General features: G+C 43.0%; 1 protein-coding gene across 3 annotated transcripts; it reads right to left on the reverse strand.

Annotated features, from left to right (window-relative positions):
• Nucleotides 1-52,989: 52,989 nt before the first annotated feature.
• Nucleotides 52,990-433,688, reverse strand: LOC126271496 (CD63 antigen-like). 3 transcript variants are annotated; one of them, XM_049974158.1, is made up of 6 exons: nt 433,390-433,688; nt 68,232-68,308; nt 66,154-66,342; nt 65,856-66,026; nt 59,652-59,855; nt 52,990-53,503 (listed from the first exon to the last, which is right to left on the reverse strand). In XM_049974158.1, exons 1-6 carry the CDS (start codon nt 433,448-433,450, stop codon nt 53,438-53,440), a joined length of 768 nt encoding a protein of 255 aa, XP_049830115.1. In that variant the 5' UTR covers nt 433,451-433,688; the 3' UTR covers nt 52,990-53,437. The 3 variants fall into 3 exon arrangements, with proteins under 3 accessions (XP_049830115.1, XP_049830117.1, XP_049830116.1); XM_049974160.1 differs by lacking the exon at nt 433,390-433,688 and adding an exon at nt 68,400-68,505; XM_049974159.1 differs by lacking the exon at nt 433,390-433,688 and adding an exon at nt 68,387-68,493.
• Between the last annotated feature and the right edge of the window lie 143,028 nt (nt 433,689-576,716).

Raw genomic sequence — 576,716 nt, forward strand, 5'->3', positions numbered from 1 at the left:
AAACAGTTTGTTCGATGGAGTGTGGCGGTGTGGTAAACGTTCGTGATACAGCCGACTAGAAGCTCTTCCTTTACCTCCAGCTTCGCCATATACAAGGAGCATGTCTGTGTGTTCCACAAACGTGTACTGCACCATGTTACCTCTATCGGTGATGCACAGGTATTGACTTGGTCTCACAGCAAGGAGGACAATAAGTGACATCTGGGGATCGTTTGACGTAGTACACATCACCGTGTCTACCCTGTTGCATACTAGGACAGGGAACTGTGAGACGTTTCTCTTGGCCTAAGCAGACGTTGACGAGGTGTTCATCTGAGTTGAAACTGTCGTAAAAATGAAACGATACGATTCCGGACGTGGGTTCCTATGCAAAATGTTCTGTACTCACTACCCTCTACAAGTCCTAGACGTTTGTAACGGGTATTTCCGACCACCCTGTATACGTATGGCGATAATGCGCGTACACAAGGCGTAAAAGAGCAGTCCGTTGGCGAAGCTCTCATTTGTACTCAAGTGATTCATGTGGAAAAGTTTCCGACGTGATTATGGCCACAAGACGGAAATTAACAGACTTTGAACGTGGAATGGTAGTTGGAGCTAGAAACATGGAAATTCCACTTCGAAAATCGTTAGGGCATTCATTATTCTGAGATCCACAGTGTCAAGAGTGTGCCGAGAATACCACATTTCAGGCATTGTCTCTTACCACAGACAACCCAGTGGCCGATGGCCTTCACTTAACGACCGAAAGCAGTGGCATTTGCGCAGAGTTGTCATTGCTAACAGACAAGCAACACTACGTGAAATAACGGCAGAAATCAATGTGGGACATACGACGAATGTATCCGTTAGCGGCGAAATTTGGCGTTAATGGGCTGTGGCAGCAGACGACCGGTGCGAGAGTCTCTGCTAAAAGCACGACATCGCCTGCAGTGCCTGTTCTGGGCTCGTGACCATGTCGGTTGGACCCCAGACGATTGGAAAAGCGTGGCGTGGTCAGTAGAGTCCTAGTTTCAGTTGGTAAGAGCATATGGTAGGGTTCGAGTGTTTCGCATATCTCATGAGGCCATGGACACAAGTTGTCAACGAGCCATGGTGCAAGGTAGTGGTGGCTCCATAATGCTGTAGGCAGTGTTTACGTGGAATGGAATGGATCATCGAACCTCCTGAACCGATCATTGATTGGAAATAGTTATGTTCGATTACTGGCATACCATCTGCAGCCTTCATGCACTTCATCCTCCCAAACAACGATGCGTCGTGTCACTGGTCAACTGTTGTTCGGGTTTGGTTTGAAGAACATTCTGAACAGTTTAAGCGAATGATTTGGCCAACCAGATTGCCCGACTTGAATCCCACTGAACACTTACAGGACATAGTGGAGAGGCCAGTTGCCGGCCGTGGTTGCCGAGCGGTTCTAGGCGCTGCAGTCTGGAACCCCGCAACCGGTACCGTCGCAGGTTCGAATCCTGCCTCGGGCATGGATGAGTATGATGTCCTTAGGCTGGTTAGGTTTAAGTAGTTCTGAGTTCTAGGGGACTGATGACCACAGAGGTTCAGTCCCATAGTGATCAGAGCCATTTGAAACTTTTTTTTTTTTTTTTTTTTTTTGACAGGTCAGTTCGTGCACAACATCCTGCACGAGCAACAATTTCGCAATTACAGACAGCTATAATAATTCCAATCCCAAAGAAAGCAGGCGTTGACAGATGTGAAAATTACCGAACTGGTAGAGGCCGACCACGGGGAGAATCAGTTTGGATTCCGTAGAAATGTTGGAACACGTGAGGCAATACTGCCCTAACGACTTATCTTAGAAGAAAGATTAAGGAAAGGCAAACCCACGTTTCTAGCATTTGTAGACTTAGAGAAAACTTGCGCAGGATAGAGTAGCATGGAGAGCTGCATCAAACCAGTCTCAGGACTGAAGACCACAACAACAACAACAGAGAAAGCTTTTGACAATGTTGACTGGAATACTCTCTTTCAAATTCTAAAGGTGGTAGGGGTAAAATACAGGGAGCGAAAGGCTATTTACAATTTGTACAGAAACCAGATGGCAGTTATAAGAGTCGAGGGGCACGAAATGGAAGTAGTGGTTGGGAAGGGGGTGAGACAGGGTTGTAGCCTCTCCTCGATGTTATTCAATCTTTATGTTGAGCAGGCAGTAAAGGAATCTCGGTCGCGCATACAGTTTTAATCTGCCAGGAAGTTTCATGTCAGCGCACACTCCGCTGCAGAGTGAAAATCTCATTCTGGAAACAAAAGAAAAGTTCGGAGTAGGCATTAAAATCCATGTAGAAGAAATAAAAACCTTGAGGTTCGCCGATGACATTGTAATTCTGTCAGAGACAGCAAAGGACTTGGAAGAGCAGTTGAACGGAATGTACAGTGTCTTGAAAGGAGGATATAAGGTGAACATCAACAAAAGCAAAACAAGGATAATGGAATGTAGTCGAATTAAGTCGAGTGATGCTGAGGGAATTAGATTAGGAAATGAGACACTTAAAGTAGTAAATGTGTTTTGGTGTTTGGGGAGCAACTGATGATGGTCGAAGTAGAGAGGATATAAAATGTAGACTTGCAATGGCAAGGAAAGTGTCTCTGAAGAAGAGAAATTTGTTAACATCGAGTATAAATTTAAGTGTCAGGAAGTCATTTCTGAAAGTATTTGTATGGAGTGTAGCCATGTATGGAAGTGAAACATGGACGATAAATAGTTCAGACAAGAAGAGAATAGAAGCTTCCGAAATGTGGTGCTACAGAAGAATGCTGAAGATTAGATGGGTAGATCCCATAACTAATGATGAAGTATTGAATAGAATTGGGGAGAAGAGGAGTTTGTGGCACAACTTGACTAGAAGAAGGGATCGATTGGTAGGACATGTTCTGAGGTATCAGGGGATCACAAAGTTAGCATTGGACGGCAGTGTGGAGGGTCAAAATCGTAGAGGGAGACCAACAGATGAATACACTAAGCAGATTCAGAAGTATGTAGGTTGCAGTAGGTACTGGGAGATGAAGAAGCTTGCACAGGATAGAGTAGCATGGACAGCTGCATCGAACCAGTCTCAGGACTGAAGACCACAACAACAACAACATAGTCAGCATTCCTCAATATGTCTGCAGTCCATCACATGACGAACTGCTGCACTACGCCAGCAAAGGGAGATCCGACACGATATTGAGACGTATCCCATGACCTTTGTGACGTCAGTGTACGTACCGCTGAAGCGAATATGTCTGAGCAGCCCTCTTAGTTTACCGTTAGCTCGGCTATCCAAGCACGCCCCCAGTATCCGTCCAGACTCTCATATATTAGATTAGAGATTAGATTAGATTAATACTTGTTCCATAGATCACGAATACGACACTCCGTAATGATGTGGAACGTGTCAGGTTAATAAAAGATGTCTGTACAAGATATTGCATGTCACTAATGTTTAAGCTAGTTTTTTTCCCTTAATTTATATCTAAATATTCTGCCAGTTAGTAGAAGGAGTTGTCATCTAGAAATTCTTTTAATTTATTTTTAAATGTTGATTGACTATCTGTCAGGCTTTTGATTCTGTTTGGTAGGTGACCAAAGACTTTTGTGGCAGCGTAATTTACCCCTTTCTGTGCCAAAGTCAGATTTAACCCTGCATAGTGAAGATCATCCTTTCTCCTAGTGTTATAGCTATGCACACTGCTATTACTTTTGAACTGGGTTGGATTATTAACAACAAATTTCATAAGCGAATAAATATACTGTGAGGTTACTGTGAGGATCCCTAGATCCTTAAATAGATGTCTGCAGGACGACCGTGGGTGGGCTCCAGCAAATTATTCTGATTACACGTTTTTGAATAATGAATACTTTTCTACTTAACGATGAATTACCCCAGAATATGATGCCATACGAAAGCAGTGAATGAAAATAGGCGTAGTAAGCTAATTTACTGAGATTCTTGTCACCAAAATTTGCAATAACCCTAATAGCATACGTAGCTGAACTCAGATGTGTCAGCAGACCATCAATGTGTTGCTTCCAGTTTAACCTCTCATCAATGGCCACACCTAAAAATTTTGAAAATTCTACCTTAGCTACAGACTTCTGTTCAAAGTCCATATTTATTACTGGAGTTGTGTCATTTACTGTACGGAACTGTATATACTGTGTTTTATCAAAATTTAAAGAGAGTCCGTTTGCTGAGAACCACTTAATAATTTTGTGAAAGACATCATTTACAATTACATCACTTAGTTCGTGGTTTTTGGATGTTATTACTATATTTGTATCATCAGCAAAAAGAACTAACTTTGCATCTTCATCAGTGTGGAATGGTAAGTCATTAATATATATCAAGAACAGTAAAGGACCTAAGACCGAACCCTGTGGGACCCCGTATTTGATAGCCCCCCAGTTTGAGGAATCAGCTGTTGTTTTAACATTACATGAATCACTTATTTCAACTTTGTGCATTCTTCCAGTTAAGTATGAATTAAACCATTTGTGCACTGCCCCCCCCCCCCCAAACCATAATGATTTAGCTTATCTAAAAGAATTCCATGATTTACACAATCAAAAGATCACAAAAGATCACAAAAAATACCAATGGGTGATGTCCGGTTATTCAGAGCATTTAATATTTGATCAGTGAAAGCGTATGTAGCATTTTCTGTTGAAAAGCCTTTCTGAAAACCAAACTGACATTTTGTTAGTACTTTATTTTTACAAATATGGGAGGCTACTCTTGAATACATTACTTTCTCAAAAATTTTTGATAGAGCTGTCAGAAGAGAGATTGGACGATAGTTGTTGACATCCGTCGCATCCCCCTTTTTATGCAATGGTTTTACAATGGCATATTTCAGTCTTTAAGCAGTCAGAATCCAAACGCTCTCACTTTCGCGAAACTAAACGTAGGAAGACCAATGTCATATTTACATCGCCATTTTAGCCTCGCCAAGCGTAATTCTATCATTAGTGGTGACAGTGTCTGTGTTTATGCAAAAACCACATTTATTACAAAACAATGTCTTCAGACGTGCATGCAGTTTCTACATAAACACAGATACTGTCGCCATTAACGATACCCCCAAACCAGTTAAGCGATCTACCCACCTAATCTTCAGAGTTGTCTTCTTCTCTGAATTTCTAATCATCCACATTTCATTTCTGTTCAAGGCCACAATCCAAACAAATACCTTCAGAAAAGACTTCGTGACATTTCAACTTATATTCTATGTTCACAATTTTTTTTCAGAAATGCTTTCCTTTTTTTCAGAAATGATTTTCGCGCTATTGCGTCTTTTTTATATCACGCCCATTTCGGCCACGCCAATTATTTTGCTACCAAAACAGCAAAAACTCATTTCCTCCATCATTTCTGGAACTTATTCCTTAACCATCGCCTGATCTAATCGTATTACACTGAATTTTCTTACTTTACTTTGACTGAAAATCATTTATAACCTTTTTTCAGGACAGTATCCAGTCTGCTATATTGCCCTCAGAATTAGAATGTCATCGACAAACCTTGAACTTTTTATTTCTTCACCCTGAACTTTAATTTCCTCATAGAATTCCTCTTTCTCTTCCTGCACTTGTTGCTCAGTGTCCGTTGGATAACATGGGGTATAGGCTACAACTCTGCCTCATTGTCTTCATTTTATTCAACTAAGAGTCTTGTTCCTTGTTTCTGGACAAGTCATAGACAACTTTTCGCTCCCTGTGTCTCATCCCTGCTGCCTTCAGAATTTCAAGGAGCTTGTCCCAGTCATTATTGTCAAAAGCATACTCTAAATGTACCAATGCTGAAAACTATGAAACCAAATATGTATCTCTGCTGTGTTTCGAGCTGCAGTGACGGGATGTTATCTTCGCTGTACTAAAATGTCGGTGAAGCAATAGTGTGAAGGCTTCAACATAGTCAGATGAAATATGCCTTAGGACAAAAACTCGTCGTACAACGAAGGAATTATTCTCATGGGACGAAAATTGAGAGATGTGATGTACATGTACAGACAAACAAATCATTACAACGTCAGAAACATTGCATCATTTATTCCAGAGAAAGAACATCACAAATGAAACAAGTCAATAATGCGTTGGTGCAACTCTTGCCATCATGCAAGCAGTTATTCGGCTTGTCATTGACTGATAGAGTTGTTGGACGTCCCCCTGTGACATGTCATGCCACATTGTGTGCAATTGGCGCGTCAGATCGTCAAAATCCCGAGATAGCTGGAGGGCCCCGCCAATAATGCTCCAAACGTTCTCAACAGGGCAGAGATTCGGAGACATTACTGGCCAAGGTAGGGCTTGGCAAGCACGAAGACCGACAGTAGAAACTCTCCCCGTGTGCGGGCGGGAATTATCTTGCTGAAATGTAAGTACAATACGTGCTGCGTTGAAAGGGCAACAAAACGGGGTGGATGCCAAGAGATTCTACTACTTGTGTCTATGTTTGCCAAACCTTCCCTTGGCCAGTAATGTCGGCGGATCTCGTCCCAATTACGAACATTTGGAGCATTATGAGCAGGGTCCTCCAACCATCTCGGGATTTAGAGATTCTAACGTGCAAGTTGAACAGAATCTGGCACGATATCCTCCACGAAGACATTCAACAACTCTGTCAACCAACACCAAGTCGAATAAGTATAAGGATCGTAGATGGACCAGCACGTTATTGACCTGCTCAGTTTGTGAAGTTTTATTTATTGAATTAATCATCCAGTTTCTTTTCTGAAATGGTAATCATGTGTTTGCATGTAGACGTACATCGACTCCGCCGATTTCCGTACTGCAGGTATAATTCTTCGTGTTGGGTAGTTCTTTTTTCTTGTCTTACAGTGTACACAACTATCGTTTAATCGCGATGACCACTGATTAAGAATCAGTGCCAGGTGAACACAGTTCGGTCAGTGAATGTTCCCTAAATTAAGGGAGACTGAGTTAGCAGCGACACCATCGCCTGAGGTGCTCCCTGGAATTGAACTCCTCATACAGCGCCCCATGAAAGTCCACACAGCCCACACACTGAAAATAGCGCATTCCGCGACGACCGTCCCAACCCCTAGATCTTAAGCAAACCGTATAAAAAATAGTCGCCTCTAGAAGACATCGCACTAAATCCCTGTAACACCGCGTCTAACCTAAATAATGGCCTCAAATCGGTTAGAAGAAAATCCACAAGTTTCTTCAAGTGTACCACATCGAGCTTATGCCACCCGTTCATGATTAGACCCTGCAGAGCTACAGAACTGTTGGGATGTTGATTACTACGTTTCATCGGCTTTCCCCAAAAACCACAGACATATAGTACTGGATTACAGTATAGTGGTTTGGTGGACCATTCAAGGTGCAATAGCCGGCCGCGGTGGCCGAGCGGTTCGAGGCGCTCCAGTCCGGAACCACGTTGCTGCTACGGTGGCACGTTCTAATCCTGCCTCGGGCATGGAAGTGTGTGCTGTACTTAGGTTTAAGTAGTTCTAAGTCCAGGGAACTGATTACCTGAGATGTTGAAGCCATTTGAACCATTTGAGATGCATTAGGGTGCCTGAATGTTCAGCAAACCAGGAAGGTACGTGTGCAGCCCTGTGAACAGGGCGGTTGTCATCTTGGAAGGCGTGACAGTCCACAGCATACACACCATGACCACCTACATCTGCTTCTACGTGGATACTCTGCAAATCACATTTAAGTGCCTGGCAGAGTGCTCATCGAACCACCTTCACAATTCTCTATTATCTCGCATAGCGCGCGGAAAGAACGACCACCTATATCTTTCCTTACCAGCTCTGATTTCCCTTATTTTATCTTCGTGATCGATTCTCCATGATCATGTAATATAAAGGGTATTACCTGGTCGCCAAGAATGTTGAAATAAGCATCCGTGGTCATATTCACGGTAGCCTGAATGAATGGGTCCAAATCATAGCAAGAAAAATGTCATCAAAACAGAGAGCCATCTGTATCCTGAACTACACCCTTGTCACTTTGCAGCTAAACACTTACTAGGTCATTGGTGCATCATTTGAAAAGAGACGAAACTGCGACCCGTCCGACAGCACTGCACAGCTCCAGTCAGCTAGTGCAGAGTTTCAACGCTTTAAGGATGTTCAGCGCTATGTGATGCTGTGACCAATGGCCTTTAGTGAGGTACCCGACTCCACGTCTTCATTGTAGATTGTTCCCTACAGAATATTCGCTCGGTAAGCGGTTGACGTGGGCTTGGATTCACTAACAGCAGCATTTGGCCTCGTCATATCTAACTGAAAAATGCAGAACCAGGAAATGCTTTCATCGCGCTGCAGCAAAGAAAAGGGGGAGCTTGAATGAAGATTTCAATCAACTCGAGATGACGACTGCACGTCGTAACTTGTTGACACGGTCCATAACTGTCAGTGTGACCTTCGTTAAGGCAGATCAGGTGCAAAGGGGGTGTGCAGCCTCACTCTAGAATCTTAACGCCTGTTCACGAAAAGGACATGAAACGTAACAGTCATTTCGAACATATTCTCGGACGCCACAGAGTCTTGAAGTCTCACCAACACTGACTTGCCTTACTGGAAACGGGTGTTTTGGCCTCATGAATGACGCAATACCCTGTACAATTTGATGGAGGGATTTTGCTTTGGCGAATGCCTGAAGAAAGCTACCTGCCTTCAAGAGCATTGCCAACAGCAAAGTACGAATGAGGTGGTGTTATGGTATGGGGTTTGTGTAGTGGTTAGAGTGTAGTCCACTTACTGTGCTTAAGAAAACAGCAAATGCGGAAGTATTCTGTTCTGTGCACAGTAGAGAAACAGTCTGGAGACGATGACCGATAGTATCATACATTGCAACAAAAAAATGGCTCTGAGCACTATGGGACTTAACATCTGTGGTCATCAGTCCGCTAGAGCTTAGAACTACTTAAACCTAACTAACCTAAGGACATCACACACATCCATGCCCGAGTCAGGATTCGAACCTGCGACCGTAGCAGTCGCGCGGTTCCGGACTGTGCGCCTAGAACCGCTAGACCACCGCGGCCGGCCCATACATTGCACCCTGTTATAAAGTAGCATCTGTGAGCCAATATTTTGCAGACAATAACATTTTTGAAATGCGAAGATTCCCGATGTAAACTCAATGGAACACCTTTGGGATGAGTCAGAACGTCGACTTCTCTGTAGATCCTAGCGTACATCGCCACTATCTTCTCTAGTTTCTCTTGAGGAAGAATGGGCTGCTATTCCTCCACAGATATTCAGACGCCTCGCTCATAGTGCCACCAGCAGAGATAAGTCGTCATAAAGGGTGGGCACACCCCATATTAATGTCCACTGTGATCTGATACATTTGATCGAATAGTATTTAAGAGGTGATTAGTATCTATCATGTGACCCCTGTAGTTACAAAATGGCCTACAATGAAGTTTCGTTTCTAAAGTGTGATATCACAAAATATCTTGCTGTAGATGATGGACAACTGCTGAAATTTCTTTATGACTTCAACATGCATATAAAGATGTATCCATTGACCTCAGCAGTGTCATAAAATTGGTGATATACCTGAAAGCTGTGAAACCGACATCTGAGGTGAGCCCATGGTCATTGCCCTCAGACTGCCTCCACGGTGCACAACAAGGAAAGAATAGACGAGTTCGTTATGTTAGATGACAGATTACGCCAAAACTTTCAAGCAACCTGTTTTTTATTTTTTATAATTTGGTATGTAGATCCCAATGGGCAGTATAGTCAAATCTTTAACGTTGCATGAAAACTGCAGACAGTATTCACCACAGCCACTGATTGCACTGTTAATTACTTCTTCTTCTCCTCTCTTGGTACTGCAGTGAGAGACACCTGTTATTTCCTGCAGCCTTTGGGGCTTTCTTTGGCTTTCTTGCAAAAGGCAAGTTACAAGGATCGGAGTGTCATAAACTCGCTTGTCATTGAAAGCTGTCTCTCTGCAGGTGTAGGACAGTGAAGTCACTGTGTCCTGTGCTTGCACAGAAGGAGAAAGCCAACTTCATTCCATAAAAACTGCGTTGTGCGAGACACTGAACGGAATTATTTTTGGCTAGATAAGATCAGAAAACCAGCTGAAAGACTCGAAACTTAAGACCGTGAGACCAGCCATTTGATGCAGCCACACCATACAGGTATGTTCGTTTAAATCATAACAAGGGGTTTATGACTGACTCACAGTAATTATTTCGGTAAAAGGCGCGATTCCGCACACATTCCTGTGTGCAATGCTTGTGACTGACGGGATGGAAATGTGTCACGTAGTGGGAGAGATTTTTGCCTTTCTTCCCATGCCACACCATTATTCGTTAACCATTACAAAATCCGCGAGAGTAGGAAATTGTTAAACTTGTTCCTAAAATCTTTATTGGTCAGAACACCCAAGGCCTTCTCCAACTGTCTGGTGAGGTTTCAGTGCTGGCAGAACCAGTTAAGTTTCATAAAGTCAGAATACAACTTCCGTGTAGAGATCACAGAGTACACTTGCTTCTGGGATGGCATCGAGAAGACACTGTACTTTTATAAGCAGTAGAAGATATTCACAGAGAGTCCGACTTAGAGAAGATTTCAGAGGTTGAGCTGGACTCAGAATTTCCAGCCGCTAATGCTGCCGTCTTCCACGCTCACACTGTTTAAGTGTGATAGGCATGTGCCAGCGATGCAATCACTGAGACGAAGGGGATGGGTAGATAGTTAAACTGCATCACGTTTAATTGCAGAGTTATAACATTCTTAGCCAGCTAGTTGTACCCAGTATGTGCTTGGCGAAACTGTTGGTATTCCTTCTGCCGTTCCTGGGGATCTTTCTTTAAATCACTAACCACTTTCACAGTCATTAGCCATATCCAGGATAATGTTACATATTATGCTTTCATGTGTCCATCCATCTGCGCCAAGGCCAAAGTTCATAATTGCAACGTTTTGTCCACTTTTTAAAGGCTTATACGCCTGTTTCATGGGTGTATCATTTTGTTTGACGTCTTATGGCAGTGAACCAAGTTGTTGCAGCGACCGTTAGTCTTCTAGTTTAGTGAGTCCCTTAATTAATACATCCGTGTAGTTAGTAAATGTTATCCATTGCACGACACTGTTTCTCCTAATTTTGCATGACCATACAGGGAGCTTCCCTCTCCTCTAGGTCATTGGGGATCAAATTCTTAAAATCTTGGGGATATCATAAACACTTCAACTAATACCACACAGTTACAGAAGACAATTGTGGTACTATGAACGTAATCGCAACTAATCTTGTAATAGGGCAGAATGCTGTACAAGAATTGGTTGAAAGCTCAGGTTATCGAAAAGTGTACGTCAATTGGGTCCCATGTCTGCTAAGGCTACAAAGTGCAGAGAACTACCATTACAGATTCTGACGATTTTTTTATGAATGTTGTGGAGGAAGATGAAAACTGGTTCCATATTTGTGAGTTTCGCACAAAACTCTAACTTACCTCTAACTCACTGAATGACAACTTCTGGTTTGCACATCAAAAGAACGGGAGCAGGGAGGAGGAGATTAATGTTCCATCGACAACGAGGTCAGAGACGAAGCACAGGCTCGGATTAAGAGAGGATGGAGAAGGGAAGCGGTCGTGCCCTTTCGAAGGAACCATCCCTGCATTTGCCTTAAGCGATTTAGGGAAATCACAGAACACCTAAATCAGGAGGGCCGGACGTGGTTTGAACGTTCGTCCTCTCGAATGCGAGCCCAGTGTGCTAACCACTGATAAATAACGAAAGCAAGGATGACGTGTTCTGTCGCCAAAGACAGAAGCAATGGGTTTAGGAAAGGGATGCGTTACATTCTATTTGAGAGACCATGAATACTGTCCACTGCATCCATGCACCATCGCGCAGTATGCGACAATCGCACTGGGAAGACGATCGTCCTGCAGCGCAACCGCCGGCCGCTGTGGCCGTGCGGTTCTAGGCACATCAGTCTGGAACCGCGTGACCGCTACTGTCGCTGGTTCGAATCGTTCCTTGGGAATGGACGTGTGTGATGTCCTTAGGTTAGTTAGGTTTAATTAGTTCTAAGTTCTAGGCGACTGATGACCTCAGAAGTTAAATCGCACAGTGTTCAGAGCCATTTGAACCATTTTTGCAGCGCAACTGCGTGCGATCTCAGACTGCCTGTGTCACTGCGTAGGGAATCGGGGCATTTATATTAGACAGTTTTCTTTGTCCTGCCTACAGTACTGACATGTCACTCTGATATCTCTGCGTTTCTGTGAAAGAGCAGCTGTGGAGAGGAAGCTATGGCACTTTTCCCTGTGTCCAGGAAACAGTGCGTCAGTGTTCTCGGAAACGTGCAATTTCCTTCTTCTGCAAGCGAATTTCTGGCTTACAGAACATACCGTCTAGTAAGGTCATCCGAAGACCAGTATCAGCTGCAAAGCAATTTAGAAAAGATTGCTGTATGGTGTGTCAGTTGGCAGTTGACGCTAAATAACGAAAAGTGTGAGATGATCCACATGAGTTCCAAAAGAAATCCGTTGGAATTCGATTACTCGATAAATAGTACAATTCTCAAGGCTGTCAATTCAACTAAGTACCTGGGTGTTAAAATTACGAACAACTTCAGTTGGAAGGACCACATAGATAATATTGACGGGAAGGCGAGCCAAAGGTTGCGTTTCATTGGCAGGACACTTAGAAGATGCAACAAGTCCACTAAAGAGACAGCTTACACTACACTCGTTCGTCCTCTGTTAGAATATTGCAGCGCGGTGTGGGATCCTTACCAGGTGGGATTGACGGAGGATATCGAAAGGGTGCAAAAAAGGGCAGCTCGTTTTGTATTATCGCGTTATAGGGGAGAGAGTGTGGCAGATATGATACACGAGTTGGGATGGAAGTCATTACAGCATAGACGTTTTTCGTCGCGGCGAGACCTTTTTACGAAATTTCAGTCACCAACTTTCTCTTCCGAATGCGAAAATATTTTGTTGAGCCCAACCTACATAGGTAGGAATGATCATCAAAATAAAATAAGAGAAATCAGAGCTCGAACAGAAAGGTTTAGGTGTTCGTTTTTCCCGCTCGCTGTTCGGGAGTGGAATAGTAGAGAGATAGTATGATTGTGGTTCGATGAACCCTCTGCCAAGCACTTAAATGTGAATTGCAGAGTAGTCATGTAGATGTAGATGTAGATGTAGATGTGTGCAAAACAATAGACATTATATTGCAGATTGACAGAAAATATGTAGGCTAAGATTATGTATATGATTTGTTTACAAAACAAAAAATCATATTCATAACAATGGACTGTTTATGAGTTATCGTGTCTCTCGTAATCTTAAAGGGCAACATTTTTGTTATTGTTATGCAAGAATTTATTTGCAGATATATTAGATTTCAGGTTTCTTAGCATGCCATCAGGTGATACTGTCTGTCGAAACAGCAGCTGCAGTGAGGGCAAAAAGGAAATTATATAGCTTGAAAACAAATTACACACATCAAAAAAAGTTTTCAATCTCCCCAGTTCCCAGAACTCCTGAAGATAGACGTTGAGTGTGGATACTGTATCGCAGACACAGTCCCTTCGACTGCTCAGAGATGTCACTAAACCCGCCAAAGATGTACACATCCATGCATGAGCAGCGCCTCTTAGACAGAGGGGGTCCGACAGCCGATCGGTCCCAGTCATTCCACCAGGAAGGAGGTACACGACTCGTGTTGTCTGTAGTTCCACCATGCCTAGACGGTCAGTACCTCGGTTCGATCGCGCCCGAATTGTTAGTTTGTGGCAGGAAGGTCTCTTAACAAGGGGCGTGTCTCGATGTGAACCAAAGCGATGTTGTTTGGTCATGGAGGAGATATAGAGGCAGGAACTGTCGATGACACGCATCGCTCAGGCCGCCCAGGGGCTACCCCTGCAGTGGATGACCGCTGCCTGCGAATTATGGCTCGGAGGAACCCTGGCAGTAACGCCACCATAATGAATAAAACTTTTCGTGCAGCCACAGGACGTCGTGTTACGACTCAAACTGTGTCCAGTAGGCAGCATGATCAACTTCACTTCCGACGTCCATGGCGAGGTCCATCTTTGCAACCACGACACCATGCAGTGCGGTACAGATGGGCCCAACAACATGCCGAATGGACCGCTCAGGATTGGCATCTCGTGCTCTTCACCGAGGAGTGTCGCATATGCCTTCAACCGAACAATCGTCGAAGACGTGTTTGGTGGCAACCCGGTCACACTGAACACCTTAGACACACTGTCCAGCGAATGCAGCAATGCCGAGGTTCCCTGGTGTTTTGGGGTGGAATTATGTGGGCCCGACGTACGCCGCTGGTGGTCACGGAAGGCGCCGTAACGGCTGTACGATACGTGAAGTCTATCCTCCGACCGATAGTGCAACCATATCGGCAGCATATTGGCGAGGCATTCCTCTTCGTGGATGACAATTCGCGCCCCCATCGTGCACGTCTTGAGAATGACTTCCTTCAGGATAACGACATCGCTCGACCAGAGTGTCTAGCATGTTCTCTAGACATGAACCCTATTGAACATGCCTGGGATTAAATGAAAAGGGCTGTTTATGGACGAAATGACCCATCAACCACTATGAGGGATCTACGCCGAATCGCCGTTGAGGAGTGGGACAATCCGTACCAACAGTGCCTTGATGGACTTGTGGTATGCCACGACGAAGAGGACGTGCTACTGGGTATTAGAGGTACCGGTGTGTACAGCAATCTGGATTACCACCTCTGAAGGTCTCGCTGTGTGGCGGTACAACATGCAATGTGTGATTTTCATGAGCAATAAAAAGAGCGGAAATGATGTTTATGTTGATCTCTATTCCAATTTTGCGTACAGGTTCCCGAACTCTCGGAGCTCAGGTGATGTAAAACTTTTTTGATGTGTGTGTATAATTTACTTTTTGCCCTAATTACAGCTGGTGTTTCGACAGATGTATCATCTGTTAGCATGCTAAGAAACCTGAAAACTAATATGTGTACAAAGACTCAAGTCAAATGATGAGAAGTTAAATTATAGTAGAAATCGTAAATTTAGTGATGCACTGTAACAATATCCAGAAACACCAGCAGAACACATCTGAAAGCAGTTACAACTACTACCTAATGCGATAATTAGAGCACTAACATAACAACAGAAACAACTAATGTGTCAGATTGTGATGTTTCGAAAATTTTTGCCTTTTCAATAGCGAACGTCAATACAGATAAGTGAGTAAATAAATTGCTGGAAGTACAAAAGGAGAAACTATTTTTAGCAAAGGTAGGATTCTCAAAATCATACTTAATTTTCTTAGGTCTTACACACACAGGAATGAGGAGAAAGAAAGAGTATGGAATTTTGACGTCCTTACAATCATACACACTCTTCAAATGTCACTATAACGTCAAATACATTATATTACCCACCGGAAAAAGCTTATGGACCACATAATCATTTTCTCTGCCTCGTGATGACTGGGTGTTGTGTGGTGTCCTTAGGTTGGTTAGGTTTAAGTAGTTCTAAGTTCTAGGGGACTGATGACCATAGATGTTAAGTCCCATAGAACTCAGAGCCATTTAAACCATTTTGAACCACATAATCAATATCAAGTAATTTTCAGGTGCACATCCATTTCGTACCCTAACTAGTCACAGAGTTCTAAAATTCAAAACACTAAAAGGACGGCGAGTCTAGAAAATGTTGGTATTTAACCCAAACACACTCACGTACCAACATCTCAGCTAAGGAAATGCACGGAGGGCAGCGCAGAAGAAAAGTGCAGTGTACTGAATTGTGTGAGAGAGAAACTACTGTCACTCTCGCAACCATTATTCTTTATATTTTTTGCTCAAAATGGCCTATGCAACGGAAGTCTTTGAAACTTGCCTACGTGGTGGCATTTGAATTCGATGTAAGCTGATGCTGTATCAATTTTATTTTATTTTTATTTGTGTACTGCTTATTGTGTCTCACCAGGTTAGGGAATGAAGGTACTCTTTTACACAAGGCCAAGAACAACACGTAAAAAATGTTACAAAACAATACAGTGATAATCATTTCCTTATTAATAAAGTTAGTAATTGACAAAAATAACAATAAAATAGTAACATTAATAACTATTATAGAATAATGGTTGACTTTAATCAGTTATTACATAACAAACTCAATTATAATAACTAGTATTATTGATACCAAGTAGTAATTCGCAATAATAATAGTAATAGTAACAATAGCAATAAAATAATGGAGATATTAGGAATGATATTGACTAGTTTAGCACTTTTGCAGTCCAGTTTGGTTTTAGAAGAAGTGAAAGGGATAATGAAATATGAGTGGATTAATATTAAAGTGACTATGGCGGCTAGGAAAAAAAGAGAATTTCTATGGACACCCTCCTGTAGTCTAAAACAGGGAAAAGTGGAGGGAAAAGAAAGGCTTGATTAGAGTGAGCTGCAAGAAGACATACCTATTGTGATAGAAGGTGGGCCATTAGCTGTCTTTTGAAGTTTGAAACGGTTTTAATTTCTTTAATCTTTTGAGGTATCTTTACGTACTACACGAATGTTTAATAAATAATGGAGGTTCCTATTTAAAAAAACGCAGTTGATATCCGTTTGACCTATGGCAGCGCCATCTAGCGGGCCAACCATAGTGCCATCTGGTTTCCCCCTTCAAGCTAGACGAGTTTCGTTCTTTGTAGTTTTTTCGTTTGATGCTTATTTCGTGATATGTTTGGTCCGGTCACTATCAATGGACCACAATGTAACAATGATTTATTGGCTTTGTTATCCTAATTCCATTCCACATAGTGTGTGTTTTGTGCAATAAGTGTATGTGTTGATAGTAGGTGACTGTAATGGATATGTGTACACTGTTGTCTCGTTTAGGTTTTACGATGGTGAGAGAAGGAAAGACCTGAAATCCAGTGCTGGCACCCAGTCATCACGAGGCAGCGAAAATGATTATGTGGTCCATAAGCTTTTTCCGGGGGGTAATATAATGTATTTGACGTTATAGTGACATTTGAAGAGTGTGTATGATTGTAAGGACGTCAAAATTCCATACTCTTTCTTTCTCCTCATTCCTGTGTGTGTAAGACCTAAGAAAATTAAGTATGATTTTGAGAATCCTACCTTTGCTAAAAATAGTTTCTCCTTTTGTACTTCCAGCAATTTATTTACTCACTTATCTGTATTGACGTTCGCTATTGAAAAGGCAAAAATTTTCGAAACATCACAATCTGACACATTAGTTGTTTCTGTTGTTATGTTAGTGCTCTAATTATCGCATTAGGTAGTAGTTGTAACTGCTTTCAGATGTGTTCTGCTGGTGTTTCTGGATATTGTTACAGTGCATCACTAAATTTACGATTTCTACTATAATTTAACTTCTCATCATTTGACTTGAGTCTTTGCACACATATTAGTTTTCAGGTTTCTTAGCATGCTAACAGATGATACATCTGTCGAAACACCAGCTGTAATTAGGGCAAAAAGTAAATTATACACACACATCAAAAAAGTTTTACATCACCTGAGCTCCGAGAGTTCGGGAACCTGTACGCAAAATTGGAATAGAGATCAACATAAACATCATTTCCGCTCTTTTTATTGCTCATGAAAATCACACATTGCATGTTGTACCGCCACACAGCGAGACCTTCAGAGGTGGTAATCCAGATTGCTGTACACACCGGTACCTCTAATACCCAGTAGCACGTCCTCTTCGTCGTGGCATACCACAAGTCCATCAAGGCACTGTTGGTACGGATTGTCCCACTCCTCAACGGCGATTCGGCGTAGATCCCTCATAGTGGTTGATGGGTCATTTCGTCCATAAACAGCCCTTTTCATTTAATCCCAGGCATGTTCAATAGGGTTCATGTCTAGAGAACATGCTAGACACTCTGGTCGAGCGATGTCGTTATCCTGAAGGAAGTCATTCTCAAGACGTGCACGATGGGGGCGCGAATTGTCATCCACGAAGAGGAATGCCTCGCCAATATGCTGCCGATATGGTTGCACTATCGGTCGGAGGATAGACTTCACGTATCGTACAGCCGTTACGGCGCCTTCCGTGACCACCAGCGGCGTACGTCGGGCCCACATAATTCCACCCCAAAACACCAGGGAACCTCGGCATTGTTGCATTCGCTGGACAGTGTGTCTAAGGTGTTCAGTGTGACCGGGTTGCCACCAAACACGTCTCCGACGATTGTTTGGTTGAAGGCATATGCGACACTCCTCGGTGAAGAGCAGGAGATGCCAATCCTGAGCGGTCCATTCGGCATATTGTTGGGCCCATCTGTACCGCACTGCATGGTGTCGTGGTTGCAAAGATGGACCTCGCCATGGACGTCGGAAGTGAAGTTGATCATGCTGCCTACTGGACACAGTTTGAGTCGTAACACGACGTCCTGTGGCTGCACGAAAAGTTTTATTCATTATGGTGGCGTTACTGCCAGGGTTCCTCCGAGCCATAATTCGCAGGCAGCGGTCATCCACTGCAGGGGTAGCCCCTGGGCGGCCTGAGCGATGCGTGTCATCGACAGTTCCTGCCTCTTTATCTCCTCCATGACCACACAACATCGCTTTGGTTCACATCGAGACACAACCCTTGTTAAGAGACCTTCCTGCCACAAACTAACAATTCGGGCGCGATCGAACCGAGGTACTGACCGTCTAGGCATGGTGGAACTACAGACAACACGAGTCGTGTACCTCCTTCCTGGTGGAATGACTGGGACCGATCGGCTGTCAGACCCCCTCTGTCTAAAAGGCGGTGCTCATGCATGGATGTGTACATCTTTGGCCGGGTTTAGTGACATCTCTGAGCAGTCGAAGGGACTGTGTCTGCGATACAGTATCCACACTCAACGTCTATCTTCAGGAGTTCTGGGAACTGGGGAGATTGAAAACTTTTTTTGATGTGTGTAATTTGTTTTCAAGCTATATAATTTCCTTTTTGCCCTCACTGCAGCTACTGTTTCGACAGACAGTATCACCTGATGGCATGCTAAGAAACCTGAAAGCCAATATATCTGCAAATAAATTCTTGCATAACAATAGCAAAAATGTTGCCCTTTAAGATTACGAGAGACACGATAACTCATAAACAGTCCATTGTTATGAATATGAATTTTTGTTTTGTAAACAAATCATATACATAATCTTAGCCTACATATTTTCTGTCAATCTGCAATATAATGTCTATTGTTTTGCACACATTTTCCACTATGTTCTGTAAGCCAGAAATTCGCTTGCAGAAGAAGGAAATTGCAGGTTACCGAGAACACTGACGCACTGTTTCCTGGACACAGGGAAAAGTGCCATAGCTTCCTCTCCACAGTTGCTCTTTCACAGAAACGCAGAGATATCAGAGTGACATGTCAGTACTGTAGGCAGGACAAAGAAAACTGTCTAATATAAATGCCCCGATTCCCTACGCAGTGACACAGGCAGTCTGAGATCGCACGCAGTTGCGCTGCAAAAATGGTTCAAATGGCTCTGAGCACTATGCGATTTAACTTCTGAGGTCATCAGTCGCCTAGAACTTAGAACTAATTAAACCTAACTAACCTAAGGACATCACACACGTCCATGCCCAAGGCACGATTCGAACCAGCGACAGTAGCGGTCACGCGCTTCCAGACTGAAGTGCCTAGAACCGCACGGTCACAGCTGCCGGTCGTTGCGCTGCAGGACGATCGTCTTCCCAGTGCGTTTATCGCGTACTGCGCGATGGTGCATGGATGCACTGGACAGTATTCATGGTCTCTCAAATAGAATGTAACCCATCCCTTTCCTAAACCCATTGCTTCTGTCTTTGGCGACAGAACACGTCATCCTTGCTTTCGTTATTTATCAGTGGTTAGCACACTGGGCTCACATTCGAGAGGACGAACGTTCAAACCAAGTCCGGACCTCCTGATTTAGGTGTTCTGTGGTTTCCCTAAATCGCTTAAGGCAAATGCAGGGATGGTTCCTTCGAAAGGGCACGACCGCATCCCTTCTCCATCCTCTCGGCCACACCGGCTGGCTGAGTCCAAATATTTTGATATATTCTCAGCAGAAGTGGTTTATGAGGTATTCTTTTAGTTGCGTTTGAGTATCGTGCGATTTACGATTACCTGTCCGAAATCTATCGGTAACCTGTTGCAGATTTTTACTCGGGAATATAAAACCCCTTTCTCACTCCATTGCATGGGCTTGCGGAGTCTATCTCGTCGTTGTTTTCCCTATCAGTATTGTGCTCACGAACAGAGCGCAGTTCATACTCATTTCTGCCTTGTTAGTAATTTCGGACCAGTTTCATTAAGTTGCGCACTTCGTGCTTTAAATTCAACTTCGCTATAGGATCCACTGTCATCAGCAAAACAACGGTGTTCCAGATATGATCCGGTGATGTGTATTGATCATGGTATTCCCTGTTTACAGATCAGACAATGGATTTCAGATATGTACCGTTTACGTTTCGTGTTCCTATTTTAATGGTCAGAAAAATCTGTAACGAACTGCCAAGAACAGATTTGGTAGCATGCTGTCGTTTTGTGTGGCTCCTCTTTCAGTTCTCAAGCATTCACTGCCCTATAAATGGCCCATCCTGTTCCTTGTACTCTTAGCTGCCGCACTTAATTTTAAATTTTTAATTTTACTGCTTTATAATTCTACATTTTCAATGTTTTACACTTTTGATACCTTAGGACATTTAATTTTATTTCAGTTACCGTATTTCATACAATTCTACTTTTTTTATTTTACAATTTTGTACTTTTCACCCCACTCCTCCCTTGGACCTTGCCGTTGACGAGGTAGCTTGCGTGTCTCAGCGATACCATAGGTGTAACCGCATTGGAGTGGTATCTGTTGGAGGTCAGACAAACGTTGGGGTCCTGCGTCCTGAAGAGGGCAACAGCCTTTTCAGTAGCTGCAGGGGCAACAGCCTGGATGATTGTCTGATCTGGCCTACTAACATTAACCAAAACGGCCTTGCTGCGCTGGTACTGCGAACGGCTGAAAGCAAGGGGAAACTACAGCCGTAATTTTTCCCGAGGGCATGAAGCTCTACTGTATAGTTAAAAGATGATAGCATGCCCTTGGGTAAAATATTCTGGAGGTAAAATAGTACCCCATTTGGATCTATGACCGGGGACTACTCAGGAGGATGTCGTCAGGAGAAACAAACCTGGCATTCTATGGATCGTAGTGTGCAATGTTATATCCCTCCACAGAGCATGTAGGTTAGAAAATTTAAAAAGAGAAATGAGTAGTTTGATGTTAGACGTAATGGTAATTAGTGAAGTTCGGTGGCGGCTGGAATAGGACTTCTGATCCGGTGAATTCAGAGTTACAAACACAAAACCAGATAGCAGTAATGCAGGACTAGGATTAATAACGAATAAAAAATAGGAATGCGGGTAAGCTACTGTGAACAGCATAGTGAACGCACTATCGTAGTCAAGATAGACACAAAACCCACACCCATTACAATAGGTCAAGTTTATATGCCAATTACCTCCGAAGATGACGAAGAAATTGAAGAAATGTATGATGAGACAAAAGAAATTATTCAGATCGTTAAGGGAGACAAAAATTTAATTTTGATGGGGGACTGGAATTCGATAGTAGGAAAAGGAAGAGAAAGAAAATAGTAGCTGAATGTGGACTGATGGTAACGAATGGAAGAGGAAGCTGCCTCATAGAATTTTTCCCAGCGTAATGTAATCATCGTTAACACTTGGTTCAGGGTTCATGAAAGAAGGTTGTATACATGGAAGAGACCTGGAGACACCGGAAAGTTTCAAATTGACTGTATAATGGTAAGACAGAGATTTCGGAATCAGATTTTAAATTGTAAGACATTTCCATGGGCAGATATGAACTCTGACCACAATTTATTGGTTGTTAACTAAAGAAATTGCAAAAAGGTAGGAAATTAAGTTATAGGACATGGGTAAGTTGAAGGAACAACTGGTTGCAGAGAGTTTCGGAGGGAGCGTTAGGGGATGATTGACTAGTGCACGGGAAAGGGATACAGTAGAACACGGATGGATAGCTTTGAGAGATTAACATCTAAGAGAGCTGAGGGTCAAACAGGCACGAGTAATAAGGCAAGGCCTAGTAGAAATCCTTGGGTGACACTGGAAATATCGAAATTAAGTGATGAATGGAGAAAATATAAAAATACAGCAAATGAAGCAAGCGAAAGGGAATACAAAGGTCTAAAAAATGAGACTGATAGGAAGTGCGAAATGGCTATGCAGAAATTGCTAGAGGAAAAATGTAAGTATTTAGAACGATACATCGCTAGGGGAAAGATAAATACTGCCTACAGAAAAATTAAAGAGACCTTTGGCGAAAAGAAAATCAGCAGTATGAATGTCAAGAGCTCAGATGGAAAATCAGTCCTAAGCAAAGAAGGGAAAGCTGAAAGATTGAAGTAGTGTGTAGACAGTCTGTTCAAGGAAGATGAACTTGTAGGCAATGCTATAGAAATGGAAGAGGACGTAGATGAAGGTGAGATGGGAGACATGATACTGCGTGAAGAATTTGACAGAACACTGAAAGCCCTAACTTGAAACAGGGCCACAACAAAGACGACATTCCGTCAGACCTACTGATGGCCTTGGGAGAGCCAGGCATGACAAAACTGCGCCACCCGGTGTGCAAAACATGAGACAGCTGAAATACCTGCAAACTTCAAGAAAAATATAATCTTTCCAATTCTAAAGAAAGTAGTTGCTGACAGGTGTGAAAATTATCGACTCACCAGTTTAGTAAATCATGGTTGCAAAATACTAACACGAATTATTTACAGAAGAATGGAAAAACTGGTAGAAGCCGACCTCAGGGAAGATCAGTTTGGATTCTGTGGAAATGTAGAAACAGGCTAGGCAGTACTGACCATACGACTTCTCTTAGGTGCTGGGTTAAGGAAAGGCAAACCACTTTTATAGCATTTGTAGACTTAGAGAAAGCTTTTGACAGTGTGGACTGGAATACACTCTTTGAAATTATGAAGTAGCAGCGGTAAAATACAGGGAGCGGAAGGCTATTTACAGCTTGTACAGAAACGAGAAGGCAGCTGTAAAACTTGAGGGACATGCAAAAGGAAGCAATGGTTCAGAGGGATTGAGACAGGATTGTAGCTTATCCACAATGTTATTCAATCGCTACATCGGGCAAGCAGTAAAGGAAACCGAAAAATTATCTGGAGTACGAATTAATGTTCAGGGAGAGGAAATAAAAACTTTGAGATTTGCCGGTGACATTGAAATTCTGTCAAAGACAGCAAAGTACTTGTAAGAGCAGTTGAATGGAATGGACAGTGTTTTCAAAGGTGGATACAAGATAAACATCAACAAAAGCAAAATAAGGATAATGGGCTGTAGTCGAATTAAGTCACGTGATTCTGAGGGAATTAGATTAGGAAACAAGACACTTAAAAGTAGTTGATGAGTTTTGTTATTTGGGCAGTAAAATAACGTATGGCAGCCGAAGTAGAGGAGATATAAAATGTAGGAAGGAAGCAGCAAGAAAACCGTTTTCAAAGAAGAGAAATTTATATAGATTTGAGTGTTAGGAAGTCTTTTCTAAAGGGATCCCCATTGGCAACCGACACATGGGCCCCTATGTCCAGCAACATCCTGCAATTCCACTACTACTTCCACGGCTGGAGCATCTCCCTCTCTCTACAATGCATTATCAATCTATCGTTAAATCCTATCTCATTACAACACCTCTCAACAAATTACTTCATCTACTTTTTATCATCCTTTAACATAAAGCCATGTCAATTTAGAGGCAGATGGTTCTCTTTTCTAAGAAAGCATCCAAGACAGCAGTCAATTTGCATGTCAATTTGCATGCATACAGCAGAATGTTATTAAAAACCATGCAGCAACTATTCTGCAAGGTATTTATTAGCTTATAATGGTACAGCCTCCCCCAGGACTCATATGAAATGTCCGATAACACCTTTTCTTTATATACATCCGGATAGTTCGCTTTGGCGTTTAACATCTGCTTCTTCTTTGGTCCTCTGCTTCTGAAACTGCCATTACCACCGTGCTGATCTCTGCGTATATTCCTACGGTTTCAAGGCAGACAACAATGCTTCCGTACATGCCCCATCTTTTCACACCCGTAACATCTTATTTATATTGGCGGAAAACACTGTCCGGCTGACTTGTAACCCGATCAACACTTCAATTTCCTCACATTGGCTCTGAGCCAATGAATCACACCCTTCCTAAATGAAACAAATTGTCCTATTAATCCGCAGAATCAGTGTAACTGTGCAGGACTATATGTTTCTTACTTTTGGGTACATTATTTTTGAATTTTGCTTATGTGCAACTCGATGCCATCCTCTGAAGGAAGTTAACCGCCTTGCTGTACTTGAAACGTACTGTCTGGATGTAAACTATGCTCAGGACATGAGAGATGAGAGTGTTCTAATGATTAGTCACCGCAGTAGTGATGAAAAACACGAGACCCACAACCAGCGAGCTGATGAGCTAGTAGGTCACGATACAAGTATTAGCAATGATGGTGACGAGGCAGGAATGGAAAAACTTAATGATATGACTTCGGAATCAGAATTCGTAGGGGAAGACGAGAGTATTGGTTATACACTAGGTGTGAATGCTCAGGTGAGCCAGTCAGTCACAATAGCTGCATTAATAGTAAGGTAAGAAAAGGAGCTTGACAGAATTGAGGATACAATGTTGCTAGTTATTAGGCAGACTAAGGAAAGGGATGAGACGCTAGAGGAACAATTTATGAAATAGGATAAGAAATATGAGGAAAGGAAGCAGAGGCTGGAGGACAGATTCACGAAACAGGCCAAGCAATTGTTGGGGAGACAAAATCGAAGCTAGAGAAGTACGACGCAAGGATAAATGGCAACACTAAACAAATAAAGCGACTCCCGACTACGGAAAACAAGGTAGAAGAGGTAGAACAGCGTCAGGAGGAGCAAGGATAACTGGTAGATTCAGTAATGAAAAGAATGGATAAGGTAGAGGGTATCGTGCGCCAATTTCTCGATAATGTGGAACGGCGACTAGCGGAATTTGCGGAGCAATTCAGAATTGACAATCGAGGAGAAATGCTAGAAATAGCAACATGTAGAGTACTGGGGTCAGAAACGCCAGAAATACAGGAACTGGGACGATTTAAGGAGAACCAGGAAGGCGTCAGTTGGCAGCAAAAGCAAAGGGAAGACGAAATTGATGCTGCTTTAAGCGGTTTTAAAGCGAGTCTTAGCAGGGCCTTAGAAGCTGAAAGTACAGTAACAGACGTTGCATACGGGATGCTCGCAGTACTGGAAGTGACTGCAGAATCGCTCTGCGAGCAGCCCAGTGTAGTGCCCTGCGAGCGGACCGGGTTGGGAGCTGACGCAGTCTCCAGTTGTGAAGCGGCTCGTCCAGCTCGTAGACCTGGTGCCAGAGAAAACAAGCTGAAATATTTTCAGACAAGGAAACTCGGTGGGAAAAGGACGAAGAACTCTGAATAATAACCGAGACTAAACAACAAAGTAGGATTGGAAACTGCTATCGAATTCTAGGAGGCACTAATACATAGACTGTGTTGTGCAAACCAGCATGTGCCCTGTGCAGCTAAGTGCCACGAGCAACTAAGTCCCGCCCCGGGGGCAGAGTAGCGCGTGTCCAGCGTCTGAGGCAGACTGAGATCGGAATCGGAATCTGGATCCCCAGCAGCGTCAGCGGCGCCGCTTATACAGGGTGTTACAGAAAGGTACGGCCAAACTTTCAGGAAACATTCCTCATACACAAAGAAAGAAAATATGTTATGTGGACATGTGTCCGGAAACGCTTACTTTCCATGTTAGAGCTCATTTTATTACTTCTCTTCAAATCACATTAATCATGGAATGGAAACACACAGCAACAGAACGTACTAGCGTGACTTCAAACACTTTGTTACAGGAAATGTTCAAAATGTTCTCCGTTAGCGAGGGTACATGCATCCACCCTCCGTCGCATGGAATCCCTTATGCGCTGATGCAGCCCTGGAGAATGGCGTATTGTATCACAGCCGTCCACAATACGAAGACGAAGAGTCTCTACATCTGGTACCGGTGTTGCATAGACAAGAGCTTTCAAATGCCCCCATAAATGAAAGTCAAGATGGTTGAGGTCAGGAGAGCGTGGAGGCCATGAAATTGGTCCGCCTCTACCAATCCATCGGTCACTGAATCTGTTGTTGAGAAGCGTACGAACACTTCGACTGAAATGTGCACGAGCTCCATCGTGCATGAACCACATGTCGTGTCGTACTTGTAAAGGCACATGTTCTAGCAGCACTGGTAGAGCATCCCGTATGAAATCATGATAACGTGTTCCATTGGGCGTAGGTGGAAGAACATGGGGCCCAATCAAGACATCACCAACAATGCCTGCCCAACGTTCACAGAAAATCTGTCGCATGTCAACACAAGCGCCGAAGTCAACATTACCTTCCTTCAGTAGGGCCAACTGTCGCTGAATCGAGAAAGTACAGTACAGACTGACGAAACTAAAATGAGCTCTGACATGGAAATTATGAGTTTCCGGAGACATGTTCACATAACATCTTTTCTTTATTTGTGTGTGAGGAATGTTTCCTGAAAGTTTGGCCGTACCTTTTTGTAACACCCTGTATAGGCTCGCATGACGCGCGCCCCGAAGCGATCACGCGCTGTCCTCCTGACCTCGGTTTCTTCCAGAAGCCCCTATGCTGGAGGAGGAGATCAGTGTTTAAGGTCCCGTTGACAACGAGGTCATTAGAGACGGAACAGAAGCTCAGATTAGAGAAGTATGGGGAAGGAAATCGGCCGTGCCCTTTGAAAGGAACCATCCCGGCATTTGCCTGGAGTTATTTAGGGAAATCACGGAAAACCTAAATCAGGATGGACGGACACGGGTTTGAACCGTCATCCTCCCGAATGTGAGTCCAGTGTGTCCTCATGTTGCTGATCACGTAGCCCCCTCTAGACTTACCACAAAAACGCAATTTCTCCTGCTTCCTAGCGTCCCTGCTGACGTTAGGTTACTCCTTCACTGGCATACCTTGTGCAACATTATACCCTTAACTATACACTCTCAGTACTTCACGCTACTCATTCGAGACACATACACAACACCTCCATGCCCAAGGGAAATTTTGTAGGCGCGGCCCTCAGAGACCGCAGCTTTGTTAGTTATTACCTCTTTGATTCGAATCTTTATTTACATTCATCTATACAATTTCCTTTGCAACATTACCCCTTTTTCTTCTTTTATCCATCCTTACTTCAAAATACTCTCAGATACCTCTGCTCATACTTAGTTCACCTTCTGATTAACCATTACTCTTATACTACATATTCTGTCTACACACAGGTAATCACGTACTTCTTTCATCATGTACTTCACAATTAATTTTCTTACTTCTAATTACGTTCTTTTATAGCACTCATATCAGAACACAGCAGCAATGACTTTTCACCGTAATTTACAAAGTTTCTTTGGATTTCTGCACAGTTGAACAAAGCATTTCATTTTCATTCGATACGTAAAGTAATTCTTTCATCTTGAGTCCCTTTACAAGGCGTACATCAACACAAAACAAATCTCTTTACTAATAGCAAATCATAAACAACTATTTATCCTGAGCTACATACCAGCGTTCTATAAGCACTTTCTGTATATACAATTCACAATACACCTTTGCATAAAGCAATTCCTCATGAGCGCACCATGAGCTAAAATACATACATCATAGTTTATTTCTTGTAAACGGGTAAACACGAAATCCTACTGTTATGAACACATCATCAATGGCGCACAAATATCATTTCATCTACACTCTCATACCAATTATCACACAACTATACATTTCTCTTATTTACCACTTTCGCTTTTCTGTCTACCTCTAATCTGTTCTTGACGTTTACATAAGGGTTGTCCTCTTTCAACATTTTCCAAATGTCTTATGTGTACAGCACTTCTTTCATACATTACATTACCACTATCTCTACCCTCATACCTGATTGGCATTCTTTCAAATACAATTTCCTCAGTTTTTCCTAAATCCCTTCGAGCAGGCTGTTATCTTACAAATTCTCTACTTGGGTTTGATTTACAATCTTATTCCTTACACATATTTTCTTTCAACAATCGTCACCCATTGTTCTACACATGAAGCAAAAACACTCACTACAACATTTGCAATGTTACAGATGCACAATACTATAACCATCATTACAATGCTTGACCCTACATAACTCCAAACAGTTATTCTGCTAATTGAAAATCCACTAAAATCTGCCTTTTGTTGATACAAAATTTTGTTTTCTGATTCGTCTAATTTATTCCCTGCTGCATTTAAATCATCTAACTGTCTCACCACAGCTTCAAAAGGAAGATTCAAAGTAAGTTCTCTTGTTTTCCTCTTTCCCTGATTAAAAATGCAACACTCTATGTCCATATTCAAATTTGGAACTATATCATTATTTGTTATATTTGTTCTAATAATATGTTCAGACTATATTAACATTTGAGCACCATATTCTCTATACTTTCCCATAAATTTCAGTTTTCCTGTACCACGAGTAACTACATCAGTAGGTTTATCATACCTATAGAACACTTTAAAGCCTTCATCTTTTGGTGCTTCAAATAATCATTCGTTACCTCTTATTTGTGTCCAAACGCTTTCATTGAACACTATATACTTTTGGATACGATCTTTAGGTATTTTAGTTACAGACTTAACATCGTAACTTCACACTTTCCATGGGTATAGGTAGACAATGAATGTTTGTTACAAATCCTGTCTCTGATCTGCTTTTTTTCTAACGGCTGATCATTATTTAACTTCATATACTGTCTTATTGCATCCTCTATTAACAGCACTTCCTTCTCTGACGGTATATATGTAAACAACTGTTTCTTTACATCTACTTCAACGGGAAGTGGCCAGATTTTATACATATCAAAGACACTACTGACTACAAGGGGAATATTCAAGACATAACTTAAAATACTGCCAGCTATGGACAGATCAATGTCTACCACTTTGGCCTACTGAAAACCTTTGTTCTGTATAAGTGCTGTTGTCTTTAGTGTCACCTTTTATCAATTCTAAATATTTTACTTCTTCCACAGGAATAATTAGATGCATTTCTAAAATACCTTTCTGTGCACTTCTAATTGCAGTAATTAGCAAACTGCATTCCTGTTCTAACTCATTGAAGGTAGACTTCAGCTGAATTAGCTGCTCATTAATGGTAATCAATATAACAGCTCTCTGCCACCTTCTATCAGTGCTATTTTCGAACTGTATTATGTGCTAAGTCTTTTCATACCCTGTGTGATAACTCGTTCATTTCCTGCTATGGAGCTTACTGTTTGATTAAAACACGATAGTGTTGCTTTTACTGTAGTAACCTGCTGTCTGGTTAACCTTAACACCTGTTTATGCTCTCCTCCCAATACATCAATTTTGCCTAAAACACGAAGCTTCATCTTCATCCAGAGTTCCAAATAGCCTTTTGCTTATTTCCTCAACAGAATCTTATAGTATTCTTTATTCTTTAACATAGAACAGGCATTTAAGTCACGTCCACACTGGTGCACAACTCTTATTCGCTCTTTTAACTCAAACACATAGTCATCACAATTATAAATTACCTCTTCTGGGCTATTTTGCAAAATTCCTGGTATATTACACACTCTCCCAAAGAACAACTCATGGGGTGCTGTGTTAAATACGAATACCGCATAAGGAATCCAGGAATATGTTCGTATGTGCTCTGTCTATAAAGTGTCTGAGCCTATCAGTTAAGGTTCTATGTGTTCTTTCTAACGCACCATTTCTCTGTGGATGGTAGTAAGTCGTCTGAATCATCTCTACACTCAACAGTTTGCATACTCTTCGCATTGTTTCAGTAATGAAGTTACTGCCCATGTTACTCAGTAGTATGGACGATATGCCAAACTTTAAAATAACTTTTTCAACTAGAGTTCTTGCTACCATTTCGGTATCATGCTTTTCTGTAGGTTTCGCAACTAGGAACTTTGTTAGTGTATCCTGAAAACTAAGGATGTATTACCTTTATCTGCTTGTGTAAGGAGGCCTACGAGGTCGACATCTTTCAAAAACACGCTCAGGAGTTACTGTTATTTCTATAGGTATTTTATTTTTATTTTGGGGAATCTTATTCTTTTGGTGGCTTTCACATTGGCGAATCTCCTTTCATATCTTCCCAAGTATAATATTTCATTATCCTGTCATAAGTTCTAACTATTCCCTTACGGCCACCGATTTGTGAATCATAGGACTCTTTTAGAATCACTTTCTTTTCCTCTGAACTCAGTCCAGCAGCTAGTTCCTCCACAGCTGTGACCCCTGCCATGACCTGTGTACCTTTATTTTGCACATGGGCTGGGTTGCTGGCCCCACTTGTCTTCCCTTCCCCAGATGGCCCGTTAATGTCGCCGTTTACAGCCTCAGGGATGGCCTTTAAACTCTCATCCCCTGTGGCTGCCTTAGCTGTTTCGGTTGACTTTCCCGTGTTGCTTCTATTGCTTTCCTTCTTATCAGTAGCCGTTCTCAGATTTCTGTTTCCAGAGAGGGCATCTGCAAATTTATTTTGCTTGTCACTTTTGCAAAAAATTTGGTAATCATACTCTTCCAGCTTTAATCTAAATTTTAACAATTGAGATAACGGATCCAAAACACTACTTATCCACCCACGTTAATGGCTTGTGATCCGTACATATTGTGAATTTTCAACCGAATAAACTGGATCGAAAATGTTTAACTGCCCAACATAAGGCTAACATTTCCCTTTCTGTAGCGCTGTATGATTCTTGCGCCTTATTTAATGATCTACATCTACATCTACATTTATACTCCGCAAGCCACCCAACGATGTGTGGCGGAGGGCACCTTACGTGCCACTGTCATTACCTCTCTTTCCTGTTCCAGTTTCGTATGGTTCGCGGGAAGAACGACTGTCTGAAAGCCTCTCTCTAATTTTACATTCGTGAACTCCTCGGGAGGTATAAGTAGGGGGAAGCAATATATTCGATACCTCATCCAGAAACGCATCCTCTCGAAACCTGGCCAGCAAGCTACACCGCGATGCAGAGCGCCTTTCTTGCAGAGTTTGCCACTTGAGTTTGTTAAACATCTCCGTAACGCTATCACGGTTACCAAATAACCCTGTGATGTTGTGGATGCGTAAGCAACAGGTTAGTCACTATTCAGTTTTCCTTGGCTTGGTACTGATCCAATAAAGCTCTGGTCATACAAATGAAGTCTAAACTAAAATCAGGATACTGTAACATTGGACTTAACAGTGTTTTTCCTGCAACAGTTGAAATGCTTCCTCCTGTTCCATTTCCCAATTCTATGCTACTCCTTTCTTCAGCAGATCATATGGGAGTTTTGCAATTTTACTATAATTACTTATAAAACTATGGCAGTACCCTCTTAAACCCAGAAAGGCTTTTAACTGTGTAGTAGTCTTTGGTTATGGGTAGTACTTTACTGCTTCGACCTTCTTTGGAACAGGTTCTAACCCCTCTGCCGTAAGAACATGCCCCAAGAAAGTAACCTTTTTGCGCAAAAATTCAGATTTATCTACTTGTAACTTTAAACTGTAAGTTCTTAATCTTTCAAAGACCTCCTCAAGTCGACTATTATGTTCTTCTAGTGGGGAGAAAATATTACCACGTCATCTTGATAAATGAATACCTTTCTTGGGGCTATTTTCAAACCCACTGACATTGTCTTGTACTCTTAATGCCCGTATGGCGTACTTTGTTTTCTCATGATCTTTCTCATCTAATAGTGCTAGATAATACCCCTTGGCTAAATCAGGTATTGAGAAATACTTGGCTTTTCCTAACCGATCCAAAATCTCATCTATCCTAGGAAGAGGACACACATTATTAAGAGATATTGAACCGTGATGTTTCAAAGAATATTCTTAAGAATTTATTTTATTTACTAGCGATTCATCAAGAACATTAACACATTGAATCACTCTATGTAAGCATGGGAGTAGTTGCCAGGGAGTAAATGATGAAATCATAACCAAATTCCTTTTAACAAATGAGAATTTTATTCACTTTAATAGTGCCTAAAAGCATTTTTAAAAGAAACAGATTTAAAATTATAACCAGAAAGCACTCTCTAAATATCAAAGTTACAATTTATTCAGAGGCAGAAAGAAACAAGTTTTGACTGTATGAGCTTTCGTGCAGAGAACCTTGCCGCTCCCTTTTGACACGGCCGTAGTTACGACCGCTCACAACACCCTCTGAAAGACTACACTGGTGCAAATGTGCAACAGACCATATAACTTTAAATTAAGAGTTTTAACAATTTACACAAGCACACAAACTATGCGCCCCTTGTAGGAAGGATGGAAATGGTGCAAAACACTAACAATTAAAATATTAACCTTGCCACCGAAGGTGCAACTTGATTTTAACTCCTAAGAAAAATCTTACGGTGAAAGGGTGGCAAATTTATGATCATTTAAATAAAAGCCCATGAAATGCAATCTTATATAAAATTCTACAAGATTGGCCAAACAATAGTTAAGATGCTCTCCAGTACACAGATACCGCCTCTCAAGATCATAGGCAATAATATCAAAGTTTCCAAAGATCAAAACATATTTCAGGTATTAGCCTGTTACACTTCAAGCAATAAATTCGTTAACACACCAAATCCGACAAACATGACAGAGGCAGCTACTGACGTACGGTAGATTGATAGGGAGATTACTGAACAACCCGAACCGCAGGTTGCTCTAACCCGCCCTTACTCCACAAGGGAAAAACGGACCATCCAATTTGTAAACAACCACCTTCCCGCGGGTGGGCAAACGGAGAAGAATGGTGGGACGACCCCAAAGCAAAAAGGCTGGTGACCTCACCCACGACGAACCTGGGTGCACGAATGGCAAAACGTCATTGTATCGGATGAATCCAGGTTCTGTTTACAGCACCACGATAGTCGCATCTGTGTTTGGCGACATCGCGGTTAACGCACATTGGAGGCGTGTATTCGTCATCGCCATACTGCGTCATGGTATGGGGTGCCATTGCTTACACGTCTCGGTCACCACTTGTTCGCATTGACGGCACTTTCAACAGTGAACGTTATATTACAGATGTGTTACGACCCGTGGCTCTACCCTTCATTCGATCCCTGCATTTCAGCAGAATAATGCACAGGAGATGTCTGCTTGTGTCTGTATACGTATGGATGGATGTGTGTGTGTGTGTGTGTGTGTACCTATCATTTTTTCCCCCTAAGGTAAGTCTTTCCGCTCCCGGGATTGGAATGACTCCTTACCCTCTCCCTTAAAACCGACATCCTTTCATCTTTCCTTTTTCTTCCCTCTTTCCTGACGAGGCAACCGCCGGTTGCGAAAGCTCGCAATTTTGTGTGTGTGTTTGTGTGTATTTTATTGTGCCTGTCTACCGGCGCTTTCCCGCTTGGTAAGTCTTGGATTCTTTGTTTTTAATATTTTTTTTCCCATGTGGCATGTGGGTGTGTGTTTTATATGTTAGGGCCCACCTTGCAGATTTTCAGACAAATACTGAATTGCATAACCACAATACTACTCGAAATAGCACAGCACTCCATACTCAGCGAACAAACAGAACACACACACAAAGGCAAGTGAGCCATTCAGGTACAAAGTTCCACAACATACTGCCAGCCAGCCGACATCAGAAAGTTAGAAGATAAAAACAGATTTAAAGTAGAACTTAAAGAATTTCTACTTGAACAGTGTTTTTACTTGGTAAATGACTATTTAGGCCAATAAATGATTCTGAAGTGTTTATATTAACGCTAAACTGAAAACACTCTCTTTCGTTCCCTAAAGTTTCTGTTAATTTTTTAAATCTGATGGACATCTGTTGGGTGTGGAAAAATCTTGACTGAATTATTGTAGTGAATATAAGAGCTTCCTGTTTAGGAAAGACAGAAGTAAAAAAGCCTTTGGGCAAACAGAAAATGCAGTTACAATAATGTTAGTATACATGTATAAAAAGTTGTATTACTGTGACTTGTATGACCAAGTATTATTCCTTGTACTTGAAGAAAGCAAGCCAATCCATAAAGACCACTGATGTTAATTTATTTCAATAAAACAAAACACATTTAGTGAAAAAAATGCATTTCCTTGGAGTCACAAGACAGATTTAAAATGCCTTCACTTATTTTGTAAACAACTTCAGAATAAAGTAGGCCTCTTGAAAGAAATGTGTAAGGCAGGGAAGAATTGTGTAAACCAACACTGAAGGTGACCACCAATAACATGTTGGTTCTGCTTTGTTCTACCATACCTCCTGCGGTATATTTATTATTTTATTTGTATTTTGTGATGTTTCTTACAAGAAATATATGAGTACATAGCGTACAAACCACCGACGACTGAGACAATTTTCATCTTCTTACCGTCCATCCTTTTTAACATATGAACTTCTTCTGAACTTCCAAAATGTACTAGAACAAATAAAGTTTCTATAAAATGCCACACTGTACAACGAACTTGCAGTGAGTCAGTCACAATACTTGAAATCCATCATCCATGGCCTCTAGCCTGCTGAGGAGCACCACAGTCCGGGATCCAAGGATAAACCATTAAAATCCGCTGCACTATGTCACACACACAGACCTGGCATGTGGTCAGGTTGGTGAGACTAGATCCAATGGGCAAGGCCTGCACATTAGTGGAAACTGAATGGCTTCAGATCGGCAGGTGCAATCCATTACAGATACCCGCAGAAACGTCCTGCACTTTTAGCCCATCCCAGAAATCCACTCGTGGAAATACTCTGAGAATCAATAATAATGAGGATAGGTAACAACTCACTATAAAGATAATTGCTGAGCCGCAGACAGGCATGTAGAAAAACAGTCACACTCTCACAACCAAATTTTCAGCCATAGCTTTTGTCAGAAAATGAGAGCACACATGCATTCACACAATCACTCAGACACAACTCATGCACGCTGCCATCTCCAGCCTCTGTGTCTACAGTCTCTAAGAATAAGATCCAAACAAACCACTCCTAATGCCTCCTCGCCTCTCGTCAGCAGCTGCTAGGATAGCTGCAAGAAGTGGTGGCAACACTGACTGCAAGTGCATGACACCTCAGTAATCATACCGTTTCACCCATTGAGACAAAAAAAATTGAGTTTTCCAGTGACTTTTTTTCAAATTTCCCTGACATGTTTGAAATTCCCTGATTCCTGTGGCAACTCTGTAATAAAAAATACAAGCAATAACTGTACAGGATCAAGCTATCCTCAGATGCTTCTTACAAGAAAGGTGTACTCTTTGTATTGATTATGCAGAATTCGAAGATGACAAGAAATAGAGTAAGCCTGTAATATCCAACATGTTTGCACTTCCATTATGAGAGTAATGTATCATCTTAGCACAGATTGTGGTGCAATGTCACAGGAACCATTTTGACCACGTTAGTTACCCCAGCTCATTGCAGCAGATTAGACAGGCCAGTCTTGCGAATATTGAAGAGTCATTTCTATCCACAACAATAGTTCCAAAGACACAAATAGTGTTCACGTAAGTGATCAAGGATAACCATTCCACAACAAGATGATGAAACTCTAATGTCTAGACTTTGCCTGCAAAGTCTGTTACCTCAGAACTCACAATTTCCTTATCAACTGTGTCAGGGGCATAAAGTAGTTGACCCTTTATGTCAAGTCATCTTGCAGCCATACAGAAAGATCTCTTCGTTGTGGTGCCAAAATGCATACTGTATCATGGATAAATGTGCTTTTTATAAATGAGTCCTCTCCCTCTTGAGATTACAGAATTATTTTTCTCTCTCATTTGTGGAGGGCAAGCAGTAACTTCTACAAACACAAGAACATTGTGGGAGAGCATTTCGGTAGTGGTATGGCATGAGTAGGCATCATGTAAGATGGTGCTTCACATTGAACAGTGGCAACAGAAGTTGTCAACCCATGGTCACACAAATACTGTTCACTAATTAAATCAGTTATGACACCACTGATTTTGAATAGCCTTCTTAGCAAATGGCTGTCTCAGAATGTGGTAGCAGTGAGCAATTCACCAAGGCTCCTATTAGAGTACTAAAGAGACTACGAACTATCACCAAAACCTCTTCACACCTTGAGAACATTTCATTCTATGGGATTGTCAGTAGAAATGTTATGAACCACATAACAGAGAGCATGCCACCTTGCTGTCAAGTATAAGTGATGGTTGAGAGTTACCACGTCTATTAATTATTTTGTTGTTGGGAAAGATTTTCCAGGTTTGTTACATTTAAAGAAAAGTGAATAATTTGTTTCATAATTTTTCTAATTACGTGTTCTTGACACTTGTGCAATAAATGTTTTGTGATTAAACATTACCTTGTTCTGTAACCATTCTGACTTCCAGTTGAGTTATGCCCTCTTTTCCAGGACAACACACTGTGCCCATGCATTCCTCACATGGACTTTTGAGGCTTTGTAATACTTCATAAAATGTAACATCTGCTGCAATGAAATACTTGTAATATGGGTATGTTTGTTTTTTAACACAAGCCACTGAATTTTTCATCCATTCAAAATGGGCATAAGATTAAGATATTTAGCTGTTTGTATTTTCTCTTAATGTGTTGAAATGTGACAGATATAAACAGGAAATAAACTTTCTCCATGCAGTTCTCTTTCCAAGAACAGAGTGTGTAAACGTTAAAGTGGAAATTCTTACCATATAGATGTGTGAAGTCTTTGTAACATGCTAGTTAAGAATTTCCCTGACTAGAAATTTATTATGGATTTCTCTGGTATGGAGCTGGATGGGTAATTGATGTATTGACACAATCGTGTTAGTTTTCAGTTCTGACCTGCTCTGGGAATGATCTTTTTATTTGTCATTTTTAATATAACAAAAGGTTTGTTGGCAGTACAGAAGAGTAACTGTCATTTCTATGTTTCCCTCACAAATCCTGCAGCTTTCCTCTCTCTGCATTATTTGCTGTTTGTTGATGTGACTTGTGTTCACATCGAACCCATTTGTCCTGGATGTCACCTGCATCAATTTGTACCTTATGGAAGTCACACTGTTAGCAGTTTAGGTTGATGAAATGTGAGATTAAACCTATTAAAAAATTTAGAAAATGCATTGTGGGAGATTCTCCCTGTTTGTACTAATGCAAATGATAACTCTCGTGGATTGAGAATCTGTGGTGAATGTACAAGGGTAATCCCAACAGTAAGGTCTCCTATTTTTTGTAAGTACATAGACCTGTTTATTTCTACAATGGTTCACATCAGTTTACAGCTTGAACATTTAGCTATTTTTTGACATAATCACCATTTCTGTTGATGCATTTTTGTAGATTCTGTGGCAGTTTTTGTATGCCCATGTAATACCAGCTTGCTTCCATGCTGTTCAGGAAGCTATGAACCTCTTCTTTCACCTCCTCGTTGAAGCTGAATCGCTTTCGAGCCAAATGTTCTTTTAACCTAGGGAAAAGTGATAGTCACTGGGCACCAAGTCAGGACTGTGGGTGCGTGATTACGTGCCACTGAAACTGATGCGGGAGAGCAGTGGTTTGCCGAGCGATGGGTGGGCGAGCATTGTCATGCAGAATGTGTACACCCCTGCTCAACAACCCCTTCTCCGGTTTTGAATTGACCGTTTTCAGAGTCTCCCAGTACCTGTCAGTGTTAATTGTGGTCCCAGTGATTCAGCTCCGGTGACGAAGTGAAAGAAGAGGTTCATAACTTTCTGAACAGCATGGCAGCGAGCTGGTATGACATGGGCATACAAAAACTGCCATAGCGTCTACAAAAATGCATCAACAAAAATGGTGATTATGTCGAAAAATAGTTAAATGTTCCAGCTGTAAACCATTGTAGAAATAAACAGGTCTATGTACTAATAAAAAAATAGGAGACCTTACTTTTGGGATTACCCTCGTACATACATAGACCGAAGCAATGAATGAAAATTGATGGCAACCAGGATCTCCAGCTTACTAGGCAGATGTGCTAGCAATGGTTGAGTTATAAAGGAGAATTAGAACCTAATATTGGATTTTATCCCAAAATATGTAACATCACTATTGTGCCGACAGTCTCATTTGTAGAATTCATGTTAATTTTGATAGCTGACTGTTCATGGGTTTGAAATGGAATACTTTTATAGCAATAATTACCATGATCTTAAAGTGAGACATTTGAGTGATATTACGGTTGCATGGTCATGTTTATGAAAGAAATCATAAGTAGGAAAAATGTTCCAGCATCCTGCAAATAACACTGCTGAAGAAAATACTCAATGCCTCTACCAGCACGTCATGAGATCTTGGAACTGTCTCAATGAAAGTTTTCTGCACTGCTTAACAGGCATATATCACTCAAAATTTAGAATTTTGACACTTGATAGGTTTAGCTCCAGCATCCCAATTTGACCAAAAGATGAAGAGTCATTCAACTAAATCTTTCTCAGTGAACAGGAATGTGACAGGTGCTTTTATTTCTAATAATTAGATGAATGAGTCAAGGAGACACTGAAGAAAAACAGTAGTGGCATTAATACAGAAATTTGGGTTGAATACTGGCTGTAAGTAGGAAGCTATGATGGGGCGTCTACGACTAGATAAGTGTGTAATACATTTCAGGAGATTGGCAGTCACTGAAAGAAATAAAAATACATATGAACTCTAGATCTTCTTGTATAATAGAGGGCAACAAACCAGTTTTAACATCCAAATGGCTAGTCGACTATTTTTTCATTCAGTTGGTTTTTCCAGTTGAATGGAACTAACCTCCATGGTCACATCAGCTATAAAATGTTTTGCATTTACTCTCCAGGTCTGAGTGGTTTCACTCAATGTGAGGCAACCGAGTGAGTAAGATTATTTATGCAGATGTTTCCACTCAGTCTCTGGGTTTCAACTGTTTCACTTATACATTTGTTGTGTCTTCTATGAGGTGCTACCCAAATGTACCCAGAACGTATGTGTCTCTGGCGAAGTCTAGCTAGTATCGCGAAATGTTGCAAGATGGTAACTCTCACATCTGAGAGTTAATTCTCATGTGTTACATAACTGATGATGGCAGTGACTGAGAATGAGTGTGTATCAACTGAAACTTGGAAAAACCGCTACATACGTAAACACATGACATGTTGAAGGGAGCTTATCAGGAAGATGCCAACATACCAGGAAGATGTCATAGTCAAACTTACAAACTTTTGAAGCATTTTCAAGGTGACAGACACTGTTTGATGATGATCCCCACACAAGACAGCCGTCAACTGGCATTACTTCTGATACTGTCACTGCTGTTTGGAATACAGTGCTGGAAGACTGTAGGTGGACCATCCAGGCTGTACACACAGTCACCGGGCTGCCTTATGGGGCATGTCAGAGGATGTTGTCCAACAAAAGCGGTGTATGGCCAATTGGTTCCTCCATCATGACAATGTTAGGTCACACACTGTTTTGATCACCCAGGACATTCTGGCAAAAAAACAATAATAGATCTTCCTCATTCACAATGTTCACCAACCTGGCACCGAAAATTCTTTTTTATTCCCCAGAATGAAACTAAAGTTAAAAAGCCGATGATTTCACACAGCTGAGAAGATTCAAACACAATCACAAGCGAAGCAAAACAAGACATCAAAAATGTGTTTGAAAGGGCTTTCAGTTCATGGATATACTGCTGGGAGTGGTATATGCTACTTAGAAGGTGATGTGTGGTAAATGAGATCCAAGTAACACATAATTTTAATTATTGGTGTATTCAGGGAATTTTTGGGTAGCACCTTGTAGTTATACATGAATCATGACTAGGTTGAAAATTATTTTAGACAGAAGCGCCGTATTTCATTTCCAGGAGGTTAAAAAAGAAATCTTTCTAAAAATGAATATTTTCAAGATTCATTTACTTACAAATGAAGTTTCCATGTTCTTGCCATCAAACAACAATTTTTAGTTGGTTTAAAGGTTTCGTAGCTGGTGCTACATTGTATATTTATGTCTAAATTAATGACCAATTACTTTTTCCCTTAAATTTAAGCTCTGTCTCTCTTCACTTTGGTTTGCACCCATCACCAATGATTCTCTTCTGGTAAATGCTGAGGTGATGTGAACAGAAATCATACAGGATACAATATTTTTTAATTCTTGACAATCACTTATTTTTTAAGCATATACTGCCACTTGTCAGCAGTATTTTTTTGTGGAAGTAATTGCCATCATTTGTTAATTTTCTTCAAATTTCTTTAATTAATAGTTTCAGGAAATGAATCATTCTTGCAAGGATTACGTACCAGGTGTCTCTCCTAAGAGCTGCAGATGCATTTTCTCTGGCTTTTTGGCAAATATTTGCAATTTCATTTTTGCACTGTGTAGCTGGAGTCAACCAAACAGTTATGATCAACATGTCTTTCAAGCCACACTAAGTGTCAACAGAAAGTACTGGTTTATTTCCCACTGCAAACAAAATTATTTTTAAACCATAATTTATCTGCACTTTTGATAAGAGTGCTCCAAAATTTATCTAATCCATTATTTGTTACACTGATACGTATTAACAGGGACAGTAAACCATGAAAAATACACAGCAATTCAGCAGGGATTCAGTAGTACTGCATGCTTGGCGTTTGCAGTCAGTGCGGGCCACAGCACTGCTGGAGTACTGGTTATTCTTAGAGTTTTAATGGCCGTCTCAACACACATCGAAAAAACGAATATCGTGCTTCAGTAATATGGGACAACTCTCTCTAATGACCATATAATTCCACTTTACCCCTTTCTCTTACAATGTCCTGTGAGAGATGTAGCATGCCGACGTGGCCAAACATCACCTACACGTATCCGAGACGCGGTATGTTTACTACACCAAACAAGTGCAAGTCGTGTGAGAGACACAGCGTGCTGACCTGGCCAAACATCAACTAGATGTATCAGAGACATGGTACGTTTACTGTGCTGAACAAGCGCATGTTGTGTGAGAGACATCGTCGGTCAGCAACGCCAAATGTAAACAGAACGTATCTGACAAGTTGCAGAGCTGATCGAGTACACGCAGAATACATGAAGTGTTCTTCACCACATTCGGACCTGCCGACATTACAAAAATACTTTCACAATTTTCCCCATGTGTAGCAAACGTATTCACGAGGAAAGACGGACATGTGGTGGCATAGCCAACAATGATTTTGACGGTGGCACTGACAGTGGTAGCGATGTTTTACCTCCTGTACCAGCAACAATCAAGAGTTGTGGATGTGGCAAAAGGAAGACAATGAACCGACAATCTAGACATATACAGAAATTCCCAGAATAAAGGAAGCAGCTTTACAGCACATGAGTACAAGCATAAGAGAACTAGATGTTTTCTATGTAATATTTAATAGTACATTTTGAAAAAACATCGTAACTGAGACGAATAGATATGCACGTGACATACTCAACAATGAACAGGAAACAAAAACCTAACGGTTGTTGTTGTTGTGGTCTTCAGTCCTGAGACTGGTTTGATGCAGCTCTCCATGCTACTCTATCTTGTGCAAGCTTCTTCATCTCCCAGTACCTACTGCAACCTACATCCTTCTGAATCTGCTTAGTGTATTCATCTCTTGGTCTCCCTCTACGATTTTTACCCTCCATGCTGCCCTCCAATACTAAATTGGTGATCCCTTGTTGCCTCAGAACATGTCCTACCAACCGATCCCTTCTTCTGGTCAAGTTGTGCCACAAACTTCTCTTCTCCCCAATCCTATTCAGTACTTCATCATTGGTTATGTGATCTACCCATCTAATCTTCAGCATTCTTCTGTAGCACCACATTTCGAAAGCTTCTATTCTCTTCTTGTCCAAACTATTTATCGTCCACGTTTCACTTCCATACATGGCTACACTCCATACAAATACTTTCAGAAATGACTTCCTGACACTTAAATCTATATTCGACGTTAACAAATTTCTCTTCTTCAGAAACGCTTTCCTTGCCATTGCCAGTCTACATTTTATATCCTCTCTACTTCGACCGTCATCAGTTATTTTGCTCCCCAAATAGCAAAACTCCTTTACTACTTTAAGTGTCTCATTTCCTAATCTAATTCCCTCAGCATCACCCGACTTAATTCGACTACATTCCGTTATGCTCATTTTGCTTTTGTTGATGTTCATCTTAAATCCTCCTTTCAAGACACTGTCCATTCCATTCAACTGCTCTTCCAAGTCCTTTGCTGTCTCTGACAGAATTACAATGTCATCGGCGAACCTCAAAGGTTTTATTTCTTCTCCTAACGGCTGTAATGAAATATACATATAAATTGCACTAAGTATAATCATGGCTGAAGTAAAGAAACCTTCGACTCAGATGTATTGGTCTAGGAGGGCCATTATAGAAACACCAATATTTAGGAAGACGACGCCATTCAGGAGATTTCTGCACATAATTAGATTTCTGCATCTAGCGAATAACAGTTTAGTCAACAACACAGATAAGCTGTACAAACTAAGGCCAGTCATAGATATGTTCAATCAAAAATTTAAGGAAGTGTACACAAAGCAGTGAATATTGCCGTTGATGAATCATTAATGATATTTAAGGGACGCTTCTCCTACAAACTATTTAACCCATCTAAAAGAGCGAGGCTTGGTATTAAAATTTATAAATTGTGTGAGTCAAGTTCAGGACACTGCTATGGTTTTAAGACATACACGGGTAGTGACAAACGAGATGCTAGTGTTAGTGCCTCTGAAAGTGTAGTTCTAGAACTATCACAGTTGGTATTACACAAAGGGCATACTCTATATTTAGATAACTTGTTTTCTTCGCCGGAACTTTTCAAAACTCTCCTCAATAAAACTAATTTGATTGGAACAGTGCGCTCAAACAGAAAACATATGCACACAGACTTCCTGAAGGCAAAATTAAAGATGGGAGAATATACAGCGAGGAGTTGTAAAGGAATATTGGCACTAAAACAGAAAGATAAATGAGACATTTACATGTTTTCCACAAAACATTCAACAGCAGATATGACTGCCATAGACACACATCTCCACAATGCGTCGAGGAAACCGAAATTTGTTGTCGAATACAATAGAGGCATGATTGGAATTGATCGCCAAGATCAGATGCTCGCATGCTTCCCTGGGATGGGAAAACTTATGAAAGTATACCACAAGATATTCTTTTACTTATTTGATGTTGCTTTATTTAACACATACATTTTGTATTACAAAATACATTGCAGCAAACTACAGAGCTACGCAGAATATAGGATTCACATTGCAGAATCATTGTTGAAAACTACACCGTTAACGGAATATAATTGGAAGGGACGATTAGCATCCGTCGATATACAACAAAGACTGCACGTGCAACATTGGGCACATTTTCCCAAACATATTGATCCAACACCATCAAAAGTAAATCCTGCGAGAGCTTGTGTAGTGTGCAGAAAGCATAAATGACACAGCGAAACAACGTAGTAAGTGCAGGGTTGCATTACATGTGACAGATTGTTTTGAACAATATCATACAATCGAAGACTATTAAATTCGTTTACTTGTCATTGTGAAGACATTGCGTTTGAAAATATGTTCGCCAACGTACTAACGTAACAGGTCCCAGAATGTTTTGAACAAAACATTACACAGTCTCAAGATTGCTTTCATTGTTGTGAATATTATTATTATTAAGATGTTTTTCATCATTGTATGTTTGCTTATAAAGGGAAATAAAATGTTTGTCAATATATCGTTGCATTTGAGACAATGAATTATTCTTTTCCAATGGGTAACTAATCGTCATTATTTATAATACCTGTAGAAATGTCACATTACTGGTACCTCACATACGTACTTACAAATCCCGAGGGTGTCGGCACGACTGCGGACGCCACCGGGAGTAGTACACCGCAGCCTTAGCATGTGTAAGTGCCGGGAATCGTAAGATGCATCCGTACCTTTGAGCCACGGAACTTTTAGCCAAGCTCAGTGGTAAACGGTCTTGCATAATGGTAACTGTTAGGAAGTGGAGTGCTGTCACTACACTGGGTAAGTCTCTTGTTACAGCAACATGACTAAGGCACCAGGTTTTAGTGAAACAAATGGGTACTGGAGGCATACAAGTCTGGATTTTAAAGCAGGGATCATTTGTCATTGCTGGAAGCCAGCTGTAATACCACAATGTCAGACAGCAATCAGACGACTGTGCTCCGCCAGATACAGCCATGGGTTCAAGAATGGGCTGCACCCCCCACCAGCACTAAATTCTTCATGAGACTTGGTGTCGCAGACCTGCTGTCCACGTCTGCTACCACAGATGCCAAATTCCTTGGCACCACAGCACTAGCTGACTTCTCTCTGAGGGCAGTGGGTTGAATCCCACACACAGTAGAAACCTCGATGCTGCTGTGTGAGGAGCTGAGGGGCTACCTGCCGAGTGAGACACCATTGCAGCATAATACACTGCTCCACTGACATCAACGGCCGTGCCCCATAGAGGCTGCTACCCTCACCAATGCAAGTTACCGGTTCAGCAGCAGCACCAGGCAGAAGCTACCACCCATTTATCAGCCCTGGCCAGGGTAACAAAGGAGAGGCGTGCCTGCCTCCCTGTGCCGTGTGTCGAAATCAATAAAGTTTTTTGTAAATTTTAAAATAATTGAAAAGCCACGATCGCTTCAATCGTTTATTAGATGACCGGTTTCAGCACTCTAAAGGGGCCATCATCAGATATGTGAAGGTATAACATAACAGGATTTGAGGGAGGGCTTGCATGAGTTAACTATATACATTGCAATTATTACAGAACCACATACCTGAAACGTGGATTAACATTTATAAAACCATATGGACATCATGGCATATGGTTTAATAAATGTTAATCCAGGTTTCAGGTATGTGGTTCTGTAATAATTGTAATGTATATAGTTAACTCATGCAAGGCTCCCTTAAACCTGTTATGTTATACCTTCACAGATCTGATGATGGCACCTTCAGAGTGCTGAAACCGGTCATCTAATAAACAATTGAAGCGATTGTGGCTTCTCATCTCTGCCACTACACACTAAGCAGTGGTGTCAGCAGAGGATCTTTGAGCCCGTCACCATGCTGTTTGGTGAAAGCAGGTGGAGCAACAATGTCTACAGTACCTTCTTTCTGGGATGAGTGCAATCTCTTTCTTTTGTTTGACTGTGAGTGTCGTGGCAAGTCAGTGGGTTTTGTCAGGGGTTCAGTTGTACTCGTACGTTCAGACAGATATGGGAGGAGCCATAAACACATATGCCAGTTTTCACCTGGTTGAAGACAATATGTCATGTGCAAGATGTGTGGCTCATTGTTGACAAGTAACCACGAGTAATGATTTGGGAGGTGAAGCTAAGTTTGTCATTGTTCTGTTGTGTAATAGTAAGTATCAGTAGCCACTCGAGTAAGAGTAATTAAGTTATGGTAGGAAAAACACGACGGTGTTAAGTGTTCTAGAAATCTGATTTTGCTTCCTGTACAGCAAGGAGTATGAGTCAGTAATTAAATATGTAGGGTGGTGAGAAGTGTTAGGACAGTGGTATGTTGAAGTGATTTTCTTTTTCAGTTATGTTTGCATAATTGATAGGAGGTAATTACGTCATGGTCAGTATCACAGGGTGTAAGGTTTTTGATACCGCAAGGGGCTGGAACAGAGGAGGTACTGAGAATTTCAAGAGGCAAAGTACGTAAGTTGCAATCGGAAAAAAATGAAGCAGGGTAAGAGATTCAAAGCATTTGATGTTGAAGTGAAGAAAATAACTTAGTACAAACCCTAGAGTATAGGGAGGAGTTGCATAGAGTGAACAAGGAATGATCATTGGGATGTGATGAATATGTTGACTACAGAGAGAATGGAAAGAAAGCAAAAAGAGGAGAGAGGGGAGAGAAGGACGCTGAATGGAAGAGGAACAGGCTCATGGATAGCTTGCCTGTTCCAGCAGGACAGCCATTTTCCATTAAGACAGTTGAGCCTGTCTCTCCTGGGAAAATTAAATAATTTGAGCATGGTGTTTTAATATCAGTTCCTGGGAATTTGAGCAAGGCACAGAACAGTGACGTCATTGAAGTTAAACAGAGTAATTTATAAGTACCATCTCCCGTATCCAGCCCAATTGTGGAGTCTGGCGTAACAGCAGTGCCAGACAGAATAAATGTGAGCTGTACTGATGTAGTGATTTTGATGGCAAAATTATCTTCTCCACTGGATGATAATGAGTGTTTTGTTGAGGTCCGAGAGATAGGGCCATACGTGTGAGTAACTGCATGTGGCAGTGATTTTTGCATCGTGCAGAGCGAAACTGCAGACAATGTTGTTGTTTTAGATACTACACAACGTGAAATTTAACCGACAGGAAGAAGATGCTATGATATGCCAATGGTTAGCTTTTCCGAGCATTCACACAAGGTTGGCCCCGGTGGCCACACCTACAACGTGCGAACATGAGGAAAGTTTCCAACCGATTTCTCATACACAAACAGCAGTCGACCTGTGTTGCCTAGTGAAACATTATTGTGACGCCTTGTGAAAGGGGGAGAAATGTGTACCATCACGTTTCCTACTTTGATAAAGGTCGGATTGTAGCCTATCGCGATTGCAGTTTATCGAATCACGACATTGCTGCTCAACGTTTTTTTTGGTCGAGATCCAATGACTGTTAGCAGAATATGGAATCGTTGGGTCCAGGATGGTAATATGGAACGCCTTTCTGGATCGCGACGGGCTCGTATCACTAGCAGTTGAGATGACAGGCATCTTATCTGCATGGCTGTAACAGGTCGTGGAGCCACGTCTCGATCCCTAGGTCAACAAATGGGGACGTTTGCAAGACAACAACCATCTGCACGAACAGTTCGACAATGTTTGCAGCAGCATGGACTATCAGCTCAGAGACCATGGCTGCAGTTACCCTTGACGCTGCATCACAGACAGGAGCGCCTGCGATGGTGTACTATACGACGAACCGAGGGGTACAGATGGCAAAACGTCATTTTTTCGGATGAATCCAGGTTCTGTTTACAGCATCATGACGGTCACATCCATGTTTGGTAACATCGCGGTGAATGCACATTGGAAGCGTGTATTCGTCATCGCCATACTGGCGTATCACCTGGCGTGATGGTATGGGGTGCCATTGTTTACACGTCTCTGTCATCTCTTGTTGGCATTGACGGCTCTTTGAACGGTGGACGTTACATTTCACATGTGTTACGACCTGTGGCTCTACCCTTCATTCGATCCCTGCGAAACCCTACATTTCAGCAGGATAATGCACGACCGCCTGTACGGGCCTTTCTGGATACAGAAAATGGTCGACTGTTACCATGCTCACCACATTCTCCAGATCTCTCACCAATTGAAAACGAATGGTCAATGGTGGCCGAGCAACGGGCTTGTCACAATACACCAGTCACTACCCTTGATGAACTATGGTATCGTGTTAAAGTTGCATGGGCATCTGTACCTGTACATGCCATCCAAGCTCTGTTTGACTCAATGCCCAGGCGTATCAAGGAAATTATTACGGGCAAAGGTGGTTGTTCTGGGTACTGATTTCTGAGGATCTATGCACCCAAATTGCATGAAAATGTAGTCACATGTCAGTTCTAGTATAATGTATTTGTCCAATGAATACCCGTTTATCATCTGTATTTCTTCTTGGTGTAGACATTTAATGGCCAGTAGTGTAGTTGTTGGCAATGATGTAGCATAAATGCTACAAGCACACCTATTCCCTCAGGAAGAGGGTGAATGGAGGAAAAGGAAGAGGAGACAAGTTCGTTGAAACGATAATGAAGTAGACAGGGCTGATTCTGTTGAAGAGTGTATGCCAGCAGTTCAGAATTGGACACAAGCACTAGTACTGGGTCACACCCTTGCAGGACAAGCAGCTGACATGGGCTGCAAGCTGGTTACAGAACAGCTGAAATCTGATGGTATACAAAGAGAATAAAGTGGGTGAAGGGTCTTACACAGGTCTGAAAGTAAACATTCTGACTGAAAATCATGCCAAAGTTAACCTTTGGTGTTAGGAAGCTCTTGCCAATGCAGAGCTGTCACGATGTGCATTTGTGAACAAGACAAACCAAACCAGGTAACCCCTGTACAATTACATTAAGGAATAATCCGTACACTGCTTTAGAGTATGTTTTCTTACGAAGCGTGAGGAGAATTGTCGTGATAAGGACAAAATTCCAAAAGTGGTTCCAAGCAAAGGATTACAAAACCACCCGACATGGGACACCAAGCATAAGAGTTTAACAAACCCAGACCATGTTTTGTGTAGATTGATATGTTAGGGATTATTTATTAAGAAAGAGTGTCATTTTTAGTTTGTAAGTGTGGAAAGGAGAGTTAGAAGCTGTGTGTGCAGGAACGTGGCAAGAAGCCTAGCAATGAAATGTTTTTTAATGTGCAGGGCAAATAAGCAGTATCAGCAAGAGATGAGAAATGAGTTTATGGAGTTTTTAAGGATTAGTGTGGTAACCGGCTAGTCAACAGGAATAACCAGTCTACTAGTTTACTAATAAGTCTAGTTGTCTGTAGATTACAGGGTAGAGGTATCTTAGTGAGATACCAGTTACAACACGTAAGGGACCAGTCTTCTTCGTAAGGAGGGCAGTGTAGTGACATGACCCAATCTTTGGTCAGAAAATTATTACTCTTTAACAATACTAAGGTGAAGTAGCACGGAAGCACCACACAGCACTGCATTAACAGCAGCAGGTCGGTGGTCACCAGTGTGGGTCAGATTAACAGACATGCCAGTAGGTTATGAAGCAAGGATAGCCAGCTTCGGTGCTGTGTAGCAAGTGGGGCAGTGTCACCACAACAGGGAAAGTCTTAATGGTGACTAGGTGCTGGGTTTTAGTAAAACAAATTGCACTGGAGGCAGGTAAATAAGCCTGGGTCACATCACTGCCAGGAAGCAGCAGCACAACTACGATGCTAGACAGCATGACAACTGAGCTCTGCCAGCTGCAGCCATTTGTTTCAGACCAGGCTGTGCCTGCCCTCTCTGCTACGTCCTTCACGGGTCTTGGTGTCCCATTACTGCCTACCATCACTGAAATTGAGTTCCTAGCAGGACTCTGCACTACAGCGTCATCTACCGGCCGAATTTCACTCGAGGGCAGCGAGTTTAATCCTGCACACAAGACTCTTCACACCACCAATGCGGAGCCCAAGAGCCATCTCCCGAGTGAGACACCATTGCAACTCAACATAATGCACTGCTGAAATCAGCAGCAGCACCAGGCTTCATCTGTCACCCATTCATCAACCCTAGCCACATCAACTGCCTCCATCATGTATTGAAATCAATAAAAGTTTTTTGTAATTGTCAACAATGTTTGCCTACGGCCCCCTTATCTGTCACCATCCCTCTACTGCTTCAGAACAATACACTTGGTGTTGCTATAAAATGAGACGACTGCTTTTAAATATTTTATTTCAAAAACACATATATAGTTATTGTTACATATTTGGTAATTGTCACCCCTAATGTACTCACAATTTTTACTGTGAAGCTGGTTTAATCTCCTCCACATCATCATGTTTCCTTTTTAGTGATTTTTTTTATGTACATGAGAATACAAAAAAGTCTCATACCATAACATCTGATGAATATGGAGGGTGGGAAACAAAGAGACCATCCTTGAGGCACCATATAGTGGGGTCACTCACAAAGCCATGTGCAGAAGTGTTGTCATGACAAATGAGCCAGTCACCTGATCACCAAAGTTTCAGGTGTTTCCTCCAAACATCCTCTCACACGTCTTAGAACCACCAAATTAAACTGATGGTTAACAGTCTGGCCAGGAGGTACTAATTCCCAATGCACAATTCCATGAGGATCATTTTGACATTCGAATTCACTTGGCTAGCCTTTTTTGGTCTGGGAATATTGGGAGTCCTCCACTGGTTTGACACACTGTTTCTGTGTCATATCCGTAACACCAACTCTTCGTCGCCTGCAATGAGTATGTTGCAGGGCATCCAGGACGAGCGTGGTCTTAAACATTCATCTCATTGTGTTGAAAGTGCTCTAATCAGTCAAAAATTTGGTTGTGGTTCATAGCATCCTCCTGAAAAGCTAGCATTTGGTGAACCTTCGCTGCCAATTGTTTAAGCAGGATACAAAATTTCACACACACTATTTGTTCTTTTTAAGGTTGCCATAATGGCTTCATAAATGGGACACACTGACAGTCAGATAAACAACACCGCATTCACACTTTCGCCTACACGCTGATGCTGTCAGCACAGTGGGTATTACCGAGCACTTCTGTACTAACCCCACTAATTCGCTCATTCAAACTTTTTCACTGTGACTTCAGGCCCTTTTGATGCATGGACTGACACTTATTTTCTTAATTATGAGTGAAAAACCAAGATTTGTCATGTTTTCACTCTTTCAAAGAAATTATCATTTTAAAATAGTATCAAAGTGCCCATACATAACATTTTCACCTTTTTTGTCAGATCATGAGAGCTGTCTACCTGTTTTGCAAACATTTTACTCATATGTAACTGGTTATGTAAAATTTGCCTATTTCATTTTTTGTGAATGCCTACAGTTTTGGCAATCTAAATACTTAACCGGCCGTCAGAGCGAATCAGGTTACCTACTTTTCTGATATTTCCAGCTGTTTCTGATGTTGAAGTGTGGAAGTCATCTTCAACGTCTCTTCAGTCCTGGAAATACTTTAACCACTTGAGTCTTTCACTTCTCTTAGTGAAGGGTTAAGTTTCTGTAGAAGTTTTTCCAAGTTTCATGTGTACCTTCATGACAATTATTCTATGATTACACTTCTTACACCAGAGACACTATTCAACTGAAGCTTTCACAGTTACAGATTGTTCATCCTTGATACGCATACTTGTGTGACAGATGTCCTATTTTATAGCCACACCTTAAATTTACCATCCACACACATAAATGACCAGATAATTAAGGACTAGATTAATACAATTTATGAAGTTCATCACAATGGAACAAAATTTGCACTAAAATTCAGCGATGTTTCTTTTTCTTCACATACCCCTACAGGAACTTTTACACTCAACTATGTACTTGCAATGATACATCACCTGAATTAGTTACATGTTGATTCCATCTGGAAGAAGTTAATCCACGAGTTGTAAATTATGAACAGAAGAATTAACCTATTCATGGCACCTCGTCTGAGCTGAATCGCTTGCTGGCCAAATGTTCTTTTAACCTAGGGAACTGGGTGCCAAGTTAAGACTGTAGGGTGGGTGGATGATTATGTTCCACCGAAACTGTTGCAGGAGAGCAACAGTTTGCTGAACGACGTGTGGGCGAGCGTTGTCATGCAGAATGTGTACACCTTTGTTCAAAATTCCTCTTCTCTGGTTCTGAATTGCCTGAGGGTTTTTTTCAGAGTCTCACAGTACCTGTCAGCATTTATTGTGGTCCCAGTGATTCAGTTCCGACAACGAGGTGAAAGAAGAGGGTCATAACTTTCTGATCATGGCGGCAAGCTGGTATGACACGGGCACACAAAAACTGCCACTGCGTTTACAAAAATGCATTGACAGAATGGCGGTTATGTCGAAAAATAGCTAAATGATCAAGCTGTAAACTGATGTAAACCACTGTAGAAATAAACAAGTCTATGTACTTATAAAAAATAGGAAACCTTACTTTTGGGATTACCATCGTATAATCAGTAGTTAATATTTACTGGACATTACTGTCAATTCGTGGCAATTCAGGGTTTGTTACTTTAAACCAAAAAATATGCACACGTTAACATACTTTGCTGACACAGGAATGCCAACAAAACACTTCCTACAGCCCAGAGCTTCCTCCCAATATATTCAATACTCAAGCCAGTGTTTTCAGTGACAGCCACCAGCATATGCAGTTCCAATCACAGGTTGCAGATTCCTGTGATCTGTGCTGGAATGTTGATCTTGTCGAAAAAATTTGATTATCTACAATCTTCTAACTGGTGTTTAAGTAGTTCAGTTACTATCTATTCCAATAAATGCATGTTGAGGTTATGGCCCTAAAAAAACACTTTCTGCTGTTTGTCTCGAATGAATTATAGTGCTCTACAAGACGAACGACATGCACACACAGCTCTTAACTGTGTAAGTGTACTTGAAACTGAAATGTTCGAACATTGTCATCTCATCTGCTGACTGGAGATAAATTCAACAATAATCACTATTAAAAACAGACAGAATTTAATAATGCGCTATATGGTTTTAGTTTTATCAAACCCACAAATTTTGTTTTATACAAACTTCATGGTACACCTCCCGTTAATATTCTCTTGATATAAAGTAAGTCTTTATTAGATATTTTGGGTTAAAGCAAGAGTATACAGAAAAATCGTATTCCTGAAATGGGGAAATTACATTCTACATCACAATTTCTGTGAAGAAAACTGTCTCCATTATTAACTGATAGTGCACACTTTAGCATCAACAAAAAGGTTCATGCTATGTGAATGTTGGCCTTGTCAAGGTCATCTACATGAACATGATACACTTATGGACTTATTTACTGATTAATTTTAACTTGTTTGTAGGCCTATAATAATGGATGCAAACCAGACCATTCAAAAACCTGGATTTATCTGAAATTTTACCACTAATAAACTTTTTGGAAATTACTTTCACTTATGCTTTTGTTTTGAATGTGTAACTTTGCATGGAACATTCTGTTGATCTAGCTAGTTTGAATGCTTTCAGCTTTTCCTGGTGGCTTAGTGCTTTTAACTACAATATGACAACAAAAATGCACATGTTTCCTGGAATCTTAACCATTCACCACACTTCTCTCTTGATGGGAAGTCTTGCAACAAAACCCTCCGCTTGTGATTTGGTGGTTCAATGTTTAGGGTGTACCAAGTAGGAAAGAAACTAAGATTCACACCAGAGGTGCGTCATTAAATTTTTTGTATCATCAAATATAGAAATCTGAGATTTATTTTAAATTTTGTGAAAACAGCACATTAACACTGAACACACAATAAACTGTGAATCCTGTTTCTACAGGTATTACAACTTTCGATTAAAATTAATAAAGGAGTCAATTGGAAATACTGTCAAAAATATAACACTGCATATAAAATAAGACATGGCTAATGAGAAGATACACACGTAAGATGTCTGTAAATGCTTAAACATCCTAAACATTACTAAAGAAATGTAAATTACAGTCTTATGAAGTAGCAGTGCTTACACAAATTACAACCCTTCAGGCTGCACATATTTCAGTTACAGATCCACAAAATGAGATTCATTTAAATTCCAAAGCACTACCTTAAAGATGCCACAAAACTTAGAAAATCCTTATATGCACACAAATTGACAATCACAAAAACAAAAAATGAACTGCAAAAGGTACACCACCACTTTACACTGTCTCGTATTCTTTTCGAATTGACTTGGCCAAGCAGCATGCTAGGATTACACCAACCAGCTGAAAAAAAGAGAAATATGTTATTTTACCTTTCATACGTACCCATACATTTCACACAGTCACTGCAACCTCTTAAGATACATCACAGTAAGAGGAATAGCTGTGATTCTATTAGACCACAAACATGTCACAAAATTGCTACCTTTCAGCTTCATAAGGATTTATTGACAAAACAAAAGGGCTTGATGAAATGGGAGTTATCAGTTACTAAAGCGAGACATCAGAGTGGCAGTAGGCCATGAATGTCAAAAAATGAGGTCTTACATTGACCGACAGGAAGGAGTGGTGCAAGGGAACAATCCCCCTATCGTACTCTCAGTGCTGGCACCAAGACCAATGTTTTGTGCTTCTACAAAAATAGAACTGACGTACTGCCTTAGGGTTGGAGTAGTGCTCAAATTCTGGAAGGGACATGTACTAATCTCTTCACTTTTTTAAAAAAAGACTATGAACAATGCTTAATCCAAAGAAAGGCACAGAGCACACAAAAAATGAGTATGGTTGCAGCACTAGTGCTTGCTCAGGTTGTCAGTGTCAAACGTGGTAGTTTATGCCCTAGCATCTCTAGCAGGATCTTATGCAACCATAGTTCAAAACACCATCACATGAAACCACTACAATGAAGTACTAACACCACATGAAAAACAAAGGCAACCAACATGCCATCATTTACAGACTCGGGTCATTTGAAGTAGCAGAGGCAACTTGTAAAATTTGAGAATCACAGACTGAATAGCACAGCAATTGAGTTAAAGGACACAAAAGCAACTTATAGAGAAGGCACGAAAGAGGAACGAACAGTGACAACAGGGCACAAAAGCTGTGGAATTTAGTGGAATTAAATGATAGGGGAAAAATTATTAACATTGAGACCAAGAGGGTGATAGGAACTAACAAAATTCTAAAAGCAAGCTGTTACCTGCCGAGATTTAGATCAATGATGATATGAGAAGAAATAGAAAGAAACATTCCACATGGGAAAACTATATTAAATCAAAGATTCCATGACTTACCAAACAGGAAAGCACAGAATTTCAGGCTTTCACAACCAACAGTTGCTTCGTCAGGAAAGTGGGAAGGAGAGGGAAATACGAAAGGATGTAGGTTTTAAGGGAGATGGTAAGGAGTCATTCCAATCCTGGGAGTGGAAAGACTTACCTTAGGGGGGAAAAGGTGTGTGTGCGCGTGCGCGTGTATCTACCAGCACTTTTCCGTGTGGTAAGTAATGGAATCTTTGTTTTTAATATATGATTGAGAAGATTGAGACGTGGTGTAATAACTGTCAAGGTTACAGTTATCAGGTCGTACAGCATTTTCTGCGACCAGTACAGAACATTTATTCTGTCTCTTTTTCGAAACTTAGCAATTATAACAGTAACAAAAAGCAGAACCATGGTTACACAAATGTTAATGTTATTTTTCCCATATGAAGCTTGGTGCTCAGTAAAGTGCAGTAGCAACAATGTTTATGAGACCCACTAAGTGATAGTGTAATTCCACTTGATATTTCTATTAAGGGTTGATGTATTAGCACATGTATGCTGACTGCAGCTCAAAAGGATGTAAGTTACAGTAGTTATTCGGAGATCAAGAGACTTGCACAAAATAGAATAGTACGGTGAGCAGCATGAAACCAGATTGGAGGCCACAACACCGAATGCTGTTTTGACAATGTCTTTTCTTCTCATTAGGAAGGAAACAAGTGTGATAGTGATCACAATAGTGTCCGTATGCGAAGAGAGAGAAAGAGCCTACAAAGAACATTGCCACTACTGCAGCATAGTTTTCTTTCCATCTCTGTCCAGAATGTATCTGCCTTCTGAAGTATGGAACACTAATACGAAGAGTGTGCTCTAAGATAGCCTTCCTTTACAGCACGTCCAATTGGTGAATGTATTGGCATGAAATGGCACAAGATGGCTTTACATTGGTGAAGATTATGAGGCCATATGAATCCTACAACAAGGTCAATTGGCTCAGGAGCACAGCATCTCAGTAAGATGTTTCTGAGGTTGGGAAAGTGAGGTTTAGTTTGCTTTAATTTAGATGAAGTTGCTTTGAATGGCTTTAGGCAAACAATGGGTAGGGTGGATCTCATTTTACAGTGAACATATTAACAGCGAACTTCATAAAAAATCATAGTTCTGATGGAGAAGTGATGATCAAAATTAATACAGTAGGTTACTTATCCATAACAAGGAGCACTTTGTGTACAATTCTATCATCAAGAGTTTATTGCCAGAAATTTACTTCAATTATCCTAACGTAAATGTAGTTCATAAAAAGTAACAACATGGTATTCCAAAATTTCTCCTAAGGTCAACATTATGCACAGAGCATCCTGAACTGGGAACTTTCAGATGATCTAATGGGTAGAAATTAGTAATATGTTTGTATTAACATTAAACCCCTAACATTTTAAATTTTACAAACTGTAACTATAGACAACATAACAGTCAGGAGAGATTCAGTGACTGCTTAGATAATTAAGGTAATTCTCATTTACTGTTATGTCTCAGTTGCAAATTTTTAATTAGATTATATGTTTCGATCACTGAATCACCTTCGGACCTGAGTAGTTGTGTCAGCAAACAATTTGTCTACTCAGAACCACACACCAGAGTACTGTCAGCCAAAGATAGCTGTCACTGTGTATGAGGTGCTTGCTTGTGTGAATGCATGTGTGTTTCTCCAATGACGGCTTTGGCCGAAAGCTTCACAAGCAACTGTCATTTCATTAGGACTGATGGCAACTAAACTAGTCACCTGTTCTTTCCCTAATTATTGATATTCCAACCTGGGCTCTCCATTGTTTGGAAATAATGAGTTCTAAATATTCAAAGGTCACCATTAATAAAATTAGCTGCAAACTGTTCTTTGACTAAAATAGCCTGAAATTTAGTAACCTTTTACTCTGTGTACGTATGATGTCATAACTATACAGAAATCTTTCAGAGTTGTATGGCACACAGTTTGGGTATATATCTCTTACCACTGAAGAGCACCTGTCAGTCATATGACAACTGTCATTTTCAGTCTTTAATGAACATCCTTTTCTTGTTCACCTTTTGAGCCACTAAATTCAATATCAAACAAACTCTGATCACTACTGCCATCAATTTTCAGAAGCACTACCTAAACATCAATACAGAACATGGGCCAGAAGTTCACAAAATGTGAAGTATCCTAAGCTGCACACTACAGTTGGTATCTAGTGGCTACCACCTTAACAAAAGGACAACAGCCAGGTTACAAATGTAGGACAGGATGCTCTTTAGCAGCCAAACAACTATAGCATTGGGATGGATATAAGTGAGATTTTATTTTCTTCGGTGTGTTCCTCAAATGACATAGTATACTGACTATTCAGCTTTTGTCAAAATAATAAAAACAAGATAACTCGAGACTTTACATTAAGAGGTTACCCACTTATTTATATCAAATATTTGAAGTGGCTATGTCTTGTTTCAATACATGCAATACCATCCACTAACAGAATTGAACTCTGGTTTCAAAGTCATTCAGTCCCACTGATTGAACATGTTTATGATTAGGTGTATAACTGGTGCTCCAGTAGTAGTCTGCTTACTATTGTTTCCTACACAATCTAACACTGTCTTCTCAAATTCCACCAATTAATTGTTAAGAGACTTTGCTGACTGTGTGGCTTGAACAACCTAAGTTTTTCATTAAGTTTCTATCTCCATCACTTAGCACTTCTGAACTTATTAAAACTTTTCTCTACATTTGTTCTGCTTGCCGGGCAGTAAATCCTGCTGCATCATACATTAAATGACACCCAAAATTTAGAAAGAGAAATGCTCAGCCTCCAAAACAGGCAATTTTTATGAAATATAATGCACCCCCCCCCCCCCCCCCCACACACACACCTTACTACCTAATGATTCAGCCATTGGTTCCCCATTTCAAAATACCAGTCTAGCATTTCCTATTGTCTAAGTCTGACCCTGAATGTTTGGGGTGCATAAGAATAAATTATAGGTCATTAAAGGAAACTAGTATTAAGATCCGTATGGCACTCAGGAAGTCTTCTGCATATTATACCACTGTTGTTGTCTTCAATCCTGAGACTGGTTTGATGCAGCTCTCCATGTTACTCTATTCTGTGCAAGCTTCTTAACCTCCAAGTGCCTACTGCAGCCTACATCCTTCTGAATCTGCTTAGTGTATTCATCTCTGTCTTCCTCTATGATTGGTACCTACCACACTGACCTTCAATACTAAATTGGTGATCCCTTGATGCCTCACCACATGTCCTACCAACCGATCCCTTCTAGTCAAGTTGTGCCATAAACTTCATTTCTCCCCAATCCTATTCAATACCTCATTAGTTATATGATCTACCAATCTTATCTTCAGCATTCTTCTGTAGCACCACATTTTGAAAGCTTCTATTCTCTTCTTGTCCAAACTATTTATCGTCCATGTTTCACTTCCATACATGGCTACACTCCATACAAATACTTTCAGAAATGACTTCCTGACAAATCTCTACTCGGTGTTAACAAATTTCTCTTCTTCAGAAACACTTTCGTTGCCATTGCCGGTCTACATTTTATATCCTCTCTACTTCGACCATCAGTTATTTTCCTCCCCAAATAGCAAAACTTATTTACTACTTTAAGTGTCTCATTTCCTAATTAATTCCCTCAGCATCACCCAACTTGATTGTACTACATTCAATTATCCTCGTTTTGCTTTTGTTGATGTTCATCTTATACCCTCCTTTCAAGACACTATCCATTCCGTTCAACTGCTCTTCCAAGTCCTTTGTCTCTGACAGAATTACAATTTCATCGGCAAACCTCCAAGCTTTAATTTCTTAATGGATTTTAATAGCGTATTCCAGTCAACTTTGTCAAAAGCTTCCTCTATGTCTACAAATGCTAGAAACTTAAGTTTGCCTTTCCTTGATCTATTTTCAAAGATAGGTCGTGGACTCAGTTTTGCTTCGTTTGTTCCAACATTTCTACGGAATCCAAACTGATCTTCCCCAAGGTCGGCTTCTACTAGTTATACCATTCGTCTGTAAAGAATCCGCGTCAGTATTTTGCAACCGTGACTTATTAAACTGACAGTTCAGTAATTTTCACATTTGTCAACACCTGCTTTCTTTGGGAATGGAATTATTGCACTCTTCTTGAAGTCTGAGGGTATTTCGCCTGTCTCGTACATCTTGCTCACCAGATGGTAGAGTTTTGTCAGGAGTGGCTCTCCCACGACCGTCAGTAGTTCCAATGGAATGTTGTCTACTCCGGGGGCCATGTTTCGACTCAGGTCTTTCAGTGCTCTGTCAAACTCTTCGCGTAGTATCGTATCTCCCATTTCATCTTCATCTACATCCTCTTCCATTTCCATAATATTGTCGTCAAGTACATCGCCCTTGTATAGACCCTCTATATACTCCTTCCACCTTCCAGCTTTCCCTTCTTTGCTTAGAGCTGGGTTTCCATCTGAGCTCTTGATATTCATACAAGTGGCTCTCTTTTCTCCGAAGGTCTCTAATTTTCCTGTAGGCAGTATCTATCGTACCCCTAGTGATATAAGCCTCTACATCCTTACATTTGTCCTCTAGCCATCCCTGCTTAGCCATTTTGCACATCCTGTCGATCTCAGTTTTTATACATTTGTATTTATTTTGCCTGCTTCATTTACTGCATTTTTGTATTTTCTCCTTTCATCAATTAAATTGAGTATTTCTTCTGTCACTCAAGTATTTCTACCAGCCCTCGTCTTTCTACCTTCTTGATTGTCTGCTGCCTTCACTACTTCATCCCTCAAAGCTACCCATTCTTCTTCTACTGTATTTCTTTCCCCCATTCCTGTCAATTGTTCCCTTATGCTCTCCCTGAAACACTGTACAACCTCTGGTTTAGTCAGTTTATCCAGGTCCCGTCTCCTTAAATTCCCACCTTTTTGCAGTTTCTTCGGTTTTAATCTACAGGTCATAACCAAAATATTGTGGTCAAAATCCACATCTGCCCCTGGAAATGTCTTACAATTTAAAACCTGGTTCCTAAACCTGTCTTACCATTATATAATGTACCTGAAACCTGTCAGTATTATACCATTATGCAATATAATTGCAAATCATCTGTGAAGCAGTTTACTATGATGTAAGGTTTACCTGAACGAAAGCAATTCCTATGCCGACGCCGCCAAGTACTACAGCATGGTGACCGATGAAGTTTTCTAGAGCGTCCATGCAACCATTGCTGTGTGGCTTGGGTGTGCATATCTCATTAAGATCATAGCTGGGGCAGCACGAGGCAGGAACCTTCAGCCCTGCCTTATTCCAGTCCTCTGGACCACTGATGCCACAGCACTTTAACTGAAATTATGAAAACTTAAGTTATAGTCATTTATACTCTTTGTAGAAGTAATATTAATACAAATCAGGTCAACTGTACCTGAAGAAGAGCACTATGATTATGTAAGAACTGAATTTTTGTAAGGTTGTATAATACAGTTCACAAAATGTAACAATAATCTAAATACACTTAGCAACAGCAACTCAAGGTAAAGCATGAAGTTAACAACATGAAAATGTTCACTGAAAAAGTTTCTTCTTGTTACAGAATGAGTCATTCCATGTTAACTCACCTAGGCATTTCTGCTCAACCATCACAGATTTCGTTTAAATATTATATAAACATTCGCAGATGTCCCCAATGAACACTGGTACAGTTTAATTTTTGTCCAAATACCGGGACATCTTCGAGTCCCTTCACTACTTTATGCAGAGAGAGAATTTCTGGTGAGTAAGCTATTGTATATCTGGAAATATTTTGTTTAAAAGAATTGAAATTTGACTATCTTTAACAACTTCATGCATTCTCTCAATGAATAATAGTGAAGAGAACTTTACAAGCCACAACTCACAAAACAATTTTAGGCACAATCCTGGGGGATTTCAATGTTTGGATTCTTATATCTCAAGGACTAAAGGTATGACGAACATTGAACTTAGCATGTAGTAATCGAACACCACCAGGTTCTCAAATATAAATACTACTTTCCAACACTGAATAAATTAAGTGCACAAAGTTGTAAATTTTGTAAGGAGTATAAAATACAGAATTTTCAACCAGACTTTGCAAAAAAAAAAATGATTTTTAAAACTCTTCAAATTGGGCTCACTAGGAATACTTCCAAAAAATCCATACGATTATCCAATGCAGACTACAAAGCTAGATAATTTAACTGATTCTTATTTCAAATACATGGTGACCACTGAACTTAATACATGAAAGTCTGTAGAACAAATGTATTGAGTACAAATTTTCCATTCATCTGCTAGTTTCCAATAGGGTAGGATTTTTGTGGAGAGGTGAAAACAGGGTATAAATGACACTTTACAAATACTGTTTTCCACTGAAGCTTCAAATCCAGTGTCTTCTAAACAAAATGTTTTAATCTCTCTCAGAACAATGGGTACTTTGAGTTTCTCACTGATTAAAGGCATGATAAACATGAAACTTTTGGCAACAACTTAGCAACATACGATTTTCAGGTATAAGATAATTCACATTCTGCTTTCCAAATTTCTGCAAAATCAGTTCAAACCAGATTTCTGTAAAAATTAAGAAAATTGATCACATTCAATATGCTTTTAAAAAATTTGTTTTCTCTAACAGATTTCAAACTAATCACATTTGGAAAGAGGATGTTAGGATACAAAAAAGAATCATGTTCTATTGTCTGATGTGTGCTAACAATAAATGAAAATGACTGACAAATCTGAGGAAATGTACCATGGCAACAGACTACATTGCAGCAACCCGTTGTCTATTTTGTTGATAGTAGTTTTTATTTTAAAACTGACAATATCTCACTCTATTGCAATGATCTACTGTGACATTGTCACTATTGGTTCAAGAACATTATCTGTTCTATATTCAGGTTCTCTAGCCTGTAATTTGGCTGCTTAATTTAGGTTCCAAAGCCTTGTGGTAGTACCTGCCTGCTTACAAAGCCATTGCCTAAGTACCCTACAGTCTCTGTTCATTGCTGGAAGACTAATATTACATTTCTCAGAAATTTCTGTGGTAGGTGTATGCAAGCTGATCATTAATGTCACTGTGGACCAATGCAATACTCAGATATTTGACGATACACAAATAAATACAACGAAACACTGTCAACAGGTAGTTTAAATATAGCCACTGCTTTGATACATTCCCTCAAATTTGATGACCATTGAAGCATGCTGTTTCCAGCTGTGACTAGCTTGAAATCAATTACAGAAAATGGAATTTTCTAAATACAAACTGAATGTGATCCATTTTTGTAATTGTTAGTAAAGTCAAGTTGAACTAATTCTCTAGGAATTAGAAAGCCATTATGTGAAATATTTTTTACTGGAAAACCTTATATTGCTAAGTTGTGTCCAAAGCTCATGTTTCACGCCTTTGATCAATGAGATGTTGGAAGCCAAACCTGAAACTTCATTCACAGTGTGATTTTCCCCAGAGACTACTTGACCTGAATTTATGCAGCACTGTTAAACCATGCTGGAAATTAAATCAACTGTTCTGGGCAGGCTTCAAACATGTTTTGAATGAGACTAGTTTTGAAGTTTTTAAAAGGTATGAGTATTCATAAAGGAAGTATTGAATATATGGTATTTTCCACCTTTCCACAAAAATAATCATCTTTTAAATGAATTTCTAAGTCACTGGAAAACAGCAGATGAATAAAATTTTCCATTCCAAATCCTTGTGCAACCAAACATTGCATATCAAGTTTCATGTTCACCATGCATTTATTCAAAGAGATAACAATCCATTTTGCGATCAGCTTAGATTCAAATTATCGATCATTGTTAGCCTGCGTTCAATAATTATGAAAACATTTCGGAGGGGTTAAAACCATGGACCTTCTATCTCTCTCATATATATATATATATAGTGAGTATGGCTTGCACAATTTTGTTCATTACTACTTTTAAGAGAACACACACAGCTAAAGGAGACAGCCAAATTTCATTTCCTTCAACAAAGTATTGCACAAGCTTTAACAGTTCCAAGTTGTCAGAAATTCATGCCCATTCTGTGCAAAGTTGTGAAGTGCCTATCTGTAAGTATTGCTTCAATGAACGTTAAACTCTACCGATGTCCACTGGGGACAAATACCAATGATCACACAAAGTTTCAGCAGTATTGGTGATGGAGGAGGAACATACTCCAAAATATGCAACTGACATGGGATGCTCCTACAAATAGCCATCAGAACAAGCCTCAAAATAAGTATAACTTATTGCATATGCCAACAAATAAGTAAAAAGACGATCGATTTAAGAAAACAATGTGCAGATTTAATTTTGTATTTAATTTACCTTATTTACTAAGTGTAATAAGGTTCTATTTAATAGCATAGATGTAAAACTTCCTGGCAGATTAAAACTGTGTGCCCGACCGAGACTCGAACTCGGGACCTTTGCCTTTCGCGGGCAAGTGCTCTACCAACTGAAGTTTCATATCAGCGCACACTCCGCTGCAGAGTGAAAATCTCATTCTGGAAACATCCCCCAGGCTGTGGCTAAGCCATGTCTCCGCAATATCCTTTCTTTCAGGAGTGCTAGTTCTGCAAGGTTCGCAGAAGAGCTTCTGTAAAGTTTGGAAGGTAGGAGACGGATACTGGCAGAAGTAAAGCTGTGAGTACCGGGCGTGAGTCGTGCTTCGGTAGCTCAGTTGGTAGAGCACTTGCCCGCGAAAGGCAAAGGTCCCGAGTTCGAGTCTCGGTCGGGCACACAGTTTTAATCTGCCAGGAAGTTTCATATCAGCGCACACTCCGCTGCAGAGTGAAAATCTCATTCTGGAAGCATAGATGTAGTTTGCTGTATGTGAGGTGCTTTAACACACACTCAGGGAAATCACTGTAATGCACATATGAAGATTTTACTTTAATGGCTCTCCCTGCCTCCCCCCAATTATGTATAATTGAGAATAGTAGTAATTTTCCTTAGTAAAATTTCAGTTTCCATGTAGAGGACATTATCATAAAAAATTCATTACCGCACTGCAACAGCACCTCCTCAACGATAAATATTGTACATATTTAAAAAAGGGGAGGCAACAATATTTAAGGGAATAATACGCCACTGCCCCAGTATTAGAAGAGTTGTTTTAGAGTGAATTTTCATGGCCATCATTTAGGAAATCATTTTTTGTTCCATAGGTTTCAACATCAAACAACCTTCTGGGATACTAAACGCATCTTTCAGAAAATAAGACTACTAATCTATCAATGAACTACTGCACTAGGGTACTATTTGTAGTAAGATTTTAACACAAAAACATCACTGCTACTATACTTCGTTCATCATAAGAATAAACTTCATGTAAACATTACACTACGTATTCTTCCACCTATGCTGCAACCTCATTGGATTTTGTTTCACGTTGAGCAGAAGCCAAGTTGCCTTAAGTACAGTCAAGTTAGATAATGAGGATATGTTTCCTCCTGTGCGTTACGCACACTGACTTGGCAATAATATGGCGCAACAGCTTTAGTGGCACATTTGAACTGATAGTACTGGCCAGGCAAGTGAGCCAACTAACCTGCAGTGAAGTTTACTGTTACAGTAAAGACAAAGAGCAGAGTACAATATAACTCTGTCATTTAATTTTGAAATAGTAGCGAATAATAAACACTGTGAATCAGGTGATGCACCTGCTAGGTGATCGGATGAAAAACAACACCCTCTCAATCTTAGCAAACATAGTACTGTAATTAAAGAGTGAATTTCTGACTAACAATGGTAATTTTTCTGTATGGGCTATGTGTGGCGTAAAGTGCACTGCTGGGATCTTACAAAGTTGTTAAATAGTGAAGCCACTGAAGCCATGACGGTCAGTCATCTGGTAATCTCTGAACTACTTCCATATCGGACTCCGAGGAATACATTTCAGTACAGCTACAATGATAACTAAGTGATCAGCAACAGAATCCCAAGCCACCAAGAAGTCCACGTATCCTCCTCTTATGACAGACTGTTCTGCATTTCGCCATTGTTCAGCAGAGATGTGTCAAGACTTTGGGCAATAGTTCCAGTGCATTTCACAACTTAAACATACTTATTTCTCGGAACAAATTCCTTAAGTTCTCCAGATCAATTCTGTTTGGTTCAGATTGCAGTGTTACGGCGACAACCATAAAAATGCAGCATGTCTACAATGTGCTCGACACTGTGAAAATTGTTTTCTACGTTTCTATGGTGCTTATCACTCGTTCATGAGAGACTACAACTGTTCTACAAAACAATGGGCATATCACAACAAACAGTTTATTTTTCATTTTTATGAAAACAATTTAATTGTGTTATGATTTCTTAACTTCAACAATAAAACATCAATAATTAAGAATGTGCATTTTAAATGAAAACCAGAATTTTGCATGCGGTATGTTATTAGAAACAAGAATATGTGCATTTTCCTTGATAAATTATGGTTAAGTATGAGGTAATTACCATATGTTTCATGAATTTTGTATTTAAATGATGCAGGTACGTAAAGTTTACGGGTCATCTGAGAGGTTTCGAGCAGCCGCCCTAAAGCACTCCCATATGATAGTCTATGACTATCAATTACGCAACACATTTAGTGTATGTCCCTTATATTTAGAACATAGTTTTTCTCAGAAGACATCAAAGCTGTAATCTTGTGAAAGCATTAACGACAACCTGTTTCTAGCCATTAATAAAGTTCCAGGCACATTTCACTACGAAGCAGGAAGTAGTGTCATCCATTTTCACAGTATGCAAGAACACCGAGACAACTGCAACACAAGTAGCATTTAAGCCTGTGATAAAGAGACCGACTGTACACGATTTCTGAAATAAAAATTAGGTGGCTGAAGTATGATTAAGAAAAACACTGATGGCTGCTAATACATCAGAATATATTAAAGCTTCATACACGATATAGTAATAAGATTTCTAGAATATAAGTTGGTCCTACTTCCAAGGGCGGAACATCACCAGTGAACAAGAGCTATGGCTGCTGACCAATCATCGTATGTGTGTTTACATGAAGTTTATGATGAACGGAGTATATTTTCGAAGAAGCACCTTCTGCTTCAGTTACATTACAGTGAGTGAGGGAGTGAGTGAAAGAAGGTGGGGGTGGGGGGGGGGGGGTAGTGTAGTTTGAACACATTCGACTGCTATCAACCACCACTAGCCTTGGAGCACACATGTTAAGCAATGTAAATGCTGAACATAGCTAACTAGTTTTGTATTAGTGCAAGAAATTATGTTCTAAACTATATTATTCAGTTCATCAGATGTTACCTATACATATGTTTGCTACTCAACACGAGATTCACTTACATCTGTTTGCATGATGTCCCACGCCTTTTTAATATCTTCATTACTTCCATATTTGTAAAGTGTGCTGTTCAACTGAGTATCTAGATCATCTTTCAAAACATCCTTCAAGACATAACCCGCTATGCCCCCTCCTAGTTCCATGGCAAAGATGATCAAAAGTAGCACTGAAAACTGAACAGACAATTACACATTTCAAGTACGCACCAATATACAATGTGTGTCAATATATGGCTCTGAAAATCAATTTTGTATAATAACTTTATGTGATAGTATCAATTTCACTCTTAAGTATACTTACTGTAACTACCATACAATGATTTTCCTTCAGCGCTCCACAACAACCGAAAAATGCAACTATAAAAACTATGATTCCAACAATAAGCAGCAGCACAGGTCCTGCAATGACACTCCCACCAAAGAAGGTATCGTAAGATGAAAAATTACTTAGAGCAAGTGCACCAACTGATACAATTACTATACCAGAGATCTGAAACATACAAAAACATCTTCTGTTTTAAAAACTTAGTGGTTTGATTAATAACTACAACATTAATATGACTACATCAATGCACTATAGACTTATCTGCTATGAAGCCCTGTCTATATTCCACATACCTACAAACCTGAAAAAGCAACAGCCTGTAAAGTGTAGAATATGATAACTCTTATTCTTTATGCTAAGGACATACAATATTACGTAACTCTGTACTGTCACCCTCCAGTCTTCAAAATGTGCAAAGTACCTACTATATTAATGTAACAGTAAATTCGAGTGCAATTTTAGAATTAACATTGCAAGAAGAAAGTACCAATATTTACACTACATGATATATTGTGATGTTGAAACTTCAGCATCCAAAGATATTAGGAGTTTTTTTTCCTCTAATATCTACAGACACAGGTTTACAGATCTGGTGGCCAAGAATGCACTACAGTTTCTTCCATGAACTGCACACTAAATTTTGAGCTATAGACCCTACTGTTTACATCGAAATCTACAGTCATAACGAACTTCAAACGTTTCATTTCCTGTTATGAACAGAAATAAGCTCCCAGTGAATATAAAACTTATGTACACTACAGATGCTATCTACATAATGACATTTTATTGAAGTAATGGTACTTATGTGGTGGCATTGTGTCCTACAACCATGCCAAATTCTGAAGAATAATTTCTTAAGTACATTAAATGTGAAAAAGCTACAGAAAATCACAGGGTACTCTCAGCCACAGCTTCATGGTACGACACTAACAGAGCATTCAGATACAGCCCCACCACCAGTGTCAACAGAAAGAACGAAATTTTAGGATTTAAAAGAACACAGTGTCTGGTTTGGTGAGCAATGTAACCTCAAGGTTTGTGAATACAATACGGAACGAAGTTGGCTGATGCACACTAGAACTAAACACTCTACCATGTCCCCCAAGTACCTGCGCGACAACACATCCGGAGTAGGGGAAGTTAGAACCAACCAGGATACTATTTAGGCCTGCACCACAGATTTTTTAACTAAGGGAATATTCTATTAACTTTTGTGGTACACAATATAATTTTGAGACAAGAGCAGAAATTTCTGAAACTTACTGTTACGCGCTGCACAGCATAAAACCCTTCCTCTACAGTACATCATACTTCTTTTAAACTAACCATAAATTCTACTCATTACCGATATACTGTCATTGACAGCTATCCTATATTTGTGGGCAAGGATTTGCTTTTAATTACTAAAAGAGTAATTTTTTCCTTTTTTTACGGAGAACCTCATACTAATATTTTAGCACAATTCGCGGCACAGTGAACACAAAGGGTTAATACAAACAATAGCACTGGGCATCAATAATGCATTAAAGACAAAATACTGCTTTAATTTTTTATGTTAAGCTATAAGCCAACAACGAAGCTCTACTAAGCGAGGTATCTACTACGCAAATTCGCAACGTACGACTGCTAAGCAAATATTTAGCTACGAATTTTGAATCACAAACCAGTTTATGTTTCTGGAAATACATGCAATACATATGGAAAATTTCTTCCGGGTTATTTACTTCCAATCGTGTATTTTTCTAAAAATGTTGACGACCTCCGCCTACATTAAAGTATTGGCAACAAAAGGGGTATATTTTTACAAATCAATGTTTGGAATACAACTAAAACGCCTATTCATACACAAGCCAGTGAGTCGCCTGAATTCTACCTCTTACATCTGTCCGAGCGAAGCTAACGAGGGCTAAAAATTCCACTAGGCGCAACAGTTACCGTTGTAAAACATCCTTATTATTCACACGTGTTAACAGAAACAACAATAGACAAAGTGAAAACTACTTTCCACTCTCACAGTTTATCAAGAAATACGAAGGGAAGCGTGACATACGAACCACAAACAACAGGTTGAATGTGAAGAGTAAATACTTCACGCAGGACATTCCACCAGACACCATGTTGGCTTTTCTTTCTGAAAACAAGAAAACCAGTAAACAGAAGAGTTGTAACAAGCCATATGCATACAGTACACCCTAGATAAATTTCTTACTTAATGTATTAACCTGATTACAATGCAACACTTTACAACCACACTGCCCAATTCGCAGTCAACTACGAACTGTCAGTGCCGCTCTCGCGATCCCGTGATGCCGTTCACGCAAGAAAACGGAGTGACGTATTCTTCCGCGAATCAACATCTCTGATACGCTGTTTACTCGAGTAATTCAAAGGGGGAGAGGTACTTCGTGGGTAGTTAACTTGGAAACCGACAGCAGGCAGCTATACCAGTAGAAAACTGCAGATAATTGATTTGAGGGCAATTTTGTAATGTTTGGGCACTATCTCTCATCGCGTAAATATTCATTTCACATGCTTACCTTAAATCACGTGAGTGCCCACACAAGTTGGAAAACAGTGGCTTGCACGATGTTATTGTTGATGACGTTCATAACTTTTAAGTTAATGCATCTATTCGTTTCTTTCTTTCTGTGCAACAGTAGTTATTATTTGAGGCAACGCGACACATCGTTGTTTCACTAGTGAACTAATTGTTCAAATTTCTGACATGTCTTGCGTTCGGAAACAGTTTTCTAAAATGTAAGAAAGTTTATAGATATGGCGGTGAACTACTCTTCAAGTCTTGAGTGTCCATTTATCATTACCATCACTAAAATGATACATCTATGATTTTTCTGACAATGATTTTTGTGGTAATGGAATGTATGTTCCGGCTATTGTCTACGGCACATGTGCCCATTGTGTGTGACAGGCCAAAGAAAACAGCAAATGTGCGTCACAAATCACGCACAAAAAAAAAGAATAAAAACGTAGATACAATTATTTCGCTAGGCGAGGACGTAACAGTTAAATTTTATTAAATCAAACATGTCATCGTTGTTTAGACAGGTCAACACTGATTTTCCTTTTTTGATATAACACTTGTTTCATGCTGACTTCACCCAGATCCAAATATATAGTTGAACGTAACAGTTAAATTTTCTTAAATCAAACATGTCATCGTTGTTTACACAGGTCAACACTAATTTTCCTTTTTTGATATGACATTTGTTTCATGCTGACTTTGTTCACCAAGATCCAAATACACAATTATTTTTGCCCTATCACATAGTTTTAGTATTTGTTATTAAAATACTAACAATGCAATATACCCAGTGAAGCTGTTGTACAAATATTTATTTAGAAGTATACAGTCACATCGAAGTAATTAATTTTCCGTTACTTTGTCTTTGCAGATTAAAAAGTATTACATATGACGCTGAACACGGCAGCACCTTCCACTTTATAATGGTGGGAATCATGCAAATTACTCAATTACGTGGAGCAAGAGATCTAGGAGAGTCTTTCAGTGGGCTGTTTTGTTTTAGTTTATTTCTTGAGCTATAACAATACAGAGAGAAAGTGTGGTGAACACTCGAGATATATGTTATATTTCTGGACGTTTTATGGTCGGCACACATAGACCAGGTACATATCTCATTTAAAGTGACCAGGCGTTCCAATTTGATTGGGATAGTTACGATTTTTGGAGTATGGTCCCCTTGTCCCCATCGGATTCTGCCGGGATGCTTAAATGGCCCGGTATTTAGAAATCAAATCAAATTCTCAGTCACGTGAGTTCTGGCATTGTGAAAGCATCTGCATTTTATTTCAATGTCACATCCCTAATCTAACATACCGTATGACGAAATGCGTTTACACGACCTTATATGTGGTGCAGTCAAGCTCGAAATCTTCAATAATATTAGCAACGAAGATGGTATTACACAGCTGCATTTGCCTAGAAGTAACTGTAATGCTTTCATGTGTATTTCATTCGCGTAAGTATCGTAGGACATCTAGTGCAGGTGATAGATTGTTTATTCACTTTGCTTAGACTGCGACCATCTTCGCAGTGCCCAAACGCCACTGCAGTTTAAGTGCGGAACTTCAGTAGAAGCAACTAACGTATTCATAATCCAATGTCATAAACAATACAACTCTGTTTTTTATTAAAACAAATTTAAGCAAACAAACTCTCGTACATTATCATTTATTTACTTTTAAAAAGGGTATCAATTCATAGTAAAGAGAGGTCGAACATACTACGATGTCCTTTGCACGAAATGTGGAAGCGCGTCTTCTATTGCGCATGTCGTAGAGTATCGTTTCAAAACGAGTAAATACAAGTTGTACCTTCGAGAAATTTAACGGACTTTTTGCAGCAAGTCGTTCCAAGTGAGCACGAAGTTAAATGGCCTGTAACGGAAGGCACACAGGCTTTCCATTTAGTACAAGAGCTTTCATTCAAATGCTAGTAAGTCTAAACTTGTTCAAAAATCTTTCGAATCTTAAGAACATTTGTGGCCATACAAAATTCGAAAAGTGGGTGCTAACGTGCTTGCTCCACATTGTCGTTATGAATTGTTCGGGAAATGTGTAAAGTACATTGTATTGCTATTGTTTCTGATGCATCTAAATGACGGAAACACAAAAACCTTTGTTTTTCTTGTATGATACATCTTGCCTCTTGAAGGCGTATGTGTGAAAATTCTCCAGTTTAAAGAACAGCCTGGTGAAACTGCAGAGATATACATAATACTTTTAGTGATAAAGCTGTAACATTCTGCGAGAAAAATAACATAAAACTTCGTGGGCGGTTTCGAAGAATGACAAACAGTATTTTCCACAAATTAAAGGTCGCGGTTGGCGAAGAAGGACAAACAATATTATCCACAAATTAAAGGTTTTAGCCTGGTCATGACATCAGTGGTGTAGGATGTGCAGTGCATATTATCACTGTGATGTTATCACTCGATGGAAAGTGTATCATTCACAAGATTTTATCCAACATATGTTATGTCCACGAAGAAAGCATAGAACAATTCTGTACCTTTTGACGCCGAGTACAGTTACTTGGATACAGCAGTACCATACGGTTGGCCTTGATGCTAGCCATCGAGAGAGTTTGCGGCAATGTAATACCACTAAAATCACATTTTTATTGAGTGAAGGAAAGTGCCTAAAAATATTAGACATTTTCTGAAAACCTGTTTTCTGAAGTTCTTCGCATGTTTTTACATAATCAGGCATCAAGTTTTCATGCAAAGTATTGAAGGTAGAAGGGCAGCATGTCACATTCGAGGAGGACGAGAAGCAATTAATGATTTAAGAATAAATATGATACAAAAACGAAAAACCATATTCTTGCCACGCACTATAAGAAGTACTTTAAGAAAACTTGAATGTGAGGGGGAGACCATCCGTGAACTTTATGATAGCAGTGCACAATATGCTGAGCAACAGACGAATCAGTTTAAGGTCTTTTCAGACTACAAAGTGCTTTAAGTAAACTTGAATCTCAGGTGGATGTAAATGTTACTGAGTTCACTGAAACCGTCTAAATTTTATGGTAGCAGTATACAATATGTTGAGCAGTGGAGAGATCATTTTAATGGCTGTTCAGACTACAAATTGCTTCTTTTTAACTATGTTCCTACGTGGAATGAGGTGCAAAAATGCTATAATTATCTTGCAAATGTGTTCCAAAGCTGCAAAATGATTATAATGACTTGTTCCAAGAGTGTGTTAATATGCAGCAGTTTGTCACACCTCAGGAAATGGAGTATAGAAAAAACTCTCACTGATAAGTGTCAGGTACAAATGTCCCAGCATTCATATCCTATATTCTAACTTGTGAAAATATTTATAAGATTAAGGGTTTTATGTGGTGTGTTTAGAGTACAAACGCAGCTGTTGAGCATGTCTTTTCTTTGACGAATAAGATACGAACATCTGAGAAAACTAAAGTGAAAGTAGAGACTTTGAAAGTAATGCTGATGCTGAAAGTCTATTTGAAATACAGTTACTTGGAATTCTATGCCTTCTTAAACTTAAAGGGAAACAAACATTTACTGAATGAAATTCAATCATCACAGAAGTATGGGGACGTGAACAACTGAGGGGTGTTAAATGCTGTATGTGGTTACCTGCAGTATAGTATCCTGTTTAATAACTTTTATGATTTAAGTGTGTTATAATTACACAGTAGGCCCTAGTGGTGAATGTAGCTATGTTTTATGTTATGTTTGTTGTATTATCAGTTGGTACTTGTAAAAACGTACAAAAATTACACAGCATTGTTGCTTTCTGAGCAGTGGGCAGCTATAAAACTGGTTCCAGCCTTGACTGCCACTAACATGTCACCTTGTGTCATTTCTTAAAAGTGTTTATTATGCTTGTTTGAAGTTAAAATGGGAAATCAGAATACGTCATGGGTACCTCGTAGAGTGTGTAGCGTTTGTGTTTCAGAGTAAGAAAATGGTCAAAGGGAAAGTTAAGGTCCCTTATTTTTCGAGTTAAAATGGTGTGGCGTTAACTCAAGAACAACATGGATTGCTGTTACTTCTGTATTTGCGAAGTAAACGGTTTCAAAACAAAGAACAAAACGCAATGATTTATCTTGATTTGGAGTATGCTAGAAAACCTGTACCGTATGTTGCTGGTGGCCTATATCTATCCTTTCTACGAACCTTCAGACATTACATTCTGAATCAAGTTCTACATCAGATGAGCCCTCTGAAGATTCTGATTGGGCGGGTGCCAAAGACATACCGGTACCCTAACATTTCACATAAATTCAGCTAAACGATTTGGTCAGAGACTTAGATCTGTCAAAGATTACTTCAAAACTCTTAGCTTCAAGGCTGAAAGAAAAGAACTTAACTAGCTCCAGAAACAAGGGTAATTTTGTACAGACACACAGAGAAAAATTTGGAACGCTATTTTAGGCAGGAAGACCCATTAGTATACTTAACTGACATTGAAAACCTAATGATCAAGATAGAAACAGATGACTGGATGCTCTTCATTGACTTGAGTAAGGTAAATTTAGAAGATCTACATGCAGTACTGAACCACTGGCTACAAATACTTTAGGACCTGAAAACTGCCAACCAGCTTATTTGACTCATCGATTTTTGGCTACTGAGTTTACCCAAAGTATTCATGTGCCATATACTTTCAGCATTGATGTTTATGACAAGGTGACAACTGTATCTCTGAACATACCACAGCCCACTGAAGAACTCAAGGTCAGTGACAAAAGAAATGAGACAATACAGTCACAAAACATTCAGCCTCATGTCAAAGACCCTCTTCCAAGAAGAAATGTAATGAAACTTAATTAGTGTTTCTGACATACACTCTCATCAAAAAACACTCTTGAAGAAGGTAGATTAGTAGACGAAAATGAAGAAATGTAATAGGCTTACAGGAAAATGGTCTAGAAATGAAAGGAAGATAAACTTGAAGAGAAAGGTATTTGACTTAGAAGAATCCAAAGAGCCTGAAGGATATGTTATCTATGATGACTCATCTTGTATTCATCAGAAAAATTGTGATTGTGAAGATCTGTGGTAAAAAGTCAACAAATTTTTGACATTATGTTGCTAAGGTTGTGGCAGTGTTATGTTGTTTTAGCTATTTATTAGCTTTTTGTGTTAGCTTGTGTCTTTAATTTATTGTTTGTATGTCATTACACTGTATTCCATAGGGTGCAGCGATGTGTACTTTGTTACTGTATGTATACCACTTAATGACATTGTTTCAGTTAATTGCAATGCATGGCTTAGTTAACGTGCTGCAGGTAGTTGAGTGGACCACTTGTTGGTCTCTGCTTTTGTTAATTTTTTACTTTAGGCTCGTACTATTTTTCCCAAACATTCCTTACATAGCAACCAAACCAGGAATTTGTTAAACTTCACTTATTATGAAAAATAAAAGTAGGAAAAAATGAATGTTAAAGCTCATCCAGCTAACATTACTCAAAATCTTGAAATCAAAATGACGTTATTTAATGTCCCCGCCCCCAAAAAAGTGTTTTTGTTCGTCATGGTTTTACAGAACGCAAGGGATTAATGACATTACAACAGAAAAGTATTTTTCACTTACTTCGAATATTTTGCAACTCACCGACTGCTGTATTGTCCGTGTGAAATACATAGTCTTCCAGCTACAGCATTGTCACATCTTCTAAACTAGTTTGTTATAGTATGTATAGAACGACTAGGCTCAGTAGAGTTCGTGAAAACACCACCGTTTTGCATTCTCCATTCTCTTTCTGTAGTGACTGAATGGGGCAATTGAAAGTACTTTGAATCACTTTTGTGTTCAGAACATGCAGTAAACATTCGCCTCCACGCTGGGGCACCGACAGATTTTCATGTCAGTAGGGCCATAAAATTTTCTCCATACACCGTGAATTAAGAGTTTTGAGGATATTGTTACCTGCTCACTATTTGCTTCCATTGGTTTCTACAGTGCACATTTCAGTAACTTGTTATACACTCATTCCATTGGCATCTACAGGACGTGACGATCCCAAGTAACACACCCTATATGCCTCCTGTTTCTCCTGCCTCTTTCTTCCATTCAGTGATAGCCATCACTCTGTAGTCTAAGGTCATCTCATCCTGCCATTTACGTCAGAGCTGACCAAAAGATCTCAAGTCTTCCATTTTTTCCCGTCATACATATTCTAGCAGGGCCGTTCTGACAATTTGGCCTGCCCACTGCAAGAATCGCTTTGGTGATGTTTACTGCTGAGAGTTGCTTAGCTAGCTCAGCTAGTTCTGCATCGGATCTCCAAATCCATCTTCATGTTGCTTAATCAACTATTGGCCCAATAACTTTCTGTACAGTTTATTAATAAAGACTGATAGTTGGTGCTCTTCTCTTTTCGCCATGCTCGATGTTTCCACACACTATAGTACTGGCCTGATGATTGTGTTGCAGCGTTTCCGTTCGGTTTTACTTGTCAGGAGTTTTAAGGATGGAAGTCTTTGGAGGGAAAAATGAACTCTGCTTTCTGTAGCACAATTTATCATCGACATGTCTTCTATTACACTAGTTTACTTTCACACCACGTCATTTGAAGTTGGGAGTGTTCTTGAAAGTGTAGTTTTCTATATGAAGGCCATCACGTTATTTCATAGTAATGTTCTCCTTTTGTATGATCATGTATTCTGTCTTTTCTTCATTAATTTTCAAGACGATTTTCACGGCAGTTTCATTTAGGTTTTTGAAACGTGTTTCAATTCCATAACTGCAATTTCCTACTAAAACTATGTCATTATATAGGCGAGTTTATTTGGTTGGTTATCTGTAATGTTTCCATTTGTTTCGCTCACTACTTTCCCATGAAAGATGAAGCTAAGTGGGAGGTACCGTATCACCTTGCTTTAGTCCAGTTTTTCTCAAAACAGTCTGATAACAAGCTGCACTATGTCACTTTCTCCATACACGATTTGACCAGGCTTATGCGCTTCTTAGCTATTTCGCATTCTGCCATAATTTCCTATACTATTTCACTCTACACTCAATCGTAGGTACCCTAAGAGTCAATGAACAGTTAATGTTCATGCTGTTGTACCTCCACAATCGTTTTCGAGTACCATTCTGTTAATCCCTTGGTAAGCCCTCAGTATAAGTAGTGAATTTTTGAAATGTTGTGCTTTGTAGGCTGACTAGTAAGGAAAGCCATCATGTTGTCCTCAGTAATTCCAGCAGTTTCGATTATCTCCTTCACTTTGTATAGGTACTATGGTTGATTTCTTCCACCCATTTGATATTTTTACATCTCGCCAAATTGGTTAAGAATAAGATGAAAGTATTTCCCATGAAGTTTACGATCATCAAATTTCAGCAGTTCCACTGGTATTTCGTCGGTTCCGACCGCTTTGTGTTTTTTTTTTAATTTTTTTTACAAACTGTTGTGAACCTCTTCGTATTTTGTGCCATTTACAAGAGATTCAACTGCTGGAGGGCAAGTTCTTGCCTGTTTGTTTCCTGCTTTAGGGTAGTTCAGTAGGTAGTCAAAATATTCTTTTCAAGATGTCATATATATATCTGATCCAACGATAACGTTAGCGCTGATTTCGCAAACAGCTGTTCGCTATAGCCCTTTCTGATGTTATTTATGCTGCCAAATGCGAATGTTGTTTTTTTCTTGTCGCTGTAGTGAGCTTCAGGCATACCCTTTTTTTTTTCTCTTCGTAGAATCTTTCTTGGTTCGATCTGTGACTCCATGTAGCCATGTCGTAATACTTAGTTAATGTATTTTCTGCTGACGTTTGAATCACTTTCTTGAAGTCTGTACAGAGTACATTAATGTCTGTAGTTTTACTGTCATACACTCTGCTGTTGTTTTGTCAAATGTTTCAGATACAGTATGTTGCTCATTTCCTATTGATACTGAAAAGTTTTAGGATTGTCCCTCAAAGGCTGCACTTCGTACTACGCTGTGCGTCCTTCGTGTTTTCTGTGATTTGTTTTCAAATTTGACTTCCATACATGCTACCACCAAGTTATGGTCAGAGCATACGTCAGCTCTTCGGTCAGTGGTACAAACAAGGTAGCAGTATAATTATGGCAAAAGCTGTTTTTACATTCCCAAAAGTTACTTTTTCCCGCCATTTTCCTTGTTTGCTGTTGGTCCCATCATAACCGTATTCCCTTAGTTAATTGGTTTCCTACCATTAAAAACTTCGTATGGATGACATTTCCTACATTTTACACTTTTGAACCACTACCACGAGTTTCAGCATCGAATGATGTGGAATCTACGTCGTGTTCTGGCTCACACACAACCAGTAGGGTAATGCATAACATAAATTGGTAGACTGCAGTTTGTTTCAGAATCTAAATCATCTTGTGTTCTATGAGAAATGTGGTATTATTAGGGACACTTTCAAAATGTTTCCGCAATGTTTCGTCATCTGACTGTTCTCTAAACTGCAATAGCTCAGTAACTACATTTCAAGTTCGTTTTCCTTTTAAAGGCAAGTCATGTAATGAACGAAACGATACGCAAGAGATAACTGATTTCGACTTAGCGCTATCAACCTGTACTAATTTTGCAAGATTCTTACTGGCGTGTTCTTCTGCACTCTTGGTAGGTATTTTTCATCATCATATTAACTAAATTACTGGACTTCTTAACTGCAACTTTATACCACTCAAGATTCGTACGAATTCTAACAGATTCGTGAAACTTTTTGAAATTTCTGTAGTCCTATTGTGAAAGCGGCATGACGACTCTAAATGTTCTCTTTTACACGATCTACCGTTGGTGGGGAGGCTTGCGTGCCTCAGCGATACAGATGGCCGTACCGTAGGTGCAACCACAACGGAGGGGTATCTGTTGAGAGGCCAGACAAACGTGTGGCTCCTGAAGAGGGGCAGCAGCCTTTTCAGTAGTTGCAGGGGCAACAGTCTGGATGATTGACTGATCTGGCTCTGGCAACATTAACCAAAACGGCCTTGCTGTGCTGGTACTGCGAACGGCTGAAAGCAAGGGAAACTACAGCCGTAATTTTTCCCGAGGACATGCAGCTTTACTGTATGATTAAATGATGATGGCATCCTCTTGGGTAAAATATTCCGGAGGTAAAATAGTCCCCCATTCGGATCTCCGGGCGGGGACTACTCAGGAGGATGTCGTTATCAGGAGAAAGAAAACTGGCGTTCTACGGATCGGAGCGTGGAATGTCAGATCCCTTAATCGGGCAGGTAGGTTAGAAAATTTAAAAAGGGAAATGGATAGGTTAAAGTTAGATATAGTGGGAATTAGTGAAGTTCGGTGGCAGGAGGAACAAGACTTCTGGTCAGGTGACTACAGGGTTATAAACACAAAATCAAATAGGGGTAATGCAGGAGTAGGTTTAATAATGAATAGGAAAATAGGAATGCGGGTAAGCTACTACAAACAGCATAGTGAACGCATTATTGTGGCCAAGATAGATACGAAGCCCACACCTACTACAGTAGTACAAGTTTATGTGCCAACTAGCTCTGCAGATGATGAAGAAATTGAAGAAATGTACGATAAAATAAAAGAAATTATTCAGATAGTGAAGGGAGACGAAAATTAATAGTAATGGGTGACTGGAATTCGAGTGTAGGAAAAGGGAGAGAAGGAAACATAGTAGGTGAATATGGATTGGGGCTAAGAAATGAAAGAGGAAGCCGCCTAGTAGAATTCTGCACAGAGCACAACTTAATCATAGCTAACACTTGGTTTAAGAATCATGAAAGAAGGTTGTATAGGTGGAAGAACCCTGGAGATACTAAAAGGTATCAAATAGATTATATAATGGCAAGACAGAGATTTAGGAACCAGGTTTTAAGTTGTAAGACATTTCCAGGGGCAGATGTGGACTCGGACCACAATCTATTGGTTATGACCTGTAGATTAAAACTGAAGAAACTGCAAAAATGTGGGAAATTAAGGAGATGGGACCTGGATAAACTGAAAGAACCAGAGGTTGTACAGAGTTTCAGGGAGAGCATAAGGGAACAATTGACAGGAATAGGGGAAAGAAATACAGTAGAAGAAGAATGGGTAGATCTGAGGGATGAAGTAGTGAAGGCAGCAGAGGATAAAGTAGGTAAAAAGACGAGGGCTGCTAGAAATCCTTGGGTAACAGAAGAAATATTGAATTTAATTGATGAAAGGAGAAAATATAAAAATGCAGTAAATGAAGCAGGCAAAAAGGAATACAAACGTCTCAAAAATAAGATCGACAGGAAGTGCAAAATGGCTAAACAGGGATGGCTAGAGGACAAATGTAAGGATGTAGAAGCTTATCTCACTCGGGGTAAGATAGATACTGCCTACAGGAAAATTAAAGAGACCTTTGGAGAGAAGAGAACCACGTGTATGAATATCAAGAGCTCAGATGGCAAGCCAGTTCTAAGCAAAGAAGGGAAGGCAGAAAGGTGGAAGGAGTATATAGAAGGTTTATACAAGGGCGATGTACTTGAGGACAATATTATGGAAATGGAAGAGGATGTAGATGAAGACGAAATGGGAGATACGATACTGCGTGAAGAGTTTGACAGAGCACTGAAAGACCTGAGTCGAAACAAGGCCGCCGGAGTAGACAATATTCCATTAGAACTACTGACGGCCTTGGGAGAGCCAGTCATGACAAAACTCTACCAGCTGGTGAGCAAGATGTATGAGACAGGCGAAATACCCTCAGACTTCAAGAAGAATATAATAATTCCAATCCCAAAGAAAGCAGGTGTTGACAGATGTGAAAATTACCGAACTATCAGTTTAATAAGTCACAGCTGCAAAATACTAACGCGAATTCTTTACAGACGAATGGAAAAACTGGTAGATGCGGACCTCGGGGAGGATCAGTTTGGATTCCGTCGAAATGTTGGAACACGTGAGGCAATACTGACCTTACGACTTATCTTAGACGAAAGATTAAGAAAAGGCAAACCAGATGGCAGTCATAAGAGTCGAGGGGCATGAAAGGGAAGCAGTGGTTGGGAAAGGAGTGAGACAGGGTTGTAGCCTCTCCCCAATGTTATTCAATCTGTATATTGAGCAAGCAGTAAAGGAAACAAAAGAAAAATTTGGAGTAGGTATTAAAATTCACGGAGAAGAAGTAAAAACTTTGAGGTTCGCCGATGACATTGTAATTCTGTCAGAGACGGCAAAGGACTTGGAAGAGCAGTTGAACGGAATGGACAGTGTCTTGAAAGGAGGATATAAGATGAACATCAACAAAAGCAAAACGAGGATAATGGAATGTAGTCAAATTAAATCGGGTAATGCTGAGGGAATTAGATTAGGAAATGAGACACTTCAAGTAGTAAAGGAGTTTTGCTATTTAGGAAGTAAAATAACTGATGATGGTCGAAGTAGAGACGATATAAAATGTAGATTGGCAATGGCAAGGAAAGCGTTTCTGAAGAAGAGAAATTTGTTAACATCGAATATAGATTTATGTATCAGGAAGTCGTTTCTGAAAGTATTTGTTTGGAGTGTAGCCATGTATGGAAGTGAAACATGGACGATAACTAGTTTGGACAAGAAGAGAATAGAAGCTTTCGAAATGTGGTGCTACAGAAGAATACTGAAGATAAGGTGGCTAGATCACGTAACTAATGAGGAGTTATTGAATAGGATTGGGGAGAAGAGAAGTTTGTGGCACAACTTGACTAGAAGAAGGGATCGGTTGGTAGGACATGTTTTGAGGCATCAAGGGATCACAAATTTAGCGTTGGAGGGCAGCGTGGAGGGTAAAAATCGTAGAGGGAGACCGAGAGATGAGTACACTAAGCAGATTCAGAAGGATGTAGGTTGCAGTAGGTACTGGGGGATGAAGCAGCTTGCACAGGATAGAGTAGCATGGAGAGCTGCATCAAACCAGTCTCAGGACTGAAGACGACAACAACAACGTCATTCTTGAAATTATACTTTTGGTCAGGTTGCTATGGATTGAGTAAAATCTATACTCTTGGACAGCGTCGGCCTTAGTTGGCAGGGGCTCTTTGCAAAACTTCTCCGTGGGGCTTTAGCGCTTCTGTCAGTCACTACGTTTACATGCGACACATCTTCCGGAAGACAAAAACCGAACTTCGGAAACCGTTTCTTGCTGTCGCGTTTATATGTGATGACCCGTAGCGGATTTCCTAGCCCAGTTAAATATGGCGCCTGGAAAACAGCTGTTACAATCTTTGATTTAGTCAGCACAATCGCAATTTATCATTAATTAGACCCTATGTAAACAGATTCAGTCTAATCTTTCTACTTATCCTTCATTGTACAAAAAGTCACTCCGTACATATTAGCCGAAAATTTGTAAGAACGAACGAAACCCGACAGCTGAAGCACGTTTCAAAACCGGTACGTTTACGTGGGGGCGAAAATCGATTGCGAAATTGGAAAACCGGCACCGTCACCGGAAAAGCGTATTTCCAGAATCAATTTTGCAGTGTTTAAATGAGCGCCCAGAAGCAGTATTGGGAAATGGGTTTAGGAACTCCAGTTTTGGGAGCCCCGTGCAAACAGGGTGGATTACTCCCCCCAGTCCCTCCCCATCACTCCTCCGACACAAATGATACACCTTTTCCAGATTTAAAAGGATCGGAAGTTTCGTCGTTGACTTATTACTAATATACCAAAAAGCTATTAGTACAGCAGAGCTACTGTTATGTAGGAAAATAATTCACAGGAAAAGCAATCTTAATACGTATGGTAATTAGTAAAATCTTTATAAAAAAACTAACTTACCTATGGGAATCCTTCGAATTTAATGAAATTCAAATTCAAACAAAGTTTACTTCACTGTTGTCTGTACTCACATGAAATTAAATGATTTGTGAGTTATGAACACTAAGAGTTTTCTGCTTTTTATATTTTTCACAAAACGTCATTTCCTCTCTTTCTGATGAGCAACAGAATCATAAAAATTCAATTTTGAAACCACGTTATGCTCCTCTAATAAAATAACAAGCGAAAACTAGTGTTCTCGGAAGATGCTGTTGCTGAAATGATTCTTGATTAACTATCAACTTCAAACATGAAAGCTCCTTTTAGAGGAGACGACAGTCACTGGTATGGTTAGCAAAATTCTGTATGCCATATAAATTTTGGGAATTATGTTTCCAATTTCCTTAAAGTATTCCAGTATTAGCACTGGAGTTTCATATGCATGGGCACCATTTTTCTGAACACTCTGTTTTTTGTGAAATGATTTTGTGAAATGATTTACAAACATTCACCATTTATGTGTACACTTATCTCTTTCTCGTGTTTTTTACATAGCAATTTCAGTTTTTCGCCCTGTATGCGTCTTAAACTTTGTGGATAAAACAACAAATTGAACATTTTGGAATACTTTCCCCATTGGCCAAAACTTTCTTCAAATTTTCTAAGACTGTGTCAACGGCAGGTTTGAAAAAATCAGTTTCGTATTCCTCCTCTGGAAGCTGTACTCTGCAAACCATGTCTCTACTTTCGTAACCAAATTGCTTCGCCTACTTGCCAATTCTCTTTTTTTAAAAAATTATGGCCCAATTTGTAACTTTTCAGCTCTCTGTTTTGCAGTTATCCGCGCACAAACAAAATCATCTTCATCGAAATTCTCAATAAAATTCACGAAACTTTCGAGGGATTTAGTTGCTACTTTCACATTCATATTTTCTGCTTGAAGTGCCTTACTTGCTGCGTTAATGGCAAAGGGAAGATGGTACCATATGACAATGCCTACCAAATACTCAAAGTTTTCTAATTTGTTCGTATCAAGCGAGTGTGCTTCGATCTTCGTTTTCGATTCGCCAGTTTATTGTTCACCTCAAGAAGAGCACCTCTTGCTTCTCTTTTCCGGAACTTTATAGATATGACACTCTCCACCCTACTTGCCCAATTTGGTATCCGAAAACTTATTCACTGTTATGTTGATACCCTGCCCAGTAAGATTTCCCATATCTGAGTGGATTCACCAGAAACAATATACGTTCTTTGAATTACACAAAAAAATGATTTCTTTACTGAAGAGTTTGCCGCGTCTGCTAACACAAGGTTAAGGCAGTGGCATATGAAATGCTCTTGGATGACACTTTAGAGTTGGCTTGAACACCACTGTGGTGACCTTTCATATTTGTGACATTATTGTAACTTTGGCCTCTGCAGTCATGAACATCGAGACCTTGTTGATGTAGTTTGCACAAAAAGGTTTCAGTCAAACTTTCTCCTGTTGCTGAAGCGACGTTTAGAAACCCGAGAAAGTATTCTGCAGTCAGTGCATCTTCTGAAAAGCTTACAAACCTAACAACCAATGTCTTGTTTTTTACTTTGTCAAGTAAATTTAGGAGTTCTGTTTGGATATTTCTTTCGAAGATGATGGTCACGAATTTCTTGAGCTTTGACCTCCCTTAAATGTTCCTGCAAAACAGGGTCAAATTCTGCTACCATTTCAATCAAATCAAGAAAATTATCATTATTATCTTGACGTGCTTGTCGCTGGTTCCTCTTAAGGCACTGTTATGCTGAGCCTGGTATCTAATGATTGTCTTAAGAACCTGATGCCTGTGTTTGTTCTCTCGTTCTAGCAGTTCTAGGTCAATTCGATGAATACTATTTTTTTGATTCATCTGTATCTAACACTCTATTCATTTTTGTACACTCTATGTGGTTAAATAATTATTCATGCTCTAAAGCTGATTTCCTAAATGAACCTAATCACAGAGTCCCATCACTTGACAGCTTATTTGAAGGAGATCCAAAAGGTTTCGAATACACAAGCCGTTTTCGATCCATTTTTTTCCTCCATTGGTTGAAATTCTTAGTTAAAATGAGTTAGCATTTTTTATTCTCGTTTAAAGTGTAATGAACGTTTACAATTGTTGTAGGGTATTCCTGAACAATTACGTCTATCACGGAAAATTTTAACAAAAAGTAAGCCAATCGTCTGGGTCCCAGTTTGTAATTATTTCACGGCCGCTACTACTAGTCTCCGCTACTTTTTAATTTAGTCCTAGAATATGTTGTACGAATGGCAGCAGATAATTCAGAGGGTGTGGAGTTAAATGGAAATATTAAGATATTAGGGTATGCAGATGATCTAAACATCATTAGCGATAGGAAAGAATCTGTAACAGCAAATACGAATGCGTTAATCAAGGCTAGTGAAGATGTAGATCTAAGGATAAGTGAAGACAAAACTAAATATCTGGTAACTACTAGGATGCCAACAGCAGTAGGTCAGGAAATGTTAAGAGTTGGAGACATGCAGTTTGAAAAAGTGAACACATTTAAGTATCTAGGCATGGACATCACTTCGAGAAATGAGATTGAATCCGAACTGAAGAAGAGATTACGGGCGGGAAATGCGTGCTACTTGTCACTGAATAGATTACTTTCATTACGGATATTATTTAGGAATTTAAAGATTAGAATACACAAAACTGTGGTTCTACCAGTTCTGCTCTATGGGCGAGAGACTTGGTCTCTCGTTGTGCAAAATGAAAAGTTGTTTCGAGTATTTGAAAACAAAATTTTGAGCAAAGTTTTCGGTGAAAAAAGGAATGACATTAGCGGAGAGTGGCTAAAACTGCATAACGAAGAGGTTCACGAACTCTATTCAAGCCCTGACATAATCAGTATTATTAAATCACGTAGGCTGCGATGGGCGGGTCACTTAGCTCGAATGGATGAGAACAGGGCAGCGCGCAGAGTACTGGTAGGGCACTTAGAAGGAAAAGATCCTGTGGGGAGACCGAGGCGTAGATGGGAGGACAATGTGAAGTCTGATTTGAGGAGCCTAGGTATTGAAGGTGAATTGAAGGAAATAGCCCAAAACAGCTACAGATGGCGAAAGTATGTTGCTTTAGTAATGGACCCTAGAGTCCGGTATGACCAGTGAGTAAGTAAGTACTAGTAGTCTTATGTGAATGTGGGCTAGCAGGAGGTTTACATTGCAATACATTTTCATTTGTACCTAAAATACCATACGATGAGAGGCTACTGTTAACGCCATCGCCATTTAAGCATACTTTGGTTTTATTCTAAATTTGTGAAGATGTTGGTCGAAGAAACTTTTCGAAAGCACCTTTTCGCAAATTCATGATGTAGTATTTTCTTGTTCTTTTGAGTAACTGAACCGTTTTTTTCTAAATCTGTCCCTTTTACGAGGCATTTCCCTGCCAGCTCTTTAAATTTCACAGCACAGGAAAAACGCTATACACTAGACTCTCGCTAATACAGCCATATGGGTGCCGGATTAGCGGAAGTGGCGGATTATTGAGTGTCTGAAATTTATTTCATTCGTTTACTTTGTTTTTTATTTATTTTGGAAACATAGGGATGTAGTGTACTATACTATTCTTGGCAGCAAATGTTTTTGAAGGAAGCATCTTGTAAAATAGTCCTGTTTCATCGGCGTTATACAAGGATCAGCAGTTAAATCGACCTCATTGTCTTCCGTATCTTGCTTATAAACTCATCAGCATCTTTATCGTTAGCTGAGCGACTTTCGCCAGTGACTGTGAGCTGCCGAATGCCATGTCGTTTTTTCTCGTTTGATAGCCAACTTCCGCTTGCTGCAAGCAAGTTAGTACCAAGTTGTTTGCTACATGCAGCAGCATTTTCCTTTATAATCGGGTCACTGACTGGAATTTCTTTACTGCGTTCTTGCATGAACCATCTATAAACAGCTACGTCCAGTTCTCCATTCTCACTCTTTCGAACAACCTTCCGTTTTCCCAGCTCGCTATCCATTTGTGTTACATCTTCTTTTTTTTATATCATAAATAGTTGCTCGTCCAACACTGAACTCAGCAGCAGTGGCTTTCTGCAAAAAAAACCTAGGTTTAACTTATCTGAAATTTCGAGTTTCTGCTAGGGTAACGTGATTCCTTTCAGAAGACATGATTCCGAATTGTAAAAAAAAGCTACAATTTCAATTACAGTATATAAAGCATTGTTTAACTAAGAATTGTTGCTCACAATAATTCATTGTGCACTTGTTTTTGGATGTGCACCGGGTTACTGAGAGGCCGGAATACAGAGGGCCAGATTAGGGAGTGTTCAGCGTATCTGGACACACAACGCACACATAACAAATGAAAGAGCGTGAACCAGAAACACATATTAATACTCACAACAATGAACAGATTATTCTGCGAGAGACGCCTACTAACCAATGCTTGATTGTTAACCACAACAATGAGCTGCAAGGGCATGGAGCAGTGCGGAGAGCCAATGAATTGCGTATCTCTTAATTACAGATGAGCAGTAGCGTATGCTAACGACAGATATTACATTATGAATGAAATACACACAAAAGTAATGTAATATTCTACCAGTATTAATTAATTGTTACACAAACTGGTTTTCGGCTGTTACACCATTATCAGGTACAAAGACAATTATGTGGTGCAGTGAAATTTTGTTGGATCAAAGATTTCAAACTAGTGAATCTACACAGTAACATCATTTCCAGAGACAATAAACGTTAATGTTAGGAAACATGAGGGATTATTTCAGTGTAAATGTGATGTAAGATTATTTAACTAAGATAAAATTTGTGACACATTAACTAATGAATCACATACAATTTGCAATAGTTTTATATAGAAGAAAATAACAGTAAGCTTTGGTGACATGTTCCAAAGATGTGGCTGAACAAAAGAATCTTGTCTTTGATAGGTACTAAATTACAAACAGATAAAATAAAGTAATGGTACTAAGCTGGTGAGTGAAGGAGCTGTGATATCAAAAAGCAAATTTTTTTAGCAAAGCGAAAAAAATTATAGTAACTGGAGTAAAGGAAAATGGGGCATGTGAGTAAGAGGAGTAATTTAAAACACGGTCTGGATGGCATTATGAGTAGTATCTGCAGTTAGAAGTGGGAAGTAAGAGAACTGTGTCTGGTTATTCAGTACTATGCTTCTTTTGATGGACATGTGTTTATTTATTTCCATTACTCCAAAAAGTTCATTTTCATTCCTTTATGGATGTGATGGAATACTTCTTGTTTTACCCTCTACATATGGCCTTCTTCAAACAGGTGGTCTGCAAAGTATAGACTCATTTTTTAAGTTTGCAGCGTCTGTAGTGTTCTTTCACGCAGGTACAATCGCCCTACCACACTGACCTACATGGAATTTTCTACAATTACAAGCAATTTTATACAATCTTTTCTTTTCCAAAGCTAGAGTGCTGTCCTTATAATTGGGCCAAAAGTGTCCAACAGTATTGTGCACAAATATTGTGTGTCTTTACATTTCTGGATTTAAGCTTTCTGGCTACATCCTGTGAGATTTTCCTAAGCAAGAAATTTGCGCCATTTGTTGTGTTCTTGAGATAGTAGGTAAAGTGTTATCAAACTGTGTAAAAGTATAGTATTAGACTCTGATGCCCACTTCCTCACCAACATAAATCCTATAGCTCCCAGACTTTATAGTCTCTCTAAGCTGTGTAAAGATAATATCCCAATTTGTCCTGTGGTGTCTTCATTCTCAGCTTCATGTTACAAATTAGCCAGAGACTTAAATGATCTGATCAAGATGAAAACCAAGTTCAAACCCAGTCATCATATCCTCAATTCAGGTGACTTATTGAACAAGTTAAAAGATGTGCAAATCCCTCCTAGTGACAAGCTGATTTATTTTAATGTTAGCAATGTATTCACTAATATTGTCGCAGCAGAAGCTGAGTAGCACAGTCACTGTGGTTGTGATACTAGTATGTTGCATGGAGGGCTGTGAGTTCAAAACTCACCTGAACTGTAAAATTTTAATATCTGTATTCAGTTCGAGTACATTCTAGAAGTATCCACAAATGTCAGGAATAAAATTAAATTTAATGCAGTATGACTAAGGCCTCCCGTCAGGTAGACCGCTCGCCAGGGGCAAGTCTTTCGATGTGACGCCACTTCGGGGACTTGCGCTTCGATGGGGATGAAATGAGGATGATTAGGACAACATAACACTCAGTCCCTGAGCGGAGAAAATCTCCAACCCAGCCGGGAATCGAACCAAGGCCCTTAGGATTGGCATTCTGTCACGCTGACCACTCAACTACCGGGGGCGGACGTGTCAGGAATCATTGTACCGGAATGTTCTGCAACTGTATATATACCGTATGTGTTCTGGCCGGAGGCAGTTCGCTCCACGCTCTTGTATGTGCAAGTGCTGAATAAACCTTCGTTAGGTGAAAGTAGTGTTCGTCATTTATCTGATTTCACCTTCTTCCACGTGAAATTATACTGGTGGAGGCGCTGGGTATTGGAACTTGTGATAGCGCACATTATCGACGACACAGTGGCTCCCATCAGGCCACGACAGAGCCGCTGTTTACGTGGCGAGAAAGCCGAGTTCGAGCCATATTAAACAGATCGCAATCTATCGGAGACCGAAGAAGAAGAGGACGTTACGATGACAGCAACTGTATGCCACCACATGAGACATCCTTCCGGGTACTCGGTGACGATGGCCAAGATCCAAACAAGTGGCTGAAGGTATATGAGCGTATAGCCAAATTTAACAAATGGGATGACACCCTGTGTTTGGCTAGCGTATTTTTCTACTTGGAGGGACTGCCAAGTAATGGCATGAGAACAACGAGGAGAAGTCCACAAGCTGGGAAGTATTCCAGGCGGGACTGCGTAAGTATTTTGGCGACACACAACGACAGAAGTGCAAGGCCGAAGATAAATTAAAGTGCAGGGTACAGCATCCAGAAGAAACTACAGCATCCTACATTCAAGACGTCTTGGAGCTGTATAAAATAGTGGATCTTAGAATGAAGGAGGAAGATTAGGTTTACCATCGCATGAAGGGTGAAAAAGTCGAGATCCTGGTGAAGTTACGTTCCTACAATGCCGCATGAGGAACCTGTTTGGGCACCAAGGAAGACTGACTTATGGAGAACCAAGGATAACCAACCAGTATGTTTCCACTGCGGCCGACCGGGATATGTGGTGCGCTATTGTCGAGAAAGGCGGACATTAGATGACGCCCGCGCCAGAAGACAGCAGACCGACCTTAGCCGACGCCAACTACGGGACGAAGAAGATGAACAAGAAGATACGGGTGCAGGACGACGTAGGTCACCATCGCCGCAAGCTAGCCGCTGGAGAGGACGCTCCCCAACACGTCGCTCAAGGTCTCCATCGCCGTTTAGAGGCTCCAGCCGATCACCTAGCCGCCGCAACCTGGAAAACTAATGGGTGCGACCTTCCTTGGAAGTGAGGCCGCTGAAGAGAAAAATCGTCCACCGTCGATTACTACAAAAATGATAGAAAACTACGTCGATATCCTCATGGATGGCCGACCACCCCAAGTTCTTGTGGACTCTGGAGCATCATATTCAGTCATTTCGGGAAAGTACCGTCGCCAGTTGCAGAAAACAGTTCGTTGACAGCAAGGTGGCTAGTGGGAAACCTACAGGAAGATGCGTCATTCGTGTGGGTATAAGTGGCCAAACACAGCCCTTAGAATTCATCGTTTTACAAGAGTGTGGTCATGACGTCATTCGCGGATGGGACTTCTTGAAAGCTTCTCAGGCAATTATAGATTGTGGGCGCTCGAAGACTACTCTGGACGAGCTGAGATACTGTGGACAGGAAGCTGCGCGTCCGAGTGTGTGGAGACTGTGTGTACTGGCTGGAGTGATCATTCCTGCAGTCAGCGCTAGAAAGCTAGCTGTCATGTGTCATGCCATGGATCTTGTAGTGGAATGTAAGAGGAGCACACCACTGAAGAATAACTTGGTCATCCCAGCGTCTGTCGTCTCGTTTAAGAACGGACTCGGTGAATTGTGGATAGTTAACTGTCGCCGAGAACCGCAAATCCTCCCAAGATGCATGTACGTAGCAAACGCTGAGCCGTTAATCGCCGAACAGCTGAGTGTCATAGAAGTCTTCCATGCCGAGTCTGTGGGCGAAACTGGCGCTACCACTACGAGACAAGATTTTCTACCTCGACTATCACTAGATCTCACTAAGGAACAACAGAAGAAGCTACTTGCCATTCTTCGAGAGTTCTCTGAATGCTTCAATCAACAGGTGAAGAGCAAATTAGACAAATCGACGGTGAAGCACCGGATTAGCACTGAAGACCATCAACCAATAAGCCAGAGAGCATACCATGTGTCAGCAACGGAACGTCGAACAATTCGAGACGAGGTAGAGAAAATGATGAAGAATGACATCATTCAGCCTTCGCAGAGCCCATGGTCGACACCAGTGGTTCTTGTCAGGAAGAAGAATGGCAGTTGGTGCTTTTGTGTTGATTACAGGAAGCTTAATAAGATAACTAAATAGGACGTTTACCCCCTTCCACGAATTGACGATACACTAGACTGTCTGAAGGGGGCTAAGTTTTTCTAAACCTTGGACATGTACTCGGGATACTGGTAAATCGAAGTAGATGAGGTTGATCGTGAGAAAACTGCATTTACCACCCCTGAGGGTCTGTATGAGTTTAAGGTAATGCCGTTTGGTTTGTGTAATGCACCAGCAATTTTTGAACGGATGATGGATAATCTTCTAAGTCACCTGAAGTGGATGATTTGTCGTTGTTATTTAGATGACATTATAGTGTTCTCAGAGACATTTGATGAACACGTAAAAAGACTGAGGGCCGCTCTCGTCTCCAATAAGGCGGACTGAAATTTAATCCAAGAAAGTGTCTCTTTGGAGCAAAAGAAATCAAAATACTTGGACACCTTGTGTCAAACGAAGGTGTGCGGCCAAACCCAGAAATGATTAGATCTATAACAGAATTTCCTATTCCTAAAATTATTAGAGAAGTGAGAAGCTTTCTCGGACTCTGTTCTTATTACTGTCGTTTCATCAAAGACTCTTGTATCAAAGCCAGGCCACTCCAAGAGTTGTTAAAAGCTGATGCTAAATTTATCTGAGGTGGTGCTCAACTAGATTCTTTCGATGTCCAACGAAAAGCTCTGACGGCTGACCCTGTACTTGGTTTGTTTGATGAGAGAGCGCCTACAGAACTACACACAGATGCCAGCGGGTATGGGATCGGTGCTGATTTGGCGCAAATTTCGGATGGAAAAGAGAAGGTTATAAGCCTATGCTTCTAGAACACTTACAAAAGCCGAAAGAAACTACTCAACTACAGGAGAAGAATGTCTTGCTGTGATCTGGTCCATGTGCAAACTTCTACAGTATCTCTATGGAAGGCCATTCACAGTTCTTACAAACCATCATTCACTTTGTTGGTCGACAGGTCTTAAGGATCCAACAGGACGACTCGCGGGTGGGCACTATGTCTTCAAGAATATGACATTACCATAGTGTACAAAAATGGAAGAAAACACCAAGATGCCAACTGTCTCTCAAAAAACCCTGTGCAAGACCATCAAGACTTTGATGAAGATAGTGACTGTCTCCCTGTACTCCAGGATCTCTCTGCTGAGCAGAAGAAAGACGCCAAGATATCTCAAATTATGCTTGCCTTAAATCGGTCAGAGGATGTGAAAGGACAATTTAAGGTGGTTAATGGATTACTTTGAAAGATAAACTTTGATCCGTTTGGAAAGAGGTGGCTACCAGTGATTCCTAAACACATGCTCATAGATGTTCTACAGAAATTCCATGACACACCTGAGGCCGGACATTTAGGATTTATTAAGACATAGGACAGGATCCGCAATAGATTTCTCTGGCCAGGTTTATTTAGGAGTGTCCGTCACTATGTGTCGCATTGCCGAGAGTGCCAGAGGAGAAAGGCAGTTCATCAGAAATCACCTGGCCGACTCGAACCAATTCCAAGAGCCGAAACGCCTTTCCAGCGTGTTGGGATTGACCTCCTCCGACGATTTCCAACGTCTGCTGGTGGCAATAGATGGATTATTGTTTGCATTGATTATCTTACATGCTATACCATTACAAAAGCCGTGAAAACAGCCGAAGCATTCGAGGTAGCCAAATTCATCGTGGAAGACATTGTATTAAAACACAGTGCCGCAAGGCTGTTAATTATGGACCGACGGAAAGTTTTTCAATCGAATCTTGTGACAGAGATAAACCGTCGATGCAACATTACTCATCACATGACGATTGCCTATCATCCGCAAATCCGCAAACTAACGGGCTTACTGAACGCCTTACTAAGTAAGACCTTGGCCGACGTGCTACCAATGTTCGTCAATGTTGAGCAGAGCAACTGGGATAAGGTGCTACCTTTTGTGACGTTTGCCTAAAACACCGGCAAACAAGACGCCACAGGATTTACGCAGTTTTTCCTGGTGCATGGGCGTGAGGCGGCTACGACGATGGACACTGTGTTCCCGTTACATCCTGATGACGTGGACGACGACTACATCGGCCAGGTGTTTACCAGAGCCGGCCGGAGTGACCGTGCGGCTCTAGGCGCTACAGTCTGGAGCCGAGCGACCGCTACGGTCGCAGGTTCGAATCCTGCTTCGGGCATGGATGTGTGTGGTGTCCTTAGTTTAGTTACGTTTAATTAGTTCTAAGTTCTAGGCGACTGATGACCTCAGAAGTTAAGTCGCAATGTGCTCAGGGCCATTTGAACCATTTTTTTGTTAACCTGAGCTGACGACTCCGCACGCTGCAGGATGAAGAAAACATCGCCGAAGGTATGACGCGAGTCACCAGCTCCAGCTTCCAGCCTGGTGAGCTCGTCTGGATCTTCACTACCGTTCGGAGGGTTGGTCTCCTTGAGAAGCTCCCCAAGCGTTACTTTGCACCCTAGAAGGTTGTAAAACAGTTGTCTAATGTTACTTATGAAGTTGAAGATTTCGACCCCGACAAAAGACGACGAAAAATCAGAGATACGGTCCACGTCCTTCGAATGAAGCCCTATAAGAATCCTGCAATCCAGGGTAGATTCGAAGCTCGAGCGACTGGCAACAAGCGGAAACTTTAAGAAGAGTGTAGCGACAAAGGAAGTTCTAAGAAGATCACCGCCAGGGCGAACATCAGTCGTTGGGAGTCAGAGTATGCAGGACCGATGACTCGTTCCTGAACTAGGAGGACGTAACACCGACGACGCTGTTACTTCAGGAGTGAGCAATGTCGCAGAAGAAGCTGAGTAGTACAGTTGTAAGGGCTGTTTAGGTTTTTATGTTGAGTAACGGCACGTAGCGCTCTTTATGAAAATCACTGACTGTCCTGTGTGATGTCTGTGGCTGGTTTGCACTGTTGGAATATTTGCTATTGTAGTGTTGGGCAGTTGGATGTGAACAGCGCATAGCGTTGCGCAGTTGGAGGTGAGCCGCCAACAGTGGTGGATGTGTGGAGAGAGAGGGCAGAATTTTGAGAGCGGACGATCTGGATGTGTTTCCATCAAAAAGAGTACATTTGTAATATTGGACTTCATGAACTATATATATATATATATATATATATATATATATATATATATATATTTCTTGATCAAATTGAATAATATTTGGTATGGATATCAATAGGCAAGGGTACATCGAATGAGTTATGCAGTTTTTGAAATTTGAATAGTTTGGATTTTGGCGTTATCGCGGACGGTCCAGCAGATTTATGCTGAGTCATTGTTACGTAATGCATTGCCACGTCAGCCTAGAACCGCACGGTCACTCCGGCCGGCTCTGGTAAACACCTGGCCGATGTAGTCGTCGTATATATATATATATATATATATATATATATATACTGATTTTTGAACATTATTAAGGTAAATACATTGTTTGTTCCTTTTCAAAATCTTTCCAGTAGTTAGTGCCTTCAGTAGTTAGAATCTTTTATTCAGCTGGCAGTATTGGCGCACGCTGTATTGCAGTAGTTTGAGTAACGAAGATTTTTGTGAGGTAATTGATTCATGAAAGGTATAGGTTATTGTTAGTCAGGGCCATTCTTTTGTAGGGATTATTGAAAGTCAGATTGCGTTGCGCTAAAAATATTGTATCAGTTTATTGTTGATCCGAATAAGAGAGAAATGTCTGAGTACGTTCAGTTTTGCTCAGCTGTTTGAAAATCAAATAATGTAATGGGTTAACCAGTACAGTAATTGATAAATTTTTCTAAGGGGACGTTTCGCATGTCGTGCACTGTAAGGAAACACATCTTGCGCCAGTTCTGTGAAATAAAAGAAAGGAAATGAGAACAATTAAAAGCCGCCTGGTGGTGGGAAAATATCCCTCCAACCAGCAGGCTACAACAAAGAAGATGTTTTGTATTCAGGCGGTCTCACAAATTCCGTACTGTTTTCTGTAGGCACGAGCCATTCAAAAGGCTAAAATACGCGTAAAAAGAAAATGAATGTATTTAAGCGAAAGGGAAAATAATGGAAATCGCAAAGGATCGACTCTGTGAAGGTGCTGTGGGAGTTGTACCGGCTGCCTCCGCAAGTCAATTTTAGCAGTGAGCAGCGATGGCAGCGAGCTGTGATTCAGATTCTCTCCCTGCTACGGTTACCTGCTCTCTTGCTTCGCGCTGAGTGGCTGATGACGTCGAACAAGTGTGACGCATACTCACGCAGCAAGTCTTGCGTCATTCATTTACCGTCTGTATCTTGGCAATCCCCGCAGCAATGTCGCTTGCCTATGGCCTACCACACGCGCCTCTGCGTCACCGTCCTTGACGGGCCTCAGTGGAGGAATAACGTCATTGGATTAAGTCTTGAAGACTCGGTTAACTTTAGGAGAATTCGCTGTTCTAGGACGTTCAGTCAGTGTAATCAGAAAATACGGCTATCTATATCACGTATTTTGATATTTACAAATTCACTCATCAAAGCCTATAGGGCACTTCCCGTTGATCTAGAACCATGAAATTTGGCAAAAGGCGAGGTTTCACGGTACAATTTCAGGAAAGAAAGTCCGGAAACTGTTCTTTTGTAATTACACCACACGAACAATTTTTTTTTGTCGTTTGTTGTCCGCGTGTCGGTCTCCTCGTCTTTTTCTCCGGAACTGGTATACATATCGAGCTGAAATATACGGCACATACTAAGGTCTATGGTGCCTTGACGGCAGTCAAACGGTACGGCCATTTATGTCACACATTATGGTACACTACACGCTAACTCACTCATCGAAACCTGTGAGGTACTTCCCGATTACCTAGAATCATGAAATTCGGCAAGAACAAGGTTTCACAGTTCAAGTAAAGGAAAAACCAGTTAGTTATATCACACGAGGGATATTTCTTTGTCATTTGTTATATGACTGTCTGTCCTTCCGTTAAGACCCCTTTTTCTCAGGTGGGCAGATGTATAACTTGCCAATATCGATATCGATAACAGACAAAAATTGTGAAGATTTTCGATTCCCGGGATTGACGAACTATCTATATAAACAATTAAGTTTGTATGGGACCCTCGGTGCGCGAGCCATAGTCGCACTTATGCACTTATCCGGATTTTATTTACGTGCGTAATTTTCTTAAAGAAAGTCCTTTCACTGCGTAGGCATTATATTATTTTGAAATAAAAATCTTAATTCGTGACTCAGCAAGTAGCATATTTTATCCCCTTGTGCGTTATCAAGCGGCCTGGTCGTACAGAATAATAACAAAAGATATGTCAGCTTCAAGCAAAATCAAGATAGCCAAAAATAGACGAATATATAAAAAAGCTCGTCTTAGTTACTTATGTTATAACAACTGAGACGTGTACTTCGAAACCTCTTGACGAGGTCGCTGGAGGCTGTCAAGGCGAAGTGTGGCGGTGAACTGTCCGAGAGGGTTTTTTGCTCCACGGAAATGCACAACTAAGTCTGCACAGGGTGCAGTCACAAATATTACTTCTTCGGCCTAACAAATCTTTCCTCGGCCACATATTTTCGTGACATGGAATCCAGTGACTTCTTCCTTGGATGAAGATACCACTGTGTGCCAAACATTTATAGAATAATGACGAAGTGATTTTACAGATCGAGCGTTTCCTAAATAATAATAAAAAAAAACTTTCTACAAACAAGTTAGCCATCGTTGGGAGAAATGCATCGCACTGAAGTATCAATACGTAAAGGCGGACTAATGTCAGCACCGGTTTCATAGTCGCAACTTGATTGTCGCGAGCTCATAATTAAAACTTCGCAACTACCGCATCATAAATGTGGAAATCAGCCACAAATTGAACTGACGAATGGGCAGTGAGGAGAAGCAAGTAGGAATGACAGGAAGGAACTGAGATTTGAAATAAAAATTTCGGTTGAAATAAAAACGTTCGGGTTTCGTCACTTCTGGAGACGACTTCTAGAAATCAACAGACCAGCAAAGAAGCAAATTCTGTGCATATGAGATATATACTTCTTTGCTCTGTTTTGAGGGCCTCGTGCACATAATTAGACCTCATATCTCTGACATCCGTCTGTCGAAGAATTATAGAACACTGTCGTTTAGTGATCAAAACGCGAGATTTCCGACTGTAGGATCAGATTTGTATTTGTGACTGGGTTCTGGACTTCCATTAGATAGAACTCCCTACGCCTCTAACAGGATCGAGAGAGGAAAAAAGAACGGCGGATGATCCTCAGGGAGTCTTATAGGCCGTTACTGTTTCATTGTGCGGTGTTGTCCGAAGAAAGAGGTTCCACGGCAAAGATGGTCCCTCACCACAGAGCCACAAGTGTGAACAGTCGCCGTCTGACACAGCAACGAACGAGAGGCGCCGGCACAGACGCCCCCTCGAGAGGTTCCATACGCCACCGCTGCTGGAAGAGTGTTTACGTCATTGTGCAGTGGCACTCACCCCAGTTTGCAACCACTGCTTACGTGGACAGCATCGTCTTTGCCAGATCCAGCAGCGCGAGTTGTATTAGAAGTCATAACTGTATCGAAGTTAATAGTCAGTTGTACACTGAAATGAGACTGTCATTCCGTATTGTGACAAGTGATAAGTAACGTGTCCAGAAACAAATGCATATACATTCTTGTGGACATGGATTGTTCCCATGTTAAGTCTTTCAGATTGTTCAAAGTTTAATAAAATGACACGAGTTTCATGGGTGTAGCATCTGCTCCATCTCCTCCAGAAGTAAATATAGTCTTGCAAGGACCCCCTACAGTGTCGAAGCGAATGTCGCAAGAGTTTTTTCTGTTCCGGCACCACACATCGTGTGTGCACTAAAAGTGGACATTGATACGCTGTATCTTCATTCTTCGCTTTTATGAACTATGCTGGCGACACTTTCAAAGCGATGTTTAAGTGTCTATCGAGGAATGGCCGACTATTCTTACTCAAGAGCCGAAACCAGAGAAGGTAGTGAAATATCACGCTGGGAACGAACTCGACGTCCCACCTCATCCCAAAGGTGTTCCACTGGATTCGCGTCGGGACTATGGGCACGCAAATCCATTGCAGGAATGTTACTTTCAACAAACGATTGCCTCCCAGATGCTGTTTTATGAATGGGTGCATTTTCATACTGACAGAAACGATCATCGTCTCCGAACTTTTCCTCTAGTGGATACAGTACACAATGTTGTAAAATATGTTCATATCCTTCCGCTTTTAGCGTTTCCTTAAGCGCAATGAAGGAGCCGTACCCTAACCAAGAAAAATAAACCCGTACTGCAGCATCACCTCATCCGTACTCCACTGTTGGCGCTACACATGACGGCAGGTAACGTTCTCCAGGCACTCACCAAACCCAAACACTTCCACTGGCTTTCCGCAGGAGAGGGCGTGATTCAGCACTCATAAACAATCGTTTCTAGTCATCCACTATGCAGTGGCGCCGCCCTTTATACCACCTCAGGCGTCGCTTAGCAGTGATTACAGAAATGTGCGTCTTGCGAGGAGCTGCTCGACCTCTGTACCTCGCAGTTTTTAACTCCATACGTACAGTCATTGAGCTAGCTGAGCTCCTGGTGGCTCTTTGCTACTTGGCGACCGAAGTTCCCCAGGTGGGGACTCCTGACCATCAATGGCATACAATTACTTTAATAGCTACATCATTTTGTTACTTTCCTCGCCTGTCACTATAACAGTTGTGTCATCTGCAAACAGAACGATTTTTGTGTCATCTGTCAGGTTCTGTGGTAGATCATTGATGCACATCAAAGAAAGCAACGGAGCCAGAGCAGAACTCTACGGCATCTCCCGCCCCCTCACTTTACATGACGTCAGCCGCCCTTAATGGAATGTAAATGTCGTGCCACTAGCTACGGCCTCCCGACGGGTAGACCGTTCGCCGGGTGCAAGTCTTTCGATTTGACGCCACTTCGGCGACTTGCGCGTCGATGAGGATGAAAAGAAATCCACTTCGTACAACTGCATAATTGATGACAAATTTCTGGAAGCAGTAACCTCCGTAAAACATATAGTAGTATCTATCCGGAGTGAACTTAAGTGAAATGATCACATTACACAAATAACAAGAAAAGTAGATGCGAAACTGTGATTCATAGGAAGGATGTTAGGGAACTGTAATTCACCCACTAAGGAAATGGATTACAAGACTCTCGTTCGACCAATTCTTGAGTAACGTTTACCAGCCTGAGACCCTTACCAGTTCGGACTGGTAGAAGAGATGAAGATCCCACGAAGAGAGACGCGTTTCCTTAGCGGATCGTTTAGTCGACGCAAGAACGTTACAGAAATACTCAACGAACTACAGTTGCAGTCCGCCCCTGGTAGCTGAGTGCCGCCGGCACCGTAGCTCAGCGTGTTTGGTCAGAGGGTTAGCTGCCCTTTGTAATAAAAAAAAATGAGTTAATCGATCAACAACGAACTTAAACGGATGTCTTACGACGTCCGCCCCGAGCAGATGACGAACAAAAGCGAACAAAATGAGATTAAAAAAAAAAAGTGGTCAGCGCGACGGAATGGAGATTTTCTCCGCTCAGGTAGTGGGTGTTGTGTTGTCCTTATCATCATAATTTTATCCCCCTTGACACGCAAGTTGCCGAAGTGGAGTCAACTCGAAAGACTTGCATCAGGCGAACGGTCTACCCGACGGGAAGTCCTCGCCACACGGCATTTCAGACTACAGTTGCAGACGCTACAATTTCTAAAGAGTACATTCTGGGAAGAGTCGGACGACATATTACTTCCTCCCACATACAGCCGCCGGCCGCGGTGGTCTCGCGGTTCTAGGCTCGCAGTCCGGAACCGTGCGAGTGCTACGGTCGCAGGTTCGAATCCTGCCTCTGGCATGGATGTGTGTGATGTCCTTAGGTTAGTTAGGTTTAAGTAGTTCTAAGTTCTAGGGGACTAATGACCATAGCAGTAGAGTCCCATAGTGCTCAGAGTCATTTGAACCATTTGAACCACATACAGCTTCGCGAAAAGGCCACGACGAGGAAATTCGAGAAATTACAACTAATACAGAGGCTTACCGACAATCATTCTTCCCAAGTGCCATTCACGTGTGGATAAGTTAGTGGTGCCAGAAGTGCCCTCCGTCACACATTGTTAGGTGACTTGTAGAGTATGATGCAGATGTATATCCAAATCTTTTTCCTGTTTGTTGATACTGGAGAACGACCTCCTGCTTCCCACCATCGATTTATGAAGTGAACCGATGTTGAACTTTTTCCCCAATACCATAATGTTCCAAATTATTCAAAAGTGTTGTACGATCTACACAATCAAATATTTTCGTAAAATCAAAGACATACCCACTCTTCAGCCTATCGTTCAGCCCTGCTAGTGCCTCGCAAACAAAAGAATAAATAGCGTTTTCTATGGACACTCCCTTACAGAAGTTAAACCGACGTTCTGGCAGCAAATTATGTGTACTAAGATGTGTCACTACTCTCACGCTGATTGCTTTCTCAGGAATGTTTGAAAACAGTGGTAGCAAAGAAATTGGCAGGTAACTGTCTACGTTATCTCCTTGGCGCCTTTGCACTAACGAGTATTTCAGTCTGTCAGGAAATTGATAAGACCTGAATGATTCACTGCAAAGGCCACTGGATACAGAACTAATGTGTGATAGTGTGATTTACATATCCCTACTTGAAATGACATCATTTCCATGGAAGTCTTTCTTCTTTAATGATGTAATTATTGACTCAGTTTCATCTGAGCTTGTTTTCTCAAGCGGTATATTACGTACCTGTCTCAGAATATTTACCTCAACTAATAAAATTTTGATTTAACTTCACAGTTACTGACAAGAAGTGATTATTAATTATTTTTCGCACCTCTGGTGGATCACCAACAGTTTCATTCTCATATAAGAGACGAGTAAGATGCTGAGCACTCGCAGTCTGCCCTGGTACATCTCTCGCAACTGGCCATCGATGGCACGCAACGAAAATCTACCAACTCCACTTTGTTAAAATTTATGGAAGAAGCAAAAATGGTTTCTTGAAACATTATTAAAGTGATACAGATGTGTTCGTACATGTTTAACTATCTGGCAGAAGCATAGTTGTAAGGTGTCAGGCAAATCCAACACCTTCCATGAAAACCCTGACATGATAAGCAAATCCAGTAGTATGTCACATAGCTCCGAATAAATCGTGACATTAAACTAACCAAAGTAATACGAGTAACGAGTGAGCAAATGAAATACCACAGACTAACACAAGAATGCCTAAATGCATGTCATACCTTCCCACTGTGAGACAGGCTCAGTTCCGAGGGGAGAAACGAGAACAGAAGCTGAGAGCAGAACCGTGTAAAGCTAGAAGGCCCTACGATAAGGGACGGACTGGAAACCCACGTCGCGAGCCTGCCTCTATGACTACCACGTTTTAGCGTGAGACTTTTTCGCGTCTCTGTTACGTCAAGGACCACACCCCAGCCCATGTTAAAAGCTAGAGCCCGCCAGAAAAACTGTATAGATCTTTCGATAACGCTAAAAGGACCACACCAGCTGCAGGTTTTAGCGTGAGACTTTTTCGCGTGTCTGTTACATTGGGACCACCCTCCAGCCCATGTTAAAAAAAAATGGTTCAAATGGCTCTGAGCACTATGGGACTCAACTGCTGAGGTCATAAGTCCCCTAGAACTCAGAACTACTTAAACCTAACTAACCTAAGGACAACACACACATCCATGCCCGTGGCAGGATTCGAACCTGCGACCATAGCGGTCGCGCGGTTCCAGACTGTAGCGCTAGAACCGCTCCGCCACCAGCGGCCGGCCCATGTTAAAAGATAGAGCCCTCCAGAAGAACAGTATAGATCTTCCGATAACGCTAAAAGGAACACACCAGCTCCAGGTTTTAGCGTGAGACTTTTTAGCGTCTCTGTTACGTTGCAAACTTTAAAAACATTGCCCCCCTCCCCCACGAAAAGTATAACGTTTTTCATTGCATAGACAGAATTTTTGTAGGTGGAGCTTAAGATTAACGTTGAGACCCTGATTGGTCAGATGAAAACACAGCCAGATAGTGTTTTTTTTTTAAACCAACTTCGGTAAATGTACTAAGGAGAAGTTATAAGGGAATTAGTTCCGAGATGGCGAGGTGAGCGGAGCTGTGCTGCCCGCCGCTGCCCTGACGCTACCTAAACACCAACAAGGTAATGAACGCACGCGATGCCGCATTTTTGAGCTCATAAGGCTTCACTTAGAATTGCAGAAGTCTCATCTGTTACACCTCCTTTTTGCGTAATACTAGTGTCGCTCGTAAATTAAAGCTCATGGTGTTCACATTTGCCACTTGAAGTAAAAATCTGAAACGCGATGATTTCTCTGTTATATAGTTATTGAGAAGCCACATCAGCCACTGTAATTTACGACAAGTTAGATAAGTAATTAAAGACGATTGAGGGTCACTGTAGACCATTTTGATAGTTTTCTCATTTGTGAAACTTAATTGAAACCTAAATTATATATGTGATATGGCATAGGTCATCCTTCGATCCATTGTAGAACTTGGAAACCCATTCAGGGAATATTCGTTCACATTTTTGTTGAACGCAGTTGGTTTTTACCATCCTGTAAATAAACACTTCCTTTTATCAATAGCGCAATTTATAAACAATGTTTTGTGAGCAGAATAAAATTTCCAGTGGTAAACTTAACTGCTTTTTCGACGTTATTTTACCAGCTAACTAAAAATAGGAAAGCCTTGAACCCCTTCCACTAAATTTAGTTAGCATTAAGATTATTTTACAGGGAGTGCAGTGGAGCTGACGCAGAGATCATTTAGTATTTGGTTATATCATCGCTAGTCTCACTGAACTCTTCTGAATTCTACATGTCATGTGTGGTCTGGCGTCTCCTTACCAGCAACAGGTTCCAGGTTCAAACTAGTCAATTCCCTAAAAGACACGCTCAGAGCGTCGTTGCGCGAAAGTGGTAGTGAGACACGATATAGAACAAACAGACACCACCATGAATGTTTAGATAGTTATTGACAAGTTAGGGAAATCCGTGCACTTCCAAATCTCTCTTTGATGATGGTGTTACTGCTTATTGGAATCAGGAGGTTTTGACAGATGAGTGGAGTTACAAGGATTTCATTACATGCCACTGCCATTTAGTTTTAATTTCGTTCCAAGTGCTTTCTATTCTCTCGGCGCAACGCATTGTTTTAGTCTGTCTAATAACATTTCTCTGTACTTTGCAGAATCATCTGTTGTATAATTCCTTTACTGGTCGCTGGCTGCCCTTCTCATTAAGATATTCCTCATACGTTATATCATAATGCCACTAGTTACGAAATAGTTTTCTTATTAGTAATTCAAATGTGTTTGCATTTTTTAAATGGAAAGGGAACCTTTTCTGACTCGCTCTCCCTCACCCTCTGCCATTCCATTTCCCTATCCCTCCCTTTCTCTTCCGCGCCCACGCTTTCTCTCACCTTCATTGCAGAAAGCTCCTAAGGTTTACACCTATGTTTCTGTTTATTTCTAAGCTCTTTACTAATAAAGAATATAAACAGTGGATTTTATCATCTATATCCATGACTGTTTACACTATTTTTGTGGTAAGTATTTACAATTGAGGGATTTCACATTAGATGTAAGCCCTCTTGTAACATTAATGTCGTAATAAATGTAATGAAAAAGTGAGGAATACCTAATTCGATGAGTGTGAAGATCTAATGGCGTCCGTATTGCCAGAATAAATGAATAAATAAAGAAAAGTAAGTTCCACAGTAAGATTCAGTGTTCGCCTGATACCATTTTCAGATCGATTCCTTTTGATAGCATTAGCATTGGACCCAAAACAAGCGCAGCTTATTGGATTGACGGAAGAAGTACCGATAATGTCGAAGCACCGATCGACGCTTCAGATGTCCCTCGAACAAGAGGAGAATTGCATGACGGGCAGCAACTGCAGCTGCTATCCTCGCCGCTGGGTCAGCTAGCGCTTCCTTCTCACGCGCTCAGCATGTGGCTATGACGGCTCGCCGCTGTTGCTGCCGGTTGAGCAATACAATGTGGACGGAGTTCCCGCAACGAGTAGTCAGTCTGCAGCGGAGTGTGAGCTGTTTTGAAACTTCCTCGCAGATTAAAACTGTGTGCCGGGCCGGGAGTCGAAGCCGGAAGCAAGGTTCTGCATTCAAGCCCTCCTCCGGCACACAGTTTTAATCTGCTGGGAAGTTTCACTGTTCAGTTAATTATAAGCCACTAGTGGTAGTATTCCAGAAATATACTCTCTACAAGGGAACGGAAACAAAACGATCGTTTATTTCACTGTCACCTGCTTCAGTGATAACAATAATTGGACGACAGGAATATGCTGCTGGCCAAGTTGCTACCAGTATGAGATAACAGAACTGTCATTTGCTACGAAATACAATCGCACCAAAAAGTATTGGCACACGTGCGTGTTTATCGTTGCTGGTTACAAACGCCGCACCTTCCCGTACACAGCACATTTACGTGCTACCTCACATCCCAGACATTACAATGCTGCCCACAGTGCCTACCATTAACAAATAAATGCAGTGTTAGGGACAAACATGTATCCTCTCTGCACACAAAAAGTATTGGCACAGAGCGTGGCTTCTCGGTGTACTGCTGGATTTTCAGGTACCGGAACGCCATCTGCTGACGCAATATGCATTGCTTGTTGTTGATGTCCCAGTCGCTGGTATGTTGCTATATTGCGCGCTAATGGTCAGCATGGGGCCGAAGAAGAAGGAACATTCAGTGGGGTTGCGTGAGAGAGTGGCTATGCTCCATTTACAAGAGAGAAGCTATCGACAAATCGGAGCAGAGGTGTCTGTTAGCTACACCACGCCGGCCGGAGTGGCCGAGCGGTTCTAGGCGCTATAGTCTGGAATCGTGCGACCGCTACGGTCGCAGGTTCGAATCCTGCCGTGGGCATGGATGTGTGTGATGTCCTTAGGTTAGTTAGGTTTAAGTAGTTCTAAGTTCTAGGCGACTGATGACAGTTGAGTCCTATAGTGCTCAGTGCCATTTGAACCATTTTTAGCTACACCACGGTACGAGCCATCATTCATAAATGTAAACAGACTCGAACAACAGTGATTAAGTGTCGTCCAAAAGTGCTTACAACCCGAAAGCGTCGCCGTATCATCGCACTGGCTCGGAAGGAACCTGCTACAAGTGCAGTAACTACTGCTGAGGTTGTTCAGAGAACGTCCGACAAGACGGTTAGTGTACAAACTATACGAAATGTGTCGAATGAGGCTGACATGTATGGTCATTCTCCCAGGAAAAAGCCACACATATTGGAAATTAGCCGGCAGAAGGCGCGGGATTAGCCGAGCGGTCTGGGGCGCTACAATCATGGACTGTGCGGCTGATCCCGGCGGAGGTTCGAGTCCTCCCCCGAGCATGGGTTTGTGTGATTGTCCTTAGGATAATTTAGGTTAAGTAGTGCGTAAGCTTAGGGACTGATGACCTTAGCAGTTAAGTCCCATACGATTTCACATCCATCTGAACATTTTTTGAACCGACAGAAACGCCTACAGTTTGCCAAGGACTGCATCAGCAAGCCGATGAAGTTTTGGAACACTGTGATATTTAGCGACGAATCGAAGTTCAATGTGTTCAGATTTGATGCAAGAAAGAAAGTTTGGCGCAAGCCGAATACACACCTCGACTTCAAACACAGGCATCCCACAGTCAAATACGGTAGTGGCGGTATCATGGTCTGGGGCAGTATGGCGACGTCCGACGTTGGAAATCTAGGTGTAATCCACGGTACAATGGATCATACGAGACACATCGACGTGTTGCGAGGTAATTTACACGCTATCGCACAGACATTGTGCCTTACTGGGGTGTTTCATTTCCAGCAAGACAACGACCCAAAACATACCGCCCTGAAAACCCGGGAGTGGTTACGGTAGAATGCCCCCAGAAGGGTTCTAACACAACCTCAGAGCCCTAATTTGAACCCCATTGAGAACTTGTGGGCTCATCTTGACACACAAATCAGAAAAAGGCGTCTGTCCGGTAAAAACAACTTGGAGAAAGTGCTCCTGGAGGAATGGTCGAAAATTACCCCTGATATAACGCGGAATTTAATACAAAGCTTCCTAGGCGTTTACATGTTGTAATATATGCTAAAGGGATGCATACTAGCTATCAGAAGGTGAACATCAATGAAGAAAATGAACACACTCTCCGATTCATACGTGTGAGCTAATCCTTTTTTGGATGCAGGAGAGCGATGTTTATTTTCATAACACTGTATGGTACTTTACGGACAGGTGATTTAGAGATATTTGTAGCCTATGTAATGTAAGGAGGCAAGTGTCTGGGTTCTGTTCTGAAAAATATGGCTCGTTTAACCTACAACCACTAAAATGTAAGTGTGTCAATACTTTTTGGTGCCATTGTACGTTAATGTAGGGATGCAGAAAATATATTTAATTTCTTTGATTGTGCAGCTTGTGACGAGTGACACACAGTAACAAAATCTTTATGATCTGAAGATGGTTGCCAGTACAATCGAAACAGGTCATATTATTGCATACAATTGGGATATAGACATCAAAAAGTTACAAAAATTTATTTAAAAGAATTATATTGAAATACACAAGGATTAAACTGTAGAGGCTTTTTCACTCGATCACAATCAGAAATTGTTTGCATGCGTTCGAATAACGTATAAGCAGATGGGGAGACTTGAACCCTTCTGAGACGTGTAAAGCCTTTCTCTAATAAGGAACAACAAATTATCGAGTACGTAGATCCACAATCATCATAAACTATTTTATCTTTTATGTTGAATGAATGACAATTACATCACATCTACATCACAAAGTTTTTAGATTTACCTTGCTTGTTTCCATTAGATTTTCACTAATGTGGTTTATAGGATTTCGTACCTCAGTCGGTAGAAACGGGTCAGTCTGTCCTTTCGCGTGGCCGACTGTTAAGAACTATTTTTCTCAGGAACGGGTTGGCATATCAAGTTGAAATACACTCCTGGAAATTGAAATAAGAACATCGTGAATTCATTGTCCCCAGGAAGGGAAAACTTTATTGACACATTCCTGGGGTCAGATACATCACATGATCACACTGACAGAACCACAGGCACATAGACACAGGCAACAGAGCATGCACAAAGTCGACACTAGTACAGTGTATATCCACCTTTCGCAGCAATGCAGGCTGCTATTCTCCCATGGAGACGATCGTAGAGATGCTGGATGTAGTCCTGTGGAACGACTTGCCATGCCATTTCCACCTGGCGCCTCAGTTGGACCAGCGTTCGTGCTGGACGTGCAGACCGCTTGAGACGACGCTTCATCCTGTCCCAAACATGCTCAATGGGGGACAGATCCGGAGATCTTGCTGGCCAGGGTAGTTGACTTACACCTTCTAGAGCACGTTGGGTGGCACGGGATACATGCGGACGTGCATTGTCCTGTTGGAACAGCAAGTTCCCTTGCCGGTCTAGGAATGGTAGAACGATGGGTTCGATGACGGTTTGGATGTACCGTGCACTATTCAGTGTCCCCTCGACGATCACCAGAGGTGTACGGCCAGTGTAGGAGATCGCTCCCCACACCATGATGCCGGGTGTTGGCCCTGTGTGCCTCGGTCGTATGCAGTCCTGATTGTGGCGCTCACCTGCACGGCGCCAAACACGCATACGACCATCATTGGCACCAAGGCAGAAGCGACTCTCATCGCTGAAGACGACACGTCTCCATTCGTCCCTCCATTCACGCCTGTCGCGACACCACTGGAGGCGGGCTGCACGATGTTGGGGCGTGAGCGGAAGACGGCCTAACGGTGTGCGGGACCGTAGCCCAGATTCATGGAGACGGTTGCGAATGGTCCTCGCCGATACCCCAGGAGCAACAGTGTTCCTAATTTGCTGGGAAGTGGCGGTGCGGTCCCCTACGGCACTGCGTAGGATCCTATGGCCTTGGCGTGCATCCGTGCGTCGCTGCGGTCCGGTCCCAGGTCGACGGGCACGTGCACCTTCCGCCGACCACTGGCGACAACATCGATGTGCTGTGGAGACCTCACGCCCCACGTGTTGAGCAATTCGGCGGTACGTCCACCCGGCCTCCCGCATGCCCACTATACGCCCTCGCTCAAAGTCCGTCAACTGCACATACGGTTCACGTGCACGCTATCGCGGCATGCTACCAGTGTTAAAGACTGCGATGGAGCTCCGTATGCCACGGAAAACTGGCTGACACTGACGGCGGCGGTGCACAAATGCTGCGCAGCTAGCGCCATTCGACAGCCAACACCGCGGTTCCTGGTGTGTCCGCTGTGCCGTGCGTGTGATCATTGCTTGTGCAGCCCTCTCGCAGTGTCCGGAGCAAGTATGGTGGGTCTGACACACCGGTGTCAATGTGTTCTTTTTTCCATTTCCAGGAGTGTAGATGTCGTACACTGACATATGTGGCCCATTGCCGGTGTCAAAGATTTAAGCTGCTAAGTCAATTAAATCGAAAAATACGACTATTTATGTCACATATTTTGATACTCGCAGACTCACTCATCAAAACTATAGTGTACTTCCCACTGGCTAAGAATCGTGAAATTTGAAAAGCAGCAAGTTTTCACGCTACAAGTAAAGGAAAAAAACCGAAAATTGTTAATTTGTAATTATACTACACTAAAAAAATATTTTTGTCATGTTTTATTCGATTGTCTGCCTGTCTATCTCTTAAGACCACTTTTTCTCAATAATTAAAATAGAAAATGCTAAACTACAGAAAATATTTGAACTTGAAAATTAGAATCACTTTTTCTAGAAAGGGTTGGAACTCCCAGGAAAGACATGTTGCTAGTATCGATATCGATAACAGGCAAAAATCGTCGAGATTCTCGATTCCTGGGATGTGTGAACTATCTCTGCACATAATTAGGTTTGTACGGAACACTCAGAGTTTGTTTCCTAAAGTGAATGCAAAACATTACTTCTTAGTCCCTCTTTCGTCAGTTCGTTAGCTATTAAGCATGTTTAGGGTGAAAACAGTCTTTAAAAGGTAACAGCATGGGCCATTCTGGGCGGAAGTTATCACCTAAACATTAGCTTTGTTTCCGAGACAGCGATTTGAATCCGTCAGCAAGAGGACGATGCGGGGGATCGTAAATTAAAAGACGTTCGGTTATAGTATTCCATTGCCAATTTCATTTCAAAACTCCGGCCTAACAAACTGCATCTCAGTATATTCTGAGGGTTGTTTAGACACATGCTTTTGTGCTAATCGGAGCCGAGCTACTCATTCTAATTTAAAGTGCGCACAAGCACTTCAAATGTGGGAAGAAAATGCATCTAAGTTGACAGTGCCAATTTGTGAAAAGAACTACACCGGAACGGCGAGAATAAAAGACAGCACGTAACGAGCTACTAATTTACTTATACCTTTGTCCGCTCCTACCAGCGTAATACAGTTACATCACAAACAACGGAGAGTAGAAACGTGATTACTCGAGTTTTCCTGTAGGACGCTCCAAACTATCAAATGACAACGTATATTCCATCAGTTGTCGACGATGCAGCGGGAACACCTTTATTTCCTGTTGCGATATTTCCGCACGCAGCTTCTCGGCCATTGCTAAGCGCGCCGATAACAGATTTTTGAGCGAGCGCACATGATCTCTTTTTTATTCTATAGGAAGCCGATAACACATGACACAACGATGTACTGGGCAATTCGAGGCGCATCCGTCAGGGCTGATCTATAGTAATAGACTAAATTTACAGGTTTTTAAATGAAATGGCTAAGCGAAGAAGCTGAATTAGCGGCCAGTAAGCTGCTCGACTGAAGGTGCATGCTTGTAATGTTTATGAGTAGACCTAGGATTTTCAGGTACTAGGCCTATACAGTTTAAGTGTTGTAAATTTCTGATCGTAAAAAGAAAACCTGAAATAAACTTTCCTACCTGAAATATTGTATTGCACCGTTTTTCAAATTCAGAATGTTTTTCAGGTTTTTTTTCAACATCACTTTTTTCCCGTTTTTAACAGTTTCTTGCCACATTTCAGTTACCATATTTTTGAGATCCGCTGCTAAATTCGTAAACGAGTTACGCATAAAATACATATATTCAAAAGTTTTCCAAGTACTCCACTTTTTAGGTACTAATAGAGGCAAATATGTCATAGTGGAATACAAGTGGGAAGTTATGCAAAAACATTATTCTGAAAATTTGCATTATCTCCTCAGAAATAAATATATTTAACCTTTCTGCCATAACGTAGAATATCAGAAAACATGCCACAAGGCTGAGCCGTATACGACACGTGGCCTAAAAACTGTTTTTCGCCTTATAAATGGGGTTCATCTGGTTTACATGCGTCAGTCACCGTAGTTCACTCAAGGTCTGTACCCAGTACAAACAAAAAGAAACGAGCCATGTTGGATCTGACACCGCCTTGTGGTAGGAAGGTTAATCATAACCGTTAGTGAACTGCAAATATAAACAATGTTTCATTGCCATACTTTGATACATCGTAAACTTCGAACGACCTTTTCTCCACTTTTTCGGTTTCGAACTCAAAATATCACTCTAGAGTCACAAAGTAACAAGTCGGAGAGTGCCTGTCATTGAGTTTACACTTGTAACCCACTGCTGGTGAAGCAAACTGACAATCTGCAGTTCACTTAAACAAGTCCCAAAAATATACGTTAACAAATGAGAGTACAGTTTAAAATTTGTTTATGTAGATCCGCCCTTCTCATTCACTTGATCCATCGCGTTAACAGAAACTACGTAACTGTGCACCGCTACTAGAAGATCTGAACATATACTTTTCTCATGAAAACAGTTCCAAGTGCGAACTTTGACTGCTCGCGTAGATTTCCAGCCCAAAACTACCGCAAATCACATCTACAAAACACACACTCTAAGACTGTTTATTTTAATGATTACAATAGCAAATTATCACTCAACCAACGATGAACAGAAAACTCGCTCAAGAACAACTCGTAGAGAAAAAACGTGCAAGCAAACACCACTCTGACGATGGGCCAAAGAATAATTAAGTCTCCAGAACGAAAATTTCACTCTGCATCGGACTGTGCACTGATAAGAAACTTCCTGGCAAACTGAAACTGTGCCGATCCGAGACACGAACTCGGGATGTTTGTCTTTCGCAGGCACGTGCTTTACCAAATGAGCTACCCAAGCACATTTCAAAGGCTGTGGCTAAGCCATGTCTCCGCAGTATCCTTTCTTCGAGGAATGCTAAGTCCCGCAAGTTTCGCAGGAGAACTTCTCTGGAGTTTGGAAGGTAGGAGACGCGGTACTGCCGGAAGTAAAGCTGTGAGGAACAATCGTGGCTGCCCGGGATTAGCCGAGCGGTCTTGGGCGCTGCAGTCAGGCTGGTCCCGGCGGAGGTTCGAGTCCTCCCTCGGGCATGGCTGTGTGCGTTTGTCCTTGGGATAATTTAGGTTAAGTAGTGCGTAAGCTTAAGGACTGATGACCTTAGCAGTTAAGTCCCACATTTGAACATTAAATCAGTCGTGTGTCGCATTTGGGTAGCTCAGGTGGTAGAGCACTTGCCCGCGAAAAGCAAAGGTCCCGAGTTTTAACCAACCAGGAAGTTTCACGAATTAAGTCCCTTCAGTCGGTGTTTTTAACTGGTGCCTGCCACACAGTCCCTGCCCGCCAGCCTCCAGCCTCTCGGTACAGCGGAGCCCCCGGAATGTTCGGGAACATCGGCCGTACTCGTCGAGCTGCCTCGTATAACTAATCGTAATCGGCCTGTCTTGCTTCTTTTGTGATACAGTTTGTCGTGTCAGAGGCGGCGCTTTTGGTGGTTGTACAGTCTCCATGTCGGGAGGGGTCGAATCGCCGGTGTAGCAGCCATATTTTCTAGCTGTTGGATTGGGGCGTGTCGGGAGTGCCAGCATACGCATGTCTTTCCCATGACACTGTCAGGGGCCGGTGGTTGTACGCAGTTTGGCCGGCCGTTGTGGCCGAGCGGTTCTAGGCGCTTCAGTCTGGAACTGCACGACCGCTACGGTCGCAGGTTCGAATCCTGCCGCCGGCCGGGATGGCCGAGCGGTTCTAGGCGCTACAGTCTGGAACCGCACGACCGCTACTGTCGCAGGTTCGAATCCATCCTCGGGCATGGATGTGTTGAAACGTCCCCTTAGAAAAAATTAATGAATTACTGTGCTGGTAAACCCCTGACGTTATTTGATTTTCAAACAGATGAGCAAAACTGAACGTACTCAGACATTTCTCTCTTCACTTATTCGGATCAACACTAAACTGACACACAATATTTTTAGCGCAACGCAATCTGACTTTCAATAATCCTTACAAAAGAATGGCCCTGACTAACAATAACCTGTATCCTTCATGAATCACTTACCTCACAAAAATCTTCATTACTCGAACTACTGCAATACAGCCAGCGCCAATACTGCCAGCTGAATAAAAGATTCTAACTACTGAAGTTACTAACTACTGATAGGCATAGTTAGCAAATGAAAGAATTTGATAAAGAACAAACAATGTATTTACCTTAATAGTGTTCAAAAGTCATACGATATATATATCAGTTCATGACATCTAGTCTTACAAATGCCTCTGATGGACACACGTCCAGATCATCCGCTATCAAAACACCGCCATCTCTCTCCCCACACCCACCACTGCTGGCGGCTCACCTCCAACTGCGCAACACTACGCGCTGTTCACATCCAACTGCCCACCACTACAATAGCAAATTCCAACAATGCAAACTAGCCACAGACTGCACGCAGCACAGTGATTCTCATATAGAGCGCTACATGGCGTTACCAACATAAAAACCTAAACAGCCTACTTACAGTGTGTGATGTCCTTAGGTTAGTTAGGTTTATGTACTCTAGGTTCTAGGGGACTGATGACCTCAAAGTCCCATAGTGCTCAGAGCCATTTGAACCATTTGAATCCTGCCTCGGGCATAGATCTGTGTGGTGTCCTTAGGTTAGTTGAATTTATGTAGTTTTAAGTTCTAAAGGACTGATGACCTCAGATGTTAAGTCCCACAGTGCTCAGAGCCATTTGTAAGCTGTTTGGACCATACGAACATTACATTTTAATACGCGGAAACGTCCACAGTAAGATGGTTGTAATGGCGTCCGTACAGCATATGTCCGCAACATTACATGGTGGCCTGTCGCAATGTCTTTATGTATGAAAACTTTCTGAACCTCGTGACGTAATGCTGGGGACGGGCGTAGCCAGGTTCTCAGGAGCTTCACCTGTTCCAGCATATACGACAGTTTCGTTTCCACAGGCGCCAGCAGTGTTGGGAAAAACTCTGACGGATGACACAATTTTCTCCCGCAAACCATGTCGGTGGTTGAAGCCCTAGTATCAGGCTTAACTGACAAGCCCTGACAATACTACTGGAAGAGCTGCTTTCTAGCAACTGTCGTTGCACATAAACGGGGCCTTTTAGCGTTCTACGCCATTGCTACACCATTCCAATGCTCGAGGGATTATAGGTCGTATAGTAGTACTGTAATTTAGATAGCTCAGAAAACAACGTTGACTCAAATTTTCTCCCTTGGTCAGAAGGTTGTGTGTTCAGATAACGTCGTGGTCACCATTTTATAGCTATAGGACAGACCCTCGGAAAATATCGAGCAGTAACTATTTGTATTACTGATTGCAACAGCAAATTTCGCTTGACAACCGATAAAAAGAGAACTCACCCAATAATAGCTCGAAAACAATAAACGAGCAAACACATGTCTGCCGGTCGGCCAAACAATAATTAAGTCTCTTCGTTACGTACGAGGCGAGTTTTTTTAAGTAAGTACCGTTTTGAAATTAAAAAAGACGTGCTAATAAATCTCAAAAATTTTATTTTTACATGAAAGCCTGTACCTTAATCTACTTTTCTACATAATTTCCGTCAATATTGAGGCACTTGTCATAACATCCACCAGTTTTTGAAGACCCTGCTCGCAGAAGTCTGCCGCTTGACTTGTTAACCACTGCATCACCTCTGTTTTGACTTCGTCATCGTCTTGAAGACGCTGACCGCCCAGGTGTTTCTTCAAGTGCTGGAACACATGGTAGTCACTGGGCGCAAGATCGGGTCTGTACGGAGGATTATCTAGATTTTCCCATCGAAAGACGTGATGAGATCTTTGGTCTGATTCGCCACATGCGGACGGGAATTGTCTTGCAGCAAAACGGTGCTCTTGCTCAACTTCCATGGACTGTTGCTTTGATTCTGGTGTGACGGAGTCCATCGACGTTTCATCGCCCGTAACAGTTTGGCTTAAGAAATCATCACCGCTCAAGGAAAGTCAATGCACTGTCGATACGTTTGGTTTTGTGCACATCCGTCAACATTTTCGGTACCCAACGTCCGCACAATTTTCGGTAATTCAAGTGCTTGGTCACAATGGCATACAAAACGCTACGACAAACATTAGGAAAGTCATCCCGCAAGGAGGAAATCGTAAAGCGTCTGTTTCCTCTCACCTTATTGTCCACTTCGTGCACCAAACTTTCATTAACGACCAAAGGACGCCCACTCCGTTGTTCATCATGCACATTTGTGCGGCCATCTTTAAATGCTTTCACCCACTTTCTTACCATTCCATCACTCATAATATTTTCTCCGTAAACTGCACAGACCTCACGATGAATATCGATCGCTTTTAGACCTTTAGCACTAAGAAATCTTGTAACCGCCGGTACTTCACCGTCGGCGGAACTCACGACTATCGGAGGCATCTTAAACGCTCAGTACGCAACGTAAACAAGTAAGAATCAGACTGTAATGGCGTCAGTGCGTAGATTAAGGGACAGGCTTTCATGTAAAAATAAAATTATTGAGATATCTTAGCACGTCTTTTTTTAAATTTCAAAACGGTACTTACTTAAAAAACACGTCTTGTATATTGAAGGTGGAGGGCAGAGAAAGGATTGGAGAGGGAAGGGGCTATGGATGTCAGTTGCATCGGGACTTTATGCGAAATCAGTGTAAACGTCTGCCGGACCGGGACTAAAACTCGGGCTCCCAGCTTACTAGGCACTTGTGTCAACCACTGCGCCACCGGCACGTAGTGTTTCTCGCGACTGCCCCACCTCGGCACGCCTCCCGGGCGACCCGCACTCCCACTCAGCGCCACCTATCCACAGTCTTTGTCCATGTCCTCCATGCTCACCACTTTCAGATTCCCGCAACAGTCTGTCCTTTCCGACATGTCCGAAAGAACAGACGGCAAGCATTCATATACGTCTCTTCACCCGCTGCCCGTAATTGTTGCTTCTTATAATGCAAATCCAGACAGCTCGTGTAGAGTTCGAGGCCAAAACCACAGCAAATCGCATCTGGAAATATACTGATCCGGACTTGACAAACACACAGGCTTCACTAAGTTTAATTTGCGGCTAACTACCCAAGTGACGAAGCAAGCTGGGACATTTTTACTTCTCCTCTTGTTTTGTCATCTGCCTCCTTAGAATTCATTTTTTCACTTTTAACTAATTACCATTAACGTATGTGAATATAATCTGCATTTCCATAAAAGAGAAATTTTGGCCCTCAGTTATAAAGAATATAAAACCAGATCTAATTTTGTGCTTAGTTTTTGTTATGTAATTACTGATTTTCTAATTTATTTCGACTACAGCTAGTTAGTATCGTATGTTATAGAGTGAAATCAGTAATTGTTTCGTAACTTGTAAGTATAAATAAATATAAATTCCATACTAATTATAAACATTTGGAGGAACAACTAAAAGCATTCTTACATGATCCATTTGGCTCCATTTTAAAACATGTTAGCAAAGCCAGCCCTTAATTAATTTTGTTAAAAGTATCGTTTGCGCAACGATATATGTTAATTTCATCATTTAAACAAATAATTCGGCCTAAACCTTAAAGTAGAAGAAACTCGTAAAAGGAACGAATTTTTCAATGTATTCAGTTAATTTAATGAGTTCTACATCTACGTGACATCTATATCTACGTGATTACTCTGCTATTCACAATAAAGTGCCTGGCAGAGGATTCAATGAACCACCTTCAAGCTGTCTCTCTACCGTTCCACTCACGAACGGCACGCGGGAAAACGAGCACTTAAATTTTCCTGTGCGAGCCCTGATTTCTCGTATTTTATCCTAATGATCATTTCTCCCTATGTAGGTGGGTGCCAACAGAATGTTTTCGCAATCGGAGGAGAAAATTGGTGATTGAAATTTCATGAGAAGATCCCGTTGCAACGAAAAACGCCTTTGCTTTATGATTGCCACTCCAATTCACATATCATGTTTGTGGCACTATCGCCCAAATTTCGCGATAATACAAAACGAGGTGCCCTTCTTTGTACTTTTTCGTTGTCATCCGTCAGTCCCACCTGATGCGGATCTCACACCGCGCAGCAATACTCCAGAATAGGGCGGACAAGCGTGGTGTAAGCAGTCTCTTTAGTTGACCTGTTGCACCTTCGAAGTGTTCTGCCAATGAATCGCAGTCTTTGGTTTGCTCTAACCACAATATTAACTATGTGATCGTTCCAATTTAGGTTATTTGTAATTGTAATCCATAAGTATTTAGTTGAATTTACAGCCTTTAGAGTTGTGTGACGTATCGCGTAATCGAAATTTAGCTGATTTCTTTCAGTACGCATGTGAATAACTTCACACTTTCCCTTATTCAGGGTCAATTGCCACTTTTCGCACCATACAGATATTTTATCTAAATCATTTTACAAGTCGTTTTGATCATCTGATGACTTTACAAGACGGTAAAAAAGTTTTAGTTGTAATTTCTGTAAATTGAACTTCGAATAATGTGTAGTTTCAGTAACTATCATTGTGGGGATGCATAAGGGCCTTATTTTTGGTCCCGAGACAGTCAGTCCACGGCCGAGTTTTAGACGAAGAACAAGTGTAACACAATTAAGACGTGTGTTAAAACAATGACAGTATCTGCTCCATACGCACCTTCCTATTCTTCAAGAAGTGTGAACATCGTGGTTAGGTTTTTAGTGCTCATAGATGTTCAATGATGATGATGATCATCATCGTTAGATGTTCAATAGTAAGCTGTTGCAGCAGTATATGGAGGTTTGCCTGCAAACTATTAATGAGGCTTATGGAAAGTTAAAACAATAGTGCACTGGCCATGTATAACTGTGTATTATTGGGGGGTTGTGAACAGTTAAAAGTAAAGTACTGTGACACGCAAGTTTGCACCTGTCATCTACATCATTTAAAGTAGTCGGCGTTGTAATTCCACACCCCATTTTTCAACCAGTGTAGCAACGCAGTACATCGACACCGCTGACAACAAACGAAGAAATAAAGAAGGCGAACTGTCACACTATCTCTGCTTCAGAGATACACAAGCAAAGAAAGCGGCACGAATGGGATAATCTCACTATTTTTTCCAAAAATATAAAAAAAACCTTTAAATTGTGTTTGCAATTTGATGCACATCTGACTCTGTTGTCCTTGCTTGTCCTGTTATTGCTTCTGAGTGTTTGTAAAATTATAACCAGTATGCAGGTATTGCTAGTAAAAGAGCAATGGTGGCAGTATTCATTACTTTTACTACGATAAATACTGAACACAAGATAGTGGACCACTATTCTCCTTTTATTTACCAAATTCAGTACCCTTGTTGGGGTGATGTTGCGTCAACACAACCCTTTACTATCATCCAGCGTATTCAGATGAACATGTACAATATAATACGTTCCCAAACTTCAATGGCTGGCTCTGACATCACACTCACGATAAAACTTACGTAGCCCGTTTACTATTGACAGAGAAGCATTTTTAATTAATTAACATTATAATATGAGCCTTTGCTGTTAGTGGCCGTATATTCTCTGTTTGAGGGTGTTGACCGCCGGCAGCTTATGTGGTCCAGGTTATCGCTGGCAAGTGGTTCTACTCTAGCCCAATATCTCCCGAGCAGCATACGATACATGCACAATAATATTTAACAACTACAATTAATTTACATTAGAATATATACTTTTATCCTTTTTCTAATTCTTCAAAACAATTAATTAGCAGCTCGAAATTCTGAGTGGTGTAAATGTGTAGAAAGGAAAGACTGACTTAAGTCAGGAAGAGAAAGTTGTATATTAAAGAGGCATCTTCGTTATTCTAAATATTCCCATCATACACAGATCTGTACCCTGAGAGAACTGTCAAAACTAGCCTCCTCCCCCCCCCCCCTCCCCCCGCCCCCACTCTTAAACTACGATTTGTAATGTTTCCTACGAAGATCTAGAAAATTTGTTACTTGGTTGAATAAAATGAAGCATCATTGAAAAATATGACTTAAATAAATTGGCGAAAAATATTGCACACAACAAATTAAGTGTATCACTTTAGTAAGTAAATCACAAATTTTATAATTCTTCTCGTAAGCGAAAGATACGTACGTACTTCTACCGGTTAATTCTTAAAAAGTCTTTCACTCTTGTTTTTTTACCGGTCAGCTTTTGCGCTTGCACCCTGGATGGGGGCGAATTTCGCCCCACCCTCGGTACTGTCCTGGTCATTCTTAACAAAGAATCACACAGTTTTATATTTAGTTTGTATTTTTGACCATCGGATCTCACGCTACATTATAATTATGTATTCTCACTTTAATTTGCTATTTTAATTCATTAAATTTCTGGATACATCCCCCCGACTGTGGCTAAGCCATGTCTCCGCAATATCCTTTCTTTCAGGAGTGCTAGTTCTGCAAGGTTCGCAGGAGAGCTTCTGTAAAGTTTGGAAGGTTGGAGACGAGATACTGGCAGAAGTAAAGCTGTGAGTACCGGGCGTGAGTCGTGCTTCGGTAGCTCAGTTGCCGGCACGGTAACTCAGCGTGTTCGGTCAGCGGGTTAGCTGCCCTCTGTAATAAAAAAGCTGAGTCAATGGATCAGCGACGAACTCAAACGGGTGTCTTGCGACGTCCGCCCCGAGCAGATACAAAGAACGAAGACGAACAAAATGAGATTAAAAAAAAAAAACAAGTTGGTAGAGCACTTGCCCGCGAAAGGCAAAGGTCCCGAGTTCGAGTCTCGGTCGGGCACACAGTTTTAATCTGCCAGGAAGTTTCATATGTGCTTTAGGTTAAAGTCAGTATTCGTTTCCGTCTATAAAGATATAATTAGCAGTAACTTTTAAAACATTGGCGATCCAAGAGCGAAGTCGCTATTTAGGATATTGCGGCAACAAGCTGCAACAGTGCATATTACCTGTTATTACACCTATCTAATTTTATGTAAGCCTTTTCTTACTGAAATGACGGTTTTCAATAAAAACTACTATTCTTGTTTTAGTTTCGTGCAAATCCGCGCCATTCTTAGGCTTGAGTAGTGGTCATGCATGTTCTATAACTTAAATGGATAATCAAAAATGTAGTTTTAGTTTTATTATTTTACATCCTGAGATGCCGAAAGGTCCTCTGTCAGCTCTGGAGGCATGGGCTTTGTATCTGTCATCTGCTGTCTCTTGCGTAAACAAGCTGCCAGCCCTTCGTCACATTACAGATGCAGCCCTGTAAGCATTCCGTTAATCGTTCACGGATAGTTAATTCGACTGAAGCTTACGCTCTAGTGCTGTGTAGTCGTGGATTTGCCTGACCTTTTCAGTCTTCCTCCGTCACTTTTACAACAAATTACATAAATTTATAATTTAATCACGATGAACGCTCTGTTTGTTTCACTTAGACGCGAGCCTTGCGTACCAGAAGTCTATTTCCTGGAATAATAAAAAAATGTATTAGCTTGAATTGTGTACCAAGGAATGATGTTTCCCATCAGAAACGTACAATTATTGGCTTGGTTTTTTCATTTTAGCTTTTCCACAAACACCCGTATTAAAGAGAGTTAGAACGGAATTTTTTTCATATTTTCGGATTTTTATCTCATTATAAAATATCACTCATAAAATAAAATGGGAAGTATTTTATTTTTATTTTTAGATACAATCTACACCAGTTGAAAATGTTAAAATTTTTACGTGCATTACTTCCAGATCTAATAAAATCGTTAATTTTTTGTATAAAAGGCTGTGGATTGCTGTGTTATAAAGGTCATGTCCAGAAGAGGATCGGCACCAGGCTGAGGAACTTGAAACAAGGTTTGAGAGACAAGAAACTTCCTAATAGTAAAACCTGAAGAGGTGGACTGACAGACAAAATGAGTGATGAACAACAGCAGTATTAAGGGACGGCTATTAGAAATTATACTGAGGATTTGTTGAAAATGAAGCAGGCAGTATGGACTACATTCTTCTACGGACTGTCAACTGATGAAAAACCAGTACAGCACCCTTTCCCTCCTGGACCTGATTCATGGTGCAATTACCGCAATGCCGAGCAGTCAAACAATTCATACAGATATAAACATTTCATCCCAGCAGCAGTCATGGATATCATAAAAACTATTTACCCTGAATTACTGGAGAAGTGTCTGCATGGTCAGACTCAAAATCTCAATGAGTTGTTCAATAATCTTATATGGACTCACTTACCAAAGAATGTTTTTGTTGCAATGAAGACACTAAAGTGGGGGGGGGGGGGGGGTCAGTGATGCAGTTATTGCGTTTAATGATGCCAACACTGGTAGGGTGGAAGTGCTACTGCATATGGGAATTAATCCTCGAGCAAACTGCATCAGACAACTTGAACGGATGGACAAGGTTCGCATTGATAAAGCAGAGTATGCAGCACAGTTGGTCACTAAGGAGTCCAGAAAGAAGAAAAGAAGAAAAAACTTGGAAAAAAATCAAGAGGATGAGTACCGTACGGTGCAGGGTGCTTCTGAGTGACTAAAAATAAAAAATGAAGCTTATATTAAGTGAGTTACAGTCTTATGAAACTTCAGAAGCCGTTCCTGAAAATTTACATTTTCTGTTGCATTTTTCCCTAAATTTCAGAAACCACTACGAGTAGAGTATTCAAATTTTCAGGTAGTAAGTGGCTGAAACGCAATTATTGTAGTTCAGAAGACTCAGAACATACAGTTTAATGTCCTGTAAAGCCCTGAGCACTATGGTACTTAACATCTGAGGTCATCAGTCCCCTAGAACTTAGAACTACTTAAACCTAACTAATCTAAGGGCATCACACACATCCATGCCCGAGGCAGCATTCGAACCTGCGACCGTGGCAGTCCCGCGGTTCCGGACTGAAGCGCCTAGAACCGCTCGGTCACAACGGCCGGCCATGTCAATGGCTACAGTGAAATACAGGGAACCCAAGTTACTAAATTTAGCATTGTCGGGATAGGGCGTTCCAACTCCCCTCAAGAAAACGATAAAGTAATCAATACAAATGAGAGGATTAAATGATTCAGTCAAATCTTCCAGCCTTTCCATACGAGTTGTCGCAGATTTGAAGAGAGGTCGGTTATCAATTAATAACGCAACAAAAAAGCTACATGAAAAATCTATATGCGTCCACGAAAGCTGTTTCTCTAGCAGAGGTTTCGTTATTTGCGCGCTGTGTTCAATCGCATAGACACCACGAGCTAACAGGAGAAGTGGCTGCGGGGGCAACGTCAGGGCTTCAGGAGTGTCAGGTTACGTGCAGGGGGCTGAGAAGTGCGACACGCGAGGGAGGCGTTTGTCAACGAAGCTATCGGGTATAGCCGCAAGCCATTGCTCAATAAAGCATCGAAGTTAGAGACACAACACGTTGGTAATGAAAGACAAGTTACTAGTCGTGGAATACAAGCTCGAACTGGAGACACAGCATCGGCCAGAAGGCGTTTCTAGGACTATAATGTTTTCTATAATGGTGTGATCAACAAGTAACGGATTTTTTTTTAATTTCGCGAGATTTATACATCCAGTTTTCAAAAATATTATCTTGCTGGTACACATGTCCCTGATGTATGTTTGCATTTTTAGCTGTTTTCAGTGTTTAGTTTATTGTCGATAGTGGAAAACGTTATACGTGTTTTCGAGTGTTCGGCAGGCTTTTACTTTCGAAAAAGATGGATCAAAGAATTACTTTTAATTTTGCATGCAAAATGGAATAAAGTGCTGCAGCGCATTCGAAATGCTGACTGTATCTTACGGCAAATGTACTATGAGTCAGTGACGATTTTACGAGTGGTAAGAGCGTTACGAAGAGAGGAGACTTGAAGACGACGATCGCCGTGGACGCCCTAGTATATAAATCAATGACGATAGTGAGGTAGAAACAAAGAAAATGGTTGTAGAAAATCGCCGGATCACTATCAGAAAGGCTACTGATGTTGTCAGCATATCGTTTGGCTCATGCTAAGCAACTTTTCGGATTTTTCGGGCATGAAACGTGCCACAGCAAACTTTGTTCCGAAATTTTAGAATTTAGACCAAAAACGTCCTCGCACAGACATCGCTCAAGAATTGCTGAATGAGGTCGACAGCGATTCAGAACTTCTAAAGAAGGTTCAAATGGTTCAAATGGCTCTGAGCACTATGGGACTCAACTGCTGTGGTTATCAGTCCCCTAGAACTTAGAACTACTTAAACCTAATTAACCTAAGGACATCACACACATCCATGCCGGAGGCAGGATTCGAACATGCAACCGTAGCAGTCGCACTGTTCCGGACTGCGCGCCTAGAACCGCGAGACCACCGCGGCCGGCTCTAAAGAAGGCTATAACAGGTCGTCGCACAGACATCGCTCAGGAATTGCTGAATGAGGTCGACAGCGATTCAGAACTTCTAAAGAAGGCTATAACAGGTGACGAAACATGGGTGTACGGGTATGACGTAGAAAGCAAGGCCCAAACGTCGTAATGGAAACTGCCTGAAGAGACAAGACCTAAAAAAATCGACACGTGGTTCTTCTCACTGTTTTCTTCGATTACAATGAGATAGTGCCTCATGAATTCCTGCTTTTGGTCGTACGGTCAGCAAGGAATACTACCTGGAATTTATGTGCCGTTTGCGTGAAGAAATCGGAAGAAAACGATCAGAATTGTAACAAAACCACTCGTGGAAATTGCATCAAGATAATGCTCTTGCTCACACCTCAAAGCTTCTTCCTGATTTTTTTGACAAAAAAGGAAACCTCCATGTTGGCTCAGCCTCCGTATTCGCCAGACATGACTTCTGCGACTTTTTCACTGAAGGAAAGCATAAAAGGACGTCGTTTTGCCACCACTGACGAGATAAAAACAGAATCGCTGAAGCAGCTAGCTGAACAACATGACGATAATTGAGTTCCAGAAGTGCTTCCAAGGCTGGAAAAAGCACTGGCTCAAGTATATTATATCTCAGGGGGATTACTTTGAAAAGGGCAAGGTTGATGTTAATGAATAAATAAAGACTCTTTAAGACTTCTTGATCACATCTCGTAAAGATTGCGCAGAGATTTGGAATCCGCTCCTTCAGGATACGAAGTCGGTCCCTTAACCAGTATGACTACTCCCCACCACTAGCTGTATTAAAAAAATATTATACTACTTCATATTGTGAGATCCGTTCAGTTACATTACACGTTTCTAGATACATGAATGACGCGTTAGCTTGTATTCAAAACATAGTGCCCTAATGTATGTCTTACGAGATAAGCTCAGTACTACAGCATGTGTGAAGCTGTAGGTAAAGACACCGAGTGGCGGGTAACCTAGAAACTAATATTTTCATTCAATAAGTTTTGTAAACAGAAAAAAACACCCTGATAACGCTATAATTTTTTATGTGATTAGTTTCACAAACATATATTTTCTGCTGAAAAATGAAACACCTCACTGAAAAAATATACAACTGAAAAGTAGCCATTATGGGATGAAATTGCACATGTTGGGATTTATTACCATACTACCAACTAGCATGAAGTCGATGATGATCCGGATGGGTGTGCTGTCAGTTTGCTCGTAGCGTTTAGGTGCAGCTGCTCAGTGTGGTTCTGACATTTGTTTCTGTGATCGCCGGCTCTTTCTTATGGCACATCATTTAGATCACTTCTTTGGTCGCCGACCGGAGTGGCCGTGCGGTTCTAGGGGCTATAGTCTGGAACCGAGCGACCGCTACGGTAACAGGTTCGGATTCTGCCTCGGGCATGGATGTGTGTCATGTCCTTAGGTTAGTTAGCTTTAATTAGTTCTAAGTTCTAGGCCATTGATGACCTCAGAAGTTAAGTCACATAGTGCTCCGAGCCATTTCAATCATTTGAGCTTCTTTGGTACGTTTTCGAATTGCAAATGTTTGAGTGTCGTGTTTCTGTGTTTTAGGTGAGAAAGCGACCCGGAATTCATCAAAACAGTATACCAAAGACGTTAAATGGATGCACAGGCTCCATATGACTACAGTTGTTTCACTTCTTTTACGAAATAACGCTGCTGCAAATGTAAAAAAAAAAAGAATTCGTTCTGTGGGTACAACGTGGTGAAATTCCTTTGTGGCCCTCTTGGACGACGATAATTTCGATTTTTCAACGGTTTCTTATAAGCATGTGGAGTGAGACTTATCCTGGAAAAGAAATCATTGAGCTATCTTTTCCAATAAGAACTTTCTTCCTGTTGATGTTGTCAAGAAACTCTCATTCAGCTAGAACAAAACATCTTACTATTTTAGATTTTTGGTTGCGAAAGACTTTTTGTCCAAGAATATTTTGCAATTCATTCTGGTGGACCGGTGGCTGGTTGTCATACTAACATAAAAAGCTGTGTAGTGACTATAGCAGTGTTGGTATACGACGAGGCTGGTTTTACAAGTCGCCCTGCCTCTGATGGGATAGGATAATCGTGTGATGGGAATGGAGTAGAAAGTCTCGGGTGGGTGGATTGGGCAGGTTTTGTACCTGGGCTTCTACAAGGAATTGATCCCAGTGTTAAGGGGATGGGAATGAGTGGCACACAGATGGACCAGGGTGTCGTGTGGGTTTGGTGGGTGACAGAATACCACTTTAAGAGAGTTGGGAAGGACTCTAGGTAGGATTTCTCTAATTTGCGGGCACGATGATAGGTAATTAAAGCCGTGGTGAAGGATATGGTTCAGTTGTTCCGGTCTAGTGTGATAGTGAGTGACTTTGACGCTGATTCTTGGGGGCTGTGGGAGGATTAGGGGTTTGTGATCACAAGACACAGGAAATTTGATGGTGGACTAGGTTTGGAGGGTAGTGCCACTCAGAGAATGCCATGGTGAGTCCTTCACTGTTCTGACAAGGGAGCTCTTATCTCTGTTGGTACACTCTCCATGGGAGGCCAGACTGTATTGGAGCGATTTTTTTTGTGTGAGAAGGGTGACAGCTATCGAAATGCTGGTACTGTTGGTGGGTAATGGATTTAACACAGACAGAAGAGTGGATGGCTCCGTCGCAGAGGTGGAGATCAACGTCCAGGAATGGGGCATGTTGGATTGAAGAGGACCAGGTGAAGGGTATGGAGGAGAAGGTGTTGAGGTTGTGGAGGAACGATGATAGGATGTCTTGGTCATGACTCCAGATCATGAAGATGTAATTAATGAACCTGAACCACACAAGGTGTCTGTGGACGTCCCCCTCAATGGAGAAGTAGTCATGCGTCAGGATATGGTTGATAAAATATATGAGGAAAGTGGTGGTTGGCGTTGAGACAGAAAGACGTTGGGAGAGGTGTTCGATAGCGTTGCCGTTATCAAACAGTACTTTATCCATTGTCCTTCAGACTCCAAACCGAATGTGTCAGTCTTCATACAATTTACCACCTATATCCCAAAACATGGCTTCTCCTGTGAGGACAAGACATTTAAACAAATCTCCAGCACAGGCATGGGCATCTGCATGGCACCCTCCTATGGCAACCTTTTTACTTATCATCTAGGGGAAACTTTTCTAGCTTCCTAAAACCCAGTGGCAGTCCTACAGGAGATACATCGCGCATCACTTACAGGCTTATTTTTAGAATGCAGAGAGCGCAGATCCATCGCCAAGTTAGGCAAGATATTACTTGTCCAATATTTTATCTCACTATATGACCATAACAGTAAAATTGGATACCTTCGAACTTCTATAAAGGTTTACAATAATTCATTTTGCTCACCAATTGCGAGCAAAAGAAGAGGGAAGGTGGATAATAACGATATTTAATGTAACCTCCGCTGCACATTGTAAAGTAGCGTGTGAATTATAAGAACGGCCCAGAGTGTAATTGAGTATATCCTCGATGAAGGGAAACATAGAGAAAGTACACTACTGGCCATTAAAATTCCTACACCACGAAAAAATGCAGATGATAAACGGGTATTCATTGGACAAATATATTATACTAGAACTGACATGTGATTACATTTACACACAATTTGGGTGCATAGCTCCTGAGAAATCAGTACCCAGAACAACCACCAAAATAGTTTAAATGGCTCGGAGCACTATGGGACTTAACAGCTATGGTCATCAGTCCCCTAGAACTTAGAACTACTTAAACCTAACTAACATAAGGACATAACCCAGTCATCACGAGGCAGAGAAAATCCCTGACCCCGCCGGGAATCGAACCCGGGAACCCGGGCGCGGGAACCGAGAATGTTACTGCACGATCACGAGCTGCGGACGAACAACCACCTCTGGCCATAATAACGGCCTTGATACGCCTGAGCATTGAGTCAAACAGAGCTTGGATGGCGTGTACTGGTACAGCTGCCCATGCAGCTTCAACACGATACTACACTTCATTAGGAGTAGTAACTGGCGTATTGTGACGAGCCAGTTGCTCGGCCAGTATTGACCAGACGTTTTCAGTTGGCGAGAGATCTGGAGAATGTGCTGGCCAGGGCAGATGTGGAACATTTTCTGTATCCAGAAAGGCCCGTACAGGACCCGCAACATGAGGTCGTGCATTATACTGGTGAAATATTGGGTTTCGCAGGGATCGAATGAAGGGTAGGGCCACGGGTCGTAACACATCTGAAATGTAACGTCCACTGTTCAAACTGCCGTCAATGTGAACAAGAGATGACAGAGACGTGTAAGCAATGGCACCCCATACCATCACGCCGGATAATACGCTAGTATGACGATGACGAATACAAGCTTCCAATGTTCGTTCGCCGCGATGTCGCCAAACACGGATGCGACCATCATGACGCTGTAAACAGAACCTGGATTCATCCGAAAAAGGACGTTTTGCCATTCGTGCACCCAGGTTCGTCGTTGAGTACACCATCGCAGGCGCTCCTGTCTGTGATGCAGCGTTAAGGGTAACCGCAGCCATGGTCTCCGTGCTACTGCAAACGTCGTCGAGCTGTTCGTGCAGATGGTTGTTGTCAAGCAAACGTCCCCATCTGTTGACTCAGGGATCGAGACGTGGCTGCACGATCGGTTACAGCAATGCGGATAAGATGCCTGTCATCTCGACTGGTATTGATGCGAGGCCGTTGGGACCCAGCACGGAGTTCCGTATTACCCTCCTGAACCCACCGATTACATATTGTGCTAACAGTCATTCGATCTAGACCAACACGAGCAGCAATGTCGCGATACGATAAAGCGCAATCGCGATAGGCTACAATCCGACCTTTATCAAAGGCGGAAACGTGATGGTACGTATTTCTCCTCCTTACACGAGGCATCATAACAACGTCTCACCAGGCAACGCCGGTCAGCTGTGTATGAGAAATCGGTTGGAAACTTTCCTGATGTGAGCACGTTGCAGGTGTCGCCACCGGCGCCAGCCTTGTAATCATTTGCATGTCACAGCATCTTCTTCCTGTCGGTTAAATTTCGCGTCTGTAGCACGTCATCTTCGTGGTGTAGCGATTTTAATGCCCAATAGTGTAGATAAATAGAACTTTATGACACAATTGTTGTATGAGACACTGCATGCATCGTATGGAAAGGAGCTGCCGCTGGCTCGGTTGTGAAAACGTGTGTTGGAGGAGGATCCCGCTGTCGACGACAGTGGCTCGGTGAGCGAGCAGCGCGCGACGGCCAGGTGGAGAGACGTGAGGGCAGCGGCGCGCAGGCTGCATCGTGCGTGGCCCGGAAGGGGGAGGTGAGCCGGCGCCCACTCAAGCGGTCGAGTACGGCAGGCGCGTGCCTGCGGCCGGCGCGACGTGGCGGCGCCGGCCGCTAATGGCGTACCCGGCTCGCAGATAACTCCACAGGCCGCGGCACCGCACTCCAGTTAACGGCGAGTGCAACGCTATTAAGATTCACAACGCGTGTGTACCAGTTTGGTACAGCACAACACCGTCTGCAGAGAGTGTAATTTTGTCGAGCAACGATACTTCGGCGACGTGCCGTCTGACATACGGTTAATGGCGACGTCGACGACCGTACCCAGGGCGAGGAGTGGGGGGAAGGGGAGGGCGGTAATGAAATTTTGAACTTTCCCGGCAAATAGCTCTAGGTACGAAACTTCCTGGCAGATTAAAACTGTGTGCCCGACCGAGACTCGAACTCGGGACCTTTGCCTTTCGCGGGCAAGTGCTCTACCAACTGAGCTACCGAAGCACGACTCACGTCCGGTACTCACAGCTTTACTTCTGCCAGTATCCGTCTCCTACCTTCCAAATTTTACAGAAGCTCTTCTGCGAAACTTGCAGAACTAGCACTCCTGAAAGAAAGGATAATGCGGAGACATGGCTTAGCCACAGCCTGGGGGATGTTTCCAGAATGAGATTTTCACTCTGCAGCGGAGTGTGCGCTGATATGAAACTTCAGTTGGTAGAGCACTTGCCCGAGAAAGGCAAAGGTCCCGAGTTCGAGTCTCGGTCGGGCACACAGTTTTAATCTGCCAGGAAGTTTCATATCAGCGCACACTCCGCTGCAGAGTGAAAATCTAATTCTGGAAACATCCCCCAGGCTGTGGCTAAGCCATGTCTCCGCATTATCCTTTCTTTCAGGAGTGCTAGTTCTGCAAGTTTCGCAGAAGAGCTTCTGTAAAATTTGGAAGGTAGGAGACGGATACTGGCAGAAGTAAAGTTGTGAGTACCGGACGTGAGTCGTGCTTCGGTAGCTCAGTTGGTAGAGCACTTGCCCGCGAAAGGCAAAGGTCCCGAGTTCGAGTCTCGGTCGGGCACACAGTTTTAATCTGCCAGGAAGTTTCATATCAGCGCACACTCCGCTGCAGAGTGAAAATCTCATTCTGGAAGCTCTAGGTACATTTATACACTATCGTTAGTAATTGTTTGGCAATTACACACCGTTTTAGAAATAGAGATACAATTCAGTACATGATTTATGACATATCGATATAAATAAAAATATAAATTTTCATGTCTTCAAAATCATACACAGTAAAGCGTCAATTATCCGAAGTAATTGGGGGACATGGGTGTTCGGAAAAGTGGTTTGTTCGGATAATCGAACAGTGCATGTTTATTTGCCAAAAAGAAGTGCTGTACAGTGTTCGCACCGTGACAAGCTCTTCTCGGGGGCGCCCAACCCTTCAAACTGCGCGGAGCGGCACGCCTCAACGCTAAGGCCCGTCGCACACTTACGCGGATGGTCCGCGCTCCGCGTTCCGCGCGGGCGATACGCGCTTGTGTGCAGTCGAGTGAACGCGGTCTTCCCTGCACTGTGCTGGATCTCATCTGTGGTGTAACACATCGTTCTGTTTGATCAGATGTATAGAGGTGAGCTCGCTGCAAGTAAAAGTCATTTCAGCCTATATGATATACAAAAAGAGAGATTCCACGCGCGAGAGACGGTTTTGGGAGCAACCTATGGTGCAACAAAGAGGTACGAAAGGAGCGTTCGGCACATTGTATTCCGAATTGCGCGAAGACGAAGACAAATTTAAAACATATTTTCGTATGTCTATTCGTTGCTTTGACGAGCTTGTCGGCAAAATACAAGACAACCTGACACTTGAAAGTCTCAGAAGGATACCTATTACTCCGACAGAACCAGTAGCAGTAACCTTAAGGTAAGAATATAAATATCTATACGGATCACTATTGATTTTAAGAATATATTTAATCATTCAAAGCTTTGCTACAACTATGTATTACATTCGTTTAGCAATAGACAATTTTACATTTGTATTCTATTACTACTGAATTACATTAATTTTTATAACATCTCCCAAGATGATGATGACGTTGATTGGGCTGGAGAGGGATGGGGAGTCGCAACTTGTGTCTGTACGGACGGATCCTCGCGGTACTGCATTGATTGGTCAGGATGCTGTTGGGATATTGAATGTGGGGCGTAGGTAAAAGAGGTCGGTGGATAGCAGAAAGAGCTGATGGGTGCTGGGGGGTGTATGTTTAAATTAGCCGTGTTTGTTTGCTTAATCGACATAAGCATTTGAAGTACCCGAGTACGAAATAACAGCTTCTGATCAACATTTAATGTCTTCACAGAGGGCGACAGAGAAACCAAGAGTGCTCGGTCGTCGTCTTCTTTCTTTTCCTGACCATCTTTTAAGAATGTAAGTAAATTATCTACAAATTTTGTGTTCTTGATAGGCCTCTTCCTCCTGAAGAATTGTTTTTCTGTGTTGACATTCAGTCGGACATCATCGGTTTGTTCTTCAGAGGGTTCGTCTCGACTGTTTTCTGCGAGTGCATTGTTATACAGATTATCTTGCACGACCGATAGTGAGTCAAAGTTACTCTCTGTTGTTGCATCTCGGAGACGGTCAAGAAAGTGTAACTGCTCATCGTAGATGTATTTTGGTCTCTTAGTCGCTGCTGATCCGGACCTCGTTTGATTCATTCTAGTAAGGCTTTTAAGAAAGGCATCCCGTGCAGTTTTCCATCTCGTCTGGATCTTGTCAACTGAAATGACAAGGCCGATAAGTCTTTTATTACTGACGACGCATACATATATTATTTTAAGAAGGAACATGTCTAAGGTTTTATGTCAGCGTAGCAGACTTAATACCTAAAATTAAATCTACTTTCCTCTGTGAATGTACATAAGTATCAAATATATGCTTTACACGTTATAGGTATCTTGGAAGCGGAAACACATTCACAGATCTGCATTACTCTTATTTAATGGGTGGATCAACAATTGGACAGATTACAAGGCAGGTGAGCGCCACTATTTGGACTACGTTAAGAGAAGAATGTATGTCTGAGCCTTCATCAGACAAATGGAACGAAATTAGCCATGGTTTCCAAAATGACGCCAATTTTCCTCATTGCATCGGAGCCCTGGATGGAAAACATACTCGTCTAGTAAAACGTATCAAAAGGGGATCACTTTTCTTCAATTACAAGAATTATTTCTCCATTATTCTTATGGCCATCTGTGACACTAACTACTGTTTCACGTGAATTGATGTCAGAGGATACGGAAGGAACTGTGATTGAAATATTTTTAAAAACAGCGTCTTTTGGAGGAAAATGGAAAAAGGAAAATTAGCGTTACCTCCACCAAAGCCACTGCAAGGTACACACGACTCTCCAGTGCCATATGTTCTTGTGGCAGACGAAGGCTTCGCATTAACACAACATGTGTTAAGGCCGTATGCACGAAAAAACATGACTCACAAAAAGAAGATTTTCAATTACCGACTTACCCGAGCCTGAAGATTTATTGAATGTACTTTCGGAATATTAAGCCACAAGTGGAGGGTTTTTCATCGGCCCCTGAATGTCAATCTTGATCTAGCAGTATCTATTGTCATTGCATTTTGCATAATTTTGTTCGAGTAAGAGACGGATACAACTTTGAAGATATCCTGTATGTTACCGGCTTCGAAAATGTGGCAGAAACTACACCTGCCAGTAAATCGGGTAATACCGTACTAGATAAATTTGCGGAATATTTTGTCGATAGAGGAGCTGTGCCCTGGCAGGAATAAAAAATTCACTGAAGACAGGCCACTTATCTCAGTGTCAGACATTTGCGGTTGTGTACAGTTTTTCTACATGATCAATGTTTGTACTGTGCATAAACTGAACTTGTGAATGTCTATAATTCTATAATTGTAAATCATTGTATTTTGTATAGAACTACAATAAAAACACAAGGAAAATGTGCGTCTACTTACCACACGTTATCTGATCTGCCTCGTTCAGACCTTCAAAGCCGAGTATTATATTTGCACAGACGCCTAGCCCCGTCTTCAATCGCATTTCTCGGTTCTTGTAGTCCCCATGCGATGGATCCCATATGTGAGGCCTTCCTTCAACTTCGGCAATTAACATGTCTGTATCGATTTCACGAGACATTCTGGAAACTTCTTAAGCCGCACCATGTTTACCAGAGAAGTCAAATGCTACGGCTGAAATGAGGTACTCTGCTTCTGCTGCGCTCGCGGTATCCGTAGGGCTGTGCACGCACCAAGTTGTTTCTGTGTATTCAACTGGCGCGGACGGTCCACGGCGCGCAAGGGCTGCGAGGACGGCTCCGCCCGTCCGCGTAACTTTGTGGTGCCCCATTGGAATACGCGACTACCGACCGCGCGCGGAACGCGGAGCGCAGACCATCAGCGTAAGTGTGCAACGGGCCTTTAAGCTGGTGCAGCTGTTGCTGTGAGCAGCATTTCATACTGCCGCTACTTCTACTGCCAGTACCAAGACGACAGAAGTGTGCTGATTGCTGACACACAGCGACTGGCGGCTCGGCCGGTCAGCAGCGCCTTGTGAAGGCCCCATTAGAAGCAATGTTCGGCCAGCGGTGGCCCAGTGCGCCGACTATTGTGGGAAACTTGGTTTTAAGCGGTCGCTCGGTTGACCGACGTTCGGATAACCGACGCTCTACTGTACCTCCGAAAGTTCTTCACCGATTGCTTTGAAGTTGTGATACAATGCAGCACTCGATTTTTTTATGGAGGTGGAGCCCCTCCACGCCCACACCGGCATGATGGCCAACACAAAAGGTCTACTGCCATCTCTACATAAAGGGTTAGTTTTCACTAAAGTGAGGTATCGCAGGATGTGGGTACTGCGATGTTTGCGTACGTCTGGTTAAGGTTAAACATTAATAAGGGCTCATCTGGAGATAGATTGGGTTGAAAATCGAACGAAGGGTAGCGGTTTTAAGGGCAGAGAGAAAAAAGTGCGAAGGCAAGCGCCAAGGGAAAAAGCGTCTGCGATAGTTAAATGGTTCAAATGGCTCTGAGCACTATGGGACTTAACATCCTAGGTCATCAGTCCCCTAGAACTTAGAACTACTTAAACCTAACTAACCTAAGGACATCACACTACACCCAGCCATCACGGCGATAGCTAGGTCGGCTAGTAAGAGCGATAGCGGTTGTCTTGCTGACTGCGATAGGCCATGCAAGGGTAGGTTATGTTAGAAGCGGGTATCATGCAATCGGATACCGTGTCATGCCAAGTTTCGTCATAAGAGATCAGTCCTAGACGGTGCTGCAGCACAGAGTGGTGCAATTCGAGTTGTGAGAGCCCCTACCGCGCTGTCAGTGATGACATCCCGCGGGCTAGGTCCATCGGCGTCTGGTGGGCGGGCGTCGAAGCCAAGTGCTAGGAGATGTACTCGAATACGAGCGTGTTTTTATATACCTATTGGAGCGCTGTAGGTTCGTTTGTTCAAAATCATAATCATTGAAAGTTCTTCATCAGTTGCTTTGAAATTTTGACACAAAGTTGCATTCGAATACGTACATGTTTTTATATACCTATTATAGTGCCACACGTAATATAAAATCATGTATGTAATAATTACAGGGGAAATCAATAAAAATGTAAATTTTAGTTTGCACAAAATCATAACTCTCAAAAAGGTGACTGTGTTAGCAAGCAGGAAAGTTTAAGTTATGGACTATCGCACTTTATGATTAGAATACTACTACAGAATCTTAATATGCAATAACATTAGACAAGGCTCAAGGACAAAGAGATGGGGATCATGGGAGATGGACAGAGGTGCAAGGAAATGGAGATAGAAAGCAAAAAGAAGGAGACAGAGAAGGGGCAGAAGAAGATGGACATCGAAAGGGAGGAGGAGGTAATGAGCTGAGAGAGGGGGCAGGAGGGGATGCGGCAGAGACAGTGGGGAGGAGCCAGTTGGTGTGGCCGAGCGGTTCTGGGCGCTTCAGTCTGGAACCGCGCGACCGCTACGGTCGCAGGTCCGAATCCTGCCTCGGGCATGGATGTGTGTGATGTCCTTAGGCTAGTTAGGTTTAGGTAGTTCTAAGTCTAGGGGACTGATGACCACAGATGTTAAGTCCCATAGTACTCAGAGCCATTTGAGACATTTGAAACATGTGGGAGAGGAGGTTATGGACGGAGAAAGAGGGGGGAGGGGGGTAGAAGAAGGTGCCGAGAGACTTTGGAGGAAAAGATGAACAGAGAGAGGGCGGAGGAGGTGATGGACAGAGAGAAGGGGAACGACGAGGAGATGGACAGAGAGAGAGAGAGAGGTGGTGATGCACAGGGACACGGGAGAGAAGGAGATTACGGCCTACATCAAATTCCCATACATATTAGAAACGTTGATTTGTTTGTGCTGTGGTGTTGCACCCAATCATGAGCATAACCAGACTTCCTGGACTGAGTGATCTGCTGTACACAACCTAAATAGAAGTGGCCCTAGGAATGAGCCTTGAGGTATGCCATTGTTGACAGTCTTCTGGTCACTACCTAACATTCATGGTTAGTGTCTGTCTGTTCTATATCGTGTCTCCCTACCACTTTCGCGCAACGACGCTCTGAGCGTGTCTTTTAGGGAATTGACTAGTTTGATCCTGGGACCTGTTGCTGGTAAGGAGACGCCAGACCACACATGACATGTAGAATTCACAAGAGTTCAGTGAGACTAGCGATGATATAACCAAATACTAAATGATCTCTGCGTCAGCTCCTCTGCACTTCCTGTAAAAGAATCTTAATACTAACTAAATTTAGTGGAAGGGGTTCAAGGCTTTCCTATTTTTAGTTAGCTGGTAAAATAACGTCGAAGAAGCACTTAAGTTTACCATTGGAAATTTTATTCTACTCACAAAACATTGTTTATAAATTGCACTATTGATAAAAGGAAGTGTTTATTTACAGGATGGTAAAAACCAACTGCGTTCAACAAAAATGTGAACGAATATTCCCTGAATGGGTTTCCAAGTTCTACAATGGATCGAAGGATGACCTATGCCATATCACATCTATAATCTAGGTTTAAATTAAGTTTCACAAAAGAGAAAACTATCAAAATAGTCTACAGTGACCCCCAATCATCTTTAATTACTTATCTAACTTGTCGTAAATTACAGTGGCAGATGGGGTTTTTCAATAACTATATAACAGAAAAATGATCGCGTTTCAGATTTTTGCTTCAAGTGGCAAATGTGAACACCATGAGCTTTAATTGACGATCGACACTAGTATTACGCAAAAAGGGGGTGTAACAGATGAGACTTCTGCAGTTCTGAGTGAAGCCTTATGCTCTCCAAAATGCGGCATCACATGCGTTCATTACCTTGTCGGTGTTTAGGCAGCGTCAGGGCAGCGGCGGGCAGCACAGCTGCGCTCACCTCGCCACCTCGGAAGCAACTCTTCTCCTTACTACAATTTACCGAAGTTGGTTTAATAAAAACTATCTGGCTGTGTTTTCATCTGACCAATCAGGGTCTCAATGTAAACCTTAAGCTCCGCCTACAAAAATTCTGTCTATCCAATGAGAAACGTTATACTTTTCGTGGTGGGGCAATGTTTTTAAAGTTTGCAACGTAACAGAGACGCGAAAAAGTCTCACGCTAAAACTTGCAGCTGGTGTGGTCCTTTTAGCGTTATCGGAAGATCTATACTGTCTTCTGGAGGGCTCTATCTTTTAACATGGGCTGGGAGTGGTCCTAACGTAACAGAGACGCGAAAAAGTCTCACACTAAAACTTGCGGGTGGTGTGATCTTAGCGGTTAGCTGGCGACGTCGGTGTCCGTCCATCCCTTATCGTAGGGCCTTCCAGCTTAACACGGTTCTGCTCTCGGCTTCTGTTCTCGTTTCTCCCCTAGGAACTGCGGTCTGTCTCACGGTGGTAAGGTATGACATGCATTTAGGCATTCTTGTGTTTGTCTGTGGTATTGCATTTGCTCATTCGTTATTCGTATTACTTTGGTTAATTTAATGTCACGATTTATTCGGAGCTATGTGACATACTACTGTATTTGCTTATTATGTCAGAGTTCCCATGGAAGGTGTTGCATTTGCCTGGCACCTTACAACTAGTGGTATTGCGTATAATTACCTGAAGTGGCCTATCAGTGCGCATATTGTTAGGAAGTTGTGCTATTCTTTTGCAGGGCATTACACGGAGCAGCTGATAGACAATACTTTGCCTCCATGTGGTTAAATAAGTGCAGACAGGTCAATAAATACAGCAGAGGTCTTTAGTTGTTTCTGGAAGCCAACTACTATGTATGTTGGCAGTGGAAGCACTTGTTCCACATAGCTACAGTTTGGTAAGAATCAGGCAGGCTGAACAGGAATCAACAGGAACGTTGGATATTAGTTAACGTCCATTGCATATTCTGGCTTCCTTCGAACTAATACTGAATTAATACATCTGTCTACATTCCCTTGACGACATCGACGAGGTCTACTGGAATGTCATTCTTCAGTGTTCGTCTGAGCACCATGAGGGATTGAGAAGAAGGCCAATGAAACCCCTATCGGAGAACTGCAAACATATTGCATGATATTCAGGTCGGAGAGAGAGCTGGCGATATCATACACGATAAAGTTATTAGTCCGTGGGTGAGTCCTGAGTTGTCGTGTTAGTGTACTGGCAGAATGAAATCACTAAAATAGTTCGAGGATCCACTCAAACAGCAGTGACTCTACACGAACAAAGGCAGTCATAATTCCACCAATAATGGTACGGGTGTTTGTACGTCCATTTTATGAGGAACTTGCGTGTAACTGAATCAGAGATAGCTGCTGTGTGGCCACGTTGCACGCGGTAGCTCAGCGTGTCACGCGGCTGCAACATCGACAAACCTCGTCTTGCCTCATGGCCGAGTGCGGGGTAGACAGGGCACACACTGTCAGCGCGTCTATCGTGGTCAAACTCTGGGAGCCCAGCACGTGTGACACCGTATTTCTGAAGTAGTGCTTGCTACGTGTAAGCTGCTTCTTAAATACGTCGATTCGGGGAAATCACAGCCGTTGGAATTAGCTGCCGTGGGCAACGGTCGTCGTCAACAATAGTGTATCGTAACAGCAGATAAACAGGCCATAGTGTTACAAATACACTCGCCAATTTAATGCCAAAAAGTAGCAATTGGTAGGAGGCAATATCATTCAAAACTACCCCCTTGGTATGGCACGCAATATAAAAGAAATTGTTCAAATGGCTCTGAGCACTATGAGACTTAACTACTGTGGTCATCAGTCCCCTAGAACTTAGAACTACTTAAACCTAACTAACCTAAGGACATCACACACATCCATGCCCGAGGCAGGATTCGAACCTGCGACCGTAGCAGTCGCGCGGTTCCGGACTGCGGGCCTAGAACCGCTAGACCACCGCGGCCGGCCGGCACGAAAAATAGACACTAGCAATTTATATACTATTATACACAGTACAATCGCCGATAACTTTTTCTTCCCAATACCCCTACCACGTATAAATATTGATACAGAATCATCTTTAGACAATTTACACATACGTCTAGGAAGAGCGCACATACACTACTGGCCATTAAAATTGCTACACCATGAAGATGACGTGCTAACGAAATTTAACCGACAGGAAGAATATGCTGTGATATGCAAATGATTAGCTTTTCAGAGAATTCACACAAGGTTGGCGCAGGTGGCGACACCTACAACATGCTGACATTAGGAAAGTTTCCAACCGATTTCTCATACACAAACAGCAGTTGACCGGCGTTGCCTGGTTAAACGTTGTTGTGATGCCTCGTGTAACGAGGAGAAATGCGTACCATCACGTTTCCGACTTTCATAAACGTCGGGTTGTAGCCTATCGCGATTGCGGTTTATCGTGTCGCGACATTGCTGTTCGCGCTGGTCGAGATCAAATGGCTCTAAGCACTATGGGACTTAAAATGAGGTCACCAGTCCCCTAGACTTAGAACTACTTAAACCTAACTAACCTGAGGACATCACATACATTCATGCCCGAGGCAGTATTCGAACCAGCGACCGTAGCAACAGCGCGGTTCCGGACTGAAGCGCCTAGAACCACTCGGCCACACCAACCGGCTGGTCGAGATTCAATGCCTGTTAGCAGAATATCGAATCAGTGGTTTGAGGAGGGTAATACGGAACACTGTGCTGGATCCCAACGGCCTTGTATCAGTAGCACTCGAGATGACAGGCATCTTATCCGCATTGCTGTAACCGATCGTGCAACCACGTCTCGATCCCTGAGTCAACAGATGGGGACGTTTGCAAGACAACCATCTGCACGAACAGTTCGACGACGTTTGCAGCAGCATGGACTATCAGCTCGGAGACCATGGCTGCGTTTACCCTTGACGCTGCATCACAGACAGCAGCGCCTGCGATGGTGTACTCAACGACGAACCTGGGTGCACGAATGGCAAAACGTCATTTTTTCGGATGGATCCAGGTTTTGTTTACAGCATCAGAATGGTCGCATCCGTGTTTGGCGACATCGCGGCGAACGCACATTGGAAGCGTGTATTCGTCATCGCCATACTGGCGTGATGGTATGGGGTGCCATTGGTTACACGTCTCGGTCACCTCTTGTTCGCATTGACGACACTTTGAACAGTGGACGTTACATTTCAGATGTGTTACGACCCGTGGCTCTACCCTTCATTCGATCCCTGCGAAACCCTACATTTCAGCAGGATAATGCACGACCGCATGTTGCAGGTCCTGTACGGGCCTTTCTTGATACATAAAATGTTCAACATCTGCCCTTGCCTCCACACTCTCCAGATCTCTCACCAACTGAAAACGTCTGATCAATGGTGGCCATGCAACTGGTTCTTCACAATACGCCAGTCACTACTCGTGATGAACTGTGGTATCGTGTTGAAACTGCATGGGCAGCTGTACCTGCACACGCCATCAAGCTCTGTTTGACTCAATGCCCAGGCGTATCAAGGCCGTTATTACGGCCAGAGGTGGTTGTTCTGAGTACTGATTTCTCAGAATCTACGCATCCAAATTGCGTGAAAATGTAATCACATGTCAGTTCTAGTATAATATATTTGTCCAATGAATACTCGTTTATCATTTGCATTTCTTCTTGGTGTAGCAATTTTAATGGCCAGTAGTGTAGATTTGTCCATGAAGAAATTAGTCGATTGATCTGTCCTCGTGGCAGCTTACGATTGATTTACCATGAAAGTGCGATAGGCGATTACGTCCCCGGGTGGGATATTTTCAAAACTCGCAACCAGTGAACATGGAGCATGGTAAGCCAGCGTCGACAGAAATATCAGTGAGTGCAAAATGGACACGACCGCCACTGTAAACGGGTGGTCCATGTAGAACATCGAGTGTGTTGTCAGGATCAACGTTCGTATTTTAATCGGTCTCGACGACCACCACTGTCCTGCGATGATTTTGGTGCGGCTGCGGTCAGTCGGCAGCATGCCTCGCCGCCGCACGCATCGTGTGTATCGATGGCGTCCTACCATCTACAGCACAGTTGTAGACGTAGAGATCCTCCCAAAACAATCGATGTCCTACATGGACCAACTGTTTTCCGTAGCGGGCCTGTCGATTTTGAACTTACTGATGTTTCTGTCGACTTCGGCCAAGCATAGCTTACTGTCGCCATTGTTCGCGTTGATTCACCTCTACGTTCAATGGCTACGAATTTGGAGAATTTTCCACCCAGAGACGTACTCGGCTATCGCACTTTCACGATAAACCAATGATGTGCTCCCACGAGGACCGACCAATCTACCAATTTCTTTATCGACAAACCTATGCGGGTTCGTACTAGACGTCTGTGTAAATTGTCTAAAGATGACTCTTTATCAACATTTATATGTGGTATGGGTATTGTAATAAATTTATCGATGGCTGTTCTGTGTATAAATAAATAAATTTCTGGCGTCCGCCGAATCCCGTTCTCGCACATCGCGAACCACGGGCTCAAGTATACAACAGTAGGCTTAATAAGCTACATTTATCTGTCTTTAAAGTCTTTTTATTTGTATTCCTATCTTCACCCACCAACCTACTCGTTGACCTTTCTGCGCGTAAACATCTATTATGTAATTAGTGGCAATGCGCTGTGCCCCAAACGCGTACCTCTCCTAAATGTACACTCCTGGAAATTGAAATAAGAACACCGTGAATTCATTGTCCCAGGAAGGGTAAACTTTATTGACACATTCCTGGGGTCAGATACATCACATGATCACACTGACAGAACCACAGGCACATAGACACAGGCAACAGAGCATGCACAATGTCGGCACTACTACAGTGTATATCCACCTTTCGCAGCAATGCAGGCTGCTATTCTCCCATTGAGACGATCGTAGAGATGCTGGATGTAGTCCTGTGGAACGCCTTGCCATGCCATTTCCACCTGGCGCCTCAGTTGGACCAGCGTTCGTGCTGGACGTGCAGACCGCGTGAGACGACGCTTCATCCAGTCCCAAACATGCTCAATGGGGGACAGATCCGGAGATCTTGCTGGCCAGGGTAGTTGACTTACACCTTATAGAGCACGTTGGGTGGCACGGGATACATGCGGACGTGCACTGTCCTGTTGGAACAGCAAGTTCCCTTGCCGGTCTAGGAATGGTAGAACGATGGGTTCGATGACGGTTTGGATGTACCGTGCACTATTCAGTGTCCCCTCGACGATCACCAGAGGTGTACGGCCAGTGTGGGAGATCGCTCCCCACAACATGATGCCGCGTGTTGGCCCTGTGTGCCTCGGTCGTATGCAGTCCTGATTGTGGCGCTCACCTGCACGGCGCCAAACACGCATACGACCATCATTGGCACCAAGGCAGAAGCGACTCTCATCGCTGAAGACGACACGTCTCCATTCGTCCCTCCATTCACGCCTGTCGCGACACCACTGGAGGCGGGCTGCACGATGTTGGGGCGTGAGCGGAAGACGGCCTAACGGTGTGCGGGACCGTAGCCCAGCTTCATGGAGACGGTTGCGAATGGTCCTCGCCGATACCCCAGGAACAACAGTGTCCCTAATTTGCTGGGAAGTGGCGGTGCGGTCCCCTACGGCACTGCGTAGGATCCTACGGTCTTGGCGTGCATCCGTGCGTCGCTGCGGTCCAGTCCCAGGTCGACGGGCACGTGCACCTTCCGCTGACCACTGGCGTCAACATCGATGTACTGTGGAGACCTCACGCCCCACGTGTTGAGCAATTCGGCGGTACGTCCACCCGGCCTCCCGCATGCCCACTATACGCCCTCCCTCAAAGTCCGTCAACTGCACATACGGTTCACGTCCACGCTGTCGCGGCATGCTACCAGTGTTAAAGACTGCGATGGAGCTCCGTATGCCACGGCAAACTGGCTGACACTGACGGCGGCGGTGCACATATGCTGCACAGCTAGCGCCATTCGACGGCCAACACCGCGGTTCCTGTTGTGTCCGCTGTGCCGTGCGTGTGATCATTGCTTGTACAGCCCTCTCGCAGTGTCCGGAGCAAGTATGGTAGGTCTGACACACCGGTGTCAATGTGTTCTTTTTTCCATTTCCAGGAGTGTATGTCGTCGCTGTAAATTTTGTAGTGCTGCAAATGGAAGAAGGCGGTAGATGGGGTGATGGAAAGGATAGAGAGCATTATTTAAGGGGCAGTCAAATGAAAACGCGACAGTGCGGACGTTATTAATGCAGGCATGTCTGTGTGTAGAAGTGCCCTCTATTAGGAATCACGAAGGAACAAAGAGGATGTTCACTGCTGTGCCATTTGTCTGTTCTATGTGATCGAAGTGAGGTGAGCGAGTGAGGTCAGCGAGTCGCGTGTGCATCCGACTGCACTAAGGAGACCAAAACCTTCCGCTCCAACAAAGTTAAGAAAGCAACACTAATTAAAACACAAGCTAGCACTCGGAAAATCGGACAGGTTTGCGCAACCTTGTTGCGATGATAGACGCCTCGCCCAAGGATTCATCGTGGTTTTGTTCACTACTAGGTCTTAGCAGACGTTCTGCAAGTCCCTATGAATATCAGCGATGTTCTGTTATTCCACCAAAAGGAACTCAATGATAGCTCTCTGCTTGGAACGCACCTCCGTTACAGATGCCATTTTGAAGGCTACGTGTAGCCCCTTGCAATCTGAGTCCCACTTAACGGAACTTCATAAAACTATAGGGGCTGAAGCTTTATTGAAGTCCCTAGTATACTACAACTAAAAAGAAATAAAAGATGTAAATAATCCTTCGGGTCACACTTTGACACAGCATCTAGGATGACCCGTTTATTCTCCATCTGAAGGTGGTGACGACCTGCCATGTCTGAATGTATAGATCCATGGGTGTATGATGAAATTTGGTATGAGTTGTTCAGGACTAACATAAGAAGTGCTGCCATGTCTCAGTGAGTCGTATATTTGTAACACGTATTAGACTATTAAGTTTGTACTGCGAAGCCTGGTTGTTAGCTCAGCCGATGCCTGTGAGTGTCCGACAAGAGGCTCAGAACTGGACGTGGCGGCAAACCGTGACCCAGATTCTATTGGAGCCTCCGTTGTTGCGTGACTCAACCTTGAGTCAGGTGCGGTATTTGGGCATTAAACCTCTCTGTGTTCTTTTTTGTTACCGGGATAAAAAAGATATGGCCGACACTCGGTTTTACCTTATCTCGTATCTCCCCAGTTTCTCCAAATCGCTGCAGACGAATTAAATACCGAGCGCAATGGTTAGCACACTGGACTCACATTCGGAAGAACGAAGTTCAAATCCGCATCCGGCCATCCTGGTTTAGGTTTTCCGTGATTTTCCCTAAATCGCTTCAGGCAGAAGCCGCGATGTTTCCTGGAAAGGACGCGTCCGACTTCGTTCCCCATCCTTCCCTAATCAGAGGGTTCCCGTCTCCAAATCATCCAACAAATTAAATGAGGAGGTTTTCTCGGAAAAGAGTCAAGTCCATTACAGGGCACGAACGAAATTCAGTACTACTTTTGTGTCAACAAGGGTGACTTCATTGACCGCTCGAAAACCTTAGTCAGTTACATGTTCCGTAGATATGTGAATGACTCTTTTATAGAAGTGATGTTAAACGAGTCAGTTCACAGAATACGTGTACATGATTCGTGCTAATTACTCCAGGAGACGTTGTTGAATGAAATTATTTAGAACATGCCAGGAGGCTGGTCCATCTGTTTCCAACTCTAGTAAATATACGAAGAGCAAAAGCAGCGAAACATAACTGTTTGAGCAGCTCAGTAACGTGCTTCTTCCAGTTCAATACGAGTATGAACACCCAAGAAACTGGAGCGTTCAACCCTCTTTACTGGCTCCTATTCATGTGCTATATCAACTGTTACAATGGCTGTAGTTGTTGCACAGAACAGAATATAGTGTGTTTCCTCAAAACCGAGAGTGAGTCCATTCAGAGAACAACTTGGTAATTCTTTCTAAAAAAATCGTTAACAACCTCTTCTGTTGCTTTCTCGCTAATGGGACCGAGCAAGGTGGCGCAGTGGATAAACACTGGACTCGCATTCGGGAGGACGACGGTTCAATCCCGCGTCCGGCCATCCTGACTTAGGTTTTCGGTGATTTCCCTAAATCGCTCCAGGCAAATGCCGCGATGGTTCCCTTCAAAGGGCACGGCCGACTTCCTTCCCTGTCCTTCCCTAATCCGATGAGACCGATGACCTCGCTGTGTGGTCTCCTTCCCCACAACAACCCAACCCCTCTCCCTAATGGAGTTTATTATAACATCAGTGTCATCAACAAAAAGTGCCAATTGTGGTTGACGAGTTTTAAGTGGAAGTTCATTGACGTATACAGGGTAATACAGCTAAAACAGGCCACTCAAAATATGTCCAGAATGAATAAATACATCGAGGCGCGGTTTTCGCCAAATTATAGCGGACAATATGGAGAGTTCCCTGACGGGTGCAAATAATTTTTATCGCTTATAGTCGCTGAATTACGACAGCATTTTGTTTTTCTAATGGAGCTATATACTTTTTTCGGCGGCGGCGTTTAAAAGAAGCATCTAAGAGGACTTCAGCGATATAAAATTTATGGGACATGATGAAATTGTTTCGAGATAACAGCGCCGGAAACTAATATCCCACCGTGAGGAGAAGAGGTTCCACAAACGTCGGCCATACTATGCCAGACACGTAACTCAGATATGGTCCTTGTGTTCACCTGTCAGCCTGTGTTCTGATGTTGAATCAATCATATAACTTTCTCGTAAAGTTTTTGAGATATTCACAATGTATACAAAGTCGAATAAGTGATATCGAATATGCATGCATGCCTGAAGGACCTTAGCATCGAATTATACGGACACTGCTAAATACAGACACTCCAGTAAGTATATTTCACACCAGAGCAGGGTAAAATGGCGAGAAAACCATTGTTTCTCCCTACGAAGAAATCATACGAACGGTACGCTAGCGCTATGGGACGTAGACATTGTGTCGTGTGGAAGTTTGGATCAGTGTTGGAGGCGTGCACGGATATCTGAAGTGGTTAAGACGACCACTCGCGAGAAGCGCGAAGTCCGGGTTCGAGTCCCATTTGACACAAATTTGCATGTGTCTACAGCTGATGTAACATTGTACACGCAATTAGAAATTACATCTCAATAATTACTTTTACTTTTCTGCAAACTGTTACATATATTATGGTCCTGCTCTGTTCCAATTTCTCTCAATACTGTTTGTCTATGACCTGCCTTTAGCATAAAAAATATACCTGTCTGACTCCACCGGCCGCTGTGACCGAGCGGTTCCAGGCGCTTCAGTCCGGAACCGCGCTGCTGCTACGGTCACAGGTTCGGATCCTGCCTCGGGCATGAATGTGTGTGATGCTCTTAGGTTATTTAGGTGTAATTAGTTCTAAGTCTAGGGGACTGATGACCTCAGATGTTAAGTCCCATAGTGCTTAGAGCCATTTGAACCATTTTGTCTGACTCCAGTAACTACCGGGATTTTGTCTTATATGCTTGTGGCGTTCCTTACACTTTCTGCAAGATGCTCAACTAAGCTGTCCTTAAAATCTTCAATTTTTGTGATCCCGTCTTCCTCAGCTGCGTGTAATATTACGGTATATCGATAATTTTTACTTTTGGACTGTCTAACTACAACTGATTGAAACACAATTTTCGTGCCACACACGTTCCGCCTTTATTTTCTGCAAAGCATCTTCAGTGGTAAGTTGTGTGGACGATTTTCTACTTGTGTTTTTGTTCCATTTTTGGTGCCGATCCTCTTCTTATAATTGTGACACAAACCAAAACGTTGTATCAAAACAGGTGTTCAGTTGCTAGTGCTGTGAAATGTAGGAAACAAAAATCCCTAGTGGCAATTATAAGAAGAGGAATGGCACCAAAAATGGAACAAAAAACACGAAGAAAATCGTCCACACAACCTGCCACTGAACATTCATTGCAGAGAATAAAAGCGAAACGCGTATGGTACGAAAATTGTGTTTCATTCAGCCGTAGTCAGACGGTCCAAAAGTAAAAATTATCAATATACCGTAATAAGCTGTCCTTCCCCTTCTGTTGACACGCAGGCCATGATTTGTGTATCAGCATCTCCCAATTGAAGCAACGGGTACAGCACAGATATGAGACATCATTTTAGTCAAAAGCAATATACTCAGCTTTTTGTTTACACGGCTGACAGCTGTGTTAACCCAGGTCTGGTCATGGCGTTGCGGAATCCTCACGCACCCCACACGAATATACGATATTGCTGCTTCTGTTCCCTCCAGGTCACCTTTAATACTAAGTTGCTAGCCAGGCTGTTTCCTGCTCTTCCTATTACAAATACCCGATCTTCTTCAAAAAAATATCGACACGAAGACTCTATGTTCTCTGTTCTCTGTCACCTGGCTGAGCTTGGTACTGGCTTTCACGGTGCTTGTGAGCTGGCATTCTACACCTAGCTCTTCCTCTAGCATTTGGCCAACACTCGTCCCGTGACTGCTACCTAGTGGCAGGACACTTTCCTTTCTACTTGACTTTTCTACAAATCTAGACTTAAAAGTTGTTCCTACGAGTGTGCTCTGTTCCACTTTGCTCAAAAGGCATGTTGAAGACCTTCTCCTATTTCAGGCAAGTCAAACTGATGTTAATCGGAATTTGAAATGTGATTTCTGAGGTTCCCGCTTTTTGGTTGTTATCTTTTGCCACTGCCCATTGTCTCTCTCATTCTTGAACCTGTCCAATTCAAAATATGCCGTTACTAATTCTGACGAAAGAGCAAGATCCTCATTTCTCCAGCAAAGAGCCTCAGGTAATACTTTATTGGCCTCCCCGCTGCAATCGTCCCAATGAATCACCAATCCATAAACTTGTTTCTCTCGTACTAAACTATCGCAACATCCACATTTATTACACATGCCACTAATTGCAAAGTTGTCTTTGTTGTGGTCTTCAAATGTTCAAATGTGTGTGAAATCTTATGAGACTGAACTGCTAAGGTCAACAGTTCCTAAGCTTACACACTACTTAACCTAAATTATCCTAAGGACAAACACACTCACCCATGCCCGAGGGAGGACTCGAACCTCCGCCGGGATCAACCGCACAGACCATGACTGCAGCGCCTAAGACCGCTCGGCTAATCCCGCGCGTCGTTGTGGTCTTCAGTCCGAAGACTGGTTTGATACAGCTCTCCATGCTGCTCTATCCTGTGCAAGCCTCTTCATCTCCGAATAGCTACTGCAGCCGACATCCATTTGAACCGGTATATTGTATTCAGTCTCTTGGTATCCCACTACGATTTGCACCTCCCACCCTTCCCTCCAAAATACAGTAATAAAGTAAGAAGTAGTGAAGACTTATCTTCCTATGAGTTGCGCACCGAAGTTCCAGACGGTGGGTGGACGTAAACACGAGAATCTGAACATCACACAGATACTCACTCAACATAAGTTATAGAACGCAAAAGACATGAAACGAATGAAAGATAGGAAGCATGATATTTTTAACAATAATAGTAAACAGATACTATCCACAAATAATAAAGAATCACCGTAATGTATCCAAAACAACGCTTAGACCTGCATTTGACCACGTAACATTTAAAAGAGGCAGTTTTTTTATCGTCACAATTATCTCTGTTTTAATGCAAATACCACGCAATCAACGCCACAGCCTGTAAAACACAGGAACAATAAAATTTCTCTTGTACTTTAAGAGGTGTTAACAACGCAGACGCATCATATAACTTTATCAAATGGTTCAAATGGCTCTGAGCACTATGGGACTTAGAACTTAGAACTACTTAAACCTAACTAACCTAAGAACATCACACACATCCATGCCCGAGGTAGGATTCGAACCTGCGACCGTAGCAGTCGCGCGTTTCCGGACTGACGCGCCTATAACCGCACGGCCACCGCGGCCGGCTAACTTTATCGGTGACACACTAATCCTACCCACTACCCATGCAAGCTTGTGGCGCCGTAGACCGGAGCTCACCACTATCCGTAAATATAATATGAACAATGTGTAAAAAGAAGAAAAATAAGGGGGCATGTGAATTGCGTTGATATAGAAACAAAATTTTTTAATTATGCCTTTGTTGAAGGAAGAGTATTAGCTAGAATAGTCGAAGAATGAAGTCAATGGCGGACTTTTTTCAGAGGGTAAAGGAGGAGGCTGGTTGACTTTAAAAACGCTTAGGACTAGTTGTGTGTAAAGGAGAGAGCAGAGCAGCTGAAAGCTGAAAGGAGGTAACGTGTTGTGTAGGAGGATGGAATCATCAACCGGACCGTATCATGTTCCTTTCTTGTCAGTCAAGCCTGTTACTGTCCCACGATTGTCTGCCTTGAGCCACACACTGATCTCAAACAACTGCACTCTAACCTCCTTCTTTGTGCTGAGGCGAAGTTGATTTTTCTTCCATTAGCTTCCCTAAACCACTTCATACAAAATAAATGATAATTATTTGAAACCCTCAGCTGCCGACAGGTGTTGTCGATATACCTCGATGGGGACAGCTGAAAGTGTGTGCCCCGACCGGGACTCGATCCCGGGATCTCCTGCTCACATGGCAGACGCTCTATCCATCTTTCTTTTTAGTTAATCTCATTTTGTTCTATATTGTTCGTTGAATTTGTTCGGGGCGGACGTCCGATGACACTCGTTCAGGTTCTTCGTTAATTCGTTCACTCAGCTTCTTTTTATTACAGAGGGTAGCTAACGCTCTGACCGAACACGCTGAGCTACCGTGCCGGCGTCCATCTGAGCCACCGAGGACTCAGATGAATAGCGCGAATGGAGGGACTTATCCCTTGCACGCTTCCCGTGAGACCAACATTCCCAATTTATTCTAGAGAAGCCGCACGGTCATCTATGGTATATGTTCTTTTGAGAACAGTTACTATCTTCATATGTATATAGCTAAAGACTACTCAGCCATTGACCTTCGTCTGTGGGAATGCGCATAGGTTACCCGGAATCTTACGGGTATCGTCACCTTAGTGTGTCCGAGTAATGAGTAGACGGGCAAATATCTTTTAGGTGCATTAAGTATGTATATTGTGGACAGTTGGGAATGTGGGTCTCACGGGAAGCCTGCAAGGAATAAGTCCCTGCAGTCGCACTATTCATCTGAGTCCTCGGTCTCTCAAATGGATAGAGTGTCTGCCATGTAAGCAGCAGATCCCGGGTTCGAGTCCTGGTCCGGGCATACATTTTCAGCTGTCCCCATCGAGGTATATCGACAACACCTGTCGGCAACCGAGGGTTTCAGTTAACTATCTATTCTAGAGATCCTGCACGGTCCTCAATGGCATCTGTTCTTTCGAGAACAGTTACTACTTTCATATCTACCGGGTGATCAAAAAGTCAGTGTAAACTTCAAAACTGAATAAATCACGGAATAATGTAGATAGAGAGGTACAAATTGACACACATGCTTGGAATGACAGTGGTTTATAATTTAACAAAAAAAAATTCAAAAAATGTCCGGCAGATGGCGCTTCATCTGAACAGAATAGCAATAATTAGCATAACTACACTCCTGGAAATTGAAATAAGAACACCGTGAATTCATTGTCCCAGGAAGTGGAAACAATATTGACACATTCCTGGGGTCAGATACATCACATGATCACACTGACAGAACCACAGGCACATAGACACAGGCAACAGAGCATGCACAATGTCGGCACTAGTACAGTGTATATTCACCTTTCGCAGCAATGCTGTTCTCCCATGGAGACGATCGTAGAGATACTGGATGTAGTCCTGTGGAACGGCTTGCCATGCCATTTCCACCTGACGCCTCAGTTGGACCAGCGTTCGTGCTGGACGTGCAGACCGCGTGAGACGACGCTTCATCCAGTCCCAAACATGCTCAATGGGGGACAGATCCGGAGATCTTGTTGGCCAGGGTAGTTGACTTACACCTTCTAGAGCACGTTGGGTGGCACGGGATACATGCGGACGTGCATTGTCCTGTTGGAACAGCAAGTTCCCTTGCCGGTCTAGGAATGGTAGAACGATGGGTTCGATGACGGTTTGGATGTACCGTGCACTATTCAGTGTCCCCTCGACGATCACCAGAGGTGTACGGCCAGTGTAGGAGATCGCTCCCCACACCATGATGCCGGGTGTTGGCCCTGTGTGCCTCGGTCGTATGCAGTCCTGATTGTGGCGCTCATCTGCACGGCGCCAAACACGCATACGACCATCATTGGCACCAAGGCAGAAGCGACTCTCATCGCTGAAGACGACACGTCTCCATTCGTCCCTCCATTCACGCCTGTCGCGACACCACTGGAGGCGGGCTGCAAGATGTTGGGGCGTGAGCGGAAGACGGCCTAGCGGTGTGCGGGACCGTAGCCCAGCTTCATGGAGACGGTTGCGAATGGTCCTCGCCGATACCCCAGGAGCAACAGTGTCCCTAATTTGCTGGGAAGTGGCAGTGCGGTCCCCTACGGCACTGCGTAGGATCCTACGGTCTTGGCGTGCATCAGTGCGTCGCGGCGGTCCGGTCCCAGGTCGACGGGCACGTGCACCTTCCGCCGACCACTGACGACAACATCGATGTACTGTGGAGACCTCACGCCCCACGTGTTGAGCAATTCGGCGGTACGTCCACCCGGCCTCCCGCATGCCCACTATACGCCCTCGCTCAAAGTCCGTCAACTGCACATACGGTTCACGTCCATGCTGTCGCGGCATGGTACCATTGTTAAAGACTGCGATGGAGCTCCGTATGCCACGGCAAACTGGCTGACACTGACGGCGGCGGTGCACAAATACTGCCGAGCTAGCGCCATTCGATGGCCAACACCGCGGTTCCTGGTGTGTCCGCTGTGCCGTGCGTGTGATCATTGCTTGTACAGCCCTCTCGCAGTGTCCGGAGCAAGTATGGTGGGTCTGACACACCAGTGTCAATGTGTTCTTTTTCCATTTCCAGGAGTGTATAACAAAGCAAAGATGACGTTCTTTACAGGAAATGCTCAATATGTCCACCATCATTCCTCAACAATAGCTGTAGTCGAAGAATAATGTTGTGAACAGCACTGTAAAGCATGTCCGGAGTTATGGTGAGGCATTGGCGCCAGATGTTGTCTTTCAGCATCCCTAGAGACGTCGGTCGATCACGATACACTTGCGACTTCAGGTAACCCCAAAGCCAATAATCGCACGGACTGAGGTCTGGGAACCTGAGAGGCCAAGCATGACGAATGTCACACGATCATCACCAAATGACGCGCGCAAGAGATCTTTCACGCCCTTAGCAATATCGGGTGGAGCGCTATCCTGCATAAACTTCGTACGTTCCAGCACGTGCTTATCACCCAGGCTGGGGATGATGCGATTCTGTAACATATCGGCGTTCCTCTCACCATTCACGGTAGCAGTTCCAAACCATAATCACGCATTACCTAGAAGAAAAAAGGCCCGATAACGGTAGATGTGGTAAATCCAACACATACCGTGACTTTCTCGTCGTGCAATGGAGTTTCCATGACAGTTCTAGCATTTTCGGTAGCCCAAATTCAGCAGTTGTGGGCGTTGACAGACCCTCGCAGTCTGAAAAGAGCTTCGTCGGTCCACAACACCAATCGTTGTCTTCCGCCGTCTTTTGAAACGCCCACACCGCAAATGCCTTCCGCTCCACTAAGTCGCCAGGTAACAGTTCGTGATGCCGATGGATTTTGTACGGCTAGCATCGGAGTGTACGCCTAAGTGCCAACCAAACAGTAGTGGATGGAATGCCGGTGCGACGTGCGACTACACGAGCGCTGACTTCCCCGTGCATAGACGAACCCGCTACAGTCTCCATTCCTTCCTGAACTGTCTCAGCGGCATTACGCCTTGTGCTCGGTCGGCCACTACGGAGTCTATCGTCTAAACAACCTGTGGCTTCGAACTTTGAAATCATTCTCGCTACAGCTGCATTTGTCAACGGACCTTTACCAGTTCGAACCCCCTTACAATGGCGATAGGATCGTAACGCTGAACTACCATATTCCCCATTCTGATAATACAGCTTCACTAAGAGCACCTTTTGAGGTAACGTCAACATGCTGCGCCTGCTGGCGCATCTGATTCTCTCTCTCATTACAGCTCCTTTTATACACGATTGACATGCGCAGTCACTGACGTTTTGCCGTCCAGCTGCATCTGTCGGACATTTTGTGAACTTTATTTTTTGTTCATTTTTTTTGTTCTAATAAAACCCCATGTCATTCCAAGCATGTTTGTCAATTTTTACCTATCTACATTATTCCGTGGTTTATTAAGTTTTCTAATTTATACTGACTTTTTTATCACCCGGTACTTCAGACAAAAGCTGGCATGGTTCCTTTTGCAGGCGTGAACGCTTCACTACTTCATACTGCTCCAGCCCAGGTGATATTCTGTGTCTAATGACTTCCGACGCACACGGTAAGATGGCTTTCGGAGTGCGCATGTAGTCCAGTATACAAGTTTAAACTGATTCCTTCCATCGGACTACATGAGTCTGATCATATATGATCTTTAAGATTGGGTAATAATTTTGCAAGAGAATGAGAAAAGCGAGATAGTTAAACTGACTCGGGCTCAGAGTGCAAAAATATTGCAAAACTCGAGTGTCGCTCAGCGGGGGAGGATCGCCTGCGGTGACCGTAAAATTAGCAGCGCGTCAGCAGCTCAACAGGCCGTTGTTATTGGGAATCCGATAGCAGTGGCGGCCCATGTGCACGCGAGTCGCCTCCGAGTTACTGCTCAGCCGCGCTTCTGTGCCTGCTTACTGCTGCAGTCCTCCGTATTCGAGCACCTCTCACACTGAACTCCAGTACTGGAAGGTGGGGAATCCAAATATACGAGGGGTGTTCAATAAGTAAACACTTTTTTTCCCGGCCAATTTAAGTTGTGGGACATTGTGGAACATTTCCGCTTCAAGCTCTATAGTTTCATGAAGTTTCGATGGGTGGCGGCCTTCTCGCTTGTAGAATGTCTACGGAGACGTGGCAGCGAACAAAAGCTCGGTCATTTGTTGGACGAGGCATCTGTCACCATCGTAAAGTAGTCTCGCAAACCTGTCCGTTCTCCACCGTGCATGCCGGATCTAGCACCCTCCGACTTCCACCTGTTTGGCTCAATGAAGGATGCACTCCACAGCATGCAGTACGTGCATGATGGCTGCAGCAAGATGGTGGCTCCGACGTCGATCAGTAGGGTGGTACCATGCGACCATACAGGTCCTCCCAGTAAGATGGAGTAAGGCCATCGCACTGAACGGAGATTTTGTTGAAAAGCAGAATTTTGTAGCCAAAAGAGTGTGAAATAATACTGTGTGTTAGAACCCTGAATAAAATCAAATTTATTTCAGAAAAAAATGTGTTCCACTACTTATTGGACGCCCCTCTTTTGCGGACAGTTTACTATGTGTCACATAACATTTTGTTATTCCTAGAATAACACAAGATAGGTGGTGCCACATTGTGCCAAATAATTGGACGAGCAAATGAACATCAAAACTACTGTCTTGGTTTGAGTTTAGGTCCTGCTGTGTCTTCACACCTGGTGATAATGTAAGAAGTTTCCGAATCGTTAACGAGTATACCTTAATAACATATAACATGTAGCTGAAAATAATTAAAAATCTGTTCTGGTGTTCAGTTCTCCACACTAGTCTATACTGTGGATACCCCTTCATCTCTGGATAACTATTGCAACCTACATCAGTTTGAGCTTGCTTATTGTAGTCATGGTCCCCCTTTATAATCTATAGTTTCTATTCCACCGCTTCCCATACTTCCTTCAGTTACCAAATTAACAATTCATTGACACTTAAGGACTTTCGGACTGCGTTTCTCGACATTTTCGTTTGTGGCAAATTGAAGTAAATTTCAATGTTTCACGACAGCCCTACACGTAATTTTCTTCCCCAGGATCCAAAAAAACAAATACGTGAAGTAAACACAGTACTTTTTGATAATGGAACGACCATGAGATACAAATTTTACAGATTTATTACTCTAAGAAACGATTTGGCGATAAATGTTTTACGTTCTAAATATCTTTTCTGCGGAGGATTAGAAAACATTAAAAATTTCTCGATACACCTGACATTTATGCGCGACACTCTAATGTGTCGCGACACAGCAGTTAAGAATCGCTGCCTTGGGGTGCGCGCAATGTAATGACCCCTTCTTTTAGTCAACTTGTGCCATACATTTATTTTCTCCCAAGTGCGTGCAATCCAGTATCTCCTCATTCTACCCATCTCACCTTCAGCATTCTTCGGTAGAACCATACTTCGAAAACTTCTATTCTCTTCTTTTCTGGACTTTTTAACGTATTAAAAAACTAGCTACTTGGACTTTAGTTCTTGTAAACGTATTGTAACATTCCAAAGCAAAAAGACTGAACAGATATAGTTGCTTGTAGAGGTATCTTGATTCTTCACTAATGGGACAGACAGATTGCGGGTACATGTCAACGCAGTACGTATGTTTTCACAAATCTTATTTCTTGTCCAATTAAAATCAGAAAATACATTGAATTAACGCTATTTAAAAAGAAATGTCTGTGCAGTAAGACATATAAAGAACTATCTCTATCATTTTGAGATAAATCTGGGTGCTGCACAAAATAGCCAAGAAAATAATTATAGTCATCACTTTACAGTACGAGAATATTACTACAGAGCATATATTTTAATAGAATAAAAGATACATTGCTTTCACTTTCGCTCTAGATACAAAACTAAACTCTATATGGTACGACATTCGATTACATTTTTCTGCAATGTTGCACAGATTATGTTGACCTTTAAAATGCATTTCTTGATTATGCAGTAGATAAATAAATTACATGACAGCAACATAATTTTCTTAAGTTTCAGTTATAACTAATTTGAAACATTTACAACACTGCAAACAATATTACAACCACTGTCCAATAGTGTTGATGATTTTGTTCTTCTGCACAATGCATTGGCTCATTCTCACTTGTACTCTTTCTGTTCTTCTTCAAGCAGTTCTAGATGCTTTCAGTCATGGCCAGCTGCCTGTTTCTCCCTCTGAAATGAGTTCTCCTTTGACCTGCTTCTTCGCCTGTTTTGGTTAATAACTCTTATATCGATACAGGTATTTTAAAAATATTTTTTTCTGTAGCAACATAATTCAAATGCCTTTTTCGCACTATTTCTTTTGCATTTACATGAAGCGGTGAACTCCAGCCTGTGATGTCACAAGACTGCACGGGAAGTGGACAAGAACTAGGTGTGGGTTTCTGACAAATTTATATCATGCGCCTGCTCTGTTCACGCCACTTAACCCTAGGACACTAAAAAGGGAGGAGGGTTATATTACATTGTTACTAAACCATCGCAAATTTTACTACTACATGTTTTATTCAAAGGAAGTCATCATTTATACTTGGTGTACTAGTTAATTACAATTATAAAGTCTCCAGTAGTACGTCATGTACAATTTAAGCACAAAAGTCCTATTTTACACCCTATATTGACAATGCCTGATTGACGAGAACCGCAAATTTTTACCAACTGTAACCGTAAGTTTTACGAGGGTCCACTAACCTAGGCTTAAAGTACAGGAGCGATTTGATAGCTCGTGATTTTTACAGGATGTGGCGTTGATTGTGTGGTATTTGCAGTAAAACAGAGACAACTGTGGCTATACAAAAATTGCCTCTTACTAAACGTTACGTGGTTAAGTTTAAGACCACTTGTTGCTTTGCATACTTATAGTGCTTTTACAGTACTTATAGTGTCTGTTTAATATTGTTATTAAAAGTATCATGCTGTTCTAATTTTCATTCGCTTCGTGTCTTCTCCGATCTAAAGCTTACTTTCAGTGAGTATCTGTGTAGTGTTTACAATATCTAGCTTATATCTACCCGCTGTCTCGAAGTTAACTAAGTAACTTATCGGAATGGATGTGTGTGATGTCCTTAGGCTAGCTAGGTTTAAGTAGTTCTAAGTTCTAGGGTACTGATGACCTCAGATGTTAAGTCCCTATAGTGCTCAGAGCCATTTGAACCATTTGACACATCCATTTTCGCTTTGTGTTGAGAGGAAAAAGTCTTGTGGTAGGGCACTTGGATCCTTAGTACGCATTTGCGCTTCCTGGTCAGAGCCCAGTCTTCAAACGGTACACTGATACCGCTTCTGCAAGACAACAGTCAAGGACAATAGCCACCGGCAGTGCCATCCTAGGAACACTGCGATCAGCCAGCACAGAAGAAGGAACGAGTTGGGGGTTGGGTTGATTTGGGGAGGAGACGACATCGGTCTCATCGGATTAGGGAAGGAAGTCGGCCGCGCCCTTTCAAACGAACCATCCCGCCACTTGCCTGAGGCGATTTACGGAAATCAAGAAAAACCTAAATCAGAATGGCCGGACGCGGAATTGAACCGTCGCCCTCTCGAACGCGAGTCAAGTGTGCTAACTAGTGCGCCACCTCGCTCGGTCAAGGAACGAGTTAAGCCGCCCTGGACGTGCCGCAAAGCCACGTAACACAGAAGATCAGATATGCCGGCTGTCAGCTCACCACCACACAAAGTGCGAGGTGTCGGACAGGTTGCGCTGACCTCACATCTGCTGGCCGCGTCTGCGTACGCAACTGACTATATTAGGTGGTGAGATGATATAATCAGTCTCCTCACCTACTTGCGCAGTTACAGACTCGTGCCTAAGCTCAGTTAAATTGGCCCTGAAATTTATATTTAGCACAATAAAGGTAAATATTTCCAAGTTTAGATCCTTTAATCAGTATGCATATTAATTTTCACTATATTCAATTCACTACATTTCGGGACCCAGCGTGAGGCGTCGCAAAGGCCAGTTTTTAATTTCTTCATTTGGTCTCCAGTGTAGGGCCATTTGCATTTTAATGTCCATTATTGGCATATCAATTTTTTTCATTTCACTACATTACTTTTACAAAAAGTAATATATGTTAATAATATTACACTAACTGTTAGAGATTATATTTACCAGTGCCAGTTTAAAACAAAAAGCGTTTTTCATACGTGATTTCTAATGTAAGATAAATATATAGCGTTACAGGGCAGTAAAAATTATCCTGATGTATCGATAAATAACATTCATGTTATTAATAATAACAAACTGTAAGTTCGCATCCCTGCTGGCCACTTCATGTTCTTATGCCGTGGCTTTACTTGTATCAGACATGCAAATAGTCTGTACTACACATCTGGGTATCATTTTCGTAACCACACTGGCAAGAGATCCTCTTTTGCTTCATGCAGTGTCAATTGAGATGTGCTTCTGGTGTAAATCGACGTGCTATCATCAGAAAACTCACAAGGCAAACAAAATAAATGTATCGGCCGCAACAATGTCTGATTGCTGTAATTCGGTGGTAACTAAATAAAGATTTGTGTTGCAAGTTTGTGTCCAATATTAAATTGCGGTCTCAGTGTCATTCAGTTATTTCAATTTTTATTATTACCATTAAGATTGCTGTTGAATTATCTACATTTCAATAAGGGGAAAACTACAGAAATAATTTATGCTCCTTTCTCAAGTCAGTTTGAAATTACACTTGATGAACTAGACAACCATCACGCATTTAGGTTTTATGGAAATAAGTCAGATGAACTACGAACCACGAGTGATGTTCAGTACTGATGTAGCATCAACAGTGACTTCACTGAGCTAAAAAATACCTCATACTTTACCACGCAGAATTTACTAGGAGGGAATTTTTATCTAGTCACAAACTCCTAGTAACCCTCTCCATCTCCGAATAGCTACTGCAGCCCACATCTATTTGAGCCTGCTTACTGTATTCGTATCTTGGTCTCCTAAATATTTACCTCGCACACTTGTCTCAAGTATTTGCCTACATTCCCGAACTGCCAAGTTCGTAACGGGAATACCTGTGCTTCGTTCAAGTGTCTCCAGATGTTTGTGACTTGGCAGCATTCCTCTCGCTCGCTGTCAGACTTTACGTGGTGAGCTCTTCCCAGACAAGCCCAACACTTCAGTTAAGCTGTCCCTGTCTGGATTTTGAGAGTGTCATGCACCGGTTGCGACTTGAACATTCCTGTTGTCCAAAGTGCCTTACGTTGAAGTACTACAAGAGCTTTAAAGTAGGTTGTGGTTAGTGTAAAACTTTAGCAGCTTTTACTAAACCACATTTTGCTCACACAGTTAGATGCAAGAATATTTTGTCAGTGTCTACATCAGTCTATTTCTCAACAAATAAATTAAGATTTAAATAGATGTATGAAGACAGTGCAGTCTACATCTCCATCTCTAATTCCCCCTCCCTCTTCCCCTAGAAGGAGCGACTGTTTGTAAGTCTCCGTGGGATATCGAATCTTTCTAATTTTACCTTTTGTGGTCTGTCCATCAAAAATGCATAGACGGAAGCAAAATGTCGATTGTCTCTTCTATGAATGTACGCTCTCGGAATTTCAAGAGCAGACTACACCGTGATGTGGACTCTTTTGTACCTTCTGACACAGGAGTAGAGTGAGCATATCCGTACTTACTAGATGAACCAGAGACGAAATGCGCTACTGTTCTTTGTTTCTTCTGTTTTCTGTATCAGTCCTACCTAGCTAGGGTTCTAGACTGAAGAGCAAGACCCAAGCCTTGTCGGAATGAGGGGTCTGGAAGCTATCTCATTCGTGGTGGACTACACTTTCTGCTCATTTTTTCAGAGAATCTCCGGTACACATTTGCTTTTCGTACTAGTGCTTTATTTCAAATCGTTCTATACGCATACTCCCAGATATTTAATGGGTGTGTCTGTTTTCGGTGTTTGTTCAGCAGTCGTGTAGTGAAACAAAAACTGCTCATTCTTCCTGTTTACGTGAGGGCCATCCGCCAATCCTTAAATCAAGCATCGATCCTTTGAAGACTTTCCTGCTTTTCGTTAAAATTTCCTAGCGTTGTGACCTCTCTGTATACAAGAGCATCATCCAAGAACAGCCTCAAAGAACTAATTATATTATATCCTGGATCACTGTGGGCAGTTATATTACACTCGAAGATGCTTTCACGTCAGAAGATCGCTATTCATTCAGGACGACATCCTGTGTTCTATTTGCTAGGACCTCCCCAATTTAATAAGGAAGATGGTCTGATACTTCGTATGCTTGTATTTTGTTCACTCAGCATTAGTGAACAATTGTGTCTAATCCCTTCCAAAAATTAAGGTATATGCCATCAACCTGGGCTCTAGTGTCTGTTATCTTTTGCGGGAGGACGACGGTTCAATCCCGTCTCCTGCCGTCCTGATTTAGGTTTTCCGTGATTTCCCTAAATCGCTTCAGCCAAATGCCGGGATGCTTCCTTTGAAAGGGCACGGTCGATTTCCTTCCCCATCCTTTCCTTACCCGAGCTTGCGCTCCGTCTCTAATGACCTCGTTGTCGACGGGACGTTAAACACTAATCTCCTCCTCCTCCTCCTGTTATCTTTTGGGTCTCGAGGACGAACTCGTTTGCAAAACCCCTGCTGATTTCTACAGAACATTATGTGTAGACGAAAAATGTTTTTAAATTGTACAACCGTTTGGATTTAGCGATGTAGACTTGTTAGTTGTGCCCCTGCATCAGTTCGACGACCCTTCTTACAAATGGGAATGACACGCTCTTTTTATCGATCACTTGGAACGCTTCTTTCCTCTAGTGAAAACGACAGACCGCTGTTACGAGAGTTCTTCCGCATGCTCCACGTAGAAACGTGTAGGTTTTCCGTCAGCCCCATTGTTTTTCCTCTGTATTTAGTTTTCTCCCGCGATATCTTATCGCGATAACTTCACTACTTTCGCATCTTGTATATCAATTAGTATCTATTATCGTGTGTAGAACCCGAAAGTACCTTTCTAGCGCATAAGATTTTTGAGTTTTTAAGGTATTTTTTACTGTTTATTTTCCGTATTTTCCTGTTTACTTCGCTTAAAATTGAGTGAAGCAAAGCTGAAAGTAGGTATATTTTTTGAACCACAAATAAGAAAACTGATGAAAGATCCAAACAAATATCGAATTACTTCCTTAGTCTTCTTTCAAAGCAATTGCGAAGGGCTTTTTGGGCAACAGAAGAGATGATAACTGTATTTTCATTGCTAGTGATCCGTTAGTCAACTACAAGAAAATGGAGTGTAGAATGTCGCTTAAAATTCGCTTTTCAAAATCCCACATCGATTTTTTTCGTGAAAATTTGGGAGTCGTAAGCAATGAGAACGGTGAACGTTCTCACCAAAACGTCCGTAAAATGCAATACCCTTACCAAGGACACTGGAACCCTTCGATTGTAGGCGACTATTGTATGTTTTCTGACAGAGACAGTGAACAAAACAAGAGTATCGTTGTCACATTTTTCGAAGACCAAAGAAGATTTAAAGTTGAGAACATGTTGCGAACTAATTTAAATCTTCTGTTGGCGTCGTGTCCACATATAAATATTAAATAGCATTGAATTCTTAAGTTCTGGATATCTATTTCTTATGTTTTTTAATTCCATCAGTGTTTGGCAGTACTGTTTTTGATTCTGCTGTGTATCTGGGAAATGTAACATCATGGAGAAAAACTGATATTATCAATGAACTCAGCCCCCAGGAATTAGGTAAATCCACCCATTTACAAAGCGAATACAGAAAAAAGTTTCAATTTTTGACTTGTAATTATCATTTTGGTATTCGTACAAACGTTGAAAGGAGGAGTCGCAGCACGATATTCCTCCGTGAAACAGTTTTGGAAAATGGAATTTAGTATTTCGATCTCGTCTCTGTCATTTTCCATTTTGATGGCTGAGTGTTTGGACAGATGGTTTTGATCGATTTACTGACTTAATGCAAAATCACAATATGTTTCTAAGGATTATTTGGCAGATTCCTGGATAAAACTTTACTTTCAAATACTTAGAATGATTCACAGCTCCTTACACTCACGTAGGCTTCTACATCTACATGACTACCCTGGCAGAGGGTTCATCGAACCACCAACAAGATATAGGGGGAATCAAAAAGGATTTTACAACTTTGGAGTGATAAAGAAATTTATTGTGTCATTTTGCAGCAAACAACCTCAGTTTTCTCATAAAAGTGGTCATGTGTCATTTTGGTTCGATGTGACTATCATTTGTGATGCGGCGAACAGCCCACAAGTAATCAATTTCTTCCCACAATCGTTGTATTAAATCGGGCGTAATTTGTGCAACGGAAGCGTAGATTCCATTTTTCAGGCCCGCTAAATTGTTCTGTTGGGTAGGAACATACACATGGTCTGAAACCCAAGAGAAAGAAATAGAGTGTTGTCAAGTCTGGAGAACGAGGTGGCCGTGCGACTGCCCCTTCACGGCCAGTCCAACGACCTGGGAAGCGATTGTCGAGGAAACCTCGAACTACCGTGAGGAAGTGAGGTGGTACATCGTCTTGTTGCCAGTAAACCACCCCATCTCGATCATCTTCATCGATCTGTGGAATTTTGAAGCATATCCAGATACACAATACCAGTGACAGTTTTCTCCATGAAGAAGGCCTGGTGATTTATCACGTCGCAGTGAAGAACCCGTCTCAACAAAGTTCTTGAGCCGAGAGTAAATTGTAGGCCTGCCTGGCGGTTGTTTTCAACAAAATGACACAGTTACCGATTCTGTAATTTATCTCAATAAGTTTCTATATCATTCCAAAGTCGTAAAGTTCTTTTTGACTCACCGCATATTTCTCTATCGTTCCATTCTCGAACAGCGCGGAGGAAAAACAAAGACTCTTAAATATTTCCGTGAGAGCTCTGATTTTTGTTTTGTTATTACGATGATCATTTCTCCCTATGTAGGTAGTCGCCAACAAAATATTTTCTCATTCGGAGGAGAAAGTTGGTGATTGAAATTTCGTGAATAATCTCGCCGCAACGAGAATCGCCTTTGTTTTAATGACTGTCACCTCAACTTGCTCATCATGTCCGCAAGACACTCTCCCTCATTTCGCGACAAAACAAAACGACCTGCCCTTCTTTGAAATTTTTCGATGTCTTCCGTCAATCCTATCTGTTGCGGATACCACACCGTGCAACAGTAATATAGAAGAGGACGGAGAAGCATAGTATATATACTTTTTACGCTTCGTTCAGTATTTGTTTGTCAATACGGCTTTGGTTACTACTACATGTTGTAAAGTCCTCTTTTATTTCGTGGGATTCTCCATTTCTTCTGGCTGTTGTTGACGTTTAGCGTGTGCCGGTTGAGGTGGTTATCAGGGTACCCGGTCTGGACAAACACAGAGCGAAGATAGCTAAGCTGGATCTGGCCCTATCAACGAGACTTCGTAATGCACCAATGCGTTGGGATGGTTGATGGCAGCTCGTAGCTCGTAGGTATTGGTCAGTGGGCTGTTTCCGAGATAATTAGCATTTTAGAAAACCAAAAGAACAAGACGTTTAGCGACACCCTTTCCACAGGGGCTCTTTAATTTGCGCCCAACGACCTGACTGGCTAACTTCAGTGCTAATTAATTCGGAAAAGACCCAACGTATTGTACTTTTTTCTTAACACTCATGTCTCACCACTATCTACTCTGCAAATCCCTTATAAAGTTTTCAGACTATTTCTGACCACCCTATATATGTCTCATCTTCTAAGAGGTTCGAGAATGAAAGTGGCGCAGTACTCCTGCATTTTCGAGAAGACCTTGCTCATTCGCGTGGTAACAATGCAGAAACATGACGCAAGGGCTATGTCAGTATGACTGCTCGTTGACTTAGTAGCTGAAACGCATGCACAATCAATGAATACGAACTGCGTAAATACGAACTGCACTGAAGATCATACAATGAAAACTTCCACGCAGATATTTGTGTATTTCATGAATTTTGTTTTATGGACATTAGGTAGTGATCCGAGGCTCATTCCCCTGCCTAACGTTTCGTCTGACAATGCTGGAGATATCATCATAGCCATTGGCAACTACCGCTGCGTGGGTACGTTTCAACAGTTCGGCTACCTGAGCTCCTCTGAGACTTAACTGAGTCTTTGTGGTCACTGTGGCGCTCTCTGCTGGGAACTTGAGAACTTGGGGTGTACGTAACAATAATCACAGACGAACAATTTCCCTTGTCATTATCTTGTTGAAAGTAGTAATGTGTACCTACACTCAAGCTATCGATATTTATTGTAGATTTTTCTTTATGACATTTAAATACTGAAATTTACCCATGTTACCTTCAACAAAAACAAGTTCCTCAACACCTGATGGCGCAAAGTCGACATCCTAATTTTATACCACTTCAAACCTTCTTCTTTTCTATTAAAATTATTACGGTGTTTATGAATTTCTATCGTATCCCTATATGTGCATGCATGATAATGCGATGCCCTCGCTAAAACGCTCGTCTCACTGAGTTTTATGACGTGGTTCCCATCTCAAAAAACATCTTCTGTTTTTCGGTATGTCCCAGAAAACGGTTCCTTTTGTGTTCAGCTATGTCGGCGTTGTCACTTCTTTTCGTAGTTCTGATATACACTTGCCCGCAACTGCAAAGAATTTCATATACCACAGGTATTGCTAGGGGCCGGCGTGTATCTTTTGCCCTTCCAAATATCCATCAATCTTCCTAATAGGTCTAAAGATCGCTTCGACCCCATACTTGGCGAAACTTTCTCTATGCGATCCGTAATTTTACTATGAACGGGAGAAAAACTTTTTCAGATGGCGGCTGTTGGTGCTCAGTATTTCCGGCTTCTTCTTTTCTCCTTACTAGCATATCCATTTCTCTTGATGGGCGACCGTAAGTAATTTAATTCATCCTGCAAATAAACTGCTTCGCAGTTGGCTCTGTGAACCAAGGTTTTAATGACACCTGTTTTTTTGTCTAGGATGATGGTTTGGTTGTGTTTCACTCTATAAATACGAGAGCCCCTCAAACCTCAAGCCAGGTTCAAAGATGCTACAAAAGTGTCGCCACAGCTAGTGGCATACGGCAGTTGCATGTATGAATGCCGAGTTTTTAATGGCGCAACTGAAAGAGATGCAACTTTTGTCAGACCACAAAATGTTCAACTTGATTGTACTGTGTCGTGCCACTTTCCTTCCACCACTGCTCCCTGGTGGCAGTATTTCGAAACATGAGCATTCTGTCTAATTCAGGGCTTCACAACATACGTGCTCGCGGAGCAAGCTGTGAGCAGCAAGGCACGAGCACGGAGCAGAGCGAGCACGCTACCCCCACTACCGGACCATAGCGGAGAGCGGGGAGAGTCACGTGGAGCACACAACAGCTGCCGCCAGTCAATGTAAATCCGCAGCCACCTGCAGGGATATCTCTCACGAATTATTACTGCGACAAATGAAACAAATAAAGGAGAATGTACAGGTGCCACATAATTTTATCAGCTTAGTGTATGGCCGACCTCGGTGGCCACGTGGTTCTAGGCGCTGCAGTCCGGAACCGCGCTGCTGCTACGGTCGCAGGTTCGAATCCTGCCTCGGGCATAAATGTGTGTGATGTCCTTAGGTGGACTGATGACCTCAGATGTTAAGTCCCATAGTGCTCAGAACCATTTGAACAATTTTTTTGCTTAGTGCATGCTTCTACATTCGTATTAATTTGTGAACTGTTACACAATAAAAGGTGTCACTGAAGTGTGGGATTCTTGGTTATCTTGTACTTTTTGCCCTTTACAATTGCGTCTATGTTCGGAGTAATTGTTCTTGTGCATTGTAGGCGCAGCGTGCAGTTTAAATTTCGATCAGACAATACGTTTCTCAGGTGCGTCTTGTTACATTTCATTGCAGAGAACAATTGTTCACAAACATACGTGGAACCGAACATTGATATTATTGTAGCCGCCAATTTGTGCAAACGAGGAAATCTATCCTGAGGGAAGTGTCTGTAGAATTCCAAAATGTTTTTCTTGTTCTGAAATTTGTCTCTGTACTCTCTGCCACACTGCAGGTCAATAATTTCTAGTTGCAGCTCAGACCGAATCTCTTCAATATTCGCTGAATATGGAGAGATGAACAGATCAAAACCACTGTCTAGTGCTGTCAGATCTTGAAAACGTTGATCAAATTCTTAATTAAGGGCAACTAAACTAAGTGAATAACGTTCACAGTCTCTGTGAACGTCTTGCATGGATGATAATTTAGGAAAATGAGCTAGATTTCCTGTTTCCAGCTGACTCACCCAAAGTGTCAATTTCATTTTAAAAGCTCGTATTCGATATATGAAATGAGTAATTAGTAGATCTTTACCTTGTAGTGAAATGTTCAAAGCATTCAGATGGCTAGTTAAATCTGCTAAGAACGCGAGATCACATTTCCATGAAGGCTCTTTCAATTCAGGAACACACATGTTATTTATTTCCATGAACATATTTATCTCATCTAATACGCAAAAAAAAAAATCGATTTAATAATTCGCCACGACTAAGCCAGCGGACCTGAAAATGAGCTAGATTTCCTGTTTCCAGCTGACTCACCCAAAGTGTTATTTATTTCCATGAACATACACTCCTGGAAATTGAAATTAGAACACCGTGATTTCATTGTCCCAGGAAGGGGAAACTTTATTGACACATTCCTGGGGTCAGATACATCACATGATCACACTGACAGAACCACAGGCACATAGACACAGGCAACAGAGCATGCACAATGTTGGCACTAGTACAGTGTATATCCACCTTTCGCAGCAATGCAGGCTGCTATTCCCCCATGGAGACGATCGTAGAGATGCTGGATGTAGTCCTGTGGAACGGCTTGCCATGCCATATCCACCTGGCGCCTCAGTTGGACCAGCTTTCGTGCTGGACGTGCAGACCGCGTGAGACGACGCTTCATCCAGTCCCAAACATGCTCAATGGGGGACAGATCCGGAGATCTTGCTGGCCAGGGTAGTTGACTTACACCTTCTAGAGCACGTTGGGTGGCACGGGATACATGCGGACGTGCATTGTCCTGTTGGAACAGCAAGTTCCCTTGCCGGTCTAGGAATGGTAGAACGATGGGTTCGAAGACGGTTTGGATGTACCGTGCACTATTCAGTGTCCCCTCGACGATCACCAGAGGTGTACGGCCAGTGTAGGAGATCGCTCCCCACACCATGATGCCGGGTGTTGGCCCTGTGTGCCTCGGTCGTATGCAGTCCTGATTGTGGCGCTCACCTGCACGGCGCCAAACACGCATACGACCATCATTGGCACCAAGGCAGAAGCGACTCTCATCGCTGAAGACGACACGTCTCCATTCGTCCCTCCATTCAAGCCTGTCGCGACACCACTGGAGGCGAGCTGCACGATGTTGGGGCGTGAGCGGAAGACGGCCTAACGGTGTGCGGGACCGTAGCCCAGCTTCATGGAGACGGTTGCGAATGGTCCTCGCCGATACTCCAGGAGCAACAGTGTCCCTAATTTTCTGGGAAGTGGCGGTGCGGTCCCCTACGGCACTGCGTAGGATCCTACGGTCTTGGCGTGCATCCGTGCGTCGCTGCGGTCCGGTCCCAGGTCGACGGGCACGTGCACCTTCCGCCGACCACTGGCGACAGCATCGATGTTCTGTGGAGACCTCACGCCCCACGTGTTGAGCAATTCGGCGGTACGTCCACCCGGCCTCCCGCATGCCCACTATACGCCCTCGCTCAAAGTCCGTCAACTGCACATACGGTTCACGTCAACGCTGTCGCGGCATGCTACCAGTGTTAAAGACTGCGATGGAGCTCCGTATGCCACGGCAAACTGGCTGACACTGACGGCGGCGGTGTACAAATGCTGCGCAGCTAGCGCCATTCGAAGGCCAACACCGCGGTTCCTGGTGTGTCCGCTGTGCCGTGTGTGTGATCATTGCTTGTACAGCCCTCTCGCAGTGTCCGGAGCAAGTATGGTGGGTCTGACACACCGGTGTCAATGTGTTCTTTTTTCCATTTCCGGGAGTGTATTTATCTCATCTAATAAGCAAAAAAAAAAAAAATCGATTTATTAATTCGCCACGACTAAGCCAGCGGACCTGAAAATGAGCTAGATTTCCCGTTTCCAGCTGACTGACCCAAAGTGTCAATTTCATTTTAAAAGCTCGTATTCGATATATGAAATGAGTAATTACCAGATCTTTACCTTGTAGTGAAATGTTCAAAGCATTCAGATGGCTAGTTAAATCTGCTAAGAACACGATATCACATTTCCATGAAGGCTCTTTCAATTCAGGAACACACATGTTATTTATTTCCATGAACATATTTATCTCATCTAATAAGCAAAAAAAATCGATTTAATAATTCGCCACGACTAAGCCAGCGGACCTGAAAATGAGCTAGATTTCCTGTTTCCAGCTGACTCACCCAAAGTGTCAATTTTATTTTAAAAGCTCGTATTCGATATATGAAATGAGTAATTAGCAGATCTTTACCTTGTAGTGAAATGTTCAAAGCATTCAGATGGCTAGTTAAATCTGCTAAGAACGCGATATCACATTTCCATGAAGGCTCTTTCAATTCAGGAACACACATGTTATTTATTTCCATGAACATATTTATCTCATCTAATAAGCAAAAAAAAAAGCGATTTAATAATTCGCCACGACTAAGCCAGCGGACCTGAAAATGAGCTAGATTTCCTGTTTCCAGCTGACTCACCCAAAGTGTCAATTTTATTTTAAAAGCTCGTATTCGATATATGAAATGAGTAATTAGCAGATCTTTACCTTGTAGTAAAATGTTCAAAGCATTCAGATGGCTAGTTAAATCTGCTAAGAACGCGAGATCACATTTCCATGAAGGCTCTTTCACTTCAGAAACACACATGTTATTTATTTCCATGAACATATTTATCTCATTTAATAAGCAAAAAAAAAAAAATCGATTTATTAATTCGCCACGACTAAGCCAGCGGACCTGAAAATGAGCTAGATTTCCCGTTTCCAGCTGACTGACCCAAAGTGTCAATTTCATTTTAAAAGCTCGTATTCGATATATGAAATGAGTAATTACCAGATCTTTACCTTGTAGTGAAATGTTCAAAGCATTCAGATGGCTAGTTAAATCCGCTAAGAACGCGAGATCACATTTCCATGAAGGCTCTTTCACTTCAGGAACACACATGTTATTTATTTCCATGAACATATTTATCTCGTCTAATAAGCAAAAAAAAAAAAATCGATTTAATAATTCGCCACGACTAAGCCAGCGGACCTGAAAATGAGCTAGATTTCCAGTTTCCAGCTGACTCACCCAAAGTGTCAATTTCATTTTAAAAGCTCGTATTCGATATATGAAATGAGTAATTAGCAGATCTTTACCTTGTAGTGAAATGTTCAAAGCATTCAGATGGCTAGTTAAATCTGCTAAGAACACGAGATCACATTTCCATGAAGGCTCTTTCAATTCAGGAACACACATGTTATTTATTTCCATGAACATATTTATCTCATCTAATAAGCAAAAAAAAAAAAAAAAAATCGATTTAATAATTCGCCACGACTAAGCCGGCGGACCTGAAAATGAGTTAGATTTCCTGTTTCCAGCTGACTGACCCAAAGTGTCAATTTCATTTTAAAAGCTCGTATTCGACATATGACATGAGTAATTAGCAGATCTTTACCTTGTAGTGAAATGTTCAAAGCATTCAGATGGCTAGTTAAATCTGCTAAGAACACGAGATCACATTTCCATGAAGGCTCTTTCAATTCAGGAACACACATGTTATTTATTTCCATGAACATATTTATCTCATCTAATAAGCAAAAAAAAAAAAAAAAATCGATTTAATAATTCGCCACGACTAAGCCAGCGGACCTCGCTGTAATAAGACAGGCTACCATAGTGGCTTTCTACATCCTCAAGAAAGCTTTTAAATTGCCTGTTTTGTAGCCCATGCTTCCTTATATAATTGGTTGTATGAACAACAACACTCATCACATTTTTTAGAATGATGCTCTTTGCACATAAGTTTTCCTGGTGGATCACACAGTGAACGCCCCTTATTTCATTCGGCACGGTCAGTTTTTGCATTTTTCCCTTCAACAGCGCAACGAAATCTGATTTTTTCCGTGTCATCGCCGGTGCACCGTCTGTAGACACTGAAACTAAAGATTTCTACTACAATCCTATATTTTCAACACTTTCTTCAACACTACTTAAAATATCACCTCCGGTTGTAGTGTTCTTCATGGCTACTTCATCGAGGAGCTCCTACCTCACCTGAAGATCTCAATTAACACCTCTAATAAATATGGGAAGCTGCGCTGTTCCAGTGATATCAACACTTTCGTCCAGAGCTAGAGAATACGCCATAAAATCTTTACAGATATTTGCAAGCTGGCTTTAGACGTCGTCTGCCATGTCCTGTATGCGACGCATAATGGTCATGTTAGATAATGGCACAATCCGAAACTGTTCAACTTGAGATGGACACAAATGTTCCACTGCAACTACCAAACATTCTTTTATTAAATCGCCGTCAGTGAAGGGGCGCAGGGATTTTGCTAAAAGCAAAGCAATTTTGTAACTCACGCCGAGAGCTGCCTGAGTCGATTTTTCTTCGTCGTCTAGATCTTCTTCGGATAGCTTCCTTTTAAGTTTAATAACTTCCTGTGCACGATCTGGTCCATCACATTTTCCACTTCCGTAGTCTTTCGCGTGATACGACATATAATGTCGCTGCAAATTAAATTTCCTAAAAGAATTCAGCGTTTTGTGACATACTAAACATTTTGCAACACCATCTTTTTCTTTAAACAGATGCAATTCTCCCCAATGGGGGTTGGGCTGCGAAAGCATGGTTGAGGTTACACAACGGCAACTTGACATGATTCTTAAATAGCGAAGTGACTGTTAGAGCTGACCGTAGTACTTTAAACGTTACACAGTCGTCGCGAATTCAATAGGCACGCTGCGCCCCTATTCAAACGTGCGCGCGCATTTCCCCTCCCTCCCCTCCCTTCTCCGCGACCTTGCACCTGCTCGCGAGCACGTGCCTGAGCAGACGCGAGTACTGGCGCTCAAAACCGGCCAGTTGTTAAGCCCTGGTCTACTTACTGTGGAGTAGTTGCTGCTAGACTCCATTCAGTGTCAATGTGTCTTAATTTTATTACTGAAAAAAGTGGAAACAGAGGTCAGTGGCATTGTGTCAGCTGCAGCAGTGTGTGTGGGGGGGGGGGGGGGGGAGGGGGAGGGAGGCGTGCAATATTTGGAATACAATGACATATCCCACAGTCTCAAACGATTTTTGGTTGAATAAATAAATAAAATTAATATATGTAACCAAATCACATAAATTGTGAATTATATGCGGGAAGTAGTCCACGAGTGTGATATGGTAGTTGTTCAATTAAAAATTAATTATCCGAAATGCCTACATCAGCGAATAGAATGAGATTCAAAAATATTGGAAGAGGGGCGTTATCTGCAAGTGATATTTACCAGCCACCTGTTGTTTAATTTGCCATTGCAAACTGTATTACAACCTCCGAGTTTTATTTCTTTTGTAAATGTGTTTTTTCGTCTCTGATTTATACCATTGCGAAATCTATTTTCTGGTCCAACATCTGGGTTCGCCTTCCTGGTATTCAACTCTTGTCGCAGCTCTAATGCAAAAAATTGCACTGTAACATTCATACCCACCCATATCATTTCAGTTGACACCGTATAGAAAGCTATGCAACTATGTAGAATTTGTGGCATCCTGTGTGATCGGTAGCTCACGATTCCTCTACAGAAAGCCAAAAGGTGAGGTGCCAGTTTTGTTGTGTGTGTGAACCCGGCTTTAATGGCAGTAGCCGTTTTCCCTCAGAAGAAGCGCCCGCAGTTAGGAGACAAAACGTTAGGAAGCAGTTTTCTACATCGACCACGGCCTCTCAGCGCGGAAGTTTTAACTGACGAAAACCGGCTGTTTCATCGACAACCGGAGTCCCTCCCGCGGGGCCCCTTTGGGCAGAGTGTACTGACTGGCTGCGAGTACAGTTGCTTGTAACTAGGTCACTGCATTGGAAAGCAGCCGCAGGCGCAGGTGGCTGGCTTAGTTAGCAACTGCGCGGGTATTCCCCGGCGCTGGCAGTTCACGCCGCCCGCCTGCCTTTTGTTCCGTCAGCCCAACCAGCACTTCCTGCTAGCCACTGCCAAGGTTGCGAGGTCTGCTAGCAAGCAAGCTAAAAATGGCTCTGAGCACTATGGGACTCAACTGCTGTGGTCATTAGTCCCCTAGAACTTAGAACTACTTAAACCTAACTAACCTAAGGACATCACACACATCCATGCCCGAGGCAGGATTCGAACCTGCGACCGTAGCAGTAGCACGGTCCCGGACTGCGCGCCTAGAACCGCGAGACCACCGCGGCCGGCTAGCACGCAAGCCACACCGTCTCTGTCCAGCAGTTCCAAACACTTTGCGGCAGAGCCTCATTTAGTAAATCGCTCGTGCACATTATGTGTTCAAGTTTTACTGGTAAGCACGAAACAGCAATATATTGCTGTTCCCTTAATAGTGAACAACACTGCCGTAGCGCCACGTATGACATGAATCACAAAAGACGGCAAGACTCACCGGAGGAGAAACACCCCTCTGAAGATGTCCAGCGCAGCTCTGGACGAAACGTTAGGAGCTGAAGAGTTTCATGGACCACGACCTTACATCCCGGAAGGTTTACCAGAAGATATGTTATCCGGTCGTGAAAGCCTTCATACTACAATCACAAAAGAGCCAGTCCCCCCTGTCAGTCATGCTTTTATTACACCATTCAACTGTTACTCCGCCACTAGTACATGATGATTCAGATCGCTTATACTTATAACCATGGAAAAAAGCATTCATACAGGGCTGTTCAAGTAGAATAAATTTATTTATTAGAACTAAAGATCTCTGTCTTTCCAGCCATCACATTCAGGTACATAAAGCTCTTCTTAGAGCAGTTGAGAAGGCAGCAGTGGCAAGATGTAATGTAGGGTGAGATACCGATGACAGATGGTTTGTTCGGTACAAGTATTGTGGGAAAGAGCGCCTAAATTGTGGTTCTTCTCTGCGATTGGCTGGTGCATTCCGAAGTTGCGAGCCAAAATTAAAATCTTCGGTTGTTAATACATATGAGGAAAACTGAACAGAGTATTTACGTGCATTTCAAATTAAAAGAGTCTCTCAATAGCGTGCTATCATTCCATAATTTCACAAGTATTAATAAGCAACGTAATATTAAACAACTGTTAGGTGGAAAAGCGCTTCTGAGATCTTCGGATCGCTCCTAACTTGGATGGTGTGTGAAGTGGATCGGCTGTAAGATAGAGCTGGTTCGGCGGCGTCGGAGGACACACATGTTGTCTGCCGTTGTCGGTGTCATTGAACACTTTATTAGCAATATATGGTTCAGAAATGTGAGAGCTGGTTGGGTAACCTCGGAGGACAGACATACTGTCGGCGGCAGTCAGTGTTAAGACTTCATTATCAAACTCTTCTTATTTTGACATGTTGTTGAGAACAGTATGACACTAACTATGAAAATACGCAGTTCTTTATTTTATTGAAGTATGGGAATTACTTGTGACTCTGAAGTGGAATGCACTTGTGCAGTTTCTCGTGTTCTCCCAACAAAAAGTGAGTGGCACCCCATATAAACAAACTAATTGGAAATTTAATTATTACATAATATCAGTTTCTCGCTAAGAGAGTCTTACAGCCTCACGATAACGAATTCGCGACATACATGCTGTTTTCTGAGAAGGGGACAACAACTGTATAAGGTTTTATGCATTCAACTCATGTCGGTGTAAGCAAATGGGCACCACATGTGTACTGCAATGAGATCAGTGACACGACATCTGTGGTTACACAGAGGAGGTATGAAGGAGAGAAGTTTTACAGGGATGGGGTTTATCATACGCACATATGTATCTCCCTCTCTCTCCCTCTTTTTCAACATGCTGTAACAACCACAGCTATTATTTGCCAAACTAACAGGATGGAATTTCCTTTCAAATCTGTACATATTAAAGGATTCACTAAATTAGCCTTTGCAAAAAGTACATAAAAATTCTGTACCAGCTGACTTCACACTGTGAGGAAAAAAAGTATTAGTACACTACCAGAAATGTAAATACAGAAACGACCAACGAACCGCTTGCAGCAAGGAATATGTTCAGTGGCAAGCTGCACATCGGGCATGTTGATTTTGACAGACGGTGAATGCCGTGCAACAGAAAATTGGGCTGCAAAGGGAATCGAACAACTGTAGAGAAAAGGCAGGTAGTTATCTCCCAGTACGAAAAGAGAAAATTATTTTGAGAAATAACTGATATTATTGGAAGACCAGTCCATAATATAACGATTGAGACACAGAAATTCATTAATAGTGAAATAAGCGATCGACCACAGAAGCTAAAACAAAGAGATCGAAATATGTTCATAGAGATGGTCAAAAAAGATGCTAGATTGACGGCTTCTACATTGTCTACACATGTTAATACTCAGTTCAGGATGGAAATCACGTCAATGGCTGCAGGTTATGGAGCTAGGGCATATAGAAGAAAACTATACATTAGCAATAAGGACAAGAAACTGAGACCTGAAATGGCCTGAAAAGATATAAGCAAGAACACAGGGTTCTGGTACAAGGTACTGGCCACATACGGAAGTAAATGTAGGCTAATATATTTATAAGCAATGGAAGAATTTTTGTGTGGAGACGACCAAATACTGAGCAGGTTCCCAAATACATTCAACGCAGAGTAAAGTGTGGTGGTGGAGGTATTATGGCATGGAGATGTATAGCTGTATGTGGTGCTGGGCATGTTGTTTTTGTTGAAGATAAAATGAATGTATTTCAGAATTTAAATATCTTAAATGAAAATGTGGAAAAAGGTATTGATAGCCGGCGTTTAGGCACACATTAATACTTCCAACAAGACACTGACTATACTTATACTGTGGAAATGGTTCGCCTGTGGTTGTTGTACAATTTTCCCTAAGTCTTCAAGTTTCCAGTACAGTGCGCACACCTTAATCCAATTGAATATCTTTGGAGTACGCTTGAAAGAATGGTCAGCAAACATGAAAGACGAAGTAAGACTGCTAGGAAACAATGCCTGGAACAAGCATGACAATATGTTACCCCACAGACTATAAAAAAAACTTGCTTATTCCATGCCAAAGAAGCTAACAGAAGTGATGCACAGAAGAGAAACGCCTAAGAAACATTAACGCTGCCATTATAATTATATACACTGTAATTTTTGTATGTATGAATACAAAACTTTTATTTCCTTGTTGTAGAAGGCTAATCTGGTTAATTCTTTTATATGTACAGATCACGCCGTATTGTGAACACAAATAACATCTGTGGCTGTGATCTTTAGTTCCATTGATTAAAGTTATTCCACGTGAACGACGGTGTACGAATACTTTTCTTCATAGTTGTATCCGTAACTCAGACTTACAATTTGTTTAGAAGGAGTTGTCATCTGACAGGTAGCGGGCTGACCTACTGCCACAAGCAGTACACCAGAGGGTGCTTGCCAGCGTCGGTTTCCGCTGCACAAAGCATTGCGCTTGCCAGTCCTCAAGTAGGAAACGATTCGGCCACGAAAATTTAGCCTATTTCGAGAAAAACGTAACTCTGTCCCTAATTTAAACTGAGAACAGGATCTTGACATGCTTGGATACATTATAGAGATGTGTACCATATATGAATTTCAGAGTTTGTACGTGATTTTTGTATGAAATAGAGAATTTAAAACGATATTCTGTCATGGATGGGATGCGGTGGATGGCTGCAGACAGTACTTATCATGACAGTGTTGGCTACTTCGGGGCTTTAATGTCGGTTTCCACCTAATACAAGCCGGCTTGGGTGGCCGAGCGGTTCTAGGCGCTACAGTCTGGAACCTCGCGACCGCTACGGTCGCAGGTTCGAATCCTGCCTCGGGCATGGGTGTGTGTGATGTAATTAGGTTGGTTAGGTTTAAGTAGTTCTAAGTTCTAGGGGACTGATGACCTCAGAAGGTTAAGTCCCATAGTCCTCAGAGCCTTTTGAACCTAATTCAAAACACTATAAGAGATTTGTCGCAGCAGCAAGGAAGTTGCATAGTTGTGAAATATATAGAAATGTACTCAGTCGCTATGTGCTTCTTTAATTGAAATCTGTTGGCAACGTAACTTATTTAATGCCACCCGTTAGCTTCACACTCCAACGCAATTCTCATCCAACCGTATGACAAATCAGTAACTGAATCACAGAAACTCTGTGTTAGCATAAAAACATTGGTAGTTTACATGAGTAGATGATGGTTTCCAACAAAATTTTTAATGCCATGTAACTGTTGTAGATGGAATGGTACTCGTGTCTTCACTGAAACTTGACAAAAAATCTCCTCAGAATTAATTCAGTTTGTAAGGATAAAGCTGGCATGAAATGAAATTTAATTAAATGAATATATATCGACGAGCATATGTTTCCTTATATACGGCAGAATTTTTCTCGGATTTGCAAGCAAACTATTCATTCATTAACTGGGGTTTTTAAACCCTACGGTCTACAAAACACTGTGCCTTTTTATTCTTTGCCCAAACGTGCTCCGACATCTATGTGTCGTCTGCATTGGGTCTCATTTTATTGCTAGAAAATACTATTGAAAAGTTTTAGTTAGTTTTTCATATTAAGTCTAAAAACCATAACATGTAACATGAAACTGCATTGATTTTAAAGATGGGATCGCACAGGTTGCTTTGCTTTTAAACATTTTGTGGCTTGACAGCTGAAAAGTAGACGCAAAAAAATTTTTTTTTTTTTTCGAAGAGTAAGTAGTTGTGAATACTTGAATTTATCAGAATGGGCAGGTAAGCTAGGTTACACTAAATCACAAGTTCAGCATGTTAGAAAATGTAGGTCACAATGACATAAACAAAAGGGACGGTTATTTAACAAAGGTACACACGAAGCAGCATAGACATTGCAGGTAAGGAGGGAACAAGGAACAAGGCAGTTATTAAAAAGAAGATACGAGTTTCGAGCTTTATTTGGAATACTATAAAATATGATGAATTAAACAAAAGAGTTCCGAAATGTGTATAAGAGGATATGAGAAGACACAATGAGTAAGTGACGTGAGAAACAATTGAAGTATTCGAAAAGATGACGTATGGCGCAGTAACTAATGTCTCAGAGTAAACTGTACAAGAATTCCTGAATTTCTTCAAACGATTTTATAGTTCAAGAGATGAATCAGGAACACAGATAGACAACAAAGGAAATGATGACAGTCTACATGTAACGTTAGGCATAGCATTTTAGAACGCTTTTAGAGTCAGTGTAAACAAAATCTGTGTTGACAGCCCTTGAGAAACAAGGTACTGCATCAATCTGTGTTAATATAGTAAGGAATATCTACGACAAGGTTTTTTAAATTACCGCTACCAGTCACAAACTTTGTCCATTATTGTATTACTTATTTATTTAGCGATGTTTCGAGGGAACACCTCATCTAGAGGCTAAATTGCATTACAAAAACAACTTTACAATACGATCATACTTATGTTACATAGCCTTTTTATAAATGCTGTTGTCATCCTGTGGAAGAAGAGAAAACTCAGTAAGAGACGATGTCACTTTGGAAGCTGGACTTATGTTTGCACGAAACTGTTTTGTAACGGTCACTCAGTTTGTTCTTCTGGCGTGGCAGTCTCGTTGTGATGCACTGAGGCGCTTCCATTTCCGTGGCTCTCTTCGTCACTGTTCACAAATTTTCACTAACATAACAGTAACTAGGAAACACGATCAAAAAACAAATCTGTAGTGCAGTGGACAAGATGGAGGTTGAAATACAGCTGGTTTCGATTTGACTATCGATATGTCGATCTATGTGGTGTCAAATGTTTTCATATCTTCTGCACGTCTTGTTATCATATTACAGATGTAGGTTGACGAAATACATTACAAATTCATCTGTTTATTATTGAACACATCGTAATATAAACTATTTATTTTACATATTTCTAAGCTATTCCAGGGGATAGAGTCAAACGACTGTCATGTTATGTATCTTTTATTCTAAGAGTAGGCCTACTATAGAGAATTGGAAAAGAAATGTGACTGATAGCGGTATTTAAAAAAAAAAAAAAAAACCTTTACATATTTCTTGAGACAGTCACGGCCGAAAATTAGTCAAAATGGCTTCAGGATATCTATGTCAGTTCTACAACTTCCATTAGACTGCACAAGGATAGTGGCAGTATTCATAATCGACCTGTATTCAGGCAACGAGATTCTATTTTACCAACATTGTCCTCATCAGTTAAGAGGAAGTTTGTAAATGGTGCGATTCGGGAAACGAGGAAGCGGCACATGTTACAAAATCACCTATCATTTGCTGACGATGTCACGGGGTTTCCCTCAAGTGCAGATAAACATCGGCAGCATATGGAATAACGTAAAAGAGAAAGTAAAAAAAAAGCCTTAAAATAGAGTACAATAAAACTAAAATAATGTATAACCAACATATCGACAGCAAAATGGTACCAATTACGAATGAAGTAATAATAGCAATGGATGAGTTCTTACAGTAAAAAAATGACAGAATGAATAGGAAAAGAATTAAAAAGAAGAGTAAACGTAGCCTGGTATGCTTTTGGGAAAAAGAAACATTGTCTCGAAATTTGGTCGAAAATCCGAAGAAATTCTGGTCGTATGTAAAGTACACAAGCGGCAAGACGCAGTCAATACCTTCGCTGCGCAGTGACGGTGGTACTGTTACCGACGAATGTGCCGCTAAAGCGGAGTTATTGAACGCATTTTTCCGAAATCCCTTCACCAGGGAAGACGAATGGAATATTCCAGAATTTGAAACACGAACAGCTGCTAGAATGAGTTTCTTAGAAGTAGATACCTTAGGGGTTGCGAAGCAACTCAAATCGCTTGATACGGGCAAGTCTTCAGGTCCAGATTGTATACCGATTAGGTTCCTTTCAGATTACGCTGATACAATAGCTGCCTGCTTAGCAACCATATACAACCGCTCGCTCACCGATAGATATGTAGCTACAGACTGGAAAATTGCTCAGGTCGCACCAGTGCTTAAGAAGGGTAGTGGGAGTAATCCATAGAACTACAGACCTATATCATTGACGTCGGTTTGCAATAGGGTTTTGGAGCATATATTGTATTCAAACATTATGAATCACCTCGAAGGGAACGATCTATTGATACGTATTCAGCATGGTTTCAGAAAACATCGTTCTTGTGCAACGCAGCTAGCTCTTTATTCGCACGAAGTAATGGCCGCTATCGACAGGGGATCTCAAGTTGATTCCGTATTTCTAGATTCCGGAAAGCTTTATACACCGTTCCTCACAAACGACTTCTAATCAAGCTGCAGGCCTATGGGGTATCGTCTCAGTTGTGCGACTGGATTTGTGATTTCCTGTCAGGAAGGTCGCACTTCGTAGTAATAGACGGCAAATCATCGAGTAAAATTGAAGTGATATCAGGTGTTCCCCAGGGAAGTGTCCTGGGACCTCTGCTGTTCCTGATCTATATAAATGACATGGGTGACAATCTGAGCAGTTCTCTTAGATTGTTCGCAGATGATGCTGTAATTTACCGTCTAGTAAGGTCATCCGAAGACCAGTACTAGTTGCAAAGCGATTTAGAAAAGATTGCTGTATGGTGTGGTAGGTGGCAGTTGACGCTAAATAACGAAACGTGTCAGATGATCCACGTGAGTTCCAAAAGAAATCCGTTGGAATTCGATTACTCGATAAATAGCACAATTCTCAAGGCTGTCAATTCAACTAAGTACCTGGGTGTTAAAATTACGAACAACTTCAGTTTGATAAAATTGTGGGGAAGGCGAGCTAAAGTTTGCGTTTCATTGGCAGGACACTTAGAAGATGCAACAAGTCCGCTAAAGAGACAGCTTACACTATACTCGTTCGTCCTCTGTTAGAATATTGCTGCGCGGTGTGGGATCCTTACCAGGTGGGATTGACGGAGGACATCGAAAGGGTGCAAAAAAGGGAAGCTCGTTTTGTATTACCACGTAATAGGGGGAAGAATGTGGTAGATATGATACGCGAGTTGGGATGGAAGTCATGAAGGCAAAGACGTTTTTCGTCGCGGCGAGATCTATTTACGAAATTTCAGTCACCAACTTTCTCTTCCGAATACGAAAATATTTTGTTGAGCGCAACCTACATAGGTAGGAATGATCATCAAAATAAAATAAGAGAAATCAGAGCTCGAACAGAAAGGTTTAGGTTTTCGTTTTTCCCGCGCGCTGTTCGGGAGTGGAATGGTAGAGACATAGTTTGTGATTGTGGTTCGATGAACCCTCTGCCAAGCACTTAAATGTGAATTGCAGAGTAATCATGTAGATGTAGATGTAGAAAATAAATAGGGCTTTGCAAATCAAGCTTCTAGTGTGGCTGGGAAAGAAGGTTTACAGTCAGCATCCCGGCTCAAAGCCGAGATCGCTGATACACAGTTCTTGTGTGGTGGCTCTCGAATCGGACACAACCCTTGCGAACACTGGTGGTGGAAGAAGTTTTCGTCGCTAGTATTTGGCTCGCAAGGTGAGGAGTGGTGGAGACGTAAAGTTCCTGATCACCAGACTTTGCGCCAATGTTCTGGATTAAACTGTAAGCCTCCGCGGAATGTCACTGTTGATGGTAATTCGTCTGTCGGATAGGAACGCCAGGCTTTGCGATGTCCTTGGCGCTTTTAGAGAGAAACAGGCTATGCGTCAGCAGCGTGTCTCCCCATATTCTTCCCCTTCGGTCAGAACAACACAATCACTAACTGTACAAGCACTCAACACAGTCATCTAGGCGAAACTGTTACCTCTTCGACGCTTGTCACCTTTTTCTATGCTCGAGATTGATAAAACACTATGAGTCCCTATTCAGTGATGCAGCAAATCCAGCTAGTGGACTTCATCAGTAACATACGATGAGTTATTAAACTGACTGCAGTCCATTCCAGCGTTCTGGTCCCAGAGTTCGCTTGCGCTAAGCGTCACTTAAATGCTAATAAGCCAAAACACGTCTCCAAGTCACAATATTTATTGCATAAACACAAGTCAGAAAGGAATTTCACAGTGCCAACAGACATCGTCCTTTTTCATAGGAGAAGCGGCAATGCAGCACTCGTCTTCAAGCACAAAGGCGTCATGGTATCCATTCCACGCTGGGAGGTTAAAATTTAACCTACTTCTTACACAGAACAGATTCTAACCTGGCCTAACATCCTTGGCGCTACGGACGCACAGTAACAACGCTGTCGGCCGATGTTGTCGGGCGACCTCTGGCAACGGCGTCTAGCGAACGTTGTAGGTGCCACTGCGAAAGCAGCCTAACAAAATGCTTAGCGGGTTTTCAGTAGTGATAAACAGCTGACAGCCGCACCTCCGCCCTATCAGGGTCCTGTGAAGTGCGTGGCAGAGGGCACATACTTAACATTGTTCCAGTTATTAAAGGTCGCGTACGGAGCGCGGGGAAAATGACAGCAGCGAGCAGACGGCGACGACGCGTTGCAGGCGGTGCCAAGGCTGGTGCGCTGCACAAGCTGCGGCCGCGCCACGTCACAGGAGGCTGACGTCATCGGACAGGGGCCACCTGTCCAGGAGAAAGCTGTGCTAGTGCAGAGACGAGGACAGCCCGCCCGCTGACTACTGCATGCAAATGCTCCTCTTCTGCAAAAATTATTTGCTTTAGTCTGTTGTCGCGATTTTATTTTGCCTACTGTACCGTTGCCAGGTCATCATCTGATCAAAAAAATCACAGTACATAGTTAAAATATAACGGGCAGTCACATGAAAACGAGACAGATGGAAAAAAGTAAGTAAACTGTTTATTATTTCAAAAGAAGTCGACTTAACTTTTAGTACATTTATCCAACTGTGAGACAAGACGGCCAATACCTTCATGCAAACATGTTTGCGGCTGGTTACGGAACCACGGATTTTCCCCAGACCTCTTTGTCCGAAGCAAATTGACAGCCACGAATACCTTTCTTCAGGGCTTAAAAAATATGGAAATCGTATGGGGAGAGATTGCTTTACTCCGAAAAGTCGCATTTAGCTTAGCTAACGGCCGGCCGGTGTGGTTCAAATGGCTCTGAGCTGAGCGGTTTTAGGCGCTTCAGTGAGGAACCGCGCAACCGCTACGGTCGCAGGTTCGGATCCTCCCTCGGGCATGGATGTGTGTGATGTCCTTAGGATAGTTAGATTAAAGTAGTTCTATGTTCTAGGGGACTGATGACCTCAGATGTTAAGCACCATAGTGCTCAAAGCCATTTTTTTAAGCTTAGTTAACAAACAGCCTCTGACGATTCCTCAATTACGATTTTATGTGGGAGGCCAATATTTTTACTGGCCTACCAAACTCTCTAAAAATACCACCTGCATAAGAAAAGGTATGGTATGTAGACGAAATCACTCTGTTTCCTATAAATCCTTATCAATCATTTGATATACACTTGTGGATAAAGTCTTCGTTGACACCTTTCGATTTTTGCTGTTCTTTTCGTATCTCATGCAATGCATCGAAGAACTTCGAAGATCCATCAACCTTTCCTTCGTCAGGTTACAACGCCTGCCCACAGCCACTCGCTTTTCGTCACGATCAGTTCACCTCACACACACCAGTCTATACTCTGGTCCATTTGTTTGTTTTCCTGTGTATCCTACTAACTTCTCACTTGTAAGTCCTCATCGTCGTTGAGGAGCCCTTAATTTATGCATGTCTAAAAAAGTATGTCCGTTCTACACTCGGTGAATGCTCTATGGGTGCAGATGTTGGAATCCTGCACGGTCGTCCTGGCAAAAGTCATAGTAGAAATGGTTTACCGTTGCCTCCTCCCCAGCCTGTTATTAAATATGGGGTATAATATTAATATCGAATATCGACTACTGAACCAATGTCGACTGTGTCACCTAGGATCAGCAGCTTTAATCTAAACTGGAATCCCTTAAATTCCATTTTTTTACCTAAGACATGTTAATAACAACAGCACAACATTGCTGATTGCTTGCTGGTTCTATAGATACCAATAATCCTTCAGTCTGGAACCGCGCGACCGCTACGGTCGCAGGTTCGAATCCTGCCTCGGGCATGGATGTGTGTGATGTCCTTAGGTTAGTTAGGTTTAAGTAGTTCTAAGTTGTAGGGGACTGATGACCTCAGAAGTTAAGTCCCATAGTGCCTACAGGCATTTGAACCAATAATCCTTCTGAAACGTTAATACTAAAGTGTGCATCAAATTATATTTAAGTTACGCTTTTACCAGACTGTTGTTAATGTGAGTAGTGGCTGAGTTGTGCTTTCACACTTCCCGGCACATGGCTTGTTGCATTGTCCTCTCTGCGGTCGTGATACGATCTCTTCTGGCATACTTTCCCCCGGAAACTGTGTGTACACGTGTCTCAGTTGAAGTTCGCTCCTTACATCTGAATTCGTCGCTTCTGCTGCCTTATTCGGTGCCTCCTTCGCATTGTTCCGTCATTCCTCGATGACGATATTGTATGCTTTCGTATTTGGTATATCGAAGCAATGTCTAATATCTTCAATGAAGAAAGATTCCTGCGCTATTTCGAATGCTGAACGCAGTATTTCGCCCCATGAATTGACGACCTATAACCACTGACAACAATAATAGTATAATATGTTTCAGCCTGCCGCTGTGGCCGAGCGGTTCTAGTCGCTTCAGTCTGGAACCGCGCGACCACTACGGTCTCAGGTTCCAATCCTTCGTCGGGCATCGATGTGTGTGATGTCCTTAGGTTAGTTAGATTTAAGTAGTTGTAAGTTCTAGAGGACTGATGACCTCAGATGTCAAGTCACATAGTGCTCAGAAACATTTGAAACATAATAGGTTTGATAGGGAACCTAATCATTTCTGTTAATTCCAAAATTGTTTCACGTATTAATAACTGGAGTCGTGGTGCAACATTCAAATTCAGTTATACGACTGTTATCTAAAGCGACATTTACTCAAATAATGATGGAGGACACAACATGTGTCTTGCATATACAGCTGTAACCAGACTCCATCAGCATGATTACTGTTTTTACAATTTGTAGCAAAATATTTAATGTTCCCTAACTTAGGAAATATTAGAAACTTCCAAAATCTAAGACCAGTTTTGGAAATAACATAAAAATTTCTGCCAGATGAAGCATTTTACACATTATTTCGCACTGTTTTAAATTTCATAAAAAATCCATGTATTTTATGTTCCCAAGAATGCCGAACGAGTTGCGGAAAGAATAGTAAGGTCAACTATGATTGCTACCACATCAACACATATTCCAATAAATTTAAAATACGAAGGAAAAACTCATTTGTGTTAAAATAGCGCTAGGCATCAAGGATCTTACTTCTACTACGAATTTCATATTTGTGACCTCATATCCGTTAACCTGGTGGGGAGAGGGGTGTTTAGAAATATATTTTGTAGAGACACCAAAAGACAGTTCAGAGTGAGTTGAAGTTGTGTCTGCCGAGAACGATTCCGACAAACTTCGGCTGTTGAGTCAGCCAAGACAGAAAGGGAAAGACTCTTCACCGAGGACACAAAAAATCATTTCCACGATGTAGCGAAAGCAAATTGATTAAACAGAATTTCTCTTCTCCGTGTATTCGCATAGCAATAGTGTCCACAATTGTACATTTAAGTGTACTCACAATGTTGAATGATATTCAGATTCTATATCCGGCAGTTCTGATGTCTCGAAATGCGAATTACATGCTGTGAAAGTTGGCTGCCATTATACATAGCCCATTCACATAAGTACGGCCACAGCCTACGTTCGACGTCAACGTGCAATAACGACTCACAGACGGCAGGTGGCAGGTGGAGGGAATTAAAGGTGCGTAGAGGAGCGCGGAAAGCAGTGCAGTCGTTTTCGCAATGTGGAAACGGAGAGATTAATCTGACGACCAAAAGGGAGTGATCACTGGCTTTCGGGCAAAGGGCGGAAGTATTTCCGAAACGTCTAAGTTTGTAAACTGTTTGTGTGTCGTCGTGATCGAAGTATACCGTGCATGGCAAAATGGCGCTATCCTAAACCGGCGCCGAGACAACTGTGGTGCGACACTGGCCATACATCACAGGGATGAACGAGGGCTGCGAAGATGTGTACGGGCCAGTAGACTTGCAGCTGATGAGAAACTCACCGGCCAGATGAACCAAGGGGGTAACAACAGTGTATCCTCAACGACCGTTCAGCGAACTTTGTAGTGCATGGGCCTTCACAGTAAGAGCCTGGTTCATGCACCCATGCTGCCTGCTGCTCATCAGCAACGAAGAATAGAATTTGCATGCCAGTATCGCAACTACATGTCCACTGACTGGCGAAAGGCGGCCTTTTCAGATGACATAAGTTTCTTTTGGTGGGACATCCACAAATATTATTCATTGTCAATGATAAAATCCGTCACAGTTGTAAAACTATTTATTTCTAAAAAAGAAACCACTACCCATTTTCATGATATACCTTCCATCTTCAGGTGCATATTAAAATGCGAGTCCACACAGGATGCATTACTAATGTTAAAATGTGTTAGAATCCCGCTTCATGCACCATCGGACGAGAAAGTTTGAAAGCAGACGCCCTACAGTAATGGTCGGAGGATCCAGATCAATGGAGGGAGCGCTATGGTCTGGGGAACGTTTCCGTGGCATTCCGCCAGCGATCTCTTCATTGTGCAAGGTGCAGTGGTGCGACACTAGTTTGCATCTGGCCCTGAGGATCATGATAATCCCTACGTGCAGTTGGCTTTTGCTCGACACGGCCCCATCACCCAGTAGGGCAGTGCACCGCGTCACACAGGTCACAGTGTATGTGCGTGGATCGAAGAGTACCAGGATGAGCTTACAGTACTCCACTCGCCACCAAACTCCCCGGATTTAAGTAGAATCGAGGATCTGTGGACCGCGTCGATCGAGCTACTCACGCCATGGATCCTCAACCGAGAAAGCACTGTAGTTGGCATGACTCCAGATCCTTGTCGATACCTTCCAGATGCTCAATAACTCTCTTCCTTCATGTCTCGCAGCGGTCCACGCAGCAAAAGTTGGGTGTTTAGGCTCCTGACAGATAGTCACATTGACGTGACTGTACAGTATAATTCTTAAATCAATTACACAACACATATTCTTCTCAAATTTTCGCACAAATGTTTTCCAAATACTGTATTTCTCTGAATGGCAAGTCTTTGGCGTTACTCTAAAAGAATATACTATATATTGATACAAACGAATTATTATGATTATTATATTTACTTTTTTATTCATTTTATTATTATTCCCAGGCTTTTTGTACGGTTAAGTTTGCGTATGAATCTGACACATGTATTTCACACATCTTCACCCACCCCCTCTCTATATTCACCTACTCCTCCCCCCATCACTCTGTCCACCTCTCCCTCCCATATCTATCTGTTCATCTCCTCCTCGTCCATCTCTTTGTCCCTCTCCTCCACCCCCTCTCTCTGACCATATCTTCCTTCCCATTTCTTCTGCCCATCTCCTTCCCATCTTCTTTTTCCACCTGCCCATTACCCTTCTAAACCTTCCAGCTGCCTCCTACATGTCGCCCTCTCTCTGTCCTTTCCTACCTCCTCCCTCTCTCTCTGACCATCTCCTCCTCCCCCATCCCTATCCATGTCCTCCTGCCCCTCTCCCCATCGACCACCTATTCCCCACCTCTCCCTATTCATCTCCTCCTGCCTCCCTCTCACTATCCAGCTCTTCCTCTCCACTTCTTCCCATCCAATTCCTTCTTCCCCTCTCCCTACCCATTTCCTCCTCCCTATCTCCCTCTCTCCTCCTTCCTCTCTTTCTGTCCATCCCTTCATGCCATCTCCCTCTGTAACCCTCTATCCATCTCAACCTGCCCCCAGCCATGCCTATGCACACATGAAGTCCTTGCAAAATAGGTCAATAAAGCAGGCCGATACTACTCCCACAACACATTTTTCATGTAGGGTACCCTAAATGTCTGGGGCTGTAAAAAACTTTTTATAGTCCCAGACACGTAGACTGCTCTGAAAACCAGATTGGTAAGGCAGCCTTATACACTCCGACACAGCCTGCCTATGTGCAGGCTATCCCGTACGGCAGGGGCTCAATTAGTATGTTTCCGCCCATATCTCCACTCCTATTGGAACTAGGAGATAATAAATCCCACAGTGCAGCTACTCATGAAATTTGCTGTTTGTGTGCCACATTTGGTTGGAATTGACCCAAGGGTTTGGGAGTGAGTCGTGATTGGAGGAGGGGAGTAGGTAACAAACTGTGTTCCCCCACTCAAATACCAAACCCTAGATCTGTGTATATGATCATTAGCGCCATGCTTCATTGTACACGTTTAGTATGCTCTGTTAGACCTACCTGTGATGAGAACCATATGATTGATTAATACTCTTCGACCAATATTTTGCAATACGACTGCTCTGTCGGCTGACTTTATTTTGCCTGTGCTTTACCTACGACTGTACCTGTGTGACCATTTCATTGCATATCCCCACAAAATTTTCACAACCAGGCGTTTCTACGAGTTTGGTGACTGCAAATATCACTCACCTGCGTTTTAGTCATAGGATATCAACTTTACCATTTTATGAAGTGCACAGTTTTGCATTTCTGAAGGTTTAATGAAACCTATAAATCGTACCGATATCTGACCGGATATTGGTGCAGCTTTTTACAGATGCTGAAAAAGTTGAATTGGCAGACGCTTCGAGATAGGCGCCAACTACATCACGAAAGCCTACTTACAACATTTCAAGAACCACCTTACACCAGAAATCTAGCAACACATTATAGCGACTTATGTATCACTGACGTATGCGTCGAGAAGACGAGATCAGGCTAATTAAAGCGATCAGAGAGGAGTCTGAGCAATCATTCTTCCCGCTCTCCATACGTGAACGGAATGCTTAGAATCTTAATATCTGGTACAATATGAAATACCCTTTGCCACACACTTCACAGCGTTCTGTGAAACGTCCCCTTAGAAAAATTGTACAGGACTGTGTTTAAACTGACACACAATATTTTTAGCGCAACGCAGTCTGACTTTCAAAAATCCCTACAAAATAATGGCCCTGACTAACATTAACCTATACGTTTCATAAATCACTTACCTCACAAAAATCTTGGTTACTCGAACTACTGCAATATAGCGAGCGCCACTACTGCCAGCTAAATAAAAGATTCAAACTACGGAAGGCACTAACTACAGATAGGCATAGTTAGCAAATGAAAGATTTTAATAGAGAACAAACAATGTATTTACCTTGATAGTCATCAAAAGTCATAATATATATAGCAGTTCATGACATCCAGTCCTACAAATTTCAAAACTCCGCCATTTCTGTCCCCAAATCCACCACTGCTGATGACTCACCTCCAACTGCGCAATGTTACACGTTGTTAATAGCCAACAGCCCAACACTACAATGGCAGACAATAACGCAGACTTGCCACAGACTGCACACAGCACAGCCAGTGATTTTCATACACAGCGCTACGTGGCGTTACCAATATAAAAACCAAAACAGCCTACTTACATAGCCCCCATGCTCACCACAAAAAATTTTACGAATTGTTTTGGGCAGTGGCCAATACAGATTTAAAAAAAATTTCATAATTACAATAACAAAGAAATGAAATGCACACACTTATCGAAACTATGTTGGTCAAAAACTAAAATTTTCTCACAGTCCATAAAGAGTCCTGATCATTTATCACAGTAAAATTGCAGTGTTTTTCTCAAAGTCTGAGCAGTAAAAGAAAATGCACACAGAAGTAGTGGATTTCCATGCAGTCTTGAAGAAGTAGTGTTGTCCTTCCAACGGAAAGACTGTGCTGACTCTCGACATGCAGACTGGTAATGGGCCACAACAGAGCAAACCCACAGCAGAGTCAGTCGAACTTTGGAAGAATTCTGGTAGGTAGGTCGTCACAGAGTAGACCCATTGTAGTCCTGGTAGAGATTACGGTATTGGTGGGCCACCAGAGGTGCAGACCCACTGCAGTCCTTGCAGAGACGGCCAGCTGCCATCTGTTGCAACTGTGCAGGTGCACAATCACCATTGAAGAGTCTTCTGGACAATATAGCAAGTCCATGAACCACCACTTGTGCACTCACAAAGTTTTTTTTTTTTTTTTTAATTGTCCTTAGAACCAGCAATGCAGTTAACCAGTCCCTTGGTGAACTGTTAACACACGTGCAAACACTATCAGTTCCTACTTCTCACACATTGTCCACTTACTATGACCAACAGAAGTGAAATGTTACTTACAAGTTACTTAATTTGATGAACTGGTGTCAATTACAATTTTATAACGTAAGAATACAAATACAAAGGTACAAAATACATCAATAAAGAACATAACAGTACAGATAACATTTGTAGTAACACAGACTTTACAAAAGAATAGAAATAAACATGCACATCAGTGTTACAAAAATTATGACATAAGTACATACATAAAGATCAGAATAACTTTTGAAACATCAACTTCACATATGAGCAACAAAACAGAACAGATAAATAATGTCTAAACATCTTTACAAAGTAAATAACACAGTATTAGAAAAATTTTACAACATAACTCTCATCAGCTAAACACATAAAGACAGGAAAAACGCAAATACACTAGCGTACACAAACACATAGCAGTATAACACAAGAGGAAAGGGCAGGATTTGTTTTCAGTGTAATATTTGGTACTGCAGTCCAACCCAAGACTTCATTCCATAGATCTTTCGTCTTATTTCAACATTTGTTTCCACCAAAAAAAATCCTATCCAAGCATGCTTTCTGTATTTATATGTTCACATATTTCTTACCTCATTATTTATTTTCCATTATATTACCTCATCATTTATTTCCAAGAAAATCCTACCTAAACCTGTTGTCCCTAAACCTTACTTTTTTGTTCATATCCTCTTTTAAATACTTTTTTGGCCAAACCATTTTCTTATAGCTTCTCAATGCATTTCTTCCAATTCATCACAACTTCTTCTCTTATCTGGCCTACCCCATCTTAAGCTAACTTAAATCTACTGAGTTCACATTCTAAACTAAGGGACAAGGCAATGCAGCAGCACAAAACAATTAACACCAACAGCAATGACAAAAAATGGAAATTGGCAAAGCAAGCTACAGTAAATCTAAATTACCAAGCAAATGCAACATTACAACTAATATGAGCCGACGTGGAGCAACAAGAAAAATAAATCAGTAACAAAACTGGCTTAACAGAGTAATACAAAGTGAAATTTAGTAGCACTATGACCGGCAAACAGCAGCAGCAAATGCAATAACTTATATCTAAACATGACAAAGCTGAAGCAGAAGAAATAGTAGACTAAAGACAACAATGCAGATAAGGGAAATGTCTGTTGACACCTTAATGTCTATGTAATTAAAGTGGTGCACCACAAAAACTAATTCTACAAAAGAAATTACCAAATACTTGAAAAGAAAATTCTGAATGCAATTCCTGTGAAGGGAAATGTCTTTTTGTGCTCCTTCTTTTTTTTAAGTACATCATAAAGTTATTATTTACTGGATCTGTAGGCATAAAATATTTATATTAGTACATCTATAAAATTTTATTTTAACCAATGCTGCAGTGCAGCTAGAAACTAGATATTAAACAAAATAGGCAAAGCAAGGCGTGAAACGTCATTCACTAGCCATATGGCATTTCATAATGCAGTAAACAATCTTTCAACTATCAAGACAATAGACATGAAATGTTTCTCATTATTTCATTTCAGTAAATATCATAAATTAAGAACTCTACAGTGTATTCATGTTTTCAAGTTTGAGCGTGTCGTATTTGCGATGCTTTCTATAAAGAAATGTCAGTAGTGAGGATAATGGCCTCCTTTTTTCTCCAACTGTGCCTCTGAAAGGCACACACTAATGGCTTTTTCCCAGGCGACTATTGCGCAGCTGGGTGCCCACCACGAATTACGTGAAGGTCACTTAACTCTCCTACCGAAATATTTACGACAGCAGTTTGTGCTACAGCGAAAGTCTCATATAAAAAATTCACAGGTCGAGAATTTGCGTTACAAATGTGTAGAAACAAAATGCTATAAAAACAATAGCGTACAAAAAATTTTCAGTGGCATTGTGATACATTCACACATGTACACCCATTTCATAATTCTAAAGTACGATTCTTTGTTTCCAATATCCTTCTCCACAAATCAGAGTCCCTAACCACTACTCATTATTCCTTACCTTATAATACATATACATATTCGTCGACACTTCTTCAATATTTCATCATAAGAAATACGTAGCACTATCAAATTCCTTATATACGGTAGCATCATCTTATTGATCATAAACATACTTCAACAGCATAATACACATCGTCGTCGTAATAATATCATAACATGTCAGTCAATTCTCAAATTCGTCGTTGCTTTCTGCAATAATTTCAAAACCTAAAAAAATTCTCTGCTCATTTCAATAATGTCATCTACCTCAAACGTTCTTTAAAAATCATGATCCCATACCAAATACATCATTCAAAGCTCTCATAGTATCACAATGGTTCCAAAAAAATATGAACAGTTCACAAAGAACAGACAAAATACAATTTCATAAGTGTGAAGTTATCCAACTGTGTAATTACATAAACATCTGTCACTGATGTAGTAAAATAAATGTTTGTCTCTCCCAGTTAGATGATCAGATAGCTGTGTAATTTATGTGTTAGAGAAATATGGTACCGATGTGTAAAGTTGCATAAGCAAAAACCATATTAGCTAGGGCTCCTTGTGCTTGCCAAACACATGGTACACAAAGTAAGCGTGCACCCCCCTGAGGATTAATGTAATTATACCCTCAGGTGTTAGAGATTACAGCAATGGAATGAAATGTACCACGGAAAACCATTGTATCATTGTACTTCAAATATCTTTAAAAATAAATGTTTTAAGTACAAAATTAATCACTCAAATACGTGTACTGTAGCGCTGAACTGCGCGTCTTGTTGTAAGATAATCTCTGTGGAAGTGTCGTAGTTGTCCTCCGAAAGCAAAGTTCTGCAGAAGTCAATGTACTTACCTCATCATAAACGAAAGTGAAATGCTTTGCGTATAGATATTTTGGTTATTACGCTTATTGCCGTGATGAAGAAAGTACTGTGCTGTAACGTATTGTAGTGCTACAGAAAATGCTGTTTCATTGTAGCTATACCACAAAAGTTACTACTGCAACTTGTTTTACTTTCCAGAAAAATTCAGAAACACTGTGCAGATACAAAACAGAAACACCGCAAAAGCAACATTGTAAATTGTCACTCATTAGTAGCGTCGTGATAAAATCGTGTAGCTGTCACATAAACTAACCACTGTGTCATCTGGTATCTCATAGAAGGTACTTTAAATCCAGAATGTATTTTCAAGTAAACCAAAATGTTGCATTAAAATCTCATTAGCAGTACTGGTAAATGTTCTAAGTATGTGAGCCTTATAGTCGTTACGTAATCATACAACTAACAAGCAAGAATTTACACACACAATAACACTGTGTCGTCTGTTCACAATAACAATGCATTCGTAAATACTGCCAAAGTTCCCTAGGTTCTTGACTGGATAGTTAACTTTAAAACATAGTTGCATGTTAACAGTTTGTAAGTGTGACCAGTAATGTGAAGTGAAAATTTTTATGGCAAAGACTAAGTTAAAAAACAGATTATCTCTCAATAAACGGTTTTACATGTGAAATGTGGTGCAATCCTTTACTCGTCCTAGTGCGCAGAGGTTCAACTTGAACGCAATTATCATACGGTATACGTCGGTAAGGAATGCTAAAATTTTTCTCAAGGCTAGCGTCTTATGTTGTTTTTCTCGGAGCCAGCGGTGCGAGTCATTGTCTGTCTCTTTGTTGGCGCGCGTCGTTATTGGGATTAGGAGACCTAACTTCTACAAATTCACCTTGTCGAGAGTGCCCTGCTCTGTTTGCATCTCGCCAGTTCTGATGCAATTCAGGTCTGTTGTTACGATCATATCGTCTGTCGTCATGTCGGTAATTTCTGTAATTAATTTCTTGTCGGTCACGTGGTGGAGAATTTCTCCCTGAATTATCACTGCACTGTGGACCGTTGCGTCTGAAGTTAATAATAATAATTGTTTTGGTTTCCATATTGTCTGTTTCTATGGTAGTCTCTGTGATAGTCATTACTATGGAAATGCGATCTTTCTCTGTAATTATTTTTACTCAGCCAACGGTTGTCATATGGGTGGTGTCTGTTCTGGTCACGATTTACGTTGTAAGAATAGCCTTGTCGCGTCCAGTTATTATTTCTGTCATCGCGGAATTGTGACTGATGTGACCTGTAATTTTGTGTTCCTGTTTTCGGGTTCCGCGAATGTCAGTGTCAGTTTCTAATTCTTGTAACAGTCCCTGAAAAGCTTCAATGTCGTCTTTGCAACGTCCTGCCAAAATAATATGTCGTAAATGTTCAGGCAATTTGATTAAGCAAATGCGGATGAGTTCTGAGGGGCTGTATGGGTTTGAAAGATACTGATTCTTATGCAACATGTCTTCAAAATATTTCACAAGACCTGAAAATTCAGATTGTTCGTAATATTTCATCATTATGATGCTATATTTTACTCGGTCTTGTGTAGCTTGAGACCAATATGCCGAGAGGAAGGCATGATAAAATTCTCCTTCACTGTGACAATCATGAATGACCGATCGCATTCTTTCAGCTGGTTCATTCTTTAAGTAGCCACACATAAATTCTAATCTGTGCTCTAATGACCAGTTGTGAGGAAAACAATGAGAGAATTGATGAAGCCACGATTGTGGATGGATGTCGTTGCCGGAATTCGTAAATGTTTTGAATTTACGTGTAGTAATGAACAGCTTATAGTCAAAATCATCGTGTCGGCGAGTCGCACATCGCTCATTGTTACTTCGTTTCGGCGGTACCATCTCAAAATTCAATGCGCGTTGCCAATTTCTTTCATAATTTCCGAAGTGTCCGGTGTTATTATTTTGTGGTTGTTCCGTATTTCTATGTTCCTCTTCCCGTGTTGGAGAGCGAGTGTCCTCTGAAATATGTAATTTTCGTATTACTTGTACCAACTGATCTTGTACTTCTCGGATTTCTCTTTTGTATTGCGTATTAATTTGATTCTGATTTTGTTTGAATTTCTTAATTTGTTCATACTCTTCTGTGTCAGTGATGGCTACAGGTCTTGTGTCATTCAGATCGTCATCTACCTTTGCAGATAAGTTAGTGAACTGATCCGAAAGTTCGGCTACTTTCTCCGATAGTGTACTTATTTCCTCAGTGTGTTTTTCTGAACCAAGTTTCAGAGTGTCCATTTGTGTTGAAATCGTATCTACTATGTTCTTTAAGTTTTCCAGAGTTTTTGCAAGTAGCGTAACCGAATCAGTAGATACAACTGAGTCAATTTTAGCCCACAAGATCTCATGATTTTCATGAACAATGGTTTGCAGTTCTTTTATGGCTGCTTCGTGATTCTATAATGGATTTTCATGCCGCGAAAAAATAGGTTGAAAATGCTCACCAATTTGTGTTTTTGCGTCATTACAGACTTTTTGACATTTCGATTCAATGTTATGTAACTCAGTAGTTAAATCTTCACGTGTTTGTTCAAGCATCGTGTCTAACTTTTGAAGCTTTTGCTGTGTTTGTCTCTGATTTTGTTCCATTGTTTCTAACTGTTGCTGTGTTTGTCTCTGGTGTTGTTCCATTGTGTCTAACTGTTGTGTTTGTCTCCGGTGTTGTTCCATTGTGTCTAACTTTTGAAGATTTTGTTCCATTGTGTCTAACTTTTGAAGCTTTTGTCCCATTTGTTGCATTAATTGTAATAACAATGCACTGGTGTCTGAAACATGTTCCTCAGTGCTATTTGGCAATGCATTTGAACCGCCAATATTCGCATTTTGAAAAGTAAAAAATGTGTCTTGACTTATTTGAGGAAACGGCGAGGACGCAAAACCTGAATCTACAGTATTTGCAACATTGTGTCCTGTCATTTCGGATTCCTGAGGCAAGCTGTTGCCGACCGATCGATCGATAATGCTTCCCTGTTCACTAATTGCTTCACTGCTTACACCATTATTTGCAGCCCGCTCCATTTCCCTATCTACAATTACCAAATTACTACTTTGAACATTAGTTAATTCATTACCATGTGGCGTTAACACACTGCTTTCATCTTCACTGTCATTTCTCAGTTTACTTTGGAGCCTAGTATTATATTTTCCACACGCCATTATTGTCACAATATTTCACACGACAACACAGAAAAGCACAATTTGAAGAGCAAAATAAAAACAAACACATTAACATAGCATTGCAAATAATCTAGTTAATTGCAAGCACAGCTGCGAAATACTTGATGCAAGTTTACATGCGTGCCACACCTGTTTTACTGTACAACAATGAAAGACTGCAACTACAAAGGAGATTCTCTCTACAATTACACACTAACAATAAATAAAATCTACACTAATTACACAAACTACAAAAAAATTAGAAGATTCCAGTGAGGTATCCTGGCAGGGTCGCCATATCAAAAGTCCCATTAGAAAATATGTACAGGACTGTACTTAAACTGACACACAATATTTTTAGCGCAACGCAATCTGACTTTCAAAAATCCCTACAAAAGAATGGCCCTGACTAACATAAACCTATACGTTTCACAAATCACTTACCTCACAAAAATCTTGGTTACTCGAACTACTGCAATACAGCGAGCGCCACTACTGCCAGCTAAATAAAAGATTCAAACTACGGAAGGCACTAACTACTGATAGACATAGTTAGCAAATGAAAGATTTTAATAGAGAACAAACAATGTATTTACCTTGATAGTCATCAAAAGTCATAATATATATAGCAGTTCATGACATCCAGTCCTACAAATTTCAAAACTCCGCCATTTCTGTCCCCAAATCCACCACTGCTGATGACTCACCTCCAACTGCGCAATGTTACACGTTGTTAATAGCCAACAGCCCAACACTACAATGGCAGACAATAACGCAGACTTGCCACAGACTGCACACAGCACAGCCAGTGATTTTCATACACAGCGCTACGTGGCGTTATCAATATAAAAACCTAAACAGCCCACTTACATCTGTACAGCGTAACTGTAGATCTGCAAAACGTCTGAAGTTATTGCCATTAATGCGAAGCCTTCCACCATAATCGCCTATACTGGAAACAGGCAATACCATCTCAATGTTAGTAAAACTTGTGTCTACGATGTATCCTCTGACTGTAACTCAGTTAGTTATGTGTTCCTCGAATAGCGGACCTGCCAGGAGCACAGCTATCCGGTATATCGGCCCCTGGCTTCCCACTAAGGCTGTGGTCACAGTTGCACCGATATCTGTGGATTCCGCCGACGACAGATATCGGCTGAAGACGGCAGATGTTTTCCAATGACTACGCCGCTACGTGCGCAGTCACAATATAGCCGATCTCATCGCCCGAACGTAAAGACTTCGGACGACAATCTATGAAATTCAAATCAGTTTGTTTTCTTGTCCTTACACACGAAATATGGAGTGTGAGAAACTGGCTAAGGTTAGTCCTAGAAAGTGTTTGTGGCATCCTGAGGATGAAAATATCAGAATCGCCGTATAGAGTTCGGAATGTATGGACTGAAACTGCAAGCAGGCAAAATCTTTATCCGAAACTTTAGGTGTAAATTAGACACTCCGTCTTCAGGCCACAAGTGGCCCATCGGGACCATCCGACCGCCGTGTCATCCTCAGCTGCAGATGCGGAGAGGAGGGGCGTGTGGTCAGCACACCGCTCTCCCGGTCGTCATGATGGTTTTCTTTGACCGGAGCCGCTACTATTCGGTCGAGTAGCTCCTCAATTGGCATCACGAGGCTGAGTGCAACCTGTAGGTGTGAATTATAGCCTCAAAAAGTAATTTGGTCAAATGAGAACAGCGGCGTATCTTATGCTTCTAGGCACTGTAGTGGAGATTTTTTGGGTTTTGGTAGATCGGCACTAGCTGTCTACAACTTATTATTCTCGCTTACTGGAGTTTTTATGCGAGTAGGGTGGTGATTTTGTTGTATGGAGTGGTTTGCAAATGTGGTGTACACTTTTGAGTGCTTTAGATTATCAGAGTGTCTTATGCTAAATTTTATGCTCGTCTTTGACACGTTTGCTCAATGACAGCCATTGAAGGTTGACAGCCATTGAAGGTTACGACTTGAAATAAATTCAGTTAAATAGAGTGTTAGTAATCTTGCTTTTCAATGTCGCCACGAATCATATCGAGTATGTGGCAGAAAGCTTCTTTCATCATCTCATGTTGTGCGTAGGCTGTTTAGGTTTTTATGTTCGTAACGCCATGTAGTGCTCTGTGTATGAAAATCACTGACTGTGCTGTGTGCAGTCTGTGGCTGGTTGGCATTGTTGGAATATTTGCTGTTGCAGTTTGGGCAGTTGGATGTGAACAGCGTGTAGTGTGAATAGCGTGTAGCGTTGGGCAGTTGGAGGTGAGCCGCCAGCAGTGGTGGATGTGGGGAGAGAGATGGCAGAGTTTTGAGCGAACTATCTGGACGTGTGTCTGTCAGAAAAGGAAATTTATTTAACTGGATGTCACAAAATTATGTATAATTATGACTTTTGAACGCTGTTAAGGTAAATACATTGTTTATTCTCTATCAAAATCTTTCATTTGCTAACTATGCCTATCACTATGGCCGGTGTGGCGGAGCGGTTCTAGGCGCTTCAGTCTGGAACCGCGCTACCGCTACGGTCGCAGGTTCGAATCCTGCCTCGGGCATGGATGTATGTGATGTCCTTAAAAAACATAATGAGGAGATATAATAATAAAAAGAGGTGATAAAACGGTGACTGTTTAAAACTGATACATAGCGAAAAAGTTGTGAAGAAAACATAAAAACAAAGAGGTTAGTGATGCTGATTAAAACACTTAGGAAGTAGACAGGAACAATTAAAAACACGGCGACAATCTGGTTTCTGTTTAGAGCACTTTAAAAGGGGACATACAACATTGGACACTCACTGAAAATTCTGCGCTATAGAGGACGAAGGCATATGGGTATGGGGGGGGGGGGGTACCCAGACAAAGGAGGGGAAAAAGGGGAGGAGCCAAAGGAGGGAGAGGGCACAGAAAAAGGAGGGGGGACAGGGCGGATACAAGAAAGGGATGGGGAAGACAGTGGAGGGGAAAGAAAATGGACGGGGAGGGGGGATACGGAGTCAGGCAGTGGGTAGGTGAACAAAAAACAGGATGGAAGAGGTGGGGAGAGGGAGCCCTGGAAAAGGACAGAGGGAGGGAGGGGGAGGTGAGGATCATAGTTGATAGGAGGGATAAATTGAGGGAGAGAGCGCATCATACAGGAGCGGGAGTTGATGGAAGGCACCTCCGGAAAGGAGATGAAGGGTGTAGAGTGGAACGTAGGGGGGACACAACCGTGAAGGCGCGGCAGCGGGCGGGGGTTGGAGAGGAGAGGAGCAAGCAAGGGATGAGAGGGATCAAGTCGGTGGGAGGTGTAGAGGACGCGGACATGTTCGAAGACAGACGTACGTTTGTTCGATTGGCTTTATCTGGAAGACAACTTGTACTGCTTGCAGTAATAATTTTGCACTTTCTTTTTAAAAACTTAGATTTCACATGTTCTAAGGATTCTCCTACTGAATAGAAGTAGTGATCAAGTAAGAAAAGTTTTACTAAAAAGTTAGAGTGATGACTAGCATATGGAGAAGGTAGGATATGTGCGTTTAAACAGAAATAATGTAGGGATTTTACATCCGTCCATAACTGTGTTACTTGCGAGCCAGATGCAGCCAACAACTGCCACTCGAGTGCGCTGCGATCGCGTTTACCACGTTGAGACATACGGAGCGAAAGCGGAAGCCGAATCGTTTCGGAGCGTTTAGCAGCGCGGTGGAGAAGTCTCGAGTCAGCACGTCACACGATGAACGCCACGTTCGACAAGGAGCGTCAACAAGAGCGCCGCAAACGCTAGGCGGACGCGGAGTCAGAAGAAGGAAAGAGGAAGAAAACACCTGCTGCTAGCGTCCCACGCGCAGAGGGGGGCGCAGGACGAAGGGCGTGGTATACAAGCGAGGCTGGTTTACTCCGGTAGCCAGCCAAGCACGTCGATCGCGTTCAGCTGCTGCGCAGAGCTGTGCCGGGCCACAGAGCAGCCACAGCCGCGGTAGATGACGGAACTGGCTCCACACACTCCGCCAACGCAGACGGTTCTTGCTGCTTATCATACGGTGGGCCAAGGCGACGCCCTCGCGAAAGACAGATTGCGGCGCATGTCACAGCACGTGACACTGCAGGGTTTCAAGTGCCAGCAGCCGTCTGCGTCGGAGAGCGAACAGCTGTTTCAGATGAGTTTAATAATTATTGGCTGCCCGTTTAAACGCATGTAAGCTCTCGATAGCACACGGAGAAGTTAAGATCTTTAGTGGGCACGTTTTCCGTTACCTGTTGATTCCCCATCGGCCCTGCGCGAAACCGAGCATTCGTTAAGTGTGGCGGACAACCCAACTAGTAGGAAGTCACAAGCTCGTTGCAGGGCCCGTATTTCTCGAGTACCCCAGTCAAGACCGATTTCACCGTGACAACTGCAGGAAAAGGCCTTTTGAACCAACTGGGCGACTAGCTGCCTGTGGTTATGTGGCTGGTCATTTTTTTCTGTATCGTCTTGCATTATACTACGAGTATACCAGTCATTGTTCCCTGGCCACTTAGCCACCATGAGGAGCCCAAGTTGGGTGGCTTGGGGTGCCCCAGATGTTGCCCCATCTCAATAGTGTACTGTCAGTTATGACGATACGAACGTAAGGATGCGAAATAATTTGGGTGCAAGTCACGGTTAAAGCATGCTCAGACATGGTAATTGGATTTCTCTATAGGCCCCCTGGCTCAGCAGCTGTTGTGGCTGAGCACCTGAAGGATAATTTGGAAAATATTTCGAGTAGATTTCCCCACCATGTTATAGTTCTGGGTGGAGATGTTAATTTGTCGGATATAGACTGGGAGACTCAAACGTTCATAACGGGTGGCAGGGACAAAGAAACCATGAATTTTTTTTAAGCGCTTTATCTGAAAACTACCTTGAGCAGTTAAACAGAGAACCGACTGGTGGCGATAACATATTAGACCTTCTGGTGGCAAACAGACCCAAAATATTTGAAATAGTTAACGCACAACAGGGAATCAGTGATCATAAAGCGGTTACTGCATCGATGATTTCAGCCGTAAATAGAAATATTAAAAAAGGTAGGAAGATTTTTCTGTTTAGCAAAAGTGACAAAAAGCAGATTACAGAGTACCTGACGGCTCAACACCGTAGTTTTGTCTCAAGTACAGATAGTGTTGAGGATCAGTGGACAAAGTTCAAAACCATCGTCGAATATGCGTTAGATGAGTATGTGCCAAGCAAGATCGTGAGAGATGGAAAAGAGCCACCAGGGTACAACAACCGAGTTAGGAAACTGCTGCGGAAGCAAAGGGAACTTCACAGCAAACATAAACATAGCCAAAGCCTTGCAGACAAACAAAAACTACGCGAAGCGAAATGTAGTGTGAGGAGGGCTTCGCGAGAGGCGTTCAATGAATTCGAAAGTAAAGTTCTATGTACTGACTTGGCAGAAAATACTAAGAAATTTTGGTCTTATGTCAAAGCGGTAGGTGGATCAAAACAAAATGTCCAGACAATCTGTGACAAAAATGGTACTGAAACAGAGGATGACAGACTAAAGGCCGAAATACTAAATGTCTTCTTCCAAAACTGTTTCACAGAGGAAGACAGCACTGTAGTTCCTTCTCTAGATTGTTGCACAGATGACAAAATGGTAGACATCGAAATAGACGACAGAGGGATAGGGAAACAATTTAAATCTCTCAAAAGAGGAAAGGCCGCTGGACCTGATGGGATACCAGTTCGATTTTACACAGAGTACGCGAAGGGACTTGCCCCCATTCTTGCAGCGGTGTACCGTAGGTCTCTAGAAGAGCGTAGCGTTCTAATGCATATGGACTATCAGACCATTTGTGTGATTGGATTAAAGAGTTCCTAGAGAACAGAAAGCAGCATGTCATTCTCAATGGAGAGAAGTCTTCCGAAGTAAGAGTGATTTCAGGTGTGCCGCAGGGGAGTGTGATAGGATCGTTTCTATTCACAATATACATAAATGACCTCGTGGATGACATCGGAAGTTCACTGAGGCTTTTTGCAGATGATGCTGTGGTGTATCGAGAGGTTGTGACAATGAAAAATTGTACTGAAATGCAGGAGGATCTGAAGCGAATTGACGCATGGTGCAGGGAATGGCAATTGAATCTCAATGTAGACAAGTGTAATGTGCTGCGAATACATAGAAAAATAGATCCCTTATCATTTAGCTACAAAATAGCAGGTCAGCAACTGGAAGCAGTTAATTCCATAAATTATCTGGGAGTACGCATTAGGAGTGATTTAAAATGGAATGATCATATAAAGTTGATCGTCGGTAAAGCAGACGCCAGACTGAGATTCATTAGAAGAATCCTAAGGAAATGCAATCCGAGAACAAAGGAAGTAGGTTACAATAAGCTTGTTCGCCCACTGCTTGAATACTGCTCAGCAGTGTGGGATCCGTACCAGATAGCGTTGATAGAAGAGATAGAGAAGATCCAACGGAGAGCAGCGCGCTTCGTTACAGGATCATTTAGTAATCGCGAAAGCGTTACGGAGATAAACTCCAGTGGAAGACTATGTAGGAGAGACGCTCAGTAGCTCGATACGGGCTTTTGTTGAAGTTTCGAGAACATGCCTTCACCGAAGAGTCAAGCAGTATATTGCTCCCTCCTACGTATATCTCGCGAAGAGATCATGAGGATAAAATTAGATTAGAGCCCACAGAGAAGCATACCGACAATCCTTCTTTCCACGAACAATACGAGACTGGAATAGAAGGGAGAACCGATAGAGGTACTCAGGGTACCCTCCGCCACACACCGTCAGGTGGCTTGCGGAGTATGGATGTAGATGTAGAAGGACAACGCAACACCCAGTCTCCAGGCGGAGAAAAATCTCAGATCCGGGTGCAAATCGAAACCGGGCCCCTTGGCTTCGCAATCTGCTGCGCTGATCGCGCAACTACCGAGGAGGAAGAGCGACAAATTGAGAGCTGCTTTGGCTCGCCTACGGGGCGCTGAATATCGATAAGGCAATTCGGTCCGAACACGTTCAAGTCCAAGCCAGGCGCGTGACGTCAGAAGAGCGGAGGTGCGCACCGCCCGACGTCGGGTCCCGGTCGCGCCTGGCGGAAGACGTCACCAGCCCTTGGGCCCCGCACCTCAGACGCAGCAGCTGTGGCCACACCGATACACGAGGGGAGGCGGCACGAAACGAGCGGCACAAAAATTCGGAAGTGCGTCCGGCATTCAGCTGAAATCGGAAAGCGGTTACGTGACGTACCTCGCTCGCTACTATTCAGAGGCCATATTGGTAGTTTCCATATACACTACTGGCCATTAAAATTGCTACACCAAGATGACATGCAGACGATAAACGGGTATTCACTGGACAACTGTATTATACTAGAACTGACATGTGATTACATTTTTACACAATTCGGATCCACAGATCTTGAGAAACCAGTACCCAGAACAACCACCTCTGGCCTTGATGTGCCTGGGCATTGAGTCAAACAGAGCTTGGGTGGCATGTACAGGTACAGCTGCCCATGCAGCTTCAACACGATATCACAGTTCATCACGACTAGTGACTGGCGTATTGTGACGAGCCAGTTTCTTGGCCACCACTGACCAGACGTTTTCAATTGGTGACAGATCTGGAGAGTGTGCTGGCCAGGGCAGCAGTGGAACATTTTCTATATCCAGAAATGCCCATACAGGATATGCAACATGCGGTCGTGCATTATCCTGCTGAAATGTAGGGTTTCGCAGGGATCGAATGAAGGGTAGAGCCACATCTGAAATGTAACGTCCACTGTTCAAAATGCCGTCAATGCGAACAAGAGGTGACCGAGACGTGTAACCCCTTACTATCACGCAGGGTGATACGTCAGTAAGGCGACGACGAATACACGCTTCCAATGTGCGTTCACCGCGATGTCGCCAAACATGGATGCGACAATCATGATGCTGTAAACAGAACCTGGATTCGTCCGAAATAATGAAGTTTTGCCATTCGTGCACCCAGCTTCGTCATTGAATACACCATCGCAGGCGCTCGTGCCTGTGATCCAACGTCATGGGTAACCACAGCCATTGTCTCGGAACTTATAGTCCATGCTGCTGCAAACGTCGTCGAACTGTTCGTGCAGATGGTTGTCTTGCAAACCTCCCCATCTGTTGACTCACGGATCGAGACGTGGCTCCACGATCCGTTACAGCCATGCGGATAAGATGCCTGTCACCTCGACTGCTAGTTATACGAGACCGTTGGAATCCAGCACGGTGTTCCGTATTATCCTCCTGAAACCACCGATTCCATATTCTGCTAACAGTCATTGGATCTCGACCAACGCGAGCAGCAATGTCGTGATACGATAAACCACAATGGCGATAGGCTACAATCCGACCTTTATCAAAGTCGGAAACGTGATGATAAGCATTTCTCCTCCTTCACCAGGCGTTACAACGTTCCTCCAGGCAACGGCGGTCAATTGCTGTTTGTGTATGAGAAATCGGTTGGAAACTTTCCTCATGTTAGCACGTTGTAGGTGTTGCCACCGGCGCCAACCTTGTGTGAATCCTCTGAAAAGCTAATCATTTACATATCACAGCATCTTTTTTCTGTCGGTTAAATTTCGCGTCTGTAGCACTTCATCTTCGTGGTGTAGCAATTTCAATGGCCAGTAGTGTAATAACATTCGTGTTATGGCAGTATGCCGTTTTAAGGCAAAGGCACTATGAAGTGCACTCTAAGTGCGATTTGTTATAAGTAATTGTCGGTTAACGACACATTCTTTGTAAAATTTCTGAAAAAAAAATTACTATGAAAGGTTTTAAAGTATTCATTTGCACGCGATCGCTGTGGTCCTGTGGTTAGAGACGTAAGGGTGGGGGGAGAAAGGAAGTAAGTTGGTAGCTCTCTACATGCTAAAATTTTTTGTTTCATATTCACATTTGTAACACATTCTGTGAGGATCTTATTCATGTAACAGAAGCATGTTCTGCAGTATTCGACGTTATTTACATATAAATCTGTGTTATCTCATTAATGAGTTCCCATCATTTTGTGGCTGATGGAAAAACGAAAGATGAAATTGCTGCAAATGAGAGAACTAGCAATGATTCTTATATTGTTTCTTGGCACAAAGATTAGACCGTTTTTCCCGAATATGCCGCGGCTACCCAGGGTGTGATTAGGCAGAAATCTATGAGTACAGCTTAAATTGTAGCTAGTAAAACGAGCTGCAGTTATATATACATGGTGTTTCACAATTCATTTTACACCCTTGTAGTAGTTCTAGAGGGACTTAGTAAATCAAATTTTACATTGGAACCTATCTTCGGCAACGTTATCCAGCGACGCTACAGAGCATCAAAGTTACAGGCACCTGCGCCTAAAGATGCACAGTAAGTATACACAGGGTGATTCTGTGATGATGTTACGAACATTCAGATAAATGTATCAATTTGAGATAAGGGTCCCTGGTTCGGAAATGAACGAATCGAAAATTTAAAGCGAAAATCGTTCTGATACCTCTGACAGTGGGATACGTGTACCAGTAGTGTTGTTGCTAAGAATGTAGGATGCACAACTCTCAGAGGTGATAGTATGGGCCAAGACAAGAAAAAATGTTTACTAAACATGGGCTCTAAAATTCATACCTGAGGAGGTACGAGCGCTTGTTCATCTTCGCTAGTGTGAAACACATCTCCTCATTGAACAAGTACCTATAATAGCTCTTCAGGTATGCATTTTAGAGCCCGTGTTTACTTCAAACTCACACACACACACACACACACACACACACACATATACATATATATATATATATATATATATATATATATATAGTATTGCCCGCCACAAATGTTCGACTAAAAAACTTTCAACAGCCAAGATCGCATAAATTCGTCTTTACTTTTGACTTGTTACTGAACATGCTCATTGCGACTTAGAGCCACATGACATGGCGTCATTATGGTAGATAAAATGTAGCATTTCATACTAAGGTTTGTCGGAAATAAAACATTTACACTTAAAAATCACCTTAATCAAGGCCATGTCCATATACGTTGCGCTCACAGATGATTATTAATTCTTACAAATCACAATGTACATTAAAATGCTTAAAATGCACACTGTAGGTTGTCAATAATATTAGAAAAAATTACCGTAAGGGTGACCCATTGAGTTGCAGACAGGCACGACGAAACGACTTTCACATTGGAGCTTACGGCCAAAGCCATCTTCTGCAAAGAAAACACACATACATTCATATAAGCAAGCACACATGAGCGTTAACACCGGCGGCTCCGATCGGAGCTTTGGCCGAAATCTATAATGTGTAACAGTCTTTTGATTGCGCCTGTCTGCAACTCAATGGATCATCTTTACTGTGAGTAGCAATCTGTCCTTTTCCTAGTATGGTTGGTATTCCAACCTCGAGGTTACATTCTATATTGTGATTTTTAAGAATTAACAGTCATCTATGGGCGCAGTGTATATGAACACCGTCATGCGCACAGGGTACTTTTTAAATGTAAATGTTTTATTTGGGATAAACCTACGTATGAAGTGCTATATTTCATCCACGTTAATGACAATTTGTCATTAACACACAACGAGCATGTTTAGCAACAAAAACTTTTTGAAGACCAGAAAGTGACAATTATACTGGTCGAAAACAGTTGTAAAAAATGAAGAGCAATTTACATGATCTAGCTACTGAAAGTTTTATACCGAGTAAAACACGTCTCTTCTTTTAATTTATCAACATGAGAAAGTTCAGTAAAACGCTTTTGGCTGTTTAGTTTCGAATATGTCAAGATTTTTGAGGGTGTGGTTAAGTAGGAACCTAAGAAAATGTGTGTGTGAAAACTTATGGGACTTAACTGCTAAGGTCATCAGTCCCTAAGCTTACACACTACTCAACCTAAATTATCCTAAGGACAAACATACACACCCATGCCCGAGGGAGGACTCGAACCTCCGCCGGGACCAGCCGCACAGTCCATGACTGCAGCGCCTTAGGCCTTAGATGGAACCTAAGAGTACAACTTGAATTACTGCGGATGAAACGAGCAGCAATCATATTTAGAGTCTTTCTAGTCACAAATATTTAGCTGCGATCGAATCCTTGACAAAACTTTCGTAAATCTGTGTTTTAAGACAAAGATCACACCACACGACTAAGAGACGACACGTGACCGCTTTCCAGTTTCAACCGAATGGCAGACGCACTTCCGACTTCTTAGTCACACGTGCAGCCCGGATAAGCTGGAGATGAGGTGCGTCCCACAAGCAGCAGACGAGGCGGATCAGGACACAGCGACTTCCGCCTCTGCAGCAGCCAGGAGAAGGGCAGGCGAGACGTCTGTTTCGTGGAAGGTGACGACAGCGGCCATGTGGGGCCGCCGACCGCAGCAGCACGGCGCCCGGCTATGCTGACTCTGCGCGAAGTGGAGGCACCGGCAGCCTACTTCGTTTCAGCAGCTGCCAGACGGGCTCAAGCGCATGCGTTTAAGCAGGGCCTTCTCCCGTTTCTGGCTGCTTGGAGCGTAGCTGGGTCTCAGTTGCTGAAGCATTGTGGCTCTGAGCACTATGGGACTTAACATCTTAACTTAGAACTACTTAAACCTAACTTCGCAAGGATTTAAAGTCACTTAATCTTGTACAAAAAGGTGTGCATTATTCAGGAACACCTTTTCAATAACTTGCCAGCAGCCATAAAAAGCTTAAAAACCAATGAAATTCAATTTAAGAGAAGCCTAAAGGATTTATTGGTGGCCAACTCCTTCTACTCCATCGACGAATTTCTCGGTAAAACCAACTGATTTGTATATAAGTTCAATATAACTTCTGCACAATTTCAGTGCAGTAATGTGTTCATTGCAAATGTGTGTGTGTGTCTGTGTGTGTGTAAGTGCAATCTAACTTCTGCACCATTTCAGTGCAGTAATGTGTTCATTGTAAATAAGTATTATAGTAGTTGTATTGCATGTTTATTACCTTATAAATAAACAAAAATCTTTTTTATTTTAAATTCTGTGCATTAGTATTTGTAAAATGACTCTTTCATATAGTGTTCATTAGAAAATGACGATCATTCCACTTGGGACCTGTGGAATGGTACATTAGCTTATTTGTTTTAGTTGTAAATATCTGTCACGTATTGTTGTTTTTCTGACATGTTCCACATCCTGGAGGACCTCCTCACTGCGGATCAATTTGAATGAAAGTAAATCTAATCTAATATAATCTAACCTAAGGACATCACACACATCCATTCCCGAGGCAGGATTCGAACCTGCGACCGTAGCAGCCTCGCGGCTCCGGACTGAAGCGCCTAGAACCGCACGGCCACCGCAGCCGGCTGAAGCAGTGTGTACCAAGCGGAAGGAACCTGCCAGAATCGGCACGGAGAAATTTTTCTGGCGTTCCGAAGCTACTTGGGATGGTGGTTATCGCTGAAACAACCGATTTTCGATTATACCGGTGTTTTCGCCATCCGTTTAACCTGACTGCTAAATTCGCTCAAATTAACTAGTTGCCTAAATAATCACGTCACAGTCTTTTATTTGCTGTTATTTCGAGTTATAAACGTAGACTTCTAATAAAGATCGAAAAATTACAATGCAGGTGAAAAAGCAGGAGATCTCGATCGACAAGGGGCTGAGGCTGTGGTAGTTATCGGTCTCACTGTCTCCAGCAATGCTGGTAAAGCTGAAGGAAACAGGCGCTGCGAGGGCGAGAGCTAAAGGTCATAAGTGTCATTTTTGCATTGTACCAATTTTTCACCCTGAAGCAAACGCAAAATTAAGGATTAAGCTATTATCCCAAGTTTATGGCAAGTGAATGAAATTATAGGTACACTATGTGATCAAAAGTATCCGGACACCTGGCTGAAAATGACTTACATGTTCGTGGCGCCCTCCATCGGTGATGCTGGAATTCAGTATGGTGTTGGCTCACCCTTAGCCTTGATGACAGCTTCCACTCTCGCATGCATACGTTCAACATGGACTGTGCGACTGGTCCCGGCGGAGGTTCGAGTCCTCCCTCGGGCATGGGTGTCTGTGTTTGTCCTTGGGATAATTTAGGTTAAGTAGTGTGTAAGCTTAGGGGCTGATGACCTTAGCAGTTAAGTCCCATAAGATTTCACTCACATTTGAACACCCATACGTTCAATCAGGTGCTGGAACGGTTTCTTGGTGAATGGTGGCCCATTCTTCACAGGGTGCTGCATTGAGGAGAGGTGTCGATGTCAGTCGGTGAGGCCTGCCACGAAGTCGGCGATCCAAAACATCACAATGGTGTTCTATGGGATTCAGTTCAGCACTCTGTGCAGGCCAGTCTATTACAGGGATGTTATTGTCGCGTGATCACTCCGCCACAGGCCGTGTATTATGAACAAGTGCTCGATGGTGTTGAAAGATACAACCGCCATCCGTGAATTGCTCTTCAACAGAGGGAAGCAAGAAGGTGCTTAAAATATCAATGTAGGCGTGTGCTCTGATAGTGCCACGCAAAACAACAAGGGGTGCAAGCGCACTCCATGAGAAAAACGACCACACCATAACACCACTACCTCTGCAATTTACTGTTGGCACAAAAGACGCTGACAGATGACGTTCACCAGGCATTCGGGATACCCACACCCTGCCATCGGATTGCCACATTGTGTACCGTGATTCGTCACCCCACACGACGTTTTCCACTTTCCAATAGTCGAATGCTTACGCTCCATAAACGAAACGAGGCGTCGTTTGGCATCTACCGGCGTGATGTGTGGCTTATGAGCAGCCGCTTGGCTATGCAATCCGAGTTTTCTCATCCCCTGCCTAACTGTCATAGTACTTGCAGTGGATCCCGATGCAGTTCGGAATTCCTATGTGATGATCTGGATAGATGTATACCTATTCAACTGTCGTCTGTCTGTGTCAGTCAACAGACGATGTCGGCCTATACGCTTTTGTGCTGTAGATGTCCCTTCACGTTTTCACTTCACTATCACATCGGAAACAATGGACCTAGTGATGTTTAGGAGTGTCGAAATCTCGTGTACAGAGAATGACACTAGTGAAACCCAATCACATGACCACGTTCGAAGTCCGTGAGTTGCGCGGATCTCCCCATTCTGCTCTCTCACGATGTATAATGGCTACTGGCATTGAGTACCTGGCAGTAGGCGGCAGCACAATGCACCAAATATGATAAACGTATGTTTTTGGAGGTGTCCAGCTACTTTTGATCACATAGTGTATATCAATCAGATGTACCTTTTCTTCCAAAGGGCATTGTGAACGTTTGCTTCTCATAGGTGCTGCAAGTTTGTTGTGCCTCAGCCCATTTTTTGATGTATTATAACTAATTAAGTGCTGCACTTCATTTTTACTGAATTTCCTAAAAAAATATCCCAAACTAGGGTTGGCACCACTCTGCAAAATAACTGACGTCTGAGGACGAAAGCGAGAAACTATCGTATAGACCAGATGGTGCAGGTCTTGCACATTGCACCTACACGCGTATTATCTAATAGGCCACGCCATATGGCCATAGGTTCATCACTGTCTCAGCAATGCTGTACCGATTCATGTGTTGTTGCTAGATTCCAGCTGTTCATATTGTTATTAAAATGGGACTGATCACTTCTCCCATTTTATGTAACCAGTATTACAAGGCAATGGATGTTAGGAAAAACAACACTTGCTTTTTAAAAAGACATTTTATTTAAAAACTCTGAATTTTAGGACTCTTGCTATGGCAAATAGATACGCCAGCTTCTTTAAACAGTTGGCAGTAAAAAATACAAAAGAACCTGTTATAACCGAGACCAGTGAAATACCGAAAAATATTAGTTATTTAGAACTAAAATACCGGTACCGATGTCAACCGGTCGGCTTTTCTCGTCCCTACACGCTGCAAGATTCATTGAGGCGCATAGCTGTGTCATTTGTAGTGGGTGCAGACGCCATGTGGCCCGTGTTTAAGTTTCGTGATTTTGCTGTTTTCTGTTTTCACTTCGTATATTGGTGGACCACAATTTATCGTACCTGGGAGTGACGGCGCTTCGGTCGGCTTATTGTTAGTCAGCACGTGATTGGGGTTGTGGCGGGAGGGAAGGGAGGTGCGACTACAGTTATGCAATGAAAACTGCACTCACCTTGGTGATTAGAGTAATGAAGAGCAAGGTCCATCACAGAAGGTGTAGACGCCAAGTTCTTCGTGTGTCGTATTTGTACGCCTGGAATCAGTACCAATTTCATCCGCCGCTTCAGATTCCGTATCACTGCCTTCGTTACATATTCATCTTTACTCTCCGGACCAATATAAATTATTATACTCTCTTTGCTTCTCCCATCAACCCATCTCTGTGCCAAAATTCATTTTCAGTTCCTTATTCATGTTCGCAAGCTTTTACCCAATCACTTGGTTAAGCTTCGACAAAAATTATTTGGTTATTTGTTTTAGGGTAATTAAAATAATGGAAGAAACTTTTTTCTGCTGGTTTTTGTTTACTGATGTACAGATTGTAGGTATCACATCTAATTGGTATGATGGAAGCCTCAAAACAGAGTGTCCCTTACTTCAGAACTCATCTGCTTAAAAAAAAAAAGAGGCTTTTCCTTATTATAACGGACAATTTGTAAGAGCTCTTTCTTGTCAAGTTAGGTTCTCGATTATGTCCTTTTTGCGAATTGCAGCGGTTGGTGATTTGTTTGTCTGAACAACATGATAAGATGCGTTATCGTAAACGGCAATACTACCAGCTGGGACGTTTTGAATCAGTTCCTCTTCAACTTATTTGTGATACTTATCCCCATTCATGTTATCGTGATAAACTTGGGAAATTAAATTTCGAATCATAAATTAACTCTGCTCGCTCTATTGCCCCTCCAAGGTGGACAACAATAGCTCTTTGGGCTACACTGCTGTTAGTCATTAATCCGGAACTTCTCCATGTTGTCAGCACTTTTTCATGGTAAGTGGCGTATGCACCCATGTTTCGTCCGCGAATACCACTGGTTTATTTGACCCTTTTTTCTTGTTTCTTGTTTCTGATTGCTCTCAAGTATCCCGCACGTTTTGAAACAATATCAGAAAGTTTTGTTAGGATGGTTCTTTTTTTATCCCATCTCTTCCAAAATTTTCCAGAATGTTTCTTTTCTCCCTTACATACTTTATGTTAGATTTTGATAATATAAGCAGCTTTCTCAACATTAGGATTTCCTTCCTCCGCTCATAACACACTAAACATTGTCGATTAAGTGCTTTACCGAATACATCTACAGGGACAACTTTTCTAGATTGCCTTTGGTTTCTAAGAGTTTTAACTTTTTCCCCGGTTTCTTCGGCTTTCTTTAAGTCTTTCAAGTAGTTTTTTTTTCGACTTCCCTCTTAGTTTTGCCGCCAGCAAGACTGCTTTCTAAAGAAGTATCATTACGTGATTCTACTTTTCTTTCTTCCTGACAAAATTGTACAACTTTAAATATAACCTCTTTTTCACCTCGGTGAGTCTACTTTCGCGACATCTTCCTTCGTTTACCACTCTCAGGGAGTATTCATGGCAATAAGCAACACTGTACTACACTACTGACGATATTTCACTACTTGATAGTAGTATATGAACAGCTCGCATGAAAGCATTGTCAGTGCGATGTGTTTTCCTTATTCACCACTGCACCTGTTTACTGTAGCGTCGTCACCGTGTGTTTCCGGCAACGGTCACTGGCGACCAAGTGTACTAATGTCGACGTTGGACAGTACAACTTTCATGTCAAATGGAAACAAAACGGATTTCTGTGACTGTACGCTATCAGGTGAATTGGAATACGTTCATATAATCGTGTAAGACTAAAATAATATGTTATTAGTTTGAGTTTTTTAATTTTATTCTGTTTTCACATTATTAGCGGGTCACATATTAATAATCTTGTAGAACACCTAAGTTATTTTTGACTGTTTGCTTAAGAAATTTGGCTTTTCTAAACAACCAAATAACCTGTTATTTTATTTCGCTGAGGCAGTCAATTTATTTAAAACAAAGTGTTTCATTCCACACTATTGCTTAGTTTCAACTCTTCGCTCAATTACAGGTGCACATTTTCATTTCCTCGTACGTATTGCGTTAACCGACACAAACATCATGCGATAATAAACAACTAGACATGAGAGAACAGTCCAAGAAAATTACCATCCCGAAAACCACATCCAAAAGCATAATATCATGTACTTCATTGTGAATCTGGGCGTATGCTTGTTCACCTTAAGACGAATTATGCGTTTTAGTGTAGTTTACGAAATTGCGAATTTTGCGTTATAGTGTGGCTTAGGAAATTCCGATGCTCTTGGAGTATTCAGTGATGTATTGTTTCTTTTATGACGTAATGTAAGCTCTTATAATGCCTTACGCATGAACATACCTAAATGTTTACTTGAAGGTGACTAAGCAGGCGAATTTGATCAATAGTATATAAAAAATATTTTGACAGCTTTAACACAATATTTTTTTCACGCAAATCTGCTTTTCGCGAAACGCAGTGTTCACAAGACATGTTTCGATACCTGTCTGGTACCTTTTCAAGACCTCACGTTATTTCTTACTTTGTACTGTTTATATCTTACTCTTTTGTCAATTTAGACTGGCAGTATACCGTGTTTTATCGTTGTATGATATTTTCCTTGGTTGACACCTGTGATACATTCTGTAAACAGTTTTCTATGGCCTCATTATAAGATACATTTCCTACCTGTCGCTGATGTCAACAGTATCATAAGACACAAAGGTAATTAACATGGGTATGTTACAGCTTCATTAATATCTATTACAAAAGTTTCTTCGATGACACTTTCGAAACTGTTGATCAGATCTTCTTGGACTATATGGATGGGACAGATTTTCTTGAATGTGTAATAGGCTTTTTTTAAGTTATTACAATCCTGAGCTAATGTGGAAACGAAGTATATCCTCAAATTTCCTATTTTCATAGACTTGTGCAGCTCGACACAAATATTATTGTCTTAAAAATGACTTACTTTTGTTCTGTCAATCTCAGTAAATTCATCCCTTCTAAGAGTTCATGCGTGTGACTCCATTCCTTCTTTTAGCCTCAACAGAATCACGCCGGCATTTGGGATGTGTCCTTTTATCTTCGGGAAACCGTTCTAAAACCTTGTAGAACTGGCGTTGATCCTTCAAAAACCCTGTATAAGCCGTCCACAGCGAATTAAAAACCTCATCGACGTATTATTAACACGTCGTACTTAACATCGTATGAAGGACATGCGTTATCCAAATATTGTTCTAAATCGGCAAGACTTATAACAACATATCAGCAATTTTCTTTCTTTCTTTTCTCGTTTTAGTAAAATTATATTTTAGAGCAAATATAATAGTCTGATTAAAAGAAAAAATTATTGTATGTAAGACATGCAGTCATAATGCGTAAAGTCTGGATTACTCAGCATAGAGGTAAAAAAGGAAGGGCGATGGCACTACAGACTTATGCTGTGCGTTGTTTTGAAACCACAGTGGGGAGGGCCTGCCGATATCTTAAATAGCCCAAAACATTATCAAACTACTGTTTACGATTGGTTCTTGTTCATTATTTCTGTCGTGCGCACGCAAAAACTGTTTTAATACTAAAAGTTACAGCTTTTATGAAAAACAGTGTCAGAAACGCAATTTCGAACGTTTTTCTCTTCTTTACTGCGTGTTTGTCCTCATTAATGTAAATTTCTTTTTGTTGATATATTTAGAATAACCAAGAAGAGAAGGAAGTGATCTGCAAAGGACGCTTTCGTAATCCATATAATCCCACTTTTACTGTATTTATATCGATAGCGTATGAAGCTGGTATCCTATAAACGTGTGCAATGACGAAAGACGCAAGAAATGCTATCGTATCTTGTGCATGCCAACAAAGTGAACGATTGTTGAAATGCCAAAGAAACAGAACAGCATAGAGGTAACTCTATGCGGACTATATTTATTATTTTATTAGATTGTCAGTGCAGAGTTTCACTGTAGTTTGCACATCATCTCATTTTGAAATCCTAGTTATGATGCGTCATTCAGTGTGTGACCAATAATAGTAATTTATAGGGTAAAAAACGACGTAATTTTTTAAGTATGTTCTAGATTGTGCAATACTATAAATATGATTAAGGGAATGGCCTCAAACCCTTAGATTCCGTAAAATTGATATTTTGCTTTAACACGTATGTAAGTCATGTTTTTAGTAGTGATAACCTAACTTGTGTAATATACGTATACCTTTCCAACAGTAGCCTGTTTGGTTAGTTTCCCAGAATATTTCTCGCCGGAAACTCCGTCAGTTTTTCAGGCATAACCAAACATATCATAAATGAAATTTACGTCTACTTTGATCATCTGCTTCAGCATACTTTTGAATTTTATTTTGAGTTTTTCAAAGTATATATGCCTGTACCATGCTTTGTGATATACCGATAGCTAGTTAGTTAGGTTCATGTTCCATGTGCCATTTTCATGGTAACTCATAATGATATGGAACGAGATATTTTACATTCAAATAATTTTTTTGTAAATAGGCCTCCAAGCTGATCATTTATTAGATTTTTGTTTTTTAAATTAAAGACAGATGTTAGAAATTCCTACCCATCACCATTTACGTTACAATAATAGAAAGTTCTTGCAGAATAGGAGGAGTGTCAAACAGAAACGTTTTAAGTTAATTTCAACTTTTACTTTCCTGTCCCTCAGGCATTTTATATCACTTGCCAAGTGATCAAAACTTGTAACTGGATAAATGATCTAAATTTTGGGTGCAGCATTTTGAGCCCCTGTTTGTTCTACAGATAAACTTAGTGCGGCATAATGAATGTCATTTTATTCTTCTGCTACTGTAACTGTATACATCATTGTTCTTGTTGAAGAGCAGTGGATTATTTACAACGAACTTCATGAGGGAATAACTACGCTGTGAAGCGGATAGGTTACTACCCACACACCGAAGAGCAGACAATCATGATGAAAGGAGTGTTCGCATAACTTTACCGCCAAACCTATCTTCAGAAAGGAAGCAAAGCACACAAACACACACACACACACACACACACACACACACATTGATATAATCGTACACACAAAACTCATACCCACATGACCCCTGTCTCCGGCTGTTCTAGCCAGAATCTTTTTTAAAGAAGGTCTAAATGTGAACAATGAATAATTATCGGCGGGAGGAATTTAGGGCATGAGATGCTGCACCAACAATAAGCGCGGTCACGTAGTCGTGTGTTATACGGAGACGAGAAAGTTGGTACAGTGGGACTCGGAGTATTTGCAGCTTGGAAGGCAATGAAAAACAGAGAAATGAATAAAGGTAAACAGCGCAGCTATAATTCATGTATACAAAACAAAATTTTGCTTTAATGGCTCTACTTACAAATGAAATGTGATTTATTAAAACTTTAAATTACGATCAGATCGGTTACTACACCCGTAAACGAGGCAAGCTGGTATTTTTGATGAAGCAGCTACGTCTCCACACAATCAAAGCACCAGTTGATATTTGAGATATGACCGTAAAACTGGATAGATATTCCCAACGGTCGAAACAGGGCACGGGCGCGTTAGAATGACATCACGGGGAGGTATCACGGTGGTGAATCATGGAGGTATAAATGCAGTGAACCTAGTGTTTTGGTCGACAATGGACGGCGAACGTCGGCTTCAGTTATGGCATAATAACAACGCCTACATTTTCTTTACTTCATGGTAATCAGTTTAGAAAATTTTATTGTTGTAAAACAATATCCGACTTTTTTTTGACATACTTCACTTGTTACTTCCCACTTCACCCTTACTTCTCCCAACTGCGATCTGGTAAGACGCATGTGGCTCTGTAATTTTCTTTAACTGAGAATAACATTCATTTTTGCTTAAACCTTGTGTCATGTTATTTTGTTTTGTACGGCTTGGTATGTTATTGACTGGTTTCACGGTGAACGTGCAGGTGAGTGATTGTACAGTATAGAGGCGAATAACAGGAGTGCACGATGTCTGTTTAGCCACGATTGCGGTTGTCATGTCAAAAGTTGTTCATATTCCTTCTGCTGCGGTTCTATTCATAACTTTTTTAGGTGTGATACGAGCTGCGTTCTACACTCCTGGAAATTGAAAAAAGAACACATTGACACCAGTGTGTCAGACCCACCATACTTGCTCCGGACACTGCGAGAGGGCTGTACAAGCAATGATCACACGCACGGCACAGCGGACACACCAGGAACCGCGGCGTTGGCCGTCGAATGGCGCTAGCTGCGCAGCATTTGTGCACCGCCGCCGTCAGTGTCAGCCAGTTTGCCGTGGCATACGGAGCTCCATCGCAGTCTTTAACACTGGTAGCATGCCACGACAGCGTGCACGTGAACTGTATGTGCAGTTGACGGACTTTGAGCGAGGGCGTATAGTGGGCATGCGGGAGGCCGGGTGGACGTACCGCCGAATTGCTCAACACGTGGGGCGTGAGGTCTCCACAGTACATCGATGTTGTCGCCAGTGGTCAGCGGAAGGTGCACGTGCCCGTCGACCTGGGACCGGACCGCAGCGACGCACGGATGCACGCCAAGACCGTAGGATCCTACGCAGTGCCGTAGGGGACCGCACCGCCACTTCCCAGCAAATTAGGGACACTGTTACTCCTGGGGTATCGGCGAGGACCATTCGAAACCGTCTCCATGAAGCTGGGCTACGGTCCCGCACACCGTTAGGCCGTCTTCCGCTCACGCCCCAACATCGTGCAGCCCGCCTCCAGTGGTGTCGCGACAGGCGTGAATGGAGGGACGAATGGAGACGTGTCGTCTTCAGCGATGAGAGTCGCTTTTGCCTTGGTGCCAATGATGGTCGTATGCGTGTTTCGCGCCGTGCAGGTGAGCGCCACAATCAGGACTGCATACGACCGAGGCACACAGCGCCAACACCCGGCATCATGGTGTGGGGAGCGATCTCCTGGTGATCGTCGAGGGGACACTGAATAGTGCACGGTACATCCAAACCGCCATCGAACCCATCGTTCTACCATTCCTAGACCGGCAAGGGAACTTGCTGTTCCAACAGGACAATGCACGTCCGCATGTATCCCGTGCCACCCAACGTGCCCTAGAAGGTGTAAGTCAACTACCCTGGCCAGCAAGATCTCCGGATCTGTCCCCCATTGAACATGTTTGGGACTGGATGAAGCGTCGTCTCACGCGGTCTGCACGTCCAGCACGAACGCTGGTCCAACTGAGGCGCCAGGTGGAAATGGCATGGCAAGCCGTTCCACAGGACTACATCCAGCATCTCTACGATCGTCTCCATGGGAGAATAGCAGCCTGCATTGCTGCGAAAGGTGGATATACACTGTACTAGTGCCGACATTGTGCATGCTCTGTTGCCTGTGTCTATGTGCCTGTGGTTCTGTCAGTGTGATCATGTGATGTATCTGACCCCAGGAATGTGTCAATAAAGTTTCCACTTCCTGGGACAATGAATTCACGGTGTTCTTATTTCAATTTCCAGGAGTGTAGATAAAATACACAGATCTACCCACTGACGAGGATCAGTTGTTCATCTTATGAAACTATCACAGTTCGCCGCTTACTAGCAGACTTCAATAAACTCACCGAAAAGATATGGGTTCGACTAGTTCGTACAACGAACCTGCTAGAAATGACTCATTTGCTTAGAAATGATTGTTTAGTCCAGTGATTCTTTCCAGCTTCGGAAGAGGGAAGGAACTAATGACTGCAATTATTTCCGTAAGCTCCACGTGGGAATTCAGTTCCCAATCTTCGAAGGCTTTAACAAGGGTTTTAATTTTTACTTTCGTATTACAACTTTATCAAGAGCTTGGCTACGGAGACGGCTAGCGGAAGGGAGTCTGGATGTCTGCTCCGCTCATCAACCCTCCCAACCAATCTTACAAGTGCCTCTGCTCCCGTATTTTTCTGGTGCCCTGCCTCCTTTGACTTCTATGTCAACTAGACGCTCAGCTCTATCTTCGCGCTCTTTTGATGGATTATTTCGTCTGTGCTGAAATATGATTCATCTGTAACTAACATGTTACTAATTTGTCGTTATTGTTACGTCTGAAAGAGCAGAAGCAAGCATTTATATGTACGTTTCAGCTGCTGCCAAATGTAGTAAATGGTCACGTCGAATCAAAGTTTTTATGAATGTGTGAAATGAGATTCTAAATGTCAGTGATAAATGAGATTCTAAGAAACGAGAAATAGGAACTGCAATGACGCATACTTTCGCTTTGTGCAAGCATTGTTTCAACTTTCTCTGTAAGCTGTTTTGTTGATTGCCGGCCGGCGTGGCAGAGCGGTTCTAGGCGTTTCAGTCTGGAACCGCGCTGCTGCTGTGGTCGCAGGTTCGAATCCTGCCTCGTTCATGGATGTGTGTGATGTTCTTAGGTTAGTTAGGTTTCAGTAGTTCTAAGTTCTAGCTCAGAGCCATTTGAACCATTTTGTTTTCTTGATTGAGTTACTTATGTTGCGTTGTTATGCGATCCTAGGAGCTTTTGTGGCGGGGAACAGCATTCTCAACATATGAGCTACCTCCGTATACGCCTAGCAGAAAATGAAAGAAGCTGCTCATCGCTATGGCGCTCCTTGGAGCGAAGTGGGGCACAACGCAGGCACAACGTACAGTCTTCAAATAATGAAAACATACACATTTGGTGCAAATTAATGACGCCTCAATGCTAGGTTTGTGTTCAGAGTATAATTTAGCGTTGCTGACATGAAAGGGAAGCAGTGGTTAGGAAGGGAGTGAGACAGGGTTGTAGCCTCTCCCCGATGTTATTCAATCTGTATATTGAGCAAGCAGTGAAGGAAACAAAAGAAAAATTCGGAGTAGGAATTAAAATCCATGGAGAAGAAATAAAAACTTTGAGGTTCGCCGATGAAATTGTAATTCTGTCACAGACAGCAAAGGACTTGGAAGAGCAGTTGAACGGAATGGACAGTGTCTTGAAAGGAGGGCATAAGATGGACATCAACAAAAGCAAAACGAGGATAATGGAATGTAGTCGAATTAAGTCGGGTGATGCTGAGGGAACTAGATTAGGAAATGAGACGCTTAAAGTAATAAATGAGTTCTGCTATTCGGGGAGCAAAATAAGTGATGATGATCGAAGTAGAGAGGATATAAAATGTAGACTGGCAATGGCAAGGAAAGCATTTCTGTAGAAGAGAAATTTGTTAACATCGATTATAGATTTAAGTGTCAGGAAGTCGTTTCTGAAACTATTTGTATGGAAGTGAAACGTGGACGATAAATAATTTGGACAAAAGAGAATAGAAACTTTCGAAATGTGGTGCTACAGAAGAATGCTGAGGATTTGATGGGTAGATCACATAGCTAATGAGGAGGTATTGAATAGAATTGGGGAGAAGAGGAGTTTGTAGCACAACTTGACTAGAAGAAGGGATCGGTTGATAGGACATGTTTTGAGGCATCAAGTGATCACCAATTTAGTATTGGAGGGCAGCGTGGAGGGTAAAAATCGTAGAGGGAGACGAAGAGATGAATACACCAAGCAGATTCAGAAGGATGTAGGTTGGGGTAGGTACTGGGAGATGAAGAAGCTTGCAGAGGATAGAATAGCATGGAGCGCTGCATCAAACCACTCTCAGGACTGAAGACCATAACAACAACTTAACCTCAGGTCCGTAGCGCATGTAGTTGTGAAGAAATTTGTCCGGAGTGTAGCTTTGGGCGGAAGTGAAACATGAACAATAAACAGTCCACTCAAGAATAGAATAGAAGCTTTTCAAACAAGGTGATACAGAAGAATGTTGACGATTAAATGGGTAGGTGGGATAAGTGATATAGAGATACTGAATCAAACTGAGTATAAAATAAATTTTTGACACAATTTGACCAAAAGAAGAGATCGGTTGATAGGACACATTCTGTGGTAAATGAAATGTACCGGACCGGACTCGAACCTGCTTATCGTAGGCGATCGCCTCACAATTTGGCTATCCATGCACGCTTCACCGCCAGTCCCAAACTTTCATGTGTCAACATTAAAATGCCTCCTCTGGTTGGGAATATACATAATGAATGTACGAGTACAGATTGTAGACACATCGTTGACGACATGTGGAAGTTTGGGTATGGCCGTGAAGCGTGCTTAGATAGTCTACTGTTAAGCTGATCGATAACGACAAGCGGTAAATGCGGCTTCGAGTCTCGGTCCAGCACAAATTTTCGTTGTCGTCATTCCATTACACAGCTGCCGGCAGGAGTGGCCGAGCGGTTCTAGGCGCTTCAGTCTGGAACCTCGCGACCGCTATGGTCGCAGGTTCGAATCCTGCCTCGGGCATGGATGTGTGTGATGTCCTTAGGTTAGTTAGGTTTAAGTAGTTCTAAGTTCCAGGGGACTGATGACCTTAGCAGATAAGTCCCATAGTGCTCAGAGCCATTTGAACCATTACACAGCTGCTGGTTGTCGATATTCACAACTGCGAGTACATTTCATTTATTTCACAGCGGCTGTCCGAAGCAACTAAACAACAAAAGCAGTGCAATATCGTATACATCCTGTTGTTTGAAGTAATGATCAATTTCGTAACGGGAAGGTTCCATAAACAGACAGAGCGAGGGTTGTAAAAACTGTAAATAGAGACCGGGGCTGAGTACCTCAACATCCCTGTAATTAGAATTTATCCCAAGAAGGTGCTGCACAGCCATGTGACCGGGAAGTGAAGGCAGCTCCTTCTTCTTCTTCTTCTTTCTTCATGGTCGCTGTTCGAAATGCTCCTTCCCGACCGAATGCCACAGCGTATGATGACCTCTTGGCCTTAAATAAGGAAAGGCTGAAGAGAGACTCTTCCTGAGATAGTACGACTGCGACCAAATGTCAAGGGTATGGCCCACGGGTAATGCTGGCATTGTAATCTTGGAACTTGGGTCGTGCGTCACAGCAAGTAACGTAGAAAGTTACTGACTGAAATTTCCTTCTTGGAAAGGAGTTAAGGCGCTATCTCTGTTCGCCAGCTTTACTCTCTGTAGGTCAACATCTGTTGTCAGGTTACAAACAAAACTCGTATTGCATCTTTCGTGAGTGACATCTCTCATGAGTTTCACTGTATGCGTCTTACAGAGCTCTATGCAGCTCGATTACAGCGTGTCTCAGTATTACATTTCGTATTTGCGGTTTTTTTTGTGTGAACAGAAACCGTGCAAACCACTCCACCAGTTAAATAATATAGAAATCATGATACGTAAATCGTTAGAGATAATAGTTTGAACAGAATTCGGCATAAAATGACCATTTGGAGAGCAGTCATGTTGCACGTAATTTTTATTTGTCCTGATCGCACGGCCTTTTGAATAAAATTACTGGTTTCGGCTCTACAGTAGACATTTTTAGGTTTTACAATAGAAATGAAAGAAAGTACATTACTAGCTAAATCATTAAGAGATAAAGACAAATGAGAGAAATTTTAACAAAAAAACTTCGCATTCTGCTGCTCAATAACAAGTCATAATATGACAAAATAACACGATTCAAAACTGACATGCATGCATCGATCAATTATACATAGGATGCAAAGCAATCCTAGAGGTCGTAGATGCACACATAACGTACAGGTAACTATACAACTGATTAGAAGCAAATTCATTTTAAACTATAGTTCTATACAATATTTTCAGCTGAATATAAGAAAGCAACATTTTTTGGTGTGTTCGTCCATATAAAATTTATTCAGCTTGTGACAGTTTAAATTGGTCAGAATTTAACAAAATATTGAGAAACAAAAATTGATTACAGAAATCATTGTAAAGTTGAATAAAGTGTCAGGGCTCTCATTCAGTCCTATAAAAGAAGAAGGTGGAATTAACTTTAAGAACATGCATATCATCCTGTTTATCATATTCCAGTATATATTTAGATTAGGACTGCAAGTAATAAAAATGAAACGGAAACGCATGTCAGGTAAATAAGACTGATTTTAGAGCCCTGACACTGTTTTCAATTTTACAATGATTCATGTAATCAGTTTTTATTTTTGAACATTTTGTTAAATTCTGACCACTTTAAACTGTCAGACGAACCCATTTTGTATGGACCACCACTAAAAAACTTACTTTCTTATATTCAGCTGAGAATATTATAAAGAACTGTACTTTTTTTAATTTCTTTTTAATCACACGTATTATCTGTACGTTATGCATGTACCAACTGCTTTGCATCCTATGTGTAATTTGTTGATACATGCATGCCAGTTTTGACTCGTGTTATTTTTACATGTTTTGACATATTGCAGTGCAGCATAGTGAGAGGCATATTGTTTTCTTATTATAATTTCCCTAATTTGTTTTTAATCTCTACTTGAATTAGATTAAAATGTACTTTCTTTTGCTTCTATTATAAAATATGAACATGGCTATTGCATAGCAGACACTGATGCGATCAAGACAGTTATATAAAAATTAGGTAATAGTTTGGCGGGTCTATGTTATATTTTAAGAGGTCAGAAGTAATGAAAGAAAATCCACCCTTGCGATGTGATTCGCAGTGCCAGCTAGTGACGTAGAAAAAGTGAGCCACACCATAATCAGTTCTACGGATTAAGGACGTTTCGTATAATGGCCAGCGTTTAGCGTTGTTTTTAGACTGGCTCCGTAGGTCACACAAATCGAGTGGCTCATCATCAATGTGCCCGTAAGTGTTGATACTGCTTTAATTGTTGAGAAAAACTGATCATAATACAGGAAGTAAGCGACTACAGCTAGTAATCGGCCCTCTTGAGAAGAGTCTACTGAGACACACATGTATGTGGCACTAGAATAACATGAGAATATTAATAAATTGAAATGAAACTAGTATACTATAAACGATGAATGTCTCTGATACGATCGATAATGCGGATCGCTGACTGTGCGTGACCGCAAAGCCAAAGACACTGCTTTGTTGCAGTAAGAGAGCGCTGGGCACACAGTTGTAGGTAGCTGTCTGTGAGGGAAAGAAGATGGATTAGGCAGTCTTTGTGGTGTGCTGTGTGAAGTCACCAAGTATTAGATTAACGTAGATATATCAGTGTTGTTGAACATGGAAACAGAAGTGTTCATGCAACCAAGGTTATATATTAAATAATTATGATTTCTGTTTTTACCAGCGCATTAGTATAATTTGTGAAACCGCTCAGAGTCATACTATCAGCATCAGTACAGAAAAGCCCGAGCAACGAAAGCAACGTCGTGGGAAGAATATTCTGATGCCCATTATATACGCAGATGTTATTTTGTGTGAACAGAATTTTATTATCTATGATAAATCGGTTCTATCTAACGAGACATCTGGTCAGGATAAAGCCAAATACAGTTCCAAATTATTTTTGCAACAGATTACGCAAGGGGAAGAAAATATTTTATATTCAATTCACCGTATATTTAAGACCAGCAAACACACAGGTTCCGATATACTGACCCCTCACAGTTATCCTACACAAACTGAAAGCAACTCTGATAACACTGAGGTTCCTCCAATACTACAAATTATTCAAGGTCAAGTTCAATCGGTAGTACAGCCTATTGAAAGCCTAGAGGCCACGTGCAGACAGTGTATGATATCTGCAGCAGGTAAGTGCCGTGCCGTCCTTGAAACCTATAGAGGCGCGGTGAACAATACCGACAGGCCGCAGAACGGCACGCCACAGCTTACTTCAAAGCAAGGTAGCGCTACGCCGACCAAAACAAAACTCTGCTCCGCATATATCAAGCCTACCGACGTCAGAGTTACTTCCTTTTACTTGCGATGCTCATCTGAGTTAACAGCAGTGCACAGATCCAACGAAATTAGTCACAAACTCATCAACAGGAAATCAGTCCACAATGAAATAAGAGATGAATACCACGAGCACTAAACTGTCAAGCAGATTTATTTGAAAACATTGATTTCCAAAACTAATCACATCTACAGTCATCTCAAAAATATTATGCCAAGCCAGACACAGAGTTGGATCAATTATATTGCGCTATGTAAATACAACATAGCAGATTCTGCCATCACAAATTCTTTTTTATACTTTACACACGATTTTCACACTGGACACGTGTCCATTTTTTTTACATCCCAATGATATGTGCTGAATTTCAATTTCCATTGTACAGCAATAATAAGAAGTTATTGAAATACCAATCAGGTAAGTTTTAGCGCCAAGAATACGGCTGCGACTATGAACGAAATTAGACGCACGCTTATTTCAGCAGGAAGAATTTGAAAAGAAAGTTTTACGGCATTTATTCTACGAAATTTCTACGTAACCAGCTACTTTATTTACGCTAAACAAATGCACCAATCCTAACGGCATAAAATATTTCTTGAGTTCGACGTCTTGCATTCTAGAGGCATTACTTTACTGCTGTTTATATCTACTTTTTAACGCCGTATAAATATTTTTGCTATTTTTCAGGAACTATGGTAATTGCCAATTTTTTTACAGATGTGCGTATTTATGTTGCCAGCTTTCATATATGCTTATTCTGATTTACAAATGAGTAAACATAATAATAGGACACGACACAGAATTTTTTACCTGACACATTTCTCGTGCTTATACAAATTCTATTGGTACCTTGTTTTCACGATCCCTTGATTATTCAGCATTTTATTAGGTGGCGACGTGCTCAGCATCGAGAATCTTGCAGATCGGTTCTCTTACCGTAAGCTTAGGCCTTGAAAACTTTTCTGTTTTCATACGCATGTGCATGAAAACAACAACTGAAAGAGACACCATTTATTTTGACATGTGTCCATCGGATCACATCCCTTGGGTGGTCAGGCTGCTGCAAACTGTAACTCAAACATTTTTTTTATATAATAAGAATTTGTGTCCTTTTTGTATGTAACCTCTATATATCTTATGTCCATTTATTTCTGATGCTGTTTTGTCATTACTTATACCATGAAATTTACCATTTTTCTGATGCTGTGCTACTCCACTTTGCCATTATTGCACACTGTAGGCAAGATAGTGTTAATACTGCCATGTACGCTATTTTCTGATGATTTATTATTACATTTTTTGTTATGTTAATCACTCTTTATATTTTATAATGTTGCCATGTTTCATTTAGGCCCAGTATTTTACTACATTTAGCTACATATCTCTTGTACTTGATGATGTCAATAGTATACTTGATTTCACCTATGTAGATTTAAGAAATCAATGTACCCTGTAACTAATATCCATTACGTATACACATCTATTTTGTGTATTTTACAGAACCAATGTACCAGAGTCTCATTGTATCCAAACGAGATATTATGCTCCTAAACAGAAGCACATGGAAGTGCAGGAAATGCAGTACATAGAAACCATGACATAAGCGACTTATATGTAATATTAAACATCATATGACACTTCTCACACTGTTTCCTGGTAGGCTTTTATAATCATTTTCCTATTAGTGTACTAGATAAATTAGGCAGATTGCCTATAAAGATTTAGGATTAAGGATTTTTTTCTGCATTTTGTGCGTATTGATAGATTACTTACTGAGTGTTCATGCCATGTGTTGCACCAATTTTTTGGAATAATGATGGAATGTTGATGTTTAATGAGTGTTCATGTCCTGAGCTGCACTCCAATAATTAGGATTATATTGACATAGTGATGATTTTTCTATAATAATATTGTACGATGCTAATATTTATTTTGTGTATGTTGTGTCCTTTCTAGGTAAATCTGTCTTACCTTGTTCCAAATAATTGGAGGTGTTTGTGAGAGACAGTCACAGAAGCTTTACACCTAAAAACCCTTTTTTTTACCATTCCCTGTGAGATTGTGTATGATACTGCCATCTTATGCTAGCATGCATGACTTCTTTTTTTCTCAGGTTATTAATCACATTTACAAGTCCCACTGTTTCTGCAATTCATTCGCATCTGTGAATATTTATCTCATGATTTACTGTGATATGTTACATTTATCTAGTCAGTAAGCTATATTGCACTTAGTACTCCTGTTTTTATGCTTGCATATACTATAATCTCATGTTTTTCTTTGCTTTGGCCGTAGCAGTTCTTGACCCAAGACGACTGACTATTGACTGTTAACCATTCTCTTTACAGATATAGGGCACTGCCCTTATCACTCATTCCCATGTCCTTCCCTGTATATATGCGCATTATTGAAGGTCATTTCACAGATAGTTTTGTGAAGCCCTGAGGGTGCTACACAGCCTATAAATATTCTGTCTTTATTCACATGATACCATACTTTGATTCTATTTGTCTAGCATGTTCTCATACAGAGTCATACCTTTATATAATACTGCTAATACTGCTATTTATGTACTTTGTTCTTGAAAAAGCCATGTCGAGTTACGTATTCTCATTATGAATTATGTATAGGCCTCTGAGTGCCATATAAAGTTATAGGTAAATGATATCTCATGACACTTTCTCAGCTTTGATGTTTATGCTATATAAAACTAGGTCACAAACAAGAACTCTGTCACTTTTTTAGTTATTAATGTCAGCATTTACTTCGTGTAAAACTAGCCACTTTGAGCCACAAATATGATTTCTGTAATTTTAACTACTCATGATCAGCATTCATGTCTGTAGAAAGGCTTCTTATAGCCTCTCACTGATATTTTCTATTCGATTGTTTTAGACATTAAGATTTGCATGTATTTCATGTACTAGGCCACTTGTAGCCTCATCCAATTTTATAGCTTCTAAGATCAGCTTTTATGTATATAGAAAGGCCACTTGGAGCCTCTGATTGATAATTTCTCTATAGTTGTTTCACTTATTAAGATTTGCATATATTCCAAGTACAAGGCCACCTGGAGCCATTCTATTTTTGATTTTACTGTTAGGTTTTCTTACATAATTATGCCTCAGTATTGCATATACAAGGCCACTGAGAGCCATAGTATAATGTTATGAACCAGGGATGTTCTGTGTAATGTTTGGTTATTCTATGTCTAATTGGCAGCTTGATGCCACACTTATTAATGTTGTCTTATTCACTTTCGCTATTGCCTATTCTCTCTGATGTAAAGCATTGCTGCTTCACCCAGCCTCTAATTTCATTAGTATGTAAACTTTTTCTGATCAGATAGAGTACTCGATGTTGACAAACGAGGAAATGGTAATGTTTCACCACTACCTTACCTTCACTACCTTACCTTCTCCCATTCTCCGGTCTCCTACCTACACTCATGGTATTAGAGCAATTTACTACTGGTATTCATACTTCAACATAAGTGACTATATATGTTGTTTAGGTCTCAGAAGAATCTCTACTATGAAGAGCAGTGATGATGTTAGTCATCCCAATACTCACATTACGATAATCGCCAACTATGGTTGTTGGTAATCTGTTGCCGAGTACATATTGTATCTCTTCACATAACTGAGGAAAATTATATGGAGTTCAGATGTCTTGGTGCACTGAATGCAATCCACATCAGTCACTACTAAGTTGTTAAACCTGCACAAAACAAAAAGAAATGGACTTTATGATGCAATCACTTCAGCATGCTCATAGGCTTCAGCCATGACTCTTCGTTTCCCTTGCCCAATCCTATAACATTTTCTTGACGATTAGGATTTTATACTGATTCTGTGTTACAGGATTTATTAGTCAGCAACCTTGTTTATGCGAGAATTTACTCATAATATTGCCAGATTATGATTTATACTAGTGCAACTGAACAGTATCAATTCTTTCGAGGTTAATGATGATATACAATGAGATAAAATTACCGCACATTTGTTGCACAAAATACTTCCAAATATGTGTCAAATTTGTTAAACCCCACTGGATGGTTGTGAAAGGTGTCTACTGGCGGACACTCGTATGTGACACCAAAATAAGATAAGAATATTAATAAATTAAAATGAAACTAGTATACTATAAACGATGAATATCTCTTATAGGCTCGATAACACGGATCGCTGACTGTGTGTGACCCCAAAGCCAAAGATACTGCTTTGTTGGAGTAAGAGAGCACAGGGCGCACAGTTGTAGGTGCAGTAGCTGTCTGTGGGGGAAAGACGATGGAGTAGACAGTCTTTGTGGTGTGCTGTGTGAAGCCATCAAGTGTTAGGTTAATGTAGGTATATCAGTATTGTTGAACATTAATTATTATTTCTGTTTTTGCCAGCGCATTAGTACAGATGAGTTGGCTAATAATTTGTAATTGTTGAGTAACCCTAGAATCTACTTAAACCATTTTGATAAATAGGCTAGTTAGTTATTTCACTTTGTAATGTTTCTAAGATTTGTTAACAGGGCTATATTTAATTCGAAGCTTTTCATTTATGTGGGATTAATGAAGTTAGCTAATACCTGCTGTTTGAATCTCATTGTTTGTGAATTAATTATGTGGAATGTAACTTCAGTTGTCAGATATTTTTGAAAAGACAAACTTAACTTGCAATATAATTTTGTCAAAAAAAATCTGTGTTAGTAATTGACCACAATCAGCACCAGGTCATATATTTTTCAAAGAATTTGGATTTTCTTAATGTTTTCATTTATCAGCCAAAACAATTTCATGTGCATTTCAAAGTATTACAGCCAGCATTGGACATCGCTGAGCCTGTACCTAGCATATTTATACATTTTGTGTGAGAACACAATATATCGCGTTCCACCGTTGCTGCTCTAGAGGTAAGACAATTTAGTTTATTTGTTACGTGCACAGGAACCAAAGTTATCAGTTTTGAACGTGGCCAGATGATTCAGTGCGTAAGGGGCTGAAAGTACTTTGTAGTGACTGTATCTCTTTATTGGTATTGGGAGGTGAATTGTTCAATTGATTCGTATTAAGTTTTGATAACAATAACACAGTGTAAGTATACCACTTGCAGTCACAGCACGCTAAACGATAATTCGAATTTTTTATCCATTCCACAGTTCAGACATTCATTCAATGTAATTGTATAGTTTTTTCATTATTTATTAAAAGAACGCTACACCCTTACAATGATAGATGTTGTTATTGTTGCTGTTATTGTGGTCTCCAGGCCTGACTAGTTTGATGCATATCTTCCTGCTGGCATATCCTGTGCAATCTTCTTCATCTCCCCGTAACTACTGCAACTTGCATGCAATTGAATCTGTTTACTGTACTCAAATCTTGATCTCATTCTACAATTATTATCCCCCTGCATTTACTTACATTACCATATGACATAGACTTTTAGATTTTTTCAAGTTCTACAAGTGAGCTATGGGTTAACAAAAATTCAAGCAGTGAGACATCAGAGGACAGTATGGCAAATGAGTAGCTGTAGAAATCACCTCTAGTGTTCTGTGCTACCGCCAAGTACGGACTAATGCTCATTAAGAGATCGGTGATAAAAGTGTTTCAAGTGCTTCCCCGACAGTCTTATAAGGGACTGTACTGTATTCAGCTGTTCCTCGACGTACAACAGTGGCTTAGGATTTTTAAGGAAATAGAGAAGTTATGTTCATTTTATGACTAGACCTAGGCATTTGGTTCGCATACTGCCTTACTCACTTATCCCTGACAATTTTCACCACATATACAGCCAAGCACTTCACCTAAGCTGTTCCATCACAAATTCAGGTAAACACAACACCGTTACTCACTGCATGGCGTCCTAGGAAATGGTTCATATGAACATATTTACAATAACGAAACACAGTTGTTAATGACATCGCATCCAAGTGATTCGTTCATCAGAACTGCTATACAATTAATATGAGATTGTTCATTTCTTCGCGCACTTTCATTTACTTCAAATAACTTACTACTAACCAGCTGTAGATGTTTACAAATTTTTCTCTTCGGGTCTTCCTGAAACATGGCTAGTTCTATTGCTTTGTGGAATCGTTACGTTTTATGTTTACTCCTCGCAGATATGTTCAGTACATGGAAGTTAATTTCAATCCGTCTACGTTAGCTGTCCAAATCTTTAAAATACACACGCACACACCCACACACGCACACACACACACACACACACACACACACACACACACACACACACACACACACACACACAAATCACATCCTTATTCTGCGACCACTTACCTGCACAATATTCTTAATGAAGTGCCAGCACAAAAACTCTCCAACCCATTCATAAAAACCAACAACTCCAGCCACATATCAGTTCTTGCTCTGTTCTTCTTGACAACTTAGATGCATGTGTATGTGCACTTATTACACTACTGGCCATTAAAATTGCTACACCAAGAAGAAATGCAGATGATAAACGGGTATTCATTGGACAAATACATTATACTACAACTGACATGTGATTACATTTTCACGCAATTTGGGTGCTTAGATCCTGAGAAATCAGTACCTAGAACAACCATCTCTGGCCATAATAACGGCCTTGATACGACTGGGCATTGAGTCAAACAGAGCTTGGGTGGCGTGTACAGGCACAGCTGCCCATGCAGCTTCAACACAATACCACAGTTCATCAAGAGTAGTGACTAGCGTATTGTGACGAGGCAGTTGCTCGGCCACCATTGACCAGACGTTTTCAATAGGTGAGAGATCTGGAGAATGTGCTGGCCAGGGCAGCAGTCGAACATTTTCTGTATTCAGAAAGGCCCGTACAGGACCTGCAACATGCGGTCGTGCATTATCCTGCTGTAATGTAGGGTTTCGCAGGGATCAAATGGAGGGTAGATCCACGGGTCGTAACACATACGAAATGTAACGTCCACTGTCCAAAGTGCCGTCAATGCGAACAAGAGGCGACCGAGACGTGTAACCAATCGCACCCCATACCATCACCCCGGGTAATACGCCAGTATGGCGATGATGAATACACGCTTCCAATGTGCGTTCACCGCGATGTCGCCAAAGACGCATGCGACCATCATGATGCTGGAAATAGAACCTGGATTCATCCCAAAAAATGACGTTTTGGCATTCGTGCACCCAGGTTCGTCGTCGAGTACACCATCGCAGGCGCTCCTGTCTGTGATGCAGCATCAAGGGCAGCCGCAGCCATAGTCTCAGAGCTGATAGTCCATGCTGCTGCAAACGTCGTCGAACTGTTCGTGCAGATGGTTGTTGTCTTGCAAACGTCCCCATCTGTTGACTCAGGAATCGACACGTGGCTGCACGATCCGTTACAGACATGCGTATAAGATGCCTCTCCTCTCTACTGCTAGTGATACGCGGCCGTTGGGATCCAGCACGGCGTTCCGTATTACGCTCCTGAACCCACCGATTCCATATTCTCCTAACAGCCATTGGATCTCGAACAACGCGAGCAGCAATGTCGCGATACGATAAACCGCAATCGCGATAGTCTACAATCCGACCTTTATCAAAGGCGGAAACGTGATGGTACGCATTTCTCCTCCTTACAGGAGGCATCACAACAACGTTTCACCAACCAACGCCGGTGAACTGATGTTTGTGTATGAGAAATCGGTTGGAAACTTACCCCATATCAGCACGTTGTAGGACGGCGCCAACCTTGTGTGAATGCTCTGAAAAGCTAATAATTTGCATATCACAGCATCTTCTTCCAGTCGGTTAAATTTCGCGTCTGTAGCACGTCATCTTCGTGGTGTAGCAACTTTAATGGCCAGTGGTGTATTTAAAAAAGTAAGTCCAGTATCATGACAACCAACTGTTACAGCACAGGTCACCTGTCATCGGTATTTAGTTCGAAGCGGGACTCATCACTCTAGACCAGTCTACTGCACTCATTGAGTTTACAAACAGAAGATGTGTCTGGAGAGGCGCCAGACAACAGTGGGATTTGAATATGACTGTCGCCGGCGTACGGCCCAGAAACAGAGTAGTGCTCTGGGGCGCCATTTCGTTTCATAGTAGGATTCCTTAAGCTGTCATCCGCGGCGCCCTTACAATACAGCGGTTCGTCCTGTTTTGTTGCCCCTTGTGCAAGCCATTTGGCCTTACATTTCAACAAGGTAATTCCCTCCCGCAAACGGCGAGAGTTTCTGCTGCTTGTCTATGTGCTTACAAACACTACCTTTACCAGCAAAGACGTCGGATCTCTCCATAACTGAGAATGTTCGGAGCATTATGAACAGGGCCCTCCAACAAGCTCAGGATTTAGACGATCTAAAGTGCCAACTGTACAGAATTGGGCACGATATTCATCAGACGGACATTCAACAACTTTGTCACTCAGTCCCAAGCCGCATAGCTGCTTGCATAAGAGCCAGAGTCGGATCAATGCATTATCCCATTTGTTAAGATCTGTCTCTTGAATAAATCATCCAAGTTATGAAATTTTGGTCATTTTTTTTGTCTGGATATGTACCTCCCAATTTTCGATTCCCATCTCATTTCGGTAATTCCTTCGTGGTACGTCGGTTTGTTTTTTTCTCAGAGTGTACCTCTCTCACATGAGAAAACATGAACAATGACTTGAGACTAGCAATTAAGAAATCACATGTTTTGCCTTCTAAAGTGTTAACTGCTTATCTGTCAAGATTCGAGCTCTGACCCTTGCAAGAGAACGAGTTGTCTTCCTTTTTCCCTCCCTCTCTCTCCATCTCACCTCATACGCACCATCTTCACTGTCTCTCTCTCTCTCTCTTCTTGTCTTTTTCTCCCTCGACAAACTCTTCTCATCCTTGTCAGTTAACTCACTCTCAAATAGTATTAAGCCAAGACTGACTGTTATTGTTCGTTACATATAACTCAACACTGTTGGAAGTATACTTAGAAGACCATTACACACGTTATCTTCTAGTGTGAAATCTTCGAAAATGTCAGCTTATGGAAAGTGAAGCTTCTAATGCAGATGCTATTCGGAAAGAAGTCTGTGGGCACTAATATGTATTGAAATGATGTTTACCTAGCCCGCATCTCGTGGTCGTGCGGTAGCGTTCTCGCTTCCCACGCCCAGGTTCCCGGGTCCGATTCCCGGCGGGGTCGGGGATTTTCTCTGCCTCGTGATGGCTAGGTGTTGTGTGATGTCCTTAGGTTAGTTAGGTTTAAGTAGTTCTAAGTTCTAGGGGACTGATGACCATAGATGTTAAGTCCCATAGTGCTCAGAGCCATTTTTCTTTATGTTTACCTATACATCAGGAATAACCAAACAAATGAAGTTGCTCGAATATCTATTTTATTTATTTATTCGAGTCCAAAAACACTGAAACACAATATAATTTAAAACTACAATGTAATATTAATTACAGAGAATTTCGCACTACAAGGAAGATGCCTCGCTGAAGATTGTGAAGCAATGGGGCGTAACCTGGGCAATGTCGAGGGGAACCCCAACGTCTGAATCTTCCGTCATCAAACACACTACAATGGAACGTCGATAAGAGAACCATTATGGTTTCGTTTACTGCTATGAGACAGTACCACATGCTGCCCAGAAAACTGACACCTAGAAACACATACTTTTCGTTAATTATTTAAATGATTCCACCTGCTGATGTTGTAATTCCCAGAAACGCGTAATCAAAACGCTAATAAAGCAACTGTTTAGAGGCTTGTATTTCAGTTGTTTTGATTAGAGTTGTTTAAGGGCTGTTAAAATTCTCTTCTTGATAGAACAGGTGAAACAGTCCCCCCACTATCTGAAGACCAGATGAGGCCCGAAATTAACTAGGGTTAAACAAATCGTTCATTTGACGAAACTCTGTTTACAGTCTCGCATTTCCCCTCCAGAATATATGGAATATACTGTGCTATGGTCTCCGCTTTATAAAAGCGAGAAGCCCCTTATTGACATTAATAAACGACGGTTTCACATCGTCGCGACATTGTGGGTGGCAGGAAAGTGCTAAAATATTGCCTAACGTAGTTCAGTGCAAACTTTACTGAAACTGAAACAGCTGGGCAAGTAGTAATAAACTCCACGCTTCGTGGAATTTACACCACAATATCTGACTCCGATCGCCTTGCCTTTCAGCTTTAGCACGTTTCTCGTATTCTTCTGGGAAAAGTTTCAATGCCATCATAAGACCCCTTAGAACACTCACCGGAGACTAGAACAATGGTTAAGGTGGAAAAACAAGTGACGTGACAGTATGCGTTCATATATAATAGCACGTGACTTGTTACTTTAACCAGAGTTCAACTCTCCAGGGAGACGGTACACATCTGCGATTGTGTAATTGAACGGTACTGGATTTAATGTGCCCAGGTCGTACAATAAATCCGTATGTCCATTAGAAGTATTCGTCAGTTGCTTCTAATGGAGTCTACTGGTTCGATAATGCAACAGGTTGTAAAGACTAATTGCATCATCTGTCAACGTTTCATGTTGGCAGGTAAAAGTTGCAGTTTTACAAGTTCCTGGCATTGTCGTCTCATCACTGCACCAGTTATTGGTGAATGTGATGTCTGAAATTTACTCGCAATATAGGTCATAGGAAGAGCTTTTAGGCCGGTCGGAGTGGCCGTGCGGTTCTAGGCGCTACTGTCTGGAACTGAGCGACCGCTACGGTCGCAGGTTCGAATCCTGCTTCGGGCATGGATGTGTGTGATGTCCTTAGGTTAGTTAGGTTTAAGTAGTTCTAAGCTGTAGGCGACTGATGAACTCAGAAGTTAAGTCGCATAGTGCGCAGGGCCATTTGAAGAGCTTTTAGGGCGGCAATATCTTTCTGCTGTTCTTACCCTAGTCTGGTCCGCTACATACGGCAAACACTTAACTGCGAGAATCTACATGTACTCCGCAAGACACGGTACGGTGCGTGGCGGAGGGCACCCTGTACCACTACTTGTCATTTCTCCCCCTGTTCCACTCACAAGTACGGCGAGCGAAAACTGACTACCTATATGCCTCCTCATGAGCCATAATTTCTCGTATCTCATTTTTGTGGTCCTTACGCGTAACGTATGTTGGCGGCAGTAGAATCGCTCGGCAGTCAGCTTCAAACGCCGGTTCTCTAAATGTTTGTCGAAAAGAACGTCGCCTTCCCTCCAGCGATTCTGTATGAGTTCCCGAAGCGTCTCCATAACACTTACATGTCGTTCGAAACTACCGGTAACAAATCTAGCACCCCGCTGTTGAATTGCTTCGATGTCTTCCTTCAATCCGACGTATATTGATCCCAAACACTCGAGCAGTACTCAAGAATAGATCGCCCCAGCGTCCTATATGCGATCTCCTTTACAGGTGAACCACATTCTCATAATAAACCGAAGTCGACCATTTGTGTTCCCTACCACAGCTCTCACACGCTCGTTCCACCTCATATCGCTTTGCAACGTTACCCCCAGATATTTAAAATACTTGACTGCGTCACGCTGGACGCTAGTAATACGGTATCCGAACATTAGAGGTCTGATCTTCCTACTTATCCACATTATCTTACATTTTTCCACATTTAGGGCTAGCTGCCATTCATCATACCAACTGGAAATTTTATCTAAGTCGTGTGTTCCTGGTCACTCAACAACGACATCTTACGGTACACCACGTCCGCCCCCGGCAGCTGAGTGGTCAGCGCGACAGAGTGTCAATCCTAAGGGCTCGGATTCGATTCCCGGCTGGGTCGGAGATTTTCTCCGATCAGGGAGTGGGTGTTGTGTTGTCCTCATCATCATCATTTCGTCCCCATCTGCACGCAAGTCGCCGAAGTGGCGTCAAATTGAAAGACTTGCATCCGACGAACAGTCTACGCGACGGGAGGCCCTAGCCACACGGCATTTTTTTTTGTTTTTTTGTTTTTTACCGTACACCACATCATCAGAAAACAACCGCAGGTTGCTGCCCACTCTGTCCGCCAAATCATTTATGTATAAGGAGAACAACAGCGGTCTTATAACACTGCCCTGGGGCACTCCTGACGATACCTTGCCTTTGATGACCACAACACGCGCCCATAGCAAGCACGTGGTATCAGCTCACTTTTTAAAGCGCTTCTACCCTGCACTGCCAATGGTATGACACTTCTTTCCTCATATTACGAGCCTGGGACCGACATTCCTCTTGGTTTAGTAATGTACAGGAAACGAGGCTGCACAGCGACATTCTCTCGAATCGTAGATTAGTCTCAGCCGATAGAATTCCTCGAAACTGCATGTTAACTTGCAGCGTGTAGCTGACGGCAGGCAGCGCCAGCGCGCTCGCTATCCAGTCATAGCGACACGCCACACGCAGGCAACGCCGGAAGAGTGACGTGTGCACGTCTCTAGCTCATTACTATAACTTCCGCGCTATCTGCTTCCATATGAATCATCCATACGCTGCGCTTTGGACTGCACCTAATCTAAAGTATGTTGTTCTTCTAGTTCAATTGTTCCAGCGATTGTTTCAACACGTCTAATATTTTGGCACGCAAGGAGGTTATAATTTCTTCTTACGATTTCAGCGTTCACACGAAAAGTTCTTTAGTCCACCTGAAAAAATATTGTTGTTCTGGTGTTCAGTCCGAAGACTCGTTTTATGCACTCTACGCTCTTCTATCCTGTGCAAGGCTTTTCAACTCTGAATAACTCCTGCAACTTACACTGAAGCGCCAAAGAAACTGGCATTTAGAGATGTGTAAACAGGCAGAATACGGCGTTGTGCTCGGCTTCGCCTATTTAAGACAGCAAGTGTCTGGCGCGGTTGTTAGATCGGTTACTATTGCTATAATGGCAGGTTATCGAGATTTGACGTGGTGTTGTAATCGGTGCAGGAGCGATGGGACACAGAATTTCAGAGGTTGCGAAGAAGTGGGGTTTTTCCAGTGCGATCATTTCACGAGAGTACCGCGAATATCAGGAATACGAAACATCAAATCTCCGACATCGCTGCGGCTGGAGAAAGATCCTGCAAGAACGGGACGAATGACGACTGAAGAGAATCGTTCAGCGTGAAAGAAGTGCAACCCATCAGCAAATTGCTGCAGATTTCAATGGTGGGCCATCAGCAAGTGTCAGCTTGCGAACCATTCAACGAAACGTCATCGCTATGGGCTTTCGGAGCCGAAGGCCCACTCGTTTACCCTTGATGACGGCACGACACAAAGTTTTATGCCTCGCCTGGGCTGATCAACACCGACATTGGACTGTTGATGATGGAAACAGGTGCCTGGTCGGACGAGTCTCATTTCAGATTGTATGGGGCGGATGAACGCGTAATGAATCCATGGATCCTGCATGTCTGCAAGGGACGGTTCAAGATGTTGTAGGCTCTGTAATGGTGTGGGGCTGTGCAGCTGGAGTGATATGGGACCCATAATACGTCTAGATACAACTCTGACAGCTGACACATACGTAAGCATCCATTCATATCCATTGTGCATTCCGATGGACTTGGGCAATTCCAGCAGGACAATGAAACACGCGACACCCCCAGAATTGCTACAGAGTGGCTTCAGGAACACTCTTCTGAGTTTAAACACTTCTGCTGGCCACCATACTCCCCAGACATGGACATTATTCAGCATATCTGGGATGCCTGGCAACGTGCTGTTCAGAAGAGATCTCTTCCCCCTCGTACTCAAAGATTTGTGGACAGCCCTGCATGACTCATGGTATCAGTCCCCCCAGCACTGCTTCAGACATAAAACTAGTCCATGCCACATCGTGTTGCTGCACTTCTGCGTGCTCGCTGGGACCCTACACAATATTAGGCAGGTATAGTAGTTCCTTTGGCTCTTTAGCGTATAAGGGACGATCAAAAAGTTTCCGTTTGAGGGCATTGCTGCAGGGTATATGCAACGTAGTGCGACTCCGATGCAAGTATATAAGCATCGACATGTAATCAAGGGATTACTTTGGCAATCTTATCTTTCAGACGTGCTGTTATTCTTTTCTACACCAGTAGACATACATCGAAAAATGAAGAACGTCTATGGGACAGCATGTCTGTCGAAAACCACATTCGTACAATGTTGCGACAAGTTCCGTGCTGCCCGCGCACGTCCCCATATCGCAAATGTCGCAACGCAGAAGTTACGCCACATCAGTTGGGAGACACTCGAGCAACGATGTGCAGCAGGCACTTGCACACTTCTTCACGCAGCAGGACACTTACTTCTTCTGAACGGGTATCTTCAAACTGGTGCGTCAGTGGCAGGATTGCCTCAATGCCCACATGGATTTTGCCTGATTGGCTTATCCAATCTGGGCTGTACGGCATTGGATCAGAAACTTTTTGATCGCCCCTTATACATGAAACTGAATGTGCCAACTGTTTTCATGCCTAGGTCTCCCTCCAAAATTTTTACACACCACGCTTTCCACTATTACCCAATTGACGATTCTGTGATCCCTCAGAATGTGTCTTATCAACCATTACTTAGTCACCTTGTGCCATAAATTTTTCCCATTTAGACACAATACCTCACAACTGCACCTTGGAGGAGAGTGGGAGGAGGGAGGGGAGCATGTGAAATTAACCGCCGGTTGGGATCAATTTGGTGCTACCTAATCACCAGAAGGCGAGTACACGACGTTGAGCTAGTGTAAGGCGCATCTGTATAATAGGAGTTGGATCATCGACTGTTGCTCTAAGCCCTTGTAGAAATATCGATCTTTCATTAGGCACATTAATTTTGTATAGCAAAATAAGTAAATGAACGAAGTCATACAATAAACGTGATATTAAAGGAATGAATGATCCCTCAGGATAATGATGTAGCCTAATCAAAGGGATAAAGTTTGATGCAATACCAGCTTGTGTGAGGGCTCCATTCTCAGTAACTTTGTGATCGATCTAGATAAAATGTTAGTAACTTTTAATCTTGTGATTAGGCTAAATCATTATCTTGAGGGATAGCTGAGCAAGCATAGCGTTCGCAGGCATTAGTGAATGTAAGCCAGTGCACCATATCACTCAAATAGAATTAAACTCTGGAAGTTACGCAAGTTCAGTATAAAAGTAGGCTTCCGCGGCCATTGTCACAATCAATAAAGTTTTTCTAGGTTTGTGACTGCATTGTCAATATGTAGTTTTATATATTGACAATGCGGTCTCATACGCAAAAATTTTTCTATTGGTTCCGTAGGTTCATTCAAGTCTAAATACAACAACCAATTCACCATGGCAAAAGTTCAGTCATTGATAGCAGCAGCAACACTAACTGTTCAAACATATGCTAAGTACCGAAGTGTTACACTAAAGTACTCCACAGTCCTGAATAGGCGCACATCAAATATTCTTTGTTTCGACCAACACTTCAACTCAGGCGGCTCACCGGCCAAGCACATCTTACCAAGCAACATTTATTACCATGAAAGGAACATGTTCTGCTCATCTATTTATAAACTTCGTTACGTGGCCAACCACTGAGGTCAAGTGAGCATCTTGTAACTAAGCCACCATTCTTACGATTTCGTGTTTTTAAAGCTTTGCATGTTTGTAACATACATTTTTAGACAATTTGCGGATTTATATTTCTTCAATGCAGGCTAAACATTGCAAAATCAATTTTGATTTCCACTTTATACACCTTGAACGGAACAGCAAAAAGCTGTTCAAACTCAAGTCTTCATTCAATTTGCCACTTCAATACTACGTTACTGAAATAGTTATCTTACAAACATTAACTTATTAAATTCTCGTTACATAAACATAAACAAATTGGATAATAGGACAAATCATTTGTGCTATACTACTCTCTACCGCATCTGTGGAGAACTCTTTGTTTTGGCGCTGTTTTCTGAGATACTAAATAATTAATTTACAACACTTTGTGTGTCTGTTCAACAATAAGATAAATATGGCCATTTTATAGCTGGCTTTAAGTACTATCCTACTACGTGTCATACGCATATGTAACTTGTCTGTAGCTTTTGTTATTGATTTTATGAACAATCAGCTATTACCCACGGCTGCTATACATTACACAATATGCACATTATAAGCAATTTAATTTCTTTTAGTGGCTTATATATATAAAAAATTTCATTTCCTTCTTCATTCTTTTATGGGACGATTTTTTTCTGAAGTGATTATGTTCTTCCTCAGGATTCATCAAAATAAGTTCAGTGATTTAGTCGTGGAAACGCGGCAGGCAGAGTTTCATTCCCTTTTATAATATTAGTAAGGGTCTTTCATATAAACGTTAATAACTTTGTTAATATTTACTTTGCAAACACAGTAATAATTCTACTGATTTCGTCTCTTTATTGTGATTTCAATGCTGTCCTTTTATGTAGCATGTCTGCAAATGGTTTTCGTGAATATTTGAAGCTTTTAGTTTTAACACAGTCAGAGACTGGGCATATTGCTCAGCGTGCACAAGCATGCAGCGGCACGGTTTACCTGAACATCATGGGAATCCCAAGTTGCGATCACACACAGTGGCCCGGCAGACAGCTACCTCACCTCCTTTCACTGTACGCTGTAGGAATTTGGAACACTCCTCAGTGCCCACTTACCTACCTTACCCCTTCACTTCATGGCAACTTGTCAGCCGTATGCTGCCCATAGAAAGCCGCTAATTCACAATAGCTTTCACAATGGGTACACGACTTATAACGTTACAGCCTCCTCATTAGTTATTCAATCTACGCATGTAATCTTCAACATTCTGCTAAGCACCATATTTGAAAAGTTTATATTTTCTTCTTGTCTGAACTGCTTATCATTCGGATTTCATCTCCATACGAGGCTACACTCCAAGCATATACCTTCAGCAAATACATACTTCCTGAAACTTAAATTTATATCCAGTTTTGACAAATCTCTCTTTTTCAGAAACATGTTTCTTGGTATTTCCAGTATGAATTTTACGCGCTCTCTACTTTGGTCGTTGTAAGTTATTTTGCTCCCAAATGACAAAACTCTTCTACCACTTTCAGTGTCGCATTGCCTTATCAAATTCTCTCGCATTACCTGGTATAATTAGAATACATCCCGCTTTTCTGTTCATGTTCATCGTATAGTTTCTTTTCCAGATACTATCTGTGCCGTTCAATTGCTCTTCAGATCCCTTACTCATCTGTGACAGATTTATTACGTCATCCACAAACCTGAATCTTTTTCTTTCTCTTCCCTGAACTTTAATTTGCTTTATAAGTTTTTCCTCCGTTTCCTTCACATTTTGGCTCATTGCACAATTGTGTCGCACTGACTTCTCAACTATTGTTTCCTTTCATATCTTTCGGCTCTTTATAAGTGGAGATTGGTTTTTGTACAAGTTATAAATAGCAATGCGCTTCCCATATTTTAGGTGGTAGTGATTGCGACTGAATCGATGTGTTACAAAGAAGTCACCATTGTTGTCACAAGGCGGTGATTCTTGCGAATGTATTGTGCATTTCCCACCAAGCCCCAGGGCCAACCATCCGTACAAAGAGCGGTTTTGGAAGTCAGTACACATTCTCAGTCTGTTCCACCGACTAACAGCTAACATCAGCATCACTAACAAAAAGGTCTCTAACACTGAAAGCTGACTTCAGAGACCAAATGTTCCTTATGGAAAAATGTTTGTTTTGATGATCTCTACCTCCTGTATTAACGTGAACAAATAGTTTCAGAACGCTCTTACGGACCCAGAATGCTTGTGTAAGCACGTTCATAGACCATCGATTATCGTAGATGTAAATTTTTTTCATGTTGGGTGTCACAGTTACAAATTTACCTAAAGATAATTCCATTTTTCTCCTTGGCTCTATTATTATCACAGTCATTTATTTCACATGATCACCTGATTTCGGCGATATGCCGTTTCAAAGTGCTTACTTATACCATCGTAATTTTACACGACAACCGTGAGTGTGAGTACATTCTACGAGGGTTGCCCAGTAATGCACCGCATTTTTTTCTTCAACAATTCTTTATAGAACATAATGAGAATTACACACACGAAAGAGTGGAGTTTTATCTCCAGACCCTATTTTTCCACGTAATGCTCATCGCGTTCTGTGGCCTTCCTGCAGCGCGAAACAAGGGCGTGTATGCACTATCGGTACCAATCATTGTCCTGGCGGCGGAGCCAGTGCTTCACTGTGTGAATCACGTGTCACAATCCGGGACAAGAACGCCACCCCCTCAGCTTCAAAACGTTGCAACAAATCAAGACAAATGTTTTTCTTCCCAGTTTGTGATCCAGCGTCAGATATCGCGGGACTCATCTTGCACAGACATTTGAATATCCAAGAGTGCGAATAATTGCATCCACACTCCCTTTGCTTATTGACTGATGCAGCACCAACTGCCGAGCCGTAATGCGTCTGTCCTCGCGAATGACGTCAGCTCGCTGCAACATGTCAAGTGTTATAGCCGTGGAGCTCCGCCGAACCGCCTTCTGATATCACTCTCCAAGCCCAGCGACTAACTGTACTTCTGTCGACAGCAAATGCTCCATAGACTTTGCACAAGCGTTTGTGGATATTACGTACAGCTTCAATGACGGCACGTAGCTTGTAACGTAAATCACCGACAAACGCCATTTTGAAACTGTCCTGCAGCTACGCTATCTGTCGGAAGTGACGGAAACTTCGGCGCGCTTGCTCAAGAGACTTCAAATAATACATATGTAGCGTTTTGAATTCGCAGCATTGTTTTCGGCTGAGAAAAAAAAATGCGATGCATCACTTTCTGAGGAAGCATCGTATATACCAAGACAGGATGACTGCGTAAAATTGCTAGAATAAAATGGCACGTCGGCAAAATAAAGAGATAATGTAAAATTCACTCTAAGAAGAAAAAAAAAGACGGCGAACCACGAAGGAATTATCCGAATAGGACGGAAATCGGTAGAAGTGATATACATGTACACAAAAGCAAAGGATTGCAGTTTCTGAAAAATGATTTATTCAAGAGAAGTGGCGTCATAAACTGAGCAAGTCTTCGTTGGTCATCACGGTTCAGTACGAAGCGGAACTCACCACTGAAGACAATTCCACTGCAGTCAACGGGACTGCAGGCCACAGAAGTGGTACCAACCTGACTGTCACCCTCCACACGACCCGACAACCAGAGGTGATGATCTGGTGTGACATTTTTTGGTTTCACAGCAGAGCCCTTTGCTTGTCGTCCGCGACCCCCTTACAGCGCAGCGGTACGTCGACGAAGTTCTACGCCCCGTTTGGTTGCCCTTCATGGCAAATCAGCCAGGCCCTACATTTCACCAAGATAATGTCCGCCCGGGCGTGACAAGCCTTTCTACGAGGCGCATTGAAGTTCTAAGGCTTCCGATTTTTTTTTCTCCTGACTGGAAAGAGATAGAAACATGCGCATTGTTTTAAAATGAGGCCGCGTTCATTGTCAATACGTCCCAGAGATGGCAGCACCGTGTGGCAGATGGAATTTTACCGTCATCGGCGAGAATGAGAATTGTTTTAAATACTTAAAATGGCGACGTTTTCCTTACTTGAGCAGCGTGCAATCATTCCTTTTCTGAATTTGCGTGGTGTGAAATCATTGAAATTCATCGACAGTTGAAGGAGACATGTGGTGATGGAGTTATGGATGTGTCGAAAGTGCGTTCGTGGGTGCGACAGTTTAATGAAGGCAGAACATCGTTTGACAACAAACCAAAACAACCTCGGGCTCGCACAAGCCGGTCTGGCGACATGATCGAGAAAGTGGAGAGAATTGTTTTGGGGGATTGCCGAATGACTGTTGAACAGATCGCCTCCAGAGTTGGCATTTCTGTGGGTTCTGTGCACACAATCCTGCATGACGACCTGAAAATGCGAAAAGTGACATCCAGGTGGGTGCCACGAATGCTGACGGCCGACCACATGGCTGCCCGTGTGGCATGTTGCCAAGCAATGTTGACGCGCAACGACAGCATGAATGGGACTTTCTTTTCGTCGGTTGTGACAATAGTTGAGACATGGATGCCATTTTTCAATCCACAAACAAAGCGCCAGTCAGTTCAATGGAAGCACACAGATTCACCGCCACCAAAAAAATTTCGGGTAACCGCCAGTGCAGAAAAAATGATGGTGTCCATGTTCTGGGACAGCGAGGGAACAATCCTTACCCATTGCGTTCCAAAGGGCACTACGATAACAGGTGCATCCTACAAAAATGTTTTGTAGAACAAACTCCTTCCTGCACTTAACAAAAACGTCCGGGAAGGGCTACGCGTGTGCTGTTTCACCAAGACAACGCACTCGCACATCGAGCTAATGTTGCGCAACAGTTTCTTCGTGATAACAACTTTGAAGTGATTCCTCATGCTCCCTCCTCACCTGACCTGGCTCCTAGTGACTTTTGGCTTTTTCCAACAATGAAAGACACTCTCCGTGGCCGCACATTCACCAGCCGTGCTGCTATTGCCTCAGCGATTTTCCGGTGGTCAAAACAGACTCCTAAAGAAGCCTTCGCCGCTGCCATGGAATCATGACGTCAGCGTTGTGAAAAATGTGTACGCCTGCAGGGCGATTACGTCGAGAAGTAACGCCAGTTTCATCGATTTCGGGTGAATAGTTAATTAGAAAAAAAATCTGAGGCCTTAGAACTTGAATGCACCTCGTACTGCTTGACTTCGTGCTTACCAAACCCTGCCTTGGTCAGTAAGTTCGCCAGATCTCTCCACAACTGGAACATTATGGGCATGGCCCTCCAACCATTTCGGGATTTTGACGATCTAATCCGTGGATTGGACAGAATTTGGCACGATAATCCTCAAGAGACATCCAGCAACTCTGTGAATGAGTGCCAAATCGAATAACTACTTCCATGGGGGCCATAGGTAGATCGACGCATTATTGACTTGCTCAATTTGTGAAGCTCTTTCTCTTGAATAAATCATGCAATATTTATTAAATTATAGTCATCATTTGTTTGTCTGTATATGTAAACCATATCTACCGATCTCCAAACCAGTCTGATAATTCCTTCGTTGTGGATAGTTTTTTTTCTGTCTTGGAGTGAAAATGATCGTGATCATAATAGCGTGAAGGCGGTAAGTGGTATTGTCTTTCACTTTATTAATGTTCTGTGAGGCTGGGAAAGTCCTCATTCGTAGAGAAATTCCTGAACGTGATGAAGAAGTTACTGCGTCAAGGACATAGTCTCAAAAAGTATGAAAGAATGCCAGGAATAGGTACTGAATATGAGTTTCTTGGTCCTTTTATTGGTGACAGCGATAGCAAAAATTACCTTCAGCAAGATTTGGTGTATACATGTTTCATTTCGAATTTCTATTTTTGCACATCTCCTGAAATGTCACTAAAGAAATTGCTAAGTGGATTTGGCACAGTTGAAGGATAAGCATCTACACGGCTCGTAGTTAACGAGCACTGTCGCTTGTCGTCTGCTGGCGTTAGCGGATGACCCACTGAGACAGACCGAGAAGTAGGGATGGGAAAAACGATCGGTCAAAACCGATAACGGTATTTTAGTCTGAGTAACCGGCATTTTTCGGTATTTATTTGGTCTCGGTTATAACAAGTTATTTCTTACTGATAACCGAGTAAAAAACCGAAATATCAATTAGCCATAACAACAGTTCGTTGTTAAATAAACCGTTTTTCTAAAAGGGAGCAATTTTTATTTGTAAAATATGCATTGGTTTGAAATACTGCGTTATTATACAAAGAGTGATGAGTATATTTTAATAACAATGCCGACAGAAACGAACAACAAATACATGGCCTAAAATTGCTACAGGATTGCTGAGACAATAACGTCCTTGTTGCCGTGGCTTGATGTGCGCTTGCTTTTATGTGCAGTGTCCAGCACTTGCCTCCATCTGGTGTGTACTGTTGTTTCTCGCTCTCGTTGCTGGACATACACGTTGTATTGCAGAATGGCATCGACCTTAGCCTGCAAATACTTTTACGGAGTGAACTAGCAATGAAGTACAATGCTTAATTTACTTTAAAATATTAAAGATTTTCCCGCTGCTTCTATGAAATAGTGAAGGCGAAAGGACAAGGTAACAGAAATAAATTAAAAACTTAACAATATTTCATTCATAGTGTACAATAAAAATAGCCTGTGTCTATAAAATATACCTTGATTTGCCTGTAGTCCTTGAAAACAGAGAAATTAACACGAAAAACAGAGTTCTTCAACTTCAGTTTCCATCCTTTAGCACTGAGTTTTCGTACTGCCCGAATAGTGTGTGGCCCCCGATTACAACATGATTTCTGAGCAGAGTTCCAAAAAATTAAAGTCTGTAGGAAATACTGGTAATTTTTTGTGTTATTCAACCACTCACCACATTTCTAGAAAAGCAGTAAACGATGGACAGACTAAGTATGTATTACTGGACTACTTCTTTTAATATCGCTATTCTACGTATCTTGAAACTCAGGGGATCGAAATTTTTCAATCTTTGTTCGATTTCTACGTTTATTACAGGATATAATAGGAATAGAAACCCGAAAATCTGTGGTGTCAGAAGTTGGTTAGGTGTGTTTTGAGCGGTTTTAACAGCCAGGTTAAACTGGACTGGAAAAAGAAACATGATATAACCGAAAACCGGATGTTTCAGCGATGGCCGCCATCCCTAGCTAGAAGACGCGATCGCGGTATCTGTGTAACAGCGGCGCATGCCGACAAGGACGTTTGCGTCACAGGCTGTGGGACAGCCCGGCGGCAGCCACGTTTCCCACGCGTTCTTTTGTTTCTAGCGAAAAACTCCACTGCCGCTGAAGCTCCACTCCTCTCTTCCCGTGCTTAGTAACTCGGCTGCGTGGAATGGCCCTTAGATGGCTATTCCGAATCGCAGCAGCGTCAAAATTCTGAGGAGTTTCGAAGCAAAAAAAAAATAAAAAATAAAAAAAATAAAAAAATAAATAAATAAAAATAAATTACACAGTAAAGAAAGCTTCATATCTGAGCAGGACACACTGCTCTGAAACAATCCGTACTGATCGCACAGGTAACGGAAATATGAGGTCGAACCAAGTACAGAGAATCGATCCTTCATAGTTTTCGTAATTGAATGTTTTTTTTCAACTCCTCCCCTCCCATATTAAATAATTGCCGTCTTCCAAACACAGTAATAGAAGATCTCATACAGTGTTTCCTGCTTCTGGCCATGAATAAACAGTACTCCACTTCACTCATACGTCCACCAAATACTAAAACTCAGGTGGTCGCTACAGTTCTTCCTATAGTCGTTGACTTGCCAAAGCAGCCTTCTCCCTGTTCAACAACTTAGTGGCCTGCATACCTTATGCGCAGTTTCGCACTTCTGTTTTCCTCTCTGCTATTTCATTCTTTCTTTTTCCTTCTATCCTTATCTCTTTCTCCAATTTTCTTTGGTTCAAAAAATGGTTCAAGTGGCTCTGAGCACTATGGGACTTAACATCTTAGGCCATCAGTCCCCTAGAACTTAGAACTACTTAAACCTAACTAACCTAAGGACATCACACAACACCCAGCCATCACGAGGCAGAGAAAATCCCTGACCCCGCCGGGAATCGAACCCGGGAACCCGGGCGTGGGAAGCGAGAACGCTACCGCACGACCACGAGATGCGGGCAAAATTCCTGGCAGATTAAAACTGTGTGCCGGACCGAGACTCGAACTCGGGACCTTTGCCTTTCGCGGGCAAGTGCTCTAGCAACTGAGCTACCCAAGCACTTTTCTTTGGTATAATCTTCCGATACGTTTATCTTTTTCTTTCTCCGACAAGGCCATCTATCAATAGTAGTCTCAGCGTTGAATTCCTCCCTGATCCGAGAACCGTTAATACACCTGTTTATGTTACGTGATGTAAATACTATTTCATAAATGGAACTGATGAGCTTGTACTAAAGTCCCTATAAAACCACAATAGTCATCACCAGTAGCAGGAGCATCAGCACCATCAACATAACTGTGCAATTAGTAATAAACTATGTTAACTGGATTGCCATTGTTGTGGTAGTTATTGTTTTTTAGTCATATTCACAATAATAATAATTATTACAGTTAGCACTGTAATAAAGATTTCCAGCCAAGTGCCGGAGCACTGAGTGAGTTGGCGCAGTGGCAGCACACTGGACACGCATTCGGGTGGACGACGGTTCAAACCCGCGTCCGGCCATCCTGATTTAGGTTTTCCGTGTTTTCCCTAAATCGCTTCAGGCAAATTCTGGGGTGGTTCCTTTGCAAGGGCACGGCCGACTTTCTTTCCACTCTTCTTTAATCCGATGCGACCGATGACCTCGCTCTTTGGGCCGCTCCCTCAAATCAACTAACCAATCAACCAACCAAAGTGCCTCAGCATTTACGCTAAGTGTATTGTTATTTGCACAGAAATACTAAGAATAATGAGTTGCTGTGTAGGGTGGTCAGAAACAGTTTGAGAAATTTGTAAGGGTGTTGGGGGTTAGGTTGTGCTGAGAAATAACTGTTAAGACAAAAATTCGGTACGTTTCGACGTTTAAGAGTTAATTAGAATTGAACTTAGGCAATAAGACCGTAGCGCGCGCTAATTCAAGCGGCCTAACAGATACAACTAGCGTCAATTGTTTTCATAGCGTACATTTTAGCGCACGAGACAGTGCAGCCTTTGGCCCATGTTGCGCTCTCCCATGTTGCATTTATACATCACTCTCCTTCTTCGTTTTGGGAAACCAAAGGAGGAACATGTATGACGACACCGTCTCTGGCTGGCCACTAGAATTTGCCCCCGCGACGGCCTGCTTGGCTAACTTCAGTGTGAATTAAGTCGGAAACGGCGCAAGTATAGAATTTTTTCTTAACAATTATTTCGTAGCTGAACATATCCAGCAATATCTTTTAAAAGCTTCTCAAACTGATCAACGTATATACAAACATCAAAAAACGTTTGGTATCACCCCGGTTCCCAGAACTCCGGAAGATAGACGTTGACTGTGGATATTGTATCACAGACACAGTCCGTTTGACTGTTCAGAGATGTCACTAACCCCCTCCCCCCTTCCCAAAGATGTAAACAACAGTGCATGAGCAGCGCCTATTAGGCGGAGGGAGTCCGACAGCCGATCAGTTTCAGTCAGTCCACCAGGAAGAAGGTACATACATGGCTCGTGTTGTCTGTAGCCATGCCTAGACGGTCAATACCGCCGTTCGACCGCGTCCGCATTGTTACTTTGTGCCAGGAAGGGGTCTCAACAAGGGAAGTGTCCAGGCGTCTCGGAGTGAACCAAAGCGATGTTGTTTTGACATGGAGGAGACAGGAACTGTCGATGACATGCCTCGCTCAGTCCGCCCACGGGCTACTACTACAGTGGATGACCGCTACCTACGGATTATGGCTCGCAGGAAACTTGACAGCAATAACACCATGTTGAATAATTCTTTTCGTGCTGCCACAGGACGCTGTGTTACGACTCAAACTGTGCGCAATAGGCTGCATGATACGCAACGTCACTCCTTACGTCCTTGGCGAGGTCCATCTTCGCAACTACGGTGCCCAACAACATGCCGAATGGACGGTTCAAGATTGACACCACGATCTCTTCACCGATGAGTCTCGCCTATGTCTTCAACCATACAATCGTCGGAGACGTGTTTGGAGGTAGCCCGGTTAGGCTGAACGCCTTGGACACATAGTCCAGCGAGTGTAGCAAGTAGAGGTTCCCTGCTGTTTTGGGATGGCATTATGTGGGGCCGACGTACGCCGCTGGTGGTCATGAAAGGCGCCGTAACGGCTGTACGATAAGTGAATACCATCCTCCGACCGATAGTGCAACCATATCGGCAGCACATTGGCGATGATTCCGTCTTCATGGACGACAATTCGCTCCCCATCGTGCACATCTTGTGAATGACTTCCTTCAGGATAGCGACATCGCTCGACTACAGTGGCCGGCATGCTCTCCAGACATGAACCCTATGGAACATACCTGCGATACACTGAAAAGGGCTGCTTACGGGCGACGTGGCCCATCAACCACTCTGAGGGATCTTCGCCGAATCGCCGTTGAGGAGTTGGACAATCTGGATCAACAGTGCCTTGATGAACTTATGGATAGTATGCACGACGAATACAGGCATGCATCAATGCAAGAGGACGTGCTACTGGGTGTTAGATGTACAGGTGTGTACATCAATCTGGACCACCATCTCTGAAGGTCTCGCTGTATGGTGGTACAACATCCAATTTGTGGTTTTCATGAGCAATAATAATGGCGGATATGATGTTTATGTTGATCCCTATTCCCGTTTTCTGTACAGATTCCGAAACTCTAGGAACCGAGGTGATGCAAAATTTTTTTTGATGTATGTCGAAACTGCATGTCCTTCTCTTATCAGATAAAATAAAGAAATCAAAGTAACTGATAAAGATAATCCAGTTGTTTCGCTATTTGGCGATTTTCCAAACAAAGTTGTCTTCTTAAAATTCGAATGGTTCAAATGGCTCTGAGCACTTTGGGACTTGACTTCTGAGGTCATTAGTCCCCTAGAACCTAAAACTACTTAAACCTAACTAACCTAAGGACTTCACATACATCCTGCCCGAGGCAGAATTCGAACCTGCGACCGTAGCGGTCGCGCGGTTCCAGCCTGTAGCGCGTAGAACCGCTCGGCCACTCTGGCCGCCTTATCTTCTTCAACATGATATTCTCAAACTGTGATTAGTATGTTTTCATATGGAATTCCCAGCCATTAATGCTGATATAACTACAGCGTAAATGCCATATGGTGACTCAGGTCTCAACTCATGTACCCACTTTTAAAATTATATTATTAGTTGCTTAGAATTGTGAAACGCGCTGCAGAAAGGTCAAGCGTCCAAGATGACTTGACACAGACATGCAACAGAACGTGCGATTCTATGCTCCAGTTTGCACGACCACAGAGCGAGCAGATAGTGGGATGAACGGGAAGTAGCTGCCCCTCCTGGGCCTCTGGAGGGAATGAAGGCTGGCAGAGCGATAGGGAAACGCGGGGCAGGGCGTGTCAACAGCAGCGCTAGCGTGTGGGTCGCTGCCGCGTCACGATAGCCGCCGCACGCGATGGCGCAGCGTCACACACACACAGCGGCCGGTGATGCCAGCCACAACGTCTCTGCCTCTGGCAACGTCATTTCATCAGCTGACTGACCGCTAGGGATTCAAACTAGGGTATAACTGAATATCTGCTACTGCAATTGGAATTAACATGTCAAATTACAAACAGGGGTGCCATGAAGTTAATACCGAAGAACAATAAAAGGAGAAGCAGAGTAAACGATATGTTCCTAATACATTGCCTGACAAAAGAAGTGAATGAAGCTTTACTCGTGTAAACACCATCGGCAGGTATTTAAATGATTAGAGTTGCAATATTCTCTGTGACAGGTAACGCGGCCACCAGGGTGCATTAGTGTTGTTCACGTTTAGTGTTGTTACCAGGCCTCGTAGGATATACAACGGAGATGAAAGGCATCAGATGTTTAGTGATCGCGGTTGAGGGCACGAAGATGCCGCATACTCTTGTGAGACATCATTAACAACGCCTGACAGAGTTTGAAAGGAGCCTTACCTGGGTTTTCATTTTGAAACCTCCCCTTAGAAAAATTTATCAATTACTGTGCTGGTAAAAGCCTTACGTTATTTGATTTTCAAACAGCTGAGCGTAACTGAACGTACTCAGAGATTACTCTCTTTACCTTTTCTGATCAACACTAAACTGACAATAATATTTTTAGCGCAATGCAATCTGACTTTCAATAACCCCTACAAAAGAATGGCCCTGACTAACAATAACCTATACCTTTCATGAATCACTTACTTCACAAAAATCTTCGTTACTCGAACTACTGCAATACAGGGAGCGCCACTACTGCCAGCTAAATGAAGGATTCTAACTTCTGAAGGCACTAACTACTGATAGGCATAGTTAGTAAATGAAAGATTTTGATAGAGAACAAACAATGTATTTACCTTAATAAATATCAAGAGCTCAGATGGAAACCCAGTTCTAAGCAAAGAAGGGAAAGCAGAAAGGTGGAAGGAGTATATAGAGGGTCTATACAAGGGCGATGTACTTCAGGACAATATTATGGAAATGGAAGAGGATGTAGGTGAAGATGAAATGGGAGATACGATACTGCGTGAAGAGTTTGACAGAGCACTGAAAGATCTGAGTCGAAACAAGGCCCCCGGAGTAGACAACATTCCATTGGAACTACTGACAGCCATGGGAGAGCCAGTGCTGACAAAACTGTACCACCTGGTGAGCAAGATGCATGAAACAGGCGAAATACCCTCAGACTTCAAGAAGAATATAATAATTCCAATCCCAAAGAAAGCAGGTGTTGACAGATGTGAAAATTACCGAACAATCAGTTTAATAAGGCACAGCTGCAAAATACTAACTCGATTTCTTTACAGACGAATGGAAAAACTAGTAGAAGCCAACCTCGGGATTCCGTAGAAATAATGGAACACGTGAGGCAATACTGACCTTACGACTTTTCTTAGAAGAAAGATTAAGGAAAGGCAAACCTACGTTTCTAGCATTTGTAGACTTACAGAAAGCGTTTGACAATGTTGACTGGAATACTCTCTTTCAAATTCTAAAGGTGGCAGGGGTAAAATACAGGGAGCGAAAGGCTATTTATAATTTGTACAGAAACCAGATGGCAGTTAGAAGAGTCGAGGGACATGAAAGGGAAGCAGTGGTTGGGAAGGGAGTAACTCAGGGTTGCAGCCTCTCCCCGATGTTATTCAATCTGTATATTGAGCAAAGCAGTAAAGAAAACAAAAGATAAATTCGGAGTAGGTATTAAAATCCATGGAGAAGAAATAAAACTTTGAGGTTCGCCGATGACATTGTAATTCTGTCAGAGATAGCAAAGGACTTGGAAGAGCAGTTGAACGGAATGGACAGTATCTTGAGACGAGTATATAAGATGAACATCAACAAAAGGAAAACGAGAATAATGGAATGTAGTCGAATTAAGTCGGGTGATGCTGAGGGAATTAGATTAGGAAATGAGACACTTAAAGTAGTAAAGGAGTTTTGCTATTTGGGGAGCAAAATAACTGATGATGGTCGAAGTAGAGAGGATATAAAATGTAGACTGGCAATGGCAACGAAAGCGTTTCTGAAGAAGAGAAATTTGTTAACATCGAGTATAGATTTAAGTGTCAGGAAGTCATTTCTGAAAGTATTTGTATGGAGTGTAGCCATGTATGGAAGTGAAACATGGACGATAAATAGTTTGGACAAGAAGAGAATAGAAGCTATCGAAATGTGGTGCTACAGAAGAATGCTGAAGATTAGATGGGTAGATCACATAACAAATGAGGAAGTATTGAATAGGATTGGGGAGAAGTTTGTGGCACAACTTGACCAGAAGAAGGGATCGGTTGGTAGGACATGTTCTGAGTCATCAAGGGATCACCAATTTAGTATTGGAGGGCAGCGTGGAGGGTAAAAATCGTAGAGGGAGACCAAGAGATGAATACACTAAGCAGATTCAGAAGGATGTAGGTTGCGGTAGGTACTGGGAGATGAAGAAGCTTGCACAGGATAGAGTAGCACGGAGAGCAGCTTCAAACCAGTCTCAGGACTGAAGACAACAACAACAACAACAATGTTCAAAAGTCATTATATACATATCAGTTCATGATATCCAATATTACAGATTTACTGTTTCTGATGGAAACACGTTCATATCGTTCGCTCTCAAAATTCTGCCATCTCTCTCCCCACATCCACCACAGCTGGCGGGTCACCTCCAACTGCCCAACGATACCCGCTGTTCACATCCAACTGCCCAACAGTACAATAGCAAATATTATAACAATGCAAACCAGCCACAGACTTCACACAGCACAGTCAGTGCTTTTCATACAGAGCGCTACGTGGCGTTACCAACATAAAAACCTGAACAGCCTAATTACAATTTGGCCGGCTGGTCGAATCGTCCAATATCCAGTTTTTGGAGGAATTTGGATGTTGGACTACATGAAAATATGAGAACGGTGATAATCGTCGGTAAGCCTCCAGTCGACCAGGTGTGACCACCACAAGGAAGCAAGCACATCGTAAGGTCTTCTCAGCTGCACGTGCCTCCAGAGAACAAATAACAAAATCCCTGGTACATTCTTCGTCACTCTGTGTCATGGCCTTCACATTTACGCAGTGGATTACTTATTTATCCAAAATTTGACTGCAACGATTAACAATTTGTTTCTTGCAGAATTCCTGTGTTCACGAGCTCCCCCAATGACTTTATATAAAAATACTGTAAAAAAAAGGAAAAATTCCTTCAAAATTGTCGTAGATGGAGAAATCGCCAAACTGTAATATACGAGGTTTGCGCAAAAAGTAATGCACCGAATTTTTTTTCTCAGCAAAAAAAAATGCTAGGATTGCGAAACGTTACGCATGTCTTATTTGAAGTCTCTTGAGTGAGCGTGCCAAGTTTCTGTCACTTCCGACATATAGCGTAGCTGCAGGACAGTTTCAAAACGGCGTTTGTGGGTGATGTACGTTACAACCAATGTGCTGTCAATGAATTACTCACCGCAGACAAAGCCGGCCGCGGTGGCCGAGCAGTTCTAGGCGCTTCAGCCCGGAACCGCGCAACTGCTACGGTCGGAGGTTCGAATCCTGTCTCGGGCATGGATGTGTGTGATGTCCTTAGAGTAGTTAGGCTTAAGTAGATCTAAGTTGTAGGGAAATGAAGACCTGAGAAGTTAAGTCGCATAGTGCTCAGAGCCATTTTTGAACTGCAGACACAGAAACTGTGGGGAGTAAGTCACAAACGCTATGGAGCATCTGCTGTCGACAGAGGTACAATTAGTCGGTGGGCACGGAGCGTGAGGTCATCAGAAGGCGGTTCGGCGGAACTCCACTATTAGGAGCTCACACCTGACAGCCCTGACCTAGCCCCCTCGGCTTGTTTGGGCCATTAAAGGACGCCATACGTGGAAGACACTTTGAGGACGATGAGGAGGTGATTCACACAGCGAAGCGCTGGCTGCGCCACCAGGACGACTGGTTCCGTCGCGGCATACGCGCCCTTGTCTCGCGCTGGAGGAGGGCCACAGAACGGGGTGGAGGTTACGTGGGAAAATAGGGTGTGTATATAAAGCATGGCTGTTTCGTGTGTGTGTGATTCTCATTACGCTCAACAAAGAATTGTTGAAGAAAAAAATGCGATGCATTACTTTCTAGACAGGAGGAGGAGGAGACTTGTGTTTAACGTCCCGTCGACAACGAGGTCATTAGAGACAGAGCGCAAGCTCGGGTGAGGGAAGGATGGGGAAGGAAGTCGGCCGTGCCCTTTCAAAGGAACCATCCCGGCATTTGCCCGAAGCGATTTAGGGAAATCACGGAAAAACCTAAACCAGGATGGCCGGAGACGGGATTGAACAGTCGTCCTCCCGAATGCGAGTCCAGTGTGCTAATACTTTCTAGACAAACCTCGTATAAAATATTAATAAAACTTTTCGAATATCCAAAACCCGTAATGACTTCTTCTCTACTCTCAGAGAACGGATTTTATGTTTTTCTGTTTTTAAACACCACAGATCACAGACTAGCAGCAAATGGACTAGTGATTTGCCGTCTCATGTGTAAGCTGCCAGTTTATAACAAAGAAGGTTGTGTGTTTGGAGAGGTGCCTTGACCAGGAAGCATGGGCTGCTGATAAGTGGTACCGCTCCGTGTTGAACGACGAACCGCCGGTCCGCACCACTACGGATGATATCGTCGGTGAGTTTGGCGACCATCAGAGAAGAGGTTTTATACTTCTGTTGTTTTGGAGTGGCACTGCTGTGTTACCCCTGGTGTCGTGCTGTGCTGAGCCATCGAGTACGAGTCCAGGTGACGGATGGTAGTCAATGAAGAAATTCAGTCAGCACAGAGGAGCGACACGGACAGTTTGCATCCTCAAGCGTTGTCTCTCGTACGGCAGTACCGTGGCGCCATTTTTAAACACGACTTTGTTCATCCACCAAGGCACGTGTCTCTGTGAGCTATGTACTTGATGTTGAGGCACTTCTGTGGCCAGCAAGATCGCCACGTGTGCCCCCGATAGAACACATGCGGGACCAGGGCGTATGTCAACTTCATCCCCCACCCGGTATCAGTGATATCGAAATACCAGTAAAACACTTGTAGGCCAGCTTGACCCAGGAGAAGATACCACGGCTTTATGATGCTCTTCCCGGCCGAGTCAATGCATGCATTCATGCATTCATGCATGGACTCATACTGCCACGTATTTTGTAAATTTGACTAAATTTTGTAGAAAGCGCAATACCATCGCATATCCCCGGACCCCTTCTACGCGCTTCACTTTCTTTGCCAGGCAGGGTATTTTTAATTTTCCTCTACGTACACTCTGTTTCCTCATTATGGATACTCTGCTACTGCAGACTCAGAAGCACTCTGCGTATTCACAGCTTCTGTAATCTCGCCATCGCCGGAAAAACCTTTTTCAAAAGTGTTTTTTTTTCAGTTAACAAAAGTGAAAGATATCAGTTGGTATCTTTGCATTGATCTCTCATAAGCCTGCCGCAGTTTCAGATTTTAGCAGTTCTCACCTTGCTGACTACGTGACTGCACTGCACCTCTGTCACTTGCGTATTGCGTATCAATCTAATTTAAGCCATAAAAGCCCGTGAGTCATACCTAGACTAAATAGAACTTCCTTCCTAGTCTTGTGTTCTTTAGTCTGATGTTGCAGAGGATAGAGTTTGAATTAATCAAGACCATTCATAGATGGTAGACAAAGGCAGGGCCAATATCGACAGCTCACCTGAAAGTTTTGGTAGGTGGCCAGATGAAATATCATGGCTCGTAGAAAACGAAAACCGTTTGTACTTCTAAAACTTCGTCAAATATTACTTTACACACAAGTATTAGAGTGTTTAGTGTCTGTGTAGTCTATTGCATTGTAATACCTCAAGAGCACATATTGCAATGATTATATGAGTTCATATGTGCTAACTTTATTTCCTGTTTCAAGAGTACTTACAGGCAGCTAATAATTTATATCACTTCAATATATGCGCGCAATTTCGTTCATCGTAATCGATGTTTTTTGGAAAGTCTGCAACAGTGTCATTCATAAACAATGAAAAACTAAAATAATGAAAATCTACGGCAACTAAGTAATTTTTCGTGCTTGGTACAACACGTTTCGATAATTTATTCTAATTTTGGAGTGCATTTGTCTACATAAATATTTACTGTGATGTTTGCATGTTTGATTATCTACCTCTCTTGCGCTGTAGTTGTCTTTTTGAAGTTACACAAAGTATCGTAAACACGCCAATCATAGCTTACACTGTTTGTTTTGTAATCAAAATGTGTTACAGAGATGATGTTAAATTATACAGTTTAAATAAAAGACAGTTCGATTTTCACATTACTTTAATACTCGGACAGTTGGCAGTGTAGCACTTGATCTGATCGTTCACATCAAATGGCTCTGAGCACTATGGGACTTAACATCTGAGGTCATTAGACCCCTAGAACTTAGAACTAGTTAAACGTAACTAACCTAAGGACATCACACACATCCATGCCCGAGGCAGGATTCGAACCTGCGACAGTAGCGGTCGCGCGGTTCCAGACTGAAGCGCCTAGAACCGCTTGGCCACTCTGGCCGGCTCGTTCACATCAGTTATGTATTTGGAGTTAAAAGGCAGTGTTTGCTTACAAGGGCGGTAGACTGTACACACGGTAGAATGCCATGCAAAACGAATACCAGTTTTCATATAAGAAAACGTATGATTTTTCATAAAGTGAAAGATAAAACAATATTATAGGCAAATTGCTGACATGCGGAACATGAATAAGAGTACTGTGGCACATATCGTCAGACGACTGAAAAACGAGGGCCATATAGATTCTGTACCACAGTAGGGCCAACTAACGAAGTTCGATGCACGTGACGGGAGGAATCTACGAGGGATATTCGGAAAATACCGTGAAAATCTAATAAAGCTTTGCACATATGTGTTCGATAGTGTCTCTAGTAACCCTGTCGGTTGTATCACTTCGCTCTTTTCAGGTCTGAACGTATGGTGCGGACATATAAATGTGTAGAAAATTGTGTCTCCCGCCAAGTATGAGGTCCTGGTGAGAGATTTTGCCTGATGTTATGCAGCCCACATTACGGAACTGTCATACTGTTCCTACTTCGTCACAATTCTCTGTCGCAATCTGCAGGGGAAATGAAAATGCTCCTGCAGCTTTTTCGATAGGAAGTGTTTGATCACCCGCACTACAGCCGGTAATTGGCTCCCTCTGTGTTTCATCTGTGCTTACATTAACTACTGGTATGAAGGCAACAATTTCGCACAGACAGTGAGCTATAGATGAGCGTAGAGAATTGGCGGGAAGCACAGCCGGCTGCCTTCTATGACGAGGGTATTGGAAAGTTGGTATAACGGTGCGCTGCTGGAGCGGCGACAATGTAGAGAAGTAGCTGGAAGGTGGAGCAACTTCACAAATAAAACATTTCTGATTTTCAGTGTAGTTTCCATTTCGCGACTGATCGGAACTTACTTTCTGGGCAAGCCTTGTAATACGTAAGGTAAAGAAGGGTAGTACACGCAGTACACCAAAATTAGCAGGTGAGCTTCTAAACAAGACTGGAAAGCAGGTACATCCTCAAATGATTCTCAGAGCGTTGAAAGATACTAGCTGCAACAGTAGCATGAAAATAAGAGATTGGACTTTGCTAAAGAATTTATTACGAAGGAAGAAACATGGTGGAACGACGTCAGTTTTATCAAGGGAAGTAAATTTAACGCTTTTGGGTTGAACGGACAACGGATGGTGTAATGGAAGAATAAAAGATTTAGTCGCAAGCGTTAAGCCGACAGTAAAGCATGAAGCGTGCATTGTTCCTGTCTGGGGCAGTATATCCACATTTGGACAGAGCGAATTAGTGTTCGTCGACCGTATTATGGACAAATTGTCTATCTCAACATGTTAAAAAATAATTTACTCAAAAAGCTGAAAAAATGGGGATGTCAGACACGTTCAAGTTTTACCAGGCCAATGACCCGAAACATAAGGATCGCACCGAGCAGGAATATTTATTGTACAATTGCCCGAAAGTCTGAAAACCGCTACCTCAATCACCAGACCTTGACCATATGAAGAATGTGTGGGGAGAAAGTTATGTTAATAAAGTTTATGCTATTATTTACAAGACTTAAAATAATACTAGGTTACGTAATTTGTTTTGTTACGAATCAAGTTACGATGCTAGTAAAAAACTCATAGTGTCCAAATATTAACGTTACTCAATGTATAAAATTCAAAAGTAGTACTCTTAGAGTCCATAGTTGTGCAGTGAATCACTTCAAATTATCTTCACTCCACTCGCTTTTCTTCCACTGTAGATCAGAGCTTGACATTTTGCGCATTGATGCATCGGGCGCAGAAGTTGGTTTGCGCTCTTATTTTTGCACTATTCATGTCCGTGAGCTGCTAGAGCAAACATCTGTCGGTGAGTGACATGGACATTGACATCATCAATCGAAAGCATAATCATAGCTTCTTCTCTGCTACGTCTAGCAAGCATCCAGTGTCACCAGCCAATATTTGTAGCAGCTTCAGTTTTGCGTCGTATTTAAAACTCAATGACAAAACGGCAGCCAGTAGTCACAGCTCTTTAAGAAGTACTCTTTAGTCGGTTGACGGCAGTTTCGACTGCTGTACCAAATGAACTTATGTACCGGGGGCGCGCTGTTCTAAGGGGAGAGAACGCCGAATGTGAAACCTGGCAGCGCTACGTCACTCCGTGTTTACGCCGCAAAAGACATGACGCACCATATTCCGGGTCTTCACAATCACACACTGGATTCCTTATTTCTCCAAAACTTGACCGTAGGGCTTAACAGTTTTTTACTCGATGAACTCATGTTTTCATGAGCTCTCCAATGACTCCATAAAAATACTGTACCACAAAAAACAGAAAGAAATTCCTTCAAAACATTCGTAGATAAAGCAATCACCGAACTTCAATATATGAAATGTCAATAAAATTCTATGAGTGTCCAAAAACCGTGGCGACTTCTTCTCTACTTTCAGGGTACGGTTCCTATGTTTCTAAACACACTCAACGTTGTTTCTATATGAAAGGAAGTTTCACGATTATCGCAGTCAGGTGGCACGCGACAGCTGCTTGTTATGCTAAAGATAAGCCGCTCGCAAATTACCCACACATAGATTAAACCTCATCTACTGACTTCGGCGAGGTGCGGGCGTTGCTTTCTAAGCGAGTAAACAAATGTATGGGCGCCCCGTAACAAAGAACGTACATTCCGTGTACTGGAGGAAAGGTACCCTACCTGTGGATAAACGTAAAATAAACTGCAGAAGCAATGGAAAAATCCTACGGCTTTCGAACGTACACTTACTGAAAATTCTTTGGACTCTGGCCCGTGGAACGAATGTCTAGGGGAAAAGCCATGAAGTCATATGAAGAAGCATACCCAGTACTTCCCTGTAATAGACAGGAGGAAAGGAAGCTTAAGGTTTTTAGGGAGGAAGGTGATCAAATGTAGGACTGTTGTATTACATGCGAGCTGTGACCGCATACCACTACCGCACTGAAATCCAAACAAATTATAATCACCAAGTCGGCGATTTCAGCAGAGTAACCTACATTGTCGATTTCTAAAAAGAACTAACGCTAGTTGTGGTATACAGTGCGAATTTACTAAAACAATTTCAATGGCTGCTGCTCAGCTCTGTAAGCTGGAATTAACAGCAGGCTGTTTGCTGATGACGGTGTAGCCCACTGGAAAGTGACATCTTTGATTGACTGTAGGAGAGTACATGATGTTTTGGATGGACTTTCTGTTTGGTGTGATGAATGGCATTTTGCTGTAAACGTGGGACGTGAATTGGAACGAGCTCCCGCCTCCGTGGCCGTGGTCGCTAACGCACGCTCGTGCGGCAGCACTCGACCCGGGATGCAGGAAAAAATTTTCACTGCCAGTATTTGGTCGGCAAGGGGAGGAGAGGTGGTGAATTAAAGTTCCTGATCACCAGACTTCGCGCCAATTCTTTTCTTTTGCGTGTGCCGTTTTTGCCGCGGAGATGCTGGGTCGGCATGGTTAATCGGATGTGGCAACGTTAGTTGAAGGGGTGGCCGGATACCCTTCCTGACGTCACCCTGTACCTCCCGGGAAGGAATTAGTGTACCCCAACTGTCTGCGCCTAGTGTAATCCATGGAATAGTACGAAAGTGGTCAGATGTCTGCGAGCCGTGTAACTGAGGCGGGACGTGGGGACCAGCTCGGTATTCACCGAGGGGGATGTAAAAAACCGCCTAAAAACCACATCCAGGCTCGCCGGCACACAAGCCCTCGTCGTTAATCCGCCCGACCCGGGGCCGGCGCGCCTACCCGTGTCCAGGAAGCAGCGCGTTAGAGCGCTCGGCTAACCTGGCGGGTCCAGACTTCGCGCCAATGTCCGTGTCTAAATAACAAACCCCTCCGCAGTGAAGTGAGGGCGTGACACTATTGACGATGAACCGTCCGTCGGACGGGAACGTTAAGCTTTGCAGCCTCCTTGGTGCTGTTCGCGAAGAATAGGCTAAGTGCCGGACCGGGTTTCACCCTCTCCCTCCACACACACACACACACACACACACACACGCACACACACACGCACACACAAACGAAGTATTGCGAATTATATAATGGGCAGGTTGTAAATAAATAAAGAAAAAGACTGGAACTAGCACGTAAGGTCTCTTGGACGGAAAGCCAATGGTCGACTTCGGCTTATTGAGAGAACTGGCTGCCCGTCACACTGGCGCTTACGAATCAGTGAATGGCTCTCTGTGTAGACAGACATTTTTAAGTACCTAACAAAGGTGCGTGGGTGGCACCTGGGAAGTCTTAAAGGGACCCTGTGCCATAAAAAATGGTTCAAATGTAAAGTCCTGCGGATTCTTCCTGAACAGCTGCATACCATCCTTGCAACACTTCACCCGATTCCGTTTTTGGTCAAGCGTGAGCAATCGCGGATCCCGTCTTGCAGATACTGTCTCATGGTTCAAATCGCTCTGAGCACTATGGGACTTAACATCTGTGGTCACCAGTCCCCTAGAACTTAGAACTACTTAAACCTAACTAACCTAAGGACATCACACACATCCATGCCCGAGGCAGGATTCGAACCTGCGACCGTAGCAGTCGCGCGGTTCCGGACTGAGCACGTAGAACCGCTCGGCCACCACGGCCGGCCCCTGTGCCATGTTACTGACGTCGGACGCCCATATCAAATCCCCCCCACATACATTCGTGATGATACCACAAGAGATCGCGAAACAGGGTGTCTGAAAAAGCATACCTTTGCTGCTCCAGATCACATTCAAATTTTGTCGAACGGTTTTGAAAGGTCCCTAGCAGTTCCACTCTGTATACCAGAGAGAAAGTTGCTGCCTCGCTGCGCCCCGATGTGGTCAAGTCACGTTCGGTGTGGTTGCAGTCCCACTGTGTCCTCAGAGGAAGGTTAATCGTCCAGAGGGTGTCAGTAGCGTCAAAGGATGTCAAAGACGCAATTCTGTTGCACATCACGCTGTAAACTGTCGTTCTCGACCGCGAAATGTAAATGAGCGCCCTAAGAGAACGGGTGGTTTCATTAACACGCTTTATGCCACCTCCTCATGACTTTTCGTGTCGACTGTGTCAGAAATGTTTCCCTCGGCCATCCTTAAGAAAGCCGCGTGGTGTCAGCGCTGGCCGTCGCTATTGTGACCTGAAATGTTCCCGTTACCTTGGGAAGCACTCCAATTAATATCGACGTTATCAGCGTGTTCTTCACATGTTAAAGATTGCATCGAATAGTAATATCGACACTTACAAAATTAAGCACATGGTTCTTTGTTGCTGGTTAAGGAATACTTAACCTGAATAAGGTTTCTCCGCCAGGAAAGATAATCCTTGGTGTTACTGCAGCTGATCTTCCTATATGTGTATGTTGCAATAATAAACTGCAGAATAATTGAGTCATCATCTTTTATTCACTAAAAATACAAAACATTTTCACTGTTAATCGTTCCATCCACATGTGTATTTAACTGCCGTTCCAACCTCCCTCCAAAACACATATATCCCAAAGAACAAACAATTTACAAAACATTAACATCTTTGGAATTGGAAATGGAGGATTAATTGTTTAACCACTAAAATTAATATCAATAATCCTGTCACACTAGAAAATGCATGATTCAGATTTGATTAACAATTGGTATAAAACCGAAAATAGACACTAAGGTCTCCACACAGTAATGGGAAGGATAGAAATGGGAAAGTGGTTTCATTTCAGACCTGAACCGCAGAGGCATCAAGAGAATGGGTGAGATGTGTGTAAAAGGGGGTTGGGGGGGGAGGGGGTTGTGACGACCTTCCCATCGCATGACACTTCCACGGTGGTGCTGGGCAGAATGGTGATGAAATTTGGTGCCAATGTGACATCATTAACCCACCTTACACCTCACATGAACATCTAAGCTGTGATGGACTTTTTTTTTTTGCATGTGTCAACAACTTTCTCTTCGAAGCGTCTCTGAACCCTAGGGTGACGTGGCAGGGCGCCACGCTTTTGCGCCGTTGTAGAGGAAGGTTGTAGGCACCTTTTCGCTAAATTTCACACTTGTGCGTAGCAACTGAGCTAAATGACGGGTTTTCAAGAAAGTGAGCCTTTATTTGCTCTGCGTAGTGGCGATGTAGATGTAAATACTCATTTCTGTGGCACAATCTTCTGGAACAAAGCACCTAAAGTCAAAAATACTTACTGTATCGAACCGTACAGTTCATAACACAATCTGTAGCGAAAAATATTTCAAGGACCCAGGGTTTTACACTTATGTGTCAATATTTTTACTCTCTAATCGTATTATTAAATTAGGATGAACTGTGCGATTCACAACCACAGTACGGTACTAGAAGTAAAAGTAATGTTCATATAGAATGTGCATCCTGCCTAGAATGGAGTACTGTATTCTAGTACAGCACTCTGTAACAGACTGCCTGTAGGTCTAAAGTAGAAAGCTGAGACCCCCTAAGACGTTCAAAGGCACAGTAAAAAAGTACCTTATTAGCGACTCTTTCTGTAATTTATCAGAATAATGAGATTCAGTACAAAAATTCCGCTTTCTCTGATATTTGTATTAAATAAATTTCAACTTTGCCAATATGTACATAGCTGACAGTGTTCTGTGTAATCTTACACAAATGTTTTGTTTGAAATGTTAGATCAAAACAGCAACTAAATAGTAGACGAGGAGGAACAATGGTATTTTCAAAGTAAGTGCCTTTGTGACATATAAAAACTAATTTAGAAATAATTCCTACAATTATCAGCGCGAGTACATTAGTACTAGTCATAATTTCTTGTTAGTATGCTTTACAAGCGATCTACAGTGGCTGCTTCTCCCTATAAATGCAATTATAACTTGACTCATTCCAGAAACCTGGAGGTTCTCCTCCATCTTGTATTTTGTGGTACACGATATATGAATGAACGCAAGAATGAATGAATTAATGAAGGAATGACGTAAGACTCACAAGAAACTATCTGTATGATTACTATTTCGGAAGCAATCTCTGAGAAGTACATAAGAAAGACGCTGTCAGGGGAATGGTCTCCAGCGTGCAGTTGTTAAGTGTGCTGGCCCTGCTTCACTTAGTCGACAAAGCTCTGCCTGCCTCTTTGCATATCTCTGCGCCAAGGCGAAAAATAAAAACCTTTCAAATGGAAGGTGGTCATCGCCCATTTTAATTATTTATCACGCAAATCAATAGAGATAGCTGAGAGGAAGCTTAATACTTCTGGAAGCACATGATGTCAGTCTCCGCTCTTTCAGAATACAGGAACATATATAAATTATCGTGAGAAATTTAACAAATTAAAAAAAATATTTATGTCATAGAAATTCTAAAAACTGTGAGACAGTTTTTCACACAGCTCAGTATTTATGATATCAGATCTCCTGAACTATGTATAGTACAGTGACATAAGTCTGTAGATATGTTTAGCTGCATATGTGGATACTGCCTGCAAAATTTATTGCGAATAGGCATAGTAGCACAGAAATAATAAATTAAACACTACGTATTATACAGCATCTCATTCTTTGTGATGTTTTATTTCAGGAATGTGATATGTAGGTGGTTATTATTCCCCTCCCCAACCACCCCCCTCACCAACCCACCCAGCGATTGTTGTTGAGATTGGTCCAGTGGTTTACGATCGGAAGTGGAAAACACACACACACACACACACACACACACACACAAGCGCGCACGCACGCGCGCCCACCCATAGATACATAGTCTACATACACTTTTATAGTATGTACGTCAAGACACAGTGTGTAAATTCAAATACCGTTGTTAAAAGCAGCAGCAATACTGACAGTTTACAATTCATTCATTAGAGGTGAAAGTTCTCCAGTCGACTAGTCACAAACAACCTACCAGACGAACATCAATTAACTTTTCGTAAACATCGCAGCACATCATCTGCCTTAATAAAGACAACCATGGATGCACAAGAAGAGAGTATCACCTGCTTCGTAGCCCCCCTGAAAGTATTTGACACTGTTGATTTCTACATTTTACGGGCTAAAGTTTGCACCCTAAATTTCTCGATAAGTGCAGTGCAAAGGTTTCGGTCATACCTGACTTCTCTCCAGCAATGCGTCATGTCTAGCCATGACGTCACAATGTAGCCAGGTAGTATCAGACGTCTCCCTGGGTTCAGTAATAGCTTCTATACTCTTTTCAGTGTACGTCAATGATGTGTCATCACTTTTGTCCTATTGCAAATACCACATGTATTGATGACGTCCAGTTGTATATAAGTGCAAAACCAATAATCCTGAAGACAGATATCCAGAATCTCAATACCGACCTGTGTGCACTATGAAAATTGTCACAGAACATATGGCTAAAGTTCAATCCATCCAAAACCCAAGCGGTACTGATTGGTCACCCCACGCTCATTAGCCTGGAATATCGGCAATCACTTAACTTTTTAATTTAAATAGGAAAAACGTCAACTTCAGTCATTTTGCAAAGAGTCTAGGTGTAATATCGTATGAAAGTGTGAAATAAAACGTCACCATGTCTCCATGCCCTACAAAAATAGAAAAAGCTATTCCCTCTTGATCTGAAAAAGAAACTTAGACGAATGCTTATACTTCCAGTTATTGGTTACACCTATGTTATCCTGCAAAGCCTTTCTCAGAATAGTTCACGGCGCCTGGAGCTCGTTATCAACGCTTGTACTCGATATATCTGTGACGTCCAGTTCTTTTGTCATATTTCACCATAAAATGCACAGTTGTACTGGCTGCGTGCTAAGAAACAGAGATTTCCATACGCTCTGTCTTCTCCATACACTCTGTACACCTATAAATTCTATTTACATCTGCCACTATTCTTATCATGATGATGATGATGATCATGATGATGATGATTATTATTATTATTATTATTATTATTATTATTATTATTATTACCATTATAAGCGACGGCAGCAGAAAAACTGGTAGAGTTAACGTTTGTATTAACTTTATCAGCTCTTAATCAGTACTATTTACTAACATTGTATCTACAGGCACTCAAATCATTGTAATACAATTTGTCATCATAAAATTACTCTTATTTCTTAGGTAACATTGATGTAAAAAGGTACTGATTGTGTGAAACCCTGGTGCGATGTAAGAGAGGGAAAGGTAGCCCTAATCAGATAAAGCTAAACAAATGATGAAATAAAACAGAGCGCAGCGACGATATGAGCGTCGTAATTCCGACATTTACTGCCACGCATGTGGATGCAGTTGGTACTACTGTGTACCACACACAGAGAAAAGGTCGACCAGGATGACTTCGTCATCATGATAAACTACAAAGACTCTCCGTGACAGTCGCTGAGACACGTGAGAGCAGAACACAACTGAAGAGGTACTTGGCGCGTAATTGTGGGGACAGCCTCCACCGCAGAGTACGACTGTTACACCTCCAGCACAGGAAGACAGGACTGTGTGACATCACAGATACTGGTTGACACCAATTCGCGCTGGTTACTAATTTCCCCATACGTGCGCCGGGTTGTGGCTACTACTAGAGGCTGCTTCAAGACAATTTCGATCAACAGGTCAGGTGCGTTCAAAGGGTTGAAATTATTTAAGTGCGGCTACAGTGATTCTAAGGACTTCGTGGAGAAGTTTAAACAAACATTTCCGTACTTGTTCGCGCAGGTCAATAAGTCTGGAGGCATTGAAAATATTTGTTCGTGTCCAAGAGACTTCACAGAGCAGTAACAGAAACCTGTAGTCAGTTTTCAAACCTGCATGGGTTAACACAAAAACTGCAATACCTAGAGAGATCCATTCGTGAACCAGCCACACGATTATCCGATTCCATCATTTGTGAATGCTATCAAAACTGCTTGTTTGAAAGTAGTAAAGCAATCGGTGTCCTCAGAGTTGGAAGATGAAATGTTTCACGTTAGTTCACAAGCTAGGGCAGCTTTCTGTAATCACAGGACATCCAAACATTCAGTGAGGGACAGTCTAAAGTAACGACTGGTCTTAATGGCCGTTATTTAGTGTTACCAAGGAGGTCAGAGTATAGGGAGACGCCCTTACGCCGGAAAAGATAAGTGTGCCTCTCATATTACTGAGTTTTGGTGATATGTTGGTATTGCAATGCCGATCTTTAATTTCATTTAAAACGGGAATTAAACGCTCGGCTGTTTTTCCGGGATGCACACCATGCGAAAAGTGAGAACATGTTTTTAAAAAAAATTAAAATTTCAACTGCCTGGAGACGAGCCTTCTTCCACGAAAGTATAAAGTTTCAAAGTACATGCCCAGAACTGACTGTCATTTCAAAGGATTAACGCTAACAGGGCAGGTTTAATACAGGGATTTAACGGATAAACTGTATTTTAAGGCTCCCCAAGATGGCGGACGGTCTTCAACTGACATCAGTACTTGACTTATCCCTTTATGCAGTCACACGTTTAGGACTGCAGACAGCCAATATGACGTGTGCTGTAGTTGTGTGTGTGTTGTGTTGTATAAGTTCAACAAGATTACAATAAAATTAGTTCTTATTATTAATGAACGTGGGTTTTATTTAATCACTGCTTTCTCCGGCTAATAAACGTTATTTTGCTACAGAAATCTCCACCTGGGGACGTGCAGCAATGTTGTCCGTCAAGCAGTGTAAATGTCACTAAGTTCATTCACAAAACTAATCATTTATAACCCATAAATACGCTAAATGTATGACAAGTAATCGGAACTAAACATGAGTAATGATTTCTATTAATTTGAGTGCTGTTATGTAAAAGAGTCTTTGCTAATTGCAGGTCGTTTATCAAAATTAACGCTGCTGTTATCTCGAGATGGCAATATTCTTCTTTAAGCAAAATGAACAGTTTTGTCACGCAATGTCGCACATAAACAACACTATGTATTTTATGTCAAAATATTTCATAAAAGTTGTTACTAAATTACCAGGCTTCTTACATCAGCAGATAAGAATTTATATCAGATAAGATGATTTCTGCATTCGCAGACGTTTGATGTATTCACAGTCTAACTGGAATTTATTACCTCAGAGTGTGTCCACTAGTACTAAATTATTATTTGCAATTATAGCCAACAACATTTAAGTATGTATAGAAAATCAGTTTAAAATTGTAACTGCAATATTTCACTAAGATGGCGGCTAACATAAGACAATCACTATTGATTCTGCTACAGGCTGTGTCTTACTCGCAATAAATAACATATATTAAATCTTTTCCCACCTTCACTATATGCATTAACATTTAACATTTGAAAATATTTTTCAATGTTACAAGGCACATTACTATTCACAATTTACCAATAAACTTCGCTGCGCTCTTTGGTAGCTTACCAGAAAGCTTAACATTTATATAGGACGAGAATTACAGTGAAATACAACTCTAAACAAAGAAGATTCATTTCAATAACACGTAAACTCTATTTTCAAATATCGGTTAGCAACATAACAATAGTTAGTACAGTTTTTTACAGACACCTGTGTTACGAGACATCAATCACATCTTATGAGTACAATAGTTCGAAGAAGAAGAATTTTTCTACAAAATCGTAGATACCAAAAGATTAAGATTTTCACTATCTTTTTACTTGGGTATTGTATGAGATACATTTTTTTACAAAATATTAAGTTATCTCATTGGCAATATTTATGAATTATTTTAATAACGATGAAGTGCTTTTTGTTCGTATTACCAGGACAGGATCAAAGTTCAGTCGTGAATATTATTTTGAATATCAACATCTACATTTACATCCATACTCCGCAAGCCACCTGACGGTGTGTGGCGAAGGGTACTTTGAGTACCTCTATCGGTTCTCCCCTCTATTCCAGCCTCGTATTGTTCGTGGAAAGAAAGATTGTCGGTATGGCTCTGTGTGGGCCCTAATCTAACTGATTTTATCCTCATGGTCTGTTCGCGAGATATACGTAGCAGGGAGCAATATACTGCTTGCCCCTCGGTGAAGGTACTTTCTCGAAACTTCAACAAAAGCCCGTATCGAGCTACTGAGCGTCTATCTTGCAGAGTCTTCCACTGGAGTTTGTCATCACCGTAACGCTCTCGCGATTACTAAATGATCCTGTAACGAAGCGTGCTGCTATCCGTTGGATCTTTTCCAAAAGCTGTGTCAGACCCAAGATTTATTTTCTTATGAATGTGTGATATGTCGCAGTTCACACAGGAGAAACGTGGTTTTCTGCTCTAAATAAAACCCCATTTACGTGCAAGATCTGGATAGTAACCTACCACACATTACAATATATTCGTACTATTCCTACTCCGTGATACCATCACGATACATGTTCGGGCTTTATCTTTTTAGAATGGTACGCAAATGAAACTTCTTATTGGCACATACTGCAGTCGTGGTTAACTCCTCAGCTTGAGGACAAGGGAACTACTGATTATGTGTGGTTACAGGATTTTTTACTGTTCAGATGCGTAAGTTCCTTGATGAACAGTTTCGATGTCAGTGGATTGGGTATTGTTCAAAACCATTTACAGCCCAGAGCTTACCACGCCGAACGACTCATTATGAGAAATAATAAAATCCCACGTGGATCATTTTCAGCACAGGACTAGTGGAGAACTGTACAAAAGCATTGGGGAAGCCTTTCAAAGCATAACTACTAAGATGCTGCACAACATGCACAATGGCTATTCGTAAATTAACCTCCGATCGGCTATTAGAAATAAGAGAAAATGGTTGTAGCATCACGGCGCTTGCGAGGCTGGGAAACAAAACCTTGAAAATCACGTTGTGCAAGTTCTCTCTCTGTTAGGTTCATCAATGCGTAAGCAGCAAGAGAGTAAATTAGCTAGTGTTATTCTGAAGCAGAACGAGTCAATGCCCACGAGATTCAGCGTCAGTTGTGTTCTGTGTGTAAGGTGAGCTCATGGGTGAGAGGTGCAGAAAATTCCTGACTGATCGCAGAGAGTGTATGATGAAAGTTGTCGAGGAAGACATTCAGATGCGACTGATGAACTTGTGCAACATGTTGACGAAATAGTGAGTGTGAGACGTCGGTTCACAATTTCTCCACTTTCTGAAGGTGAATCTCCGATTTCAAAACAATCCTCTTTAACATTACGACAGATGTGTTATTGTTAGCTTATCGTAAGATTTTTGTCTCCTTCACGACATGACGCGACCCCATGATGCCAATCGAACGACGGAAAAACTCAAACTTTTTGTCTGGGATATTTTTTAACATCCTCAATATGAAATTGCCAAGGCTTTCGTGGCCACTTGTTGACAAAGTCAAGTATCCCCAATGCTGTCCGACTTGGAGCCAAATGACTTTCGTCTCTTCACCGAGATGAAGGAGTGACTGGTTACTCAGCGGCTCAGGACCGACGGTAAGCTCAGGAATCCTGTCAACAACACGTTAGAGCACAAACTGGCACCATTTTTTGATGATGGGGTAAGGAAGCTAGTGTCACGGTGCGACAAATGTTTTAATTTGAGGGGGGGGGGGGGGGGGGGGACCTACGTCGAAAAGTAATTTTTTATGTTTTCCGTTTTTCCTCAGCTGCTTCTATATTTTGGAGATGTGCTTCGACAGTGCAACTAAATGAAGGCTGCTTGTTATGTGCCATACGCGTTTCGCTTCTTTTCATACGTGAAGCTTCTTCAGTGGCCTGTAATACATTGCCCTGTAAAAAGTGGTTTCTCACCTAACAACAACAAAAACTGCAAAGTAGCAACATATGACGAAAAGTTTTCTCGGTGCTACTGCTTGAGAAAAACCAACGTTTCGGCCACGGTTGCAGCGGCCTTCTTCTGGGTCTTCTGGTGCGTTCTAGCTATGCAAGCTCCCTTATATTTTGAGATTACTGTTCACTGCGTAATTTTGAAAAGCTAGTCCATTTCACTGGACACATAAGGAAGAAGGAGAGAGAACTTTATTTTAATTTGTTATTGCAAGGGAGGGAGAGCGTAACCGCTGTTATCTATTGGCCCTTGTGTTATGTGCAGTGATTGGTGGCCACCGTCGAATGAGAAGTTGGCTGTTGTTTACCAGCTGCTGGACGCCGGCCGCGCGGCTGCAGTTAATCGCCGGTAGTGCTTGCGCTTCGTGTTGACAGTGTGGTCTGTGGGGCTCTGATTGCTGGCAGCCAAGATGGGGCAAGGCTGAGTCCACCCCCTCTATTCATGTTCTTAGGGTCTTAGTATTTCGATGGCCCCTCTGATTTTGCGTTTCATCATAACCGGCTGCTTGGCCAACACACAGGCTTCGATGTATTTGATTTCTTTTCCGCAATCTTGCTGATGTTCTGCCACTGCGCATTTGTTGTGTTTCCCTCGATGAATATAGCGACCGTGTTCCCGAACGCGCGTTGCTATTGGCCTGCCAGTCTCGCCGATGTATGCCTCTCCACGTTCGCATTCCACCTTGTACACGCCTGCAGTGTGTAATGCATTCACCCTGTCCTTAGTCTGAAAATACACTCCTGGAAATGGAAAAAAGAACACATTGACACCGGTGTGTCAGACCCACCATACTTGCTCCGGACACTGCGAGAGGGCTGTCCCATCAATGATCACACGCACGGCACAGCGGACACGCCAGGAACCGCGGTGTTGGCCGTCGAATGGCGCTAGCTGCGCAGCATTTGTGCACCGCCGCCGTCAGTGTCAGCCAGTTTGCCGTGGCATACGGAGTTCCATCGCAGTCTTTAACACTGGTAGCATGCCGCGACAGCGTGGACGTGAACCGTATGTGCAGTTGACGGACTTTGAGCGAGGGCGTATAGTGGGCATGCGGGAGGCCGGGTGGACGTACAGCCGAATTGCTCAACACGTGGGGCGTGAGGTCTCCACAGTACATCGATGTTGTCGCCAGTGGTCGGCGGAAGGTGCACGTGCCCGTCGACCTGGGACCGAACCGCAGCGACGCACGGATGCACGCCAAGACCGTAGGATCCTACGCAGTACCGTAGGAGACCGCACCGCCACTTCCCAGCAAATTAGGGACACTGTTGCTCCTGGGGTATCGGCGAGGACCATTGGCAACCGTCTCCATGGAGCTGGGCTACGGTCCCGCACACCGTTAGGCCGTCTTTCGCTCACGCCCCAACATCGTGCAGCCCGCCTCCAGTGGTGTCGCGACAGGCGTGAATGGAGGGACGAATGGAGACGTGTCGTCTTCAGCGATGAGAGTCGCTTCTGCCTTGGTGCCAGTGATGGTCGTATGCGTGTTTGGCGCCGTGCAGGTGAGCGCCACAATCAGGACTGCATACGACCGAGGCACACAGGGCCAACACCCGGCATCATGGTGTGAGGAGCGATCTCCTACACTGGCCGTACACCTCTGGTGATCGTCGAGGGGACACTGAATAGTGCACGGTACATCCAAACCGTCATCGAACCCATCGTTCTACCATTCCTAGACCGGCAAGGGAACTTGCTGTTCCAACAGGACAATGCACGTCCGCATGTATCCCGTGCCAGCCAAAGTGCTCTAGAAGGTGTAAGTCAACTACCCTGGCCAGCAAGATCTCCGGATCTGTCCCCCATTGAGCATGTCTGGGACTGGATGAAGCGTCGTCTCACGCGGTCTGCACGTCCAGCAAAAACGCTGGTCCAACTGAGGCGCCAGGTGGAAATGGCATGGCAAGGCGTTCCACAGGACTACATCCAGCATCTCTACGATCGTCTCCATGGGAGAATAGCAGCCTGCATTGCTGCGAAAGGTGGATATACACTGTACTAGTGCCGACATTGTGCATGCTCTGTTGCCAGTGTCTATGTGCCTGTGGTTCTGTCAGTGTGATCATGTGATGTATCTGACCCCAGGAATGTGTCAATAAAGTTTCCCCTTCCTGGGACAATGAATTCACGGTGTTCTTATTTCAGTTTCCAGGAGTGTAGATTCTGCGACCAATATAGAAGACTGGCTGCACCCCAATACAGCGACGCTGTTTGCCTATTAGGTCAGTAACATTTTTCACATTGCTGGCAGCAGTTTGTCTATTTCTTGCTTATCTTGTTTGCTTGTATCCGTCGACAAGGCTGTGTGGATTGACTTATGGCTGTAGCCATTGGCTAGAAATGTTGTTCGTAGCCTTTTGAGCTCAGGCGTTACGTTTTGGGCGTCACTTAGGCGCTGCACACGGATTGCCAAAGAACGGATGATCGAGTTCTTCTGCGCTGGGTGGTGGTAGGATTGGGCGTGCAGACACCTGTCTGTATGTGTAGGCTTGTGATATACTCTGTACCCCAGTGGGCCCTCCGTTGTCCTGTTTTCTTCGGCGTGTAGTAACGGAATTGCATCATTCTTCTTTACTTCGACCGTGAACTGTATCTTCCTGTGAATATTGTTCAAATATTCGTGAAACTTGTGTAGTTCCGTTTCATCATGAGGCCATATAGCGAACGTGTCGTCCACGTAACTGAACCAGCAATGAGGACTTTAAAATTATGACGTAATGGCATGCGTAGTGAACAGTAATAACAAAATATAAGGGACACTTCATAGCTAAAACGCACCAGTAGACCAAGAAGAAGGCTGGTGTAACTGTGGCAAAAACGTTAGTTTTTCTGCAACAGTAGCTTTATACAATTTGATGCCGTACCATACCCAGCAAACTTTTATGTCGACTGACTCTGGCCGCGGAAGCTACGCAAGTATATTAGTAACCTATGTGTAATTATTATACAGGGTGATTCTGTGATGATGTTGAAAACTTTCAGGTGTAATGGAGAAGAGTATATGTATCAGTCTGGGATGAGGGACCGTGGTTCAGAACGACCCAGTCGAAAGTTATAAGCGCGAATTGCTCTGATGCATCCGTCGGTGGTACACATGTATCGATACTGTTGTTACTAAGATTGTAAGGCAGGCAACTTTCAGCGCTGGTGGTATGAACCGAAACAAGAAAAATTATGTCCAGCAAACACCGCCACTAAAATGCATACCTAAAGAACTACGAGTGCTTGTTCATCTTCCCTACTGTGAAACACATCTCTTCTGCGGAACAAGTGCCCATACCTCTCAAGGTATGCATTTTAGAGCCCATGTTTATTAGACTTTTTTTCTTATTTCGGTCCACATTGCGAGGGGTGTTCTATGAGTAATGCAACATTTTTGTGTTGTTTTCGTGCTGAGAGGGTTCGTGAGTGCTGCAGTCAGTTTTGCAGTGACTTTTGCAGCTGTCGTCCCCTTGTTTTTCATCACAATCCTCTTCAATGACTGTGTGTACCCGCCTCCGTGACAGATGTCGCTAAAGCACGCTTGTGCGGTGGAGCCCGACCCGAGCGTAATCTGCTTCGAACCCTGGTGGCAGTAAAAATTTTCACTGCCAATATTTGGCCGGTGAGGGGAGCAGAGGTGGTGACGTAAAGTTCCTGATCACCAGACTTTGCACCAACATCCTGGTTTAAATACCAGACCTCTCCGCACTGTCTGATGAAGTGAGGGCATGTGATGGCGCCCCGTCCATCAGATGCGTACGTTAAGCTTGGCAGACCCCTTGGTGCTGTTCACGAAGAGTGGGCTATTTGCCGGCACCGCGTTTCACCTTCCCTCTCTCATCATCATCGCCGCCATACAACACAAATATTCTACTTCTACTACTACTACTACTGCTACACACACACACACACACACACACACACACACATACACACACACACACACACACACCACATACGTATATGTACCATTACAAATAGTATGCAATGGAGCCTGTTGTAAATAAACAAACGAACAAAGAGGTCTATATGTTGTGATCACTCAACAGACTATTTCGTCCGCGTTGTGGCGTAGCGGATGGTGTTTTCCCGAAATCCCTGTATGGTGCCCGATGAAACACCAAATACTTCCGCTACCTTGGTTACGGAAGCATCCACCATTTACGCCTGTATTACACTGTAGAAGATCTTTGTCATTGGCAATATAATACGGGCCATAGCTCCGGAGGAAGGAAGATTGGGCTTAACGCCCCTTCGACGTAGAAATTATTACACACGGAGCACAAGCTCGGATTGTGTCAAGGATGGGGAAGGAAATCGGCTATGCCCTTTAAAGGAGTCACCCCGGCATTTGCCTGGAGCGCTTTAGGGAAATCACAGAAAACCTAAATCTGAACAGCCGGAAGCGGGTCCTGGCGATTGTGAATCCAGGGTGCTAACCACTGCGCCACCTCGGTCGTAGCTCCGACAACGGACTCACAGATACACGATCACGACTGACGCTTGTAACGTGTCGAAGACATTGCAAAGGTGCCGTTCGTGGTCAAACACACCAGCGCAACCTGGAGGCTTGGCTAGCATCCATATTTATGTTCGTGCTTGCATCTCTCACGGTGTTCCATTTATCCGACGACCGCCTGCAGGCCTGACACGGAAGCCGCGTCTGCCGGTCGAATGGGTCCCGCGGGACCGCACTCTGCCCCTCTACACCACCCCCCTCCTCCTTTTGTCCGCGCGTGCTGTTCGGAGACTGTTTGAAGGGAAGTTTCCGGGTGTTCGAGTTCCGAGGCGCGATGCAGTTCACAAATTAGTTAATAAATTTCGTGAACCTGGAAGTGTTCAAGACAAGAAGCGTGAACGACGACGTGCAGTGCTCACATAAGCTCGTCTCGAAGACATTGCATACCGCCCCGAAAATTCCCCGAAAAAGGCTTTTAGACCTCTTTCGCAGCAAACATAAATATCGTGCACCTCTGTACAAAGAGGTGCTAAGCTACTTGGGCTAAGGCCGTGTAGAGTATCAGCAGTAAAGGAACTTCGACCTGATGATTGTGCGCACAGGGTTAAGTTTGGTTAATGGGTTTTAAAACACGTGCGTGGCGCTGATATGGATCCTTACCTCACCCACTTTATTTTCATAGGAGGCTTTGTTCCATTTAGAGGGGCATGTTAATTCCCAAAACTGTCAACAAGTGAGCTTTATGAGGAACCCCTTTATGATAAAAAAATCCGTGTGTGGCTCGCAGTTAGTGGTGACAGAATAACGAGCCTAATTTTTTTTAATGACATAGTTACAAGTGAAAGATATGTTGTAATGGTTCTTTATTTGCGAAACCATTACACCCGCCAACCCAATTTTTCGATACCGTAGATTAATGAATATTTTTCTATGTAATGTCTCATATTTTTCAATCTATTCAAATTTTGTTTCAAATGGCTCTGAGCACTGTGGGACTTAACATCTTAGGTCATCAGTCCCCTAGAACTTAGAACTACTTAAACCTAACTAACCCAAGGACACCACATACATCCATGCCCGAAGCAGGACTCGAACCTGCGACCGCAGCAATCGCGCGGTTCCGGACTGCGCGCCTAGAACCGTTTGACCACCGCGGCCGGCAAATTTTGTTTCATTTTTATATGTAGGTACGTCGATATTTTGAGAAGTTGAAATCGATATAATGTCTAGTGTGAATATGTTTCTATTTATTGTTATCTTTGAGGTTGGCTTGTGATTTTTGGCGCGGAAGCGTACAGAGTAGTCAAGTTTTTGTGTTGAATATAACAGTCTGGACTTTGTGTTGGAAATGGAAAGATGAGTCTGAGTTGTGGACAGTGAAAAATGTATTCTTCAAGTCGGTGTAATTAACATCCGAGTGCCTTTCCCACCAACAGCGATAGTCATGCTACCTAGACAACAATTTTAATTACGAGCCAAAGCCAGAGCGAGATCGTCGTTGGATTGCAAATACAAGATAAGTGCTATTATTGGTAATTTTTTTTCATTGACTGTAATCAATTGCTGTAGCAATACCTACCATATTAAAGACCTTTAAGTTGCGCAATAAAAAGATCATACTTTGAGTGCGCGACGTGATACATTTTGAACTAATTAACTGGTAGTGGAGGTATTGTTATAATGTGCAAAACATTTTGCGACCGTCTTTTTAATGAACGGAGTGAAAGAGTAGTTTCGCAGTTTTACAACAGGCTTCGGCAAGGGTTCATACGGCCATAGTTTCTTTGCACACAGTTCAAGATGTGTTCGATGAAAGAGGCCGCTAAAGTCCTGATTTAACTCCGTGCGATTTTTATTTGTGGGGTGCACTGAAGGAAGAAGAGTACACAACAAACCCTCACACGATAGAGGAACACAAGAATAATATCCGTGAATCAATTAATTCAATATCTGAAAGAGAATTACATCTTGAGTAGTTGTCAAAGGCGCGTGGAAAATAATGGCGGGCAGTTCCTGCATCTCCTTGCATGATGTAAGCGACTACCATTTTTTTGGCTTATGTTTTAAATGTAGTCATGTCGTACCGCAGCAATAGACGGGCGATACGGCATCTGATCGCCAGGCAACGGATCGCTCGCTGCCCTCATGCATTGTGTCGCACAGGCGGTCATCAGATAAATGGGACACCCTGTATAGAGTATCGGACCAATTGTGTGATTGGATTGAGGAGTTCCTAGATAACAGAACGGAGCATGTCATTCTCAATGGAGAGAAATCTTCCGAAGTAAGAGTGATTTCAGGTGCGCCGCAGGGGAGTGTCGTAGGACCGTTGCTATTCACAATATACATAAATGACCTTGTGGATGACATCGGAAATTCAATGAGTCTTTCTGCGGATGATGCTGTGGTATATCGAGAGGTTGTAACAATGGAAAATTGTACTGAAATGCAGGAGGATCTGCAGCGAATTGACGCATGGCGGAGCGAATGGCAATTGAATCTCAATGTAGACGAGTGTAATGTGCTGCGAATACATAGAAAGAAAGATCCCTTATCATTTAGGTACAAAATAGCGGGTCAGCAACTGGAAGCAGTTAATTCCATAAATTATCAGTGAGTACGCATTAGGAGTGATTTAAAATGGAATGATCATATAAAGTTGATCGTCGGTAAAGCAGATGCCAGACTGAGATTCATTGGAAGAATCCTAACGAAATGCAATCCGAGAACAAAGGAAGTAGGTTACAATACGCTTGTTCGCTCACTGCTTGAATACAGCTCAGCAGTGTGGGATCCGTACCAGATAGGATTGATAGAAGAGAGAGAGAAGATGCAACGGAGAGTAGCGCGCTTCGTTACAGGATCAGTTAGTAATCGCGAAAGCGTTACGGAGATAAACTCCAGTGGAAGACTCTGCAAGAGAGACGCTCAGTAGCTCGGTACGGGCTTTTGTTGAAGTTTCGAGAACATGCCTTCATAGAAGAGTCAAGCAGTATATTGCTCCCTCCTACGTATATCTCGCGAAGAGACCATGAGGATAAAACCAGAGAGATTAGAGCCCACACAGAATCATACCGACAATCCTTTCCTCGAACAATACGAGACTGGAACAGAAGGGAGAACCGATAGAGGTACTCAAAGTACCCTCCGCCACACACCGTCAGGTGACTTGCGGAGTATGGATGTAGATGTATTTGTGCAACGCCTGCACACGCCTAAGTACTCCTGCACGCCGTACACAGCAGGGGATCGGCGACTCCTCGAACACAGTGCGCAGGTGAGCAGTGATGAGCTGAGATGCGGCCTGTGACGTGCAGGGGGCGCGGCTGGCGGCTGTCGGTCTGTTTGGCCGGCGGGCTGGCTGCTCACTATTTCTGGCGATCCAGCCGGGCCCCGGCAACTGAGTCAGCGCGCCGCGTGCGTGGCTTGGTTTCGCCCGACACGACACCTATCACACGGCCTCCCGGGACTGCTTCCCTAATCGCGCGACTCGCCTTACTTCCCAGTAGCGGCCACCGGCTGTTGACGCTACTCACTTGTGTTGCAATGCAGACATCCACAGTGGAATCACAAAGTATCAGCGAACCTACCTTTATAAGTACATTACAAAAAAAAATAAAGGTGATGCCAAAACACTTATGTTTATTCAAACGTACAGTAGTAAATATAGGGTTCTTCTAGTATTGCAGTAACAATTCTCAACACTCAATAACAGTTATCATAAAAATTACAACAATTAAAAAGTAAAGAATTATGATATATTTCCAAAAGCCACATATATGAATGAATGTGCTCTATTTGCAACTACCAGTTGCAAGTCAGTATAGACGCATCTTCGGGCTTGGCTTATCAGCCAAGAAAACAAATCACTGTGTGAAATTTTGAAATGGTATCATTACAGAAACATAGTGTTGTCATTTTACACAAAAAATCGTTAGATTTTCAGACTGTAGCTGGACAATCACGGAATCCCAGCTTTCGAGGAGTTATCCAGCTTAAGAGTCAAGCCACAATCGTGGGTCGTCGTAATATAATTTAGCAGTCCAAAGGTGCTTGTCAAAATCTAGAAATCGTGACTGCTGAATGAGTCGGGCGTAGGAAGAAGCGGGAGAAAAACCAGTAATGAAGGGGACACTGTTGTGAACGGGAATAAACTGCCAAAAAATTAACTAACGTCTACGGAAAGTCCTATAAGTATATCAGAAATAATACTCTACTGTTGTTGCTGTGGTCTTCAGTCCAGAGACTGGTGTGATGCAGCTCTCCATGCTACCCTAATGCTCTACTATCGAATCAAAACGTCGAGAATGGGAGAAATCTGAAAAATAGCTCACTGGATAACACCCTGTAGGATAAACTATAAGGTCCGGTAGACACCAGATGCATGACAACCAGCGAAGTGAAACTTAAAATCCCGTGTAATGTCCGTACCTTCACCTTATTGATAACTGGCCATGTGGTGCAAGCAGTCCGTGGAAGGCCACGTTGCCTAAGAGATTTTAGTCTAACTGTTTTCTCACAACTGGAATATTAGTTACAAAACGAAATCAAATGCTGTAGACATCAGAAAAGTATTGAAACCCCTAGACAAAAATGAATGAAAGTCACTTTACTTTAAGTAACTCCATTCTAGTAGTCTGTGTGCGTATCGTTGGCACTGCTCATAGCTTGTAGACATCTTGGGATGGAGTGAGCCAAGTTGGGACTAATATCTTGTGACATGTTCGACCGTTCCTCTAATAACACCGTTTAAAATTCACGCTTCTCTGTAGAACTACAATTTCGATCTTTTGTATCCAATTGTGCGTTAAGATCAGGGCTCTGTGGTGGTGTGAAAACCCTTCTTGGAGCATTATATAAGAACCACTCCCCGATTCTCCCGTATGTCTATGGTCGTTATCCTGTTGAAAGTAAAAGACGCCATCAAGACCTAATTTCTGAGCATTGAGGCGTAAATGGCCTCGCAACACAGCGATATATTTATGATGCTCTATGAAACAAACAGTAAACGCAAAGTCACTAAAACTAGAAGCCCCGTACAATTATGCTTCCGCCCCCATGTCTTACTGTAGGTAGGACATGTTGTGATTTGAGCTCTGTATTTGGTTTGCACTACGCTTTTCGCTTTGCGTGAGATCCAGTTAAGTTAAACTTAGATTCGTCAGAAAATAGCACAGTATTCCAAAATTCAGTCGAGTCATTCACATAAGCTTCTTCGGTTAACTTCCGAAACAAATGGCGTCTTCCTGGGAGATCGGCCATGAATATCAGCTGCGTTGAAATCATTCCTAATAGTTGAACACTGATCTGTTTGTAGGATATTGACTGGATGTTCGGTAGAAAAGATCTTGCGCTTTTAAAAGGCTCTTTTTGTGCAAGACGAACTGTCGTTCGACACTCTCTACATATAAAAACTCTTGGACGTCAGAATCTGCGTTTATTGTGTGTTTTACCAGTTTCTCGCAACTTCTTGAGAATTTCATACACTTTTGTTTAATTAACAGATAGTTTTTTACAAATTTTTATCCAGGAAATGCAACAAAACCGCCTTATTGCGGGACAACACGGGATGTTCCTTCTCCCTCGGTCTCGTCGTGACAAGTGAATGCTCTTTAAACTGGGCGTCAGCCAAGTGACTGAACTGTTTGTCAACACCGATTGCACAAATCCAGTATGCGCGGCGCTGTCTGTCGAACACAATAACAAATATCGTACCGCGTGCCAATACTTGTTTGAGCAGCAGAAAACCCTCATTTTGTTGATTACATGTGTGTCTGTTACGGTGGAAAAATATTTTAATATACAAATTAGTTCGTTTATTGAATCAGATTTAATGGTATACATACAATGTTCCTAGTGTGTATGTATATTTGGTATTAGATGCGAATAGGTGTATGTGCCAATACTTTCCGGTTCCACTGTAATATCCAGGACTTGTCTTCCGACTTACCTGCTAGCTATCTGCCTTCTGTTCCCTCTATTTATGAAATCGGTTCTTCGAATGCTGGAGACATCATCAGAAACTATAACGAGAACCAGGAAAAAGAACCATTTAAAAGGAACTTAAATGCATCCATTCATAGTTTGCTGCTGAGACAACAGCCGATATGGATATCAAAAGTGTCAAGACCCTCTATTCCAAATGGTGATGTATTGTAAACTGGCAGTCGATAAATTGGAGATGAAATTACAGCTGACGGCGTTCTCGACAATTTTAACATTTAAAGAAAGGCTTCCCTGTCTTGAGTAAAATCGGTCACAGATCGCTTCAGCAGAGGACTCAGAAAGTACGGTATTGATACATTGTTTAAATCGACTAGAAAGATGAGCAAATATTTGAACACTGCAAAGGATCTATTCCCACCGCGTGCCACAGCCGGAGCACATAAAATCCTTCGTACATGCGATTAAGAGTTCTCAGGAACTACAAAAGGAAAAAAGACGCAAGTGCCCGAAGTGGTATCCAATAGAAAGACTTGCACCAGGCCACAGAGCTACACTAATCACCAGTTAAACTCCATCAACAACGTGGTATTCAGACACACTCAACTGGACAGTGACAGGAAATGGAGCCATCCTGGGGTGGAGTTTAAATAATTTAGGAAAATCGCGGGAACTGCATAAACAAAACCTTTAGTAAATTAGGAGAGTGCAAAGCTTTAGTGTTGCAAGGTGAGCAAGCCCTGTAATAGGCAGAGAAATCTAGAACACATTCTGACTTCGAATACAATAAATTTCCTAGAGACTGAAAAGCTTGTGTCGACGAATCGGCAACATTTTAGAAAGTACCGCTTGCGTGAAAATGAGCTTGCCCTTTTCTCACGTGATATACTCTGAACTATGAACGAAAGGCAACAGACAGATTCCATATTCCTAGATTTTCGAAAAGCATTTGACACGATACTCCACTGCAGACTTTTAACGAAGGTACGAGAATATGGAATAGATTCCCAGATACGTGAGTGACTCGAAGTCTTCTTAAGCAATAGAACCCAGCATGTTGTCCTCGACGGCTAGTGTTCATCAGAGACAAGTGTATCGTCAAGAGTGCACTGCAGAATTGTGATAGGTCAGCTATTATTTTCTATATACATAAATGATCTGACGCATTGGGTGAGGAGCAGTCCGCGGTCCTTTTGCCGATTATGCTGTGGTGTACGGGAAGGTGTCCAGGTGAGTGACTGCACATTGATACAAGGTGACTTAGACAAAATATCTAGTTGGTGTGATGAATGGCAGCTAAACGTAAAAAAAGTTATTGCCGATCAGCACGAAAAACAAACACTTGATGTTTGAGTGCAGCGTTAGTTGTGCCCTGCTTGATAAAGTCACTTCGTTTTAATATCTGGGCGTAGCGTTGCAAAGGTATATGAAATTGAACGAACGTGTAAGGATTGTGGTAGGGAAAGTGAATGATCGACTTCGGTTCATTGAGAGAATTTTAGAAAAATGTGGTTTATCTGTAAAGGAGACCTGTTACTGGACGCTGACGCGACCTATTCTTGAGTATTGCTCGAGTGTTTGCGATCCGTACCATGTCGGATTAAAGGAAGAAATCGAAGCAGTTCAGAGGTGGGGTGCTAGATTTGTTACCGGTAGGTTCCCACAACACACAGGTGGTACGGAGGTGTTCCGGGAGCTCAAATGGGATTCCGTACAGGGGAAGCGACATTCTTTTCGAGAAACACTATTGAGAAAATTTAGAGAACAGGCATTCGAAACTGACTGCAGGTCGATCCTTCTGCCGCCGACATTTCGGAGATAAGAAACGAGAAATTAGGACTCATACGGAGGCATATAGATAGTCGTTTTTCCCTCGCTCAGTCTCCGAGTAGTGCTACAGCGTACCTCCCATCACACACAATACGGTGGGTTGCGGAATATGTATGTGGATGTGGATGCGGGTGTGGGTGTAGAAGTAGCGACCAACGTAAATATGCGATGTCCCCAAAGAGCCTACAATTACCCTGATCCGCAAAAATGACGTATCTCTGTGTAGAGGATACTGTCTTTTTCCAGCTCTGAAGCACCGTAAACTGCCATGTGTTGTTAATCGTGGGTTTCAGTGGCCCCCGTGGGCACAACTAAAAGATATCTGCCAAAGTCTGTGAGTCAATTTCGAGTGAGATGATCCATTCAGTGGCGATGATATCTAAGGTTTTTTCTCCAGTACCTGTCAAGAAAATGGAATGATCAAGGTCCTCACTCACTACCACGCAGGATTTGTTCACCGTGATCCCCTTCATGATTCAGGCTGGATGGGGGACAGAGAGCTATAACTGCATTAGATGACTTCCATTCCCTTGTGTCTTTCCCCTGTACTTTTCTACTTTTTATTAAACGATGGTATCGTCACTAAGCATCTGCAGGTTTTCCCGCACTTCGCAGCTTTACATGGCAGTAATACGATCTTCCGTAACTATGGCACTAGCTCAAAAACATACTTTTGCGTACTCTGCTAGTGCCTGGAGTTGTGTGCAATGGCACCGGTATGGGTAAAGTTTGAAATTAGCCATGTAGGTTGCCAAAGACTAGGCAGTGAGGAAATCATGTGCCGTTCTGCGACTGGTTGCTATAGTCCGTGGCGCAGCTGTTTCTCGTATGTCTACGGAAGTTCCGCCTGAGGCTTACCCAGCAGAACGCGCCTACACGTCAAGCGCGTGTAGATCTTATGGAACTTATGGATCTTACGAGCGACACTCCCGAATAACGAAGCTACAGCCCATCGCCCACATGGAGATGCTGAAAGAGGCAGTTCGGAGCATTCTGTAGCACTTCACCGTAAGATCAAACACGCCCGCGGGACAGTTATGCATCTACAACATATCGGTATCACGGAACATCGACCCTGGCGCAAAGATGAGTTTCCTAGGACAGTGGTTAATCAGAACTCAATTTTATCACAACGATGCTGATGATAAGATTACGGACCATAAACTGACCCTCATACCCTTCACCTAAGTCAAATAAAGAAAGAACCTAAAGTTTCCTAATATGCTACAACGAAGCATAGGTCACTAGACGATGATGAGGTTGCACACATACACACACACACACACACACACACACACACACACACACACACGTTTCTCGTATACACTGCACTCTGTCTGTCACGTTTATTGTTGAGATAACTAGAAAGGAAAAATCTATAAATAAACACTGTTCGTGAAAGTGATCTCAGATTCAAAAGCTTGTGTTCAGAATAGAATGGGCTCACTATTCAGTTACAAAAACCTAGTATGAACAGTGAAAATTATGTTTGGTATTTGTAGAAACGACATACATCAAATCTCCCGTACAGATGCGGCATAATATTTGACAATGCTATATGTCACATTGCCGAAGAAAAAGAGGTCTCAACTTTGTGGCTGTCGTGGCTGTGCAAATGTGACAGGAAAGAGACTGAAGATTACCTCAGTAGTCAACATCAGACTTTCATATCTGATGCTCTTACTACGCTTTCTTGAGTTCACAGCGGAAATCTGTATTCCGTTTTCCCGCAGACGAGGCAGGCATTTGAGAATGTAGCCTAAATTATTACCTTACGAGCCATGTCTTCAGTACTTGGGTTGGGGGACTCCATATCCCTGATACAACGGAAGTGGATAATACAATAAAAAAGAAGCTCCGTTCTTACGATGTACAAATATTTATGGTTGCATTAACGTGTGATGGACAACAGGAATTCTCTGGTGTTCCCGAAGAAAAAAAAGAAACTCATAGCGTATTACGTTAAAATTTATTACTGTAGTATTGAGAAGTTGTTATGAAACATGCTTCTCTTTTTCATCTGCAACCTGACCAGCTAAAGGTTACATCCCTTAAGGTTACCCTTCCAGTAGAAAACTTTTTCTATTAAGAGTGAGTGAAATCGTGTTTTCATTACTTCTCTTTGGCTCTAATTAATGCTCTTACACAGGGAAAGTATTGATGATAGATGTCATGTTCAAGGAATTTTTATTGAAAAGAAATGCAAGCTACATAACATAATTAACAAATAACAAAAAATTACAAAAGTCATTTGATGTCAGAGTTTTTCATATAAACAACTGCACTTGGTGTCCGTCGGCGCCACTGTCACACCTTGGAGAAAGCACTAAGTTTCACCTGAGAAACGCATCGGCACATCAGCGACGACGCGCCCTAACCCGGTTGACAGTTCTCTAACGTGGAATTTCGAAGTCTACGGGTCAGTTGTCATTCACGGTGTGTTGTGAAGTTCCCGTTGGACTTCTTGGGCCACCATGTGCCTCCACTGATTTATTAGTTGAAATCACTGGTTGTCAGGATTTCAGCTTATGGGGGCAACCACGAGCGTGGCTTGTTCTTTCGCGTCTCACTGATGTCCATACTTACTGCGCTACACCCAACACAGTTAAATTTTTCTATTAATTTTTTTGTGATACAACTACTGGCTAGAGACCAGGCTAGAAACGTTCTAGCAGCCACTGGGCCGCAATCATCCTATCAGACTGTCTTCCGCTGGATTAGAAATATGGGCAGACCGAAGTGGCTGAGCGGTTCTAGGCGCTGCAGTCTGGAACCGCGAGACCGCTACGGCCGCAGGTTCGAATCCTGCCTCGGGCATGGATGTGTTTTGATGTCTTTAGGTTAGTTAGGTTTAAGTAGTTCTAAGTTCTAGGGGACTAATGACCTCAGCAGTTGAGTCCCATAGTGCTCAGAGTCATTTGAACCATTTTTTTTTAGAAAAGTGGCCCTGTATCTCCTGTAATCAGGTCCTGCAAAAGTCAGCGGATTCAGAAAGCGTGTTGAAAGGCGTGAAACATCATCCACTGTATGTGGTGGGCAGAACGCTACGGGTATTAGTCGCATTGTTTCTGTCTCCACTACCTATGACACAAACCGAGGCTCTCTCGTGAGTTACTTAGCTTTTTAGTTGTACTATCCTGCGGCATATACAACATTTATCGACGCATGCGACGACAGTTACTGGACTTTTTTGTGCAACTTAAACTGTCTTCAGTCTCAAGTGTCTTACTTTAGACCAACGCTCGATACGCCAGGTGAACTCTGAACTCTTTGTTGCCGTAATAATGTGTAATATGTCTGCTAGAAAATGTGACATCACAAAGGCATTCCCCTCACATTAATACAATGCTCTTTTTGGCGAATGTGGTGCCTTTTCCAGCTGGGGCTTGAGAACAATGTGCATAGATCAGTTGCGGTTTAGGCTAGGCAGTGACTCTTGTAGTCTGTATATTTGGAGGTGCCAGTTCCCTGTCTCAGGCACGTAGCGTCACAGGAAATAAGCAAGACAGACACCAAGCTAATGTCGGGAGCTGTGATTACTCTCATAATGATGTGAATAATCAGTTCACAGTATCAGCAAGCTTTGGCTCGCGAGTCGAGGAGATTTTCTACTAGTAGCCAATAGCAATTATTCAGTCAAGGCAGCTAGGAAAAAGAATCAGTCTCGATTAACATCACCTGGGGTTGTTGTTCAGTTATCAAAGCCAATACAACGTAAGAGAGTTTATGACGGGTAAAATCGGAGATTACACCTGGTGTAGAGGCTGGCGGCTAGCTGGCTGGCATGACATTGGCTGTGCGAGCTGCTAGAACGTTTTCGCTGAAATACTTCTTCGTGATGTGGATGGCCGAAGAGGAGAGAACACAAAATGTAGTCTGGCGATGCCAAGATAAGCTTTTCTGAAGAAGAGAAATTTCTTAACATCGAGTATAACTGTAAGTGTCAGGATGTCTTTTCTGAAAGCATTTGTATAATGGTAAGACAGAGTTTTAGAAACCAGGATTTAAATTGTAAGCCATTTCCAGGGGCAGATGTGGACTCCGACCATAATTTATTGTTTATGAACTAGATTAAAACTGAAGAGACTGCAGAAAGGTAGAAATTTAAGGAGCAAGGAACTGGATAATCTGAAAGAATTAGAGCTTGTAGAGAATTTCAGAGGGAGCATTAGGGAACGATTAAGAAGAACAGGGGAAAGGAATACGGCAGAAGAAGAATAGGTAGCTTTGAGGGACAAAATTTTGATGGCAGCAGAGATCAAGTAAGTAAAAAGACGAGGGCTAGTAGAAATCCTCGAATAACACAAGAGATATTGAATTTAATTGATGAAAGGAGAAAATATAAAAATGCAATAAATGAAGCAGGCGAAAAGGAGATCTACAGGAAGTGCAAAATGGCTAACCGGGAATGACTGGAAGACAAATGTAAGGATGTAGAAATGGTTCAAATGGCTCTGAGCACTATGGGACTCAACTGCTGTGGTCATTAGTCCCCTAGAACTCAGAACTACTTAAACCTAACTAACCTAAGGACATCACACACATCCATGCCCGAAGCAGGATTCGAACCTGCGACCGTAGCAGTCGCACGGTTACGGACTGCGCTCCTAGAACCGCGAGACCACCGCGGCCGGCAAGGAAGTAGAAACATACATCACTACGGGTAAGATAGATGCCGCCTACAGAAATATTAAAGAGACCTTTGGAGAAAAGAGAACTACCTGTATGATCAAGAGCTAAGATGATAAACCAGTCCTTAGCAAAGAAGGGAAAGCCGAATGGTGGAGAGAATATATAGAAGGTCTATACAAGGGTGATGTACTGAAAGCTCTAAGTAGAAACAACGCCCCGGGAGTAGGCAACATTCCGTTAGAACTACTGATAGCCTTGAGAGAGCCAGATATATGAGACAGGCGAAATATCCCCAGAGTTCAAGAAGAATGTAATAATCCCGGCTCCAAAGAAAGCAGGTCCTGACAGGTGTGAAAATTACCGAACTATAAGTTTAATGAGTCACGGTTGCAAAATACTAATACTAATTCTTTACAGACTAATGGCAAAATTGGTAGAAGCCGACCGCGGAGAAGATCAGTTTGGATTCAATAGGAATGTAGGAACACGCGAGGCAATACTGACTCCACAACTTATCTTAGAAGTAAGGTTAAGGAAAAGCAAACCTACGTTTATAGCACTTGTACACTTAGAGAAAGCTTTGCCAGTGTTGACTGGAATATCTCTTACAAATTCTGAAGGTGGCAGGAGTAAAATGCAGTGAGCGAGAGGCTATTTATAATTTATACAAAAAACGAGAAAGCAGTTATAAGAGTCGAGGGGCACTAAAGAGAAGCAATGGTTGAGAAGGGAGTGAGACAAGATTGTAGCCTATCCGCGATGTTATTCAATCTGTACATTGAAGAAGCAGTAAAGGAAACCAAAGAAAAATGTCGAGTAGGAATTAAAATCCAGGGAGAAGAAATAAAAACTTGAGTTTTGCCGATGACGTCGTAATTGTGTCAGAGACAGCAAAGGACTTGCAAGAACGGTTGAACGGAATGGACAGTCTCTTAAAAGGAGGGTTTAAGATAAACACCAACAAAATCAAAACGAAGATAATGAAATGCATTCAAATTAAATCACGTGATGCTGAGGGAATCAGATTAGGAAATGAGAAACTTAAAATAGTAAATGAGTTTTGCTATTTGCGCAGCAAAATAACTGAGCATGGTCGTAGTAGAGAGGATATAAAATGTAGACTGGCAACGAAAGCATTTCTGAAGATGGGAAATTTGTTAACAGCGAATATAGATTTAATTGTCAGATAGTCGTTTCTGAAAGTATTTTTATGGAGTTTAGCAATGTGTGGATGTGAAACATGGACGATAAATAATTTAGAGACAAGAAGAGAATAGAAGCTTTCGAAATGTGGTGCTACAGAAGAATGCTGAAGTTTAGGTGGGTAGATCTCGTAACTGATGAGGAGGTATTGAATAGAATTTGGGAGAAAACGAATTTGTGGCACAACTTGACTAGAAGAAGAGGTCGGTTGGTAGGACACATTCTGAGGCCTCAAGGGATCACCAGTTTAGTACTGGAGGAAAGCGTGAGGGAGGTAAAAATTGTAGAGGGAGACCAATAGATGAATACAATAAGCGGATTAAGTAGAATGTAGGACGCAGGTTGCAGTAGCTACTCGGAGATGAAGAGGCTTGCAAAGGATGGAGTAGCATGGAGAGCTGCATCAAACCAGTCTCTGGACTGAAGACCACAACAACAATAACTTCTTCATGAGAACTCGCAGCCTACAAATGCACCATATTTTGCCTCTGATTAACTTGGGAAGTTTTACCCAACACTTGGTGAGAGGCTGTCGTTTGCTGCTATTTATGTTGTGTTAAAGTTTTCAACAGTATGAATAATTCGTGACCTGTCAAGTCCCCATTTCATTATTACTACAGTGATGAGCGAGGAATGGAATTACCAGATGTTACGTAGGTTGAGTTTACCAGGATTAAAGATAGTTTTATCAAATGCAGAGTTCTTCATTCCACGTTGGGTGCCCGTTGACGACATATGCATTTTTCCTGGTCTCTTGTTGATGTTGTTTCAGGTACTCTGTGCGGTGACTTGAATGCATTTCTTTAGCGACGGGCCACATAAGTGAAGGTAGCGGTGGATGATATTCGTGTCTGTGCAGTTTAAAGCAGGTCTCAGTTAGTCGGTTACTGCAGGTTGCGAAACGGCACTGTAAGTATTAGCAATAACCATACTCCACGAGAATCCATTATAGGCAGTAACATTTTCTTTGCATTTAAACTGCTGCATGAGTTTAATAATGGTGCTGTGATGGTTGTGGTTTACATCTACATCTACATCTACATGACTACTCTGCAATTCACATTTAAGTGCTTGGCAGAGGGTTCATCGAACCACAATCATACTATCTCTCTACTATTCCACTCCCGAACAGCGAGCGGGAAAAACGAACACCTAAACCTTTCTGTTCGAGCTCTGATTTCTCTTATTTTATTTTGATGATCATTCCTACCTATGTAGGTTGGGCTCAACAAAATATTTTCGCATTCGGAAGAGAAAGTTGGTGACTGAAATATCGTAAAAAGGTCTCGCCGCGACGAAAAACGTCTATGCTGTAATGACTTCCATCCCAACTCGTGTATCATATCTGCCACACTCTCTCCCCTATAACGCGATAATACAAAACGAGCTGCCCTTCTTTGCACCCTCTCGATGTCCTCCGTCAATCCCACCTGGTAAGGATCCCACACCGCGCAGCAATATTCTAACAGAGGACGAACGAGTGTAGTGTAAGCTGTCTCTTTAGTGGACTTGTTGCATCTTCTAAGTGTCCTGCCAATGAAACGCAACCTTTGGCTCGCCTTCCCGACAATATTATCTATGTGGTCCTTCCAACTGAAGTTGTTTGTAATTTTAACACCCAGGTACTTAGTTGAATTGACAGCCTTGAGACTTGTACTATTTATCGAGTAATCGAATTCCAACGGATTTCTTTTGGAACTCATGTGGATCATCTCACACTTTTCGTTATTTAGCGTCAACTGCCACCTGACACACGGACGACATCTTACATCGGCGACTGTGTCAGTTTCCTAGTATACCGCATGGTTGCATTTCACTGTGCCAATCACTTTTTTGTTTCCCCATACACATTACAATGGTTCAGCACATTCCCATCAGCTTCAGGTGGGAGAACTGTGCTTCATATTCCTGATATTAGTGTAGAGCGCAGATGGCTTTTCACAGCAGCAGACCAAGTGAGAGACAGGTTACGTTTCGTCTTTTGAACGGTAATAGAATCGAAAAGATGCTGCGTACTGCTGCTGGTTGTATGAGTTCTTCACTAAACCCTATGTTTAGACTGTCACGAAGTAAGTACGCTGTGCTGTGCTTCACAGATTTCTACGCAATGAAGTAAAAGCACTGCTGTGTAACTTCACTCTTGCGGAAAGACAAAGGCTGTGGCTTACGCACAACAGGTCACTCTGACAGCGCCTGTCCACGACGTTTCACGGGTGGTGGATTGTTCGAAGAGGTTCCCGTTCACTAGGCCCCAATCCAGTAGATGTCTGGCGGTTGGACCGTATGAAGCCCAGGCCATCGACAAGGTGCAGGAGCAAGTGACCTATGCATCTGACGCAACTCAAATGGAGTTGGGTGTATTTGAAAGAGTGCGTGATTCACTGTGAATGACGGCTGAGGGATGTGTCAGAGTGTGTGATAACCTCATAGAGAACTGCTTCCACGTAACAGACAGACGGGAATAGAAAAGAGAGATTGGCTCATGTCTAAACAGATATTACTTTCCGGACTTAAAATTATTGGAACTTTTTTTCTAGTTTTGCCCAGTACTACTTCTGGTAGGAATATGTGACATTTTTAGAAGTATTTTGTGTGACTAGGGCTCACATTAATCGCTTTGCGTCTTGTTCGTCCCTTGATTCAGAAGAGAAATCTGTCCAAGTATGATGCAGCTATGTTATTCAGAGTGTAAGCCATGGGTTACAGTACCTTTTTTCTCTAGATTCAGAGTAGGACTTTGCCAACGCTGGGCTAATGCGGACACATTTGCAGAGGACAGATTTCCCACTGTGTCGCCTCAGAGGTCAGGCCAAGGCTTTTGAGATAGCGCCTCGTCGTCGTAGCGTTATCTGCCTAGCTGGCAGCTCGTATCCCAGCTGCAAACACTCCGGTGTCCGGTTTGGATGAGTGATCAGGGTTTACACTGCTGCTCGGACAGCTAAGAAACCTCCGATGCTAGGGCGTCTCATACTTCGAGCATATGTACGGTTGTGCAGTTTGATGCTTACACGTTGCGGAGTCGTGTACGCTTTGGTTCGTTTTTCACAATAGATAACGTCGCACTCATCTTGGACCTGAAGGCGTGGAGGCGTTTCCGATGGTCGCAGAGCTCGCGTTGCGTGCAACTGAGGACACTAAAGAGAATTATTGGCATATACAACACGTTGCTTACTTTATACCGCTGTACGTGATATGACGAGTACTAGATTCGTCTTAGTGTCGAATCTTTGTTGTTAACATCTGAGACATCCGTCAGTTTCGAATGTCTTTCGCCTTCTAGATGTTAAACATGTGCGTTTTGATTTTCTTTCACATTAGATATTTTATAAGATGCTACATAGTACACTCAAAAGAATATTGAAGAGAATGACACAGCCCGCTGAAGTGTATGTATTCGTATCATGAACAGGCATAATTGTTTCAGTGAAATCATCGAGCGAGGTCGTGCTAGTTTTGGGTTAACCACAGCGGGTTGGGCGTTTTACTTGTTGCTTGGTTTGGCGTCCAGAGAACTCACTTAGAATTCGATTTAAAGCATCTTTGCCCTATTAGAGGTTGCACTCCATCTCTGATCACCTAGCAGCCGATGTGACGTGAAAGCCTTTATTCCTTATGATTACACACGGTGAACTCGAAATCCGAAATTTAGGTTCTTCAGGTGCATTTTCTGACGATTTTGGTAGAATCGAACCATGGTACGTTACAGAGTAATTTCATTTAGTATGATTTCTTACCCCATTTATCTGTGAATCTGCATTGCCCTGAAAATATGGCCACGACAGATCTAAATCGACGACATGCGCTGTCTGTCTTGTTTAGAAACGCACTTGTTCGAGTCACCTACGATCCTAGCAGCTGACAACACTAATGCCCACCTTCCTCTCCTCCTTCAAGCTTGCATTCACTACCATTCAGTTCTGTATCAGCTTTGTTTATCTGGCAGTGTTAGTTGTGCGGCATTGTAGATACAAGCCTGTATGTATAGGTTTACTGACGAAAAGTTGGTCAATATATACGCAGTGTATAGATTCACTGAAAGCAAAGGAGCGACTGCTGCAACGACGGCAGGCACAACATTACTTTTGCATCTGTCTGGGAATGGATGCATTATTCCGTGTATTGTGTTGTACGTTTTGGTGATTGCATATTACAGGCTTTTTCACTTTTGAGAAGGTATTTTCACCGAAAAAAGGCAGGTTGGACAACAAATAAATGGTTACGTTATAATTTTTGTAATGAGCCTCTATGGGTTTCTTATACCAAAACTCTCAGAAAGTACCCCTCAACAACCTTCGAAATTTTGTTGGTGGAATTCGCGTTCGCCCTGAACGGTAATCCATAGCCATTGCGAATGACATGGTGCAGAAAACACTGCAATGCGCCTTTTCGTCAGTTAACATCTATTGCGACTGCACAAGTGTGGCTGGCTCAAAATGTCTACTTGGGAATGCGTGTAACCTGATCTATATTCGAGAGGAAAAGAACATCCACAATGCCATTCTTTTGACTGTCACTTTCCTCTTCGCCATCAGACTCGCTGGTGTGGGTGTTTCAGCTGATACATTTCTAATTTTTGCCCCTACAGACTATTTACTAATATATTGCCATCATTAAATACACATATTGAGCCTGTACCAAATCGTATCAAATGTTACCATCAGAGCAGTGCTTATATGTACAAAACACGATGCTTGTATGTAAGAATATGTGCATGTCCAGCTTCTCCTCCTAAACCAATGGATCGATTTCAAACGTATAGGTACCTGTATTGCTTGTAATATGAGAATCAACACAGCAAGGGTAGAACCTCCTACATTCCATAGGACTGAAGATACGAGCAAGAAAGGGTTTATAGCTCCTGACATATAGGCTGCAGTAAATAGGCAGGGCTGAGCAGAGAGAGAGGAAGAATATGGACAGAGGGAGGAGGAGGATATGGTTCAGATGGCTCTGAGCACTATGGGACTCTACATCTGAGGTCATCAGTCCCCTAGAACTTAGAACTACTTAAACCTAACTAACCTAAGGACATCACACACATCCATGCCCGAGGCAGGATTCTAACCTGCGAACAAAGCGGTCGCACGGTTCCAGACTGAAGTGCCTAGAACCGCTCGGCCACTCCAGCTCGCTGGAGGATATGAACAGAGGATAGGGGAAGATGAAGTTGACAGGAAAAGTAGGAGGAGGAGATGGAGGAGGTGATGGATGGAGAGAGAGAGAGAGAGAGAGACAGGAGGAGATAGACAGTGAGAAGGGAAGGACAGCAAGGGAGGAGGATGAGATGGACAGAGAGAGAGGGACAAGGAGATGAAGAGAGAGAGTGTGGAGGAGGTTGAAATGCACATAGCCTGTTAGACAGATAACATTGTTAAACTGGCAAAGAGGGGGCAGAGAGAGGAGAGGAGGAGATGTACAGAGAGGAGAGGAGGAGATTATCAGAGAGAGATGGAGGAGAAGATGGACAGAGAGAGGGTAGACGAGGACGAGATGCAGGGTACAGGTGGAGGGTGGTGGGCAAGTGGAAAAATAAGATTGGGCTGAGGGAGGGGGAGAATGATATTGTTGGAGAGAGGGGACAGAGGAGGTGGAGAAAGTGACGACGAGGAGGGGATGGAATAACAGAGAGATTAGGGTGGAGGAAGTAGATAGAGGTGGGGGGATGACGTGGGCACAGAGACAGGAGGAGGAAGAGGTTGACACACAGAATGTGTATGCAAGTGAAGCTGCATGGAAAGGCTGGATGAAAAATAATTTTTGTAGTTATAAAAAGATGCATTGGACTTACCTGATTTTACTGTAGTTAACGTCTGTTTTCTATTGCTCCACAACAGTGTGAAATTGAGTTGGAAACTTTTCTCCATGTTTCTTGACGCAGCGGAAATCGGGTTCTGAACTCTAAACCGTTCCAGTATAGCAGGATTCTTACTTTCGATTGGTAATGCTGAATAAGCGTGAACTGCGCATATGTAGTGAGACCATTTCGCTGAATACTATTGAGCTCACTGAGTGAGACACTCTAGCACTGCGGCGCTGTCCCTCGCGCCATGCTGTCTGCAATACCGTCATGGCAGTGTTGTCATTACAGAGAAATGGCTCTGAGCACTATGGGACTTAACTGCTGAGGTCATCGGTCCCCTAGAACTTAGAACTACTTAAACCTTACTAACCTAAGGGCACCACACACATCCATGCCCGAGGCAGGATTCGAACCATTACAAACTCTACAATTGCCATTCCAGTCTGTGCTAGCGTACAATTCATGTTGTCTGTTATTCTCTCCATTACTGGAACAGGTGAGGTGTACTTCTTTTCTTCCTGCAGGGTTTTTAACACTTGCATATTTTTCTTCACACTTAAGCGCCCTGGGCGAAAAATCAATCACCTCAGGAGACATCCCGCTAATATGTAACACCTCCTCTAGCCCAGATAATGGGCCCAATTCGTTGACGAAAAGAGATCAAAAATTTCATCATACATGACATATCCAACTGAAGCCACTCGTTGAGGATAGAGATAACGAATTGCGCGCCACCCAATATGTAATTCAGGCGACGTTGGCCAATGATCCTTTTAGTGCAGATACACGCCAAGTTCGAAATCTTAAGGGAATCGGCGAGATGCCGCGAGTAACGGGGAGTTGCTGCAAGGGGTTCTACATCAGCAGTGTGGGCTTAAGTTGAGGATTTGGGTCCGCCAGGAGGCTTGGTGGGGAAGTCCATGCAATTGCGATGGCCACTGTGTCCATAAGGTGCAGGAGACCCAGGTTCGAATACCAGCCCAGTACAAATTTTAAACTTTCACCACTGATTTAGACGAACGATCACTGACAGTTAATGCGTCTTGATCCTAATTAATGTACGAGCAGGCCCCAGTCCTAATATGAAAACATCCTCAAAAAAGACTGCAACGTCTCTGTGCTGAATTAGCCACTAACACGCTAGCGGTTAGATGTCTAACTGCATCGCTGGCGCGCTCGATGACTTGCTTCACACGAGAAGGGGCCAAACCGCGACTTGTTGCACCATCCTACCCACCTTTTGAGAACTGATCTTTAATACCTGTGTTGTTTGCCCCCCGCCCTGCCCCCTCAGGACGTGCAGCTGTATGTGGCGTTGCGAGGTACGCAGCTCTGCAGTTCGCTTGAAAATGTTCGTTTGGAAACTGGCTAAATTGGACTTACAATCACTGAATACAGCAACTCCTGTCCGTTTAGAAACCAGCTGACACTGCCACGGCGTGACACTCGTCTGCAGTCCCTGTTGTTGATGATACTTTAATTCGACTACATCCCTTACATTCGTTGCGCTTCTTTTACTTTTCCCGTCCCCCAAAGCAACCAACCAACCAACTTGCTTTACTTTTGTTGATAGTCATCTTACAACTTCTTTTAAAGATATCGTATGTTGTTGTTGTTGTGATCTTCAGTCCTGAGACTGGTTTGATGCAGCTCTCCATGCTACTCTATCCTGTGCAAGCTTCTTCATCTCCCAGTACCTACTGCAACATACATCCTTCTGAATCTGCTTAGTGTATTCATCTCTGGTCTCCCTCTACGATTTTTACCCTCCACGCTGCCCTCCAATACTAAATTGGTGATCCCTTGATGCCTCAGAACATGTCCTACCAACCGATCTCTTCTTCTAGTCAAATTGTGCCACAAACTTCCCTTCTCCCCAATCCTATTCAATACTTCCTCATTAGTTATGTGACCTACCCATCTAATCTTCAGCATTCTTCTGTAGCACCACATTTCGAAAGCTTCTAAGGTGCTGACAGATGTGAAAATTACCGAACTATCAGTTTAATAAGCCACGGCTGCAAAATACTAACGCGAATTCTTTACAGACGAATGGAAAAACTGGTAGATGCAGACCTCGGGGAGGATAAGTTTGGATTCCGTCGAAATGTTGGAACACGTGAGGCAATACTGACCTTACGACTTATCTTAGAAGAAAGATTAAGAAAAGGCAAACCTACGTTTCTAGCATTTGTAGACTTAGAGAAAGCTTTTGATAATGTTGACTGGAATACTCTTTTTCAAATTCTAAAGGTGGCAGGGGTAAAATACAGGCAGCGAAAGGCTATTTATAATTTGTACAGAAACCAGATGGCAGTCATAAGAGTCGAGGGGCATGTAAGGGAAGCAGTGGTTGGGAAAGGAGTGAGACAGGGTTGTAGTCTCTCCCCGATGTTATTCAATCTGTATATTGAGCAAGCAGTAAAGGAAACAAAAGAAAAATTTGGAGTAGGTATTAAAATTCATGGAGACGAAGTAAAAACTTTGAGGTTCACCGATGACATTGTAATTCTGTCAGAGAGAGCAAAGGACTTGGAAGAACAGTTGAACGGAATGGACAGTGTCTTGAAAGGAGGATATAAGATGAACATTAATAAAAGCAAAACGAGGATAATGGAATGTAGTCAAATTAAATCGGGTGATGCTGAGGGAATTAGACTAGGAAATGAGACACTTAAAGTAGTAAAGGAGTTTTGCTATTTAGGAAGTAAAATAACTGATGATGGTCGAAGTAGAGAGGATATAAAATGTAGACTGGCAATGACAAGGAAAGCGTTTCTGAAGAAGAGAAATTTGATAACATCGAATATAGATTTATGTATCAGGAAGTCGTTTCTGAAAGTATTTGTTTGGAGTGTAGCCATGTATGGAAGTGAAACATGGACGATAACTAGTTTGGACAAGAAGAGAATAGAAGCTTTCGAAATGTGGTGCTACAGAAGAATACTGAAGATAAGGTGGATAGATCACGTAACTAATGAGAAGGTATTGAATAGGATTGGGTAGAAGAGAAGTTTGTGGCACAACTTGACTAGAAGAAGGGATCGGTTGGTAGGACATGTTTTGAGGCATCAAGGGATCACAAATTTAGCATTGGAGGGCAGCGTGGAGGATAAAAATCGTAGAGGGAGACCGAGAGATGAGTACACTAAGCAGATTCAGAAGGATGTAGGTTGCAGTAGGTACTGGGAGATGAAGCAGCTTGCACAGGATAGAGTAGCATGGAGAGCTGCATCAAACCAGTCTCAGGACTGAAGACAACAACAACTATTCTCTTCTTGTCCAAACTATTTATCGTCCATGTTTCACTTCCATACATGGCTACACTCCATACAAATACTTTCAGAAATGTCTTCCTGACACTTAAATCTATACTCGATGTTAACAAATTTCTCTTCTTCAGAAACGCTTTCCTTGCCATTGCCAGTCTACATTTTATATATCATATATATATATCATATATCATATATTCCTTTTAATTGGTCTTCCTCTTCCTTTGCAATCTTTGTAAGAATTACTTCTTTGGGAAACCTCAAAGTTTTTATTTCTTTTCTCTGAATTTTAATTTAGTTTTGAAACTTTGGCTTGGTTTCCTTTACTGCTTGCCAAACTTATAGACTGATTGTAATCTCTCACTCTTTCTCGACTGCTGCTTCCTTTCCGTGTCCTTAGAATTGTTTTGTAGGGTACCCATACTGAAGTCTTACATATTACAGTCACCTCATCAATGTGAGAGCAGACATCATCGATGCTACTTTACACTGGGGTGACGAAAGTCATGTGATAGCGAAATGCACATATAGTTATGGCGATAGCACCACGTACATCAGCTATAAAAGGGCAGTGCACGGGCGAAGCTGTCATTTGTTCTCAGGTGATTCACTGTCAGAATGTTTCCGACGTCATTACGGCCGCACGACGGGAATTAAGATAGTTTGAACACGGAATTGTAGTTGGAGCTAGATGAAAGTGACAGTTCATTTCGAAAAGCGATAGAAAATTCAATATTCCAAGATCCACAGTGTCAAGAGTGTGCCGATAATGCCAAATTTCAGGCATTACCTCTCACCACGAACAATGCAGTGGCCGACGGCCTTCACTTACCGGGCGAGAGCAGCGCCGCTTGCATAGAGTCGCCAGTGCTAAAAGAAAACGTGGGACGAACACGGAACGTATCACCTAGGGAGTTCGAGTGGTAGAATTCGGCATTCATGAGTCATGGCAGCAGAAGACCGACGCGAGTGCCTTTACTCATAGGCCGACATTGCCTGCACTGCCTCAGTTGGGCTCGTGACCGTACTGTTGGACCCTAGATGACTGGAAAATCGTGGCCTGGTCAAATGAGTACTGATTCCAGTTGGTAAGAGGTGATGGTCGGGTTCGAGTGTAGAGCACACTCGGTGAATGCATGGGCCCACGTTGTCTACAAGGAACTGTGCAAGCTGGTGGGGCTCCATGATGATGTGGGCTGTGTTTCTGTGGAATGGACTGGGTTCTCTAGTCCGACTGAACCGACCACTGACTGAAAATGGTTATGTTGGCTACTTGGATACCAATTCCCGCCATTCATAGAGTTTACGTTCCCAAAGAACGATGGAATTTTTATGGCTGACAATGCACCAAGTCACTGGGCCACGCTTGTATGCGAGCGGTTAGATGAACATTCTGGGCAGCTCGAGCGAATGGTTTGGCCACCCAGATCGCGCGACGTGAATTCCATCGACTATTTATGGGACATAAATCTGAAGGTGCCAGAGGTAAAATACAGGGAGCGAAAGGCTATTTACAATTCGTACAGAAACCAGTTGGAAATTATGAGAGTTGATGGGCATGAAAGGGAAGCAGCGGTTGGGAAGGGAGTGAGGCAGGGTTGTAGCCTATCCCCGATGTTATTCAATCTGTATATTGAGCAAGCAGTAAAGGAAACAAAAGAAAAATTCGGAGTAGGAATTAAAATCCATGGCGAAGAAATAAAAACTTTGAGGTTCGCCGATGACATTGTAATTCTGTCAGAGGCAGCAAAGGACCTGCAAGAGCAGCTGAACGGAATGGACAGAGTCTTGATAGGAAGATATATGATGAACGTCAACAAAAACAAAACGAGGATAATGGAATGTAGTCGAATTAAATTGGGTGATGCCGAGGGAATTAGATTAGGAAATGAGACGCTTAAAGTCGTAAATGAGTTTTGCTATTTGGGGAGCAAAATAACTGATGATGGTCGAGGTAGAGAGGATATAAAATGTAGACTAGCAACGACAAGGAAAGCGTTTCTGAAGAGGAGAAATTTGTTAACATCGAGTTTAGATTTATGTGTCAGGAAGTAGTTTCTGAAAGTATTTACATGGACTGTAGCCATGTATGGAAGCGAAACGTGGACGATAAATAGTTCGGACAAGAAGAGAATGGAAGCTTTCGAAATGTGATGCTACAGAAGAATGCTGAAGATTAGATGGGTAGATCACACAACTAATGAGGAGGTATTAAATGGAATTTGGGAGAAGAGATATTTGTGGCACAACTTGACTATAAGAAGGGATCGCTTGGTAGGGCATATTCTGAGGCATCAATGGATCACCAATTTAGTACTGGAGGGCAGCGTGGAGGGTAAAAATCGTAGAGGGAGACCAAGAGATGAATACACTAAACAGATTCAGAAGGATGTAGGTTGCAGTCGGTACTGGGAGATGAAGAAGCTTGCAGAGTATAGAGTAGCATGGAGAGCTGCATCAAACCAGTCTCTGGACTGAAGACAACGACAACAACACAATCGAGAGGTCAGTTCGTGCACAAAGTCGTGTACCAACGACACTTTTGCAATGATGGACAGCATTAGACACAGCACGGCTCAGTATTTCCGCAGGGGACTTCCAACGACTTGTTGAATCCATGTCATGCCAAGAGACTGCACTACCTCATAGTATGACGTATCCCATGACTTTTATCGCCTCAGTGTTAATGGTCCGTGTATTCTTACTCCGAGCATAACGGATCAATAGCAGCTGCGGCACGAATGTATTTCACAGTACCTGTGCGATACAGTCTGGAAACAACATTTGGGGAAAGGTAGACGACGTGCCTGGCCACGTCCACAATATTGACTCGTTTAGACTTTTCCCAATGGGGCTGATCAGGAGCACACTGTGAGACGGAGGTAGTCTTCGGTTGCAAAGGTGGATGGGATTGGCAGACTTTAGCAGAATGTACTGCTGAGCTAAAATTTCTACGCTCGGCGTGGTGGTTGCTAGATTTTTTTTTAAAGCATGAAATACATTAACAATTTCATCAACTGCGCGTAGTTGAAAATTTTTGAGTCGGATTGTATGCCTTTTAAAATGGAAATGGGCTTTTAAGTAAAAACAGCTCTACTGATGATACTGTTTCCTATTTGTACTTTATTGTAAGAATGAAGCTGTGCTTTCATACAGCTTCGACTAGACAACAAACGGACTGTTTCCCGGCATATAACCCCAGGCAAATCTTCCAATACAAAGGAACAAAGCCCATCAACAGCCTCTGCAAGTGCGACACGGAAACCGCGTGAGACGTTGTGCAGTGAGGCGCGGGCGCAGCGACCACAGAACAGCAAGAAAACAGCGACGCAGCCGCCTGGCGCGCAGGCGCGAGACAAATGGCGACGAAGTGCCGAAAACAGCGCGTGGAAACAGGCCGGCGGGCAAATATTTGCCTGCACGCCGGTTGAGTGACGCTTCCGCGCCGGTGGCGACGCGCTGCGGCTAGCTGACTACAACACTCCGCCATGTTAACCACTCTCAGCTTGTAACTCCCCACGCGCCGAACTTTTTGATTGTACAATAAAGATGAAACAGCTGCAATATTAATATTATGTTTTAAAGAATTTACCACTCAGTTTTTAAAAGCAAATGAAGCTACTTAAAGTTTTATCGCTTTCTTGCATTCTGGTTGTTGTTGTAGAGTGGTGGCTTACCTCTCTGTGTGGCGCTGCGCGACGTATTACTAATGAAAAAGCTCCTTAAGCATTTGAAATGAACGAATTGCTAGCGCAAAATTTATTTGACACTAACAAACACCATGTTCTGTAGTCCTATGGATTTACGGCAAAAAGTGGAGCCTGATCGAATGTTTCCTACCAAGAAGAGCCCGATGACAAGTGACAATACTTTAATTAATTTCAAGCGAAATTCGACAGCCTACAAGCATAATAGAAATCAAGAGGCCAGCACACCCCGCCCAACAACGGGGAACGTGAGAAACCGTTGTGAGTGGAGGGGCAAAAGTCTCTTTCCCATCCTGCTTACAACTAGGGATGCAACAGAGCTTCTCCGAAAGAATAACACTTATGATTGTGACCATAATATACCGTAGGTCTTTCAAACAAAAAGAAAATGCCAACTAGAAGAAAACACAGGTTACATGTGTATACAAGAAGGGCAGAAGAAGAAATCCACAAAATTCCGTCCACATCTTTGATATCCACCTGTTTTTGAATCTTCAAACATATTCCAGTCTCAGAGCTAAAGACGTAACTCGAACGGAATGATCACCTCCAAGCCAATCAGTGTGTGCATTCAGAAAATATGAGTCATGGGTAACCCAACTCGGTATTGTCACACTACACTATGAAAGCCATGCGTAAGCACGGGTAGATGCGGTATTTGTCGACTTCCGAAAAGCATTTGACTCGGTGTCACATCAACGCTTGCTGACGAAAGTACGGTCACATGTGCTACTAATGAAAGTTTGTGAGTGGTTGAATAGGGGAGACGCTACGTGTAATCTTGAAGGATTGCAGACAGATTTAGCAGCAACTTCAGACGTACCCCAGAGAAGTGTTTCCGCCCTTTATTGCATATTAATGACCTACCAGACAATATTAATAGTAATCTCAGACTTTTCTAAGGTCGTACACTTATCTTTACCGAAGTACTCTCTGAAGAAATCTGGAAAAAATATTATCGGGGGTCGCTCAACAGCGAGGTCGCCAGCGCCAGAAGTATTATGGTTTCGAACTGGACCAAAGTTTACAAACTTGCTTTAAGTAGTCACAAATATAAAACTGTGCTCTTAAAAAAACGAAAAAAAGTAGTATAATATTACTACAATATTAATGAGTCACAACTAGAACTAAGCGAGGTGGCGCAGTGGTTCGCACACTAGACTCGCATTCGGGAGGACGACGGTTCAATCCCGCGTCCGGCCATCCTGGTTTAGGTTTTACGTGATTTCCGTAAATCGCTCCAGACAAATTCCGGGATCGTTCCTTCGAAAGGGCACGGCCGACTTCCTTCCCCGTTCTTCCCTAATCTGATGAGACCGATGACCTCGCTGCCTGGTCTCCTCCCTCGAAACAGCCCAACCCATGCAATTACAACCAGTAAACTCATACAAATCCTGATATAAATACCTGGGTGTAGCGATTTGTAGGGGCATGAAGTGGATCATCACATTAGCTCACCCCTAGGTAAGGCGAGCGGCTGACGTTCGTTCACTCGTATGATACTGGGAAACTGAAATCACGCTAGAAAGGGGATTGCTTACAAAACACTCTTGCGATTCATCGTCGAACGTTCCTCAAACGTGTGAAACGCGATCGAAGTGGATTAACATGGTATGCTGAACGCGCACAAAGGAAGTCACGAAGAATGGTCACAGGTTTGTTTGACGGAACAGCGCCACGAATTTACCGAAGAAACATGAGATGGCAGAGTCTTGAAGAAAGATGCTAACTCTCCCGCCAAAGGCTCCTTAAGGAGTTTCAAGAACTAGCCATAAGTGAGGAATCTGGGGATTTATTAAACCTCCCTACGTATCGCTACCGTAGAGTCCGCGATAGCAGCATTAGACTAATCGCAGCAAGCACAGAGGTTTTTAAACGATCCCGTTAATGGACCGAAAAAGGGCTCTAGTAATTGGTACAATGGGCCGTACCGTCACATGTGGTCTGCAGAGTATAGATGTAGATATAGTTTTATAAATTACACCTCTGACCCGGCCTGTGGTTCCAATAGCTTAGAGAGAGGGTTTTATGGGCGTTGTTTACGATCTCTCATTGTCGTTGTTTCACTTTATACACAGCCCAATCACATTAATGTGAGCACCTGTTAAATGCCTGAATAACACCTTTTGCAACGCGTACTGCTGCGAAACGAGCAGGACGAAAGTCAGTGAGATTTTGGATGGCCCCAACAGGGATTTAGAGCCATGCCGACTCCAGGAATGCGGCCAATGCACTAGGTTTCTCCTTTGAGGATACGTGGCGTGAACAGCCCTTTGGGGCTGGTCCCACAGACTCTCGATTGGTTTCCATTCCGGGCAGTTTGGTGCCCATGTGAGTACGGTAATCTCACCCTGGTGGCCTTCGAACCACGCATCTACACAACGAGTTGTGTGACATATTGCCCTGCTGGTAGACGCCGTTGTGCCGCGGAAAAAAAAAAAAAACATTGCATGTACGAGTAGACATGGTCCTCAAGGACAGATGCGTACTTGTGTTGGTCCATTGTGCCTTACAGTATGACTGTCACCCATGGAACGCCACAAAAACATGTCGCAGACCATAACGCTCCCTCTTACAACAATTTCTGCATGGCATTTACCCTTTGTCCGATGAAGCAGACAACGTAACTCATCCTGAAAGGCAACCTGTCGGCAAACAATGAACGCCCAGTCGCGGTACTGTCGTGCAAATCCCAACTTGGACGCTGATGAACGGCAGCCAGTATTGGTGCATGAACCAGACGCCTGATGAACGGCAGCCAGTATTGGTGCATGAACCAGACGCCTGATGAACGGCAGCCAGTATTGGTGCATGAACCAGACGCCTGGTGCGGAGGCCCTTACGCCCCAGCGTTTGCTGAATGGTTATTGAGGAGATACGGTTGGTACCACCTTGGTTGTTCTGGGCTGCCAGTTACTCAACTGTTGCACGTCTGTTCATCAGTACACATCTCCGCAGCTGGCGTTCAGCACTGTCATCTATGAGCCATGGTGCATCACAGTTGTGTTGGCGCTGGATTTTGATAGGGGCATTTTGCCATGGACAATACATCTACATGGATACTTTGCAAATCACATTTACGTGCCTGGCAGAGGGTTCGTCGAACCACCTTCTCAGTTCTCTATTATTCCAATCTTGTATAGCGCGCGGTTAGAACGAACGCCAATATATTCCCGCGTGAGCTCTGATCTCCCTTATTTTACCACGGTGTTCTTTTGTCCCTATGTAGGTTGGCGTCAACAAAATATTTTCGCATTCGCAGGAGAAATTTGGTGACTGAAATTTCGTGAGAAGATTCCGCCGCAACGAAAAACGCATTTGCTTTAATCGTGTCCACCCCAAATCCTGTATTAGTGACACTTTCTTTCCTATTTCGCGATAATGCAAAACGTGCTGCCTTTCACTGAACTTTTTCGATGTTTTCCGTCAATCCTATCTGGTAAGGATCCCACACCGCGCAGCAGTATTATAAAAGAGAACGGTCAAGCGCAGTTTAGTCAGTCTCTTTAGTAGATCTGTTACATTTTCTAAGTGTCCTGCCGATAAAACGCCGTCTTTGGCTATCCTTCCCCACAACATTTTCTGTGTGTTCCTTCCAATTTATATTGTTCGTAACTGTAATTCCTAGATATTTAGTTGAATTTATGCCCTTTAAATTTGACTTATTTAATCGTGTAACCGAAGTTTAACGGATTCGTTTTAGCACTCATGTGCATGACCTCAAACTCTTTGTTATTTAGAATCAACTGACAATTTTAGCAGCTTACGGATATCTTTTCCAAATCATTTGCAATTTGTTTTGATCTTCTGAGGTCTTTAATAGTCAATAAACGAAAGCATCACTTGCAAACAACCTAAGGCGGGTGCTCAGATTGTCTCCCAAATCGTTTATATAGATAGGAAACAGCAAAGGGTCTTGGGGAACGCCAGAAATCACTTCTGTTTTACTCGATGATTTTCCATCAATTACTGCGAACTGTGACCTCTCTGAGGGGAAATCACGAATCCAGTCACATGACTGAGACCATAATCCATATGCACGCGTTTTCACTACAAACCGCTTGTGTGGTACAGTGTCAAAAACCTTCCGGATATCCAGAAATACGGAATCAGTTTCAAATCACGACGGCACACGAACAGTTTACAGACTTTGCCGTTTCTGAAAAGCTGCCACACGTGGCCCGGAAAGCCACTGTTAATGACGCCACCTGTGGCCTGTGAGCGCTTATTGCACGTCGAAGTCGAACATAGGAGGTAACGAGCGAGGTTGCACAGCACAATGGAGTTGCATTCGGGAGGACGTCGGTTCAAACCCGCCTCCGGCCATCTTGATTTAGGTTTTCCACCATTTACCTTCAGGCAGATGTAGGGATGGTTCCTTTGAAAAGGCACGGCCGATTTCCTTCCATAATCCGAGTATGTGCTCCGTCTCTAATGACGTCGTTGTGGACGGGACGCTAAACACTAATCTACTCCTGGATAGGCGAAAGTCAGATTAATCCGAATGGACTTGTAGATGAAATGTAACAACTCTGTGTGTTGTAATACTTAATGAAAAAAATTGCAATGCTTGTTCGCTGACAAACATAATATAACACTAATCACTCATGAAGAACGGCATCATCTCAATAAACGATTCCCGAATCGTTTCCGCAAAAGTAAGAGACCTCATCATTCAAAGATTTCGTGAGCAATGCTATTAACTCACGTTCTGGAACACACTCTGCAAGCGGAGGAAGGAAACTGTACACTAACGAAAAATTTAAAACAATAATAGAAGATTTGACAAACTGTGCTGTGACATTTTATTTCGCTTGTAATACTGTTTAAGTCCGCAGCGTAAGACTATTTTCCGCTAAAGAAAAAGTTCAAGACGAACGAATGTGTTTTATTGGTACTCTTTATGAGTCAGCTCTTCAAAACAAAGAATGAGGCTTGTGCCCAAAAATGTGCAAGTGTAGAATTGTCGGCAAAAACTGTAACCTAGGACTACCTTCTCGGTAAAATCATTTTGAACAAGATCTTCCTCAGTGAGTAAAACAGATCGAAACGGATTACTTCCCACATGAGGATCCTTTTCGTGGTGGGAAGGAAATGCAAAGTTCCTAATATTCCGTTCTGTTGTACGACAATGTGTTTCTCCCCCGCCGCATTTAATGGCAAGTTAGCAAGTTTTTACTAGACAGAGTGAATAAAACAACCTTTAACAGACAAATTAGATGGATGCAAAGCCGCAACGATACTGTTAATTGACTTTAACTTACCACTGACTTGATTTAATTCATATAAAAGAATTTTTCTGCTAGCTCTTTTTTATCATTAGTACACATATTATCATTATATGTTGTAATTGTTAATTATACAAGTTGGAGCGGGTATAACTGCATATATTTTTATTGGTGACTGAGGACAGGATGCTGAACAACATTACATGAGTGTTTACTTCACTTGCGGACTAATAATTGTTGGTATTAGGACTAGCATGTTTTTAGTTAGGTTACTGCCTCCAAGAACACGTGGCAACAGCAAGCCATTAAAGCTTATTTTTCCCTCGGCAACTGATCAGCTGTTGAAGTGTTGACGTGTGGTTAGTCTATACTGACATGTGTAATCCACTTGGTGCAGGTACGACCTCGCAGAAAACATCAGGTCGTAAGGTTCATGAAGTGTTTGTGGGCAGAATGATCGACGGAGAGAAAAAAACAGCCAACACATTCATGTGTGCATATATTAAGGTACCACATATAAAAATATCTGCACTTTATACTCGTTACATCATGTATAAGTAATTTACGATAAAACTATCTTTATTACAACAGCTGGCCAAGCGGTTCTAGGCGCTACAGTCTGGAACCGCGCGACCGCTACGGTCGCAGGTTCGAATCTTGCCTCGGGCATGGATGAGTATGATGTCCTTAGGCTAGTTAGGTTTAAGTAGTTCTAAGTTCTAGGGGACTGATGACCTTAGAAGTTAAGTCCCATAGTGCTCAGAGCCAGTTGAACCATTTTTTTATTACCACGAACAGACATTTTACGTTGTTCTGTTGTTATTCAGAAACGATAATAACGCAAATACCACCTCCATCTTCGAACTCGACTCTGACAAAGAACTGCGCATCCGTGGACTGGGGCCCCGTTACGCCGCTGGTATGAACACACCGTGAACGCTTGTGCGCGAGACGTCCGCCAACATCCGCCCACTTGGCCGTATCAGCGCCTCGCACTCGCAGTTATGACTAAACGTGACTGCCATACACTACGAGCACTTTATCGTCTTCTCTTTGTGCACAGCCTCGAGTAATCAGGTACTTGCCACTACATCAAAATAGCAACACACACAGTTATTTACTATCCTGTCTGCACCCATCTATAAAACGAAAATATTCTCAAACTCATACGGAATAGTTGCTGTCAGCCTCTGCAACAAGCTTCCCCGCACTACACCTACAATTCGACACTTAATGTATTTAAGAAAAAAACGTGTTGTCGTGCCTTCTGTCATAACTTTTACCACAAAAGTTAATATGCTCGATCATTTCCTTCCATCAAACAGTGAAGCAAACGCTAATTTCTTCTTCTAGTCTTTCTTTCCGCGTTTTCCACTCATATTAATTTTTTTCCTCCTCTCTTTACTGCTTCCTTTTCTCCCCACGTTTCCCTTCACCTGCCCCGTCCTTTCTCTTACGTCCGTCGATGCCGAATTTACCTCCTGTAAATTATCTCTATTACTCTACTCTTTAAAATCTTGTATAAATTGGTTTTTTATGTTATACGAAGGCTATCTGAAAAATAAGTTCAGATTGATCGCGAAATGGAAACCATAGTGAAAGTAAAAAATGTTTTACATGCAACAATTTGCTACACCTTCCAGCTACCTCTCTACATATTCGCTGCTCCGACTGAGACATACGTCGTAACATTGTACCAACTTTCCAGTACCCTCGTCGTAGAAGGCAGTCGCCTGTGCTTCCTGCCACGCCTTAGGCTGATCCACAGCTTATTTCTGTGCCAAAATGTTGTCTTCACAGCCAGGGGTTTATGTCAGCAGAGGTGAAAGTCATAGGGAGCCAAGTGCGGGCTGTATGGAGGGTTATCTAACATTTCCCATCAAAAACGCAGCAGGACCGTCCTCAATGCCTCTGCAGTGTACGGCCAGACAGTAGTCATGTAGAAGAAAATGCAAGACAGTTGCTGATTCAGCATTGACAAAATCAAAACAACCGTTGGTGAAATTAAAAGCAGTGATGGTAGTATTAAGAGTCAAAAGGCAAATCCATTATTAAACGCAGATAGATTGGTGGAAAGAATACACTGAAATCCCTTATGAGGGGAAGAACTTGTGGGATGACTTGATAGACGAAGATACTGGAGTCGATAACGAAGACATAGGGAATCCAGTATTCCATCTACATTAATGCATAAAATCAGGCGAAATCTCTCGCAGGCACTTATACTTGGTGGGAGACGCTATTGTTCTGGGCATCTATACGGTGTCACTGTGCGCCCAGAACTGAAAATAGCGTCGTGATGCGATAGATGGGCATACTACAGACACCGGTCGATACATCTGTGCAAAGCTTCATCGGGCTGTCACTGTGGTTTCAATTTCGCGATCAGTCTGACGTTCCTTTCCGAATAGTCCTAATGGTTAATTCAGTCTTTACTATTTCTGTCATAATACTTCTCCTTTTTAAATTTCGATAACAAATGTAAAACTTCTTGCAACATATGCGTCGTAATGAATCTAACAATATTTGCACATTGCTGAATGGTTAGGTGCAAGTTTTTCCACTGGACGGCACTTCGGCGAGTTTCCTAACCCTAAACTACGCATTATCCAATTGAGGAAAGGGGAACTACAGTCTAACATGTAATCGGAGCACCAGATCCAACATGAATAAAAAGATAATATACAGGCGGTTGAACAAAAATATGGATAAACGGCAAGAGATGCGTGCTTGAACATAAATGCAGATGCTAGCTAGTCCTGCAGGCTGCGCCGTTGTATTTGACAACGAACGACACCTCTGCAATTTCTTCAATATGTCGCAATGTTCTGTACAGGGTGTTACAAAAAGGTACGGCCAAACTTTCAGGAAACATTCCTCACACACAAATAAAGAAAAGATGTTATGTGAACATGTGTCCGGAAACGCTTTATTTCCATGTTAGAGCTCATTTTAGTTTCGTCAGTATGTACTGTACTTCCTCGATTCACCGCCAGTTGTCCCAATTGAAGGAAGGTAATGTTGACTTCGGTGCTTGTATTGACATGCGACTCATTGCTCTGCAGTACTAGCATCAAGCACATCAGTACGTAGCATCAACAGGTTAGTGTTCATCACGAACGTGGTTTTGCAGTCAATGCAATGTTTACAAATGCGGAGTTGGCAGATACCCATTTGATGTATGGATTAGCACGAGGCAATAGCCCTGAGCCGTGGCGCGGTACGTTTGTATCGAGACAGTTTTCCAGAACGAAGGTGTCCCGACAGGAAGACGTTCGAAGCAATTGACGGGCGTCTTAGGGAGCACAGAACATTCCAGCCTATGACTTGCGACTGGGGAAGACCTAGAACGACGAGGACACCTGCAATGGACGTGGCAATTCTTCGTGCAGTTGACGATAACCCTAATGTCAGCGTCAGAGAAGTTGCTGTTGCACTAGGTAACGTTGACCACGTCACTGTATGGAGAGTGCTACGGGAGAACTAGTTGTTTCCGTACCATGTGCAGCGTGTGCAGGCACTATCAGCAGCTGATTGTCCTCCACGGGTACACTTCTGCGAATGGTTCATCCAACAACGCGTCAATCCTCATTTCAGTGCAAATTTTCTCTTCACGGATGAGGCTTCATTCCAACGTGATCAAATTGTAAATTTTCACAATCAACATGTGTGGGCTCACGAGAATCCGCACGCAATTGTGCAATCACGTCATCGACACAGATTTTCTGTGAACGTTTGGGCAGGCATTGTTGGTGATGTCTTGATTGGGGCCCATGTTCTTCCACCTACGCTCAATGGAGCACGTTATCATGATTTCATACGGGATACTCTACCTGTGCTGCTAGAACATGTGCCTTTACAAGTACGACACAACATGGGGTTCATGCACGATGGAGCTCCTGCACATGTCAGTCGAAGTGTTCGTACGCTTCTCAACAACAAATTCGGTGACCGATGGATTGGTAGAGGCGGACCAATTCCATGGCCTCCACGCTCTCCTGACCTCAACCCTCTTGACTTTCATTGATGGGGGAATTTGAAAGCTCTTGTCTACGCAACCCCGGTACCAAATGTAGAGACTCTTCGTGCTCGTATTGTGGACGGCTGTGATACAATACGCCATTCTCCAGGGCTGCATCAGCGCATCAGGGATTCCATGCGACGGAGGGTGGATGCATGTATCCTCGATAACGGAGGACACTTTGAACATTTCCTGTAACAAAGTGTTTGAAGTCACTCTGGTACGTTCTGTTGCTGTGTGTTTCCATTCCATGATTAATGTGATTTGAAGAGAAGTAATAAAATGAGCTCTAACGTGGAAAGTAAGCGTTTCCGGACACATGTCCACATAACATATTTTCTTTCTTTGTGTGTGAGGAATGTTTCCTGAAAGTTTGGCCGTACCTTTTTGTAACACCCTGTATAGTCGTAAGTGCTAAGTGAATTCGAACGTTACCAAATTGTGGGTGTTCGAATGGTGGGTGCTTCCGCAACCAAAGTAACCGAAACGTTTGGTGTTTCAATCGGCGCCTTAGCAAAGATTTATACTGCATACAGGGAAAACGGAAAAACATCATCCTCCAAGTCACAATGAGGACGGGAAGAGTGTCCTGAGCAATCGTGATGAGAGATCATTGAAGAGGATTGCGACACTTACAAAAGTCGCTGCGGAATTGAATGTCGCACTCGCGAACGCTCTCAGCACCTAAACAACACGAACGGAGCTCCATAAGCAGTGAAATGCAGGGCGAGCTGGAATTCCACAACCACCTATCAGTGATACAAACGCCTGCAACAAAAAAACGTGGTACCGACGCAATAAAACCTGGACTATGCAGCAAACGAAGAATGTCATTTTGTCCTATGAGTCTTGTTTCTCATTGTTTCTAACTTCCGCCCGAGTTTGCGTCCCAAGAATGAATCGTAGCGGCGGTCCGTTGACGGTTTGGACAGTTACATCGTGGTAATCAATGGGTCCCATGGTCACTCTATAAGGTAGAGTTACTTCCAAGTATTATGTAAGCATTTTGGCTGGTTAGCTCCACCCCAGGGTAGGATGTTTCTTCGCCAACAGTGATGCTGTTTTCCAAGACGACACAGACCCTGTTCACACAGCTCGTATCGCCTAGGACTGGTTTTGTGAGCACGAGGATGTATTTTGTCATCTCCCCATGCCACCCCAGTCACCAAAATCTCAATAATATTCAGGCTTTGTAGTCTACTTTGGAGATAAGTGTGCAAGATCGCTATCGTTACTTGAACTTGCCACTATTTTGCGGTAAGAATGGTATTGCCCATACAGAACTTGTATTTCTCCATTACAAGACGAATGGAAGCATTTTTGAATGCCATCGGTTTTCCTACATCGAACTGAGCATGGTAATGCGTTGTGTTTGCGGCGTTTCCATATTTTTATCCTTCCCTGAACGGAAGAGGAACTTTCCAAGGATGAATCCAAGAGCGGGAGACCAGTAACCACCCTGAACGCGATCGCACCACTTTGGGGTGCAGTGCGACTGCATTTGTTTCTGTGGTGTACAGGGCGGAAACTCTAGGGGCCGTTCGGAACGATTCGGCGAAATCTGAATGTGATCAAAAGCAGCGAAGTATGTTACTCCTTTTCCAGCGCTCCTGTATTGCTCCCTCCCGCGGTGTGATCACAGGGGAATGCAACATTGGCACATGTGTGAATAAAACGGCAAAGGGTCCTTCTAAGACCCCTCAGTTCGGCAGCGACCTCGGTGCCACCCACTTCCTACTCTTGAGCACTTACAAAAATGCGCCTGAACAGAGACAATAAGTGACGAAGTGCTAGGCGCTTCCAGATAAGGAACCCCATCGACACCCCTCATCTTCCGGATGCCCTAATAGAAGACGCAAAGATACCAGCGTAGCCTGCCTGCAGATGACTAGGACTCTTGTCACGGGTTCTGTCTGTACAGGAACAGTTTTAAGGCGCTCAACGAAGGTGAGCGAGTAGCAATGATGGCGTTGCGGAGCTGGGTGGTCTTAGGCTACACTTTGCCGTTTTATTTATGCATGTGTCAGTACTACACCCCTCTGTGATCCATCCGCGTAAGGGGGCAAAACAGGAGAACTGAAAAAGCATAAACACTGTTTGCTGCTCTGGACCACTTTCAGATTTCGTCGAATGGTTTTGAACAGTCCCTACTGGTTCCACCCTGTACATAGAGCAAAAATTATAGCGTCCTGTTGATCATAATACTGCGAACTGAAACTTCCTGGCAGATTAAAACTGTGTGCCCGCCCGAGACTCGAACTCGGGACCTTTGCCTTTCGCGGGCAAGTGCTCTACCATCTTTTTTTAATCTCATTTTGTTTGCTTTTGTTCGTTGCATCTGCCCGGGGCGGACGTCGTAAGACATCCGTTTAAGTTCGTTGTTGATCGATTAACTCAGTTCTTTATTACAGAGGGCTGCTAACCCTCTGACCGAACACGCTGAGCTACCGTGCCGGCAATGGTTCAAATGGTTCTGAGCACTATGGGACTTAACTTCTGAGGTCACACACATCCATGCCCGAGGCAGGATTCGAACCTGCGACCGTAGCGGTCGCGCGGCTCCAGACTGTAGCGCCCAGAACCGCTCGGCCACTCCGGCCGGCATCATCTGAGCTACCGAAGCACGACTCACGCACGGTACTCACAGCTTTACTTCTGCCAGTATCTCGTGTCCTACCTTCCAAACTTTACAGAAGCTGTTCTGTTTTGCAGAAGTAAAGCTTTGAGCACCGGGCGTGAGTCGTGCTTCGGTAGCTCAGATGGTAGAGCATTTGCCCGCTAAAGCAAAGATCCCGAGTTCGAGTCTCGGTCTGGCACACGGTTTTAATCTGCCAGGAAGTTTCATATCAGCGCACAACTGCAGAGTGAATCATTCTGGATACTGCGAACTGTCGTTTTCGATCGCGAGATGTGTAGGAAAGGGTTGCTTTCATTGACGCCCTTTACGCCAACCCTTAGGGCCTTTCCGCGTCGCTTCTGAACGGCGGCGTGTCTGAAATGTTTGTCACGACCAACCATAAGAAATCTGCGTAATCTCGACGGTGGATGTTGCGGTTCTGATCTCCATCACAAAGGTGTCAAAAGAAAGGAGTGAAATGTTGGTACGAGATGGTGTGAGGACCTTCCCATCGTGTGACACGGACATGGTGTCGTTTGACAGAATTGTGGTGAAATTTTGTGCACTCTGACATCATTAACCCACCTCAAATTTCACATGAACTTCTCATCTCTGGCGTTTTTGTTACATGTGTCGACGTCTTGCTGTCTGGAGTTCGCCGTGCCCTAGCGTGACGTCACAGGCCGCCACGTTTTGCACCGTTACAGAGGAAGCTGGTAGGCGCTTTTGAGCCAAGTTTCAGTTTCGCAACGGGACACAATTACGTCATTTCAAAAAAGCGATCTTTTAATTGTGTTGCTCAGTGGTGTTATTAAATTAATTTACTGTTCAAATTTTCGTTTTAATAATTATGTATGTCTCTGAAGTGCAACTTCTTGGAATTTGTGCGACAGGCATGTACTAGCAGTATGTAAACAAATAGTTATCATCATTTTATATATTTCACAGTGTCTGATATTTTAATAACAAAAAGCACTGGCGGCACCCTGAAACTCAGGAGCGGCACCTGCGGACGTGGAGGGATTACAACGTAAGTAGCCTACACGCTCAACAATAGCACGGAATCTGGAGTAATGTAGATGTCCAATCTGTCCTCTCTCCCCCTCCCCTATCCCTAAAGAAGATGCGGATCATACAACATCTTTTGAAAAACATGCGAAAACAATAACAAAATACGGACCCACGTCCATTCACAAAAGCTTCCACGTGCTTCTGGATGTCACTGCAATAACCATAATAACAGTATATGAACAGTAAAATGAAAACTAGATAGAGGAAAAAAAGTGAATTAACTGTTTATAATTTGAAAAGTATTCTTCAGAACTGTTAATACAGTTATCCCACTGTGAGACAATACGGTCAATGCCTTCATGAGAAAATGTTTGCGGCTGCCTAAGGAACCATGATTGTACCCTGGCGTGGCCCTCTACGTCCCAAGGAAATCGATGGCTACGAGTGTCTTTCTTCAAGGCTCCAAAAATGTGGGAATCCTGTTGGGAGGGATCAGGGCTGTACGAATGATGTGTAAGGGCTTCCCAGTGAAACCTACAGGGTAATTGAAACAACAAGCACTCCAACTTCGGGAAAGTCACGACGTCCTATTTCTTTGACTGCTGAGTAACCTTTTTGAATACGGTGCCACAATTAACACGCAGCGGTACGTGGACACTTTGCGAAAATTGAAGCGCGCCAGTAAGTCCAAACGTCCAGGAATTTTGACGGACGGCATCATTATGTAGCATGATAATGCCTGCCACATGTCATCGTGGGTCATCGCGACTTTCCTGGAGCTGGCGTGCCTGTTTCGACTACATCGTAAAACTTCTATTAGGAAGCCCTGTGGCGTCCCCCATAGAATACCGACCTGTCCCCAACCGATTTCCATATTTTCAGAGCCCTGAAGAAAGATATTCGTGGCCGTTGACTTCCTTCGGACTAACAGGTGCAAGCGTGGATCGACCATGGTTCCTTTGGCAATCGCCAACATTTTCCAATGGAGGCATTGACCGTGTCACATACGTAGCACATGAGGAAGGAGGATGTCCGTACGTCCCTTTGCCATCAGAGTTCCCTCGCTCACTGCCAGCCATGATATGATGCTGTACCAATGGGTACATTGTGAGAGCCACAATGAGGCCCTTCTCAAGCTCTGTCAGTTGCTGTGTAACGGTGGCTCACACGACTACATAGCACCTCCGTTTCCTTCACAGTGATCACTCAATATCTGAACTGATTCATGCCCCTCATGTACCTTACTGGGGCTGGTGACAACGCTAAATAGCAATAACACTAATGATCTGTGGTCGTTCTATCTGCCACAGAGAACTGCAACTGCATTGTTTTGCAAACCTGCTCATCGTGTGTACGTGAACTAAGTTACGGTGATATTTAACCAAGTGTTCTGGGCAATTCATTTTTCTTGTAGGCAGTATACATGATGGTGTGATTGGAAAGTTTTAAGAATGGGGTTGTAATTGTACAATGGTGGTACTTTCATACTACTGTGATGCCCCAGCTCCGGTTCCAGTAAAGCCCTCGAAAGAAAGGAAAGCACATGTGAAGCAGCACCAACAGATTAAATCGGCTGGTAAACACTCGGATCATGTTAATGTGGTCCCGCTAGACGCTTCATCAGACTCTTCCCCAGAGCTGATGGAGTCTGAGAATATGGGGCAATCATCTCGCCCCAAGACTGAGCCTCCACCCGCTGCAGTCTCCCCACCTCGGCGGAAAGAGAGGCAGAAAATACAACCACCGTGATGGCTCCCATACTACAATGGAACTTGCAAGGGTTCAGGACACATGTGGAGGAACTACGTCTATTGATTCAGGATAGACCTATGTGTGTATGTCTGCAAGAGACAAGTTTCAGTGAAACATACACCCCAGAGGTACGTGGTTATGTCCTCCACAAAAAGGACGACCTGAGTGGACAGAGAGCTCGAGGAGGAGTAGGTATCTTCGTCAACACCGACTACCACTCCTCGCCTCTCTCCCTCGCGACGCGTTTACAGGCAGTTGCAATATTAGTACATGTGCGCCATATGCTAACAGTATGTTCGCTTTACCTGCCCCCACATGATGTGCTTGACGAAGAGGCTCTCAGTGATCTTCTTACACAGTTCCCCACCCCTTCATCCTATGTGGTGATTTTAATGCACACAATATGCTTTGGGGCTCTGTGAGTACTTGCCCCAGGGGTAGAGCAATTGAGAGGCTTCTTCTGTCTACCAGTGCCCATTTGCTAAATACAGGTCAAAGCACACATTTTTGCATTGCAACTGGGTCGTTCTCTGCCATTGATCTATCGCTTTGCTCTCCAGCCATCGCCCACACTGCTGCATGGGAAGTGGTTGATGACTTACATGGCAGCGATCACTTCCCCATCCGGATTCACCTGCCACATGCAGTGGAACCAGAAAGGAAACCGCCTCGATGGGTGCTCGGTAGAGCCAACTGGGCACTGTATAGTCAACTCGCCCAGTTTGAACATCGGGTCAGTGTCCAGGAATGGGTGGATCATATTACTGAAGTGATCCACCGCGCCAGTGAAGCGTCCATCCCACAGTCCACGGGACAACCGAAGCGGCAGCCTGTCCCTTGGTGGAGCGACGAATGCCGCTGTGCAATCAGGGCTAGGCGGGCAGCTCTGCGTAGATTCAAATGCCGGCCAACTGTAGAGAACCTTGCAGCTTTTCGGGTGGCGAGGGCAAAGTGTCGTCAGATTATACGAGAGAGCAAGAAGAGGTCGTGGCAGCAGTTCCTTAACACCATTAACCGTTCTACACGAAGTTCCATTGTATGGGAGACCATCAGGACGATTTCTGGGAGAGGTGGGAGGTGCCATATGGCTGCTATAATGTCGAATGGTACTCTCCACACGACCCCAAAAGATATTGCCCAGTCTATGGCGGCTCATTTTGCAGCTATTACTGCAACCTCCAGTCATAATCCAGCTTTCCAGCCCCACAGAGTGGCTGCTAGAGGAGCAGTTTTGACTTCCGCTCACCCAATACAGAAGAGTACAACTGCCCGTTTTCCATGTGGGAACTGGATTCTGCATTGTGTGGGGCTCGTGATACATCCCCTGGTCAGGATAGAATCCACTATAGCATGCTGCGACACCTCACAGGGAGAAATAAAGAAATCCTCCTCCGACTTTTTAATCTAGTTTGGATGTCCGGTCACTTCCCCGACTCGTGGCGTGAAGCAATTTTAATTCCTCTTTTAAAACCTGGGAAAGACCGCACGTGCCCAGGTAGTTACCGTAGTATTGCCCTCACTAGCTGCGTGAGAAAGACCTTGGAGCGGATGGTCAACCGCCGCCTTGTCTGGGTGCTAGAATCCGGACAACTCCTTAGTCGCTTTCAGTGTGGGTTCAGGAGGTATCGCTCCACCTTTGATACCTGGCGCTCCTGGAGGCGGCCATACAACAGGCTTTCCTGCGCCAGCATCACCTGTTGGGAATATTTTTTGACATTGAAAAAGCATACGACACTACTTGGAGGCATCTTATCATCAGGCAGCTCCACGAATGGGATTTTCGTGGATGTCTTCCCAATTTTATTCGGTCCTTCCTGTCGCCACGTTATTTTCGGTACCGAGTCGGAGACCTACTGTCTAGTCGCTTTGAACAAGAGAACGGTGTCCCTCAAGGTAGTGTTTTAAGTGTGACGGTCTTTGCTATTGCTATTAATAGTATTACGTCTGTTGTGAAAAGCCCTGTGCAGTGTTCCTTGTTTGTGGACGATTTCTCTGTATTTTGCTCTTCTTCCAACCTTGCAACGACGACTCGTCAGTTGCAACTCACTCTCCGACGTTTGGATGACTGAGCACAGAGGAGTGGTTTTAGGTTTTCAACTGATAATTCGGTGTGTGTTCTTTTTAACCGTTCCATTTTTGACTTGCCTGAGTTGAGGATGAGGGACACCGTTCTGAATTTTAAAGAAACGGTGAAGTTTCTGGGCCTCACTTTTGATTCTAAGCTTACGTGGCTGCCACACATTAAGGAACTGTAAAAACGGTCTCTTAAGGCGCTGTCTATTTTAAAATGTCTTAGTCACCTCACATGGGGAGCAGACAGGACTTGTCTGCTCCGGTTTTACAGAGCCTTCGTGCGGTCCCGGCTTGATTATGGATGCACGGTGTACGGGTCTGCAAGATCCACTTATTTGAAGCTGTTGGATGTGGTGCACCATGAGGGTATTCGGCTGGCCACTGGGGCGTTCAGAACGAGCCCCATACCGAGCCTGTGTGCAGAGGCAGGTGAGCCGCCACTTCACCTCCGGCGGCGTCTACTAATGGTGCGCCAGGCCTATCAAACATTATCCACACCATACACGCCTGCATACCACACTGTTGCTCAGCCTCCACTGGAAAGGCTTTTTCGCAACCGGAAACGAGCAACAAGGCCCTATGGGATTCGTGCAAAGGACTGCATTTTAGAGATGGGTGTGGCTGGTTTTAATGTTTTATGTCGAGGTTGGAGCAGATACCCACCTTGGCTCCTCCAGAGGCCCAGACTGATTTTAGATTTGGCAAATTTTAAGAAAGACAGTACATCAGATTTTACTGTCAAATCTTTATTTTTTAACATTTTAGATAGGCATCATGATTTTACAGTAGTATACACTGATGGATCCCAACAGGGGGATTTTCTTGGCTGCTCAGTAGTGTTCCCCGAACGTGTCATCAGGATTCGCCTTCCCCCGGAATACACTGTTTTTTCCACAGAACTTCACGCGATCCTGAAGGCATTGGAGCAGATACGGTGTACTCAGGGCAAAAACTTTCTAATTTGCTCTGACTCAATGAGCGCATTACAGTCACTGCAGAACCTGTACCCAGTGGAGAAGTTGGAACAGCTGATTTACCACCAACTGTACATCCTCCAACGACTGGGCAAGCAAGTGTCCTTTTGCTGGGTGCCAGGGCATGTGGGCATACGGGGAAATGAACAAGCTGATAGAGCTGCCAAGGACGCCTGCAGATTACCGGAAGTGACAAAATGTTCTATTCCTTTGCAAGGTATTGTTTCTGTGCTGCGGCGGAAGTATATGCAATTGTGGGAGGAGGAATGGCTGGCGGTGAGGGAAAATAAGCTGCGACTTGTGAAACCCACCATCCAGCCGTGGTGTTCCTCGTGCCGGTCACCTAGGCGTGACGAAGTGACCCTTACACGTCTTCGCATAGGGCACTGTCCCCTTACGCATGCCTTCTTACTACGGCGAGAAGAACCCCCACTGTGTGATGCCTGTGGCGTACGAATCACTGTACACCACATTTTAGTTGAGTGTGATTTATATCGTTCTGTCAGGGCGGAAGTTAATATTAGTGGGGATCTGCCCTCGATTCTAGCCGATGACGAGGCGAGTGTCGAGAAAGTTTTAAGGTACTGTGATGTTTCTGGCCTTCAGCCAAAAATTTTAGGTTGGAATTTTTAGTGTGTTGCCGAGTGGCTTACCACTCCTTTTATACTTGTAATAGGCCAGTTCCAAACATGTGCTATGTGTTTCATTTTAACCCTTTCACCTACGTTCTCTTGCAGTTATCCTCTTTATGTGCTGCATTCCACTTTGCAACTGTTGACGTGCAAACTACCTATGTAGCCTTCAACCTTTAATTTTAGTCCTATTTTAGCACTTGCTGCATTTTAGTGACACTTGTCCGTTGTTAATTCCGTTCGGGCGCTAAAGACTACACTGTTGAGCGCCCATTTCCACCATATCCATCCATCCATCACATACTGTGATGCATCTCCTTCAAAATAGCCCTTTCTGACAACGCACCGACTCCAACGGTGTTTCCACTTTTGGAAACATTCCTGGAAATGTTTTTCCTGAAGTGTGTTACGGAAGCTCTGCGTATTTGCCTAGATGTCTTCAGTCGAGTCAAATCGCTTCCCTTTCAGTGAAAATTTCAGTTTAGGAAACAGGTAGAAGTCCGCAGGGCCCAAATTAGGGGAATATGGTGCTTTTGCTAGCACAGTAATTTTGAATTTGGTCAAAAACTCAAGGATGGAGAAGGCACGGTGACCCGGAGCATTGTCATCGTGTAGCACCCAGCTCCTGTTTCCCACAATGCACGCTTTTTCATCGGCACCTTTTCTCGCAAACGCTCAAGGACACATTTGTGGTATTCCTGGTTAATTGTCTGTCCTCCAGGGGTAAATTCATGATGCGCAATATCGGTAGAATCGAAAAAAATCACCAACATTGTCTTCACCTTCGACCGACTTCGCTGTGCTCTTTTTGGTCGTGGTGAACATGGAATCTTCCACTGCGAAGACTGCACTTTGGTTTCAGGATCATATCCATATACCCACGATTCGTCATCTGTAATTGCCCTATTTAACAAATCTGGGTCTTTTTTAGTCCGATTGATCAGTTCTCGACACAAAAATGGTTCAAATGGCTCTGAGCACTATGGGACTTAAATTCTGTGGTCATCAGTGTCCTAGAACTCAGAACTACTTAAACCTAACTAACCTAAAGACATCACACACATCCATGCCCGAGGCAGGATTTGAACCTGCGACCGTAGAGATCGCACGGTTCCAAACTGAAGCGCCTAGAACCGCTCGGCCACTGCGACCGGCTCTCGGCACACGTCAAGTCGATGTTGTCTCTGGTCACTTGATAACAATTTTGGAATGAATTTTGCGGACACTCGACGCATGTTCAGATCTTCAGTTAAAATTGGCTGAACTGCATAGAAACTTAAATTAAGTTCATCAGCCATCTTCCTAATTGTAAGTCGACGATCAGTCGCGAAATTTAACAACGTTTTCATTCGTTTCTGAGGTGGAAGGACAGCCAGACCGTGGTTCATCTTGAAATGATACGTGTCCATTTTTAAATGTGTTGAACCAGACAAAAATATTTGACTGGCTCATACAATTATCTCTAAAAGCTGTTTTTAATAGTTTATAAGTATCAGAAGCTGATTTCCCGGTTTGAAAACAAAATTTCACACAAGCTCGTTGCTCCCTTTTTACGCCCATTTTCACACAGACAGAATCCGGCAACAAACCTTAACAGACCCGCACTCAACCAGAGGCCACAACGAACTTAATAAAGGAAACGCAATTTCCTGTCAGAGGGCGTTCAAGGAAAAGGCAGTGACTCACTCTCCACCCTGCATGTACCTGCCCGCCAAACCAGTAAGCAGTAGCGGATCCATCATTAAAACTGTCCAATCAAAACTCGTGTGAAAGCGAAAACTAATTTAATTTTTTTATGGGGACACAAGGCTCCACTCAGCCGCAGCAATTTGAAAAGGTGCGTGAATAGAATTGCGGTCTTGACCGCGTGACTCTGAGGGAGCTGTCAGTGACAACACGGTCGCTGGTCCGGCTTGGCGAGAGCAGCTGGAGACTAGACAAGAACGTGGCAGACCGCCGAGCGATAATATCGGAGGGAACCCGGAAGTAACATCGAGCAAGCGAGCAGGATGGATTTGACCGCACTCCTGGTTATCCGTGCTCTCCTCGGCAGCTGATAAGAAGAGTGTACTGGTCGAATTGTGGAAATACTCAACACTCAGTGCTTTTCGATATGGAGTAATCTATTCCTGTCTGTTACTGGAAGGCACGAATTGAGGACGCGTCTCGAGTTTTGTGTGTTGCCGTACAGTTCTTCCCTAATCTTTTGGTGCAAGGTATTTTAACTATCTCCCTATATGATGGGTATTTTCCTCGTGAGAGAGAGCAGACACTGTAATTGCTGTACACACAGGCTTTTGGGCTGTGCCAGGGTAATAATTTATTATTGTTTCTTTGTTAAGTATTTTGTTAAAAATTAATTCTGTTTCTATAAACGTCACTACAGCCAGTTAGTGCAGTTGAGCAGTAGTACTCAATGAACCATCGAGTCGCAGTGACTCCAGAAAGTACTCATCCGACCATGACGCATAGAATATAACCAGTTCAATCACAAAAATATAACTAAGAAACAAACAACACCTAATTCCTTATATGGGTTAATATTTAAAATTAGAAATAAAACGCTATTTTGGTTCATATGGTGCTTAATTTGTAAAAAAATCCGTATTTTTAAAATCATGCCCCAGGTGATGTCAAATAACATTTATCTAGTGAACAAGGTCCCAAGTATGATGCGGCACTGACACACACTCCTATCGTTTTTCTTACGCAGTTGTGTTTCGTCCACTGTAGTGGATAGTTCCCTTTCTCTTTTCAAAGTCGATGATTGAAATTTTTAGTAATATAGGTCGAAAAAAGAAGTGCCTGTATCAGGTTGTTTCGAAAACGAAAATCTTTTCAAGAAATCAGAGAAACCATTGGCAACGTAACCTGTACAATACACAAATTTAAGCAGAACAAAACGTACGAAAGCCAATCACGAAGCGGTCTCTCTGCAGTTCTGTCCGAGATGGAAAAACAACAGCTCTGCAATTTGATGCTGCAATTAAAATGGACACAGGGAAGTACGCTACAGCACAAAACGTAAGGTATGTGCTTTGTAAAGGTGGGTAACGTAAGATTTCTGAAAGGATGTTATATTTAGTTATGAGAGTTGATAGGTGAGTAGCAGTCTCGAGAAAAAACCAGTTGTGAACTTGAAGAGAGAAATACAACTGTGAACATCAGTTGAACATGGAGTAGATTCAGTACTTGCCTGGGACTGCATAAGTACCAATTATGTGGGGGACTTCTGTTTTTATTGCTGGAATTGTGGACCACAAGGTTTAAATAAACATCCTAAAAACACAGCGTGGAGAATGTGCACCTTCCTACGGATTGCATTTTCGCACACGATAAACGTGCAACACCACATGCAAGGCTGTAGCTGCTGTATCACACTCCAAGCTGGATGCCGATACCATCACATTCCCAAGACATTAATCTAATAGCGAATTTGTGGAGTGTACTCTGTGAAAGTATGAGGAATCATCAGATATCAAATACAAAAGATGTAAAGGACGTTGCCGGCCGGCGTGGCCAAGCGCGTCTAGGCGCTACAGTCTGGAACCGCGAGACCGCTAAGGCCGCATGCTCGAATCCTGCCTCGGGCATGGATGTGTTTGTTGTCCCTGAGTTGGTTAGGTTTAAGTAGTTCTAAGTTCTATGGGACTGATGACCTCAGAAGTTAAGTCCCATAGTGCTCAGAGCCATTTGAACCATTTTTCAGAATGCAAGAGATGGAAGAAAGGAGGACCTACTAAAGTACTAATCATAACATTTTGTGTTCAGAGTGTTATTTTCAGTGTTGCAGATGAATATTTATTTTACGTCCTAATTTGACCATTTTTACTTTTGAATGTTTATCTATGTTGAAGTAAATAGAAATTTGAGTTTGTTTATTGCATTCTCCTTTTCACTGATTAGTAAACACTTCAAAGTCCCTGCTGTACTTCATTCTGTCAGTTTTATACTATCTGTTCATCCTTAAACATAAACTCACATATTAGTCGAATACTTCTTGGAGTAACTGTATGTTATTTTACCTGTTGTATACTCGTCTTACTAAAGCGAACCCTTGTCACATGTTGGGTGTCCTTTATTTGATGTTCTTGTAATTACCACGCTGGTTCCTTTTGCAATGACTAAGTCATGAACCTCGTTTATTCTTGTTAAAGTTGTTGCCACCATCCCGTTTTGAGTACAAGCCCGACAAATATTTCGAGAAGTATTTGAAAATGTTTTCTCGTCTCGTTGTAATTTTCAATTATCGCGACATTCGTTACGCCTTCTCATATTTCTGATTTATTGTCACTGTGTCATTTTCCAGATCGTGGGGACCATTATTTAGAGCAAGCTTTCGTCTACGTATTCTGACTACAATAGTAGGCGCTCTGGCCCTGATGCAGAAACATTATTTTGAGTCTGCTTTGCCTTTTTAAAATTTGAAATTGCATTTATTTAGTTTGTTGCCCTAATGTAATTTTATTATGCTATCTATTTTAACATTAAGGTTGGTATTACATGATTTTGAATTTTAAATAATTTATTGTAATAGTTTTGTTTCCTGCACTCATTGAGAGTGTATCAGTCTGTCACTGAATATTTCTTGTTATAGTGACATTTGGTACTGGATTTTACCACAGTGCTCCTCCAAGTTTTTAAGATTGATTGTAATACAATTTTTCTTACATGTTATTGAATAAAAGTTTAGTGATTATGACAATCACATCTATACCCAGCCCTACTATTCCCATAATACTTCACAATTCTCTAACACCTAGACAAACAAAAATCTACATCATACACAAATAATAATATAAGGGACAGTGAAATGAAAACTAGACAGGAGGAAAAAAGTAGTTAAACTGTATATTATTTCAAAAGTAATCGCTGTAACTGTTTATATATTTATGCCAGTGTGAGACAAAACGGTCAATACATTCATTCAAAAATGTTTATGGCTGCCTGCGGAGCCATGATTGTACACAGGGGAGCACCTCTTCGTCCGAAGCAAATAGCCAGCCACAAATTTCTTCCTTCAGGGTTCCAGAAATACGGAAATCGCATGGGAAGAGATCGAGACCGTATTGAGGATGTGTAAGAGCTTACCAGCGAAACTTACGCAGCGTATTCGAAACAACCTTGGCAATATGGGGGCCGACATTTCCTGCAACAGAATGATGTCCTTGGTCGACACCCCTTGGCAAAGCGCAACTTTTCCACGTAGCACTGTGCATGAAATTGTGGAGCCGAGTTCCAGGAAAGTCAATAAGCAACGGGACCTTGACGCCAAAGAAAAGGTCGTCATGACTTTCCCGGAGCTGGCGTGTCTCTTGTTTCGACTACGCTGCAGGAGTTCCTCTGGGAAGCCCCTACACGTCCACCATACAGTACCGATCTCTCCTCATTGCAATTTCCGTGTTTTGGCAGCCATGAAGAAAGACATTCGTGGCTGTCGATTTGCTTCGGCCGAAGAGATACACGATTGGGTAAAATCATGATTTCGTAGGCAACAGCAAACGTTTTTCGTTGTAGGCAGTAATGGTCTTGTCTCAAGTTTTTCCACGACGGCAGTGACCGTCTTGTCTGGGATAGATATAGTTACAGTTATGCGGTTGCTTTTGAAGTAATACAGTTTATTTAGTTTTTTCCATCTATCTCGTTTTCATTTGACTGCCCTTTATACAAATGAGTTAAAGCGTTTTAAATGGTAAAAGTCAGTTCTATCGAAAGAAAAAATACAATTTATTTCAGTGTTATTTTCCACTTAGAAAGAGAACAAGGCACATATGATAAGGTAGAAAGTTATACACACATCAAAAAAAGTGTTGCATCAAATCGGTTTCGAGAGTTCCGGAACCTGTACAGAACTAGGAAATAGAGATCACATGTTGTACCACCATACAGCGAGACCTTCAGAGGTAGTGGTCCAGACTGCTATACACAAGTAGGACGTCCTTTTGCACTGATGCATGCCTACATTCGTCGTAGCACACTATCCACAAGTTCATCAAGGCACTGTTGGTCCAAACTGTCCCACCCCTCAACGGCCATTCGGCGTAGTTCCCTCGGAGTGGTTTGTGGGTCACGTCGCCCATAAACAGCCCTTTTCAATCTATCCCAGGCATGTTCGATAGTGTTCATGTCTGGAGAACATACTGGCCGCTCTAGTCGAGCGATGTCGTTATCCTTAAGGCCGTTACGGCACCTTCCATTACCACCAGCGGTGTACGTCGGCCCCATATAACGCTACCCAAAAACAGCAGGGAACCTCCACCTTGCTGCAATCTCTGGACAGTGTGTCTAAGGCCTTCAGTCTGACCGGTTTGCCTCCAAACACGTCTCCGACGATCGTCTGATTGTAGGCATATGCGACATTCATCGGTGAAGAGAACGTTGCGCCAATCTTGAGAGGTCTATTCGGCATGTTGTTGGGCCCATCTGTACCGCGCTGCATGGTGTCTTGGTTGCAAAGATGGACCTCGCCATGGACGTCGGGCGTTTAGTTGAGCATCAAGATGGTGACGTTGTTGTCAGTATTCCTCCGAGACATAATCGGTAGGTAGCGGTCATCCACTGCAGTAGTAGCCCTTGGGCGGCCGCGGCCTGAGCGAGGCATGTCATCGACAGTTCTTGTCTCTCTGTATCTCCTCCATGTCCGAACAACATAGCTTTGGTTCACTCCGTGACACTTGGACAGTACCCTTGTTGAGAGCTGTTCCTGGCACAAAGTAACAATGCGGACGCGATGGAACCGCTGTATTGACCGTCTAGGGATGGTTGAACTACAGACAACACGAGCCGTGTACCTCCTTCCTGGTGGATTGACTGGAACTGATCGGCTGTCGGACCCCCTCCGTCTGATAGGCGCTGCTCACGCATGGTTGTTTACATCTTTGGGCAGGTTCAGTGACATCTCTGAACAGTCAAAGGTACTGTGTCTGTGATACAATAACCACAGTAAACGTCTATCTGCAGGAGTTGTGGGAACCGGGGTGATGCAAAACTTGATGTGTGTATATTGCCATAGCTTTCAAACTATAGTTTGACATGTTTTTATGTATATATTTTACAGTTAAACAGCAGAAAAAAAGAAAGAAAAGATCTACATTTTGGAATGTTTGGACGACACTTTTCGTATTGCGTTGGAAAATTTACCATTCGATCTTCGTCAAGAAATTTGTTATGAATTTTGTTTGACCATTAACAAACTCCCCTAACCTTGCTAATTCTATAAGTCTATTGTTATACTCCGATTTTTCTTATCATGAATGGTATCACATTCCCTCCCTTTTAGCGTTCAGTGCTGCGCTAAGCGAAGTGACACGTTGATATCCCGGTGGTATGAACCACCACCACCACTCAACAACGACCTTCACTTTCGTCCCGGTGGCGTTTAGTGCGAATCGACCTTAAAGGAAGCAAAGTAAATAGAAGCAACGGCAGAATGAATAAGCAAATCAGATGAAAGAATGAAACCGTCAGCGAGATAATCTGATAAGTGTAAACGGAAGCAGAAGAGTAAATCTGAAATTCTTTAGTCTCGGAGCAAGCCTTGGTAGGTTTACAGAACTTGTAGCCGCTATTCACCGATTACAGTGACTTTGTGGTTGGCAGACTGCAGTGGCTGGGAGCAGAGTAGCCGATGTGGAGCTAAGCACCCTAGACTAGGCTCTGCGTATACCTAAGAAACATGCAACAAAGCGAGCACATGGCGCTCGGGAAACATGAACTACTGGCTAGCAGCTCGTCCCACTAATTGACTCGTTGAAATATCAGAGGCAAATGTGTTTTAACTGGAGTACACTTCTAAGTTGTGTGGAGTTTGTCCGCTGCCGATCTGTCCCACGTCTTGCGGTTCGGTGTATACTGTACAGTGCCTGCGGAGGACGCCTCAGCTTCGGCAACACTCCAAGAACAATTGTGCTGCGGGCAGCGTCGTTTGCTGCGAAAGGGGGGCAGCTGGAGAGCTCCATTCGACAAAACGTTATACCAAATCGGACGAGAATCTCAAGACTACCGAGGGACGCTAAAAGTTGTGTAACTGTACATCATTGGTATTGTACTAACGCAGAACAAACGAAAAATTATTTGTTTGCATTAACTTGAAGTATCGCTCGGTATATTACGTAGATTGGCGCATAAGTTTGTAGCGTTCTTATTTTGCATGTTGGTATTCCGGTAGCAACCGGAATACTAACACGCAAAACAAAAACACTACAAAACAGCATATTCAAAGAAAATGAATTATGAGAAAAATCAAACTTAGAAATAAGATAACCTAAATAAGGGCTTAAAACAACAACAGTAATTGTTAAAAATTTCAAATAATAAGGTAAAGCAATGACATGAGGAATAGGAAAAATTAATGAAGACAAAAGGCTGCCACGAAAAACAGCAACAAATAATAAACCAGCTTTGTGTTTCTTTATCGATTGTCATTTTTTATTTGTTTCAATGTTGCTGCCGCGCGGGATTAGCCGAGCCGTCTGAGGCGCTGCAGTCATTGACTGTGCAGCTGGTCCAGGCGGAGGTTCGAGTCCTCCCTCGGGCATGGTTGTGTGTGTTTGTCCTTAGGATAATTTAGGTTAAGTAGTGTGTAAGTTTAGGGACTGATGACCTTAGCAGTTAAGTCCCATAGGATTTCACACACGTTTGAACATTTTTTTTTCAATGTTGCTATTTGAGTTTACATATTATCATTGCGCCATTTGGAGATAGTGTTTGGAGATGTGACCGCTAGAAAATAGAGTACGGACTGGAGAAGCCGTAACATTTCCGATATAATCTTCTGTTTAAATTCAATAGACGAGTGACAGCATCGCAGGCTGCCATAAACATTTGCGTTATGTATGGGGCTAGTGCCATCGGACGGAGCACGACAAGAAAACGTTTTTCCCGTTTTAAGGATGATCGTTTAGACATTAGTTACTCTCCACGTTCAGGAAGACTTTCGGGGTTTCATAAAGATCGTTTAAATGAATTAATCCACCATGATTCACGTTACTGTACTCGAGAACTGACAAATGCGATGAACAGTGATCATTTCACCATCGTGCGACATTTGCATGGAATGAGGAACGTTCAAAAATCGGGTGTATGAGTAATGCATGCTCCCAGCCAAAATCACAATCATCAGCGGGTGGTGACATGTGCAGCTCTTCTAGCTCGTCATCATTTGACTCCAGACCAACACCGAACTTTCTATCCTGTATCGGTACTGGTGACGAGACACGAAAGAGACGAATAGGCTCAAACAAAGCAACTCCCCGTACAAAGAGCTGCTCCTATCCACAAAAGATAATGTTATGCATTTCGTAGATAGCGACGGTGTGGTGTACTACGAACTACTTCCCCGATGTGCAACCATAACTGCTGACATTTATTGTCAACTACTGAGACGTCTTGCAGAGGCAACCCATGAGCAACGACCAGGAAGACTGCGTGAAGCGAAGCTACTCCACGATAGCGCCCGCCCGCATTCTACTAGTATGACAGAACACACTTTACAGGAGTTGGGAACTTATTCACCTGATCTTGTGACCTCAGATTTTCACCTTTCCTGCCAGGAAAGGAACGTTCTTTCCTGATGAAACTGCGCTCCGAACTTGACGAGTTCTTCGCCTCAAAACCACGTGATTTCTACAGTCACAGAATCGAAAAATTGCTCCAGCGTTGGCAGAGTGTTGTAATAGTGAATTACAATGTATTATTGATGGCTAAAGTCCCTGTCATATGTATATATTGTTGAAATTATGGAAAAACGCTACGATCTTATGCATCAGTCCAATAACTTGACGGCGAACTTTTTTCGTAACGAAGCTAATTCAAGCAGAAAACTCATTTCTGCTATCACTAAGTCCCATTCTTAGATTCGCATTCGGGAGAAGGACCTTGCAAATTTGCATCCGGCCACCCAGATACAGAAGTTTTCCGTGATTCTTCCACGTCGCTCCAGGAAAATGCCACGATGGTTCCTTTGAGAGGGTACGCCCGATTTCCTTTCTCATCCTTGAAGAGGCATGGTCGATTTCCCTCCCCTTCCTTGGAAGAATCCGAATCTGTGCTCATCTCTACTGTGATCGATGTCGACGCGACGTTAAAGCCTAACATTCCATTTTTTCCTTCCACGAGTGACAATGTTGAGTGGGATAATTCACAACAAAAGCTTTATTTTGTTTCTTTATTTTTTTTGACAAGTCATAGCCGGTTTACAAGGCATAGTCGGTTACTTATTGACGTCATGGCTGAGTTCATCGTGTCTTAAGCTACACCTTTCGTGAACCGTTAACTATTCGCCATCATTCTGTTTCTCCAAAACCACTCCCACAGTATTCTGAAAATCTATACACCGTTGACTTTATCAAGAAATACGCTGGTACTTAAAATTCAATTTAAAAAACTCTAAGGTGATCTCCACAACTGGACTCGCATTCGGGAGGACGACGGTTCAATCCCGCGTCTGGCCATCCTGATTTAGGTTTTCCGTGGTTTCCCTAAATCGCTCCAAGGAAAAGGCCTGGATGGTTCCTTTGAAAGGACACGGCCGACTTCCTTCCCCGTCCTTCCCTAATCCGGTGAGACCGATGACCTCTCTGCCTGGTCTCTACCCCCAAGCAGCCCCCCTGATCTCCACAGCTCCACATTCAAATATGCCGCCAAAAACAATTTTTAAGACGATTGCTGCGCGTTAGGGGCAAGATTCCACTTCTACGAGTGAAATGTTTACAAAGGCTTCTCCGGATACAGAGAACAGTCGCGAGCAAAATAAAGCCCACTTAAAGTACTCTGCTGCACACATTTCGTACTTTTTTCTTATGTTTCTCCTAATTCGCCGTCGGCAGTTGTATGACGCACAAACTCCATATACTTCAACATCCCTTTGGCCCTTAGCGCACCTGACTACAGGGGTGGAGTTGCTCTTGTGACTATTTTGCTATGGATTCTGGCCAACATCATTTATACAAAAATAAGTTCTGTCGTCTGGAGCTTCAGTTTCGAAAGACCTCTCCTTTCACCATCATTGAATAAAGGTCGTCTGCGGACTACCCATAATCCATCTAATGAAGAGGGCATTGTAGAAGCCATAAGCCAGCAGTCTCGGCGACGTACATGCGAGATAGAAAAGCAACTGCACGACTCACAAGCGCATGGCCATCGACGTGTTGCACGATGAACGGCTGCAGCCCCACCAATATCCATTAACGCAACACTAACGTAGCCAGAACAGTTATCCACGGATGCAGTTTTGTAAATGGTTCCAACAACAAGACAAGCTAACATCTGAGGTCATCAGTCACCTAGACTTAGAACTACTTAAACCTAACTAACCTAAGGACATCGCACACATCCATGCTCGAGGCAAGATTCGAACCTGCGACCGCAGCAGCAGCGCGGTTCTGGACTGAAGCACCTAGAGCCGCTCGGCCACAGCGGCCGGCCCAAGGTTGGCATAACAAAAATTGTAATGTGGTCTGATAAAGCTGCGTTCACACGTGAGAACATCTTAAATATGCACATCGACTACCATGAGTGTGCAGTTAGCCCGCACGCCTCCCGCTACTCTCGATACCAGGCCCGCTTTAGCATTAGCGTTTGGGCCGGAGTATTGGCAGACGGTATCTTTCTCTGAAGCAGTGGAAGGCATTCCATTTCATGTTCGGCCGCGGTTGTGGTTCCAACATGATGTTGCAGCTGCTTGCTTTGCAGGAACTGCGTGACGCTATTTGAGCAGAACCTTTCCCGGGAAATGGAGGGATAGTGGAGGTTGTGCTTTATGACCTGACAAAAATCCCCTGGATTTCTTACTAGGGGCACATTTGAAGGGGCACGTTTGTGTGTGGAAGAACTGATAGCGCGTTTCTATGCTGCTCTTGCAACTGTGGACGCACCTTTGCTGCGAAGCGTTCAAATAAGCGTGAAGGTTTGGAGATGTACCGAAGTTGCTTTGCACATCTGCTCCGAAGATTGTGTACGTTTTGCGAAAGACGTACTGTCTCCTAGAATGTATTTAAGATGTTACAACTCGTCGCTCTTACTGAATGTAATATGTACGATTTTTGCCCATTATCGATATAAATACTGGAAAGATATCGGTCCAGGGAATTCCAGGAGCGTATCAAAATCTCGGCAGTAATATCTGAGGCTAGCCCGGACATACAAAAAAAAGCGAACAGGGTACTTCTGTTTATGTACGCAGAGAGAGAAGATTTAATATTTTTTATTTGCTGACTACAACATAACTACAACTTACATTTTATGATTTCATGTAATAATACTATTCTGTTATGCTTTTAACAGATGATGACAGAACGTAAGTTCTAATGATAAAGAGGTATTATTGTCTGATATAATTAAAATTTAAAAATTTTCGGATTTTTTCGTTTTATTTGTACTGCGAAATTTGCTTCTTCCCAAATTTCATGATTCTATGTCAAAGGGGTGAACCCGTTAGGTTTTGATGAGAGAGTTTGCAAGAGTCAAAATATGTAATATAAATGGCCGTATTTCTTAATTCCAATGACTTACAAGCTTAAATTACTCACACCGAAAAGGGACCATAGTATGTGGCAGAAATTTCAAGTTCATACGTTTGCCCGTTCCTGGAAAAAGAGGTCTCAACAGACGGACAGACAGACGGTCGGATAACAATTGACAAAAAAATTCTTCCTATAATATACACCACGGGCCATTAAAATTGCTACACCACGAAGATGACGTGTTCAAACGCGAAATTTAACCGACAGGAAGAAGATCCTGTGATATGCAAATGATTAGTTTTTCAGAGCATTCACACAAGGCTGGCGCCGGTGGCGACACCTACAACGTGCTGACATGAGGAAAGCTTCCAACCGATTTCTCATACACAAATAGCAGTTGACCGGCGTTGCCTGATGAAACTTTGTTGTGATGCCTCGTGTAAGGAGGAGAAATGCGAACCATCATGTTTCCGACTTTGATGAAGGTCGGATTGCAGCCTATCGCGATTTCGGTTTATCGTATCGCGACATTGCTGCTCGCGTTGGTCGACATCCAATGACTGTTACAGAATATGGAATCGGTGGGTTCAGGAGGGGAATACGGAACGCCGTACTGGATCCGAACGGCCTCGTATCACTAGCAGTCGAGATGACAGGCATCTTATCCGCCTGGCTATAAGGGATTGTGCAGCCACGTTTAGATCCCTTAGTCAACAGATGGGGACGTTCGCAAGACAACAACCATCTGAACGAACAGCTCGACGACGTTTGCAGCAGCATGGACTATCAGCTCGGAGACCATGGCTGCGGTTACCCTTGACACTGCATCACAGACAGGGGTGCCTGCGATGCTGTACTCAACGACGAACCTGGGTGCACGTCATTTTTTCGGATGAATCTAGGTTCTCTTTACAGCATCATGATGGTCCCATCCGTGTTTGGCGACATCGCGGTGAATGCACATTGGAAGCGTGTATTCGTCATCGTCATACTGGCGTATTACCCGGGGTGATGGTATGGGGTGCCATTGGTTGCACGTCTCGGTCACCTCTTGTTAGCATTGACGGCACTTCGAACAGTGGACATTACGTTTCAGATGTGTTACGACCCGTGGCTCTACTCTTCATTCGATCCCTGCGAAACCCTACATTTCAGTAGGATAATGTAAGATCGCATGTTGCAGGTCCTGTACGGGCCTTTGTTGATACGGAAAATGTTCGACTGCTGCCCTGGCCAGGACGTTCTCCAGATCTCTCACCAACTGAAAACGACTGGTCAATGGTGGCCGAGTAACTGGCTGGTCACAATCCTCCAGTCACTACTCTTCATGAACTGCGGTATCGTGTTGAAATTGCATGGGCAGCTGTACCTGTACACGCCATCCAAGCTCTGACTCAATGCCCAGACATATCAAGGCAGTTATTACGGCGAGAGGTGGTTGTTCTGGGTAGTGATTTCTCAGGATCTATGCACCCAAATTGCGTGAAAGCGTAATCAGATGTCAGTTCTAGTATAATATATTTGTCCAATGAATACCCGTTTATCATGAGCATTTCTTCTTGGTGTAGCAATTGTAATGACCAGTATTGTAATTACAAATTAACAGTTTTAGGATTTTTCCTTTACCTGCACAGTGGAACCTTGCTTCTGGCCAAATTTCATGATTGTAGGTCACGGGGCGTACCCTATAGTTTTTAATGAGCGAGTTTACGAATGTAAAAGAAAGTGGTATAAGTGGCTGTATCTCGTCATTGTACTGACTTAGAAGTCACCGCCAAGGGATTGTAGTCCTCGGTATGTGACAAAACTTTCAACTTGATACATCTACCCGTTCCTGAGAAAAAGGGGTCTTATTTTTTTGTCTAATATATTTACTAATTGACAATTTTCCGATTTTTCTTCATTTGTACTGTGAAACGCTGCTTCTTGCCAAATTTCATGATTCCAGGTTAATGATGGGTTTTGATGAGTGAGATTGTGACTTTTTGCCTGCTTGTTTTGAAGCTTAAATTTTTTGGACCGTCAAGGGGTGAAGAGCTTAGTAGGTGTCAAAAATTTGAACTTGATAGGTCTAAACGTCCCTGAGAAAAAGAGTTCTAAACAGACAGACAGACAGACGGACGACAAAACGATGCTCTACGGGTTTCGTTGTTACGGACTGAGGTACGAAATCCTAAAGTATCAACTAGATCCGGAATCGAACTTTCGAACTCGTGCGTTCTAACGCAAAGCTCTAACCGCGGCGTTAATTAGAGAGCACAGCTACATAGTACTGGATCGTGATACTTATCGAACATCTAATTACAGCGTAGCTAAATTGCCTTTCTCTAAAGTAATATTGCACCGAAAATACGTGGAGGATGAAAGTCAATTACAGACGTTTTAGTATTGCTAGCATGCAAGGTATTGCGCTGCAGAGTCCGAATGCTCAAATTTTGATTAACCTCCATGAAGTAAACTTCTTTTGAGTTCGTATTTTGTGCGTCCAATCAAAGCTTTCGAGAGAAACGTTGGGGATTACACCACATTAAACTTTCACATACTATTTGGTCTCAACTCTTGTACCTTCTGTGATTTTAGTGCTCAGAGATCTAACCAAATACTGTATTAAATTTCGAGAAGGCGAATATAATAAAGACAGCGGTCCCAGCCTGGTTCCTGCGAACTCCGCGAGTAACGGGGTGTTCGGTAATTCCCCCTTACAAACTTCTAGGACTTGCATAGGTCTATGTCTATATAATGTTTTGAATAGAAACCCATGTTCGAAAATGTTCCACTCTACGGCGGTTTCAGTTCAGATGTGTCTGCTGAGGGAAAGAGAAAAGTGTCAGAATATGTAACAGCGTAGATAGGACGACGTCTGCTACGTCAGACAGCCACCTGATGCCTGTGTTGCTGCTAGATCTATTCAGTGCCTGTGCGTCTCCGATACAGTAAAGATGGTTCGCTACTCGTTTTCGGAAGACACAGACCTGCTCCTTGCGTATGGCGGAGCCCGAGGTAACGGTAGAGCTACTAGTCGACTGTATCACGAACGTCTTCCGCAACGTAGCAAGCCAAAGCACAAACCTTTTGCCCAAATTACGCAGCAGCTCTGAGGAACAGGTAATTTCACCATGAGGACGCTGGACTGTGGTGCTCCACAGCAATGTCACAAGCCCGAATTTGAAGACTCGTCGAACAGAACCCGTCAACGAGTACTGAAACCGTTGTGCGTGCAATGGGTGTTAGTTGCAATACTGTCTGGGACTTTCTGCGTAAACAAAAATTGCATCCGTACCACTTACAAAGGGTACACGCAATGGGTCAACCCGAATTTCCACAACCCGTTGCCTACCGCTCACGGTTGCTGCACCACTGCATCGACACACCCCTGTCCCCACGTCAAGTTCTGTTCGCAGATGCATAAGTTCACTACGGACTGTGTTCTGAGTTCGCGAGACAGCCATGTCTGCGCAGACGAAAGCCCTTGCGTCACGCATGTTCAGGGTTTTCGCCACCGGTTTGCTATTAGGTTGATAGGTGAGCCGTGGAGAGCTGGCGCCAGTGTTATTTTGTTCATGTATCGTTGAGATCGATTGGGTTTGAGCTAAACTATCTTTTCTTTTCGCTTGTCATGTCTTTTGGGTTGGCGAGCGAAGGGATTGGGTTATTAGCCCTCGACGGGTAACCCTCGAGATCTCGTGACATTCGCTGGGAGACGAGTGTCAACGGCTGCCGAACGAGCGTGATGACCGTTATACGTTGTGGTGTGAAATTGGTCGGGCGTTTTGGCGTCATGGGCAGCTTGGAGATACAAATTCTGTGACTTCGCTGGGAACAAAACTTAAAGTGAAGCGGTGAAGCTGTGAAACCCACTCCTTCGTGTTGTGTACGTGATAATAATGAAGTGGTTGTAATTTATTTCGTTGACCGACACACTCAGAGGCATTTAAATTTTATAGTCGAACTTTAAGATGGTGCAGAAGAATTTAGTTGGCCTAGTTAAATGGTGGCCGTTATTTGAAAGTTTTCTCAGAAGTTTTACTAGTGCTCTGTGTTTCTTGTAATCAAATGATTTTATGTAGGCGTTTTCAAAGCCTGTACTCTATTCATACAGTTGTCCATGTGCAAAATGGTTAAGGTCAAAGTTGCGAATTTGCCAGTTTCTTTACATGCTTACCAATATATCGAGTCAAAGATTCTGCCGAGTGTTTCTATGTTTCAGAGATATTCGAATGTCTTTGTGAATCGCGCAAAAACCTTTGATTGTGCCAGCGCCTTGGGGGTACGGGCGTGGGGTGGGGGTGGGGGTGGGGGGAGGTGAAATGTCTTCTGAGGTCTAGCCCTGGCAGTGTTTAAGAACTGGCCACTACCGGGAATTGTTCACACACCGCCTTCCGAAGTTTAGTATTCATCTTCCTTCCGCCAACGCGGGTTAAGCTGGTAGATATATAAATACATATTGTATGTAATCTCTTCTTATACGAACCTGTTTCCTTAAATATTAGCGACTGGCAACTGGCTAAACTTTAAATTGCATAGAATCTGCTGAATTCCTTGCGGAGCTCCAGTTAGCAATCTTTTATTAACACGTCTGAGCACATGAACATTCATTTTTAAAGATCAGTTTTCTGCTGTAGTTTTTTTTATGTAAGTGGTTCTATCATGTTATGTAATTCGATCTTAGCTTGGCACGAGTGTTGAAGTGTCATTAAGTCACCCTGTATTCGTAATTGTTTTCTTTATATATATTTTGAGGGGAGTCCTATATGGGAGTTTGTATTTCTGAAGTTTGTCAGTAATTCTGTTTTCTTAATAAGGGAAAATAAAGTGAGGGGTATTAGTGCCCGGCAACCTTAAGTTTGTGATTGACCTTTTAACAAGTGCTTCTTTAACGAATAGTAGGCTTATATGGGTATTTTAGAGAAGAATGTTAAGTGTGGCCGTCTTAATGTAATAACTGGTTTTAAGGAGTTCGATGAATTGGCTATGTGAATTAATTGATAACTGCTATACTTAAGGTTTCTATAAATGCCTAGCACCTTAAGTTTTTTGTAACTTTCTCTTAAGGGACTGTTTATTTGAGTATTGAGTACCTTGGGTTTCTAGCTGTATTTGCAAAGCCTTATCTAGTGACTCGTCCACAAATTGCAATTGCCAAATTCCTTAAAAGGCGTACTGTCAATAAACTGTCTTAATAATAAATTGTGGCTACTAACCATGATTCCATCCCGCTTCCTCTTTTATGGTATGTAAGATTTGCTGGGTAAGTGTGGTACGAATAGGGAAACACGTACCAATAGGTATTCTGAACGGTCATATGATTGGGGCATATCCCCTTCCACTCAAGCTGACTGGTCCTGCAAAATTGATCGTCCTATGAAACGTATTGGAAGCTGAGCCACTGCATGTCCGTCAGGAAATGTGGCTTCAGCATGATGGTGCACCACCTCACTTCTCACTTGCGTTTCGGAGACATCTCAGCACGCGATATGGTGAAAGATGGACCGAGCAGCGTGACCGCCGCGATCGCCGGATTTAACTCAGACTACATTTTGTGGGATCGTATCCAAAGTTTAATTTACGTGACTCCTGCAGAGACAGAGGAACTGCTGGCACGAGTTCTGACCGCTGCACCAGAAACTGAAGAGACACCAGGTGGCATGGAGTGTGTGTACCAGCACATGCTTCGTAGAACGGTTCGAATGGCTCTGAGCACGATGGGACTTAACATCTGAGGTCATCAGTCCGCTAGAACTTAGAACTACTTGAACCTAACTAACCTTAGGACATCACACACATCCACGCCCGAGGCAAGATTCGAACCTGCGACCGTAGCGATCGCGCGGTTCCAGACTGAAGGGCCCAGAACCGCTCGGTTACAGCGGCTGGCATGCTTCGTAGGTATGATGTTTGTAACAAAGTGGGTGGTAGTCACATCGAGGCACTGTTCTAATGAATCAGAACTGCCCTGAACGTACATTACGCTGGATTATTTTTTTGTTTTGAAATAACGTAAACACGTAATGTTTAATTCTTAACACAAACAAATGAACTTAAGTGATAAATGGATGTTTCGTTGTGTTTTCTTGAATCTTCACGCCTAATTCAGTTCCTTAAGCGATTATGAATGAGTTAAGCATGTAAACTAACACCATCGTAAACGGAAACGGTATTTTTCTGGGTATGAGTTGTTATTCAAAATATTATGTACTCACTCCTATCTACAAGTCCTATAAATTTTTAGCGGGAATTTCCGAACACCCTGTATATCAACTGTTATTTTGGATACCGTTCTTTCCAATATTTGTTGTTCAATTGAAAAACTCCTGATTATTTGGTAATACGGCTAGAAGACGATATAGTAGCATTAATACAACCGCACAACGTAAACGTTCCCCTTGGAACAAAATGAAGTCACCGTTCTCGCCAACGGAACAACTGGAAGCGTACAGTCGGAGACTCTTCCTGCTGGTCCGCTGTAGTAATTTAAGGTGCTGCGCGTAATTCGAAGATTGCATCCCTCGCGAGGTTTCGGGTTACGCTAAGAGCATCCAGTCACGAGCACTCAGTTTGTCGGAGGTACAGCGCCGTGGAGCCGCACAGATCCAGGCTTCGGCTAACAACCTGTGAACGTCTAGGATAAAGTGGCATTTGTGTCAAAACTAATGTAATATCTCGTTTCAAGATTTCTCGGCAAATAACCTAGAAAAGCTCGTTCATAAACTTACCTCCGATGGAAATTTATTACACTTGCCGGCCACAGACAGACCGATCTCTTCAGCAAGCTAAAGAAGAATACCAAAAACAAGCAGAAAAGTTTAGATCTTTAGTAACATGGCTTGCATGAAGATTGTCTTATTTCTAAGACAGGGACTAGAATTTTTTAATACGTAAAACTACCCTGCAAAGGAGCACCTGCTCATATAGATCAAGGCGCAATGCTCTAGCTTGCAAGAGAGGGAGCGAAAGAATTCACGCAGCTGAGTAACGATTATTGGTGTACTACATGGGCTGACCTGTGTGTGGTTTTCAGCCGGTTTTTCATGTGCGTTTAGGCAAATGTTGGGCTGCTCCATACTCTTCGCCTTACAATCAACGCCATCCAAATAGTTAAAATATGACAGCATACAGAACAACGTTTACGCGATTAACAATGAGATAGACCATATGACTTCAGCAACTTACATAGGTTAACTGATGACGATGACGCGAAGAACGGCATCCGGCTACAAAAACTAAAAAATAAGAAATAAAAATAAAAATAAACAACTTTCATAACATAAAAACAGAGGATTCCGTACAGTGGTAGACAATGGTCATGTAAAAGAAAACCGACTCAAGTTCAAGCAAACAGTCGAAGCATCTGCGAGCATATAAAAATATACGAGGGTTGATACTTTAATAGTGGCAACTATTAATTACAGCTCGTACAAAGTAGATACGTGTTTCAAAGTTTTACTGACCTTCAAAGTAGTCACCAGCATTGTGTATACCGTTGCCAGCGAAGTGGAAGTCGTAGGATCCCCTTAGCAGTGCCAGTTGTGTTGACAGTTTGAGCGGCGCGGTCTGATTCCCGACGAATTTGTAGAAGTTCTGAAGCGATTGCGTAAAGTGTTTCAAATGGCTCTGAGCACTATGCTGCTTAACTTGTGAGGTCATCAGTCGCCTAGAGCTTAGAACTACTTAAACCTAACCAACCTAAGGACATCACACACATCCATGTTCGAGGCAGGATTCGAACCTGCGACCGTAGCGGTCGCTCGACTCCAGACTGTAATGCCTACAACCGCACGGCCACTCCGGCCGGCTGAAGCGTTTCCTTCAGTTTAGAAATCGAGTTGAACTCACTAGGGTGTAAGTCAGGGGAGTGCAATAAGTGGTATATCACTTAGCAGCCCCATCAGCCAAACAAATCAATAACAGCTTGCACTGTACGTGCTTGAACATTGTCCTGCAAAATGATGGTCAGGTTGTGCAGAAAGTGTCATCACTTCTGTCTCCAAGCTGGTCGTAGGTTGTGTTCCAAAAATGAACAGCATAGAGACAGAAGTGCACGAGCTGCAAATAAATAGTTGCCACTATTAAAGTGGTCGCTGGGTAACCCAGAGCCAGAATGCGGTGGCCTAAGTGCTCCTCCAGGACATCAAACACTCTCCTGATTCAATGAAGTCGACCTCCGTCTTGTATGAACCACATCTTGCCGAAGTCAGGGTCGCTATGCATTATGGGGATGAAATAATCTTACAAAACCTTCAAATACCGATCGGCAGTCACCGATTATTCCGTGACTGGACATTGCACACTCCCCAGGCACCCGTTGAGGGTAAAGAGACTTCTCGATCGTGAAACGTGGTTTCTCACTCCTCCAAATTTGCCAATATTGCTTATTGTCGAACCCGCCCAAATGAAAACAGGCTTCGTCGTTGAACTAAACCATACTAATTCCCCTCATGCTCCGCGGCCAACGTGTAGTTTGAATAACCTAATGCAAACAGTTCAGAAGTTATGACGATTTCACGTCATATAGTTCAGTAATTGTTACCCTGTATATCTCTAAAGTGAGGAAATAAGGAATGAAAAGGATATGTGAGTTTGAAAGTTTTCTTGGATTTGGTTCGCAACAAATGTACGCATAGCGCGAGAAGACAGTTCAGATGAATATCTAGGTCAGTTAGCTAAAAAGGACACGTAGCTGTAAGTGCCTACGTTTTCTGCATGAACCGTAGTGGATGCAGACAGCGTGTCGATGCTTGAATCGACGTTGTCTGTAATCGCAAAGTAATTTAGCAAATAGACTCTTCTGTATGCAACAACTTCCATTCAACTGGATACTGCTGTTATATGTACATTGTGTATCATAACTAGCAGCGAAAATGGACTCAGATGAAAGTATACAATAACAGATACAGAAACGTGCCAGTGAACATGATTCCGCCGCCGAGCTGTTATAGCTGCGAATACGTTGTTATGAGCCACCACGGACCTCAGTTTGAAATATTGACCTAGTTGGCCTGACAAAACACAGCTCGAATTTCACCCATGGCCCATCTTTGGTGAATCTAGTGCATGCCTGATGGGCACCGGCACATTTTGTTTCTGATGTAAGACATCTAATGGATATGTCGAGTGGTGATGTACTTTGGCATCAGTCCTCTGGATCTTTCTGTCTTGGACTCTCTCAAAAGTGAAGTGTGCAGCACTCCCGTTGGTAAGGCTAAAGAACTGGAGCTTCGAAGAATTTTACAGTGTTGCAAGATTTACAAGATGATCAGAGGGTGTTGGAAAAAAATTCGTAGCGACGAGCGCGTTATTACAACCAAGTGCAAAGACAACACGTGGATCACCTCCTTTAACGGTAACGAGTGTAAGTTAAATTTTAACACGAAACGTTCTGGAGCAGGTTTGTATTTGTTTTTAAGGTACGCTATGGCTGAAGACTCAGCCCACTTATATAGGGACTTCATCGAAATGTTTACGCTTTACATACATTTACACTAACTGCGGAAATATTTCAAACTCAACTAATTGGTAACTGGTAAGCAGATATTCGCAAATATCTCACAAACGGCTTGTTCGCGGAGCCATGTTTTCTGAAACGCCTTTGCTTCTATCATCACTTGCTTTCGCCTTTTTCAGTTTTCGCTATTAATTGTGATATTCCATGTATGGGAATCTCGGTCTTTGGTTCAGTGGCTATCTCAGTGTCACTCAAATGAAGCTGTGACATATATGTTCTCGATACGACTTCTGAATACATTGTGTAACATAACTATGAAACGGCATGCGAACAGGAAAATTTAGAAACTTTTGTGATAGCTGAAAGAGTACCGTAGACCAGGGATGCCAAAACGTTTCCTTTGACAGAACAGAGAATTCTGGTACTTTGACGGAACACCTTGTGTATTTATAAGGCTGAAAAGTAATAAAATTTTTAAAAATGAGAAAAGCTTGTTTTATTCAGTGATAATTTTGATTTGAAATGATAACTAATGACACTGAATTCACAATAAAATTTAAAAAGTAAGAAAAATGTCGAAGAAAACTCGATAGTATGAACAATTTCCTAGGTGGACTTTTTCACTTCCCGCGGAGCACCGTGGAACAGTTTGGGAAACTTGCCTCAGACTAAGATATAAATTAATGTTTCAGTTGTTTGGACTCCGTACTGCGGAATTTCAGAAATAATTTTAAGGAGTTGTATTTATTTCTCAACGGCTACAGCTATCTGAAGATGCCTTATAACTGTACTTGTGCGACAAGTGTGCTTCTTGCCATAAGAAACTCCTGTTGGGTATTAATTGTCACTTTTGCGGACGACAAACGTTGTTGCTTTTGATAAACGGTGTTAATAAAGAGAGAAATTAACAACTGACGTGGGAAGCTAAATTGCACATTGTATCTCAGATAAATAACGTTTTAAGTGACGATTTCTATCATGCAGTTTCTTTGAGGTTGGGCGATAACGCCTTGCGCTTCTGCAACCCAACTAACAGTTCAGACTGGCGGCACGTTGGCAGACAGGGAGCCTCCATTCAATAGTTACTGACAGTGCAGGGAACATAACAGAAATCAGTCATATTTAGTAATTACCGTATTCACTTTCAAACTAACAAAATGTTGATGGGGTCTATAAAATACCAATTTTTGTTGACATTTCACTTAATTATGATGTGGCCTTGTCGTCGTCATCAATATCAAAATTCTTTAGCCCAGCAACCAGTCTTCTGTTTCAATAGGTTTTGCTATAAAAGTAATAAAATAAAGGAGTGACATCACGTTCCGCTGTGGATGCACGTCATTGAGCAGCGAGCTTTTAAGCAGTAGACCCAAGACACAACCGCTTTGTACGAAACTTCCGCGGACGGGGACGACGCGCTAGATTTAAAAAGATAATTCATTCGATCATCTCTTAATAGCGTGAAAAAAATTTAATAACTGTAATAGATAATGTATTTCAGCAGCTTGCGGTGTCCATAATTCTCCATATTGGCGAGGGTACAATTATTCCTTGATGCTCTCTTATACAAGTTGTACCATGAATACTGCGCACAATTAAGGTGTATAAATTTTGTTCTCTCTATTATTGATAATTTACGTCAGTAATAACCGAGTCGGCTGTTTTCTTTAATGGCGTACCATCACGAACGTAATTTTCTTCACACATGTGTGTCGTTGTAGCAGTACCTACAGTGGTCTTTGTCACACGACGTTTGGCTAATAATTCGGTGTCCACTGCAAAGTCGTACTTAATCTTTTTATGGTGACAGCGTTCATTAATAAAATGATTAAGACGCTCGTAACGTGAGGAAGACGAGTACGTGGGCCGCAGCACCACAGACGCGAGATGCAACACCTGAAATGCGTTCTGAGGAGCAATGGGGGCTGTATCAGTTGTATAAGAAGTGTCACAGAGTCACAATCGGCGAAGTAACACATCGGAAAAAGAAATGCCCAGAGTGACAGACAGAATCGGCCGTATATTGCGCAAACGTGGAGTAAATACTATTTATAAGCCAACAAAGAAAATCAAAGAGGGTCTCAGGTCGGCAAAGGAGAAAAGGGACCCACTTGCAATGTCTGGAATACACATGTGCATACAGAAAAGTCTATGTTGGAATGACTGAACCATCAATCACCATCAGGATCACCGAACATAAGGACATTGCAGATTGGGGCAGATAGCGAAATCGGTCGTAGCAGAGCACGCGCGTGTGAGGTCGACCACATATTAAAATTCGCCATGGAAGAAGTTCTTGCTATAGAGAAGAGCTGTCACACCCACTTGTTCAGAGAAGCTACAGAAATACACAGACATGAGAAGAGCTTCAACAACAAAGAAGGTAGCCTCAAGGTGAACGGATCATGAATTCCCGTGCTGCAGAGAACGATCGTTGCAGGTAGCATTTGGCGAACCGCACCGGAAATGACCACCGGAAAGCCCTTGGACGTTGGCGCAACAGGTATATATCGTCTGCGGCCGCAAACTCGACTCCACCACCAAAAATGGAGGGTGAAGCTTTGACAACGACAGCCACTCGTGCTGGCAAAATGTCAGAAAAATCATCAAACAAACGTCGGCCGAAGAACCCGGTACAGAAGCCACCAGGCACTTTGTCAGATGCGAGATAGTGTACATATTGGATTTAAATGTGCTACTACAGCCGTGTCAGCTTTGGGCGGGTGAAATTCAGTTTCTTTGTGTAACATTATTTGACGACAAACTGGTTGAACTAGTTAAAGAAATACGTTGAGAACGGGCGCCGGTCGCTGTGGCCGAGCTGTTCTAGAGTCCGGAACCGCGCTGCTGCTACAGCCGCAGGTTCGAATCCTGCCTCGGGCATAGATGTGTGTGATGTTCTTAGGTTAGTTAGGTTTAAGTAGTTCTAAGTCTAGGGGACTGATGACCTCAGATGTTAAGTCCCATAGAGCTTAGAGAACGAGCAGCCTCGTTGACGCCATTTCTGATTATAGTTCCAGTAATGGCTTGCGCTATCGTATAGGGCGTTAATAACAAACACCTATCTTACCAAATAATTTATTGTTCCTTTAGGCATAGCAAAATTTAAGAACTGAGATACACACTATTGATGTTCCACAATATTATTTATTCTATAGTTCGCTGTTAACCAGGTTTCGGCTTCTGAGGCAATCCTCATACAACTTACGACTAAACACATTGTCTACTCAACATCAGCGACAGTTTTTACATTGACGGAACATGAAAGGAGTTGGAAACTGAAAAAGAAATATTGTGCCTTTGGTGAAAACGCTCTAAATGAATATCATTCTTTTAAATGTGATGTTCCATACTCAGTAGAGAAATGCAGAAAACTAACGTTACTTGAAATTCTATCATCAAGTACTCACAGAATCCTGACTTAATCCTTAATGTTATAGTTTTGCAATCGTAGAAACAAGTTGGTGATCAAAATTTCATGAAGAGTTGCTGCCGCAACGAAAAACGCCTTTGTTTTCATGACTGTCACAGCAATTCGCGTACCATATTTGTGGCACTCTCTCGCTTGTTTCGCGATAATACAGAGCGGGATACCCTTCTTTGAACTTTTTGGTGTCCTCCGCCAATCTAATCTGACGCGGATCCCATACTGCGCAGGGTACTCCAGAAAATGACGGACAAGCATAGTGTAGGCATTCTCTTTAGTAGATCTGGTCACTTTTCTAAATTTTCTGTTAATAAATCGCAGTTTTGGTTCGCTTTCCCCACAACGTTATTTAGGTGATAGTTGCAATTTAAGTTATTCATAACTGTACTTGGTTGAATTCACAGCCTTTAGATTTGTGCGCTATTGTCAGAAGTTTTTTTTTTTTTGTAGCATTGTGTCATCCCTGCGCATACGTTGGTTTACTAAAGTGGGTCTCCTATAACCCCGCCGTGACACCAGACGATACATGAAATGTCAGTTCTTGCTATGTTGTTGTTGTTGTGGTCTTCAACCCAGAGACTGGTTTGATGCAGCTCTCCATGCTACTCTATCCTGTGCAAGCTTCTTCATCTCCCAGAATCTACATCCTTCTGAATCTGTTTAGAGTATTCATCTCTTGATCTCCCTCTACCATTTTTATCCTCCGCGCTGCCCTCCAATACTAAATTTGTGATCCTTTGATGCCTCAGAACATGTCCTACCAATCGAGCCCTTCTTCTGGTCAAGTTGTGCCACAAACTTCTCTTCTCCCCAGTTCTATTCAGTACCTCCTCATTAGTTACGTGATCTACCCATCTAACCTTCAGCATCGTTCTGTAGCAGCACATTTCGAAAGCTTCTATTCTCTTTTTGTCTAAACTTTTTATCGTCGACGTTTCACTTCCATGCATGGCTGCACTCCATACAAATACTTTCAGAAACGACTCCCTGACACATCTATACTCTATGTTAACAAATTTCTCTTCTTCAGAAACACTTTCCTTGCCATTGCCAGCCTATATTCACATCCTCCCTACTTCGACAATCCTCAGTTACTTTGCTCCACAAATAGAAAAACTCATTTACTACTTTAAGTATCTCATTGTTAATCTAATTGCCTCAGCATCACCCGACTTAATTCGATTGCTTTCTGTTATCCTTGTTTTGCTTTTGTTGATGTTCATCTTATATCCTCCTTCCAAGAGGCTGTCCATTCTGTTCAGCTGCTCTTCCAGTCCCTTTGCTGTCTCTGACAGAATTACAATGTCATCGGCGAACCTCAAAGTTTTCATTTCTTCCCATGGATTTTAATACCAACTCCGAATTTTTCTTTTGTTTCCTTTACTGCTTGCTCAATATACAGACTGAATAACATCGGGGATAGGATACAACCCTGTCTCGCTCCCTTCACAACCACTGCTTCCCTTTCATGCCCCTCTATTCTTGTAACTGCCATCTGGTTTCTATACAAATGGTAAATAGCCTTTCGCTCCCTGTAGTTTACTCCTGCCACCTTCAGAATTTGAAAGAGAGTATTCCAGTCAACATTGTCAAAAGATTTCTCTAAGTCTACAAATGCTACAATCGTAGGTTTGCCTTTCCTTAATCTATTTTCTAAGATAATTCGTAGGGTCAGTATTGCCTCACGTGTTCCAACATTCCTACGGAACCCAAACTGATCTTCCGCGAGGTCGGCTTCTACCAGTTTTTCCATTCGTCTGTAAAGAATTCGTGTTAGTATTTTGCAGCCGGGGCTTATTAAACTGATAGTTCGGTAATTTTCAAATCTGTCAACACTTGCTTTCTTTGGGATTGGAATTATTACATTCTTCTTGAAGTCTGAGGGTATTTCGCCTGTCTCATACATCTTGCCCACCAGATGGTAGAGTTTTGTGAGGACTGGCTCTTCAAGGCTATCAGTAGTTCTAATGGAGTGTTGTCTACTGCCAGGCCCTTGTTTCGGCTTAGGTCTTTCAATGCTCTGTCCAACTCTTCACGCAGTATCATATCTCCTATTTCATCTTCGTCTACATCCTCTTCCATTTCCATAATATTGTCCTCAAGTACATCACCCTTGTACAGACCCTCTATATACTCCTTCCACCTTTCTGCTTTCTCTTCTTTGCTTAGAACTGGGTTTCCATCTGAGCTCGTGATATTCATAGAAGTTGTTCTCTTTTCTCCAAACGTGTCTTTAATTTTCCTGCAGGCAGTATCTATCTTACCCCTAGTGAGACATGCCACTACATCCTTACATTTTTTCGCTAGCCGTCCCTTCTTAGCCATTTTGCACTTCCTGTCGATCTCATTTTTGAGCTTTTTGTATTCCTTTTTGCCTGCTTCATTTACTGCATTTTTGCATTTTGGGATGTATAACTTCCAAAAAAATAAGTGGAACCTTTACGACTGCTTCCAGATTGACACCGTTTTCGAGAAGGACCTGTATGACGACACTGCTCTGCCAGAAGCAGGCGCTAATCTCTCTGGCGCCAGATGTATCGATCTGTGGAGGAGCTGGCAGCTGTCTGGCGTCTGCGGACCTGTTTGTGTGGCGACGCCTTGTCTGAGTGCCGGCAGCCCGTGGGTCTGCTCAGGGACAATGGACACGTCTCTGGGCAGACCTTTCAAAGGAGAGCGCCCTTAGGCGCGAGTCACAAACTTCCCGTAAAAGAACAAGGCCATAACAGGTACTTTTTATGGACTTAGGATTTCCACTACGTGGTCAGGCTGTTCTTAATAAACTCCTGGGCATTGAAACTGCGTCACCAGGAAAGATATCAAACTACAGCAGGAAGAACAGAAAATTAAATTAGGTGATTTGAGAGGTGTACGGAATTGCAAAATTTTGTAGCCAGATCTACTACTTCTGGCAGCAACAACAGGTCTGATCCGGCTGGGTGTCGATTCGAACTTAACATAGATGACAAATACACAAACACAGGTGCCTCTTTCCATGGTGCTTAAACTCTACCGTTGCTCATCAATCACAGTGGATGCCATAACCCGTAATCAGATGTTTTAAAGCATGAGAGATCAGGGGGAGTATTTGTCAGGACAGCACGACAACCTGCGATCATGTGTTATCTTGTTGGAAGAATATGTCAAGGGACTTCGAATACAGGGCACTGCCACCGGCCTTAACACGTCAGAAAAGTATACCAACTGTCCAAAAACCCGGTTGTGTGAAGCAGAAGTAGTGGTGTTGCATTTCCAGTGGCACCCCATACCATTATGCTAGGCGCTATGTCGCACAGTCATGACCAATATAATCCGGCAACGTCCGTTCTCCGCGAAGACTCTTTATGTAGATATGTCTATCGTGATTCTGTGCACGGAACTGGAACTGCTCTGAAGGGGCGGCGTGGAGCCACTCCTCTGTAGAGTGTTGTCGTCGTCAGTGCATCTCTCCCTCATGCCGCGTCGAGCGAAACCATAACAATGACCGCCACACTCTCCATGTGGCTACTCTTGTCTTGTTCCAAATACCCACATTTACTAGTTAAACGTACCTGAAGTACCAGTGTGTTCATGAACGAACGAACAATTTGTCTGTCCTCTCTGACATTACTCTAGTTGGGCGTTTGTTGATAATGGCCCTCCTGAAACCATTGATACCAATAGAGCTTGATAGTGCTGGGATGCCGACCAATGTGAGCAACAATATCGCAGGGTAGGAATCTGCAGTGTCTATAGGACAAGGTTCTTCTGCCGCTCAATTCCGGAAAGAGCTAGGAGGCGTTCTGTTCCTTACAGAAGGTAAACACCTTCTCACAAACAAGCAATAGCCAAATGCGATTTCTGAATGAGAAACACTCTGCGTGCCCTTTCACTTCATGCGTAATGTAGATAGCGCCACACGTTTCCTTTTTTGTGAGGTTGCACTTACGTGCTAGTCATTTGCATATCGGAGCGTGTAGTACACTTGATTCCAGTGTGATGTTCTCGCATTCTGCCTCGCTGCCCAGCAGTGTCCTATACGTCCGGTGAAAATTGAAGCAATGTGACCATAATGAAATCAAACACAGAAGCCTCCAGCTGATTTGCAAAGTGTACTTCATTCATGCTGTAATCGCTGCCTAAATGGAACTTGGGGGTAAATACAGCCTCAGTAAGGGAACGCATAGCAAGCTCTACACAAGAGATACTTCTTGTAAGTCTAGTGTATATGCAGGGTGATTCAAAAGTCATATCCAATAGGATAAACAGGGTGAACCAGAACTCCACCAACAAACTTTGGGAGGTGGTGGTGGTGGTGGTTAGTGTTTAACGTCCCGTCGACAACGAGGTCATTAGAGACGGAGCGCAAGCTCGGGTTAGGGAAGGATTGGGAAGGAAATCGGCCGTGCCCTTTCAAAGGAACCATCCCGGCATTTGCCTGAAGCGATTTAGGGAAATCACGGAAAACCTAAATCAGGATGGCCGGAGACGGGATTGAACCGTCGTCCTCCCGAATGCGAGTCCAGTGTGCTATGGGAGGTGGTGGTCTGGGACAAAACAAGAAAAAAAGTCTAGTAAACGTGGGGTCCAAAATGCATACTTTAAGATTTACGGACACATCTACACCTTCAATGCTGTAAAACACGACTACATATTAGTTATTATTTCTTGTTTTGATATACGAGGGTTGGAACTTTAATAGTGGCAACTATTTATTTACAGCTCGTACAAAATAGATACTTGTTTAAAAGTTTTACTGACCTTCAAAGTAGTCACCAGCATTGTGTATAACCCGTTGCCAGCGATGTGGAGGTCGTAGGATACTCTTAGCAGTGCCAGTTGTGTTGACAGTTCGAGCAGCGCGGTCTATTGCCCGACGAATTTGTAGCAGTTCTGAATCTAATACCGTGAAGTGTTTGCTTCAGTTTAGAAATCGAGTTGAACTCACGAGGGCTTAAGTCAGGGGAGTGCAGTAGGTTGTATAGCACTTAGCAGCCCCATCAGTCAAACAAATCAGTAACAGCTTGCATTGGACGTGCTTGTGTATTTTCCTGCAAAATGATGTTCAGATCCCGCAGAAAGTGTCACCACTTCTTTCTCTATGCTGTTCATTTTTGGAACACAACCTACGACCAGCTTAGAGACAAAAGTGATGACACTTTCTGCAGGACCTGACCACCTTTTTGCAAGACAATGCTCAAGCACCTGCAGTGCAAGCTGTTACTGATTTGTTTGACTGATGGGGCTGCTAAGTGCTATACCACCTACTGCAGTCCCCTGACTTAAGTCCTCGTGAGTTCAACTCGATTTCTAAACTGAAGGAAACACTTCACGGCATTCGCTTCAGAACTGCTACAAATTCGTCAGGCCGCGCCGCTAGACCTGTCAACACAACTGGCACTGATAGGAGTATCCTATGACTTCCACATCGCTGGCAACGGGTTATGCACAATGATGGTGACTACTTTGAAGGTCAGTAAAACTTTGAAACACGTATCTACTTTGTACTAGCTATAAATAAATAGTTGCCACAATTAAGGTTCCAAACCTCGTATATGTGTGTGTGTATGTACATGAGTCACTGTCCAACATGGCGGAAACCTTAATCATCCTTATCTATGACGTCATCAATACCACCACCACCACCACTGTTACCATCATGTGACATACCGACAATTCGTCTCTTCCTTCCCTCCCTCTCCCCTCCCCCTCCATATTCCTGTCCCCTCCAGAATCCCTCTCCTCCCCCTCTCCTCGCCTCTTTACCAACAGCCAATCACAGACTATCATTTTAGCTGCCATTAAATTAAAACAACTGCTCACTATGTAGCAGCAGTCATTAAAGTGAATCATCCAATCAGAATCCAGGTGTGCAAGTAGGAAATTTAAAAAAAGATTAGAAAAATCTAAGACTGCTGAACTAGCTCGTTGTGCATTGTACCCTCCCCCCCCCCCCCTCCTTTTCCCTCTCCTCTTTTCCTTTTCAGTCAATATCAGCATAGTAATTAAATGAGACAGTCAGTCACTTGAACTGTATAACAGTGGCCCCATGTTCGAAGATATTTAGCATTTTCGAAAAAATTACGTAAGTTGCGCTTGAATTAGCATTTTCAACGGTGTTTGCGTAAAATGGGGTTGTGTTCAAAAGTATTTGCCTCTACGTTGCTCACACAGACACATAGACTCACGCATATGCATTTGGTTTTTGCCTGCCATCGTGAACTTCAAGTAATAATCGTTTTTTCCCGAAGTTTCCCTTCAGTAGATACCATTTCACTACCATGTGAATTATTGCCCTCCACTTTCGAACCTAGCGAGAAAGCTAATAGGTGTCCTTCCGAGTTGTTGTCTCCATTGTATACACAATATTGAGATGGACGAACCAGCCGTCTTTTCCAGGCGCTACGAGTTTGGTGTTACGTGTACTCACTGCCTGGATTTCAACTAGTCTGTCTGGAGTCTAGGCAGCGAGTTCACGTAACAGCAAAACTCGCAGCACCTGGAGAAGACGGTTGGGTCGTTCATCTAAATATTGTGCATACAATGGAGACAACAACTCGGCAGAACACCTCGAAAAACACTATTAATCAATCACCCCAAGAAAAATCTGATATATAGCGAGAAAACTAATTGGACTGCGAATACATTTGGTTTATTCCAGCGGACATAGTCGATATATTACTGGCGATTAATTGGGGTCAGTCTTGCAATTGTGGTCATTTTCTTCCTCATTGTGACCATCCTCTCTTTCTTCATTAACATTATCTTCATCATTGTTGTCATCATCATCGTCATCAACATCGTCACCATTATTATCTTCTCCTCCTCCTCGTGTGTCGTCATTGTAAACATCCTCTTCTCCTTCACCATATTCCTCATTGTAATCATCCTCTTCTTCTTCTTTTTCTCCTTCTTCTTCTCGTCTAATATCTCCACGTACTGCTACCCCAAAGACATTTTTTCCTTTGGTTTTCACATCTTCATCGTGCTGGTCTGTCTTCTTCTTGTCCTTTTTTTATCAATTTCTGTAGCGGTTGAGAAATCGGTTTAAATGCTTTTTCCAGCAGAGATTCCACTCCAACTTTTTTGCTGCAATGACAGTTTCTTGTGGATATTTCGTCGAGATGCCAACCAACGAAACCTATCGCGATTCTTCTTTATCCAACATAAGACACAGGAGAATTAAGGTCTGAAATTGAGAATAGTATTATATATCATTAGTAGCTCTAACAACTAATTACTTTGTAAATGGTTTTGATAATCTGAGTACTAGACGGTAAATGATGGAATCAACTGCAAACAATCTGGGCCGGCAAGAGGAGGGGGGGGGGGGAGGGGGAGCAGATCATGTTGTCTTCCAAATGATGTATTAAAAAAAGTTGAGTGCCTGTAGCGTTTCCATGTAGAACATCCCAGATGCAGCTCCAGTCACACTAGATGACTGTTCATCAGTTACTAGTGACTGTGACCTTGCTGATGGGAGATAATTAATCCAGATGCATGACTGAGAACACATCATAGGCAGGTAACTTGATTAGGACGTAATACAATAACTTCTCAAGATACATCTTATGGAAGAGCAATGAGGGAGAGTGATTAGGAATAAAGCCGTGCATTCAGGGTAACGGCAGTCACCAAGGTCGAGGATAATGGTTGTCACCCTGTAAATTGGCCACCACAGCCCACCCTGAAAACTGATCAAGTTAAACTGCTCAGACTTTAAATGTAAGACGCATTTCTCTAGAAAGAATGTCAGAAAGTTGAAGGAATCTATAAACTGAAATTTTAGGTCGCTACAATAGTCCACTGTGGTAGATTAGTGAACGTTTTATATTTTTCTATGTTCGTTGCACTCACAGAAACATGGCCTCGATTTATTTTAGTCGTTTGTTTGGCTCGTTTACAAAGGCAAAATGTACACCATAAAATTATGTCTATAAATTACATTACAGACACCCTGTGTAGCACTACAAAATCTTCCTCCAAAATGGCCACGATCTAAGTAGGTTGGGGAAGAGGGTGCAAAAGTGATAATTCGAATGCAAGACGTTGAGAGACTATGCTAACTTATAACTGAATATCAAACTATTGCTTTCGGTCGATGAGCTTGAAAACTTCCGCACACTCCGTCTTACAACATACGTTCTAGATCCGTCTACGTTTGGCATGAGACACGTTACTAAAAACTACTAATGTAAAACTCCGACTTATTACGGACGTATAAGAATTACAATTTATTGATATTGGCATGTGGTTTGGTATTGTTCACTGCTCACACGGTCAGGCAGTTGTAAACAATAGGTTCATTACTGACTACAACGAGAACAAGGATAAGTGTATTACACCGGTGTGCAAAATTTAAGGATAGAAATAACTATCGCACTATTTGTCGCTGCTAAGTAACGTAGCTGAAGCCAGAGATAAATTCTGCCGAAATTTTTACAAAGGCACAGACGGTGTTTAGAAAAGATGGATTGCATGCAATCGGTGGTGGCGTGTTTGTCGCTGTTAGTAGTAGTTTATCCTGTAGTGAAGTAGAAGTGGATAGTTCCTGTGAATTATTATGGGTGGAGGTTAACTCAACAACCGAGCTAGGTTAATAGTTGGCTCCTTTCACCGACCTCCCGACTCAGCAGCATTAGTGGCAGAACAACTGAGAGAAAATTTGGAATACATTTCACATAAATTTTCTCAGCATTTTATAGTCTTAGGTGGAGATTTCAATTTACCTGATATAGACTGGGACACTCAGATGTTTAGGACGGTAGGGACAGAACAGCGAGTGACATTATACTGAGTGCACTATCCGAAAATTACCTTGAGCAATTAAACAGAGAACCGACTCGTGGAGATAATGTCTTGGACCTACCGATAACAAACAGACCCGAACTTTTCGACTCTGTAAGTGCAGAACAGGGTATCAGTGATCATAAGGCCGTCTCAGCATCCCTGAATATGGAAATTAATAGGAATATAAAAAAAGGGAGGAAGGTTTATCTGTTTAGCAAGAGTAATAGAAGGCAGATTTCAGACTACCTAACAGATCAAAACGAAAATTTCTGTTCCGACACTGACAACGTTGAGTGTTAATGGAAGAAGTTCAAGGCAATCTTAAAATGCGCTTTAAACAGGTACGTGCCGAGTAAAACTGTGAGGGACGGGAAAAACCCACCGTGGTTCAAAACAAAGTTAAGAAACTACTGCGAAAGCAAAGAGAGCTTCACTCCGAGTGTAAACGCAGCCAATACCTCTCAGACAAACAGAAGCTAAACGACGTCAAAGTTACCGTAAGGAGGGCTACACGTGAAGCGTTCAGTGAATTCGGAATTAAAATTCTATGTACCGGCTTGACAGAAAATCCTAGGAAGTTCTGGTCTTAGGTTAAATCAGTAAGTGGCTCGAAACAGCATATCCAGACACTCCGGGATGATGATGGCATTCAAACAGAGGATGACACGTGTAAAGCTGAAATACTAAACACCTTTTTCCAAAGCTGTTTCACAGAGGAAGAGTGCACTGCAGTTCCTTCTATAAATCCTCGCACAAACGAAAAAATGGCTGACATCGAAATAAGTGTCCAAGGAATAGAAAAGCAACTGGAATCACTCAACAGAGGAAAGCCCACTGGACCTGACGGGATACCAATTCGATTCTACACAGAGTACGCGAAAGAACTTGCCGCCCTTCTAACAGCCGTGTACCGCAAGTCTCTGGAGGAACGGAAGGTTCCAAATGATTGGAAAAGAACACAGGTAGTCCCAGTCTTCAAGAAGGGCCGTCGAGCAGATGCGCAAAACTATAGACCTATATCTCTGACGTCGGTCTGTTGTAGAATTTTAGAACATGTTTTTTGCTCGCGTATCATGTCGTTTTTGGAAACCCACAATTTACTCTGTAGGAATCAACATGGATTCCGAAAACAGCGATCGTATGAGACCCAACTCGCTTTATTTGTTCATGAGACCCAGAAAATATTAGATACAGGCTGCCAGGTAGATGCTATTTCCCTTCACTTCCGGAAGGCGTTCGATACAGTTCCGTACTGTCGCCTGATAAACAAAGTAAGAGCCTACGGAATATGAGACCAGCTGTTTGGCTGGATTGAAGAGTTTTTAGCAAACACAACACAGCATGTTGTTATCAATGGAGAGACGTCTACAGACGTTAAAGTAACCTCTGGCGTGCCACAGGGGAGTGTTATGGGACCATTGCTTTTCACAATATATGTAAATGACCTAGTAGATAGTGTCGGAAGTTCCATGCGGCTTTTCGCGTATGATGCTGTAGTATACAGAGAAGTTGCAGCATTAGAAAATTGTAGCGAAATGCAGGAAGATCTGCAGCAGATAGGCACTTGGTGCAGGGATTGGCAACTGACCCTTAACATAGACAAATGTAATGTATTGCGAATACATAGAAAGAAGGATCCTTTATTGTATGATTATATGATAGCGGAACAAACACTGGTAGCAGTTACTTCTGTAAAATATCTGGGAGTATGCGTGCGGAACGATTTGAAATGGAATGATCATATAAAATTAATTGTTGGTAAGGCGGATACCAGGTTGAGATTCATTGGGAGAGTCCTTAGAAAATGTAGTCCATCAAGAAAGCAGGTGGCTTACAAAACACTCGTTCGACCTATACTTGAGTATTGCTCATCAGTGTGGGATCCGTACCAGATCGGGTTGACGGAGGAGATAGAGAAGATCCAAAGAAGAGCGGCGCGTTTCGTCACAGGGTTATTTGGTAACCCTGATAGCGTTACGGAGATGTTTAGCAAACTCAAGTGGCAGACTCTGCAAGAGAGGCGCTCTGCATCGCGGTGTAGCTTGCTCGCCAGGTTTCGAGAGGGTGCGTTTCTGGATGAGGTATCGAATATATTGCTTCCCCCTACTTATACCTCCCGAGAAGAGCACGAATGTAAAATTAGAGAGATTCGAGGGCGCACGGAGTCTTTCAGACAGTCGTTCTTCCCGAGAACCATACGCGACTGGAACAGAAAAGGGAGGTAATGACAGTGGCACGTAAAGTGCCCTCCGCCACACACCGTTGGTGGCTTGCGGAGTGTAAATGTAGATGTAGAAACTTGAGCCATACACAGAAAGAACTGCTACAGTATAACATAGAAGGCAGCTGAAAGAATCCAATGAGACGAAGAAAGAAAATAATTCTACTGAAGTCACCCAGATTAATGATGGCCCCCTTGACATTACAAAGACGGGACATGGTTCTTAATAGGGTGTGTGAACACCTCGGACGGAAATGCATGCTATACAACGTGCTCCCATGCTGAGCACAATGATGGTCATTAGTTCTTGTGTGGGGAATTTCATTCCTCCACCAGCGTTATTTCGAACTATTGGACCTTCAGTGGGGCTTATGTACACTGCTGGCCATTGAAACTGCTAGACGAAGAATAAATGCGGATGATAAACGGGTAGTCATTGGACAAATATATTATACTAGAACTGACATGTGATTACATTTTCACGCAATTTGGGTGCATAGATCCAGAGAAATCAGTACCCAGATCAACCACCTCTGGCCATAATAACGGCCTTGATACGCCTGGGCATTGAGTCTGTAAGTAGGCTGTTTAGGTTTTTTTATTGGTAACGCCGCCGCCACGTAGCGCTCTGTATAAAAATCACTGGCTGTGCCGTGTGCAGTCTGTGGCTGGTTTGCATTGTTGTCTGCCATTGTAGTGTTGGGCAGCGGCAGCTGGATGCTAACAGCGTGTAGCGTTGCGCAGTTGGAGGTGAGCCGCCAGCAGTGGTGGACGTGGGGAGAGAGATGGCGGAGTTTTGTAATTTGTAAGACTGGATGTCATGAACTATCATATATATTTTGACTATTAAGGTAAATACACTGTTTGTTCTCTATTAAAATCTTTCATTTGCTAACTATACCTATCAGTAGTTAGTGCCTTCCGTAGTTAGAATCTTTTATTTAGCTGGCAGTAGTGGTGCTCGCTGTATTGCAGTAGTTCGAGTAACGAAGGTTTTTTGTGAGGTAAGTGATTTGTGAAAGGTATAGGTTAATGTTAGTCAGGGCCATTCTTTTGTAGGGATTATTGAAAGTCAGATTGCGTTGCGCTAAAAATATTGTGTGTCAGTTTAAGCACAGTCTTGTACAATTGTTCTAAGGGGACGTTTCAAGTCAAACAGAGCTTGGATGGCGTGTTCAGGTACAGCTGCCCATGCAGCTTCAACAGGATACCACAGTTCATCAACAGCAGTGACTGGCGTATTGTGACGAGCCATTTGCTCGGCCACCATTGACCAGACGTTTTCAGTTGGTGAGAAATCTGGAGAATGTGCTGGCCAGGACAGCAGTCAAACATTTTCTGTATCCAGAAAGGCCCGTACAGGAGCTGTAACATGCGGTCGTGCATTATCCTGCTGAAATGTAGAGATTCGCAGAGATCGAATGAAGGGTAGAGTCATGGGTCTTAACACGTCTGAGCTGTAACGTCCGCTGTTCAAAGTGCCGTCAATGCGAACAAGAGGTGATCGAGACGTGTAATCCATGGCACCCCACACCATCACGCCGGGTGGTAGGCCAGTACGGCGATGACGAAAGCACGCTTCCAATGTGCATTCACCTCGATGTCGCCAAACACGGAACGCGACCATCATGATGCTGTAAACAGGACCTGGATTCATCCGAAAAAAATGACGTTTTGCAACTCCTGCACCCACGTTCGTCGACGAGTACACCATCGCAGGCACTCCTGTCTGTGACGCAGCGTCAAGGGTAACCGCAGACATGGCCAACGAGCTGATAGTCCCTGCTGCTACGAACGTCGTCGAACTGTTCGCGCAGATGGTTGTTGTCTTGCAAACGTCCCCATCTGTTGACTCAGGAATCGAGACGTGGCTGCACGATCCGTTACAGCCATGCAGATAAGATGCCTGTCATCTCGACTGCTAGTGATACAAGGCCGTTGGGATCGAGCACGGCGTTCTGTATTACCCTCCTGGACCCATCGATTCCATATTCTGCTAAAAGTCATTGGATCTCGACCACCGCGAGCAGCAATGTCGCGATACGATAAACCACAATCGCTATAGGCTACAATCCGGCATTCATAAAGGCGGAAACGAGATGTTATGCATTTCTGCTCCTTACACGAGGCATCACTACAACATGCCACCAGACAACGCCGGTCAACTGCTGTTTGTGTATGAGAAATCGGTTGAAAACTTTCCTCATGTCAGCACGTTGTAGGTGTCTCCACCGGCGCCAGCCTTTTGTGAATGCTCTGAAAAGCTAATCTTTTGCATATCATAGCATCTTCTTCCTGTCGGTTAAATTTCGCGTCTGTAGCACGTCATCTTTGTGGTGTAGCAATTTTAATGGCCAGTAGGGTACGTACTGCAGTATATCTACCCACCACACCACAAAGGTACTCGATGCGATTTAAGTCGGGAGTAGGACAGGGCAGTCCATTCGCCGAATATCCTTCTTGTTATAAGAGGTCGTTCATTTGCGCTGTTGCCGGCCGGAGTGGCCGAGCGGTTCTAGGCGCTACAGCCTGGAACTGCGCGACCGTTACGGTCGCAGGTTCGGATCCTGCCTCGGGCATGGATGTGTGTGATGTCCTTAGGTTAGTTAGGTTTCAGTAGTTCTATGTTCTAGGGGACTGATGACCTCAGAAGTTAAGTCCCATAGTGCTCAGAGCCACTTGAACCATTTGCGCTGTTCGAGGCGTGCATGTGTTGTCATCCATAAAACTGAAGTCAGGGCAGAATGCAATCCTCAAAAAACGTTCGCGGGGAAACAGTACTGTGTCATAGGAACGTTGGCTAGTCAGTGTACGGTGACCACAAAGGTCAGTATGCCCATGCAACATTACGCCTCCCCGCACCAGAATACCTGGACCACAAAAACCATCATGTTCGGCATTCCTGAGTGTATTACGTGTTCCCACCTGTAGCCATATGAGGATTCTCACAGAATCACTACTCAGACTGAACCTGCCGTCATCGAGAAGAGCACGTGACTCGTTAGTCCAGTCACTATGTTTTTGGCAGCATCGCAAACGGGAGTCAGCAGAACACAATGCACTGCTCGTTGGACAAAGAGATCACCTCCATGCAGTTCCCGTGGAGTGTGACCTGGAGTCCTGTTAAATGTGGTTGCAATGGCACCCGCTGTTTGACTTCGGTCTTCCTTTCCTACTGTAGAATGTAGCTTCATCTGCTGCTGTACTTGACCTAGGCAACGATCTACTTCGGTCAGCAGTCTCTGTCATCCGTACTCTCCCAAAGCAGTTGAAACAATGCCATGAGCAATACCAAATTTCTGGCTTACAGTCGTCATATTTCCCAGTTTCGCGACGATTCTTCCCCGTGTCAAGACAACCATATGTTTTCTTCGCACAATGTTTTAATGAATAACATTACCGCAGTGGACTGTAAGTGCTCGCTCATTGAAACGCACTGTCTTTTCTCGTTTCCTCGTGATGCGGTGCCAGCCACATTTGGGGCTTCGGTCACATTGATGTCGCCACGTGACGTCCAGCTTTCTGCGCCAGCGGGAGAACTCTGACAACATGCTCCGTTACTTTCATTCATTTCCTCCGAGTTGTTGATATGTTATGTTACTTTATCTAACCTGTCCTTGAGCTTTGGACAGCAGTGTGTTATGTACCATACCTTGATGTTAACAGACATTACAGCTGGACAATGTTGCAGTGCCTACCTCTGTCTGATTTTGTCTGCATGTCTGTGGAGGGCTTAGACGTAATGAAAGTATGTGACGATACACACAAAAAGGGTGCATTTTAGAAATGGATCTTAAGTATACCGAAAATTTACACGAACTCATTGTGATGTAGTACTATCTCCTGAGAAAATTGTACCACCGCTTAGAGTGTGCCTCTAAAAAAAGAAAAGAAAAAAAGACCTGTTGTATAATGGATGTTGGAGGTAGATTCTGACAGTAGGTCTTTTTCTTTTTTCTCAGACTATGATACTGGCGTAGAAGTTCGTTCAGAAAACAGATTGTCACACTTATTTAAGCATTACTTTAATCAATAGGCATCATTATCATACAGTCTATTTAAGTTACAAAATAAACAGTCTGAATGTTCTGTGTAAACTTGATGTGAATTGGTTGGCCAAAACAATGTACAGACAATGCTCTGTATGAATTTCATATGCAGTGGTTGGACATTATGAAAGTTATGCGAAAAAATCCACACTTCATCAGAAATAAAAACAATAACAATCCGCCAACAATAATAGGAAGCAGTGAAGAGATTAGGAGCAGGGTTTCATAAAATCTCCTTCCAACAACCAACAAGATGAAGACATTTAAGCCATCGCGTTTGATCACAAGTAAGCTCTCACAGCTCTCACACTTCCGACTGTGATCCACCATGATTTCGGCATTCACGAGGAGGCGGGTACTTTATTGTGAATGGCAGATGTAGTAGATGTCGATGTATTTGTACGTCAAAACCATTGCAGACCTCGACTCTAGTAAAAATACAAGTTGTTTGACTCTTACTTGTCAAATTCAGATTATAAGGAAAAAAGAGATGTGGTGCTTTCACGCAACTGCTTTAAGAAGAAAAATTCTAAGTTTTGTCCTCCTCAACATTTGTCATTTACCGGTGACAGTGTATTCAAAGAAATTGAAGATGGCGTTGCGGTGCTCGAACATTCCTATCTGCCGCTGCACTGTAGTTACTCAAAAAGCAACAGGGCACGTCACTGCTTGTTACAAGGTACTCTTAATTTTTCTTTTTAAAAAATCGTGAGAAGTACTGTTTTAGAACAGTTGATCTAACGCAAGATTTCGTGAAAACTTTACTAGCTCGATAGTAATGTATCACAAGATCGTCACTGAGAGGATATAAATTTGCGGAAGGGAGTGTGAGATTTGTAAAATTTTAAAGCCTTCGGTCGCAAAAATTTTTGTTCTATTTTTTTCGTGCACTGCTCTCACTGATTGTTACGAACATTCTTTTTGTCATTTCTAGAAATATCTGATAAGCATCATATACAACGAAACAGCTTATTAAAAAAAAGGGAAATATGCTCACGATTAAGGACTGTTTTAAATTCTACACATTTTAAACATTCGATTTATGTGTCCTTCATTGTGATAGTGTCATATTTCTTCAAAAAGGAAGAATGTTCGAATACATTAAATGCTATAAAAAGAGCTTTTTACATCCACAGAAGTTACGACGTGCATGGTTCTGAAGCAGAAGTGAAACGAAAAGCCTCGTAAGCTTACGCTTTGGAAGCAGTAAGATTCTGCATTTCATGTACCACCAGAAAATCTACAACGTGTGCGCGCTACTATTTCAGACTTCCTGTAATTGTAGAGCACATTCTTGTTCGATATAAACATATGCTACATTTTGCGCTATGGCCACAAATGATGACTTTGGTTACGATTAAACTTTAGCGTAACATAGTTTTTATTTTTCCTGTATTCATTGAACCTTATCTACGAGTACATTCACATGTAATGGATATAAATAAATAGTGAAACGACATTTAGTAACAACTAGTGTTTTTTTTTTCTTTTAGATAATGTTGCTACTGTTTCATTCTATGCCATTTCCTCGAAGTGAACAATGAAGAGTTCACCTTCTTTACCGACAACACGTTATCTTCTGTATCCTATAATCTTGTGAAGCCAACCACGGTTATGGTTTGGGGGAGAATACTACTATGCATACAATTCGATGAGTATCTCTAAATGTGACGAGTTACCCGCACTAGACGAGATCTTTCTCTGTGTCTTTTGACCTAGACGGACCGACGCTGTCTTGGGCGAGAAATATGCGGGCAGACATTGCAGACAAACTTCCGCTGCTGTACCGGCAGCCGTGCTCTGTTGTAGCGTGCTGCGAGCTGCGCAGCACTGCATGCCGCTGACCGCATTCTGCCGGACTACTGCGTCTCTTGTTTACGCAGTTAACGGAGGAGCGGTGAGTTGACCTCGTCACACTGGTCGATCATCGCGAACCTGTTTCCTGGTTTTACAGCATTACCGTATAGTTAAATTTAACTATTGGAAAACTATGAATCTCTTTAAGCACTTTGTAAATAGCAGTTTTTTAGTGATCTAGATACAGAAAAATAAACACAAGACGCTGCCTTTGTACTTCTTAGTTCATATATTAACTTGTTTATGTTGTGTGTAACACTCGGACACGAGAAGAGAGGGCGCAAAACGGTGTAGATTCTGGACTGTAAAGATGGGAGGAAGAATATGCGGGTTGAGCCATCTAGTGACCAAAGACAGAACTTAAGTCGACTACTGCGCTACACACGGACACAAGCGGAACTGTTTTGTTTTCCTTGAGCCTGTTGCATGAACTGTGTCACTGCTGTCACGGAAAAAAAAGTGGTCAGTCCTAGCTAAAGTGATGGATTGTAACTTGCATCTAATGTTATCCAGAACTTTGAAGATATGAAACTGTAACTTTTTTAAATAGACTTAGAGTAGAGGCGCTCCATTTCCCTTTCCTTCAGTAAAATAATCTCACCAAACTACCGCATTCTTACACTTACGTCTGAAACCTTAACCATTACTAGTGCCACTGTAGCAGTAATAACATATTTCGTGGAAATCTAGATATAGGAAAAATACACACAACAGGCTTCTTCGCACTGCTTTATTTATATCAATCTACCATTCCCTATGAATTCCTCATCCTTATTACTGTTCATTTTCCATCTGTTTTGTTGACGCTGGTCTAAAAATTTAAAGCCGCTCCTCCGCAGAACTCCGGCTACGCTCTTGGTTTACTCCCTGCCTCCAAGGTGATACAGTATCCATCTCCTAGTGTAGGCCTTATGGAAAGCAACTCCACTCGCAATGTTTTAACATCTTCTAATCTCTTTGCGCACAATACTGTACCGGGCTGCGCCCCTACAGAAAATGATCACTCATGCATGCAGTTCACTATTACCTACGCAGCACCTCACATCCGTACACATATTCCCAGCACCAATCAAAAAGTAAACCAAAATTATTCCTTCAGCAACAACGTACTGTTGGAAAGAGCAGTTTTACATCGTTACCGCTAGGTAGCAGCAGTGTGCTTTAGTTCTAGTAAAAATGGTATTGGGTCAACAGGAAGCATTTTGTATTCTACGTTTTTCACAGTGCGGGTCAGTAATAAAGGAAAATCGCTGGGCCACCCCCGACTGTCTGATACAGACGTCGAACGCATCCGCCATAGTTTCACAAGGAGTTCGCAGAAATCCATTCGCCGTGCAGCTGGACAGCTCAACATGCCCCTGATGTCCGTCTGGTGTGTGTTGCGTCGACGTTTACACATGAAACCATAGAAAATTCATTTACTACAAGCTCTTCGTGAAGGTGACAAACAACAACGTGTGGAGTTCTGTAATTTCCTTCTTGACAAGATGGAACACGAGTTTTCTTCCACGCATAGCGTTTAGTGACGAGACAACATTCCATTTAAACAGAAAGCTGAACCATCATAACGTGAGAGTATGGGCTAAGGAACAACCACATTAAGTTGTACAACATGAGAGGGACTCTTCAAAATTTTATGTGTTTTGTGCAGTTTCACGGGAAAATGAGAACTATCCATTTTTCTTTGCCAAGAACATAATTACAGCAAGCACATATCTCAATATACTTGAGAACTTTCTTTTCCCACACTTGGAGACTAATTCGAACGACTTCATTTACTTACAGGATGTCCATTACCCATTACTCGGTTAAATTTCGCGTCTGTAGTACGTCATCTTCATGGTGTAGCAATTTTAATGGCCAGTAGTGTAATTCATCGTACTACTATGCAGTCCTGCAGAATAATCACTCTTTGCGGGACCTCCCAAGTAAAGCCACCCAATTCATATCTCTCAGATAATTGTTCCTGTATAATTTCTAATGTTCTCCTTTCCCCCGTTTGATTACTCCGTAACAGAACACATACGAATCAAGACCACCGTTCCAATACACTGCCTAAGAAGAAAAAGACGGATGTCAAATGCTTTTTATTCCACTCTTTGATCACAATATGAATTCTTTAGACGATGGCCGGTTTCAGTCCGTAATGACCACCCGCAGATCTATAATATACAACTAGATACACCTAGTGAGCCGTATGTCTTTCAAAATAATACAGCAATACGTATCACAATATACTATCATACAACCAGGGAAATGTACAGAAAATACGGTAAAACGTGCCTTTTTTATACCGTGTCCTAAAGTGATAAGGCCATAATGGCATCGTCAAACTTATAAATATAATCAGCATAGCATCGTCATATAGATCTAAAATAAGGAGTAGAATAGGCCACATCGTCTACACAGTCATTATTGCAACTGGCTACTGAAGTACATTAGCTACCAGAAATCTGTTTGCCTAAATACTCCCTAGATGTCGCTACTGTGGACTTAGATGTAGTCATCATTTACGCAAAAATCATAATCTGAAAAGAGCACATTATATAAAGTAAATGTAGCAGACTTTTGAAATTGATAACTATATAGAGGCCAATTGTGATACATTAAAAGACAAATACAGTTACCCATATAAAATTATTAAGAGGAAATATATGAATAGAATGGGACCGATCCTTTTCATGGTGAATTTACAGTCAACAGATAATATATAGGTTGCTACAGGCAATGTATTACGTATCTTAGATCTGAGGATGGTCATTACGGACTGAAACCGGTCATCGTCTAAAGAATTCATATTGTGATTAAAGACTGGAATAAAAAACATTTGACAATATTGGATCACTGTTTGTATACGCGACCATGTCGCAGTTGGTGAAAGACGGATGTAATTTCATGCACAGACTTATCTTCGGCAGGTATGTAAACGATTACAGTTGCAGTTGTCTGTATAGGTAGAACGGCCCGTACAGTCCATAAGTGTTGTCCGTGTTTGGTGTTGTTACTAGGAATGGTAAAGTATACAGGGGGCGTGGACGCTGATTGATAACTGTGAAGGACACACAGATGCCACGTACTCGCGTTATTAGCACCTGACGGAGTTTGTAAGGGATCTCACTGTGGGTATCCATTAGGGCGCCTGGTCGAATCGTCCATTACCCAGATTTTTGGGACATTCGGATGGCAGTGGCACGATGTTGGACCGCATGGGAACGTGAGGGCAGCCATGCTCGACCTCACGGCGACGGTAGATCACGTCTGATCATCACGAAGGAGGATCACAATACCGTGAGCCAAGTACATCGGACCCCCTCCACATCTGCGCCTGCCATGCGAGAACAGGCAGAGGACCTCTTCTTACTCACTTTCCCACAGCCTAGTAAGTCACGGTTAGCCGTCTTTGGCCCCAGGATGCGTTCACACTAGCACCGACAATGGTCGTCAGACGCTGCCGCCAGAGGTCGCCCCACAACATCGGCCGACAGCTCGGTCACGGTGCGTCCGGCCTCCTTCGGCAGTTTTTGGCGGTGTCAAGGAGGTTAGGTTGGGTGGCAATTTATTCTATCTACGAAACAGATTAGACCTTAATATCCAACTGTGGGATGGATACCACGACGCCTCTGTCCTTGGAGATGAGGACGAGTGCTGCAATGTGAGTTTCGCTACTAAAATAATGCCGAATGCGTGCTAATGAGCTATATTTGTGTCGAAATAGCTGTTATCAGTTACTAAAATTGCCAGACAAGTTTTACATATTTATGAGATCAAGGGGAAAACTCCAAGCCGCAGAAGTTAAAAATGCTTTAACTTTGTCACGCCACTTTCCTTCTCCCCACCACCGATTGGCGTCAGGAGGATAGCACCAAAATTCGGTACAGATAACTTCAATACAGTGTTTCGTAGTATTTGTGGAGCCAGAGTGAAATTATTAGCTTTTAAATTAGTATTTAGGGAATCGTAAATAGCATCTAACAAATGACACAAAAACTTTGATGTTTGATTTGTGGGGCGCTCAACTGCGTGGTCATCAGCACCCGTACAAAATCCCACTTTTTACACACTCCAAATTTTGTTGACACTCCAGTCCAGCCACTGTCACGATCGATGACGATGAAATAACAAGGGTCCGCATCCCGTGGTCGTGCGGTAGCGTTCTCGCTTCCCGCGCCCGGGTTCCCGGGTTCGATTCCCGGCGGGGACAGGGATTTTCTCTGCCTCGTGATGACTGGATGTTCTGTGCTGTCCTTAGGTTAGTTAGGTTTATTTAGTTCTAAGTTCTAGGGGACTGATGACCGTAGATGTTTAGTCCCATAGTGCTCAGAGCCATTTGAACCAACCCCGTGATCCAGAGCCAGCAATGATAGCCATTAGACCACGAGCTGCGAACACAAAAACTTTAAACTGTACTTTTCAGAACGTGATATAGTGTAAATATTAGAAAGGGGTAATCTCCAAATATCGAAGTGTCACTTCTAGTTTTACTCAAGTCAGGACTGTATCTTTAATGTGAACGCCAGATTTTTTAATAGAACTCGAAACACACCACTACAAGTACTCGAAATTAGCTTTCGTTATCCGAAAGTGTTTCACGTATGATCTTCGACTTTACGTACTCGAGATGACACGTAATGACATTGAACAGCAATATTACAAACACTCCGTTTTGTTGTGTGGAGAGATACGTCGCTTAATCGTCAATGATTGTCATTCAGCATACGTGCGTAAGACAAACATAAAATTTAGAAAAGATACTCTGAACACATAAAGCACTACTTTCTGCAACAGGATCACCACCGTACTGACATAAAAAGCCAGCAAGCACTAATAATAATTTGTAGACAACTGTTGTCCACCTACCACAACCTAAGAAGAGAGCTACTATAGCAACTTTAAGCAATACGCCATCCTTCTCCCTTGAACAAATTATTTTTTTGAGATTATAATTTATACTTCGAATGTAAGATTAAGATTTTTGCCTACTTGTGGTTTCCAAGAAACCGACATTTTCAGTCCATAGATTCACCCTCAGGATGTACAAACTTCTTCCTTGGAACAAACTTTTCGGATTGGCTTGGTTCAAATGGTTCTGAACACTATGGGACTTAACTTCTGAGGTCATCAGTCCCCTAGAACTTAGAACTACTTAAACCTAACCAACCTAAGGACATCACACACAGCCAAGCCCGAGGCAGGATTCGAACCTGCGACCGTAGCGGTCGCGCGGCTCCAGACTGTAGCGCCTAGAACCGCTCAGCCACACCGGCCGGCAAAACTTTTAGGTTTCTCACAGTCCATGTTTCGTCTCGTGTCAACCGAAATGGCAGAAGAAAACAAACTGATTTGAATTCACCAGCTGTACGTTCTGGCTGTGAGATCGGCTTCATTGTGACCGTGCACGTAGTGGCGTAATGATTTGATAAGATGGCCGTCTTGTGCCGATGTCGGCCGTTGGCAGAGTCCACAGATATGCGTGCCACTGAGGCAGCAGCATCAGCCACTGTATCTGTCCGCCGAAATTGGAGAAGCCAAATCCGGCCACCACTAATGCCTGCGTCCATAAGCGGGCCGTTTCTTTTGCTCTTGTTTCTTTATTATTGAATCAGCCTTTTTCCAATTTAAAATAAAATAACAGTTCCATGAAATGGAAATATAAACTGTTTGATAATTTAGAAGAGAAAAGAACACAAGGTGATCTAAATGATATACGTTAGAGCCGCCATCTTAATGTTTGCGAGTGAATACAACGGCATTTTTCATTGAGTCGTTGACCCCCATACATCAGACTTGATTATATTTTACTGGTGTGATAATTTGATTAAGCTAGATCTAACTTGTTGGGTATAACACACATGCATCTAAGGTTGTATACGGGCTGATAGCGCCTTAGGTAACAATATACGGATGCTGTTAAATATACTACCTTATGCTTATGTGATGTTTCAAAGTGACTTTTCGGTAAGAATGACAGATATATATTTAGCCTAATGTACTTACATGTAATATATCTCACGTCAAAGTGTCTGGAGTTCATAGTCAGTTTTCATTTAAATTTCTTCTTCGTCTTCTTCTTCCACCATATGGATCCTCTCGTTTTGCTGCATATTGACTTGCCCAATGTATGGCCTACTACGCTCTTTGTAAGTTGTTTTAGAAATTTCGTATGCTAATTTATTAATATATTTCCATTAGAAACGTTCCTAATGACTTCATATATATGGCGTTCAGGGGTTACTTTGTGTATGTCTGGTGTTTCTGTGATTTTCACGGAACAGGACTATGTTCTGGGTTTCCTAATTCCGGACAAGTGTAGTTTGGTGCCTTACTTAGGCTCGTGCGGTTTAAGTACGTCGGATAAAGTCCGTGTTCAGTTAAGAAATGCACCATGGCGCAGGTAGGCTCGACACGTTTCAATCTTAACCGTTCCGAGATATCGGGGTAAATGTACAAACTCTTCGTCACTAAGCACTAAAATCCCATTTACCTTGCCAAGTCTCGATTCGCCAGAAACTTAAATTGACGTTGTCGTTAATAGGTGCACCGGTTATCAGTCATACGTGATGAAGTCTACCCCTCTTTAACTAGCACATTGCAGCCCGATATCTGATAGTGATATCAGTCGGGTATGTTCCAAGCACATCCGACAGTGTAAGCAGGACAGTCCTTCGCCCTCCTCTGACAGACGTTCTGTTTTTGACGAGAGTTAATCGATGTGCCCATGTACTGGCTGCAAAGAAAAGTACAGATTCGAAAAGTGTACAGGGATATGTTTGTCTATGTTGTAAGAGTAGTCTGTATTCCCTTAGTTTGATATTGCCAATTTATGTACCATTTTTCTGCTTTGTCTGTAATACTATCGTTCATGAAAATTTAATCGTTTATCGACGTATACTTTCAGCTATCGTGTTACGATTGCTCTTTTTATACTTTTATTCCCAGTTAACGAAGAATCCTTTCCCACTCGACCCTTCAGTGATGTGCACGTTGTTTTGGTTTGTGTTATCCCTGTTTGTGGTGCACCACTTTGTGTTTGTGTTTGCTGCCATTGGCTTTCTCTTCTGGCTGGCCTCTGTCGTTTGCAGAGACTACTACTGGTAGACCATCTGTGTATGCGACAACTCCATCTGTCCCAAACCCCCACCCTACAGGTATGACAGCGGTTCAATAATTATGTCCCAGAAGATGGGACCGTAGCTCGGCCCCTAAGTGCAACCCTCGGTAATTCTTCTGATTACTTTCCGATTGCCCACCTGCCATTCTACTACTCTGTCACTGCAATGGTTTAAGAAATGGTTATAAAGGAACCTGCATTTGTCTTATCCTCGCAAACATTGCAGGCCTTCAACGGTTGTCGAAAGCACCTACAATGTGTATCGTGATTGATATAGCATACTTGTATGTTTTTGATAATTTCTAGAGGTTTATTAACTGTGCTTTCTATTAATTTTCCTTGTATAAATACGGAAAGGTGTAGGCTGAAGCTCTGAAGAGATCTAAGAGCTTTTAATCATCTCCACAGTAGCTTCTCCTGGACCTGAGCCATTGTATTTATAAGGCAAATTGGCTTATACGTTTCTGGGAGTGAGGGATTTCTGTCCACCGATTTTTTGATGATTAGTGCATTGAAGTTTTCCAAACTGTAGATGTCTAGCCTAGTCTTACAGTGTCGTTTATTAGTTGTTAAGTATGGGGTAATTCGTTGTGCTAGCCTTTTGAATACCTCTGAATGGATCCCGTTCAGATCTGATGCTTTTTTCTTCTTTAGTTCCGTTATTGTCACCGCATCTTCTTTATGCGCGAAAGGGCAGGTGACTGTGTAAGGCGTCACGATTTTGCCCCGGTACATTAAGTATTCTGTCAATTGTTTTTGATTTATGTTTATATTAGACCTCTGCTTATGATGCACAAACGGTTTGTTAGTCCTTTCACTGGTTGATACTGGATAGCACCACGTACTCTGTGATACTGCATCCTGGGAGTTAATCAGAGCCAAGCATTGGCAGGGAGGATGACGTGGGCGACGCGTTCCTCGAAGTCCCTACAATACTGAAGGCGTAGAAGGGATGATGGAAACTACCAGAAAATCTTCTGCAAGGAGCATGAGCTTCAGGTAATGGGCTGACAGACTCGTGACCCATGTAGAGCGAGATAATATTTTTATCACGGTCAGTGAGTTCCGTCATCTGAGCATAAACGTGGATGCTACGTGTCGAGGAGGGCGCGGGCGTGTGGTATGGAGAGGCTGAGGAAATCGTTGATCAATTCATTATTTGGCTTTAAGGAAATATGCTCGTTTTCCTAATACCTTTCTTCTTGTACTGAGTACTAGGAGCGATCCGCGATCTATCACTGCGACGCATAGTTAGCCCACACACGTGTGATCTACGGAGCTGGTGACTGACTGATCCATCACTAAGGTGTAGTCTATGCAGAAAGTCTTCGTGAAAATGCGTCTATTAGTTTATATCTTCCTATAATATCACTCTACATGACATTGCATGAATTTTTTTGTAAATAATAATAGTGTTCGTAACGTCCATGTGAGGCTGACAGTATCTCTGTACTCAGATAAAATGAAGCACACCTTTCTGTCTGTTATTCTGGGAACCTTACAAGGACCAATTAATTTATCTGATAACGGTTTTACGCTGTCGTTGCCTAATCGTGAAAGCATCTTCAAAATGACTTTTAGCAACATGTTTGGTCGACTTTGTATGGCTTATGAAGACGCGATGTTAGAAATTAGGGCAGTCATTTCTTCTGTAAATTTTAACGATCAATGTGTTGAGCTCTTCGCCAGTAATGTCTCAAAACAACTATCAAAATTGTGAAGCTTATTTTTGCAGTTACACAGCCAAAGTGATTTTTTTTGAATAATTCTTCTATACTATTACATTTATATACAACTAACCGAAGGTGAAAATGTAGCTGCGAGTAAATAATGTAGTGTATTTAGAGTTGTAAAGTAGCTATAGGCTGCTGTAGACAGTCATAAGTAAGTGCAGATTACGGTAGTTTTTCTGGCACATTTGGTCTGCTTAGCCTGCTGTTGTTGCCGAGAGGTACTAGGCGCTTCAGTCTGGAACCGCGTGACGGCTATGGTCGCAGGTTCGAATCCTGCCGCAGGCATGGATATGTGTGATGCCCTTAGGCTAGTTAGGTTTAAGTAGTTCTAAGTACTAGGGGACTGATGACCCCAGATGTTAAGTCCCGTAGTGCTCAGAGCCATTTCACCCATTTCTTTGGTCTGCTGAGGTCGCACCTGCATTACCTGTATGTTAGGTGTGGTGCATACCTATCGGGCGTTACCTCATAGCGATCCTTTTCTTTACGTATGCGATCACTGTCTTACTAGAAACCCATAAAACCTCGAAACAGTGAACTGTATAGAAACTGAGCGAGGCTGTATAAAGGGCCAGGTAACCTACGGAACAGTTCTGTTCTACAGAGTTACCCTCTTGTCTGTTACTTAAAAGCAATGAGTATTTATAGAAAAATTGAAATTACCGATGTTTAATTCAGCTCTTGTTTCAAAATTGTTGATTTATAACGTGAAATAGAGGTATGTTGTAGTAAAAATAAAGAAAAATACAGATTTATCATATAGCGCTAGAAAGCACAATACCCTCAACAAAAAGGTAAAAAAAGCCTAAAACAAAAAGATGTCAAACATTGCTCCAATACTCCATCGAACTTATATAAAACATGTTTCTGTTATTCATAAAGAACTTTCGCATCTTTCAATGATATATAGTGTGTGTGTGATAGTTAACTGTTATTGCATCTAAAGTAAATGCTTTGGTTACATAAGGGCGCAGAAGTTACATGATCAACTAATTTTTATTACTTATAAAATGCAGTTTATATTCTTAAGCACATAAAATACACAATGAACTTACTCTGAATGATGTGTAGCCCTAATTATGTGCAAAACAAAAAACAACCAAATACACAAAAAAAAGAAAAACGGAGAGAAGTAATCAGTTCACAGTTTCTCTCTCACGTATTCATTTACGTTCCCTTCCCTGCCAATGCTACCAATACTACCACGAATCCTACCATTTATTACGTCATTTATGTAGTGCACCAAAACAACCGAACCATAGTTTTGGAAGAGCGCAGCTCTAGCTGACAATAAACTTTCGTTAACAGCTTCCTGATCATGGAGGTATAAGAAGGGGAGCTACAGAATTACGCTCTATGTTGCTTTGAAGCCGGCGCCACCATGTTAGTGGACTCCAAACGTTAGCAAACTACTGTTTACAATTGCTTCTTGTCCTAATTTTCTGTCGAGTCCACGCAACAGTAAATATTACAATGCTTTCATTTTTAGACACTTTTCTGGTCTTAAAGGCATATTTCATTCAATAACACGACGTATTTGGCCTCGTTAATGTAACTTTCTTTTTGTTACATATTTCGAATAACCAATAAGCGAAGCATGTCATGGGGAATGGCTGCTTTCGTATTGCAGCGTTTTCCTTATACGAAATAACGAAACTTAAGATTTCGTCTAAGCCTTCTTCCCGAAGATTCTGAGAACATAATTTGCTATGCCTGACGGTTGGCAATATTTCCTTCTTACTGTGTTCAACCAATAGCGCTCTTCATGTTGTGCTGATAGGATGTTTAAAGTCAAATTACATAAATAAAACTGTTAAAGTGAAAGTAATCAGCACAACTGAAATTCATGCACATGCAAGAAAATATGGGCTGAAAGAGCACACTTACGAATGAAACGTGATTTATTTAGACACTAGACTATAATCAGAACGACTAGTACACCTATAAATGATACAAGCTGGCATGTTTGATCGAAACACTTGCACCAAAGCTAATGTTTGGGACTACTGACACGACAGACGTCAGTTTCCAGTCTGTGACATCATGACAACACGTTTTATTATACCTACATGTTCCTGACTATCTATGTTTTACACTTGTCACGCATTATCCTCTCTGTCTGTCCTGCCGTCTAAACGTGCTTCAGTAAGTATGGAATGTGAAAAATGGACTTGTGAGTTTGGTTCAAATGGCTCTGAGCACTATGGGACTTAACATCTGTGGTCATCAGTCCCCTAGAACTTAGAACTTCTTAAACCTAACTAACCTAAGTACATCACACACAACCATGCCCGAGGCAGGATTAGAACCTGCGACCGTAGCAGTCACGCGGTTCCGGACTGAGCGCCTTAACCGCGAGACCACCGCTGCCGGCAAGGACTTGTGAGTTTGCCATGGCACATGTAACATCACTACATCAATTACCAAGCTGCACTGAGCACATGCAGTGATGTGTGATTTCCTCTAACAGTAGAGAATGCCACTCCTCCAGTATGAACTCCCAACATCTGCGGTGAAGGATTGCGAGTAATAAAGTGACACTTAAAAGCAGCTCAAATAAGTCCTATGGAAAAGTACAATAGACACTCGCACAGTGAACTACTTTTAAGGGCCGTTAAAAAACGATATAGTCATTTAAAAAGATATACAGTTCATATGAGAGTTAAGAGTGCATATGATCTTTCGGTTTAATATCTTTGATAGTCTTCTCAGATTTGTGCCGGATCATAAAATCAACATGACTCAACATTTCGGCGCTCCGTCTGTCCGCTACCTTTAGCAGAGACACCATTGCTGTTTCTGAGCATCGCTGAAAACCAATGCCAGGGTTGGAAACCGTCGTCTTCTGCAGACCGTAAACGATAATTGTTTACAACGTACCTCAGTGGTGTAGAGTAAATCAAGAAGAACAGTTTGATAGGACACTTGCGATGTATCGAGTCGGGAAACTACACCAAATATGCCTCACAAAAACCACCGAGAAACTGCAACGCATGCGTGTCATACCAGATGACCAATATTCTCCCTCTCTTCGCGGGAACTATTAGTCCTAGAGAAAAAAGTGAACAGGACTTTGTATAGAAAATTTGACGTATTTTAATTTTGTTCTAGGATATGTTTTCGTTAGAGACCGCGGTCCGTGTTATTCAACGGAAACGCAAAAGAATGACCTTCAAACGCACCTACACAGTCACACCCCGGCGGTCAGTGTTGTTCATGACACTTCCTTTTGCACTGGACAAAAATTTGCGACTACACGAATTACTTTCTGTACTCAACCCTTTTTGTTCTTCATTTATGGGGCCATTACGCCACCGGCTTAGTCGTGCGCTTACAAATTGTAAAACTGACGTTTATGTAAATTTTACTTGAAGGTTTTGCGAATTAAAATAAAATTAACAACTAAATATTTTGTTTGTCTGGTCTTCCTACTAACAAACTGCTGTATTTGTAAATTGAATCTAACAGTAAACGTAATTAATTTTCACATGAAGTTTACGAAAGTCTGTTTTCCCTCTCGTGAAATTTTATATTAACAATGTTACGAAAATAGCTTTCTGAGACAGTGGTGTTATAGTCGAGACAACGAAGACCAAAGAAGGTCGACTATGGGAAATAATTCATATAGTCGCAAATTTTTGTATAGTGGTAGGAGGGAGTGCCATGAACAACATACTAAAAATCCTGACTGATGGGGGTGAGTTTGTGCGCATTTGAAGGTCACATTTTGACGATTTCATTGAATAACTCGAAAATTGAAACTTATAGCGAAAACTTGTACTAATACAAAATTAAACTACGTTAAATTTCCTGCAAAATAGTCCTATTCATTTTTCCTGTATGTCTAACAGTTCCAGCGAATTTTGATACGAGATAGTACAGGTTTCCACGGTTTGCTAAATCTTTCTCTCTATTAATCATATTTTATACCACCCTAATATCAATTGTATCCTTCTAAACACTACTCCAAAAAGCGGATGTACTGGAACCTATCAGGATATCGTCAAATTTCATCCCGTGATAACGGGATAACAATCGACGATGAGGACACGTTTGGCTGGTCGCTTCGCATTTGTATCCCTACCATGAAGCCTCTTGCACTCTGTACTCAAGATCAACTTTGCTTCAGAAAGAACAGATAGGGGGTCAGATGCGGTTATGATGTTACTTCAACTGCAGGGTACAATCGGCAAGATTTGCAGCCCTTGTCGTCTTGAATGATCCCCCTCGATACTAAATCTAAAATGAACACCAAAATACTGATAAATTACTCATCTATCACTCTCTGAACGAGTTTCACTTCCTGTCCCAAATATACCATCGTTCTCCAAAGCATTTAGTGTAATAAGTGATTCCTCAACGATTTTCGGTACAAAGTTGACTTTGCTAGACGTCGCCGGTCATTATTACTTTATCAACTGCGTGATGTTATCACACACACACACACACACACACACACACTCATTAGTTTCTAGGTAAAAAAGTTGAGGAACATGTAATACTTTCGCACATAAGTGAGGAAACAATATTTTTGAATTCCGCGTTAATTTGCTTTACGTTTTGTTTAGCAGTTGCAGTGTTTGTGAATTATTGTTATTTATTTCAAATCGAAAGTAATAATGTGTATAGCCTAAAAAAAGCAAAGGATCCAGAGGTGATGCCTCTTACTGTTACAGGTGATTCTAAAATATTTCTGCTGATGGCACTAGCTTGGTAGCAAAGAATGTTGTGTGGAACTTTCACACAGTATCAAATAATGCTGTTCAAGGCATAAGTTCATGGCTTTTAGAAAACAAATTGATGCTAAATCAGAGTAAAAGTCCTTTTTACAGTTTCTAACACCCAATTAAAAAATAAATAAAAAAACGATCTTTTCATTACACACAATGGGCATATGACTAGTGAGGCTGAGAGTTCAAATTCCTAGCCGTTCAGATAGTAAGCTGTCGCGGAAAGCCCATTTTCAGTATCTTGTTCAAAAACTAAATTCTGCTTTATTTACTATTAGAACAGTATCTGAAACAACCAACGGTTCAGCACGAAAAGTAATCTGCCTTGCCTATTTTCATTCGCTTATGGCGTATGGTATTATTTTTCGAAGTCTCTCTTCTGATTCAAAAAGGGTATTTTAGGCTCAGAAACGGGTGGTTCGAGCAGTATCTGGTATAAGTTCGCAAACCTCTTGTCGACTCCTTTTCAGTAGACTAGGAATTCTGGCACCGGCCTCTTAATATATATTTTGTTTGGCGTCGTCTGTTGTTAACATATTAGCTTGTTCCTAAGAGTTAGCAGCTTTCACTCATTTAATACTGAGCATAATTCCAATGTGCATTTGGAACGCACCTCTTCGACTCTTGTGCAGAAAAACCTGCAGTATTCTGTTGCATCCATTTTCAATAAGCTGCCACAAGAACTTTAAAACCTTAGCAGTAATCCACTCATTTTCACGTCTAACTGAAGAGTTTCCCCGTGTCTGACTTCTATTCTCTCGATCAGCTCCTGGAAAAATTAAAAAATTAAGCCAAATCGTGTGTAACATTGTTGATTATGTTTATTTAAACTTATGGCTTGATGTCTGATTAGGATTCATATACTATTCATTTTCTCTGTTATTATTCTTCTGTTATAATTTCATGGACTGCCTCGTTCCATGATCATGTAGACTTGCTCCACAATTTCGGCCTACGGAACATGACATATGAAATAAAAATAAAATGAAGTGGATGCGAAAACGAAACAAAGTTTCACAGATTGACAATGTATGTTACGTTGCTACCCTGATTACAAAATCAAGTCAAATGTACAACGGCCTAGACAGAATGGGCCCACGCATCTGTATGAGGATGCTCCCTGGTCTGACCCGAACGCACCCACTGATTCGGTTGGGAAGGGTGTCATAAAACCGTTGTACCCTCTTTTGCGGCTAGCAGGCACGCAGATGTAACTTGAACTTGATATTCTGGATATTGGGACTGCGACAGAGTTGACGTCCGAGGTGGTCACTCACATGTTCTATCAGGGCCACATCTGGGTTTTTTGCCGACCACATGAATGCCTGAGCATCACCCAGACAGCTCATGGACACACTTACCATGTGCAGATGAGCGTTGTCCTGCTGATTAATGGCAACACGATACTCTTATGCCGTTAGAGTTTCTCGAATCAGTACCAGCCGTGACCTGAATTCACAGCCGATGTCTTCTCTCACCAAGACGCCAGGAGTTACACCGCAGTGCCTCACCAAAACACTGGAAGCGTGCAACCATCCAGAGGTTGGCGCCATACTCGTCGACGGTGGTCAACAGCAATTAATCGGTGAACACAATGCGACGCTGCTTATCAGTAGTCCGCTATTCCTGGTTAGGGCGCTATTCCAAACACAGCCGTGTTCATATGGACCCCGGGACACGTTGGGATAGCGGGAAACGAACTCGCCGACAAGTTAGCCAAAGAGGCTACCCGCAAACTGACGCTGGAGATCGGCTTCTCGGCACCTGATCTCCGATCGATGTTGCGCCGTCGGGTCTTTGGGATGTGGGGAGAGGAATGGTGCACTCTGTCTGCACCCAACAAGCTGCAGCGTGTAAAGGAGTCCACGACTGTGTGAGGTTCCTCCATGCGGGCCTCTCGCAGGGATTCTGTTGTTCTGTGTAGGCTCCGCATTGGTTACTCTTGGCTGACGCATGGTCATCTGCTGCGTCGAGAGGACCGCCCTAATGGTTGCTGTGGTGCAAACATGACGGTGGTCCATATATTGTTGGAATGTCCTCTTTTACCGCCCTCAGGCGAACTTTTAATCTCCTAGTTATCATCTCTTTTAGGTGGCAATGTCTCTATGGCAGATCGGGTTTTTAAGTTTTATTCGCGCTAGCAGCTTTTATAGGTCCATCTAATTTTATTGCGTCGCCCTCTTTTGTGCTGTATATTTTACTTAGTTTTGTGTTGTAATTCGACTCCACCCTAATCTTTTAGGCTGGTTTAACTATGCTTTGTGTGTTTATGAAACAAGGGGGACCGATGACCTTTGCACTTTGGTCCCTTTAATCTTTAAACCAACCAACCAACCAAACACAGCCGTTTCTGGTTTGGTGTTGACGCCAGCCTATGGATGGAACAGTAATTCCCTAGTGGTGGTGGTGGTGGTTAGTGTTTAACGTCCCGTCGACAACGAGGTCATTAGAGACGGAGCGCAAGCTCGGGTTAGGGAAGGATTGGGAAGGAAACCGGACGTGCCCTTTCAGAGGAACCATCCCGGCATTTGCCCGAAACGATTTAGGGAAATCACGGAAAACCTAAATCAGGATGGCTGGAGACGGGATTGAACCGTCGTCCTCCCGAATGCGAGTCCAGTGTGCTAACCACTGCGCCACCTCGCTCTGTGTAATTCCCTAGTGCTGCTAATGCTAGTCTCCAACCGTCGTTGCGAGATCAGACAATGTTGCAGAGAGTTCATTACCTGTTCTCGAATGGCAGGCGTAGAAGTGAAGTGGTCACGATGTGCTTGGTGGCCAGTACGGCGATCCTCCATTGTGGTGGTCAGACGTTGTCGACACGAACTTCCTCTCGCGGTCTAACATGGGGCCGCTCTCACATCTGAATATTCCACAAAACTGGATAATGCACGATTCGGCCAGCTGGCCACATGGAGATCGACAATGACGGAGCTATCGAATTCTGTCAAGTGATGATAACGCTGTCTCCCATAAGTATCTTCGTGTCCTTCACAGTGATTACTCAGCATGCGACACTGCTCATGCCACTTATACTGGATGATTCTTAAAAACGTTTAAAAAAAACCGAAGCGACGTAGATTACGTTGAGACAAGTTATTTAATACAAGACACATGGGGCCCTAAGTATCGTAAATACCTCAAAAGTGGATCGACCGAGCGAGGTGGTGCAGTGGTTAGCATACTTGCATTCGGGAGGACGACGGTTCATAACCGCCTCCGGCCATCCTGATTTAGGTTCTCCACGATTTCTCTAAATGCCGGCAAATGCCGGGATGGTTCCTCTGATGGGTCACGGCCGACTTCCTTCCCTACACTTCCCTAGTCCGATGAGACCGATGACCACGCTGTTTGGTCCCTTCCTTAAAATCAACCAAAATGAATGACAAATGTTGAACATGTGATGTCATCAGACGACGCATCTCGCCACACATGCACCGATTGGACTTGCCCATCTTACCCTTCTCAGTAGGGGGCAGTGCTACCACACATTGCTCCGCTAGGCTAATACTATTTCGAACACGTTTTGTAAATGTTAGTTGTTGTAAACGTAGAAGACACACAATTATTGTCCTCGCTGCAAGCAAGGAGAAGCTATTCTTATTCTGGGCTTCTTTCCTTTTGCCCCCTCTTTTTTTTTGTTAGAAACAACGCGTAGGTCATTTACTGGTACCGATGGACCTCTGAAGCTTATACTTATTTGTGTTGTACTGTACTTTGTAATTAACCAGCGGAGACCGCGAGACAGGTAAATAAAATAACAAATCTAACCTCAACGTAAACACATAAATGGCTAGCGCAAATGCAAAAAAGCGTTGCCTGCTAGACGCAAGATTCGAACCCTGAGACCCACGTGCTACAGATGCGCATGTAGGCCCGGAGCCTCACAGACGTGAATGCTTGACAGAGGTTGTAATGATCAGATGCGACAGACCGATAGGATACACCGCTGGACGTGCGGCGAGGCACGTCATCTGGTGACATCACATGTTCAATATTTGTCATCTACTTTTGGGGCATTTCCCGACTTTTGCAGCTCGATCTGCCTTGCATTAATGTCAGCCTCATGTACGTCGCATCGGATGTTTCTAAAAGTTACTAAGAATCAGCATGTACAGCCGACAGCTGTGGGTAGCGGTTCTAGGCGCTTCAGTCTGGAACCGCGCGACCGCTACGATCGCAAGTTCGAATCGCGTCTCGGGCATGGATGAGTGTGATGTCCTTAGGTTAGTTAGGTTTAAGTAGTTCTAAGTTCTAGGGGACTGATGACCTCAGATGTTAAGTCCCATAGTGATCAGAGCCATTTGCAAGAATTTGAACCAATCAGCATGTATGCCTGGTAACAACACAAAATACATGTTAGACTAATATATTCTGTTGGCCGTTGCAACTGTCACAGACAATTGCGAGTATAAACATTTACATATCCGGTGATGGTGTGTATGTGTACGAAATTACACTGACATGCAGCCACGTATTCTGTGTGATTTTCTTTTTTTGTCAGCCAGCGTAAATTTAACAACGAATGATCTCTGTCTTTCGGCTGAGATCACAATACGTCCATTGACAACAGCCGTTTAACGCAGTGAAGTTCCCAGTGTTCTTTGGGTGCACAGTGGGCCTCTTCGTCGTTCCAGCATCAGCGGAGGCGGCCAGAGAGGATCTCTGCCAGTACGGCGCCCATCGAGCAGCCTCTCGCGGCTGTCAACTTAAGGCCTGGCGGCACCACGGCCTGGACGTTGTTAAGCCAATCAGACATTAACTGTCTTCAATCGATACGCTCTCGGACGCCGCAGTGACGTCAGGACGACGCGAATCCACAGGGCAGCTACGCAGCCTGCTGCCACGCTCACAGCAGACGCTCTGTCTCTTCCTAGAAGACATTTCTCCTGAAGGAATTCTGTGACCTGTATAGGAAAGCCGTATTCTTGCGTTCGTGGAAAAAAAATGTTCTTTAGAAATCTGTCATTTATCACCGAGACTGATGCTGCAAACTCGTGTACCTGCCGCAATAGAATTAGTACACCCTTTTATTGTTACAATAGTGCATGTTGGATATATGAAATGATTACATTTATAAATCAACAGCACAACGGTTCCGAGGAAGCAGGTGCCGATCCATGACTAAACACGCATAGTGTACCCTCCACAGGCGGCAATGCAGGCGCTGCCTCTGGCATCCAGTCATATGAAATGATTACGTTTATAAATCAACAGCACAACGGTTCCGAGGAAGCAGGTGCCGATCCATGACTAAACACGCATAGTGTACCCTCCACAGGCGGCAATGCAGGCGCTGCCTCTGGCATCCAGTCATATGAAATGATTACATTTATAAATCAACAGCACAACGGTTCCGAGGAAGCAGGTGCCGATCCATGAGTAAACACCCATAGTGTACCCTCCACAGGCGGCAATGCAGGCGCTGCCTCTGGCATCCAGTCATATGAAATGATTACGTTTATAAATCAACAGCACAACGGTTCCGAGGAAGCAGGTGCCGATCCATGACTAAACACGCATAGTGTACCCTCCACAGGCGGCAATGCAGGCGCTGCCTCTGGCATCCAGTCATATGAAATGATTACATTTATAAATCAACAGCACAACGGTTCCGAGGAAGCAGGTGCCGATCCATGAGTAAACACCCATAGTGTACCCTCCACAGGCGGCAATGCAGGCGCTGCCTCTGGCATCCAGTCATATGAAATGATTACGTTTATAAATCAACAGCACAACGGTTCCGAGGAAGCAGGTGCCGATCCATGACTAAACACGCATAGTGTACCCTCCACAGGCGGCAACGCAGGCGATGCCTCTGGCATCCAGTCATATGAAATGATTACGTTTATAAATCAACAGCACAACGGTTCCGAGGAAGCAGGTGCCGATCCATGAGTAAACACCCATAGTGTACCCTCCACAGGCGGCAATGCAGGCGCAGCCTCTGGCATCCAGTCATATGAAATGATTACGTTTATAATTCAACAGCACAACGGTTCCGAGGAAGCAGGTGCCGATCCATGACTAAACACGCATAGTGTACCCTCCACAGGCGGCAATGCAGGCGCTGCCTCTGGCATCCAGTCATATGAAATGATTACATTTATAAATCAACAGCACAACGGTTCCGAGGAAGCAGGTGCCGATCCATGAGTAAACACCTATAGTGTACCCTCCACAGGCGGCAATGCAGGCGCTGCCTCTGGCATCCAGTCATATGAAATGATTACGTTTATAAATCAACAGCACAACGGTTCCGAGGAAGCAGGTGCCGATCCATGACTAAACACGCATAGTGTACCCTCCACAGGCGGCAATGCAGGCGCTGCCTCTGGCATGCAGTCATATGAAATGATTACGTTTATAAATCAACAGCACAACGGTTCCGAGGAAGCAGGTGCCGATCCATGACTAAACACGCGTAGTGTACCCTCCACAGGCGGCAATGCAGGCGCTGCCTCTGGCATCCAGTCAATTGTACAGATGGTGAATACTGTCGGGCGCACGCCTGCCCGACCTGTTCAGTTAGTTCTGTAAAACAATTGTTGGACGACGAGTAACAGGAGACACTTTTCGTGCCATCATACCGCACATGTGCTCTTTTAGAGACAAGTCCGGACATCGTGTTGGCAAGGGAAGCTGCTGCACGTCCTGCTGAGCACTTTGAGTTTCACACGGAGTGTGTGGACGAGCATTATCCTGTTGGAATGACACATCGCCTTCCTGTTTCAAGAATGCCAGAAGAAAGGGTCTAACAACATTGTGCACGTACCGAGCCCGCATAGGGTTGGGCACTTGGACGAATGCACTCTACGAGCCAGCGCTCATCACGTCTACGCTGTACGCCCAGGCGACCATCACTTGGGTGCAGTGATCCTCTGACGGCACCAGTCGAGCCGTGCAAATGGTTCAGATGGCTCTGAGCACTGTGGGACTCAACTTCTGAGGTCATCAGTCCCCTAGACTTAGAACTACTTAAACCTAACTAACCTAAGGACATCACACACATCCATGCCCGAGGTAGGATTCGGACCTGCGACCGTAGCAGCAGCGCGGTTCCAGACTGAAACGCCTATAACCGCTCGGCCACCCCGGCCTGCCGATCCGTGCACGTCGATGCTGTGGCTTGAGTGGAAGACGAGCGCTAAAGGTGTGCACACCCGTAGTCCCACCGCTAATAACCGGTTCGTACCAGTTGATGTTGACACGTCTGCGCTCACAAGCCCTTTTATCCTGTTGCGCTAGCTCTACGATCTGCAGCTGCTGTCCTTGCAGTAAGACAGTCCTGGCGGTCGGCATGCTGCGTGACGCCCAGAATCACGTCCACGGGAGAGAGAATGTTCACGTAACCAGATATCAGCACTGACGCAGCACCTCCAACTTGTGTGGAAAGGACCATCCTGCCACTCGAAAAGCCACAATCAGACCCTTTCAAACACGCTCATTTGGCCGAGTGCGTCTCCGTGGCATGGCTGCCTGCTTGCTTCACACGTTTGCACCACACTGAGCTTTCTGGCGGCGAGCATTCCCTATTAAAGGGGACACACACATGGCGGTCTGGTAGCTATGCCACTACGCTCTCAGTTGGTGGACGATGTTGAAACCATTATCAGCAGGCCTACATACACTACGACCCAGGTGGCATACGGCGACGTCGGACCAAAATCGAAGTCTTCTGTTCGGGTGCACTACTTTTTTTCTGGCAGTATATGTTCAATTAGCGGCGATCGCTTTGCAAATAGGATCTGTTTGAATCCATGCACATCTACATTCGTTCCACTGTTGCCTTAAATACTCCTGAACGAAATTTTGTACTCATATGAGGATTCGCATAAATTCCGCCGTTTTCACATACCGACCGAGCCTCAGAGTACAGACAACGGCACACCGATAGCCATGACATTTATACTACAGGGTATGATATAAAGAGTAGTTTCGAGATAACGTTAAAGCCAGCGAACTTGATGCGCTAGATTGTGAGATATGACACAGTCAGTACTATCTCTAAGGCTCCGACTTCCGGAAGAAATCTGATGGACGAAGTGAAGCTAAACAGGGCATAAACGATAACTGTTTAAACATACCATAGAGGAAGGCGAGACGAACAGCTATGCTTGTGGTCTGTTAGGACGGGAAAGTACCTCAAATTGGCCCACAGAAATCACTTAAGCTACAGCATACGCTCGTCGCGCGTGATTTTCGGTTTCTCTCGCTCTCTACGCACAATCTGTTAGACCTAGAGAAAAAAAGTTATATTTTTTTCGCTGTAATAAACTGTTTTGTAGAACTTTATCAATGTCTGTACGCTGCAAGCTACGGTACGGCGTGTGGCGATGGGTAAATGGGATACCGAATAGTTCTCCCCTTCCCACATATGAAACTCGCGAAGAAAAATTGTTTCTTCATCGCATACTTCAAGATTCCTCTAACGTTGCCGTGATGGTCACAATGCTGGTTATAAATTGGACGAAGTACAGTATGTCACTTGGCTCGTATTGGGATTATGCTCGTACATAATTGTTTACTCATACATTATAGCACAGGTGTTTAAATAAAGGTGTTAAACTTCTAAAACAGAAAACTGAATGAAAAGTCCAGTATTCCGCAAAAGGGATATTTATTGAAGTGGATTAGAGACTCACACAACTGGTTTTGCAACTTTTAACCCTATAACTGCCCTGGACGTGTTAACGCGCGCGCGAACTGTCAGTCACTTGCCTGATTAAAATATATCCCCATTTGGCAATGTCAGCCAACGGACGATACCCTTCGTAAATGTTATCCAGGAAAATGGGTTCAAATGGCTCTGAGCACTATGGGACTTAACTTCTCAGGTCATCAGTCCCCTAGAACTTAGAACTACTTAAACCTAACTAAGGACATCATACACATCCAAGCCCGAGGCAGGATTCGAAGCTGCGGCCGTAGCGGTTGCGCGGTTCCAGACTGTAGCGCCTAGAACCGCTCGGCCACTCCGGCCGGCTCCAGGAAAATGATGCATCCAGAAACCGACAAGCTTATGTATTTGGCACCAACGTAACACAGACACAGACACTGCAATATGGTATTTATCGGCCGGTACCACGCAGCGACTTTCAATGAAGACGTCCTCCACTATGCGGGAATTACATAATGTGTGCACGAGTACAGGTTGTGACGCAGCAACGACCTTGGGTATGACCGTGAGTCGTCCACAAATAGCCGCTGCTGTTAAGGCTACCGCTCGCGTAAATCGGAAAATCTGGGTTCAAGTCCCGGTCTGGAACAAATTTTCACTCTCGTCATTCCCTTATACAATTGATGATTGTCCGTCTTGGCAACTGCGAATACATTTCGTGTATTTCATAAGCCCTGTCGCCCTCGCAGTAGCAGTTGCATGCATGCATCTCCGAAGGAACATTGCACCGTTCTCCTTAACAGCAGACTGCAAAATCGTAAACGTGAATATGTTTTGGCAAGTACCACATCACGTAATGCAGTAATTTCATGGCGATGATGCTATGTTATGAAAACCGGGGACCTAGAAACGACGGAGAGGCTCCGTTCCCTCCGCAGCCGCAGTGGTCCGTAACCCCACGACGACTACCGCAGTCCACTTCACCCCTCCGCCGGCCCACACCGAACCAGGGTTATTGTGCGGTTCGGCCCCCTGTGGACACCCGAGGGAACGTTTAACACCAGACGAGTGTAGCCCCTATGTTTGCGTGGTAGAGTAATGCTGGTCTACGCGTACGTGGAGAACTTGTTTGCGCAGCAGTCGCCGACATAGTGTAGCTGAGGCAGAATAAGGGGAACCAGCCCGCATTCGCCGAGGCAGATGGAAAACCACCTACAACCATCCACAGACTGACCGGCTCACCGGACCTCGACACTAATCTGCTGGGCAGATTCGTGCTGGGAACCGGCGCTCCATCCCGTCCGGAAAGCCGTGCGTTAGACTGCACGGCCAACCGGGCGAGTCCATGGCGATGGCAGTTCTCTAACAATTGGGAAATTGTCGCAAAACTCAGTCTTTCTTCTTATTATAGACATCATTACATTAAGTTCTTACTACATTAAGTTCTTTATTACATCAAGTTCTTATTTAACAAGGTATTCCAATGTCAGGGAAGAGACTGACTTCTAGGCTGAACTGACAGTATGGAAAAATGTATCTAGCTCTTGACAATGGATGGCTTTCCAAGGATACACTTGTCAGACCACACAAAAATGCATGTATACACTGCCTGACAAAAAAATGAAGCATGGCCGGATGTCAAATATAACTCCGTACATGTACACACAATCTGCGATTATGTAAATGATCACTGTGATAGATAACGTTATCAGCATCTGAAATAGTTTGAATGTGCTTTTATCGTGTGTCTCCATTAGGCCGTTTGTTCGAATGTGCTGTAGTCAGATTTGTGGGGCAATGGGATGTGACACATTCCCGATTTTGGACTGTGTGGGAACGTGAGGGCAGCCATACTCGTCGCAACAAGTGAGGTTTTCTGCCTCGCGCGCAAACTACATCGTAAGCCCTTCACACGTGCTCCTGCCATCCGGAGGCGAGTAACGCACTCAGTGCGCCATTCTGTGTCATTTCACACACCATTGGCCGGATATTAGCATCAACCAGACGTACACACCAGGCATAGGTTGCCGTTAATACCACAACACGAACGCCTGTATTTGGAGTGATGGAGTGACAAGGAAGCATGGAGTGCTGATGTAAGGTGTCACAAAGTGTTCAGCGATGAATGGAGGTTCTGAGCTACCCCAGGTGGCCGGAGAGTATGGGCGGCTACCTGGGGAGAGGTCTCGTTCTTCCCATGTTTAGAGGACGCAGAGCGGTGCTACTCTGGCGACCACACTGACATAGTTTGAAGGACCTCTGGTGGTACAATGGCTCGTCACGCACATCCTGCGTTCTCGTGAGCTACTTCTCATGCGAGGGAATGGTGGTACCATGTTTAGACTCGACAATTCCTGTCCACATACGGAGTGTGTCTACGATAATGAGGTAACCTCGTGGCGAGAAAGATCTCCATATTCGCCCCTGGTATATTTTGGGATATATTGCCTCAGCAGGGGGTACGTTGGCTTCATGACACACTTCCCCGCCAAATCAGTACACGCAGCCAGACCAGAGGGAGTGCAACGTTATACTGATAAGTGGGCTCATACTGACAAGTTCTTTATAGAATAATTTGACTCGATCTGAAATAACATCGCATAGCCGCTGTATCAGTGAAGTTTCATTTCCTTTCCTCCTCCCCTTCTGGGTTTCTGGGTGTTCCACTTTTTTGTCAGGCACGATAGACAGTTCGTGTTCGATGCGAATAAATTGAATTTTCAAACGAATGTGTTTAACTTACGCAAAGTGTGGATGATGATGAACTTTGTTCATTCTCAGCTGTACGTTGTCTACCAGTTACATGTGCCTTTAACTTTACGTACCGACTAATGTTGTGCCATCTGGTAGTGTAATGTGAGATATGGCTGAAGCAATAAAAGTGAAACTGCAGGTACTTGAGCATATCAAAAAGAGTATTTAGTGGCTTATGTGTAGACTTTTGGTTGAATATCACCTGTGTATAGTTGTTCTCCGAGGTGGTGGTGTTACCGATTAGTAGTAGGTCGCTGCGCAGTATTAGCCGAGCGGTCTGAGGCGCTGTAGTTGTGGACTGTGCGGCTGGTCCCGGTGGAGGTCCGAGTCCTCCCGCGGGCATGGGTGTGTGTGTGTTCGTCCTTAGGATAATTTAGGTTAAGTGTTGTGTAAGCTTAGGAACGACCTTAGCAGTTAAGTCCCATAAGATTTCACCCACATTTGAACATTTTGGTAGTAGGTTGCTCTTTTGTTGAATATCCGTCACAGGACGATGTTGTTGCAGTTGCACGGAGGTGTAGACAGTGTTTGGCGCTAGCAACTTCAGAAATCTAATTGTAGAATTGGGTGTGACATACGTCGTGTAAGAATTACTTGTCACAGTTCGATAGTAGTAGGATCGTGGTCTCTCGAGACCGGCTTGCCGTTCCGCGATTACTGTTAACGTTGCTCAAAATCCCACGACTGTGATGCTAATATTGAATATATGGTTGCACGATGGCCACACTAAATGCCATGAAGAACTTCAATGGCCAAACCCCACTCGCTTCCAGGAGGGTAGACATACACTGTGACAAAAGTCACGGATAGGGTAGTGATATGCACATATATAGATGGCGTACACAAGGTAGAAAAGGGCAATGCACTGACGGTGCTGTCATTTGTACTTGAATGATACATGTGAAAAGGTTTCCGACTTAATTATGGCCGCACGACGGGAATTAACAGACCTTTGAATGCGGAATGGTAATTGGAGTTAGATGTGTGAGATATTTCACTTCGGAAATCGTTAGGTAATACAATACTCTGAGATCCACAGAGTCAACAGTGTGCGGCGTACACCAAATTTCAGGCATTATCTCTCACCACAGACAAAAGAGTGGCCAAGGGCCTTCACTTAACGACCGAAAGCAGCGGAGTTGTCAGTGCTAACAGAGAAGCAACATTGCGTGAAATAACCACAGAAATAAATATAGGACGTACGAAGAACGTATCCGTTAGGAGAGTGTGGCGAAATTTGGCGTTAATGGACTATGGCAACAGATGACCTACGTGGGCCGAGCGGTTCTAGGCGTTTCAGTCCGGAACCGCGCTGCTGCAGTCCCCTAGCCTTAGACCTCAGGTGTTAAGTCCCATAGTTCTTGGAGCCATTTGATTTTTGACCTATTAAAGTGACACTTCTAACAGCACGTCATCGTCTGCAGTGCCTTTCCTGGGCTCTTGACTATGTCGGTTGGACTGTAGACCGCTGGAAATCGAGTCCCCATTTCAGTTGGCTGATGTAGGGTGTGAGTTTGGCGGAGACCCCATGATGCCATGGACCCAAGTTGTGTGCAAGGCACTGTGCAAGCTGGTGGTGGCTCCATAATGGTGTGCGCCGTGTTTACACGGAATAAACGGATCATTGGTTGGAAATTGTTATGTTCGGCTACTTGGAGACCATTTGCAGCCATTCGTGGATTTCATTTTCCGAAGCAACAATGGATATAGCGTCTGGCGTGATGGTGAGGGGCACCTTTGGTTACATGGCACGATCAAACCTGTTTCACACTGCTGGTAATTTAAACGACAGTTGTTACATTTCTGACGAGTTCGGGTTGGTACTTGCACCCTATGTTCGAAGTCTGAATGACGTAATGTTGCGTCAAGACAACACAAGGCCTCATTTTGCCCATGGTGTCCTGACTTACAGGGTGATTCAGCATCGCCTCACGTTTTTGACTCGACTAGTAGTGGGTGAGTCAGCGTAGTGGAGGGAAGTGCTTGGGTTCATCGTTTTCTTATACAGCAGGAGTTTAGTTACAATGGAGAAATGGACTGCGCAACACCGTGCATTCATCGTAGAAGCGTTCTTTAAAAAAGCAGAAACTGTGATCACCACTCAGTGGAAGTTCTGTTTCAAGTTCATCATTCCACATAATGGTGCAATTCCAACCCGCAAAACAATTCTGCTAGAGGTTAAGAACTTTAATCAAAGGAGTTCTGCACTGAAGAAAAAAACTGGAAGCAGCGCAAAGACGGGTACGTCAACTGAAAACGTTGAAGCATCTTGCAATTCAGCATAGCTCCAATCTATCTGTAAGACGACATGCACAGTGCCTCTGGTTATCAAATTCGTCCGTTCGAGGCATTTTACACCGTCTAAATTTTCATCCCTGCAAAACTGCGATTGTTCAAGAGTTGAAGACTCAAGTTTTTTTTGAGAAGAAGACGTTTTGATGAAGTTATGAAAGAGATGGAGGAAGAACTTAGAATTATTTCAATGTCAAATGAGGCTCATTTTTACCTAAACGAGAGTGTCAATAAACAACACTGTCGTTATTGGTCTCCCAACAACCCTCGACAACTGCGTCAGCGCCCTCTGCGTTGAGACAGTTACAGTGTGGGCTGCATCAGGAAAATTTGGTGTCATAGGGCCTTATTTCTTCGAAAAAGATGGAAATGGAGCCATTATGAACACGAAGCATCATTTGAGCATGTTGAGAGAATTTCTCGTCCCTGAACTTTGTCGCCTTGGCATAAATCGTCGAAATGTTTCGCTTGAGAAAGACAGTGTGTCTGCAGTGAGGAAGTTGTTTCTGGAGAAATTGGTATCCAACAGAGGAGATGTTGACTAGCCGCCTCACTCTCCCGCCCTTACTCCACGTGAGTTTTTATTGTGGGGATTCCTCAAGAACAAAGTGTACGTAAGAAAATCACATACTGTACTTCAATTAAAGGATACTGTTGAGTAATGACCACCTACTTAAAAGCGTGTTGGTCCCCTGTGGAACGCAATTCGCAGTGATTCTGCGTGCCATGGATTCGACAAATACCCGACAGGTTTGCACAGGTTTGTGGCATCAGATGTCTACACACAGGTCACACACTTCCCGTAATTTACGAGCGGTTGGTTTGGGGACTCCGAGCTGGCATCCGATAGCGACCCAGTTGGGTTTAATCGGATTCAGATAATCCAAGACATCAAGGTGAGTTCGCTGTCATACTCCTCACGCATGAGTCTCTGTAAGTGTATTCGTTTGTTATTGCGCAAGAAAATTATGCTATTAAGACACTATTAACTCTACTTGACATTTTTGGCAGCTGCTGTTAACCGAGTGATATTATTATCGAATACGGCTGAGACATCCAGGCTGCACGAGCATTTGAATGGAGCCGTATGCGACACGCAGGGCCGGAGTTTCACGACCCCTTAACCACACTGCTACAACATCAGGTACGATGTCAGATAACGAAATTTTGCTGATAGTGGTTATACTGTACAGTAGAGAAACATATTAATAAACTTGCAGGTAATTTTGGGGCGTACAGGGTGGGAAATTTAGTACTCATACCCAAACCACCAGATGCCAAACACTCACATCGGTACCAAACGTTGTACGTCGGTAGAGTATCAAGTGAAACACCGATTTAGTTCGTTCTGTGAACTGCCGCCCGGTAGAACATGCGTAAACTGTAATTAAAAGTATCACCAGATCTAAGGAGCAGAGGAAAAGCGTATCTGTGAATAATTGTGTTGAAGATGTCTTGTGGATGAGTTGGTAGACCGGGAGGTCGATTTACCAAAGGGACCGCGATCAAATCCCACCGATGACAATTTTTTTAAATTGTTTACCTGTGAAACTGTTGTACAGGAGAACACTTTTCCTGACGTGTAAAAGGGTTTTTCGGAGTTTGTAGTAATGTTCTTTTTGCAGTCTGCTTTCATATCGTTAGGTGAAAGTAGCAAACCTATAGAGCACATTTGTATAGATATGTGTGGTGTTCTGTCGGACGTGCGTGACAGAACACAAATGCACCCTATAGTTTTACTACTTTCAACTAACGAAGCGAAAGTAGACTGCCAAAAGATCATTGCTACAAACTCCGAAGAGTCTTTTTACATGACACGAAAATATTCTCCCGTATAACAGTTTGAAGCGTAAGCAGTTAAAAAGAATTATCATCAATGGGTGATTGTTGAGTTTCTCCCGGCGTATTTGATAATCAAAATATCCACGCCGCTGCGACCGAACTCAGTTCCCTCTGAGCAGCTATAGTTTACGGATCTCCGTGCCGGCACGTTCACAGGAGCTCAGTCCGTCAGTTCACCTGATGATGGCGACATGTATAATCGCCGAAATATTGTGCCCGTTGGACACTGTAGACCGGCAGTACACCCGTGGATATTTTGATTATCATCAATGGGGGTTGAATGGGGGACCTTTGGTGCGACGATCTTGTGCTCTACCTACTCAGCCGCGCGAGATCTTCAGCACAATTATTCACAGATACGCTTTCCCTGCCCTGTTGTTCGGGTGTTGCTTTTAATTTCAGTTTACGCAAGTTCTACTGGATCACGGCATACAGCACGAACTAAATTGGTGTTTTCGTTGATACTCTATCGACAAAGGACGTTGGGTACCGATCTGAGTGTCTCACATCTAGAGGATGTGGTGTCAGAGCTGCCACATCCGGCAGCAAAAACGTTTCTAGCATCGAATGAAACTGAGCTTGAATGACAGCTACGAAAACGTCATTCATTGCTAATTTAGCTCCATAACATAGTTCATCAGTCGTACATCTCGCTAATGATGATGTGCCGGGCTCTCGGCAAACCATGACCAGATGTTTTCAGTGAGCCAGAGGTATGGAGAATGAGCTGGCCAGAGCAACAGTCGAATACCGTCTTTATCGAGGTACAGAACGTGTCAGCGTTGTCTGATGGTTTTCTAATTTATAGTACACAGTGACATCTTAAGCTATAGCAATTTACACTGATGGGCCAAAACATTATGACCACAGACCACCGCGAGGTTGCATGCTGCCTTGTGCGCTGAGGGCATGTGACGCGGTAAGAGAAGTATATGAGCGTAGCTGAGACAAATGGGGAATCTTTCTAGCGATCATAAGTGGTGCAAACGCGGAAATACTCCGACTTATGCATCTTTGACAAACGCCAGATTGTTGTGGCTCAGTGACTGGGAGCGAGCAGCTTCGAAACGGCGAAGCTGGTCGGCTGTTCGCGTGCTACTATCGTGAGCGTCTATAGAAAGTGGATGAAGAATGCTGAAATCACGAGTAGGCGACAAGAAATTGGACGTACAAATCTTATAACAGAATATAGTGGTAGGAGGCTTGCCGGCTCTCGAGAGCAGGCTAGGCAGCGATCTGTGGCAGATCTAACGACAGAGTACAGGGGTGGCGCAGGCACGAGTGTTTTGGAGCGCACTGTCCAGTGCATAGTGTTGAAAATGGTGTTCCGCTGGAGAGGACCCCTACGTGTTCCCATGTTGACCCAACAACATCGTCAGTTATGATTACAGAAGGCACTGGATTATCGATATTGGGCAGTGGAATCCTGTTTATTGTTAAACCAGGTCGATGGTCGTGTCCAGGAACGCCCTCGTCCAGGCTAACGGCTGCTTCAAACATGCAGCGCGCCGTACTGTTATTGCTATTATTTTGTGAGGGACATTGGCGTGGGCTTCCATGAGACCAGTAGTGGTAATGGAAGATACCATGATAGCTGTGGACTGCGCGAACATTACTAGGGACCAGATGGAACACTTCATGCTTGATGTCTTTCCCAACAGAAGTTGCATCTTCCAGCAGGATAATTGTCCATGTCACAAGGCCAGAATCGTGTTGCTATGTTCAAATGTTCGTGCCGTATTTTATAATAATTTTCTTCACTCAGTTACAGCAGTTTCCAAAAGCGTCAACTGAAGTTAATAGTTTCTTAAGAGAATAATTTTCTTGCTCAATAACAAACGAGTATACATACAGAGACTATTTTAAGACGTGCTTAGTCTTAATCGACATTGGGGAATTCGGCCGTGAATTGAGTAAAGTTTGCCGCTTATCTCAGGGCCAGAGCGGGATGTGGCGCGGCCACCGCAGTGTCAATAGAACTGAGAACGAAAATATTTTATCGTTTGTCTTCCAGTGCTGAGAATTCAGAAGCTTGAGCAGTTCGTAACAGTCAGCTGCTATGACGTAGATGTCAAACGGAAGCATTTTCACAGTTAAATTTTTATCAGGGTGACAGTTATGGGATATAGTATAAAAAATCAGTAGCAAAACACATTTATTCTCCTAACAATGGAAAATATGAAATACCGGTCACAAGTCTTCAACATAGTATCTGAAGATGGCTTTGACATACCATATACATATGTTTTCTACGTTCCAATAGGTTTTCTAGAGCATAGACGTCCCAATATGTACAAAGTAGCAAAATTATTGAAGTGCATAGTAGTATTTCAAATAAACGTCTATGACGTGTAAGAAAACATAGTTAGTTTCCTTCAGACATTCTTGGAATGGAAAACACGAAGATTTGATCCAATTATCGTGAAACAGACGCACTATGAACACACGCCGTCCCATTTTCTCGAAGTCGCGATAGTATTTCGCTACATGCTAGCGCTAGACTGATATGAGACATAAGCGTCCCATCGCTCAAAACTGCATCGTATATACCCCGTCAACCACGAAAGGGTTAAAATTGTCTCTGTTCTATTATATTTAGCCTAATACAAGAGTCAGATTGAAAACTGCCGGCTACAGCCGCTTTATATTCTCTAATACTAGGCCCTGAAGATGCCTAGAAAATAGGCCCGCAAATCGGAAAAAACAAACACGGGTTCTTGATGCCATAACACGGGCCTCCTTATATGCTTGGGTACTATGTAACCCATCAAAGCCAGTTCATGTAGTTCCTCTATGTTATTTTCTTTTTCATTTAAAAATATTTTGTGCGATACCTTATAATATTTCAAAATGTGTGAGTGGTAAACATCTCTTAAATAAGCATGGTTTGGTGAAACTGCTATTTCTCTTTGAGTGGCCGCATTGCTTCCCCCTCCCCCCCCCCCCCAATCCCACCAATCCACCCCTCTCTCAATCATTTTGCGGCCCGAGATGTCGCCTCACGATGTGAGCATTGGCTCCTGAACAAAAACGTTTGACAACCACTGGTGGAGATGAAGCGCGCTAAGCACCGTGTAGTCTAGCAAACCAGCGAACATTGCTGGCATGCGGGCTGCAGCGCTGACGGTGCTGCGTGCTATGGGCGACGTGACTCATGGCTGCTTCTCGGCAGCCCTCCATTATAACTTCCCTCCTAAATAGCGCTGTTAGCGGGCAGGCAGAACGGCGCGCCGCTACTAGTTAATTGTGAGCGGAAATATCCGAGCTTACTTCTGACGCCAGTTTGAGAACGTCACGTTGTACGAACGCTGCGTACTGGTGATAAAAAGTCCTCATTGGAAGTTTACACTTTGATACTGGCAGATTAGTTTCACAAGATTGCCCGTGGTTCACAGTCCGCAGTTCTGTTAGACAGCGGCGTGACACAGAGCGGTAAACAATCCTGACCAGCGTCAGAAGTCGCGACGCTAGCAAATTGTAGCGAAATGTGGGAAGAGCTGCAGGGCATCGATTCAGGGAGTGGAAACTGACCCTCAACTTAAATAAATGTGACGAATTGTGAATACATAGGTAGAAAAGGCCTCTATTGTATGATTACACAATTGCAGAAAAACCATCGTAAGCAGTTATTTCCATAAAATACCTAGGAGTATGCGCACAGAGCCACATAAAATTAATCGCGAGTAAGGCAGATGCGAGACAGAGATTCGTTGGAAGAATCCTGAGGAAATGTAGCCCATCAACAAAGGAAGTAGATAACGGAACACTATTCTACTAATACTAGAATATTGCTTGTCAGTATGGGAACCGTACAAGATAGAACTAATAGAGTAAATGGAGAAGATAAAAAAAAGCGGCGCGTTTCGTTACAGATTCATTTAATAAGCACAAGAGCGTCGCAGATATGATCAGTCAAAACTCCAGTGGCAGAGGCTGCAAAGGAGGCGTTCCGCATAAGGGTGTGGTTAACTTTTAAAGTTCCAAGAGCGTACTTTCCTAGAAGAGTCAGCAAATATAGTACTTCCTCCTACATACATCTCGCGTAAAGACCATGAGGATAAAATTACAGAGGTACGAGCCAGCACGGACAATTACCAGCAATCGTTATTCCTGCGAACCACACGCGGCTAGAACAGGGAAAAGGAGAAGTGGCACTGGTCACAAAGTACCCTCCGCCACACTCTACAAGGGGCTTGCTGAGTATATATGTAGATGTCGATATATGTACAGGGATTGCAAAAAATATTGAACGCCCACTAGTATAATGTACAATCACCTTGCACACAGAACAGCTTGAATCAGTTTGAGGATCGATGCAAACAAATATGATTGCTGAACAAAGGGATGTTATAGCTTTATTTAAGAAAGAAAACGTTCCTGTATCTTGAGACATGCTGCGGCAGGGTAACGGTCGCTAAACATTAAATCTACAACAGACTACAAAGGCTGGATAAGTAGTGCACTGTGGTTATTATGGACCCCACAAAGGACGTAAGGACGTACGACTACATCCCCACAGTCATCAATCTATCTCACAAGACAACACGCAAAAATAAACTATCCAACAGTATCAGGTTACAGTATTATTAGTCTGGAGCTTGTCACACGCGCTTAAAAAGCTATTGGCAAAGGAAATGGAACGAACACGTGAAATCAGTTGCACGAAAGGAGAGTGGACGGCTTGTGTACAGGATGTCCCAGGAGGGATGGTCAATATCAGGGACATGACAAGTATGCTGATTTGAAGTAAAAACTTTTATATGAACATATGCCCCATTCCGAATGATTTACGACATAGAACACATTTAATGTAAATTTTTTTGTGAGCAAGTGGAGCGCACCCAAACTCTTTTATGTTTCATTCTAGTCCTACCTACCTCGCTACATCCAACCTCTTTGCTCAGAATGGCTTTCTGCCATCAATCTAGGCCGCTGAACGCGCAGTTGTCCGTGGTGTTTAGCGTATGTTGTAGTGCTAGGGACTGAGAGTATCAGAGAGAAGCATCGATTAGCAGTGTTTGTACACACGTTGGTTAAAATGCCACACATCCACACTAATGAAGAATATGCAGGTATGGTGTATGTGTACGGTTTCTGCGGTGGTATTGCTCGCGCTGCTAATGAAGAATACCGTCGGCGCTTATCGAGACGTCGTATCCCTGCTAATAGCGTTACCAGAGTGTTCATCACGTTGCGTGAAACAGGTATTCTTCCTGAATACCTTTTGCTCTGAACGTGTAGTTTAATTATCTGGGCAGTAACAGCATTTAAAGCGACATCCTCGTCTGGCATTACTTTTCCTCAACAGTAGTAGTCGATACCAGTAATATTTTTCGAATTTGGGGAGGTGTAGCGTTCTCGCTTCCTGCGCACGGGGTCCCGGGTTCGATTCCCGGTGGGGTCATGGATTTTCCCTGCCTCGAGATGACTGGGTGTTGTTGTGTTGTTTTCATCATCAGTCATCCCCATTGGGGTAGGAGTAAGGCAATGGCAAACCACCTCCGCTACGGCCTTTCCTAGTCGGCGGTGCGGGTCTCCCGCATCGTTCCCTGCGCTCCTCGGAGAATGGGACCTCATAATCATCATCATCATCAGTATTATCCCAGCTGTTTCTCTGAAAAATTTCATGTAATTTTATATACAATATGTTACACTGACATTTGTGAAAAGTACAGCACTGAGAATGAATTACCCGAATAGTGCCACACTTAGTGGAAGTGGCGACGGATGAGCAATCAATACGTAACACGTTTTGCAGCGAGATAGGGTCGGTGTTACGCCTAGTGTAGTCGGTGCAGAGCTGTCACACAAGGTGGAAACAATACAGTGGGCGCCAGTATGCCTCGTCGACGTCAAAGGGAGCCGTATCGGCATGTGAGTGAGTTCGAACTGGGCGGAATGATCGGTCTCCGGGAAACGCGGGTTATCACACCGTGACATTTCTGCTTGCACAGGGCATGCTGCTACGACAGTGATGCGTGTGTGGAAGCAGTGGATAGAGAAAGGTCGTACACAGCGATGAGAGGGAACTGGGCCACGGAACATGACAACAGCGCGGATCCGCATTGCCATTACGGACCGTACAGCGTCATCCACGGTGTTGGATGGTCGCTGGAGCACTGCAACAGGTGTAAACTTGTCTGCATCGACGGTTTGTCGCCGTCTGCTGCAGGTTGGACTGGTTGCACGCATGCCATTACGTCGGCTTCCAATTGTCCAGAAACCACAAGCTCCTCCGATTGCAATTGACCCGAGAACACCGTCACTGGGATGCTGCGTGGCATCACGTAATCTTTTCGGATGAGTCCCTCTTCAACGAGTCCTACAGAGCTGGCCGCATACGTGTACGGTGGCACCGTGGTGAGCGCGACCTGGAGGGCTGCGTTGTGGAGCGGCAGAGCGGACAAACACCAGGTGTGATGAATAAAATATTCTCGGACTTCTTGCCGCGTCAAATCTTGGTAAAACCTCGAGCTTTCGACGATATTCACCACCATCGTCATCGTCAGGAAACTGACTGGCTAAACAGCAGCTGTGGTGGACCTTATGTAGGTTTTACCAAGTTTTGACGCGGCAAGAAGTCCGAGAATATTTTATTCAACAGTGCCGTCGCGAAAGACTTCGTTCTCACACCAGGTGTGATGCTTTGGGGCGCCATTGGTTACAACAACCAATCTCACCTCGTACGTGTTGCGGCACTCTGAACATCAACCGGTACCTAACGGAGGTTTTGGAGCCTGAGGTACTCCCCCAGCTTCAGGCATCTCCACAGGCCACATTTCAACAGGACAATGCCCAGCCGCATATTGCGAGGAATGTACAGGGCTTCTTGGAAGGCCGACGGGTACCACGGCTTCCCTGGCCCGCACGTAGGTCGGCACGTGGTGCGTCACGGTCCTCCAGTAGCTGGTGTCACGGATTTGTGGGCTCTGATACAAACTGTGCGGAGGGAAATCCCTCAGGAACGTATTTAGAATATTATTGATTCAATGCCACTGCGTATATCAGCTCTAATTGCAGCTCATGGTGGCCACGAGATATACTGGATAGTAGGGTTCAAAGGACATATACAGACTTGAAAAGGTAATCATTTGCTACTTGTCATGTACCTGACCTGTGGTATTAAATTAATTGAATTAATGCGTTTTCTTCTTGGTGTTGCAATTTCAACAAACGGTAGTGTATATTTTAAGCTAAAATTTATGAAAAGGAATTAGTTTATTTTCGTTGTTACTATCGATATGTACTAGCACTAAATGTTCCGTTAAAATTGTTCTTTTTAGTAACATTTAAAATTACGAAATATATAACGCACTTAAAATTTCTATCATTAATTACGCAATATAGTATTGTTTATTATGTTCATTTCTGGATTCATTAATAAAATAATAATCTAAACAAATTGGAATTTATTTGTCAAGTAAACCCTTGGGAATATTGTTATTACCGAAAACTGAGGTAGTATATAAACATGCCTCTTATGCGATCGGACGTATATTTGTATTTTGGACGAACAATGTAATTTAGGCTTTGTTAATATGAAAATTCATAAGACAGTGTGATATAGTAAAACGTGAGACAATATATTGTTGTTGTTGTGGTCTTGAGTCCAGAGACTGGTTTGATGCAGCTCTCCATGCTACTCTATCCTGTGCAAGGTTCTTCATCTTCCAGTGCCTACTGCAACCTACATCCTTCTGAATCTGCTTAGTGTATTCATCTCTTGGTCTCCCTCTACGATTTTTACCCTCCACGCTGCCCTCCAATATTAAGTTGGCGATCCCTTGATGCCTCAGTACATGTCTTACCAACTGGTCCCTTCTTCTAGTCAAGTTGTGCCACAAATTTCTCTTCTCTCCAATTGTATTGAATACCTCCTCATTAGTTATGCGATCTACCCATCTAATCTTCAGCATTCTTCTGTAGCACCACATTTCGAAATCTTCTATTCTCTTCTTGTCTAAGCTATTTATCGTCCACGTTTCCCTTCCATACATGGCTACGGTCCATACAAATACTTTCAGGAAAGACTTCCTGACACTAAAATCTATACTCGATGTTAACATAATTCCCTTCTTCAGAAATGTTTTCCTTGCCATTGCCAGTCTACATTTTATATCCTCTCTACTTCGACCATCATCAGTTATTTTGCTCCCCAAATAGCAATACTCATTTACTACTTTAAGCGCCTCATTTCCTAATCTAATTCCCGCAGCATCACTTGATTTAATTCGACTACATTCCATTATTCTCGTTTTGCTTTTGTAGGTGTTCATCTTTTATCCTCCTTTAAAGACCAAGTCCATTCCGTGCATTTGCTCTTCCAGGTCCTTTGCTATCTCTGACAGAATTACAACCTCAAAGTTTGTATTTCTTCTCCATGGATTGTAATTCCAACTCCGAATTTTTCTTTTGTTTCCTTTAGTGCTTGCTCAATATACAGATTGAATAACATTGGGGAAAGGCTACAACCCTGTCTCACTCCCTTCCCAATGACTGCTTCCCTTTCATGCCCCTCGACTCTTATGACTGCCATCTGGTTTCTGTACTAATTGTAAATAGCCTTTCACCCCCTATATTTTACCCCTGACACCTTCAGAATTTGAAAGAGAGTATCCTAGTCAATAAATTATCGTAAAAACAAAAATTCTGCAATGACATTCTTAAATATTATTTGGATCAATTGAACCATGAGAATCTAAAATGTGAGAATATCAGCTTCAAATAAGTAAAAAGTTTATTGCAAATGTTACTCCTGTCGAATCTTCTGAAAAGACTTTATCACAGTGGACAGTAGCGACAACAAAGAAGGGAGGGGTAGATTACAAGCAACACATTGTTGAAATACTGCAGATTAGTGGTACTACCAGCAGAGCTGCAATGTGACGTGTGCGAGAATAGTTAGAGGTGACTATGTTTGATCTCAATACTGAGCTGAACAATGCAGAAATAAATAACAATGTACATTAACTGTGTTCTGTCTGTATAGACGGAAATAAACTATTTGTACCATTTAATTGTTATATAGTTAAGTAGAGGCTCATTTGTGTGGGTTGTATTAATTCTGTTGCATGGACTGCCGGCTGGCGAGAGCTAGCGACGCTCGCGTGACCATGTGCCAGTTACATACCCCGTGTCGTTAACGCGTTCCACTGTGTGGCACAGGTCGTCGCCTCAGCGCGTCCAGACGGCAGTTCAGCAGCAGGCGAAGGACAACTGTAACTCATCTAGTGTTTATTTTCTTATTGGAAAATATAACACAACTGAAACGGAGAGTGGATGAAACAGAAAAAGCTTCACGCGCTGGTCTCGCAGGATTGCATTCTTAAGCGCAGTAATACTGTTATCCTTGAGCAGGAATTTAAACCGATCTACCAGCATTAAACGAACAATATCCTTTATTAACTTTGCAAAAAAGCAACATGCGGATATGAAGTAGTTTACGTTATTAGACTCTGATAGAGTCTCAAGCGCAGAAAGTTTTGATGAAGATGTCATTCACGCATTATTGATCCGATTGGAGAATAATGTGTGAAGTCAACAGCTTGCACAGTTTGATCAGAAGCTACATACTTGTCGTAACACTAGATTTAGTAGTTCTAGACGCACCTTCTGGATTTGCGGCAATTATTACAGATCAATCATTTAAGCGTGTGAAGTCGTTTTGGCCTCACTGGAAGTCTGTGAGATCCAGCAAGATTTTAGGTTAACACTGTACAACTAATACCACAGACGTATTGGGAGCGAGATCCGTCAACCATTTATTGTAGTATTACTGGTAAACCTAAAAGACATTTGTTGTGGTAGAGACTGACCCAAGAGAAAAGGTCTCAGAGTGAAGCATACTAACGGAAAAAGTTGCAACACCAAGAAAAAGTTGTGCAACATGAATGGAAGTTGGTAGACGTGTTTCTACATTTGAAAGATGATGTCTATTAACATTTCTCGCCAGTCGCATAAGAGTGGCGCTAATACTGCCATTATGAGGATGCAAATAAGCTATTCTTTAAATACATGCTCTAACGGTCGTGAGGTTTGCGATTGGGCGTGGTGAGTTGATGTTAGTCAAGAATGCCTTGAATACGACAGAGACGCCATTATCAACATCTCACTGAGTTTAACGAGGTCGTCCAATAGGGCTACGGGAAACTGGATGTTCGTTGAGCATAAAGACTTGGCGGGAATGGAGGCACCGTATATGATTGCTGGCAGCGGTGGTCATCAGAATGTACGGTTGCAAGAAGAGCTCCTTCGGACAGCCTTATGAGATTACAGAGAGGGAAGACGGCTGCGTTTGCCGTATGGCTCTGGCACATCACGCTGCATCTGCAGCAGCAATTTGTGCAGCAGTTGGCAGCACCGTGACACAACGAACTGTTACCCATCGGTTACTTCGAGGACAGCTGCAATCCAGACGCCCTGTAGCGTGCATTTCACTGACCCCAAACCACCGACATTTTCGACTCCACTGGTGTCGAGCGAGACGTGTTATGCTGCTATTCATATTGTCGTTATCATCCCACGCACAATGACTGTACATTTGTACGTCAGTCTGGTAATTCGACCTGTTATGCTGCCATTCATGGACACCATTCAGGGGCGTATTTTCCAACAGGATAACACTCTCCCACATACGGCTGTTGTAACTCAACATGCTCTGCCCAGTGTAAACATGTTGCCTTGACCTGCTCGATCACCAGATATGTCTCCAATCGTGCACATATGAGGAACCATCGGACGACAATTCCAGCGTCATCTACAAGTACAAACAGCATTAACCGTCCCAGCATTGACCAATCAAGTGCTACAGGAACGGAAGTCCACCCCACAAACTGACATCTGGCACCGAAACAACACAAGGCATGCACGTCTGCATGGTTGCATTCAACATTCTCGTAAGTACATAGGCTATTAATGTAACAGCATTTCAAATCTGCAACGGCTTACATTAAACGATGATCTTGCAATGTTAATCACTTAAATATTTTACCTAGACAAATGTACTCCAGAAATTTCATTACTCTACGTTAATTACTTTTTGGTATTGCGTTTTTTTCCGTCAGTGTATTCATGTCAGAATGTTCTCATTATTGCGGTAGAGTTCTGTTGACTACATCTGTTTAACATGTCTATTAACGTCGCATGAAGTCTGAGTATTTCTCCCGTTTCCATTACCTACTTTAATGAACATATTCTCGTCTGGCATACGCAGGGATTCCGTATTTGAAGCAGGCGCAGTGTTAACTGGGAAGCTATCGGGTATTGACTGGCTGCCGGCGAACGTCGGATGGCGTGTATGGAGCGTGACGCAGGCTAACATCAAAGCGGGCTTCTCGCTCGCACGCGAGCACGCTCTCATCCGCTGGCTGTTATTCCACGAGAATGCCTCCCAAGGGTGACGCAGGTCGCCAGCTAACGCACTCCAATACACGCTGTAGCTAGTAAGAAACACGACCCTGTTCTTCCAATATATAGCAAAAAGCTGTTATAAAAATAATTTTAAGGTATAAACACTCTTATGAGGCGAAACGTCTTTGTTTCATACTCTAGGTAACAGCTTTTGTGAAATAAAGCACAGATTTTGTTATATAGGATGGACATCGAGAAATAGTACATTTTGTTGGGCGTCCTGCTAATATGTAGATGTGCTCATGCCGTCTGCCGCATCTAATCGGACCCACATGGTATGCCATTTAGTTCAATATGGAATGTTGGCCACATGAGTGTAGAGGTAGTGAAGAAGTTTTCTCGTGTGCAGAGCTTACGAGTGTCCATCGCACAATGCGCCATGGAAGAGACACATAAGAAGACATCACCGACAAACACGATCTTATAAGATTGCTGGTAAATATAAGGCAAAGAGATTGGGAGACATGCGAAAAAGGCCGGAGAATCTATGAGTTCTTCCAAATATAAGAGAAACGTTAGGAGTAAAATACGCTACCCCAAGCCAATACATGACTTTATGTGGAAAAAAGGTATTATTTTATGATTAGAACTGTAATATGTACGCCCTGTTTCAAAATACTAGATAACATAATTTTGTCCCTTTGTATCTGTGTCTTCCGTGAGTGTATTATTTTCGTAAAATAAAGAGCAGCCGCCGCCAGGCATTTTTGCCCTCACTGAGCTTCAGAAAACATGAATCCAACACTGGATACAGTAAGTTATTTTTCGATTTGTATTATTTTTGTAAACTTTCGTTCATAATGTACTCTTACCAGGACCAGAACTAACTTAAACCCGGAAAAACAATCGATATAAACTGTCAAAGTACCTGAAGATGATCCCTCACGGCTCGAAATGCATCATGCACTGAAATAAATCACGATTATGACTGACGGAGGTTGTTCCTTATTTTACGAATACCGGTAACAATTCTTTAAACATGCAATAAGTGAAAAAAAAGTCCCCAGTTCCGTGTTCGCGACAGAAGGACAATATCCAGGTGAACAAAACAATGACATGAGGCGGGTTCCGTAAACAATGCGAAGCGTAAGGGACCTGAAATGATAATTCGAACGCCCGAAAATATCCGACGAGTTAGTGCAGGTCTGAAGGGAAGCCCCTAGCACGTGTCCGTCGCCATTCCAGGACATTATAACCCTCTCTCACGTCTTTGCAATGGACTGTGAAACAGGATTTCAGATTTCATCATTATAATCTGCAAGAGGCATGACAGTTGCGGCTGGGAGATAAAGTGAGTATGCGCGATTTCTCCGTCACAGTATCGGACGGGATTCACCAGAATGCCGCATTTCCCACAAAGCTTATGACGTCTGATGAGTAAACTTTCACCTGAGTGGGTTTGTGAATAAACAAAACTTCCGATATTGCTCGTATACAAACCACGAACTTATTCATAAAATGAGCCAGGGTAACCCAAACGTCGTCGTCTGGAACGCTGTTCTCCAGTCACTGGAACCGTTTGGCCATCTTTTTTTTGAAAACAGCAAAGACTGCCCAGTGATTGTCAATTACAAGCGCTATGCGCTCATGCTTTGTAATTTCTTCATTCCATAGCTGCAAGGACATTACGTTCTAAATGTGAGACACGGTTTCGGCAAGAAGGAGGAAGAGCCCATACGGTCTGTAATTCAATGACTAGGCTGAGGCGCTACTTTCCACATCGATTACTCTTGCGATTCGGTGAAATTCCATTGCCGGTAATATCAACTAATCTTTCAACCCCAGACATTTTTTCTCTCAAGATCACAGTTTTCTTCCGGTGACTGCACTATACTGGTCAGTTGAAATCCACAATTCAGGAAGAGATACAGGATATTCCTAAGGAAATTATTGGAATCGTAATGAGGGACTTCTGCGAATGTCTTCAGAATGCATCGCCAATCCTGAAAGCCATATGAGTGAGGTGCTTTTTAAGAACTAAACTTGTGTTTGACTTTACAGTAACGGCAATGCATACAGATAAGTTATCTATTAATTATATGGTTGTAAATATACGATAAGCGTCGTAGTAACAAGATGAAAACGTGCTACTTCTCTTTGGACATCCTATGTATTGAACTATATATTATTTTGCATTTACATGATGTATTTCTCATTAGCTCGTCTCTTCTCCTAGTCCGTAAGTTCCACCCTTCTCTAGCTCCTCCTACAGCAATTAAACGCCTTCTTCAGCATTACTGAAAGAGCACGCTCTTATTATTAGTGTTTTCTCCAAATACCCTTACAACAGCAAGACAGCTTTTTTACTGCGTTTCGTCTCCTACAGAAGGTTTGGATTGTTCATTTTCGAGACTAAACCGTCTTCTAGCGTAATAAATCGTCACAGTAAATAAAGGAAGCATACACTGACGGCTCGAAAGTCATAGTCTTGGAATATTGCCCCTGAAATTTCACCATGTAAATATGCACTAGGAATCGTTGACAGTGACACTGTAGCACTGCGCCCATTGTACACGGTGGTCAGAGCCAGTTTGACATATTTCGAGAGAAGTTGTGGTGAGAAGTAATTGTTAAGCCAAAAATTCGATACCTTGCACGGTTTCCGATGTAATTAGCATTGAAGTTGGCCAATCATGTCGTTGCCCTCGCAAATGCAAGCAGCCTGTTAGAGGCAGTGTCGACAAAACGTGTTCTTCGTTTGGTTTCTTCAAACCGAAAAAACGTGGCTTTTGCTCACTTTGCTTAAACTTATCATTTCATTTTTCATTTTTGCTCATAATGAACATGGACTCTCAGATGTCTCCGCATAACGAAGTTTTAGCACGTGAAAGTGCTTGAATGTACGAGCGGAACTACCAGTTGGCTAACGTCAGTTCTAATTAAATCGGAACGGCGCAACGTATCGAATTTCTTTCTTAAAAGTTATTCCTCAGCACAGCTACTCTGGAACACACTTACAAGCTTTTCAGACTTTTGCAGATGGCACTGTATACATATAAAATAATCAATTTCTTCTCGTCTGTTGGGAAGTTGTTGGTTACTGATTCGTTTCAATTACTTTCAAGTTTGTCAGGTTCAGTGAAAGAAATACACTGAAAACCATTTCGTGCCTTAGTTCTCTTGTTATATTTCTTTATTTGCTGTCTGAAAACTTGTTTATCAATACAGCAGGCGGTATAATATCTGCATTACATTAAAGGTTCTATGCACAATATTGTGGTAGTTATTTACTTCATATTAATGTTATTTTAACTTAAAAATTTTCTGTACTCTACAAATGAACATAAATTTAACAAAGCAAAATTCGTTGTCAATTTAAAAGAAACCAAAGTGGAAGTGCCGATAAGCTTAGTAAATATATGGATCACGTCATAACAATCCTTCATCTTCTAAGAACCCTACCACAACAAAGGTCAAAAATTAATTATGATTGTATTGTTGCTCACGCTGCTAAATATTGCATTTTCGGACAACAACAAAGTTATATTATGTGGCAGGTGACATTAGAGTACATTTAATGAAGTCGTTTCTTGAAACTAGGGACTCATCTTTTTCGTGTTTCCCACGCTGGTCTCGTTGTGAACTCATGGCTCAATCGTCGAAAATCTAGGTAGTGAAGATTCCAAGCCCGGATGCAAAGAGGCCTAGGTGTCATTCTGCGATATTCAAAAGTTTTATAGATGTGTTTTATAAACCATTCTTGAAGATTAAACTTTTGCAAGTTAGGACAATGGTGATGTAAAAAAGTAATCAGCACTCCGAATTTAAGTTACACTTCTTTTTCATTATTTTTGTTGCAATATCACGTAACTCGTTCCAAAACATCACTTCAAAATATAAAACATACTTAAAAATATCTTCCTGGCTGTTAAAGTTCACATTTCATAAAGTGACTACAATTTGCGTCTTTTTAACATGATGACCAAAGCTTGACTTTCTAGTAACCGCTTACGCGCGCAAAAATCAGAGTTACAAGTACGTCAATGATCATAGTGACAAAAGAAAGAATATACTTAAGAATAATATCATTGCAATATATATACATATCGATGTATCGAAGTACCTGTACATTAATGAAATCAAATCTGAATGTTGTCACAGAAATATGTTAACTATTTTACAGAAACACAGTAGAATATTGCTGGTATCGAGAGGTTGAGGTGAGGTGTCGTAATGGTTACGTAATTCAAGTACCATTACAACCTGTACAGAATGCTGTTGGCGGCCTCGGCGTTCGGTGCACTTCGACCTATGTCTGGGGTCAATGAGACGCCATTTACATCCACTTTTCCTACAGCTATTGTCACTAAACCGCTGTACATTTAGTCTTGTATAGTAAAAAGACCTGCAACTACTGTTCGCCTCGACGTATCTCGACCCATCACAACTCCGAGAAGATTATGCGTTTAATCATGTTCTGCAGCACAATGAATGTCAGATATGCTATTGGACTATAAATTACCATTTTCTCTCGGGCAACACGGCGCGACACAATTCGCCTTAATTCCTTGCAGCTTACTCACACGCACTACAAGAATCTCTAGGTTCTGTTATACACTCCTGGAAATTGAAATAAGAACACCGTGAATTGATTGTCCCAGGAAGGGGAAACTTTATAGACACATTCCTGGGGTCAGATACATCACATGATCACACTGACAGAACCACAGGCACATAGACACAGGCAACAGAGCATGCACAATGTCGGCACTAGTACAGTGTATATCCACCTTTCGCAGCAATGCAGGCTGCTATTCTCCCACGGAGACGATCGTAGAGATGCTGGATGTAGTCCTTTGGAACGGCTTGCCATGCCATTTCCACCTGGCGCCTCAGTTGGACCAGCGTTCGTGCTGGACGTGCAGTCCGCGTGAAACGACGCTTCATCCAGTCCCAAACATGCTCAATGGGGGACAGATCCGGAGATCTTTCTGGCCATGGTAGTTGACTTACACCTTCTAGAGCACGTTGGGTGGCACGGGATACGTGCGGACGTGCATTGTCCTGTTGGAACAGCAAGTTCCCTTGCCGGTCTAGGAATGGTAGAACGATGGGTTCGATGACGGTTTGGATGTACCGTGCACTATTCAGTGTCCCTACGACGATCACCAGAGGTGTACGGCCAGTGTAGGAGATCGCTCCCCACACCATGATGCCGGGTGTTGGCCCTGTGTGCCTCGGTCGTATGCAGTCTTGATTGTGGCGCTCACCTGCACGGCGCCAAACACGCATACGACCATCATTGGCACCAAGGCAGAAGCGACTCTCATCGCTGAAGACGACACGTCTCCATTCGTCCCTCCATTCACGCCTGTCGCGACACCACTGGAGGCGGGCTGCACGATGTTGGGGCGTGAGCGGAAGACGGCCTAACGGTGTGCAGGACCGTAGCCCAGCTTCATGGAGACGGTTGCGAATGGTCCTCGCCGATACCCCAGGAGCAACAGTGTCCCTAATTTGCTGGGAAGTGGCGGTGCGGTCCCCTACGGCACTGCGTAGGATCCTACGGCCTTGGCGTGCATCCGTGCGTCGCTGCGGTCCGGTCCCAGGTCGACGGGCACGTGCACCTTCCACCGACCACTGGCGACAAAATCGATGTACTGTGGAGACCTCACGCCCCACGTGTTGAACAATTCGGCGGTACGTCCACCCGGCCTTCCGCATGCCCACTATACGCCCTCGCTCAAAGTCCGTCAACTGCACATACGGTTCACGTCCACGCTGTCGCGGCATGCTACCAGTGTTAAACACTGCGATGGAGCTCCGTATGCCACGGCAAACTGGCTGACACTGACGGCGGCGGTGCACAAATGCTGCGCAGCTAGCGCCATTCGACGGCCAACGCCGCGGTTCCTGGTGTGTCCGCTGTGCCGTGCGTGTGATCATTGCTTGTACAGCCCTCTCGCAGTGTCCGGAGCAAGTATGGTGGGTCTGACACACCGGTGTCAATGTGTTCTTTTTTCCTTTTCCAGGAGTGTATGAGAGAAACTGAAGACTAATTATGCATCGACCGATTACGTGTGCCTCTTATCGACGTGGTTTTTGCGGAGGTTGTGAAATTCGACGACGAAATAATAAGCCACGAAATGTGGGCGCTAACAGGACAGCTCTGAGAGAGGGAAGCCTGCTCGTTATCGCCACGCGGGCCGGATTTGGCGTAACACGCGCCTCGCCACACTCGCTGCGCACCTGTGTGACGTAGGCCCGCCGCCACGTGACGCCGTGCACCCGTTCCAGTCCCTCAGCCGCATTTCTCGGCCACGCCGCACTCAAATAACCGACTTCCGGTTACACCGGTTCTTTTTGTCTCCGGTTTAACTTGTCTGTTAAAACCACTCAAAATAGCCAGTTTTTGAGATAAATGATATTCAGTATTTTATTGCTGTTGTTCGCAATAATAAACATAGATTCCAAGCAGACATTAAAAACTTCTAATGAAGGCGAAGAATTAGTAGATCACGATCAATATGGGGTTGAGGCTGCGGCAGAAATCGGTCTCATTGTCTCCATCAAAGATTCTGCAGGTGAAGGAGACGGACGTGGTGACAGCGACAGTGAAATGTCACAGGATGACAAGTTCCCTGCATCGTGACTCTCGCAGCGTATCAGTTCTTCACCCAGAAGCAACAAAAAAGTTAAGCGTTAAGTTATTATTCCAAGTTTATAGCACTTCAATAAAATTATATGTATGTCAATGAAATTGATCTTGACTTCCAAGGAACATTGTGGATATTTTCTCCTTACATGATGTCGCAAGTTTATACCTCCTTCTCTCGTCATTAATGTTTGAAAGCAAATGGAACATTGTACCTCATTGCTGCCACACATCGCAAACTACTTCCAAACTAGCAATGATACCATTTTTCAATACAACTTTGTGAGACCCGATGACGACAGCGAGAAACTACCGAATTGACCAGGTGAGGACATGTGTTACACACTGGAGACATATAGCCGACGTCACACGAGAACAACTAAATTATTCTCTCTGCACTGCGGTACCAATGCTTGTGTCGTGTGTCTGATGTTTGTTTCTAGCTGCAAGGATTGTTATTAAAACAGTGCTGATCACTTTCCCCAGTTTCTATAACAAACCAATATTCCAAAGCATCGCAAATTTTTGGAATAAGCATTACTCGCTTTTCAAAAAGTTTTTTTTTTAACCAAAAATTTCCGCACAGCTGCTTTGACAAATGATGTACCGGTTTTTTAACCCATTAATTAGCAAAAAAAAAAAATACTTGCTCTCACAGATACCAAACAAATAGCGAAAAATATCGGTTGTTCGGAATTAAAATAGCGATATCGGCTGTAAGCGGCCAGTTTTTCCCATCCGTAGCGGTTGTTTCTGAGCAGCGAGCGACTAGGTGCACGCAGTTTACGCTTAACCAGCGCTACAGGTTTCTCCCTGTTGTTGCACCTGCATGAAATCTGAAAAACAACGAACATCCCATCTTCCTAGTGTCTCTTTCACCTTTTTTCAGGTGCAGCCTCTGCTATCACTACGTTAGCACAGTGCCTGTGTCATTCCGGATTACGATGCAATGTTCCATCGGACATGCGTCCATCCTCGAAAAATATGCACTACTGCGACTACAGCCGTTATGAGAAACACGAAATCTATTCGCAGTTGCGATTATAGGCAGCCATCGGGTGTATAGTGGATTGACGACAGTGAAAATTTGTGCCTGACCGGGACTCAAACCCGGATTTCCTGCTTATCGCCAGCTGTCACCTTACCACTTTTTTTTATTTTGTTCGTTAATGTTCACTGTGTCTTTCCGGGGCGGACCTGCCATAACCCCTGTTCATGTTAATCGTTGATCCGTTCACTCAGTTTTCTTATTACAGAGGGCAGCTAACCCTCTGACCGTTCTTTCTACCTCCCCCCCCCCCCCCCCCCCTTCATTTGGCTATCCGAGCACGACTCACGGCCAGACACAAACTTCCACATCTTGTCAACCATGTGTCTACAGCCTGTACTCGTACATCCATTATTATAATCCCGTACAGCAGAGACATTTTTACTTGAAAGTCGCTCGCCCGGTGCTGGCAGGCCCTGCAATGTCGTATTTAACCCGTCGACACCAGGGAAGCGACTTTCAAGGCGACCGCTCGTGATAAACGGGAAATCTGTGTTCGAGTCCCGGTCCGGCATAAATTTTCACTGTTGTCAACCAATTATACTGCTGATGGTTGTCTATATTCGCGACTGCGAATAAATTTCGTGTATCCACTGTTACTCGTGTTCGTCCTTGTCGGCAGCACATAGTCGCAGAGATTCCATTTTAGTGGTCATATTTTCTTCTTAACACTCACTCCGAAGATTATTCAGAAGCAATTCTTCTTCTCCGCTCCTCTCTGTTCCCTATTAATCTCTTCGTTTCGCCGGCCGCGGTGGCCTCGCGGTTCTAGGCGCGCAGTCCGGAACCGTGCGACTGCTACGGTCGCAGGTTCGAATCCTGCCTCGGGCATGGATGTGTGTGATGTCCTTAGGTTAGTTAGGTTTAAGTAGTTCTAAGTTCTAGGGGACTGATGACCACAGCAGTTGAGTCCCATGGTGCTCAGAGCCATTTTCTTCGTTTCTTCATGTGAGTCTGCTCCTAAATCATCTCTCATCTGTGTGTGGATTGCAGTCACGGTTTTCACTTTCTTCTCTCGCTTTGACTCATTCCTTCTATTTTATTAAACAAAAATCTATTGTGTCGATTGAGGTGGTCAGTACCCCTGGCCTTAGTCATTGTGGCAGATATTTATTAGCACCTATTCTTCTAAAATTTCTTCATTTGTGAGGTTTTGCTGTCCACGAGGTCTTTTACATTTTTCTCCAGCACACCTTTCAAATGCCTCCAGACTTTTTGTTTCTGAGCCATATAAGGCCATGCTCCAGACAAGTCTCTTAACACAACATTTCTTGATCTCCATATTTAGGTTGCTAGGTCTAAGCAGCACCCTTTTCTGCTCTTTATGTCGGCTGAACTTTTACCATCTGAGGTGTCTTTACTTCTTAAGTAGTTAAAAGTTTTCTGAGTAGTGCATCATTAGCTTGAATGTCTATTGCTATGTGATATTCGAGCTGCGACGTGCCACTCGGGAAAGTAACTACCTTGCGCGGTAGTTTGGTGGTTGCATACCATAATTTCACTCTTATTTGTGTTAATTTTGATGTTGTACTTCTGTTTTAAGATCTTGGCGAGTCTAGCTAACTTTTTTGTAGCTTGGTTTATTTTCCTGTGTGACATCTACTTAGAAAATTTTATAATTTTGTTTCCTTTTCAATTAATTTTTATTTTTTCCATATGCCCTTTACTCTCTCGATGTATTTCTCAATATACACGTTAAACGACACTAGCGAGATATTACAACGTTGGAGTACTCTTCTCTATATGTAAATGTCTCCATATTCACTATTTGTGTGTATGATGCCTCTTCGAGTTTTATATAGTACATACACTATTTGCCTCTCTCTGAAATCTAGACGAATACTAGACAAAATCTTCGTTAATATATTCCACTTTACATTATCGAAGGATTTTTCTAGATCTACGAACTCAGTAAACACTGGTGTTAATAGATGCAGCATTTTTCTATAATATTCTGTAACATCTGCTTTGCCTCTGTGCCGTCCAAACTCAATTTGGTCTTGTCAATAGTTTCAACTTGCCCGACAGGAGACTCACGGTGCGATGTTACTCACATTTTACAGTTTCAGGTTTCTGTAGTACTAGGGTTATGAGGCATCTTTTAAAATACCTGGCCGAGCAGCTCTAGGCGCTTCAGTCTGGAACCGCGCGACCGCTACAGTCGCAGGTTCGAATCCTGCCTGGGACATGGATGTGTGTGATGTCCTTAGGTTAGTTAGGTTTAAGTAGTTCTAAGTTCTAGGGGACTGATGACCTCAGAAGTTAAGTCCCATAGTGCTCAGACCCATATGAATCATTTTTTAAAATACCCTCGGATTTCCCCGGTTTTATAATTATATTTCTGCTATCAGTTTAAAACTATAGTCGTACTTTAAGACAGTCTTACTTCGTTAACGATGGTCCCAGCTGATCACTTGCTATGTTGTTTCATTTTCAACATTTCTTACCTTTACCGGACATTCGTATAAATTTTGCGATCCGCAACCTTTAAAATAGTCTCTAACGGCCGTCCGTTTCTCATGCATTGAAAAAACGGGATACATGTCTAGCATTCTATCGTAGGAATTGTGTTCCTGACGCAATATGTGCAAATTTTCAAGGTTCTTCCTCTTCCTTTTAATTTTAAGCTTATTTTAACGGTAATAGTTTCTGATCATTCGCTACATTAGCTCCTAGGTAACTTTTGCGTTGCTTGAGTTGGTTAAGGGGTCAAGGGTTATGCTCTTTTGACGGACGGTATGTGGTTTTATGCACAAGCTGTGAATCATCTGTGGTACTCCTCCTGCTATTCGTACATAAATGAAACACAGACGAATGTGCTCATTGAATTATCGCTCGCTTTTCCTTGCGGCACACTCGCTGCCACTGGCTGTTCAGCATAACTTCTTCTCGTCGAAAGATCTTTGATTCCTCCATGTATAGGATTCAGTTTGGTGTCTGTCTACAACATAGTACTATGTCGACCACCATGCGCCATGCTGCGTAGCCTCGAGACTTCCAAACAGGAACAAAGGTGTAAACAAGATGACTTTTGAACAGTTTTCCCAAGGTGTTTCCCTTATAGCTTACAATACTTAAATCGCTCAAAGGTCCTCTTCTTTCTTCTTTTTCATGGCCTTTATCCCGTATCTTCACGGGGTTCGCATATTAATGATTGGATTTGCTAGTGTTAGTGGAGAGGGTGGCCGGAACGGAATTTGTGTACCTTAACTGTCTGCGTCTAGTTTTATCTCACGAGGCAGTGTATGAACGTTTTCTAAACGCGAATCGTATCTGAGGTGACACATGGGCACCAGACCAGTGTTCACCTAGGCCAATGGTTCCCAACCGTTCTGAGACTGTTACCCTTGAGCGCAGTCCGACCGCAGTCACTAACACAAGCGTGTAACTAAAGTTAGAGTGAAAAAGAACTTTCCTAGAACACTCCTTTTTAAAATGACGAACAATAAAATGATATTTAGTTGGTGTTTTATTGAGCCATGAACTAATACGTCAGTAAGACAATTAGTACTGTCTATTTCCAACAACATTTTTTTTTTTTTTTGAATGATGCACTGTGAATGCCTTTGCAACTCCTTCTCTGAGAATAAAGACAACAAAGCACGGCAACGTTACCGCTTCGTACAACCCTTGCTTTATCCACACTCTTCACCTCCACACCAAATTCAAATGTGTGCACTATATGTAGGCTTACTGTTTGTAAATCACTTGATTGCTCGACTCATTTTTTCTGGAGCGGTAGAAATTCGAAGACTTCAGACTGACAATGCTTTGTGTCTGACCACTGACATTTATAGTAATAACAATAAAGTGTAGGCCCTACAGTAGGGTAGTAGATATTACAAAGTAAAAATGAAGCAAGTTCTTGTCTGTTGCGGGAACTACCTATAACTCACAGTTTTATGAGATACTTAAGCGTATCTAATGTGTACGCCACAATTTTACTGCCATAGGTGCATCGTACAGCGCACAAGTGTTTGTGTAGTGCGGGACACTGTCAAGAAGATGATGTTCATAAATTTTTATTTTCAGCCATAATGGCTATGTTTGTAAACCGTGACTGTGTGGGAAAATTATTTATTTCAAATGCCACAGCAGCAGCTACAGTAAAAAACAAACTGTTCTAGATTAATCTAGTTTAAAACTTTTTTTTTAAGTAACATTTCTCGATGTATGTATGTATGTACAAACGCTTAAAATGAAGAAAACATGTTCGAAACACGTTGCATTATGTTAGATTAACCATAAAATAAAAAGTGGCTGGTAGCAGAAACTTGAAATAAATAATGTTCATACATTTGTTTCACAACCTGTAGCTTCCACCACATAGTGAAGCACGTTAATACAAGTATTTGAAAAAAAAGTAATTGTGCCAACTTAAGTAATCAGTATTATAGTCTTACGTCATCGTGACAATAGTAATGATCTTTCAGAAATAATTAGTTTCGTGACCAAAACACAATTGAACCCCCTCGCTTTCACCCCTCGGAAAATTATGTTTTATCCCTGACGGATAATTAGCTCCAGGTTGGGAGCCAGTGACCTAGGTGAAGGTATGAAAGTGCCTAAAAACCACATCCAGGCAGTGTTAATCCAGCCGGCAGATTCGTTCCAGGGGCTGCGCGCCTCTCCGAATATCGAAGGCAGAATACTAATGAGCGGGGCAGATGAAAAGCATATTCCGGACTCGGATCCGAACCTGGGATCTTAGCTTTCCGCAGGCACAGGCGGGTTATGAAAGAGCGACTCACGAGCCTCGTTCCCCTCACAGCCTTACCTCTGCCAGTGTGTGTCCTTCGTGGGCGGGTAGCGATCGCGCTTTTAGAAACAGTAACAGAACCTGAGCCGGCTGCGCTGGCATTGACCAGCGATACGTCGACAACCGTGACCGGCCTCTCGGCCTTCTTACAGGGCCTGTGGTATCACGTGGCGCGATACAAACCGATACCCTGCTCCTGGTTACTGTCCTTGGCAGCGGAAGTGGAGGACGTAGGGGAGATAAAGATTTAAATTTATCAATGTTCTATGGATGTTGTTTGAGGTCTGCGACTGTATTATAAGATTATGTGGTCTAATTTATACTGCTGCAGTCATTTTTCACTAATACCTTATCAGCACAATGCATTTAGGGAGGATGCTGCCATCATCAGGTGCATTATACAGTTTCTTATACATCAGCTGATAGGCTATGTACATTAGCTGCCTGTGAAAGTGTGCTTAAGAAGCTGAAGGAAAAAAACAATAGCCGGCCGCGGTGGCCGAGCGGTTCTAGGCGCTTCAGTCCGGAACCGCACCACCGCTACAGTCGCAGGTTCGAATCCTGCCTCGGACGTGGATGTGTGTGATGTCCTTAGGTTAGTTAGGTTTAAGTAGTTCTAAGTTCTAGGGGACTGATGACCTCAGATGTTAAGTCCCATAGTGCCCAGAGCCATTTGAACCATTTTGAAAAACAATAATAAACCACCTTCGACATATGAAATGAAAAACAAACTCACGGCTTGCATACCTTTCACAGGCAAACTCTCCTACAAAATAGCAAACATTCTCAGACCACACGACATTAATATTATCTTTGGAACACACAACAAACTGCAACACACACTGAGACACAATAAATACACACAGACGGATATTCACTCACAATCAGGCATCTATAAAATATTATGTAATACCTGCAGATCCCTCTATATAGGTCAAACTGGGAGAGACTTCCAAAAAAAGATATAATGAACACATAAATGCTTATCACACTAACAATTACAATAGACCAGCAATAGTCACCCACATAAAAGGCGCAGGCCACCCATTCCATGATATTGCGAATGATCTTCACATATTACATGAAAAGAATAAGGGACACCAAATGGACTTATATGAAGAACTGGAAATCTTCATTCATGTCACGGCACATGGAGATGTATTATTAAATGATAAGCTTGAAAGTGATAATGTTAACTTCTTCGAAAACATCTCCAACATTAAGTGTTTATTTCATTGATAGAATAGTTTCGATTAAGTATCCATGTAACATCCTCCATATTTCCCATACAACCACAGAAAACACAAGATCCGACGACAAGTGCAGTAGCAGCAACACTCTTCACTGGTATGCGATTCTTCTTGTCCCCAGCTGTTGTGGCGAACTCGATGTCCTCATCTTCACTACAGGTATATATTACTGTGTTTGAAATTGTAAGTAGTTTAGCTTAGATTTTATAACTCTCTAGAAAGATGTTATCAGTGTTTGAAATGGCAAGTAGTTTATCTGAGATTTTAAAACTCTTTAGAAAGATGTAAACAGATGTTTGTTAAAATGCTAAGTTATGATTTACCTGTTACTGTGCTCTGTGTGCCAGAAAATGAAATCGCCAACAGAAATGTAAGTAAGTGTATTAATGTATATTACCTAATTATGCTATTCACATAATGTACACACTGTAACAGATTTGTCCTTCCACACAGGTTTATTTTTCGATTCTTAACCCCACTGACACACACAGCTAATGTGCATAACCTATCAGTTGATCTATAATTAACTGTGTAATTGATGATGCCAGGATGCTGCCGAAATGCACTGTGCTAATAAAGTATTAATAAAAAGTGATTGGGCAGTACAAATTATTCCACAAATGGGAAAATTACAAGGCTACTCTAGTAAATGCCTAAGATTGGTAGACTCTGGTGACAAGAGGGCTACCAGGCATTACAATTAATTATTTCAGGGTATGTGTATCTGGTATGCAGGAAATAAAACTTAATAAGGAGCGTCCATTATGTTGCGAGCAATCATTGGTGGTCGGTTTGTTTAGCGAAATACAAGATGCATCAAAAAGACTCATCCGATTTAACTAAAAAATCATAATTTATGTTATTTGAGATATGTGTGTGAACAACCTACTGTTGGAGAGAGCAAACTTTCGAGTTTTACAGGGTTCCCGCTAGGTAGCAACAGTGTGCGCTCACTTCAGTTCTCGTAAAAGTGGTGTCGCGACAACAGAAAGCGTTTTGTGTTCTACGTTTTGCGCAGTGCTGGTCAGTAAAAACTGTTCAGGGCGACTTTCGTGTTAAATCTGGTGTGGATCCTCTTACAGCGCAGAGCACTAGACAATGGCATGAACAATTGCGAGGAACAGCTTGTTTGTGTAAAGGCAAATCGCCGGGCCGTCCCCGGGAGTCTGACACATATGTCGAACGCCATAGTTTCATAAGGAGTCCGCAGAATCCATTCGCCGTGCAGCTCGACAGCTCAGCATGTCCGTCTGGCGTTTGTTGCGTCGACGTTTACACATGAAACCACACCAAATTCACCTACTACTAGCTCTTCGTGAATGCGACGAAAAACAACGTGTGGAGAGATATGTAACATCCTGGCAGATTAAAACTGTGTGCCGGACCGAGACTCGAACTCGCGACCTTTGCCATTCACGAGCAATTGCTCTACCATCTGAGCTACCCAAGCACGACTCACGCCTCATCCTCACAGCGTCATTTCTGCCAGTACCTCGTCTTCTACCTTCTAAACTTTACAGAAGCTCTCCTGCGAACCTATGCAGAAACTAGCACTCCTGAAAGAAAGGATATTGCGGAGACATGGCTTAGCCAAAGCCTGGGGGATAATTCCAGAATGAGATTTTCACTCTGCAGCGGAGTGTGCACTGATACGAAACTTCCTGGCAGATTAAAACTGTGTGCCCGACCGAGACTCGAACTCGGGGAGTTCTGTAATTTCGCTCTTGGCAAGATGGAAGATGACAGTTTTCTTCCACACTTCCCGTTTAGTGACTAGGCAACATAGCATTTAAAGGGAAAGGTGAACCGTCATAATGTGAGAATATGGGGAACGGGACAACCACATAGAATTGTACATGACAGGGACTCTCCAAAATTTAGTGTGTTTTGCGCAGTTTCACGGGAAAGGTGTATGGTCCACTTTTCTTTGCCGAAAACGCTGTTACAGGAAGCACATACCTCAACATGCTTGAGAACTTTCTGTTCCCACAGTTGGAGACTGATTCGAACGACTTTGTGGTTATTTCTCGTGGGGGCTGTAAGAGAGACTGTTTATGTGCCTCCGTTAACAACACTGAATGAACTGAGACATCGCATAACAACAGCTGTGGAAGCTGTAACTCAAGACATGCTCAGTGCAATGTGAGAACAATTTGAATACGGCATTGATGTATGCAGTACATCTCAAGGGGGGCATATTGAATGCCTATGAAAGGTATGAAAAAAACCTTCTTCAGTGTCCCGTTCATCGAAAAACAATATTCATCGTATATGTTTATTACTGTCAGAAATATAGACGTGCCAAATCGGATGATTCTTTTTGATACACACTGTACTTTGACAGATTAAACCATGTGACCGACCTTACTGTAGCAATGATGTTACCTAATGAGTTCTCTATGCACGACTCCGGATCCCCTCTCAGAGCAGCAGTACCCCTCTACTACTTTGAAAACTTGGCAAGCGCTCTCCCGTCGACCTTGCTGGACTAGCACTCATGTTAGAAAAGATTCTGTCACAGCTAAAGTCTATTTAGTGTCTTAGGATATCAGCGGTCTTTCCACAAACGAGCAACATTATTACATTACTTGTTTTACATTTTAGCAATCATGCAGCAATGCTTTTCACCTCTATCCGACGGAAAGTAGAGTAAGATTCATGGTTAATTATCATTTAGCGTGACTCATGTGCGTACATCGTAAATAACAAAGCATTGTAACTCAAGCTTGTTACAGAGACAACAAGTAGGAATATACAAAAGAATAGTGCATATGTAATAACTGTAAATGTTCATCACAGGTTAGGGGAAGAACAGGGTGTTTCACTGTTACAGCTATAAACGAAAAGAGCGAGCAGAGAAGACTAAATGTAAGAATTAATCCTAATAACCATAGATCGGGAAACCGATAATTTCCCCGGAACGACGTATGCACAAGTACAATTCAGCGACACTGTTAATGTACAGGCATATTGCGAAACATCTGAAGTGAGGCTTAAATTACAAAGTGATAAACTGCAGTCGCTTGATTTTTATCTTCATTCTGGATACGTAAGCGATGGTAATCAGCATTTTGACAAGTCATCTTGGGTGTTAATAAAACCTTAAATTTTTTTTAGAAAATTATCATGTGAGTGGATGTCTCAGGGTTGTTATTCTTAGTTGATTCATTACTATGCAGATATTTACCTGAAAATGTTGCTTCTAGTGCCATAAAAGCAGTAGTGATCTAAAAATAAAGGACTAAATACAGGGTTTATTAATACCCAAAATGATTAATCATAGCTGTGGTTTCCCTATCTACAAGGTTGTCTACCGTTTCGACAAGTACATCGGTCGTGGCTCGCCAGCACCACATCCTCGCAGGTCCCCTGATCTTTTTGTGTGTGGGAATATTTAAAAGCTTTGATGTATTCCAGGCCTGATGATATTGTTGATGAACTCCGGGAACGCCTTGTGAGTAGTTGTCAGTGCATTCGGAGCATGTCTGACATTTTTGGGCTTGTATGAGCATCGATGATAAAACGTGCAGAAGACTGCCTTCACATTAACGGTGGTCATGTGTTTGTCCTCAGGTTCATGTCTGCAGTTTGAATTCTCTGCGACTCTGTCATAAGGTGTCTGTCCTCACCTGTAATACGTCGTATCGGGGAAACCGTCGGTTTACGGACATGCATTTATTAGGAATATTTGCTTGTTTCGCTATTCTGCGCTCTCTTCTTTCGTTTGTACCCGTAATAGTCGAATAATCTGTATAAAAAACAAATTAAGTGGATTTATAAGTGAGCATAGGTTTCCGCAGCTATTACCATCTTCAACGAAAGTGTTTGCGAGTATGTGAGACCGTCGTTATACAGATCAACATTTCGTGCACTACTGCAAACGTTTCTCATCAGGATGATATATTTATCACATCTACTACATCATGGTAAAAAAAATTGCATCGTAATGCTCCCTACCAAGTTGGAATACCCTCTCTGTAAGGCCGGCCGCTGTGGCCAAGCGGTTATAGGCGCCTCTGTCCGGAACCACGCGGCTGCTACGGTCGCAGGTTTGAATCCTGCCTCGGGCATGGATATGTGTGATGTCCTAAGGTTAGTTAGGTTCATGTAGTCTAGGGGACTGATGACCTCAGATGTTAAGTCCCATAGTGCTTAGAGCCATTTGAACCTGTCTGTAAAACGTTATGTGATGTAAATGCGCCTGCTTTTTCGAACGTTTAGATACTCATTTTAAAAAACTAATTCCCCAAATCAACATTTAGAAACTTATTAATCGCATGTGTGCCACACACGTAAAACGTTTTTGAATATGTATCACCCTTTGTGGTTTTGTGACTTTCGGCATGGCAGAAACGAAATAAAGTCTCTGTTGCTCTATTTATAATGGAATTATACGTGGTGTGACAGAGGGTTACTTCCCACACTTTGGAGGGCAACTGAAATCAATAGAAACAAGGGACCGCGGAAGTTCTGTTAGCTATGAAACGCATGCAGTGTAATTTCAAGATAACATCACCCCTGTGCGCCGTTTTTTGACGTTAGTTACTTATTAATATCTCCTTCTTTGCTGAGATCAGCTGAAAAATCAACTCGCTGGGTTTTGACTGGAAAATAATGGAGAGTTCTGTAACCGACCAATTTGCCAATATGGGTGGGAAATAAAAACAACAGAGAAAACAGATAAATAGATAAAAGTCAGTCCATTCACCTTGTGTGGTATACGCACACTGTTGTTGAGCTACTGAACAATTGAAGGAAGCAACAGCACAATAGTGTGGGATAGTTTGCAGAGTCGTCGAAGTACCTATAGCTTGCATAGTCGCCGACAGTTTAACTAACCAGTTTCAACACTGCCGTCAACAGCGACAGAAACTCGGTAAGTTGAACGTGAACTCTTCCCCTGTTTACAAAAAAATAATTTTTAAGTAACTATGCTAGATACAGCTAAGCGATTTTTTGAAAATGGTAGCTAAACTCATAAAAGTTATTGTGGACACACACCTACATGTTCTCTGACAGCGTCTGCTTTCTTTTCCCCCTCTCTTGTTATTGGGAGCGTAGTTTAGGAGTTCTGCTATCACACAGGCATCTGTGCACGAGAAAGCACCATGAGCTTTGCAGTTTCATGAAACGTGGTCGCATAGTACAGTTCAGCGTCAGTTCCTAAGTGCCTATGGTTGAGATCTGGCATATTTGAAGAGCATCAAAGAATGGTATCCAAAGTTCAGAGAGACGGGCATATTGGTGACAAGGCAAGGCAAGAAGCGGTAGCCCTGGAGTAAGTCACAACATTGTTAATACCTTGCATACAGCAAACCCAGGTACATTTCGGAGCAGAAATTTTAACACAGACAGATACATTTCCATGCATACAGGGTGCAACTCCTGCTAGATTTGCAGCCAGATGACAGGTTCAGGCTTGCTGAATTTATTGGGTACGTGTTGGGACGAATTGACTACTTTAACGAAGTTTGTTTCTCCGAATATGAATTTTTTACATCTCTGGGAAAGTAAAGAAGCATGAAGTCCGGATCTGGGGACCAGAAAACACTATAGTGGCAGAACAGAAACGGACAGCTCTAAAGTGAATGTGTGGTGTGGCTTAACACACACTACAGTTATTGGACCATTCTTTTCCACAAAGCCTACCGTTACGGCAGTAGTTCACGTGGACAAGTACATTGCACCTGGCCACCACGTTCAGCAGACATAATTCCTCTTGACTTTTTTGTGAGGTTACGTTAAGGATAAAGTGTTCAATTCACTGGTTTCTGACGTGCAGACTGTTATAACACGAATACGAGATGCCGCAGAGGGTGAGAGAAGAGATGTAGCCGAAGTAGTGGAGAGAAATTGGGTATGGCCTGGGATGACGCCCTACAGGCAAGAAACGGGGCACACGTGGAAGTGTATTCACAAAAGGTTTGTGAGTTAAGCTATCATCTGCAACTAACCGCATAGCTGTATCTAGCATTGTTCCGTACAAATAAAATTTCGTATTCATTGAGATACTTTATGCTTACGTTGTATTTCTATGTGGTTAAAATAAAATATATCTCACTTTGGTGCTGTGGCTTGTACCATACTGAGTCATATGAATTTTTTTTACAAATAACTTGCTTTCCAAATGATTTATTTATTTATTTATTTTTTGTAAAAGCAAGCATGTGTAAGCTACCTATAAAACACTTATTCTTCAATCTGTGGAATAAATTTCCATATATTTCTGACAATCGTAACGGTAACAATCACTAAGCTGTGTATATAACATTTGTTTTGGATAAAATAATTTTGGGTTTCTGGCCGCTTCGCTGTAGTCTACTAAAACAAGTACATTCCCGTCACTCCATAAATTCCGTGCTTGTGGGATAAATCGATTAAAATTTCGTCCTTACGTGAGGTTATTTTCGGTACAGGGAAAGATCTGCAGATGAAGAATGGTGTGAGTACATGATGGCTATTGGGTGTGTCTATCGTTACTGGAGCTTCTCAGGTGAAGATCATAGCACAGCATTTCTAGATGATGCGCGTGTAAAGCGTATCGTCATCTTTCGGACATTGAGAGAGGTCTAAACATTGTCACGTGGGACACGGGAGTATCATACCGACAGATAGAACGGACAGTTGATTGTAATGCAATTACTGCACAATGAGCAGTGACTAAATGGTCTTAGGACAACTTTTAGGAAAGAAGAGTCCTTCCAGGATTGGAGCACGAGAAGTTCTTTGGACTGTTTGAATGGTTCTGATATATATACCGATGACAGCAGCTGAACTCCGTGCAGGAGTTGTAGGTAGTGTGTTACCATGACCTGCAGAGAACAGATTAATGGAAGGTCGTTTGAGACTTCGAGCTGATAACATATCACAGACAACAGAAACTTCCATGCTGCAGAGTAAGTCAACTAGGACTTATAGTGGCAATCTGTGGTGTTCAGAAATTAGTCTCGCTTCTGTCTGTGACCGTCAGATAGACACCAATGCGTCCGTTTACGACCTCGTGACAGGTCACAGGAAGCAGCGATTTTTCAGATCTATAACTCTCCAATTCGTTGAGCTGTAGTGTGAGGATATGACAACAGGACTGATTTGGTAATTATTGAAGGGGGACTGAACGCTCGCCAGTGTGTGGCAAACTCTGTTGTACCATGGTACCAAACGCCATATACGGGCAGGATAACGTAAGTCCCCAAAATTGCCATTCATATCTCAAATGCCTTAAGAAATGTAAGGATCCTTGACTATCCTACCCGTTCCTCTAACTTGTCAGCCATAGAGCCTGATTGGGACACGATTGGTTAACGTATAGTGTCATACCACACGTCAGCCCTCAATCTTTATCTACTGACACAGCACGTGTTTCGCACGTGGTAAGAAGTTACTCAAGATGACAATCGGAGGCTGGTAGCTGACACGCCACAACGGATACAATAGTGTATTGTTGCCCGAGGAGACACACCTCATGTTGTTGTTGACTATGGACTCCAATTCCCAATGGGTTGAAAGTTCACTATCCCTTATCCCATGGACATCTTCACAAAGTGTGACAAACTTCGGACTGTTACTTCATGACGTAACACTTACATCGTGTCAGAGTAATACCCTTTATTATCTGACGTGATGTCTAGCTTAAAATGTCATTTATGAAGTAATACAACATGTGGAATGTTATGCAGCCTTAATGTATTTCTTATTTGTTTCATTTTTTTCCCTTTCACTATATGGGAGCAATCGCACAAATCATAGCAGTTATTTCTGCGGCACCTTTTAAACTGATGTTGGTATGTAAGCAAAATACATGAACCGGTAGCATTTACTACAGTAATTTGAGTGTCTGAGCGATCGTACTCCAATTTGAGTTTGCTGTTAGCTAGTGAAAGCTGAAGGCAACTAGGATGCCCGGTAGCAGCCAGACGGCACTTCCACCAAGTTCCTGCAATCCGTGGCACATATCTGTGTTTGTTACCGCCACCAGGAATCCTATGGCGCTGTCCGTGCCTGTCCTATTAGTTGTCTCTTCCCAAGTTCATCAGTTACTTCATGATGAGCATCAGGGCCTGAACTCGGGAGGATTGCAATTACACCAGGAAGAGGATTGCACTTACACCAGGAACTGACTATTCAAACATATGACTCTTAAGTCACAATTCGTGAAAAATATTCGTCTCGGATTGTAGAAACAATAATCGTAACAGCTAAAAATACGAAATTTGTAACTGCACAACCCTTCGTGAAAAACAAATCGCAGTGTAGTTATGCGAAAACCAGCTGGTACAGGGCTCGTTTGACAACATTTATCCACACAAGAGATATACTTATTGCACCCTACCCTTCCCCCCTTCCATTTATCCACAGAAACTACATAACATTCGGCGGACTATCCCCATCCATACCCTCTGTCGCTCATACATTAGTTGCCATCCCTTGAGCTCGTAGTAAAGCGCTTAAAAATAAATCTAAATATAGTGTGGGTGCAGACGGGTTGTTTTCGCGAATGATTATGATATATCCTGTGCACAAATTTTACAAGAGGCCTCTGGCGACCTTCTAACCTTGCTGCCCCAAGCGACCGCTTGTGCCGATATTTTCTTAAACAGGCCCCGAATTGGTGTTAACAACAGATTGGCCAGTCAATTGTTTTTTCATTCAGTCTGTTTTTTTTTTTCAGTCGCATGAAACTGGTCTCTGCGGTCACGTCATCGATATGGATATTTACCACTGAATGATTTAACTGAATGTGAGACAACTGAACTGACAAGTTCCTGACGATTACTTCACTTATATGTTTTCTACTCTGTTTCCGGCTTTGGACGTACCTGTTCATCCTTTCCGGTTTTACAGGAACCATGACTAGGTTGCCAACTTTTTTAGACACAAATAACCGCATCTTACTTCAAGGATAGGTAAAAATGCTACATTTCTAAAAATGAAGTTATCCTCAAAATTCATGTAATTTACTAAACTACGGATTTTTCGTACTTAATGAAATTAAGTATCGATTCTTGATTCTTTTTAAAAGCTTATTAACTGGTGTTATATTATAAATGTATGTTTAAACAAATGAACTGCTATCTTTTTATTTAAATTTATTGAAGCTCTTTCTGTCTTTTCAGTTTGGTTTGCATCCATTACTAATAATTGTCTTTCGGTAAATACTGAGGTTACGTGAAAAGAAAGGATACGGAATACAATATTTTTTGCTTAATCATTTGTTTCTTAAAGCATTTAATCTGCTTATCGGAAGTATTTTTTGTGGAAAATATTGCCTTCATTTATTGATTTTCTTCGAATTTCTTTAATTAATGTACTTTCGGAATATGGAATCTTTCTTGCAGGTACTGTATTCTGCACGTTTATTGTGATTTTCATTCCGAAGACTGGTTTAATGCAGCTCTCCTTGTTACTCTATCCTGTACAAGCCTCTTCGTCTCCGAATAACTACTAACTACTACAACCTAAACCTTTTGAAACAGATTACCGTACTCAACTCTTGGTCTCCTTTCACAATTTTCACCCCCCCCCCTCCACACACACACACACACACACACACACACACACACACACACACACACACACACAACAACAACAACAACAACAACAACCCTTGATGCCTCAGAATGTGTCCTATCAACCGATACCTTCTTTTAGTCAGTATCGCCTGATTTAATTCGACTACATTAAGTCATCCTTGTTGCGGTTTTCTTGGTGTTCATCTTACATACTCTTTTCAAGCCACTGTCCATTCTGTACAACTGCCTTTCCAGATCCATTGCTGTCTCTGATAGAATTATAACATCGTGCAAACCTCGAAGTTTTTATCTCTTCTCCGTGAACTTTATTTCCTTCTCCAATTTTTCTTTGGTTTCCTTTACTGCTTGCTCAGCGTACAGACTGAATTACATTGGCGCCAGGCTACAACCCTGTCTCACTACATTAACAACCACTGCTTCACTTTCATGTCCCTCTGCTCTTGCAACTGTCGTCTGGTTTCTCTACAACTTGTAAATGCCTTTCACTCAGTGTATTTTATCCCTGCTACCTGCAGAATTTCAAAGATAGTATACTATTCAACCCTGGGAAAAGTTTCTCAATGTCTGCAACTTACGTTTGCCTTTCGTGAACATATCTTTTAACATACGTCGCAGAGTCAGTATCGCCTCGCATTTTCTTACATTTCTCCGAAACACAAGCTGATCTTCGCCGAAGTCGGCTTCTATCAGTTTCTCCGTTCTTTTGCAAATAATTCGTGGTAGTATTTTCCAACCATGACTTACTAAACAGATGGTTTGGCGATATTCACACCTAACAGCGCCTTCTTTCTTTGGAATTTTGTGCATCGCACCCTAAAGTTAGGTTGAGGATCAGTTGTTATGCTCATATGAATTCTGCCATACCCACGCCGGTGAGAATTTCGGTATTTTGACGCAGACGCTAAGTCACTGTTATGTAACGCACTATTCCGTAACGTGGCTGAAAAATTGAACGGAAAGGTACTTACTGGCACCAAATTAAAGGTAAATATCGGAAAGACAGTATCAGTGACGACAGGTAATAATAAAGTGCAGTCAAAAATAATGATTTAACAACATCAAAACGATCGATTCTTCCCACTCAGTATTCAAATTGCCGGGGTCAGTAAATTGCAGTTGTCTTTTCTAGCGCTCCAGAGGGGTGCGAACTCGCTTACTTACTGTTTCCAGTGTTAGAGACAGGCTTAACTGTTAATTTAGGTACCAATGCGTGAAAGTGAGTAGTACTCCTTCATACTTAGAAATAATATGCCTGTTACTTTCACTGGCTCTGAGATGTAACAGGTTTTTGTGCAGGGATGTGATTTCCTGCACAATATATTTACCTTCAACACAAAAAATGTCTGAATAAATGTTTGATTGCTAGACTCAAATGAATTTTAGCATTTGGAGATCATCACATCTTTTCATTAAAATGGAACGGAATTTGGTAATGTTTCTTTCTACATCGCGCATCCCTAAGGGAATTTTTACGCTCAACTTTATACCTCCAGTGATACATCAACTGACCTAATTACGAGTTGATTACATATGGAACAAGTTAATCCACAGCAATATATTAATTAGTTGTAAATCATGAAAAGAAGAAATAGTCTATTCAGAACATAACTAAACAAACACTTGTAATGCTTATTTTAACTTTGCTGTACCGCTTGACATGTCTTCACGCATCCCCGGGCGATATCCTCAGTGGGTTTGGGTACTTCAGTTGTATAACACTGATTTAATTTAATCACTGGAAGTGTGACAGACTGGTTCACTGAGAAGGAGGAAAATATAGCTCAGTAAACTAAAACACTGAAGAGAGATCACAGTTGAAAGAACGTATGCATGTTTCAACTGACAGTAAAACTGCAGACTAGTTTTACTTGAAAGGAAAGAATTACTTCATTCACTCAAGAATGCAAAACTACAGCAGGCTGTATCGAATGTTTTCATTCAGTTGTTGCCATAGACTGCTTGCATTCTAAACATGAATGATCAATTCAACATATGTAAAACTACAATCGAACGAATGAATTATTTTCCAACAACCTACTCTACTGCAACAGTCTCGCATGCAGCCATTTTATCGAAATATTTCCCATTGTTGCTCACATATTCCTAAATCCAGGACTTAGCTTGTCCGTATAGTGAAACTCCGTAACGTTCTTTTCATGTTCGATGGGCAAGTCACTGATTGCCTTGGATTGGTTACATGCAACAGTTCATATGTTTCTTGAGTGTGATAACATTTCTTATTTCAGATGAACAGGTCATAGAAATTAGTTGTAATGTTATGTCCACGGGCCCCTCGATGACGGTTGATTAAGCGTCAAGAGAAATAATATGAGGCCACAGAAGTCGTAAGAATAGGAGTGATGGGAAGTGACGACCCAACGCAACCTCTGCGTAGCTGCTTCCGTCATGCTTAACGGTGCACTTGCGCTTGAAACTGTCTCCACGTTTTTCTCAGGATGGTTGAGTTGTTGGCAGGGAACGTTATGGGTTACGATAACACACTAGTATTCAAAGCCTTCCTTGCAACAAACGCATATTATCTGGTGTGCATGAACTTTTGTATAAGGTGTGTGGACTTCTCCTTGTACTGGTGTAAACACACCGTTTTTCGTTACTTTTTTGGTTTTCAGTGTGTGTGTGTGTGTGTGTTGGGGCTTATGGGCGCTCAACGTCGAGGTCATCAGCGCCCAGATACGCATTAAAGGGAACGAATTGGGACAGACCTAATAAAACTGAAGCACACACTCAAAGAAAGCAGGAAAAGAAGGAAAATGCGACATAAGAAAGCAGAACATAAGGAAAGGGAAAACGTAGCAACAAAAGTGCCACAGTAAATTGTCATTGGCTGGCCACTTACATAAAATATGGGCGAGCTTGTCACACAGTGAGCTAATTAAGATCCTCTCCCTAAAATCATTGTAAAAACATTTGACATGTCACAGAACTTTAAAACTTTAGCCACATTCGTCCGAGTGTTGCCTAAAAGAGATGGCAGGTCCGCTGGCAAGTCAGCCGCGGCCCGCTTGTCAGAAAATAAATCGCAATCCAATAAAACGTGGCGCGCAGTGACCTGGACGCCGCAAGCACCACACACTGGAGGGTCCTCCCGCCGGAGCAGGAAGCCGTGCGTCATAGGGCCGTGACCTATCAGAAGCCGAGTGAGGAGAAGCTCGCTCCGTCGACGGGGCTGAAAGGAAGTGCACCACACACGCGTCGTGGGCTTGACTATGATCAGTTCTATTCACCACATAACTGATATGCTCAAATCGCTACCCACTTTTTTTTGTCGTTTCCACTTAAAAAAAATGTACTCGCCCTCAAATGTGTTAACCTTCGCCTTCGTTAAGTGGCTACATTTTACAGCGGAATCTCGAACTTACTGAAATAAATCGTCACGGATTAAAACAAACTGAAGACCATCAGGGCATTTTAGAGACGATAAAATCACTCAATGCAATAGTTTGGCCAAGGGAATCGTTCTCGTAGGTCTCACGTATGTGACCTGTCTCCACTTCTCTTGTCACTGCATTACCTAAAATTAAGTATTTCCCGTTTTTCATTTACCATCACTTTGTTTAGCTCACAAATAACACGAACGAATGCAGATTTCCGTGACTGAACACCTTGTGACAAACTGAACTCTTCAAACAACAGAAGACGGAGATATGCAGTCAATACTCACCAAACACGCAGTGTTGAGGAAACGTTAAAAATATAATCAACTTTATAGTATGACAGCACTGATAATACGACAAATTCTTAAGTACTTAGAAATTTTGTAAACTTTCTTTTATTCAGTAATACTATATTAGACTTGGGTATTCTGAATTTTAATCGCAGCGCCAGAATGACACGGAGCGCAACACTTAATGCAATATAAATAAACGATTTCTGATCAAATTGCTGTTTCAAGCTGTCGCTGCAGTTCACGGTCAGTGTCCTTCCACTGAAACAGCCATCGCTCTTATTGGGTCGCACATACTTCTCGGCACTAGGAACGAGGTGACCCAGTGATTGGAAGAGCTCAGACGGATGAGGCTTTAAATCCTCGTCCGTCCACGATGAATTACGTTTACGTGTTCTTCCTAAATCGATTAAGGCGAATACCGAGATGGCCCCTTTCTAAAGGGCAGTGTCGAGTTTCTTCGACATCTTTCCCGTGTACGAGCTTGTATACCGTCTCTTATAACTTCGCCGTAGGCGGTACGATGGAACCTGACCTAACCTTTCCTTCCTTTCCCCCTCTGGCCGTTGACTTGCACGGTATGTGGTGAGCAGCAGCCTGTGTGCCAGGAGCTGCCGCAGGGGTGACAAGTACACGGCGCGCGGCGAGCACGAGGCCTTCACATTTACACCCAAGGAGTCTGAGCAGCCGGTTCGGGGCTGCCGCTGAATGGCGCAGTCTGTAATACGGATTAACAACGTCCTACCGCCGCATACGTCTCATGTTCATTGTCTTGCAGAGTTATCTACTGTTTCACACTCTTTTTACGACGAACGATGTTGTCATACACAGTTACATATGTAGAGGATGGGCAAATACGTACGTCGTATAGAAACGCTTTTATTCATTAGTGATCTTTTGTCACTACTTTTATCATACATGGAAAGGGAAGTGAGCTATCATGCTCAGCTTTAGGAAACTGAGCTGCTCCTCATGTACACTCCTGCAAATGGAAAAAAAGAACACATTGACACCGGTGTGTCAGACCCACTGTACTTGCTCCGGACACTGCGACAGGGCTGTACAAGCAATGATCACACGCACGGCACAGCTGACACACAAGGAACCGCGATGTTGGCCGTCGAATGGCGCTAGCTGCGCAGCATTTGTGCACCGCCGCCGTCAGTGTCAGCCAGTTTGCCGTGGCATACGGAGCTCCATCGCAGTCTTTAACACTGGTAGCATGCCGCGACAGCGTGGACGTGAACCGAATGTGCAGTTGACGGACTTTGAGCGAGGGCGTATAGTGGGCATGCGGGAGGCCGGGTGAACGTACCGCCGAATTGATCAACACGTGGGGCGTGAGGTCTCCACAGTACATCGATGTTGTCGCCAGTGGTCGGCGGAAGGTGCACGTGCCCGTCGACCTGGGACCGGACCGCAGCGCCGAACGGATGCACGCCAAGACCGTAGGATCCTACGCAGTGTCGTAGGCGACCGCACCGCCACTTCCCAGCAAATTAGGGACACTGTTGCTCCTGGGGTATCGGCGAGGACCATTCGCAACCGTCTCCATGAAGCTGGGCTACGGTCCCGCACACCGTTAGGCCGTCTTCCGCTCACGCCCCAACATCGTGCAGCCCGCCTCCAGTGGTGTCGCGACAGGCGTGAATGGAGGGACGAACGGAGACGTGTCGTCTTCAGCGATGAGAGTCGCTTCTGCCTTGGTGCCAATGATGGTCGTATGCGTGTTTGGCGCTGTGCAGGTGAGCGCCACAATCAGGACTGCATACGACCGAGGCACACAGGGCCAACACCCGGCATCATGGTGTGGGGAGCGATCTCCTACACTGGCCGTACACCTCTGGTGATCGTCGAGGGGACACTGAATAGTGCACGGTACATCCAAACCGTCATCGAACCCATCGTTCTACCATTCCTAGACCGGCAAGGGAACTTGCTGTTCCAACAGGGCGATGCACGTCCGCATGTATCCCGTGCCACCCAACGTGCTCTAGACGGTGTAAGTCAACTACCCTGGCCAGCAAGAACTCCGGATATGTCCCCCATTGAGCATGTTTGGGACTGGATGAAGCGTCGTCTCACGCGGTCTGCACGTCCAGCACGAACGCTGGTCCAACTGAGGCGCCAGGTGGAAATGGCATGGCAAGCCGTTCCACAGGACTACATCCAGCATCTCTACGATCGTCTCCATGGGAGAATAGCAGCCTGCATTGCTGCGAAAGGTGGACATACACTGTACTAGTGCCGACATTGTGCATGCTCTGTTGCCTGTGTCTATGTGCCTGTGGTTCTGTCAGTGTGATCATGTGATGTATCTGACCCCAGGAATGTGTCAATAAAGTTTCCCCTTCCTGGGACAATGAATTCACGGTGTTCTTATTTCAATTTCCAGGAGTGTATTTCCTATGTACAGGATAAAAATTATTGAACTATATCAAATAAAACGTAAACTAGTTACAAACTACGACGTGTACACACTTTATTCACTACAGATATTCAGATTAGGTTATGACATGTTCGATACGCTTGCCATCATTGGCGATGATATGACGCAGACGAATAGCGAAATTCTGCATGACCCGCTGAAGTGTCGGAACATCGATGCTTTTGATGACCTCCTGAATGTCTGTTTTCATCTCAGCATGTGTTCAGTCCGGAGAATATGGTGGCCAATCGGGGCCCATGCCAGTGGCCTCTGGGTACCGCAGAGCCAGAATGCGGACCACAAAGTGCTCCTCCAGGACATCAAACACTCTCCTGCTTCGGTATGGGTCGAGCTCCGTCTTGCATGAACCACGTCTTGTCGAAATCTGGGTCCCTTTGGATAATGTGGATGGAATCACCGCCCAAAACCTTCACGTAGCGTTCAGTAGTCACCGTGCCATCAAGGAATATTGCACCGATTTTTCCGTGACTGGACACTGCACATCACACAGACACGCATTGAGGGTGTAGAGATTTGTCGATCGCGAAATGCGGATTCTCAGTCCCTCAAACGCGCCAATTTTGCTTATTGACGAACCCATTCGAATGAAAAACGGCCCTTCGAGTACAAGGCGCCTGCGCAAACGCATACTAATTCCCATCATGCCCCACGGTCAACCGTGGAGTTTGAGCGTCTTAACGCAAACCGTTCAGGAGTTTTGATGATTTTATTTCACATAGTAGAATAAATGTCCCCCTGTATCATCATCTACCAGCAGATTTGTTTTCACCGTAAGAACATCAGGGCATTTGCAGTTGCAATCATACCATATGTCATTGCTATGTTGTGGACATATTACCTGCTTTCACATTTCCGTTGAAAATTGGTATTTATGTACATACATTTGATTTTCAAACTTTATGTTGCGCTGTATTAAAAGTACCATAGATTAAACTCCTATCCGAACATATTTACTCAAAGAAATTGTAGTAGTTCAAAAGAAAAGTACCTTTTACAAACTGCACATTAAGTTTTTTATTTATCTTTGCACACAGACGCGTGTCGCCGTAGTTAGAAGGCATCTTCAGTGGATGTCTTGAAATATTACACGATTTTTTCGTTTGTGCGTATAGGTTATTGTTTGCAGATAATGGTTATACACTCCTGGAAATGGAAAAAAGAACACATTGACACCTGTGTCAGACCCACCATACTTGCTCCGGACACTGCGAGAGGGCTGTACAAGCAATGATCACACGCACTGAACAGCGGACACACCAGGAACCGCGGTGTTGGCCGCCGAATGGCGGTAGCTCGGCTGCATTTGTGCACCGCCGCCGTCAGTGTCAGCCAGTTTGCCGTGGCATACGGAGCTCCATCGCAGTCTTTAACACTGGTAGCATGCCGCGAAAGCGTGGACGTGAACCGTATGTGCAGTTGACGGACTTTGAGCGAGGGCGTATAGTGGGCATGCGGGAGGCCGGGTGGACGTACCGCCGAATTGCTCAACACGTGGGGCGTGACGTCTCCACAGTACATCGATGTTGTCGCCAGTGGTCGGCGGAAGGTGCACGTGCCCGTCGACCTGGGACCGGACCGCAGCGACGCACGGATGCACGCCAAGACCGTAGGATCCTACGCAGTGCCGTAGGGGACCGCACCGCCACTTCCCAGCAAATTAGGGACACTGTTGCTCCTGGGGTATCGGCGAGGACCATTCGCAACCGTCTCCATGAAGCTGGGCTACGGTCCCGCACACCGTTAGGCCGTCTTCCGCTCACGCCCCAACATCGTGCAGCCCGCCTCCAGTGGTGTCGCGACAGGCGTGAATGGAGGGACGAACGGAGACGTGTCGTCTTCAGCGATGAGAGTCGCTTCTGCCTTGGTGCCAATGATGGTTGTATGCGTGTTTGGCGCCGTGCAGGTGAGCGCCACAATCAGGACTGCATACGACCGAGGCACACAGGGCCAACACCCGGCATCATGGTGTGGGGAGCGATCTCCTACACTGGCCGTACACCTCTGGTGATCGTCGAGGGGACACTGAATAGTGCACAGTACATCCAAACCGTCATCGAACCCACCGTTCTACCATTCCTAGACCGGCAAGGGAACTAGCTGTTCCAACAGGACAATGCACGTGCGCATGTATCCCGTGCCACCCAACGTGCTCTAGAAGGTGTAAGTCAACTACCCTGGCCAGCAAGATCTCCGGATCTGTACCCCATTGAGCATGTTTTGGACTGGATGAAGCGTCGTCTCACGCGGTCTGCACGTCCAGCACGAACGCTGGTCCAACTGAGGCGCCAGGTGGAAATGGCATGGCAAGCCGTTCCACAGGACTACATCCAGCATCTCTACGATCGTCTCCATGGGAGAATAGCAGCCTGCATTGCTGCGAAAGGTGGACATACACTGTACTAGTGCCGACATTGTGCATGCTCTGTTGCCTGTGTCTATGTGCCTGTGGTTCTGTCAGTGTGATCATGTGATGTATCTGACCCCAGGAATGTGTCAATAAAGTTTCCCCTTCCTAGGACAATGAATTCACGGTGTTCTTATTTCAATTTCCAGGAGTGTAGATTTAAAACAGTTCATTGAGGTTTCTGTAGTAAAATGGAGAAGTACTTGCAGATCAGCGTATAATTCACTACTTGTAAGCCAAAAGAGAAAAAGTCGTGTAATATTTCTGGACACCCATTGAAGATGCCTTGCGATTAAGGCGAAACGCGTCTGTGTCCACTAGATAAACAAAAAAAAAACTTAATTTGCAGCATGCAAAATGCGTTCTTCTTTTGAAATACTGTAATTCATTTACAGCTGCTGCGAGAATGGCCATCACAGAGAAACTTGTTATACAAAGAAGATTGTTTCGATTCATAGTACAATAATAACTGTATGTTACGTTGTGGTAATTTATTAAATTTCGTTGACAAATTCAGAACAGAAAACCTAAAGAGTAAAATTAAATATTTACAATATCATTATACATTTTGTCATAAAATTATGCACCGATCACTGAACCCAGAGATCGCGCCTTCTCTGTTCACTATTAGTATTTGACAAATAAATTACGGACAAAAGTTCACATAAAATTCGCCTAAATGAATTTGATCGATAAAACAGTTTGTTATTTTTAACTCATCTAGTAAGAAACGGAAAATAGTTCATTGTTATTTCAGCGTTTGGATCAGAAGCAGAAAGTCCATTGATAGAACAATTATTATGCCGGGGATTTGACAAAGAACAGTACTAACCAGGTATAGCACGTAACGAAAGCTAAGACCGCTTTGTGATCGATAGTTGAAAACATGAGATCAAAGCGCAACTCACAATAAATTTTCTAATACGTTATTTGCAGCCTAACGTCAACTCTCTTTATAGTACAAAATGTAAAGAAATTTAAATAACTGCTTGCAAGCATGAAAGTGCTATTAATTTTTGGAGAGAGTTAACTCTCAACTGAAAAAAAGAATTAATGAGTTAAGAGAACGGCTTTTTTTTCGTATTTGCTCTTGCTCTCTTCCGTTTGCTTCTTAAACTTTGATCTAAGCCCACAGCGATGTGGAAATCAGTTTTCAAAAACTGCAACATTATAACACGTCACACTATACCACAACGGGCATAATGAATACTCTGGAAGCTCTGAATACACTCTCAAAATGAAATCTAAAGCTAAATAAGTAATTAAAACGGCAATTAGCATCATTTACTCACGGTTGGTCCCCAAGCCCACGATCTCCAAGAAGAGTTGGCGGAACTCCTTGGTTGTCAGCATCTCGAAATTACAAGGCAAACTCCAGTTGCCAGCAGCTCGCGTTTGTCTAAACAAAAACGTCTGCTTAGGGCTATGCTGTGCAGCTGAACGTCGCACACGTCGTATATGAGAAAAACAGATAACGGGAGGAGTACTGCTGTGGTGCACCTACTATGAGAGGTAACACAGTAGAAGTGGAGGCGGCCCGCTCGCAAAATGAGGTCTGGAAGGCTGCCACGGAAGCCATTCGCCGCGAACAGTATGGATGCTTGCGCTACAAGCGCATCGCTGAACTGAAGCCACAAAACCTGCTAGCACACAATCACGTAACTCTGAACTAGGTGATGCCAGCCTGCTGTGTGTCCGTCCTGTGCCTCTTGCTTGCATTCGCGAATTCTGTTGGTATTTCCCTTTTGGTTATACACAAGAGTTCCACGCGGTGGAAACCTATAACGCAATTTCTGTCTGTTACGTAAATACTAAAAAACAGGAAATGCAGACCAGACCGTAACGTACCGCGCACATCGAGGTTATTCGAAAAGAGACGCTGGTTCCACTGCGCACTGATGAAGAAAAACAAGTGTCGGTAGGTTTCACGTCGTTCACTCAGCGTGTTTCAGGAAAACCACGCAAACGTGAAGTAGGGTTTCCAGGACCGTATCTGGACCCCCCCCCCCCCCCCCCTTTCGAATTCAAAGCCAATGTCAACCACTACGCCACCAAGCTCGGTAGAATCTTCTAAGTCCGACCATCGTGGTATGAACACGGTCCAGTCGCAGTAATGTGAGCACCTGTCAGAAGCATGAATAACTACATTCTGCAGGAAGAGAGTCAATGAGGTACTGAAAGATACCGACAGGGATGTATAGCTGTGCCGACTCCGGAGCCGTGGCCGCATTGTGTTGAGTTTTTCTTTTCTTTTCTTTTTTTTTTTTTTTAAACCACATGTTCAAATGTGTGTGAATTCATAAGGGACCAAACTGCTTAGGTCATCGGTCCCTAAACTTACACACTACTTAAACTAACCTATGCTTAGAACAACACACACACTCAAGCCCCTGCCGATCGGGATTAACCGAGCGGTCTCAGGCACCGCAGTCATGGACTGTGCGGCTGCTCCCAGCGGAGGTTCGAGTCCTCCCTCGGGCATGGTTGTGTGTGTTTGTCCTTAGGATAATTTTAGGATAAGTAGTGTGTAGGCTTAGGGACTGGTGACCTTAGCAGTTAAGTCCCATAAGATTTGACACACATTTTTTTGAACACCCAAACCCGAGGAAGGACTCGAACCCCCGGCAGGAGGGGCCGCGTGGTCCGTGATATGAGGCCTCAAACCGCGCGGCTGCTGAGGTTTAATGACGCCAAGAGCCCGGTCGAGGTGGTCCCACAGAATGTCGACTGGGTTTAAATCAGGGGAGTCTGGTGACCAGGGGAGCACGGTAAACTCGTTCTAGTGCTCTTTGAACCACACACATAAACGGCGAGCCGTGCCTACATCTACGTGATTACTCTGCTATTCACAATAAAGTGCCTGCCAGGGGGTTCAATGCACCACCTTCATGCTGTCTCTCTGCCGTTCCACTCTCGAAAGGCACGCGGGAAAAATGAGCACTTAAATTTTTCCTGCGGGTCCTGATTTCTCTTATTTTATCGTGATGATCATTTCTCCCTATGTAGGTGGGTGCCAACAGAATGTTTTCGCAATCGGAGGAGAAAACTGGTGATTGAAATTTACTGAGAAGATCCCGTCGCAACGAAAAACGCCTTTGTTTTAATGATTGCCACTCCAATTCACGTATCATGTCTGTGACACTATCTCCCCTATTTCGCGATAATACAAAACGAGCTGACTTTCTTTGTACTTTTCCGATGTCATCCGTCAGTCCCACCTGATGCGGGTCCCACACTGCACAGCAGTACTCCAGAATAGGAAGGACAAGCGTAGTGTAAGCAGTCTCTTTGGTAGACCTGTTGCACCTTCTAAGTGTTCTGCCAATGAATCGCAGTCTTTGGTTTGCTCTACCCCCAATACACTTTTCACTGTCCTGCTGGTTGATGGCATCGTGCTGAGGAAAAAATAAGCATCATGTAAGGGGGAAAATGGTCCGCAAGGATAGATGCATACTTGTGTTGATCCATTGTGTCTTCCAGAAAGATGCGATCACCCAGGGAACGCCATGAAAACAAACCCCAGACCATAGGGGTTCCTCTTTCGGCATGGAACATTCTGACAATTGTAGCAGGGCCGTTACACACCAATGGCCATCTGTCCGATGGAGCGTAGTGTAAGCAGTCTCTTTGGTAGACCTGTTGCACCTTCTAAGTGTTCTGCCAATGAATCGCAGTCTTTGGTTTGCTCTACCCCCAATACACTTTTCACTGTCCTGCTGGTTGATGGCATCGTGCTGAGGAAAAAATAAGCATCATGTAAGGGGGAAAATGGTCCGCAAGGATAGATGCATACTTGTGTTGATCCATTGTGTCTTCCAGAAAGATGAGATCACCCAGGGAACGCCATGAAAACAAACCCCAGACCATAGGGGTTCCTCTTTCGGCATGGAACATTCTGACAATTGTAGCAGGGCCGTTACACACCAATGGCCATCTGTCCGATGGAGCGTAAACCGTGGTTCATCTGAAAAGGCCATCTATCGCCATTCAGTGGACGTCCAGTTGCGGTATTCGTATGCAAGTTTCAGCCTCCGTCGGTGATGAGCAGCAGTCAGCATGGACCAGGCGCTTGCTACAGAGGCTCATACGCAGCAACGTTCGCTGAATGGTAGTTGAGGAGACACTGTTGGTAGCCCCTTGGTTAGCTCAAGCGTTGCATGTCTACTCGCCCGTACACATCTCTGCATTTATGGTTAAGTCTTCCGACTGCTGAGGTCATTTCGTTGTCTATTTACTTTTTCCTTCTCGAACGCGCACTGGTTTTGGAGGAACTGAGTTAAATGGCTCAAATGGCTCTGAGCACTGTGGGACTTAACATCTGAGATCATCAGTCCCCTAGAACGTAGAACTACTTAAACCTAACTAACCTAAGGACATCACACACATCCATGCCCGAGGCAGGATTCGAACCTGCGACCGTAGCGGTCGTGCAGTTCCAGATTGTAGCGCCTAGAACCGCTCGGTCACTGCGGCCGGCGAACTGAGTTAAAATGCCGATTCGCTCATGCCAGTTTTCCGTGGTTTACCAAAATCAGTTTAGGGAGATGTGAAGACAGTTTCTCTGAACAGGCCGTGGTTGGTTTACTTTCCCATCCTCTCTGAGCAAGTATTATGCCTTCACTACTACATATACATATACCTACTCCTCAAGCCACTGTACGGTGCGTGATGGAGGATATCATGTAAAACTACTAGTCATTTCCTCTCCTGTTCCACTTGCAAATAGAGGGACGAAAAAATTACTATCTATATGCCTCCGTATGAACCCTCATCTTCTGGGTCCTTGCGGGAAAAGTATGCTGGGCAGTAGAATCATTCTGCAGTCAGCTTCTATTACCTAAGAAGTCTTCTAGCCACTCACATATCTGTTTAGCGAAAAGATCATCTTCCACCCAGACGTTCCCATTTGACTTCATGAAGGATCTCCATAATAAACCCGTGCTGATCGAACCTACCGGCAATAAACCCGGTGCCCTGCATCTGAATTGCTTCGATGTCTTCCTTTGATCCGACCGTGTGAGGATCCCAAACACTCGAGCAATATTCAACAATGGGTCGCACAAGTGTACTATATGCGGTCTCCCTTGTACTCCGACTGAACAAGCCTCTAAAGGCACAACGATACCGACCGACCGCCGCGTTATCATCGGCTGACAGGCGTCACTGGATGCAAATATGGAGGGCCATGTGGCCACCACACCGCTCTCCTATCCGTTGTCAGTTTTCGTGACCAGAATTGCTACTTCTCAGTCAAGTAGCTCCTCAGTTTGCCTCACGAGGGCTGAGTGCAGCCCGCTTGCCAACAGCGCTCGGCAGACCCGAACGGTCCCGGTCACCCGTCCAAGTGCTAGCCAAGCCTGACAGCGCTAAGTTACTGAGATCTGTCGGGGACCAGTGTTACCACTGCGGAAAGGCCATTGGCCGCTCTCCCTTACTGAAGAGCAACAATTGCCTAAAATTCTCCCAATAAATCGATGCCAATCATTCTAAAGTCCTTTGAAGCCCGTTCCAATTTACATCGCTTTGCAACGTTACGGCCAACTATTTAATCGACATGATTGTGTCAAGCAGCTCACTACTACTACTACTGCTGTATTCCAATATACACCATTGTATTTCCTACTCTTCTGCATTGACTTACATTTTTCTACATTTAGAGCAAGATGCCACTTATCACATCAACTAGAAAGTTTGTATAAGTCACTTTGTATTATCCTACAATCGTTCAACGAGGACACCTTCTCGAACGCTACAGCGTCATCGGCAAACAGCCGCAGATTATCGCTCACTTTTTAGGCGTACGTCGGATCACTTATGTATAAAGAAAATAAAATCGGTCCTGTCACACTTCCCGGGCCACGCCTGACGACACCGTTCCCTCTGGTGAACACTCGCCGTCGAGGACAACCTGCTCGGTTCTATTGCTTAAGAAGTCTTCGAGCCACTCACATTTCTAGGAAACTATTCCATATGCTCGTACCTTCGTTAACAGTCTGCAGTGGGGCACCGTGCAAACGCTTTTCGGAAAACTAGAAACATGGAATCTACTTGTTGCCGTTCATCCATAGTTCACAGTATATCACGTGAGAAAAGGGCAAGCTGAGTTTCACACAGCGATGCTTTGTAAAACCGTGCTGATACGCGGACGTACGCTTTCAACCTCGAGGAAACTTATTGTATAAGAACTCCGATATGTTCAAGAATTCTGCAGCAAATCGATGTTAAGGATATTGGTCTGTAATTTTTCGGGTCCGTTCTTTTATCTGCTTATAAGCAAGAGCCACCTGCGCTTTATCCCAGTCGCTTGGGGCTTTCCGCTTGGCGAGAATTCGTAATAAACGCAAGATAAGTAAGGGGCCTGTACCGTAGGTGTGCAAAACCGAACTGAGATTCGCTCCGGGTGTGGCGACTTATTTATTTTCAAATATTTCAGTTGATGCTCTACGCCAGGATCGTACTGCTATGTCGTCCATACGGAGCTCTGTGAGATGGTATGTTTGAACAGTTCTCCTGCGTGAACGATTTGTTAATAGACAAATTTTAAAACTGCCTATTGGCTTCTGTCTCGGGTTCTTCGGCCGACGTTCGTCTGATGATTTTACTATGTTTCGCCAGCACGAGTGGCTGGTATTGTCAAAGCTTCACCCTCCGATTAAGGGATCTGACATTCCACGCTCCAATCAGTAGAACGCCAGTTTTCTTTTCCTGATAACGACATCCCCTTGAGTAGTCCCCGCCCGGAGATCAGAATGGGGGACTATTTTACCTCCGGAATATTTTACCCAAGAGGACGCCATCATCATTTAATCGTACAGTAAAGCTGCATACCCTCGGGAAAAATTACGGCCGTAGTTTCCCCTTGCTTTCAGCCGTTCGCAGTACCAGCACAGCAAGGCCGTTTTGGTTATTGTTACAAGGCTAGATCAGTCAATCATCCAGACTGTTGCCCTTGCAACTACTGAAAAGGCTGCTGCCCCTCTTCAAGAACCACACGTTTGTCTGGCCTCTCAACAGATACCCCTCCGTTATGGTTGTACCTACGGTACGGCTATCTGCATCGCTGAGGCATGCAAGCCTCCCCATCAACGGCAAGATCCATGGTTCATGGGGGAGGCATTTAACGATAAAAATATTAAATGTATGAAAATGGTTTGTTTTAATATATTCTGTATAGGCCGACATGTCTCTGTTTTCAACCTAGTTCCTATGTTTGTTTCGTAATTCATGCTAACGACATGCGAATTTTTGTACTCGTCAGTCGTGCGATTTCGTCGCCTGTTAGGAAAGCTACGTGAATCGTTCTCACTCTGAGTCACAAGTTAAGCTCATGTGTCATCTTTTGTGACGATGTGATGACGCACTTCATCTACTTACTCACTGTCACCGGTCTAAAATTCATAAAAGTTTATTTGCTATCACTGTCATACGTCACTTATAAGATCCGATTTTGATCTTCAGGTTTTTGGTCATCTTGAAGTGATCTGTCACGAGAGAACGGCAGATAAGCGTTATTTAACACGGTAGTTAGCGGTTATCCCTGACCCCTGACTAAAAGTATCAAGAATTAATAAGGAACATGTAAACAATAGCAAGTTTTGCATTGTAACAAGCGTTTAGAACCGAGCATTATCTGCATCTTCGCGTGTAATCAGCGTGTGCATGAGCGATATTTAAATCAAAACGCACCATTTTTGTAAACAAGAAATAAAATCAGTTAATTCCAGTGAATTTCGACGAACTTCTAGCATTACTGCAAAAACGCTTTACTGAGTGATAAAATTTTAAGTATAGAAAACTAATACAAACGTTTTAAATACATATTGGCTGTTAATCGAACGTGCCTGATTCAAAAATACGAAAAGGATTTTCAGAGACTGCTAATAGCCACGATTTTTGTTGACTTACTTAAATAACGTAAGTTCATGCTGCATGTTTGAACATAATCAGTCGCTGTAAACGATACCCACAGTCTCACATACATACGAGCCATTCTTGACTGATGCGAGCGTCAAATTTTCCGCGTACGGTATCACGCTGGTTCACGGAATGAGAAGAAAAAATAAAGGCGCCAAACTTCTGTGTAGGAATGTGTGTGAGGTACGTAATGATACTGACAACATTGAGAGCGATCCGGCAAAGCTTTGTTGTTGTACTTATGTAGTTCGGCGTGTTCATCTCTTCCAGAAGTTCAGTCCAAATTTCAGCTCCGGATAGCCATAAGTGAAGTTGTGTTTTTGGTGTCTGTTACGAAAATGGAGCAATGGAATTCAGAACAACGTTATGCCATCAAGTTTTGTGTTAAACATATGGAATCCGCGGTAGCGACCTTTGAAAAGTTGCAACATGATTATGGAGAACATTTCTTGTTAAGGGCACAAGTTTTTCGCTCGCACAAGTCAGTTTTGGAGAGCCTAGAACACGATGAAGATGAACCTTGCTCAGGGAGACCTCCAACTTCAAAGACCGACGAAACTGTGCTCTTGCGAAATCAAACCGGCATTTAACAATAAGGACGATGGGTGACCTGTCAAACATTTGCACGATTTTGCACACTGCAGGCAAGTGGATATTGCATCATGACAACACCCATGTCACACAGCCACTTTCGTCATTGAATTTTTGACTCCAAACAGCATTCCAGTTTTTTCACAGCTTCCTATAACCTGGTTTGAATCCTTGCGACTTTTTTTCCGGAAATTGAAAACTGTCTGAAAAGGATGCCATTTTCGGACTGTGGAGAATATTCAAAGGAATGTGACCAACATATTAAAGGCCCTACCAGTTGAAGGCTTTCAGCGCTGCTACCAAGAATGAGAACAACGACTCTGCCGGTGTGTAGCTGCCGAAGGGAACTACTTTGTAAGGGACAATGTTGTTGCTTGAAACAAATAAAAACTTTGACAGGTAAAAAATCAGTCTCATTACTTTTCTCACACATCTCATATATCTCTCCTTAACTGTAAAAATGAAAACACATGGGCTAAATCCGGTATCTACTTACACAGAATTTAATAAGAAAATGAACACCACGAAATTTACCCAGTTCAGGGGATGAGGTAGGAACCACAGTGGACGACAGATTGCAGAACCGCAGACTGATGTACTAAATTATGAACTAACAGTTAGCCTTCTGCCCCCGAGCAGATTGTCAGCAGTGTGCAAGCAGCAGCAAGTGGCTTATTTAGCGATTATAAAAGTGTAGTAGTCAAGTTGAAAATTGGTCTGAGTGTCCTTAGCGCACTTGTTTAGTTGAATCCGTCAAATCATCGTGTAGTTTCGTAATTAGCAGGGCAAATTTGCATTTTAATATCTGTGACGTGTAAATTTGCGTAGTCGTCTGTCATCTGTTTATTTTTTTTCAAATACTGTTTGTACGTTACTGACAGTACAGTTAGCCTTCTGCCGCCGAGCAATGTGTCATCAGTGCGCAAGTAGCAGCATTACTGCATTTACTAGGCACTCTTGTGTTTTAATAACCATTTAAATTTTGTGTCGAATTATTTGTGCTCTCTGTAGATTGGTTCAGACGTTCTTTGCACAACAGTATTAGCATGGATATGGACTGTGACTGCTGTGTTCGGATGCAGGCTGAGTTGGCATCCCTTCACTCCTAGCTTCAGGCAGTGTTGGCTTCGGACACACAGCTTGAGGCTGTTGCCAGTGGGCATCACTGTGGGGGTCCGGATGGGGGTTTGTCGGGGACGGCCAACTCGTCCCACGCATCCCCCGATCGGACTACGGCTGTGGGTGCCCGGGAAACAGCCCACATTGAGACTGACCCTTCACCTGTGGTAGAGTGGGAGGTAGTCTCGAGGTGTGGCAGGGGGCGAAAGACATTCTGGAGGGCTGAACAGAAGGCCTCTCCAGTTTGTCTGACGAACCGGTTTCAGGCTCTGTCTCCTGCTGAAACCGATCTTCTACCGGACATGGCTGCTTGTCCTGTTCCAGAGGTTGCCCCTCAGTCTGCAAGATCCGGGCTGTCGTAGAGGGTGGGCTTACTGGTAGTTGGGAGCTCCAACATCAGACGCGTAATGGGGCCCCTTAGGGATATGGCAGCAAGAGAGGGGAAGAAAACAAATGTGCACTCCGTGTGCATACCAGGGGGAGTCATTCCAGATGTGGAAAGGTTCCTTCCGGATGCCATGAAGGGTTCAGGGTGCACCCATTTGCAGATGGTCGCTTATGTCGGCACCAATGATGTGTGTCGCTATGGATCGGAGGAAATACTCTCTGGCTTCTGGCGGCTATCTGGTGAAGACTGCCAGTCTCCCTAGCGGGATGAAAGGAGATCTCACCATCTGCAGCATCGTCGACAGGACCGACTGCGGACCTTTGGTACAGAGCCGAGTGGAGGGTCTGAATCAGAGGCTGAGACAGTTCTGTGACCATATGGGCTGCAGATTCCTCGACTTGCGCCATAGGGTGGTGGGGTTTCGGGTTCCGCTGGATAGGTTAGGAGTCCACTACACACAGCAGGCGACTACACGGGTAGAAGGGGTTGTGTGGCGTGGACTGGGCGGTTTTTTAGGTTAGATGGCCTCGGGCAAGTACAGAAAGGGCAACAGCCTCAAAGGCTGTGTGGCAAAGTCAGAACATGCGGGGACCAAGCAGTAATCGGTATTGTAATTGTTAACTGTCGAAGCTGCGTTGGTAAAGTACCGGAACTTCAAGCGCTGATAGAAAGCACCGAAGCTGAAATCGTTATAGGTACGGAATGCTGGCTGAGGCCAGAGATAAATTCTGCCGAAATTTTTACAAAGGCACAGACGGTGTTTAGAAAGGATAGGTTGCATGCAACCGGTGGTGGCGTGTTCGTCACTGTTAGTAGTAGTTTATCCTGTAGTAAAATAGAAGTGGATAGTTCCTGTGAATTACTGTGGGTGGAGGGTATACTCAACAACCGAGCTAGGTTAATAATTGGCTCCTTTTACCGACCTCCCGACTCAGAAGCATTAGTGGCAGAACAACGGAGAGAAAATCTGGAATAAATTTCACATAAATTTCCTCAGCATGTTATAGTCTTAGGTGGAGATTTCAATTTACCAGATATAGGCTGGGACACTCAGATGTTTAGGACGGGTGGTAGGGACAGAGAATCGAGTGACATTATACTGAGTGCACTATCCGAAAATTACCTAGAGTAATTAAACAGAGAACCGACTCGTGGTTATAACATCTTGGACCTACTGATTACAAACAGACCCGAACTTTTCGACTCAGTAAGCGCAGAACAGGGAATCAGTGATCATAAGACCATTGCAGCATCCCTGAATGTGGAAGTTAATAGGAATATAAAAAATTACGATACTGACAAATGATGAGTGTTAATAGAAGAAGTTCAAGGCAATCGTAAAATGCGTTTCAGACAGGTACGTTCCGAGTAAAACTTTGAGGGACGGGAAAAACCAACCATGGTTCAACGACAAAGTTAGGAAACTACTGCGAAAGCAAAGAGAGCTTACCCGCAAATTTAAACGCAGCCAAAACCTCTTAGACAACCAGAAGCTAAACGATCTCAGAGTTAGCGTAACGGGGGCTATGCGTGAAGCGTTCAGTGAATTCGAAAGTAAAATTCTATGTACCGACTTGACAAAAAATCCTAGGAACTTCTGGTCTTACGTTAAATCAATAAGTGGCTCGAAATAGCATATCCAGACACTTTGGGATGATAATGGCATTGAAACAGAGGATGACATGCATAAAGCTGAAATAATAAACATCTTTTTCCAAAGCTGTTTCACAGAGGAAGACCGCACTGCAGTTCCTTCTCTAAATCCTCGCAGGAACGAAAAAATGACTGACATCGAAATAAGTGTCCAAGGAATAGAAAAGCAACTGATATCACTCAACAGAGGAAAGTCCACTGGACCTGACGGAATACCAGTTGAATTCTACACAGAGTACGTGAAAGGACTTGCCCCCCTTCTAACAGCCGTGTACCGCAAGTCTAGAGGAACGGAAGGTTCCAAATTATTGGAAAACAGCACAGGTAGGGTCGTCGAGCAAATGCGCAAAACTATAGGCCTATATCTCTGACATCGATCTGTTGTACAATTTTAGAACATGTTCTTTGCTCGCGTATCATGTCATTTCTGGAAACCCAGAATCTACTCTGTAGGAATCAACATGGATTCCGGAAACAGCGATCGTGTGAGACCCAACTCGCTTTATTTGTTCATCAGACCCAGAAAATATTAGATACAGGCTCCCAGGTAGATGCTATTTTCCTTGACTACCGGAAGGCGATCGTTACTGTTCGGCACTGTCGCCTGATAAACAAAGTAAAAGAATACGGAATATCAGACAAGCTGTGTGGCTTGATTGAAGAGTTTTTAGCAAACAGGACACAGCATGTTGTTATCAATGGAGAGACGTCTACAGACGTTAAAATAACCTCTGGCGTGTCATAGGGGAGTGTTATGGGACCATTGATTTTCTCAATATATATGAATGACCTAGTAGATAGCGTCGGAAGTTCCATGCGGCTTTTCGCGGATGATGCTGTAGTATACAGAGAAGTTGCAGCGTTAGAAAATTGCAGTGAAATGCAGGAAGATCTGCAGCATATAGGCACTTGGTGCAGGGAGTGGCAAATGACCCTTAACATAAACAAATGTAATGTATTGCGAATACACAGAAAGAAGGATCTTTTATTGTATGATTATATGATAGCGGAACAAACACTGGTAGCAGTTACTTCTGTAAAACATCGGGGGGTATGTGTACGGAACAATTTGAAGTGGAATGATCATATAAAATTAACTGTTGGTAAGGTGGGTACCAGGTTCAGATTCATTAGGAGAGTCCTTAGAAAATGTAGTCCATCAACAAAGGAGTTGGCTTACAAAACACTCGTTCGACCTATACTTGAGTATTGCTCATCAGTGTGGGATCCGTACCAGATCGGGTTGACGGAGGAGATAGAGAAGATCCAAAGAAGAGCGGCGCGTTTCGTCACAGGGTTATTTGGTAAGCGTGATAGCGTTACGGAGATGTTTAGCTAACTTAAGTGGCAGACTGTGCAAGAGAGGTGCTTGCATCGTGGTGTAGCTTGCTGTCCAGGTTTCGAGAGGGTGCGTTTCTGGATGAGGTATCGAATAATTTGCTTCCCCCTACTTATACCTCCCGTGGAGATCACGAATGTAAAATTAGAGAGATTCGAGCGCGCACGGAGGCTTTCCGGCTGTCGTTCTTCCCGCGAACCATACGCGACTGGAACAGGAAAGGGAGGTAATGACAGTGGCACGTAAAGTGCCCTCGGCCACACACCGTTGGGTGGCTTGCGGAGTGTAAATGTAAATGTAGATGTAGATGTAGAAATATTCTGCAGCAATGTTAAGGACGTTGGTCTGTAAATTTGCGGTTCATTCTTTTACCCTTCTTATATATAGGGGTCACGGGCACTTTTTACCAGTCCTTAGGGCTTTACTTTGGGCGAGAATTAGTGGAATATAGTTACAAATAAATGGTGTGTGTTTAAAATGAGGTCTAGGAAATTCTGTGTGAAATACAGTCCAAAAGGATTTCTCTAGGCATGGGGTGTAAGTAGAAGCGACTGAGACTTGTAGGACAATGTATGGTAGATACACATCACCCACCGATCATGTAACGCCTGGTGCAAGAAGGCACGAATGGCAGGCCGTCCATCGGCAGCGTGAGGCCGCCAGAGGTTGATACAATAGTAGGTTAGAACTGGCCCCACGCGTGTCAATGGCTTATGATGATGCGACAGAGGCTACGGGAATTTGTGGAGCGATAAGTTGAAAATTCTGGGGCTTATTAGGTTAGATAATTCAGTGGACAATATGTACCACTACTAACTAATAGGAGAGGTCCCTGGGTCAGAATCAAAAATCTGTCTATTGCTGGGCAAAGCGCTCAGTGGTATATAGATACAGAATAGAAATAAATATAGTAAATGTAGTACCTCATCTCGTAAAAAGTTACTCTTTGTAATTACAGCAACTTCGCGGCTTGTTTTAGATGCTAGGTTGCGGACGATGCTGTACAAGCAGCAACAAACGAAAAATGTAACAGCACGATACTATTGCTGTCCATAAAACAAGGGTCTTTGCTCATCATTTTGTTTTGCAGCTCCTTGGTTCAAATGACTCTGAGCGCTATGGGACTTAACTTCTGAGGTCATCAGTCCCCTAAAACTTAGAACTACTTAAACCTAACTGACCTAAGGACATCACACACATCCATGTCCGAGGCAGGATTCGAACCTGCGACCGTAGCGGTAGCGCGGTTCCAGACTGCAGCGCCTAGAACCGCTCGGCCACTCAGGCCGGCGCAGCTTCTTGTACTGGCCGCGTTTGCATTTAAAATTGTTGGGTGTGAGGTCCACCAGTTATGCAAAACACCGTTTTTCTCAGTACCCAAACATGTCTCGGCACCACTGTGACATCAGTGGGTTTTCGTTTCTATTTATTCTTTATATTTGATGTTATCCAGAAAATTCATGCATACCAAATGTAAAGAATAAATAAAAACTAAAACCCACTGATGATGGCACAGTGGTACCGAAACATGCCTGGATACTGAGAAAAACGGTGGTTTGCATAACTGGCGGACCTCACATCCAACAACAGTAATTGCGTTCTGATTGAAATATTTGGCCCAGCTGGTCGTTTCGAAGTCTTTGCATTCAAAGCCTAGGGCTGATAGATAACATCATGAGGAAAACTTTCTTTAGAGATAAAATGTTCACTCAAGCTACCCACTGATGTTATCCGTCTTTTTATTGCATTCGCCGACCCTTGTCGACGGTATTTCACAAAACTAGCAGCGTCTACAAATCAGGCGTATCGCCTCTGCGAATTACCTACTAGAGTAAATTGATAGATTGATTTCGAAACCTGAAGAACGAGTGTCTCCAAGCGGAGAAAGGTACTTTAGAAGCGAATCACAAACTGTAATTTTGCTCCTCCACGCGGAGGCGATGACTGGATTACAGGCAACACACATTGCATCTGGACGCTGTAGAGTGCCTTCACGCTGTCGCCTCTCAGGGACAAAACCCATAGTAAGACGTCCAGCACAGCTGCCAAGCATCATCGCCGAAATTCTGTTCCTCATGTCGTGATCTCTGACCCCTAGACGTTTTCTCTTGAGACTGCGACACACCCTATACACTCTCCCTCCGTCATACACACACACACACACACACACACACGTTAAAAGTATCTTGTCATGGCCACTTTCGCAGCAACCGTATATAAATTACACTACTTCAAAACGCGTTTGGGTGCACAAGTTAGATAAAGAAAATGTGCTGCATGCAAAAGGCGCTTTTCTTTGCTTCCGATATAGCGACCTTCCGCGGGTGTTTGGAAATTTAGACGTCTTAAAACGTTATTATAATGCTTTCTTTCTCAGATGTACCGGAATGGCGTACCGGCGCGTATCCTCGCATATATTACATCGCCTGAGTATTCATTTTGCCAGTTTTCTCTTGGAAACGAAAACAAAAAATAAACTGAGTCTGGAGTGAAGTATCCGCTTTCGCCTATAGCCGTATGCTCTTCGCAGTCGGAAGCTGTCAAAAGTGCTGCCACGCGTTACGAATTTCCTTCATATGAGTCGACTTTACGAGTGTCTTAGTAGTAAAGAATAAATATGTATTAAGACTTCATGCACAATGCGGCAATTTTTCACGCATCTGAAGTTTATTACGTCATATCTATTGACCTCTGTTTGGTACAATGATGTAATTTGGTAGGTACATTCGGAGGCATATGTGGGTACTCTCTGCTAAATGTCGTGACAATAGTATAGAAGTAATGAATGGAAACGTCATGCATGACGCGGTAGTTTTTCATACATCTCATTGTTTATGAGGTCGTATGTCCTTTATTATTTTAGGTAGGTGGTTCTCAGCTCCCCCAGCAACTGTTGCCTGACAGTAAAGGATACGTGCACCAAGTTTGTTTGAAATCGCTACAGTGGTTTAGGAGATGTGGCATGCACACGCGCGCGCACTGACACACACGCTTTTATAATATGTAAGGATATATATTCCTTACTTAAAAAATAATTCTTAAGCTGGTAAGAAGTGTCCTCGGTGTATTGCTTTAACGACTGCTTTGCTCCCCCGAGTGCAGGGTTGACTGGCACTGGGTGGTGAAGGCCGCTGTTTGACCAGCTGTCACATGACCGCGCATCACGTGTGTTCAACGGGCCAGGCGAGGACTCTGGCCGGCCCTGAACAGTATCTTTGGCTGTGCGCTAGCTAGCAGAACTGGAAATTCCGGGCCTCGGGTTCTTGGAGCAAAGCACCGGGAGTGTGCTGGCGCTAAGTTCTGTCCCAGGCTCTGCATCTTTGCTGGAACACTACAGCGACAGGTTTGTTCTGAATTATTCACAACAGCGGAGAAGAGCTGTCGGTAGCCCGTGGCGGGAAAGTGGCACACTTAAACTTACTCACTGCGTCAGTCCATTCTACATACTCGAACACATTGTAAACAAAAAGTCGTGTTTTGCGTAACTGCAGGTCGTTGGATTGCAAGGGGAACTGTGATTTGTATGAAACAAGAACTGTTCCCCGTTCATGTCTTGCCCTGTGTACCTTTCGGAGGCTGGGCGTCAGTTGTTCTCTGCCGAGGGAAAAACAAAGAAATGTTCATGCAGTCCTCTCCTAAGCAGATACCAGCAAATATCGGAAGCAGACAATGTCCTTCCGGTAGCGGCGCTCCAGAGTGGTGTTAATACCCGATAATCAGCTGTCTACAGAATCACGGACATGGCTGAGTTCACGTCGTGAATCACTATTGGACTATGGAGTGCTCGCGTCCTTTTCAGTCCACAAATTCCACACACTCATCCCAGTTGCGGCTATCGTCATCTATTTTCTCTTCTGAGCAGTTCGTCATTCGTCACTGTACATTCCATATTGTCCGACAACTGCTAGTCTATTTATGTACCGAAATCACGTTCTGAAATAGATGCAGCACAAACATTAACTGTTTATTTCCATACTTTGGTATTTAATACCCTTTTTTTTGCTATCCATTCAAGTTTAATTCCGTTGTAAACTCTCCACTGAGTGTCAGACGTTACAATTTGGCAACGCACCTTCACACATTATCACCAGCTCGTAATGGTATTACCAATGCTGCATTAACGTTTAACCTACAAGTAAAGACTTATCCAGTATGTGGACAGCATGACATTATCACCATAGGAAGACGTACGTCCGGTGCCAGCGCAAGTGAGGGGATCGTCAGTACGGTAAAGTTCTGGTTCCGACTGAACGGTACGACGCCGACAGAAGTGCATAACACACGAATTTGCGGCCGAAAACTGCAAGCCGCGGGCTAGAGCACATGACTGCGCCTTGTGGATGGCTCCCTGTAGGAGCCGCTCAGCAACACCAGTACAGGTGGAGCAGTACGAAATGCAGAAGTCGTCTGCATACAGAGAGGTGAGGCGGACTGCCCTACAGCAGCTATTACACCATTAATGGCCACTAAAAACAGATATACAGTTAATACAGAGCCCTGCGCGACCCATTTCTCCTGCATATGGGGGCAACTATGCGAAGCGCCAATCTGGACACGGAAAGTACGAAGCGACAGGAAATTGTGTATAAAAATCGGGAGCATGCCTCTGAGGCCCCCTTCGTATAATGTTGCAAGGATATGTATGATGTCGCCAGGTGGTGTCATACGCTTTTCGTAAATCAAAAAAGACGGCAACAAGGTGTTGGCGAGACGAAAAGGCTGTTTGGATGGCAGACGTGAGGGACGCAAGATTATCAGTGGTAGAGCGACCCAGGTGGAAGCCGCCCTGGCACGGAGCCAGTAGGCCACGTGACGCCAGGACCAAACCCAACCGCCGACACACCATACGTTCCAGCAACTTACAAAGAACGTTGGCGAGGCCCACATCAGTCGTATTTCTAGTTTCGGTTCAAGAATTTGAAAATTACCCATTTATATCCTCCGGTATTCGATTTCAAAAATGGTTCAAATGGCTCTGAGCACTATGGGACTTAACATCTGTGGTCATCAGTCCCCTAGAACTTAAATTACTTAAACCCAACTAACCTAAGGACATCACTCATCCATCCCCGAGGCAGGTTTCGAACTTGCGACCGTAGCGGTCACGCGGTTCCAGTCTGAAGCGCCTAGAACCGCACAGCCACATCGGCCGGCCATTCGATTTCTTCAGTTGAGATGACACAGTGGTAAAACACTGTACTGATATTCTGGAGAGCCGAATTTTGCATCCCCCTCCTTCAAAATGGTTCAAATGGCTCTGAGCACTATGGGACTTAACTTCTGAGGTCATCAGTCCCCTAGAACTTAGAACTACTTAAACCTAACTAACCTAAGGACATCACACACATCCATGCCCGAGGCAGGATTCGAACCTGCGACCGTAGCAGTCGCACGGTTCCGCACTGCGCGCCTAGAACCGCGAGACCACCGCGGCCGGCACCCCCCTCCTTGATTTAGGATTTTTTGTAATTACTCTAAATTAAATTCATAAATAATTTCTTTACGGACATCACAGTCAAGTTCCACGTATGGCTATATCCAACTAATGACCTTAGTGCCGACGCATGCTCAAACACATGCTTCGCCGGCCGCGGTGGTCTCGCGGTTCTAGGCGCGCAGTCCGGAACCGTGCGACTGCTACGGTCGCAGGTTCGAATCCTGCCGCGGGCATGGATGTGTGTGATGTTCTTAGGTTAGTTAGGTTTAAGTAGTTCTAAGTTCTAGGGGACTAATGACCACAGCAGTTAAGTCCCATAGTGCTCAGAGCCATCAAACACATGCTTCCTAGTACTTTTTCCTCCAGTGTTCATCTTAAAAAGAGAGAAGCGACGCAGCATCACCAGTCTAGACCTACCTGATGCGCCGTAGTTCCTTAACAAAACTGTATTAATCCTCACAACCAACTAAACAAAGTCGTCCATAGATGTGACTTTTGACTCCATTGCTGTCAAATTTCTAAATTCCAGTTTCAGAGCTACATCTCCGAATAAGGAGCTTTTTCCTACCTGAGGTCTTAAAATATTCTTCATATGGCCTTTTCAAATTTCCTTTTGTTATAGAAAACGTCTGTTACCTGTTAACATAGAATTCATAGCATTAGCCGACACTGCTCTAGGCAGGGTGTAATTGGGTGTAAGTGCAGAAAGTTCTATTACTGACTGACGACAGTGTACTGAACAACATTACGTCAGTATATGCGTAATTTGAAGACTAATAATTTTAGCTATTACAAGTCATGTATTTTTAGGGTGGGTAGTCCCTCCAAGTACATATGGCAAGACCAAGCCGTTAGTGCTTATTTTCCCCTGAGCAGCAGTCAGGTGTTGAAGTGTGTATGTGTGGACGTAAAATGGTTAGCCTCTACTGACAGGGGTAGTGCAGTTGCGACTGCGCAAAAAACATCAGGTAGTACATTCTGTGACATGTCTATGAGAAGACTGTTAGGCGCAGAGAAAAAACAACCAACACACAAATACGTATACATATTAAGGTACCATTTCCGCATTTATACCCGTGGGGCCCTGTACATGAACGAGGTTCTCAAGCGTAAAACACGACGCGCGGAGTAACCTCGGGGTCTAAAGCGCCTTGCTACGGTTAGCACGCCTCGCCTCGTCGGAGGTTCGAGTCCTCCCTCGGGCATGGGTCTGTTGTTGTCTTTAGCGTAAGTTAGTTTAAGTTACATTAAGTAGTGTGTAAGCTTAGGGACCGATGATTGGTTGGTTGGTTTAAAAGAGGAGGGAAGGGGCCAAACTGCTAGGTCATCGGTCCCTTGTTCCGAATAAAACAATGCCACAAGGGTCAGAATAAAGCAAGCGAGACTGACAACACAAAACGAAGGGAAAGGAAAAACCACAAGAAAGGCGGAAGGGCAACGAACACTTAAACAGACAACAGGGGAGAAGAAAACCACAGAAACGCAAGAAACAGGTAGAAGAGATTAAAACGTCAAAACAGGTTACCATAACTGGCCGACCATGAGAATAAGGAGGAGAAGCCAACAACTCTGCACTGGGATGCGCTAAAACTTAGATCAAGTGATAAAACCCACCTTCACGATTGAAACGTAAAACTAATTCAGCTGATGAGGCGTTGTCAGACAAAATTACCGGCAACGAGCCGGTAACCGAAGATTTCGTCGCAGGGCAGTCAAAGTGGGACAGTGCACCAGAATATGTGCCACTGTCAACCGGGCGCCGCGTCGATACCGAGGCGGGTGTTCACGGAGCAGGAGGCAGCCGTGGGTCGCCCAAGCGTGGCCAATGCAGAGCCGGCAGAGAACAACAGAGCCCCTGCGTGAGGCCCGCATGGAAGACTGCCACACAATCGTAGTCTCCTCAATAGCACGTAGTTTATTGTGCGTACTGAGACTACGCCATTCCGTCTCCCAAAGCCGGAAAACCTGGTGGCGTAAAAACGAACGCAGGTCAGCAATTCGAATGCCGATCACCATAAGTGGTTTTCGGGTAGCCTGTTTGGCCAGCCTGTCAGGAAGATCGTTGCCTGGGATTCGGACGTGTCCCGGGGTCCACACAAACACCACTGAACGACCGGACCGTTCCAGGGCATAGATGGATTCCTGGATGGTCGCTACCAAAGGATGACGGGGGTAGCACTGGTCGATAGCTTGTAGGCTGTTCGAGGAGTCAGTACACAGCGGAAACGACTCCCCAGGGTATGAACGGATGTGCTCAAGAGTACGAGATATAGCCACCAGCTCTGCAGTGAAAACACTGCAGCCATCGGGCAAGGAATGCAGTAATGTCATCCATGGACATATGCGAAGCCGTCGAGACCATCAGCTATTGAGCTATCGCTGTGGACCACTTCATGGCCTCGGTACATGTCAAGAATCGAGAGGAAGTGACAGTGGAGAGTGGCGAGGTTAACTGAGTCCTTTGGGCCATGTGAAAGGTCCAGCCGAAGCCGGGGCCTAGGTGTAGACCATGGAGGTGTACCCGAATGGACCTCGAGTATAGGTGGTAAAGGCATGGACTCCATTTCAGATAGAAGGAATCGGACGTGAACTGCAGCTGTAAGACCTAAACTGGGCCGCCGGTGTGGGAGATGTACTGCCTTGGTTGGGAAAAGGAGATGGCAGTTCGAATGAAAAGGAGAACTACAAACGTGTGCAACGCAACTGGCGAGCAGTTGTGCACGCCTGACCTGCAATGGAGGAACTCCATCCTCCGCTTGGACGCTGGTCATTGGACTCGTCCTGACAGCTCCTATCGATGGTCGAACGCCACAGTGGTGCACTGGGTCGAGTACACGCAGAGCTTAGGGCGCCGCCGAACCATAAACCAGTCTCCCATAATCAAGGCGGGATTTCACAAGGGCTCTGTAGAGCTCCAGCAGTGTAGAGCGACCTGCACCCCAGTTGTTGTTTCTCAGGCAATGGGGAGCATTGAGGTGCTTCCAGCACTTCCTCTTAATCTGACGAAGGTGTGGAAGAAAGTCAATCGGGCGTCGAAAACCAGTACTAAAAATCGATATGTCTCCACTACAGAGAGGGGATCGTCTGTAAGTTAAAGTTCTGGTTCCAGATGAACGGTACGACGCCAACAGAAGTGCATAACACACGACTTTGCAGCCGAAAACTGGAAGCCCTGGGATAGAGCCCATAACTGCGCCTTGTGGTTGGCTCCCAGTACTGGTGGAGCAGTACGAAATGCAGAAGTCGTTTGCATACAGAGAGGGTGAGATGTACGGCCCTACAGCTGTTACTAGACCGTTAATGGTCACTAAAAATAGAGATACACTCAATGCAGAGCCTTGCAGATCCTCATTCTCCTGGATATGGCTGGAACTATGAGAAGCACCGACTTAGTCACGGAAAGTATGAAGCGACAGGAAATTGTGGATAAAAATCGGGAGCGGACCTCGGAGACCCCACTTGTATAATGTGGCAAGGATATGATGTCACCAGGTGGTGCCATACGCTTTTCGATTATCAAAAAAGATGGCAACAAGGTGTTGGCGTCTCGGAAAACCTGTTCAGGTGGCAGGTTCGAGGGATACAAGATTATCACTGCCTACCGCGGTGGTCTAGCGGTTAAGGCGCTCAGTCCGGAACCGCGCGACTGCTACGGTCGCATGTTCGAATCCTGCCTCGGGCATGGATGTGTGTGATGTCCTTAGGTTAGTTAGGTTTAAGTAGTTCTAAGTTCTAGGGGACTGATGACCACAGCAGTTAAGTCCCATAGTGCTCAGAGCCATTTGAACCATTTTTGATTATCACTAGTAGAGCGACCCAGGCGGAAGCCGTCCTGTTACGGACCCAGTAGGCCACATGACTCGAGGACCCAACCCAACCGCCAACACACCATACGTTGCAGCAGCTTACAAAGAACTTTGGTGAGGCTGATGGGCCAACAGCTATTAATATCAAGCGGGTTTTGCCGGGTTTGAGTCCTGGTATGTTGGTGCTCTCCCGCCAGTGCGATGGAAAGATGCCATCGCACCAGATCCGGTTGAAGATCACAAGGAAATGTCGCTTTTAGTCAGACAAGAGATGTTTAATCACTTGAATGTGGATCTAATCTGGCCCAGGAGCTGTGTCAGGGCAATGTGCAGGGGCACCGAGGTGCTTCTACTCTGTAAATGGGGCGTTAGAGGGTTCACTATGGCGTGTAGTGAACGAGAGGACTTTTCCTGCCATCCGCCGTTTGAGAGTGGGAAAAGCTATGTGCTAATTCTCCGACGCAGAGGCGGGAGCACAGTGCTCAGCAAAGTGCTTGACAATCGCGTTTGCGTCAGTAGATAACACGCTATTTATGTTAACACTGGGAAGACCTGTTGGGTTCTGGTTCCCAAAAACTCGTTTGATCAGGACCCAGACTTGGGACGTATGGCACCCAATTGTCGAGACATATCTCTCCCAACACTCCTGTTTCCGACGTTTGATAAGCTGGCTAATGCGGCCACAGAGCCGTTTAAAGGCTATGATGTGCTCCAGGGAATGGCGCTGCTTATGCCGCTGTAGAGCTCGGTGACGCTCGTTAATTGCCTTAGCGACTTCTGGGCACCACCAAGGGACTGCCTTTCACTGGGGGCACCTTAAAGAACGAGGGATCGCGTTTTCCGCCGCTGAAACGGTCGTTGTAGTTACCTGCTCAACCACCACATCGTTGTTACCATGTGGGGGAGATTCAATGGTGACAGCAGAGGCGAAGGCTTCTCAGTCTGCCTTGTTTCAAGCCCATCTGGGCAGGCGTCCGTGGGCCAGATGCCAGGGCAGTGACCGGAAGATGGGGAAGCGGTCACTACCACACAGGTCGTCATGTGCTCTCCAGTGGATAGATGGGAGAAGGCCAGGACTGCAAACAGAGAGATCAATGGCCGAATATGTGCCACACTGAAATGTGTGTAGGCTCTAGCATTTAAGAGGCAGAGGTCGAGTTGTGACAGTAAATTTTCGACAACTCTGCCTTGGCCAGTAAGTACAGTACCACCCCACAAGGCGTTATGAGTGTTAAAATCCCCCAAAAGTAGGAAAGATGTAGGGAGTTGATCAATCAGTGCAGCTAATGCGTTCAGGGGTACTGCGCCATCTGGAGGAAGATATATACTGCAGATAGTTATTTCCTGCATCGTCCTTATCCTGACAGCCACAGATTCAAGAGGGGTTTGAAGGGGCACATGTTCACTACATACCGAATTCAGGACATAGACACAAACTCATACTGACACTCTGTTATAGTCAATATGGTTATTGTAATTCCCCTTATAACCATGGAGGGCAGGGGCCGCATTTCCGGGAACCAGGTTTCCTGAAGGGCAATGCAGAAAGCAGGTGTAAAGCTTAAGAACTGCCGTAGCTCATCCAGGTGGTGGAGAAAACTGCCGCAATCCCACTGGAGAATAACGTCATCGTGAGGCTGGAAAGGCATGAAGCACGCAAGGAGGCAGATCATGCCTCAGGGTCACCTGCTACCAAGAACTATTTGGAGCCATTTCTATGTTGGATGACGCATCAGTGAGATCCAGGTCCGCAGGGGATGCTAAGATCTCCACCACATCCTCACATGGGGACTTGATAGGGCGTGGTGGTGTGGAGGCCACCAGAGGGTCCTGTTTCTTAGCAGACTATTTCTTAGTTTGTTTACTCTCTCACTTCTCCTTAGCGGTTTGCTGGGAAGATTTCTCCTAAGAAGCTTCAGGCATGGAGGAAGATCCTAAAGCCCTTTGTCCAGCAGCTTTTGGCTCCTTGAGCCACTGGAGAGTGTCCGCCGTGGCATTCGAAGAGAACTTGGGAGAGAGGGTTCTAAGGGACCCCTTCCACACGAGAGGAGCCGGAGGAAGCTGTTGCTTCTCCAGCAGGGGCAGGGGACCGATGTCCCTTGCGTTTGGGAGGGCATTTCTCCCGAAGTAGGTGCTTTGGGAGCAACAGAGGAAGATTTTTTCCCCCTACCACCAAGGGGGTGGATGTATTCTGGTGGCCCAGAGGGCCCACTGTTCGTGGCACAGAGTGAGGAACCACTGGCTCTTGGGATGACGATGGTGAAGTAGATGCAGCATATGTCGACATCACCGAAGGGGTGTAATCTTTCAAATTTACGTTTAGCCTCTGTGTAAGTCAACCAGTCCAGGGTCTTGTACTCCATGATATTTCTCTCCTTTTGGACTACTGGGCAGTCTGGCGATCAGGGGGAGTGATGCTCTTCACAGTTGATGCAAGTGGGAGGGGAGCACATGGAGTAACTGGGTGCAGTGGACGTCCGCCATCTCGACATGTCGCGCTAGAAGTGCAGCAGGAAGACATGTGCCCGAACTTCCAGCACTTAAAGCGCCGCATAGGGGGAGTGATGTATGGCTTAATGTCACAGTGGTAAACTATCACCTTGACCTTTTCAGGCAATGAAACACCCTCAAAGGCCAAGATGAAGGCATCGGTAGCAACCCTGTTGTCTTTGGGTCCCCTGTAAACGGGCCGGATGAAATGAACACCTCGCTGTTCTAAATTAGGGCGGAGCTCGTCATCAGACTGCAAAAGGAGACAGCGATGGAGAATGATCCGCGGGACCATGTTGAGGCTTTTATGGGGAGTGACGGAAACAGGAATATCGCCCAGTTTGTCACAGGCGAGTAACTCTCGGTATTGGGCTGGAGATGCTGTCTGAATTAAGACTGCGCAGTTTCCCATCTTGGACAGCGCTGTCACTTCTCTAAACTCATCCTCAAGGTGTTCAACGAAAAATTGAGGCTTGGTAGGTGAGTCGCCATCAGTTCTGATACAGACTAGAAACCGAGGCGAATATGGCTCTCTCCATTCTGTAGCCCTGCGTTCCTCCCATAATATAGCGAGGGAGGGAAACGATTTAGGATCATACCTGTCGGCATTGTATTCGATCTTGTCCTTCTTGCAAACTGCTGGTGCCGTACAGTCACCAGCAAGAGATGACTTAGTCCGCTTCATTGTGGGTCATCCACCCTGATGGTACCCACTCTGATCAGGGGCTCTCCCCATGGGCACCATCCAGCCACAGCAAAGGCCAACTGGCATGATGACCGTTGCCGGGAGTCCTGATGCCCCATGAAGGCAGGCATCTACTCCTTGGCATACATGGTGACTTTACAGCTCAGTCATAAGCAGTGCAATCCCTGAGTTGTCAGGGGGCTACCACCAAATGTGTACATGACGGCCCCACCACAACAGACTGGCTACCGTGCTGGATATTGGGCGCCGAGAAATCCAATATTGTCGTGGGGACGAAAGAGGACAGGAGACAAAGGAGAAAGATGACATATCTCGGAAAGTGTCGTCGTCCAAATAGTTGAATCGCAGGTGAAGATGCAAAGACGTGACAAGAGATTGAGGAGATCGAATCTGATGGTACTATGGATAATTCGTGTACCACATACGCCGTCCGTCCCCATATGGCCCGCACTTCTGCAGAATTTGGCAAGTGGCAGGGCAAACCATAGAATGGGACCTGAAGTCATAGGGCCGAAAAGTGTGAGACTCCTTTTAGTCACCTCTTACGACAGGCAGGAATACCTCGGGCCTATTCTAACCCTCGGACCCACAGGTGGATAGGGACCGATGACCTCAGCAGTTTCGCACCACAGGAACTTACCACATCTATTGCATCGTATAGAGCCTGTATGATACACGTCGTTCACACGTTCTGAAAATTCGGCTGTGAGAAATGGAGGGAGTGCCATCTTAACTTGCTAAATACTTGTATGTTCCGTATAAGTCCAGAATGGAAACACCTTCATCCAAACGATTCGTCGATGTTCAGAATAAAATATAATATTAAAAATACACGCAAATTGAGTAAAATAAAGGTTAATAATAGTTGATTATAAAACAATGGAATAGGCGATATAAACTAAGTGTTCAGAGAACGCTGATTAATTTGACGTTTGGACTTAGAAGTGGAGCATAAACTCAGATTGAGGGAGGAGGCAGAAGAAAATCGGTTTGATCGCTTTCAAAGGACCCATTCCGGTATTTAACTTTAGCGATGTGGGAAAACCAACGAAACCTTAATTCTGTATGCACTTTGGGGACTTGAATTCTGCTGCTCTGGATGTGAATATATTCTCTCACTTCTGCGCACCACTTGAGAACGAACGGTTATACCTATATAGTTGTAGGGATACCAGATATAGTAGAGGAACTTTTAGAAAGAGTACCTTGCTGTGAAGGAAACAGCATATACAACTCTACCACCACCCACTCCTGAATATTGTTCTTGTGTCCAACCAATTCAAAGAGCGGCCGAACAACACCGCGAATTTGTTTAGTCAACGTATAATTGGCATGTTAACAATCTCCAAATCTTGATAACTATTGCCCTTATAATCCTACGAAATCACCCTTCAGACAGAGTCTACGGGTACAAACCGATTTTTACAAATCAAGGAGAAAAACACAAATAGAGCAATGCCTGAAGAACCAAATGGAAAAAATGGGCGTCTGTGGGTCGGACTAAGGACTCCCACGCCCTCACTGCAGAACAGTATTTATTTATTTAACCTGATCATATTAGGGTCTCGAGGCCCTCTGTTTCATCAGACAGTGGTTTCTCACATACAGTATGTTTTTACATCACAGCTTCATAAGAAATAACAATAATTTTAATATGACCATAGTAATAAAGTAACAGTAAAAGAATTAAAAATTATTTGGTTGCATGTAAGGGCAATGTGTATAAACAGTACTAACTACAAGCTAATAAAGTTAATACTCACTGTACTTCCACTACTACTATTACTTCTGCCACTGCCACTAACAACAACAACAACAACAACAATAATAATAATAATAATAATAATAATAATAATAATAATATGGCCTTTGAAAAAATCAAATTCGTGACAAATATGTCAGCCCACAGGCTAATGGAAACTAAGAATGGAAACTTGAAAGAACTAACAGTACCTAGGAGAAGTAGCTGGACATGACATTTCGGAGGAAGAAGTTATTAAAGCAAGAGTTAATAAGATGTAAACAGCGTAATACCTAAGAATGTATGTAATAAGAAATCATATCTCTCAATGCTAAAAAACACTTTATGCAACTGAATGTTTAAATCTAAAAGAAAAAGGAGATGATGGAAACAGAAAATCGCAGAAATAGAAGTACCAAGGAAACTTTTCGGCCACTTAAAGAGCAAAACAATACAGGAGACTTCATAATACTGAACTTTATACATATATCGAAAAAATTACTGAGATGATTAGGAAAAGGAGAATACAACGACATCCAAATGTTCTTTCCAAATAGATTGATAAAAAGATTGTTCACGTACTTGGGTAAAACAAAAATGGATAAAACGTGGCCCAAAGAAGGAGGAAGAGACATGGCCGAATTCCGAATTACTCCACAAGACGATGAGAAACGGCCACCATCAGAAAGGAACTACAAGACTCCAAAGGTTCCCGTGAAAACATAATAAGAAGGCTGGAGCCACTTAAAATGGTTCTAATGGCTCTGAGCACAATGGGAATTAACTGCTATGGTCATAAGTCCCCTAGAACTTAGAACTACTGAAACCTAATTAACCTAAGGACATCTCACTAACCTTAGGTTAGTTTGTTTAAGTAGTTCTAAGTTCTAGGAGACTGATGACCTCAGAAGTTAAGTCTCATAGTGCTGAGAGCCATTTGAAGCCATACTGCAGCTACGTGCTCAGTCGAATTTAGATTTTCATCTAAACTCACGTGGAAATCTTAAGGACAAAAGTAACTTTCGCATGATGTGTCACTGCCAAGTAACATAGTTCTTTGAAACTTCGACCATACACAGAAAGAACTTCTGCAGTTTAGCGTAGTGTAGTATAGAAGGTTACTGAAAAATACGCGATGAGATGAACAGAAATGAAACTTTTATTCAAAGACCATAATTACGCTGAATTAAACGCAATTTATGATTGTCACCAACGACACCAATGCATGCTGTGCAACCTGCTGTCATGCTCGCCACATGGTTGGCAAGGAGGTTTGTGATAGGGCGTTCCATTCGTCCACCAGCGTGGTTGACAACTCCTGGGTGTGGTGCATGATTGCTGCAAAACGTCTTCCCACCGGAGGGAAGGGGTAGGCTGCTCTATTCACCGAATATCCTGCCATTCCAAGAGTCCCCCACCTTCGCCGTTTGATGAGGTCTACATCTACATCTACGTGATTACTCTGCTATTCACAATAAAGTGCCTGGCAGAGGGTTCAATGAACCAACTTCAAGCTGGCTCTACCGTTCCACTCACGAACGGCACGCGGGAAAACGAGTACTTAAATTTTGGTGTGCGAGCCCTGATTTATTTTATCGTGATGACCATTTCTCCCTATGTAAGTGGGTACCAACAGAATGTTTTCTCAATCAGAGGAGAAAACTGGTGATTGAAATGTCATGAGAAGTCCCGTCGCAACGAAAAAGGCCTTTGTTTTAATGATTGCCACTCCAATTCACGTATCATGTCTGTGATACTATCTCTCCTATTTCGCGATAATACAAAATGAGCTGCCCTTCTTTGTACTTTTCCGATGTCATCCGTCAGTCCTATCTGATGCGGATCCCACACCGCACAGGAATACTCCAGAATAGGGCAGACAAGCGTGGTGTAAGCAGTCTCTTTAGTAGGCCCGTTGCAGCTTCTAAGTGTTCTGCCAATGAATCGCTGTCTTTGGTTTGCTCTACCCACAATATTATGTATGTGATCGTTCCAATTTAGTTTATTTGTAACTGTAATCCCTAAGTATTTATTTGAATTTACAGCCTTCAGATTTCTGTGACTTGTCGCGTATTCGAAATTTAGCTGATTTCTTTTAGTACTCATGTGAATAACTTCACACTTTTCCATATTCAGGGTCAATTTCCACTTTTCGCACCATACAGATATCTTATCTAAATTATTCTGCAAGTCGTTTTGATCATCTGATGATTTTACCAGACGGTAAATGACAGCATAATCTGGAAACTATCTAAGGGGGCTACTCAGATTGTCTCCTAAATCGTTAATATGATCAGGAACAATAGAGGGCCTATAACACTTCCTTGGGGAACTATGGATATTACTTCTGTTTTACTCGATGACCTTCCGTCTATTACTACGAACTGTGACCTTTCTGACAGGAAATCAAGAATCCAGTCGCACAACTGAGGCTATACTCCGTAGGCACGCAGTTTGTTTAGAAGACGCTTGTGAGGAACGGTGTCGAACGCCTTCTGGAAATCTAAAAATATGGAATCAATTTGACATCCTCTGCCTGTAGCCCTTATTACTTTATAAGTATAAAGAGTTAGTTATGTTTCACAAGAACGATATTTTCTGAATCCGTGCTGCTATATGTCAATAAATCGTTTTCTTCGAGGTACTTCATAATGTTCGAATACAGTTTATGGTATAAAACCTTACTGCAAATCGACGTTAGTGATATAGGCCTGTAATTCAGCGGATTACTCCTACGTCCCTTTTTGTGTATTGGCGTGACTTGAGCAATTTTGCAGTCTTTAGGTAAGGAATTTTCTGTGAGTGAGTGGTTGTATATGACTGCTAAATATGGAGCTATTTTATCTGCATAGTCTGAGAGGAACCTGACTGGTATAGAATCTGGACCAGAGGCCTTGCCTTTATTAAGTGCTTTCAGCTGCTTCGGTCGCGCAACATCATCCATAAAAATGTAGCGAGGGCTGAATGCAGCCTTCAAAAGAAGCTCACGGGGAAGCAGTACTGTTAGAATAACGTTGACTGGTGAGAAGAGCATCTGACGTCACACCTTGTTGTCCCAGTCTCTATGCTCTTGCCACCATTGCAAGCGGTGCCACCTAAATATGATGACAATGGAACGTAACGTACTGGTCGTCGGCGAAACAGGCCACTCCCATGCAGCCGCTGTGCCACTGAGGAGCGCGAGACTGCATGTCTCGCAGTCCTATTAAACCGCTGTCTCACGTGAGTCCTTTCTTGCGTGTTGCATCATGTAGCGGTCATCTGATGCTGTAGTTGACCGAAGTAGGCGACCTCCACTTCACCGGGCAACAGTGCGTGTGGTTCGGGAAGCTCCCCTTGCACGCGAAAAAATGCTGTTAGCACTACCAAACTGCAAGGGGACACTAGTCACACTTTGTTATTCTTCCAGCTTCCCAATGATTCTTTCCCATGTGAATCCATTCAAATGTTGTCTCCAGGGCATGATGTGATGAACACCACCCACCACAGTGCACGGTAATTATTTGCTGACACACACACACACACACACACACACACACACACACAGGCTGTCTCTTTGCGGTTCCTTCAACTGCCTCGTGTTGTGGGGCCACCCTGATTTTTTACTTCAGTCACTATAACCTCACGCCATGTGACTCCAACTTTCTGAGCACAATTTGAGATCTCTGGCAACGTGCTCCTGCACTTCTATTCATTTTCACTGAGTAGTTAATATGCTGTGTTACTTGGTTTTATCTCGTCCTTAACTTTTGCAGAGCAGTGTATTATTACTACTAGGCTCTTTGCTGAGGGAGAAAAGTTGATATTTCTTCCGTTTAATATTAAAGATGGTAGAGATTCCCGATATTTTGGGATAATGAACCTAAAGTAACCAACTAGAGCCGCTTGGGTGTTGCACGGATTGAGTTTCAACCCTACATTCTGTACCCATTTTGATAGTTGATCCAAGTCAGTACTGAACTTCTCGATAGCAGTCTTCAGGTGTATTTGTTGTTCCCTTGGATAACACTGGAGGTCATGAGCATACATGTACTATGGGCACTAGAACAAAACTGATGACACATAATTTACATACAATGAAAAGAGTGTAGGATCCAATACCAAAGCCGGGAGGGTGACTCATGCTACTTAGTCTCCATTATGGTTTTGTGATGCCGAACATGGTCTTTGGTGGCGACACGCCAGATGTCAGCGACATCATTACATAGCACTTGGCGAGAAATTTAGGCTGCTAATTTTGGCAAGTAAAATATCGAAGGCTTTCATCAGGCACAGACAGTCGCCGCTTTCAGCACTTCCACGTCGGTAGAGTAACGGGCCCCGGTATTTGGTTTTAACAAATTAGGCATGCACACAAGGGCTATCGTTGGAAATGAACAACTTCAGGCCCATCTCGCGGTATTTCTCTGTAGAGCACTCACCTCGTGTCTTGTAAAGGTGTTCCTCTCGCTGCTATGGATATGATTTGTTATGACCTCGTTTAACTGTGGCTTTGTAATGGTGAGAATCCTAGGAAAATCCGTAACTCCTTATCAGTAAAGCGTTCCAAGGAATACCTTTTATTAAGAGCTGCATTATCTACACATTCAAAATTACACAATGACGTATTGCACAACATGACTTTTATGTTAAGCAGTATAGCACACCTGATCGTCATGACGATATCGAAATCATTGCAAACAATTGACGATCTACGCGACCGCCCTCGGATCCGACCCACAGCTGCATCCAGCTAGTAATCCGAAAGACAACTTGTGAACAGTGACATAACCTGTGCGATTGTTCACAGTCACTGCCACTATAAGATCGAGCCTTCCTGGGTCAACAGCAAGCGAGGACATTATTTCCAGGCGAGCTGTGAGGCCGTAATGTTGTCACTCAGACACCAATGTTGCCTTCTGCCCAGATTGTAGGTGTTGCACCATATTAAAAAATTCCCTGGTATCTATTTAATGTTAAGTTTTACAGCCTTGTCTATCGATGGTAAGCTTCCTGCCGGCTGTTACTTTCACTAACGCGAATTTTGTGCAGCGATTTTTACAGAAACCTGATTGGTATTCATCTAGTAGGTTACTTGTAGTTTAGTAGTTGGTTAGCTGTCGTGGACTATATACGCTAAAGCCTTATTATGTGCCAAAAGATTGCAAATAGGTCGGTAAACAGAGGATGGTGTGCCAATGTTCTATTTGACTAGTCGCTTAAGGAGTCCCTGTTTCAAGGCCTCAGGGACGATACTTGTGGTTAAGGAGTTAAGGAGTGGTTGAAGATAGCTGTTATAGCGGGTAGCAGTGGGTCAGTAATAAGCCCCATCATTTGGCCTGTGAAGCCATCACGTCCAGTAGCGGCTGATCTGATACCCATGATGGTTTTTTTGATGGTATTGTATCTTTATTTAGACAGAGTTTTACATAGCTACAGTCGTTTATTCCCATGAAGATATCAATAAGTCTTGAGTTTAGTTTGTAGCAGAAGGTTGGTGTACGTACCGTGAAGTAGCGGTTCAATTATTCGGCTGGGACAATGGGATCAGCTGCAGCTTTTACTTTCCCTATACCAAGACCACGTAGGTTTTTCCACAAAATAGCTGGTCTATGTCTGTTATCGATTAATGTATGGGCATGCTTGAGTTTGGCATTTATTAGTATCACTGATTCTGTTCCGCTTCTGCTTGTAAGTAGTCTGGATTTCAGGTGTACAGTATAGTTTATGTCACCGATTTGTAGTGTCACTGATATTCATGAGAATGATTTATCTATGATAGACGCGGACTGGTATCCAACCAGCCGCCACGCGACCAAATAACCAAAAGAAGTACTGGGACGGTTTTTGTTCGTTCGCACATAGTTGGTGGGTAGGTAACACAGACTGTATTTAACATTAAGTTAGCCTTGACAATACTAGCTAGTGATCTTTAACAATTTATGAGTTATTTTAAAAACACTGGTAACAGCCCTGCCAGATAAAATTTTTCACACACCGCCTGAAGGGATAATATAAAAAACAAACTGAGACGGAAATACAACAAATGCCCAAATATAACGCCAGAAGGACTGATTTTAAGGAGCAGCAAACAACAAGAAATACCACCTGAAGGGCTGATGTAAAGAAATTGCTACTACCACAACCAATAACGCCGAAGGGCTGATTTAAAAAAATTGCAGCTAACCACCTGAGCCATGTGGCTCGATCCGCGATATTCCCGCCGCCGGTACTGAGTCTGTCCGCGTGTGTGTTTAATTTGGGTGTGCAATGGTAAAAAAACCGCCACTGAAAACAGTTTGGCTGGTCCTCGTCTAAGTGCCGCCTGGTTATTGTGTTTATATCACACGACGAAGTTCAGCTGGCCAGTTGCTGCAGATACACATGGATAAAATTTTCCCTGGATATATTTTGCTGCGAATTGCAATAACATTACTGTTACGTTTCTATGTGAAGTGATAGTGTGTCTGAGAGACACATGTCTAATTCTAAATGAGTAGTTTCATAAATTCTTACAAGTTACTGAGAGGCCAATTGTTATTGAGTGTTTAAATAAATTAAAACTGAGTCTTTTCATGAAAGTGCAAGCCTTCCTTCACTGACAGTATATGGATATGGTAAATAATTCTAATTTACTGTTCTTCATGTTATGGTAGGCTTTGGGTAAATAATTTTTAACTCATTTCACTAAATGTGTAATGGTATGAATGTTTAAATTTTGAAGTAACTTGCTCTCACCTAAACGGTAATTTTTAAAAATGTGTTTATGGTTTTATTTGTTATTTGTCTTGTTTTTAAATGTGCCAAATAAATGTTCAGTCCAACTGTCGATGGTGAGTGACTGATGTGTCACTTGGTCCAGTCCTACCAATCCACAGCCTATTGTGCTCAGCTTGTGTCGTTGTGTAAGAGGTTGAATTCCATGCTGTGCTGACACAGCCAATAACTCCTGAAGGGCTGATTCCAACAACAAATAGCAAACTGCAAACATTAACGCCTGAAGGGCTGATTTTAAGAAATAGAAACTGCAACCAATGATGCATGAGGGGCTAATTAAAGAAATGCAAATAAAAACTCAATAATTAACTAGTACTTGAAATGTTAATTTTGAAACAGGCCTGAAGGACTATCTTAAAAACACGCAAGGTATTTGACTGTATAATTAACAAGACACTTTAAAGAGAAGCAAAAGCTTTAACAAAGGAATCACAGTAATACGTGGACTTTAAAATTTCCACTGATAATAATTGCAGTGGGCAATAAAATAACTGAAGATTTGGTTCTCAGCTGTAACTTACTGTGAGCTGCTTGACATTTCGCCCATACGTGACCTGGCCGTGCACTACAGCCGGCTCGCAAAGCACCAGTTTAGCGTGGGAGCGTCCGCAAGTCTACAACAGACTAAACCATTCAAATATCAGTCGGTATGACAATTAAATACAGCCGGCCGGTGTGGCCGAGCGCTTCTAGGCGCTTCAGTCTGCAACCGCGCGGCCGCTACGGTCGCAGGTTAGAATCCAGCCTCGGCCATGGATGTGTGTGATGTCCTTAGGTTAGTTAGGTTTAAGTAGTTCTAAGTTCTAGGGCACTGATGACCTCAGCAGTTAAGTCCCATAGCACGCAGAGCCATTTGAACCATTTGAATTAAATACAATAATAACAGAAATGAGAACCTAAACTGAATTATGCTGGCCCCACGTTTATAAGCTGGCGCCCCAAGGAAATATTTTCTTACTGAAATACAAGTTCGACCCCCCCCCCCCTCTCCCCAGCCGCCAATTGAACTAACACACGTGAGATACTAACAAGCCAGACAAATCGTACGCAACAAACTCTCTCTCTCTCTGTGAAGTTGTTAAAGAAACAGAGCATACAAATATCTTAATATAGGGAGGGGCAGATTGAGCCGACAGAGTGATCAGATCAATAAGTACAATCAGGCAATTCAAATTGCGTAACGACTAAGTGGAACTGCTGGCCATAGCGGAAGAATCTTGAGGAGGTGGCACACACTTTCGTAGTAGTCTGCAGAAGCAAATAATAATTATGCTCACAGTAATGGCTGGCTGCTAATTTCAGTGCTGATCTAGCAAAACCGGAATAGAAAGCCTCTAGCGAATCCTGCGTGTGCGTCTCACACAAACGCTGAGGCCGTCATTCCATAATTCTTTACCGGTTTTTCCTCTTTAGCAAGCCCGGGCGCGTTTACTTCCTCATACAGGCCACTACTTCCCGCTGAAAGCACTCACCGTGCAACCTACACGCTGTCACGTGCCAAGCCAATCCAGAACTCACTGCATGATCGTTCGCATTAACATCCAAGGCTCGACTCTCTGCTGCACACCCGCGCACTAACCTTTCTGACAAAGATCAGCAGCCGTAAACAGAAAAGATAAACTAGCCGATCGCTGATGGCGATCAGTGTTAAGGACATGCTAATAGTAACTATTGTTCTCTTATAATGTCCATCGAAATCTTCCTTACAACCATTTGTACGTAATATGCAATCGTAGAACTTAAGACGCCGAAAGAGAGGGAAAAATAGAGAGAGAGAGAGAGAGAGAGAGAGAGAGAGAGAGAGAGATGCTGATCATTTTCACTTACCTTAAATTTCTCTTACGACCGTCCACAAAGAAGTTTTCGATTTATCTCTATTCTTTCTGTGAAATGGTTTCACATCGAGTCAATTCAGTGAATGCCTCTCAATCCAGGAGAAATTGCACACTCTTTTTCATTATTTTGCTAGAGGCATTTCTACGCTTAGACTTCCGCTTGCTAGTTTGGTTGGTACACCTGCCAGTCGTCTGTACGCGATCATCGTAGTTATTCACCATTCTGAAAATTTATTTCCCTAGTAACTAATACAAGTATGCGCTGTCACATCACCCGATGTGCAGATTCAGTTCCTCTGGATGTTTTCCTTTTTTATATACATCTATTGATAATGCTGCACACCAACAGTGTATGTAAGGAACGGCATCGTGGACTTACCAAAAGCTGTTTTAATGAATATTTATATCCATACAACTTGTATCGGTCAGGCGACCATGTTCAAGTCGCATACATTTTCACAAATATGTATAAGAAATACTACATGCCAAAAAAGTTACGTTGAACCGTTGTAGCTACATGCTGATCTGTAAGCAACATCAGTTACATTCAGCAAGTGATCCGGTCGTCAGGTTAAGGAACGACTTTCCCCTGGCAGTATTCTTAATACTGTAATAGACCTTCGTGTTCCGCATTTAGTGAAATACTAGCTTAGCGCCTGCTGCTTCACTCGCATGGACTGTACCGTCTGTAGAGTTTCACCCTAATTAAGGCCATATAAGCATCGTCTTCTCCGAATGTACTTCTGACCAAAAAGCCATTCTGGTAGCTGGAGTCCGAAGTTTTTTGTTAACCACGCCTTTTGCGTTATTGTGGAGATATTTCCATGGCAACTTTCATCCCGTATAATTTTCATAAATTTAGATTCAAAAGTTTTGTAGTCTAACGAAATATTTTCTTGAAAATTTTCATCCCCTTCGGTTTGAGTTTCCGGAAGCACTAAACATGTATTCTTTTATTTCTAACCGAGAAGTCAAATACCACTTGCCACTTTGGTAGTTCTTCAGAAATTCTTTACTTTCATTATTTTGCCCCCTTAGTGGTTGAACTTCCAGAAATGCTGGAACACATATTTTTTATTTTCTGACAGAGGAACCAAATATCAGTTTTCGTAGTTCTAGCTTCAAAATTCCATTAACAGCGCCGTTCTTTCAAAATGCCTTTCATCCCCTATATCACCCCCTTAGGAGCGTAATTCCGGACAATCCCTTCGTAAACTATACCTACAGTACAATATCCACAGCCTCTCCAGACTTCAAGAGCCTATCCTTAGCGGTTTCGGCTGGCCGATGATGAATCAATGAATCAGTCTGACATACATGTTTTATTTCTAACAGAGAAGCCTAATACAAATTTTCATAGATTTAGCTTCAAAAATGCTTGTAAAATGAAATATTTCCATAAAAATTTTCTTCCCCCGTTCCACACCCATGGGGCTGAATTGTCAGCATCGATGAAACAGAAATTTCTTTATTTCTGACCGAGAAACCTAATGCCAATTTTCGTAACTCTAGCTTCAAAAAACCTTTCATCCCCTGTTTCATCCTCTTAGGGTTGGAATTGCGAAAAATCCGTTCTTAGCAGATGCCTACAGGATAAAATACACACCTTCTCCAGATTTCAAGTTTCTGTCTTTAGCGGTTTGGGCCATCCGATGACGAGTCACTCTGTCAGCCATTCAGTCAGGACATTGCCTTTTGTACAGTGTGTACCAAAAATGTACGGAACAAGTTGCAAGACACATTCCTCACACGTAGACGAAGAAATTGTGTTGTATGAACATGGGTCTGGAAATGCTTTGTTTCCCTGTTACAACTCATTTCCTCCAATTCATTAATCACGGGAAACATAAAACCACAACGAACCAGCATGCCACAGGCAACTCTTTCTCACAGGAGATGTTCAATATGCACTCCGTGGGCACTGACGCATGCATCAAACCTCCGTCATAGTGAATCTCGGATGCGCTGATGTATCCCTCTAGTATTGTGTATGGTTTCGAAGCTTTCCATAATATGAGCACGGAGACTCTTGAACATCATGTACTGAGGTTCTACACACAACGGCTTTCAAATGCCCCCACAAATAAAAACCCAGTGGGTTTAGGTCCGGAGAGCGTGGCGGCCAGGCAACTCATCCAATTCTACCAATCCATCTGTCGCCCAAAATATTGTTTAGAAGCCGACATACATTAACACTAAAATGAGGAGGTGTTCCATCGTGCATAAGGAACATGTTTTGTCGCACATCTATTAACAGATCAGATAGAACATTCTTTAATAAATTGTGATAACTTCGTTCGCTGAGCCTGGATGGAAGAAAGTGAGGCCCCACCAAACAATCACCAACAATGCCGGCCCAACCTTCGGCAGAAAATCTTTGCTGATGACTTGCTTCAAAAGTTGCATGAGGACTGACGTCTGCCGATAAATGCCGATTGTGAAAATGATGTCGTTGAAACTCGTTGGAGAAGATGAGTTTTAACATGGAAACAAAGAGATCCCAGATCCATATTCATAAAACATAATTTCTTCGACTACGTGTGAGGAATGTGTCCTGCAATTTGTGGCGTACATTTTTGTTACACCCTATACATAGAGAACTTGTTGAAAGGCAATCTTGGCAGACTTGTGTAAGTTCACTGTCTAATCAAAACGGTATGGACACCTAACATGGAAAGTGTCCATCCTTCGCCCTTATGACTGCTCAAACTTCCCTGGGAACACTTTCAGTGAGAAGTCAGGATAACAGTGGGTTGCCGCATGTTCTGTCCAGTTGTTGGTTCCATTTTCTGCACAATAATTCAACGACTGATGCAGCCGTCTTCTTCAAGTGCTGCGACTTTTGCTGTTGTGTGTACTCGCTGTCTGAACTCCAATCGTACTGTGAGCTACTCTTAGTGTCTATGAACGAATTCGATGCCTGACGTCCACTGCGCCCTTTGGTGCTCTTATATTTTTGTAGCTCACGCTGATATTCCGAGAAACGCAAATTCTCTCAGCACTTTCCAGCTCTGATGGATATGATGGCCGGCAAATCATCATCATCATCATCATCAATTAAGACTGATTATGCCTTTCAGCCTTCAGTCTGGAGCATAGCCCCCTTATAAAATTCCTCCATGACACCCTATTCAGTGCTAACATTGGTGCCTCTTCTGATGTTAAACCCATTACTTCAAAATCATTCTTAACCGAATCCAGGTACCTTCTCCTTGGTCTGCCCCGACTCCTCCCACCGTCTACTGCTGAACCCATGAGTCTCTTGGGTAACCTTGCTTCTCCCATGCGTGTAACATGACCCCACCATCTAAGCCTGTTCGCCCTGACTGCTACATCTATAGAGTTCATTCCCAGTTTTTCTTTGATTTCCTCATTGTGGACACCCTCCTGCCATTGTTCCCATCTACTAGTACCTGCAATCATCCTATTTACTTTCATATCCGTAACTTCAACCTTGTTGATAAGGTAACCTAAATCCACCCAGCTTTCGCTCCCATACAACAAAGTTGGTCGAAAGATTGAACGGTGCACAGATAACTTACTCTTGGTACTGACTTCCTTCTTGCAGAAGAGAGTAGATCGTAGCTGAGCGCTCACTGCATTAGCTTTGCTACACTTTGCTTCCAGTTCTTTCACTATGTTGCCATCCTGTGAGAATATGCATCCTAAGTACTTGAAACCATCCACCTGTTCTAACTTTTTTCCTCCTATTTGGCACTCAATCCGTTTATATTTCTTTCCTACTGACATTACTTTCGTTTTGGAGATGCTAATCTTCATACCATACTCCTTACATTTCTGATCTAGCTCTGAAATATTACTTTGCAAACTTTCAATCGAATCTGCCATCACAACTAAGTCATCCACATATGCAAGACTGCTTATTTTGTGTTCACATATCGTAATCTCACCCAGACAGTCTATTGTTTTCAACATATGATCCATAAATAATATGAACAACAGTGGAGACAGGTTGCAGCCTTGTCTTAGCCCTGAAACTACTCTGAACCATGAACTCAATTTACCGTCAACTCTAACTGCTGTCTGACTATCCATGTAAAGACCTTTAATTGCTTGCAAAAGTTTTCCTCCTATTCCATAATCTCGTAGAACAGACAATGACTTCCTCCTAGGAACCCGGTCATATGCCTTTTCTAGATCTATAAAGCATAGGTACAGTTCCCTGTTCCACTCATAACACTTCTCCATTATTTGCCGTAAGCTAAAGATCTGGTCCTGACAACCTCTAAGAGGCCGAAACACACACTGATTTTCATCCAATTGGTCCTCAACTAATACTTGCACTTTCCTTTCAACAATACCTGAGAAGATTTTACCCACAACGCTGATTAAAGAGATGTCTCTGTAGTTGTCACAATCTTTTCTGTTTCCATGATTAAAGATTGGTGTGATTACTGCTTTTGTCCAGTCTGATGGAACCTGTCCCGATTCCCAGGCCATTTCAATTACCCTGTGTAGCTATTTAAGACCTGACATTCCACTGTATTTGATGAGTTCCGACTTAATTTCATCCACCCCAGCTGCTTTATTGCACTGCAATCTATTGACCATTTTCTCCACTTTCTCAAATGTGATCCTATTTCCATCATCATTCCTATCCCATTGTACCTCAAAATCTGAAACATTAGTGATCGTATTTTCACCTACATTCACCAGCAGTTTTCCTGATCTGTCCAAAATACTTGTCATTTCCTTCTTACCTCACTATCGAAGACTGCTAATTACACTCCAGAATGGTTTTCCAGCAGCTTGACCCATGGTCTCCAACCTGTTTCCAAAGTCTTCCCAAGATTTATTCTTGGATGCTGCAGTTATCTGTTTGGCTTTGTTTCTTTCTTCAACATAACTTTCTCTGTCTACCTGAGTTCTATTATGTAGCCATTTTTGATACGCCTTCTTTTTCCGTTTACAGGCTGCCATGACTGTGTCATTCCACCAAGCTGTTTGCTTCCTCCTACTTTTACACACTACTGTTCCAAGACATTCTTTAGCCACTTCTAGTACTGTGTCCCTGTACCTTGTCCATTCCTTTTCCAATGACTGTAATTGACTACATTCAACTAACTGATACCTTTCTGAGATCACTGTTATGTACTTGTGCCTGATTTCCTTATCCTGAAGTTTCTCCACTCTTATCCTCCAACATATGGACCTCACCTCCTGCTCTTTCGGCCTCATAATCCCAATTTCACTGCAGATTAAATAATGATCAGTGTCATCAAAGAATCCCCTGAATACACCACGTGTGTCTCTCACAGCCTTCCTGAATTCCTGATCTGTTATTATATAGTCAATGACAGATCTGGTTCCCCTGCCTTCCCAAGTATACCGGTGAATGTTCTTGTGTTTGAAAAAGGAGTTTGTGATTACTAAGCCCATACTGGCACAGAAATCCAAGAGTTGTTTCCCGTTCCTGTTGGCCTCCATATCCTCTCCAAATTTACCCATGTTGTTGTTGTTGTGGTCTTCAGTCCTGAAACTGGTTTGATGCAGTTCTCCATGCTACTCTATCCTGTGCAAGCTTCTTCATCTCCCAGTACCTACCGCAACCTACATCTTTCTGAATATGCTTGGTGTATTCATCTCTTGGTCTCCCTCTACGATTTTTACCCTCGACGCTGCCCTCCAATACTAAACTGGTGATCCCTTGATGCCTCAGAACATGTCCTACCAACCGATCCCTTCTTCTTGTCAAGTTGTGCCACAAACTTCTCTTCTCCCTAATCCTAGTCAGTACTTCCTCATTAGAATTTACCCATAACCTTTTCATACCCTTCTGTTCGATTTCCAATCCTGGCATTAAAATCCCCCATGAGCAGAACACTGTCCTTGTCCTTTAGTCTAACAACTACATCACTGAGCGCCTCATAAAAACCATCCATCTTATCTTGATCTGTCCCTTCACAATGCGAATATACTGACACAATCCTAATTTTCTTGCTAGACACTGTCAAATCTATCCACATCAGTCGTTCGTTTACATACCTTATTGCAACTACGCTGGGTTCCATTTCTTTCCTGATGTAAAGCCCTACACCCAATTGTGCTATTCCTGCTTTGACTCCTGACAGGTAGACCTTGTATTCTCCCAATTCTTTCTCACCCCTTACCCGAATGTCACTAACAGCTAAAACGTCCAGCCCCATCTTACTTGCAGCCTCTGCCAGCTCTACCTTCTTCCCAGAGAAGCCCCCATTGATATTAATAACTCCCCAGCTCATTACCATTTGTTTGCCAAGTCGTATCTTAGGAGTCCCTGGTTTGTCAGTTAGAGGCGGGACTCCGTCACCTCGAAAGGTCCGAGGCATTTTTGCTCTGATTGTTGCCAGCAAAATTTTAATAAATTTTGCGATACCAAGTGCTATTTAAATTAAAACCACCTTACTGTTTATTACATTTCCTGACGTCTTTATTTCGACAGACTAGTTAATTAAGCAGTCTATGTAGAAACTTGGCTATTGCACCACGATACTGGTCTCGTCGTATTTCATTTCATGAGCCGGCCTCTGTGGCCGAGCGGTTCTAGGCGCTTCAGTCTGGAACTTCGCGACCGCTACGGTCGCAGGTTCCAATCCTGCCTCGGGCGTGGATGTGTCTGATGTCCTTAGGTTAGTTAGGTTTAAGTAGCTCTAAGCTCTAGGGGACTGATGACCTCAGATGTTAAGTCCCATAGTGCTCAGAGTCATTTGAACCATTTCATTTCATGATATCTTCGAGACAGTACACGGCGACAGCAAGTCTGTTTGGTTGCTTTAGTCGTGTGTGACGCTGATTTTCCTTGCATCTCTCTCTGACTGTTCTGGTAGTCTGTCCACATAAGACATGAACGCAATATACGCCCGGCTTTCGGAGACCTAGGTCGTCCTTACCACTACGACAATACGTTTTATCTTAGCTGAAGCAAGCGAAATACACCGTGTGCAATATTTCCGTAGGAGTCTACCAATATTTCCGCATATTGGGAGAGCATACATTAGATGACTGATTTTTGGCTTCTTTTCCTCGATCTCAGGCTCAAAACCTTTCTTAGGCGCTATCTCGCCCGTTCGATTTGACCATTTGAGTACCCATTGTTTCGGAAGTGTTGTAATTCTTTGGCGAAGCTCTCCTCGTCTGTATGTGTTCGGGCTGTATGGAGCAGAGGCTTCAGCACTGAAACAATTTGTGACAGATGCTCGTGGTCGGGGTGTGGAGATAGACTCAGGGATCCAACCATTCCTCTCATCACTCGGACCTCTTTTTTCCAGTTCCGTCGTGAGTTTTAGATTACGATGGATGGAGTTTAAATGTTCCAGGAAATCTTGAAGCTTTGCCGCCCCATGCGGTCACACGTGTCGTCCACGTACGGATAGTTATAAGTTTCCTTCGGCAGGCAACAATGGACTATCCATCGCATCACCAACGATTTGTTCGTAATATTTTCCGTCGAAGAAGAAATAAATTCATGTCAAAACGTGCTTAAAAAGTTCTACTGTTGAAACAATCGCCGAACTTTTCCGTCGTCCATTTCAAGGACTGAGAAAGTGGAGATCTTGTAAAGAGAGAGACTACATTGAAAATGTCCATAATATCCGTATGCTAGAACCGCAGCTGATTGAGGCGACATGCGAAGTGGGCGTAGTTGCCCTGCCCCAGATATTCGCTGAAAAAGGATTTCAGTCATGTTGCCTGCAGGTAGGTAGGCGCGCCAATATCACTGACTATGGGCGTTACAGAAATCCTTCCTTCTACATGTAGATATACATACAAACTTCCCAAGCCACTGTATGGTCCGTTGCGGAGGGTACCATGTACCACTACTAATCATTTCCTTTTCTGTTCCACTCGCAATTATAGTGAGAGGAAAACGATCTTCTATACGCCTCCGTAAGGGCCGTAATCTCTCTAATCTTACCTTCATGGTTCTAAGCGAAATGTGCGTTGATAGCTATAAAATCGTTCTGCAGTTGGTCTCAAATGCCAATTCTCTAAATTATCTGAATAGTGGTCTTCGAAAAGTATGTGGTCTTCTCTCCAGTGATTCCCATTTGAGATTCCGAAGCACCTCCGTAATACATGCATGTTACTAGAATCTACCAGTAACACATCTAGCAGCCCGCCTTTGAATTGGTTTGTTTTCCTTTAATCCGATACAGCGCCAACTACACACACTGGAACAATACTCAATAATGGGTCTTACTCGTGTCCTGTAATTAGTCTCCTTTACAGATGAACTACACTTTCCTAAAATTCTCGCAAGAAACTAAAGTCGAACATTCGCCTTGCCTACTATTGTCCTTACATGCTCATTCTATTTCATACTGCTTTTTTCAACGTTACGCCTAGATGTATAATCGACGTCACTGCGTAATGAAGTAGTAAGCAACCAGTTGTATAAAAGAAAGTTAATTTCTTTACCGGTTTCGGGCTCTTAGTTCTCTTCTTCGGAAGGTTAGACCATCACATTATTTGCGAGTATCAACAATATGTACACATCTTACCGTTGACACTCGCAAAATATGCGATTCGTATAACCTTCTGGAGAAGTGTCCGAAATCGGTAAGGAAAATATCATTTTTTTGTGCAACTGGTTGTTTATTATTTCATTATATGCGACTACAATTGTTGAGGATGGCTAAAATACTAAACTCGACATGACCGTCTCTAATAGCACACTACTAATACTGTATTTTAACATTACGAGTTTGTTATTTCTACTGATCTGGATTAACTTACATTTTTCTACATTTAGAGCTAGCTGTAATTCATCAGCCGGCCGTTGTGGACGAGTGGTTATAAGCGCTTCAGTCCGGAACCGCACTGCTGCTACGGTCGCAGGTTCGAATCCTGCCTCGGGCTTGGATGCGTGTGATGTCCTTAGGTTAGTTAGGTTTAAGTAGCTCTAAGCTCTAGGGGACTGATGGCCACCGATCTTAAGTCCCATAGTGCTTAGAGCCATTTGACCATTTTGTAATTCATCACACCAATTAGAATTTATGTACCTTGTCTACCTTAGGAAGTGTTCTACATCTACATCTACATTCATACTCCGCAAGCCACCCAACGGTGTGTGGCGGAGGTGTTACGAAGGAATAGGTACTCAGATCATGAAATTGAACGGGCGAGGCAGTGAAAATCAAGAAAGTGGAGAAAGAGGTTGAACCCGCCATCAAAGATGAGAAACCAAAAATCTCTTAACTACGTTGTGGTGGCCCTGTACTAGGAAAGATTGGTAGACTCCTACGGAAAAATGGCATCTAGTGTACTTCGCTCCCTTAGGCTAAAATAATAGTATTTATTGTGATGTTAGAGACAATCTAGGTCTCCAAAGGCAGGGTGTATTTCGCATTCCATGAGAATGTGATATGTCTTATGCTGGACAGACTATCAGACCAGATGAGGAGAGATGCGAGGAACATTAGCGACACAACCGACTAAAGGAACGAAACAAGTCAGTTGGCCGAGCACTACCCCGAATACAGGGGTGTCCCAAAATTTGAGACCGGGCGAAAAGTCACGAAAATGGTAAGAGACAAGGACGGAGTGGATATGGATAAAAGCAAAGGGGGTGGGGGAAACTTTTTGGGTCGCCTGCAAGAGCCGTCCGCCATCTTGGTATCCGCCATATTGGATTCAGCTCACTTTTCTTCAATAGGAGGATTATCGTGAGATACCCGTTTTAAGCGTAGAATTTGACGAGAAAGGCAATGGTGAAGTCCTTTTTTTTCAATATGTTTGATAGGTAAAAAGTTATGCATCATTTATTATGACATGCGTAATTCATCATGTATCATGACAAATGGCACACAACACATTGTAAAACAAATTACACCTTACACAACGTTTTCCACACGCTGTCCGTTTCTTTGAAGACGTTTGCGTATCTGTCGGACAAAGTTTGCATGGACAAGACACAACAAAGTAAGTGTGACAGTATCACAGGCCTCGATAAACCTTCTGTTCCAGGTGCTGTACATCCTGAATCTTTACGGAATATACCACGGACTTAAGGCAGCAATCTAGAGGGGTCAGATCAGCTGAAAGCAGCGACCACTCCACGGGACCCCGACGCCCAATCCAACAACCACGGAACAGCGTATAGAGCCATTCCTGTACAGAGTCACAATAATAAGGTGGCGTCCCATCCTGCTGCAAGTACGAAAGAAATATCCCATCTTTGTTGAGAACCATAGACATGACCACCTCACCTAGCGTCTGCAGATACGTCGTAGCATTGAGGGTTTCCAAGATAGGTCCAACAAGACGGATTCCCCAAATACCGCACCAAACCATCACTCTGCCACGTCCTCGAACCCTTCAGGGAGCTTTACATCTTGGGTTGTCTAATGGTTGTGCTTGTTGACCTGCCCATTGACGCAAAAATTCTCATCGTCACTGAAGAGTATGTTGCAAGCAATATCGTGATCAATGGCGAGTTGTGCTAACACTCACTCACAAAACTGCATCCTTCGATTAGGGTCGTTTTCCGCCAGATTTTGGTGGAACTGCATTTTGAATGGAATGTCATTTCCGTCACTGTAGGATTCGGTGGATACTATACTCTGAGCAACGCCATACCATTGGGCGAGTCGCCTGATACCTTGGACGGGACTTGGGATCACTGATGTGAACACTGCTGTGGTCCTAACCTCATTAGTTGCTTTGGGGGACAAGCGGTACGGGGCTTACCATAGAAGCCACCGATCCCGTCTCTTGAAACTTTCTGCTCTATTTCCTGACGGCACTATTCATGCCGGGTTCCCAACCATAGTGTAGCTGGTTGAAGTCCTTGGTATTTGCTGTGGAACTCTTACCACCAGCTAGCAGGACGATTTCGATCCGAGCACATTACATGATGTATTAAAGAGGTTATAACAAACGGTGCATAAATTTTTACCCATCGAAGCATGCAAAAAGCACTTCACCAGACTCTTCATTTAAAACATGTATCCTCCCATTGAAGAAATGTGAACTCAATCCATTATGGCGAATACAAGGAGGCGAACGGGACTCACATGTCACCCAATACGTTTTCTCCACCGCCTTTGTTTACAACTACACTCCTGGAAATGGAAAAAAGAACACATTGACACCGGTGTGTCAGACCCACCATACTTGCTCCGGACACTGCGAGAGGGCTGCACAAGCAATGATCACACGCACGGCACAGCGGACACACCAGGAACCGCGGTGTTGGCCGTCGAATGGCGCTAGCTGCGCAGCATTAGTGCACCGCCGCCGTCAGTGTCAGTCAGTTTGCCGTGGCATACGGAGCTCCATCGCAGTCTTTAACACTGGTAGCATGCCGCGACAGCGTGGACGTGAACCGTATGTGCAGTTGACGGACTTTGAGCGAGGGCGTATAGTGGGCATGCGGGAGGCCGGGTGGACGTACCGCCGAATTGCTCAACACGTGGGGCGTGAGGTCTCCACAGTACATCGATGTTGTCGCCAGTGGTCGGCGGAAGGTGCACGTGCCCGTCGACCTGGGACCGGACCGCAGCGACGCACGGATGCACGCCAAGACCGTAGGATCCTACGCAGTGCCGTAGGGGACCGCACCGCCACTTCCCAGCAAATTAGGGACACTGTTGCTCCTGGGGTATCGGCGAGGACCATTCGCAACCGTCTCCATGAAGCTGGGCTACGGTCCCGCACACCGTTAGGCCGTCTTCCGCTCACGCCCCAACATCGTGCAGCCCGCCTCCAGTGGTGTCGCGACAGGCGTGAATGGAGGGACGAATGGAGACGTGTCGTCTTCAGCGATGAGAGTCGCTTCTGCCTTGGTGCCAATGATGGTCGTATGCGTGTTTGGCGCCGTGCAGGTGAGCGCCACAATCAGGACTGCATACGACCGAGGCACACAGGGCCAACACCCGGCATCATGTTGTGAGGAGCTATCTCCTACACTGTCCGTACACCTTTGGTGATCGTCGAGGGGACACTGAATAGTGCACGGTACATCCAAACCGTCATCGAACCCATCGTTCTACCATTCCTAGACCGGCAAGGGAACTTGCTGTTCCAACAGGACAATGCACGTCCGCATGTATCCCGTGCCACCCAACGTGCTCTAGAAGGTATAAGTCAACTACCCTGGCCAGCAAGATCTCCGGATCTGTCCCCCATTGAGCATGTTTGGGACTGGATGAAGCGTCGTTTCACGCGGACTGCACGTCCAGCACGAACGCTGGTCCAACTAAGGCGCCAGGTGGAAATGGCATGGCAAGCCGTTCCACAGGACTACACCCAGCATCTCTACGATCGTCTCCATGGGAGAATAGCAGCCTGCATCGCTGCGAAAGGTGGATATACACTGTACTAGTGCCGACATTGTGCATGCTGTGTTGCCTGTGTCTATGTGCCTGTGGTTCTGTCAGTGTGCTCATGTGATGTATCTGACCCCAGGAATGTGTCAATAAAGTTTCCCCTTCCTGGGACAATGAATTCACGGTGTTCTTATTTCAATTTCCAGGAGTGTATATAGTCCCCGTTCCTGCCTCTTACCATTCTCGGACATTAATCACGGTCCCCACTTTTGGGACACCCTGTCTAAGCATGAAAAGAAACGGGATGAGATGAGTATCATGAAGCAAACGCCAAGTTTCTGCCACACCACAATTTAGGAGTCTATCGAAAAAAAAGAAAAAAAAATTTGAAAACCAAATCACAGGGCCAGAGATCTCGGTTTGAATAACGCTTGGGGTTCGGTAACCAATTTATAAAAATCTTACCTGTCATCACGTCAACCAAAGTTGGAAAACTCTTAGAGAATTTGCGGTGCACGCAATATCAGTGCAAGCTCCGAAAAACAAAAGAATCCTCAAAGAGCGCAGTGGGCGTCGAGAATCAAACTCAACTATAAACAGCGGCGCGAGACACACAACTGTTCACAGTCTGGTTGGAATCGCGGCATCGAGTACACTTGAGAGCAAAACTTGCACCACCCGAAGCAGACGGCTGGGTCCGTCATCGATGTACTGTGCGGTAAATGGGAACAATTCGGCGGAACACACGGAAGCTCATCATTAATCAGTCGCGCCGAGAAAATCTGAGAGAGCACAGGTGTCGGAATGTGAATAGAGGAATGGCAGCCCGTTCTCCCTCAAGATTCGACACCACATAAGATGGTGAAGATGTACGCTGGGGTCTGTGGCGATGTCGACGTTCCAACTCATACCAAAGCTGTTACGTTGCGTTGAGCTCGTGACCCTGGGTAGGACTATTTCAAGAATCTTATTGTCTTCAAACAGTTGCCTCACAGGTGTTGCTTTATGACAAGCTGCTTTGTCTGCCCATACAGTCATCTTCTCTGAATTGTGCCTTCATTGTAAAATATGTTGTAAAATGTAATATTTGAAGAAATACTTGCCAAACTCTCCTCCCGTACAGGCCATGAAGGCCCAAAGGTACCGACCGGCCGCCGTGTCATCCTCAGCCCACGGACGTCACTAGATGCGGATATGGAGAGGCATGTGGTCAGCACACCGCTCTCCCGGCCGTATGCCAGTTTCCGAGACCAGACCCGCTACTTCTCAATGAAGTAGCTCCTCAGTTTGTCTCACAAGGGCTGAGTGCACCACGCTTGCCAACAGCGCGCGGCAGACCAGATGGTCACCCCCGCAAGTGCTAGCCCAGCCCGACAGCGCTGAAATTCGGTGGTCTGACGGGAACCGGTGTTGCCACTACGGCAAGGCCGTTAGTACTTCAGAGCCAAGATCGAATTTAAATATTTATTTTCAATTGAGACCAGTTTCAATTTGCTCATCGCCCCCTGATCAGAATATCTGATATATATAGCTGCCAAATATGTTCATATTCTCATGCATTTAGCTTTTTCTTACGTGCTATATGGGAAACACACCCTAACCACGAAAACCAACCCTATACAGTAACGCCATCTCCTTCGTACTTCAGTTTTGGCAGTAAACATGACGACACTAAGTTCTTTGGGCGTTCACCAAAGCGAAACCCTTCCATCGGATTGCTAGTGGGTATAACGTGATTAATTATTCCAAATGAATCGTTTCCAGTCACACAATGGCATCGCTCGTTGCTCCACCTCTAGCGCCGGTTGGTAGTGACAACAGAATTGCGCGACTTATGAAGAGCTGCTCGACCATTGTCCCTCGTTATATTTAACTCAATGTGGCCCGCCCCTGGTAGCTGAGAATGTCGATCCTAAGGGCCCGGGTTCGATTCCCGGCTGGGTCGGTGATTTTCTCCGTTCAAGGACTGGGTGTTGTGTTGTCCAACTCATCATCATTTCATCCCCACCGAAGTGCAAGTCACCGAAGTGAGTCAAATCGAAAGGCTTGCATCCGGCGAACGGTCTACCCGACGGGAGGCCCTAGTCACACGATATTTCCAACTCAATGTGCACAGTAACTGTGCTGGCTAGACTGCTGGTACGACTTCTCGACTTACGAGTGATTTCTCCCGCCGGCTGCACGTGAGTTTTTACAACTGCCTTCGGCAGTGGTCTACGATCCCTGTCTGCCAGAACATGAGGTGTGTGCGGTCTTGGCACACCTGTGGTTGTTGCTTCGTGTTTCCACTTCACAGCCACATCACAAACAGTCGACCTGGGAAGCTTTAGAAGAATTGAATCGTCCATGATGGATTTTTTACTCAGATAACATCCCATGGCTAGTCCATGCTCGAAGTCACTGAGCACTCCTGACCGATCCATTCTGCTGTTACTGCTTGTCTGTTGATAACGCAAAACTCCCCACCTCCTTTATACTGGCGGGCCCGCTTGTAATTTAGCAGAACAGGACAGCATTTAACGAAACTTATGATTCCGATCATAAAGAAAAATGAGATACTACAACGTGGAGTTTATGCGAAGTTACGTAAAAGCAGAGCTTGAATTGTAACGTTATTGGTGTACTGTATTGCTGAGGATAAGTTGACTAAAGATGAATTATGGCCACTTAACATCAGGTGTAATCAATTTACGAAGATATCGAAGTACAACGTAAAAATATGTAAAAAGTAATGTAAACAGAACTCCACTTTTTGTTCATAAAATTCAAAATAGGAAAATGACAGTAATTGCGATACAACCAACTATAAAGATATAGGATACGTGTTAAGAACTAAAACCAAATTGTATTTGTAAACTAATTAAGGTATAATTAAAATATTGTTGTCGATGCACCTTTCACGTAATTTTGATAGGAGAATTTCAATATTTCGACGTGATAACTGTTTCAGAAACATCGCAATCAACTGTAAAGTCAAATTCCATAACTAGTTTTGTAAAAGCTCTGAAATCTTAGCTGTAAATTCGAATTACTTTGACTGAAACAGTGTGTAATGTAACTTTGCAATTGTTGATCTATACACGTTGCTTTAAAATACCCGTTACAAACTTCTAGGACATGTAGAGGCAACTGAATAGATAATGTTCTAAATTGGAACCTATGCCCGGAAACTTACTGTTTCCGTGCTGCATCCATTTGAAAACATGGTCATAACGTGACCACTTTTACAAGTAATTTGTTACCCGTGACCAAATACATCACTTGGTTTGAAAATACGCTGTTCGTGCAATTATTGACGGGTTCTCTTCAACGTGATGCAGTATGCCCGCAATTGTGGCGAAACGGGTATTCGACGGAGTCTGACGTTGTGAATAAGAATCTTGATAAAGGTGACAAGCAGCTCTTTCATTACCGCGAGCTTCAGCCTATAGAAGGATCATATTGGTGTATTTTATAAATGTGTCCGGAGCCGCACTGCTGCTACGGTCGCAGGTTCTAATCCTGCCTCGGGCATGGATGTGTGTGCTGTCCTTAGGTTAGTTGGGTTTAAGTAGTTCTAAGTTAAGACTCATATTTCTTGGAGCGATTTTTGTAAATGTGTACTGAACCATGTTGCTCGAACACTGACAGACGGGTGAATGAGGCTCGAACCAGGTCCGAGAGGTAAGATATACGTCAATTGACATGAGCAGATCCGACGTAAGTATCCCTCACCATGACTAACCTGTTGCATACCTACGAAACAAACATGTTTTCAGTCGGCTGTAACACGGGAAAGGCACCTTTCCAGACATAGGTTCCTATTCAAAAATATTGTGTACTCAGTCCCCTCTAAAAGTCCTGCATCTTTGTGAGGGTAATTTTACAGCGTCCTCAGCGGCAGTAGTTGTGATACCGTACGTCAGTCCTACTTCATGTGTTAGGTACAAAACCTTTTGTCAGTTTTATCAACTGTGATACAAATGTTTCAAAATTATTTTGACTGCTTCGGCTACGTTATTTGTTTGATTAACTCTCCCACAATCGCCTGAACGTAGATTTTGGACACACATGTTGTGTCAGATGGAAGAAACGAAACAAGTCTGATGTTACACACCTCAGTCAAGTCGTCGACCATCAACAAATTAAGTAGTTGAATTGGAGCCACGATTGCTCGTTATGTTTAACGCCTCTCTTGACAACTGGTGGTCAATTCCTCATTGCAAAGTGCTGTCCGAATACTTTTTATCAGATACTCTATGTATAAAGTATATGTATTTTAATATCTTTTGCTTTGAATTGTTTCGTGAAGATTTTTCAGCTAAAAAAGCATTACGTATTTGACGCCAATAAATTTTCCTTTAACTTGTACTGTTTAATCCGTGAGTGTTTCCATACAATGGTTCACCCTAACTATTTTGCGTGCAGTATTTTTTATACATCATCATGCACGTGTAGGTAGCGAGAGGACGGTCTTGACAGAATCTAGTTGTCTACAAATAACAGCTTTTGGTGCTTTGACAATGTCTTTTATTGTGGACAGCTGAAAATGTGTGCCCCGACCGGGACCTCGAACCCGGGATCTCCTGCTTACATGGCAGACGCTCTATCCATCTCAGCCACCGAGGACACAGATGAATAGCGCGACTGCAGGGACTTATCCCTTGCACGCTTCCCGTGAGACTCACATTCCCAACTGTCCAGAACTCTATATACACTCCTGGAAATGGAAAAAAGAACACATTGACACCGGTGTGTCAGACCCACCATACTTGCTCCGGACACTGCGAGAGGGCTGTACAAGCAACGATCACACGCACGGCACTGCGGACACACCAGGAACCGCGGTGTTGGCCGTGGAATGGCGCTAGCTGCGCAGCATTTGTGCACCGCCACCGTCAGTGTCAGCCAGTTTACCGTGGCATACGGAGCTCCATCGCAGTCTTTAACACTGGTAGCATGCCGCGACAGCGTGGACGTGAACCGTATGTGCAGTTGACGGACTTTGAGCGAGGGCGTATAGTGGGCATGCGGGAGGCCGGGTGGACGTACCGCCGAATTGCTCAACACGTGGGGCGTGAGGTCTCCACAGTACATCGATGTTGTCGCCAGTGATCGGCGGAAGGTGCACGTGCCCGTCGACCTGGGACCGGACCGCCGCGACGCACAGATGCACCCCAAGACCGTAGGATACTACGCAGTGCCGTAGGGGACCGCACCGCCACTTCCCAGCAAATTAGGGACACTGTTGCTCCTGGGGTATCGGCGAGGACCATTCGCAACCGTCTCCATGAAGCTGGGCTACAGTCCCGCACACCGTTAGGCCGTCTTCCGCTCACGCCCCAACATCGTGCAGCCCGCCTCCAGTGGTGTCGCGACAGGGGTGAATGGAGGGACGAATGGAGACGTGTCGTCTTCAGCGATGAGAGTCGCTTCTGCCTTGGTGCCAATGATGGTCGTATGTGTGTTTGGCGCCATGCAGGTGAGCGCCACAATCAGGACTGCATACGACCGAGGCACACAGGGCCAACACCCGGCATCATGGTGTGGGGAGCGATCTCCTACACTGGCCGTACACCTCTGGTGATCGTCGAGGGGACACTGAATAGTGCACGGTACATCCAAACCGTCATCGAACCCATCGTTCTACCATTCCTAGACCGGCAAGGGAACTTGCTGTTCCAACAGGACAATGCACGTCCGCATGTATCCCGTGCCACCCAACGTGCTCTAGAAGGTGTAAGTCAACTACCCTGGCCAGCAAGATCTCCGGATCTGTCCCCCATTGAGCATGTTTGGGACTGGATGAGGCGTCGTCTCACGCGGTCTGCACGTCTAGCAAGAACGCTGGTCCAGCTGAGGCGCCAGGTGGAAATGGCATGGCAAGCCGTTCCACAGGACTACATCCAGCATCTCTACGATCGTCTCCATGGTAGAATAGCAGCCTGCATTGCTGCGAAAGGTGGATATAGACTGTACTAGTGCCGACATTGTGCATGCTCTGTTGCCTGTGTCTATGTGCCTGTGGTTCTGTCAGTGTGATCATGTGATGTATCTGACCCCAGGAATGTGTCAATAAAGTTCTCCCTTCCTGGGACAATGAATTCACGGTGTTCTTATTTCAATTTCCAGGAGTGTATGTATTGTACCTTATAGACATTTGCCCAACCACTCATTACTCGCGCACGCTCTCCACATTGAGGCATATCGACACCACCTGTCGGCAGCTGAGGTTTTCAGTTAGTCGTCTTTTACTTTGTTTGTAGCAGTGTCCTAAAGCAGTTTGTAGTAACAACAGCAGTGAAAACAAAAAATCAGATATCTTTTAGAAAGTGTGATTTTCATCCCGTAAGAGACACGGCGGGAGTAAACCGATCGGACGAGCACTGCAAGCAGCAGTGAGAGCCGACCGCCGAACAAAGGGCGCGCCTGGTTTTTGCCTGCCTGGCTGGAGAAACCGCGTCCTCGGAGAGAGTGGACCTGTTCTGGCCGCACCGATACCGAGGTAGCGGGAACACGCTTCCTCGACGACGAGGAGTCGCCGTGACCCGCTCGAGTTCTCCGTTAGTATCTCAGTTTAGTTTCACTGATAGCTTTTCTCATCAAGTTGCCCAGGAGGAGCGAGGTGAAGCAGCTGAAACATTTCCTTAATTACGGAAGTGCTCTCCTAAAACAAGTTGGAACAAATACTACGTAAACTAAAAATAATTTCAAATGATCACTCATCTCCTATCATTAAATAGCTTCCGTTTAGAATGACAGTCCAACGGGTCTAGACTAATGATAAACCTTTCATTGAAAAACAATTGTTAAACGTAATGACCACGGAAACATATCAAAGAATTCCCACTTGTCCCAGTGTCATTAGTTCTTAACATGCAAATCGCGACCTGTTCTAACTTCTCCTTTACCCTCACCATACGCAATGAGCTTCACATAAACTTCATCTTCTAGTATCAGGCGAGAAAATCCTCAGCAAATCACAATTAAAGGTCCCAATCAGACAATCGACGTTCCATTCATCCTAATAAATCCTTATCTACTACGACTTCCGCGGAAGAGATGATTTAGCTTTTACCGACTGTTCTACACTGAAGAGCCAAAGAAACTGGTACACCTGCCTAATATCGTGTAGGGCCCCCTCGAGAACGCAGAAGTGCCGCAACACGACGTAACATGGACTCGACTAATGTCTGAAGTAGTGCGGGAGGGAACTGACACCATGAATCCTGCAGGACTGTCCATAAATCCGTAAAAGTACAAGGGACTGGAGATCTCTTCTGAACAGAGCCTTGCAAGGCATCCCATATATACACAATGTCCTTCATTTCTGGAGAGTTTCGCTGCCATCATATGTGTTTAAACTTATAAAAGTGTTCCTGGAGCCATTTTGTAGTAACTCTGGCCATGTGGGGTGTCGCATTGTCCTGCTGGAATTGTCCAAGTCTCCTGCTGACATGCGCGGTCCGTGGATTCAAGAAGTTATCTCCATACCTGTATATGTCCATCCGCTCGATACAATTTGAAACGAGACTCATCCGACCAGGCAACATGTTTTTAGTCATCAACAGTCCAATGTCGCCGTTGACGGGCCCAGGCGAGGCGCAAAGCTTTGTGTCGTGCAGTCATCAAGGCTACGCGAGTGGGCCTGAAGGCCGAAGCTCCGAAAGCCGACATCGATGATGTTTCGTTGAATGGTTGCACGCTAACTCTTTCTGATGGCCCAGCATTGAAATCTGCAGCAATTTGTGGAAGGGTTGTACTTCTCTCACGTTGAACGATTCTCTTCAGTAGTCGTTGGACCCATTCTTGCAGCATTTTTTTTTCCCGGCCGGAGCAGTGTCGGAATTTGATATTTTACCGTATTCCTGATATTCACGGTATACTCGTGAAATGGTCATACGGGAAAATCCCAAATTCATCGCTATCTCGGAGATGCTATGTCCCTTCGCTCGTGCGCTGACTGCAACGCCAGGTTCAAACTCGTTTAATCTTGATAACCTGCCGTTGTAGCAGCAGTAACCGATCTAACAATAGCGCCAGCGACCTGTCGTGTTATATAAGCGTTGCCGACCGCAGCACTGTATTCTGCCCGTTTATATATCTCTGATTTGAATGAGCATGTCTATACCAGTTTCCTTGGCGTTTCAGTGTATAAGAACCATATTCTATTGGCTGTTGCTATGCAAAATGGCTGTGAGCACCATGGGACTTAACTTCTGAGGTCATCAATCCCCTAGAACTTAGAACTACTTTAACCTAACTAACCTAAGGACATCACACACATCCATGCCCGCGGCAGGATTCGAACCTGCGACCGTAGCGGTCACGCGGTTCCAGACTGTAGGTCCTAGAACCGCTCGGCCACTCCGGCCGGCGTAGCTATGCACTGCAACGGAATTTCTTACTTGTCTGTCAACCCTTTCTTTCCATCAATGTACGCTTCACATACGAGTACCCAAAAAATACACTTGTCTTTCAATAGTGCTGCAACCCTCGTTTACACTTCAGCTCCCCACGTACTTGACTGGCAGCTGACCGAAACTACGTTGCTCTAACATAAAACCTACATATTAGTCCATTTTCCTGTGTCCCATGTCTGCCTCTACTTTTTTAAGGAGCCATGTGCTAAACTCACAATCGCTATTATAATTGTCAAAATCACAGAACTCAATTTTCAGTTATTACTAAAATCATCTCCTACTGAGAAACTGAATTCTTAGCAGTTGTTTCATCCAGATTTGTAATGTTTTTACTACAGTAACAAATTGTGAATTTTTATTGTGAATACTCTGAAACGTTTAGCTGAAGAGCACACAAAAACCGCTGTTAAACAACCCATAACTTGAACAGTAACTAGCGAGAAATAAAATGAAATGCATCCACCACGGCAATATTTAAATGTGCTGGAAATGAACAGTCTTAAAGTCGCTAAGCATGTTGAAACTGAGGATATAATTAGTTGGGCAACATTTATCACCATAACTGAAATTTTTGTTTACCTGCCAACAAGATTATAAAAAAATGAGGTTTTTTACCTATTAAAGCGCATAGAATCAAAAGGTATAATAGCATCTGAAGCTGTGGGCTTCCTGAAAATACAAAACTAAGGGGTCCAGTCCTATTCGTAACAGAAATGTCAAGGAATTCAGTTTTATTGGTTCAAATGGCTCTGAGCCATCAGTCCCCTAGAACTTAGGACTACTTAAACCTAACTCACCTAAGGACATCACACACATCCATGCCCGAGGCAGGATTCGAACCTGCGACCGTAGCAGTCCCGCGGTTCCGGACTGCAGCGCCTAGAACCGCACGGCCACCGCGGCCGGCTCAGTTTTATTATTAACCTGTTGTTCATACGGGGTGTAAGTTGTTAAAAAGGCTTAATATTTTACCAAGGCCACCATCCTCCTGTTTGTACAGCATAATCGTGTCGTCCACATAACGATAGTAGTATAGAACTAAGCGAGTCAATCCTGCGTACTGCGCGAAGACGGATTCTTCGACACAATTAAGAATAATTTTGGCCTATGTCTCAGATAAACAACATCCCATTGCCAGACTGTCTTCTTCTTGGAACATTTTACTATTGAAATTATTCTTAAAGATGCAGATGTTAACCAGAATCTCATTCAGTGTGTCGTTCAGCATATAAGATGGGTTACCTGTATAAGTGTCAATTGGCCTCACAGTTACATACAATTTGAGCACTTTCGGTTCTGCTTGTAACTGAGATGCATGCGAGTTCATAACTTCTTGACGTCTTGTCATCAAATGAAAAGAAAACATTCTAAAAAATTTATTTATACTGTTTTAAAAAAAAGTTATATCTAATATTGAAATTCAATTATTCTCGAAAAACTCCTTTACTTTACATACACATTCACTAATATATAACACCACAAGAGAACTCCCTTTATCAGCCTTAACACGTACTGCTTCTTGGTTTCTGAGTTTTCTATTAATATTGTGTGCAATGAACTCTTCATTTATATTTTTTCTGTTTTTATATTATTTTTTCTGCAAAGTGAAGTAATTGCTTTGGCTAAATTGTCACCAAGCAAGTGTACTGGGAGTTACTGACCTTACGTAGTTCGCAATTTGTTTTATGTCAACAATCAACGATTTTATGTCATTACTATGCAATGTTCTATCTACTGCATATTTATTCCCCTTATGAAACAAATCAAGTTCCTCTTTATTAAAAATAGTGTCAGTATTCTTAACCACTTTATCAAAGAACTTGTGAGCACTACATTTATCCACATTGTTGACATATATCTTTTGTTGCTGCAGTTAATATTTTTAACATTAATCACTCTTTTTTGTATCAATCAGTCAAATTTTGGACATTATTTATACCAATTTTGCGAATAAGTATCACCATTTTTGTGTAAAGTTAGGTCATTTTGTAAATATTGTGTATGAAATGAAATGAGATGACCGTATGGCATTGCCGGCCGGGTGGCTCCATTCGGGGAAGCTCGGCCGTCGAGTGCGAGTCTTATTTCAGTCGTCGCCACGTGCCGGTGACGAGGGTGAGATTATGATGAGGACAACACAACACCCAGTCCACCAGAGGAGAAAATCTCCCACCCGGCCGTGAATCGAACCCGGGCCGCTCGCATGGAAGTACCATTCAGCTAAGCTGGCGGACGTATGTGTAATAATTAATGTTCATGTATGTGTTTGTGATAAAGGCGAATGACTCCTATTCTGTGACACTGTTTGAGCACATACGGTAGTGGACCTTGAGATGAGATGTGGGTTCTCGTCCAGCGTATGCCGCCACCTGTGGCCATTTGCAGCAGTCCCTTGGGGCGCGACATGCCGATAGAAGCTTCACCAAGCTGAGTCAGCTGACCGAAAGTACACTTTCACTCTGCACATGCTGACAAGCCATCTCCAAGATAACTGTGGGTCTTCCTCTGTGCCAACAGCTGACAATGAGAGGGCATGTCCGGTTCACTTCCCGCTGGACGAGATGAGAGGCATTCCTGCGACAGGCACGCCTTCAACCCATCCAACAACTTACGAGTGCACGGTGCGTACCACCGACTTGCACTCCACAACGGGATCTCTGCTTCGTGAGCAAATTAAGACAAACTTGGAGCCTTCGATGGGAACCTGTCCCAAGGCAGCCCACTGCCTGTTGCTACCAGCCTACTTATATGTCTTGCATATTTCACCACGCTTATAACAAACACACTTAAACAGCTCTGTGGTTATACTTTCTATGTTAAAACATGGAGCCTGCACCAGAGAACTTAATATTTTTCTGCTCATGTGGCACAGTGACCTGGAACATTTTTCCTTGTGAACATTCTTATAAAGAAAAAGCACAACAGACCGAAAAAGGGTTTCTCTCACAACAGTGGTTGTAGGAAGATAAACTGAGGGGCATTTGGAGACTGAGACAGTTGCAGTGCTTGGAAAGATAGTGATCAGGAACTATGGAGTGAGAGGACTTTTCCTTGAACAATGTTAGGCATCTTACTGTGAACTACGCTAACGATGGTTCACCGCTAAGGTGATTGAAAGGATGCTATGCGCAGCCTGAGTGGTTCACGCTTATTGAGGTTTTTCATGTGCTATCTGGAGCCATGTTTCAACACTCAGCAAATACTGTCTGCAAGTGTGTGTACTCAGTGGACATACTGAGGTTACTGATGTTCCTAGAAGCAAGCAACAATTTGAGACTGTAATGACGCAAATGTTGCACAGACTTTCATTACAACGGTCTGGTTTTGCAGCGCACTGCTGACTGACGACCAGTTATTCAGAGACTAGGTGGTGGCCTCCAGTGAAAGTAGATGTGGTAGGCTTTGAACCAGTCCCAGTCTTGTCAAGGGTACTACTGGCCCAGGAGGTCCTTCATTTGCATTACGTGAGCGCCACACCGCCCCAATGAACCATAACTGAGTATTGTTTCTCGTGGGAATAAAGAATGGAGGACAATGAATAAGTCTCGTGCCACAAACTAAAAGCACTGAATCGTTGAGTTATAGTGTATTACGTGATGTTTTGTTTCAACTGTTACATCTGATTCATGAAAATCTTTTGTGTTGGATCAGTCTGTCGCAAGTGCTAGTTTCGGTTCTGATTTCCATCATTGCTCATTTTTCTGCAATTATGACCTGTCTTACTTTTCCTGTGTCCATTCATATGACTCTGCGATGTCATTTGCTATCACTGATCTTTAAAAAAGTCTTAATTTTATTATCTGTTAATGTTAGTGAATAATTATTGATCAAGCGTTATGTTTTAACATCAATCTCATTTGTCTGAGTCTGTGTTGTGGCACTAGTGTAATGAATTGGATTTAATGTCATTTTAGACTTTATGTGTCACATGCACAAGACTCACAAATGTGTTTACACTTACATATGTATACATATTTCTTTAAATTTTCAATGGAATTATTATATTTGTTGTCCTGATATAATTTACACTTATGAACTTATTTTTGATATACATAAAAAACGCCGTTGAATGCCTTAATCTCGTTTTAACATCTTGTAAAATATTTAATCAATATTGTGTATGTAGATTCCTGTTTTTCGTATATTTCTTATGGAAGTTACTCCTTTGCCACTTTTATGCAACTTATTTGCTTCAACAGAGAAAATGTGGCATGTACCATACGAAATGCACGTATTAGTTATTAGCTGTTACGCGTGGCTGCAGTACCATATCAGTAGTTTTGTAACGATGAGCGATGGTAAGTAGGTAACCAATAATATTAGGTGCCCTTTCGCATCTGCCCTGTTCGGTTAAGCATAGCCCGTGATGGGCTTCCCGTTCCGTCTCTTCCCAAGCTCTCCCAACGCACGATGCGTTGGGATGCGCAGCATCGTTGCAGAACAGTGCATACAGTGGGACAAAGAACAATCTGCATCAGATTTAAAGGAAACATGCTCGGTCCGTTTCTTGTCCTTCAGGGCCTGTCCCAGGGTACAATTTTAAGCCCCCTCTTGTCTTCTTTCTGTACTTATGATTTAGAAAGAATAATCATTCCCCTGGCACAAATTATACAATATTCAGACGAAGTTTGTGTTTATTCAACTGCAGACTCATGTAGTCAGGCCAAAACGGAGTTACTCACTGTTGTAGAACATAGCGATGAATGGCTAATAATGGGCTGCAGATCTCAGCTGAGAAATCGACGATTGTACTTTTTTATAAATCGAATCGTTGATAGCGCCACATGCGGAAAATATACTTTCCAAATAAAGTCTTATGGTTGATTTCTCGGTGTGATGACTCTCGGCTCAGCTGGGCGCCCCGCATACAATCTATTGTTGGTAAATGCGAGGCAGGATTAAATGTAATTCGCTCTATTACTCGCGTATGGTTGGGAGCACAAAGTATTCTACTCATGATGTATCAAGAGAAGAATGTGAGCTAGAACTGACTATGGTTCTATGCTGTATCACAATGCGCCTAAGATTTCTCTCTCCAAATTAGTCTTCAGTTCAGAGCCAGTCTTACCCGCCCTGGTGCCATGCGTTCGACGCCTACAAATGCTCTTTTGTTGGAGGCAGGAGAGATACCCTTAAGCATTGAACGTCAAACACTGTCAGGTAAGAGTAGAGACCGAATTTACCAATTAGGGAATGCCTCCAACAGAAGAACTAAAATTCCGGGCGTCAGCACAAAATTTGTCTCTTGGTATCCTTTCATACGTACTATGCGATGTTCTCCACATTTGCCTTTATTTGAATAATATTATGATCTTTACATTCTCAGCTGCCATATTCCGTCTGCTATTATATTATGACACCTAGCCGAATTGAACCAAAATTTCAAATTTCATTGTATCACTGAAGCTCATTGGCCTGGTTATGTCTGTATATGTACTGATGGAGCCAACATTCCACAACAGGAGTGTACTGGATGCGCTTTTCTACGATCTCAGATCCAAATCAGTAAGGCCTACAAACTGGCCAACAGTGCTTCAATTTTTTCGGAGAAGACTATGGCAATTTTGGAAGCAATTAAGTTTGTGTCTTCTACTTCCTCCTTGAAAATATTAATCTTGCCCGATACACACAGTGTTAACTCTGAGGATGGAATAAAACTACCAACCGTTATATTTTGGATGTGTCACTGGAATATATTCGCTGTAAGTAGAGAGGGCAGGCAACCATTCTGCTCTCGGTGCAGACCCACACTGGCGTCCGCTACACTGAGGATGCTGACGTCGTAGCGAAGCAAGCTGCATCTACAGGAAGTGTTCTCGATGCGAAATTACACAGACAACTTATGTGAAGTCAAGAGCCAGGGCAAACAGCAGTGGCAAGAGATGTGGAGTGTGTCCCAGAAAACGGAATGTGGATGTTATGCAGCAGTACAACCTCAAATTGCTGTAAGGCTGTAGTTTACGCATTTTGACCGATCTAAGATGTACACAATGATTCGTCTCTGCTTTAACCATGCCCCATTTCCTTTACGTCTGTGTAGAATCAATATTTACGATTCCCCTCCAGATGAGTGTAATTCCGAGTCATATGTTGATGTAAACCATATTTTGTTTTCGTGTTTCAAATCTGAGAATGATCGAAATTTGTGAGGACTTTGATGAGTATGGGTTACCTCCTTCCTGAATCAGCGTCTTCTCTTTTGGTTTCCAAAGACATTCGTATGTATAAAGTGACTGAATTTTCTTAAGAGTACAGGGAAAAATCTCTATGATTCATATTTTCATTCATCTGCATTAGTTAAATTTAAGAAGTAGTGTAAATTGATTATGTAAATACCTCTAGTTTACGTATCAGTCTATTGGTTAAACATTTGTTGTGGTAAGAGCTTGAGATTTGCATTCTGTAAATATGTATTTTTTTTTCTTTGTACAATTACGTATTCTGTGTAAACATGTGTTCTCGATGTATAACTAGAGTACAAACTCTGGAAGCCAAATGAAACAAAGCAGTACAAAAAGCATAGAGAACGGCATGGCAGGAATGTGCATCTTTGTGAAAGTGTGTATTAATCACATTGAACTGTGTACAAGCATTGTATTTATTACCTTGAATCGTTCCACGTAGTATATATAACAATCAATAAGACCATTTTTAGAGATATAATGAAGACCAAAGCCAAGAGTCAGTAGCTTTTCTAAAGAGTAAATATTTTCCCTAATTCGCGTAATATTTCTCAAATTAATAAGTATCGTGTGGTGTATATTTTCTGAAGTAGCCCATGTTTGTTCTCAGAGTTCTATCTAACCTCATACCAAATACTATCGAAATGGGCTCCTCGGGCTAGTCGTGAAGACGTGATAAGAGTTAGTTCCGCACTTATAATATTAGCATAAATAAAACTTTCAGATACGATAAATATTTTTCTGTTGTCGTATTTCGATGAAATGAAGCGTATACGGTGCCCCAAGCTATGCCCAAGTTACCTACGAAAACCCCAAGAAAATTCGCTCGGTGGTTTTGGAGAGTCGTGTTCAAGCAGGCAAACAGACATATGCAATAGTTTTTAACAGATGAATTACCACTAAAGATTTTTGCCTAGCGACTGAAACGTGAGATTTCTGTGTTCACGTTGGCGTTTGTTCTTAGCTAATTGTCTAGTAGAGTACGAATGAATGTGGGTAATAGAAACAAACTGTTCAAGTAATGAGTGGATCCAAGGTCTTGTTAACTGTTCAAGCCAAGGATGACGGTCGTTAGACAGCTGAGCCACCATTAGAGTGAAAGTATCATTGTGCATCAGCAAAAAAATTGAAAGTTGTAATACATATACATGAGTATGAAAGAGACGGATACTAAACAGGAAAAGCCCCACGGACAAAGTCTACGTGCAAAGTTCCGAGGAACGGTATGAAATCAGGAGTCTAGGAAGACGCAACAACATGCTACATCTCGCACCCGTAGACAGGTTTTAACTAACGGCAGCGTGTGAAGGTGCATTTAAGCAATCGTTCTTCATGCGATCCATTCGCCAATGTAACGGTACGAAACTTTAGCTCGAGGTACGTTGAGAAGTACCCTCAGTCATTCACTTCGCAGCAGTTTTCGGAGTATAGCTGTAGATGTTGGTTCAGATTTTCTACTATTCAATGAATTATTGTGGGCTGATTTATGTTTATGCAGCCTTATGTTTCTTGTACTCATTAGTCAGCAATAGTGAATGCTCCCACTCTCTTAGATGCTTCCTTGAAGGCGTTGCACAATAAACACGATTCTTGGTATACTGTTATGTTTCGGTGTAGAGAACTGTAGTGAAATACGTCGTTCCACGGACGAAGTCTGAATTGTGGGCTGAGAGCGCGACCATTTCCGCTAGCAGTGGACCGCAACCCGAGAGTAGCTAGCAGCGGTTGCGTGCCCGCAGCCAGTCGCTGTTATGCTATCTTATCTGCGACCCTCAGCGTAATGGACGTGTCTAGTGTGCAGAACTGTCCTATTGGCACAACTCCCTCTGAGTATAGGTGGGCCGAAAGGACGTACATCAGTTTGCAAACATCACGAACAATTCACCGTTAGCGTCTTCGCAACCTCGACTTGTTTCAGTGCTCATTTCCTACCGGGAAGTTCAGTCACATCACACGGAAATCTGACCCATCTCCATACTAACTATACTGCTACCAATAAATATGCCGGTACTGCAAAGAATTTAAGAAATTACTACAGGATGCACCACAGCCTAAAGACAACAACCTCTTCCACGCTGAGGAACACATTAAAGTAATTGCGACTATCCTTCTATCCCAAAACAGCTCGTCACTCAGTCTAAAGCTATCCAAGTTATATTAAACATTCTGTTACACACAAGATCTTTACCCGAACCATAATTGCTTTTTCATGTGCAGCCTAAATGTACAACTGTAGTAAAATTTACCACGTGTCCAAGATTTCGAAATTCAATTACCTCATCGCACTTCTCTCATACGACTGCCACAGATATTACACTGCACTGAAAATACCGCATACAGTGCCTCAAAAATACACAAAAAATAAGTTTTGACTGAAGCTTTGTAGCCACGGACAAGATGAGTTTGGTTTTCAGCTTGTGGCAACGCATAGCAAAAGCATGTATTGAAGTGTAATTTACTATCGTTTTACGAGCAAAGCCGGTGACACCTGGCATTTGTATGTAGACAATGATATTTTGCGCTTACCCAAAAGTATGTGCAGATTTCAATTTGATAAAACAAATATTTTATAATTATAATGCTTATCAAATCAATTATATATGTAAATCACTCAACTGTCAATCTAAAAGTAATGTTATATGCTAATTTAAATACTGGTTTGTCCTGTACTGTTCTACGGTTGAGGTTTTGTGGAGGCTGATAGCCGTTAAAGACAATTCAGTACAGTTACCTACCAGATCCTGTATCGCAGGTGTAGATTGATGACAGCTCTCCGAAATCTGAGAAGAGCTGCTGAGGAGAACAGTGCCTCATAACCTGACGAATGAAAAAGACCGAGGGAAAATCAGGTCGCTTCTATGGTGCCATTCCGACTCATTCTGCACGAGAAGAATCAGCTCTTTAAAGGTCTAAATTACGCTGCGGTGATAATTATTACTTTGGGACCGTCTTATCACAACTGGACAAAACACAATTTATGGGACATGATCGAGAGGCAATCCGTGTACAAAATCTTGCACCGGCAACATTCTCGCGGCTGTGGGCGGCTGTAGGGGTAACAGGGCTTAGCATTTCTGCAAGGGCGTCCAGCCAGTTGTTGAGTCCACGCCACGTCGAGTTGCTGCACGAAGCCGGGCGGAAGGAGGTCCGACACGATGCTAGGAGGTATTCCTTGACTCTTGTCACCTCAGTGTATATAGGTCACTAACATCTCTGACAATATATGTATATATATAAACTGTAATATTAAACACAACTATGGAGGACAGAACTACGAAAGTTGTAGAGGAAAAAACTTAATGTTACGCTCTTGTGATATGCAGGCATACACGGCTGGCTCGCGTCGACGGAATTTTTCTGCTATTTGAGGTGTTAAACTGCATTGTGGTACAGTGACTTGTTCATCACGTTGGTACACTTGCCATTATCAGCATATTACGACAGAAAAATAACAAGCATTGAAACTCAAAGAAATAGACTATTTGGAAACGTTAATCATGCCAATTTTATCTTTGGTATCAGTGTTATGATTAAAATTGCTCATTCGTTTTCAGTCGTACAGAACGACGCGGGATAACAACCGTTTTGGTGTTAATTTGAATTTTCTTAACCTATCACTGTGCTGATTTGAAATAGTGTTTCGTTTTATAAATAATCACGTAGTTTTGGATCTGAGTAATTATTGTAAGACGGTGTGTGAAGTTTCTTATGACTGTTTTATGTAGACTTTCCATTATTACTGCTGTCATATGTTGACGCACCTATGAACTTAAATAGTAATATAATATTTTTATTGATTTCATATTATTGTTGTCATACACATAAAGTGTTTGTATTAGACGCTATACAAGTGTTTAGCTATGCTGTTATAATACGGAATTTAATATAAGTTCGTAATGCTGTCGTGAATTGGCAACTTGATAAACGAAGAACTATTACTGGTTTTCAGAATGCCTTTTCTAATGGAGGCGGCGTTACTTTAACGATACTGGAAAGCTTATTACGACAGTACTGTGGCGCTTAAATGTATGTGCGCCTGCTCGGCTGTGCATGTGCCGTTTCCTGTACAGTTTTGCGCAGCTAAAGCCAGCCTGGCCAAGTTGCAAGCTGACGCCTCACTGCTAACCAGGATCCAACACTACCACTGCGCGTCGGTGCAGAATTTCATGTGTGTTCGTAGAGTGCAGCACGCTGTTGCCCAATTATCTGCCGTAAACACAGGCTAGTGTGTTATTTATTTATTTGCTTGCTGAAACCCTGAGCATTTGTTTGTCCAAAGCGTGTATTCAGTACAGGCACTCTCTTAAAAAATGCTCTACGTACTACTCTACTTGTTATTCTTAAGTCTAATTGCGTAATACTAAATACGACTATTTTATACAGTATAAAGAAACACAAAAAGAGCAAAACAAAAGACACAGAAAACAAAATAGTTCAGTAAATTAAACTGATATGGCAATAAGAAGTTATTGACAAATATAAAAAAAATATTCTACTGTTACTACTGTTTGCTATATGAATTTTTATATATGCCCTTCAGTATGGAGCATCCTTGGTATGTCTGAAAAGGATGGAACATTATGGCTTAACGTACCATGTAACAGGACATCATCAAAGACTGGTATGCCTGTAGTTCCCGTGCGCCTAACGCAATCATCACCTACGTCTACAGCAATTCGTACATCTTCTGTAGCTATTATCACTGAGCTACGCAAAATGTGTTAGCGAGATGTGTTAGCGTAGGGCGAATATTCCTTCGATTACAAGGCGTATTAACTTATTTCGAACGGTCACAGCTCCTAGTAAGCTTTACACAATATCGTAGTTGTACTCTACATATCGAAATTACGTATACTTCTGTATTTGTTGTGACTGTAATTACATGTTTTACCCTGCAGCCGTTATTGCCGGTATAAGAACTCTGGCGCTGGCGCTGCTCCTTCCCTCAAGTAGCTTCTCATTTGGCCTTACGAGTCTGAGTGGACGCACTTCCAGATCTCCCTACCTCAGAAAAATCTGAGGAGGTATCAGGAACGAAATACGTTTGCTTCTCCACCGAAGGCAGATACGCTAATGATTCGGCTAGGAAGCGCTCCAGACCTCTAGACGTACGGGGTGATTCAGCTGTTTTATGCAACCTGTAATGGCTTCTAACACCATATGCGAGATTTTTATACTCTCCCTTTCGCTACGCTAGGCCCACAGAAAAAATTAATGGGACCTATTTGTAGGAAATTTAATATAATTAAATTTTTACTCGGATAGGTTTTTGCTAGATGCCACAGTTTTCGAGTCATTCAGGAAAAACGCGTTTGAAGGTAACTTCTGTACTTTTTCTTGACTATTCCGAAAACTACGGCGTCTTTCGAAAACGTATCCCTGTATAAAATTCAATACATTAAATTTACTACAGAAAGGTCCTCTTCATTATTTCTGTAGTACTAATAGTTTGTGCATAGCGAGGGAGAGAATATGAAAATGTTGCTCGTGGTATTTGAAGGTCTTGCGGGTTGCATAAAACCCTTAGATAAGGGCAACTGAATCACTCTGTATGATAAAAATTTAATGTGTTTAGCTATTCTTAGTTTGCGCTCTGAAGCTCGAAAAAATATAATTTTATATATACTGCTAAAATGTGCTACTTTCTTTATTACGCTGTAACTACGAGGGCTATTCCGAAAGTAAGGAAAGATATATTGCGAAATGGAAACCACAGTGAAAATCAAAACTGTTTTATTTGCAACATTTAGCTACAACTTCCAGCTACTTATCTCCATAATCGCTGATCCGACTTAGACGTTTGTCGTAGCGTTGTACCAACTTTCCAATACCCTCGTTATAGAAGGCAGCCACCAGTGCTTTCCGCCAATTCTCTACGCTGGCCTACAGCTCGTTGTCTGTGCCAAAATGTTGTCTTCATAGCCAGCGGTTCGTGTGAGCAGGGACGAAACTCAGATGGAGACAATCACGGGCTGTATTGTGGGTAATCAAACATTTCCAATTGAAAACGATGCAGTAGTTTCTTCATTGCCCCAGCAGAATGCGACTGAGAATTGTCTTCAAAAAGAAACCGCACGACAGTTATGTAATGTTGGCTGCATAGCTTCAGGCGAAATTTCTCACCAGACTCTCGTACTTGGCGGGAGATACTATTGTTCTAAGTATCTTTATGTGCTCCCTGTGTGCTCAGGACTAAAAAGAACGACGTAACGCGATCGACGGGCATACTAGAGACACTGACCAACCCACCTGTTTAAAACTTCATCGGATTTTCATTGTGGTTTCTATTTCGCGACCGATCGTTCCTTACTTTCGGAATAAACAATATGTTACATTTCTAGTCAATGTTGTGGAAGCAGAAGCAAGTGAACCTGATGTATTATGTGTCATCCAACCTCGAAACATAACTGTTTCTCTGCGACTGACATAGGAAGAGAGGATCACCAGCACTAAGTGGACACTGACTGGCTGCAAAGAGGGCCCCTCATGTAACACCGTGTTGCTGTCGGTTCAAGGACCCGGAAGGGCCTCGGGACATGCACCAAGGGAAGCATCCTGGAGTGTTAAATGCAGAACCTCAGGAAAGAGAAAAGCACACCAATCATTCTCCGAATGATAGGATTAGGTAAACTACGGTCAGTTGCGCCACGTCTTATTATGTAGGGGCTTCAGAAACCAAATTACACGTGTCGTTTCACTTTTAAGAACGCTGCGGGACAATAGTGGCTCTCTGTCAAAAGAGAGCGCATGTTTCGTATTTCCTGCGGACACACTTCTGCTGCGATAGCGATAAGAAATGCATCATAGTGTGCGAGTGAAGTTGCACGGCAACTGGAAAGTACTCCATATTTCGCGGAGAAGTCCGATTCTTATGGGAAAAACGTCTATATTGCACACAGATTTACAGTTAAATTCTGACGATATGTGGATCAAAGGCAATGCCGCGTCCACCTCTGTGCAATGGTACCAACAATTTGACCAAGGCCGCGCAGACATCGGTCACGCTGATACCGAAGGAGGGCCCTTGTCATGGACTACAGACGATATTGTCCACACCACCTTTTCAGCAAGCTGAAAGAACATCTGTGGGGAAACAGATTTTCAAAAAATGAGGACGTCCACACAGCAGTTCTCGAATGGCTCCGTTATCAAGGAGCGGATTTCTGCCGCCGAGGGATTAAACAATTTTTACATCATTCCGACCGTTGTCTACAGCGACTTCGTGACTCCGTTCAAAAATAGTATCAGCTACCTGTGTCACTCTGAAGTGTAGAGCAATATTCAATAAAAGTTTCCTGGCCTGGCATACTAATATGTACATTACTTTTTAAAGTCCCCTCGTGCTTTTATTGGTACTTATGTACATAGAACGCGCCTGATGGTATCTTCCAGCATTAGCCACAATTGTCCTGTGGTTGTCAGATATGAATTAAAAGCTCGTAGCTCGTCCTCTAACTATGTCGTTAGTGACTGTTGTAACGGGAAATCCTCCTCCAACATTAAATTTCCTCAACAGTAGTTGTCGGTACCATTATTATTTTTCGAATTTTGGACAGGTCTGTATTTTCTCAGATGCTTTTCTAAAAACTTTCGTATCATTTTATACACAGTATTCTACATTTCAAATTATAATTTATGAAAAGAAATACTTTAGTTTAGATGTTATAATCTAATTCTGAGTGTACAGCTAAAATTATTTCTTTTAGAAACATTTGACATTACGAGTTACTTGCACACGTAAAGTTTCTATTATTAATTATTCAATCCTGTACTATTTACTATATTTAATTCTGGATTCATTTATAAATAATAATCGAAATTAATAATGGAACCAAAACCAGTAGGAATTCATTTGTTAAGAAAAATTGTAAACCCTTTGGAATACTGTAATTTTCGCAGAGTGTGAGAGTCGTAAGCTTGCCTCTGATGTCATCGGACATATTTTTGAATGGCAGGTGCGAACAACGTAATTTCGGCTTTGTTATGATGTATGATATACTAAAACGTGAGAAAATCAGTGGGAAATATATTTACTTAAAAAATTCTGCAACAGCAATCTTCCAATTTATTTAGTTCAAACCAACCGTGTGGCCCTGATGTTAGATTTTCAGTTTCAAAAATCAGACCCATAGACAAGAAGAACGGGTGCCGTCTCAACATGACAAGCTAAGTAAACTTGAGTTTATTGTAATCTCCGCTCCTCTCAAATCTTCATAAAAGACTTTGCTTATTAATTACTTGGACTGGGCATTGTTTAATGTGGACAATAGATGGGAGAAGGAAGGAAAGGGTAGATTACACTGTCAGTTCGATCGAAAATACTCTGCTCGTATTCTTAATAATCTTAAGGATTTTAATTACCACATTTGTTGGAAAACACCATGGCTGCTAATCCCTCTTTCACTGGTGACACTCTCGAAAAGATCATGTTCTGTAGCACATTCAAGTAACTGCTATTACTTCCAAGAGTATCTCAGATTTACTTAACGATTACACTAAATAATGGTTCCATTGACTCGTATTGAACTACACTGCTCTCCAAAGCTTAAGGACTAGCTAGTTAAAATAACATAACACATTGAATACTCGGTCGAAATTAATGAATGTGTGAGAGGTTTCTCAGTCGTGCACAGGAAGTTTAACATCACACGGAATGAGGTCAACGTGACTATAGTGCCAAATGGGACTGGTCCTACAACACGAGACAGTTGAAGAAACTAGAAAAGGTAGTATGTGTCAGTCAGCTGTAACGGTGCACTGTGGTAGTGTTACTTCATTACAATAAGGCATGGATACAACATTTGGATGTCTTTACGGTGCAAAGAATCATCGGCAAACCTGAAGGAGGACGAAATGTGATGAGTGAAGTCCAGGAATTTGGGACTGCTCCCAGAATTGTTCCACACGTACGGGGAGCGTTGCGTACCACAGGCACTGCTGCCCGAAGGAGAGAAAGTGGTCGACGACGATCAACTACTGTAGCAGTTGACCGCTGCAATGCGCAACAGGAAGAACGGACCACTTCTGTGCTCTGTGGAAGGGACCCACGTCAATCAGCGTGTGCAGTTGCAGCCATATTTAAGATGGCTGCACAGAGTGCCTTGGCCATAGCCCGAAGACCAGTACGTTGTGTTCCGCTGGCAACCACACATCGGCTGAAACGTTTGCAGTGATGCCAAGAGTGTACGGGCTAGACCAGTAATGAGTAGCGTCGCGTGCTCTTCTCGGATTACAGCTGATTCAGTCTGACTTAATGATTCTGCACGTACCCTCACGTGGTGAGATGTGGAAACACGTAGTGCATCCACAAAAATGGTCTAACATGTTTTGGTGGTCCAGTTACTATAGTGTGGGGAGGCATAATGTTTTATCAGTTTACTGGCCTCCAAATACTTACGCATGATGGACTCACTAGTCTACGTTATTCTGACACCATACTCCACCCCAGGTGCGTCTTTTAAGGGTGCATTCGGCCTTTACTTCATTTTTATAGACGACAAAGCGCGGCCGCATCCAACAGCGCAGATGGGAGAGCTCTTGGAACGAGAAGACGTGAGGCAAATGGACTGGCCTACCATTCGCCTGACTTAAATCCCATCGAGCACGTGTGGGATGCTGTGGAGAGACATGCTGCTCGTACTGCAGCACGTCCACATGCACCGACGACCGTCCAGCGGTTTTCTGCTGCGCTGGTGGAGGAATGGAACGCCATAGCGCAAGGAGTCCCCACACACCTTGTGAGCAGCATCGGAGCACCTTACATGGCAAGCATTGCCGTTCTTTTTAATCAGACACCCTATGAAGAATCATGTCCCGCATTTGGTTACGTCAACGAGACGCGACTGTGGACGGGGCGGTAATCAATTACTGTTGGTTAGTTTATTTTTCAGTCACGTACACTTTATTTGGAAACAACAACAAATAAAAGGTGACTATAAATTAATAAGTTTTCCACGGCTGAAGACCTTAATGACAACAAATTCAAACTATTTCTCGGCTGAAGGCTCCAATAGTAATAATTTAAAAGCTGTTTCACAGCTGAAGGCCTGATTAGCAATCCTTTTAAGAACCAGTTAAACATCTTCAAACTTGAAATTACAGTCATATATTAAAAAAACAGCAAATCTGATCAGACCAAGGGAGAGGGGGTGGGGTTGGGGGGAGGGGGCACAGACGTTGCTCTAAGGATCGACCTGGGAAAGTCCCTCAAAACTTCGCAAGCGATGAGACAGGCAGCCAAGAGTTGCATTCACTTCACGAGATGGTAACTCAAACTAGTGGCAGTTTAAACGCACGACCAATAGTCATTTCTCAAATCTACCTAATGTGCAGTGACCAATGCAATGATGGAATAACACACCCAAGGCAGAAACAGAAGTCAGCAATACGTCTTCAGACTTCGGTGTTTACAGCATCCAGAAGCAGAGAGGAACCACTACTACCAGAGTAGGAGAACGAAAAAAAAAAAAAAACACCCGGCCCACAAATCGAGGAAGCTGTCGAACTACATGCCTTACTGGACAGCAGCGGCAAGGCGAGGAAAGTAAACTGCCGTAATATACACTAAGCTCTGGGGCAGGTAAATGGGGCGTTAGCGGCCACTAGGCAGGAAAGATACCTCTGGTTGAACTTCACAAATAATAACATATAGGATGCAACAGTTAACAATAAGAAGTGGGGAAGGCTAATAAGGTTCGCCTTCCCCAAACGCTCCACTCGGTGCTCTTCGTCTCGGCGACACTGCAAGCAGCAACATGCAAGCAAATGGCGAGATCTCTCAGTGGTGGACTTTCACTACTAGAATTAAGGCCCACTCAACTTAAACCTCCTGGGTCTGGCTGACAACGAGGTTGTGCCCCTCGCGACTACAGCCTTCCACCCAGCATTGCATGTGTGCCGTCAGTGGTCCCAGCGTGTTCTCGCGCTGCGCAGGCCTGGCTGCTTGTCCGTCCCCAACCGAACGTCCGACTCACACCACACGGAAAACACGACAACGCCGTCCCAAAGATAGTACAACCGTTACTAGATATCGATAACCTTCGCTGCTGCCACTAGCAGACAGACAACACCTGCAAACCGGAGTGGCGCCAATGAACACAAGAAGAAGACGACAACCGTAACTGTATCTAGTAAACGATGCCAACCTAGCAACGGCACCAAGTCGAGCCGCAGCATGGCTCAGTCAAGGAAACCGTCATAAATCGCGGTGACTTCAGTGCAATTATTGTCTTTGAATAAAAGTGTCTTTTCTCCTCGTCTCGCTGCGTATCTCCTTCACTTACTTTCTCTACTATACTGTAGCGGTTCTATCTCTGTACAGTACAGCTTTCATCCACCTACGTTACTTTGTAATGACATATCACGCGTAAGTTACTTTCCTGAACTGTTGAACACCAGTCTACCAATAGCCATGAGCTGATTGCTGTGCAACACAACACAACTTAGACTGCAATTACACTCAACCGGGAAGTAGTTAATTTCTAGGTCTGTCGGTATGAGGAAATTTTATCGATTGCTTTAGTCAGCAGAGAGAACAGTTCGTCGTTTTGATACTGCACCAATGTCTTGATATGAATTAAAGCCAATGTTTAATGAACTGAGGGCTCTGTTTATTGCAGACCATCTGTCGTATGAGTAACAACGTGAAGCTTACCATCCCATTTCCATGCAGCACGAAACGAAATTGAGGAAACTAGTTTCCGGCAGAAGACAACTATAGTACGGATTTAGGGATATCAGCCCACTTTTGATACAAGATTGATATGAGGATTAATTAAATTGATTAAATAATTACCTACCCCACCCTCTCACGCCCATCTTCCGGATGACGTCATGTGTCTTCCGCAGCCGACAGGTGGGACATTTCCCCCTCCCAAACCAAACCCCTCCCCCTTCCACACCTCTCTATTGGTGACAATTTTGAATTTTGATCGGAATTTCCAATTTTGGCGGTAATTTTGAAAATGGTGGGAATTTATTTGTCCCAGGACTGTGCTGAAATCCCAATCCACCCACCTCCCAGCAGTTTGCGGAAAATTCAAAATGGCAGTATCATTTTTGGGACTCAAACCCTAGTCCTTCTGGACGGAAAGCCCAAGTGCATCCCCATCATATGAAAACTGTCCATATGCAGGAGAGGCAGTTTAGGTTAGTGCACTTTATTCATTTTGGTTGAGTAACTGAAGTAAAAGTTGATCCTAATTATGTAATTAATGATGAAGATCAGTCCTAGCTACACAACTATGTATATCGCTACACAGGGAGTGTCGAAAATCGTAATATCGCTCAAAAACTGACGATATCACACAAGTGGTCGGAAGAAAATTCAAAGTACCATTGGAAACAAATGGCAGACTTACTCAAACTTTACACTTCACCAACAAGTTGGCAGGAAACAGGCTGGGGTGGAAGACGCAATCTTTAATTTTTGGTGGGAATTTTGTTCAAATGACGAAATGTTGATGTTGGACAGAGAAGAGCATACAGATGAGGAGGGTATACACATTCCACCCTGCATAAAACTGGCAAATAAACTTCCACTATTTTGCTGCAAAAACTACCAATCACCGCAGAATGTCCTCGCTATATCAATATCGTCATCGGAGTAAAGAAAACGCGAGAATTTAAACTACAAAGGAAAAACATGTATGTTAAGCAATTTCTTTCAGCAACATGGACAAATTACACGTCTTGAGGGTGTCTCTCGCATTGCAGTCAGTGTCTGTAAACAAACTATAATGCATGTGTGTATTACAAACATTTCAGACACGTGAAGAAACATTAGAGAATACAATCCTTCATGCCATTTGCTCACACATCGGAAAAAAACCAAATCATTTTACCTCCGACAATAAGAAGCTGTAATCCAAGTGGACATTGCTGTTTTGTTCACTACGATAAGTCCCGTTTCACCAAAGTGAGGCTACATCACACTGGCGTTTACGAAACACATCGTGAGAGCCTGTCCTGTAGTAGAACCTCCCATAAGATTTTACCGCGTCTCTCTTGTCTTCATTTACATCGAAACCAAATATGCTCTGTGTGCTAACAATTGACATTTTTGCTCCATAATTCGCCTCTGCGACCTGCGTGTAAAATTTCATTCATGTAGCAGACAGTCTTTCACAACAGCAGCAGATTCTTGCGTTCTAGTTTTGTAAGCAATTTGTTCATCACAGCTTGTTTCACGTAGACTGCTCACATGTCGGAAAAAACATTATCGCTTCTAGGTTCTACAACGAGCTATAATTTTACTGGTGTCTGCTTTGTAATTAGAGGTTATGAAGTATGAATTAACATAGAACTTCCGGTTATATCTATTTTTAAACATCCAATAACAAAAAACAGATATACCCGTTCTCTATTATTTTATGAGCAAGATCGGTGTAGTCCTGAGAGAGCTATATGCAACCAAACTGTAACCAGTTATTCCACTCCTTGTAATAGAACCTCTTGTAAGATTTTACTGCATCTCTCTCTCTTTCATCATATCGAAAAACAAATACCATTTGTGTGTTGACATCAAGCATATTATATACACACACATTGCTCATTGGAGCTGGTGGCCAGTGGTCGAAGTCACCTGCATAGATCTGCACAAAGTTTTGTCGACTGTACTGGAGGAAGACCATATCCGACAGACTGTCAGTCACAATAAAGGGCTCCTGAATTGATCCTTCCTAAGCAGTTTATTACATAGTTTGTTTTGTGTAACACAGCCAAGTAGTGTAAGACTACAGCTTTGTACGCCACCATACACTTTATTTTTCCACCGTAACTTCGAGGCATGTGTCACGTGCTAAACCGACATTAACACATTTTGATCTATTGACTCTCAAATAAAGCGAAACATCACATGGTGTAAACTATGTTGCTCCCACAACACACAGGTTGGTAGAAATAAAACACAGAGGCAATGTTTCTCATTGATATAAATGTAGAAGACAATGCAATATATGCAGAATGAGATTTTCACTCTGAAGCGGAGTGTGCGCTGATATGAAACTTCCTGGTAGATTAAAACTGTGTGCCCGACCGAGACTCGAACTCGGGACCTTTGCCTTTCGTGGGCAAGTGCTCTACCATTTTTCTTTCTTCGTAGTTCGTTGCGTTTGGTCTGGGTGAACGTCACAAGACATCCGTTCAAGATGATCGTTGATTGCTTGACCCAGTTTTTTTTATTACAGAGAGCGTGCAGCCCTATGACCGAACACGCTGAGCTACCGTGCCGGCACCATCTGAACTACCGAAGCACGACTCACTGCCGCTCCTCACAGCTTTACTTCTGCCAGTACCTCGTCTCCTACCTTCCAAACTTTACAGAAGCTCTCCTGCGAACCTTGCAGAACTAGCACTCCTAATGAAAGGATACTGCGGAGACATGGCTTAGCCACAGCCTGGGAGACGTTTACGGAATGAGATTTTCACTCTGCAGAGTCGCACATATTATGGTCGCTCGATCATAGGAAGTGCATTAACATTAAATACACTTGTTACAGTACAGTGTTTTCTCACCATAGATTGAGGTAGGGTGGGAGGGGGAGGGATTAGGGGAAGTACGAGTGCCTTTAATTCCACTAATTCTCGGCTGTAAATCGAGGAGAACGCACATTCAACAGCTACCCATCTGTAATCTTTTGGGATAACGATTTTCCTCCGTACATGTGTTGCATTAAGACGCATTCATTAGGAGTGCTGAATTTTTCACAACAATTTCGATGTATAATGAGAGCTGTGAAGCACTTCCCGTCACTTGCGGTAGCGTGTTTTGGCTTCGATTGCCTGGGCTGCAGGGTAAGGAGTCTGTAGTGAACTCTGATGTCAACAGCAATAGATACACTCCTCAGCTGTATGCTTACAGGTAATAAACTTACTAAACTCGTCTCTGTCCAACACCGGCATCTCGTCAATTGAATACAATTGTCACTACAAAATAAAAATAGTACCCTTCACCCCAGCCTTTTTCATGCCAGCTTGTAGGTGAAGGGTAGAACTTGAGTACATCTGCTACTAGTTTCGAGTGGTATTGTGAATTATTTTTTTCCCAGCAGAATAAACCATTTGTATTGTATCGTCAATTTGTGATTTTAGGCACTCCTTGTTTAGTAATATGCGTATGGTTTAGAAATTAGGACCGATCTTTATGATTAATTAATTACGTAATTAGTATCGACCTATACTTCAGTTTCCGAGCCAAAATAAATAAAGTACAGCAATCTAACTTTCTTCTCCTGCACCTGGACAGTTTCAGTGTGTTGGGGAGCGCACTTCGGTTTTCCATCCAGAAGGACCACGAGTTGAGTCTCAGAAAGGTCACTGCCATTTTGAATTTTTCGACAGTTCCCAGGTGGGGGTGGGGTTGGACGTCATAACAGTCCTGGGACAATGGGCTTACCATAATTTTTGAAATTTCCTCTAAAATTCGAAATTCCAACAAATAGGGCAGGTGGTGTGGGGGGGTGGGGTGGGGCGGGGGGTGGGGTGGTGGGGGAGGGGGGGGGGGGAGATGGAGTAGGGTCCCATGTGACAGCTGAGGAAAACTCATTAAGTCATCCGGGGGTGGGCATGGGGAGGTCAATTTAATTAATTTGCAAGTTAGTTTGATATCAAAAGTGGGCCGATACACTCATCTCCCTAGTACTGGCAATACCTGAGGCTCTCGCTGTGACAACGCTTGAACATGAACACTCTCATTCGGTCTCCAGTCTAGTGCGAAGCGCGTACTGTGACATCTCACCTAGATGTTCTAACAACCCTACCACAACAAAGGTCAAAAATTAATTATGATTGTAGTGTCGCTCACGCTGCTAAATATTGTGTTTTCGGGCAACAACAAAGTTATACTATGTGGCAGGTGTCATTAGAGCACAGTTAATAAAGTCATTTCTTGAAATAAAGTCATTTCCCAGGCTGGTCTCGTTGTGAACTCATGGCTCAATCGTCGAAAATCTAGGTAGTGATGATTCCAAGCTCGGATGCAAAGAGACCTAGGTGTTATTTTGCGATATTTAAAAATTTTATAGATGTGTTTCATAAACCATTCTTGAAGATTAAACTTTTGCAAGTTAGGACAATGGTGACGTAAAAAAGTAATCAGCACTCCGAATTTAAGTTACACTTCTTTATTACTTTTGTCGGAAAATCACGTAACTCGTTCCAAAACATCACTTCACAATATAAAACATACTTTAAAAATATCTTCCTCACTGTTAAAGTTCACATTTCACAAACTGACTACAATTTGCGTCTTTTTAACATGACGACCAAAGCTTGACTTTGACTCTCTAATAACCGCTTACGCGCCCCAAAAATTACAAGTACGTCAATGATCATAGTGACAAAAGAAAGAATACACATAAGAATAGAACCGATTCCACAGACCGAACGTGAGGAGAGGGGCTAGTGTAATTGTTTAATACAAACCATACAAAAATGCACGGAAGTATGTTTTTTAACACAAACCTACGTTTTTTTTAAATGGAACCACGTTAGTTTTGTTAGCACATCTGAACATACAAACAAATACGTAATCAGTGCCGTTTGTTGCATTGTAAAATGTTAATTACATCCGGAGATATTTTAACCTATAGTTGACGCCTGAAACCTCCGACGTTCAGTTGCGTGTTGTAACAAAACACGGGCCACGGTCGGCGAGCAGTATCTTCAGGGGCATGTTTACGATGACGGCCGTGTTTACGAGTGTAGCTGTAGTGCACTGTTGTGGTTTGGTCTAGCTGTCGCAGTGTCCGCGTGTAGCGCTTGCTGCTAATGTTATACTGCATTCGTCTCCGCACGCAGACCAACTGTAGTACACCGTGTTACCAGACGTCTGTGATAGTGTAGTGTTGTAGGAACTGCGACCATGGTGTTTCGAACTCGGAAAAGGCGGAGATGATACTCATCTATGGCGAGTGTCGACGAAATGCAGCTGAAGCTTGCAGGGTGTATGCAGAACGGTACCCGGACAGAGAGCACCCAACGTGCCGCACATTGCAAAACATCTATCGCCAACTGTATGCAACAGGTATGGTCGTAGCACGCTAACGGGTCCGTAAATGGCCCGTCACAGGACAAGCGGGTGCAGTTGGTGTGTTAGCTGCTGTTGCCATGAACCCACACATGACTACACGGGACATTGCGAGAGCCAGTGGACTGAGTCAAAGTAGTGTCATGCGCATACTGCATCGTCACCGCTTTCACCCGTTTCATGTGTCACATCAGCAATTACATGGTGATGACTTTAATAATCGAGTGCAATTCTGTCAATGGGCATTAACAGAGAATGCGTTGCAGTTCTACCTGTTTACCGATGAAGCGGGTTTCACAAACCACGGGGCAGTGAGTCTACGGAACATTGACCCTTGGCAGGCTGTTCGACGGGCGTTTCATAGGACGTGGAGGACGCATAAATTGGCCAGCCCGTTCTCCTGATCTTACACCTCTGGACTTCTTTCGGTGGGGTACGTTAAAGGAGAATGTGTACCGTGATGTGCCTACAACGCCAGAGGATATGAAACAACGTATTGTGGCAGCCTGCGGCGACATTACACCAGATGTACTGCGGCGTGTACGACATTCATTACGCCAGAGATTGCAATTGTGTGCAGCAAATGATGGCCACCACATTGAACATCTATTGGCCTGACACGTCGGGACACACTCTATTCCGCTCTGTAACTGAAAACGGAAACCACGTGTGTACGTGTACCTCACCCCTCATGGTAATGTACATGTGCGTCAGTGAAAAAGACCAATAAAAAGGTGTTAGCATGTGGACGTACTGTGCTGTTCCAGTCTCTTCTGTACCTAAGGTCCATCACCGTTCCCTTTGGATCCCCACGTAATTCGGTGCTCTCCGATACACACGATCGAACAGCGGAGGAGTGGTACTCAAGCGTCAACTTTAGGTTACAATATCTCCGGATGTAATTAACATTTTACAATGCAACAAACGGCACTTATTACGTATTTGTTTATATGTTCAGATGTACTAACAAAACTAACGGGGTTCCATTTAAGAAAACGTAGGTTTGTGTTAAAAATCATACTTCCGTGCATTTTTTTATGGTTTGTATTAACCAAATACACTAGCCCCTTTCCTCACGTTCGGTCTGTGGAATCGATTCGTCAGTATTTGATGTGGTTTACGAAATATATCCAGCGGTAATTTGAGGTGACTCATCCTATGAAATCAAATCTGAATGTGTTGTCACAGAAATATATTAACTATTTTACAGAAACACAGTAGAATATTGCTGGTATCGAGACGTTGAGGTGAGGTGCCGTAATGGTTACGTAATTCAAGTACCATTACAATATCAATGTCATGAGCGCAGCCACGATTCATCACGAAATCGTGTCAGTGTTCGGCAACAACTGACAAAAGAGGTACGGAATTACACTTTCGGAAGAACGTGAGAAGTGGACGTCCGGTTATTCTGACTAATGAAATGGCGCAAAAACGAGAACATACTCCCGTTATAATCGCCGTGTGACTATTGATGACGTGCACGAACCGAGTCTTTAAGTCTCTCGAACTGTCGTTCATGAAATGGTGAGTGATCGACCAGACGATCACAAGATGGATTTCTAAGATGTTTACCGCAGAACATCAAATCACCAGATTCAAGGCCGCGCCTAGTGACCTAAGCTGACCTAAACTGAAAGAATATGTGGGTGGAAAATACTTTTTTGACGATGAGGAGGTGAAAATAAAAGTGGAGAAGTGGTTTAAGGAGTTGGCAGGAGATATTTACGACGCGGGTATTCCTTTTTTTTTTTTAAGAAGAAACGCCATTGACGAAATGCATCGAAGTAATGGCGATTTTGTGGATAAATTATGCAATATCTGTGCTGCTGTTGCTGTGTATTTCACTGAAATATATGTATTCTTGTTTGTGTTAAAAAGTCTTGTAACCTTGCTTTCTGGATATCGTAGCACCGGCGAGCCCAGACAAGGCAAGACAAGACAGAAAGGGAAAGGCCTTCACTAAGGAGAAAAAAACTCATACAAAGACTGACTTCACGAAAGTATGCGGGAACCATTGAAAGAAGCAGTATTCCCCCTATTTACACATTTGCTTAGTCAGCGTCTTCAGACCTGTGCTCGTAATCGTAGAGCTAAGTGGAATGCTAGTCGCCGGGGCTCAGTTCGAAGTGGGATCACGGAAGCAATTCTACTCCAGTCAACGAGATTCCAGGCCGAAGACGTGTCTGGAGATGCGCTGGACAGCTGTTGGATACCAGCCTGATTGCCGCCCATCATAAGGCCCGACAGCCAGGAGTCATGGTCTGCGGCGCCATATCGTTTCGTAGCAGGACCCTCTTTGGTTATCATTCACGGTACCCTTACAGCACAGCGGTACTTCGACCCCCTGAGCTTATGTTTCAGCAAGATTGTGCTCGCTAGCACAGGACGAGAATTTCTTATGCTTGTCTTCGTGCTTGCCATACCCAATCTTGCCCAGCAAGGTCGATGAATCTTTCCCCAACGGAGGACGCTTGGAAAATTATGGATAGCGTCCTCCATCCAGTTCTAGATTTCGACGATCTAGCCCGCCAGTTGTACACAGCTTAGCACAATATCCCTCAGGACGACATCCAACAACTCTATCGATCAATGTCAAGCAGAATAACTGCTTGCGTAAGAGCCAGACGTGGACTAACGCTTTGTTTACTTGCTTAATTTGTGAAGCTCTTCCCCTGGAATAAATCATTCAATTTTTCTAAAATTGAAATCATTTGTTTGTCTCTACATGTACATCGTATCCAACCATTTCCGTCCCATTGAGCTAATTCCTTTGTGGTGCAGTTTTTTTTGTTATACTAATTAAACAGTTTATTATTATTTATCAGTTCATTTTAGAAAATTTAATGATGTTATTATTAAAAAAACCTAGGTGTCCGTGGCATATTCAAAGTGGACATGTTGTGAAGTTATGTTGGGAGTGGGGGGAGGGGAGGGGGTGGGAAGGGTGAGGCAGAAACACACTGTACCCTCCCCCTCCTCACAAACCCGGCCACACAACCACAGAACGGAAGCGTGTCTCTGCCTCTGTTACCACGATGATCACGACCGCCATATAGCGATGGGAAAAAGCGACCGATTAAAACCGGCATTTTAGTTGAGAATAAATGGCATTTTTTGAGCTCAGTTATAACAGGTGTTTTTTTATTTTTTTACTAATAACGGAGTAAAAAAACGAAATATCAATCGTCCTTAGCAGCAGTGCTAAAAGTTTTCGTTTTTTAATAAATCTTTTTTATAAAGAGGAGCAATTTTTATTCGCAAATCTGGCATACTTTGAAATACTGCGTTGTTATAGAAAACGGAAAAAGCGATCAGTGCTATTTTAATAACAATGTCGACAGAAACGAGCAACGAGCACCCGGAATAACAAAACGGTGCAGCACTGCTGAGACAAGTGTGTTCTTGTTTCCGTGTGTCGACACTTGGGTCGAGCAGTGTGCAAGACTTAGCTCTATCTGGTGTACACGGTAGTTTCTCACTGCCGTTGCCGGATGTTTTTTGTATTGCAGAATAGCATGAATCCTAATCTGGAAATATTTTTACGAAGTAATGTAGCAAAGAAGCACAATACTTAACTTGCTTTAAACTATCAAAGATTTGTGTGCCGTTTCTATGAAGTAATAAAAGAGGAAGGAAATTATGGTAAGAGCAATAAATTAAAAATTAACAATAATTCATTTATAGTATGCAATAAAAATAGAAAGTCGATGATCTGCTGGCTGATAATATGTCTTTATCTGTTCTTAGTGCTTCAAAACGGGTATATTAATATGAAAAACAGACTTCTTCGACCTGAGATATCATTCTTTAGCAGTGACTATTCGTAACCCCTAAACGGTGGTACGATTTCGGTTTACAATATGGTTTTTGAGCAAAGCTTCATAAACGTACGACAGATATCTAATTACTGGTATTTTTTGTGGTGTTCGACCAATTATCAGTTTATGGGAATAACAGCTAATGGTGGACGGACTAAATCTTAATTTATTTGCCTGTTTAATTTAATATTTTGCTTCTCTAGATCTAGAAAGTGAGCGAATGAAAATTTTTTACTCGTTGTTCGATTTCTACGATTATTACGGGAAATGACAGGAATAAAAAACGGAAAATCGTTTGTTTGAAAAAAAAAAATGGCTCTGAGCACTATGGGGCTTAACATCTATGGTCTTCAGTCCCCTGGAACTTAGAACTACTTAAACCTACTAACCTGAGGACAGCACACAACACCTAGTCATCTCGAGGCAGAGAAAATCCCTGACCTCGCCGGGAATGGAACCCGGAAACCCGGGCGCGGGAAGCGAGAACGCTACCGCACGACCACGAGCTGCGGACCCATTTGTTTCATAAACAGGTTATTTTCATCGGTTTTAATAGTCAGGATGATGTGACGTGGAAAAGAACCGACATAGCTAAAACCGTTGTTTCACCGATAACCACCATCCCTACTGTGCCCTTCACCCATTCATCCATTCGGCACAACCGTGGCTCCGCACCTCTGATACCGTGACAATCACAGCGCCCGAGCCGCAGCTGGCAGGTGTGGTGGGTAGTAGGCGCGCAGCTGGGCACTGTGTTTGCTGCGACCCCGGAGGCGGCAATTAGCTGGTCCACGTGCCGCTCTCCTTATCGACCGCCACCCGCGGGGGCGCCGGCCTGCGGGCCACGCGCTCGCCTGCCGTGACGTCACGCCACGTCACGCCTACGTCGAGCCGCGCCGTCTCTGGTGTGCGAGCACCGCGCAGCGCGCCCCCCGTACGCTGAGGGGGACGGTCACGTCCGTGTAAACGTCTGCCGGTCATTAAAGCCGTCGGAACACGGCACGATTTAGCTACTGGTGATGTGGAGCTCTACGAGTTTTGTGACGACACTTCCTGCTGCTTCACCTTGAGAAGCCATTCCGTCGCGAGAAACACGCAATCCGTTCTGCGGTGTTTCGGGAACGTGCCGCGTGAAGCAGTACCAATAGGAAGCAAGAACGCTCCCTACGTCACAAGCAGAAATGAAGACGCCATACTGTATTTGACGTGTTCCGTAGAAGCCCGTACTAGCTGGGTTTTATCTTTCATGTTACACCCTAAGAATACATACTGCTTCTAAGCACCAGCTCATGGAATGTCTCATGAACGAATCGTTATTGTTACTATTTGTTGCAATAGAATGACGGGAAACGTCCTGTTGGCGGTTATAGAATTTTCGTGTTTAGCTACTTTCGCGTCATAACACCCGTGTTTTCAGGCAACGACCCATTGAACATTTACGAAAATTTGTCGTTCTTGTTACGATTTGTTATAATTAAATGTCAGTTAATAGCATCTCAGCAATTAAATACTTTAGAATATTGTAATCTAAAATACGAAGTAGCTATAAGCAGCGTTTCAGTACTTTACGCGCAAACTACAGGGTGATCAAAAAGTCAGTATAAATTTGAAAACTGAATAAACCACGAAATAATGTAGACAGAGAGATACAAATTGACATACATGCTGGGAATGACATGGGGTTTTATTAGGAAGAAGAAAAAAATTACATACAGATGGCGCTTCATCTGATCAGAATGGCAATAATTAGCATAACAAAGTACGACAAAGCAAAGATGATGTTCTTTACAGGAAATGCTCAATATGTCCACCATCACTCCTCAACAATAGCTGTAGTGGAGGAATAATGTTGTGAACAGCACTGTAAAGCATGTTCGGAGTTATGGTGAGGCATTGGCGTCGTATGTTGTCTTTCAGCATCCCTACAGATGTCGGTCGATCACGATGCACTTGCGGGCGAAACTGGCGACTGAGCACACCATCATCACCAAACGATGCGAGCAAGAGATCTGTTGGACATTTTGTGAACTTTTTTTTTGTTCTAATAAAACCCCATGTCATTCCAAGCATGTGTGTCAATTTTTACCTCTCTATCTACATTATTCCGTGGTTTATTAAGTTTTCAGCCGGCCGCGGTGGTCTCGCGGTTCTAGGCGCGCAGTCCGGAACCATGTGACTGCTACGGTCGCAGGTTCGAATCCTGCCTCGGGCATGGATGTGTGTGATGTCCTTAGGTTAGTTAGGTTTAAGTAGTTCTAAGTTCTAGGGGACTGATGACCACAGCAGTTGAGTCCCATAGTGCTCAGAACCATCTGAACCATTAATTTTCAAGTTTATACAGACTTTTTGATCACCCGGTTTGTTGACACTCGGCGCCGTGACTGGTGGAAGCGACCGTAAGGGGATTTCCCATTCACAGTGGCTCCCATCAGTCAGCACGCCGAACGTCAAGTGAGTGAGTATAGAGCGGTTGGTGGAGGCACCACGTAATGGAACTCTTGCCGTCTTGTGTGTGAATTCCTAAGCGACCAAACTACTGAAGTCATCGGTCCGTAGAGTTACACACTGTTTAAACTAACTTTAGTTCATGCTAAGAATAACACACACACCTATGCCTGAGGGAGGACTCCAACTTCCGACGAGAGAGGCCACGCAACCCGGGACATGGCGCCTCAAACCGCGCGTCGAAATGGAACTGAGAGAGTGTCAGGACACAGTTCGCGTCCTGACATGTACACTTTTTTTCACTTTCACGTTTTCTAAAAGGTTCTGTGACTTTCCTAGGAAATTAAGCGGAATAGTTTCCGTAATATTTGATCCTATGGAAATATAACTGCGCCACCTGTCACGAGCGTATAAGCTGATATTCTTACTGAGTGGACATGTCTTTTATTTTTGTCTTATAATACGTTTTCGGATGCTGAAGTTTTTATTTATGAATACCGTGGACAGAACAACATGACTACCACATGGTCAAGAAAGGAAATGTGGTTTAATAGAGCTATCGCAGGAATTCTACACGCATCAACTTTAATGAACAAACAGTATATTTGGAGAGCCAAATAAGGCCAACAACTACCGATGGAGAGAGCTGAGAGCGCAGTACTACATTAAGCAGCTGGTGCCGCGTACCGACTGCACTGTCTCTCGTGGCTTTGGGTTTCTACTGTGGGTACACGTCAACATTTGCTGCTTCGTCCCGTGCGCCAACGGCTTAAGCACATGGGCCCCTCCATCAAAGTCTACTCTATTAGCTACTCACTCTTAGTCCAAAGAAATTCGAATATTTGATGATTTGGAGATACACCAACGCTATAAAACTGCAACGAAACATAAAATATGCCGGATGCTGCTCATATTTGAGCTATACAGCCACTCTCAGATGCGTTTAACTTCTCGTCAACGCTCACATTATAAATGATGGAGCACAGGCTCACGTAGGGGAAGGGCGAGTAAAGAAATTTTTCGTGGTTTCTTGTAAGGGCTCGTCTCGGCATTCGCCTCAAATGATTTGTGGACGCCACGTCTCATCAAGTGATACAACAAGAAGTCACCAATTCCTTTTTTGGTGAATTTACACAATAGATTTTTGTCCCAATTTTCATAGACAAACGAAGAGAGGGAAAAGGACAAATGGGGTATCAAAGTAACCAGCATGAGGTTCACTATTGCCAAAAAATATTTAGTGGCTTGAAGGTTGTCGGGATAATAAAGAAAGACTGAATTAGTGGTTTCAGGGAATATTTCACAATGAATTTTTGCCCGAATTTTTAAAGTCAAACAAAGAGTGGAAAATGGGCGAATGGGGTTTCAACTTGACAATCATGAGGTGTAATTTTGCAAAAAAAGATTTAACTGCTTGAAAGTAATCAGTATAATTAAGAAACACTTAGTTAGGGTTTTCAGAGAACATTTTATCCGAATTTTCGTAAACAAAGGGAGAGTGGAATGTGAAAGAAATGCGGTATCAAACTGACCGCAGAAAAACTTAGTTATTTGAGGACAAATTGAAGTATTTCACGACTAGCTGCAGCTAGCTAGGTAAAACTGTGAAAAAATTCATCTGCTCAAAATCTAGACAGTTTGCGCATAAAAAGTAACATTGGCTTTACATTTAACTCTCAAAAACTAGAAAATAAAAAAATTGAAAAAATGTGACAAAATTTTTTGCGAAATAAATGTGTAAAAGAAATAAATAAAATAGATTAGAAAACTTTTGGCACGCGTTTGAATACTACTCGTAATCATGTAGAGCAAATGAGATGCCGTTTAATAACAGCATAATTGTACAATACATCCACATACATAAGTAGAATTTTAGACTGTCCATCGTAAAATATTATTGTTTTATGTCAGTACGCTAACCTACTTGTTGTATCTTTTTTGTAGACTGCACTTCAGTATGACCTGTAAGGCCGAAACTGGCCAATCGTGGAAGAAGCAATAAAGTGTCACTTGTTAAAAACAGCTGTCTTTTAAGAAATGTATGGCTGTGATACATCACATCAAGAAAAATTTAGCTCAGAATTTTTAACAGTACTATAGGAACTTTGTCTGTTGCGTTATATACACCGTCCAGTCTACTGCTGTGCAGCCTTGACATACTGTTGCTGCCTGAACTTAAACGTCGAGCTTCAAATTGTCAATCAGTACCATATCTACTGCACATTATTTCGAGTCTCATTCAAGGATGCGAAATTGTTTTTCCAATCTATATTACTTCTTATTTTTAGACAAATCATTTGACATCACAGTGCCTCCCATGTTAAGGATCCTAGAAAACTAAGAATACCAAACTGCGAATTCATCGCTATTGGACATTGTACTCTTCACCCATTTCAGGGAACTGCTCCTTGATTTAAGGCGTGTACATTTAAATCATAGAGTTTAGGCCCGCGCCGCACCTCATAGTAAGTGCCTCACACAGAAACCCTTATCTTCATTAATAAAAAAATACTCCCTTTGTTCGGACACATATTGCTGTGGCTCGGTATAGTTAAACGAAAAAAAAGAAAAGAGAAAGCATGTCCTGATCTCCATCACCTTCTGTATATGTCCATGTCCTTCTCCTTCACCTTCCTGTCCATCACCTCCTCCCTCTTTCTCTGCCGCCTCCTCCTCGCTCCTCTCTCTTTATCTTCTCCTGTCCCCTCTGCTCTTCTCGTCTTTTCCGCACTCTATATCGATTTCTTCCCACCATTCTATCCATCTCCGCTTCCACCCTCTCCCTGCCCTTGAACCCTGTTTATCGAGATTTTTGCTAACAACATTTCACTATATACTGAAGAGCAAAAGAAACTGGTACACATGCCTAATATCGTGTAGGGCCCCCGAGAACACGAAGAAGTGCCGCAACACGACGTGGCATGGACTCGACTAATGTCTGATGTAGAGCGGGAGGGAACTGACACAATGGATCCTACATGGCTATCCATAAATCCGTAAGAGTAGAGTACGAACGGTTTGAGATCTCTTCTGAACAGCACGTTGCAAGGCATACCACAGTTGCTCAATGTTCATGTCTAGAGAGTCTGGTGGCCAGCTGTAGTGTCCTGGACCCACTCTGTAACAATTCTGGACTTGTGAGGTGTCGCATTGTCCTGCTGAAACTGGCCAAGTCCGTCGGAACGAACAATAGACATGAATGGATACAGGTGATCAGACAGGGTGCTTACGTACGTGTCACCTCTCAGAGTCGTATCTAGAAATATCAGGGGTCTCATATCACTCCAACTGCACACACCCCACACCACTACAGAGCCTACACCAACTTCAACAGTTCTCTGCGGACATGCAGGGTCCATGGATTCATGGGGTTGTCTCCATACCGAAACACGTCCATCCACTCGATCCAATTTGAAGCGAGACTCTTCCGATTAAGCAAAATGTTTCCAGTCATCAACAGTCCAATGCCGGTGTTGACGGGCCCAAGCGAGGCATAAAACTGTGTATCGTGAAATCATCAAGGGCACACGAGAGGGTACACGAGTGGGCGTTCGGCTCCGAAAGCCCATATCGATGATGTTTTGTTGAATGTTTCGTACGCTGACACGTGCTGATGGCCCAGCATTGAAATCTGCAGTAATTTGGGGAAGAGTTGCATCTCTGTCACGTTGAACGATTCTCTTCAGTCATCATTGGTCCCGTTCTTGCAGGATCCTTTTCCTGCCGCAGCGACATCGGAGGTTTGATGTTTTACCTGATTCCTGATATTCATGGTACACTCGTGAAATGGTCGTACGGGAAAATCCCCACTCCCATATTTACCAGAGATGCTGTGTCCCATAGCTCGTACGCCGACTTAAACACCAAGTTGAAACTCACTTAAATCTTAATAACCTGCCATTGTAGCAGTAGTAACCAATCTATCAACTACGTACCTTTGTATTTGAATACACATCTCTATACCTATTTCTTTAGTGTTTCAGTCTAATAATTGCAGCTTTTACAAATCGTACGTTTTATAGGTTGGCTAGAGAGAGCCATTAATGCTTATTTTCAACTAGACAGGAAGTCAGGTGTTGACGAATAGACATGCGGACGAAAAACATTTAGTGCTGCAGTTTCGTTTGTACAGAACACATCAGATAGTAAATTAAATTACGCGTTTGCAGATAGACTATTAGACGCATAGGAAAAACAACCAACACCCTGGTGTGTGTTTACATATTAAGGTACCAAATATAAAATATATATTCACTTACATACATTACAGCCTGTATATGTTCCAACAATCGTTTATTAGAGCAACACGTAAAAATTTGAAGCAAGTCTGTAAAGTACTTTGAGATATTTGGTAACAGGTTTTCCCCCTTTATAGATTAAATAAATGTATTTATATATCATATATAATAAAAAGATATAGCCTACTGTCCATATAAATGTTCCTTGGAGTATCATGTAAGATTTTAAATAAACCTGTCGACCACGTTTCGAAACTTTAGGTAACAATTTTTCATCTTTAATTATTACATATGTATTTATATACAAGATATACATAAAGTATATAGCCTTTGTGTGTCCGAATGTTCATTAGAGTATCGTATAAATACTTGAAGTAAATCGGTCGAGAACTTTTGGACATTTTTGGTAACAACGTTTCCCCTTTAAACACTGCAGAAAAAAAATTGTAGGCCCTTTTCAAGGTTTCCACTTCACTCAAGATTTGTTGTGCAACTGTGCATATGAAGTATGTGAAACGATTGCATTTACAGATTAACAGCACAATCGGTTCTGATGTACCAGGTGTACACCCATGACGAAACGGCCATAAGAGTACGTAGTGTACCCTCCACAGGGGGCAATGCAGCCACTGACTCTGGCATCCCGTCGATCGTACAGATGGAGAATACTGTCCTGGGACACGTCATGCCACGCCTGCTGTGCATGTTCAGTAATTCTGTAAAAGAATCGTTGGTGGACAAGTCGCACAAGTCACTTTCCGTCCCATCATATCGCACAAATGCTCGATTAGTAACAAGATCGTGTCGGCCATGGAAGTTTCTGCACGTCTGCAGGGCACATTGAGTTTCACAGGCAATGTGTGGGCGAGCATTATAGCCTTCTTGTTGAAAGAATGTCAAAAGAACGGATATAACAACTTTCTGCACGTACCGACCGCTGGTTAGCGTCCCCTCCAGCAACACCAAAGGTGAACGAGAGTTGTAGCTTGTCTCACACCAGACCGTACGCTAGCGCTCACCAGGTCTACGCCTTTCGCGCAATCTACGATGACCTGCGTGCAGGCAGGATCTCCTTTCATCGCTGAAGACTACGTCATTTCAAGTAATCCTTTGACGGCACGTCGATGCTACGGCGTGAGTGGAAGGCGGGCTAGGGGTGTGCTTGCCTGTAGTCCCACTGCTAATAACCGGTTCGTGGCAGTTCGTGTTGACACGTCTGGGCTCACGAGCCCCATCTGTGCTCTGGTAGCTATGCGATCTGCCACTGCTGCCTTTACAATCTGACGACCGTGGCGGGCGTCTGTGCAGTGTGGGTCTAGAACCTCGTGTATGTGTGTGGGAAAGTTCACGTGACCACTGATAATCAGCATCGTTGCCCAAGTGACGCAGCACGACCAACTTTTGTCGAAATTCTGCAACTCGGAAGGCTACAGTTTTAACCCTTTAAAACTCGCTCAGTGGGCTGTAGCAAGCACGAGTGCGTCTCGGTGGCATGGGTGCCTGCTTGCTTCACACGTCTGCACCACACTGAGCCTTCTGGCGGTGAGCATTCCCTATTAAAGGGGAGACACACAGGGCGGTCTGGTAGCTATGCCACTACGATATCTGTTGACAGACGATGCTGAAATCATTAAGTATCTCCCAGATAGCCTATGCCGTCGTCTTCTTTCAAGGTATACTAATTCTGTTGACAGACGGTGGTGAAATCATTAAGTATCTCCCAGATAGCCTATGCCGTCGTCTTCTTTCAAGGTATACTAATTCTGTTGACAGACGGTGGTGAAATCATTAAGTATCTCCCAGATAGTCTATGCCGTCGTCTTCTTTCAAGGTATACTAATTCTGTTGACAGGCGGTGGTGAAATCATTAAGTATCTCCCAGATAGCCTATACCGTCGTCTTCTTTCAAGGTGTACTAATTCTTTGCCGGCCGTGGTGGCCGAGCGGTTGTAGGCGCTTCAGTCCGGAACCGCGCGACTGCTACGGTCGCAGGTTCGAATCCTGCCTCAGGTACTGATGTGTGTGATGTCCTTAGGTTAGTTAGGTTTAAGTAGTTCTAAGTTCTATGGGACTGATGACCTACGATGTTAAGGGCCATAGTGCTCAGAGCCTTTTGAACCATTTTGAACTAATTCTTTCTGGCAGTATGTACGTACTCGAACGCAACGTTGAGTTAATATTTCAAATTAATCGACTGACTACTCTTCTAGTTTTGCGAGCTCAAACATATGCAGGCTCAATATTGATATGTAAAACGTATTTCCCCTTCCATAATAACATGAAGAAGAATTGACACTTTCAAAATGAAATACGAGTATAAGACAGACAGTTCGCATTCGGTTCCACATCATCACATTCACATCTTTAAGTGCTGCATAGGAACAAGCTTGTACGGTATGGGGAAAGACGGATGATCTTCTGTGAAAGCGCGGACCAGTTAAAGCACTGTTGAATGGAATGGACAGAGCACAGAGTATGGTTTAAAAGCAAACCAAAGAAACAGAAAAATATTGGGGAGCAGTAGAAGAAAGATTAGCGAAAAACTTACCATCAAAATTAAGACGAAGGAATTCTGCTATCTAGAAAGCAAAACGACGCATTATGGACCAAACAAAGAGGATGTAAGAAGAAAACTAGCGCAGACAGAGAGAGTGTCCCCCTCCATAAGGCGTCTAGTAATGTTAAACATGGGCCTTAACTTGAAAATAAATTTCTGAGAATGTATGTCTTGAGCACATCATTGTGTGGAAGGGAAACGGGGATTACGCGAATCCCGGTAAAGAAGAGATTGTGGGATGTGGCGCCGTGGATCGATGCTGAAATTTAAGAGGACTGTTCTGATACGAATTAAGGAGTTTGTCCTAAAAACCTGAGAGAAAAGGGACACTTGTAAGACTAGAGGCAAAGGCAGGATTGTATGACGTTTTCAGGTGTCAAGAAAAAAACTTCCGTAGTATAATGAGAAGCCGCAAGTGCAAAAACTTCACGGGGAATCTACGACTGGAATACATACAACAGATAACTGAAGATATTGGGCGCAATTGTTACAGTAAGACGAAGAGTTTAATACAAGCGAGGCATCAAGCCAATAAAATAACTCTCTCCGTAAACAAAGTGCTTCAGACTGTCCATCCGTTCTACAAGAGATGATAATTCGCCGTGCATCCTGACTGGTTTCTCATGGGCGAGGATTTTGTGTTTCGGCTACTTGGTGAAAAGTACTGCCAACTGTTCTTGCTGCTCTTCGTACTCGCTCACGTCTTTGCTTATGCATGTGATGAACAAGACCTTCGTTTTTGATGTCATTCCGAATACTGATAATCGTATAGCGTGCTGGCATATAAAGTCCAAACTCAGTTTCCCATTAACATAAGGTCGTGGATTTCACGGGCGGTGGTATTTTGGATAAAATAATTTTAGGTATTTGACCGCGTCATTACGAACTGCCGCAACCAACTTGTTGCGATCCGCTTCAGGGCGTTTTTCTGCTATATACCTCTGAATGTCTTCCTTTATATACTGTCATTTTCGGCTGTCTGGTGGCTACCATCATCACGTATCTAAGACGCCACTGAACAATTTGAAGAGGCTGAGCCCTGTTAAGGATCCTTTGAATGCCCTCCACACTGAAGGTGTCTACGAATTTCGATGTGAATGCGGCGAAGTCTGTTGGCGAAAACTGGAGCCCCACTAGCGTTTGAATGTCGGAACATGACCATTACGTATGTCTGTCACAGAACAAGTGAGGTGTACTTGAAACAACCAGAAATATGGCCATTCTATCAATTTTCTAGAATATCCGTTGCTTGCTTGGCAATCGTGGATAAAGAAGTGAAAAAAAGAGAGGCAATTGAAGTAATTAAACAGTCTACCAGCATGAACAGGGAGAATGGCTACGAGTTATCTACGGCCTGGCTGCCAGTGATTCCAGCCCGGTTGACCGCGTGTGTTCGCCAGCCAGCAGCGCCACTTGACCCGGGTTTAACAGTATAAACAGCGGCCGCCAGAGAACAGTCGTGCGACCATAGCGCCTCGCTGCAGGAAAACACTACCCGCTGGATACAATCTGCGGATTTGCTGTAGCCTACTAAGCACCAACGAGAGTTTCCCTACCAGAGTTTCAAAGGCAACAGCCTGCCGATACACTATTTCCAACCAGTCACCTAGTAGAGTTGCATTGTAGCCACCAGAGTAGCGGAGGAAATAGCCTACCACACTGCCAAACCCGTCCATAGTTACCTCTCTTCACACTGTCCAATGAAATCTCAGATGCGACCAAAAATGGACAGTACGTAAAGGAAAATATCACCAGTATACAGCAATGGACGCTCTGAAGAGGACCGCAGCAAGTCGATCGAAATTTCGGCAATTTAGTTGTTTCAGTAGTTTACAGTGACGCGGCCCGATACACAAAATTATTTGATCGATCTGCCATCGTTTGTATACCTATTTAATAGCCTCCCGCTCTCAGCAGTTCAAATGGCTCTGAGCACTATGGGACTTAACATCTGTGGTCATCAGTCCCCTAGAACTTAGAACTACTTAAACCTAACTAACCTAAGGACATCACACACATCCATGCCCGAGGCAGGATTCGAACCTGCGACCGTAGCAGTCGCGCGGTTCCGGTCTGAGCGTCTAGAACCGCTAGACCACCGCTGCCGACTCATCAGTTCTTCACCCCAGCCCGCTTTTCGCAGAGAAACCAGTTACACCTATTCTTGCTGCGCTGTCTTTTTTTTCCTCACAGTACGAATGTAATACATCTGTCCTTCGTCATCGTAGGATGCGAAAATGTTATGGTGCATTACCACTCCATGATTTTTCTCCGAAGACATTAAGTGCCAAAGAGTGACTACTACTCAGAAATGAACTCACCTGTGATTCGGTGGAATGTTTACGACCAGCACGAGTACAGGAATACTGCAGTATCACTTGTGACCGTGACTTAGGATGAAAATAACGAACTGCCACGTGTGAGTAGGATTTGCTCTCTGAAGTTTCCGTACAACTTAACTGCGTGTATAGACAGTTTATCATTCCAGGAAATCTAGAATATCGACGATTTTTGCCTATTATCGACACTGATACTGGTAATATGTCGGTCCCAAGGATTTCAAGACTATCGAGAATATTTTAATTTTTGAAGTCGGGTAGCATATGAAAAAAGAAATATTTTTGCTATATAATTATAGATTAACAATTTTCGGATTGTTTCGTTTACTTCTACTGTGGAACTTTTGTCGGCTTTTGTGGCCGAGTGGTTCTAGGCGCTTTAGTCTGGAACGGCGCCACCGCTACCGTCGCAGGTTCGAATCCTGCCTCGGGCATGGATGAGTGTGATGTCCTTACGTTCGTTAGGTTTAAGTAGATATGAGTTCTAGGGGACTGATGACCTCAGATGTTAAGTCCCATAGTGCTCAGAGCCATTTGAACCATTTGCGAAACCCTCGTTTCTGCCAAATTTCATCATTGTAGGTCAACATTAAATACCAAGCAGATTTTGATGAGTCTGTTTTCCAGTATCAAAATACGTAACGTAGAGGGTGACTGTTATTGAATTATGTGAAATAAAATCGTCATAACTTCTGAGTGGTTTGGGTTAGGACGTTCAAACTGCACGGTTGACCGCGGGGCATGATGAAAATTAGGACGCGCATGCATAATTTGGTTTAGCGACGAAGCCCATTTTCACTTGGATGGTTTCGCCAATAAGCTAAACTGCCGCATTTGGGGGACTCAGAACCACAATTCGCGATCGAGAGGTCTCTTCACCTTCACTGGGTGAGTGTGGTGTGCAGTGTCCAGTCACGGAGTAATCGGTGCGATATTCTTCGATGGCACGGTGACTACCGAACTGTACACGAAGGTTTTGGAAGATGATTTCATCCCCATTATCCAAAGTTACCCTGATTTCGACAAGATGCGGTTCATGCAAGACGGAGTTCGACCCCATCGATGCAGGAGAATGTTTGATGACATGGAGGAGAACTTTGGGGACCGCATTCTGGCGCTGGGCTACCCAGGGCCACTGGAATGGCCCTCAATTGGCCGCCATATTCTGCGGAATTGAACATATGTTACTTCTTTTTGTGGGGCTACATTAAAGACAAGGTGTACAGCAATAACCCCAAAACCATTGCTAAGCTGAAATAGCCAGTCAGGGGTCATCGACTGCATCGCTGTTCCGGCACTTCAGCGGGTCATACAGAATTTCGCTATTCGTCTCCGCCACTTCATCGCTAATGATGGCAGACACATCAAACATATCATAAACTAAATCCGAATGTCTTTAGTAACGTTCACAAGTTGGATAAATTGTGTGCACGCCGTAGTTTATAACTAATTTACGTTTTGTCTCATATAATTCAATAATTGTCACCCTGTAAATGCCCATATTTCTGACCGCATTGACTTAGATATATTTATTACAGTGTCAATGGGCCATAGACCTTGATACGTGGTATAAATTTCAGTCTGATGCGTCTATTCGGTTCTGAGAAAAATGGTTTTCAAAAGTAGGACGGACGGACAGACGTACAGACGGACAACAAAGTGATTCTACATAAGGGTTCCGTTTCCCTAAAAACAAACGTGGTACTAAAACGAAAACACACAAAATCTTTGTGTGGTTCATTATCAATTGCAAGACACTAGGCTGGACAAAAGCTTGTGCAGCCCTGTGTCAGCGCATTGTCTTGCGGCACTGCCAGCTAGTTAGCGAGGAGTTAGCGGTGGCCGGGGCCACGTCTCAGCTGTACACAACAGCCAGATAAGCAACCTCCTGCTCATACGTGCCTGTCGCTGGCGCAGCCGGTGTCTCTCGGCTAGCGAGTGAAGCCATGTCGTTTGGTACACCATTTCCAGACTTCTCGTGTACAAGTGCTGTCAGCATCTAAATCTACTTTGTTAGCGAGCAAGGCAATGTACGCTATTAGGAGGAACGGTAAGCATTCCAAAAGGAGCCAATACAGACACTTTAGAGCGGTGAATAAGCTCACCTGATAAATACTAATCACCCCCCCTAAAGACCACAGTGGCCGATCTGGAGCGCTAAATATATTCTCGAACTGGTACCAGACGGTCACGTGAACCTCCACCAGTGATGTATGTAACGACAGTGAAGTGGTGTGTACATGACAGTCGGTTGTACGGAATCAGCACAGTAAGATAGGTCGACGTGGAGATGTGGAAGAACGGCAAAAAGGAGCTATCGTGTTTGAATTTGCCCATGACCACACCATGAGTAAAGCTGTCTCAGTTGTTAATATATCAACGCGGACTGGCCAACATATCTGCAAGGAATTGTAGTACATTCAAAGTTATACAGTGTGTTTCAAAAATACTTTCACCAACTTTGGAGACAGGTTCCTTGAGGGCCGATGTGGCCGAGCGGTTCTAGGCGCTTCAGTCTGGAACTGCGCCACTGCTACGGTCGCAGGTTCGAATCTTGCCTCGGGCATGGATGTATGTGATGTCAGGTTAGTTATGTTTAAGTAGTTCTCAGTTCTAGGGGACTGATGACCTCAGATGTTAAGTCCCATAGTGTTCAGAGCCATTTGAACCATTTTTGAATTATAATGGTAAACAAGTTTTCAGACAGCAAAAATAAATAAATATAACGAGAGAATTAAGGCATGAAATGGTTTCCAGTCTATTTCTTTCACAGAACCGACAATTAAACTATAAAGTAATTGAAACGAATCAGTGACCAACAACTTCCAACAGATGAGAAGAAATTGATTATTTTATCTGTATACAGTATCATCCGAAACAGTCTGAAAAGCTTGCTGAGGAATAACTTTTAAGAAAGAAATCCGATACGTTGTGCCGTTCCGATTTACTTAGAACTGACGTTAGCCAACAGGTAGTTGGTTGGTTTGTGGTTTGGGGGAAGAGACCAAACAGCGACGTTATCGGTCTTATAGGATTAGGGAAGGATGGGGAAGGAAGTCAGCTGTGCCCATTCAAAGGAACCATCCCGGCATTTGCCTGGAGCGATTTAGGGAAATCACGGAAAACCTAAATCAGGATGGCCGGACGCGGGATTGAACCGTCGTCCTTCTGAATGCAACATGTAGTTGCCCTCGTAAATTCAAGCACTTTCACGCGCTAAAATGCCGTTATGCGGAGTCCATGAGTTGACAGGTTCCTTACACTGAAACAAGAAAATCCTTCGTTTTCGAGATATTAATGAAAGTTAACGTTCAACGACTTTCCAGGCACAATCCAACAACTTCACTTACCTATCCATCCATTTGACTCACAGCATGCAAGATGTGTTGCCAAGAGGACATGTTTGCATTCATCTGTTTCCAGCATGTCCAGTGCGTACATGTACTACAGGTAGTGTGTTAATTGAAAGTGCTGTGTTCAAACATGGCAGGATATTCATTTCGGGAGCAGGCTGACGTGATTTTCAGGTGCGGTAATCGGTAAGAGAATGTGCGGTTGTGTCACACGGCGTTTCCAGGTCGAAGACAGCCGAGTCAACCAACCTTTGGTGCTGTGTATCGTTGCGTTACCGAGACAGGATCCGTAGCAGCACAGACTACTGACCGAGGAAGACGACATGTTACTCATTCGCCTGAGCAGCAAGAGCACCTTCTACAGGCCCTCAAAGCAGAGTCAGGTATCAGCGCAAGGCAAGTGGATCTGGTATGTGGTACAACTTCAGCATGGAGGATACCTGACGAGCAGCTCGTGTATCCGTATCATCTTGAACGTGTGCAGGAATACAGGATAGGCTTCACACCAGTAATAGTCTTACAATTAATGTGTGGGCTAGAATCGTAGATAACTGTCTTTCCCCAGCCTTTACGGGTACAGGCTACAAGGACTTTGTTCAGAACACCCTCCAAGACCCACTGGATGGCATGCCCCTTTAAATAAGAATAAACCTGTGGTTTAGCACATTTCAGTCTGTGTTCGAGGTGCTGGTATCTACCGTGACAGACGGACAGTTAGAGAACGACCAGTTCCATGGACTTCACGTCATCCCGACCTCAACCCTTTGGATTAATATCTCTGGGGTACCTTACAAAATTTGTCTATGCAGCAGAGCACCCGGATGCAGAAACTCTTCATCGACGTATCATAGAAGCCTGCAACACTATTCGAAACCAGCAGTGAGCATTTGAAAGGGTGTGGCAGTCCATGATTCGACGAGTGCATGCGTGTTTAGAAGCAAGAGGAGGACAATTCTAGCATTTACTAAGAGTTTATATGTTAATGAGCTTCAGTCACCTAAATCGTAAATTTTCGTCAGTAACTCGAAATTGAAGGATTTTCACATACGTGATTATATTATTTTTTGTTTTGGTATGACGTACCTGCCCCGAAAGTTTGTAAAAGAAAATAATTTTTGAAACACCCTGTAGAGCACAGCGTAAGGACAGTGATCATAAGAAGATGTTAACCTACAAAAGCTGGGTATGACAAGAGATTTCATACCCGAGAGCAGTTGCTGCTGTCAGTGAACACATGTCTATCTCAGTCAGTTTCAGAGCGAACAGTGCGAAGGGAACTGCATGCAGTGTGGACTCTAAGCTGACTGGAGCCGTGTCGTGGTCCAACAAATCGCGAATTTGTATCTTTTCAAAGGATACAAAGCGTCGAGTGCACCGACGACACAATGAAGCGTGGACTTACAAAGTGTGCACGCTGTAGCTCATGCCGGAGATGAGCTTGTGATATTTTTTGTGCCATGACTTGGGCCAAGAGAGGACAAGACGACGAGAAGACCAAGAGCGAAGTATTAAAAAGGGTGTAAGACAGGGATGTAGTCTTTCGCCCCTACTGTTCAATCAATACATCGAAGAAGCAATGACAGAAATAAAAGGAAGATTCAAGAGTGGTATTAAAATTAGAGGTCACGGGATGTCAACGATAAGATTGGCTGATGACTTTGCTATCCTCAATGAGAGAGATGCAGAATTACAGGACGTATTGAATGGAATTAACAGTCTAATGTGTACAAAATGTGGACTGAGAGTAAATCGAAGGAAGACGAAAGAAATGAGAAGTGGCAGAAATGAGAACACCGAGAAAACTTAACATCGGAATTGGGGATCACAAATTAAACGAAGTCAAGGAATCGCTGCTATCTACGCAGCAAAATACCCCATGGCGGACGGAGCAAGGAGGACAGAAAAATCAGGCTAGCACTGGCAAAAAGGGCTTTCCTGGCCGAGAGAAATCTACTAAAAAACGAGTAAAAAGTAGACTTCAATTTGACGAAGAAATTTCGGAGAATGTGCGCTTGCGGCTCAGCATTGTATAGTAGTGAAACATGGACTGTGGGAAAACCGGAACAGAAGAGAATCGATGTGGTACTACAGAAGAATGTTGAAAATTAGGTGGGCTGGTAAGGGAAGGAATGAGGAGCCCATCCGCAGCATCGGGGAGAAAAGAAATAACGGAAAACACTGGCAAGTACAAAAGACAGTGTGATAGAACTTCTGTCAAGGCATCAGGCAATAACTTCCGTGTTACTACAGGGAGCTGAAGGGTAAAAGGTGTAGAGAAAGACAGAGACTGGAGCACATCCAGCAAATAATTGAGGACAAGGAGTAGTGTGCAAGTACTACTCTGAGGTGAAGAGGTTGGCACAGGAGAGGAATTCGTGGCGGGACGCAATTGTCCAGTCAGAAGACTTGTCACAAAAACGGAAAAGACTTGAGCCCACTAATTTAGATTACAGTGAACATGAACGAGAACGCTCATTTCAACGTCAACCAAGCGTTGCCCATACACATTTTCGTGATGAGTGTGCTGCGGACACACTCGTCTTTGACGATGTCAAAAGCCTTGTTCTAAATAAGAGCTGCATGCAAACGATTTTTTTTTATAGTTTGACGAACATACATGCACTCTATAGACCTTCAACTGGCCTGCTATGTCATCCGATGTCTACCCTATAAAAATGTCTGGAACTATTTGGAACAGAGGGTAGTGCTTACTAACCAACAGCTCCGCAATTTTGGTAACTCTGTAATAAATGACCATCAATGAGCGGCTTCAGCTGGATACCTGAAGAATCTGGTGGATTCTCTTCCTCGCCGAAATGAGTTCATTATCAAGGCTAGTGTCGGTATTACACGGCATTAGAGTAACTTCGACGGAGTTTTCCAATATCCTTACTTCGAGAATAGGTAGTATAAACAATTTCGAATTAGAAAGTTCATGTAAAAAAATACCTGATTCCTAACGGGTATGGAGCTACTTTTATTTTGAACCTCGTAAGATTTATAATAACTCATAAAAACTAATTATGACAATAAACAGGGTACTTTATATCCACCATACAGGCACATTATCTCGGATGAAATACTTTTTCGGCAAATTGATAGTGACAAATAGAGAGGAAATCCTTACACTGTCCGAAAGCTATTGAAAATTGGAGAAAACGAACTACATAATTTCTGTTGGAGTGTGGATAAAAGCTAATATCCCTGAAGAGAACTGTCAGAACTATACGTTTTTTAATAAGTTTTTGTTTGCGCCATTATGGCGATGTCCTCGAAAAAATTTCCCTTGTAATTCGCCACGCCCGAGCACTCGGTCAAAACGAATGTGGGCTGTGCACTATGTGAGTAAAAGTATCCGAATACCTATAAGTGGACGTTAATATAAGGAGTGTCTATTCTTCGCCTTTATGACGATCTGAACTCCGCTGGTGCACTAACAAATGAGATGTCTGACCGTCTGTGAAGGATGGCACCCCATTATTTCTCAACAGCCGAATCTAGAGAAGATAGTGCTGTTGGACAGTGAACTCTGGAGCTAGGTCGACGTTCCCAAATGCTTTCCATTTGGTTCAGGTCCAGGTCTAGCCAAGTCTACTTCAGGAATGGTAATGTCCACAAACCATTGCCTCACAGGTAGTGCTTTATGATAGCATGCATTGTCATACTGATACAAACATTAATCGTCTCCGAACACCTCCTCTACTATACGCAGTGCACTATGCTCTAAAACGGTTTCATTTCCTTCCGCATTTAGCTCTCTCTTAAGCGCAATAAATGGTCTACTCCCTAATCACGAAGAACTTCCCCATACTGTGACACCACCACTTCTGAACTCCACTGGCGGCACTACACGTGACGGCGCGTAACGTTATCCAGGCATTCGCCAAACTCAAAGTCTTCCGTCGGATGGTTCGTTGTCATACACTGTCCAAACGCGGCCCTCTTTACACCACCTCGAGCGTCACCTAGCACTACACAAATTTGTGGCTTATGAGGAGCTGTTCGATCATTGCATTCCATTCTTTTTAACTCCCTACACAGCATCTACATCTACATTTATACTCCGTAAGCCAGCCAATGGTGTGTAGCGGAGGGAACTTTACGTGTCACTGTCATTACCTGCCGGCCGTCGGGCATGGATGTGTGTGATGTCCTTAGGTTAGTTAGGTTTAAGTAGTTCTAAGTTCTATGGGACTGGTGACCTCAGAAGTTAAGTCATAGTGCTGAGAGCCATTTGAACCAATTTTTTCATTACCTACCTTTCCTGTTCCAGTCGCGTATGGTTCGCGGGAAGAACGACTGCCGGAAAGCCTCCGTGCGCGCTCAGATCTCTCTAATTTTACATTCGTGATGTCCTCGGGAGGTATAAGTAGGGGGAAGCAATATATTCGATACGTCAAACAGAAACGCACCCTCTCGAAACCTGGACAGCACCCTACACCGCGATGCAGAGCGCCTCTCTTGCAGAGTCTGCCACTTGAGTTTGCTAAACATCTCCGTAACGCTATCAAGGTTACCAAATAACCCTGTGACGAAACGCGCCGCTCTTCTTTGGATCTTCTCTATCTCCTCCGTCAACCCGATCTGGTACGGATCCCACACTGATGAGAAATACTCAAGCATAGGTCGAACGAGTGTTTTGTAAGCCACCTCCTTTGTTGATGGACTACATTTTCTAAGGACTCTCCCAATGAATCTCAACCTGGCACCCACCTTACCAACAATTAATTTTATACGATCATTCCACTTCAAATCGTTCCGCACGCATACTCCTAGATATTTTACAGAAGTAACTGCTACCAGTGTTTGTTCCGCTATCATATAATCATACAATAAAGGATCCTTCTTTCTATGTGTTCGCAATACATTACATTTGTGTATGTTAAGGGTCAGTTGCCACTCCCTGCACCAAGTACCTATCCGCACTAGATGGATTACTGGCAGCACATTGGAATTCACGAGTGATTTCTTCTACTGGTTTAGCTGTGTCTCTTCCTTAGCGTTTCCATTTCACAATCACACCACCAACAGTCGACATTGGCAAAGGGAGACACGTTACAGAGGCAACTCACTTACAGGATAAGTATTTTATTTCCATTTGTGTATAAAATTTTATTGTCATTACATTGTCACAAATTTTGTGTGTGTCTGTTTCAGGTTCCATGAAAACAACAAACAACAGATAGAAATTGAGAAAAGCCTCAGATCTATATAGCCGTGAAATGGAATTAATGTAACGAGAATTAAAAGCTATTTACAAGTACAGAAAATTTTTTAAGAAATTGTTGCTGGCGATGTATGTTATGATATTACACAAATGGTAAGGGCAACATTGTTTATTCTCCTTTGCCTCTGCGTATAGTAGATCCCGATAAACAAATCTAATCATTCACTGCCCAGCTTTCTTCGCTCTTTGATTATTTTAAATTTTTTGTAGTAATTACTTTTAAGAATAGTGACGTTGGCTTACACAAGATGGTTGATTTTACATCGCCTTGCGCAGTGTGGTGCTCCATACATGGTTGTTTGAGAATGCTAATGTCATCTTTCTGGAAAGTCTATTTCATTAATATTGTTATTTCTGTCCTGATATCAAACTGAAACTCGTCGTTTTACAAATGTAAATTCAGCAATCAGCTAAGTTATGGTAAAAACGAGAAATTCCTCAAAAATGGAATCAGAGACAGGTAATGAATCGAATGCCGGAAATAGCGAAGTCGCTGATGCGGCCATTTAAAACAAAGAGGCTTCAGCTTGAGTTGGACATTCAGAGCGAGGAAATTTTTGGGACCACCAACTCCACACAAGATCCGTTACAACATTGTATACCAGGTTAGATGCAAACATGAATTCAAGTATTGAACAATTATGAACCAAACAAAATGAAATATCGTCCAACCTGACAAATTCGTTGACGCAACAAGACGCGTTAAACACTGAAAGCACATAGCTAAAAACTGCATACCTGACGCAATACGACAATTAACTGACAAGCAAATACTAGTAAAAGATTCCGTTCGTAGGCTGGATAAAAAAGTAGATTGTTTTGCTGCTAAGCGAGAGAATAAAATAAAAATTTTGTTCGATGCACAAAGAGAAAGTTTTTCTGAGGATTTTTTCAGGGTGGATTTCAAGTAAGGTAACAAATATAAACGAAAGAATAGATTCAAAACTATCACTTTTGCTGAGGTGTTATCTCAGGGGGGCACTTCAGAAGAAATAATTAACACAGCGTAATATCAAATTAAAACTGCTTTGGCTAGAGTTTTACCAGAGTGGGCAGTCACTTCACAAATCAGCACCGTACAACAGGAGCTTTCCGTGGTTAAGCAGACAGTGCAAGACACATATATGAATGATACAGCCTGAACCGCCAGAGAAGCTGGCATAGGCATGCGTATTCAAATACAGATATATATAAACAGGCAGAATTCGGTGCTGCGGTCGTCAGTGCCTGTATAAAACAACAAGTGTCTGGCGCAGTTATTAGATCGGTTTCTGCTGCTACAGTGGCAGGTTATTAAATTTAAGTGGGTTTGAACGATAGTCGGCGCACGAGCGATGGGACACAGTATCTCCGAGGTAGCGATGAAGTGAGGATTTTCCCGGGCGACCATTTCACGTGTGTACCGTGAAAACCAGGAATTCGCTAAAACATCAAATCTCCGGCATCACTGCGGCCGGAAAAAAATCCTGCAGAAAAGGGACCAACGACGACTGAAGAGAATCGTTCAACGTGACACAAGTGCAACCCCTCAGCAAATTCGGTCAGCGTATGTATCATCCAGCAAAACATCGTCGGTATGGCCTTTCTTAGCCGAAGGCCCACTCATGCACCATTGATGACTGCATGACACAAAGTTTTATACCTCGCTTGGGCCTGTCAACACCGACATTGGACTGTTGATGAATGGAAACATGTTGCCTCGTCGGACGACTCTCGTTTCAAATTGTATCGAGTGGATGGACGTGTACGGGTATGGGGTCGAACTCAAGAATCCACGGACCCTGCATGAGAGCAGGGGACTGTTCAAGCTGGTGGAGGCTCTGTAATGGTCTGGGGCATATTCAGTTGGAGTGATATGGGACCCCTGATGCGCCTAGATACAGGTGATACGTACATAAGCTTCCTGTCTGATCACTTGCATCCCTTCATGTCCATCGTGCATTCCGAGTGACTTTGCCAATTCCAGCAGGACAATGCGACAACCCACAAGTCCAGAATTGCTACAGAGTGGCTCGAGGAACACTCTTCCGAGTTTAAACACTTCCGCTGGCCACGAAACTCCCCAGACATGAACATTATTGCGCATATCTGGATTGCTTTGCAGCGTGCATTTCAGAAGAGATCTTCCACCCCCTCCTACTCTCACGAATTTAGGGACAGCCGTGCAGGTACTTCAGACATTATTCGAGTCCATGCCTCGTCGTATTGCGGCACTTCTGCGTGCTCGCGAGTTATTAGGCAGGTGTGCCAGTTTCTTTGGCTCTTTAGTGTTAATAACCTCAGTGTGACAGAATGTTTGTAACTTTTCTTTATTTAAATATTTTTATAGCATATTAGTTCAGTGCGGAAAGTTGAGAGATAATCATTTCATTCATTTTCGGTGGGATGGCCTTCAGCTAATGGAGAAATAGCCGTGGCGGAACGCCAATGGAATCAAGTGGAGACAGGCACTTTTCGAATGTGCGTTCAAGGGAGGGATTCTTTGTAGTTTTGTAAGGTCTCAGGCAAATCCAACACCTTACATGAAAACCCTGACATGATAAGCAAATCCAGTAGTACGTCACATAGCTCCGAATAAATCGTGACATTAAATTAACCAAAGTAATACGAGTAACGAGTGAGCAAATGGAATACCACAGACTAACACAAGAATGCCTAAATGCATGTCGTGCCTTCCCACTGTGAGGCAGACGCAGTTCCGAGGGGAGAAACGAGGACAGAAGCCGAGAGCAGGCTGGGCACCCACGCCGGGAGCCTACCTGTACAACTATACAACCCGCACGTTTTAGCGTCAGGCTTTTTCGCGTCTCAGGTATGTCAAGGACAACCCCCAGCCCATGTTAAAAGCTAGAGCCCTGCAGAAAAGCAGTATAGATCTTACGATAACACAAAAAGGGCCACTACCACCCGCAAGTTTTAGCGTGAGACTTTTTCGCGTGTCTGTTACATTAGGATCACTCCCCAGCCCATGTTAAAAGCTAGAGCCCTCCAGAAAAGCAGTATAGATCTTACGATAAAACAAAAAGGACCACACTAGCTGCAGGTTTTAGCGTGAGACTTTTTAGCGTCTCTGTTACGTTGCAAACTTTAAAAACATTGCCCCCCCCACGAAAAGTATAACGTTTCCCATTGGATAGACAGAATTTTTGTAGGCGGAGCGTAAGGTTAACATTGAGACCCTGATTGGTCAGATGAAAACACAGCCAGATAGCTTTTTTAAACTAACTTCGGTAAATTGTAGTAAGGAGAAGTTCGAGAGGAGAGTTAGTTCCGAGACGGCGGGCTGGATGGCTGCTGCGCCGGCCGCTGCCGCCCTGACGCTGCTTAGACACCGACAAGGTAATGAACGCACGCGATGCCGCATTTTTGAGCGCATAAGGCTTCACTCAGAACTGCAGAAGTCTCATCTGTTACACTCCTTTTTTCCGTAAAACTAATGGTGATCGTTAATTAAAACTCATGGTGTTCACATTTGCCACTTGAAGAACAGATCTGGAACGCGATGATTTTTCTTTTATATAGTTATTGAGAAGCCACATCAGCCACTGTAATTTACTACAAGTTAGATAAGTTATTAACGATAATTGAGGGTCACTGTAAACCATTTTGATAGTTTTCTCTTTTGTGAAACTTAAATTAAACCTAGATTATAGATGTGATATGGCATAGGTCATCCTTCGATCGATTGTAGAACTTGGAAACCCATTTAGGGAATATTCGTTCACATTTTTGTTGAACGCTGTTGGTTTTTACCATCCTGTATTAAAACATTTCCTTTTATCAATAGTGCAATTTATAAACGATGTTTTGTGATTAGAATAAATTTCCAATGGTAAACTTAACTGCTTTTTCGACGTTATTTTACCAGCTAACTAAAAATAGGAAAGCCTTGAACCCTTTCCACTATATTTAGTTAGAATTAAGATTCTTTTACAGGGAGTGCAGTGGAGCTGACGCTGAGATCATTTAGTATTTGGTTATATCATCGCTAGTCTCACTGAACTCTTCTGAATTCTACATGTCATGTGTGGTCTGGCGTCTCCTTACCAGCAACAGGTCCCAGGTTCAAACTAGTTCCCTAAAAAACACGCTCAGAGCGTCGTTGCGCGAAAGTGGTTGGGAGACACGATATAGTACAATTAGACACCACCATGAATGTTTAGAGTTTTACGTTTGAGCTAGAAGAAGGCTGACCCGCCTGTGGTAATGTATGTCATTTGGTCGTGTCGATGATTGGTTTTGGGCAGTGAACGACGAAGGAGTGTATCTCTGGCGAGGTCTACTAACCTCATAAAAATACTGGACAAGATCAGGAAAGAGAAGGAAGAAGAGATGTTTATAGCTGTATCACATCCATGCTCATACGGCATTAAGCAAAGACGACTTCCAGAAAACAGCCGCACTCCACATTCCACTTACGCACTCCAAGGCGTAGGCAGTTGTGCCTGTCCTGTCTTCATTTTTCACCGCCACCTCAGTCCCTTCTTCCTCTTGCTTGGTACAGCACGACCAGAAATAGGATTCTGTCTGCCCTCATTCTTTGTAGGTGACGTTTCCATAATAATTTATTCTGTTCAAATTTCTCATTAATATTATAAATACTTAGTTCATTCCCAATGTCTTCATTTATTATGCTGTCTTCCCTGGTAACACATCCCACTTTCATAAAAACTCTCTTTTCTGCTGCTTTTAGATTGCTTATATCGCGTTTTCTAGGGATCCATGACTCACTTTCATATAGCAATACGGATGTTGCTACAGTTTTAAAAAATTTTAATTTTGTTTCATTCTGTATCTTGTGCTGACATGTTTTGTTTATCAATCTGCTTATTGATTGATATTTGTTAATCTATTTCCTATTATTATTTTTGAAGGTTATATTCTCTTTTTATAGACTACTTTTTGTAGCTTATCTTCGCAGTCTTCCAGGGTGGTAACAGTCTGTGTACATAAAGATATTAACATATTTCTTTCTGTTCATCAGTAAGCCCATTTACTTCCTGTCTGCAGTTTTTAATCAATCAATTTATATGTACATTAAATAAGGCTACGTTTGAGTCCCGTACCGGTAGTGATTTCTTCAGCTTCATTATTATCAACTTTTATTAATATTTTTGTGTCTGTGTACAAGCTTTTTATAGCTTCAATAAAATGTATAGGATATCCACTTTTATCCATCATGACCCACAGTTTCTTTCTGTTCACACTGTCAAAAACGTTTTCGAAGTCAAAGTTATATGTGTCTTTAAAGTGAACTATCGTCATTTGCCTAAAATTCTTTCTACGGTATATATATATTGTCACTGCATCAACGGCCTCTCCGGAATACACATTGTTCTCATAACAGGAGACACTCTGTTATGGTTCTTCAACGATTATTGATTATTTTTGCAAATATTTTATAGGTTGAGTTTAGGAAGCTAATTCCTCTACAATTTTCACAATTATTTCTTTCACCTTTCTAAAAAATTGATGTTACTTCTGATATTTTCAAAGAGTTTGGGATTTTACACCAATGCTGACAGTCGTTAAATAAATGTAATAATCTAAAATCATTGAAAGGCGCACCACATTCATATTTTTTAAAACTATTTGCAGTTATTTATTATAATAGAACGATACTATTATGTGATGTGATCCCCTCATCCTCCTTCAGTTCTGTCTTCTATATGCCACAATTTTCTATAAATTTCTTTCTACTGATGTTCGTTGAATACTTTTAGTTCCACACTTTATTTCTGCGTTATATTTAAGTGTTTCATTAGTTTATAGGCAAAAGTTTGACTCCCGTGTATATTTTGTTCTACTTTAGTTATAATATGGTCCTGTGACTCTTGGTGGGCTAGCATAGTTATTTTTTGGCTTGTTTCAGGTTTTGATTACGATTCTCTTCAGTTTCTGATGTTTTATTATTCTGGAGTTTTTCTGGGCTCTATCTTTTCACAGCGGCCTTTGTGAAATTTTCATTCCAAATCATTAATCCTTTCTTTCTCCTCTACTTCTTCTTTCTCTCCTAATGACTCATATGTCACTCTTTCTATGCATTCTTTAATATTTTGCCATTATTTCTCTATCTCCTGAACTGCTGGACGTTGATAAAATTTCGTAACACTTTCTTGTTCCAGAAGGTTCATCTTAAAGACATCCTCACGCTTTGTTTGTCTTCTTGAACTAAACTTCTTCCACTTAACTGACATTGTAACTGTTGCGGTAACTAAATAGTGTTGAAGAAAAATATCCGCTACCAGTCACAATAAAAGGTGTTTATTCGTCACACGACCGGTTTCGGGCTTGAGCCCATGTTCAGGTATTAACACATTCGTTTACATGTTTGTACTGTTGGAGATCACTGTATAAATAAAAAAAATTATTTGCTGGTGACTACACAAATACAAGTGGGACAATTGTTAGTCGTAAGGCAGCATTTGATGAAAATATATCTGTCCTTACAAAAAGATGAAGCACCATTATTACAGTTATGCTGTGATGATAGTTTTGCCACTTGTTTATACACTTATGGTCATTTTCACGTCCATATATCAGGTATAGCTCCATATTACACTGTTGTGATGTGCACCACACCATGTTTACATACGAACATCTCCACAGATGAGAACTTGGTATTTGTTATTTAATTTATTTAGTTAATTAACAGTTGGTTCCTGTTCTCCAGTCAATCACAGTGTAGTATTAAAATGAAGTAGCCAATTGCAATGTAGTTTTACTCATCATCATCATCAATTAAGACTGATTATGCTTTTCAGCGTTCAGTCTCGAGCATAGTTCCCCTTATAAAATTCCTCCATGATTCCCTATTCAGTGCTAACATTGGTGCCTCCTCTGATGTTAAGCCTATTACTTCAAAACCATTCTTAACCGAATCCAGGTACCTTCTCCTTGGTCTGCCCCGACTCCTCCTACCCTCTACTGCTGAAACCATGAGTCTCTTGGGTAACCTTGCTTGTCCCATGCGTGTAACAAGACCCCATCATATAAGCCTGTTCGCCCTGACTGCTACATCTATAGAGTTCATTCCCAGTTTTTCTTTGATTTCCTCATTGTGGACACCCTCCTGCCATTGTCCCATCTACTAGTACCTGCAATCATCCTAGCTACTTTCATATCCGTAACCTCAACCTTGTTGATAAGGTAACCTGAATCCACCCAGCTTTCGTTCCCATACAACAAAGTTGGTCGAAAGATTGAACGGTGCACAGATAATTTAGTCTTGGTACTGACTTCCTTCTTGCAGAAGAGAGTAGATCGTAGCTGAGCGCTCACTGCATTAGCTTTGCTACACCTCGCTTCCAGTTCTTTCACTATGTTGCCATCCTGTGAGAATATGCATCCTAAGTACTTGAAACCGTCCACCAGTTCTAACTTTGTTCCTCCTATTTGGCACTCAATCCGTTCATATTTCTTTCCCACTGACATTACTTTCGTTTTGGAGATGCTAATCTTCATACCATAGTCCTTACATTTCTGATCTAGCTCTGAAATATTACTTTGCAAACTTTCGATCGAATCTGCGATCACAACTAAGTTATCTGCATATGCAAGACTACTTATTTTGTGTTCACACATCTTAATCTCACCCAGCAAGTCTATTGTTTTCAACATATGATCCATAAATAATATGAACAACAGTGGAGACAGGTTGTAGCCTTGTCTTACCCCTGAAGCTACTCTGAACCATGAACTCAATTTACTGTCAACTCTAACTGCTGCCTGCCTATCTATGTAAAGACCTGTAATTGCTTGCAAAAGTTTGCCTCCTATTCCATAATCTCGTAGAACAGACAATACCTACCTCCTAGGAACCGGGTCATATGCCTTTTCTAGATCTATAAAGCGTAGATACAATTCCCTGTTCCACTCGTAACATTCTCTATTTGCCGTAAGCTAAAGATCTGGTCCTAACAACCTTTAAGAGGCCTAAAACCACACTGATTTTCATCCAATTTGTCCTCAACTAATACTCGCACTTTCCATTCAACAATACTTGAGAAGATATTACCCACAACGCTGATTAAAGAGACACCTCTGTAGTTGTTACAATCTTTTCTGTAGTTTTACTAAATAAGTTTAAAAAACTCCAGCTATACCACTTGTGCTTTGTACTCCGTAACCACCCACGTCCCCTCTCCAGATCATCAGAAGGTAGTTATAAAATGGGGCTTATAAATGGCGCCAAGTTCGAAGATGTACAGAAATATATTACACGAATTTCACTTAAAAGTCGAAGATACGAATTATTTCCATTGAAGTAATAAGAATTTACATAAACATTGTATTCAATCAATATAATGTTTAATGATAAGTAAAAATAATGTAAAGATTCCAATTCTTCCTTGCAAGTTAAAGATATTCGTATTTACATCTGAACAGTCTACATATGCATATACATATACATATTTCTGTATTTTATCGGAGTTATATAAAATGCTATTTGCATAAAATTGCAAAAGATATTTGCCTCCGAACTGTGTACACCCCCCCCCCACCCACACACACAACACACCTCTGTATTTCATACACCTGATACTGTACTCGTTACCCATGTGATCTCCCGCCCCCTCCCCCCCCCCCCCCCCTCTCTCTCTCTCTCTCTCTCTCTCTCTCTCTCTCTCTCTCTTTCTTTCTTTCTATCTCCCTTTTCCTCTCCCTCTCTCTCTCTCTTTCTTTCCATATTTTGCTAATCATTATAACGTATTACAAAGTGGAATGAAACACAAACGAACGAAACATATAAAAGATAATTTTACTACAAAGATTTTTCTCGCTGAATGTGGATTTATGATGTCACACACAGTGAAACAATATGAATGTGATACACGTTCCACTTCGTCCTCAACACTTTTTTGAACATCATCTATTATAAACTGTAGGGTGTTAAACTTTGAGTAAACGTTTGAGACAACCCCCGTAGACAACCAAAATTTGAAAGCTTATGTGTCTTCATGAAATCGAAATGACACTGAACCGCATTTTGTGCGCAAACTGTATACAATATGTATAATATATCTTTAATGTACTCAATCAGTTTGTTTTCCTGGAACACAAACAGTCCGGAATGACAATTACAGTCATACCTACCGTACATTTCAAAAACAGCAAAGAGTGCAGAATCTATAAGGCACTTTCACTTTCTTAAACAAGTGTATTATATTTTCATTCACTTCTGAAAAAGCATTTAGCTCAACATTGACTTCGTACGTGAGAAATAAGACTCTAGCGAAGTAAACGAGGAGTCACAACAGTCTTATTTGAAAGTTCTAATATTAATATTTTTTGTTCTTCCACTGCATCATGAAGTGTGTGACATTTTTATCTACTAGGAAAAAAATTGATAATCAATATTTTCGCAGTCAACTGGGTCCATATTATTCATTCCTTCGCAATATAAGATGCACACACTACCGCTGTTGAGAAAGTCAAGTTCAGTATCACTGATGGTGGAGAACCTTGACGGCAGGTATTTCTTGCACGCCTTCAGATGAACCAGCCCTGCTGCCACCAGCTTGCTTCGTCACATTTCGTACACATTATCGGATGGCAATTCCCCTTCTGCAATGTCGACAGTCATTCAGTGCCCATTGCCCACCCACCGCTGCCCAGGTTCTTCAAACTGAGCAATGTGGCACCCCTGGTTTCAGTGTCACAATAAGTAATTCTTAAGACAAATATCTAGATTCTATTAGTAGTAGTGCATCTTATACTTACGTTTTTGTGAAGACAGTGACTACGATGATGATGATTATGATGGTGGTGGTGATGTCTTACACAGTGAAGCATTAACGACCAAGCTACTGCTTTTATAGCACCCGACTATGATGAGTCAGCACGTGATCACTAAGAAAAAAAAAGTGATGCTAAGTATTAGTCTGCATTTTTTTATCTTGTTATCGTTCCCCAGGTTTGCTCATACATTTGCCAGGAACACTATCCAAAAAACTCTAAGAGATAGCCAGAAACTCAATGCCAGACGTGCGTGTTGAATATCTTGCAGTGGAACAACAGATAAACAGACCTCGCACCTGCATGACACAATTTTTGCATAAAACCTATTTGCTGTCGTAAAAACTTTTTTCTACTCTTTAAGATGTACATAGCAATAATCCACGTATGTCTTATGAACCGCGCACGCTAGGCCAGCGGTGGACCGTCTCCTCTATGATAAGATAACATATCCACCAACATATTGCAACTATGGTGCACAGCCCTGCGATGTAGTTACCTGAACTCTTTCCACTCATTTAGTGAGCTTCACCCTCTGGAATACTTTGTCTGATGTACGCGTGTCAGATTTCGTGCAGTTTCTATACTACACAAATAAATATAGCCTATACAGTGGACGATCTTGCAGTATCTTCCGGTCTCCAATTCTGAATGGTTACCTCAGTGTTTTACAGTGGCAGATATACCAGACAATTCCAAAATAGGGTTCATTTTAGAAGTGTGTCTCGAATACCCCAAGAGTAGTCACGGTTTACATTTGAATTTACCCCTACGTCTGGAAAAATGGTGCCACCATGGTAACAACCCAAAGAAATTATTTTCGACTGTGTAAGTCAAGAAAAACTGAATTTCGTTGTTTAGGAAAGCTCCCTGGATGAAGACATATATTGAGTTTAACTTGCAAACACACATTAATACCACCAATAAGTCCGAGAAGAACTTTTTTAATCTGATGAATAATTGCTTGTTTGGAAAAGCATGCAAAATGTGCGACAGATGATGTTCATAAGCCTAGAAAAACCCTGGAAAGACAGACATGGTAAAGCTGGATTAATTCATAAACCAAATTTTTGAAGGAGCTTTATTGTTAACTAAAATTTCATCACCATTTAACTGAGCAACCTTAATGAAATCACTGATAAATCTACTGCAGTTATTTTCTCTGTTTGACTTTGACAATCGATTCACATTAAACAAATTCACGCCAAATCACGTAAAACTTGGCTAACAGGTCCTGATAGCTTGATTGATCATGTAATCACTTCAGATATTTATGATGATATTGAAAGTGATGTGCACAGCTAGTTTAACACACCGATTGACCCTTATAATAACATATGCAGCAATCAAAGTGTCAATATCAAAGAGGCTGTCTTCATTAAAGACGAACGTACAGGTGAATCTATTACAGAATTTATTAGCATATGAGCAAAAGTTTATGCTCTCTCATCCTCGTGTGGGAACGTAATGCACAGAATAAAACGTACAAAACAATCTTCTGTGAATAGGTTAATTGTAGGTGGCTATAGGCGGATCTAGAAGAAAAAAATGTTGTGCAGTTTGTCATTCAGTCCAAGCAACATGTTATTTGTACTATTAAACAACATATACCTGTTTTATCCGAAAAGAATAATAAACATCACATACTTCTGTATAAGGTAAATAAAGTGCTTGGGATCACTAATGCATAAAAAAGATGACAGATTTTAATATAAATACTTGTACTAATGTAAAAAAAATGTTAATTCATGTACAAAATGTAACTACAAGAGAAACGTAAAGTGAATAGTGTAACTTGAGAAGAATACCACATTTCTGATGTATAGTTTTGGATGGAAATTGACTGATCCATCGTAATTGCTCAGATAGTGAAATCATTGAAAGTAATTACATTTTGTGAAAAAAATTATAGTAAACATTGTGCTAAAGTATTATTTTGTTTGAGTTATTTTCTTTCCCATTCCCTTTGTATTTAGTGCCTCACACAACATAATGTTAGCAAGTTGACATTCGTTGTCTCTCTTAGCAGAGCTGGCTGGCCGCCTCCTTATCAGGACAGCTGTGATATGCATAAATCTCTCTCGCACTCGATCCTGCCTCATATCAAGTGGACATGCAGTGACACCATTACGTGTATATATTGTGTGTGTGTGTGTGTGTGTGTGTGTGTGTGTGTGTGTGTGTGTGTGTGTGTTTTTCTGTGTTTGTGCGTGCGTGCATGTTTTGCTAATGACAAAGCCCGAGTAATTACAATTTTGCTGAAAGTGACGAAAAAAGTAAGGATGATAGCCTAAAAAAATGGTTCAAATGGCTCTGAGCACTATGTGAGTTAATTTCTGAGGTCATCAGTCCCCTAGAACTTAGAACTACTAAAACCTAACTAACCTAAGGACATCACACACATCCATGCCCGAGGCAGGATTCGAACCTGCGACCGTAGCGGTCTCGCGGTTCCAACTGTAGCGCCTAGAACCGCTCGGCCATCCCGGCCGGCAATATTCTAATGTTGTGTAGCCACACATGAGATGGCATTCAGTGACGAAGCGGACTCACACACACACGCACAGGAGATGACATTTAATGACAAAGTAGAGAGACAGAAAAAAATATTTTAATTTAAATGACAAGACAGCACAGTGAGTAATTTGCTACAATATCAGTGCGACATTTGTAACAGTTTTGGGGACACCAGCTAAAATTTTGGGACAGTTTGTTACAAATTTTGAGAAGTTTGTTACACATTCAGGGTGATTTGTTACAGTTACGGAATCAATTTTGTTACATCTTTGGAGGAAATTTGTAACAGTTTTGGAGCACATTGTCACGGTTCAGGAGGCAAAATGTGTGATCTAAGAAGAAGCTGGGAATGCTTATCGTAATGAAAATTGAAACAAATGAGCCCTCGGTCTTAACCAGGTTTCAACACTTCTCAGAGTGCCTTCATCAGAATTTAGACATTTTAAGTGGTCTATAACATAATTAAAAATTTGTGGGAAGAAACATTTTTTTATACAAAAAGGTGTAAGTACTGACTAGCGATACAAGACAGAGACTGTGCTTACATGTCACGTATAAAATAAATAACAGGCCAGAAGGGCTTTAGTCACAAAATATTTAAAAGGAATGTGTGAAGGCGAGCCTCTAAGGACTGCTCATACCTGTACAGCCACAGGTTGCAACGGACTGAGGCGCCCGCGGTAAGAAGTGCGGCAGGTGAACATGAGTTTGCAGCGAGAGCGCCATTTAGCAGCCGCAGGTACAACTTGGCTACTTAACATTTAAATGTAGACAGACACAGCGGGATGTGGGAAACAGTACAGTCGTCGTTGTAATGTGGAAATAGTGATTTATCTGACGTCCAAAAGGGGATGATGAGTGGCTTTTGGGCCAATGGTGGAAGCATTTCTGAAATGGCTAAGTATGTAAACTGTTTGCGTACCACTGTGGTTAACGTATATCGTGTGTAGCAAAACGGCACTATTAGAAGTGGCACTGAAGCAACAGTGGTGCACCACGAGCAATAAATGGCAGTGGTGAACGCTGTCTGTGGAGACGTGTCAAAGCAACCAGACATGCAACTGACCATCCAGATGGACTAAGGGGTTACCAACAATGCCTCCTCAACGACCGATCAGTGAATATTGTTGCGTATGGGCTTCCGTAGCAGGTGCCTGTTTAATGCAACCATGCTGAATGTTGTTTGTTGGTACAACGGCTGGAATTTACACGCCAATACAGTAGATCAACTTGATCATACATTTATACTTGGGAACCATGTCCGCCCCTGCATGTAGTTTGTTTTTGCTCGACACTATGGCGTCTACAGTAAAACTATGCAATATGTTGCACAGCTCACAGTGTACGTGGAAGCTTGAAAGTGCACCACGATGAGTTTATGGTACTCCCCTGGCCACCAAACTCCTCACTGGAGATCTGTGGGACCGCCTCGATCAGGCTGTACACGCCACGGATCCTCAACCGAGAAAGCAGCTGGTCGTAGTAATGGAGTTAGCACGACTCCACGTCCCTGTCAGTACCTTCCAGAACCTCCTTAACTCTCTTCCTGCACATCCACACTGCAAAAGGCAGTTATGCAGACTTTTGACAGGTGGTCACGTTAATGTGACTGGACCATGTATTATTATCCGTTTTCAGTTTTCTGCACAAGTTGCACTATATTGTTTTCATACATATCAGAAATTATAGTTTGGTGGAAGAAGATCGGTCAAATAATTGGCGATACTTTAACTGCACACAGCATTTCTGTTTTTGGATAATGTGGAGGCTCTTTATGTAACTGATGAGGATCTTCGAGAGCTCTAACATCGTGTGTTCTGCGTATTCACAAACGCTGCTAAGTTACGCTACATCACAAAAAAGGTAACACTTCAGAATCGATCCCTCCATATTACACAGACTGCAATAAATAGTTGCACTAACAATATTGAGCAGTTCCTGAATTGCTGTGTCGATCCAGTTCCATTACTTCGTAAATTTCAAGTTTGAGTCTACGAACGCCTCTGTGAGCAGACACTGCAGCCACACTAGTCTCGGAATTTTAAAAAAAAAAATGGTTCTGAGCACTATGGGACTTAACATCTGTGGTCATCAGTCCGCTACAACTTAGAACTACTTAAACTTAACTAATCTAAGGACACCACACACATCCATGCCCGAGGCAGAATTCGAACCTGCGACCGTAGTGGTCTTTTTTTTTTTCAGAGAGATGGGGCCTCTCAACGCCCTCACCAACGTGGTGACCAAACCAAAAGTTCTACTATCACCTTCCTCAACATGTTAGTTACCTAGTAAGTGGATCACAGGATGCTGGGCTCTGATGTTATCCGTGCGTCTGGGTAAGACTATGCATTAACACGGTCCATCAGGTGGTTGATAGTGGACGAAACGCGAGTGAGGGTAGCGATTTGAAGAGCACAGGGAAAAAAGTGCCAAGGCTCGTGCCGTGGGAAAGAAAACTCTGCGACAATGGGATGGGTAGTAAGAGCAGTAGTGGCTTACTAGCTGCGATAGTTCATGCAAGGTTGGATTTGTTAGTATGAGTATCATGCATCATTACCGTGGCAAGCGATGGCGATGTACCCAGTTGCTTCAGCCGCTACATTCCTGGAACAATCAAGATCGTTATATAGTAGTGGGAGATCGGCCATAGATCATCTCACTGTATGGGGGACGTGTGGAGCTTGTCTGCATGCAGTGTACGGTACGGCTTCCCTGCGTGGTGCCAGTTATTCGACAGTGTATTCCAGTCACGCGGTTCCAGACTGAAGCGCCTAGAACCGCACGGCCACACCTGCCGGCTCGAAATGTTCTCCAGCGTCGTTCACTTCGGATGAAACAGATACACCACTTCCCGCTGACGGAGGAACGAGCAGCAGCTCATGCAGGAATTGGAGACAAGGGACAATACACAGGTATTGCACGTGAAGCATCATGAATGACATGATTATTTGATTGCACTTGGTATAAAGTTAAAGCAGGCTCAGACATGGTAATTGGATGTCTCTATAGGCCCCCGAAACTGGCGTTCTACGGATCGGAGCGTGGAATGTCAGATCCCTTAATCGGGCAGGTAGGTTAGAAAATTTAAAAAGGGAAATGGATAGGTTAAAGTTAGATATAGTGGGAATTAGTGAAGTCCGGTGGCAGGAGGAACAAGACTTCTGGTCAGGTGACTACAGGGTTATAAACACAAAATCAAATAGGGGTAATGCAGGAGTAGGTTTAATTATGAATAGGAAAATAGGAATGCGGGTAAGCTACTACAAACAGCATAGTGAACGCATTGTTGTGGCCAAGATAGATACGAAGCCCACACCTACTACAGTAGTACAAGTTTATATGCCAACTAGCTCTGCAGATGATGAAGAAATTGAAGAAATGTATGATGAAATAAAAGAAATTATTCAGATAGTGAAGGGAGACGAAAATTTAATAGTAATGGGTGACTGGAATTCGAGTGTAGGAAAAGAAAGAGAAGGAAACATAGTAGGTGAATATGGATTGGGGCTAAGAAATGAAAGAGGAAGCCGCCTAGTAGAATTTTGCACAGAGCACAACTTAATCATAGCTAACACTTGGTTTAAGAATCATGAAAGAAGGTTGTATACGTGGAAGAACCCTGGAGATACTAAAAGGTATCAGATAGATTATATAATGGTAAGACAGAGATTTAGGAACCAGGTTTTAAGTTGTAAGACATTTCCAGGGGCAGATGTGGACTCTGACCACAATCTATTGGTTATGACCTGTAGATTAAAACTGAAGAAACTGCAAAAATGTGAGAAATTAAAGAGATGGGACCTGGATAAACTGAAAGAACCAGAGGTTGTACAGAGTTTCAGAGAGAGCATAAGGGAACAATTGACAGGAATAGGGGAAAGAAATACAGTAGAAGAAGAATGGGTAGCTCTGAGGGATGTAGTAGTGAAGGCAGCAGAGGATAAAGTAGGTACAAAGACGAGGGCTGCTAGAAATCCTTGGGTAACAGAAGAAATATTGAATTTAACTGATGAAAGGAGAAAATATAAAAATGCAGTAAATGAAGCAGGCAAAAAGGAATACAAACGTCTCAAAAATGAGATCGACAGGAAGTGCAAAATGGCTAAACAGGGATGGCTAGAGGACAAATGTAAGGATGTAGAAGCTTATCTCACTAGGGGTAAGATAGATACTGCCTACAGGAAAATTAAAGAGACCTTTGGAGAGAAGAGAACCACGTGTATGAATATCAAGAGCTCAGATGGCAGCCCAGTTCTAAGCAAAGAAGGGAAGGCAGAAAGGTGGAAGGAGTATATAGAAGGTTTATACAAGGGCGATGTACTTGAGGACAATATTATGGAAATAGAAGAGGATGTAGATGAAGACGAAATGGGTGATACGATACTGCGTGAAGAGTTTGACAGAGCACTGAAAGACCAGAGTCGAAACAAGGCCCCCGGAGTAGACAACATTCCATTAGAACTACTGACGGCCTTGGGAGAGCCAGTCATGACAAAACTCTACCAGCTGGTGAGCAAGATGTATGAGACAGGCGAAATACCCTCAGACTTCAAGAAGAATATAATAATTCCAACCCCAAAGAAAGCAGGTGCTGACAGATGTGAAAATTACCGAACTATCAGTTTAATAAGCCACGGCTGCAAAATACTAACGCGAATTCTTTACAGACGAATGGAAAAACTGGTAGATGCAGACCTCGGGGAGGATCAGTTTGGATTCCGTCGAAATGTTGGAACACGTGAGGCAATACTGACCTTACGACTTATCTTAGAAGAAAGATTAAGAAAAGGCAAACCTACGTTTCTAGCATTTGTAGACTTAGAGAAAGCTTTTGACAATGTTGACTGGAATACTCTTTTTCAAATTCTAAAGGTGGCAGGGGTAAAATACAGGGAGCGGAAGGCTATTTATAATTTGTACAGAAACCAGATGGCAGTAATAAGAGTCGAGGGGCATGAAAGGGAAGCAGTGGTTGGGAAAGGAGTGAGACAGGGTTGTAGCCTCTCCCCAATGTTATTCAATCTGTATATTGAGCAAGCAGTAAAGGAAACAAAAGAAAAATTTGGAGTAGGTATTAAAATTCATGGAGACGAAGTAAAAACTTTGAGGTTCGCCGATGACATTGTAATTCTGTCAGAGACGGCAAAGGACTTGGAAGAGCAGTTGAACGGAATGGACAGTGTCTTGAAAGGAGGATATAAGATGAACATTAACAAAAGCAAAACGAGGATAATGGAATGTAGTCAAATTAAATCGGGTGATGCTGAGGGAATTAGATTAGGAAATGAGACACTTAAAGTAGTAAAGGAGTTTTGCTATTTAGGAAGTAAAATAACTGATGATGGTCGAAGTAGAGAGGATATAAAATGTAGACTGGCAATGGCAAGGAAAGCGTTTCTGAAGAAGAGAAATTTGTTAACATCAAATATAGATTTATGTATCAGGAAGTCGTTTCTGAAAGTATTTGTTTGGAGTGTAGCCATGTATGGAAGTGAAACATGGACGATAACTAGTTTGGACAAGAAGAGAATAGAAGCTTTCGAAATGTGGTGCTACAGAAGAATACTGAAGATAAGGTGGATAGATCACGTAACTAATGAGGAGGTATTGAATAGGATTGGGGAGAAGAGAAGTTTGTGGCACAACTTGACTAGAAGAAGGGATCGGTTGGTAGGACATGTTTTGAGGCATCAAGGGATCACAAATTTAGCATTGGAGGGCAGCGTGGAGGGTAAAAATCGTAGAGGGAGACCGAGAGATCAGTACACTAAGCAGATTCAGAAGGATGTAGGTTGCAGTAGGTACTGGGAGATGAAGCAGCTTGCACAGGATAGAGTAGCATGGAGAGCTGCATCAAACCAGTCTCAGGACTGAAGACAACAACAACAATAGGCCCCCGGGCTCAGAAGCTGTTGTGGCTGAGCACCTGAAGAATAATTTGGAAAATACACTCCTGGAAATGGAAAAAAGAACACATTGACACCGGTGTGTCAGACACACCATATTTGCTCCGGACACTGCGAGAGGGCTGTACAAGCAATGATCACACGCACGGCACAGCGGACACACCAGGAACCGCGGTGTTGGCCGTCGAATGGCGCTAGCTGCCCAGCATTTGTGCACCGCCGCCGTCAGTGTCAGCCAGTTTGCCGTGGCATACGGAGCTCCATCGCAGTCTTTAACACTGGTAGCATGCCGCGACAGCATGGACGTGAACCGTATGTGCAGTTGACGGACTTTGAGCGAGGGCGTATAGTGGGCATGCGGGAGGCCGGGTGGACGTACCGCCGAATTGCTCAACACGTGGGGCGTGAGGTCTCCACAGTACATCGATGTTGTCGCCAGTGGTCGGCGGAAGGTACACGTGCCCGTCGACCTGGGACCGGACCGCAGCGACGCACGGATGTACGCCAAAGACCGTAGAACCCTATGCAGTGCCGTAGGGGACCGCACCGCCACTTCCCAGCAAATTAGGGACTCTGTTGCTCCTGGGGTATCGGCGAGGACCATTCGCAACCGTCTCCATGAAGCTGGGCTACGGTCCCACACACCGTTAGGCCGTCTTCCGCTCACGCCCCAACATCGTGCAGCCCGCCTCCAGTGGTGTCGCGACAGGCGTGAATGGAGGGACGAATGGAGACGTGTCGTCTTCAGCGATGAGATTCGCTTCTGCCTTGGTGCCAATGATGGTCGTATGCGTGTTTGGCGCCGTGCAGGTAGGCGCCACAATCAGGACTGCATACGACCGAGGCACACAGGGCCAACACCCGGCATCATGGTGTGGGGAGCGATCTCCTACACTGGCCGTACACCTCTGGTGATCGTCGAGTGGACACTGAATAGTGCACGGTACATCCAAACCGTCATCGAACCCATCGTTCTACCATTCCTAGACCGGCAAGGGAACTTGCTGTTCCAACAGGACAATGCACGTCCGCATGTATCCCGTGCCACCCAACGTGCTCTAGAAGGTGTAAGTCAACTACCCTGGCCAGCAAGATCTCCGGATCTGTCCCTCATTGAGCATGTTTGGGACTGGATGAAGCGTCGTCTCACGCGGTCTGCACGTCCAGCACGAACTCTGGTCCAACTGAAGCGCCAGGTGGAAATGGCATGCCAAGCCGTTTCACAGGACTACATCCAGCATCTCTACGATCGTCTCCATGGGAGAATAGCAGCCTGCATTGCTGCGAAAGGTGGATATACACTGTACTAGTGCCGACATTGTGCATGCTCTGTTGCCTGTGTCTATGTGCCTGTGGTTCTGTCAGTGTGATCATGTGACGTATCTGACCCCAGGAATGTGTCAATAAAGTTTCCCCTTCCTGCGACAATGAATTCACGGTGTTCTTATTTCAATTTCCAGGAGTGTATTTCGAGTAGATTTCCCCACCATGTTATAGTTCTGGGTGGAGATTTTAATTTGCCGAATATAGACTAGGAGACTGAAACGTTCATAACGGGCGGCAGGGAAAAAGAATCCAGTGAAATTTTTTTAAGTGCTTTATCTGAAAACTACCTTGAGCAGTTAAACAGAGAAGCAACTCTTGTTGATAACATAGTAGACCTCCTGGTGACAAACAGACCCAAACTATTTGAAACAGTTAATGATGATTAGGAAATCAGCGATCATAAAGCGGTTACTGCATCAATGATTTCAGCCGTAAATAGAAATATTAAAAAAGGTAGGAAGATTTTTCTGTTTAGCAAAAGTGACAAAAAGCAGATTTCAGAGTACTTGATGGCTCAACACAAAAGTTTTGTCTCAAGTACAGATAGTGTCGAGGATCAGTGGACAAAGTTCAAAACCATCGTACAATATGCGTTAGATGAGTATGTGCCAAGCAAGATCGTAAGAGATGGAAAAGAGCCACCGTGGTACAACAACCGAGTTAGAAAACTGCTGCGGAAGCAAAGGGAACTTCACAGCAAACATAAACATAGACAAAGCCTTGCAGACAAACAAAAATTACGCGAAGCGAAATGTAGTGTGAGGAGGGCTATGCGAGAGGCGTTCAATGAATTCGAAAGTAAAGTTCGATGTACTGACTTGGCAGAAAATCCTAAGAAATTTTGGTCTTATGTCAAAGCGGTGGGTGGATCAAAACAAAATGTCCAGACACTCTGTGACCAAAATGGTACTGAAACAGAGGATGACAGACTAAAGGCCGAATTACTAAATGTCTTCTTTCAAAGCTGTTTCACAGAGGAAGATTGCACTGTAGTCCCTTCTGTAGATTGTCGCACAGATGACAAAATGGTAGATATCGAAATAGACGACAGAGGGATAGAGAAACAATTAAAATCGCTCAAAAGAGGAAAGGCCGCTGAACCTGATGGGATACCAGTTCGATTTTACACAGAGTACGCGAAGGAACTTGCCCCCCTTCTTGCAACGGTGTACCGTAGGTCTCTAGAAGAGCGAAGCGTTCCAAAGGATTGGAAAAGGGCACAGGTCATCCCCGTTTTCAAGAAGGGACGTCGAACAGATGTGCAGAACTATAGACCTATATCTCTAACGTCGATCAGTTGTAGAATTTTGGAACACGTATTATGTTCGAGTATAATGACTTTTCTTGAGACTATAAATCTACTCTGTAGGAATCAGCATGGGTTTCGAAAAAGACGGTCGTGTGAAACCCAGCTCGCGCTATTCGTCCACGAGACTCAGAGGGCCATAGACACGGGTTCACAGATAGATGCCGTGTTTGTTGACTTCCGCAAGGCGTTTGACACAGTTCCCCACAGTCGTTTAATGAACAAAGTAAGAGCATACGGACTATCAGACCATTTGTGTGATTGGATTGAGGAGTTCCTAGATAACTGAACGCAGCATGTCATTCTCAATGGAGAGAAGTCTTCCGAAGTAAGAGTGATTTCAGGTGTGCCGCAGGGGAGTGTCATAGAACCGTTGCTATTCACAATATACATAAATGACCTGGTGGATGACATCGGAAGTTCACTGAGGCTTTTTGCAGATGATGCTGTGGTGCATCGAGAGGTAGCAACAATGAAAAATTGTACTGAAATGCAGGAGGATCTGCAGCGAATTGACGCATGGTGCACGGAATGGCAATTGGATCACAATGTAGACAAGTGTAATGTGCTGCAAATACATGGAAAGATAGATCCCTTATCATTTAGCTACAAAATAGCAGGTCAGCAACTGGAAGCAATTAATTCCATAAATTCTCTGGGAGTACGCATTAGGAGTGATTTAAAATGGAATGATCATATAAAGTTGATCGTGGGTAAAGCAGATGCCAGACTGAGATTCATTGGAAGAATCCTAAGGAAATTCAATTCGAAAACAAAGGAAGTAGGTTACAGTACGCTTGTTCGCCCAATGCTTGAATACTGCTCAGCAGTGTGGGATCCGTACCAGATAGGGTTGATAGAAGAGAGAGAGAAGATCCAACGGAGAGCAGCGCGTTTCGTTACAGGATCATTTACTAATCGCGAAAGCGTTACCGAGATGATAGATAAACTCCAGTGGAAGACTCTGCAGGAGAGACGCTCAGTAGCTCGGTACGGGCTTTTGTTAAAGATTCGAGAACATACCTTCACCGATGAGTCAAGCAGTATATTGCTCCCTCCTACGTATATCTCGCGAAGAGACCGTGAGGATAAAATCAGAGAGATTAGAGCCCACACAGAAGCATACTGACAATCCTGCTTTCCACGAACAATACGAGACTGGAATAGAAGGGAGAACCGATAGAGGTACTCAGAGTACCCTCCGCCACACACCGTCAGGTGGCTTGCGGAGTATGGATGTAGATGTAGATGTAGATATATTAAAACGAAGTTGAAATCGTTCTTATCGCTGAAGGAAACTGGCCTAAAGTGTTCGTTTCATACTGGACGCACAGCTCTAAAGTCACTAAAAAGATGTCCAAGTCGGATACCAAACAACGTCCAAAGTCAGCTGACGGAACTGCTCGGATTGCGAGCTGAGCTCTGAAACGTGCTGAAAGCGACTTGCTCGGCGCTTGAAGTGCCTCTGATTTTACGCCTGACATTACCTCCTTCCCTGCTTAATGGTCAAGGACTCCTATTCATAGCTATCAAGGAGATGTATTGCACGCGTATGTAGGACGCAATTTACGTGGTCCAGTCACACTAATTTGACCGTCGCCGATGTTTGATGTCAACGTAGGTGTCTCGTTATTCCAGTTCTGCGAAAGAGGAACGCGAAGATAATACTACTCGCAAGTAGTATCAGAAAATACAGTCGGGGTTGTTATACTTGACAATTAAAGCAGTTTTCTTCAGCATTTACGGTCCTCTGTGCTAAGAAAGGAATGAGAAATACGTATAACATATACTGCTCTGTCGTTTCGGTGTGCGAAGTATGAAGTCAGTAGTTACCAACGGAACGATAAAGTAACGAACATTACAGTTCCGGTTTTAAGGTTGTTATTTCTCTCGTGATCGCTGTTACATCGGTTATATAGCGAGGAATTAATCTAAATATGTCAATTTAATGGAAAATGCATGTACTCCATCAATAAAATATACAGATAAATATACAGAAAACGTCCATACACCAATTTATGAAATCAAGACGTGTAACATATAGTTTTATAATTAAACCACAACGACTCTATGCGCCACACAGACGTGTATATGAGTCTACCGGAAGGGGAGGTGATGTAAGCATGTTTTCTGATGCTTCTCTCTCGCTTTCGGAAATATTGAATAGCGTCCTTCGTGATGAACGAGAGACACGGCTCAGAAACACGACGAAAACTTAATATTATCCCAAAATGTTAAGGCTGTAATAGTTTCTCTCTCAATTTTATTAGTTATTAGAGTGTATTTTCGTGTAACATATTTTATGCATGCGCTCTGATGTAGTCTGTAGGTGTATAATAACGCACAATTTTGCTTCTTTGAAGGACTTCCTGTTTCAGATATTTGCCTCATTTTTTTCTGCCTGGTACAATTTAATTATTTGCAAGATCTGCGAACCAGTGAAACTGTAAATTAGCAGAAAAGGTGATCTGGAAAACATTGTGAAGGATCACGGAGGATTTTGAGACAAATTCTTAACCCATAAACAGAGAAATTGTCAAACCTGACAGCGAACATAAGAAAAAAAATATTCAGATTTTATCGAAATGTTGAAAGACAGCCAAGAATGAGACTTTTGCACAAGACCGTGACGTACGTCGGAAAATTAAAGAATATAACATAGAGCCACATTTTTATAAGGATCTCGAGAAAGCCCACACAAAAGCATTGTAAGTAGTAGATATAAAACTGTTTATATTCTACTTTCTCAGTAGAATATATGCCCCTGGGAAGGTGAAATTTTATGAGCGTATTCACCCATGTAGTTAATTTATTTTGAAAATTGTTAGTGTTATAATCCTACAAATGGGCATTTGTGGAATATCACCTTCTGCACGAGCCATGGATATGTGGCGGAGAAGCTAGTAAAAAGATTATTAATGTATTGTAGACTGGATAAAATTTGAAGAAATACATGTAGTCAACCAGACGGTTATGGAGTTTCTCCGGTCTCGAGATTTCAAAAGAATCTTTTTTTTAATAATTTGAGTCCTTATGGGTCTAAGAACTTGCGATCAAAAGGATTTTGCCCGGAAATTATTCTTTATCCAGAAAATCGTGTTTCAGTCGGAAGTTAGCCGCTCTCGGCGCTTGGACTTTTTGCGACTCCGATCGATATGTTTCTCTGTTAAGCTATTGTAACATTGTAAGCCGAAGAAAATATCGATATAGGTGTTGTGCTGGGCCACCAGATGTCTCGAGTACATGCTTTCGACAAAAGTAAGATGAAATAAGCGGGTGTGGCGACAAGAGTTCAACGACAGCTAACCCGCAGCCCCGTTACCGTTCTGAAAGTTGAGATTAACTGGGTGCTACATACTTTTTATCGTACGCCACTACTGAGAAGTGAAGTTTTTAAAGGCATTGCTGATGTTTACAGACATGTGACTGGCTTGTTACTGTATGGCCCAGGAACAGCAGATTAATGGTAAATTGAAAAAAATTTTAAGTTATATACACAAAAGTCAGATCAAAAATTTAAATGCATATTTTCGAGACACGGTTTTTAAACTGGTTCGTATGATTAAAAAACTACTCCATAAAATTGGATGCTGTTTTGAATTTAATAAAATCGACACTTTAATTGTGGCGTGAACCTCAAAAACACAATACATTTTCATATTTGTTATTTACTTACATTTAAAGCCAACCAAATGGGTCGATTTTCAATATGTCGTTAGGAAAATTTGAATTTCAAGATTCACGCCATTAGAGAATTTAATTCTGATAACGTACATATAAATGAAATGAAATGAGCATATGGCATAGTTGGCCGGGAGGCCTCATACGGGGAAGTTCGGCCGCCAAGTGCGAGTCTTATTTCAGTAGACGCCACTTTGGGAGACTTGCCTGCTGCTGATGAGGATAAAACGATGATGAGGACAACACAACACCCAGTCTCCAAGCGGAGAAAATCTCCAACGACGAATCGAACCCGGTTCCGCTTGCATGGGAGGCGATCACTTTACCGCACAGCTAAGAAGGCGGACGACGTACATATATTTATATTTGACTTCAGACATGTACTTCACCCTTAATCGTGCGTACCGTTTAGTTGCGCAATCGGGGCAGAGAGGTATTTTGGGCGCCATTTTGTGCAGCGGCCAAAAATTATTTGCAAAGTATTTCAGATATAATTGAAAGAAAACAGCCCTCGGTCACTATTTTAACGAATTAACCGTGTTTCAACACTAATAATAGTGTTTTCCTCAGAATTTAAATCAAAGAATGGTCTATAAGATGGTCAGAGAATTATGACTAAAAACGTATGGTAGAGAGTTTAAGTACAGAATCATCGTGAAAGACTGACAGTACTTATATGTCATTTATAAGATAATAAATTTAAAATAGTAAATTTAAATTCTGAGGAAGACACTCCTAGAAATGTTGAAACTCGGTTAATTCGTTAAAAATAGTGATCGAGGGCTGTTTTCTTTCAATTGTACCTATTCACGGTCTCTGAACGTGCAACCATGTACAAAATTTTGTATTTCAGATATCGATGGTAGGCAATGAAAACCCTGTAACTCCATTTCGTTAAAGTTTACAGGAGAATCAAAAATGGTTCTTAGAAAGTAAAAAAGTGATACAGATAAAACTGCTACGACTGTGACTGTACTGTAGAAGCCTAGATATTTAAAGCTTAGAAAAAAGCCCATGCACTTTCAAATCTCCCATTGCTAATGAAGTTACTGATTATTGAAATTACGATGTTTTCACACACAGATGGAGTTAAGAGGGTTTCACCGCGTACCATCGATATGTACTTCCGTTTGTTAATAAAGATTTGATTGAGAAAATAATTTTTTGCAGCAAAAAAAATGTGTAACATGAGCATAAAATAAGGCTTCGAGACCGGAAAACCCGATTAACTGCGAGAATGGGCGCAAGTGTACCGGAAGCCAGGGATGAGACCAGCTGGTGCTGAACTGCCGACTGCTTGCGTCATAAATAGGACGCTCGCTCTTGCAGTCAGCAGGACACTGGCGGCAGTGAGTGGAATGCTGATACTGCGCTGCGTCTGTATTCATGGAACTCTGTGCCTGTTCACAGGCCGTGAGCGAAATGCGAAGCACGTTGCTACGATTCCAAATCTTACTTCTGTACAGAGACGACTTAAAATCCGGCAGTAGGTAACGATACACGAAATTATATGACACAAAAACTAGACCGCAGTCCCAAGGCACTCACAACACTGTGTCTCCATCTCACGATCAGAGAGCGGCTTAAGCCCGGTATTAGGCTATCAGTTTCTTTGACAAAGAAATTTGATCAAACATTCATCATAATTCTTTGACAAAGATCTTTGACATGGTGAAAAGGGGTATTACACTGTCACCAAATATTTCTTCATACTTCCTTGAGAATGGCTGGAATGTAGCAACAGAAGAAGTTTATACCAACTGAGAAATTGCTATTTTTAATGTACTTATTCCGAGCCGGCTTCTATGGCCGTGCGGTTCCAGGCGCTTCAGTCCTGAATCGCGCTGCTGCTACGGTCGCAGGTTTGAATCCTGCCTCGGGCAAAGATGTGTGTGGTGTCCTTAGGTTAGTTAGGTTTAAGTAGTTCTAAGTCTAGGGGACTGATGACCTCAGATGTTAAGTCGAATAGTTCTTCGAGCCATTTGAACTTATTTCGTGTCACCAAATGGGGCAGCGAATTTTCCAGTACGGATACGAAATGCAATTAAACTAATATCTTACCAGCCGGCCGCTGTGACCGAGTTGTTCTAGGCGTTTCAGTCCGGAACCGCGGGACTGCTACGGTCGCAGGTTGGAATACTGGCTCGGGCGTGGGTGTGTGTGATGTCCTTAGGTTTAAGGAGTTCTAAGTTCTAGGGGATTGATGACCTCAGATGTTAGGTCCCATGCTGCTCAGAGCCATTTAATATCTTACCTCCTGCTAATGTTATCATAATATAATAAAATCTGAGTCCGAGTTGACGTACACAGTTCACAGTAGCGGAGTCATGATCGTATCATCGAAGATCCTTTAACACGAGAAACGAATTGTGACCTGGTGTGTTTAAGTTGAAAACGAATTGATTATGAGCATAACTGCGTGTTTGCCAATTACTTTCTGATGCTACACACCGATTTTTTCTCATTTCGCAAATTTCTTTACTGATTTTAGACTCATTTTAATACGTTTAAAACTATTCCGTTTTGAAAAAAGAGAGTCGGTTTCATCCCAGATTATAGAAAGCCTTTCCACATTTATAGCGCCACAATAAGCTCCGTAATACGACTTCCTTTGCATTTTGAAAGTGTTTCTCGTCTCCATACACACAACACAGAATTGTTTCGCAATGTGTTCATACATGCAGCTGTTTGCAGTAAACAGAAGCGGATCGCTTTCTTTAACCATGTCTTAAGGTGAGGTGCTAGGTGTACTCAAATAAATTAGACAAAGGGAAACATAAAGGCTGCCTACGGTACTAAATCAAATATATTTGACAAAGCAATTTTGACAAATAAATTTGATAGTCTAACCAACCGCCGTCTGTTTATGAAAAGTATCCTCACGTCTAATAGGTGATATGAGTCATGATCAGGAAGTCGTTATCTAGGTTCGGCTGTTACATGATCATATGTGGGGCACTCGAAGACAACATGGTCGGGAGTGCCCCATACCTGACCACAGCCACAAGCAGGTGCTTCCTGAACCGGCATAAATATGCCCAGTAAGGAAGCGCAGCAAACCCCTACTTGGTTTGAAGTACTTTAATTTAAAACGTTCCCTAATGTTTGGCAACACTCGAGAGGTCCTCCCCCCAGATTCCTCTGTTTCCCAAGATTTTTATCAAAGTTCTTCCCCCCATCTCTTGATCGTAATCTTATCCTCAACTTGAACCCCCAGAATTTCAGACGTTTCCTCAATTTTCTCCAATACCATGCAGCTCATTCCTTTATTTTGATATCAAGGGGCAAACCCATATTAGAACTAATAAAGCCCCACAAGGAAACTTTATATACTCCCCAACAGAGTTTAATATCACATTCAGCTGCACTCTCCTCACAGCCATGCATGCATGGCTCTCGTGAGCCTGTGTGCCCAGACGCCAGAACTGTAACGAACAGTAGACGTCAGTATATTGTTATGGTTGTTTAAGTCTGGAGGTAGACGGAATCTCTCATGTCCAAACCCAATCGGATCATGTAATACCTCGAACTATCTCTGAGTTATTTGGCCTATGTGAGCTGCAAAGTTCCAGCACTCGTCAACAGTGACGCCCACGTATCGGACCTCACGACGCTGAAGAAGAGGCCAGCCATCGATTCTGACAGCTGGATTACTTACCAGCTGACCTTTTGGTAGGAAGTATGTCAATTTATTTGAAGCAATGTTGATTTGGCTTTTTTGGCACCATTCACTAAGTAGGATCATTGTCCTCTCTAGGTTCAAGATCCTCGTGGCTACGGCCGCTGACCAGTAGCTGGAGATCGTCCACGCAAGCTTTCACCTCTACCACATCCTCCCTATTCTACTGGTTCTCCAGCAACGGCTCCATGTTAAGATCCGATGGTAGTAGCTCCAGAACAGAGCCTTTTACTGATATTCCAGCTAGGGGATAGCCAGACCTCCCTCCCCTCACAGTATTCCTGAGACAGCATCAAAGCGGCCTTGGGCACTCCATCTCCTGTCGGTGGGGAAAGAGCGAAGGCCAGTCGAGGTGATCAAAGGTTCCACTGATGGCCGCCAAGATGCAAACTATATATTTGTGTGGGACTGAGCCACAGACCTCAGCCACCAGGGTAATTGCGTCACATGGCGATCGCCGCAACCGAAAGCCGAATTGCCTGTCACTCAGCGCGCATAACACTCTGTGTTCCACCAGACGGTCAGCAATTTCTCAAACACCTTCCCTAACATGTCCAGAAGACATATCGGTCTATAAGACTTGGCTTCGGCTGGATCCTTGTCTGGACGTTTCTTGACAATTACCACATTCCCCACTTCGAAAGCAAGGGAAATTTACCAGACATTCATAATACAGTTTGGCAAGAGGTGAAACTATCTGGGGGACAAGGAATTGTACTACCTCCGCCACGATAACATCGGGCCCTGGGGTTTATGCTTTTTGTCTATTACGAGCCATTTATTCTTCCAAAAAGCGATAGACTGGCGTATCATTGAGAAATACGTCTTGTTTATCTGCTCTGATCTTTCCTTATTCTTCTGTGACTACTGACTGTCATCGTCAGGCAACAAAGACCAGGAAAGTAGTTTCCTGCCAAGACTCAGTCATCCATTCTCCATCCCTGATTGTCCCATAAAAACTTGTAGGGGTGCCCCAGGGGTCAGTGGCTCCCAATCACGAAGTCTACTTGCTCTCAGTTCTTTTCAAAAAAGCTCTTTATCTTCTCTATATTGTTGGAATCAGTGCTGCTTTTCGTGACAAACCATAGTTCACTGGTAGTACCTCCTTGTCATTGTGACTGACCGACGTATCTGCTCAACTTCAGCTGACCATGGCGAAAGGGAAGCCGTTACTGCTCTCCTGGTTGGTACAGCCGCCGTAACTGCTCTGGTAATTCCTCACACCATTTTCTTGGCCTATCCGCCCAATCTTCAACACACACTCCATTGCCAGGCGATCCCAACAGGTCCTCTTATAATTTAATTGTTCTTTCCACCCCAGATCCCATAAGCATTTTGTCACTCAACCAAAAAATAATAATAATCATGTTATGCTCGCTTGTGATAATCCTCTTATGAACCCTCCAGTTCGTGATGATGCCTGATTCGTGCTGTCTCCCCCTCTGCCAACATAAGTGGAGGGATTTCCCGACCTGTTAGCGATAACTAGTTGTAAAGCCATGATGGTCTCTTCCGCCTTGTCTCCCTCTGCATCTCGAGTGCCGACGAGCCAAAGGGGAGATTTTACGTTTAGATTTGCCGTAATAATGATCTTCCGTCCCCGCAACGCTGTGGTCACTTGTACAAGGTGATGCAGGTATTCATTAATTCCATTTCCATACTGAAAATACATGTTGATTAGATACACAAGTTCAAGAGGCGATTGTACCTCCATGACATTGCAGTGCTCATTAAAAAGCTGAGACAGGACCATGACTCGCAAAGATTGATTAACCATGATTGTCGCTGCCATTGGCTCCTCTCCGCTGGTGTAACTAGCCAGCTAGCAGCTGAAATAGCAATTTGCCTAGACTGGACGTATGGCTGCTGTACATGGATCACACCCAACCTCCTCTCCTCCACCATTCTTCACAAGCCTGCTGTTATGTGAGGATGGCTGGCTGCCCCTTGCGTGTAAGGTGCATGGCAAATTCCAGACTGGGATAGATCCTTGCAACATCCATTCCAACCCCACGAGTTGGAGGAGTCTTTTGTGCTGATAATGCAGAAGTCATGCTTGTACTTGTACGATCTTCTTCCTTTTGTTCTTGCACCACTACTGGACGCCGATCTTGCCATTTGCAATCTGTTGTTGGCAGAAAACACTAGGTGGGGGAGGAGAGAGTTTCAAGCTTAAGTTGGAAACTCATCTGAGTAACTGACATCCACCAATATTGGTCTTTCATTGTGGCCTTCTGAGACCAATCTCAAGAGCACCTTGAATCTATTTGCTCTTTCAGCTAGGGAACTTCTTTTTAGGAATCCTTGGCACACTGAGCATCATCGATAGTAAATGCCAGAGCCTAATCACCGTTGCATCATTTTATAAGTGGAGCAGGTCCTACCTGTGGCACAGCAGCATTTCTTGCCTCTCTTGAGGCACAGAAAACACAGAACTTGCTTGTTGCATTTCTTTCTAACATGATTTCCGTTTCCACATTTCGAGCATGCCGGCTTCCTGACACAATATTTACGAATATGTTTCAGATCCCAACATCCCACATCCACAGTGATCATATTCTTCGTTGACTTTTTTTTTAATTTTAATCTTGTCTTTCGTTGGGTTTACAACAGCTGTAAAAGATATCCTGGACTTTTTCAGGTTAAAGAAATGGGAGCCTGTCACTTGCTCCAGACCGACTCCTGTGGCATGGGGCATGGCGTAGGGGTGGGGGTGGGGGTGGGGGGAGGGGAGGTGCGCAGTGACAGCTTGCAGCGCTCGCACCGGCCTCGTCATTAGGCCAAGGGATCTTCTGAACTGCAGGGTTCGAGGTGCTCTCGCCAGCACACTGGTTACATTACGCAGCCTGGTCACCGATGATTTCACCCAGCAGGCCCCGGAAAGTACACCCTGCACTCCGGAGAGGTGGATGTACTCCTCGCCCTTCGCCTCTGTACCCTGAGCTTCCACCTGACAGCCATGGATGGACCCACTCCTATCCTGGTGGTGGTCCGGTCACCGAATCGCTCGACGGTCTGAAGCCAGCTGACCTGGCCCAGGCGATGTCACCATCCCCTTGGTTTGGTGGATCACACCCCGGGTGTCCAGAGCCGCGGAGAAGCATCTTTGCCGACTTGCAACGGGATCCCAAGCGCCGGCAAACAGGGCCGCCTGCATGCCGGGCACTGGTGTGTACAACACCTCTCCGTCCGGCAACCGCTGCTCAACCTCCTCCCCCCACCCCCACCCCGGAAGTGCAGATGGAGTGTTCCTGAAGATGCAGCTTCCCCTGCACCATCCACCTTTGCCTTCTCTTTCGGATGGGGGACTTTTGTGTCGACCGAGACGTGAAAAGGAGGCGATCGGGCAGCCACAGCACACCGCCAGTAACACCAAATGCAACGCAGTCGCCAGACTCGCATGGGATTTTCAATGTTTCTTTTGCAAAACAATCTTAGTTTACTTCCTAAATAGTTCTCGGTCACCACGCGGTTTTGCGGCGTACCACACATATTTAATCATATCACCGAATGTTGGTGCAGACAACTGATTGCGTACAACTCATCGAATTTTTCTCCTATATTCTCTTGAAGCTGTCTATTGTGTTTGATCATGTACAAGCAATTTTGTAGTCGCTTTAAAAGGTTTCTCACCTGTCTGTAAAAATAAGGGTCGCGGGGCTGCACCAACGGAGTACACTTTTGAGGAATTACTTTAATACTCCACGTTGGAAGACCCTCTCTATGTTGAAAAATTTCGTCGTACAAAACCGGGTTCGTTTGCTCTCCCCATGAATCGAGAAGCAAAAGAAATTGTTCCTCGACCCACGAATTTAAAAATTTAATCAGGAAACTGACAAGACAGCATTGCTGCAGGTTTCTCGTCGTCACCTGCCGATTACATTCTCTAGCTTCTACGAAACGATCATAGCTCCATGAATCAATTTTTTAAAGTTGTTCGTACCTTGTTCCATCTTGTTTTTATATATTCTTGCTACCTTTTCAAACCTTTCATATTTTGAGACGTGAAGCTACCCTTCTACGAAGAGTGGCCAAATTCCATCCTGGATGCTCTCTCGTTGATTTGACGACGCTAATCTTTTAATACTATGGAACGTAACCGCTGTACATTTTCGGCTGCTTATCTTCGGTCCTGTAGTCGTTGATGATGATGAAGCGACTCCTTTGGTTTCTTCAAACACACCCTCTTCATCCATGTTTTGGCGGACAATTAGTTTGTCTTGTACCACGAGTTGTTTCTTCGCTAGCATTTCAAAAATTCTGCGAAATATTTCTTCTCCAATTTCCATGTGTTCTTGTGTTATTACTGCAGAAGGTTGAGGAGCGAAGAGATTGTCTGGGAGAAGGAGCTGTTCACTGTACACAAGTGCCGTTTTAAATGGTACTTCTGAAACTTTAATATACAGCGAATCTTCTTCATGATCAGGTTCACATTCTCTTGCTGCCGAAGTACCAGGCACATCAATACATTTACTCGTCAAATCATACGTCTTCGAGCGTTGGCATGCAACTACCTCGTGGGTTAACACGCGATTGAAGTACACTCCTGGAAATTGAAATAAGAACACCGTGAATTCATTGTCCCAGAAATGGGAAACTTTATTGACACATTCCTGGGGTCAGATACATCACATGAGCACACTGACAGAACCACAGGCACATAGACACAGGCAACATAGCCTGCACAATGTCGGCACTAGTACAGTGTATATCCACCTTTCGCAGCAATGCAGGCTGCTATTCTCCCATGGAGACGATCGTAGAGATGCTGGATGTAGTCCTGTGGAACGGCTTGCCATGCCATTTCCACCTGGCGCCTCAGTTGGACCAGCGTTCGTGCTGGACGTGCAGACCGCGTGAGACGACACTTCATCCAGTCCCAAACATGCTCAATGGGGGACAGATCCGGAGATCTTGCTGGCCAGGGTAGTTGACTTACACCTTCTAGACCACGTTGGGTGGCACGGGATACATGCGGACGTGCATTGTCCTGTTGGAACAGCAAGTTCCCTTGCCGGTCTAGGAATGGTAGAACGATGGGTTCGATGACGGTTTGGATATACCGTGCACTATTCAGTGTCCTCTCGACGATCACCAGAGGTGTACGGCCAATGTAGGAGATCGCTCCCCACACCATGATGCCGGGTGTTGGCCCTGTGTGCCTCGGTCGTATGCAGTCCTGATTGTGGCGCTCACCTGCACGGCGCCAAACACGCATACGACCATCATTGGCACCAAAGCAGAAGCGACTCTCATCGCTGAAGACGACACGTCTCCATTTCTCCCTCCATTCACGCCTGTCGCGACACCACTGGAGGCGGGATGCACGATGTTGAGGCGTGAGCGGAAGACGGCCTAACGGTGTGCGGGACCGTAGCCCAGCATGGAGACGGTTGCGAATGGTCCTCCCCGATACCCCAGGAGCAAGTGTCCCTAATTTGCTGGGAAGTGGCGGTGCGGTCCCCTACGGCACTGCGTAGGATCCTACGGTCTTGGCGTGCATCCGTGCGTCGCTGCGGTCCGGTCCCAGGTCGACGGGCACGTGCACCTTCCGCCGACCACTGGCGACAACATCAATGTACTGTGGAGACCTCACGCCCCACGTGTTGAGCAATTCGGCGGTACGTCCATCCGGCCTCCCGCATGCCCACTATACGTCCTCGCTCAAAGTCCGTCAACTGCACATACGGTTCACGTCCATGCTGTCGCGGCATGCTACCAGTGTTAAAGACTGCGATGGAGCTCCGTATGCCACGGCAAACTGGCTGACACTGACGGCGGCGGTGCACAAATGCTGCGCAACTAGCGCCATTCGACGGCCAACACCGCGGTTCCTGGTGTGTCCGCTGTGCCGTGCGTGTGATCATTGTTTGTACAGCCCTCTCGCAGTGTCCGGAGCAAGTATGGTGGGTCTGACACACCGGTGTCAATGTGGTCTTTTTTCCATTTCCAGTAGTGTACTATCCGCGTTTGTAAATGCTGTTCCCTTTTTCCCTCCGCCAATCGAAGGTTGTTCGTGCAAATGCAGCTGTTTCTAGTGGGTCAAAACTAAATGCAGCATTACCGAGAAATGAGTTTATGTGGTAAGTCGTACCGTACCTGTGCGTATACCGAGAAAATGGGTTCATGGTCGATTGAATCGTATCTGCAGGAACACTGTTATAATGGTAAACTACTTAAAAAATGTTAGAGAAAAACCGAATTTCCAAGATGAAGATTATGTTAACAATAAATGATTCCTTAGATTCTGATAGTCTGCAGAATCATAACAAACTTGTTGTTATAATTACGCGGGAACGAAGAAGAAAATAGTATCGGAAGCAAAATTCGATCTAGAGTCCTCGATCGGTTACGGACTCCTTGGCTACTAACGACGACACATTAGTATATATTCATGCCTAAAACTTTCAAACTCTATTTTCTCGAACACGGTTGAGAGTTGCACCTCCCTTTTTACATATGCTGAAGTACTAGCCATGGTCTACACATCCTTTCAATATGAATCAAACCGATGAGGGCAAGTATGTACTATCCCCTTGTAAGTCGAATAGCTGCTTGCATAAGGGTCAGAGGTGGATCAACGCGTTATTGACGTGCTCAGTTTGTGAAGCTGTTTCTTCAGTGTTTCTGAAACTGTAATAATTCATTTGTCTGTACAAATACAGTTTTACGTCCCATTCGGATAATTCCTTCGTGATGTGTCGTTTCTCTCTGGCGTGAAGTGTATTTACGTTACGTGTCAAAAATGGATTCCTTTGTTGGAAATACATATTTCTCGTCACTTATAAGTGACGGTAGTCATCGTGCCTTCGAGCAATCTTCAAACACAGGGTATGATTGGCTGCTTCCATAGATTCAATAGCACTGTCACGTTAAATATTGAAATCTTATAATACAAACGAATTATACTTTATAACTCTTTGTTCTGAACATGTCTTCGCTTTATGTGGTCCTCCATCCTGTAGCCACACCGAGTACTATAGGCTAATTTGAGGTAGGACGGGGTAAAGGGACACAACGGCACTGTGTTGTTTTCTGGACTGGAGAGTGCTGCAACCTATTGTAGTGTCATGCAGCTATATCTCTGAGTGGACGGGAGGATCCGACAATCATTTTGACTTGGTTTGGAGTACGACTTCTAAATGAACTGCTATCCTTCAAGTTTCCAGTTGTGTTTTTGTAACGTTTGATCAATGTAGACGAAAAAGAAAACATTAATTCTCAATTTTACAACTTAAACGGTAAGTACTCTTAAAGCGCATGCCGTTTGCTATAAGTCAGTAACATACCACGTTTAAACCCGTCAGTTATTATGCTCTATAAAAGTTGTTAACGTGAAATGTCCTCTTGAAGCGAAACGGAAACCGAGACAGAATGGGATAGTGTCCCGTCCTGTCCCTTTATTTTTTGGTGCAAGTACATTTCAAGCTTTTCTTGCTTTTCAAGATGATGTGACGTTACAGTAGGAAGACTGACAGACAGCACTTGGCCATTAAAATCAATGGAAATGACAGTACCAGCCGCTTTATCTTATGAAATATGAATTTCAAAAACATCTAATGATTTTAATGTACGTAAATGAGAGTTGGAATGTTATGTTAATAAAACTAAGAATGATCCCAACTACAGGACTGACAAATCAATTGAGAAATTTAAAAATGTTTTCACTGCAGAACAAAAAGACGAACTGGTAGTATGCCTGAAGTCAATGGAGAGCACACTTTTTAGACCAACGGTGAAGCATCTCACTGTCTGATGATTAGCCTATTAGCTAACAGAAAGATATGGCCAACCACGGTGATTTGACAAAGAACCTTGTGTAGCTGAGCTGGATTGTGTTACAGGATTTATTACTAGGCATCCTGTGTTGTCTATTCGCAAGTCAGAAAATACATCTGGTGCACGAGCGATGAAATTCAACAAAGTAACAGCAACAGTAACTTAAAGCATGACATAAAGCATTAAAAATAATTATACATTTGTCAAAACTACATTAAAATATTGTGTTATTGTTAACGATTTTTTTGAGATTCTATGTTCCTTAGCCCAAATTTTTCATTAAACAACCTTAGTTTAAGATGATATTCCTAATAAATTCAACGTTTGTGCGGTAATTTCACTAAAGAATGCCCCGTGGGTGGGGCAGGATGGGAAACAGGCAAGCAATTCTATAAAAAAATTTAAAAACTTCATAACTTAAAGTTTTAAGTGATTGTCAAATACAGTACGTCAGGGTGCACTACAAGATGCTTTTTTATACCTTTAAGAAGTGTTTTCTTGTGCTCCTTTATTGATGAAAGTTTAGTTTCCCGTTCCGTCGCGACATCCCCCGTCACAAATTTTCATGTAAATAGTAACACTCACGATAATTCTTTCTGGTGATTCATAGTGTAGAATTTGTGTGCGAATTTCTGGTCACTGTCTGTAAAGTACGGGTAACCCTCTCTGGATGAAAATAGATGGAACAATCCTAGCAAGACAAATGGTGTTTATTTCGAGGGAGGTACCGGCCTCAGTTGTAAACAATTGTGACTCAAATTTTCGCACAGAACTACGTAGCACGACCCCATCTGAACGCAGTGTGTTCTGTATTACCGCGAGGGTTTCGGACTTTATTTTGCATCTGCACTGAGGATATAATAGCAGTCTGGCTTACAGATACACTACACACATCTTTGGTGTCTGTTCTGTCGGTCACGTCCGGCAGAATAGACATCACACGTATATACTAAACGATGTATAGATACAGGTCTGAAAACTACGTAAGACGCTATTTTAAAGAACACACATTATAGGTAAAAGGTGAACTAACAAGTACTGGAACATAGAACTTGACAGTACTACTAGAAACAGTGGGACGACATGACAATGCTGTATTTCCATCAACGATCGCTTTTCGGCCAGTGTGCGGTATGCACACACCGACTCTGCTTCCCCAAGCTTTCGCCAAGGGTGTTCTGGAAAACTCCAAGGGTGTTCTGGACAGCGCCAGTGGGATTGCTGTTCGTGATCTCCGGAATATACCTGACAGGCGCCTCCACCATGTAGCACACAGTAGCTTACAGAACGAGGAGAGCTAACTTGTAGTTGATCCATAAAATAGCTAAATGACTGCAGACTGCAGCTAAATACACTGGGGGTGTGCAGTGCAGGCAGAGTGCAAGTCTCCACCAGGCCCCAGACAACAGGCAGGCAACACCGCGGTGATATGGCTGTTTACTGCCACACAGCAAAAAACGAGCGTCAGGTGATAACAAGCGACAGCAAAGTTTTCGTTGACCTACTCAACCTGCAGCGCACGCGATAACAGGTTAAAACTATGTAAAATGGCTCAAATGGCTCTGAGCACTATGGGACTTAACTGCTGAGGTCATCAGTCCCCTAGACCTTAGAACTACTTAAACCTAACTAACCTAAGGATCTCACACACATCCATGCCCGAGGCAGGATTCGAACCTGCGACTGTGGCAGTCGCACGGTTCCGGACTGCGCGCCTAGAACCGCGAGACCAACGCGGCCGGCCGACCGTAGCGGTCGCGAACGTAGTGATCGCGCGGTTGCAGACCGTAGCGCCTAGAAGCGCTCGGCCACTAAAACTATGTAGAAAACACCGAGACGCACTTTAAGTCTAAATAATAGACTAGGTTTTTTCACGGCTGTTGATATAATAAGAGTCAGTAGCAAGCATCGCTTTATCCCCCAGTGTTATAAGACTCCGGACAGACCAGACGCGAATAATTCAGATGGCAAACCTACGGGAAGGTTTAGCGGCACACTACATAGATTAGGTGGCAGGTAGGCCGTCGACAGTGGCACGTGTCCAGGTGTATACAGGGTTATTATACTCTGAAGCGCCAAAGAAATTGGTATAGGCATGCGTATTCAAATACAGAGATATATAAACAAGCAGAATACGGCGCTGTGGTTGGCAACGCCTATATAGGACAACAAGTTCTTAGATCGGTTACTGCAGCTACAGTGACAAGTTATCAAATTGTAAGTGAGTTTGGACGTGGTGTCATAGTCGGCGCACGAGCGATGGGACACAGCATCTCCGAGGTAGTGATGAAATGGGGATCTTCCTGTACGACCATTTTATGAGTAGCGTGAATATCAGGAATCCGGTAAAACATCAAATCTCCGACATCGCTACGGTCAGAAAAAGATCCTCCAAGAACGGGACCGGCGACGACTGAAGAGAATCGTTCAACGTGACAGAGGTGCAACTCTTCCGCAAACTGCTGCAGCATTCAGGACTGGGCCATCAACAAGAGTCAGCGTGCGAACCATTCAACAAAACATCATCTATATGGACTTCCGGAGCCGAAGGCCCATTCGTGTAATCTTGATGACTGCTCTACACAAAGCTTTACGCCTCGTCAACACCTTCGTTGGACTGTTGATGACTAGAAACATGTCGCTTGGTCGGAGGAGTCTCAAATGGCTCTGAGCACTATGGGACTCAACTGCTGTGGTCATTAGTCCCCTAGAACTTAGAAGTACTTAAACGTAACTAACCTAAGGACATAACACACATCCATGCCCGAGGCAGGATTCGAACTTGCGACCGTAGCAGTCGCACGGTTCCGGACTGCGCGCCTAGAACCGCGAGACCACCGCGGCCGGCGGAGGAGTCTCGTTTCAAGTTGTATCGAGTGGATGGAAGCGTACGGATATGGAGACAGCATCATGAATCAATGGACCTGAATGTCAGCAGGGGACTGTTCAAGCTGATAGACGATCTGTAATGGTTTGGGGCGTGTGTACTTGGAGCTATGAGGGATCTCTGATGCGCCTAGATACCCCTCTGTGAGGTGACACGTACGTAACCATCCTGTTTGATCACCTGCATCCATTCATGTCCGTAGTGCATTCCGACGACTTGGGCAATTTCAGCAAGACAATCCGACCCACCACAGTTCCAGAATTGCTGGAGAGTGGCTCCAGCAACATTCTTCTGAGTTTAAACACTTCCGCTGGCCACAAACTCCCCAGACATTACTGAGCGTATCTGGGATGCCTTGCAACGTACTGTTCAGAAGAGATCTCTACCCCCTCGTACTGTTACGGATTTATGGACAGCACTACTTCTTCATTAGTCAAGTCCATGCCGCGTCGTGATGCGTAATTTCTGCGTGCTCGCGGGGGCCATACACGATATTAGGCAGGTGTAGCAGTTTCTTTGGCTCTTCAGTGTAATTAAAGTGCAGCTATTCACGGAGTCCACTGTTGGCTGTGATTATCGTATCACAGCGAAACTTGGTAGATATGCTAATACGTTAATGCGGAGTCGATTTACGCTGTAAGCAAATTAGTTCCAATTGTGGCCACTAGATGCGAAACTGGCGCTGTACACTATATGGCGGTATAGCAGCCACGCTAAGATTCGACAAGCCGTAATGTGAGTGAAAAGTAAGGCTATCGAGAAGAGAGACCGTGCGCAGCTAGTGAAACTGTTTTATGTAAACGGCAGCAATTCGAGTGGTGCATTGAGGGGGTATGGTCGACTGAAGGTCTGGGAAGACGCCAGATGTCATTAAATGATGATGAAATTCGAAAACACGTGTGACCTTGGTATGGCACCTGGAAGACAAAGAAGTTCTATCCAGGTGAAAGTTACCGACGAGGTTGCTGTTGCTGCAACGAACCATGCTGCACGGGCACGGGTGGTGTTAGTGCTCCTGTAGTGTCACGCGAATTGTTGATTCCATGGTCAACAATACGGAAAGTTTTGCTATCTTTTACACTGGCACCCGCACAAGATCCAGACGGTGCAACAGCTGAAACCTCATGATTCCCAGCAACGTTCTGAATCTGGGTTTCGGTTTCTGGCACGGATCAGAGATGGTGACATGCGGTTGGCCATTATTCCACGGAGTGGTGAGGCATGTTTTGCACTAAAGGGTGCAGTGAATACACAGGGCTGCCAAATTTGAGGTACTATTAAGCCGCGTGTTGTTCCGGAACAGCCACTGCACTCGCCGCACGTGACTGTGTGGCGGGATTTCATAAGCTCTCTTATTTTCGGTCCGTACTTTGACGAGGGCCTGCCAGGTGTACCGTGATGTCTGCACGTTATAGAGACCTCCTAGTACTGCAGATGATTCTTGCTTTGGAAGAGCGCAACTGTTGGAAGCCATTGCTTTCGTGCAAGGTGGGCAAACACCCCATGTCGCTCGCCTAGTGAAAGATCTGGTTAATGCAACCCTCCACGAGCGTGTTATCTCAAAAGGTTTGCGAGGTGTATGCGCTGCAAGCTCACTTGATCTGAACCCACGTGACTTTTGGTTCTGGGGCTATATTAAATAAAGCGTTTACCAGTGACATATTCAGTTTCTATCTGATCTGAAGGCCAGTATACAGGAACAAGTTGCTCAGATTCCACCAGAACTGCTGCGAGTAACAGTTGATCAAACCCTTTTACGGATGCAGCATCTCGTCGACGTCCCCGGTGCTCATATTGAACAAACTTTGTAAGAGACGGTTAATAATAAAAACAACAATATGCCGTTATCACTCGTTTGACCTCTTCTACCCACGCTCCGTCCCTAATCCGTTACATATGGGAACATTTCTATAAGTCTTTCTTGCATTCACAGCGCCAGATTAGCACCTGTTGGCCAAAATTGGAACTAATATTTCACCCAGCGTAAATGTGCTCCACATTAACACGACAGCACATCCATCAAGTTCCGCTGCCATACGATAATTACATCCCACACTAGGGCCATTCGTGAGTAGGCGCACTTTAATCATAACCACGCTGTGCCTAGGCGGCACTCGTCTGTGGCTGCGATTGGACGTCAGCTCTATCGTCCTTTCTCCCTCA

Source organism: Schistocerca gregaria, chromosome 1, assembly GCF_023897955.1.
Source record: "Schistocerca gregaria isolate iqSchGreg1 chromosome 1, iqSchGreg1.2, whole genome shotgun sequence".
Lineage (NCBI taxonomy): Eukaryota > Metazoa > Arthropoda > Insecta > Orthoptera > Acrididae > Schistocerca > Schistocerca gregaria.

Excerpts from the sequence above, each read along its gene's own strand:
- LOC126271496 (XM_049974158.1), bottom strand. The coding sequence starts at position 433,450 with ATGCTGACAACCAAGGAGTTCCGCCAACTCTTCTTGGAGATCGTGGGC. Across the intron at positions 66,027-66,153 it reads ATCATTGTATGGTAGTTACA|TTTTCAGTGCTACTTTTGAT; the intron begins GTAAGTATACTT and ends TTGTCTGTTCAG. Across the intron at positions 53,504-59,651 it reads TAGGAATTGCTTTCGTTCAG|CTGGTTGGTGTAATCCTAGC; the intron begins GTAAACCTTACA and ends TCTTTTTTTCAG.